Below are 576,716 nucleotides of genomic sequence, written 5' to 3'. Positions count from 1 at the left end.
GATCAGGGAAGGGGCTCTGGATCCTTTAACTGAGCTCCTGTAATGAAACCATTCTAATACAAGGAGACATGGATGGCTGGATGGCTGAAGAGAGACAGTAGAGACACGGGTATGAGGACAAGCAGATGCAGTCTACAAGAAGAGATATCACAAACACACAGCTCAGTTTATGTACTATTTTTTTTAAGAGAAAGAGAGGGGATGGAGGGGAGGACAGAGGGAGAGAGAGAATCATAAGTTGGCTCCACACCCAGCACAGAGCCCAACATGGGGCTCGATCTCACAACACTGAGATCATGACCTGAGCCAAAATCAAGAGTCTGATGCTTAACTAATGGAGCCACCCAGGTGCCCCTATATGTTATTTCTTAGAATAGGAATGCCATACATCTAAACCCATAGTTTTCAACCAGGGAGCATTTTGTCTCCTAAGGATCACCTGGCAAAATCTGGAAACATTTTTTGCTTGTCACAACTGGGAGGGAGGGTGCTATGTGCATTTAGTAGGTAGAGGTCAGAGATGTTGTAGTTGCTTTTTTTAAGATTTATTTATTTGACAGAGAGCAAGCATGAGGAGGGGGAGCTGCAGAGGGAGAGGGAGAAGCAGAGTCCCTGCCGAGCAGGGAGCCTGATGCAGGGCTTAATCCCAGGACCCTGGGATCATGACCTGAGCTGAAGGCAGACATTTAACCAACTGAGCCACCTGGGCACCCTACAGGTCAGGGATGCTTTTAAGCATTCTATGACGTACATGACAGCCCCCCATCCCACCCCAACATAGAATTACCTGCCTCAATTTCAGTCATTCTGAGGTTGATAAACCCTTCTCCAGATGAAGAGAAGGCACCTAGTCCCATTCAGAATTAGAGTTTGAACTTTGGGACGGTGATGGAGGAATGGAGCAGTATGATTGGAGTTTCTCAACCATTGGTGACACCGTTGTTTTCTTCTACACCATAGTACTTGTTTTGAAAGTTAAATTCTAACTCTTTTAAAAACTTTGTTCCAGTTTTATCAAGACATAATTGATGTATAACATTGGTTAAGTTTAAGATGTGCAAAGTGATGATATATATATATATATATATATATATATATATATATATATAATGTATCATGATATCATAAGTTTAGTTAAAATCCATCACCTCACGTAGTTACATTTTTCTTTCTGATGAGAACTTTAAAGATCTATCTTAGCAATTTTCAAATATACAATACAGTATTGTTAACAGGCATACCTCAGAGATATTGCAGGTTCAGTTCCAGACAATTGTGATAAAGTGAATATTTCAATAAAGCAAGTCAAGTGAATTTTTTGGTTTCCCAATGCATATAAAAGTTATGTTTACACTGTGCTGTAGTCTATTAAGTGTGTGATAGCATTATGTCCATAAACACAATGTATATAACTTACACTTTATTGCTAAAAAGTGCTAACCATTGAGCTCTTGGCAAGACATAATCTTTTTGCTAGTGGATGGTCTTTCTTCAGTGTTGATAGCTGCTGACTGATCAGGGTGGTGGTTGCTAAAGGTTGGAGTGGTTGTGACAATTTCTTAAAATAAGACAACAATGATCTTTGACTCATCAATTGACTCTTCCTTTCACAAATGATTTCTCTATCATGCAATGTTTTTGACAGCATTTTCCCCACAGAACTTCTTTCAGAATGGGAGTCAGTTCTCTTAAACCCTACTGTTTTATCAACTAAGTTCATGAAATAATCTATATCTTTCGTTGTCATTTCAAAAATCTTCATAACATCTTCACCAGGAGTAGATTTTATTTCAAGAAGCCACTCTCTGCTCATCCATTAGAAGCAACTCCTCATCCATTAAAGTTTGGCCATGAGATGCAGAAATTCAGCCACATCTTCAGCTTCCACTATGAATTCTGGTCCCCTTGTTATTTCTACCATACCTGCAATTACTGCCTCCACTGAAGTCTTGAATCCCTCAAAGTTGTTCATGAGGTTTGGAGTCACTTCTTCCAAATTTCTGTTCATGTTGATATTTTGACCTCTTCCCATGAATAATGAATGTTCTTAGTGGTATCTAGAATGGTGAATTCTTTCCAGATGCCTTTCAATTTACTTCACCCAGCTCCATCAGAGGAATTACTATCTAGGACAACTACAACCTTTTGAATGTATTTCTTAAATAATAAGACTTGAAAGTTGAAATTATTCCTTGATCCATGGGCTGCAGAATGGATGTTGTGTTAAGAGACACAGAAACAACATTAATGTCTTTGTACATCTCTATCAGAGCTCTTGGGTGATGAGGTGCATTGTCAATGAGTAGCAATATTTTGAAAGAAATCTTTTCATCTGAGTGGTAGGTCTCAACAGTGGGCTTAAAATATTCAGTAAACCATGTTGTAAACAGAGGTGCTGTCATCCAGTCTTTGTTATCCCATTTATAGAGCACAGGCAGAATAGATTTAGCATAATTCTTCAGGGCTCAAGGATTTTTTGAATAGTAAATGAGCATTGTCTTTGACTTAAAGTCACCAGGCACATTAGCCCCTAACAAGATTCAGGCCTGTCCTTTGAAGCTTTGAAGTCATGCATTGACTTCTCCCTAGCTATGAAAGTCCCTGGGGGGCATCTTCCAATATAAGGCCATTTTGTCTATGTTGAAAATCTGTTATTTAGTGTAGTCACTTTCATTAATTATCTTAGCTAGATCTTCTGGATAACTCACTGCAGCTTCTACCTGCTGATTTATCTTATACTTTTATGTCACAGCGATGGCTGTTTTCCTTAAACCTAATGAACCAACTTTGGCTAGCTTCAGACTTCCTTCTGAAGCTTCCTCACCTCTCTGAAAGACTTGCCTGATCTAGGGTTGTCACAAGTCTTCAATTTGTAAATAATGCATTATCTGTGAAGCACAATAAAGTGATATATGCCTGTAGAATCATCATGCTGTACATTACATCCCCAGAGCTTATGTGTTGTGTAATTGGAATTTTGTACCTTTCTGACCACTTGATCCAATTCCCCAACCCATCCCACACCCCTGTCTCTGGCAACTACCAATCAGTTCTCTGTTTCTATAGTTCAGGTTGTTTTACATTCTTTTTGTTGGTGAGCTCATATAGTATATGTCTTTCTCTGGTGACTTATTTCACTTAATATAATGCCCTCAAGGTCCATCCATGTTGTTGTAAATGGTAGGATTTCCCACCTTATATGTGGTTAAATAGTATTCATATATATCATCTATATCTATATCTATATAACATTTACTTTGTTAATTCATTGATGGATACTCCATATCTTGGCTATTGTAAATAATGCCACAATTAACACAGGGTTGCAGATATCTCTTCAGGATATGTATCACTTTCTTAAAGAGGGAGTTCATGAACTGAGGAAGGGGCAGTAACTTTGGTGCTGGACAGAGCTGAATTCAAAAGTGTGGTCAATCACTTACTAGCTCTGAGACCTTAGAAAATTTTGTAACTTCTCTATATCTAAATTTCAACACCTGTACAGTGGAAATAGTTAATAATTAACTTGCACAGTAGTGCTAATGTTTAATAAATTCTTGGAGTTTCTTGCTAAAATTGAAGTTCCCTGCTGTCAGAGCTGCAGTCCAATATTTAGGGCAGTGGGAGAGGAAGAGTATAACATTTTTTAATGCCTTCAATGTGTTGATGTCTTCATACATATCATTTTACTTAATAAACAGGGCTTGAATTAGAATGGTTGCAGTGGCATAAAAGGAGAGGATAGACACCACATCACCTCCTCTGGAACAAGATCAATTGACTGAGGTTTTCCCAGTAGGGATCCTAATTTTGCCTGTGGGATGAGGCATTTTCTTAGTGCAAAATAGATCTGCCTCTTTAGCGAGACTGCTCATAGTGTCCCCCTTTCCATCTGTGACACTATCCTCCCTTTGCCTTCCTTCCCACTTTTTTGACTACTTTTTGATCAGTCTCCTTGAAGAACCTATCTTAAGTATTAGTGTGTGCCTAGGCCTCTGCCCTAAATCCTCTGAATCTCTGGTTCTTTGTTACTCTTTCTTAATTAATGCTGTCCATAAATTATCTCAACAGCCACTTATAGGAACAGTATATCCAGATTTGTATTTATAGCTCAACTATGTATTTTAAGTCCTACTGAGCATCAGCTTTACAAAGTGAGAAAGTCTTGCATAGTGGTTAACAAGTATAGACTTGAAGATATCCAGAATTGTAACATTTTGGCTCTGGTACTTAAAACATATTAAATGAAACAAAGTCATCTCTTTGAGCCTTCATCTATAAAATAAAAAGATCAATACCTTCATCACAGGACTTTTGTGATGACTGATACATGAAGGGTCCAGCAGAGTTTCTGATATTAACCCACAATATTCTTTATTCAACATAAGTATATTAAAGGTAATTCTGTCCAAATGTAAATTGCTTTTTCTGTATTCTGATTTTCCAAGGGAGAAATCCTCCCTTTGTCTTAACTTCTACATCCAAAACCTATAAATTCTACCTCTAATTCTATTTTGAGTCTGACCTTTCATTTTCATTCTTATTGTTCTTGCCTTAGTTGAGGTCTTTATCATTTTTTACCTGGGTTACTATAATAGACTCAAAATGTGTCTTTCTACCTCTACTTTCCCCCGCTTCTCTAAATCCAACAGTGTAATGATCTTTCTCAAACATAAATCTGATTATTTTCATTTTGAAACTCTTACTGATTTCAGTTCACTTTCAGAATAAAATTCAGACTTTTGGTCCATAAGATTTGTGGTCTAGCTCTTGCTGTCCCCTCTAGCCGCATCAATTACTACTCCACCTAGTGAACTCCAACCTCAGTATTTCACTCACCTCATAAATGACCATTCTTAGGAGACCTATTCCATCATCTCCAAAGACAGTAAGTGCTTCTTCCTCTGTGTACACCACCTTGCTCTCACCTCTGCTTTAGCATTTATCAGATTATTGTAATTGCTTTCTATTTGTCTGACTGGATTGAGTTTATGTGAAGAATTTAATATCCATTTGTTTGTCAAATGAGTGACGAATGAATGAATGAATCTTCCATTGTGAAAGTCGGCAGCTATTGGTATCATGGCCCTTGGTATATAACTTATCCTAGTATATTATATTGCCTATTTTTTTTCCGCTATATGAGGTATGCTAAGGTAGACTATTGCTTACTCATGTCTGTATTTTGGAGGGAAAAAAGTAGAATAGATCATATATATACACATATTCACAAATTTATACACACACACACACACATATATATATACACACACACAATATACATAGATACATACATACATGCATACTGATTCCCAGTATATAGTACACGTAGCCAGAACAGGCACTTTTTACTGGGTTAGGTGAAATTATATTATGTATATGCAGCCTGTATACTCCATGGAGTTGCCTTCCTGTTCTTATGAAATTAAATTCTTAAAAAAGGTACTGCTATACACAAAAGAAGTCAAATGCTTCCAGAGACTAGGCTTTTAGAGTTATGGTTTATCGCCAAGACTTGTCCAGTACAGCATGATGCAGAAGAGTCCAGCTTTTGTGGCTAGACAAGTGTGAATTTAAATCCTGCCACTTACTAACTTTGTGAGCACACAAGTGGCCTCATCAGTAAACTGAGGCTATTACACTCACCACATAAGACTTTATGAGAGTCAGTGTCAGGGTTTCTTGACATTGGCACTATTAAGGGCTTAGTCTGAGTAATTCTTTGTTGTGGGGGGCTATCCTTTCATTGCAGGATGTTAAGCATCATAACTGAGCTCTGCCCATTTGATGCCAGTAGCATCTACCCTGCCCCAAGTATGACAGCTAACAGTACATGCAGATGTTGCCAGGTTTCCCTGGGAAAAAAAGGAAACGGGATCACAGTGGTTGAGAAAAAACTTATATGTGATCATGTGTGTAATGTGTCCAGAATATAGGTGTTTCCTTAATGTCCTTTTCTTTCCCTTCCTTGATGGGACTAATGAAATTCCATACCAAGTATTTACATTTCCTCAGAAAAAATATATATGTCTACTAATGGCCACATTCCAGTGGAAGTTTAACCTGAGATGTGTGTAATTCTCATCAGCCCTGCCTTGCACTCTACAGCTTCACTTGGAAAACCTTAATTGCTGTGCAAAGTGATAGTCTGAATTTTCCAATGACAAGGCTTGGGCTCTATTAAGTATTGTCTGTGAAGAAACAAAAGATATACTTCTTTTAGTAGGAGAGGAAAGAGAAGGAAAGGAAAAAGAAACTACAAACCTGAAATAAATTGGAGGCTGTAGGTGTCATGGCAATGTGAGTTGAGGGATGATCGATTCCCATAGATTCTGAGTGGCACATTCTGTGCACGGAGCACCGGCTGACGTCAATCGGATTAAGTGGCCTCAATGGGAGCACTGCATGCAAGATGAGTGAAACACAGGCCTCAGGATTTGTCATTGCCTCCAAACACAGCTTCCTACTTCATAGTGGGAGGGAGGGGAGTCTGGGAAGGAAGAATGAGAAAGGCATGTTCTTGCCTAAGGAAAAGCTTTCTGGGTTTGTAGAATCACTGCAATGAAAGTGAAGTTTAAAAACACTTTACCCTTTTTTACACATGCATTTGTTGAGTAATATCTCTAGCCAAATGGCATACTTTCCTTTTGGATCAGGGGTATAGAAGCTCCCATAGCTCTGTTTTGAGAAAAGGTGACAAACTTTCAAGAAAATATTACCTTAAGACATGAAATTAGAGCAGAGGCTCAGAGTTTATGAATAAATTTGCTATTTCTCCTAAATTAATAATTTAAATGAACTAATTTATTCAAAGGTCTTAGAATAGTGTCTGACATAATAATTCTTTTTTTAAAAGATTTTATTTATTTATTTGACAGAGAGATAGAGAGCACAAGTAGGCAGAGTGGCAGGCAGAGGGAGAGGGAGAAGCAGGCTCTCCGCTGAGCAAGGAGCCAGATGTAGGGCTCGATCCCAGGACCCCAGGATCATGACCTGAGCCGAAGGCAGACACTTAACCGACTGAGCCCCCCAGGCGCCCCTGACATAATAATTCTATGTAACTGTCAACTGCTTTTATCATCATTATTGCTGCTGCTACTGCTATTCTCACCATTTGCCAAATACTATTTTCCAAGGGTCTTTTGAGGAAAGATTTCCCTAAATCTCCAGGATGGATTAAACACCCCTCTTGTGTGGTCCCACAAATGTTAAGTCATCTCATTCACAACTTACTCCATTCTACTGAAATTGTCTGCTTCATTGTTTTTCTTTATTGAAATAACTTCTTGGGTTATTTCATTTCAACACTTCAGGGTGTTATTCATTTTTTGAATTTTAGCATTAGCAACTTGCTTGGTTCATACATGTTTGTATAATTCAGTTATTAAAAATTCTTTCTTAGTGAACAGTCTTCATGATCTTTCTGGACTATTTCTGTCATAGAGAAAACATGCTTGAATAACCAATAAAAGTATAAAGAGTATAAGAAATTATTTTCCCCAAAGAATTATGGGCTTACTCTTCATCAGAGTCATTCATCTGAGTCCAGTAGAGACTCTTGTTCTCAGGACAGCTGACCAGAGACCCATACGTGGCCCTGTGCAGTAAAGAATTCACCTTACTCAAAGGGAGGTTTAACTTTTTTTTTTAAGGTTTATTTATTTATTTGGAGGGGGGATGCAGAGGGAGAGGGAGAGAGAGTCTTAAGCAGACTCAATGCTGAAGGCAGAGCCTGACGAAGGCTTGATCTCAAGACCCTGAGATTGTGACCTGAACTGAAACCAAGAGTTGGACACTTAACCAACTGCACCACTCAGGTGCCCTCAGGAGGTTTAACTTTTATCCTTAACTACTAAGAGGTAATCTCTAGGTCACTGGTATGTTCTCTCTGATAGAGTGTCTTTATTTGCCTGAGGGCTTTCACCACCAGACTACCTAATGATATGATTTATGATAAGAGCTTTGAGACACATATTATCAGTTCCAAACTCTGGGAGAACTGGTGACTGTCACCCAGATGTCCAAGAGGGGTTGAAGACTAAAAGTCACCCATATAGATGATATGTCATCAAGCTTTTGATGTCAAAAGCTAGGGAGAACTTTCCTGGTTGGCCCTACTGTGCATGTGTTGTCACATGTAATGGTCAGGAGGAAGTAATGCTATCCATGACTCCACAAGAAGAGGTCAACCATAAGCTCATTGTTTGGACACCTCTGAGACTACCCTGTGAATCTCTTTCTTTGGCTGATTTTAACCTGTATCCTTTCCCTATAATAAACCATGGGTATAATAGCTTTCAGTGAGTTCTGTGAGTTCTTTTAGTGAATTATCAAAAATAAGGGTGATTTTGGGAAACCCCCGAACTTGATGTCAGAAGTGAGGGTGGACTTGTGGAGAATGTTTCTTCTAACTGCACAGTTGGCTAAAACCACTGCATGATGACTTTAATGGACATGGTTTGGATCAGTTAATTGTATTCTCATTATAAATCATTACTCTGTAACCAGGATCTTTGAGTCTACCAGAGACTTCAGCACTAAATTTCCTCCCCCTTGTTACCAGCCAGAATTGAGTGATTATGGGGGAGAAGATAAACCGAATATATTATAAGAGTATTAGAAACAGATTTTACATGAGTTGTTTTCCTTTTTTTTTTTTTTTTTTACTTGAAAGGCTATAACCCTTTCATCATATCTTAATATACCCAAGAGCTACCTATGGCTTGTGCTGTCCAAAGATAGCCATTTTTGCACATCACTTAGAACTATGCATACCTTAGATACATTACTAGAGAATAGACATAATTTTCAGAGCTGGGTCCAGGAACTGACTGAGCACACTACACAGAATAACTTCTCAAGAGGAATACTACTGCTCCTTTCTTTTCTTTTCTTTTTTTTTTGCTCCTTTTCTTTTCTTTTCTTTTCCTTTCCTTTCCTTTCCTTTCCTTTCCTTTCCTTTCCTTCCCTTCCCTTCCCTTCCCTTTCCTTTCTTTTTTCTTGAGCACAAGTGTTATTTTCTACCACCCTTCCTATATCTTCTACATTTCATCCTGGGACTACTAGTCAGATATATCCTAGGGATATAACAACAAGTCATGAGGTCCTCAAACCTCAAATGCAGGCATACAAATATGTAACTTTCTTAATTATAACTCAAACAGCTTCTATTTTAACCCCTCACACTGGTATGCTGGAAGGGATTTTAAATCACTTCCTCTTGGAATGTATCATGGTATCCAGGGTTACATCTGTATCTCCAGGGTTTTGTAGGAGGTGAGAAAGAATATATGTTTTTAGAGATACCTGGATACACAGGTAATCACCAAAATGTCCATATCCCTGGTTAGTTCAGTGGCCCCTGTGTGGCCCTGCTTCCGTGTGACTTTGGGTGAGCCTCGAGACTTTTTTTTTTAAGACTTTATTTATTTACTTGAGAGAGAAAGAGCACAAGCAGGGGGAGGGGTAGAGGGAGAGGAAGAAGTAGACTCCCCACTGAGTAGGGAGCCTGATCTGCAGGACTCGATCCCAGGACCCCGGAATCATGACCTGAGCTGAAGGCAGATGCTTAACCAACTGAGCCACCCAGGCACCCCTGAGCCTCAAGACTTTGTGTGATTTCTCATGATCCCATTTTCTTTAGCTGACCAATTACCTCTCACAGATATTACTACCTTCCAGGGAAGCTATTGAGAAGTTGATGCTGTTTTTCCCATTCTCTTCTTCCTCATATCTTAGGCTGGAAGAGAATTTCTTGTCCCTGTTTCTGACTTAACTTCTCATTTGTCACTTTTTGCATCAGTCTTCTAAATTATATTGAGGAATTCAGCTTTTAGAACAGAAAACCAGAAAGACTATGAAATTATTCTTGAGTTCTATTTTGTTACATTTATCCTGTGAGACAGTGAACAAATAACTGACTGTTTCTTTAATATTGGAAGAGGAAAGAAGGAAATTCAGGGAAGGAAAAAAGAGAACGTAATATATTCTAAAGTATCTCTTTAAAACCTTGAACTCATCCCACAGCATAACACACTTAGCATCATGACCAATTACCACATGGGCATACTACCATATTACCATACATTGGCATGACCAATTACCATGTTTATACACACACACACACATATACAATGCCATGTGCATATATACAAACATATAAATACATATATATGTATATGCATGTGTGTATATGTAAATATGAGAGAAATACAAGTTTTTAAGAAAATGCTTGCCTCTAGTATATTGTATGTACTCTGTAAAAAGTACTTTCCTATAGTCTATTTTGTTATTGTGATGGCCATCCACCAGACTAACTTCATGAGTACTGATATATCACAAACTAGTGTTTTGAAAAACACTAACTTGGTTATGTGACAATTCTTTTTTCACTGCTGAAATTGACTTTTGAAGGAAGTGGCTGAATTCTTTTCAACTTTCAGGTTAAAGAGTCAGTGATCCATCAAACCATGCAATTGGAAGGATTTTTTTGCAGAGGATTATATTAAAGAAATTCCAATACCTATTAAGTCCTATGATTCTAAGAGCCCAGTTTAGAAAACTAAAATTAAGACCTTAATAATTTTTTTATGTGATCCAAAATCTCTCACATCATCACTCTGGAAAGAAAAAGAAAGAAAGGGAAGGAGGGAGAGGAGAAGGAAGGAAGGCAGGGAAAAAAGGAAATTCTGAGAGATTTAACATCCTTAGTGTTACAAAGCTGGTAAGTGCAGATGTGGATCCAAATTCATATCCTCAAATTAACTTCATTCACATTTTACTATTCCACTTTGCATTAAGTACTTTCAAGGTCAAACTTATAAAGTACTTATTATAAGCCAGGTACCCTAAGACCATTGTATGTAGTGACTAGTTTAATCATCACTGTAACCCTGTAAGTATTATTTCTGACATTTTAAGAAAGAAAACTAAAGCAAAATAGTTTAAGTGACTTGGTCAATATTATACAACTTTTAAAACATGGAGGTAGGATTCAACTGAGATATCTCACTCAAGAGACTAGTGCAGGGGTCTGTAGGAAAGGCATGTTGCTCACTGGTCCAAAATAATAACAAAAAAAAAATAGTGATAACTTTAACTTGTTGCTATGAATATAAATTTTCTTACATTTTTACTTAAGTACTTATGTCATGCCTCATCAAAATATAGATAACAATAATTATAGTATATGAATATGACATCTCTATAAACAGAATTTATAAATCATAGCAATAATTTTAATGTAATGTAGCTGTAAATTTTAATAAAATCTATATGGTTAAAGAGGTACATTTCAAGTGAGTTAAATAAAAAGTTGAATTTTTAAATCAAAGAGGGAAAATAACAGTGGGAGAATAATATGTACTTATTACATAAGAATCATGAAAGGCCTTGGCCTTGTCCACTTGAGACACAGAGAAATGATTTAGTACTGGTGTTCCTAGAAGGCTATGCAAAGAGGTACAAACTGATTTTGATTATTTATAGAATTTAAGTAAAATATATTTTTTAATAACGTAGCATGGAAAAGAATTCCAGTTCATAACAATGTTTCGGTAACATCAAAAATCAATTATAAAATTGGCCGAGGGAATTTATAGTTCTCTGACAATGTTAGGATTTAAAGGTTTGCATTTAAAGGTAAAGATTTAAAGATTAAAAGCCAATAAATGCTTGGTAATACACATTAGAAAGTAAATAGAAGTGAAAGTGGCATGTGTCTATTAGCAAAGACCACTTTGGTTTAGCAGAACTGTGGTGAGAAATGGGCCATATTATTTAGGTGACTTTGCATGGAGAGTTAAATCTCTAGCACATGGGTGCAATCTAGTACAACAGGTCTTGAAGTCTGCTACCCCACCTTTTTTCTTTTTTGAAGTTACATTTGCCAGTGATCCAGTATTTGCTGAGTTTGATAAAATATCAGTTTTACAAAGAAGTAAATTATAGCAACAATTTATAATCCAAGCTGGAAAAATTAAAAGGGGATTATTAATAATTACGCTGTGACAATAGACATAAAATGGGACCATCCCAGAGAATTTGAAAAGTAAAGTCACATGGAGAACATTTAGCCAGTATAGTTGCCAAAATGTACAAGTTATTTTTTATGCCAGTTAGAAAATGCCCAATGCTCCAGTTTCTCTAAGTGTCTTTTAATGCTTCTGAACCACTTCAGCCTATACCTTAAGTTCCCTGAGACCAACTGATGATCCAGCAAATGAAATGACAATGATTAGGACCCTTTATAGCATTACTTCACTGGAGTCCTCATACCCACAGCAGGGTAACCATTCCCTGGTTTGTACCTAACATCATTAGTAATAGCATTCCTTTTCAATCACCAAAAAATGTCCCAAATTGGATGATGAATTTTATGAATACCTTAGCCATAGGGTAATGGATTTTATGACTACACTATCCATGCTGAACAAATGTAGCAATTCTGATTGGAAGAGGAGAACAGAATATAAACTTTTTCTCAGTTCCCAAATCCTAAATAGGTATTAAGTACTCAAGTTCTGAAATATGGCACATAATAATAGCCTCTCAGTATGACTGGTGTCCTATGGAGTGGGTCTTGCAGCTTTACTCTAGTACACAAAGTGATTTTCCTTGAAGCTGTGGGACTCCTTTGAATGAGGGTGAGTCAGACAGTCCTTTGGGGCAGGAGAAGGGGATGTACATTACTTCACTGGAATTGATTCGATTTCCTGTGAATATTCTCTTCTCCAGAAATAGCCTTTGGTTCCCAGTAATTATTTTAAGATACATTCTATGTCGATACTGTATTGGCATTTAAAATTATGTTTATTTTAAAACATAAAGAGATTCCAATCTACCTATATATACATATCTTAATCAGTATCTTATTGACTGATGTTCTTCTGGAAGTTGGAAGTGATTAGAAAAGACTAAATTTGCACATTCATAGACTCATTCAGTAATTAAATATTTATGAGTACTTTTTTGTGTGTGCCAGGCACTGTCCTAAGTACTTAGAACACATCAGAGAACAAGACAAAATTACTGGGGAGATTTGGCACTTTTAAATAACGTGGTCAAGGTAGTCCTCATTAAGGTGAGATTTGAGCAAAGGCATTAAAGTGTGAGATTTAGCTTTATGAATACTTTGGAGAAGAGAATTCCCAGAAGTGAGAGAAGCAGTACAAAAGTTCTGAGGGGAGTTTTGCTTAGCCATTCAAAAAGCAATGTGGAGGTGGGCATGGCTGAAGCTGGGTAAGAAAGAGATGAGGCTAGACAGCAAACAGACCCCACAAACTGCACAGTCATATAGGCTGTTGTAGTTATTTTTTATTTCAATCTGAGAAAAATGGGAGGCCATTGGATAGTTCTGTGCATATCGATGACATTGCATGACTTATAAGTCATAAAAGACATACTTTGGCTGTTGTGGGTAGAAAATAGACTATAGGGATTTAGGTCTGGAGCCTATTGCAGCAATCCAGGAGACAGGTGGTGGTGAGTCAGAACAGGGTAGTCAAAGTAGAGATGATAAGATTCTATGTTTTACAAGTACAGAAACAATACTTTTGAGAGGTCTGAAGTATGGTAGAAATTAAAAAGGGAAAATTCAGGGATGATCCTAATGCATGTATTTGTTTGTTTTACTGATTAGCTGGAAGGTGACTGTTGCCATCATGTGATATAAAGATGGTGTGTAGATAAAGATAAGAGGATTGGACATGGAATATCAGTTTGTTAAATTTAAGGTATCTTTTGGGCATTAAATGAATATGTCATATTGACATGTATGTAAGTCAGGAATCCAGACGTTATTTATTTTTTGATGTGTACAAAACTGCATTGTATACCAGAGAATATAAAATTGTAGAGGGTACCATTTTTTGATCCTGTGACCTCTTCAGCTATTGATTTCTGTCCTTCACAGACACATTTTTCAAAATCACAGTTTATATTTATTTCCATCTCACTAAAGATCCCACTCCTCAATCCACTACAGACTTCTTCCTTTACTAGTTCTCTAAAACTAATCATCCTAAATTAACACATAATATGCTTGTTGCCACTCTAAAAGTCATTAGTTCTTTTACTTGACCCCCTGTGATATGTGACAGTGTTCAGCATATTCTCCTGGAACTTGCCTTCCCTTGATTCATGAGGAAGCTCTCTCTCTCTGTTTCTCTTCCATCTCACTATTATTTTTCATTTTCTCTTAGTGGGCAATAGTTCATACTTGAAATGTTATCTTGTCTCAAGTTGCACCATTACCCTTCAGATCATCTCAGTCAACATGCTCTCTCTATGAAATCTACTTAGCTTCCAGAGCTCCAACGATAACGCTGATGACACTGAAATATGTATCTCTAGTCTGGACCTTTCTCTTTGTCTATAGACTCATTGAGACAGTGGTTTGCTGGGTATCTTCAATGGTGGATTGAATAGATATCTCAAAGTCAACATAATCTCAACTTTAAATCCTCTTGGTCATAAATACACATACACGTGTAGGCTTACACAGTTTCCCTTCTCATTCATGACATTTCCTTCCAAAGCAGTCCTCAAGACAGAAATCTTAAAGTTACCATAACCCCTCTTTTTCTACCCCACCTGATTAATCCTACCAATTTTAGGTTTTTAATATAATCCAAATAATTCCCTTTGTTCCATTCCCATCTCCAGATCTCCTGAGTGTTCTCTTAGTCCAGCCTCACATACATAATGTACCATATATTTCTGGAATTGTTACTTATAGGGAAGACATTATGTTAGCTAACTGAGGTGATAATGTGAATATTAAACTGTACTTACTTGCTTTGTCCATGAATTTCCCTTATTACTTATTTTTATTGAAATATAGTTGGCACACGATGCCCCATTAGTATCAAGTGTACAGCATAGTGATCCTGTACAAGTGTATATGTTACCTGTTAAGGTGATAGTGGCAATTGTATACATTATGCTGGGCTCACCACAAGTGTAGCTACCATCTGTCACCATACAATACTATTACAACCCCATTGATTATATTCCCTATGAGGTAACTTTAATCCCTGTGGCTTATTCATTCCATAAGTAGAAATGTGCATGTCCCACTCATCTTTGCTCATTTTGCCCAACCCCCTCCCTTGGCAACCATCAGCTTGTTCTCTGTATTTATGAGTCTGTTTCTGCTTTATGTTTGTTGGATCATTTATTTTGTTTTTTATGTGTAAGTGAAATGTTTTGTGTTTTTACATATAAGTGAAACTATATGGTATTTATGGTATTTATCTGATTTATTTCACTTAGAATAATACCCTCTAACTCCATACATGTTGTTGTAAATGGCAAGATCTCATTCTTCTTTATGGCTGAATAATGCTCCATTTGTGTGTGTATGCACACTTCTTTATCCATTCATCTATTTATAGATGATATTGTGTTACTTTTATATCTTAGCTATTATAAATAATGCTGCAATAAATATATAAGTGTATATGTTTTTGAATTACCGCTTTCATTTCCTTTGGGTAAATATCCAGTAGTAAAATTACTGGATCATATAATATTTCTATTTTTGATTTTTTGAGGAACCTCCATACTGTTTTCCTTGGTAGTCTCATTGATTTACATTCCGAATAGTACATGAAGTTTTCCTTTTCTCCACATCCTCTCCAACACTTGTTATTTGTTGTCTTTTTAATATTGGCCATTCTGACAGATGTAAGATGATATTGTGGCTTTGATTTTCATTTCTCACTGGACCTATTTACTAAGAAATGTTCATACCTGTTGGTAGATTTCATTCTAGACTTGCTCACATTATCACAAAACATGTTAGAGGGGATGAACAGGGAACAAGGACCTTCTCTATCTCTAATCATCAAAGTAATTCTATATTACCAAAAAAAGAACAATCTGAATTGTGAATGGTCAAATTAGCTAATGGCAGTTTGCAACACAGATATTAGTGGGTGCTTGAGAAGTGCTAACCTGCCAATTTCTGTAACCAAGTGTTCTCCAGATAGATAAGGCCAATAAATATTCCAGATGAATGGAAATAGTAAAAGAGACCTGTTTTCCACTTCCTTTCTGGGGTCCTGAGAGGTGAAAGCTTCACAGAATTTCCTGGACTCATCACATAAGATGGCAGGAAATCTGGGTGCCAAGGTAGAGAAAACCTGAAGAGTCACAAGAAGTTTCCTGACATTCCGGCCTCAATGGGAGAGCAATTAAATTTCCAATCAACTTGAAAGTGTTAAAGTGGTTAGCTAAATGGGTTTTAAGGTCAGGTTAGCGGACTCCACATCATAATTTCTGGAGCATGACTTCAAATTTCAGCACTTCCTAGATGTGTTAGATAAATAAGTTACTTAATGCTCTCTGAAGCATAGTTTACTGACCTATAAAATGAAGAAAAGGATATATACCTTTCAGCATTGCCATGGATATTCATTGGGTAAAGTTATATAAAGAGTGTTTGCAAATAGTTTATAACTATGCATGTGTGAAGTCTAATTTAGATTGATGACAGAGAAAGATACCACTTTCATCTCTTGTAAGAGATACACTGAAGATTCAGTTTTGAATTAAAGAGAAAATAGAATTAATCCCAACTGAATGTGTTTATACTACATAAAAGTAGGAACTTTGCAAATATATATGTTTAATCAGCTTAATATCCCCAATCAGTAGGTAGAATTATTACACCCATTTTATAGCTGAGGAAAAAAGATACTAAACCATTTACCCAAAGTCGTAGAGCACAGAAGTGGCTAGGCTTATATTGAAATTAAAGTTTGATTTTTCAGACAAAGATAAATATTCCGTGATCTCACTTACATGTGGAATCTGGGGGAAAAAAAAACAAAAACAAAGATCAGATTGGTGATATCCAGATGTGGAGTGTGGGTGAAGATAGCCAGAAGGTATAAACTTCCAGTTATAAGATGAATAAGTTCTGAAGTTGTAATGTACAGAATGGTGACTATAGTTAACAATATTGCATTGAATATTTAAAGTTGCTCAGAGTAGATCTTGAATATTCTCATCACAAGAAAAAAAAAGTGTAATTACGTGAGGTGATGGCTGTTAACTTATTGTGATCATTATTTCACAATATATACATACATCAAATCATTGTACTCCTTAAACTTACACAATATTATATGCCAATTATATCTTCTTAAAACTGAGAAAAGTATAAAAATAAAACCAGAAAAGCCTGTAAAAGCCACCTCCCATGCTCCTCCTGATGCTGCCACTTTAGACAAGGCTGGATACTATGTCACTATGTGATGAGAAAGAACCAATAAACCTCCTGAATAAGGAGGACAAGTCATCCACATTTTTTAAGTAACACTCTGAAGTGTACAAAAGAAATAATATCATTTCTACAAGTGAAGTTTAACAAAGATTTCAGAGCTATTTTTAGGTAAAGGAAAAAAAAAACTATTTTAAGTAAAATTATATAAATACCCTTACAGTATAAATAAGTATCTTTTCAATTTTTCCCCCTTTTATTTGAAGTATAGTCAACACACAATGTTACCCTAGTTTCAGGTATACAAAATAATGATAATGTATGCATTATGTATTATCATGATAGTGACAACTGTATATTTCATAACTGGAAGGCTATATCTCCCACTAAGTTTCGTTCATTTGGCCTATGCCTCTGTTTGCAACCATCAATCTGTTCTCCATATTTATGGGTCTGTTGCTGATTTTTGTTTGTTTGTTTTGTTTTTAGATTTCACATGAGCAAAATCATACGGTATTTGTCATTTTCTGTCTGACTTATTTCACTTAGCACAATACCCTCTAGGTCCATACATGTTATCATAAATGGCAAGAGCTCATTCTATTTTTACGGCTGAGTAACATTTCATTGCATGTAGGTACCATATCTTCTTTATCCATTCATCTATCAATGGACTGTTAGGTTGCTTCCATATCTTGGCTATTGTAAAAAGTGCTACAATAAACATAGGAATACGTATATCTTTTTGCATTATTTTTTTTTTCCTTTGGGTAAATAGCCAGTAGTAGAATTACTGGATTATGTGGTATTTTGGGGTAATCAACGGGATTATAATTTTAGGATAATCAATTTTTAAAAATAACTTACCAGCATTACAGAACATCTAGATTATTTCAGTTAATGTTCAACCAATAGAAATCATTCTGCTTATGTTTATTTTAATAAATATTACAGAATACTAAATAAAATTAGAAATATGAAACTTGGTTTTTTCCTTGCTACATTGTTAGGCAGAAGTGAAAGTAGATTAATCTCTTTAGGAAACTCACTAGTCTTTTATGGATACCATAATGCATTGCAAAATTTATTTCTCCTTTTTGATTTATATGTAATGATTTAATGGATAAAAATTTATGAGTGGCCTGATCTAATCTTGGATTATTTATGTTTTACCAGATGTATCAAATGATCATATCCCATCATCTCTTGAAGCCAGACCCTAGTCAAAATTGCCCTTGAGTAAGATAGAACTGTAGGAAGTATCCCTGGAAACACACATGCTACTCGGTACAGTGTCTGATGCTTAGTTAGCCCTCAGTGTTCTTAGTGCTGTCATTATAACAGTAGTAGTTGTTATTTCTCTTGTTGTCATTATTTTTTTATTGTAAGACACTAGAGAAAAATAACTCAATTGTGCCATATCCATAAGAATTATATTTCAGAGCTGTGGGTATCAACTTGCCACGATGATGATGGTGGTGGTGGTGACAATTCTAGCCCATTATTAATAATCTAATATATAGCTTCAGATTTAGATATCTTATATAATCCCTACTATGATTCTATAAGATGCTTTTTTATTAACTGCTCTTGGCAGATGAAGAAATTGAGGTTCATAGGAATTAAGATCTATGCCCAAGCTTATATAAACTTATCTGTTTCTGATTTTCTTCAGGGTCCATTTACTTTCCATTTCTCATGCTGCTTCAGTTATGCCAATCTCCTTTCAATCTTTGGGATATTAGTCACTGGGGAGAGAATGCACCAGAAGAAACTCATGAAACTTTGAACTTCACAGTTTGACCAAAAAGGCATCTCTCTCTCCACCAAAAGGAAGAGCTTCACTATTGCCCAGCCATCCCTTAAGCAACAGTTTAATTCCACCTGCATATAGTCTTCTGAGAGATTTACCTTCTATTTTGATAAATTGTCTCTGGCTGCAGAGAAGCCTTCCTGCACCATTGGAAATATTTCCACCACATATTTTCACTTTTTAATACCCCTAACAAGAAAAATTGAGGTTTCATGTTAGAGATGTATTTATTCCCTAAGGGGAATGACAATAAAATGCTGAGAGGCTAAAACTTTATAATTATTCTTAAACTAAGAGGAAATAGTCTCATCCTTAAAGTTGAAGCTTACTTTCTAAGAAATCAAGTTGGGTTTTCTAGTAGCTTTCAAATTATAGTATAGAAAAATCCCTATTAGAACTTATGAGTAAATGAGAATATCAGAATCAAAGTTTCTGACATAGTATCATGGGTCTGACTTGCCCTTATTTTGAGTGTCCATCAAATAGAGAGCTTTTAAGGATACTAATGTATCTGTCACTTGCATTTTTCTCAATGCCTTAGTGAAGGTAATATCCACAAGAACTTCTTTAGGAATAGATGTGGAGGGAATATGTTAAATCTATTACAACATTTTTTCTCTCCCCAATCCCTTAGAATCTATCTTCTACATTATTCCAGGAAAGTCTGACACTTCAACTTTATGCAATATAGGCCATTATTGAGTCCAAGTTTCAGAAAAAAAAACAAATGACAAATCTTCTTTTTTAAGTTTTTATTTAAATTCCAATTATTTAACATACAGTGTAATATTAGTTTCAGGTGTACAATATAGTGATTCAGCACTACCATACAATACCCGGTGCTCATCCCAAATAAACACCTTGACCCCTATCCCCCCTGCCCTCTCCCCTCTGATAACCATCAAGTTTGTTCTCTATATGTTTTTTAAGATTTTATTGATTTATTCATGAGAGACAGAGAGAGAGAGGCAGAGGGAGAAGCAGGTTCCCCAAGGAGCTGGGAGACCGATGCAGGACTCGATCCCAGGACCCCAGGATCATGATCTGAGCCAAAGGCAGATGCTTAACCATCTGAGCCACCCAGGTGCCCTGTTCTCTATAATTAAGAGTCTATTTTTGGTATGCCTCTCTCTCTTTTTTTTCCTCTTTGCTCATTTGTCTTATTTCTTAAATTCCACATGTAAGTGAAATCATATACTGACTTATTTCACCTGGCATTATACTCTCTAGTTCCATCCATGTCATTGAAAATGACAATATTTCATTATTTTTTATGGATAACGTTCCATTGTGTATATTCCATTGTGTGGTGTGTGTGTGTCTGTGTTTATGTGTGTGTATACACATCTTCCTTATCAATTCATCAGTCAGTAAACTCTTGGGCTGTTTCCATATTTTGGCTATTGTAGATATTTCTGCTATAAACATCAGGGTGAATGTATCCCTTTGAATTAGTGTTTTTATATTCTTTGGGTAAATACCTAGTAGTGCTGGATTGCAGAGTAGTTCTATTTTTAACTTTTTGAGGAACCTCCATACTCTTTTCCACAGTGACTCCATCAGGTTGCATTCCCACTAACAGTGTAAGAGGGTTCCCCTTTCTCCACATCCTCACCAACACCTGTTGTTTCTTGTGTTGTTGATTTTAGCCATTCTGACTGGTGTGAGGTGTTACCTCTTTGTAGTTTTGATTTGCATTTCTCTGATGATGAGTGGTGTTGAGCATCTTTCCATGCGTCTGTTGACCATCTGTATGTCTTCTTTCAAGAAATGCCTATTAATGTCTTCTGCTCATTTCTTACCCAGATTATTTGTTTTGGGGGTGTTGAGTTTGATATGTTCTCTATGGATTTTGGATACTAACCCTTTATCAGATATGTCATTTGCAAATATCTTCTCCCATTTCATAGGTTGCCTTTCAGTTTTGTTGATTGTTTCCTTCACTGTGCAGAAGTTTTTTATCTTGATGAAGTCCCTATACTTTATTTTTGTTGTTCCCCTTACCTCAGGAGACATATCTAGTAAGAAGTTGCTATGACTGATGTCAAAGAAGTTAATACCTATGTTCTTCAGGATTTTGGTGATTTCCTGTCTCACATTTAGGTCTTTCATCCATATTGAATTTATTTTTGGGTATGGTGTAAGAAAGCAGTCTAGTTTCATTCTTTTTCATGTTGCTGTCCAGTTTTCCCAACACCATTTGTTGAAGAGACTGTCTTTTTTCCTATTGGATATTCTTTCCTGCTTTGTTGAAGATCAGTTGACCACATAGTTGTGGGTTCATTTCTGGGTTTTCTCTTCTGGTCCATTGATCAATGCATCTGTTTTTGTGCCAATATCAAACTGTCTTGATCACTATGGATTTGTAATATAACTTGAAGTTCAGAATTGTGATACCTCCAACTTTTTTTCCCAAGGTTACTTTGGTTATTCAGGGTCTTTTGTGGTTCCACACAAATTTTAGGAATGTTTGTTCTACCTCTGAAAAATGCTTTTGGTATTTTGATAGGGATTGTATTAAATGTGTAGATTGCTTTGGGTATTATAGACATTTTAACAATATTTATTCTTCTGATCCATGAGCATCAAATGGAATATCTTTCCATTTCTTTGTGTCATCTTCAATTTCTTTCATCAGTGTTTTATAGTTTTCAGAGTACACGTCTTTCACCTCTTTGGTTAGGTTTATTCCTAGATACCTTGTTGTTTTTGGTGCAGTTGTAAATGGGATTGATCCTTTAATTTCTCTTTCTACTGCTTCATTATTGGCATATATAAATGCAAAATTTCTGCACATTGATTTTGTATTCTGCAACTTTATTGAATTCATGTATCAGTTCTAGCAGTTTTTAGGTGGAGTCTTTCAGGTTTTCTATATGTAGTACCATGTCATGTGCAAATAGTGCAAGTTTTATTACTTCCTTACTACTCTGGATGTCTTTTTTTTTTTAATTTTTTATTCTTATGTTAATCCCCATACATTACATCATTAGTTTTAGATGAAGTGTTCCATGATTCATTGTTTGTGCATAACACCCAGTGCTCCATGCAGGATGTGCCCTCCTCAATACCCATCACCAGGCTAACCCATCCTCCCACCCCCCTCCCCTCTAGAACCCTCAGTTTGTTTTTCAGAGTCCATCGTCTCTCATGGTTCGTCTCCCCCTCCGATTTCCCCCGCTTCATTCTTCCCCTCCCGCTACCTTCTTCTTCTTCTTCTTCTTCTTTTTTTTTTTTCTCAACATATATTGCATTATTTGTTTCAGAGGTACAGATCTGAGATTCAACAGTCTTGCACAATTCACAGCGCTTACCAGAGCACATACCCTCCCCAGTGTCTATCACCCAGTCACCCCATCCCTCCCACCCCACCCCCCACTCCAACAACCCTCAGTTTGATTCCTGCGATTAAGAATACTCTGGATGTCTTTTATTTCTTTTTGTTTTCTGATTGCTGTGGCTAGGACTTCCAGTACTATGTTGAACAAAGGTGGTGAAAGTATACATCCCTGTCTTATTCCTAACTGTAGAGGAAAAGCTCTCAGTTTTTCCTCATTGAGGAGGGTATTAGCTATGGGCTTTTCATATATGGCCTTTGTTATGTTGAAGATTTTTTATCACAAATGGATGTTGTACTTTTTCAAGTGCTTTTTCTGCATCTATTGACATGATCATATGGTTCTTATCCTTTCTCTTATTGATGATATGTATGATGTTGACTAATTTGCAAACACTGAATCACCCTTGCAACCCCCGAATAAATCCCACTTGATCATAGTGAACGATTTTTCAATGTACTGTTGGATTTGGTTTGCTAGTATTTCATGGAGAATTTTTGCATCTTTTTTCATCAGGAATATTGGCCTGTGGTTTTCTTTTTTAGTAGAGTCTTTATCTTGTTTTGATATCAGGGTAATGCTGACATCGTAGAATGAATTTGGAAATTTTCTCTCATTTTCAGTTTTGTTTTGTTTTTTCGTTGTTTTTGTTTTTGTTTTTTTTTGGAATAGTTTGAAAAGAATAGGTATTAACTATTCTTTAAATGTTTGGTAGAATTTGTCTGTGAAATCATCTGGTCCTCAACTTTTGTTTGTTAGGAGTTTTTTTTATTACTGATTGAATTTCTTTGCTGGTTATCAGTCTGTTCAAGTTTTCTTTCTTTCTGTTTCAGTTTTCATAGTTTATATGCCTTTAGGAGTTTAGCCATTTCTTCTAGGCTGTCCAATTTGTTGACATATCGTTTTTCATAATATTCTCTTATAATTGTATTTCTGTGGTGTTGGTTGTTATTTCTCCTCTGTCGTTTGTGATTTTTATTTATTTCAGTCCTCTTTTTAAGATTTTATTTACTTGAAAGAAAGAGAGTGAGAGAGTGAGATCACAAGTTGGGGGCGGGGGTAGAGGGAGAAGCAGACTCCCTGCTGAACAGGGAGCCCAATGTGGGACTCAGTCCCAAGACCCCAGGATCATTACCTGAGCCAAAGGCAGATGCTTAACCACCTGAGCCACCAAGGCACCCCTCTTTTTGATAAGTCTAACATGAAGTTTATCAATTTTATTAAATTTTTCAAAGAACTAGCTCCTGGTTTCATTGATCTGTTCTATTGTTTTTTGTTGTTGTTGTTTCTATATTATTTATTTCTGTTCTAATCTTTATTATTCCCTTCCTTCTGTTGGCTTTAGGCTTCATTTGTTGTTCTTTTTCTAGATCCTTTAAGTGGAAGGTTAGATTGTTTATCTGAGATTTTTCTTACTTCTTGAGGTAGGCCTATATGGCTATATACTTCCCTCCTTTCCTGCATCCTAAAGGTTTTGGACCATTGTATTTTCATTTTCATTTGTTTTCATTTATTTTTAAAAAATTTCTTCTTTGATTTTCCAGTTGACTCATTCATTGTTTAGTACCATGTTGTTTAACTTCCATGCTTTAGTGGTCTTTCCCAGACTTTTTCTGTTTTTTTTTTTTTTCTTTTGTAAGATTTTATTTATTCATTTTAGAAAGTGAACACAAGCAGGGGGAGGAGCAGAGGGAGAAGGACAAGCAGACTCTGTGCTGAGCATGGAGTCTGACATGGAGCTTGATCTCATGACCCTGAGATCATGACCTAAGCTGAAATTAAGAGTCAGATGCTTAACCAACTGAGACACTCAGACACACCTCCAGATTTTTTCTTGTAGTTGACTTTTAGTTTCACAGTGGCCAGAAATGGTGCATGGTATGACTTTTAATCTTTTATTCATAAGACTTATTTTGTGACCTAATATGTGATTTTTCTGGAGAATGTTAAATGTGCACTTGAATATGTATTCTGCTGCTTTGGGATGGTATGTTGTGAATATTTATTAAGTCCATCTGTTCCAGTATGTCATTCAAAGCTGTTTTTTCCTTGTTTATTTTCTGTTTAGATGATCTGTCCATTGATGTAAGTGGGGTGTTAAAGTCTCCTACTAGTATTGTATTATTATCAATTAGTTCCTTTAAGTTTGTTATTAAGTGTTTTATATATCTGAGTGCTCCCATGTTGAGTGCATAAATATTTATATTTGTCTGTTATATCTTCTTATTGGATTGTTCCCTTTAGGATCACTTAGTGCCCTTCTTTGCTCTTGTTACAGTCTTTGTTTTAACATCTGGTTTGTTTCATGTAAGTATTGCTACTCTGGCTTTACTTTTCACATCCATATTTATGAAAAATGTTTCTCCTACCCTCACTTTCAATTGGCAGGTGTCTTTAGATCTAAAATGAGTTTCTTGTAGGTAGCACATAGATGGGTCTCTTTTTGTTTTTGTTTTCCATTCGGACACCCTATGTCCTTTGATTGGAGTGCTTAGTCCATTTGCATTCAAAGTAATTGTTGATAGATATGCATTTATTGCCATTTTATTACTTGTTTTGTTGTTTCTGGAGATTTCCCCTAATTATTTCCCGTCCTTGTCATTTTTGGTCTCTTCTTTCCACTCAAAGAGTCCCCTTTAGTATATATTGCTGGGCTTGCTTAGTAGTCACAAACTGCTTTAATTTTTATTTTTCTGGGACACTATTTATCTCTCCTTCTATTCTGAATGACAGCCTTGTTTGATAGAGTATTCTTAGCTGCATATTTTTCCCATTTAACACTTTGAATATACCATGACACTCCCTTCTGGTTGCCAAATTTCTGTTGAGAAATCTCCAGGTACCCTTATGTGTTTTCCCTTGTAAGTTAAGGACTTCTTTTCTCTTACTGCTTTTAAGATTTTTCTTTATCACTATATTTTGCAAATTTAATTATAAAATATGCCTTGGTGTTGACCTGCTTTTATGGACTTTGATGTATGTTCTCTGTGCCTTTTGCATCTGGATGTCTGTTTCCTTCCCCAGATTAGGGAAGTTTTCAGCTATTATTTCTTCAAATGAATTTTCTGCTCCCTTTTCTCTCCATTCTTTTTCTAGGACTCCTATACAAATGTTATGTTTGATGGAATCATTGATTTCCCTAAGTCTGTTCTCATGTTTAATAATTCTTCTTTCTCTCTCTTGTTCAGCTTCATTAGTTTCCATTCTTTTGTCTTCTAGGATGCTAATTCATCCCTTTCCTTCTTCCAGCCTGCTCTTCATTGCATCAAGCCTGTTTCCAAACTCATTGCATTCTTCATCTCTGATTGATTCCTTTTTAACTGTTTTGTCTCTGTGGTAAATGTCACTGATGTCTTTTTTTCTCAAGTCCGGTGAGTATCCTGATGATTGTTGCTTTAAATTCTCCATCAGGCATGTTACTTATATGTGTTTCACTTAGATCTCTGGCCATGGCCTTATCTTGTTCTTTTATTTGGGATAAATTCCTCTGTCTTCAGATTTCGTCTAAGTCTCTGCTTTCTTTTATGTGTTAGAAAAACCAGTTATGTCTTCTGCTTCTGAAAATAATGGTTTTATGAAGAAGTCATGTAGTGCCCAGAACCTGGTGCTTCTGGGTGTGTCTCTGGTGTGTGCTGTGTGTGCTCTGCTGTTGTGTTTTGCCTGTTTTATCCTTCAGGCCAGTTGTCTTTAGAGGCTCTTCTCACCTGCTGGGCAATGTTTGGTAACTGGCCTGAATGTGGCAAGTTGAACTAGGTGTGCTCTGGTCTGCTTGTGAAATGAGACCTGACATCACTTTCATCAGAACCGAGGCCCTGCAGAACTTTCTGGTCCGGAGACATGGTGTGGGCAAGGGTTTGTTCTGGTATTCTGTGGGAGGGGCCCACCATGCTGGGACTGACACAAGCTTGACTGAAAAGGGCAGTTCCAACAAAGTGCAGGAAGGTGGGTCCTGGTGCATGCAAGTTAGGCAGCTAGTGTTGGCACTGCGCTGCTTCATGCAGGTGGCAGGGAAGGGAAATGGCAAAGGCCATCTCATTTGTTCCTGGAGATGTGTCTCAATGAATGCTACCTCTCAGGGATGCACTCCAAAAGGAGCAAATAATCTCACCACTGTGTGTCCCAGGCACTCTTCAGATCATTGTTTCTGTGCTGTCTGGCTCCCTCCCCTCCACAGCACTTGCAATCTGTTTCTCCCTTATACCATGTCTCCACACTTTCAACCTTCTTTGATGTGGTCTCTTCTCTCCCTTTAGTTGTAGAGTTTGTTCTGTCAGTCTTCAGGTCAATTTCTGGAGTATGTAGGATGATTTGATAGTTATCTAGTTGTGTTGGTGGGAGGAGGAAAGCCTAGGGTCCTCCTATTCCACCATCATCTTCCTCTCCTCCAGGATACTTCTGACTGAATGAGTTAACACATTAACTTTACAAACTGTGATAGGTGAACTCCATTAATACATTCAACATGCAAGTTTTTTTTTTTTCCCTCTATCTCCTATCCTTAGCATTGATTGACACATACTCTCTAGTTTCTGCTGACATAAAATAGGGAAGTTTTGCAATTATTTTGGTATATGAGATATTTCCTCCTGTGTTAGACTTGTATTGGCCCATACTAAGATACATTCCACTGCTACATACTGAAACCTGACCCATAATATGGGTCTGGTGACAATGAGAGATTGTTAGAGTATGTTTTGAGAGGACTTAGCACCCCTTCCAAGTCAACTGTCTTAGGTAAGGTCACCAAAGTGTCTTCAAAAAAGGTAAAGAACTCTTTTCAGACACCAGATGGCAAGTCTCTTCCATATGCAAAGAAATTTCTGAGTAACTTAAGGGTTCAAGATTTTCTAGTTTTATATGTATTTAACCAGATATTCCAACTCTAAGCCTCAGGGTCCCACTCCTTCCTAAACAATGCTCTATTTTTATATGAGAGACTGGTGTGGCTGTGAAGTTAACTTTCTTTTTTTTTTTTTTTTTTATTTTACAACGTATGCAATTAAGTTCTTGTCTGATTTTCCCTGAGGTCAGCCTGAAGTCTACAAGGGAAAAAAAAGGAGGTCTATTAGGACCACCATAGAAACTCTGGTTCTGTGTTTATGACTAATTTAGTTGAGAGTTTTGAGAATTAAGTTCATCATTTATTTCCTTCCCTCCTTTCCTTTCCTTCCCTTTCTTTTCTTTTCTTTTCTTATCTCTTCCTCCCTTCCTTCCTTCCTTCCTTCCTTCCTTCCTTCCTTCCTTCCTTCCTTCCTTCCTTCCTTCCTTCCTTCCTTCCTTCCTCTGGAAGCTCTCCTGTGTTCTCTAATAAGATACATTTACCCTATTGGTTAAATGCAACAACTACTTTATATGCCAGAGTACTTGCTTTTGTTGGTGTTTCAAAACACACAAAATACAGATGAAAACTTTATCAATTAGGATGCTACCACACGCCATGGATTATAAATATGGTGGCTTTAGAACATCTCCACCATTTCTTTGACACTTTTGCTAAAGACAGGTGGAGTCCAGGTCTCAATATATGTACTTTTTTTAAAATCTAGACTGGGCTGAATGACTTATTTGTAACAAATAGAATACTGCATAAGTGATCCTTGCATGACTTCAGGGTTAGGCCAGAAAAAGTCACACAGCTTATGCCTGGCTGTCTTGGTCATTAGTTAACTTTATTACTTTTTTTGGTGTGTCTCAGTAGATAGCTAAAGACTATTTTCATCTGGAAATGGGTATATTTTCTTCTTTTATCAGGCTTTTTGGGTAGGAAGTTGAATCTGTTTATTCAAGGAATTGAGTTGGGTTTGGGTTTTGTTGTTGTCATTATACCACGTGTACCATGGACTTCAAAGTCCTCTTGAGGTAAGGTGCTATTTTTCTGTGCTTAAGGTATGAGTCGGAGCACCAGAGGGATTTGTTCAGTAATTGTGCTTTATCCTTGGCTTTCAGTCATCCCTGCACATCCATGCTATAGAAGGGATATCTCTCCATGCTCTTGTCCTTTCCTCAGCAGTAGGTTATTGTAGCATATTCTCAAGATGGAAGTGAGGAGTTCTCTGTTGTTCTATCCCAGCCTCAGTTTTAGGCTAGTCCTGTATATGTGGGCTTCTGGAGGTGGAACTTTTTAGTATATTTGCCTCTCCTTACCATGGCATCCAACTCTGCCTTGTGTCTTTGGTTGGTCTTGGGTGGGCATGTCCTGCCCCAGTGGAACATAAAGCTTTTTTTGTAGGAGGGAAAGGTACAGGGACCTTTTCCTTAGCAGTTGCCAATCAGATCACCTTCTTCAGGTTTGTATCACCAAAGGGGACTTTTTCAAGTCTCCTGCCCTACACCCAGCCTTTCTTGTGAGCACCAGGTAGAGGTTTAAGGAAAAGAGCTGGTAAGTGTACATAAGTTCCTGTGTGTCTGGAGTTTTCATCCCCCTTTTCTGAACTAACTCAAACTTACACTTGGCCTTTACCATGACAGTTTCTCACATTTACTTTGTTGTTGATGACTTTGACATTTTTGAGGAATACTTTACATGTGTTTTTAGAATGTCCCCCAGGTGGGGTTTATCTGATGTTTTTTCATGATTTCACCAGAGTTATGCAATTTTAGAAGAAAAAAATATAGAGGTAACATGCCATGTTTTTATTATATCATATCCAGGATACCTGTTGTCAATATGACTTATCATTATGAATGTTAACTTGATCACATGGCTGAGGTACTGTATGCCATATTTATATACTGTAAAGATCTCCTCTCCCTCTTTCTATCATATTTTTGTGGCAGAATGTAATGACTATGCACAGCCCACACTTAGGGAATGGAGAATTATGTTCCACCTCTCAGAGGGCAGCATATCTCCATAAATCATTTGAAATTCTTCTGCATGAGAGATTTGTTCATTCTTCACTGTTTGTTTATTCAATCATATATGAGTATCAATATTGGATATTTGTGTAAGTATATGGATATTTATTTTATACCATGGGTTAAAAATCTAGTATTTAATATTTATTTTGTTACTCAAAGTGTTCTAGCTATGGCTATTGGGGACTCTTTCAGTTGGCTTCTGTATTTCTTTAATATATGCCCATCATTTGTGTGTGTGCACGTGTGTTTCAACTTTCTGTAACTTCAGGCTTATCTTGTATACCCTACCCTACTTTCAGATCAGCCATTTCTCCAAAGAGTTCTGGGTGCTTGCATGGGAACATGGTATTAGAAACCAAGATCTGAGGGGCTCCTGGGTGGCTCAGTCATTAAGCGTCTGCCTTCGGCTCGGGTCATGATGCCAGGGTGCTGGGATCAAGCCCCACATCGGGCTCCCTGCTCGGCGGGAAGCCTGCTTCTCCCTCTCCCACTCCCCCTGCTTGTGTTCCCTCTCTCACTGTGTCTCTCTCTGTCAAATAAATAAATAAAATCTTAAAAAAAAAAAAAAAAAAGAAACCAAGATCTGAGTGCTAGGTGAAATTGTTGCTACTGGGATATTGTTGCTTATAGGCTGTCTCAGTTGACCAGAAATATATATATGTATGCTAACAAATGTATATATACTTGTTTATTAATACTTATTTGTGCAAAAAAATTATTTGTACAACCACTTGCATCTATATTAAACTGACCATGAATTCATCCTTATGTCTCCAAGTCTAATCCATCATCACATGGATCACATAGACTTTTCCTCTACTTGTCGCTAACTACCCAGTCTAACAGTAAGAAATCTGGCTCCCACCATTTGCCATACATAATCATAATTGTTCAATTCAGTACACATTTACAGCATTATTATAATTGTTAGCCTGCACTTGTGTGGGGAAAAATTTTATCAACTAAAGTGTTATTCTTATGCATATTTCCTTTTGCCTTTAGTCTTATAGATTACACGTATTTCCATAATAACTTAGATCAGCATCATTCTCTCCACCTCCTTCAGTAAGGTGATTTCATATATTTTTAATACAGTTACATTGTTGTGTCACATTCTGCATTCTAGCATTAGATTTTCTAACCTTGTAAATGGATATTAAAATTTTCCATATTGAATTCAGTCTTTTTGCTGTAAAGTACTATGAGTTTTGATAAACGTTCTTGTGTATCCATCACTACAGATCATACAAAATAGTTGTACATTCTAAAAAAATCCTCAGTGCTTCATCTATTTAAATTTCCTCCACCCCCTAAAATAACTAATTTTTCACCATTAAATATGATGTTAACTGTAGGGGATTTGGGGGGGGTAGATTTTTTTAACAAAATGGGAATGTTCCCCTCTATTTCTAGTTTGCTTAGAGTTTTTATCATGAATTACTATTGTAGTTTGTCAAATACTGTTCAGCATTAACTGATGTAATCACATGCTTTTTTTTTTTCTTTTTTACCCTATTGATATAGTGGATTGAATTGATGATTTTTGAATGTTGAACCAGTCTTACCTACCTGGAATAGATTCTCTTTACTCATGGCATAGTATTTTTCTACATAGTTGGATTCAATTTTCTGATCTTTTGTTGAGAATTTTGAATTTATGTGCATGCGATTTTGATCTGTACTTTTCCTTTTTTCTAATATCTTTATCTGATTTGGTATCAGGTAATGCTGGCCTTATATTATGAGTTGGGAAGTGTTCCCTCTTCTTTTATTTTTTTGGAAAAAATATTTCTTTGTAATTATTTGGTAGAATTTACTAGAGAAACCGTCGGGGTTAGGTGCTTTCTTCTTTGAAGATGTATTTGTTTTTTATTCAATTTCTTTAGTAGATATAGGCCTGCTCATATCAATTTCTCCTTGTGTAAGTTTTGGTAGCTTGTATGTTTAAAGAATTAGCCCATTTCATTTAAGTTATCAAATGTGTGGGCATAGAGTTGTTTGTTGTATTCCTTTATTATAATTTTATGTCCATGGGGCCAGTAATGTCCCTCTTTCATTTTGTTATTGGTGATTTGTGTCTGGTTTTTGTTGTTGTTATCAAACTGGCCAGAGGATTATCAATTATATTTATATTTTTAAAGAACCTATTTTGGTTTTATTGATTTATTTTTTAACCTGTTTATAGTTTCTGCACTATTATTTGATTTATTCTCTATTTTTTATTATTTACTTTCTTCTTGCTTTAGGCTTGAATTGCTCTTCCTTCACTAGTCCTAAAATGTAAGTTTAGATTACTGATTTTCAATCTTTCTTCTTTTCTAAAATATGTATTTAGTGGTATAAACTCCCCTTTAAGCACTACATTCACAACATCGCACAACTTTTGATATGTTACATTTATATTTTTGTTTAAATTTAAAACATTTCAATATTTTTCTTCCTCATAGTGACTTTCACTTTGATCCAAGGGTTATTTAGAACTTTGTTTACTTAATCTCTAAATATTTGGGTATTTTTCAGCTAACTTTCTGTTACTAATTTCTAGTTTAATTGCATTATGGTCTGAGAACATGCTTTGCATGATTTTATCATCTTAAATTTGTTAAAGTATGTTTTGGCCCAGAATGAGATCTTTATTCCATATTCAATCCAATTCCATATGAGCTTGAGAAGAATGTGTATTCTGCTGTTGTTGAAAGGCATATTCTATAAATGTCAATTAGGTCAAGTTGATTGATAATGCTATTCAGGTGTACTATGTCCTTACTGATTTACTGCCAGCTTGATCTATCATTTACTTAAAAGAGGATTGCTGAAGACTCAAACTATAGTAGTGGATTTGTCTCTTCCTCCTTTTAGTTCTGTCAGTTTTTGGCTCACATATTATGACACTCTGTTGTTAGGGACATACATGTTAAAAGATTGTTATGTTACTTCCTTGGAAGATTTTCCCTTTTATCATAATGCAATTCCCCTTTTTAAAGCATGTAATTTTTCTTGTTCTGAAATCTGCTTTGTTGAAAATTAATACAGCTACTTTGGCTTTCTTAAGATCTTTTGGTTAACATTAACATGGTATATCTTTTTCTGTTTCTTTATATTTAACCTATCTGATACTTTATATTTAAAATGCATTTGTTAGATGACCTGCTTCTGGATCAGGGTTTCATATGTAGCAGAGCAGTTCCCTCACTGTGATCCATCGAAAAGTCAGCCCTAGACACAGGGTTTGTAAAACAGAATTTTTAAAAAAAATTAAAAAACGTATAGTTAGGTCTTGTTTTTTATTTTTTTATCTAATCTGCCAATCTCTGCCTTTTCCACTCACATTTAAAGTGATTATTAATATAGTTGGATTACTATCAACCATGTTTGTGACTTGGTAGTCAAGTATTTGTAGTATTTGCATGTAGTATTCTTTGTTTTTCTGTTTGTTTTTTTACCTCCCTTTCTATCTTCTCTGGTTATAATTGTGCATTTTATATTATTACATTTTATCTCCTCTTTTAGTATATCCATTATACTTCTTTTAAAAAATTTAATGGTTGTTCTAGAATTTTCAATATACATTTATACCTAGTCCATGCACTTTCAGTAACACTATTACTACACTATACTCACGTGTAGTGCAGACATCTTATGATATAGTATTATAGTATTTCTAATCCCTTCCTTAGAACATTCCTGTTGTTAATTTCACTTATCCTTATGCTGTAATCACCCCAATATTCCTATTATTATTTTAAACATTTTTAAATCAATTAAGAAAAAAATATTTTACCTTATGTTATTTCTTATTTGATGTTCTTCCTTTCTTTATGTAGATCTGTTTTGCATATATACCATTTTCCTTCTCCCAAACAACTTCTTTTAACATTTCTTACAGAATAAGTCTGCTAGTAATGAATTCCTACTGTTTTTATTTGTCTGAGAAAGTCTTTATTTCTTTTACAGTTTTAAGGGATAATTTTTGCTGGTGCAAAATTCTAGATTTTTTTCTTTTAAAACTTAAGTGTTTTCCTTCATTCTCTTCTTATTTCTGTGATTTCTGATGAAAATTTCACTTTAATTCTTATCCTTGTTTTTTTATAGGTAAGGTGTTCTTTTTTATGACTATTTTCAATATATTTTTCTCTGTTTTTCTGCAGTTTTTTTACAGTATATGTAGGGATCTTTTTGTTGTTTACCTTGCTTGCTAATTTCTGAACTTCCTGGCTCTGTGATTTTGTTTCTGTTATTAACTCTTTGAATGCTATTAGCCATCATTTTTTTTGTCAAATATTTCTTTTCCATTGTTTTGTTAATTTATCCTTTTGTTGTTGTTGTTGATGATGATGATGACAATGATCTTTGAGTGAGAGCAAACTTATTTTTAGCTTTCCATAGTCCAAATGGAATGAGGATCATTCATCTTGTTCTTTTGAAATGGGGGAAGCCTGTTACCAAATAAAATTCTTAATTAACTCTAAGCCAACTATTATGGAGGGTTCACATACAGGTGTTCCTGTCAACACTCCAGATTAACCCCCAGGTCATAGCCAGCAATAATTACCATTCATCTGAAAGACCCATCTAGAGTAGAGATTAGCAAACCATGGCCCTGTTTTCTAAACTATCTTATTAGAATAAATAAAGACATCCATTCATATTGTCTATGACTACTTTTGTACTAAAATGGCAGAATTGGGTGGTTGTAGTAGAAACTTACAGTCCAAAAAACCTAAAACATTTACTATTTTTCCCTTTGGGGAAAACATTTGCCAATCTCTGGTCTAAGACCTTAAGCCTAGTTGAGCTTTCAGATTACTGCAGCCCAGTTGACATCTGACTGGAAATGGATGACACCCTATATGCAAGAATCAACCAGATGAGCCTTTCCCAAATTCTTGACCAACAAAATCATAAAATAAAATTGTTGTTTTATACAATTAAGTTCTGGGATAATTTATTACATGGCAGTGGAAACAAGAACATTTGGCAGCTTGTTTCTGATTGTGTTCAAGGTCCAGACTGCAACCACATTAATCTCAGAATCTTCTGTGAGGGCCTATTTTGTAGAACGACATAAATACATATAAGGGTTCAGTCAAGAAAATAGATACACATCAGTTATTTTAACAGCAATAGTCCTATGTAAGGAATTGGTTAAATGGACATTAAAAGACTGGAAAGGCAAGAGGAGAACTCAGAAGTGACACAGAGATGCTAACATCCAGAAGCAGCCAGCATTCTTAGGAATAAGAAACAAAAGGATGATATTGTGATGTTTAGAACCTCAGAGTATAGAGGAGAGGATTTGTAGAGCTTGCATATAGACCTCAGAAATGTGGTGCTAACTGATTGTGGTACTCAGGAGCAAGAAGAGCCTCAGTGCAACTAAGAACCAGCCCTCTTAGCCCTCTGTGCAACTAAGAATGAGATCTCTGTGCATGGCCCAATTTGAATTGGTGCTTCAGAAACCCAGTGGTGGGACCATGCAGAGCTGGAACTCAGAATAAAAAGCAGGCACTGGTCAGCTGGTGCTACATTTCAGAAAGAACTCTATGAAACTTGTTCTGGAACTATGAGGGAAAAATGGAAACTAGGAGTAACAGGTCCTGCTGGTATGAAGGAACAGTTGCTAGGGAGATGCTGACAGGAGTAGAAATCAGAAGAGGGAGGAATAAGTCTTTATCTTTGTGGTATCCCTTTTGCACCATTTACTGGCAGAACCTAATAAAGAACCACTTGGTAAAACATATATGCTTCACAAAGAACCCTCTGTAAGAGTGGTTTGGAGCTTAGATAATAAAGCTTAATAATTATCAGACCCTTATTATAGGACATCTAGCTCATTCTCCATTCAAAATATCCCCCAGACAGTTCTGTAAATAAGCAGATAACATCATCTGAGCTACTGTGTGACATTCACCATATTTCTTCCTCTCTTGTTCTAGCTCTTTAGAGGCATGTGTAGTTGAAAATAAGAGATGGTGGTTTCCCCAGTGCTTTTGTTACTGGGGCTGCTTCTGAGCACTAGTGTTACTTCTTACTAAAAGTTCCCATGGAATTTCAAGTGTGCTAATACTACACAGTGCTAATAACATTCAGCTGTGATAGGGATAATTCCCATCCCCTCTACTCTCATAGTTTATCCCCACTAGACTAATAACATTTGTATTAGTTAGGACTCATGGATTCAAGCACAGAACATTCTTGCTAACTCAGGCAAAGAGGAATGTTTTAGAAGGATATCCCAGAAACTGGAATATCTCTTGGATCTGGGTAGTTGGAATTTATATTCTCTTCAGAGGACTATGTAGGGATGAGTGAATTTAAAATAGTTTTCAGCCTTTGTGTCACACAAATAAGATTCATATTTAAGGTAGGGGATCTGATTTAGGTTGTTTAGGTGCCCACATTTTGCTATGGAGGACAGAACACTTTGAATGACAGCATACTAAGATAATATGCAATGGAGGACGGTTAGTTTACTTAGCTAAAATCAGAATATTGTGTTGAGACATAAGGGAAATAGATTCTTATCTGACAAAAAGAGCTAACTAACTTACCACCTCCTGTAAAACACTTTATGATGATTACCCAAAGGGATATAAATGTATGCTTCTCATACTTGTAAATCACTTCTTCTGATATTCTTTTGTAAGTCCTTTTGCCTAGGACTTGGTCCTTCTCTCAGATAGATCCGGTGTGCTCAATATAATATTATCTACCCATACCTTTTGTACTTGTACAACTCAGGTCCTATCTCTTCTTCTAATTGCCCCTCCCAAATTCTGCCTTCATCCCATTTAACATGGGCCAATACTTTACTATAGAAGTTTTGCTTCTTTTTTTTTTATTATTATTGTTTGTGAATTTAAAAGTCTAACAACATAGTCAAAGACTTACTTTAAACACACTATAAAGAGCATTCTAGAAAATAACACTGAAAATTTTCACATGGATTGAGATTGCCAGTCATGGTCCAAAATTCCTTTAGAATCAGCATCACAAGTTTTGCTAACATGCAAAAAAAAAAAGAAAAAAAGAAGTTTAGTGTGTTAATGATACCTGAATGATGATGAAAATGTGTGTGAAACATTAAGGTTATTAGTTATTTCATGAACTAACAGAATGTTATAGGTTCTGTGGCTTTGACATATGTTATGCCACTGATTGCTAGAGGAGATTATCCCAAATATGAGTGACTAGACAGGCATGCTCTTTCTCTCTTACTTTTTGTAGGATTCATCCTAAAGCTACGTGATTATCCAATAGCATCTAAATTTCTTTTTTTTTTTAAAGATTTTTTATTTATTTATTTGACAGAGAGATAGAGAGAACAAGTACGCAGAGAGGCAGGCAGGGGGAGAGGGAGAAGCAGGCTCCCCGCTGAGCAGGGAGCCCGATGCGGGGCTCGATCCCAGGACTCTGAGACCATGACCCAAGCCGAAGGCAGGCACTTAACTAACTGAGCCACCCAGGTGCCTGACACCTGGATCTCTTAATGATATGATTTTAAGCTATTATTCCTGCCTCAAATGTTGTCACTATTACCAATGACCCTATGCATCTAAGGGTTCAGTCCACTACTAAATGGTACTCATAGCAGTGAGGTGGTATAATCAATTCTCTTCACCTTAAGGAGAAAGTAGATAAGAGATGGGATCATGACCTGAGCTGAAGGCAGACGCTTAACCGACTGAGCCACCCAGGCGCCCCAGCATCTAAATTTCTAATTAAACACTTTCTTTCCTGAAAACTTAACATCTTTGATTAAAGAACTTTTCATCTATTTCATTTTAACCTACATATACATGTTAAGTGTTTATAATATGTCAGGTTCTGTGATGGACACTAGGAAAAATTATGCATAAAAACAGGTACATTCTCTATCCTTTTAGAGTTCAGAGATGGTGAAAGGAAAAGGTCTTAAGTAATTTTAGCCTACTGGATCCTAGGATTGCCATATTTAGAAAATAAAAATACAGGACACAGTTACATTTTAGTTGCAGGTAAAAATTAATATGTATGTCCTTTGCAATATATGTGATATCTTATATTTAAAAACTGCTATCTATTAGAAATTCAAATTTTACGGTGCATTCTGTATTTTATCTGGCCACTGTAGAGGGGCGATACAACAGAAATGTATTTGGAAGGATGTTTTTACTTTTCTAACAGGGATTATCCCTAGATCTTAATGTCCCAATTAAAATAATAATGAGCCAGTCTGGAGAAAAGACATCCGGTACATCTGCATGGGACTTTTTCTCCAAGTTCATGCTGAGATAAATAACTCAATCTCACAAAACAAAAGGATTATTTTTACTTTAGGAGAAAAAGCCCATTTCCTGAATAGGGTATAATATTCTGCCTCAGGAAATTCTGTATGGTGCAGGTAGTGTTGCCATCTGTGAATATTGCTGCACCTAATCATAAGACCACTGCTCTCAGCAGAAGTGCAAACAGTCTGAGGTGAATCTTGAGAGTACCACATAAACCTAACTTCTCAACCAATATGGAAAAGCCTGAATGTGAGACATTGGGAAACTGGGATATAAAACATGAGAAATGCAGTCTGGCAGAAAGATGAAGGTCAAGGAGGAACAAGGGTAACAGTCCCAGTTCTATTACTAGAAAGCACTTATCCATTTTGTAGTCTGTGTGGTATCTGTTGCTACATCTTGCACATGTTAGGTGGTTGAAAATTGCTGACTCTTAATTTGGGCATCTCTGTGTTCTATGTCCATTTCTTCATCTATTGAATGCCCAGAGTGTATTAAGATTTACAGCTAAGATAACTATCAGTAACTAGATTGTAGGCTATGGTAACTGCCTATTTTTATTTGAATATCTTTAATAATGATTATCTCAGACATTTCTTTACTGCATAATAAGTGTCTGGTTCCAATTTAAATCCCTACCTGAATGTATTATTTTCATCTTCACCAAACTTTTAAGAGATAGAAACCTTATTATCTCCATTTTATAGATTAACGAATTGAGGATCAGAATATTTATTTGTCTGAAGCTCAGTGGCTAACAAATGATGGATATGGGATAAAAACCAAGGCAGTCTAATTCCCGAACATGTACTTTGATCATTAAGGAATTCAGTCTCCAAGTGGTAATAGCTATGTTTTTTAGTTCACTAGGTACTTTATATGCATTATCTTATTTAATCCCCATACGAACTCCATGAGGACGCTAGCTTAAGGAGATCTTGTAACTTGTCCAGGGTCACAGAGTAAGGAAGTAGCAGAGTCAGGATTCAGTCCTAAATCTTTCTAATTCCTACATTATTCTCATAATGACTACTAAATGCTGACTATTTCATCATATATAGGACGAAGTTGCAATTCCTGGAAATTAAGAAGCTGACCTAAATTCACACATCTAGTTAGTAACAAAGAATAAGACCAATAAATAGGACCAATAAATAAATATCTCGACTTCTGGTCCAACAAACTTTTGATTATTCCTCTGCCAGCTTTCTCATTTTATTTTTTTCACTTGCTATTCATTAGTTATTTAGAATATTTCTCTCATCCACTCTGCTGATCAAGCTTAGAAATGCTGACTTCCTCATATAAACCATAGTTTCTACCATAGTTGTCTATCCAGTAGACAGCGGCCTCTAGCACCTCTGCCTGATCTTGTCAGTTCACAAAATTTTAGATGGATAAATTTCTTTTTTTTTTAAGTTTTTTTTTTTTTAATATTTTATTAATTTATTTGACAGAGAGAGACACAGCGAGAGAGGGAATACAAGCAGGGGGAGTGGGAGAGGGAGAAGCAGGCTTCCCGCGGAGCAGGGAGCCCGATCCGGGACTCGATCCCAGGACCCTGGGATCATGACCTGAGCCGAAGGCAGACACTTAACGACTGAGCCACCCAGGCGCCCCTAGACTGATAAATTTCTTAAAAGGTCAAATACATTTAAAAATATATAGACTGTAAACATATCCAAAAATCATAATTTTAAGTAAATTATCTGTCACCTGTAATAAAATTTGGATTTGTGGCAGTCCTCAGAAATTAGATACAGATGCCAGACATCTTTATATTTCATTTATAATTTTGGTTCTGTCATTGGCAAATTTATTTAAATGAGCATTTCCTAAATTATGTTCTGTATCATATTAGTTATTCTGCTAAAAAAGGAGTTCAGGGCCAAATGCATTTGGGAAATACAACATGATATAGCCATTTATATATTTATAGCTTTAATGTAATTTTTATCAAAATCAAAGGCAGGATTTCTGTAGATGTAGACAGGAATATTCTAAAATTAATATGGAAATCCATTGGGACCTAGAATAGCTGGAACAATTTTGAATTAGAAGAATAAAGTAAGAGGAATCATTCTAGTTTATAGCAATAGTAGTCAAAAATAAATGGAATCAAATAGAAGAACCAGAAACAGATCCATGTAAATATGCCCAACTGATTTTTTTGTTTTTTGTTTTATGTAACATATTTATTGTGATAATAATTTTAAGATGAAAAAAAACCTGTTTTTTAGAATATTCACATAGTTATATAACCATTGCCACTATGTATTTTTAGAACAAACATTTTCATCACCCCTAAAAGACATTTTGTATCCATTACAAATCACTCCCTATTTTCTCCTCAATCCCTGAAAATCCTAATCAATTTTTTGTCTCCATATACGTATTCTAGACATTTCATGTAAATTGAAATCAACCAAGATGTGCTATTTGGGGACTGGCTTCTTTTACTTAGCATTATGTTTTCAAGGTTTATCCATCTTATAGGATGTACCATTACTTCACTCCTTTTACTGCTAAAAAACATTGTATGAATATCCATATTTATTCATTCATCTTTTGGGTTTGTTTCTACTTCTTGGCATTCTGGTTCTCAAGTTCCGGCTTGCCTTTTTTCTTTTTCTTTTCTTTCTTTCTTTTTTCTTTTTTTCTTTTTTTAGTTATTATGAATAAGGCTGCTCTGGATATTTGTGTACACATTTTTATGTGAACATACGTGTTCATTTCTCTTGAATATATACCCAAAGTGGAATTGCTAGGTCATATATGCTTATTATTTTGAACTATATAAACTGTTTTCCAAAGTGGCTGCATTATTTTACAATTCTACCACAAATGAATGAAGATCCCAATTTCTCCATATCCTTATCAACACTTGCTATTATCTATCCCTTTCATTTTAAACATTTTAGTATGTGTGAAGTAATATCTTGCTGTAGCCTTGATTGGCATTTTTCCAGTGATTCATGAATTTAAGCAATTTCTGTGTGGGGGGGAGGGGGGTGTGAGCGCGCTCGTGCGTGCTTGTCATTTATATGTATTCTTTGAAGAAATGTGTTTTCAAATCAGTTGCCCAATTTTTTTTAATTGGGTTATTTTCTTGTTGAGTTCTAAGTGTTCTTTGTATATTTTAGATACAAATCCCTATGAGATGTATGATTTTTAAATATATTCTCCCATTGGTTATCTTTTCACTTCTTTTTTTTTAAAGATTTTATTTATCCATTTGAAAGAGAGAGACACAGCGAGAGAGGGAACACAAGCAGGGGGAGTGGGAGAGGGAGAAGCAGGCTTCCCGCCGAGCAGGGAGCCCGATGCGGGGCTCGATCCCAGGACCCCGGGATCACGACCTGAGCCGAAGGCAGACGCTTAACCGACTGAGCCACCCAGGCGCCCCAATCTTTTCACTTCTTGATGGTGTCTTTTGAAGCACAAATTTTCAATGTTGGTAAAAGCCAACTTACCTATTTTTTCTTTGTTTCCTTGTGCTTTTGGAGTCATATCTGAATGCTAATCAAAGATTATAAAGATTTACTCTTATGTTTTCTTCTAAGATTTTTATACTTTTAATACTTATATTTAAGTTTATGATCTATTTTGAAATAATTTGTATGTATGGTATTAAGTAGGAGTCTAACTTCCTTTTTATTTTTTTAATTTTTAAGAAAATTTTTTAAAAAAAGATTTGAGAGAGAGAGTGCAAGCAGGGGGAGGGGCAGAGGGGAAGCAGACCACCTGCTGAGCAGGGACACCCCCCTCCCCCCCACACACATGCTATGCAACTTGCAGCTCTCAACTCAGGGCTCATCTCCCTACCAGGAGATCATGAAGTGAGCCAAAAGCAAAAGTCGGATGCTTAACCAACTGAGCCACCAGATGCCCCATCTTTTTTATTATTTTTTTTTAATTTCACATATGAATATCCACCAACTGATATTTTACAGTTGCTGAAGCAATTCAATTGAGGAGGGATAGAGTTTTCAACACATGATGCTGATGCCGGCTAGAGTAATTAGACATCCATAGGCAAAAACTTAACCACAACGTAAACCGTATACCTTATGTAAAAATTAATTCACAGTAGATCATGGACTTAAATATAAAACACAAAACTAAAAGCATTTAGAAACATTTTTTTTTTAATTTAGAAAGACAAATAAAATGATTTCACTTATATGTGGAATTTAAGACACCAAACAGATGAACATAGTGGAAGGGAAGGAAAAATAAAATAAGATGAAAACAGAGAGGAAGACAAACCATAAGGGACTCTTAACTATAAGAAACAAACTGAGGGGGCGCCTGGGTGGCTCAGTTGGTTAAGCGACTGCCTTCGGCTCAGGACATGATCCTGGAGTCCCGGGATCGAGTCCCGCATCGGGCTCCCTGCTCGGCAGGGGGTCTGCTTCTCCCTCTGACCCTCCTCCCTCTCATGCTCTCTGTCTCTCATTCTCTCTGTCTCAAATAAATAAATAAAATCTTAAAAAAAAAAAAAGAAACAAACTGAGGGTTGCTGAAGGGAAGGTAGGTGGGGGATGGGATAACTGGGTGATGGGCATTAAGGAGGGCACTTGATGGAATGAGCATTGGCTGTTATATGCAGCTGATGATTCACTAAATTCCACCTGTGAAACTAATAATACACTATATGTTAGTTAAATTTAAATAAAATATTTAGAAAAAAATAGCAAAGAATTTTTGGGATCTTAAGCTAGTTGGAGTTCTTAGACTTGACAGAAAAATATCAATTAGAGGGCAAAATTGATAAAGTAGATCTTATCAGAATTTAAAATGTTCTGTGAAAGAACCTATTAAGACAATGAAAGCTATGGAGTAGCATTAATATTTGCAAACTACATATCTGAAAGTAATTGTGCCTACACTCAAACTCAACAGTTAAAAAAAAAAAAGATAATGGGTAAAACACATAACAGACATTTCACTGGAGGATATACAAATGGCAAACACATGAAAAGATGTTTAGCATCATTAGCTAGTAGAAAAATGTAAATTAAAACTATGAGATATCACGATAAGGCTATCATGGCAAAAATAGAAAATACTTATCATACCAAATGCTGGTGAGGATACAGAAAACTGGATCATACATTGCTGGTGAAAATGTAAAATGGTGCAGGCACTCTGGAAAATCATTTGGCAATTTCATATAAGACAAAATCTGCAACTACCATATGGCCCAGCAATTGCATTTTAGGGCGTGTTTATTGCAGAGAAGTGAAGACTTACATTCACATACAATCCTACTCAGGAATATTCATAACAGCTTTATTCATAATAGCCGACAGCTGAAAACAACCCAGATGCCCTTCAGCATGTGGATGCTTAAACAAATCATGGTACATCTAAACCATGGATTCTATTCAGCAATAAAAAAGATTAGAGTGCTGATATAGCAATAACTTTAATGGATTTCAAGGGAATTATACTGAGTATAAAAAAAACCAAAAAACTAATCACAAATGATTGCATACCATATGAATCTTTTTCTATAACATTCATGAAATGACTAAATTATAGAGGAGGATAGACTATTGTTTGCCAAAGATTAAAGGTGGGGGGTTGGGAGAATAGTGGGTTTGGCTAGAAAAAGGTAGCACAATGGATCTTGGATCTTTGCAGTGATGAAACTATTCTTTATCTTAACTGTGGTGACGATTACAAAAATTTATATATGACAAAATTACATAGAACTAAACACACACAGTCACACACTTAAATGAACACGTACAAATCTAGTAAAATCTGAATAAGTTCAGTGGATTGCATCACTGCCACTTTCCTGGTTGTGATATTGTATTATAGTTATTTAAGATGTTACCATTGGGGAAAACCAGATGAAGGGCATATGGGATTATTCACTCTGTATTATTTCTTACAACTGCATGTGAGTCTAGATTTACCTCAAAAAATTAACAAAAAAGAAAACTTCCCAAACTGGAATTTTTGATCTCGAAGTTGATGATTCCAAGGGGAAAAAAGCTGTGTTATTTATGGGTATGATTGAAGAGATGGTAGAGAAAGAATACTTCCATTTCCTCTGAAGAAAGAATAAACCATTTTAATTTTGGTAAGAAGACATGTAAAATATCATTAAAGCATTCTCATAAAGTCTAATCACTTCAGAGCCACCAATGTAATATTTCTAAAATGTGATTGAGATCGTGTCTTTCCTAAGCTGAAAAGTCCCCAGTGGTTTCCCATTGCACTTAGACTAAAAATGAATTTCTTTGCTGTGGTTTGCCAGGCTCTACATGATATGGCTCCTACATATCCTCTCATCTCATCTTACCTTCTTTCCTTCCTTGTATTAGTTAGCTATTGCTGTGCAACAAGCTACCTCAAAATTTAGTAGCTTAAACAACACACGTTTATTATCTATAATTTCTAGGAAGTAGGAATCTGGCTATAGTTTTGCTGGATCCTCTGCTTCAAGGTCTCTCACAAAGCTGCAATCCAGGTGTTAGCCCATGCTGGGTTGTCATTTAAAAGCTCAGCTGGGGAAATAAATACCTGCTTCCAAGCTTGCTAACATGGCTGTTGGGAAGATTGAGTTCCATAAAGGCCATTGGATTGAAAGCCTCATTCCTTGTTAGGTTGTTGACAAGAAGCTACCCTCAGTTCCTTGCCACAAAAATCTCTCTGGCATGTCTCATATTTCATCAAGGCTAGCAAGAGAGGGAGAGAGAATCTGCTAGCAAGACAAAATTCACAGTCTTTAGTAACACAAGTCCAGAAGTGACATTCTCTCAATGGTGCTGTATTCTATTTGTTAGGAGCAAGTTACTTGAGGGAAAGGCATTGCACCAGGCCCTGAGTAACAAGAGGTAGGAATCACTGGATGCCATATGACAGCCTGCTTATTACACTGACCTTCTTGCTATTCATTGAATAACTGATCCAAGATAAAGCTGACTTCTCTTTTGGTAGGTCACAATATGGTAAGACTTAACTGTAGGCAAAGCTCAAGTCTATAGATTGTGAGTGGAGGTATATCAGGCTTGTGGGTAGCTGGTAAACTAGCTGAGTGTTTAGGTGTGGCCTTAGATTGTTGAGTTAGCCTGGCCTGAACTGAAATTTAGAAATGTCAATGCAAGTATGACACTTAAACATTGTGGAAGGGAAATCATATTTATTGAATAACTTCTATCACTCAGGCACCATATTTGTGGTTTTTCCGACCAAAAAAAAAAAACAAAAAAACAATCTTATTTGGAATGTATAATCTTAACCTATCACATAACAGAATCCAAGGCCCAGAGATATTAAGTTACTCTTAAATTCACACAGTTGAAAAATCATTCAAAACCCGTTTTTCTGACCTCCTCGCCCCATACTGTCCCTGGGACGTCAGGTAGGTTTGGAGTCAGGACTCCTGACTTTAGTCAAGAGTGGACCAGGCTCCTGTTTTACCTAGATTTGCCTACTGAGCTTTTTCCAGGATCCAGTGATGCTCCTTTGCATTCTGCTGCCCCCTAATGTCCATAGCTGTAATTGCATCTAAGCCTACTTTCTGGGGCTGTTTCCAAGGTTGGGAGGCAGGAGTCTAAAAGAACACAAAAATATTAGCCATTTCAAGGAAATAAAGGGTTTGCCTAAAAAAAAAAAATAAATGTATATATATATATACATACATACATACACACATACACACACACATATATATATACACATACATACATACACACATACACACACACATATTTATAAAAGAAGGCAGAAAGGAAGTAAATAAAGGAAATCAAAGTTTGTGGAGTCAGGTCAGATGCTAAAATGCTGGTACAGATCAGCTGTCTTTTGTCCAGGCCTTCCTAGAAGAAAATCCATCCAGAACTTAGGGAAGTACATTCTACATGAACAACTGGGACTCCTCTAGGAATCAGACAGGTATGGATGAAATGACGTTTCCTCTCCTGGCTTTAAAGAATACAGGGAAGTTGGTAGAAGAGCCAGGAATCAACTAAATAATGAGGACTGGGCAGGCCTTTTAAAAGGTTGTTATCCAATATAATTTAATTACAAAACAGTAGCTATAAATATAAAAAATAAATATAAAACTAACCTTTAGATACATTATTGCTTTGTATTATCTAAACCTATGAAAAAGAATTCCCATCATCCCCATTTTACAGACTGGGAAATTGAGGTTTAGGGCAATCTAGACTTTCTCCTAAAATCATCTGGTTAAAAGTGTCAGACCCAGATAATACTTCATAGCTCCCAATTCCAGACTCTGTGCTTTTCCTGCTATATCTTTGTTGTACCTATCTTTCATTTTCAAAGTATCTGTAACCTTCTGCTTCTCTCTCCAAGTGGTCTTCTGGATTTTATAGATGCTTTTTGGCTTCAGTGCCTAGTTGCAACTTAGTCTTTAAGCTACAAGGCAAGTACTCATGTGTGGTAAATTTGTACATCCAGACCACCAAGACCTATGCTTTCCCCACCTTCAGATAATGCATGTTTAGAACATTTCAAATCATGCTGGACAGACTGTATAAAGAAAGATATCGATGAATTTTAAAAATCTGTTCTTGATCTCCTGGGAGGAGACAGAGTACCCACCACTCACCCCTCAGGAGGTTCTCCACCGTCCCACATTTCTATTATATAGGTCTTAAGGAACATGATTTCCAAACCCACCAATAACTCACCAGATTAATATACCAGAGTTAATAATCACAGCTTGGAGATGAGGGAATGAGATCACATTGACTAAAGAAATAAAGGGCAGTTTGGAAGGGAGGACCAGGAACTGCTCCTGTATTGTTTTTCCTGCCTGTCTGTAGTTCATTGTGTTCTTGAAAATGTTACTTTTCCAGTACCTAATGAATGATACATCAAGGGCTGCCATGAAACTGTAGGGAGAAACTTTATGGTATGACTCATGAGCCATGCTGAATTACAAATCTTTTCTCATTAGTCTGATTAAAAACCTAAGCTCATTATGGCTCAGGAAGTGATTTAGTTTCAATGCCTTTTGGTTATGTTCCTTTTTTATTTTCTAGGAGCATGTATTTTGGCTAAGAATTCATTTTCTATTTTAAATGGTTCTAAATTTCAATTCTTAAAATGTGTGTTCATTATCATATCATTCAGACCTGTAAATGTTCTTTTTATATTTTAAGAACTATTTTTTAAAAGCAAAAGTGATTTTGATTTTTATCTCATGTAGTATCTTCACAAATGGGATTCTTCAAGAAAGGTTTTTTTTTTTTTTTTTAAACTCTTTGAAGAAAACAGACTCCATAATATAGAAGGAGAATGTTGGCTTTGGAGTTAGACCTAAGATATGTATCTTAGCCATTGTTAACAGTCTCATCTTGGTGAATTTACTTAAACCTACTAAGTTTCAATTTCTTCATCTTCTAATGAAATTTGAATAACAGTAATTAAGTAGCACTGCTATGAAGATTAAATAAGTTAATATATTTAAAGCATGTGAAATAGTAGGAGTCCAACAAAGGTTTGTCTTGCTTTCTCTGCTAATATGGAGATAAAGAGCTTTTGTATTTTAGTGCTAACAAAAAAATTAATCAAGAGGCTGAAGAAATGAGTTTTAAATATCCCATGTATGTTGTACGGATTTAAGTCTGTGTTTGCATGTCTCTGGGGACACATGTAAAATTCTAAATGTGAACTAGGAATTGATTGCTCAAAGCTCTTGGGATTATTTCTCATGAACTCATCTGGCATAAGGCATGCAAATGAAACATGGTCTATATATGAAGATGTGTTGGAAGATGCCTACTTCTGTGATATCTCAATGAACTTACCAGAGAAAACTATATAATTTCCAGCCTTGGAATAACCTGATGATAAGTATGAAGATGTTTCCTCTCTATTGGCAACTAGAATCTCAGATCAGGTACATGTGACTGAAAAATTGAAGACGTCAGGACCCTTTCTGGCATATGTACCTGTTCCTTGTTAATTGTTAACTGAGTAATCCTCTTCAAGATAGTCATACCATGGTGCTCAATAGAAGGTGAGTTATTTTTGCCCTCCAGGGGACATTTGGCAATGACTGGAGACATTTTTGTTTGTCACAGTGGAGGGGTGGTACTGGTATCAGGAATACTGCCAAACATCATACAATGCACAGAACAGATCTTCTCACAAATAATTATCTGGGCCACAATTTCAGTAGCACTTTTATTGAAGAACTCAGGCCTGATAACATTACCATTTCCCCCAAGTGTTTGAAATACTTTTGAAATGCTTTCTTGATGTCATGTAGAAACAGCCAGAGGCTTACAAAGGCTGAGGGGTTGTCATGGCTTTTGAGTAGAGATGTGACCAGCTGTGCTTTCTTTCCATTCAGGATTGATCAAGTGAAAATAGGTCTGAGGTACAAGGAGCTTAGTTTGAATTGAGGAATAGCTTCCTTTTAGTAAGGAAGTACAATGCTGTTAACCTTGGCATTGGAATTTTAAGATAGACTAGGAAAATTATTTTCCTTGCATTATTTCACATTGGTGGTCATCCTGTCTTCCTGTACTCCAAGTTGGTTATGATCAGAAAAATTAGTTAGATAGTAAGACAGCCTGTCTTGGATTCATAAACTTTTATTAGCTAAAGATGCTGGTTAACCCTACTGTCTTTAACACTTTGACTTCCCAACGAAGTGCCATTTTGCATAACAGAATCATGGGTAAATGCATTTAAAATTTTTTCTTTACTCTTCCCTTCAAATAATTCTTTTTTTTTAAAGATTTTATTTATTTGACACAGAGAGGGAGAGAGAGAGAGAGAGAGCACAAGTGGGGGAGCGGCACGCAGGCAGAGGGAGAGGGAGATGCAGGCTCTCTACTGAGCAAGGAGCCCGAAGCGGGACTCGATCCCAGGACCCTGGGATCATGACCTGAGCCAAAGGCAGCCACTTAACCAACTGAGCCACCCAGGCACCCCTCAAATAATTCTTTATTGGCTTTCTTCCAGCATATGACTTCAATATCTATCTTATTACCATACTTTGTTTATCCATGGCAGTTTACAAAAGGCTTCTAAGTGAAGGAGAAAAGGATATTAATATGTTTGGAGCATGGCAAATATTTCTGAAACTTCCTGTAACTAAGTTTTGATTGTTATGATATTCATAATGAGAAGCAACAGGTGTAAAAAGAGGTATAACTGGATAGATTTTCTTAGAAGTCTGGACCTAAAACTATCCAAGCAGAAAGTTTTTATTGTTTTATGGTCACTCACAGTTGATCAGTGTCCTTTATTTTCACAATTGTAGAGCATCCTTCATTCTTAGCTCATTTTATGATGAAACCTAACATTCTATGGCCTAATATACTCCAACCTTAAGTTTCCTATTTTCAAAATCGGGGCTTGCAGTGTTTTTTGTCGATTGCAACCTCAGAGACTCCAAACACTTATGCTCTAAGGAATCTACCCAAGAATCAAAAGGACATACCTTTTCATAAATAAGTATTATGTTCTATATGTGAGTTATCTCATGACTAAGAATACAAAATTTAGAGGAATATGGAAGCTAATTTCACAAATTAATGAAAACTTTCAATTTGTGAAAGTGTTCAACTTCAATATGAAGATATTCTTTGATTAGTGGATGTTCAAATTTAAAATCTTTATGAAAGAAATTTGGCAATAAATTATGTCAACACTTAAGACAGATATCCCTTTGTTCAGCAATGTCATTATTAAGAATCTATGTAAATATGTTACAAAAAAGATATATATGATGGGCCTATAAGAATATGCATTACTTATAATTGGAATTAATCTAAATGTATATCAATTAGGAACTGGTAAGACAAATTTGAACACATCCATTTGATGGAATTCTAGATGGGTTTCAAAAAATGATTGATTTTTATGTACTGACATTGAAAGGTCTCCTCATCATGTTCAATGGAAAAAAGAGACTGTCCAAATAATATGGTCTTGTTCATGTAAAGCCACATATATACATACATATCACAGAGAAAAAAAAGACTGGAAGGGTATTTGGAAATAGTTTTTCATTTCTTGAGAGAGAAGCAGGATTTTTTTTCTCAGATTTTTATACTCTACTGTATTTCTATGTTGGTGAAGTTTTTATAATGAGTATGAAGTCATTTTATAATAATATAAACATTTTAATAGTTCAGTTTTGAAGAAAAAAATCACTGTAATTTACAGAAAACTGCCATGGCTTGCATTGATTTACTCAATAAGTTTTTGGGAGCACTTGATATGCATTAATCACTGTGCTGGTCACCTGTGATGTGCTACTTTTCAAATAGAACCCTTGTGTAGTTTGGAGTGTGTAGTGGGAGAAACAAATATTTATCAAATAACTATATGAATAAATATATATTATAATTTAGAGCAAGTTTATGAAGTAGAAGTTCCTGGTAATGTAAGAGTATGTAATAGGGGAATCTGACCCACATCATCAGGTCAGAGAAGTTTTTCTCTTAGGAATGTAATTTGATCTAAATATAAAGCCTAAGTAGGACTTAAATGGGCAAAAGGGGAAAAGAGCATCTTATTAAGGTAAACTGCATGTAAAGAGATTTTCTGATAGGAAATGCATTGGTACATTTCAGGGATTGAGAGACAGTAAGTGTAGTTGGACCACGAAGAACAAAGGGACCTTGGTGAGAGACAAGACTGGTTGGGGTCAAATACTACAGAGCCTTTAACTCACATTAAGGATTTGGGGACTATAATAAGCATAAGGGGAAACCATGTATTTTAGAAAATATAGCAGAAAAGTTATGTGTGCGGAATACTATTTTGGAAAGATCGCTCTGGCTCCAGTGTAGAAAATAATGCTAGCGTAGCAAGAGAGGATTCATGAAAACTGATCAAAAGCCTACTGAAGCACTCACCATACACTCTATCACCTCATATAATGGTGGCACACATAGTGGCCGTTTTTCCAATATCTTGGAAGTACATGAATGGTAAACAATATTAGGATCACTTCCAATAGATAATTTTTAAGAAGTTATCTAGAAATGGAGTGTGATATCTGTAGAAGAAAAATACTTGACAATACTTTGAAAACATGCACCCATTTAAGTACAATTTCATTAACTAGAATGTAATTTCAGAAATATATAATTGGAATTTGAGTGTTTTTCTGAAAATTACAATTTTCCAAAAGGGTGAAATGACCAATACAGAGCCCAGAGGAGACTAAAAACAAGATTTTTATCAGAATGTTTCTCAGTGATAGAGGTCTTGTACTCTGATTATATGCATTCTAATCTAATTGGAAGGTATATCCCTATAGAGGAGATGGACATGCTCATTCCACCCTTTTGCTCTGATTCCATGATCACTAAGCAGCTTTCTGATTATAATTTGTCTTCCTGCATAGTATCCTACAGGATAAGAGCATGCTGCTCAGTTGAAATGAACCATTCTGATGATTTACAGTTTTATTTAACATGAGACATTATTAAATGGGCATAGTTGTCTCCTATAGTTTTAATTTCATGAATTCCTCTGATTTCAAAAGACTGATCACTTTTGAACAAATATAATAAAATTGGGAATCTAGGACTACAAAGTTGAAGACCAGATTCTGGAATTTGGGGAACTCAAATATTTTCCCTGTAAACTCTTCATGATTGACAAGCCATCATCCCCTACACTCCCAATCTATCTTGAAATCCGTTCTTGTAGCAAAAACTTCCTAACAAAGCAGTCATTGCTGAAACATAATAGCTATATTATTGGTGTTTATAATTCCTGAAAGCCCAGTCACTTGTCTTGACTGAAAGTCATAGTTAGAATTCTGCTGGTGGCTGGTTGCTACCAAATATATAAACAATTCAGGGTAGTGGCTGAGAACACAGTCTGTGGAGGTAGATCCATATACACTTATCCAGTTCTGCCTCTTACTAGCTGTGTAACAGTGGGCAGTCACTTAGTCATTGGAGTCTGGGTTTCTTCCACTATAAACTGGGGATAATTTTGACCTCAAATAAATGTCAATAGAGATTAAGTGAAAAAAAAAGTTCATTACATACTGCCTAATGGAGTAGGTTTTCCATAAATAATAGCTACTATTATTGGTGCTATTTTAATTTACTTTGCCCCTCAAAGCTCTGAAATCCTACCTCCAACTATCTAGAGACATTCTATTCCCCAATCTTCCAAATAATCTTTTGCACATGATACTGGACTTTGCCTGCCATATCAATATTTTACTTCTCTTTTTTTCATTTTGTTCTCTGCTCAGCATATTTTCCATGGTGTAAAAGGGAGACATTCTTCCAATAATTGTTCTCTTGTCACATATTTTAAATTCTAAATCTTAGAGAATATGCCTGTGACACAAAATGTATATTTGATATTGATGAGGGCATTGTGGGTAAAAGAAGTTTAATGAGTATGTCTTACAATTCTACTCAAATAAGCAATAAGAAAGGACCTCCGTGCATCATCAAAATAAAGGGAAAGTAAAATCCCTATCGAACACCAGGGTGTTTTCTCTTTGATCTGCCACATGTCATCACTGCCTATCTTGAGCTGCGCACCAGCTATCTGGCAGGCAATACTTCTGCTCTTGAAGATGAACAGGTGCAATGACTTATCCCACAGGGAGGGCAAAGATTAATGAAGTGTGTGTGTAAATTCTAGGAATATGAGAGGCAACAGTCAGCCTTTTAGTAATACCTTAATTAACATTGATATAATGCATTAACTAACCCTCAGCAGCACATTTTGACTCATTTGTTAATCTTGTTCTTAACAGCAGCTGTTCAACTGTATCAAAAAGCATTGCTTCTTTGTTGCATGTTAAAGAGCCCAGAGCCACATAAAACAGCCTACAATGCAATCAGGCTACTTGGCTGAGAAGACGTTGTCAGAGAAGGCAAAAAGAATACAGAACACTGAAAGAGTAAATAAATTTGAACTCATTAACTGCATCGTGGGTTGTAGCAGGCCTTCTTGGTAGTCCAGCACAACAAATTTTACATGGAATTTCCCTAACAATCCATGACATTTTACCCCTTCTAGATGGTGGTTTATGCTATTTTGTAGCCTAGAACAACTTTCTCATCATTCACAAACTTGGTCACATTATTTTTTTAATTATGTTAATCACCATACATTATATCATTAGTTTTTGATGTAGTGTTCCGTGATTCATTGTTTGTGTATAACACCCAGTGCTCCATGCAGAACATGCCATCCTTAATATCCATCACCAGGCTAACCCACCCCCCCACCCCCCTCCCCTCTAGAACCCTCAGTTTGTTTTTCAGAGTCCATCATCTCTGATGGTTCGTCTCTCCCTCCTATCCCCCCCCCTTCATTCTTCCCCTCCTGCTATCATCATCATCTTCTTCTTCTTCTTCTTCTTCTTCTTCTTCTTCTTCTTCTTCTTCTTCTTCTTCTTCTTCTTCTCCTTCTCCTTCTCCTTCTCCTTCTCCTTCTCCTCCTTCTCCTTCTCCTTCTTCTCCTCCTCCTCCTCCTCCTCCTCCTCCTTCTTTTTTTTAACATATAATGTATTATTTGTTTCAGAGGTACAGGTCTGTGATTCAACAGTCTTACACAATTCACAGTGCTCACTTGGTCACATTTTACTAGCCAACCTCCCTCCCCATATTTATCTATTCTTGTTAGATCACCTTTGTCCATGCTTCTATTACCCATTTGCTTCTTCTTTTTTTGTTTTGCATTTATCACACTATTATATGAATATCTGTTTAAATGTATCTGAAAATACCACTAGACTTTGAGTCTTGAGGGCTGAGGCTGTATGTTATTTATTTCTAGAGTCTCGTTCCAGAGTTTAGCACAGTGGTTGGTATCTGGTAAGCTCTCAGTAGATGTCAGTGGTCTTAATAAATAAATGAAAAATCAATTAATAGAATTCACATAAGTTATTAAGAGATTTTATTTGACTCAGAATTGCTCTTTTATGTCCTTTAGATTCAGCAATCCACAAAAATAATGAAAATCCTATTTCTAGGAGTGATTGCTTCTTAAAATACCTGTGATAGAAAATTGGATATTCCTACTGAAACTGTAGCCATGTCTACATAGTCAGAGACTAAGAATCCATTCCATTCTGTTTACCATGGCAAATCATTCTGATTGTTGCACAGCTAAAAGTTCTGCTAAATGTCATAATTAAGCATCAGTTTAAAAGGAACTCCTGATGTTAGGAAACAGAGAAATTGCTCTCTCAGCAAATTTTCCAATACCCTAGGCCTCTACAAATTCTGCTCTTTATTTAGATTTAGATTTAGATTTAGATTTAGATTTATCACTTGTCTGTTAGCTTAACTGCTGTCCACTTTTCAGTCTCAGCTTCATGGTATTTATGAGGCGGGCTCCCATCTATGACACTTTGTATCTACACCCATTCAAGGAAGTATTTTGTGTGTTAACTGATTGTTCACGAGTGTGTTTACCACTTATCTAGTCACTTTTGGATGACTGGAACCAAATCTTTTCAACTTTGTATCCTTCTTTCTGTCAGAGTATCTAACCCATAGTAGGTCTTCAAAAATATTTGATGAATAAATGGTTATTTAATGTAAACAGTGGGTTTGGATTATGACTGTGTTTAGTTTCTATGATAATTGCATTTTAGTAGAAGCATTTTCTTGTCAGTGATAATAAATTTATTTTAAAACACAACTGAGTGTATGAGAAAAGCTTCTAAAGCTTGGCTTGTATTCTGGTGCTCCATCTTTTCTGTGTCATTCTTGAATTAAAGCTCACAAGGACATTAGTGCTCCCAGCACTATATCACTCAGTAGCTTACTTGATTTACTGGAATAACCCAATGCAATGTTCATGTCTTTAAAGGATGGATCACCCAAATACACAGACACTCTTGGGAAATAAACCTAATAGAGACTTTAACATCAGTTCTGGAAATCCTTTCACCATGAGGTGGCATTTTATAGCACAGCATAGCTATATTAAATATGTGTGGATTAAAAAACAAAACAAAACAATACCTTGGCCATTTATAAGTCTCCGTTCTTCATTTTCTTAATATGAACAGCTATGTTATTTGGTAAACCATAAGCCCTGTGATGTTTGGCATTGCTTATAGAGGTTAGGTTTACTAAGTTACTATATAGATTTATTTATTTCCTTATCCATTTGGTTGCTCCCACTAGGTAAACAGTGCCCTGAATCAATACAGTTAACTTTGGGCATTTGAGTCAGTGATTATTTAAACTATTTCCGACTTTCTTCCTAGAATAAGAAGTTTCTTGAAGGTGTAGATTTGATCTTATTCATCTTTGTATTTTGATTTTATTAATGCATAGTACTGGACATGCATTAAGTGTGTAATAAATGTTTGTCATTAGAAGCTGTTGTTGAATTCCCATGTTTTCATAAGCTTTTTTCCTACTATCACACATGTATACACTCAAAACACACATATGTATACACATCATTTGGGGCCTAAAAGGAATTTTTGATACCTGAATCATTATGAATTTCATCTATTTGTCCTATCATTAATTGCTGACTCTTTATTTATATATTCTATATTTTATTTTCCATTTTATGAATTGTGTCTAGTAAACACTTTCATTCTTCAGTGAGTTCTATATATGTCAGATTAGAAAACTATTTTGATATCTCAGCAGCATGAAAGACATCAGTAGTAAGTCCTCCTGCAAAGTAGAATTACGGGGTGGGAAAGAGGAGGTTGCTAATATCAGATATAACAAAGTTTGCTCACGAATGGGATGGGATGTGAAAACAAAACAGAAAAAGACATTCTAAAGGTACTTAGAATGTAGGTGCCGTTTATGAGGGTGGATTGGCTACAGGAGAGATAATATTTTACAAAAACCAGTTGTTTGGCTATGTGAGGTTTGAGATGACCCATAGACATCCAAGTTAGCAATGTTGAGTAGACAATTGGATATATGTCTCTATAATTCAGAGGACAGACTTCCCACCAAAGATAAAAATAGGAATATACAAAAAAAGATGGTATTCCAAGCCAGAAGATGGAATTAAACATTAATAAATATTGGAGATTATTACTCCTGTAGTAATCACCATCACTTGTGATCATTATGTTAGCCCTGTTTTCCTCTGTGAGGGCATCAGAATCATGTTCTCTTTGGTCGAGTATAGAGATTATGATGTTTAAATAATTGTTTTGCCTATAGATAATTAAGAAAAAGTAGACATAAATGTGGAAATAGAGAGTGCAGCAATTCTATAAATTGTAGCTGGGAGAACAAAGAAGATTTTGGGGTTGATTAAAACATTGTCAGGTCTAAAGGTCAAAAGACCTTTAAAGGTCATTTGCAACCTGATCAAGAATAGTTGGAATAGGTGTGCCTGGGTGGCTCAGATTGTTAAGCATCTGCCTTCAGCTCAGGTCATGATCTCAGGGTCCTGGGATCAAGCCCAGCATTGTCAGGCTCCCTGCTCAGTCTGCTTCTCCCTCTACCTCTGCTTCTCCCCTTACTCGTGCTCTCTCTTTCTCTCTCAAATGAATAAATAAAATCTTAAAAAAAAAAAAAGAATAGTTGGAATAAATTAAAGCTAAGTGACAAAACAAACCCTTTCATGTTCTAGGGAGAAATGATTTGAGTAATTAAGGGCAGTTCTGCACTTTTATTTCAGTGGCATAATATTTGCATTGCATATTAGAACTGTGTTAATCTGACAATTGGTTTCTCTGCTCACAATTCCCTTTCTTAGTCACTGATACTGAAAATGATTCAGAACCTCATGTAATAATCTCTTAACACAATTCATCCAATTTAGGGACCATTCAAAATAAATCCATTCACCTGATCATTTTCTACTAAAAGTAGGTCAAATTGCAGGCAATCAATAGCCTGCAAGGCCAAATTCTGTTTATGGATTAGAAATTAAAATGCTCAAATCTGAGGGAGGATTTAGCTAGTCTTTTCAACATTTCTTTTAATTAAAAAAATAATTCTGCAGCATACACTATTACTAATATTAATACATTAACTTCCAGTTATTTGTACAAAATGTGCAAGTATCCTACCAAACACTTTGGGAATGTTATTTTATTTAATCCTTAAACAACCTTATAAGGAAGCTACTGCCCCTGTTTTGCAGATGAGAAAACTAAAAATAAGAGCGTTAAGGACAGTGTTTCTCAAAACAGATTCAGATCAGTAGGTCTGGAGTACAGATTGATATTTTGCATTTCTAACAAACTCCCAGGTTTAGCAGACCTGGCTACAGAATGTACCTGGCCCGAAGCTGCCACTTACAATCTACTTAGTTTTAGTCCAATTTCATCCTGTTGTAAAAAAGAGTATTTCTTTCTACAGCTGAGCTCCTTTCTCCAGTATCCTATGGCAACCCAGCCCTTCAAGGAAGAGAAGACTACTTCACATTTTCTGTATGTAAAACCGTGAGTGAGCTTTAATGCTTGGACTTCCTATGTCATCTATAACTGCACCTTCTTTTTGGCTTCCCAACCAAATCACAGGTTCAGCTTCTGCCTTTAGAACTTACCTATTCCCTTGGCCTTAGTGGAGACCATAAAGTTTGTGCTTCTTTGCCCAGACTCCAAAGATCAAATTCATGGGCTTCCCTAGATTATCTAGTAATTGGTCACTCTTCTTTCCCATCCCCTTCTCTTCTGCATGTTTAGATTAATTGTCATGCAGAAGGTGTGGAGGAGCAAAGAAGTCACTGCTCTTTCTCTCTGTATTCTCACCTCCTACCCTATCCCCTACCAGGCCTTTCTCACTTATATTCTCAGTCATGCCATTTGTTATTCTTGGAATGATCTTTTACTTTACGTCTACCTTCTTTCCTCTTTTTTGGTTTTCTAAAATCTTACCTCCAACAGTAAAGTCTTCCAGAAGCAAAGCCCCATTGTAATTCTCTTCCCAAGACTGGTAAGTAATTTTCACATTTTCCATCCTACAAACTACAAACATAGAGACTTTTGTCTATAAAAATGTATATATAATTTGTGTCTTCCCTATGAATTTTTTCCTTCTACAAGCTGTGTATGTTCTATATTCATGATATTAGAACTAGAGTATACCTTAGATTTTACCTAGTTAAAAAAAAAAAAAAACACAGCATTCTGCAACTAGAAAATTAAACAGAGAAAGCACAGATTTAAAAAGTACTAGATACCAATACCATGTGAGAATTAAATAAGATAAAGTTATGTGCCTAGCAGTCCACGTATAAAAGGTGAAAGAAAATACTAAAACAATATTTTAATAGCACAGTTTATTAGTAAAATTGCTGAGGACAAAAATAGTTCAGTATTAATTTAGTACTCTTTCCACTCAACCATCTGGAATTAAAGCATTTAAAATTCTCAGACTATGACAATAATGGTATAAAACTAAGTGGCTGAGTTTTTAGGACTCACAATAATAAGACATTCTAATCTTTCTCTGGCCTTTACTGTAAAGACATACCTGCCTGGCAATATTGGTTGAGGAAATATGATCAGAGGGCATTCCTGCTTTTCCTTCCTGCATTTCCTTCCTCTTCCAGAGGAAGAACAGGGCAAGATGGAGCTGATCATAGGGCCCTAATCTAACTGAAATAAGAATAGAGACCCTTAGGTATTTGTGGCGCAACTGCAGTCATATAAGTTCACCTTCTTCAGGGGTATTAGATTCGTACTTTGAAGCTGTCCTATGAGTTTCCCGAGGGAGAAAGGAGAGACTGGGGGAAGGAAATAGTGCACCTTACTGTATTCCAGACTTGATTTTACACAAGCCAGAGTTCTAATCATTTGTTTGATTCAGCCACGTTTAATTATAGGCATCTATAATTGGGCACCTTTAAAATAGAACTTCTCTTTTTCTAATCATTTCCTACCATGTTCTCTTAAAATCATTGATTCTGCCTTCCAAACTAGGGCATTTGATATCATTCTGGATCCCTGCCTCTTCAGTCCCCTCTCCCCATTTAAGCAAAATATAGAATGTCTGTTATATCTAGAGACTTTTTAGATCCATTTTCCCCTGTCTCTCCCAAATGCCACTGTGTTAATTCTAGAATCTTTTCATCTTTTATTTGAAAAACTGCAATTATAAAATGCTCTGAATGCCATTACATTTTCCAGTGACAAAAAATTGTCACAAATTCTTGTTCCTTAACACAAGGCTGATCACAACACATTTTGGTCAATATTTACTACTGGCTCTTTGTCTTTAGATAAGTCCTTATTCACAGGGAAGTTCCCCTACAATCTGATGCAGCACAAAAATCTGTCCTTGATCATGTTACATAACCATCAGCCAACAACACTGAGCTGAGTCCTAGATACTGGGAACCAAAAATGTACATATTACTTTTGTTTGTTTTCAGTCTTTATTTCATACAAGATTCATAGTTTTTCTTTAATCAGAAAATACTATAACCTTGAAACATAAAAATAATGAATCAAAGTCCAAAAGTTTACTTCAGTAGCTATTGGGTGGCACTCACTTTCTTAAAGGAGGTAAGATGCATACTAGTAGCTTGAGGTAGGTTAAATAAAGCGTTTAGCTTATGCTTTTATATCTCTATCAAGTGTTCTCATTGTCCTTTGCAGAATATCTGCTTTTGTGGGTTGGAACATATTTTAATTTCAGTTGGCTATCTGTTAGGATTGTAGTTGGGCACAGGAAATTTCTCTGTGTGCTACTTAAAAGGAAATTTCATAGCTTTAGTGAATTATTTGACTTTAAAATTTGCTAGATAAAATATCACAGGAAAGAAGTTTCTTGGCCTGCTTCTATGAGAATTTCTTTGGGTGAATACATTTGCAGAGACGTATGAAAGCATTCATTAGAAGTGAATCATAGTGTACTTTCTTCAAATAATTTTCCATTCGAGTGACACTTAATTCATAGTTTATACATTCAGGGCCAATAGCTACACAATCCACATTCCATGCAGAGTACCAACAATTTATAAGATGTTCCAGGTTTCCTGAAAGTAGAACATATTATGTCTACAACAGATGATAGTGAGAAGAGTGAAATGGTGAGATTGTCAGCATCCCTTTGATGTCTTTTAAAAAAAAGATCCTAATGAACATTTACTCATTTTTACTCCATGTGATCTTATGGAAGAAAAATTTTGTTTGGGTCTTGGGCTCTTAAGTGAGCAACGAACCTAGAATTCATTCCAACATTTTTTTCATTTTTGTAGTGGAAATATTTTTTATTCTTCAGATCTCAACCTCATTAAATTTGTAAGCTACAAAGACACATAAATAGCATTCAGTACATTTGTGCATGTGATGATGTCAGTAAATTCAAGAGCCCTCTACCAATTTACCACTCTACAGTATCTGAAGTGGGAAATTCATCTCCTGTAAATTGTCTACCTGCTAATGCTGGATACCACTGAGAATAACTATCTTCAATATGTTTTTAAATGGGGAAAATATATTTTCCTAGAGGAAATAAACTATGACTCAATTACTCTGTAAAATTATTTGTTTGGTGGGAAGTGCCATCTTATCTCCCTTAATATACCATAGAAAGTGGATTCTTTATTGCTCTTTAGTTTTTCCATTGAACTAGATTCTCCATCATGCAGATATTTTTTCCTGAGATTGAAAGTTGAGTATTTTGGGGTACATGGGTGGCTTAATTGGTTAAGCATCTGACTCTTGATTACAGCTTAGGTCATGATCTCAGGGTCGTGAGATCTAGCCATGTGTGGGGCTCAGAGCTGGGCATGGAGCCTGCTTAAGATTCTCTCTCCCTATCTCTCTGGCCCTTCCCTCCTAAAAAAAAAAAAGTTAAGTATTTTGACAGACTTGTTTGTTTAAGTCTCCTAGGCCACCAGAAGGGTAGGAAGAAGTGGGGGAGCTACTGAGGGAAAAGTTCTGCATGGTGGTACCCAATTAAATAACAATAATTGCATTTTATTATGACCCCTTGAAGAACATCTCAGGTAGAATGAGGATTATAGATCTGAACAAGTGAAGATGAACAAGAGAACGGTAAAGAAAGTAACTGACTGTTCCCATGGCATAAAATATGATTACAAAATATTTTGAGCATCTATCCTTAGCATTTACTCAAGAGATTTTATGCTTAGTAGGTGAGAGATTTTGTTTTCTTACCCCCTTACTTCTTCTAAAATCCCAGTAAGAATTTTTAAACAGGAGAATTATGGAGAGGAGGTAAGGAAAGTTATTTCACTCTCCAAACTCCTCCCCCCAGGACTTAACCTGCCAATGGGAACTTCTTCTTCTGTAGTTTGGCCAATTTCCCCAGCACATGTCCTTTCCTGGTTAGGTAGGTTTAATTTCAGAGCCACCCTCTGTGCCAGTGATTTTTTATTCTTCTTAGAGAAAATGGACAATGTATGACTGACTCCCAAGATATGAAAGCACAGGCCCTTAACAAGACATTAAGAGAGTGGATTAACTTCTAATAATAGGAATATAATAGAATAATAATCATCATCCTAGGTAAATTATACCTCCTGCTTGATAGATACTATTAGCCTCAGAATAATCCTAAATACTGATTATTATTCCCATTTTATAGGTAAAGAAAATTAGCTTCAAGTGCACTAAGCCACTTGCCCAGAAATATGTTGTTAGTAGTGGAAAAATCAAAATTGAATTCAGCCAATTACAACTCAAAAACCTATGCTCCTTTTACCAATGCCTTCCACATTGTCATGAATTATGCCCCATTTTTAATGCTCTTAGAAAAAAAATTCCAATGTAATTGATACTTTTGTTCAATGTAATGGAGATATTTTCCAGAAACAAAGTAACCAAACTGTCATAGTACCTATTGTCAATAACTATGGGGACTTGCCCTTAATTCCCTAACACACTCATCATTTCAGCTTTTTTCCTTAACTTGGAGATGTACAAATTATAAAATGGTGGCAGTTTTATAGTAGACTTGTATTTGGCTTGGTGGCTTTGACATGATTTAGTCAGGTTTTTTACCTGTTTTAAACTGATGGAAGTATCTCTCTGTAGCTATCGCCTGTATCTCTTTGCACACAACATCAGTCCCTTGATTTTATGATTCTAGTCGGGTACCCTGGAGAATAAAATTAATGGGTGAAACATTTGGGACACTCATGACTTTGTAAACCTTTTTTTTTCTGAATTAGGTGGGGGAATTGAGGCAATTATCTGGAAAATTACCCTCCTGTTGGGACTGAGGCTTAAATCATCAACATGACATCTCTGGTTTGCATGTGCTGGCCTTGGATAATGGTTTTATCTGGGTTGCCTTGTATTTGTTTGGATAAAAGGACATATCACAGAGCACACATCTTGACACTATTATTCATCCCATTATAAATGACACTTACAAATGTGAAGGAGGCGGGGGTCCTCTTATGAAGTATTCATGACACACTCCTTTTCTATCATCCCACATCCGCCCACCCTGACATTTTCTGATCCAAATTGTGTAGTAATTCTTCTCCTCATCCTATGTTTTCCACACATTCTTTCAGGTCAATACACAGATGCTTTTACTTCCCTGAGTTTGAAAAAATAAATTATCCACCCACACCCATCTATAAAAGATTATTAAAGGTCATTGCAATAACAACTCTTTCTTCCTGTGTAAAATAGAATAACTTTGCTTTCTTATAGTGGATATTCTTCGGTGTTTTCCTTAAAAATACTCTTGGGATAAAAATAAATTGGAGTTTCCATTGCCTTTCATGAATTCAAAATGGTCTGCTAATATGAGTTAACACATGCTATATTAAAAGTAAGAGCTCTGTAGGTGCATTATACCATTTAGATCAGTTGATTCTTAACCTTGGCTGCACATGAGAATCACCTGAAGCACATTTAAATATATTCAACCTCTGGTTCTCACTCCTCAATATTCTGATTAAAATAATCTGGGTTGGGTTATTAGCATCAGTTTTTTGTTTGTTTACATTTTCAAATGTGTAGCTAGGGTTGAGAATCACTAATCTAGACAATATGACTCAGGTTAAGAACATAGACTTTGTAGTCAGAAAGACTGAAGGTTGGGTTTTAATCTCTCATCAGTATTATATCTTGGGCATTTATTTAACTTTCCTCACCTTAAGTTTCTTCCTTTATAAAATAGCTTGACAATACTTCCTGGAGAAGTTATTATGGGACTGGAATGAGGTAATGAACATAACATATTCAGGGAGTGTCTGGTAATCAGTTATTGCTCAAGACATTTTTTAGTGTAATGATTAAATTTATCAGGAGTTTTAAGTGTGCCTCTATGGTAATACAATAGTTAGGAGGCAAGCATTTTTCTAATAGTTTACTTAAATTTCCAAATTTTAAATGTATCCCAAATATCATTAATAATAATTGCAAAATTTTATTAACTATAATAGTATGTGCCAGGCTCTTTGTTGAATCTATTTTTGCCTGCTCAAAATTTTGAGATGTGCTAAAGCCAGTTTTACAAGAGAAGACCAACCCTACCTGGCAGTACCACAGCTTATTTAGCAGGTGACTTGGCAGGGACCTCTTTCTCATCCTATTTCCTATTTTTTTTAAAGATATCTAGTATCTCCTGATATAGTAGTTATTATCTCCAGAATCTCTAGAATCACTCATCTGCTGTGGTTGAGATGCCATCCCCATGGGAAGGAAAGGTTGGCATCTCCAACCTGAGCTGGAGCCCCACATTTTCATTTTACACTGGACTTTCACATTAATAACAAAATATGGAAGAGGTTGACAGAGGTGGGTTTGGGAGGATGGTTTGGTATGTTTGGAAAGGACCAAGGTAACATGAACCTACCCTAGCCTGGTGGGACTGAGGCTGAAATGATGTGCCTAGTGTTTAGAACCAGGGGCCCTAGAATTTTAAATGTTCTCAATGTAAATGTGACCTGTGCCATTTATTAGGTGTGTGATATTGGATAAGTGACTCACGATCTCTAAGCCTGTTTCCTCTTCTGTACACTTAGCACAATTATTATACTACCTCATGAGCTTGACAGGGTTAAATAAGACAGTTTATGTGGAACAATTGTTTCCTAGTATTTGGCAGGCAGTAAGTACCGGATAAATGTGTTTATTACTATTTTTATCTTCTTTTTGACTCTGTTTCTCTCAGCCCAGAGAGAACCAGCAACCAACTGTTGCAATGAACTATTCGACCAAGACCCTATAAAGAAAAAGATTGCTGAGAAGTATGCCCCTTCTTATTTCTCAATCATGGTTTGGGTCCCCCCAAGAAAACTCATTTTATTTCCTATTTGTTCAATCAAATTTCATGGGAATTGTAGTTTCCTGTTGTACACTTTCATCAGCCATCTCAAAAAATAGATTGTATCTGAAATGAAAAGTTCAGCTTTGCTTTCCCTCCTTCCTGCTCCCCAAATATCATAATTGAATTAGAATAGGAGAAGCATTTAAGTAACAATTGTCATACCTCCTCTACCCCCAGAACACCCACATGAACATCTACATATTCTCCTTCCTTCCTCTTCCCTCTCTTTCTCTGGGGATGTCCATTCATACACTCATGCTAATGTTCCTTGAAGCATTTAAGATGCATTTCCAAGTGACAGGAAGGGCTGCTATACAGAAGCATCATTTTTTTTTTCCATTCTCCAACACATTAATTGGTTGGATTGATTTTCTGGATGAGTTAGAAAGGAGAATATGCATTTAAGAAAGATTGATAGCACAGCACAGTTGTTTATGTTTGAAAATGTAGTTTTTCTCGAAAATAAATACACAGGACATGAAGAGGCCTAGAAAGATCAAAAAGTACATTCCTTGCCTTAATTCATCTCATCTAGATAAAAATATAGTCTTGTGAATAGAAATAATGTTAACAGATATTAACCAAGTCATCCAGAAAAAAAAAAGTGGAAAATAAACATACAACAAAATTTAATCCCATGAAGACTGAATTTAAAACAATGATATTTCTCTTTTCATTAATCAGTTTAACAGATTTTTCTTAAAACTAATTTTGGTGGTGAGGATTCATCAAGGTATATACCCTTACAGATGTAAACCATAAACTATAAAAATTAAAACTGTTAGGACTTTGAGTTCCAGTTATTCCACATCTAGGAATGTTGTCTAAGAAAATGATAGGAAATGTAGACAAAGATCTATATGTCAAAATGTTTATTTGCATCATCAATTATAGTAGTAAATAATTGACCACAAGCTGAATGTCAAAATATAAGGGCTGAATAAATTATTTATTATTTTTTATTTCCTCTCCTCTAATTCCCCCTCCTAGCATTTATACCCCTCCCCTCTCACTCAGTAGATATCTCTATTTCTTCTAGTTTGATGGTATTTATATGAAGAAAATGAAAGAAATGAGAGGAATGGTCCTGCACTGTTGGTATAGCCATGATCTCTATCTGATCTCCCTTAGAGTACATCTGTAGGTGACCATCATCATTACTGGGGACCTTCACTTCTCTTACTATGATCAGCAACTCTACTAGAGAGACTCCATTTGACACAGACTCTGTTGGAGATCTCATTACCTTTTCAGGCAGTTCACTTAGGTCAATTCTTTTTCAGATGGGCACAGGAAGGCTGCCTATTATATAGCCCCCAACTGGTCCATGAAAAATACACATCCTTTACCCTAGGTGTCGACAACTTTCCCAATGGTGTCACCTCTTTATTTCCCACCATCACAGAAGTCATCTAGTAAAAATCCCGCAATTTTAGGCCTTTCTGGAAAAGGATTCAGCAACAGTTGCTATGTTCCCACAGACACTAGGGAACAAAGATCCAGCTATCCAAGTGCTCTTATGGAATCCCCTCTCACTTACCTTGATGGGAAATGGAAGCATATGCAATGTTAATTGTTGAGATCTACAATAACAGAATACCAGAGATGCATCAATCCAACCTGTGAGCAGGGAAGACTTTCCCAAAGAAAGCAATAACCAAGATGAAACCTAAAGTTTAAGTATTAGTAAATAGAGTGAAGGAGATGAGTCGAGGAATAGCAAGACAAGCAAAACGGCCAGCATTAAAAGGTAATATTGTTGGAAAACAAAATGGTATAGCCACTTTGGAAAACAGTATATAGAGGGGCACCTGGGTGGCTCAGTTGGTTAAGCGACTGCCTTCGGCTCAGGTCATGATCCTGGAGTCCCGGGATCGAGTCCCGCATCGGGCTCCCTGCTCGGCAGGGAGTCTGCTTCTCCCTCTGACCCTCCTCCCTCTCATGCTCTCTGTCTCTCATTCTCTCTCTCTCAAATAAATAAATAAAATCTTTAAAAAAAAATAAAAATAAATGGAAAATAGTATATAGAAAGAAGTTTCTCATAAAGTTAAGCATAGCACTTAACATATGATCTAGTAATCCTGCTCCAAGGTGAAACGATAACTTATATTCATACAAAAGCCTTTATGTGAATGTTTATAGTGGTTTTGTTCCTAATTACTCCAAACTGGAAACAAAGCTAATGTTCTTTAATTGGTGAATGGATAAACTGTGGTACATCCATAATGGATGCCTAATCAGGAATAAACAGGAGTGCATTATTAATCTATGTTCCAACATGGATTAATAATTTCAAAAGCATTACAGTAAGTAAAAGTATTTAGACTCAAAAGGCTCCATGCTGCATGATCTTATTTATATGTTTTTCTGGAAAAAAAGGAAACCATAGAGACACAAAACTATCCCGTCACCAGGGACTGGAGGCAGGGACAGAGGTTGACTGGATATGGGGGAATTTTAGAGGGTGTTAGAAATGTTCTCTATATTGATCATAGTATAGTCACACAACTCTATTCATTTTGTCAAAGCACATAAAACTGTATAAAAAAGTGAATTTTACCATATGTAAATTATACCTCAAGTAAAAAAAAAAAAGAGAGAATATGGCTCCTTTCAGGAACAGAAAAATAGTTACTACAGAAATAGAGTGAGAAGCAGGGAAAGGTAAATGATGATGCAAGAAAGATACGTGAGTATGAAGTCATTAAGGCCTTTGTAAATCATGTTCAGGAATCTGAGCTGTAACGTTAAGGTAATGGTAAACTATTGAGTCCTTTAACTTTGTTACAGATCATTTTAGAAGGATCACTCTAAAAAGTGTGAAAACAAGAAGACAAATTGAGCTGTTAGGCAGAAATGTAGTAAACCAGGTAGGAGATACCACTTACCTAGGAAAGTGTGGTGGAAGTTTATTCATTTTTTAACAAATACATTTTGAGTGGCTGTTATGTTACAGACACTGAGATGTTTCCTGGAAATAAAATGGTTGGTAAAAATCAGAAATATACTCAGCAAGCTCAGAGCTCATGATCTATTGACATAGACATCAAGTATATAATTTTGTCTATATAAATTATAAGAAAAAGTGTAGTTATTATTATGGAAGTGTGTACTAAGGAGACTATGTCAGATATAGTTAATTACTCACCCAAAATGCATTCTCTTTTTCTTGATAACAGAAATTCCCATTGTGTTAGGGGCACCTAATGTGTTAGCTTGAAAAGACAGTATTTCCCAGGTTCCCTAACAGTTAGGGTGGTCATGTGACACAGTTCTGGCCAGTGATGTATGAGTGGAAGGAGGCTGGGTTTTTCTAGGATGGTTTTGATTTCCTGATTATAGTTCTTCTTACATTCTTTCTTCTTCCTGTCCAGTACATGTGATATGGTTGAATTAATGACAATATCAATACTTGCGTTGACGTGGCAACTATTTCGTGATTTTTTTTAAATTTAATATATGATAATAATTATTGGTTGTTACCTCTATGAGACTTGTGTTTGTTCCTCCCTTTCCTAGCTGCCACCCTAGCCCTTAAAGTTTAAATAAAAGGTTCCTCATGCATGGCATGGTTCATCCTACAAATTTCTTTGCTCTCTGACTCTTATTTACTACCTAAATAACAATGTTTAAGGACTTGGTTCTCTAAGTCCTGAAGCAGGTTAAATAGGGTGTTTTATTTGGGGGGCGTGTGGTGGGGCCAGGGGGTTGTTTTCATGTATGACAATTCTAATCAATTGGTACTAGCATTCCCAGACATTGTGTTGAGGAGGATTCTGTATCAGCAGGAAAGAGTATTGTCTTAATTAGTAATCTCTGCCATGTACACAGGAAGGAAGATTGGCAACAAATATTTTTTGTTATCATGGTGTAACCATTTAAGAAAGAAAGGTGAGGCAGACCTTTCTGATATGGCTTGTATGCTCTAGAACACAGAAACCAGATGAGATAGTTCCTGGAGCACTCCAAAGCCTGACTTACTAGTTTCCAGTCTGAGCAAATAGGCTTGAGAACAGCAAACACACACCCAGGAGCGAAAGAATACAGTGATACCTATCTCATGGATAGCATAGGCTCTGATACCAGAATCTTCATTTTCATCCACCTTCACCTTAGTGAGTCTAAAACCCTTTGAGCAGTTTCTCTTGCCATTTGCTACCCATGGAAGCCATTTCCTTCCTGTCTGAAGAAAGTGAGGAGAGGTGAAGAAATGGGGCCATGAGTGAAAGCAGTCTTCTGTGCCAAGCAGTCAGGTCTCAAGCTAAAGGGAGAATAAGCCATGAGGTTAATTTTGTCTTGTTTTAGGTACAAATTACTTTATTTTAGTTTTGGGGGAAGTAAAATGAAGCAATTGAGAAAGAAGAAAGAATTCAGGAAAGAAATTCTATTCTTACCAACCCAGCAGGGATGTACATTTCAATTGCTGAGAGGAAACAATATTAGATGTAATACTAGAGGCTCATTGGAAGCGGAAACAGGAGCCCTAATTTGAAGCGGGAGCCATTCATAAAATGACTCACAAACTTGCAAGAATTAAACCAAGTTTATGAAGAAAAATCCTTGTTTGCATTTTTTTCCCTTTTCAAGCAAGTGATGAACAGTAATGTGGTCCATATCCAAGGTCACATCAGTGTTTTTCTGGTTTTTAACCATGGTCATTATTAAAGGAAGAGATGGACAGATATATATGTTGAGTAACCAAGGAGTAACTGACAACAAAAGGGGGAATATTGGAAAATCCTGGCACCTGGTCATACCCTGGATTAATAAGAGCAAAGAGCAGTTAATGGTATTTTATATGTGAGGTAAATCTGAGGCCCAGATTTCTCCCATGAAGGACATTAGGCAGCAGAGACACCAGTGACAGGTCCTTTCATTTGCCAGCTTGGCTGCCTCAAGGGATCTGCATGATGAAAGCAGGCGATTAACAGAAATCATGTTTTCACTGTAGGGCTTTTACACATTTCCTGCCGGACAGCTCTATAGTCAGATGGCACCCTTTATTGAATTAACTGATCAGATTAGTACCAATGCCTTTCCGTGTTCTGTGTCCTCCCCCACATTCATGTATCTCACCTCTATGTGGGACAGAAACATCTTTGCAGTGGATGCCAGCAAAGCTTCCGCTACTCAGAACCAAAAGAGCAATATCTTCTTCTGACTCATTTCTCAAGACTCCTGACTATTACCACTTTGTAATGCATTATGGGGCAAGCAAGCTGCTTTGGATCACAGAGCTGCTATGCATTCCAAACTTCCTCCCCGAGAGAGAAAACACGATGTAATGTACAGTCATGGGCCTGAATAAATTTCTTTTCTCCCCATAAATTGCTGTTGTCTTATATTACTGCCAAGAGGAATGAACCTGTGTCACCATAGTTCCTTAAATCTGCCCTCTTGCACTTCAGAACTTGACTTTTGGAGTGAGAATTGGACATTTAATTCCCTGGGAAATCCAGTCCAGAGTGTCAAGGCTTTCTCAACTGAAACATGGGTCAGATGTCAAGTCTGTCACTGAAAAAAAGGAAAACTTAACCTCTCTTACTGTTTTCATATTTTTGTTTCTCCTCTCCCATTCCCCTCTTCCTCATCAATGGCACATTTTCTGAGTGTCTCGGGGGCAATTTGGGACACCCTCACTCTGTAGAGCAATAAAGTTGGGGAAGTAATAAAAACACTTAACTTTTATGTAGTCTGATTCCTGTCGACTTTTCTAAGTAATTACTTAAAATAACTCATTCAGCCATCATAAAACAATCCTGACGTCAATGTTACTTTTAATCTTCATTTTACAGGTAAGGAAGCTGAAGCGCATGGAAGCTAAGAAACTTGCCCAAGTTTGCAACAGTATAAAGTGGTGTAGCTAGTATTCAAACAGGTAGTCTGGCTCCAGAATATATGCTAAACGGCTTCTTTAAGAGATGTTCTTGTTAGTTGGCATATTTCTCAGAGTACTAGACTAATACCACTAAAGACTTTTGTGCTAATGAATATAGTTAACTAGTGAAGAGTGAGCCAAGTAGAGAGCTAATGAGAGCTGAAAGAAGAAATGCATTTATACACACACAAACACGTACACACACGTGTGCATGCACACACACGTGCTCACACACGTACTGAATCATGAACTTGTACGTTCATGTATTCATTGATTATTCATTTATTTCTTCATTCAGAACATGTCACCAACATGTGTCACTTTGGGAAAGTATTTCCAATCTCTCTCAGACTGCTCAACCTTTTGTCAGATGGAAGTACTAAGTGTAGACGTAAGTTTTTTGTGAGATTTAATTGAGATGTGGCATGTAAAATGTAAGCACAGTCTGGCCCATAGTATGGCTCAATTACTATTTATTTAAACTAATTATTTTTACTAATGATTTAAAAAAGAAGGAAAAGCAAACAGCTAGTATTTATTGAGCCTTAACTATGTACAGGGTCACTGTGTTTAGAGAACAGGGTAGTTAACACGTTGTTTATCTCTGTTTATGTGATTTGTGCATATTGTGTTTCTCTTTCATCCCATCTATTCTTCCTTCATTGATTTTAAATGTTATTGGAGAGGGGCATTTTGGTCATGGGCCAGTTTGTGTCACTACCCCTCTAAATATCACTTTTTTTTTCCTCTGGCTCATTTCAGACGTGGTGTATTTTTAAAGGTCTGACTTTATTTCCAGGCTGCCTCTCATGATCCAGAGCCTCATTCAGTTCAATCCAATTTTATTCAATTCAGTTCAGTTCAAAGAAAAACAAATTGTGTGGCTTCTACAATATGATACAAAGATGATTAAGGCAAGATCCTGCATCAAGTTCCTTACAGCCTTCTCTTGTTCTACCTCAAATCATGTTGTTGGTAGTCTCCCTTTATAATTGGAGTTTTGGCTCAGTCTTTATCTTGCCACCATCTTACCTCTAACAGGCCTGAGCAAGTTAGAAATCTGAAGACTGCTAGCTCAACCTAAAGGGGCGAGAATGACCATCTCTGAAAATTCATTCATTATGTGCAAAATGTACTCACAAGGAATTCTTCAAAAGAACGGCTAATCTTCAACTACATCAAGAATTTAATAAAGCTCTATGAGTCAAGGGCATTTTTCAAGACAATAATGAATATGACATTAACTGGCCTCGCTCCCTATGAGCAAAGTGCATTCCAGTTTCCTTCTAGTGTCAGTCTATATGAGGCTACCTCAAAAGCCTCCATAAAAACCCATTTTCTTCTTCCTTTCTCTAAACTCTCACCCTTTTGTAAAGGACATTATCACTCCAACTTCATTTGGGAGCCTAAACACTTCCCTTTGTTTGTATTAGAATATTAACAATCCAAATACCACAGCCATGAGGGAGAATTGAGTCTTAATAAAGTAAGTATACATTCTGCCCAGATTCCATTGTTTTCCAATGAAGTAACATGTTCATTTACGCCTAATATTTCTGCCCTACTCTGACCATGTAAGGTAAAGAGCAGACTTCCAGAAGGCAACAGCCCCATTAGACTAAGGCTTCATTATGTTCTAAAATGATTTGACAATGAAAACATAAGACAGATCAGAAAGAGAAGGAAAGTGAAATGCCAGAAGCAAGACTCATCTTTTAGGTAGTATGACCATATTTTGTTTCCTGTGCTAAATTGAGATATTACAAAGACTTATTAATATTCCCATGACCCTGATGTTAAAAAAAAACAATTTTCAATATTGTGAATCCCTTGTGTGCCGCCTGCAATATACAAACAGCTTCCTTGTCCATATAAAGAGTGGTTTGTCAGTTTTAAAATATGTCCAAAGAACCAACTCTAAGTGCTCTGTGTTTTCTTTACTGTGCGTTTATTTTCTGTTTTATTAATTGGCACTTTTATCCATATTATTCCCTGGCTCTGATTTCTTTGGGATTGATTTGCTACCAACTATCTTGAGACAGTTGCCTAGATAATTGATTTTCAACTTTTTTTTATTGAACACATGCATATAAGAGTATATGGTTTCCTCTAAGCATAGCTATAGTTGACCAATGACTCAGAGAAAATAAAATAATATGCGTGAGGAGCCAGGTAGCAGTGTCCTACATGAGATGCCTTGAGCCAAGCTTTAGGGTTTAGAATACAGCTATAAGCTGCCATGTTTCTTTCAGATTCTGACCAGTAGCTTGTGCTATGTACTGACTTTCCTGGTTTCTTGCCCTGATTAGAACAACAAAAGAGGCCATGGGATCTTGCCATTTCTAGGATTAGGTAGAAGGAGAACTTTGTTGCTCCCCCAACCCAAATACCCCCACCCTCAATAAGAGCAGGACTATGTTTCTAAGCTCCTAGGTATGCTTCCTCTTTGGATTCTTCAGCTACCATTAGTCCCTGCCCTTTTAAAGTGAATCCTCTTCTTCTCCATCCACCCCTTAAGAACCATATTTTGATCAGCCAGTTAATCTTCCACTGATCAAAGAAAAGTGCAGAATTTTGCCATGATATATATCTAGAATACACATTTTAGAATATACATCTAAAAAAAAAATAGGGATGCCTGGGTGGCTCAGTCGATTAAGTCTCAGCCTTTGGTTTAGGTTATGATCCCAGGGCCCTGGTATCTAGCCCCACATCTGGCTCCCTGCTCAGTCTGGAGCCTGCTTCTTTCTCCCTCTCCCTCTGCTGCTCCCCCTGCTTGTGTTCTCTCTCTGTCAAATAAGTAAATAAAATATTTATTAAAAAAAGAATATGTATCTTAGAAACCGATAATGATAAGAAAATCAGAAAGCCATCCCTCTACACCTTCAAATCCTACGCCCACAAGGTAGAAAAAAAATCACTACATTCTCTGGTCCTACCACCCAAACCTTTCCTTGCATGAAAGAAAATGAAGCAAAAGCCTGTGGAAATTTTTTCTTACATTGTTTCCAGAACACCCAGATACATAAGTGATACCTCCTGTTTTTACCCAACAGGAATTTCACCTCATTTACCTGTTAGCAGACCCAGATTTTATTCAAATATTAGGCCAAAATTATTGATATTTGGGAAGAGAGGCCCAATCTTAACTATTTTTTTCCCAATCTTCTGGGCAATGAAAATGTAAAAGGAAAAAAAAAAAAACTTTCTGGGAAATGTTTTCTTCCCTAAAGAAAGCATAATCACATCTTTATTCCCTTCCCCTGCTTTACTTCCTGCTTTTGACTGTGGCCATGTTTCCTAGAGCTGGGGCAGCTACCTTCTGACTATGGAGCAGTAACTCTGCTCCCACAAAAGCCAACCCACAAAAATGGCAGAGAAAATGTAGCAATGGGCCTGTGTTCTTTTTTTTTTTCTTTTTTTTTAATTGAAGTATATAATTAACATACATGTTATATTAGTTTCAGGTGTACAGTATAGTGATTCAGTAATTCTGTACATTACTTAGTGCTCATCGCAGTAAGTGTACACTTAATCCCCTTTATTTCACCCATTCCCCAGCCACCCACCCACCTCCCCTTGGCAACCACCAGTTTCTTCTCTGTATTTTAGAATCCGTATTTTTGTTTGTCTCTTTTTTTCTTTGTATGGGCCTGTGTTCTTGATGAACCTCCACATTTCTTGTTATGTAGGATTAATAAACCCCCAGTTGTTTAAGCCGTCATTAATAGGCTATTCCATTATCTTTGGCTGAAATTCTTTTCTAACAGATAAATACAATTTTGTCTCAATTCAGACTAACTGATACTTCTTTCCCTAGTTCCAAAACCTCAGAATCTACTCTCTGACTAGAGTGGCAAACTCTTTTGTGCCCAAAACGTTAATGGTTAATGGTGGCTTAATGAGTCACATTATCCAGGAGGTATTTATATTTCAACAGTTGGCTTCAAGTTCTTAAGAAAGAATAGGTATTTTGATAAGGATTGTATTAAATCTGTAGATTGCGTTGGGTAGTATAGACATTTTAACTATTTGTTCTTCCAATCCATGAGCATGGAATGTCTTTCCATTTCTTTGTGTCCTCTTCAATTTCTTTCATAAGTATTTTATAGTTTTCGGAAGATGGGTCTTTCACCTTTTCGGTTAGGTTTATTCTTATTTTTGGTACAGTTGTAAATGGGATTGTTTTCTTTTTCTGTTGCCTCATTATTAGTATATAGAAATGCAACAGATTTCTCCACATTGATTTTGTATCCTGCAACTTCACTGCATTCATTTATCAGTTCTAGTTGTTTCTTGGTGGAGGCTTTACGGTTTTCTATATATACAGTATCGTATCATCTGCAAATAGTGAAAGTTCTTTTCTTCCACACCGATTTGGATGCCTTTTATTTCTTTTCATTGTTTGAGTGCTGTGGCTAGGACTTCCAGTACTATTTTGAATAAAAGTGGTGAGAGTGGACATCCTTGTCTTGTTCCTGACCTTAGGGGAAAAACTCTGTTTTTCCTTTTTGAGCATCATGTTGGCTGTGAGGGTTTTTCATATATGGCCTTTATTATGTTGAGATATGTTCCCTCTAAAGCTATTTTGTTGAAGACTTTTGTCATGAACGGATGTTATACTTTATCAAATGCTTTTTCTGCATCTATTGAAATGAGCATATGGTTTTTATCCTTTTTCTTATTAATGTGCTATATCATGTTGATACAAGCACCCCTATGTTTACAGCAGTATTATTTACAATAGACAAATGCTAGAAGTAGACCAGGTGTCCATAAATAGATGAATGGATAAAGAAAATGTGGCATATATATCTGTATCTATCTACACACACACACACACATACACACACACACACTGGAATATTATTCAGCCACAGAAAAGGATGGGATCTTGCCATTTGCAATGACATCAATAGAGCTAGAGAGGATAATGATAAATGAAATCACTCAGAGAAAGACAAATACCATATCATTTCACTCATGTGCAATTTAAGAAAAAAAAAATGAGCAGAGGGGAAAAAAGAGAGGCAAACCGAAAAACAGACTCTTAACTATAGAGAACAAACTGATGGTTACCAGAGGGGAGGTTGGTGAGGAGATGGGTGAAATAGGTGATGGGGAATAAGGAATACACTTGTGATGAACACCAGGTGATGGATAGAAGTGTTGAATCACCCTATTGTAAAACAGAAACTAATATAAACTATATGTTAGCTAACTGGAATTAAAATGAAAGAAAGAAAGGAAGAAAGAAAGAAGGAAAAGGAAAAAAATAAGAAAAGGGAGTATAACAGTAAAGAAACAGTTGAACTACTGAGGAGGATTCAACTACTTAACCTTCAAAGTGCACAATTTTGCTGACCTGTGTTTGAGGTCAGCTTAGAGAGCACATTGATTTGTGTGATTTCTGAAAGTGAATCTCACTACTTTACAGTTAGCAGGTGGAATCATATGTCAATAGTGATTTAAGATTAAGGGAAAGGGAAGCAATTGGGATATTTCCTAAGACATTTATTAGTTTCCTTGAATTATTATTGACATAGGATAATTTCTCTTCTTGATAGCAAGTAGAGACTAAAGATGATGAAGATGGCAACCCATTATCCTTTTTACTAGAGAAAGAGGAAAATTGAGAGCATTAGTTCAAAAGAATTTTCTATAGGCATCTCAAATTAAATGTTTTAAAAACCAAACATAAAATTTATTTCACTGAGATATTTTTCTTCTCATAATTTGTAATAGGTTTGCATCTTCCTTGTGACCATTTCACCCTGTCCTCATTTCACTGTGTTACCAAGCTTGGCTAATTCTCTTAAGTTGTTTGGAATTTATCTCCACCTTCCACTCAAATCGTTGTACTTCAGGCCATTGTCTTTCTCTTATGAACCATTTGCAATGCGCCCCTTAGAACTCTGCATCTTTCATGTTGTACTCATCATGGTCTCTCTAAAATTCAGACCCAGTCATATCATGAATAAAATCCTTCCATAGTTTCCCAGTTATTTCTTATAATCTAATGCCTATTAACTTCTCTGGTAACTTCTCTCATTTCATTTATATAACATGTGCCCCAGCCACAACCCAATGCTTGGTAGTTGTCTATCTACACCACAATATCTCTGCTTTGTATAACTTTAAATATGCTCTTTCCTCAGAAGCATCCTACTCCTGACTTTCCATCCCTTTTCAATTTAGGAGAGAATAACATGAACACATGAGGAATAGGAGAGCAGTATAGTTGGAGACTGCTCAGATGTCGTTTCTTTGGAGAATCTTCCCTTTACTCTTAGTCTGTTTAGAGGGTTCTATAGTATCTGGTAATTATCACCATTGATAATGTGTTATAAGATTATGTATAATAATGTATCACTTTCCCACTAGACAAGTGGTTCTCAACCTTAAGCTATAATGTCCAGGAAAGTTTTTGTTTGTTTCCTAATGCTAATCCTTGGTCTCCATTCCAGACTGCTTGCTAGAACAAATTTCAGATATATGAAGAGGCTATTCTTTCACTGTTTTTCTATATGCATGGAGTGGCTCTAGTTGTCAATCTGACTCAACTATTCTATATATGGTGTTCATTCATTACATTGAACACCATTTCAGAATCAATTCCTGATGTCTGTGCCTGTCTTCTTCAAGCTTGATCTTCATGAGGTTCTCCTGAAAGACTAACTTTCACCTCTGTGATTCTTGCTACTTGTTTGATTTTGGAGATGTAGCTTCTTCCACTCTAGTTTGTTTTTCAATGAGTTACAAATTTCTCTGTTGCAGAAATTATTTAAGTTGCCTTATGTTATTTTACAGCCCCCCTCCTATTCTTGGAACTTTTACATGTTTATTCCCTTCTGAGGGTTTTAATTGTGGTTCAATGAGGTGTGGAAGGGAAGGAAGTCTTCCATTTTGTCTTGAAAGGACATTAGAACCATTTTAGGTACTCTGTCACTTTCAGCATTTTGTATAACTATTGTTAACCACTGTATCAGGTATGAATATGTCAAACTGCAAGTAGAAAAACAAAGACATTGTGTGTTAAATAGAGTTATATTTTCTCACATATTAGGGAGTTTGAAAATAAGCATATAGAGATGTAAATTTTTGGTTTTCTCATAAAAGGCCCATCCTTAGCACATTACCTAATTTTCTAAGATGGCTTTACAACTTGAAGCATCATGTCTATGTTCTGGCTAGAAGAAAAAAAAAAGAAAAAAAAAAAAGACCATAGTAGCCACATCTCCCCACTTTTTATTAGAAAAGTGATCGCTTTCCCAGAAGCCTTCTCACCAGATTTAACGCTTACCTACACTGTCGCATGTACTTTAACATAAGGGAGACTTTAAAGTGAGTATTATACTTTCTAGCTTCTGAATAGAGAAAAAGAGAAGGTGGCAAGAAATTAGTATTTAGTGCACCAGCTTATTGGCATGATAGAGCTACTGACTGCTTCTCATAGTTTACAAGCAGTTAAAATAAAACCCTATACGATATCATAAGCATATCTGTGTCTAATTGAAAGAGAACTGGGAATTGATCCATTGGTCTGGAGGGACCATAGGTTCACAGGGAAAAAATTGAGTGGCAACAGTATTCCAGAAAGCAGTCAGATAAGGGGGAAAAAATGGAATAGACATTTCTAGCACTTGAACCTTGACAGGGACAATTCAATACCGTGCACATTTAATTACTCCTGAATTTATTTCCTTATATCATTATTTTATTTTTTATTTGAAATTTTTATTTAAATTCAATTTAGTGAACATAGTGTATTATTAGTTTCAGGTAGAGTTTAGTGATTTATCAGTTGCATATTAACATCCAGTGCTCATTACATGAAGTGTCCTCCTTAATGCCCATCACCCAGTTACCCCATCCCCCAACCCACTTCCCCTCCAGCAACACTCAGTTGGTTCCTCAGTTATGGTTAAGAGTCTCTTATGGTTTGCCTCTCTCTCTGTATCTGTTTTTATCTTATTTTATTTTTCTTTCCCTTCCTCTATGCTCATCTGTTTTGTTTCTTAAATTCCACATGTGAGTGAAATCATATGGTATTTGTCTTTCTCTGACTGACTTATTTTCCTTAGCATGATACACTCTAGTTCCATCTACATCATTGTAAATGGCAAAGGTTCATTCTTTTTGATGGCTGAGTAATATTCCATTGTATGTATGTATACCACATTTTTGTCCATTCATCCGTCTTATTATTTTAAATTTTATTTAACTTAGAAGTTTTCTTTTAAGGAGCTAAAAGTCTGAAGTTCGTACTTCCTAGATCAATGAGAAAATGTAGTGAATGCACCTATTTACTGCTATGAAAGACCCCATTTCCAAAAGAAATTACTGAAAAGACAATTCAGTGATAGCTTAAGTTCCCATTATATTAGGAAAGTGATCTTTTTTTTTCTTTCTATATGCCATAAAAGGGTTATCCTTATTCCTAACTACAAAACATCTAACTAATGTGTTGGTTCTCAAATTAAAAGGCAAATAACTAGCATCGTTTTCCTCAAAAGTTAGTGAAATAGTATATATAGTGACCATCTGGCCATTGGAGTAAAACAGATGTTAATGTTAAAATCTATTAAGATAGGGGCGCCTAGGTGGCTCAGTCGGTTAAGCGGCTGCCTTCGGCTCAGGTCATGATCCCTGGGTCCTGGGATCGAGCCCCACGTCCAGCTCCCTGCTCAGTGGAGAGCCTGCTTTTCCCTCTCTCTCTGCCTGCCTCTCTGCCTACTTGTGCTTTCTCTCTCTGTATCAAATAAATAAATAAAATTAAAAAAAATCTATTAAGATAGTTGTCAGACCTCTTCTTGACAACTCAGAAAGGCCTATATCACTTCTCTGGGCTTAGTTTCCTCATCTATAAAATAATTATTAACCATAATTATAAGGTTATATTTTTATTAAAAGAAATTCTAAAACATTTTCATCCCAGTAGCTGCATAAATGTGTGATTGTGTCTCTGAGTATATATACACAGTCTTTGATATTGTGGTTTGATTCTCTTGATGCAGTATCTGAAAAAAAAAGGGGGGAAATTCATTTAACTCTGTGGATGGTGTGATTTTATAGTGTTTAGAACATACATCCAGATTCTAAATAGCAGGTTGATTTTCTCATGACTTATATTTGTGACACATTGAAGATCTAGATTTCCCCTAGTTTAACCATTTTTTATTCTGGAGTAATATATGTGTTTTATATTATACGTTTTTTGTTTGTTTGTTTTGTTATATGTTAACATATATGTTTACAACCTAATATTTTAAAAAGCTGGGATATGTAGCAAATGTTTGAAAACTCTCCTCACAATGAACTATTGAGAACTTAAATAATCCTTCTTTCTACCATATTTAATTTTTCAAACACACACAATACTAACAGTTAGAGTAATTATAACTAACTCTCAGTCTCCATCAACTAAGAGGGCACCCTAATAAGAAGTGATTACAAACTAAACTCTTTGGGATTAAATTACATGTAGATTTTCATTCTTAGAAATTTAAGTATTCATCTAGACAGATCTTGTAATTGTCATTGCAGTTGGTATAAATGGAACTTTTCTTTAACCTAAAAAAAATAGGAGTACTTATATTATTCTCCTTCTCTTTTTATATATTTTGTTTGAGTGTTAGAGCCCCCCCCCCATTATCACCTTCAGGAGTAATAATTGCAGTAAATATGATGAGGCTAGCAGTAAATATGATGAAAAGAGATGTTCATAGTTATAATTAACATATAATCTTAGGCATTATCTAGCCCAATCCTGTAATGTTTAACTATAACCGTGATAGTTTATGGAACACATATTCGAATCATCCAGATGGAACAAAACCACATCTCCCAACTCTTACATCAATGCCATCCAATATGCACATTGTCTCCCTTAACGGATGCCAGAGAAATTGATTTCCAGTTCTACCACAGCTTAGAGCCAATGCTATAAAAGATCAAACCAGTAGCTGCCAACTTAACTCATATTTATTCTCAGTGTAGTTATATAACTTGAGGAGAGAATACTCAGCACCTAAAGCTGTAGTTCTCAATCCTGACTGTATACTAGCATCACCTAGGGAACTGTAAAATACACTGATGCCATTCCTGTGTTGCTTATTCAGGGATTCTCATTTAATTGGCCTGGGGTGGAACCTAGGCATTAAGATTTTTCAAAGCTACCCACATAATACTAATATACAGGTAGAGTTGAGAACGAATGCCCTAAAACCTCAACCATAAATCAAAGGAAGGTAGAGGCCAGCTTTATTTGGATTTAATCAGCAAAAGAAAGCACAGAAAATTAGAGACAACAGTGCTAGGTTGTATTATATACACACACACTCTTCAAATACTTTGCTATTTGATTCCCATGTGGTCTCAAAAGAAACTAATAATTTCTCTGTGGCTAAAAATTAACTGTACTAATTCATGGCCAAGAGGGCTCTAAAAAGACATGACATCTGTCTGTAATGTGGTGTCCTGGATGGGATCCCGAAATAGAAATAAGACATTGGGTAAAAACTTAGGAAACCTGAATAAAGATTTTAAGTTAATACAGGTGCATCAAGGCTATAGCAACATTTTTCTAGATATGTCTCCTGAGGTGAGGGAAATAAAAGCAAAAATAAACTATCGGGACTACACCAAAATAAAAACTGTACAGTGAAGGAAGCCATCAGTGAAACTAAAAAGGCAAACCAAGAAATGGACTCTTAACTATGGAGAACAAACTGATGGTTACCAGAGGGAGCTGGGTGGGGGAATGGGTGAAATAGGTCATGGGGATTAAAAATTACACTTATGATGAGCACTGAGTAATGTATAAAATTGTTGAATCACTCTATTGTACACCTGAAACTAATATAACACTGTATGTTAACTCTACTGGAATTAAAATAGGCAAAGAAATACATCAATATTGTTTTCATTATTTGTAGCAAAAGTACTATACTAAAAGTACTATACTATGTAAGATATTAATAATAGAGGAAATTAGATGTAGGTCATATGGAAACTATTATTTTGCAATTGGTGTGTAAATCTAAAACTGTTCTAAAATTAAAAGTTTATTTCAAAAAGTAAATGTAGGAAATGGTATATTTAGCTTCTATAAGTAAAAAATATTGTTAACATTCTTGTCATTTTAAGAGCTATTATAACATTAGCACTTCTATTTACAGTTTGTAAATATTTCACAGCTCAACATTTATTATTCTGAACTTTCTTTACAGATCATCCTCCTTTAAAATATAAATCATCATAATTTTTGTAACATTCTTTAAAAATTTTTTGAGAGGATTTACAATAAAAGATATATAAACAATAAAACTGTAAAAATGAAGGGCGCCTGGGTGGCTCAGTTGGTTAAGCGACTGCCTTCGGCTCAGGTCATGATCCTGGAGTCCCTGGATCGAGTCCGCATCGGGCTCCCTGCTCGGCAGGGAGTCTGCTTCTCCCTCTGACCCTCCCCCCTCTCATGTACTCGCTCTCTCTCATTCTCTCTCTCTCAAATAAATAAATAAAATCTTAAAAAAAACTGTAAAAATGAAAATATCAAAATATCAGGATTGCATAGAAAGGTAATAAAGGAGAATAGTAATAAGAGGCCAGGGGAAAGCAACTGTCCTTAGTACTAGTAGTAATACAATTAATGCAGTCACTTAGAAGTATTGCTAATATTACTTTGAAATTCCTCTCCACTGTTAAATTACTTGTAACTCATTAATATATTAAACAATTCTTTATACATCACTTATCATTGTTTTCAAAGTTGTAGAGTTGAACAGATGGAAAATATTAAATAATGTGGGTGGCTTACTTGGCGTGGTTTTGGAGATTGAATTGTGCAATGTGAAAAAAAATTCTATTGAATTCATTTTTACCTATTCTACTAACACCCCCACTAACCTGCCACTCTGTGAGAAAGGGGGACTGCCTGACTGCTTGGGGCTCTTATGTCTACATTTGTCAACATCATTTCTTTCACTTCCAATTCCACTATCCTTCACAGTAGAATTAAAAGTGAAGTATGTGGATGGGATTCACAGTCATCTCAGTTAAATGTTGCAACCAATATCAAATTATTAACTTATGAAAAAAAAAGGGAGGAATCCCATTTCATTAAAAATAAAGGCACCTTGGCAAGGAGGAGTGGAAATTGGGGTAGGGTCTATATAAGAAATCAGCTTGAAAAGAGAAGTGCTTTAATGTCAACACTGGTCAAATTCTTGGAACACTTTTGATGTAACACTTATTACAGGTATTCTGATTGCTCAGTGCCTTTGGATAGCAGTAAAGTGACAGGAAAACAAAGTTTCTCAGTCATAAGGAAAAAAAATAAGACAATGCTATGTGTGGCATCAGACAAATCTAGGCTTGATTTATAGCTCTGTCCCTTGTTAGCTGTGTGAGTTTAGATAAATTATTTCTCTGAGCTTCCTTTTTCTAACAAGATGAGACTAGCACAAAATTTACTTTATAGAATTTTTGTAAGAATTAAATTATGTAGCATAAATTAAGTGCTTAGCCTTGTGTTAAAATTTCAGCTTGAGATGCCCAACCATAGATTGGACCTGTATTCTCACAACACTTAGTGATTCATTTTTCTTTGCATTTGGGTTTTCTGGCATAGAAACTAGAGTTCTATGATGTATAATGTAGTATCTCCTGATAGCTTTCCCTGCAACAGTTGTATTTTGGGATTTTATAGAATAGTTATCATTTTATCCATAAATTAAAATACTCCTGAAGTAGAAACCCTTTGAAATATCATTGAATATTTGTTGTGCTAGTTTAGTTCAGTTTTCTCTGGAATTTGGGTCCATTTGTGGAGATGTAATAGGTAGTTCAGCTTTACCTGATAGAAGCTGTGATTTTTGGGTAGACTGGCACTCAGCATCCATTCTCCTTCTATGTGTCTCATGTTTCCAAGTCTAAAAAAGCAAAAGCTACCTAAGTTTCACTTGTAGTTACAGTCCTGGTTGGGAATTACAATTCTGCCAGTTCTTTCTTCAGTTAGAATTCCAGAAGCAAAACCAAAGATATTTGAACTATGAGAGACACTTCTAGTAGCTGAGATTGCAAATTTCTTTTCATGAGTGTTGAAAGTTGATAGTGGTGGTGGTTCTGGATATCCGTCTTGTCTATGTATGTTTGAATTCAGTAGTCCAATAACTATTCCAGAACTTCTCCTCCAGCATTTCCAGTTTTGTGAATACCCGGTTCTTTCTGCAAAATCTTTCTGAAGGAAATATCTAGAGTTCTTTCTGTTTGTTGAATTGTGTTTTGGCTTACATAGATTATGTAACTTTGGGGGGCACCTAAATACTGATTTTCTTATTTCTGAGATAGGAGTAAAAATAGGAAAAAGGTAAACTAGATAATTTTTAGGGCCTATTCCAGCTTTAAAACAGTTAAAATTTTGGCGGCCATTGCCATCCCTGAAGTTGGACATCAACTTGAATTTGAGGTTTATTTTTTGTGCTAGATACTTTCTGTTTTCCCCTACAGATCTATTCCTCACCGTTTTTGACCCTGATCTGTGTCCCAAGAGACTCATCTTTACGGACTTCCTCCATAGGCTCCCTGTTGTCTGGCTTCTGATTGGGCTCAGCCAATAGAAGGCACTAGCAAAATTGGTAAGAGGAAGAGGAGTGAAGCTAGAATATTTGCTGCCTCACCTCTCTTCCTTACAGGTGGCCTTAGGCTAAAGGTGTTCCGCTGTTAAGGGCCATAGTTTTGGTATGCAATCCTTTCCTCAACTACAGGTATTTGCACCAGGTTCTGGTAACCATTCATTCTTCTTAATAATAGAGGCCAAGACATGGCATATATTTCCTGTTATAGCCAGGCCTAGAGTACTGCACAATTCCTTGCTGATTTCCCTAACCCTGCCCACACTTTAATAAATAGACCTTTTATTAACTTTTCCTCAGTTGTCCATTTTAGAATGCCATCTGTGTCCTACAGAATCCTACCTACATTGAGTGAGAAAGTAAATGAGTACCATGAATTTAAAAAGTCAAAATAAAACAAACAAACAAACAACAACAACAACAACAAAAGAAAAACAAAACACCCATCAGAAAGTTCCAGACTAAGCTTTGGAAAATTTATACTCTTCAGTCTGTCTATATTACCCTCCTTCTATCCATATACCCACCTATCAAATTCCTACTCACATTTATTATATCCCATAATGAGTTAATCTTCTTAGATTATCCCTGTGTTATGTCAAGTCCTGTTCAAACTTCAGTGGCCCCTTATTGCCTCAAAACCATCTAAATCTTTTAATTTGAAGTTCGAGGTTATCTGTTTTTCCCTGAGTATATTCTTTGTATGTGTATGTGCATATGTGTAAGTGTGGTATGTGTGTCTTTTTTTAAATTTCTTTTATTATGTTAGTCACCATACAGTACATCATTAGTTTTTGATGTAGTGTTCCATGATTCATTGTTTGCGTATAACACCCAGTGCTCCATGCAGTACGTGCCCTCTTTAATACCCATCATCAGGCTAACCCATCCCCCCAGCCCCCTCCCCTCTAGAACCCTCAGTTGTTTCTCGGAGTCCATAGTCTCTCATGATTCATCTCTCCCTCCGATGTACCCCCCCTTCATTTTTCCCTTCCTTCTCCTAATGTCCTCCATTCTACTCCATATGTGTGTCTTATATGTGTATTTTGTGTGTGTGTTACGTGTGTTAGATATTTTAGTGTGTTGCATGTGTAGAGTGTGTGGTACATGTGTTGTGAGTGTGATGTGTGTGCAGTGCGTGTGTTGTTTATCTGGTAGGTGTGTCCTATGTTTGTTTTGTATTTATACAGTCTGTGTATTGTATGAGTGCTATCTGTGTGACATATTCTTATCCTTATTTCTCTGAGATTCTTTCTCTGGAGAAACTGCAGTGATTTTTCACCCCGGAGCTTGATCATGCTTGTCTTCCTTCCCTACAATGGCCACCTTGCCTTGTCTTTCAATATTCAACACAGTTCACAAAGAAGCTCAAGTTCTGTCACTTTCTTGTGTACTATTATGAGCAGTGTAATCTCTTTCTCAACTAGCTTCAGTATATTTGGAACCAGAGTCTATAGTTCATTTTTATTATTGTATCACATTATAATTTAAATTGATTTATTTTTACTTTTCAATAATAATGAAGATTACAGTTAACATTTATTGAATGCTTCTACATATTGAACATTTCCCATTTAAGTTTCACAATAACTCCATGAAATAGTTATTAAAATCCTTCCTCCATCTCTTGCTAGCTGTGTGATATGTTAGTTAATTAATTAGGCTGTACCTCAGTTTGCTCATTCTAAAATAGTATAATAATAATTCTAACCACCTAGGCTTTTTTTGTGATGATTAAGTGAATTGATATATGGAAAGCACTTAGAAGAGAACCTAGCTCATTGTAAGCACTCTACAAATTTTAGATAGTAGTAGTACCCCATTTTATAGAAGGGAAAACTGAGGTTTGGAACTTAACACAGGAGAGCCTTAGGTACTATGCAATTCAGCTACTATATTATATCTGCTTTGAGGGTAGATGATTTGTTGTTGTTCTTATATAAAGGGCCACACATAGTAAAATCTTTTAAGAAGTAATTATCGGAGAAAAGCTGGTATCTTCTGAAAAACTTGTATTTTTTTTCATCTTGTCAGGAAAACATTATCAGTTCTGTTTCACTCTTTACCTTAGATGTGCCAGAAAGATCAGGTAAAATTTAATGTTCAAAAGCAATAGTTACATTTGCTAGGATATCGGTATAAACGATTTCTTTTCAGTATAATTTGGATAATATATTTCTATTTTATTAAGGAAACTAGATGCTTGTATTTGTTGCAAAATATATTTTGGAAGGAGATGAGGTAAAATTTATAACTAATCTATCTTTATACTACCATATTGCCAACCAAGTGTATTTTGTGTAGCACACATGTAACACATATTGTTTAAGTCAACCTAGTATTTGAGTTACCTGATATAATACAAATGATATACAAATTAGTATAAATGCAGCTAATTAAAATTCAACCAAATTTCTTGGATTTTCAAATAGGAAAAATCTCAGGAAGTTCAATGAACTTCCTGTACAAATGTGGAGTTTCAATTCACATTTATCCAGTATCTCTTTTCAAATTTTCCTGCCAAAACTATTGTATTATGCTACAATTATCCAGAGGTGCTATTTTACACTTGGGCTATTATTTCAGAAGCTCTGCTTCCGATGTCTAATAAGGTTTCCACACATAACTCCCACACCCCAGAGCAGCCTTCAAAGGTCATTTCTTCATCCCGTTCTTTGCCGACATAATTGCACCTGCCAGGTGAACTGCAAAACAAGTCCCAGGAGCACAGGGTGAGTCAGTCGCTGTCATCTAAGCAGTTTTCCTGTTTATGCTCATCCAGAGCATTATGGGCTGGGAGGGCTCTGGGGCCATTTGTAGCTTCTCTTTTTGATAGCCAGAATTTTCCATACATTGGTTCTCAATTCCCAATTTCCCATAACAGGAAGTTGAAAAAGATTTGAAATCAAAGAGAAGAGTTTGCGATGAGCAAAAATGAGAGAGAGACCACTAACATTTCCAAAACATCCCAATTTGAAGAGGGAAATATATCATGTTCCTGAAATGGTTTTAAAAAGCTTGCAACTAACTGAAAACCTTTTGCTCACTTTTCCCTGCCGTGTTTACCTTTCTTGTAGCTTCCCAGGGGCTCTTTCAGTTGAAATTCCTTATTGCTAGTTGCAAATCTCATAGCAAAGTCAAGTATTTCTCTGTGGAACAAATAGATGTGCTTAGTATTTTCCCAGTTATCTCTGCAACTGGAGATAAAAAGTGAATATTTTCAAAATCCCATCCCACCATTGGAATATGATTTAATGATGTGACCTCCTTAAAAAGTGTCCTTTTTAAAGAATGAAAATAAAGAATGATGTGAAAGCTGTAATTCTATAGCTAACGTTATGTGTTTTCAGTCAATGATTGCATTTCTAAATATATGAAGTGTGTAAAACGTTGAAAAATGCAGATAAATAAGACAGTGTTCATGGAATGGAGTGTCATATTTTTGTTTAAATCTTGAAAATATCTTAGAGCAGATTATTTCATATGCAAAGTAATATCCAGCATAGCATAAAACACTGTAATAATTTAAATGCTTTATTTTCATATCATTCAACATAGTGCTTCCAGTGTTATTTTTTTAAATCCACTGGAGAAAAGTTAAAGTAAAATAACCATATGAACTGACATAATAACATAAAATGTGTCATGTAGTATGCTCAGCAATTCAGCCCCCCACACACACACACACATCATTTCCCTAAGTATTCCTGTTCTCATTTCACGTGTGAAAAATAGACTCAGTTGCATAGGCCACACAAAATCACACAGCTAAAAAGAAATCAGTGTGTATTTGACCTTCAATGAGTCTGTATGTAAACCTTGAACTTTTAAATCTATACCAGAGCCACCTAACCCAAAACATTATATCAACAAAATATTATATATCATTATAACAATTATTATAATAATCTCATGTAATAGTCTATAACATTGTAACAACATAATAACACTAAGGAGGGTCATGACTGGGTGAGAGATCTATCTGGAAGTGAACTCTAATTAGCAGGAGGCCAAAGTACCTCAGGGTACTTTGAGGATGACTGCACAAATAGTAGAGGATGGCAAATGTTTTGGCAGATAGCAACAGATTCCAAACGTAAGGCCAAAAAAATGGAGTAGGGTCACCTACCTGGAAATCTGATTCGGAACAGAAAGTAGCATGAGGGGTTTTTAAAATTTATTATTTATTATTATTATCTTATTATCATCATCTCTCTCTCTTTTTGCCTGAGATCTTTCAGAAACTAAAGTCTGCATAGACATATTATTTTTAGACACTTTCTGGAACCTGATATTATGGTAAGCTCCTTGTTTAAAGGTCCCAGGTCAGGATGAACAAATCATAGGTCAGGCAATCAAAAGTCATGGATCAGATGACCCCAAACTGACTTTTGAACTGCAGTTGTTTGAATTATTCATTGAGTCCTTGAAGTGGAACTCCACAGATACTCCACCGGCTACTTTTTCTTTCTAACTCAGTTTGGTTTCCAAGTCCAGACTTAGCCCTGTCACAAAGATTCACAAAGTGATTTGTCCTTTTCCTTTATCACCCACATTTAAAAAATACAAATGGGGAAAAACAATGAGTTATGTATGTATGTATGTAGAAATTAGGGCATATGGAGATGCCATTTGGGCAGAGAGTCATTACCCATAATTCATTACTTTATTTCCCCCAATTCATGTTTTGCCTCAAAAGCTGGCTTCCAGTTTAATCTCCTCCATGAAGAGCCATGACTGTCCTCACCTGGGATATTTTAACAACCATGTAACTGGTATTTCCTAGTTGAAGTCTATACCCCATTTATGCCATTCTCTACTCTTCCCTAGCTATGATTTTTCTAAAATGGAAATATGATACAAATTCTATGCTTAAAACCCATCCAGTGGCTCTGCCTCATTACAAGTCATTTAGTATTGTGGACAGAACCTTTCATAACCTGGATCCTGATTTTCTCTCCAAATTCGTTGTCTTTCATATTATATTTTAGCAAAACCAAAATATGAGTGGTTCATCATTTTGTTTTATCCACTACAAATATTTGCACTTGTTATTACTTTGGTTTCTAATGCTTTTCTTTTCTCTTGTCCTATGAACCCCTTTAGAGTAAATAATTCTCTTTTATGCCCCTATTGTAGCTTCTGCATACTTATTATTGTATTTACTATAATAACCATAATAATTTGCTGCACTTTTGGACTCAATTCTTAGACTGGTGGGTTCTTTAGTGTTAATTCCATGTCTTATTTCCATTTCTCCAGAGCTATTTTTGAAACATGGAAGATGGGGCCCCTGGATGGCTCATTTGGTTAAGGATCTGACTCTTGATTTCGGCTCAGGTCATGAACACAGGGTCATGAGATTGAGCCCAATGTCAGGCTCCATGCTAGGCATGGAGTCTGCTTATGATTCTCTCTCTCTCCTCTCCCTCTGCTGACCACTCCCCCCTCCAAAAAAAAAAGAAACATGGAAGAAACACAATTAAGTTGGTTGTATTGTGTTGAATTTGTGTCCCCAGTAATTCTTCCCACAGGATTCTAGCCCACTTTGAAGATCATCACAGTCATTGGGTCACACATAGGAAGGTCAGGAAACTGCTGTGAATTTGTGAATCTTTGCCTGGACTGGTGGGAAGGAAGGGTCTTTTCAGAAGAATAATGACCTTCCTTTTAAGCTCAAAGATCTCCATATGGGGCCTGTTTATAACTTGGACCATATGATGTATACGATACATATACAATATGTATGTTTTGCATGATGTATTGATTTGCATAAATAAAGTCTAGGAATGCATATTACAGCGCAATTTCCTTTTTAATACCCTAACTTCGTATACCTGTTATCTATGTCAGTGAGGGCAAAACATGACACAGATGTCACCATTCATCTCTTGCAGAACTGATTACATCCAAATCCATTGGATAATTCCTTCTTTGGGAGGGGAAAGCTTGATTTATTCATTGGACATTTGGTTTTAGCTGAATAATTTACATCATGATACCTCTACTGTGCAATTATGTAATGTATTTTAGATAAAAGGCAGAATTGTTGGAGTTAAAATCTTAATTCATTATATAATATTAATTACAGTGTAACTCCTGGTGAATTTTGAGATTTTTTAATGCCCCAAAGTCAGGATAACAGCAAAAATTAAACATGAATATCAAGGTATCACACTTCTAATTGACAGAGGCGGAGTTTGAGTATGTCTTTAATCTGATAGCCAGTAGGTTTGTTAGTACCTAACCCAAGAATCAGGCATCTCCTTACCTTGCCCCGTTAGTACTATACTGGGGTAGGCATGTCCAAACTGCCCATGTAGAATTCACAGCATGAAGATGTGTAGAATTCATGTTCGTTGTAAATATTTCCTCCCAAGATGAAGAGTAGAAGTGATCTGACCTCACCAATTTTTTCCTCCCAAATTTATGAAACAAATAAGTCACTTCAACTTTCCCACAATAAATAAAGTAGTAAAAACAGGCAAAGACTAGATTTAAACATTATTTTTCCTCATAAGGTTAAAGTTTGGGGGAAAGGGATTACCTTCTATCAGTAGTTTCTAAAATATGGAATATTTTAAAATACATACAGAACTTGCTCATCTGTTATCTTACTTGAAACTTCTATGCCCTCATGATTTGGCAGATCAAATATTTTTATATGCATTATCTAAATAAAAAAACTGAGCCTCATGGTTGAAAGAGCCAAACCTCATTTTATTTGACTCCTAGTCCAAAGCACTGTTGTTAAGATATACAGTACATGTCTTGTCTTTTTCTCCAAATGCTGGGTGTAGCACAGGCATTCAGTCATAATGATGCCAGTAGTTTCTCACGGAAGCAAGTTTAATGTAGAAGATTGATTATATATTAATATTGTTGTGAAGATGAGGTTTTATTAAGTATAGCCCTTGAACAATTCCAAGGGCCTCAAGAAGTTGTACTGTCTTTTTTTTTTTTAACTCATTAAATTGACTCTTAAGGTAAATTCCTGTAAGTTCTTTTAGTTGCCCAAAATAATGACTTATGATGAATATCTGTTGAATGGTTTACTTTTAAACGTAGGTAGACCTAACATTATGTCACTTCTTTTCAGTTTCTCAATTTATCAAGCTAAAAAATTGGAGGATTAAATAACTATAGGTTTTTCTAAATTTCTTTTTTTAAAGGTTTTATTTATTTATTTGAGAGAGAGCAGAAGCAGGGGGAGCAGCAGAGGGAGAGGGAGAAACAGACTCCACACTGAGCAGGAAGCCCGATGAGGGGTTCAGTGCCAGGACCCTGGGATCATGACCTGAGCTGAAGGCAGACGCTTAACAGATTGAGCCACCCAGGCACCCCAAAGTTTTTCTAAATTTCTGAAATTCTTTGTGTAGTGAATCATTGCTCAAAATCACTAACATGCAAGAAATGGCTTATTTTTATTTTCATTGCAAGTTAAATTATCGGCTCACAAACTGCATATTTATAAGTAATTCAATATTTTGTTAATTTTTAGATTCAAGGACTATGCAAAAATCCCAAGGATTTATTTAATCTCAAGACATTGATGATATTTCTCTATCCATTACTTATTAATACCCACTGGCTAAAAAAAAGACCTATGTTGTCCAGCCCACTTTGTCTCTCCAAGTTGTGGAGATTTGCAGTCATTATATTCATCATCTTCCTCATTTTCATTGTTATTATTCAGGGACTTCACCTTCACATCTCATTATTTGATCATCTGCCCAGTAGCATTATCATCAAAATCATTCTTGCCCTTTCTCCAGTATCATCCATCAGGAGCACCTCATCATTGTTTACATTGCTACACAATTGTCATTATTAATTTTAACACTAACACCACACTAACATCACCAGTAATCATTGTTGCCATCACCTGCTTCATTTTTACCATCAACACCATCCCAATCCCTTCTTCATAATTAGCAATGGAAGAAGCATAATTTTTTATTACTAAAATGTGTTTAGATCTCACATGTCAAAGATAATTGTTTCATTTATTTTCTGTTTTTCTCACTATACTTTAATAATTAAAACCTTCATGTTAAGCTTAATATTTAAAAATAACAAAGGGAAGATATCTAATAATTTTCTTATGATTTTTTTTGCTCATGTTAGTTTGGTGTATTTACCTGACATTTTTTTCTTAAAGGACCCCTAATGCTGTAGGAATGATCTCCTTTGGAAAGCTGAATGTATGCTATGAGATCATTCAGTCCATAAGAAGATACTTAATAAGCAATCCTGTGTACCTAACACTTTGCTAATTGGGGAAAAGTAAAGATATTAATATAAAATAAATCCTCTATCTTCAAAGAGATGACATGAATTCCTTAGACAAAAATAAAATTCTGCCACTATTTATACACTACCAGTTATATTCTGGGCACTACACAAATTGTTGTGTGGGATATGGGGAATGAATGTAATTGTTGTTTGAGATATACTACTTGCACTTAAGAGTCACACACTGTCATGTCCTGTTATGCTTATACTACTTTCCATAATAAGCTGTGATTTCCTGCAGGGCAGGAATCTCTGTATCTCAAAGGCATTTAACACAGGAATTCTCTGATACTAAAAACTCTCATGTTTTTTTGTTGAATGAATGCCGTTTAGATGAATTATTTAATGAAACCAGCAAAAGTGTTTGTGCATCCTAAATTATTAAATAATTTATGAATTATGTGCAACCTGCTAAGGGTTAAACAACTAAAATGGTAGATATTTACACATAGCTACTGGGGAGATATATAAAATTATTTTAAATCTTGTCCATAGATATTAAGGCATGACATCCATTGTGAAGTACTTTAAGCTTAAGAAAAAAAATTAGGGAATGGGGTCCTGGGTGGCTCAGTTGGTTAAGCGTCTGCCTTCGGCTCAGGTCATGATCCCAGAGTCCTGGAATCAAGTTCCGCATCGAGCTCCTTGCTCAGTGGAGAGTCTGCTTCTTCCTCTCTCTGTCCCTCCACCCCCGGCTCAGGCTCACTCACTCTCTCTCACAAATAAATAAAACCTTTAAAAAAAATTTTAGGGCAAAGTGCATTAATTATCAATTAATGAGTGTGTCCTTGAAATGAAAATTAAAACACTGCCTTACCTGAAATTCCTGGAAACAACAGCCAATAGGAAACTCTCTAGATCCCCAGCTATCAATCCCACATCCACCATCTTTTGTATTTCATCTCACATTTTGCTTTCCTGATAAAGTTGAGGCCACCAGGAGCAAAGAGCTCTGCTCTGATTCTGGAAACTTGATTTTGGACAAATCTTGGAATAATCCACAATCTTTCACCTCCAATTGTCCTCCACTGTTCCAAAAACTGTGGGAGTTGTTTCCATTTTCACTTTTTTAACCTCACTATTTTCACTCACACTTTAACAACTAAAGCATCTTAATTGAAACAAAATTTTGAAAGTATCCACACTGCCTTGAACTCATAAAAGTTAATCTGTATAGATTAGAGATTTCCAGGTCACTAGTCTTTCTTCTTTCTCTACCTTTCGTTCAGTTTCTTGTATCTTTACTCTGGTTTCCGTTACTATCATTTTAGTCTGTTAGGCTGATATCCCAGGTCTGATTAGAATATAGTACAAGAAGTTATGGTAGCATTGAGATATAAGGGAAGAACATATTTTCAAAAATATTTATTGCAGAAAGCACTTTTTTTTTTAAAGATTTTATTCGACAGAGAGAGAGCGAGAGCAGGAACACAAGCAGGGGGAGTGAGAGAGGGAGAAGCAGGCTTCCCGCCGAGCAGGGAACCCGATGTGGGACTTGATCCTAGGACCCTGGGATCATGACCTGAGCTGAAGGCAGACACTTAACGACTGAGCCGCCCAGGCGCCCAGAAAACACGTATTTTTAAATGTTTCTGCTGCATGTTATAAATAAAACATTTTAATAAAAAATTAAGAATTGGATAATATGATGTGATTGAAAGTAAAGGAACTACCTTAAACACAGAAGGTAATAAAAAGACGAGATATAAAAAGGTAATATAAGGAAGCTAAAAATTCCCTCACAGGATTAAAATGAACATTAGAAAATGTAAGGTCCAGAATCAATAGTGCAGAAGAAAAAAAAGTGATGTGAGTAACAAGTCTATGAGGCTTCCACAAAATAAGGAGGGAAAATACATAATGAACAAATAGAAAAATAGCTCTGAGATAACAGAGAGGTAACAATGAAGTAACAGAGCAGTGTTTCAACAGATGAAAAATTTGTGTTTCAAAAGAAGAGAATACGAGATAGTCACAAAAAATTTTAAAAAGATGTTTTTAATTTTTAAGTGATAAATTCTAATAGAATGAAACTTTTCTGAGTTGAAAAAGAATATCCCTAAGTCCTAGGTACCCACTTGAGACATTAATGTAAAATAAGCCACACTGCTGTAGACTAAATGTCTGTGCCCCTGCCCCCAAAAGCATATACTGAAATCCTGTTCCCCTGATGGTATCTGGAGATGGGGCCTTTCGAAAGTGATTAGGTTATGAGGATGGAGCCCTCGTGAATGGGATTAATACCTTTATAAAAGAGATGCCAGAGAGCTCCCTTTTCCTTCTGCCGTGTGAGGACACTGCAAGAAGATAGCCATATATGAACCAGAAAGCAGGCTCTCACCAGACACTGAATTTGCTAGCACCCTGATCTTAGGCTTCCCAGCTTCCAAAACTCTGAGAAATAAAATTGTGCTGTTTACAAGTCACCCAGTCTTATATGGTATGCTGTTACTGGAGCTCAAACTAAGACAAATACCTAAGAATAGCCTAAAGGAGAATGTCTTGAACATCAACAATAAAAAAAGTTTCACCTGTTATCATTCAGGCCAAGGAATGGGAGTGACAGTGAAGAGAATTACATACTGTAGAAGAAAAACTGGGTTCACCAAAGAATAAAGCCTTTGTCTCCATAAATTTAAACTCCAGAAGACAATGGAGCAACCCCTAGTGATTTTTTTATACCCAACTAAGCTTTATTTCATCTGGTAAGGAAATTTTTAAAAAGTACAAGGACTGAGAAATTTAATAAACATGTTCTTTCTTGAACAAAAAATACACAGGACAATTTCAGGCAAAACAGAAATAATAACAAACAAAAAATGCCCAAAACATCCAAAAATAAAAAGGAAATGGAAATTTGTGACTTGAAATGACAAGTGTGAGTACTAAATCTAAAAATCATGAACTAATTACAAACTGCCATTTTAAATATGATCCAATATGATAACTACTTGATGTCATTTATTCATTCACTTACTCCACAAATACTAAGTGCCTACTATTCTCATAGCTGGGACACTGCCCTTAAGGAATTTAGTTCATAGTTTGGAGATGTATTTATCAAAAAATAAAAGAAATATTAAAAAATTTAAGATATTATAAATGTACAATGGAAAAATTGGTGTGTTGAAGAATGACTTGATATACTTTAGGTTAGGTTAACAGTGAAGACCATCTTAAAAGGGGACTTCAAGCTGAGACATAAATATCAAAAAACTTCTTTTTGTATGATAATCTGGAGGAAGAGTATTCCAAGTAAAAGGAATGTTGTTGCAATGACCCAAAATAGGAATGAATGTGATAGGTTTGAAGAATCAGAAGAAAGTAAGTGTGGCTTAAACATGAAAGAGGAAGAATAGGGGATCATACAGGTATTCTGGTTTCCCCTGGAAGGTCCCAGTTTGTACCTGTAATCTTCATGTAATTTTAGTATACCCATTTTTATATTCAGTAGTGCCCTAATTTGAACAATAAATGATATAGATGCCCTCAAAAGGGTATGAAATGAAATCTGAAAGGCATACAAGTTCATAAACAAAATTGCTGATTCCCTACTTACTCCTTCCAAGATTTAATTCAGCAACAGATCAGAAAGGAATGAAATTGTAGCAGACATGCTCAAAAATTTTACTTTATTTTTAATACTATGACTAAGGTCTGTGGAAGTGCTGTTAAAGCCCCAGTTAACCTATAAATTACATTATTTTTCTTTTCATGTTTTGCTTTGTTTTGTTTTCTGGTGCAGAACCTCTGTAAACTCTTCCACATACCTTTCTCTAAAGTATAGTTATATTGACCATTCTTTGATCTACCTTGAGTGTACAGGTGGCTTTTCAACCTATTGCATAAATATTACGCAGGTGCTGCATCACCAAGGCAATGTGAAGTGGAGCATGAGCAGTTCAATATTTGCAGATAACCCAGATTTAATTGGTCAATCTCCATTATGTGATGAGAAGAATGTAATTCCTTCTTATTTTTCAGATCCTTTACGATCTTCTGCAGAAGAGTACAGGTTTTCATGAATCTACCTATTTATTTAATCTATTTCTACCAACTCATGTTGATGTGTTTTCCTTCCCCAAAACAGTGATGTTCCTTTCTGATCAACATTGTGTACCTAACAGAAATGTTGTCAGGCTTTGTAAACCAGAGTAAAGGATTTGGATTTCATTCTGAGCATCACAAGAACATCATGACAAGTTGGAAACAGAAAAATGATATGACCTGATGATTGCCCTGACTGTAGTGAGACAACAGAATATAGGAGAATAAGAGTAGAAACAGAGAGACAGAGTTGTAGCAATCTTCCTTTGGAGAGAGAACTGTGGCTTTGAATAGGATGGGCTATTAGAGATGGTTGGAAATGGATGAGTTCAGGAGGTATTTTGAAGTTACAGTGAATAAGACTTGCTAATGGATTGGTTGTAGCTTGAAGAAAGATCATGTGAAGTAGAAATCAAGGATATAGCCTTCACTTTGTCTAGCTATTAGGATTGAAAGTATGACCGCTTATTTATAAAGGGAAGACAAAAGGATGTAACAGGTGTGGGAGATGTCTCAGTGGTACAATTCTGGACTCAAGTTTAGGAAGCCCATAAAACAGTGAGTAGAGTTAAAGGAGATACAAGCCTCACATAAAAGGATAGATAAAAAATTTGGAGTCAGCAGCATCAAGATATTATTTAAAACCCTCAAACTGAAAGGAATTGTAGGAAGAGAATGTAACTGGAGAGGAGTTGGGGTCCCAGGACGGAGCAGTGGAGTACTCCAATATTTAGAGGGGCTAGTAAAATAGGATGAGCCCAGAAAACCTCCCAGGCCACAACATGTAGTTGACAAACATCCTGTGACTGTAGTGTCTACAGTCATAATACCCTACTTCCCTGACTACAGTGTTTGGTTTAAAAGAAAGAGAGAGAGAAGGGGTAGGCATGACCCTAGCAAGATTATTAAGTTTTTCTTTAAATTTTTTCTTGCTGGAATTTTCAGAAGAGATTATCATCTCCAGTCTTTGCAAATGTGAAGATATAAACCCAGATTTTCAGATATAATCAAGGTTCTAGCTTCATGGAGAAAGCTGGTTTGAAGAATAAATGTGGTGTTTTTGTTAATTATTTATTTAATTAATCATTGAATACTTCTCGACATCACCTGAAAAAATTATCATTTTCTCTCTTTATCTACTAAAATGTAAGCTCCCTGGGGGCAAAAACTTTGTTTTGCTTAAGTGTTAATAGCTCCTAAAATAGGGCCTGGCACCCAGTAGATGCTCAGTAAATATTTTGAACAAATGTAATATCCACATATTGCATTGCCCAGAACAGAACAAGATCTCAAAAATATATTTTTTTAGTATTTTTTTTTTAAAGATTTTATTTATTTGACAGAGAGAGACATAGCGAGAGCAGGAACACAAGCCGGGGGAGCGGGAGAGGGAGAAGCAGGCTTCCCGCAGAGCGGGGAGCCCGATGTGGGACTCGATCCCAGGACCCTGGGATCATGACCTGAGCCGAAGGCAGACGCTTAACGACTGAGCCACCCAGGCGCCCTTTAGTATTTTAAATTAAATGAACCAATAAATTCCTTTAAGACTCTTTATGCATTACCATCTGCATGACTATTCTCATACCATTTCTTCTGCCCAAAATACTCTCCGTTACTTGTCCATCTCTGTTTATTTCCCTAAATCAAAGATTAAATTCATGTCTATACCCCAGAAGATGTCATTGCCTATTATTTAGTAATTAGCATAGATTTCCTTGCTATCTTTTGCCTTCCTTTCTTATCTCAATATAAGATTTCTAAGGATAGTTATAAAGACACATTCAGTGGTCTGCCGCTTCTATACCTCTTTGTAAAAACCTAGCCTTTCCATAGTACAAAGAAGGACCCATCATACATGTTACATACAGGCACAACATTCAACTCAGTTCTTGCTCTCTGGAGAGATGGATACCTAGTCCAAAGTCCTTCTATTTTTTTGTTCAGCAACCAAAACATTTTCAACTGAGAGACTGTGATGAATTCCCCTCTGATTTAACATTCATTTGAAGCCAAGACTGAAATCAGTACCATTATAAGGTAAAGAATGTTATAGGACAAAAAGACTATGGAATAGGTGCATATAAGGAAACCGAGGCTACCTAAACAAGCGGTTATTTTTTCCCTAAAAGTTTTCTAGTTCTAGAAGGTTGATTTGTACTTTGGTTTTGGCCCTTGGCTTATCTAGTTTTCTTCCATGTTCCCATCATTGAATCCCCTTTTTTGAACTAGCTCAAGTGGATTTCTGGTTCTTGCAGAAACCAGCTTTAACTGAAACCATAGAAACGAAATTCTCTACTAATTTATTTCCTTCAAATCTGTCCAGGTGCTTTATACATAGTAGGAGTTCAATAAATCTATGGCAGTGTGCTTATCATTTTTTACAATCTACACTTCCCCCTCCCCGATAATTAGTTCAGTGTTTGTCCATTATTACCAGTTTCCTCCTGCATGCACTTCATGCAACAAATGGAAATGGTCCCTGTATATGTTTGAGTCACCAGATTGATAATGTGCAACTTCAACCTGTTGTTTTAGTGTTGTGATAAAGCGTGAATACTAGATTTTACAAGAGCAGATTAAAAATATTTCTTTAAAATGTCAATGGAAAAAGACACTTTGAAATGGTCTCTTCATAAAATATGCACCTCCAGATTCCTGCAGCTATGGTGCCACCTTTACTTACATACAAAAGGATTATTTTAAGTCATTTTCTCAATGCTGTCAATATTCACTAGATATATTTGCCCAATGAGGTATTTTTTATTTATTTATTTATTTATTTTTTTTTTGTACTTCATCAAAACATCTCTTGTCCTTGCTGGGCTGATGGTTGAGGATCAGAAAGCAATACTCCAGCTGTTCTTAAAACCAGCATTTCTTAGCAAGGTTAAGCGGTGCCTTTTGAAACTCCCCGTGCTGTGTGCGTCATCTCCCAGTGAGTCAAACCTGTTATGTTAGTGCATTGCATAGAGAAAGGCCAGCAAACTTTAAAACTTTGAAAAAGGAGTGTTTCTTCTTGGTCTACCTAAGTTGGCTTGAGATGTGTTTATCTAGACTCCACCTACCGCTTTAGACTCAATAAGCCCTTTCTTTAAACAGCTGATGCCACTTGCTGTTTATTTACAGGATCCTGAACTGCCAGTACTTCTTTAACTGGAAAGATGAAGGAATGAGAGTATAGAAATCATAACTTTTTTTGGAAGAAACTCGCTTGGGTGTGTTCCCACCTTTAAGGGTTTGCCTTTGAGAAAAAGCCCTGAACAGCTAGACATTGATCCTTCTCTGCCCTAACACATGAGGCCTGATTCTGCTTTTCAACATTTTTGATGCCCTGCTCCTAAATCTTAGATATCTTCCTATTACACTAAAATAGCACATACCCTAGTGTGTAAATTGACGGAATGCAAATAAATAGGGTTTATTCCAAGGCTGAATAATTGAGAAATCCTGGGCTAAACAAAGGTGATGGTTTTCATGCTGCAGAAATTCTCTGTCTTTAAAATGTTAAAGTGCATTTTGCATTTTCAGGAAGAAGATAATGAATGTCAATTTCCTGGGCTTATTTGCAGTCAAATGCTCTACCACTGAGCTATACCTCACCTAAGCTTATTTGACCACTGAATTCTTTATTTGATGTAAAATATCTTAGGAGGCTTCTCTTGGAGGCCAGCCTTGATCTCTTGGACTCCTGACCATGCATTGGTTGGGAATTCAGGTACCTACTTGAATCTTTGGCACTGTTAATATTCCAAGTTCCATGTCCCTCGTGTGTCCATTCATCTCACACTTATCTTTTGTCTAGGTTCAGTCATCCAATCCCACTAACTCTCACCTACATATCATCATTTATCCTATCAACCTAATTCTTCCCCATTCAAAATCATCATTTCCCTTTTCTCTCTGAGGACATTCAATTTCTCCTTTAGGATTCAACTCAAATGTTATTGCCTATGTCCTTATAAAATATCAGGCTGGAAGAGATTTCAGTAATTGTTCTGCTTCAAATACCTTTTAGATGAGAAATATTTAATAGAGGTAATGAAACTTACCCAGTGTCACATAGGAAGGGAATGCTAGAATTAGGATCCTAACTGAACCACATAAAGGATAAATGGGGCTTCTATGAGCTGTCAGAACTAGATTAGGAGTTGTAAAGCAGGGGAGAAAGAGACAGGGTTTGGGCATTGTCCCCCAAGAATCAGGTATAGTTTATCTAGAGTCCCATATTAAGTTCCATTGACCAACTGTACAAAATGGGAGTTGGACAAGGAAAAGCAACAATGCCATAGTCAAATCATAGATTAAAAAGTAGAATTAATGCATGGGAAGAATATAAATTCTAGGTTCTTTATATTAAATTATTGATTCAGTCAGAATCGTTCATTGAAGACCCAAAGCCTAATTCCTACAAGGTATAAATCACTGGTACTTAGAGAGAAAGGCCTTAACACTTCTTTAAACTTCACTTCTGACAGTTAATACTAAAGCCTAAGTCTCAAGATTCCATACAACATTCTTCACTATACCACACTCTCTCCCTAAATGGGAATTTGCTAGAATTTCAGGGGAAAAATTCATTGGTTCTCAGGGAGATAAGACAGTATAATAAGAGGACAGCCTTAGTCCAGCAACAGCAGGAACTACAGAGTGAATTTTGCTTTGCTAGTTATGGGGATAAATCTTTCCTGAGACATCCTTCTTCTGTCATCTGATCCATTTATGAACAGAATTTTTAAAAAATTCTGCTAGTTTATTTGTTAGTATGTAGTTGCGATCTGCCTTATCACCAACAATTACAATATAACACACATTTTAAATAACTAACTGCTTTCTACTCACTCCACAACCATTTTTAAGAGAGATGTTGGATTTGTAATACGGAAAACCTATTATTTCATTATATGTTTGAAATATTTAATAAAATTCAGTTTTTTAGTGTTTTTGGGCATGCTGTACAGGTTAAGCCACTTTCTGGGTTCTTCTTCTTTATGTTGAGGTGCCACTATACATTTACACTTGAGATTCCACTGGAGCTGAAAACTCAACACTTCTAAAGCAGAACTCATTTCTCTGGAAAATGCTTTTCCTCCTGAATTTCTGTCTTGGGAAGTGGTATTACCATCCCCAAATCACACAAGCCCACCATCTGGATTTGTTCTTAGATTTCGCTTTTAAAAAAACAAATAAATAAATATCCAACTCTAATTAATTAGATTTTCACATATGTTGCACCCCATTACCTCCTTTCTATACCCATGGCCATTATTTAAACCTTCATCATTTTAGGTTAAAATATTATAATGCCCCCTTGAAGGATCACCTTCTCTCAGGTATTTATTCTCTACTGCTTCTGAAAGTAATCTATCTGAAATGCAATCTGACTATTCTATTTCCATTCTTTTATAAAGAAAATATTTATTTTAGAGAGAGAGAGAATGGGGGAAGGGACAGAGGGAGAGAATCTTCAAGCAGACCCCCTGCTGAGCACAGAGCCCAATGAGGGCTCATGCCATGAACCATGAGATCGTGACCTGAGCCAAAACCAAGAGTCGGATGCTTAACAGACTGAGCCACCCAGGTGCTCTGCTACTTCCATTCTTAACGTAATATAATATCTTCCCATCACTGATGGGAAAAGGATGTCAAAGATCTCTACTATTGTCTTCTCTCATTCTTGAATCATTCCCTGCTATACCCCTTGTCAACTTACCTAATTATCTAGAACTACTTGCAACTCCTTAATTTTCCATACCCCTCTCCCACATCACTTTTGTTTTTTTCTCCTGCCTGCAATAACTTTTCCTCTTTCTTAGTCATATGTAAAACTCACTTTATACTTCTCTAATTCTAATAAATTTCCCCTGGACCATCCAGAGTAGGTTATGTGTCCTTCCTCTGGATCCTATAGCATGCATCATTTGCTCAATTAATTAATTCTCTATAATCAGCCATTTATGTCTGTTCTTTTGAGAGTTTAGTAGGTCTCCAAAACCACGTTCAGGTTCAATGCTTTGCTAAAAGGTCTCACAGAACTCATAAAATCCATTATACTCAGAGTTATGGTTTATTGCAACAAAATGATACAGATTAAAATAAGAATGGGAAGAAACACATAGGGCATTATGCCAAAGAATTCCAGGGATGAGCTTCCAGTTGTCCTTCCCCAGTACTGTCATACAGATAGTTTTACTTCTTCCAGCAGAGAGTATTGCCAGTCAGAGAAGTTCATCCGAGCCTTGGTGTCTAGAGTTTTTATTGGGAGTCAGCCACATAAACACAGATAATTACCTGCATGGCTGACTTTAGTGTCCAGTCCCTCCAAAGGTGGAGCTGATACGTATAAATCACATTGTTAACATAGACTATTTGCCGTGGTCAAAGATCTTCATGTAAATAAAGATGCTCTTGCCAGGCAGAATATTCCGAGGGCTTAAAGACAATTATCATATGGTTTCATTCATATGTGGAACATAAGGAATAACATGGAGGACCATAGAGGAAGGGAGGGAAAATTGAATGGGAAGAAATCAGAGAGAGAGACAAACCATGAGAGATTCTGGACTCAAAGAAACAAACTGAGGATTACAGAAGGCGGGGGTGAGGAGATGGGGTAACTGGGTGATGGGTATTAAGGAGAGCGCGTGTTGTGATGAGCACTGGGTGTTATATGCAACTAATAAATCGTTGAACACTACATCAGAAACTAATGATGTACTATATGTTGGCTAACTGAGCATAATAATAATAATAATAATAATAATAATAAAGAAGTTAACTCTCAGGAGCCCAGAACAAAGTTGTACATCTTTCTACAGGCAAAGTTAATCTGCACTTCACATATTCCCACTAAAATATGATCCACATAAAAATGAGGAATGTGTCATGTTCATCTCTGAATTCTCATTGTCTATACATGTTTAGCCCAGAGTGAAGAGCACAGTATGCAAATGCAGAATGAATGGATGAGTCAGTGAATATAAAAATGAATGAAACCTTTATTAGCAGCTCTTCAAAATTTTCTATGGTTTCCTCACTACCATCTTCTAAGACTTAGACTAAATTTACTAAAATTAAATATGTTCCTTTACTTATATTTCAATACTCATCCAATTTTGGTGTTTCTCTTATCTTTCAACACATGAAGTGTACATTGTTAACAGATGAAGGAAAACACAATAGTCAAAAGAATAGACCCAATTTTCCACCTTCTCCCATGCAGCAGATGGGCCAACTCCCTTAGGACAAGTGGGTGATAGAGCCATATAATGAAATATATGGAAGAGAAACTTAACCAGAGTTAAGCAATGAGGTCTCAGAATGAAAACAAAATGACAAAACAAAACAAACAAACAAAAAATGTCTGCATCTTCCTTCTGTAGGACTTCTCCAATAAATGGGATCAGGAGAGATTTGACTATCACATATAATTCCCGTGGTTCTATGAAGGCTTTCTTGCTTCCAAACATCTAACCCATGGATATATCACTCTGTCATATATATGTCTGTGTGTGTGTGTCACTATTGGGAATCTATTTCTCTAAATTAATATGCTTATTCTTTTTAAATTGTCCTTCTTCTTGATAGATCTAACGCTACCCCTTTACTCTCAGTGTTCCATATAGTCTCTGCTCAAGTGATCTTTTAACAATGCAAATCAGTTCACATCACTATTCTGTTTATACCCTACAGTGTCATCTAGAATAAAATGAATATTCTTTTTTTAAAAGATTCTTTATTTGTCAGAAAGAGAGCACACAAGCTCAGGGAGGGTCAGGCAGAGGGAGAAGCAGGCTCCTCGCTGAGCAAGGAGCCTGATGCGGGACTCAATCCCAGGACCCCAATGTGGGACTTGATCCCAGGACCCTGGGACCATGACCTGAGCCAAAGGCAGGCACTTAACCAACTGAGCCACCCAGGCATCCCTAAAATGAATATTCTTGCTATGGACTACAGGACCATTAATCCTACATGATCTAGTCTCTGTCTGTCAATCTCACCTACTCATTCTACTATTTTATTTTTTAGTAGCAACTTACAACTCTCTAAATTATTATGTTCATTTATATCTCTATATTCTACTTGCCTCTGACTAGAATGAAAACTCCATGAAGTCAAGAACCTTAATTACATTACTGCCTTAGCTCTAGTACTTACAATAGTGCCTGATACATAGTATTTATTTTTGGTCAACTGTCAATCATATGGCAGTTTTAACAGATTTTATCATAAGATGGGAGGGTACTTCACTAAGTAGCAGCTTTGGTAGGAGGGGTGGAGAAAATTTACACAAATGGTTGCTGCTATGGGTAAAACTAATCATGATGGACAACTTTGGATACCCAGGGAATGTACTAGGACACCAGACTCCTGTAAGCAGGTGAGCCTATAAAGGAAGGTGAGAGGAGAAAACACAAAGACAAACAAATTCTACTTTTACCTTTCCAGACTACCGCTCACTTCAGTGTCCTTCTAATCCACTCTTGGTCAGCACTCCCACAATGTTTCCAGTATACAGGAACAGAAGAAAATAACATGAAAAACCTTATTCTCTCTTCATAGTTAATGCTCATTGGTACCTGGAAACATTTAGTATTTAAACACCTTCATGAATTGTTTATTACTTGTAAGATAAAAGAAGATACCTGCATCTCTCTCTTTTTTTTTTTTCAAATATTGTATTTGTTTACTTAGAGAAAGCAAGTGTTTGAGAGAGAGAGCACAAACAGGAGGAGGGGCAGAGGGAGAGGGAGAAACAGACTCCCCACTGAGCAGGGAACCCGACATGGGGCTCGATCCCAGGACTCTGAGACCATGACCCAAGCCGAAGGCAGGCACTTAACTAACTGAGCCACCCAGGTGCCCTGACACCTGGATCTCTTAATGATATGATTTTAAGCTATTATTCCTGCCTCAAATATTGTCACTATTCCCAATGACCCTATGCATCTAAGGGTTCAGTCCACTACTAAATGGTACGCATAGCAGTGAGGTGGTATAATCAATTCTCTTCACCTTAAGGAGGAAGTAGATAAGAGAATAACAAAGAAGGACATTTTTCCACCTCACTGAGATGGGGAAAGGAATAGAAAGGACAATCAGTAAAAATTTACTTCATGCTCAAAACATCCCGTTTTACAAATGAGGAAATTGAGATTTTAGCTAGAAGAAAAAATAAGAGAAAATCATAATTCTAATTAAGTGGCAAAGCTGAGTTTTGAATCCCCAAAAGTACTTGTCTCCAAAGCCCGTACTCTCAGTTACAGCAGGATGCCACTTCAAGGGTGAGCCCAAATGGAGGAAAGGGCATTAGGAGGAATCTTGTGGTTGTGTTAATTAATATTGATATATAGCAGATCTGTCTTCAGGCCCAGAATATGCATACACAGGAATATGGCAGCTGGAGTGCTAGAAAACATCATGCTATGCATTTTACTTTTTTTTTTTTTTTTTTTTTTTTTTTTTTGAAGAACAGAAAGAGGCGTCTGACCTGGCACACTGAGAAGAAAATATGCTTGGTTGGTTCCCTTTCCCCAGCCTGTAAGGAAAGGGTTGGGAGAGAGCCTATGGCTCTGGATAGAGAAGCAGCTGTCTCTTTGGGGGAGATGAGCTCTGGTTCAGCCAGGCAGGCAGGCAAGCAGCCCAGAGCTGATCAAGAGAATCATCCTCCTCCGAGTTGCTATCATGGGACTCTCAAGGGGTTAAGGATGGCAGATTTTCTGTTGTTGTTGTTGCTATGCACAGCCAGAGAACAAGAACAAGCAGATTGTTGCTGACAACTCCAGGACCACCCCCTTTAATAGTTGAAGGGTGGACTCAACCACAACGCACTCGCTGACGTGCAACTGATCCCCAGAGACTCCAGGCTGTTTTTGTGTGTGATCAATGTAATATTCCACTGCTAAATTTAGGGACCCTGCATCCTATGACAATGGCACCTCACCATGACTAATTAACAACAAAAACTGTGGATGGTGACAGGTTTAATGATTTAATCTCCAAGGTTTTGATTAAATTAAAACCCTTTACCACAGGACAAAAATTTTATAATACACAAGTTAAGGTTATAAAATAATAAGGCTGATACCATAAATCACACGAAGAAAAAGGGTCTCATGACCCAACCTCTCTCTCTCTCTGTGAGGTTAGTCATCTCTGTGTGTGTGTGTGTGTGTGTATGTAAACCCTGACGATGTCTGTGTATATATGTAGTAGTGGATGTTAATATGAGTATGAATATAACATGGGAGATGTACATGCACATTTCTAAAAAATTTATGGCTATATAGGGATATATGCACACATGGCTGTGTATGTTCATGTATATGTTTACATATGTGTGAACAACTTTGAAGATTCATACGCATATATCCATCACTAAAGAAGTATGCAGGTATGTGTGGACCACATTGGAGTCACATGTGTATATGTAACCCTGGAAATATAGCTGTATGTACAGAACTGTGCTTTATGTTTTCAAGTATTGAGATGCGTGCATGCATAAATGTGTGTGTATTCACTTTTGGAGAAGGACTATGCTGATCTTGGGGATGATTTGTATGAATTTTATATATATACAAATTCTATATGGATGTAAAGAAGTGATATGTATATATTTCATGCACAATAATACATTTATTATAATATATACAGCACATTTATTACAATAATATGCAATATATTGTATATGTACATTGAAAATAAGTTATATAGCATATATTAAAATGTAGATGTGACTATACCACTAAGACATATAGCTATATGCATAAAATACTTGAGATGTATTTATTAGTACACATGTTAACCTGTAAAATGTTATTCTTGTGAATTCATATTTAACAATGGAAGTATGTGATATATAAAATACTGAAGATATGTATGACTATGTTCATAATATTAGAGATAAATATGTAAATATTTACCACATAGGAAGTATACACAACACTACTGATGCATGATGTTTCCAGGTAATTTTTTTAATTATGTGAAACATATATCACATAAAATTTGCCATTTTAATAATTTTAAATATAATTTTTATTAAATAATTAGATATTTAAAATTTAAATTAAAATAAATTTAAAAATTAAGAAATAAATTAAAAATATTAAATAATTTTATCAAATGCTATTTAATAATTTTTAAATATACAGTTCAGTGCATCAGTACATCACATTGTTGTGCAACCAGCACCACCATCCATCTCCAGAACTTGTTCATCTTGCAAAACTGAAACACTATACCAATTAAACAATAACTTCCCTTTCCCTCCAGCTTTCAATTCCTGGAATCCACCATTGTACTTTTTGTCTCTGTAAGTCTGACTACAGTACCTCATATGAGTAGAATCATGCAGTATTTCTTCATTCGTGAACAAACTAGCTTATTTCATTTGGCATAATCTAAAGGGTTCATCCATGTTGCAGTGTGTGTCTTCCTTTTTTATATAATTGACATGCAAATTTGTTAGCTTTAGGTGTACAACATGTGAATTAAGCAATTCTATGTATTACTTGATACCCACCACCTTAAGTGTAGTCATCATACAATGTTATTCTAATATTATTCACTATATTCCCTACAGTGTACTTTTCATCTCTGTGACTTATTTTTTTTTAAACTAGAAATGTGTACCTCTTAATCCCCTTTATCTTTTTTGCCAATCCCCCCACTCACCAACCCCTCTGGCAATCACCAGTTTGTTTTCTGTATTTAAGTCTGTTTGTTTGTTTTGTTTTTTTAGATTTAACATGAGTGAAATCACATGGCATTTGTCTTTCACTGATTTATTTCACAGTCCATCTATGTTAACGCAAATGCAAAGATCTCATTATTTTTATGACAGAGTAATATTCCATCATATATACGTATGTGTATACACACACACATATACAAATATGAAGCACATAAACATATCACATCTTCTTTATCCATTCATCTATTGATGGACAGTTGGGTTGCTTCCATATCTTGGCTATTGTAAATAATGCTACAATAAGCATAATGGTGCATATATCTTTTTGAATTCATGTTTTTGTTTTCTTTGGGTAAATACACAGTAGTGGAATTACTGGATTGTAGGGTAATTCTTTTTAATTTTTTGAGAAATATACATATTGTTTTCCTTTTTTTAATCTTATTTAAATTCAATTAATTAGCATATAGTGTATCATTAGACATAGAGTTCATTTATTCATCAGTTGCATGTAACAACCAGTGCTCATTACATCAGGTGCCCTCCTTAATGCCCATCACCCAATTACCCCAGCCCCCCTACCCACCTCCCCTCCGGCAACCTTCAGTTTGTTTCCTATAGTTAAGAGTCTTGTATGGTTTGTCTCCCTCTCTGATTTCATCTTATTTTATTTTTCCTTCCCATCCCCTATGTTCATCTGTTTTGTTTCTTAAATTCCACATGTGAGTGAAATCATATAATATCGGTCTTGCTCTGATTGACTTATTTCATTTAGCATAATACCCTCCAGTTCTATCCATGTCACTGCAAATGGTAAGAGTCTATCATTTTTGATGGCTGAGTAATATTCCATAGGGCATATATACCACATCTTCTTTATCCATTCATCTGTTGATGGACATCTGGGCTCTTTCCATAGTTTGGCTATTGTAGATATTGCTGCTATAAACTTTGGGGTGCAGGTGCCCCTTCAGATCACGTTTGTATCCTTTGTGTAAATACCTAGTAGTGCAATTGTAGGAAACTCTATTTTTAACTTTTTGAGGAACTTCCATACTTTTTTCCAGAGTAACTGTACTAGCTTACATTCCCACCAACAGTGTCCATTCTGTTTTCCATAGTGGTTGCACCAAATTACATTCCCACCAACTGTGCATAAGGGTTCCTTTTTCTTCACCAACACTCATTATTTCTTTCCTTTTTTATTCTAGTCATTCTAACAGGTGTATGGTGATACTTCATTGTGGTTTTGTTTTTATTTCCCTGATGATGAGTGATGTTGAACATCTTTTTATGCATCCATTGGCCATCTGCATGTCTTCTTTGGAAAAATGTCTATTCAGGTCTTCTGCCCATTTTTTTTTATTTTATTTTATTATGTTAATCACCATACATTACATCATTAGTTGTTGATGTAGTGTTCCATGACTCATTGTTTGTGTGTAACACCCAGTGCTTCATTCAATATATGCCCTCTTTAATACCCATCACCAGGCTAACCTCTCCCCCCGCCCAGAACCCTCAGTTTGTTTCTCAGAATCCATAGTCTCTCATGGTTCGTCTCCTTCTCTGATTCCCCCCCTTCATTTTTCCCTTCCTACTATCTTCTTTTTTTTTTTTTTAAACATATAATGTATTATTTGTTTCAGGGGTACAGGTCTGTGATTCAACAGTCTTACACAATTCACAGTGCTCACCATGGCACATACCCTCCCTGATGTCTATCACCCAGCCACCCCATCCCTCCCAGCCCCCACCACTCCAGCAACCCTCAGTTTGTTTCCTGAGATTAAGAATTCCTCATATCAGTGAGATCATATGATACTTGTCTTTCTCTGATTGACCTATGTCGCTTAGCATAATACCCTCTAGTTCCATCCACGTTGTTGCAAATGGCAAGATTTCATTTTTTGACGGCTGCATAATATTCCATTGTGCATGTATATGTGTGGTGTGTGTGTGTGTGTGTGTGTGTGTATCACATCACCTTTATCCATTCATCTGTTGGTGGACATCTTGGCTCTTTCCATAGTTTGGCTATTGTGGACATTGCTGCTTTAAACATTGGGGTGCACATACCCCTTCAAATCCCTACATTTGTATCTTTGGGGTAAATACCCAGTAGTGCAATTGCTGGGTTGTACGGTAGCTCTATTTTCAACTTTTTGAGGAACCTCCATACTGTTTTCCAGAGTGGCTACACCAGCTTGCCTTCCCACCAGCAGTGTAGGAGGGTTCCCCTTTCTCCGCATCCCCGCCAACATCTGTCATTTCCTGACTTGTTAATTTTAGCCATTCTGACTGGTGTGAGGTGATACCTCATTGAGGTTTTGATTTGGATTTCCCTGATGCCGAGCGATGTTGAGCACATTTTCATGTGTCTGTTGGCCCTCTGTATGTCTTCTTTGGAAAAATGTCTGTTCATGTCTTCTGCCCATTTCTTGATTGGATCATTTTTTCTTTGAGTATTGAGTTTAAGAAGTTCTTTATAGATTTTGAATACTGGCCTTTTATCTGTTATGCCATTTGCAAATATCTTCTCCCATTCTGTCAGTTGTCTTTTGGTTTTGTTGACTGTTTCCTTCGCTGTGCAGAAGCTTTTTATCTTGATGAAGTCCCAATAGTTCATTTTTGCCCTTGCTTCCCTTGCCTTTGGCGATATTTCTAAGAAGAAGTTGCTGCGGCTGAGGTTGAAGAGGTTGCTGCCTGTGTCTCCTCTAGGATTTTGATGGACTCCTGTCTCACATTACGGTCTTTCATCCATTTTGAGTCTATTTTTGTGTGTGGTGTAAGGAAATGGTCCAGTTTCATTCCTCTGCATGTGGCTGTCCAATTTTCCCAACACCATTTGTTGAAGAGGCTGTCTTTTTTCCATTGGACATTCTTTCCTGCTTTGTCGAAGATTAGTTGACCATAGAGTTGAGGGTCCATTTCTGTTCTTCCCATTTTTTAATTGAAGTGTGTGTGTGTTGAATGGTATGTTCTTTATCTATTTTGGGTATTAATCCCTTATTGTATATATCATTTGTAGATATCCTCCCACACTCAGTAAGTTGTCTTTTTGTTTTACTGATAGTTTCCTTTACTATGCAAAAGTTTTTCACTTTGATGTAGTCTCACTAGTTTATTTTTGTGTTTGTTTCCCTTGCCTGAGGAGACATATCCATAAATATGTTGCTAAGGCCAATGCCCAAGAGATAACTGCCTATGTTTTCTTCTAGGAGTGTTATGGTTTCACCTCTCACATGTAGTCTTTAGTCCATTTTGAGTTTATGTTTGTGTATGGTGTTAGAAAGCGGTCCAGTTTCATCCATTTGCATGTAGCTGTCCAGTTTTCCCAGCACTTGTTTAATGAGAAGACTCTCCTTTCATTCTTGTATATTCTTGTCTCCTTTGTCATAGATTAATTGACCATAGGTGTTGGTTTTCCTTCTTTTTTAAAACTGAATAACATTCCATTGTATGTACATTGTATGTATATACCATATTTTGTTTGTCCATTCATCTGTCAATGGATACTTGGACTTCTTTGATCTTTTGACTACAGACATATCTTGTTTTATTGTGCTTTGATTTATTACACTTCTCAGATATTGTTTTCTTTTTTTTCTTTTTCTTTTTTTTACAAAGTGAAGGTTTATGACAACCCAGCTTCAAGCATCTATTGGTACCATTTTTCTAATAGTATTTATATCTCTGTTTCACATTTTGGTAATTTTCATAATATTTCAAACTTTCTCATTATATTTGTTATGGTGATCTGTGATCAATGATCTCTGATGTTACTATCATAATTTTGGGGGAGCACCAGAAACCATGCCCATGTAAAACAATGAACTTAATCAATAAATGTGTGTGTCCTGCCTGCTTCATCAACTGGCTGTTCTCCATCTTTCTCTCTCTCCTTGGGCCTCCCTATTCTTTGAGACACACTGATATTAAAATTATGCCAATTAATAATTGCATAATGGCTTCTGAGTGTTCAAGTAGAAGGAGGTGTCAGACATCTCTCCTTTAAATCAAAAGCTAGGAATAATCAAGCTTAGTGTGGAAGGCATGTTGAAAGCCAAAATAAGCTGAAAGCTAGGTTTCTCATGCCAGTTAGCCAAGTTGTGAATGAAAAGGAAAGTTCTTGAAGGAAGTTAAAAGTGCTACTTCAGTGAACACATGGATGATAAGAAAAGAAAATAGCCTTATTGATGACAATATTTCCTTAAGCCAAAGCCTAATCTAGAGTAAGAGCCTAACTCCCTTCAGTTCTATGGAGATTGAGGGAGATGAGGAAGCTGCAGGAGAAAAGTTTGAAGCTGGAAGAGGTTGGCTTATGAGGTCTAAGGAATGAAACTGTCTTCTTAAGAGAAGAGTGCAAAGTGAAGTAGCAAGTGCTGATGTAGAAGCTACAGCAAGTTATCCAGATCTAGCTAGGATAATTCATGAAGGTGGCCACAGTAAACAATATATTTTCAATGTAGATGAAAAGCCTCCTATTGGAAGAAGATGCCATCTAGGACTTTGATAGCTAGAGTGAAGTCAATGTCTGGCTTCAAAGTTAAAGGACTGGCTAACTCTCTTGTTAGAGGCTAATGTAGCTGGTGACTTTAAGTCAAAGACAGTTCTCATTTACTATTCAAAAACTCCTAGGGCCCTGAAGAATTATGCCAGATCTACTCTGCCTGTGCTCTATAAATGGAACAATAAACCCTAGATGACAGCACATCTGTTTACAACATGGTTTACTGAATATTTTAAACCCACTGTTGAGACCTACTGCCCAGAAAAAAAAATGTTTTTAAAAATATCACTGCTCTTTGACAATGTACCTGGTCACCCAAGAGCTCTGATGGAGATGCTCAATGAGATTAATGTTGTTTTCATGCCTCCAAATACAACATCGATTCTGTAGCCCATGGCTCAGGGAGTCATTTCCACTTTCAAGTCTTATTATTTAAGGAGTACATTTCATAGTGATATAATTGCCATAGAGAGTGATTCCTCTAATGGATCTGGGCAAAGTAAACTGAAAATCTTCTGGAAAGGATTCACCATTCTAGATACCATTAAGAACATTTATGATTCATGGGAAAAGGTCAAAATATCACCAAGACCAGGAGTTTGGAAGTTGATTGCAACCCTCATGGACAATTTTGAGGATTTCCAGAGTTCAGTGGAGGAAGTAACTGTGGATGTAGTGGAAATAGCAAGAGAACTAGAATTTGAAGTGGAGCGCAAAGATGTGACTGAACTGCTGCAATCTCATGACCAAAATTTAATGGATGACGAGTTGCTCCGCAGGAATAAGCCATTAAAGTGGTTTCTTGAGCTAGAATCTACTCCTGGTGGCAATGCTATGAAGACTGTTGAAATGACCACAAAAGATTTAGAATATTACATAATACATGGTTGATAAAGCAATGGCCAGGTTTGAGAGGGTTGAAAAAAGTTCTGTGGATAAAATGCTGTCAAACAGCATCTCATGCTACCAAGAACATTTTTGTAAAAGGAAGAGTCAATTGATAAAGCAAACATCGTTATCTTATTTTAAGAAATTACCACAGCCACTGCAACCTTCAGCAGCCAGCATCCTGATCAGTCAGCAGCCAGCAACACTGATGCAAGGCCCTCTACCAGCAAAAAGATTACAATTTGCTGAATGCTCAGGTAACAGTTAGCATTTTTAGCAATAGAGTATTTTTTTAATTATGGCATGTATATGGTTTTTTAGACATAATGATATTACACACTTAGACTATAGTATAGTGTAAACATAACTTTTATATGTACATTGGGAAACTAAAACAATTCATTAGTCACTTTATTGTGATATTAATTTTATTGTGGTGTCTAGAACAAAACCCACACATTTGAGGCATACCTATATTGTGAATAATACTGCAATCAACATTTATGTACAAATATTTGTTCATGTTCCTGCCTTCAGTCCTTTTAGGTATAATACTATAAGTGGGATTGCTTGATCATAAAGTAATTCTATTTTTGCTTTTTTGAGGAACTGACATATTATTTTCCATAGTGACTGTATATAATGCTTTTATTTGTTAAGTGTTCACTATATAGGAAACATTTATACTATGCATTTATATCTTTTAATTATAGAACTATAGATATAGAATGTGAATATAAAGCACTGGTTGTATGAGTGTGTATATAACACTGAAGCTAGATTGTTGAATATATACCATGAAATATGTGTGTGTGCAATAGTGATGATTTATATTCAGTACTGTTCTCTCATTAACATTTCTTTTTTTTTTTAAGATTTTATTTATTTATTTTACAGAGGGAGAGACACAGTCAGAGAGGAAACACAAACAGGGGGAGTGGGAGAGGGAGAAGCAGGCTTCCTGCTGAGCAGGGAGCCCAATGCAGGGCTCGATCCCAGGACCCTGGGATCATGACCCGAGCCGAAGGCAGACGCTTAATGACTGAGCCACCCAGGTGCCCAACAATGAACATTTCTATTAGTGACTTTTGCTATATAAAAAATCACCCCAAAACATAGTAGCTTAAAATAATAACAAATGACTTTGTTCATAAACCTGAAATATGCCAGAGCTTGGCAGGGATAGCTCTTTCAGATCCAAGCTCATAACCTGAGTAGCTTGATTGGAGCTGGAGGATCTGCTTTTACAATGTTTTAATTCAGTCAAATGGCTGGTAAATCAGTGCTGACTGTCATCTGAGGATTCCACCATGGCTGTGGGGCATCAGCTTCAGTTCCTCTCCACCTGAGCCTCTTCATGGGTTGACTGGACTTCCTTACCACATAGTGGCTGCATTTTAAATGCAGGCTCTTAAGAGAAGTTGGTGGAAACTATTGCTTTTCATGACCTAACTCTCAAAATCATCATAGTATCACTTTCGCCATTCAGATTTAAGGGAGAGATCATGGACCCTACCTCTTGATGGGAGGAATATCCAAGCCTCATTGTAAGAATATTTGAAATGGAAGATACTGTCATGGCCACTTTTAGAAAGAACAATCTGCCACAGTCACATGTTATTATTTCCAAACAGTTTGAAAGATACATTTGTTAATTCATGCAAAAAATATTTATTAAATGCCTACTGTGTGTCAGCACTCAGGATTAAACAATAAAGAAAACACATAAAGTACTTGCCCTTGTGGAGCTTACATTACAGAAGAAGAAATCAGGAGAAAAACAAGTATCTGTCATGTCAGATGATAAGTGTTAGGGAGAAAAATAAAGCAATGTAATGGGGAAAGGGAATGGTGAGGACTGGAGAATTATTTATATAGGATGGTCTGGGACATAATCTCCAATGAGGTGACTTTTGAGCAGATACCTGAGGAATGGTGAGGAACTAAGCCTTGAGGATAAAATTCTAAATGGAGTCATGGATAAAAGGCCTTGAAGTCTAATGGCCCTTGATGTTTGAGAAAGAGTGTGACCAGTATGCCTGGAGTATGACGGAGGAGAGAGGGAAGAAATGAAATCATAGATGTGATGGGTGCCAGATCATGTTGAAATAGTAGGAAGATGATATTGCCTTTCCTGTTGAAAAAAAAAATTCCCAAAGAAACATACCACTAATAACATTATTCTTTTTAGTTTCATTGTCTTTGTTTCAATCACATTCTTTCCACGAATGTGGAATACCAAAGAACAAGGCATTGTGTGTGATAAGTTAGTGGGCTTCAGCTGTCATCTGGATTTGTAGGAAGTTGGCCAACTGATGGAAATTGCCTCTAACCTTGGGGATAAAAATTCAGGTCTCAGAAGAATATGAGACATCTCTTCTCTCTGAATCTGTTCTCTGCCTGCTTTATGCCACATCTGTGCACATAAAATGTTCAACATATTCACTGACCTGAGTGGCAGAGGTAATAATGTGGTTGGCATTTAGATGTTTAGATTTGTGTTCATCAAAAGGACTTACAGAAGATTTTGAAGTTTGGTTTCCTTACACCCCAATGCCCTGATAAAATTAGGTGAACCTTCTCTTTCTCACCATTAACATTGGAAGTAATAAATGAAGAACAGCTGCAAGGAAACCAGCCGAATGCCTGACAAACTGATTAGTCTCTTGAGGAGTTTCTTTAGTGCACAGTTGTTTTTAAAACTGGTTACAGCAACCCTCAGTTTGTTTCCTGAGATTAAGAATTCCTTATATCAGTGAGATCATATGATCACTGGGTGTTATATGCAAACAATGAATCATGGAACACTACATCAAAAACTAATGATGCAATGTATGGTGATTAACATAACATAATAAAACTGGTTGCAGATTAGCAGCACCTGGGGAGCTTTGCCCACTTCAGTGCTTTGGCATCGGGCCCAGGCATGGGTTGTTGTTTTTTTGTTTATTTGTTTGTTTTTCAGCTCCCTAGGTGATTCTAACATGCAGCCATATTTGAAAACCAGCACTTTTGCTATCAGGCTATGGCTACTAGATGCTACAAGATGGCTTAAACAACATCATGCAAAATAAATTAGTATGCCTAAAGATTAAAACTTATTTAAATCCCAATTTCCAAGCAGTGTCTCTGAAAAAACTTTCTTGGTACATTCTAAGTTTACAAATACCACTGAAAATGTCTGTGACATCATTTGGCCTATCCTTCACTCCATTCTTTCCTTCCCAAATTTGCTCTTCATCTTCTTTGAGAGAGCAAGCAACATCATTCCTTTCTTCTGAAAATATCTTCTGAATAATCCTGGCCCCTTGCAAAATTCTCTAAGTCTGCGTTTTTCATATTTGGGGATTATGATACACATATATTCATTAATTTTAAAATGTTTCTTCCATCCCTTTGTTTTTCACTTTTTCTTTCCCTACTTTTCTATCTGCATGATAGTTGTTGATCACAGCAAATGAGATCAAAACATTGACTAACTTGGGCAGACATCTGCTTAAGTTACTTTGAGAGGTTTGGGATCAAAGTATCAACAATGAAAAAAGTAGAGCCCCAGTAAAAGCATTTCTCCATTGAATTTTATATAATCATCTTCAGTTATCTGCTTTTATTTTTCTCATCTCCAACAATAAGGTATGGGAACTTCTTGAAGAACCGTTTGGACCATGTTGTTTTAGGACTTTTGTTGATACACTTGACCTCACATAGCTCTACAGTCACACCTTATTGTACTGCATAATGTTTTACCAGCTATCTGGGTACCTTTTAAGGTAGTCAAGTTGACACATAAAATTAATAACTAATATTAATAATGATATCACCATGGAACGCTAAGTTGCAAATATTTGCAAATATTTCTCTACAACATCCTCTCCACATCTAGTCAGTTACCAAAGGCTCTGTTTTTACCTCAGAATGAACACCTGAATGAGCAATTTCTCTCCATCACTACTAACTCCATCTATCTCTTCTCTGGACTATTGTGACATAATTATCTCATTCCCTCCAATTTTTTTTTTTCCCTTCTGAGGCTCATTGCCCACAGTTTTCTTTTAAAAATGAAGTTAAGTCATATAGCTCTTTGACTTTAAGGCTAATTGATTTCACTCTTCTAATGGGATTATGGTCAAATTCCATGATTTGGTACCACTCCTCAAATCTATTTTCTGCCTTTTTTCTCTAGATTCATTCACTGGCACTGTCTCATATCACATAACGATCTCATCAACGCTTATGACTTAAAAAGCCATCAAAATGTGGAAATCCCACAAATTCATATCTGAAGTCCAGAACTCTCTCTGAATTTGAGTATCTTACAACTGTTTGCTCAAGATCTTAACTTGTGTTTCTAGTAGATATTGAAAAACTCACGAGGGCACCTGGGTGGCTCAGTTGGTTAAGCGACTGCCCTAATTAGAAAAATACCATTCTGCTCCTGGCATACTAGCTCCCTAAGTATTGTCTGATTCAATAAACATGATTTAACCCCAAGATTTTAGGGCAGTTTTCTCTGTCTGGTGTATTTTCCCCCAGTATCTAAATGTACTCTCTCATTTCCTCCAGGTCTCCGATCATGTCATTTCATCAGTATGGCCTTCAAGACCAGGCTACTCATATCCAACATTCCTGGCTATACACTGTCTCTGTTCTGATTTTGCCCATAGAGGTTTTCACCATCTGACACACTCTGAATTTGTTGTTGTTATTGTTTTTCCCTCCTAGTTAGAATATTAGCTGCACAAGAGTGGGAATTTTTTTTTCCCCAATTTTGTTCACTATTGTATTCTTAGTGACTAGAATGATGCCTGATACACAGTAGTTGCTCAATAAATATTAGTTAAGTAAATGGATGAATAAATTGCCCAGTGCTCTAGCTATATAAGTTTTCTTATTATCTGAACATACTAGGTATTTTTCTAATTAGTTATTTGCACACATATTCTTTCTTCTGCTTGGTGAGCCATCTCCGCTCCCTCAGACTTTAAGACTTTTGCTGTTACTTACTTTGTAAAACCTCTAGCTCCCTCAGGCAATTGTGGATTCATTCAGTTGTTTCAATAGCTTTTTGTTTATTAGCATTCTGCTATTAGAAGTATCTGTTAGAACATTGCAACATGGTCTCATAAGTATTTATTCCTATGTCTGTCTCCCTGTTTCTTAAGGATAGGAACTGGACCTTATTTATCTTTGAATATGCAGCATAGAGCATAGAATGTCAATATATATTTACCAAATGAAGGAATTAGTAATTCAACAGTTCAGATCTATATATCAGTCTGTGAGTGTCCAGGAATGCTGACTGGGAACAAAAGACAAAAACAAGACATGCAAGAAAGAATATCAGGTGACATTTCTTCCCAAAAGTGGAAAGTATTTGTTTTGTCAATTGTATTTACATGAACTGATAGGAAATGGAGATTAAAGTGAAAATCAGCTAATGGAATTTGAAAAGGCAAGTCAGGGTCAGATTGGGTCCTTCTTTTTCTCGCCAACAAAAGTGTTGTCTGGTTGGAACAAGACAGGAGAAATGGCTGTTAGATGATGCTTATGTAGTGCTACTAATGAGATCTGGGTCATAGGTGAAAGCCATTTGCCAAGTGTAGCACAAACTTTTCTCTTTTGTCTTGGAATTTGTGACAATAATTTTTATGAGTATTATCCAGGGACTGTAACCAGGCTGAAAACTCTTTTCCAGGCAGACAAAACTTAGATGTGATTAATCTTAGAAACGGCCCCTTTTAATAGACTATAGGTATGAGTGTGAAAGCACCTGTTGGGGTTTCCTTCCTAAGTCTCTGACACTAACAAGATGAATAGGGGAAGCCAGTTAGGGCTGAAAACTTCAGAGCTACTTCTGATAGTAGGAAACACTAAAGCCACTTCATTGGAGATGCCACCATACCCAAATAACCATATTACATATTCACCCAGAGCAGACTGTGAGAAATAATATCCTGTTGATCACTCTGTGTATTCCCCCCCCCTTTTTTTAAGTAAGTTTTACCCCCAGCATGGGGCTTGAACTCATGACTCCAAGATCAAGAGTTATATGCTCTATGCTCTACCGACTGAGCCAGCCAGGTACCCCCACTCTGTGTATCCTGAGACACATCTTTATTCTGGATGTTGCAGCTTATATAATTCAAATCCATTCTAGTTCTCTAGTGAATTGATATGGTATTGGGTACAGATTCTTCTTAGATAACCTTTACCAATTTTAGGTATTCTCTATTATTCCTAGTTTGAAGGGTTTATTAATATTATTATTATGAATGGATATTGAATTTTGTCAAATGCTTTTTTGCATTTACTGAAATTACCATACAGTTTTTCTCCTTATTTTGTTAATATAGTGTTATATTACTAGATTCAATTTAAGTATTTGAGACATACTATTCTATAGATTTACTTTCTGGTAATATCTTTGTCTAATTTATGTATCAGGGAAATCCTGGCCTCATAAGATGCCAGACGGGAAGTCTTGTAATTTCTGGAAGAATTTGTGTATCGTATAGAGTTGAAATTATTTATTTCTTAAAATGTTGGGAGAAGTCACCAACAAATCATCTGCACCTGGAGTTTTCTTTATATGAATGTTTTTAACTACAAATTCATTATTTAATAGGTATGGAGCTATTCTGATTAACTTTATTGAAGTAGAACTAACATACAATGTTATATTAGTTTCAGATGTACAAGATATTGATTCAACAATTCTATACATAACTCAGTGCTTAGCACTATAAGTGTAGTCACCATCTGTCACCATACAATGTTATTACAATATACTATATTCCCTATGCTGTCCTTTTCATCTCCATGACTTACTTATTGTATAACTAGAAGTTTGTACTTCTTAATCCCCTTTATGTGTTTTGCCCATCTCCCATCCACCTCCTGTCTGACAACTGCCAGTTTGTTCTCTATATTTAAGAGTCTTTTTTGTGTGTGTGTTTGTGTGTTTGTTCATTTGTTTTGTTTTGTTTTTTTTAGATTCCACATATAAATGAAATCATTTGGTATTGTTTTTCTCTGACTTATTTCATATAGTATAATATCCTCTGGGTCCATCCACATTGTCACAGATGGCAAGATCTTATTCTTTTATGGCTGAATAATATTCCACTGTGTGTGTTACTATGATACACATAAACACACTACATTTTTTTTTTCACACACTACATTTTTTTATCCATTCATCCATCAATGAACATTTGGGTTGTTTCCATATCCAGGCTCTTGTACATAATGCTTTTATAAAAATCAGGTGCACATATTTTTTTCACATTAGCGTTTTCATTTTCTTTGAGCAAATAGGCAGTAGTATTATTACTGGATTGTATGGTATTTCTATTTTTAATTTTTTGAGTAGCCTCCATACAGTTTTCTAGAGTGGCTACACAATTTACATTCCTACCAATAGTGAATGAGGGTTGTTTTTTCTCCCCATCCTCACTGAACACTTGCTGTCTTTTTGATTCTAGCCATTCTGGCTGGTGTCAAGTAGTGTCTCACTGTGGTTTTGATTTGCATTTCCCTGATGATTAGTGATGTTGAGTATCTTTTCATGTGTCTGTTGGCTGTCTATATGTCTTCTTCAGAAAAATGTCTATTCAGAACCTCTTCCTATTTTTAATTGGATTTTTTTTTAGTATTGAGTTATATAAACCCCTTATATATTTTGGATATTAAGCCTTTATGGATATATCATTTGCAAATGTCTTCTGCCATTCAGTAGGATGTCTTTTTGTTTTGTTTATGGCTTCCTTTGCTGTGTAAGAGATTTTTTTTTTATTTTGATATGATCCTAATAGTTTATTTTTGCTTTTATTTCCCTTGCCTGGTATCTAGAAAAATGTTGCCGAGGCTAATGTCAAAGAAATTGTGGCCTCTGTTTTCTTCTAGGAGTTTTATGATTTCAGGTCTCATATTTAGGCCTTTAATCGATCTGGGGCTTATTTTTGTATATGATGTAAGAAAGTGGTTTAGTTTCATTCTTTTGCTTGTAGCTGTTCAGTTTTCCCAGCAATATTTATTGAAGAGACTGTCTTTTCCCCATTGTATATTCTTGTATCTGTTGCCCTAGATTAATTGACCATATAGTTTTGAGTTTATTTCTGGACTCTATTCTGTTCCCTCGATCTATATGTCTGTTTTTGTTAGTACCACACTGCTTTGACTACTACAGTGTTGTAGTATATCTTGAAATTTGGATTTATTATACCTCCAGCTTTGTTCTTCTACATTAAGATTTCTTTAGATTTTTTTCTTGTTTTAATGAATTGTGATAGTTTGTATCTTTCAAAGACTGTATCTATTTCATATGTAGCAGAAAGGTGTCCATTATATTGCCTTATTCTTTGAACAACTGTAGGATCTGTAGTAAAGTTCTGTTTCATTCCTGAAAATAATTGGTTGGTTGGTTGGTTTTTCTTTGGTGTGGCTAAATATTTATCTGTTTCAAAGAACCAGCTTTTTTTTTTCTTATTGATATTCCATGTACTGTTCGTGTTTTCAAGAATAAATCCAGTATCAATTATTCCATCATGGCTAGAAGTTGAAGTCTTATATTTTGATGATTTTATGTTTAACCTTACTGTGTGTACTGAAATTGTTTTTCAAATATTGGTGTAGTTTATATTTCAATTAAAATAATGCTAAAGGGATGGTAAAAATCAATCAGGAATATTAAATGTTGAGATTTTAGACAGAGTAGATCTGTAAGTGATTCTTAAAGGAAGAGTTATAGAATCATACATATGTTTGTTATATTTCTGTGACTATGAATTTTCTTTCCCTGTTCCTGAATTCTACTAATTTAAAAAGTGCTATCTTGATTGCAAAACAATGTCAAGGTTAGGAATGTAGCTGAGACCTGACAACTGCCTTAGAGTTGTTCATAGTCAAGCAGAAAGATGAAATTTGAGAAATACCAACAATGTGAAGTAGATTGAGATAAGGGTCATAGAATATATAGATAACCTATTACAGTATTTCATTTTACCATATATGAAAGCAATATTCATGACTCATAGCTAGAATCAGCCTGTGAATCGAAGTAGAGCTAAATATTTCCACTAGAAGATCTAACACTTTTTTTTCTATAATAGATGAAAAGGTACAGAGATTCCAGAAGTATTCCTAATTGCTTATTTGCAAAAAGCAGAGACAGGATACAGAAAGGAGCAAAAAATTAGAGTGGAATAGGGGAAAGCAATGGAACTTACAGATTGTCTTGATAATGGTTACTCCATTTTTGGATGTCTCAATGAGTGTGATATATCAAATAATTGCCTGATAATCCTTTTAGATAGAATACAATTATGAAAATATCTGTGGGTCTTTATTTGAAAATGAGTTAGTAGTACCCAATTTTGTCTAGAAACTATTTTCCAATTGCTAAATTATAAGATATTTCAAGGACATCATGAACATGGATATATTGCCCATCACTTAATTGTTTCCATACTTCAGGGGAGTTGTGAGTGGAAATTAATATTTCTGAGATAAAAGAGCTAATATTCCATCCTGCCACTAGGAGGGAAAAAAATTAGCAATTAAATTTAAAAAAAAAGTTTAAATAGAAAATCAGACCTGCCCCATACTGTCAAATTATTATCACATCATATTATAAGTGGCAATACCATTATGGCCCTTAGAAATTGCTTGGTTTTGCCATTTCAGAGAAAGTTCTGTGATATTGGGAATCTAATAGTAGCTTTAATGAAGAGACAAATTGGAAAACTTTAACAATTTAAATATATTTTCAAACATTTTATTGTTTGGGAGAATAATCATAATGTAATTGTTAAGTTTACAAAACAGGAAATAAATATAAAAACTTTGTGATGAAAACTTTTGTAAAGAAAAATCATATTTATTTTAAAATATATTACTAAAATATTACCAATGCTTATTACTGGGATGATAAGATAACAAATGATTATAATATTTTTCATTTAACTTGTCTGGATATTTAGGATCTTTCTAAAACTAAAAATCTATGATAAAATTAGAATTTTAGAAATCCAAAATTAAAACATTAGCAACAAATGTGATTTAGTGGGTCATCACATTTTAGAAAAAGAATTCCAACAAACTAGTGTTGATACTGGGATGATAAGATAACAAATGATTATAATATTTTTCATTTAACTTGTCTGGATATTTAGGATCTTTCTAAAACTAAAAATCTATGATAAAATTAGAATTTTAGAAATCCAAAATTAAAACATTAGCAACAAATGTGATTTAGTGGGTCATCACATTTTAGAAAAAGAATTCCAACAAACTAGTGTTCCTAAATTTGGGGAGGATTCCTGAATTATAAATTTTGTTTGCTAGGTTATTATTCTGTGATAAATATTTTACTTCTGAGTTTATAAATTTTGCCTTTAAATGTTTTGTTTACTTTCAGGGTGCTGTCTCTGAAATTTACGTGCATTGCCACTACAAGGTACCTAAGTTTCAGAAAGCGGGATTTCTGAAAAACAAGCAGAATTTTATGATTTATCTTACACTTAAAATAATAATAATAAAGATAACCATTTGCTAAAGCATTTAAATTTAAACAATTAGTGAGTAATTTCTAAATTGAAAGGTAATGCTTTAAAACTAATATTTTATTTGAAGAGATATTTTTCTATTATCTTCACCAATAAATCGCTTTTCTTTTATTCATGTACTCTAATGCTAATTTTACATACTTACCTTAGTCAGAAAGTCCATCAAAATCAAACCATTCTGGAACATATGCAGTGTTCTGAGTGTCAGACTAGTTGGAAAATGTCGATGGTCTAATCCCTTCTTCCTTCCTAGAAGAATTCTAATTTTGTTCCAGAGGTGGCCCTATTTGATTTAGGCACTTAACATTTCTTTCTGGTAACAGCCATAGGTTCAGAAAATGACTTGACCCAGCTGGAGTCAATCAGAACCTAGATTTTGCTGGGAGCTTCTCGGAGAAATATTCTTAAGAAAAATGCGGGAAGAGAGAGCCTTTCTTCTGCCTATTGTGAGAAGTGGATGTGAATTGCAAGGGCCTCTCTCCTGGTTCTGAAGATGAAGTGAACACACAGAGCCAAAGAATTCATAGGAAATAGAGCCAGAACCACTTGATTAAGTCTGTTCTTTTTGACTTTCTGTTAGATTAGTCAAACAGTATTAATTTTTTGAGCCAATTTGATTGGGATTTTCTGTCACTTGTAGCCAGAAGCCTCCTGACAGAGCAGACAGTCATGCCCTCAGGGCACTCTCTTTATGGGCAGGCACCTGGACCACCTCAGGGCCACTCCCGGCCACTGGCTTTCTTTCTTAGTGATTGCCCTCTGAAGTTTATCTTTTTCCAATCACTGTCTCTCTTAGCCAAAATGATGAAAAGGGTGCCCAAAGGGAGTTTTCAAAAATTAAATTTTCTCCTAGTCATATAAATTTGCCAATTTGAAAAGCCTTTATTGGTGTGTGTGTGTGCGTGTGTGTGCACATGTATAATTTTATATTTTTTTTCCACCATATTTCCAAATGAAACTTTGGAAGGCCAAATTGGTATTTATCAAGATTTTTCTCAGGGAGATTGGACTGCAGGGTCCCTAAATGTAGGGTGGTGTTTTTTAATGGAAAGATTTTATGAGGTAAAATAAACCCAAGTGAGTATCTGCTCAGTCATCCCCTAGCTGTGTACCTGGGACAAGTGATTTCATCTTTCTGCTTTTAGGAATATCCTTGCTATTATTGATAGTAGTACCTACCCCACATGGTTGCTTACAGGTTTAAATGAAATAACACAATATTTCACATCTCAGATCCTAGTACAAGCAATCAACTAAGTGTTTATTCCCTTCTTTCTTTGTTCATGAGAGAAACCCATGTGAATCTCTAGTTATTCCCTTACTCGAGAAACATAAAATCCACAATGTCTACAATCCTTCCAAAACTAGAAGGTACAATATTTTATTTCTATAATGATTTTTTTTTCATTTTTACACAGTTTAATTCTTTCCAAAATTAAGGTAAATTGCTTAGCGCCATCTCTTGAGTTTATTTTTCTGAGAAAACCCTATTAACTCCAAAGGAGTTTTGAAGACTTATAGAGAAGAAGTCTTGTAAGTAGTTTCATTAAACAGAAGTGATCAAAAGAGAAAAATCTAATCCTATCACTACCCTTTACTCTAGCAACAAAAATCAGATTCCCAAGGCCCACCTGCATCTGTAAGGTATAACACTTTTCTGTCCTATTTTCAAGAAACTGAACCTACCAAATACTTTGTCTTTTAGGAACATTTTGCATATTTATGTGCAAGTCCTAAAGTTTCCATGACCTTGCAGTTTGCTATTAACATTTTGTGTAGTCTTTGTCCTAGCTAAAGATATATGAATGCATTTTACACAGACCCCAAATGTTGGCCAGACCTTCTTATACATAAAGATAGATCTTTCCCTTGGAACTAAGTTTCCACCAAGATACATTACAGAATAGGTTAAATTTGTCCTGGCCAGCAAGAAAACCACACTCTATTCAATATCAATTGTGTGAGTTGATACACTAAGAATTTTCAATAATTTTGGGTTTCTAGACTTATAAGGAAATGGAGCCATTTTCAATTTTTTAAAAGTCTGCCTATATTACTAAGACCAGAATGACAAAAACAGCAACAACAACCAATATTTTAGTATCTGTTATGCACCCAGTATTGTGTTCCTTTGTGTTTTTTGTGCATTTTCTCATTTAATCGTCAGAATATTCTGTCAAGTAGGTACTGTTTGATATGGCTATTTCACAGAGGTCAAAACTGAAACTGTTATGTTAAGAAATTTGACGAAGGTGACTGGGCTAGAATATGGAAACAGGAATTTAGGATATTAAATCTAAAAATATGTCTAAATCTAGGCCCATTTTTGCCAATTTCAATAATACATACCACCCCCAAAATGGATTGGGTTTCTACTTTAGTTTTAAAACATGATCAAACAATTAGTTCAGTTTGAATGCACAAAAGAAATTGATATGGAAGAAATGACAGATGTATTCTTATTTAAAACTTTTCTCTTCTTAGTCATAGACATTTATTCATTTGAATAGCATTTACAGGCACTTCTCCAGAATAGCGGGTATTTCCATCGTGTTTCCCAATGAATTCTTCCCAATGAAGAGGAGCAAATTGACATGTATCAAATTTCTTTCTTTCTTTTTTTTTAAAGATTTTATTTATTTATTTGACAGAGAGAGACACAGTGAGAGAGGGAACACAAGCAGGGGGAGTGGGAGAGGGAGAAGCAGGCTCCCCGCAGAGCAGGGAGCCCGATGTGGGACTCGATCCCAGGACCCTGGGATCATGACCTGAGCCAAAGGCAGTCGCTCAACCGACTGAGCCACCCAGGCGCCTGACATGTATCAAATTTCAATTGACTTACTTTATTAATTACATATGACACTGATTTAAGATTTTCCAGAAATTCATCTTTATCTTACCTAAAATAATTTATCACTGGGCATTAGATTTTGAGCTCTTTTCACATTTGACTTACACAAATTTGTAGTATATAGCCATTGAACAGAGACAGTATAGGGAAAATGTTCAAATACTAGTTTAATTATTGCTTTAGATTACTCTGATAAGAGCCTTTAATCCTAAATACTATTATCAAGAAACATCTCTTCCATAAATCAGCTGTTATCCAATCTTTTAAAAGAGAAAATTAAACCTTTCAGTTAAAAAAGAAAAGCTTACATTCTGTTTTGGTGTCACAAATGCTGTTTTATTTTTAATTGAAAGTCATTTGCCAAAATCTTTACAAAAACCGATAAAATCAATCTGAGTGTTTTCTAGCATATCTAGTAGTGCATCTATTTTAGGCAGAGGATTAGTATCAGGCTTGATTATAGAATTAAATATGTGTAACCTACACAAAATCTATTTTTACCAGACAGTTTTATAGTAAGGATTACTGTGACATCCCCAAAAACCTGAACTATCTTTTTCACTCTTTTGGTGATATCATCTAATGTTTTGCTACTGGTTCCATAATAATCAAATTAGATTATGATATGGCCAAATGAATTTCATCTAGTATGTTTGAAGAATATCTGTGAACTTAAGCCCAGAAATAACTCTCACCAAAAAATGTCCTCATTTCAGAAGCAAATTTCTCGGGAATTCTCTATCCTTACGTTCTTCATGAAACAAGAGGATCCTATGATGACACCCAGCCTTGTGTCTTTTTCTGATAGCTTTAGTATGACACATGGACCCATATCAGATGAATGCATAGGGATTGACCAAGAGCCATAAAATCTTAATGCTAAATGGTCTACAGAACTTCTATCCTCCTCTCAAATTCTGCACTTGAGAAAATGATACTCCCCAAAACTTAACTGGTCACATGTCATTCTTAAGCCCACCCAACCAAGTAGTGACAGAGCAAGACTTCTGACATTATGGGTCAGTAATTTATTAGTTTATTATATAGCCTTCCAATAAAACAACTAGATGAAGGAAAGGTTTTTAGACAAATGTATAAACATTTTGATAAAGGAAGTAAAAGTCTTTATTACATAGATCAAGCCATTATCTTACAAATACCATTTTGAGAGAGGGATGTAGTCATTCCATGGTAAACAAACAGAGGGAATTACTATGGAAATAATCACTCTAACCACATGTCTTCCAACTTTCTAATCTCATGCCTATGATTCCTATTGGCTAATCTCAACCAGAAGCTGAGGGACAAATGAGTTTACTGAAGCTTTCCATAAAGGTCAGCCTCCTGGCAGCAGCTTTTCCTGGAGCATAGAGCATGATGAGGAAGTATGGAGTATAGAAAGGAAGATCAAAATGGAATATATTCCACATATGACTATACTAGAATTACTAGTTACTAGTTACTAGTCTTTCTGGTTGTGGGATTGTTGTGGTTTGTTTTTGTTTTGTTTTATTTTTTTGTTTTTTTTTTTACATAATTGTATCTGTGTCCTTTGATTTTCACCTTGGATTTAATGCCTAATGCAGGACAACTACATTTCTACATGTCAGTTTCTTTTTTATGAAAAAAGAAACTTAAGAATATAGGTTGCATAGATTAGAACCTGGTAGAAAACTAAAGAAAGAACACTGTAATGTAGAAAAGGAAAGCATGAAGATTTATTATTTTTTCCTGTTCCCCAATGGAGAGGGTGGGAACCTACCTTACACAAAAGATTGCTAAAGAGAGAATTTTCATGTTCTTACCATTGATTTGGAAAGGAGGTGAGCTAATGGTTAATATCTGGTACATATTCTGAATCATTGTGTCAAAACTGGAATGAGTGGGATGAAAACAGCATCTGTTGCTGCTGATTTGCCCTCCCCCAGAGGCTGGGCAGCTTTTGAACCTGTGACTAAGAGGCAACAGGTTTATCACACATATTAAATCCCCCAAGCTCTCTGCTAGTCTTTAGGAAAATTTCCAACAAAAATAACAAAACCAGAAGTGAACTATATGCACATTTTGTGAAATGCAGTACTCTGGTGGTGATGGGCTACCACATGGATGTTTTGGATGGGTTAGAAATCAGGGAAATAAAAAGATGTGAGTCTTAAGCTCATCAATGAATCCATGGAAAAAAAGCAGGAATAATAAATTCCCATTTTAAAGTATTAACTTTTGCATTGTGCTGAAATAGAATATACTTTTCCGTGTAACTGAAGATTCTGAGAGGCCATGATAGTAGAAAAGATAGGATGAAACTTGTTCACATACAAATCATCACAGACTTTGGCTTGAATTTGCTCTCTTCCTTACAGAGTCTTAACTTGTCCAAAATTGGAAAATCAGTCAAGTTTGCCCTTGACATCCTTTCTAGTGACTTTCACCCATTTTCTCCACTTTATAGCGCTCCTCAATTAAACTATCCATTATTTTCACGATGTCCACCTTCCTTGAGTATTCTCTCAAGACTATCATGCTTAAGTCTGCTTTGAGCCAAGTCAATCCCTCTCTCTCATGGTCCATTAACATACTCTGCCAATCATTAAAAATGGCTTAAATATTTCTTAGGATCTTCATATTGGACAAAGGTCTTCTAAAGTCTAAAATCATAAGGAATATATTTCTAAAGGTCATTCTAAGTAGCCAAGAAATAATTTACTGTTAAAGGGAACTACTATATACACATCAGACAGCTATGGATTTTTACGATAACTACTTTTGATATTTCCATTGCTAATCCTCCCTGAATTCGTGGGGTCAATCAATAAGCATAATTAATATTCTTGACTTCTGAAATTTACTATTTTATGCTGAATGCTTGCCAGCAAAGTTTTATATGTGTCATATACTTGCCTATCTTTACCTATTAACTGGAGTTTCTAAAAAATTCTGTGCAGTACTTCTGTCTCTAGTAGCTGTGAGGAATTAACCTGATACTATAGAGATAGCAGCTTTTCCTCTCAACTTTTCAGAATCAGCACAGAAGAAAAAAATAGGCATTGAATCTAAGCCATAGATTGAAAGAAAATGAAGATGAGGCCTCTCTACTACAATCTTCCCATATTGCTGAAAATTAGGAAATCAGGAGGAAATGTGAAGGGCAAACTTTTTAAAGGCAAAATATTCAGACTAATTTTCCATTCTAGCTTACCCAGACAACTGCCAATAGAAAGAGATACCCTAAGAATATTTTAGGTGTTTATCCATTTGTTTATTTGTTCATTTGTTAACTTAAAATATATATATTAAACTCTGTTAGATGTTTGGTTACACAGAGGCAACAGAAAAGTTCTGTGAAGAAATTTATTATAGTTTAGACTCATGATTCCAGACTTGAGTTCAAATCCAAACTCTATCACTTAAGGGTTATAAGCATTTGGGGAAATAACAGCTTTCTGAGTTGGATATCTTATGTATTTATGGAAGATCACATTAGGTGATTTATATAAAGCAGTGCTATTGGGCACATATTAGATTTTATGAATAAGAATTATGGTCTGGTGATAAAGAGTAGAAAATCTGGAGTCAAATCACCTGGGTCTGAATCTACCTTCTACATCTTCACCTTGGACAAGATAATTATCCTCACAAAAATTAGCTCACAATGGATTAAAGGCTTAAATGTAAGACAAAACTCCTGAAGAAAATATAGGGAAAAACCTCTTTGACATTGTCTTAGCAATGACTTTTTGGATGACACCACAAGCTCAAGCAACAAAAGCAAAAATCAGCAAGTGGGACTATATAAAACTAAAAAGACTGCACAGGAAAAGAAACAACAAAATGAAAATCTAATCTATGAAATGGGAGTAAATATTTGCACACCATATATCTGATAAAGAGTTAATAACCAAAATATATAAGGGACTCATACAACACAATAGCAAAAAAAAAAAAAAAAGTCAAATAATCTGATTAAAAATGGGCAAAGGACCTGACTAGCCATTTTTCCAAAAAATAAATGCAAATCGCCAACAGTTATACATGCAAAGGTGGTCAACATCATTTATTGTCACGGAAATGCAAATCAAAACCACAATGAGATATCATCTCACACCTTTTAGAATGGCTGTTATCAAAAGGACAAAAGAGTAGTGTTGGCTAAGATGTAGAGAAAAATGAGCCCTCATGCACTGTTGAAGACAATGTAAATCAGCACAGTCATTATGACAATCAGTATAGAGGTTCCTCAGAAAATTAAAAATGGAACTACTATACAATCCAGCAATCCCACCTCTGTGTGTATATCTGAAGGAAATGAAATCAGTACTTCAAATGAAATGCATACTCATGTTTATTTCAGCATTATTCACAATAGCCAAAACAGCGAATCAACCTGAGTATCCATTGACAGATAATTACATAAAGAAAAAAGTATACATTGTATGTGTACACACATACACCACCCCCATAATATTATTTAGCCATAAAAGGAAAGAAATCCTGCCATTTGCAACAACATGGATGAAACTTTAGGGCATTATGCTAAGTGAAATAAACCAGAGAAAGACAAAAACTATGATCTTACTTATATGAGGTATCTAAAAAAAACAAATTCATAAAGAGTAGAATGGTGGTTGCCAGGAGCAAGGGGGGGTGGGGGAAAAGAGGAGATGTTAATCAAGGGTACAAATTTCCAGTTACAAGATGAATAAATTCTGAGGAACTATTGTGCAGCATGGTGACTATAGTTAACAATACTCTATTGCATATTTGAAAGTTGCTAAGGGAATATATCTTAAATATTCTCACTACAAAAAGAAAAAGACAACTAGGTGAGGTGATGGATATGTTAACTAACCTTATTTTGGTAATCATTTCACAATGTATACATATATCAAATCATCACATCTTATACCTTAAGCTTACATTCTGTTATATGTCAATTATATCTTAATAAAGCTGGGGAAAATACATATATCCTCTTTGGGTTTCAGTTTTCTCTTCTGTAAAATGAGTATAACAATAATACCAGTTCACAGGGAAATTCCAGTACTAAGTAAGATAATATATGCAAAGGACTTAAAATAGTGATTTGCTCAACCTAGTGCTACCTACATGTTTCTATCATTTTTACAAATGAAAAGAGTTGTCATTTTCATTATTGTTACTGAATATGATCTTGATATGAATGGCTATAATATAACACAAAATGGTGAGCTCTCTTAGAGATCTAAAGATAAATTACCATAGGAGTTCATAAAAAGAATATTTTAGGCTAAGAGATGATGAGAGAGTTCAAGGAAGTAGGATAGTACTGAGACAGGAGAGTTGAGAAGTTAAAAAAAAAAAAAAGACCTATGGGTAGATGAAAGACTGTGAACAAAAGTAAGGATAGACTATGGGTAGTTCCAATGCTGGTATATGGGAAGACATAGTGAGTGTATAGTGTTACAAATATAGGTTAAGGCATATCATGAAAGAACTTGAATAGCAAGCCATAGACTATAAACTTTATTAAGTCAGCAACAGGGGCTCTCTCAGGGCCTGTGGAAAGATATATCTTGTTGAATAAGTGATAGAAGGAAGAAAGAGGATGTAGAAACAACAGCCAGGAGACTTCTGCATAACTCAAGCTAAATGTACAGGAGAGCTTCACTAGGTTAAAATCAGTGGGAGATGAAATGAACATATACATCAAACTTCCAAGCAAAACAGTTCAAATAAGTGTTGGATTGTATTTTTTAATGTGTGCTGTGAAATTAAAAAAAAAAAAATGTCACCCCATTCTCTTCTTTTCTCCACTACCACTTTCCCTTTTTATGAAAGATATACAGCCTTTACCTGAGGGGTTTATAAACACACACATAACCCAGAAAAACAATGAGTGCTTGCCAGAATAAGGTTATGGAGAACCTGCGGTTTCACGAATTGTCTTAAGTGTATGGTATCCAGCCATAGGGCTCTCAGCAATTATCACTATGCAAAAATTTTGCCCAGAACTGCCTGCTATTCTGATTTTTCCAAGAGAAGTAAGAAATCTGGATCTTTAAAGTATAAAAACTATCGAGTTTTACATGTGGCAACTACTTTGAAAATTTTAAAAAACCCTCTCTAGGCCAAACAAAACATGTCTGTAGGCCAAATGTGGCATGTGGGTCACCAGTTTGTAAAATCTGTCTAACTCTGCTCTGGCAAGGTAATGGAGCATTCTGGTTAGTCAACATTCCACATATGTTATATAAGGCTTCCCAACCTTCCAAGAATAGGAGTACATCAGCTACACTAAACATGAAAGTTCTATTTAACATTACCAAATTTTCACTCTTGATTAAAACATATATTCATTTAACAAATATTTATTATATAGTTATGTTTCATATAAAATGATAGTTATTTGGGGATATAGAAATATGAGTGAGATAGATCTGTTCTCAAATAATTTATAATTGGGTAAGAATATAAACAGAAGACACAGATAGTGGCCATGCAAATCAGTTTGACAAATCAGAATCATTTGGTATTTCAAGAGCATCAATGATCAACATGTAGAAAACATGGAGAATGAAAGTTGGTATCACTTTCCATCTGATAGATATCCTAGAAGTTCTCTTCTAGAACTTCAACTTTCAATGCCTGGCAATTTCTCAGAAACACTGCATCAGATTCTCAAAGCCAGATTCTGTGCTATCGCCTGTCTTTTCTCAAAACAGTTTTCTTTAGACATTTCTTTAAAAAAATAGGATCTGCCTTCCAAAGTTCAAAAAGAAAATCCCATTTTAAGATTTTTGAGCTTGTACATTAAATTCCATGGGTGGCAGTAGGAAGTAAGAGGGATAACTCTTGATGGTTTACAGAGAATGCTCTCAATTTGCAACAACTTCTCTTCCATAGAAGTTCTTCCTGAAGAACAGTGGTCAATACTGCTTAGCAACTTGAGAAACTGTTAAAGAAGTAACTATAAAAATAAGTACAGCAACTGTGTGATGGGTATTAAGGAGGGCACGTGTGGTGATGAGCTCTGGGTGTTACACGAAGCTAATGAATCATTGAACACTACATCAAAAACTAATGATGTACTATATGTTGGCTAATTGAACATAATAATAAAAAATAAGTACAGCATTATTCTGCCTCTCTTCCCTAACATACGATTTTCCTGGCTACATATCCTTTTGTTGTGGGAGACAAATTCATATTTTTAAATGTATTTCTTTCTTGGTTATTACATGTGGGGAAAGAGGAGAGCATATATTTTATTTTTTTAAGATTTTATTTATTTTTCAGAGAGAGAGAGTGTGTGCACAAGCAGGGGGAGCGGCAGGCAGAGGGAGAGGGAGAAGCAGACTCCTTGCTGAGCAGGGAGCCTGATGCAGGACTCAACCCCAGGACCCTGAGATAGTGACCTGAGCCAAAAGCAGACAGACGCTTAACCAGCTGAACCACCCAGGTGTCCAAAGAGCATATTGTTTTCATATGCAATTTTGAATAAACAGGGTAAAAGCTACATAGTCATTTCCCTCTCAATGTAAAATTAGTGAACCTCACCTAACTTCCCCAGTTCTCATTTAAGAGACTTTTCCAAAAGTTCAAATTCTAGAAATAAATCGTTATTTCATTTTTAGAGTTGATACATCCAAAGATAAGGACAGAGGTATTACAAAGAAATATGCAAGTGAAGAAAATAAGAATTAAAAGTATAAAGTCCTTGGTTCAGTGGCATATGAAATAATTGTTTTTCCTTTATGGTAGAATATATAACATCATGTACTCCAAGTTGTGTAAAGAGCAGGAACGGAATGCTGCAGGATCAATTACTACATTATTGTCATCTCTATCTAATAACAACATAGAAATCAACCCTGCTGTTAAAGTCTCTCTGGACTTAACTGTTTGCCTTTGGCATAAATTAGGGAAGCATACAAATAGGAAAAGGATAACACAAAATAAAGTTTGTGCCTTGAGAGGAACAGAATTTGTTATTGCTTTGTCACTGTAAGCAACAGGGTGTAAAACCAGTAAGAAATCAAGCCAGTTCCTGACGTCAGTTATTCCTAATTTGGTGCAATTGAGTGCATCTTTGACTTATGTGCAAGAGCTGATCATTGATTAATAGCTTTGCAGGGGTGTTTCCTATGGTGTTTTGTGTTTTTGTTTTGTTATTTTATTTCTCCAGAGACCTGGAATTAAAATCTTCCTGAAGTTGGCTACAACCAAACTTAGTAATTTTCAGAGTATTATACACATATTTTCACTTGATTTTGACCTTCAGCTTGGGGAAAGCAAATGTCACATTTCAGACATTTCAAAGATATGGAGAAACATTTTAATCTCATGTTTTTATGGGATAAATGGCACCAAGAGCAATCATTTTGACAAAATAAGCTCCTCAATTATTATACATTCATAATTAGACTTTTAATTTAAATGAAATATTGCTTAAGAGAAAATACAGCTAGTGCAGATCTTTTTTCAGGGACAGCAAAGTTAGAGGACATTTTAATATTTGATAAAAAAATTAACAGCCATTATGCAACCCAAGAAAATGACCACTATCCTGTGGTTGCCATAAAGAAAGATGGAAAGAGTCAGGGTCTGCAATGACTTTATAGAGTTGCTGAATTACCCAATTCGGCCACTACAGCCTCTAATTGTGTTTGTTATTTGAGACTCCAATGTCCTAAAGATCACATTTTCTGCTCCTAGTATTTATCAAAATAGTTTGCAAAATATGTACAGGTCCTTCCCTAAAAGGGATGTGGATGTTGTTGGTTAACATAAAACTAAAAATAATCATCCTTTCTACAATGAAAATTTATGAAACCAGATATTTATGTGCCAGAAACTATGCTACACATCTTACACAAATGATCTTGTGTATAGATCTAGATTTATTCATTGTAATCATTCCCATTTGAAAGTGTGGAATGGTATCCTTTGAAAAAGGAGAGATTTTAGATTTGGTGAATTTTAAAGAAGTTGCCTGTGTTCAAATAGTATATCTGACTCAGTATTGAATGACTTCTTTATGGGAAAAAATGATTTTTCTTAGATTACTGGTTTTTAATGTTGAAAATATACAAGACTGTTTCCACTATAAATATCTTCATCTGAGTATGAAGTGGTGTATTCTCCCCAAAGGTTACTATCTTCTCAAGAATTGTGTCTGTATTTTGCAAGTCAGCTAAGATTTCTGAGTTTTAAATTAAAATGATCTGGGGGCGCCTGGGTGGCTCAGTCGTTAAGCGTCTGCCTTCGGCTCAGGTCGTGATCCCAGGGTCCCGGGATTGAGCCCCACATCTGACTCCCTCCTCAGCGGGAAGCCTGCTTCTCCCTCTCCCACTCCCCCTGCTTGTGTTTCCTCTCTCACTGTCTCTCTCTCTGTCAAAAAATAAATAAAATCTTAAAAAAAATAAAAATAATAAAAAAATGATCTGAACCCCCTTTTTCACTTCCTCTGAGAAATCTAATATCCTCTCCAAGATTTCTCATGGTATTTATTGTCTTTCAGTTACTTTCCTGGATTCTCTCACTTCCATGAGTTATCTCTTCTTTTTGGTTAATGCCAGCTCAGATATAGAAATTGACTCCTTTGTGATATTTGTACAAATCTCTGACAGAAGGCATGTGGTACATAGATTTTGCTGAGGTTTTGGAATGATGGAAAAGGTTATCCTTAAGCAATGAAGTGAACATAAAATCAAATGTTAGATTCTTTTTTAATAAAAGTTCTTCCTTCAGTTCACCACCAGAAATATCTCATGGAACATCTTCCTTTGCAGAATCAACCACCTATCTTGTTGTTGGTTTCCACTGTACTTTCTCATATCCTTTCTCCTCTTCTACATTCTCCTCTTTGAATTCTATGTTTATTTACTATGCAGAGTAATTTAAATATACTATTTCAACTAGTGTTTTTTATTTATTATTATTATGCCTCTGCACCTCAATTCCATATCCAAATTACTTAGCCAGGCATTCTTCCTAACAAAGACCTTTCTCTCTCCAAAATGTAATCTTGTGTCAACTGATAAAATAATTATTTTTTTAGAAAAAATCCGTACATGCCTAGAAATTTGTCTCTAATATTTTTGGGAGGGGTGGTGCTCATCTTTTTGTGTGTCTGTTGGCCCTATAGGTCTTTTTTGGAAAAATATCTGTTCACGTCTTCTGCCAGTTATTAACTGGATTACGTCTCATTTTTAATTTTTATATTGAGTTATACAAGTTCATTACATATTTTGGATACTAACCCCTTATCAGATGTGTTATTTGCAAATATATTCTCCCATTCAGTAGATTGTCTTTTTGTTTTGATGTTTTTTTGATGTACAAGAGCTTTTTATTCTCTTCTCTTTTAAATTTTATTTTTATTTTATTATTTTTTATGTTTTTATTTAAATTCAATTAGCCAACATATAGTACATCATTAGTTTTTTATATACTTTTAAAAAATTTTATCATGTTATGTTAATCACTATATATTACATCATTAGCTTTTGATGTAGTGTTCCATGATTCATTGTTTGCATATAACACTCAGTGCTCTATTCATTATGTTCCCTCTCTAATACCCATCACCAGGCTAACCCATCCCCCCACCCTCCTCCCCTCTAGAACTCTCAGTTTGTTTCTCAGAGTCCATAGTCTCTCATGGTTCGTCTCATTAGTTTTTGATGTAAGGTTCAGTGATTCATTAGTTGCATGTAACACTGAGTGCTCATCAGATCATGTGCCCTCCTTAATACCCATCACCCAGTTACCCCATCCCCCCATGTCCCTCCCTTCTGCAACCCTCAGTTTGTTACCCGGAATCAAGAGTCTCTCATGGTTTGTCTCCCTCTCTGATTTCTTCCCATTCAGTTTTCCCTCCCTTCCCCTGTGGTTCTCTGCAGTACTTCTTATATTCCCAATAGTTTATTTTTGTTTTTGTTTCCTTTGCTTCAGGAGACATATCTAGAAAAAATGTTTCTATGGCTGATGTCAGAGACATTACTGCCTGTGTTCTATTCTGGGATTTTTAGGGTTTCAGGTCTCACATTTAGGTCTTTAATCCATTTTGAATTTATTTTTGTGTGTGGTGTAAGAAAGTGATCCAGGGTCATTATTTTGCATGTAGCTGTCCAGTTTTCCCAATACCATTTGTTGAAGAAACTGTCTTTTTCCCATTGCATATTCTTGCCTCCTTTGTTGTAGATTAGGTTTATTTCTGGTCTCTTTATGCTGTTCTGTTGACCTGTGTGTCTATTTTTGTGCCAGTGCTATACTGTTTTCATCACTATAGTTTTTTAGTATATCTGAAATTTGGACTTGTAATACCTCTAGTTTTGTTCTTATTTAAGATTACTTTGGCTATTTGGGGTCTTTTCTGGTTCCATTCAAATTTTAGGATTATTTGTTCTAGTTCTGTGAACAAGGCTGTTGGTGTTTTGATAGGGATTGAATTGAATCTGTAGATTTTACTATGGACATTATAACAATATTTATTCTCCCAATCTATGACATTGGAATATCTTTCCCTTGGTGTTATCTTCAATTTCTTTCGACAGTGTTTTATAGTTTTCAGAATATAGGTCTTTCACCACTGGATTAGGGTTTATTCCTAGATATTTTATCATGTTTGGTGGAATTGTAAATGGGGTTGTTTTCTTAATTTCACTTTCTGCTGCTTCATTTTTAGTTTATAGAAATGCAACAGATTTCTGTATATCAATTTTGTATCCTGTGACTACTGAACTCATTTTTCAGTTCTAGTAGTTTTTGGAGGAAGCTTTATGGTTTTCTACATATAGTATCTTGTAATCTGCAAATAGTGAACGTTTTACTTCTTCCTTACTGATTTGGATGACTTTTATTTATTTTTGTTGTCTGATTGCTGTGGCTAGGACTTCCTGTACTACATTGAATAACAACGGTGTGAATAGACATCCTTGTCTTATTCCTAATCTTAGGGGAAAAGCTCTCAGTTCTTTACTATTGAGTGTGATGTTAATTGTGGGTTTTTCATATATGGCCTTTATTATGTTGATGTATGTTCCTTCTAAACCTACTTTGTTGAGGGTTTTTATCATAAATAGACGTTGTACTTTGTGAAACGCTTTTTCTGCATCTATTGAAATGATCATCTGTTTTTTATCCTTTCTCTTCTTGATATGATATATCATGTTCATTGATTTGCAAATATTGAACCATCCCTGCATCCCAGGACTAAATACCACTTGATTGTGTGAATGATTTTTTTTTAATGTATTGTTGGATTTGGTTTGTTAGTATTTTGTTGAGAATTTTGCACCTGTGTGCATCAGAGGTATTGGCATGTAGTTTTATCTCTCTCTCTCTCTCTGTAGTGTTGTTATCTGGTTTTGATATCAGGGTAATGCTGGCCTCACAGAATTAATTTAGATGCTTTCATCTCACTTCTGTTTTTTTGAATAGTTTGAAAAAAAATAGGTATTAACTCTTCTTTATCTGCTGGTAGAATTCATCTGTGAAGCTGTCTGGTCCTGGACTTTGTTTTTTGGGAGTTTTTTGATTACTGATTCAATTTCATTGCTGGTAATCAGACTACTCAAATTTCCTATTTCTTCCTGATTCAGTTTTGGGAGTTTATATGTTTTTAGGAATTTATCCATTTTTTCTAGGTTGTCCAATTTGTGGGCATATAATTTTTCATAATATTCTCATAATTTTTTGTATTTCTGTAGTGTTTGTTATTTCTCCTCTTTCATTTCTTATTTTGTTTATTTGAGTCCTCTCTCCTTGTTCTTTCTTTTGATGAATCTGGCTAAATATTTATTTTGTTGATCTTTTCAAAGAACTAGCGCCTGGTTTCATTGATCTGTTGTTTGTTTGTTTGTTTTTTAGTTTAGTTTCTATTTCATTTATTTGCAGTTTGTTATTTCCTTCCTGCTACTGGTTTTGGGTTTTGTTTACTCTTCTTTTTCTAGCTCCTTTAGGTGTAAGATTAGGTGGTTTATTTGATATTTTTCTTGCTTCTTGGGGTAGTCCTAAGTTGCTATAAACTTCCCTCTTAGAACTGCCTTTACTGCATCCCAAAGATTTGGGACCATTGTGTTTTCATTTTAATTTGTCTCCAAATACTTTTTTATTTTGTCTTTGATTTCTTGGTTCAGTCATTCATTGTTTAGTAACATGTTATTTAACCTCCATCTATTTGTGTTCTGTCCAGATTTTTATAGTTTCATAGAGTTGTGGTCAGAAAAGATGCACTGTATGACTTTTATCTTTTTGAATATGTTGAGACTTAATTTGTGGTCTAATATAACCTATTCTGGAGGATGTTCCATGTGCACTTGAAAAGAATATATATGCCTCTGTTTTAGGATGGAAAGTTCTGTATATGTCTATTAGATACATCTGGTTCTATGTGTCATTCAGAGCCACTGTTTCCTTGTTGATTATCTGTTTGGATGATCTATCTATTGATGTAAGTGGAGTATTAAAGTCCCTACTCTCATTGCATTACTATGGATTACTTCCTTTATGTTGGTTAGTAGGTGCTTTATGTATTTGGGTGCTCCCGTGCTGGGTGCATCTTTACAATTGTTGTGTCTTGTTGTTGTTTTCCTTATGATTGTGTAGTGTCTGTCTTTGTCCCTTATTACGGCATTTGTCTTAAAGTCTATTTTGGGGACATCTGGGTGGCTCAGTCAGTTAAGCGTCTGCCTTCGGCTCAGGTCATGATCCCTGGGTCCTGGGATTGAGCCCTGCACTGGGCTCCCTGCTTAGTGGGAGCCTGCTTCTCCCTCTCCATCTGTCTGCCACTCCTCCTGTTTGTGCTTTCTTACTCACTCTTTGACAAATAAATAAATAAAATCTTTAAAAAATATAAAATCTATTTTGTTCAATACAGGTACTTCTACCCTAGCTTTCTGTTCACTTCTATTTGCATGATAAATGCTTTTCCATCCCATAACGTTCAGTCTGTGTATTTGATATGAGTCTTTTGTAGGAAGCATATAGATGGGTCTTGCCTTTTTATCCAGTATATCACCCTATGTCTTTTGATTGGAGCATTTAATCCATTTACATTCAAATAATTATTGGTAGATACGTTCTCATTGCCATTTTATTACTTGTTTTATGGTTGTTTTTGCAGTTCTCTGTTCCTTTCTTCTATTGTTCTCTACTCTCATGATTTGTTGGCTTTTTTAGTGATATACTTGGATTCCTTTTCTTTATTTTTTGCATATCCATAACCGTTTTTTTTTTTTGATTTGTGGTTTATTAGGTTTATATAGAGCACCTGGTGCGTATCAGTCTATATTAAGTTGATAGTCACTTAAGTTTGAACCCATTCTAAAAGCACTTAATTTTTATTCCTCTCCCCTCCACATTTTAGGTAAATAATGTTATACTTTATATCCTTTTATTTTGTGAATCCCTTGACTGGTTTTTGTGGATTTTACTACTTTTTTGTTTTTTTTGGTTTTTTTCTTCCTACTTTTTTTGCTCCCTGCTTATGGTCTTTCCTTTCCCCTCAAAGAGTCTCCATTAACATTTCTTGTAGGGCTGGTTTAGTGGTCATGAATTCCTTTACCTTTCGTTTGTCTGAGAAACTCTTTATGTCTCCTTCTATTCTGAATTATAGCCTTGCTGGATAGAGTATTGTTGATTGTAGGTTCCCCCCACCCCAACATTTTGAATGTATCATGCCACTCTTCTGGCATTCAAGTTTCTGCTGGAAAATCAGTCGATAGCCTTATGGGGTTGCCCTTGTATGTAACTGTTTTCTCCTCTCTTGTTGCTTTTAAAATTCTCTCTCATTATGACTATTTTTTGCCATTTTAATTACTATGTGTCTTGGTGTGGACCTCCTTGAGTTAATTTTGTTGGGGAATCTCTGTGCCTCCTGGATCTGGATTTCTATTTCCTTTCCAAGGTTTGGGAAGTTTTCAGCTATTACTTATTCAAATAAATTTTCTGCCCCCTTTTCTCTCTCTTCTCCATCTGGGATCCCTATAATATGAATGTTATTATGCTCCATGGTATTGCTGAGTTGCCTTAATTTATTATCATTCTTTATTAGTGATTTTTCTTTCTTCTGTTTAGCTTGATTGCTTTCCATTACTCTGTCCTACAGGTCACTGATCCATTTTTCTTCTTTTTCTAGTCTACTATTATTCCTATAGTATATTTTTAATTTCAATTATTGAGTTCTTCATCTCTGATTGGTTCTTTTTCATGTTTTCTGTCTATTTGTTGAGGGTCTCAGTGAGATCCTCCACTCTTTTTTCAAGTCCAGTGAGTATCTTTTGGACCATTACTTTAAATTCTCTTTCAAGCATATTACATATATCCATTTCATTTAGCTCTCTTGATGTGATTTTGTCCTGTTCTTTCATTTGGGGATATTCCTCTGTCTTCTCACTTTGTTTCTATGTGTGAGGAAAGCTGGCTACATTTCCAGCTCTTGAAAGTAGTGGTCTTATGAAGAATAGGACATGTGGTGCCCTGCAGTACAGTGTCCCTTGTTAACCAAAACCTGGCACTTCATGCGTATTTCCTATATGTTTCATGTGCCCTACTGTTGTGGCTGAGACATATTGCCTTCAATCCAGTCATCTGCAAGGGCTCTCTTATTCTGTTGAGGGCAGGGTTTGGTCCCTGTCTTGTTAATCAGTCACTCTGAGGCCACCCTGGGCTTGAGTTGGGTCAGACCAGGCATTTGAAAGAGCTGTGATTGCATTGAACTGCAAGACGTTCAACCTTTGTTGTCCCCTGGGAGGTTTTCATTGATGGACAGGACTTGTATTCCTACCAGATGTTTGCCCCCAGCCCACTGTTGGAGCTGCAGTTGAACTGATATGTGTGGTTTTTCCTCCCCTTTCGCTGGGGCAGGAATCATTTTGGAATGGTGCTGGCCCCTGTCAGGACTGCTTGCACAATGCCCTTTGGATGTACTCCTGCCAAGGCTGGGTTGGAGGAGGTGAGTCTGCAGAAAAGTGTGGGGGTAGGACTTTCAGTGTTAGTAAGGTTTGCCCAAGTCTGCTACAGCAGGAGACCTAGCACTGACTTGGAGAGCTGCCAAGGTAGGGTTGGTGGGGGCAGTTCTACAGAAGAGCATGGGGCAGGGTGTACTGTTAGCCAAGACTGCTGATTTTCAAAGTTCCGGGTGCTAAGCACAACTGATTGTAAGAACTCGAGAAATTAAGCCCCTCTGTTTTCAAAGTCAGAAGTTATGGGGATTCATCTTCCCATTGCAGGTCCTCTGTGTCTGGGGTACCCACTCTGCTCCTCTCCCTTCTCCATGCTTGCAGTAGCCCTCCCTCCCACAGTCTCATAGATCATTTTTGTTCCTGCCCTCATCTGGGTACTTTCTGCCCTCTTCAATGTTCCCTCTTCTCTATGTTTAGCTGTGGATAGTATGTTCTGCCAGTCTTCAGGTCATTTTCTGGGTTATTTACACTGATGTGGGTGTTATATAGTTGTAGTCATGGGCCGACTTGAGTTTAGGATCCTCCTAGTTTGCCGTCTTCTCCAGAAGTCCACTTATTGTATTCTTTTTTTAAATTCAATTATCCAACATATAGTACATCATTAGTTTTTGATGTAGTGTTTAATGATTCATCAGTTGTGTATAACACCCAGTGCTCATCATAACATGTGCCCTCCTTAATGCCCATGACCATCACCCAGTTACCCCATCCCCCCACCCACCTCCCCTTCTACAACTCTTGGTTTGTTTCCCAAAGTCAAGAATCTCTCATGGTTTGTCTCCCTCTCTGATTTTTTCCCATTCAGTTTTCCCTCCCTTCCCCTATGCTCCTCTGAACTATTTCTTATATTCCACACATGAGTGAAACCATATGACAATTGTCTTTCTCTGCTTGATTTATTTCACTTAGCATAATACCCTCCAGTTCCATCCACATCGATGTATAGAAAGAAAGGTATTTATCCTTTCTGATGGCTGAGTAGTATTCCATTGTATATATGGACCACATCTTCTTTATCCATTCATATATTGAAGGACATCTTGGCTCCTTCCACAGTTTGGCTATTATGGACATTGCTGCTATGAACATTGGGGTGTAGGTGCCCCTTCTTTTCACTGCATCTGTGTCTTTGGGGTAAATACTCAGTAGTGCAATTGCTGGATCATAGGGTAGCTCTACTGTTAACTTCTTGTGGAACCTCCATACTGTTTTCCAGGGTGGCTGTACCAGCTTGCATTCCTACCAGCAGTGTAAGAGGGTTCCCCTTTCTCCACATCCTTGCCAACTTTTGTTGTTTCCTGCCTTGTTAATATATAATCTTTGTAATAAAATTGAGAGATAGGAACTACTGACACCTGATGATTGATAAGGAAACCAAATCTCACTTTGGTTAAGAAAGTTGCTTAAGTTACACAGCCATTAAGTGAAAAAAGCCAGGATTTTCAACCAGAATTGTTTGACTCTAAAACCCATGTAATTCCATTTGGTGATTGAAGCACAGCCATCCTTACTCTGTCTCATTTCCAGTGTGTCTTAATAGAAGGGCAGAGCTAGGCAGTAAAGACATCTTGCTAGGGCTTTGATCTTTAACATAAATTGTGTGGGTTAATAAAATAGATTATTTCCGTAATTGAGATAGAATATAAAAACTGCTTTACAGCTCACAAGGTTAAAAGAAAACAGAAAAACAATGAACAAAGGGGAAGAAGACTGACAGATGCTGGGACAGATTGTGTACCTTCTCCCCAGATTCAGACTAAAAAGAAAGGGGGTGGGAAAGAGAGAAAAAGAAAGAAAGAGGGAGATAACAAAACCTGATCCCATTTACAGTTGGGGCATTTTAGGTCTCCTCTGGCATGGTTGATGCCTTCCTTCACTAAAAATACATAGCAAATGTTCCATCATCTGCTTTATACTCTCCTGTTGGACAGAATATGACAACTGGCTCCTTGCAAGTTAGTGTTTGGTTGTTATTTTCTAGAACAAATCTCATGTTTTCCTTTGTCTCTGAGTAAACTGGGCTTGTTAAGATGCTCAAGAAACAATGTAAACATATAAAAGCTTCCCACAATATTTTCATTTCCTCATTTGTTAGACATTTTGAATTATTCTTCCATGTCCTCTTGAAGGATATCTGCTGGTTTATACATGGCTTTACTTACTTCTCTCTTGCTTTATTTAGTTCTGTGTTTGTTTGTTACAAGTGTCAGAAAGAAAAAAAATCATAATCATTCTTGTATTATAAAGTGAATAAAAAGCTAAGAGAAACCAATTTTAAATAAAACTGAATATGCTTATCTAGGTCAATATGATGCTAAAACATCCAACTGCAATATGAAAACTTAGTCAACTGATGGCTCTTTAGTAAATACATTGTATATGTTGTTAGATTTGTTTTGTCCTACCTCTGTATTCACTGAATCTTGAATTGGTCACACTGGTACGCTATAAACATAGCTCTAGACTGATTTCCATCCTTGCAATATAGAGAGTAACAAGAACATGATTTAAATAACATCTAGAGATGAGAGAAAAAGAATTGATAGTTGTAGAACACTTACTTTATATCAGGTGTTTTTTTAGAAGTTTTACATATATATACATATTTGTTGCTTTTCCCACATCACTTAATGAAAGCAAGTTAATTCAGTATCTCTTTTGTGCTTACCACTGTACAAACATTTCAAATACTGTACCTAATATAATATTTAAAATTAAACTATGAAGCAGATATTATCCATAATGTATAAATGAAAAGTTTGAAGAACATAAAGAATTTAATCTACAGAGTTAATTAAATGTGGACCTGGATTTGAAATTTTATTCCAGAACTTCAAAACTTACTCTTTTTCCACTAGGCCAACACAGTGCTATATGATCATGTTCCTCAGCCTCCCCTGAACTGAATTTAGAAAACATTTATTTTTCATGTCTTTAATAAGGATATTTTCAATGCATAGTAGATGAGCAAATTGCTCATACTCCTCAATAAATTAAGTAAGAAAAGACTAGTGATGACAGTATTTCAATGAATCACTTATTCCAGCATAAGTTAGAAGACTTTAGTCAGATCAGAAAATCTTAAATTAATAATTTGAGACCTGAGGGAACAGAGTTTCTTAAAAAAAGGGGGTGGAGCTAATGTTCATTACATGCCTGATACGCGTGAGATGATATCACTTATTTAACTCTTATTTATGTGCCAGGAACATGAGAAGTGCTAAGCATTTTACATTTATTATATCCTTTACTATATACAATACCTTGTATGATGTGACATATTATTAACCTCATTTTACATTGAGGAAAGCAAAGTTGGTCAGTAGTGAAGCTGGAATTCAAACCAGGCCTTTTGTCCTCAGACCTACTGCTTTCTCTCACATTGTGCTGGAAACGCTTATGAGCCAGTAGCTGTTCCAATCAAGTTTTACTTGCTTGGAGCTCCATGGTTGCTCCCCAGACCAGCATATGAACAGAGAATTATCGTTACCTTAAAGGTTCATTTCTCAGGATTTCCCTTCACTCATCTGATTAAATCATTCCTCAACTAGTGTTAGTATTTGGCCAGCCTTCCACAGTCTCCCAGCCTCTTTGTGTTTATGGACAGGTCAACCAGCAAAATAACTTTCAGCTGACAAGCTCCAATTGAACCTGTTTTCCCAGATCATTAAGCACATTGGCATTTACATTTATAACCATTTTCTGCTTTGTTGATTTCCATCTACTTTGTTCACAAATTAGTAACATAAAGAATACTCAGTTAATGTCTCTTTGTACACCACCACCAGCCTTCTTCGTGGCAGATGGTAAAACTATGATGTTAAAAGAGAAAGGCTGTAAACAAGTTGAACTCAGACTGGCATCAAGATTAGGTTTCATTCATCTTTTTGGACTTGTATACTATGCCGATAAGAATGAATCACAGATTTCTAAAATAAAACTTGCCCTCAACATTACCAACAGTCTCTATCAAGAACCCTCTAACCAGGGTTTCTCAACCTCAGCACTACTGACATTTGGAGCTGGGTAGCTTTGTTGTGGGCACTGCCCTGTGCAATGTAGGCTGTTTAGCAGCATCCTTGTCTTCTATCCACTAGATGTCAGTAGCGTCCCCCATCCTCCAGTTGTATTCCCCATCCTATCCCCACTTCTTGTGATAGTTGTCAAAAATATCTACAGATATTGGGAAATGTCTCTCTGGGTAATAAATTCAATCTCCAATTGAGAATATATGGCTCATCAAGACTTACCTCTGTGTGTAATTCTCCTGGACTTCTGGAACTAGCACAAATCTTAGAGATCACATTCTTCTTTTTCACTGATAAGAAAACCAAAGCCTGAGAAGAGGAAGTGAGTTTTTAAGTGGGAAATATTTGAAGTATAATATTTCATTGCTCATATACTAAAGGGGATCCTTATGGTAGAATCCTTACTATCCTTATTTTATAAATGAAGAACTAAGGACCAGATTTTGCCCCAAAACTCAACAGTGACTAAGGTGTCTTATTAAGACTCATGTGTACAAAACCCAAGTTTTAGTCTAATACAAATAAGATTCAATATTTTTTAAGAAGTCATTACAAACACTTGCAAGTTTTTATTGAATATTTACTATCTGAAATGAAGATCAGCTTTAACAGATTCACATGGTCACGGTGAAAAATTATTTCCTTTTCCCTCAAGTTTATATAGGAGGATATTGAGTCCTCTGCAGTCATAAGAGAGGTGTTGATTCCCATTGGGTATCATCTCCTGCTCTGTTGTTTAACATGTTTGCATTATTGTTATCATTTTCCCCACCTTTTCTCTTAAGATTTAACTCTTCATGGGCCCCAAATGTTTCCTTTTGCCAGCTCTAGGGACATCACCAACCAATTCCAATTTCCATAATCCTTTTCATATCTTTTATTTCATTGTTTATTTAAAAATATCTTAATTCCTTAAAAATCTTTGATATTTAAGAGCATATCTGATATCCTTCAGTATTGTACCTTACAGCACAGATTTAACTAAATATTAAATAATTTTATAATTGGCCTTGTAAATGTACTTTATGCTGAATTGCTGGTGTTTTAAGAGTGTCTTAGTATTATTTGGGAAACTTGCTTAGAGTTTTTGGATGGGATGGGAACACTGTATTATTTTTCCATTAAAATATCTGAAAATTCAGTAGGCAAGACATTTACAGGGAGATATTAGAAATGAAAAAAAAATTCCCTCTAATCCTTTTACTAAATAATCCAGGATCTGCATATTTTTCAGAGTCTCTCAGCAATCTCCTTCCCCTGTAAATTTGCTCACTTTAATTAACCTGTATTCTGACCTTGAACTTGATGTGACTGAAAACATGTGGAAGTTTTAAATCATGGGTCCAAATTAATTAATTATTGATGTATAGTTAACATACAGTGTTATATTAATTTCAGGTGTACAACATAGTGATTGGACAAGTCTGTATGTTATCCCATGCTCACCACAAGTGTAGCTACCATCTGTCACCATACAATGCTGTTACAGTATCATTGACTATCTATATTCCCTATTCTGTACCTTTTAACCTTGTGACTTACTCATTCCCAAACTGGAAACCTATATCTCCCACTTGCCTTTACCCATTTTGCCCATTGCCCCAACCCATGCCCTCTGGGTACAACCAGTTTATCTTCTGATTTATTGTATCACTGTGTCCCTGCTTCTGCTTTTTTGTTTTGTTTTGTTTCTTACTTTTGTTTGTTTTATTTTTTTATTTATTTATTGGAGAGAGACCGAGATTGGGAGAGAAAGCAGGAGCAGGGAGGAGAGGGAGAAGCAGGCTCTCCACTGAACAGGGAGCCTGACGCGGGGCTCAATCCCAGGACCATGGGATCATGCCCTGAGCCAAATGAAGAAGCTTAACTGAGCCACCCAGGTGCCCCCATTTGTTTTGTTTTTTTAAGATTCCACATATGAGTGAAATCATATGATATTTGTCTTTCTCTGTCTGACTCATCCCACTTAGGATAATACATACCCTCTAAGTCCATCAGTATTGATACCAATGGTAAATACATTTTTATGACTGAATAATATCCCATTGGGCTGTATATATATATGTGTGTATGTATGTATACACACACATCATTTGCTCTTTATCCATTTATCTATTGATGAGCACTTGGGTTGTCTCCATATCTTGGCTGTTGTAAATAATGCAGCAATAAATACAGAGGTGCCTATACGTTTGCAAATTTGTGTTTTTATTTTCTTTGGGTAAACACTCAGTAGTGATATTAGTGGATTATATAGTATTTCTATTTTTAATTTTTTGAGGAACCTCCGTAATTTTTCATGATGGCCATACCAACAGGGCATGAGGGTTGCTTTTTCTCCACAATCTCTCCAACACTTGTTATTTCTTGTCTTTTTGAATCTAGCAATTTTGACAGGTGTGAGATGATAACTCATTGTGGTTTTGATTTGCAGTTCCCTGATGATGATTGATATTGAGCACCTTTTTATGTGTCTGTTGATCATCTCTATATCGTCCTTGGAAAAATTTCTATTCAGGTCCTCTGTCCATTTTTAATTGAATATATAAACTCTTTATATAATTTGGATATTAGCTCTGCATCAGGTATATTATTTACAAATACCTTCTTGCATTCAGTAGCTTGCCTTTTTGTTAATGGCTTCCTTCACTGTGCAAAAGTTTTGTTTGTTTGTTTTTATTTGGATATAGTCCTGTTAGCTTATTTTTGGTTTTGTTTCCCTTGCCTGAGGAGACATATCTAGAAAAATGTCGCTGAAGGCCAATGTCTAAGAGATTTCTGCTTATTTTCTTCTGGGAGTTTTATGGTTTCGGGTCTCACATTTAGGTCTTTAATCCATTTGTGGTTTATTTTTGTGTATGGCATGAGAAAGTGATGCAGTTTTATTCTTTTTCATGTAGTTTTATTCTTTCCCCCATTGTATATTCTTGTCTCCTTTGTCTTAGATTAATTGACAATATAAGTGTGGGTTTATTTCTGGCTCTCTACTCTGTTCAATTGACATATGTGTCCATTTTTGTGGCAGTACCATGCTGTTTTGATTACTATTGCTTTTTAGTATATCTTGAAATCTGGAATTGTGATACCTTCAGCTTTGTCCTTCTTTCTCAAGATTGCTTTGGCCTTAGGGGCTTTATGTGGTTCCATAGTAATTTTAAGATTATTTTTTACAGTCTATGAAAACTGCCTTTGGTATTTTGATAGGGATTTCATTGAATCTGTAGATTCCTTGGAGTAGTAAGGACACTTTAATGATATTAATTCTTCTGATCCATGAGCATGGTATTTCCATTTGTTTGGGTTGTCATCCATTTCTTTCATAAATGTTTTATAGGTTTCAGAGTATAGCTACAGGTTTGTCATATGCAGCCTTTATTTTTAAAAAAGATTTTATTTATTTATTTGAGAGAGAGAGAGAGAGCACAGAGGGAGAGTGAGAGGGAGAAGCAGACTCCCCAGTGAGCAGGGAGCCTGATGCCAGGCTCTATCCCAGGACCCTGAGATCATGATCTAAGCCAAAGGCAGACACTTGACTGGCTGAGCACCCAGGTGCCCCAATATGTAGTATTTGTTATACTGAGATATGTTCCCTCTATTTCCACTTTGTTGAGAGTTTTTATTATGAACAAATGTTGAATTTTATCAAATGCTTTTTCTTCATCTATTGTGATGAGTATATGATTTTTTTCTTTGTTTTGTTAAAGTGGTATATCCTGTTGATTGATTTGCAAATATTGAACCATTCTTGCACCCATTTGTTTACAAGCATGTTGTTTAGCCTCTGTGTGTTTGTATCTTTTCCAGGTATATTTTTTTCTTTTCAGTTTATTTCTAGTTTCATATAGTTGTGGTTGGAAAAGATGCATGATATAAATTCAGTCTTCTTAAATTTATTGAGACTTGTTTAGTGGACTAATATGTGATTTGTCCTGGTGAATGTTCCATGTGCACTTTAAAAGAATATGGGTTCTGTTTGGCAGGGAATCATATATTCTGTATATAACTGTTAAATTAAAAAAAAAAAAGTTCATCTGGTTTAATGTGTCATTCAAAGACACTTTTCCTAGATGTTCTATCCACTTGTGTAAGCAGGATATTCAAGTCCCTTAATTTTGTAATTATGTATTACTGCCAATTTCTCCCTTTATGTCTGTTAATATTTGCTTTAGGTACTTAGGTGTTCCAGTGTTGGGTGCATAGATATTTATAACTGTTATATTCTCTTGTTGAACTGATCACTTTATCACTATATAATTCCCTTCTTTGTCCTTGTTACAGTCTGTATTAAAGTCTATTTTGTCTGATGTAAGTATTGCTACCCCAGCGTTTTTTTCTTCTGTTTCAGTGAAAACTCCATGTCCATTTCTGAACTTTTCAATTTGCATGTGTCTTTAGGTTTGAAGTGAGTTTTACAGGCAGCATATAGAGGAGTCGTTTTCTGTCCATTATTGGAACATTTAGACCATTTACATTTAAAGTAATTATTATTAATAGGTATGTCTTTTTTGTGACTTTGTTAATTTCCTGGTTGTTTTTATACTTCTTCTCTGTTCCTTTCTTCTCTTGCTCTCTCACCTTGTGATTAATGACATCTTTAGTGTTATGCTTGGCTTTCTTTCACTTTATTTTTCCTTTATCTATTGTAGGTTTTTGGTTTGTGGGAACTATGAGGTCCAATATAACATACTATTTATATAACAGCCTATATTAAGTTGATGGTCAGTTAAACTTAAACATATTCTTAAAAAGTGTCATTTTTACGTTTCCTCCATGTTTTATGTATATTTTGTTATAACTTACATTTTTTTTTTTAAAATCTGAGACCCTTTAACTAATTTTTAAGATATAATTGACTTTACTACTTTTGTCTTTTAAGCTTTATACTAGCTTTACAAGTGAATTATCTATGAGTGAATTATCTTTACTGTGTTGCTTTTACTCAATACATTTTTTTCCTTTATAATATTCTTCTAATTATGGCTTTTTCTTTTTCACTTAAAGAAGTTCCTTGAGACTTTCTTATAGGCTGGTTTAGTGGTGATGAATTTCTGTAACTTGTTTGTCTGGGAAACTCTATCTCTCCTTCAATTCTGAATAATAACCTTTCCAGGTAAAGTATTCTTTGTTGTAGGTTTTCCTTTTCAGCACTTTGAACATATCATGCCACTCTTTTCTGGCCTGCAAAATTTCTGCTGAAAAATTAGTAAATATCCTTATGGGGTTTCCTTTGTATGTAACACATTGCTTCTCTCTTGCTGCTTTTGAAATTCTCTATCTTTAACCTTGGACATTTCATGACATTTCATGTCATGATGTGGACCTCCTTGGGTTCAATTTGTTTGGAACTCTCTGTGCCTCTTGAACCTGAGTATCTGTTTCCATTCCCAGGTTAGGGTAGTTTTCAGCTATTATTTCTTCAAATAAATTTTCTGCCTCTTTCTCTCCCTCTCACTCTCTTCTCCTTCTGGGATCACTATAATGCAAATCTTTGCCTGCTTGATGTTGTCTAAGAAATCCCTTAAGCTGTTGTCATTGTTTTTTATTATTTTTTTTCTTTCTCTTCTCTCTCTCTCTCTTTTCCTGTTCAACTTGGGTACTTTCCATTACTCTGTCTTCTAGATTGCTGATCCTTTTTTCTGTATCCTCCAATCTACTATTGATTCTCTCTAGTGTATTTTTAATTTCAGTTATTGTAATCATCAATTCTGAATGGTTCTTTATATTTTCTATCTCTCTGTTGGAAGTTCTCACTGAGTTCAAATACTTTTCTTTCTAGTCTGGTCACTATCTTTATGGCTATTAGTTTGAACTCTTTATCAGGTAATTTGTCCCCTTTTCATTTAATTCTTTTTCTGAAGTGTCTTCTTATTTTTGTTTGTTTGTTTGTTTGGAGCATATTCCTCTGTCTCCTCATTTTTCTTGACTTTCTGTATTTGTTTCTATAAATTAGGCAGAACAGCCACCTCTCCTAAACTTGAAGGAATGGTCTTGTCCTGTGTATGGTTGTTTTCTGTTTAGACTGTGTGCCTAGTGACTTTGGCTGGCTGGCTGGAGCTGTGGCTTTCATGGGCACAGTGTCCCAGGATACTATAGTGCCTATGTCACTTTGTGAGATACCTAGAACTCTAGAGAGCTTTGAGCAGGTTGCCTCCATATGCATTGCACTGGGTTGCCTTGGTGGGACAGCTTGGGCTGATGCCAGCTAGAGGCCTGGGGCTCACTGAGGCAGCAGACTGGCTAGGGTGCCTGGACTCTGCTCCTGTCTGCACTGTCAAGGTGAAGGGGGAATGAAAAACATGGTGCTCACCAGGCTCTCTGACAGAGCGTTCTGGCAGCTCCTAAGTTGTTTGGCTGAGTTCTAGAGCTGGTTCCTTTATACTCTAGTTGCTCTTTTAAACCATGTTTTTTTGTTGTTGTTTTTCTGTTTTATTTTGTTTTCTGTCTGTCAGGGCATCTGGGGCTGGTATGGGCTAGAGGCATAGGGCTCAGTGAGGCATCAGGCTGCCTATGGTGCTCATACCCACTGCCATCTGTGTTATCAAGGTGGAGGGGAAGCATAAAGCATGGGACTCACCAGCCCCTCCAGACCCAGAGAGTTTTCTAGCAGTTTTCCCACTGTTTGGCAAAGTTCTAGGACTGGGTCCTTTATATTCTAGTTGTTCTATAAACCACAGCTTTTTTTCTGTGCCCCAGGGCAGATGAATCTGCTCAAGGTCCCTCAGTACTGTCTCTCCCCACTGCAGTTCACAGCATAGGGGGTGGGGATTCCCTTTGTTACCATGTCTCTGTCTCTCTTGTTATTCTCTGTGAGGTCTCTCTATCTTTTGTTGTGTGGAAACTGTTCATTCAGCCCTCAGTTTTTCTTCAGGAAGACATGCTTTATAAATAGGTGTTGATTTTCTGTGTCTGTGGAGGAAGTGAGTTCAGGATCTTCCGATGTCACCACCTTGGATCAAAACTGGTGGATCTGGGGTGCCTGGGTGGTTCAGTTGGTTAAGTCTCTGCCTTTGGCTCAGATTATGACCCTGGGGTCAGGGATCGAGTCCCATGTTGGGCTCCCTGCTAGGCAGAGGGCCTGCTTCTCCCTCTCCCTCTGCTGCTCCCCTTGCTTGTATGTGTTCTCCCTCTGTCAAATAAATAAATAAAATCTTTAAAAAAAACCAAAAACCCAATGGATCCAAATTCTTGGATTGTCCTTCCATCAAGATTGAGGTCTCTGCCCTATCCCCTTGAATCTGGATGGGCTTGTGCCTATTTTGATAGCTAGATTTGGCAGAAGTGAAGCCATATTAATTCTGAGGCTGTCATAGGCCATGCAGCTTCTGATTTGGTGTTTTGGAATGCTCATTTCTGGATATTCCCTCTCTAGATGTTCCATATTTCAATCAATAGCCATCTCCACTACCCTCAGCTCTTAGATTTTTATAATCCATATGCCAGACACTGTGGAGCAAAGACAAAATATACTGCTGTGCTGAATCTGAATTCTGGACCATAGAGTCCATGAGCAAAATAAAATGGGATTATTTTATACCACTAAGTTTTTGAGTGGTTTGTTATCAGCAGTGGATAACTGGGACATTGCATATATCCTGGTCCATTCCCTCTAGGCCCTGCTCTTTAACAGTCAATAATGGAAAATATGTGGGATCATCAGAAAAGACTTATCAGTTCTAACCTATTTAATATATGAGAAATCTTTTCCAGAAAATGGCCTGCTTGCTAAAGATTTCAGACTGGCCATTTAGAAAACTACTTGATCATAGGAGAGTTCATGTTACAACAGTTTTTTAAAGTAGACCTGGTCACTTTCTATAGAGATATGCAAAGAGGTAGGGGGAAATGAAAATGTAAATCCTAAAAGATATGAATAAAGGACAGGTGAGAATATAAATAGAGAAAAAATGTTTTGAGGTTAACAAGGAAACTAAAAAACTTTCTACTGCAAGTCTTGACCTGAACATGTAGAACTTTTTTTTTAATTGTATTATGTTATATTAATCACCATACATGACATCATTAGTTTTTGATGTAGTGTTCCATGATTCATTGTTTGCGTATAACACCCAGTGCTCCATGCAGAACGTGCTCTCTTTAATACCCATCACCAGGCTAACCCATCCCTGCACCCCCTCCCCTCTAGAACCCTCAGTTTGTTTCTCAGAGTCCACAGTCTCTCATGGTTCATTTCCCCCTCCAATTTCCCCCCCTTCATTTTTCCCTTCCTGTTATCTTTTTTTTTTTTAACATATAACGTATTATTTATTTCAGAGGTATAGGTCTGTAATTCAACAGTCTTACTTTTGCAATCAAGGTACAATTGGGTTTGAATTGTATTTTTCAAATTATGCTTTACAAAATATTACTTTCCACAAAGTAGACATAAATTCTGTATACATTTATACATACTATGATGGTTGTTTGTCTAGATGTTAGTGTAAGGTGGTGTTCAAAGTGATTAACATCTATAATCAGTTGACTATAAGTAGAAAAGATTACTCTCAATAATGTGGTTAGATCTCATTCAGTCGCTTGAAGCCTTAAGAGCAGAATCTAGTTTCCCAGATTACAAGGAATTCTGCCCTAAGACTATAGCAGAAATCCTGCCTGAGTTTCTTGCCTGCCAGACTGTCCTGTGGATTTTGAACTTGCCAGTCCCCACAACTGAGTGAGCCATTTCCTTAAAAATCTCTCCTTCCTCACATACATGCCCCCCCCCCCACACACACATACACATATCTTATTGGTTCTATTTCTCCAGAACAGGTTATCTCTGGAGAACCCTGACTGATACACATACTTAATTACATGCATATATACACACCACATCTTCTTTATCCATTCTTCTATTGAAGGACATCTGGGCTCTTTCTATAGTTTGGCTATTGTGGACATTGTTGCTATAAACATTGGGGTGCAGGTGCCCCTTCAGATCCCTACATTTGTATCCTTGTGGTAAACACCTAGTACTGCAGTTTCTGGGTGCCATCATTTCTAAGCTATATTTATTTAATAACCTTATAGGTTTCTCTCAGTACAGTCATCAAAGGATTCTCCTTGCTGTAGCAAGAATGATATTCGTGGAACATAAACAGATCTTATCACCCTGAAGCTTAAAACTCATTACTTTCATGATAAGATCCAAACTCAGAAGGGCCATGGCTTACTGATAGCCACATGATGTCACCATTCCTGGTCCTCCTTCAGCCTCCTCCCTCACCATATCCCCACATTAACCATAAACCCAAACACCCCAAATGGGATATGGTTTTCCTGATTCAATTGGCTCCATCAAACTTCATGTCTTACATATGATTTTCTCATTGCTTGGAGTGCTAACTACTAAGCCTTTGAGATGCAAAGTAGGAACCATGACTGAAAACTATAATTATATGAGTAAAAAGAAAATAGATCTAGGAAATTAGAAACCTGTGCAGTAACTTCTTTTAGAGGACAGAAAACTTAGAAGTTTATTTTCAATTTAAAAACATATGTAAATAATATGTAATAATTGTGAAGTACCTACAATATTCAATTAAGTAGGTCATGTGTTAATAAGTGACATGGTATCTTCATTTCTTCCTTTATTTTAAAATGTATGTTAATATATTCTGAAACTAGATGACATAGTATAACAGTATAAATAATTATATGTATACTTATGATGAAAAAAGTGACAAACATGTTATACTAACAATCATGTCAAACCTAAATCTATAAACTTTGATGCCCAACTAGTTCTTTAAAAAAAAAAAATTCTCACTATGATATAATATTAATTTTTTATTTAGAAATATAAAAATATAGACACATCTAAACAAGAAAAATGGTTTTTTAGTTTTGTCTATACATGTACTATTGAAAAAAAGCCACTAGTACAACATGTAAAGTATTACATTCTTTATGCAAATGTAATCTTTTATATTAACAAAACTGTATTAAACAATAATATCATGTTATAAACTTTTTCTCCCATAAGACATACTTTACCTTTCTATATCATCACATATTTTTCATGGAATAACTTTCAAAGGCTATGTAATATTACATGATGTGGAACTGTTGCAATTTAAATAATTTTCTATGACTGGATGCTCTATTTCTTTTCATTGTTTTATTATTACAAGAAGTAAACTATAATGAGATTCTTATAGTTATATCTTTGTGTACCAAAGCCTTCTTTCTGGATTCCTAGAGGAGGAATTGCTGAGTCAAAGGATATACAAGTTCAAATATACTAATAATGTATTGCCACATTTTTCCTCAGAAATGCAATTTTCATTCCCATCAGCAAGGTATGAGACTGCCCATTTTCTATCCCATTGTTAGACTTAGCTGATTTCTAAAGCGGTTGTTTAAATTTTCAACTTGTATTTGTAGTCAATTTCTCTAAGGCCTTTTTCTTTGCTATCCTGGTTCTCTTTCCTTTAAACAGTGAAACTTTGATATAGAAAATATGATTAGTAAGAAACATACCTCCCAAAAAGCCTAGAAAGGCAGGAGCAGTGGGTGAAAAGGGGGGTTCTTGCAAAATTTCTAAGAAAATAGCCACGAGAAGATGCTAGAACAACTTAGCTAAGTGATTTGACAATGTCCATGACTTTTTCTTCTCTTAAGCTAGTTAGATAGTATAGTGTGGCAAAATTGGGGAAATGTGAGTGTGTGTGTGTGTGTGTGGCATATATTTAAAAAAAATTTGGTTAGTATAAATTACCTTTGTTAGATAAAAATCAGGCTCACAATTAGACACTAAGGATGACGCTGTGATAAGAAGTTGGGATAGAAAAAGAAAATTCTATAGTATATCAGGTTGGTCTAATAGTCAAATGGATGAAACACAATAATAAGGAGGAAAGGAATACAGTAAATTATGATTTAAAAAAATAGTCACAGAAATAATGATATATCCACATAGGCTTATAAGCAAGACCTATTTAGCTAAGCAAACTGATAGATATTCAGCTGATATTGGGGGGCTGGAAACAGTAACAAAAACCTGACCATTATGCATAGAGGGTTATAAAACACAACACTGCATGCATCTGTTTTTTATACTTATATACCCTCACTTTACACATTCTCACAATACCCATTTTAATTTTACCAGGCGGCATTTTCATTTACATTTCACTTTTCTCTAGGTCACTGAAAGAGAGCCCTTTTATCAAATGAATATAATTACAACATTCAAATCTTATCACCGCCTTCATTTTCTTCTTAAGAAAATGTGATTGTTTCATCTCAACAAAGTCTTGTGTGTGAAATGCAGAGCAAACTGCTGAACTCTCTATACTGAGGAGATAAATATTACATATAAGCTTTTCCTTCCCCTTGGGAGTTGCCTCGAACTAGGGGAAACATCTACTCTGCATGACCAACTCAGAGTAGTGCTTGTCAGTTGGAGTAGAAGCAAGACATTTTATTATTTCCACGGGAGACAGTAGTGGCCAAGGATAAAAGGAAATAATATTAGCTGAGAAGGCAGTACTCCTCCTCCAGCAAAAGCTGGCCACCCTAATAAAAATATAAATAAATGAGTCATGTAAGAAGCACCAGCAGGCCTGAAAAGGCACTATTTTTTGACTCTCATTTATTTAGAAAAGTGTAATTTTTATTGTGATAGGAGTGGTCAGGATAAAGGGACTAGGATTAATGGGAAGAGAAACCAAGTCAAAACAAAGCTTTAGGTTCTTAAACAGGAGGTCTTTTCTATGTGTGTTGTAACATGAATTCTTCCAGGTTCCATTGTGGAAGCTGGTCTGGAGAAAGACAGAGATGGTGTGCTCTAGATTCATACTAAATAAACCCACCCTGATTTCACATTAGTTAGCAGGTAATATTTTCTGTGGCTAGGTAAGAATGTTAACTGTGTTTCACTCCCTTTTTTCATCGTTTAACCCTTTGAAAGTACACCAGCCAACATTCTAGCAATTGCCAAATCCATGCGTATGTGTGTGCGTGTGATTTATCTACATGTGAATACTCTGAAAGTGACATCACACTTGACCATTACTATCTTCCATGAGCTATATTCACAGAAAAGACTAATTAAGCAGAAACCTCATTTTTAAAAATAATGTACTTTTCCTTTTACAATGCAAGGGTTGTTTAGAGTTGCTGTGTGATCACACATTTGTAGCTTTATTCCTCAGATTGTAATGCTAAAACCAGTCTGTCATTATCACTTGCACTCTCTCATTTTGATAGCACGTAACAGTTTGCATTTTAATTAAAGGGCCATTGGTGGCTGAGGTAGGGTGCGGGGGAGTGGATTTTAGAATGTCAAGGTATTCCATAGACACAAACACATCATGCTATTTAAGTTATATCTTTACCTCACTGCAGTTGGCAACCATTAGAATGCAAAGGAAGCCAGAAGAGGAAAAAATGACATCTTTTAAAAAGAGTGAAGGGATTGATTTTTACATCAGTCACTTGAGCGAGTGATTCTCTCAGAGGGTGCAGGGAGGAGGCTCCTCTCTAAATGCTAGGGGTGTCTATGGATTTGAATAATGGATTAGGAAGTGTGCAAACATCACGATTTTCAGATTTCTCCTGCTGAATCAAGACAGCTTGTCCAATGCATCAGGGAAAAAGCTTTCCTTTACCTTGGAAACACTGCAACAGGGGGCCCAAATAATGACATTGCACTAGGGACCAAGTTCCCACGGACCATTGTTAGATGAGACTGAGCTGGAATGATCAGAGGCAGTTAGTTATAGGTGGGTGGGCCTCTCAGTACTTTCCTGCTTGTCATTTTCATTCTGTTAGGGCGTGTGTGGGGGCAAGGGACTGCAAAATCAGAATGTTTTAGGGAGAGCAGGTTGTTGGGGGTGGAGTGGGGGAGGGATCCTAATTATTTTCTGACTAGATCTTTGATGATGCTGTCCTTAGAGACCCCCATGCTGCCAGCCTATTACTCATTCCCAGAGTGAATATTACTTTAGTGGAGGTCCAAAGTTTATGACCTCTGAATTGAAGCTTAAGAATCATTTATTTCTAAAAAAATGACACTGTTCAGACTGCAAGAATTGAAAATTCTGTTAGAATCCACTCCTATATATTAGGAAAGGATTGTATACTAAAAATAGGCTAAAGGAAGCAATGCAAACAATCCAGGCCTTCAGCACTTTTCTTTAAGGAGAATAAAAAACTATCCTGAGAGATAACAAGAAAAGCTGTGGGGAAGGAAGCTGGTTGGCAAGGAGAGGGTAAGACATAGAGTGGGAGGGGGATCATAATGAAATAATTTTTCTTGTCAATGAAAACCACCAGACAGTTGCAAGGATGGAGGCAAGTATCTCCCCATTCCTTCAAAATGAAAAACTGAGTGAGCAGCCATACGTGAGGCTATGTAAACAGGACACTTCTTCTGATCCCAGGAGTTAACAAAGATAGTGCCAGAAAAATGAGTCACTCAAGCATCTCCATGAAAGCCAAGGCTGAGGTTGGGGCTGAGTCATTTGGAAATCAGATCTAAACTCACATTCCTGCCTCCTTGTCCAGCTCCCTTGGAAGGTACAGGTGAAATGGACTTCTAGCTGTGTGTCCTATGAATACTGGCTGTGTGGATAAATAACCAGAAAATTCAGTCTTTTTAAAATGGATTTTCTTAACTGCAATTTTCCTCGCTGAATTAGTCAAGTCAAACTCTTAGCCCTCCTTTTCTTTCTCCAGAGCTATTCAGGCTCATGTCTAGACTGGGGAGAAACTATACCTAAGAAGATAGCACACTCTGAGGGCTTCCCAATAATAAATACATGGAGTTATTCTAGTGCTCATCTGGCCACCTCACCACTATTGGGTGAATAATAATCTGTGTACAGAGAACACGTTTCCTATGCCTCCCAAAGCAAGTCCTTTGGTCCTTAAAGGTGCTCTTTGGTCCTTAATCTCCATGTTTAATGCTGGATTAGTCAGCCAATGTGCCTAAAATAAGTCATTGGCTAAGACACAGTCACTACCTTCAAAGAACTAAGTCTTTTTGGTAAGATAAATTATGTAAAGACATAACTTTCAAAGATAATTCAATCATACAGTAAGAGTTTATAAGAGAGACTCAAGGTGAGTGTACAGACAGAGTTATAAGAGGCTCAACTATAAAATTTTTAAAATACAAGTGGCCTTTGAATAATACCAGGGTTGGGGTGCAGTCCACCATTGCAATCAAAAATCCACATATAACTTTTGACTCCTCCAAAACAGAACTACTAATAGCCTACTGTTGAACTAAAGCCTTACTGATAACATAGTTGATTAACACATATTTTGCATATTGTATGCATTATATGTTATATTCTTATAATAAATTAAGCCAGAAAAAATGTTAAGAAAAAGATAAGAGAAAATACATTTATAGTACAATATTTATTGAAAAAAGTCTACATATAAGTGGACCTGTACAGTTCAAATCTATATCTCTTGAGGGTAAATTGTGTGACCCAATTCAAGGATCAAGCCCATTGTGTTCAAGGTCATATACATATATGTGGTCAAAGAGTATATTCTCCAGTTACAAATGAATAAGTTTTGAGGATTTAATGTATATCATAGTGATTATAATTAATAATACTGTATTATATACTTGAAAGTTGCTAAGAGAGTAGATTTTAAATGCCCTCACCATAAAAAAAGAAATTATGTGACATGATGCAGGTGTTACTTTACACTGTGGTGGTAATTATTTCATGATATGTAAGTGTAGCAAAGCAATACATATACATCTTTAAGTTACACAGTGTTATGTCAATTATATCTCAACAAAGCTGGGAACAAATAAATAAGGGAAATACATATATAAATGTATATGCACATATAAGAGGTGTGTGAGAGTGTGTGTGTGTGTGTGTATGTATGGTTTGAGATAGGTTTTAAAAATGAGATGGGGATGATCCTGAAACCCTTCAAAATCGGTAATACTGAGAGAAGCAGAAAAGAAGAGGAAGATTCTATTCATGACGGAACACAGTCTAAAGTACAAAGAGAATCTTGGTTTGACCCACAAATAAGCACCACGTAAGCAACTTTAAAAAGTTCCTTTATCTCCACAACTCCTTGAAAAGTTGGTACTGAGACACTCTAGGAGAGCCAAGGTTACATATGAGTAGAGGAGTCAGGATTTGCAAACAAATTTTTCCTGACTTCAAAGTCCGTGCTGTCTACGCTGCTCATATTAGGTTAAGACAGATACATTAAGGAACTGGCAGCTTCTACATTTTCCATGTCTCAAAAGCATGTGGTAAAGTCAAATAAGCAAAAGACACATTATTAGAGAATTTCTATGTACATAGGATTAAAATATAGAATCATAAAATCTCTCCTTTTCAACTTTTAGCAACAATTTTTCATACATGTGCTATCATTTGTTCTTTTGTTTCCAAAACTGAACACCTCAAATGTCAGCCAGCTTGAGTTCAATGAGAGTTGAAGGCTAAATTATCACCTTTCTGGAAGCCTAATGATTTTCACCCTTGTGTCTATTTTGATAAGCGAAGGAAACTTACTCATTTATGACTAGCCTCAACCTTTATTCTTCCTTTTTATTTAGTTTTTTTAAGGGAAAAGCATGAATCAAGTATTTGAATGATTACAGACCCCATAACTAAATATGGTGATGCTAATCAAATTGTTTCATGGCCAGAAAAACAGCACCCACATGTACAGTATCAAGTGTTCATTTGTGAGTCAACCTGTGGAAATTCCAGTTCTAATTCAGGGTGCATAAAGAAAGCTTAAGTTGTCAGATAATGCACATGTGAAAAAGTAAGAGTTGTGAAGAGCCAGGTCTATGAATGCCAGTGTTGGTTATTATAAAATGGGCCCCTGCATTGTTAACAACTGGGAAATGTGGAGAATATTCTCTTTGAAAAAATAATTTTGTATTAATTCATATAAACAGAACAAAAGAAGCCCTTAGGTGTTTTTCTAAACCAGAGTTTGAAAAACATATTTGTGTTATTTGATGTATGATATAAGATGCATATATCAATCAACAGAATATCATGTTTTTGTAGATTTGGTATGATACTTAAATCTGACTTCTTGGTAGCCCATATGGGACTTGTAGCTCCCTTGAAGCAATAAAATTATACAAGCAAGCTGCCTTGAGATAGTTGAGTTGGAGATAAGTAGAATTTCCTTACACTATATCAAAGTGAATCTAAAGAAATATGTACATATAGTTGTGTTGTGGCTGAGATGAACTAACATTCACAATAAGAAAAATTAACACATTTATGAGTTGGAATATTTTTTGCATTTATAGTCTAAAGAATCTTCATTATTAAAAATGACCTATATTTTGATTACCTAAGGTCAGGGATATCCATCTATCTAACTATCTACTTCTTTATCATATTTCTAGAGAGATAAAGATGTAAATATGTATATACATACATGTATATACATGTATGTAGCAGTATGAATTTTAGTTCACAGTCAGAAGATATAAGAGGTAGCATGGTTCTTTTTTCTCTAAATATGATTTAATTGCCTCAGAGTTCTTACCAGTGAAATATAGGAATGTCAACTTTAGTAATTTGGGAGCTATCTACCAGCAAGGGTGTAAATATGGAGGAGGTTGAAGTCTTAATCTACTGAGGCTATCATTTAAAAAAAAATGCTCCTATAACCACATCATGCTGTGTCAACTGCCAGTGCTAGCCATGTAGTTTTTTAAAATTGCTGCTCTCCCCATTCTAGGGAGAAATTAAAACTTTCTCTCTGGGATGGAAGCTTCCACCTCTCCTATTCAAAGTGCTTTCTTCCATCTCTCCCCCTCATCTGTCCCCCTCCTTGACCTTTAGAAACATAACAACATCCCATTATTTACTTCCTCATATATATGGATCATTCATGCTGAATAACTCTTTTTTCAAAGATTTTATTTATTGATTTGAGACAGAGAGATACAGAGAGAGCATGAGCAGGGGGGGAGGCAGAGGGAGAGAGAGAAGAAGACTCCCTGCTGAGCCAGGAGCCCGATGCGGGGCTCGATCCCAGGACCCCAGGATCATGACCTGAGCCAAAGGCAGACACTTAACCATCTGAGCCACCCAGGCACCCCGTTGCTGTTTAATTTTAAAGTTTATTTCTCACTAACCCTGTATTCGCTAAAAATATTTGAGGCTGTTTACTCCATTTAACAATACCATGCAAGTTATGTCTACATTAGGTCAGGGTACATCTGAACATGCAATGATTAAAGGGCTGACCTCCAAAATTTATTTTAAACTATGTTTAAGCTGGCACACCAATTTGACTCCAATCATTTAAAACAGTCACTTAAGCAACAGCCATGGTTTAGTTGTCTAAGTTCTTTTCAAGCTTTCTTCCCATCTTCTCCTTCCTTAACTCCCCGGCCGAAGAGATCAGAAGCTAAACAAGCTGGTATGATATGTTCTTATTGAAATAACTGCTTTGCTATTGAATTGTCCAGATAATTAATTCAAAAAAAACCCCACTTGGTGTCAGGTAGACATATGCCTTTTAAAGATTGTTTGATACTGGATACTGGGCATCTCAAAGACTTACAGTAGAGAAAAGGAAATGTGGTTGTTAAAATAGCTTTGTACAGTTTCTATAAACAGAATTTTTTAACACACAAACTGTACAGTGAGTACAGTGTTTAAATCCACAAAGATGCTTTAAATAGAGTATTTTTGTAATGTAACATCTTGTGTTTTCATATTTCCCATCATATTCAAAAATATTCTTCAACATAAAGAAAAAGTACAATATATTTGCATAGTAGGAATTAAGAGTTGAAAACACCAGAGACTATGAAGAAACTGGAATAATACTTTCTGATTTCTATATATTCTAAAAGTGTTTATACTTATAAATCATTGTACACAAAATTACTATCAAATTTATGATGTTTTAAAAATAAAGTGGCAATGTTTTGTTTAAATGCTAGAATCACAAGGATTAAGCTATGATTATTTTCTTGTGGGCATGTAGATGCCAAAGTGACACATATATGCTTATAGATTATTCCTTATAGAGAGGGAAAAGACTAAGCAAAATGATAAAAAGTAAAATAAATGTAGTAATCAGTGAAAAATTAAGTCCTTATACATCTATAGATCAGGAAACTTATTTACTTTTAAAGAAGATACCCTGCTTTCTTTAGAATCTCTTATAATAATGATTAGGCATTTTAATTTTTTATAATTAAGCTTTCATCCATGTTACTTTTTTTTTTTTTTTTTTTACAGGAACAAGGCAGTGTTGAGGGAAAGGGAGGAGTAGTTTATGGATTGCTTCAGGCTGCCTTGTCCTCATTCACTGATAAATATTTATTATGTTAGTTACTAAGCATATAACTGCAAATAAGATGGACACAATCTAAGCCCTCATAGAGTCAAACCCAGGCTGTTATTAAATTAATAATGATTATGCTTCAAAGTGTATGTAGACACAGTTTGATTTTTTAATTAACCAATTGTTCTTCCTAAATGTGCATACTAGGAACACAAACATTTTATTTCTGGCAGTAAACTGGGCTATATATTAAATCTTTCACCACACATTATATGTGCCCTATTGTCTCTATAGTTCCATTATTCCAGGAAAGCCAGAAAGTCCTTCCAAAGATAACTAGATAATTCAAATGTGAAAATTCAACAACATTTGGAAAGAAATATTTTATAGTTAATGATGAGAGAGTTTATCTATTGTCTAGTCCTAAACTTTGGTTCAAAATGGTAATTCTTTCCTTACACACTTCAATAGTATGTTTTTTTTTTTCCAAGAAAGACTGTCAATTTGTAATATTTTGAAAATAGAAAAGAACTGGAAGTTACTATACATTATTGCTGCATAACAAACAAAACCAAACAATTATATAAAAACAAAACTACTTTTATTAGGCTCATCTGTCCCATGGGTCAGGAATTGGAAAAGACACAACACGGATGGCCTATCTCTGCTTGGCAACGTCTGAGCTTTCAGCTAGGAAGACTTGAAGACTGAAGGTGGTCAGAGGCTGGGAATATAGTCTTGTGAAAGCTACTCACTCACAGGTGTAGACATTGATGTAAGCTATTGGTCAGACCTCAGTGGGGGCTGTCACCCAGCACACTCATAAATGGGCTTTCCACGTCATCTTTCTTCCTCTTTAGAGACTGATGACTGGATTCTCAGAGTGAGATTCTAGGAAGAAATTTTATTGCGTGACATGACTCAGTCATGTAGTATCACTCTCACCATAGACATAGGCCTACACAGACTCAAAAGGATCAGAGACCCCATATCCTAATAGAAGTGTCAGTATTAAAGTGTAAGAAAAACATGGAGAATGAGATGTTATGGTCATATTGCAAAATTTACCACAGAAACAACTGAAAATTAAAGACTTTATTTCTCATTACATGTTTTGTTTATGAGCATTATGTAATGCTATATTCTTTTATAGGACTGAAAGACTCTGATAATAATAAGTTAATTTTTGGAATATATATAAATATATATTCATATGATAAAATAAAAACAATAACTATTATTTTTATATTGTGGCTATGAGAGTTTCGCTAAACATGTACTTTTAATGACTCACTAGTGTATCATAAGCCAATTTAGTAGATAGAATAACCTAAAGACTATATTTTTAAATAATTGGAACGTCATATGTTAGAATAAAATAGAAAATATGAAAATGCTTTTCATATAATAAGGTATGTGTTGCTTTAAGAAATTTTGGGTTTTATTTTTTAGGGTTTTTTTTGCTTTTTAATTTTTTTATTAGAGTATAGTTAGCATGTGATGTTACATTAGTTTCAGATGTACAGTGTAGTGATTCAACAAGTCTGTATGTTATGCTGTGCTCACCACAAGTGCAGCTACCATCTGTCACTATATAATACTAGTAAAATAGGGGCGCCTGGGTGGCTCAGATGGTTAAGCGTCTGCCTTCGGCTCGGGTCATGATCCCAGGGTCCTGGATCGAGTCCCGCGTCGGGCTCCCTGCTAGTTGGGGAGCCTGCTTCTCCCTCTGCCTCTGCCTCTCTCTCTCTGACTCTCATGAATAAATAAATAAAACATAAAAAAAAACAATACTAGTAAAATATCATTGACTATACTCCCTATGCTGTGCCTTTTATTCCTGTGACTTATTCATTCCATATCTAAAAGTCTGTACCTCCTACTTCCTTTCACCCATTTTGCCCATCCCCCCACCTCCTTCCTTCTGGCAACCATTGATTTGTTCTCTGTATTTATAGATCTGATTCTGCTTTTTGTTTGTTCATTTATTTTTTTTTAGATTCCACACATAAGTGAAATCATATGGCATTTGTCTTTCTTTGACTTATTTCACTTAGCATAATACCCTCTATATCCATCTATGTTGTCACAAATGGGAAGATCTCATCCTTTTTTATGACTGCCTAACATTCAATTATGTGTGTGTGTGTATACCGCATTTTCCTTATTCATCTGTCTATTGATGGACACTTAGGTTGCTTCCACACCTTAGCTATTGTAAAGCTGCAATAAACAGGAGTGTATTTATCCTCTTGAATTAGTGTTTTTGTTTTGAGTAAATATCTAGTAGTGGAATTACTGGATCATATGGCATTTCTATTTTTAATTTCTTGAGGAACCTCCCCTACTGTTTTCCACAGTGGCCACACCAATTTATATCCTCACCAACCATGCATAAGGGTTCCCTTTTCTCTACTTCTTTGCCAATGCTCATCATTTCTTGTCTTTTGATTCTAGCCATTCTGGCAGGTGTGAGCTGATATCTCATTGTTGTTTTGATTTGCATTTCCTTGATGATTAGTGATGTTGAGCATCTTTTCATGTGTCTGTTGGCCATCTGTATGTCTTCCTTGGAAAAATGTCTACTCAGGTCCCCTACCCATTTTTTAATCAGATTGTGTGCTTTTTGATGTTGACTTGTGTAAATTCCTTATATATTTTGGATATTAATCCCTTATCAGATCTATCATTTGCCAATGTTGTCTTCTATTCAGGAGTTTCCTTTTTTTTAAATTTTGTTGATTGTTTCCGTCTCTGTACAAAAGCTATTTATTTTGTTGTAGTCCCTATAGTTTACTTTTACTTTTGTTTCCCTTGCCTTAGGAGACATGTCTAGAAACATGTTGCTACAACGGATGTCAGAGAAATTACTGCCTGTGTTCTCTTCTAGATTTTTTTGGTTGCAGGTCTAACATTTGGGTCTTTAACCCATTTTGAGTTTATTTGTGTGTGTGTGTGTGTATATGTGTTTATGTACTTGGTTATGAGTTAAATGTGTGTCTTCCTGATTTTCAGTTGAAGAAGTTTGAAAGCCACTTCTCTAAATATAATAAGGGATTTCTAGATAAAATTGCAAATTGTGAACAAGGAAAACTAAACAAGATGATGAATTACATAAGGTTGTTGCTTATAAACTGGTTAAAATTAGGCTATATTCGTCAGTGACAATTATTTTACTTTAAAAATAGGTAAGATCCTTTTTATCTGCAGAGACTGCTAAAAGTATCCATTGTCTGTTTAGGGTGCCTTAAGTTTAGATAATAAGACCAAATTTTCTGCCTATAGGTCATTGCTTCTCTTCTTCATCTCTGCATAAGGGAAGGAGGTGGAGGAATGATAAAGGCTGTTTTTTATTTTTAAAATGGCTTAGAATCATTAAAGAACAATGTTAAGAGGATAAAAAACATAGTTCCTGTTTTTTCTGAAAGGCCATTCCTACTAGATCCTCCATTTTCTGGGGTAGTATAAGACATACTCTGTATAATCATTTGGAAATGGAGATCTTATGGTGAATTTTGGCATACTGACCCATAAATGAATTTGATCCAGAGAGTTTAAGGTGAAGAAATATCAAAAATAGTTGATAGTTTTTCCAGTGGAATTTTTTCCACATGAGAAACAGTTTTAAAAGTGTAGTCTGAGTGTCCTAGGTTGAAATTTACTAGCTTAGTAATTCCTATAATTGGAAGAAATGTCCAATAAGCTGGAAGGCCATGACTTTAAAATACTAGAAAGTTGTGGGTGGTTCTTTTGTTTTGTTTTTGTAAATATGAAATCAACTCAACTCTAGATCCAATGGGAACAGTGATACCCAGAAAAAGAGTAAATTTGAAATATCTAATTATCATCATTCATTCATGACTGTATGTGTTCATCAAATATATGCTGACTGCCAACTATATGCCAGGCACCATGCTAGACTTAGGAAGTGCAATGGTTAAAAAAAAAACCCAAAAAACAGGCAAGTTCCTTCTCTCATGAAGTCTCCATTGAAAAGTTCAACTGTGGAGAATCACTATGAGAAGTAATTCCTGTACAGTATTTCAAGTATTTTCTCCCTTTTGTGCACTTGGGTTTTCCTACCCCATGTGTTTTGTATCAAAGCAGTCACCAAAAGTCACCAAGAGCGACACTGCTGATATATTGTAATAGGCTAAGAAATTCTATAAGCACCTTATTGCTTTATTTTTATTGTTAAAAAATATGAAGTAGTTTAAGTGAAATGCATCAGTACTGGCAAAATAATTGTTCATCCTATGGACCAGAATTTTTAGTCAAAGCTGATATCCATATTCTTGGGTTATAAGTCACCATTATAAAACCACAAACATTAAAATGTCTTGAGGCCTTACTTTCTTCACTTAGGTCAGGTTTCTTTCATTCTTTAAAATTTTTAGCCTTGTTTTGTTTCATTCTCCCTTTGAAAGGGGAAGTGTGGGGAAGTTATTAGGTATATTTTAGTCATGTTTAAATTGATTATATAGTTTCTGTCAAGGATGTTCTTTGATAGAATTTTGTTGAAGAGAAAGTGGTCCTATTTCTCCATAAGAATAAATTGCTTTTAGAGTTTGTGTCCAAAAATGGGGAGGAACAACTTGAAGCAATGAAACGTGTGTGTGTGTGTGTGTGTGTGTGTGTGTGTGTGTGTGTGTAGAAAGGAGGGGAGGGAGAGAGTAAAGGAAAGAGGGGGGAAGGGTGAATACACTTACTCTCCTTGTACTTTAATTTTGAAGCTGCTTATTGATATTACTGCCATTGTTACTGGGGGAAAAAAGTGCCAATCCTTAAATACTTATGACTGAAAGTCATGTTCAATTAACTGATATTTGACCCTCACTGATTTCAAACACATCTGTAGGATGATACATGAACTGGGTGATTACAATTCCCACTTTGCCTAAAAGAGTTCCAATTTACACACTGGGGTTCCTAGAGTAATTATTGTGTTTCTTTTAATTCTCAAAACTGTCCTCATCTGGGCAATAAATTCTGTGGTCACTTTACGAGTGAGGGACTGGGAAAGTTTCAAACAAGAAAGTTTAATGTAAAAAAGTTAAATTCTATTTGATTTTATTTGTGTATAAATTAGAAGAAATTACTGATGATCCAGAAAATAATAGGTGGTCTCTGAATTTTAATTTTGAAAAGTGTTTTCTAGGGATGCCTGGGTGGCTCAGTCGGTTAAGCATCTGACTCTTGATTTTGGCTCAGATCTTGATCTCAGGGTTGTGAGATCGAGCCCCATGTTGGGTTCTATGTTGGGCATAGAGCCGGCTTAAGTTCCTCTCTCTCACTCTCCCTCTCCCCCCACCCTTTTTGCTCTCACTCTAAAAAAAAAAAAAAAAATGAAAAGTGTTTCCTAAATAGAAATTTAAGATTGATGCCTCAAACTGCATAATAACTAACTACTAGCCAGTAACAGTGGGAGAAGAATCATTTGAGGCCATACTTTTGGGATTGCTAGTACCATGTGGGTCAATCTGATAGTATAGCTCATATATCATGCCCCCCCCAAACAAATAAAATCAAAAGTGACAGTACTGAATTTGAAAATCATCCCATTCACAGGATGAGGCTGGGTGACAAGATGGTAAATTCAATGAGTTAGGACTTAGGTTTTAATCCTTACTTTGCCCCGGCCTGGTAGTAGGGGTGAGTAACCATGGAAAATCATTCATCTCCTTTGGACCTCAGTTTCATTATCCATTAACTGAAGAAGTTGGACTCCATCCCCATGTTTTCAAACTCTGTCGTGTGGGGGTAGAGGTTAGTATAGGTAGAATACCCAAAAGTTCTTTCTTGGAACTATGTTTCAGGAGGAATCCCTAAGAAAAAGATAAATAAAAGTGAACTACACAGGTGAAAAGGGAAACAGAGGAACCTAGAGCACTGTCCCATTGGACTTCCTCTTACCTCTCATAGCAACTTGAGAGAGCACTGAGGAACACAGCTGAAAAAAAATTGCTAAGGTGCTTTCTCATTAAAAATTCATAGGTGCAGAGATTTCTGTCAATGTTGGCACCTCTAAGGTATTCCACTGTATTATTCTGGTGCTTATTAAGACCTCAGTTACCACTCATCATTTCAAAAACAGCACCAAGAAATTCTGCAATGATTAATAATAATGAAGAATTGAGTTTAGTTAGCATTGAAAGCTCTATCTTATATAGAATCTCTTTTTTTTGCAACTCATAGCAACCATGGATGGTTGACAAGGAAAACATTATTTCTGCTCTACAGATGAAGAAACTGAGCCTCAAAGATATTGAACATGTGCAAACACAGAGAACTACTAAGAGATTGTTAACCTTACAAGTTATTTTACCAGCAAAAAATGGGCTTATTTGGAAATAACAGAGAAATGCAATTTAGAACATGCAAGCTATGGCAAAACCATAGGCAAGTACAACAAAGTTGAGGAACATTGTTTTATGGAGAAGAAGGAGGAAGTTAAGAAGAGGTGTTTTAAACAAAAAGTCCTTTGGAGAAAAGCATGGCTCCAGGGTGATAGTTTCTCATTGGCTGAGTTGCAAGGGTAGTCGATATCTTGTAGGAGATGCAATGTACATCTTTCCCTGTTGGGGCCAGTAATTGATGATTACTTCCTGTTGATTCTTCTGCTGGGGTCTAATTGACAATTCTTCCTGTAATTGATGTTGAGTGATAAGGCTTTCCCTTCTATCCTCCTGACTACATCTTAGTGAGTTTTCCCTTTATTAATTTCACAAGATGAATGTATTTCACGCTGCTTCTCTATCAAACATACCACATGCCATATTCAAAAAGATAAAATAATGAATGTGATTGTTTGACTTATGTACCCTAAAAATGTAGAGTTAAATATCTTATTGTTTAGAAATGGGACGAGTTTCCTAAACCACACAATCAGCACAAAGAAAAATCATGGGACTTTTAAAATTTTTTCTTGTGTAAAGTGTAACATAAGGAAGAAGGTGTAGCTGATTTCTAAACCAGTGTACAGAGGGGTCATATGGAGTAGTACATTACTGGGGAAGTCAGTACTAAGACTATACTACAAAACATAGAGTGACAAGTAACAACAGTGATGGCAGTGGTTAACCGTTGTGTTGCCCTTTCAAAGTTCCTGCTTCTATGGAAATAGAATACAGCAAAGGAATACCATCATACACTCCTGTGAAGGGGAACTGAATATGGAAGAAAATGGAGGCAGAATTAATACTGAAGTGGAAAGAACAACAAATTTGTGGACTTGAGGTATCAAGAGAATCTAAATATGTTTTGCCACAAAGTACTGTTATAATTTGGGGGAAATATCTCTCCATTTTTCTAAGTCTCAATTTCCTTATCCAAAATAAGAGGGTGTTGGACTTAGTAATTTTAGTTCCCTTTTAGCACAAATGTGTTCTTATTTTAGAGTCCCTTATAAGTTAAGTTGATGTGACTATTGTTGTGACTTGGAAGATCCAGGGTGGAAAACTGAGAAGTTTCATCCATACCAAATAGACTCACCTATTTGGAAAAATGAATCCATTTCCTTACAAGTAGTATCAGTTATCTCTGTGGCAAGATTAAGATGAATGTTCTATCTACCAAGGAATTGTGCCCACTCCTCATTGCACTTACGTTTGTGAGAACATTTTTGGTGGCAAAGGACAGAAAACACAACTTGAATTAAAGTAAGCAATAAAGAGAAACTTGCATTATACAATCAAAAATGTCAAAGGAAGATAAGACTTGAGGTGGAAATTCAAAAGATGTCATAAGAATATAGTCTCTACTTTTGACTCTGCTTGTCTCTATATTACATTTATTTTCAAGTTCTACAAGGTGTTAACGTGGCTGCCAAAATATTCAGCATGAGTTATTCCAGATTCAGATTCCCCAGAATCTTTCCAGTATCTCTAATACAGCTCCTGGAATTCACTAGATTGGAGCATTTGGCTTTATGCTCTCATCTTTTAATCAGTCATTGCCTGGGGTATGAAGAATACTAACTTGTTAGGCTCACTAAAGAGGCAAATATTAATTTCCATGGTCTATTACTTGCTTTGGCATGTATCAGTTCCTCAAGCTGACTTAAAGTCACAACAGCCCCCTACATAGCACTCTCCATAAATAAAGCACTTGCCTGCTTTATTTTTCTCCATAGTGTCTATCATTACCTGATATACTTATTCTTATATATTTATTTGTGTATCTATCCCTCCTCAATTAGAACATGAGTGGCATTAGAGCAGGGATTTTTCCCCTGACCTAGAAAAGAGCATGTCATTTGGGATAGGCTCATTAGTGAATAACTGTGTGAGAAACATATATTATTATTCACCTTTTATAGGTAAGGAGAGGAGACCGAGGCACAGAAATGTAAAAGTGCCCAAAATTATGCATCTAATAAGTTGCTGAGCTGTAACTCACACCACTGACTTCAGAGGTGGCACTTAAGTTGTACTAGTTGCCAGAAGAACTTGTTTTATACTATATCCACCATTTGGTAGTATTCCAAATGAGAGGATGACTTAGGGACTCAACCTCAGGTTTCTGTACTAAAATGAGGTCCTAATATAAAGGATTATGTCTTTTTGATAAAAGAACAATCTAACCTCCCTGGATATTAGTTCAAATACTAGCTCCATTTGCACATCAATGTTTGAACTGAATATTTAAGCCAAATCAGTATCATTAACTTTCACTTGATTGAGCTCAAACACCCCTAGGTAACTTTCTCAAACTTCTCCCATTCATAGATGACACAGCTGGGTAGAAATTAGTCTCTAAAAATACTTTCACACAACCGGCTTGTTTTCTAGTCACTGTCTGCTTATGTTATGCTCATTCCATCTGTCAATAGATGTGAGTCACACATTCGACCTTTCAGCTTCACTTGCGCACATAAATTTCTTCCAATTTCCTGTGAAACAAACACTTTTAACTCTTTAGGGTTTTGTAATGTGTACACAGGTCATTCAGGGGTGATTCAAATAACAAAACCCCCTCAACTGTGTGACAAATTTGACTTGAGCCCTTTATTCCAGGAATAGATTTTCTTTTACCGTTTCACTAATAAATGTAGGTCTAGATATAGACACAGACATACAAATAAATTTGTATATATTTCTATATACATGCAACCAAACCTTCCAGTGACTTTCCACAATGTAGGATAACTAAAAACAAAACAGTTTAAAGGAGGCACAGTACCCACTAACAAATTCCTGCTAACCCTCCCTAGGTCTATGTAGTTTTTCCTCTCACAGTTCATATTAAAGAAGACTTGAACATTCAAGTAAGAAAGCAAAGTTGATTTCTCTGTAATGTCTACCTGGGATCATGACTGTCTTATCAGATTTGTTTAATCTTTGTATCCTGATGACACACAATAAAGACTCCAAGTTTGAAAGATAGGTTGGCAGGAACACATCTCAATTTTGAGAGATTTTGAGTTTAAATTACAACTAGTTCCATGATTTAACAAAACGCACAAAACTCTCCCCAATGGCTTTTATGATAAAAAACATACAATAACTGAATAACAAAATGACAAAATTGACAAAGATAGGAAAAAAAAAAAAAAACACAAAGTGTTTTACCTCAAAAGCTGTTCTTACCCCGGACAAAAGAGGAATAACAAGACACTTTCCTTCTGTTTCTTCCTTGGTTACCAATCCCAGAGTGGCTGAAAGAATGAGAGCTATTTCAAGTACTGTGGATAGGAGCTGTACCTGCAAAGCTCTAGGAAAATGGAAAAGAGATATTCTTCCTAGTGTTGTGCCAAAATATTAAGGACTATTCCTCCATGCCCATTTCTGTTTTACTTTTTTTCTTCCTTCCCTGTTAGTTAGGAAATCTATCGGCCTCAATAAAATTTTCTGACTACACTTCCTTCATTATGGATACAGCTCTAGGAACACAGGGACAAATAGTTACTCAGGAGAAGGTCTATGATTATTAACAATATAATCAAAGCACCTCATCTGAGACCAAAAGAGGTAGAAAAACTTTCCCTGGTCACACACTCCAGATGGAGAACCCCGAGATTCTGATTCACTGACCAATGCTTATTAGATTATGCCACAGTGTCTATTTCATATCTCTGTTTGAGCTGCTAGAAGTGGGTCCTCTGAATCAACCTAGCAAAAAGTATAAACCACAGTTTATCTTTAATATATCAGTCCCAAATCTTAGTGTGGTTTTTCCTGAAAATTTAGAACAAAATGGCCAGGAACCTGGGGCTGGGTGCAGTGATTGCTTGGGGGAACCTCTAAATATATGGAAGTATGTGGGAGATGAAGGAAATTTTAGCATGCACAAATACATGGCACCCATGGAAGGTTGGAGACATATCCCATTCCAGCTTTGCTGACCTGGAAGAGAGAGCTCCATGTGGTATAATAGAACTCTGTATGAAATAAGGCAGATCCAGGATCCAATCCAACCTCTTCAACTGAATGGTCTCACACAAATGGCTCAATTTAATCACTTATAAAATGGAAAGAATGGGGAAAAGGTGGTAATAATAACTAGCTTGAATTATTAAGAAGATGAAATGATATGAAATACTATCTGTCTTACCACTGAATCCTCAGTTCCTTGGTGCTGCCAAGGAATTATTCCCTCAGTTTCCTGGGTTTGGCACATAGTGTGAGTTCTCTATAGGTTAGTTGTTCTCTCTGAACTTCTTTTTTTGCCTAAAAGTAAAGGATCTTCTTCCAATGCAATTCAGATTCATTATCCTGAGAATGTGTGGATAGTGAAAACTAATCAACTTATTGTTATGGTATGCCTGAGGAATAGAACATCCTAAATAAAAGGCAAGTCTGGAATCCTTCATCATTAGTTATTAATAATTGCAATTATTAATATTGATAGTTCATTATTATCATAAATATTAATGGAGATGTCCAGGAAGTAAGAAAGGACATTTAGCATGTGACAAGGCAATCAAGTAGTCACAGCGTCTGTTGTTGCAAAGGCCATCTCATTAAGGAAATAGCCAAAACATAATCCCATATAGATTTGGCAATACCAAGTTCAAGAACGTTGGATTTCATTTAAAAGACTAATGAAATTTATTACCAAGAGAACAACATTCAAGTCCCCAACTAAGGAGAAAACATTTTACATAGAAAAAGCATGCCAGGGCGCCTGGGTGGCTCAGTTGGTTAAGCGACTGCCTTCGGCTCAGGTCATGATCCTGGAGTCCTGGGATCGAGTCCCGCATCGGGCTCCCTGCTCAGCGGGGAGCCTGCTTCTTCCTCTGACCCTCTTCCCTCTCATGCTGTCTCTCATTCTCTCTCTCAAATAAATAAATAAAAATCTTAAAAAAAAAAAAAAAAAAGAAAAAGCATGCCAGTAGTTTGGAGCATAAGAAGAGCCAAAATGATGCCAAATTTAAATTCAGATCTATCTCTAAGGGAAAACCATTAAGAATATCAGCCTTTTTCCCCAGGCCACAGAGAATAATCCAAGGAGATTTAACCAGAAAATAAAGAAAACAAAATGTTGGTTGCAAATAAAACTTCCTGGCAGGAAAGTCTATCAAAATGATGACTCTTTCCAGGAAGGTGATTCAACCAGCCTCCCAGGGGGAATATGAACCCAGGTAGCACAGAGGAATAGAAAGTACATCATGGTGAACAGTTCCCTGGGAGTACACTGGCCGCACCAAGAAGTCTTTCCGTCCTGATTCTCTGTGATTTCAGCACAAATTGCTTTGCCGGGGGGTTGGGGGAGCGGGTTCCTGACCCCTTTTGGAGCTCATGAAGTTGCCAGTACATGACTAAATCAATGGAAAAGTGAAAAGCAAGGAGGCTCCCAAATCAGATTACTGTGTAAATATTAGAGATACTTCAGAGGACCCAGTGTATTTGGACGCTGGCTTCTGAGTCAAAAAGCAAATTTGTTCTTCAGGTATCTGTGTTTATGACCTTCAGTTTACTGTCCAGTTGGTGTTTTAAACAAATAACTTTCTAAACTTTATTTCATGACATCTTAGTCACATTGCAAGGTTATTCTCCGTAGGCAGTGAGTCAAAGGGAAGTAGCAAATGACATAACCATTTTGCATCCACTTTCCTTTGGCTAGAGCTTTAGTGTGACAAGAGAAATATTTAAGGTGGTGACTCCATACTCATTTTCCTCTCAATTGATATTCTTGGAAGTCTATTTACATGTTACCTGGAACAAAATGGGATGCATATAAATAATGAACACGATCCTATTCTAGTAAAGAAAACCACTACTACAAATTCTGAGCAGGAATAGGTCAGAGAAGTAAATAACCTAGTGCCAAATTATGTTGGATTCTTATCTAGAAATTCTTCCCCCAAAATTTAGCTTTCAAAAGCTTCATTATTTCCAGTCTTCATTTTAGCCCACATGTGCATTTCAGGAAGATTGCTCCAAAGTTAATTTAGGTACAGCAAACCCATTTTACTTTTATTATATTCTATATAACTGGGGCAGAAATCATAAGTGAAATTAATCTCAATTAGAAAATCACTTGTGTAGGGCGCCTGGGTGGCTCAGTTGGTTAAGCGACTGCCTTCGGCTCAGGTCGTGATCCCGGGGTCCTGGGATCGAGTCCCACACTGGGCTCCCTGCTCTGCGGGGAGCCTGCTTCTCCCTCTCCCACTCCCCCTGCTTGTGTTCCCTCTCTCGCTGTGTCTCTCTCTGTCAAATAAATAAAATAAAAAATCTTAAAAAAAAAAAGAAAAGAAAATCACTTGTGTAGTCAAAATGGCTGGCCTTGTTGCCAACTGGGCACTGTAATCCCAAAATAAGAAAGTCTAGTGTCTGTAAAGGTCTTTACATTGCCCAAAGTGTGTTTATGTGCAATCATCTTCTCTTTTTGCATAAAGAAGAAGCTAACTGCCAGCGAGGTTAATTGAAGTGACCAATGAGACATGAGAGTTTGGACCTAGGGCGGATCACAAACACAGTTTACTAAAATGACCAATATACTCCTGCTCATGGCAGGAGCAGCCCACATACAGATGGCTGTTTTTCTTCTCTCATCCTTTTGCAGCCAACTTTTCTGTCATTGGTATTTTAATGCCACTTTGCTACTCCAAATAGGTATTTCAGATCCCTGAGAGGTAAAAATCTCAGATACCTGGTAGGTAAATTCTCAAAAAGGAATGCAGTATAGATAACTTGGGGGCCAGTGACTACTGCCCACTCCATCAGTTTATTTGACCACTCTTTACTGTTGAATCCTTGCTCCTCAAAAACTACTCAGACTTAGTTGTCAGACACATCTAAATGGAAATCAACATTTAGCCACTCACTTGTGGGAAATGTACTGAAATCATCTAAAATGGGCATTATATTAACCACTGTTAATGGTCGCTTTGAGGATTAAATGAGTGCTAATGCACCTAGATACATATCATTGGCAATCAAAGTTTTCCTCTTTCACTCACTCTCCACTTTCTCCACCCCAGATCTACATGCTACAAATTAACATAAATAAGGTCATCCCACAGTGCTCTGCCTTATTCCAATAGCCAATGACTTGCTGTAAATTGAGGCCCCAACCTCAATTTACTTAGAAACAGATCATTGTCAAAACCCGACCTATATATAAATTGCTCTGTCACAGTGATCTTGCCCTTAAAAGACACTATATTTAATCATTTTATTATTATATCTCAAAGAAAAGGGCAAAAGCAAATTTTAAAAAAGGGTACAGAGTAATAGTTATAATGCAGACAATTGTGTAATTAACACCTGAGTCAAGAAATAGAACACTGCTATCAACACAGATGTTCTTGTGAGGGTACGACTTTTCTTAGAGACAGTCACAAGTGTATATAGAAATAGTGATATAGTGGAAAAGACATGGATTCTAAGATTACACAGCCCTGGGATTAATTGTGTTTCCCTCACTTATAACCTATGGGATTTTGGCCAAGTCACTTAATCTCTTTGACCCTCAACACTCACATTTGTAAAATGGGAATGATAAAACTTGCATTTCAGCGTAACTGTGAGATTGGTATATATACATAAACACATACATGTGTATGCGTGGGGAGGGCATATATAGTTCAATGAACAGTAACTATTACCATTAGTAATCAAATTTCAAAGGCATAATGATATATATTGGCTTTAATACATGATAACTTCATTTCAGTAATTTAAATTGTAAACTTTGCCTTGGCTAAAATTTGTCTTTGCAAAAATTACATATCTAAAGAATAATGATTTATATATTACATTAGAATATAGAAGATTGAGGGGCACGTGGGTGGCTCAGTCAGTTAAGTGTCTGCCTTAGGCTCAGGTCATGATCCTGGAGTTCTTGGATCCAGCCCTAAGTGGGGCTCCCTGCTCACCAGGGAGTCTGCTTCTCCCTCTCCTCTGTCCCTCCCCTGCTTGTGCTCTCTTTCTCACAAATAAATGAATAAAATCTTTTTTAAAAAAACTAAAATGTTAAAAAAAAAGAATATAGAAGATTTATTTAATAAACTTTTAGGCATTGTGTGCACTGCAAATTGAAAATTTTGTTAAAATATACTCAGAATTTCCCATTAGATTGTACATTGCTGTTTACTAAAATATTAAAGAAATGATATTTTACTGAAACATTCTAAGTTCAGACTTTTAACTAATTGACCAAAGTAGACTATCGCCAATTAATTGGACTTAACAGTGCTTTGATGAATTATTACTACATTTCTATCAATAACCTTTTGTAGCAATACAGTTTTAAAAATATCATGATTAAATTGAATTATTAAACTATCTCCTTATAGAATAAATCTCATTCCAGAATATTCTAGCATGACATTCGTGGGAAAACCTACATATAACTTAAGGCAATAAGAGAATGGTCCCAAATTTTCTAGAATTCTCAGGAAGTACATCAATCTGTTTAAATTATTTTTGTACCTGTATTTCTTTCATGATGGCAAGATTAGGAAAGAGATAATGAGAATATATTTAGATAATTAGCATTTACTGCTTTATGTTTAGTTTTGACTTCTGCCCTCCAACCGAGAATAATGCATGGACAATTTTATTTTCCCACAACTGTAAATATATGATCTTGTTATGTCTTGTGTTTGAATCTCATCTCTGAACTCTTCATATTTGATATTTATTTCTTTTTTTTAAGATTTTATTTATTTATTTGAGAGAGAGAATGAGATAGAGACAGAGCATGAGATGGGGGAGCGTCAGAGGGAGAAGCAGACTTCCTGCTGAGCAGGGAGCCCGATGCGGGACTCGATCCCGGGACTCGAGGATCATGACCTGAGCTGAAGGCAGTCGCTTAACCAACTGAGCCACTCAGGCACCCGATATTTATTTCTTAATGCCTTTTAGCTTTGGTGGTGTCACCCTAAAATTGAAATAATAATACTAGCCCTACCTATATCACAAATCTGTATTAAGGATCAACTGATAATATATGTAAAATACACTTTTTTAAAACCATAACTTGAAATACTAATGGAAATTATGATCACTATTTTCTTGCCTTGCCAAAGTTTAGTTAATTCAATTTTTATGAGTTGTGATGTTCTTGAAATGGATTATTTTACAGATCCTATTTCATTGTTTACCTTACTTTGGAGATGTCCTTAGAATGTAAAAGGGAAAGTCATGTTTATGGCTACATTCTTTGTGGATTAATGGTTCCAAGAAGAATCTTGGCTTCACCTTTTTGTTAGGTCTATCAAGTGGCATCTTGCCACTCAGGAATGCTCTAATTATGATTCAAAAACTTTCAGAATTCACTTTTATATTAAGATGGATAAGACTGATTACTTTGACTAAGACTAGTAATTAAGATTATCCTTTAAATAGTCTGACTACAGATAAAATGTGGACACAGCAGTAAGCACATTAAGTACATGTAGATCCACCAAGGAATTTGCTGCAACATGGTTTCCTCTTCCTGAAAGGTTGTTACCCTTCTCTTCCTGTTGAAACTTGACACATACTTTAGAATCCAACTTAGCTGTTACCTTTTCTATAATGGTAATTCCCCCCAGAGAATAAAGTCAAGGCCTCTCCCCATCACTAAAATACTACCTCTCTTCTACATTTCTACTGCCTCTCTCATCCACTGGATCCTGGCATCCTTCAGGTCAGGAACCTAGTCTCACTCATTCTTGTATCTTTTGGGTTATCATAATGCCTTTCATCTTTCTCATTGTGGTGGTGAATGCTAGTTTCCCCCAATTATCTGATATCACTTTCTCATATTTTTTCACTTGGGCCTATGACTGCCCAGAATAATGATTATATTTCCCAAGCTAGGTACAGCCCTGTAACCAAGTCCATCTAAGTCATGATTTAATAGCAGAAATGACATCAGAAAATTCTGGATTGTACCTCTTAAAGGGAAATGTGTCTTTATTTATCTTCTTTTCCCCTCTTTGTGAGTCATCTTGAAACATGCAGATGAGGGCAACATTCTAGGGAACATGGAACAACATGATATAAGGAGACTGTGCCCTCACACCATGGAGCTACCATCCTAATTCTGGTATTCTTAGACTGTTAGTGGGGAGAAAAACCAACTTCCACCATGTTTAAGCTTCTACTGTTTTAAGTCTCTATTATGGCAATCAAACTTATACCCTAACAAATGTACTTCTGTACTGGGGATGCAAATAATTACATTTGGAGAGAAAAAAATGTTTTATGTAATATAAATTGAGGAGTGCCTGGATAGCTCAGTCCATTAAGCACCTGACTCTTGATTTTGGCTCAGGTCATGATTTCAAGGTTGTGACATCAAGCCCTGCATCGGGCTCCATGCTGGTTATGGAGTATTTTCTCTCTCCTTCTCCCTCTGCCCCTCCCCAGACACTTCTCTCTCTTTCTCTCTCTCAATAAATGTTTAATACAAATCAACGTGGTATGTTAATGCAGCCATATTAACTCCCCTTTGGGCATATTTGCTGTTATTTGCTCTTTTAGCTAAACAGATCATCTAAGCTTTGGGTTTCAAATACATTTAGGTTGCTTGTTTACATCAATGACATTTTCTATGGTGTTTAACAGTATGCTCTTTTCTTCTGGAATAGGATTCCAAAAGGAGATTGCAGAAAGAGTATGACTTGAGCTTTGATATATGTTGACTATGGGTCTAAATCTAGACTATATTAGAAATTGTTTTGTTCATTTTCTATGTCTTCACATAGGCTATTTCCATTTTCTGGGAGGCTCCTATGTTTGGGATTACTTTATATACTATTTATCCTTTTGATCTCAACATGAATATTATTTCCTTTGGGAAAGCCATCACTGAACTTACAGACTTATTAAAAATTAGTATGACATAGTACCATATTTTGTCACTGCAATTACTGCATTACTACTGTAATTATATAACACTTTGTATGAATTTTAATTTGATGGCTGATCTTCCCACCAGACTAAGTTCCATGAGTGCAGAGACAATGTCTATAAATCTTACTGATGTATCCTGAGCACCTGGAATATTTTATGTATTCAATAATTATTTGTTGGAAGGAGGTAAATAAGGAGAGAAAGAGGAAAACTACCCAGCCATGAAAAGGAGAAGAACTAGAAGACACTATGGGGATCTGATTATTTGAAATACACACATAATGAGGGAAAATATGTTTCTAGAGGGGAGGGGTTTCAGTCATTAAAATTAATTCCCTCGATTCTCTTCATTTTGTATGGGTAGAAAAAGAATAAGACTTTCATTTTATTACTATTATTTTCTTTCATATCTAAAAAATCAAAGCTTGAAATCTTTGCATATTTACAAATCAGCAGTTACCTCCAAAAAATCCTCTATAGCATCTCGGGATTTATGCCCAGGGTCTTCCATTTTTTCTCATTTCTTGAATAAGAATTTGCCAAGAGGGATTTGATCAGGCCCACCTCTGGCGCCACCAGCCTGACTGAATTTCCTGGTCCACTAGGTGGTGTTGGAAATGTCACTTGAAGGAGTGCTGCCAAGATAGAAAATGGACTGCTTATGGCTCCACATGCAGATAGGGACAGGTGTCTTCATCTGGCTGCTGGCTTTTCTGTGCCATGAGAAGTTTCTGTGAATACAAAAATTGATAAAGTTTCTTTTGAAATAGGGATTTTACATTTCCAACACATTTCAACTAAAAAATATTTGACAGAGTTGATCCTCCTGCACATTGATACACTTTTTTCACTTGGCTTTCAGAATACCACACTCTGCTGGTATTCTTCTACCTCACTGACCCCTTCCTTTTGGTCCCTTTTGCTCATTAGAGTACCTCATAACTCATTCCTAGGGTCACTTCTCTTTCCCACCTGCACTTACTCAAAGAGTTCATTTGTACTCTCAGTTCTGACCAGGATCTCTGCTGATGAGTCCCAATTTTGTATCCCTAGCTATACTCCAGACCCATGTACCCAACCATTCATTTGGCTGTTCACGTCATCATACATTCACCATAACAAAAAATGAACTTCTATCCCATTTCCATATTTGCATAATCTTAGTTGCTTGAAACCCAAGCTTTAGTTATGAAAGGAAAAAAAAAAGTGACATCAGGATGGCAGCCTTCAGGCTTCTCTCTTACATTTCACTGCTGAGTCAGCAGGACCTCTTGTGTACTCTATCTCAAAGTATATCCATACTTCGGCCATTTCTCAAATGACCTGCATCATATCTTGCCTGCATTATTAAATGATCTCCGATGTGGTCCCCCTGATTGTACAAAATCTTTGGTCCCTATCACCAAATCTTCAAATAGCAACCAGAGAGATCCTTTCAAAACATAAGTCAGAAAATGTCATCTGTCTCTCCAAAAACTAGTGGTTTCCATTCCACACAAAGTTACAGCCAGTGTCCTTTTCTTCACAGCCTTTTGTGATCTTCCCTCATGACCTGCCTAACCTCATCTCCTTTTCTCCTTGTTGCTTACTCTGCTTCAGCCACACTGGCCTGCTCACTGCTGTTCAATTGCACCAGGCAGCTTCTCATACCAGGGCCTTTACACTGGCATTCCCTCTGCCTGGAATGTTCTTTCCATCCATCCACGTGGCTAACTCTCTTACAACCTTTGGGCTCTACTCAAATATCATTTCCTCTGAGGTTTGCCCTGTACCACCCCATCACCTGACCCCTCCAACTGTGCTAGGTCTTCTTTAACCATATTAATTTAACCTCCTAACACTTTATCTAATTTATATATTTTTGTGGGGCATTATGTATTTTCTATCATTCCTATGAAAATATAAGTTCCATTAATGCAGGGAATTTTTTCTTGTTTTATTTAATAACTAGAACTTGTTTCTGGTGCAGTTAAGAGTTTAATAAATATTTATTAAACAGATGACACTTTGGCAGGAACAGGTCAAATTTGCCTGCTATCACCACTACTATTCAGTATGATACTAACTGACTAAGTCAATGAAAGAGAACAAGGAAAAGAAATGAGTTATAAATAACAGAAAGGGAGAGCCAGGTGCCTGGGTGGCTCAGTCAGTAAGCGTCCGCCTTCAGCTCAGGTCATGATCCCAGGGTACTGGGATCGAGCCCCGCATCGGGCTCCCTGCTCAGCAGGAAGCCTGCTTCTCCCTCTCCCACTCCCCCTGCTTGTGTTCCTGTTCTCGCTATGCCTCTCTTTGTCAAATAAATAAAATCTTAAAAAAAAAAAAGGGAGAGCCAAAACTATGACTATGTGCATATATAATTATCTACCTATGAAACAAGAAAGTCATCTAAGAGATGTGTAAGAACAAATGAAAGAATTCAGTAAAAAGGACACATTCATGCTCAATATGTATTTTTAAAAGATGAATAATTTTTCTATTTGCCAAAAGTAACTAAATTTAAAAACAGAAAGAGATCCTGTTTGCAACATAAAAAAAAAAAAAAAAAGAATAAAATGCCTAAGAACACACCTAATATAAGAAGCTCAATTAGTTAAGCATAGGACTCTTGATTTCAGCTCAGGTCATGATCTCAGGGTTGTGAGATCAAGCCCCACATCGGGCTCCCTGCTCAGTAGGGAGTCTGCTTGAGAGTCTCTCTCTCCCTCTGCCCCTTCCCCTGCTTGTGCTAAGTAAAGAAAGAAAAGTTCAAGGCTTACATTAAGAAAACTATCAATAGAATATCAAATAAATTAAATAGCATATCAAGTTCATAGGAAGATGTATTATAGACAAAATAATTTTCCAAAGTAATTGATGATTTTAATGCATTTTAATCAAAATAGAAAAGGAAATGTATAACTTTAGCAACTTATTTCAAATTCAAATGGAGGAAAATATTTAAGTATATTTAATACATTTCTACCAAAAGTAAAAAGAAAGGAAGGAAGGAAGGAGGGAGGAAGAGAGGAAGGGAGGGGGGAAAGAATGAGAGAGATCAATATTATTAGTACAGGAATAGACCAGATCCATGACATTTCAAATTTCTCTCTTTTTTTTTTTTTAAAGATTTTATTTATTTGAGAGACACAGCGAGAGAAGGAACACAAGCAGGGAGAGTGGGAGAGGGAGAAGCAGGCTTCCTGCTGAGCAGGGAGCCCGATGCGGGGCTCGATCCCAGGACCCTGGGATCATGACCTGAGCCGAAGGCAGACACTTAACGACTGAGCCACCCAGGCGCCCTGACATTTCAAATTTCTTAGCAAAAGATGGACTATTAAATCATGTGCAGATAATCCGCTTTTTGTTAGGAAAATAACAAGTCAGACTGTACCTCAGACATGCATCAAGTTTGATTTGTGACAGATCAAAATGCTATAACTAAACTATGTAAGTATTGTGAGAAATATAGGAGAATATCTTATAATTTTGCAGTAGAGAGGGCTTCCTTAGGAAAGATACAAAACCTAACAAGTCTAAGAAAAACATTACCCCCTATGCCCTCATAAAAATGAACAGAAATAATTTTTAAAAATGGGTTAGCATAGGCATCATTAACATTCTTAAATATCCACTATGCCTAAAGATCTCTTTCAAATCAGTAGAAAAAAAGAAAAGCTTTCCAGAGGTCAAAATATATGAAAATATAGTTTACAGAAAAAGAAAAATATGGAAAAAATCTCACTGAAATCAGGGAAACCCAAACTGAAAGAGAACATGTTTTTTTACCCATCTAACACATTAAAAAAAGCTTAAAATATTGCCAAAATGTAGTATCAAACAAAGATATAGGGAAATGGAAATATATCCTACACTCCAAGGTAAGAGGTGTAAACCTCTGAAGCCACTTATTTAATGACTCAACTCCTCTGCAACTCTCTCTTGAAGAGGAAGAAAATGAGAGGAGCATATAACAAGCACTCTCTCATCTTCTTGATACAGATTCCATTCTCTCTCCTTGATTCCAATTATTCTTATCAACCCAACCATTTATTGACTACTTACTGACTCCCAATTATAAATGCTATAGAAAAAAAACAAAAAACAAAAAACAAAAAACAAACAAACTTTATACACAGACACACACGCACATGCACACATACGCACACAGTGAATCAGAGCCCACTGGCTCTGGGCTGCACAATCTATTGGATGAAGAAGAGCCTTCATGAGTATTTCTTATTCAAGATAGATTGTTAAGTGCTCCAATAAAGGCACACACCAAGTGCTATGGGACCACTGGGGAGGAAGAGATTAATTGCTACCATTACCACATTTTTAAAATCAATTTATCAGCTTCCCAGCTTTGCAATTTAAAGGAAATTTGCCAAGGCACTTAGAATAAAAGTATCTGTATATAATTTTCTTTCACTAGTCTCCTCCAGATCCTTTCACTCTGTTACATACAATCAGCATGGTGGTTTTTTTTTTCTTTTTTCTTTTTTCTTTTTTCTTTTTTTCCTTTTCTTTTCTTTTCTCCACCCTCCACCCCCCCACACCCCTACTTTCTGTCAAAATATGACTCAGAATGGAAGACTGACTTTGGATACAGTGTTGATGCCTTAGATTGCTTCACTCTTGCCATTTGTAATCTCAGAAATATCATACAATAAAGGTCATTCATTCTACCAGCATGAGAAATAGTTTTGGGGGAAAATTTATGCACATAGGAAACTTGTGACTTCCTTACACTCTAAAATTGTGAAGGATTTCTACCAGTTGCCTCTTAGGGAAATAATGTTCTGCTGATTATTTCTGCTTTCCTATTTGTTGCAAATTATATAATTTATCCAAATTGATAACAAAGTATGTAGAAAGTAAATTGAGTACAAGAAACTGATTTTTGTTACCCATTTACAGATGAAGTTTCTCAATTTTTATTTACTTATTCTTTCAACTAATATGTGTTGAGTACCTACTAAGTTCAGAGCACTCTTCTAGATGCTAGGCAACAGAGATGAACAAAATATACGAAGTCCCTAAACTCATTGGATTTATTTTCTCATAGAGGAAACCAACAATAAACAAACATTAACAGAGCACAATTTCAGGTAGCACTAAGTGTTAAAAGTGGCAAGAAAGGGATGGATTTAGGGGACAGCAAGCAATAGGAGAAAAGGCTATTCTAAGATACAATGGTAAGAAGAAATCTGAGCAAAGTTCAAAAATTAGAACACATGCTATGTGACGATAGGAGGAAACGCCATTCCAAGCAGAGAAACTCACAAGTACAGACACAGAGAGGGAACTAGGTATGTTCCAAGAACTCTTAGAAGTGGGGTGACCAATTATTCCAGTTTGTCAAGGTCTATGAAGATCCCTGGGAGGCTTGTCTTTCAATGTGAAAACAGAAAACCCTGGAAAAACAATATTGAGTTGGAATCCTAACTTGGAAATTTGCCTTAACCAGAGCAGATGAAAAATGGAGAAAGTAGTGGGAGATGAGTTTACTGAGGTAAGCAGGTACCAAATAATGTGGAACCTTTAGAATCTGGTACAGAGACTGCGCATTTTAATGTGACCAAGCCTTTGGAGAGGTATAATTAGGAGAACCATGTAATCTGAATTATTTGTTTTATTGAAATAAGTAGGCATCCTTCTTTTTGGGAAAGCTTACTGTTTTCTCTCTGGTCTCTCTGGGGAGACATCTCATCAATCTGAGCATTTCTGAAGGCCAGAGTCAGAAAATTCTGAGCAGAAGATTCACCTGCCCTCAACAATGTTTCCAAAGATATATTTAGAAATATGTTTTTGTAAGTGCCTTCGTGCTTCTCTTTTAAGAATCCGGAGCAAATAGCCTTCACATAGAGGAAAATGTTGAAATAAACTACACTGGGTCTGTTAATACTAGGTATGAGATCTCGGACTATGGCCATGGCCCATTAGTCACCTCTCAGTCATTCATAACTGAAGGCACAATGCAATCACTGACATGATCTGAGTCCAAGAGCTCTTTATTCAGCAGAAATACTGAAGGTTTCTCTCACTACATTTTCTGTGTTAATGTCTCTTTTTTTTTTATAGTGTATTTCCTGGAAAGTCTCAAAGCAATTTCTCTAAGCTATGAAAATGTCCTTATCTTTTGGCCCAAATGGAAAAATATACCCTTCATGGCTAGAATGACGACCTCTAAATGGACTGCTGTGTTCAGTCCAAACTGTAACAGCAAAATACTAAAGTCTAAGACTCTTTGATGCTGTGCTTCTCTCCACTGTGCTTCATTTTGTCTGAAGCACAAATGCTGAGAAAACTTTTTTTAACTAATTTTTTTTTTAATTCTAAATTAAAATTGAAAAAAGGGAGAAAGAGATGGTGATATTACCAATAGTAAGTAAAGGATTCAAGAGGAAAGAAAGATGATGGGTGCCTGGGTGGCTCAGTTGGTTAAGCGACTGCCTTCGGCTCAGGTCATGATCCTGGAGTCCTGGGATCGAGTCCCGCATCGGGCTCCCTGCTCGGCGGGGAGTCTGCTTCTCCCTCTGACCCTCCTCCCTCTCATGCTCTCTGTCTCTCATTCTCTCTCTCTCAAATAAATAAATAAAATCTTAAAAAAAAAAAAAAGAGGAAAGAAAGAGGAAGTAAATGTGAGAGACAAATTCCATCTAGTAAGGAAGAGCTAAAGCTCACTCCCTCTTTGGAGATCCTAAAAAGCCTGGACATTTTCAAGTCCTTTCCAGTGGAGGTGCTGCTCAATAGAAGGATGACATAGGATGCAAAGACGGAAAACGTAAAGACAGGCAGAAATAATTTATATGCACAATGTTTTTCTAATTTCCTTTGACAGCAAGTTCTCCATGAATTAGTCACTGCCACTTTCTGATCAGAATTACTTCTACTTTGGAATACAGAGTGGAAAAAATTATTAATAATAATTTGAAACAGTTGCATCAGAGTGGATGGATTGATGGTGAATCACTTTTATTTTAAATTTCCCTCTATGCCTTAATTATTCCTTAAAAATGAGCAAAAACAAAATAATGAAACATGTAGATGGAACCAAATTTATTATTCAATAAATCTAGTTTAAATTTAGTTTAATTGGATTTGTAATTAATGAGACTTAACATAGGTATATTTAACAAAGTATACAGAACACAGAGTATAAATAACACTAGGTTATATGTGTATAACCTCACTGTATTTACATTAGGTTTCTTCCCAGTTATGTATATAGTGCATTTAAGAATCCTAACATTTGGATTACATATTTCATGAAATATTCATGATCTCTTTAAGAAAGAAAAAAGCTCATTTCACTGAACTTGTATTCCTGAGTTATGGCAGATAGACTGTTTAGGAGATTATAAGCCACATATTGTCAGTGTTACACAAAGAATAGTCCATATACAATGTGGTTTCCAGGTAGGCAGATAAGAATAAATACAAATGAAAAATACATAATTATGTGCACCATCTTTTTTGTTTTGTTTTTATTATTCTGTTATGTTAATCACCATACATTATATCATTAGTTTTTCATTTGTGTTCCATGATTCATTGTTTGCGTATAACACCCAATGCTCCATACAGAATGTGCCCTCTTTAATACCCATCACCAGGCTAACCCATCCTGCTCCCTTCTAGAACCCTCAGTTTTTCAGAGTCCATCGTATCTCATGGTTCATCTCCCCCTCCGATTTCTCCCCCTTCGTTCTTCCCTTCCTGCTATCTTCTTTTTTTTTTTTTTTTTTTTTTTTTAACATATAATGTATTGTTTCAGAGGTACAGGTCTGTGATTCAACAGGCTTGCACAATTCACAGTGCTCACCATAGCACATACCCTCCCTAGGGTCTCTCACCCAGCCACCCCATCCCTCCCAACCCTCAGTTTGTTTCCTGAGATTAAGAATTCCTCATATCAGTGAGGTCATATGATACATGTCTTTACTCTGACTGACTTATTTCGCATCCACATCGTTGCAAATGGCAAGATCTCATTCCTTTTGATGGCTGCATAATATTCCATTGTATATATATACCACCTCTTCTTTATCCATTCATCTGTCGATGGACATCTTGGCTCTTTCCACAGTTCAGCTATTGTGGACATTGATGCTATAAACATTGGGGTGCACGTACCCCTTCAAATCCCTACCTTGTATCTTTGGGGTAAATACCCAGTAGTGCAATTGCTGCGTCCTATGCTAGCTCTATTTTCAACTTTTTGAGGAACCTCCATACTGTTTTCCAGAGTGGCTGCACCAGCTTGCATTCCCACCAACAGTGCAGGAGGGTTCCCCTTTCTCCGCATCCCCACCAACATCTGTCTAATTTTAGCCATTTTGACTGGTGTGAGGTAGAATCTCATTGAGGTTTTGATATGGATTTCCCTGATGCCGAGCAATGTTGAACACTTTTTCATGTGTCTGTTGGCCATTTGGATGTCTTCTTTGGAAAAATGTCTGTTCATGTCTTCTGCCCATTTCTTGATTGGATCATTTGTTCTTTGGGTATTGAGTTTAAGAAGTTCTTTATAGATTTTGGATACTAGTAGCCCTTTATCTGAAATGTCATTTGCAAATATCTTCTCCCATTCTGTCGCTTGTCTTTTGGTTCTGTTGACTGTTTCCTTTGCTGTGCAAAAGCTTATTATCTTGATGAAGTCCCAATAGTTCATTTTTGCCCTTCCCTTGCCTTTGGCGATGTTTCTAGGAAGAAGTTGCTGTGGCTGAGGTTGAAGAGGTTGTTGCCTGTGTTCTCCTTTAGGATTTTGATGAACTCCTGTCTCACATTGAGGTCTTTCAACCATTTGGAGTCTATTTTTGTGTGTGGTGTAAGGGAATGGTCCAGTTTCATTCTTCTGCATGTGACTGTCCAGTTTTCCCAACACCATTTGTTGAAGAGACTGTCTTTTTTCCATTGGACATCCTTTCCTGCTTTGTCGAAGATTAGTTAACCATAAAGTTGAGGGTCCATTTCTGGGCTCTCTATTCTGTTCCATTGATCTATGTGTCTGTTTTTGTGCCAGTACCATACTGTCTTGATGATGACAGCTTTGTAATAGAGCTGGAAGTCCGGAATTGTGATGCCGCCAGCTTTGCTTTTCTTTTTCAACATTCCTCTGGCTATTTGGGGTCTTTTCTGGTTCCGTACAAATTTTAGGATTATTTGTTCCATTTCTTTGAAAAAAGTGGATGGTATTTTGATGGGGATTGCATTGAATGTGTAGATTGCTCTAGGTAGCATTGACATCTTCACAATATTTGTTCTTCCAATCCATGAGCATGAAACATTTTTCCATTTCTTTGTGTCTTCCTCAATTTCTTTCATGAGTATTTTATACTTTTCTGAGGACAGATTCTTTGCCTTTTGGTTAGATTTATTCCTAGGTATCTTATGGTTTTGGGTTCAATTGTAAATGGGATTAACTCCTTAATTTCTCTTTCTTCTGTCTTGGTGGTGGAGTGTAGGAATGCCACTGATTTCTGAGCATTGATTTTATATCCTGCCACTTTACTGAATTCCTATATGAATTCTAGCAGTTTTGGGGTGGAGTCTTTTGGGTTTTCCACATAAAGTATCATATCATCTGCAAAGAGTGAGAGTTTGACTTCTTTGCTGATTTGGATGCCTTTTATTTCTTTTTGTTGTCTGATTGTTGTGGCTAGGACTTCTAATACTATGTTGAATAGCAATGGTGATAGTGGCCATCCTGCTGCATTCCTGACCTTAGGGGGAAAGCTCTCAGTTTTGATATTTGCTGTGGGTTTTTCATAGATGGCTTTTATGATATCGAGGTATGTACCCTCTGTGCCTATACTCTGAAGGGTTTTGATCAAGAAAGGATGCCATACTTTGTCACATGATTTTCCTGCATCTATTGAGAGGATCATATAGTTCTTGTTCTTTCTTTATTAATGTATTGTATCACATTGATTTGCAATGTTGAACCAACCTTGCAGCCCAGGGATAAATCCCACTTGGTCCTGGTGAATAATCCTTTTAATGTAGGGTTGTATCCTATTGGCTAGTATTTTGGTGAGAATTTTTGCATCCACATTCATCAAGGATATTGGTCTGTAATTCTTTTTGATGGGGTCTTTGGTTTTGGGATCAAGGTAATGCTGGCCTCATAAAACGAGTTTGGAAGTTTTCCTTCCGCTTCTATTTTTTGGAACAGTTTCAGAAGAATAGGTATTAATTCTTCTTTAAATGTTTGGTAGAATTCCCCTGGGAAGCCATCTGGCCCTGGGCTTTTGTTTTTTGGGAGATTGTTGATGACTGCTTCAATTTCCTTAGTGGTTATAGGTCTGTTCAGGTTTTCTATTTCTTCCTGGTTCAGTTTTGGTAGTTGATACATCTCTAGGAATGCATCCATTTCTTCCAGATTATCTAATTTGCTGGCATAGAGTTGCTCATAATATGTTCTTATAATTGTTTGTATTTCTTTGGTGTTGGTTGTGTTCTCTCCTCTTTCATTCATGATTTTGTTGTTTTGGGTCATTTCTGTTCTCTTTTTGATAAGTCTGGCCAGCGGTTTATGAATCTTGTTAATTCTTCCAAAGAACCAGCTCCTAGTTTCATTAATCTGTTCTACTGTTCTTTTGGTTTCTATTTCATTGATTTCTGCTCTGATCTTTATTATTTCTCTTCTCCTGCTGGGTTTAGGCTCTATTTGCTGTTCTTTCTCCAGCTCCTTTAGGTGTACAGTTAGGTTGTGTATTTGAGACCTTTCTTGTTTCTTGAGAAAGGCTTGTATTGCTATACACTTTCCTCTTAGGACTGCCTTTGCTGCATCCCAAAGATTTTGAACAGTTGTGTTTTCATTTTCATTGGTTTCCATGAGTTTTTTTTTTAATTCTTCTTTAATTTCCTTGTTGACCCATTCATTCTTTAGTAGGATGCGCTTTAGCCTCCATGTATTTGAGTTCTTTCCAACTTTCCTCTTTTTTTTTTTTTTTAAAGATTTTATTTATTTATTTGAGAGAGAGAGAATGAGAGAGAGCACATGAGAGGGGGGAGGGTCAGAGGGAGAAGCAGATTCCCTGCTGAGCAGGAAGCCCTATGCGGGACTCGATCCAGGGACTCCAGGATCATGACCTGAGCCGAAGGCAGTCGCTTAACCAACTGAGCCACCCAGGCGCCCCAACTTTCCTCTTCTGATTGAGTTCTAGTTTCAAAGCATTGTGGTCTGAAAATAGGCAGGGAATGATCCCAATCTTTTGGTACTGGTTGAGACCTGATTTGTGACCTAGGATGTGATCTATTCTGGAGAATGTTCCATGGGCACTAGAAAAAAATGTGTAGTCTGCTTTGGGATGGAATGTTCTGAATAGATCTGTGAAGTCCATTTGGTTCAGTGTGTCATTTAAAGTCTTTATTTCCTTGTTGATCTTTTGCTTAGATGATCTGTCCATTTCAGTGAGGGGGGTGTTAAAGTCCCCCACTATTATTGTATTGTTGTCGATATGTTGCTTTGCTTTTGTTATTAATTGGCTTATATAATTGCCTGCTCCCACGTTAGGGGTATATATATTTACAATTGTTAGATCTTCTTGTTGGATAGACCCTTTAAGTAGGATATAGTGTCCTTCCTCATCTCTTATTATAGTCTTTGGTTTAAAATCTAATTTGTCGGGGCGCCTGGGTGGCTTAGTCGTTAACTGTCTGCCTTCGGCTCAGGTCATGATCTCAGGGTCCTGGGATCGAGCCCCGCATCGGGCTCCCCACTCCGCGGGAAGCCTGCTTCTCCTTCTCCCCCTCCCCCCTGCTTGTGTTCCCTCTCTCGCTGTGTCTCTCTCTGTCAAATAAATAAATAAATAAAATCTTTAAAAAAAAAATCTAATTTGTCTGATATAAGGATTGCCACCCCATCTTTCTTTCGATGTCCATTAGCATGGTAAATCGTTTTCCAACAGTTCACTTTCAATCTGGGGGTGTCTTTGGGTCTAAAATGAGTCTCTTGCAGACAGCATATCAATGGGTCTTGTTTTTTTATCCAATCTGATAGCCTGTGTCTTTTGATTGGGGCATTTAGCCCATTTACATTCAGGGTAGCTATTGAAAGATATGAATTTAGTGCCACTGTACTGCCTGTAAGGTGATTGTTACTGTATATTGTCTATGTTCCTTTCTGGTCCTTGTTACTTTTAGGCTCTCTCTTTGCTTAGAGGACCCCTTTCAATATTTCTTGTAGGGCTGGTTTCGTGTTTGCAAATTCCTTTAGTTTTTGTTTGTCCTGGAAGCTCTCCTTCTATTTTCAATGACAGCCTAGCTGGATACAGTATTCGTGGCTGCATATTTTTCTCATTTAGTGCTCTAAATATATCCTGCCAGTCCATTCTGGCCTGCCAGGTCTGTGTGGATAAGTCTGCTGCCAATGTAATGTTTCTACCATTGTAGGTTACAGACTTCTTGTCCTGAGCTACTTTCAGGATTTTCTCTTTGTCTCTAAGACTCGTAAGTTTTACTATTAGATGTCGGGGTGTTGACCTATTTTTATTGATTTTGAGAGGGGTTCTCTGTGTCTCCTGGATTTTGATGCCTGTTTCCTTCCCCAAATTAGGGAAGTTCTCTGCTATAATTTGCTCCAATATACCTTCTTCCCCTCTCTCTTTTTCTTCTTCTTCTGGGATCCCAATTATTCTAATATTGTTTTGTCTTATGGTATCACTTATCTCTTGAATTCTGCCCTCGTCATCCAGTAGTTGTTTATCTCTCTTTTTCTCAGCTTCTTTATTTTCCATCATTTGGTCTTCTATATTGCTAATTCTCTCTTCTGCCTCATTTATCCTAGCAGTTAGAGCCTCCATTTTTTATTGCACCTCATTAATAGCCTTTTTGATTTCGACTTGGTTAGATTTTAGTTCTTTTATTTCTTCAGAAAGGGTTTCTCTAATAACTTCCATGCTTTTTTCAAGCCCAGCTAGTATCTTTAAAATCATCATTCTGAACTCTAGTTCCGACATCATACTAATGTCCGTATTGAGTAGGTCCCTGGCAGTTGGTACTGCCTCTTGTTCTTTTTTTTGAGGTGATTTTTTCCATCTTGTCATTTTGTCCAGAGGAGAATAGATGAATGAGAGAACAAATGCTAACAGGGTAACCTCGTCCCTAGAAAATATACACTAAACAAATCAGAAAAGACCTGAAACCAGGGGAAAAGAAAGGGAAAGAAAGAAAAAAGATAAAAAGATAAAAACAAACAAACAAACAAAAACCCAGAATATGATCAAATATGATCAGGCTGGTGCATAGATCAGTGCCACACACTAGATTTTTGGTGTATTTTGGTCTGTTAGAAGAAAGTGCCTCCCAAAATTTTAAAGAAAGAAAAACTTATATATGTTTAAAAATAAGGGTTAATACGATGAAGGTATGGAATATGACTGTAAAGATGAAAATTATAAAAGATTTTATAAAAGAAATTGGTAAGAGAAGAAGTTGGTTGAAAAAAGAAAGAAGAGGATTTAAAAAAAAAGGGAGAGAATGTGATCAGGCAGGAGACTAGAACAAAGCCATACACTAGAGATTTAGGGTATATTTTGAACTGTTAGAAGAAACTGTATCTCAAAATTTTAAAGAGAGAACAACTTATATATATATATATATATATATATATATATATATATATATATATATATATATATATATATATATACCAAAAATAAGGGTAACTACTCTGAAGGGGTAGAATATGACTCTAAAAATGAAAAATAAAAAATATTTTTTTAAAAAAGGGATTGATATGGTTGAAAAAGGGAAAAAGAAATTTTCAAAAAAAAAAAAAAAGCCAGTTAAAAAAAAATAACTTTGAAAGACTAAAGAATCATGGTAAAAAAACCATGAATTCTATGTGCAGTATTCCCCTAATGCTGGAGTTCTGCCGTTCTCATTGATCAGTAAACTTGGTCTTGGCTGGCTGTTCTTGCTGATCTTCTGGGGGAGGGGCCTGTTGCCCCTTTGGTTCCCAAATGTCTTTGCTGGAGGCGGAATTGCCCCGCCCTTGCCAGTCCGGGCTAAGTAATCTGCTCGGGTTTGCTCTCGGGAGCTTTTGTTCCCTGCAAGTTTTAGGTACAGCTTTGGAGGCGGAGAGTGAAAATGGCTACCTCCCAATCTCCGCCCAGGAGGAGTTGAGAACTCAGGGCCCCACTACTCAGTGAGCCCCCAGAGAAAAGCAGTCAGTCACTCCTGTCTCCCCGGTCTTCGGCCGCACTCCATGCTCACCTGGCCTGCGGCCAAGCATTTCTATCTCTGGCACCCGACCCTGTGTGGAGTCTCCAAACCCAGCAGATCCCAGTGGTGGGCTCCTGTGCTGCTCCTCCCGGGGGAGGAAGGGGAGTCTCCCCGGATCTGCCGCTTGTTGGGTCCCTGCTGGAGGACCAGTGGCCTGACTGTTCTGTGGATCACGGTTTATGGCAACCCCAAGCTGAGAGCCCACTCCTCTGCTCCATCTCTGCAGCCGGCTTCCCTGCTCCAATACCTGGGTGCTCTGCCACACTCAGGCACCCCTGGTCTTCCTGTGACTCTGAGGGTCCTGAGACCACACTGTCCCATGAGGGTTCCACCCCCCACTTAGCCACCAGAGTGACGTCCCTCAGCGGAGCTGACTTCTAAAAGTTCCAATTTTGTGCTCTGGTGCTCTATCACTTGCCAGAAGCGGCAGACAGAGGACTCCTCCCCCACAGTCTATCCTCCCGAATATCGCCTCAAATGCACTACTCCACACGTCCTACCTTCCAGAAAGTGGTCACTTTTCTGTTCAGAGAGTTGTTGCTATTCTTTTCAATGTCCTGTTGAGTTTGTAGGTGTTCAGAATGGTTTGATCTCTATCCAGCTGAATTCCTGGGACCAGACGAAATCCAGGTCTCCTACTCCTCTGCCATCTTGCTCTGCCCCAATTATGTGCACAATCTTAAGAAGAGACTTTACACTGGAAGAAAGGAAGTTGGAAGTCATTGAGTAAAGTATCTTAAAATTAGGTTTGTCATGTCTTGGGAAGAAGCAACTGAAGAGAAGATAGGACCAAGTGAAGGATTGGCATGAGGGAAAGATTTTCTGAAAGCTTAAATTTGTTTAAATAAACTTGCTTATTTTTTTATTGAAGTACAGTTAACACTCAATGCCACATTAGTTTCAGGTTTACAACATAGTGATTCTATATGTCACGCTATGCTCACAAGAGAGGCTACCTTGTCATCATACAAGAATATTACGATACCATTGATTATATTCCTATGCTGTGCTTTTATCCCCATGACTTATTCCCTAACTGGAATCCTGTACCTCCCAGTCCTCTTCACCCATTTTGCCTTCCCCTCCCACTATTGCTCTGGAAACCCTGGGTTTGTGCTATCATAGGTCTGTTTCTGTTTTTTGCTGGTTGTTCATTTGTTTTTTTTTAGATTCCACAAATAAGTGAAATTATATATTTATCTAATTTCAGTAGCATAATACCCTCTAGCTCCATCCATGTTGTCACAAATGGCAAAATCTCACCCTTTTTACCTTGTTTTTTCTGGTATATTTAACAGAGTGTTGTATTAGTTTCAGGTGTACAATATAGTGATTCAACAATTCTATATAGGACTCATCAAGCTAAGTACTCTTAATCCCCTTCACCTATTTCACCCATCCCCGACTTATCTCCCCTCTGGTAACCACCTATTTGTTCTCTATAATTAAGAGTCTGTGTTGGTTTGTCTCCCTCTTTTTTTTTTCTTTCTTTTTCATTTGTTTTGTTCCTTAAATTCCACACATAAATGAAATAATATGGTATTTGTTTTTATGATTTACTTCACTTAGTATTATACTCTCTAGCTCCATCCATGTAGTTGCAAATAGCAAGATTTCATTCTTTTATATGGCTGAATATTATTCCTGTGTGTGTGTATCACATCAATTCACAATTTCCTTATCACACTTGGGTTGTTTTCATACCTTAGGGTATTATAAATAATGCTGCAATAAACATAACTTTGCAAATTTGTGTTTTTGTTTTCTTTGGATAGATACTCAGTAGTGGTATTACTGGATAGTATGCTATTTCTAATTTTTGCGGAAACATACTATTTTTCACAGTGGCTATACCAATTTATATTCCCACCAACCATGCACAAGAGTTCTTTTTTCTCCACAACCTTGCCAACATTTGTTATTTTTTGTCTTTTTGATTCTAACCTTTCTGACAGGTGTAAGCTGATATTTTATTTGCATTTCCTTGATGATTAGTGATGCTGAGCATCTTTTCATGTGTCTGCTGTCCATTTGTATGTCTTCTTTGGGAAAATATTCATGTCCTCTGCCCATTTTTCATTGGATTGTTTGGTTTAGTATTTTTTAAGTTCTTTATATATTTTGGATATTAACCCCTTATTGGATGTGTCATTTACAAATATCTTCTCCCATTCAGTTGGTTGCCTTTTTGTTTTGTTGGTTTCCTTTTCTGTGCAAAAGCTTTACCTTTTGATGTAGTTTGTTTTTGTATCCCTAGCCTGAAGAGACATATCTAGAAAATTTTGCTAAGACCAAAAAGAAAGTACTTGAATGTCCATTTTGTTTCAGGTCTTTAATTCATTTTGAGTTTGTGTGTGTGTGGTATTAGAAAGTGGTCCAATTCGTTCTTTTGCAGGTAGTTATCCAGTTTCCCAACACCATTTATTGAAGGGACTGTCTTTTCTCCATTATTTATTCTGCCCCCTCTGTCATAGATTAACCAATGAGTTAGATAACCATGAGTTTATATCAAGGATGTCTATTCTATTTCATTGATCTGTTTTTATTTCTATGGCCAGTACCATACTTTTATTATGTCTGGAAATCTGAGATTGTGATATCTCCAGCTTTGTTCATTTTTCTCAAGATTGCTTTAGCTATCTTGTGGTTCCATACAAATTTTATCTCCCCCCCCCCCCCAGTTCTCTGGAAAATGCTGTTGGTATTGTGATAGGGATCACATTCAATCTGTATATTGCCTTGGGTAATATGGACATTGTAACAATATTCTTCTAGTCCATTAGCATGGAATATCGTTCCATTTGTTTGTGTTGTCTTCAATTATTCTCATCAGTGTTTTATAGTTTTCAGAGTACAGGTCATTCACTTCCTTGCTTAAGTTTATTCCTAGGTACTTTATTCTTTTTGGTGCAATTGTAAATAGGATCGTTTTCTTAATTTTTCTTTGTTACTTTGTTATTAGTATATAGGAAATCAACAGATTTCTGTATATTCATTTTTTATACTGCAACTTTATTGAATTCATTTATTACATCTGATAACTTTTTGGTGGATTATCTAGGGTTTTCTATGTATACTATCATGTCTTTTGCCAATGTGACAGTTTAATTTCTTCCTTACCAATTTGGATAACTTTAATTTCTTTACCTTGTCTGAGTTCTGTGGCTAAGACTTCCAATGCCAGGTTGAATAAAAGTGGTGAGAGTGAGCATCCTTGTCTGGTACCCCATCTTAGAGGAAGAGCTCTTGGTTTTTCACCACTGAGTATGATGTTAGCTCTGGGTTTTTCATATACAGCCTTTATTATGTTGAGATATTTTCCCTTCAAACCCACTTTGTTGAGACTTTTTATCATGAACAGATGTTAAAGTTTGTCAAATGTTTTTTCTGCATCTATTGAGATGTTCATATGATTTATATCCTTTGTTTTGTTACTATGGTATATCACATTATTGATTTGTGAATATTGAACCATTCTTACATCCCCAGAATAAATCTCAACTTACTGTGGTGAATGATCCTTTTAGTGCATTGTTAAATGCTTTTTTACTAATATTTTGTGGAAGAATTTTGCATCTAATTTCCTCTATTAGTGTTATTGTCTTGTTTTGGTATCAGGGCAATGCTAGCTTTGTAGAATATATTTGGAAGTTTTCCTTCCTCTTCTTTTTTGGGAATAGTTTGAGGAAAATAGGTATTAACTCTTCTTTAAATCTTTGGTAGAATTTACCTGTAAATCCATCTGGTCCCAAACTTTTGTTTTGAGTACTAATTACTATTAGTTGATCTGTTCAGACTTTTATTTCTTTCTAATTCCACATTGGAAGTTTGTATGTTTCTAGGAATATTTGTTGACATATATAATTGTTTCTGTGATATCAGTTGTTACTTCCCTTGTTTCCCTTATTTGAGCCCTCTCTTTTTTTCCATGATAAGTCTGATTAAAGGTTTATCATTTTTTTAATATACTTTCAAAGAACCAGCTCTTGGTTTCATTGATCTTTTTAGTCGTATTTTAGTCTCTATTTCATTTTTTTAATGCTCTGATCTTTATTATTTCCTTCTTTCCACTAACTTTGAGTTTTTTCCTTTTCTAGGTCTTTTAAGTAGAAGGTTAGATTACTTATTTGGGATTTTTCTTGAGGTAGGCCAGTATCACTATAAGTTTTCTCTTAGAACTGCTTTTATCTGAGCCCCTAAGATTTTGCACCATTGTGTTTTCATTCATTTGTCTCCATGTATGTATATATTTTTTATTTCCTCTTCGATTTCTTCACTGACCCTTTGGTGGTTTAGTAGTATGTTATTTAACCTTAACGTTTGTATTTTTAAATTTCTAGTTTCATACCATTGTGGTCAGAAAAGATACATGGTATGATTTTAATCTTCCTAAATTTATTGAGGCTTGTTTTGTGACCTAACCTGCAATCTCTCTTGGAGAATGTTCCAAGGAATGTATAATCTGTTGTTTTTGGGTGGAATGTACTGTATATATCTGTTAAGTCCATCTAGACTAATGTGCCATTCAAAGACTATTTTCTTGTTTATTTTCTGCCTGGACAGACTACCCATTGATATAAATGGGGTACTATTATGATTGTATAACTCTCAATTTCTCCCTTTATGTTAATATTTGCTTTATGAACTTAGGGGCTCCAATGTTGGGTGCATAGATATTGACAGCTATTATATACTCTTGTTGGTTGACCCCCTTTATCATTATGTAATGTCCTTCTTCATCTTGTTGTAGTCTTTGTTTTAAAGTCTATTTTGTTTGACTTTTTTTTTTTCCTATTTTTTTCACTTCTGGACCGTATTGTGTTTAAGTCTGAAGTGAGTCTCTTAGAAGGGTCTTGCTTTTTTATCCATTTTGCTATCCTGTCTTTTGATAGGAGCATTTAGGCCATTTACATTATAAGTTGTTTTAGATAGGTAGGTACTTACTGCCATTTTGTTAATTGTATTCCGGTTGTTTTGTAGTTCTCTTTCTCTCTCTCTCTCTCTCTCTATATATATATATATTTTATATCCTATTTTCTTTAGTGTTCTTCTTGGCTTTCTTTCTATTTTTCGTGTATCTATTACAGGTTTTAGGTTTGTGGTTACCATGAAGTTCATATATAACATCCTAAGCATATAACGGTTTATAGTTAGTTAATGTGAATGATTATTTGCTTGATGTTTTCCAAGAGATTCATTAACCTATCATTTTTTAAATTTATTTTTGCTGTTTAGTTTAGCTACTTTTCATTATTCAAATATCCCAGATTGCCAATCTGTTTACTGTATCCTCTAATCTGTTCATTCCCTCTAGTGTATTTTCCATTTCATTTATTGTATTCTTCTACTCTGATTGGTTCTTTCTTTGTATTTTCTCTTTGTTGAAGTTCTCATGGAGTTCTTGCATTCTTATCTACAATCCAGTGAACATCTTTATGAGTATTACTTTAAACTCTTTCTCAGGCATATTATTTAGTTTTTTGTGGGTTTTTTTGAAGTTTTGTTCTTTCACTTTTTTTATTGTTAATCACCATACATTATATCATTAATTTTTGATGTAGTGTTCCATGATTCATTGTTTGCATATAACACCCAGTGCTCCATTCAATACGTGCCCTCTTTAATACCCATCACCAGGCTAACCCACCCCCCCTCCCCTCTAGAACCCTCAGTTTGTTTCTCAGAGTCCATAGTCTCTTGTGGTTCTTCTCTTGTTCTTTCATTTGGAGAATATTCCTCTGTCTCCTCATTTTATCTGACTTTCTGAGTTTGTTTCTCTGAATTAGGTGGAAAAGCTACTTCTCCTAAACTTGAAGGAATGGTCTTGAGTGATATTGGCTGGCTTATTTGGGGTGGAGGTTCTCAGGCATACTGTTCCTGGAATGCCCTGGTAAGATGACCAGTGCTGGAGTGAGCATGGACCTGGGGAGTACTGGAGCTCTCTGTGCAGAGGGTATCAGGGAAGGACAACTGATGCTGAAGTGGGTGCAAGCCAGGGTGTCCTGGCATGCTCTGTGCAAGGGACATTCTGGCAGGACAGCTGTAGCTGAAGTGGGCATGGGCCAGGGCAATGCTAGGGCTCTCCACACAGAGGACATCCTGAAAAGATACCTAAAGCTGAAGTTAGTGCAAGCCTGAGGTTCCTGGTGTGTCCATGCAGGGGGTGCCCCAGAAAGACAGCTGAAACTGAAATTGGTGCAAGCTATGGTGTTCTGTGATGCTCAGCACAGGAGGCATCTGAGTGGGGCAGCTAGAGAGAGTACCTACATAGGGCAAGGTGTCCTGGTGCTCTCCATATAGGGGACGCCCAGGTGGGGCAGTTGAAACTGAGTGTAGGCCAGGAGGTCCTGTGGTGCTCCACACAGGGAGTGCCCTGGCCAAATAGCTGGAGCCAAGGTGGGCAAAGGCCATTATTTTCAGGGGTGTTCCATGGAGGAGGTACCCTGGCAGTGTGGCTAGAGCCAAAAGAGGCATGATCTTGGGGGTCCCTGAGCACTCTGGCCCAAGAGTGCCTTAGCAGGCTGTATGGAATCAAAGTGGTGCATGCCTAGAATATTGGGGGTATTATGCACTGTGTACCCTTGGCAGGATGGCTGGAGCTGTAGTAAGCACCGACCAGGTATGTCTCAATCTTTGCCATGCTACAGCTGCCTTGGCCTCTAGTCCATGGCAGCCCCAGTGGCTGTGATGGAGTAGGGGTCTGGGGTTCACTGAGGCAGCAAGCAGGTCATGGCATCCAGACCCTGGTCCAGTCTGTGCTGTCAAGGTGGAGGGAGGAATGCAAACTGTGATGCTCACTGGCCCTTCCAACCCAGAGGAAATTAGAGCAGCTTTGCCACTATTCGGTGGAGTTCAAGTTGCTCTTTTTAACTACAACTTTTCTGTGTCCCAGGGTATCTGAGGCTGGTGTGGGCTAGGGGCCTAGGGCTAGCTAAGGCAGCATCTAATCCCTGCTCCACCTGCACTATCAAGGTGGAGGGTAAACATAAATAGTGGTGCTTGCCAGGCCGTCTCAACCAGAGAGAGTTCTAGCAGCTCTCCCGCATTTGGCAAGGTTCCAGGGTTAGTTACTTTATACTCTAATTGCCCTTTTAAACCTTGTTTTTGTTTGTGTGCCCTGAAGAAGACAAATCTACTCATGGTCCCCCAGTACTATACCTATGCACTGCAGTTCAAAGCATTGGGGATAAGTGTTCCCTTTATTACCAGGTCTCTGTCTCTTGCCATTCTCTGTGTATTTTTGTGTGTGTGTGTGCAGAAGATGCTCAGTGAGCCCTCAGTTCTTTTCCAGGAGGATCTGCTCTATAAATAGGTGAAGATTTGGTATGTCCATTCAGGAACTGATTTCAGGGTCTTCCTATATCACTATCTTGGACAGGAACCTTAGATCATTTACATTTAAAGTAATTATTGATAAGTATGTACTTATTGTCATTTATTCATTGTTTTTTGGTTGTTTTTGTAATTCTCTGTTCCTTTCTTCTCTTGCTGTCTTTCCTTGTGATTAATGACTCTAGTATTCTGTTTGGCTTTCTTTCTCTTAATTTTTTGTGTGGCTATTATAGGTTTCAGGTTTGTGGTTACCATGAGGTCCATATGTAACATCCTATGTATATAAGCAGTCTGTATTAAGTTGATGGTAACTTAAGTTCAAACACATTCTAAAAAAACTTTTTTTATACTTCCCCTCCATGTTTTATGTACATGTCTTTTACACATCTTATTTTGTGAGTCTCCTTATTTTTAAAGATAAAATTGATTTTACTACTTTTGTTTTTTTAACTTCATATTAGCTTTATAAATGACTGTACTACTACCTTTACTGTATGTTTGCTTTTACTCATATTTTTTTTTCTTTCATAATTTTCTTCTTATTAAGAAGTCCCTTTAACATTTCTTGTAAGGTCAGTTTAGTGGTGATGTGCTCCTTTAACTTTTGTTAGTCTGAGAAACTCTTTATGCCTTCTTTAATTCAGAATGGTAAGCTTTCTGGGTAGGGTTGGTTGTAGTTTTGCCTATTTGTTTGTTTTCTTTTTAGTACTTTGAATATATCCTGCCCCTCACTTCTGACATACTAAGTTTCTTCTTAAACATCAACTGAAGGCCTTGTGGAGATTCAGTTGTATGTTACTAGTTGCTTTTCTCTTGTTACTTTTAAAACTCTATCTTTGACATTTTAATTATTATGTGTCATGGTGTGCACCACCTTGGATTCATATTGCAGGGGACTCTCTATGCTTCCTGAACCTGGATGTCTATTTCTTTCCCCTGGTTAGGTAAGTTATTGGCCCCTTTTTTTCTTCTCCTTCTGGGACCCCTAGTTTGAAGAGATCACTGAATGTATAATTTTTTAAATTATTTTTTTTCTTTGTAAGCTTCAGCTTGTGTACATTCCATTACCCTGTTTTCTAGGTCGTTAATCCATTTTTCTACATTCTGTAATCTGCCTCCCTCTGGTATAGTTTACATTTAGTTTATTGTATTTTTCTATCTGATTGGTTCTTTTCTATATTTTCTATCTCTTTGTTGAAGTTCTTACTGAGTTCATCCACTTTTTCTCCAGTCTTATGAGCATTTTTATTACCATTACTTTGAACTCTTTATCAGGTACACTTGTTCTTTTTCATTTAGTTCTTTTCCCGAGGTTATATCTTGTTCTTTCATTTGAAGTATGCCTCTGTCTCCTCATTTTGCTCGATTCTTTTTTTTTTTTTTTCTATGAATTAGGTGGAACAGCTAGATCTCCTAAACTGGAATAAAGGGACTTCATTTTGTCTGTCCTTTATGTAGGCTGTCTGTCTAATGACTTTGGCTAGCTGGGGCTGGGGGCGGCGGTGTCCCAGGGCACTCCATTATCGATTGCCTTGGTGGCATGGCCTGAGCTGAATGGGTTGTGATGGTCCCAGGGCTTTTTGCACAGAATGTGCCCTGGCTGCTGAATTGGTCATGGGCCAGGATAGGCCCTGGGCTCTCTGCACAAAGAGCAACCTAGAAGGAAAACTGAAGCTTAAATGGGTACAAGCTGGAGTATCCTGGGGTACTGTACTCAGGGTCACCCTGGTGTGGCAGGTGGAATCAAAGCAGGTGCTTGTTGGCAGGTCCTGGAATGTTCCATGCCAGGGGCACCCTGATGGCAACTGAAACTAAGATGGGCATAGGATGGTGGTTTCAGGTTGCTACACACACAGGACACTCTGGAAGGGTGGCTGGAGTGAAAGCAATGCAGGCTGGGTGGCCCAAGGGCTCTCTGCACTGGAAGTCATCTGGAGCTGAAGTGGTACATGCTTTGTGCCTGTGTTACTTTGGCAAAACAGCTAGAGCTAATAGTCAGCACTGACCAGGGATGTCCTAGTATATGCCAAGATGGGGCCACCTTGATGGGATAGCTGGCACTGGTGTGGGCTAGGGTACTGTGACTCACTGAGGTGGCAGGCCGGCTAGGGTGCCTGGATGCTCCCATCTGCGCTATCAAGGTGGAGGGGACACGAACTGTGGTGCTCACCAGCCCTTCTGACCCAGAGAGAATTCCAGTACCTCTCTCTCCATTTGGCAGGGTCCTAAGGCTGAGTCCATTATTTTAGTTGCCCTTTTGAACTATGGCTTTTTCTGTGCTCCAGGGCAGAAAAATCTGCTCATAGTCCCAAAGTATCATGCCTCCCTACTGAGGTTCACAATGTTAGAAGCGTGGGTTCCCTTTGTTACTCTATCTCCATCTCTGTCTTATTGCCATTCTCTACGTGGTCTTCAGGGGGAACTGCTGTATAAATAGGTGTAGATTTGGTGTGTCTGTGTGAAGGTGAGTTCATGGTCTTCCTACATTGTTATCTTGGACCAAAACCTATCCAGCGTTAATTTCCAAACTTAGTAATATTTAGCCACGTATGTGCTCAGCACCAAACAGGCAAATTACTTGGCCTTAAGAAGCTCTTTTAGAAAAGATTAATCATCATTTATTGAGCTTCTATGTGCTGGCTACTGGGTACTTTATTATCTCATTTTATTCTGACAAAATTCAGACATTTCAGCTACTTTAAATGTCATAAATATCATTAGTATTCATCCCTATCCAGTTTTCATGTCCTTTCTGGCACATGGGAAACTACAGTTCCCAGGTGACTTGAAGTCAGGCAAAGCCATAGGACTAGTGCTGGCCAGTGACATGTGAGTTGAAGTGAAAAAGAGCCACTTTCTGGACAGGCCTTTATAAGCTTGCATGACACCTCCATAACTTTTTCTTTTTTGAATAAACTTGGAGGCCACATATGAAGATGGCAGAGCCACAGGATGGGAACAACCTGCATCCCTTAGTGTTTGGAAGAGTTTCCCAATCCACACTGGACTTATTATGAGCAAGAAATAAATCTTTCTTGCATTAAATAACTGAAATTTCTACTAAGATACAAAACATACAGTGGTCAGAGGCTAGGATGAAGATATTGAAGTCTATACTTGCCTAACTCTAAAGACCAAGCTCTTTCTACTGTATTACACGATGACTCAGACTTTACATGGTCTATAAACTCAGAACAAGGTCTCGATGGTAAGGTAGCTGGGCTTTGACTTGGATCTTGAAATGAATGGTGAAGAATGTAGGGCATTATCAGCAAAAAGAAGGGAAGGTTGTATAAAACCAGGCCTTAGGGGTCCCAATGAGAATAGACTCTTTGAGGAGGAGATATATATGCTGGGAAACCACAGAATATAAGATTAGAGTGCAAGAGGAGCTATTTTCTTGAGAATCTCAGTGCTAGAATTTAGCACAGTAATAAATGGCTGAGAAAGTGCTGGACCAAGTCAATAGCTTCAGCTCTGCTGGCCACAAGGATCTCCTGTTTAAAGTGTGGGGCAGATTGTGACTAATCTCTAAGATCCCTTCCAATTCTGTATGTCTTCAAATATACATCTCACAGATCCTTTATTTAGGGAATAGTGACTGATAATCACCTAGAGTTAGAAATCTTCCCATACTTAGACCAGCACATAAATATTCTTACACTGATTTTGCCACAAAGAGAAATGTCAGAGGACTGATTCTGCTGCTGTGGTGATAGATGTCTATGGGTATATAGGCTAAATTGACTAATATTTTTGTTTCCATTACAAGTAGGTTCTGCCCTCATTGCCTTTTGTTAGGCAATTTATTATCACAACTTTCCTGGAACTTGATCACCAATTCTTCTGTCCTCATTCCATCTCTCTCCAAAGCATTTCTTTCTCAGGAAGCCCCTCTATTCAGAGGCAGTGGGAAAGGTAACATTATATGACTGCATATGAGCATAGGCATACATTGACTGTCCTATAAATGCTAGCAATCTGTTGAACACTAAAGATTATATAAATCTTAGCAGCTTTACTGATGCTTCATACACAAGCAGCTGTTGTTTCTTGGTCGCCTGATTAAATATGCTGCAAAAAATCTCACCAAAGTTGATTCCAGCAAATCCTTCATAACATCTCTGCTAGCAACTTCAGTTTCTAAGCAATTCAAAGAAAATACCCAATCAATAGCAATTCTTTCAAGGGGGCTGCTCTTTCTCCTTTTGAGACAAGGTATTTATAACACCAGACCAAGTGTTCTAGTCTTGGCTCTGCATTAACCAGCAGTCACTCAACATTTTTAAAATGAAGTTCTGAATATTTTAGAGACGTGTGGATTAAAATGTTTTTGACAATATGTCTCTATCTACATATCTGTTTCTATAAAATATATATATTAAGTAGAAAAATTATGAGTATGTATTTAGAGACAAAGTCAGAAAAATGCTTAAAGCTATCAAATATCAACATTAATCATCTGTGAAATATTCACTGGAGAAATCAAAAGTCTACCTAAGGTTCTAGTTCAAGATGGCAATATAGGAAGACTCCTCCATGGACACCCCAAAACTATACCTCTTTATAGAGCAATTCATCCTGAAGTAGAACTGAAGGCTAACTGAACAGCTTCAGCACAACAAAAGATAGACCACATAGAGAATGGCAAGATAGACCAAGACATGAATACATCTCTGATGCTGCAAACTAGTTGGGAAGGATAATACTTTGAGCAGATTCATCTGACCTGGGGCACAGAAAAAAAGCTTTGGTTTAAAAAAGCCCCAGGAACCTTGTACCATGCCAAACAGCAAAGGAGCTACTAGAATTCTCTCTGGGTTGGAAGGGAGTAGGGTTGGGTTGCCCTAGCTGACCTCCTGTCTCAGTGAGCCCCAGGCCTCTAGCCCACAGGAACCCCAGCTATCCCGTGAAGGTAGCCCCTATGCAGAACACACTGAGATACCCCAGTCACTGCTCACTATAGCTCCAGCTGTTGTGTCAAGGTGACACAGATGCGAAGCACCCCCAGAATTCTACAAGGCCACATCACTTTGGCTTCACCCTCCCAGCTAGGTGCCTACTGCTTGGAGCACCTTGACAAAACTTAGCCCATTTTTACCTAGGTTCTGTCCACTCTGTCAAAGTGTTCCCTAGGCAGATAACTTCTAGAAACCCTGGCCTAAGCTGCCTTGGCTCCAGTTGCACCACCAGGATATCCCCTATGCTGAGCAATCCAGGAAAACCTATCCACTTCAGCTTTAGTTGTCCTGTCACATTTCAACTCCAACTGTTGGTATGCCTGCTGTATGGATATTCAGAGGACCCTACCAGCCCATGTAGAATTTTGGTTCCAGGGATCCCACAAAGGGAATCCTCTGTAAGAAGAGACCCCAGTTTGCATCCACTTCAGTGCCAGCTATCCTGCCCACATATATACCCTCTGCACAGAGAGTCCCAGTACTGCCCAGGCCTACACACACTTGAGCTCTAGGCATCACACCAGGAAAGCCCAGTACAGAGTGCCCCAGGAACCCCAATCCCCACAAGCCAAAGTGATCAGACACACAGTCTACACAGAGGATGGCCATACAGAATACCATTCCTTCAGGTTTGGAAGTATAGACACAAATACAGAGAGTCAAGCAAAATGGGGAGACAGAGGAATACACTCCAAATGAAAGAACAAGACAAAACTTCAGAAAAAGGACTAAATGAAAAAGAAAAAAACCAATCTACCTGATAAAAGGTTAAAATAATGATCATATACTCACCAGACTGAAGAGTGTCAACAAAGAGATAGAAAATATTAAAAAGAACCAATTAGAGTAAAAGACTACAATAACTGAAATGAAGAATACACTAGAGGATGCAAAGAATGGATCAGTGATCTGGAAAATAAGGTAATGGAAAGTACCCAGACTGAACAGCAAAAAGAAAATAGAATTTAAAAGAATGAGGATAGGTTAAAGTATCTATCGGATAGCATCAAGTGAACAAACATCACATTATAGGAGTCCCAGAAGTAGAAAAGAAAAAGGGGCAAAAAACTTACTTACCTAACCTAAAAGAAGGAAATACACACTCAAGCGAAGGCAGAGAGTTCCAAATAAGGTGAACTCAGAGAGGTCTATAACACCACACAATAATTAGAATTTCAAAGGTTAAATGTACAATCTTAAAAGCAGCAAGAGATAAGCAAAAAGTTATGTACAAAGAAAACCCCATAAGGCTATCAGCTGATTTTTCAGCAGAAGCTTTGCAAACCAGAAGGGAATGGTATCAAAATGCTGAAAGAAAAAAAGAACCTACAGCCAAGAATACTCTAACCAGCAAGGTTATCATTCAGATTTTAAAAAGAGATCAAGTTTACCAGACAAATGAAAGTTAAAAGTTTCATCACCATTAAATCAACATTAGAAGGGGACTTCTTTAAGTGAAAAAGGCCAAAATTAAACATTAGAAATGATGAATAAAAAGAGGTAAAATATAACAATGTATACATATAACATGGGGATAAAAACAATTATCTTAGGATGGATTCAAACATAAGTGCCATCAACTTAATATAGACTTCTATATACTTAGGTGTTATATAGTAACCACAAACCAAAAACCTGTAATAGTTTCACAAAAAAATAAAGGGAAATAAAGCCAAGCATAACACAACAGAAAGTTATCAATCGCAAGAGAAGACAAACAGAAACTACAAAAACAATCAGAAAATATAAAATGGCAATTAGTATACATCTATCAATAATTATTTTAAGTGGTCTAAATGCCCCAATTAAATGACATATGGTGGTAAAATGGATTAAAAAAAAAAAGACCCATCTATATGTTTCCTGTAAGAGACAAACACATACAAACTGAAAGTGAAGGATGGAGAAAGGTATTCCATGTAAAGAGAAGAAAAAAAGACTGGTATCAATATTTATATCAGACAAAATAGACTGAGACAAAGAAGGGTGTTATATAATGATAAAGGGGTCAGTCCAACAAGAGGATATAACAGTTGTAAATATCTATGCAGCCAACATTGGCACACCTAAATACATAAAGCAAATAATAACGGGTATTTTACAGTAATACAATAATAGTAGGGACTTCAACAACCAATTTACATCAATGGATAGATCATCAAGGCATAAAATCAATAAGGAAACAGTCTTTGAATGACACATTAGTCAGATAGACTTAACAGTTGTATACAGAACATAGCATCCCCCCCACCAAAACAGAATACACATTCTTTTTAAGTACATTTTCCAAGATAGATCATGTTAGGCCATGAAACAAATCTCAATAAATTTAAGAAGACTGAAATTATATCATGAACATTTTCTGACCCAAACAGTGGGGAACTAGAAATCAGTCATAAGGAAAAAAAAAAAAAAAAAAAAACCTAGACTATAAAGAAACATATGGAGGCTACACAACATATTGCTAAAAAACCAATGAGTCACTGAAGAAACTGAAGAGGTTATCAAAATATGCATGGAGACAAATACAAATGAAAACACAATGGTCCAAAGTCTTCAAGATGCAACAAAAGCAGTTCTAAGAGAGAAATTCAAAGTCATAGTTCTATATCAAGAAAAAAGTAATTTCAAATAAATAATATATTACACCTAAAGGAACTGAAAAAAATAGATCAAACAAAACCCATGGTTGGTAGAAGGAAATAACAAAAAGCAAAAATAAATGACATAAAGACTAAAAAATAAAAAAAAAAAAAACAATGAAAACAAGAGCTGGTTCTTTGAAAAAATACACAAAATTGATAAGACTTTGGTCAGACCTATCAGGAAAAAGAGAGCACTCAAATAAATTGTTATAAATGCAAGAGAGGAAAGAACAACCTACACTGCTGAAGTACAAGGATTATAAAAGACTACTACAAAAATTATATACCAAAAAAATTAGTTAACAGAGAGGAAATGTATAAATTCCTAGAAACATATAATCTTCTAAAACTAAAGAAGAGAGAGAAAATCTGGACAGACCAATTCAGTAACGAAATTGAATTGGCTATCAAAAGCTCCAACAAAAGTCCAGGACAGATGGATTCACAGGTGAATTCTACCAAATTCTCTTCTACTGAAGAGGAAGGAAAGCTTCCAAATTCATTCTATGAGGCTGGCACTACCCTGATACCAAAACCAGACAAAGACACTACACAAAAAGAAAACTATATACTAATACCTCTGATGAACCTAGATGCAAATCCTCAACAAAATATTAGCAAACCACATTCAACAATACATTAAAAGAATTATTCACCACAATCAAATAGGGTTTATTCTGGGGATGCAAGGATGGTTCAATATTCACAAACCAATCAATGAGATATACCACACTAACAAAATAATAGATGCAGAAAAAAAGCATTTGACAAAATCCAACATCTGTTCATGATAAAAATTCACAAGAAGGTAGGCTTAGAGACAACCTGCCTCAACATAATAAAGACCATATATGACAAACCCACAGCTAATATCATACTCAATGGTGAAAAACTGAGAGCTTTTTCTTTTTTTTTAAAGATTTTATTTATTTATTTGACACAGAGAGACACAGCAAGAGAGGGAACACAAGCAGGGGGAGTGGGAGAGGGAGAAGCAAGCTTCCCGCTGAACAGGGAGCCCAATGCAGGGCTCGATCCCAGGGCCCTGGGATCATGACCTGAGCTGAAGGCAGACATGTAACAACTGAGGCACCCAGGCACTCCTGACAGCTTTTTCTGTAAGATCAGAAACAAGACAAGGATGTCCACTGTTGCCACTTTTATTCTGCATAGTACTGAAAGTCCTGGCAGCAGCAGTCAGACAAAAAAAAGAAAGGGAAAAAAAAGGGGGAAGGGAAGGCATCCAAATTGGTAAGGAAGGAATTAAAGTGGTACTATATGCAGAAGACATAACACTACACACAGAAATTCCTAGATTCCACCAAAAAACTATTTGGAGTAATAAATGAATTCAGTGCAATTGCAGAATACAAAATTAATATATAGAAATCTGTTATGTTTATATACACTAATAATAAAGAGAATTTTTTTTAAAAATTCATTTACAATCACACCAAAAATAATAAAATACCAATATACTTAAGCAAGGAGGTGAAAGACCTGTAATTTGAAAACTATAAAACATTGATGAAAGAAAATGAAGATAAAACACACAAATGGAACACATCCCATGCTCAAGGATAGGAAGAATATTGTTAAAATATGCAAACTACCCAAGGCAATCTATAGATTCAATGCAATCCCTATCAAAATATTAACAGCATTTATTGTAGAACTAGAATAATACTAAAATTTATATGGAACCACAAAAGACCCCAAATATTGCCAATGGAGTCTTGAGAAAGAAGTACAAACTTGGAGGTATCACAATCCCAGATTTCAAAATATACTATAAAACTGCAGTAATCAAAAAGAGAAATGACCCAAATCAACAAAATCATGAATGAAAGAGGAGAGATCACAACCAACACCAAAGAAATACAAACAATTATAAGAACATATTATGAACAACTCTACGCCAGCAAATTAGATTAACTGGGAAGAAATGGATGCATTCCTAGAGATGTATCAACTACCAAAACTGAACCAGGAAGAAATAGAAAACCTGAACAGACCTAGAACCACTAAGGAAATTGAAGCAGTCATCAACAATCTCCCAAAAAACAAAAGCCCAGGGCCAGATGGCTTCCCAGGGGTATTCTACCAAACATTTCAAGAAGAATTAATACCTATTCTTCTGAAACTGTTCCAAAAAATAGAAATGGAAGGAAAACTTCCAAACTCATTTTATGAGGCCAGCATTACCTTGATCCCAAAACCAGACAAAGACCCCATCAAAAAGGAGAATTACAGACCAATATCCCTGATGAACATGGATGCAAAAATTCTCACCAAAATACTAGCCAATAAGATCCAACAGTACATTAAAAGGATTATTCACCACGACCAAGTGGGATTTATCCCTGGGCTGCAAGGTTGGTTTAATATCTGCAAGTCAATCAATGTGATACAATACATTAACAAAAGAAAGAACAAGAATCATATGATCCTCTCAATAGATGCAGAAAAAGCTTTTGACAAAGTACAGCATCCTTTCTTGATCAAAACCCTTCAGAGTATAGGCATAGAGGGTACATACCTCAAGATCATAAAAGCCATCTATGAAAAACCTACAGCGAATATCATTCTCAATGGGGAAAAACTGAGAGCTTTCCCCCTAAGGTCAGGAACGCGGCAGGGATGTCCACTATCACCACTGCTATTCAACATAGTATTGGAAGTCCTAGCCACAGCAATCAGACAACAACAACAACAAAAAAATAAAAGGCATCCAAATCGTCAAAGAAGAAGTCAAACTCTCACTCTTTGCAGATGATATGATACTTTATGTGGAAAACCCAAAACACTCCACCCCAAAACTGCTAGAACTCATACAGGAATTCAGTAAAGTGGCAGGATAGAAAATCAATGCACAGAAATCAGTGGCATTCCTATACACCAAGACAGAAGAAAGAGAAATTAAGGAGTCGATCCCATTTACAATTGCACCAAAACCATAAGATACCTAGGAATAAATCTAACCAAAGAGACAAAGGATCTGTACTCAGAAAACTATAAAATACGCATGAAAGAAATTGAGGAAGACACAAAGAAATGGAAAAAACGTTCCATGCTCATGGATTGGAAGAACAAATATTGTGAAGATGTCAATGCTACCTAGAGCAATCTACACATTCAATGCAATCCCCATCAAAATACCATCCACTTTTTTCAAAGAAATGGAACAAATAATCCTAAAATTTGTATGGAACCAGAAAAGACCCCAAATAGCCAGAGGAATGTTGAAAAAGAAAAGCAAAGCTGGCGGCATCACAATTCCGGACTTCCAGCTCTATTACAAAGCTGTCATCATCAAGACAGTATGGTACTGGCACAAAAACAGACACATAGATCAATGGAACAGAATAGAGAGCCCAGAAATGGACCCTCAACTTTATGGTCAACTAATCTTCGACAAAGCAGGAAAGAATGTCCAATGGAAAAAAGACAGTCTCTTCAACAAATGGTGTTGGGAAAATTGGATAGCCACATGCAGAAGAATGAAACTGGACCATTTCCTTACACCACACACAAAAATAGACTCCAAATGGATGAAAGACCTCAATGTGAGACAGGAGTCCATCAAAATCCTAAAGGAGAACACAGGCAGCAACCTCTTCAACCTCAGCCGCAGCAACTTCTTCCTAGAAACATCACCAAAGGCAAGGGAAGCAAGGACATAAATGAACTATTGGGACTTCATCAAGATAAAAAGCTTTTGCACAGCAAAGGAAACGGTCAACAAAACCAAAAGACAACTGACAGAATGGGAGAAGATATTTGCAAATGACATATCAGATAAAGGGCTAGTATCCAAAATCTATAAAGAACTCATCAAACTCAACACCCAAAGAACAAAGAATCCAATCAAGAAATGGGCAGAAGACATGAACAGACATTTTTCCAAAGAAGACATCCAGAGGGCCAACAAGACACATGAAAAAGTGCTCAACATCGCTCAGCATCAGGGAAATCCAAATCAAAACCTCAATGAAATACCACCTTACACCAGTCAGAATGGCTAAAATTAACAAGTCAGGAAACGACAGATGTTGGCGGGGATGCGGAGAAAGGGGGACCCTCCTACACTGTTGGTGGAAATGCAAGCTGGTGCAGCCACTCTGGAAAACAGTATGGAGGTTCCTCAAAAAGTTGAAAATAGAGCTACTGTATGATCCAGCAATTGCACTACTGGGTATTTACCCCAAAGATACAAAAGTAGGGATCCGAAGGGTACGTGCACCCCGATGTTTATAGCAGCAATGTCCACAATAGCCAAACTGTGGAAAGAGCCAAGATATCCATCAATAGATGAATGGATAAAGAAGAGGTGGTATATATATATACAATGGAATATTATGCAGCCATCAAAAGGAATGAGATCTTGCCATTTGCAACGACATGGATGGAACTGGAGGGTATTATGTTGAGCGAAATAAGTCAAACAGAGAAAGACATGTATCATATGATCTCACTGATATGAGGAATTCTTAATCGCAGGAAACAAACTGAGGGTTGCTGGAGTGGGGGGTGGGGTGGGAGGGATGGGGTGACTTGGTGATAGACACTGGGGAGGGTATGTGCTCTGGTAAGTGCTGTGAATTGTGCAAGACTGTTGAATCTCAGATCTGTACCTCTGAAACAAATAATGCAATATATGTTAAGAAAAAAAAAAAAGAAGAAGAAGGTAGCAGGAGGGGAAGAATGAAGCGGGGGAAATCAGGAGGGATAGACGAACCATGAGAGACGATGGACTCTGAAAAACAAACTGAGGGTTCTAGAGGGGAGGCGGGTGGGAGGATGGGTTAGCCTGGTGGTGGGTATTGAGGAGGGCACAGTCTGCATGGAGCACTGGGTGTTATGCACAAACAACGAATCATGGAACACTACATCTAAAACTAATGATGTAATGTAGGGGATTAACATAAGAATAAAAAAAAAGAAGAAAAAAAACCTGCAGTAATCAAAATAGCATAGTAGTGGCACAACAACAGACACACAGATCAATGGAATGGAATAGAGAGCCCAGAAATAAACCCACATCTATATGGTCAATTAATCTAAAACAAAGGACACAAGAATATACATTGGGGAAAAGATAGTCTCTTCAAGAAATGGTGTGGGGAAAACTGGACAGCTACATGCAAAATATTGAAACTGGATCATTTTCTTACACTATACATAAAAATAAACTCAAAATGATTAAAGACCTAAATTGGAAACATAAAACCATAAAACCCCTAGAAGAAAACATAGGCAGTAATCTCTTTGACATTGGCCTAGCAACATTTTTCTAGGTATGTCTCCTTATTCATGGGAAACAAAATAAACAATTGGGACTGCACCAAAATAAAAAGCTTTTGTACAGTGAAGGAAACCATCAGCAAAACAAAAAGGCAACCTACTGAATGGGAAAATATATTTATAAGTGATATATCTGATAAGGGGTTTGTATCCAAAATATATAAAGAACTTATACAACTCAATACCAAAGAAACACAAATAATTGTGGATTAGTGAGTGGTCAAAGAAGGATGCTTGAGGAGGTACTACATAACCAGATGTTAGAATGGAGAGTAAGAGTCACTAATGAATTCACTGGGGAAAGCATTCCAGGATTAGGGAATAACATATATAAAAGTCTTGAGGCAAAAGAGAAAAAACGGTGCATTTGCTGAAAGCTTATCATTATAATGTGACATTGTAATTGATGTGTACCACTTCTAAGACGATAATACCCTGAACACACAAATTTTCCACATTTTTTTCCAAAGAAGACATACAGATGGTCAGCAGATACATGACTAGATGCTCAAGAGCACTAGTCATCAAGGAAAGGTATATCCAAACCACAGTGAGGTATCACCTTACACCTGTCAGAATGGCTAAAATAAGGAGGACAGAAGTAAGTTTTGGTGAAGGTGTGGAGAAAAATGAACCTTCATGCACTGCTGGTGGGAATGTAAATTGGTGCAACCACTGTGGAAAACATTATGTAGTTTCCTTCAAAAAACTTAAAATAAAAATACCATATGATCTAGTAATTCCACTACTGGATCTTTAAAGGAAATGAAAACAATAGATAGATGAAAGGATAAAGAAGATGTGAGACCAGCAGACCAAAGCAATACTGGACATAGTGCTGCACCCAGTGACTAATAGAACATTAGCCATAAAAAGAATGAGATTTTGCCACTTGCAACTATAGAGATGAATCTAGAGGGTATTATGCTGAATCAAATAAGTCAGAGAAAGACAAATACCATGTGATTTCACTTATATGTGGAATCTAAAAAAACAAAACAATGGACAAACAAAAATGCAGAAATATACTGATTAGAGAACAAACTGGTGGTTGCAAGAGGGGAAAGGGATAGGCAGAAGGGCAAAATGGTGAAGAGGAGTGGGAGATATCAGTTTCCAACTGTGGGCTGAATAAATCATGGGGATAAAAGGTACAGGATAGGTAATGTAGTCAGTGGTATTGCAGTAGTGTGGTATGGTGATAGATGGTAGCTACACTTGCCATGAGCACAGCATAATGTATAGACTTCCTGAATTACTATACTTTGATTTAAAAAGAAAAAGTCTAAAATGTGGTTTGCGAGACTATTATTCACAAAGGCAGGGTTCTAACTAAGTCTATACAAGAGTTTTGTGAAGTTGTCTGATGCCCAGTGTTTAATTTATATTTACATCTCAATTGAGATGTCACTTCCTCTAAGACATTTCTCTATTTGAATCATATGCCTTTTATTTATACCTATACTGTCCCCAGTAGTTACATCATCACATTTGTCTGATTTTCCATTAATAATTACTTTTAAGAAAGGAACCATACTGTCTCAGTTGTGGTATCCCTAGCAATTAGCACAGTGCCTGATACATAGTATGTTCTCAGTTTTAAAAGTAAATTGTTGAAAGATTTATTGAAAATTTGTGTGTTCAGGGTATTATCGTCTTAGAAGTGGTACACATCAATTACAATGTCACATTATAATGATAAGCTTTCAGCAAATGCACCGTTTTTTTCTCTTTTGCCTCAAGACTTTTATATATGTTATTCCCTAATCCTGGAATGCTTTCCCCAGTGAATTCATTAGTGACTCTTACTCTCCATTCTAACATCTGGTTATGTAGTACCTCCTCAGACATCCTTCTTTGACCACTCACTAATCCACATCTTCCTTTATATATCCACTAATATCTCTCATTGCATTTATAGTCTTCATCATTGTGTATATACTTGTTTAAATATTTGCTTAATGTATGTTCTTCCACTAGCAAGTAAGCCCCATGCTGGCAGACGAATGTTCTTGCCAATCACTCTATCCCATCATCAAGCAGAGTGTATGGCATACTAAAAGAATTCAGTAATGACTTCTTGAGTTAATAAATGACTGTAAATAGATTTAAAAATGAGAAATTCCCAATACTCCAATATTGTTCAGGGAAAATATGCATATTACTTACAATAAGAACTATATATATATAGAAATGCAAAATGAAATTCACTAGACTTTAAAAATGGGAATGATTCATTAAGAGTATATTTTTTGTGGGCGCCTGGGTGGCTCAGTCATTAAGTGTCTGCCTTCGGCTCAGGTCATGATCCCAGGGTCCTGGGATCAAGGCCCGCATTGGGCTCCCTGCTTGGCGGGAAGCCTGCTTCTCCCTCTCCCACTCCCCCTGCTTGTGTTCCCTCTCTCGCTGTGCCTCTCTCTGTCAAATAAATAAATAAAATCTTAAAAAAAAAAAAAAGAGTATATTTTTTGTTATTACTTGCTCTAGTTTCCTGGTCACCCAGAGACCTTCAGATCTGAAATTTGATCTTCTTTATTAATATACATGACAACAAGACTGTGCAAATACCCAGAGCTGAGTCATCTGCCAGAAACATCCTCAACTACATAATAATCGATTTATAAGCCAGCTCATTGAGTTTAGTCACTGTGAGATGATAATCAAGAGATAGGCAATATTCATTACATATACATTCATTCATTCACACATTCATTCATTCTTCATGTTATTTCCTAAATGCCTACTGGGTGCAGCACTATGTCCAGTATTGCTTTGGTCTGCTTAACTGAGCATAAAGAGTTAACATCAGGCCTGGGCTGATAGAGAATTGGGAATTCAGTGTCTGTCTTTGCAGTACTGTTTCCTTGGAAACTACAGAGTTAAGATAAATGTGGAATGTTGGTTCTGCCTTGTCTGCTATATGGAAATACACCTGGATTGGGGCAGCTGGAATTGGGCAAGCAGGTCTGGGCCCTATGTAAATAGAGGTATAAACGATTTCTGAGAAACTAAGGAGCCAGTTTCTCCGAGTCAAAATGACCCACACACTCCTTGGCTCTCAACAGAGGAAGCCGTGCTCACCCTATATGGGCATGGGGACTAAGGAATCTGTGAACTCAGGTAGCTATAGGTCTCTGTTGAGATGCAGATGGCTAAGTTCTGAATCTCCTTCCCTATGAAACTAAACAAATTAGGATTGGAATGAAGCCTGTCTATGTTCCATGGGTTAGATTGCTTTCCCAAGCCTGTAACAATGCTGTACACTGACAAAATCTGGGACTGATCCTCCAAATTCAGAACTACACCTTCCCCCACAAAAAACTCCTTGAATAGTACAACCTCCCTGTAAGGTCCCACTTTACATCTTGCTGGCCTTTCTCCTTTGCTTTGTCTACTCTCTAACATCTGATGCTCTTAGTAGCTTATGATGATCAGCATCGTGGTAAGAGACAGACCCACATTCATGGATCAGCCCCACTAGTTCTTGGCTCTATGGCTTTGGCAAGTGATTTAATTTCTTACATCAGTTGTCTTCTGCAAATGAGTTCACACTGAAGAAAAGAGTAGAGCACACTTGTTAAAAATGCAATCTTTACAGCCTGTTTGCATAAATTGAACTACCATTAATAAACAAATGGCTGTGTGTCCAACTTGTAGCCAAGTTACTGAACCTCTCTGTGTCTTGGGTTCCTTAAATACAAAATGGAGAGAATAATTGCACACATATTATAGAGCTGTTATGAGGATTTAAAAAGTTAGAATATACAGTTGAGGGCGCCTGGGTGGCTCAGATGGTTAAGCGTCTGCCTTCGGCTCAGGTCATGATCCCAGGGTCCTGGGATTGAGTCCCGCATCGGGCTCTCTGCTCCTTGGGAGCCTGCTTCTCCCTCTGCCTCTCTCTCTGTCTCTCATGAATAAATAAATAAAATCTTTAAAAAAAATTAAAAAAAAAAAGAATATACAGTTGATACAATGTCCAGCACATAGTAAATCCTCAATAAATGCTAGCTGTTAATTATAATTATATTCAAATTACAACTTAATATTTATTCTTACAACTTAATATTTATTCTTTCAGTGTTTCTACTTCACTGAAAGCAATGAAATGATAGGTTATTACCCTGGGAAGATTAAGTAGTAAAAGAAGGGCTACATATTCCAAGCATGCATGAGAGCAAACAAAACACAACTAATCCGGAGTAGTTACTTTCCTCTCTTAGACTGGAGAAACAATTAAATGATATTTAAATGAAATAGCATAATTCATAAGTAGCAAATTAACTGAAGAACAAGAAGACCAGGGTACATACAAAGTCACCATGGTGATCCAGAACAAATTATCTCAATTGGCTCAATTTATTTAATATTTAGTCCTCTTTGTTTCTCCAAGTATTTACATAAATCGATACATTACTTCCTTTCTCAGAGGGGGGTGGGGCTCAGTTTTCTCTTCTCAAAAATGAGAGTGTCAGATGACTTGTATGACCATTTGTAGTTCCAAGTTTCTATTACCAATTCAAGCTAAGGAAACTGAAGCAAAGGACTCTCAGATGTGCAGCCCCACTGGATAATAATTTTACATATGCATATGTCTTGTTTTTAGTAAAAGAGAAAAAAAAGGAAGAGAAAATGTGTAACTCAACTTCCCCTTTAATTAATCATCCCACAGATATTTTAAGTGATTTGTCTATTTTATACTCTTCATCTGCTTACTTTAAGTTTTGTGAAGAATTTCCATTTGCCTATGTGGAAACTGAGTATTGAGTCTCTCCCAGAATCTAAAGTCATGTTTGTCTCCCACACATCCAATTCTGACATTTTTTGTGATATTTTCATTGGTTCAGTAAATTACTCGCAGTATATACTTGCCTTTCCTTTCCTTCCTCACCCCCCAGAGGGTGAGCGAGGTGGAGAGGAGGAAGGTAGAGGAGAGGGGAAGAGGAAGAGGGAGAGGGAGAGAGAGGGACAGAGTGGAGAGAAAGGAAAGGAGAAAAATGTATATAAATGAATCTGGTCTCAGCTGTGGAGACTTTCCTAGTCACCTCTCACCCACACTCACCCAGCTCACCTGGCAGCTATTCATAGCAATCATTTCAAATAAAGCAAAAATCATTTTTAATCAGGGATGCTGTTTGGCTTTGTCTGTTCTGTCTTGTGGCAAAGTTTCCTCAAGTTCCACAGATGTACTGTAGATGATTCAAACTCCTTTGTCATTGATTATGTTCATACATGCGTTTAATGTGAGTGGGCTGCTTGAGAAATAATTAATTGTCTTTCTACAGCTGGGGAAGAGTCCTTCCGCTACAGCAGTATGGGGCTGAAGGATGCTATGGGACTGTTCTCAGCCATCCCAACCAGTGAGTGACCGCTTATAGACAATTGAAATCATAGGCTGGGAAGGCTGATGTATGATAGGGTTCCATACAGAAATTTGTAATCATTATTGCCTTCTCTGTTGGGGATAAACTCAGGAAGTTTACATGATGCATAGGTGTGTTCTGCCCAACGTTCATGGAAATCAGAGGCTATCACATTGAATTACCCTATGGGCTTTGGAACTGGAAAGACCTCAGTTGAAGTACGCTCTTTAAAAGTTATGTACTTCATATTTTTGAACTTGTCTTCATACTTGAAAGACAGGGAAAAAATGGTATGTACTTTATAGAATTTTTACAAAAATTAACCAAGTTAATTCATATAAGGTGCTTAATACTATGTTTGGTATCTAGGATTGGCTCAATAAATGTTTCTTATTTTTATTATTTAGCCTACATTTTGGGTGTGATTCCAATTGATTCACTCAATTTCATGTAGCAAAACACCCATCCCAAAGTTCTACGCTGTACCTTCCGAACACGTTTTTGTGCATATGACAAATGTGCCAGCAGTGTGAAAAAGAAGATGACCATACCTACTTCTAGAGACGAGATTGGATATTTATTGCTGAAAATGGTTTATAGCATCCTTTTAATATACTTTATAATCATGTGAAGGATGATGAATCATATAATATCCATGTATGAACAATATTAAGATAAAGATCAAGAAATGGTTCCAGGTGTGATGGGAAGAAATCTTCAAGTGGTTTTAAAGCCTATAACAGGGTGTTGTCTAGAATATTGAGGTTTGGGCCATTATGAGGCTTCCCCAGTTTATTACAGACTTAACCCTAAGCTAGTCATGGATGAGGATACATTCTGCGATCCTATTAATATTTTTATGTACATATGGCAACAGCACCACTTTAACCCAAGTGTAAGTAGTCAGGCAACACTTCAAATGACATTGTGATCTGGAGGAAACTGTTCTCTTCCAACTGTACTACTAGCAATGCTTCTGATTAAAATCTACCTAGAAAGAGGCTCAAGACAATTTGTTTAACATTCATAGAGATAAATAACAAACATTTGATAAGCTATCAGAGATACTAGGATATTTACAGTTTTAGGCATAATAACAGTGTATGTAAGGAGATCTAGTGCATTGTGCTTTTATGATTTTTAAGGTATTGATAAAGTTGGGCATCTATGAAGTGTCAAAGTCTTTGTGGCACATCTCCAGCATGCATTGGCTGAAGAAGACTGGTTGATCCTATCCTCCAAGGGTGAATCATACATATAGATAGAAATGGAACAAAGACACAGAATCAGGAACCCATATGTTTCAGTCTTAAGCATTGTTTAACTAAGACACAGACTCATCTGTTGGATACCTTTATATTTAAGATATGGAACTAGGTACTTTACATATGTTCATTTCATGTTAATCTTAGCCCTGACATGTTACTATCTCTATTAAAAGACTGAGAAAGAGCAATGCTCAGAGAAGAAAAACCACTTGCCCATGATCTCATAGCTAAAATACCAGAGCTGAATTTTACATTCAATTATACAAACCTGATCTCCTCTTTCCTAGATTAAAAGCAGAGGAGTAGTTGAGTAATGGGGTTTGAGGGATACTAAATACCCACCATACAAATCTCCTCCTTGAAGAAGGCACATCTTCCAACATTGTAACAATTGCAAAACATGAACGGTCTTTGTTCATACCTTTATTTAATGAGTGCCTATTATTTATCTATCATTGTTCTAGGCCTGACAAATACAGATAAGAAAAAGAGAAAGGGAGGCAACAAAATGATCTTTTTTTAAATAAGTTTATAATCAACAAATCCATCTAAAGAGCAGCTTTGGAACTCTGTCATTTCAAACTAATATTTGATGCAACAATAATTCTTCTGGCTTATGACCCACAGTATATATCAGTAATTCTATAACCTGGTCAGTTCTCCCCAAAATATAATTAAGTGTTAATATATTGGAAATATTATATCAGAGATTTACAGAATGGGGTGGCAATAACACATTTCATGTAATCTTGCTATTGAATAAAAGGGTTGGTTGAAGACTAAAAGGGAAGGTTGTCATTAAATCATCAATTACCACATTTAAAATGGCCAATTTAGTTTACTGATTAAGTCATTTGAATAAGAACCTAAAAATAATCCATTTTGGGGGAAAAAAAAACCAAACACCTAATGGAACTGAAGCTCTAAGATGAAAAAAAAAAAATCACTACACCATGGAAACAACTATCAAAATAAGCCTTAGCATGTAGACTTAATTACTGACTCTTGTAAAGTATGTGTATAAATAGTTTGACTTTGCAAATAAATGCTGACAGCTATTTAGTAAAATGAAATTTTGTTACAAAGCCTTAAATTTTATTTAATCATGTGCTATAAATATAAAATGAGTCCAGAGAATAACATGAGAATCTCTCATTTGATTAGCACATCGCTGCTTATGCCTTACTAGGTGAATATGAGCTGATTTTTGTTGCTGTTGTTCCCCTATATATGCCATGGTTCTAGGTTTCTTTTTCTAAAACACAGCTGTGGTATCTTTGTTAAGACCCTGTTACTACAAGTCTGGGGTTTTACTGAGTTGGTATTTCAAGACCTTCTACGATCTCATTAAACTCCCTTCCTAGCATTATCTTCTACTCTCCCCTTCAGTTGTGGCCTCAGTTTTGATATATTGTTATTTGCATATGCTGTTCTTTCCACATGTGATTCTTTTCAAGACTTTCCCATCCTAAAAGGCAGTGACAACACCACGGTGGGTCCTAAACATAATCACCCATACTATCCATTGGTTCTCATAAGTGAGCACAAATAAACACACTTTCTAAATTGAAAAAACTGGAAATGCAAGTTGGGAGACTGATAATGAACACTTATTATGGTTGTTTACTAGCATTTACTACTCAACCTGCAACTAAGCAGTTCAAAGGGAATATAGGATCAAAGATACAAGCAAAAGAACAAGACTTTCCAATGCCTTTCCTATTTCACAGAGATGTATACTGAAATTTGGGTCATGAATTAACCCATTAGAATGACAAGGCTGCTTGATCAGAGTAGCTCAGAATCACAGACTTACAATACTTACCATATGTGGCTGGGGAACAGATCAAGAGTCAAGAGTGCACTTATTAACATTCATGAATTGTTTGTTATGCTAGATTTTTATACTTCTGTATTCTATTCTAACTGTACCACCCGGCCTATAGGTAGTTGGTTGGTAGCCCAACATATAAATATATTAACATGTGCTTGCACTGTAAACAAAGCCCTAAGATAACTCACCTAAGTTGGATACCCTTTCATCTACTCCTTCAACCTGATCACTACTTCTAAACTACTTCTAAGCTGTTTCAAGATAATGTTTCAAGGCCAAGCTGGCATATCAACAATGTGGGACATTTTCTAGATAATGCCATCTTCTTTCTGCAGCTGAGAGTAAACTTTCCCTCCAAACCATAAAGTGCTGTCTTGAGTTTTCACATTCTATTTTCTGTAAACACCAATGGAGTGGATGTAAGTATAGCAAGCCTGGTATTGGCCAGAGACTTTATTGTTCCATTTATTAAAATAAAAAAAGAGGCAAGTAAAGTGTTGTTGATTTATTTTGCTGCTTGGACAAGAAAGTTAATTCTCCTATTTCAAATGTCTGTCGTCCCTGCTCATCTCTGAATCGTGACCCTTAGTCCCACCATTATGATGAAGAGAGAAGCCAAAGATAAGGCCATAAATGTTAGCGGATAGTCAAATGATAGAGATACTTATGGAGTAGACACACATGCTTGGTCCACTGTTTTAGGAATGGTCTCAGAAAGAAGCATTTCTAGATCTTAAAAGAAAAAAAAAAAGTAATAGGGCAAACTGGACTTTGCACAATTCTCACACAAAATCATTAGCAACATAAAAACACCAACAGGAAAGATAAAACCAAGAAAATAAGGGAATGAAAGAAGAGACTTATCTGTTTTTTTATGAGATGCATGTTCATACTGAACAGAAAGGAAGGGAACTAGCATCTAAAGCCAATAACTGTTCTTGGCACTGAGGGCCTTGATGTTGCTCTTGCAGTGAGATCCTCCTAATCTCCCCTGAGGTCTCTAGTTCTCCAATGAGGACATCAGGAAGTAGAGTGTAACTTGCCTAGGATCACATAGCTCCATGAGGCAGAGCTAAGATCCAAAGGTAAATCTGACTCTGAAGTGCATGCTCTCTAGTCTCTCTTGGCTGAGCAAATTTGGTGCTATTTTGTGATAATTATTAGAGGATGGGGTATTATAGAATGACTATTTAAGGAGAAAAGTGAAACTGCTCTGAGAGACTAAAAATAAATTGAGGTTGTGGAAAGTTTCCAGTACCAGTGAGATTAATTAAAAGTAGATATTTAATAAAGTTTTCACTGAAACACAGAATGGCAGCTGTAATCAAATCCATGGGAAGGGTAAAGTATACAGGCTCCCAGTGTGTGAAGGACAGAGCTATTTCTGAAATCAAAACAGTAACATGAAGAGATTACAGTTTGACCCATTTCCTGGCATAAGAACTTGGTATTTCCAGATTGCTCAGAACACCAATAACCTTACCACAGCTTGAAAATATTATTTAGGATCAACTGATCTGCAGGCAATGTTGAGAATTGATGCTGAGGCACTTGAAACAGATTTATCTATTATTTAAATTTAAAATGTTATTAATGTCTTATATGCAGAGATAGCCTGGGGGCCAGATGGCTGTACAATCCCATATTCTAAAGCTCACAAAGCATGTTTGATTTAAATTTTGAACTTATAGTTTCCACATTTAAAAAGGAAATTATTAAAGCCACATATAGACCTCATTCTCAGGAATTAAAAATGACTTTTAAGGACTTCTTAAAAAAAAAAAAAAAAACTACTAGCAGAGAGTGCAGATTTACTTCTAGGATAATTTGTGAGGGCAAGTGATATGGCACGAATGGTTGTTTTCCCCAGATACTTATATCCTCCTCCAGTGCCAACTAAGGGAAGTCAAAATGTTTTCAGCTATTAGGGATGGAACCCTGTTTCTAGAGGTTGTAAATCATTGTGTTTCAAAAAAAATTGCTTTAGGAACATATAAAAATATTTTTATCTACAAAATGAGAAGCCATTGCAATAAAAAGTGAGAAATACAATTTATGGTTCAGCAATTTGGAAACATCTGGCTAAGTATAGCTCCTTGAAAGCACATTATATTTGGCTTTGTGTCTGTGAACCATGGAGATGTTTGTCTGAAATTATCACTTTTATCTGCATTAACGATAGCTCCCCTGAAAAGGAGTATTCAATAATGATATTTAAAAATTTCCAAAAAAATAAATAAGCAAATACCCTTAAGAGACAATGTAGGGCTTAACAGCTTGGACTTTATAGGGGGATAGACCAATGTTTAAATCCCAGTTTCACTAACAGTGATTTGATTATGGGTAGCTTATTTTAATTTTTCTGATACTTAATTTCCTAGTGCGTAAAATGAGAAATTAAATAACATATACAAAGTATTTATATAATACTTGAAATATAGTAATTCCTCAATGTTATTATTAGATTGAACCACATAAAATTGCCTTTTTTGTATGACAAATAGTCAAACATTGGCAGCTTCATATGATTTCATATAGTTCAGTCTAGCGTTATAAATTCCAAAAATACTGAAAGGGAGAATGGTAAGTGAAGGCCTAATTTTCCCGCTGAATCAAAAAAGGGAAATTTTCCAAAAGGCAAGGAGGCATCTCTCAATACTGATAGAAATACAGCAATACCCATATGCTCAGAAAAGGTATTGAGTTTTGAGAAGAGGAAATACCAAATGATACATTCCAGAATATGATAGAGGGAGAATTCTTTGGCAAACTAAATATTGAGGATGGTAGAGGAGTAATTATCTACAGGGCTATAATTTTTCTTGGTGATTTTTTAAAAAGACTTAATACATCAAAATGGAATAAAAAAGTAAATAAACATGGGACACCTGGGTGGCTCAGTTTGTTATGTGTCTGCCTCCGCTCAGGTCATGATCCCAGGGTCCTGGGATGGAGCCCTGCATCTGGCTCCCTGCTCAGTGGACAGCCTGCTTCTCTCCCTCTGCCGCTCCCCCCACCCTGCTTGTGCTCTCTCACTCTCTCTCTCTCTCTCTAGTAAATAAATAAATAAATCTTTTTTTTTTTAAGTAAATAAACAACATGGAAAATAGTAAATTCAGAATACTTTCTTGATTGAGTAAATTTTCTATAAATTCAAATCAGGAAAAAGTTAATGACAACAAAGAGGATTTCTTCTCCCTATTTATGTTTTTTCTTAGAACATTTTTGTTTGACTTTTTTCACACCCAGAAGACAAAATAGTAAAAATTCTTTAAAGGCTGAAAAAAGTTGTACGTAATTCTTAACATTTTTTAAATTCTTTACATTTTAAAAATTCTATTAAATTGCAGGCAATGCCTAGCCTGCTTTTCATATACTTTGAAGTGATTCTAGTGGTCATCTTTAATTGTGGTAGTGACTTAGAAATGACCAAGGATATCCAGGAAATAGAAGAATTGTGTATTTAAATCCACCTTGACAAGAGCCAAAGGTCCCCCAAAACCTTGGAGTTCCCAACACCTCTGCCTATATCCTTCAATTCTCTTCTTTTCATCGTTATGCTTACTTTACCCTTCAAGTAGAAATACACATCAATTCATAAAACTGTTTGTGTCCCTAAGATTGTTTATAATGAAACTTTCTGCAAATTGAATGTGTTTTTCACATTTGCTTCCAAAATATAAGGTCTTCCAAGAACCATACAATGCTAAATAGACACACAGTACCAGCCTCACATTCACAAAAACAAATAAATATCAGAGATAAAGGAAACTGAAGTATCAAGCAGAATAAAAAATCTCCATGGAATAAGTTCTAGGACCCAGGACTTCTTTTCAGGTATTCATAGATTCATTCATTCCTTTTTTCCTTCAAGTAAGATGAATTGAACTTCCTGCAACTGGGCATATAATTATGAGAAAAAATACAAAAAGTTGCTGTTTTCATAAAATTTGCTGTCTAGAGGGGGAATAGGTGTCAACACTCAAATGAATAAATAAATACTTCAAATTAAGATGTCTTACACAGAAAACAAGCAACACACGACAAAGAACTTTTTCTGGTGTCAGTTTACAAATTCCTTCCCTAAGGAAGTAGCATTTGAGGTAGAAGACGAAGGGTGAGAGTTAAGTCAGAAAAATTGAAAAGTAAATGGAAATTGGGGAAGAAGGAAAAGAATATCCAAAGGTCCCAAGCTTGGAAAGAAAATGGCTTTTCCTAGAATCTGAAAGGCGAGAATGGCTGGAGCACAGAGAATGAAGGGAACAGGCCTCTTAAGATGTGGTTGGAGAAATGAGCAGGGTCAAGACCAAGGATCTTGAGGGTCATATTAAGGCTTTTTACTTTTGTTTTGTTTTGTTTTATGTTATTTTTTCTTATGGGCTAGATGGCTTAAATCAAGGGGTGAAAAAATCAGCTTTATACTTTTAAAATTTTACTCTTATGTAGGGTGGAGAATAAAAAAGAAAGAGAATCAGGTCAAAGACCAATACTGTCACCCCTTCAAGAGATGGTGGTGACAAAGAACCAAAAATCAACTGGGGCCAAGGACTCAGAGACAGTCTTCTTTTCAATAGTTATTTTGTCACTATAGGTAGCATAACTATGGACGGTGGTTGTGGAAGGGGGGGGTACATTTCCTTGCCACAAGCCTAAAGACCAACTCACCATGGTCTCTGACTTCTGTTTACCAAGTTAGTATACCAATTTGGAATCAAGGGGCAAGAAAATTTGAAAATAATTTTTTCAGCAAAAATTTTAGTATTTTTTAGGCCAGAAATTCCCTTTACTTCATAAATTCAACTATCAGGAATTTAGTATTGTTAATTTACGATAGAAGATGCCTTCTAGATTTTTGTTGGTGGAAAACAAAGTTACCTTTGAGGGGTCTTTGCCAATCAGCTCAAGGAAAATTTTAAAAGGCAGTGGAGGGTGAAGTGACTCAGTGAAAAGTGAAAAGACTCAGAGAACTTCATGTGGAATTTGACAATAGCAAACATAAGCAGTGCTGATAGGAATCGGAAATGTTTACGATAGCTACACTGTCTATCCTTCTGAGGTGGCATTTTCCCTATCTGATATTTTCTTCATACATGTTCCATTCTCCTCTGCAGACTGACTTCCTCTGCTTATTCATGCCATCAGTGCCCATGACCTCAAATTATCTATGGCTTTGGTTTGCCTGTGAATCTCCTACTCTGACACAGAGTGACTTTCCAACCCTAGAGCCATCTTCCTCTGAACTTAGGTTCTTTGTCTCTTGGTTCAAATTATCTTTTAGGCATCTAAATGGGTAATTTCAGTTTGTGGTTGCTTTTCTCTTAGTTCAAATATCTACCCCAGAAACAACTCATTATCACACTAGGAGAGTTTGATAAACATAACTGCCTAAAGTCCGTCATCAAATCAGATCAATTTAGAAGAGAAAGCTGAACCTACGAGAAACTGAGATCATATCATAGATTAAAAAGAAAAGAATAACAATTACAATAATTTTAAAAACTCAGAAAAAAACAACAACTTCAGTTTCTACTCTAACTCTAAAAAGGATGTAAAAGGGCAACTCAGATAATGATAATTCTTAGCAACTTATCTGTAAGTCTCCCCTGATCAAGTAAGACTTGAGCACTGGGGATCTTTGACCTGTTTTTGCAGGGTTACATTCCCTACTAACCCCAACCTTCTAAGTTATGAAATTTTAAAATCAAATTTAAGGGCAGAATTTTACTTCACACTTTGAGTACACACATATCATTTGCCTGAAGCTGGATTTTACAGTTTGGGATATGGAGAAGCCAAGTGCTCTCCTGATCTGAAACATTTTATTTCTCCCTTAGAGACACCATCACTGGACTACTCTAGGAAGATGGAGGAGAGAATGAGACATCACTTTTGCTTGAGTGGGAGTCAATAGTGGAGGAAGAAGGCTGGGGATGGCTCACAAAGTACACTCCAATTTTCAAATTTCTGGACTTTCATGTGCTGCCGGATAGACACTCTGGAGCCATCTAGTGGTATAACATTATTGATATAAATGTTGAGAAGAGCTGGGTTCAGCCTTGAAAAAAGAGCATTGCAACTCTAGTGGAATCAGACTATCTCTCAGAACAATCTCACATAGAGGTATCATCACTTTAGGAAGGCAACTCTAGCTGAGGATGTCCTGGTCCTAGGAAAGCAATGGATATCCTCACTCTGACTCATTCCCTCTGACTACAGCTTCCTTTAGCACTCTTCCAAGGTGTACATCACTAGTGACCTAGGTGGAATGGAATCTATAAACAATATTTTTAAATAAATCCATAAAATACAAGACTGAATTTATCTAGTGGTAATTAGAATTTGATGATTTTATTATTGATTCCTACATAACTCTACCTATTTTCAAATGAACACATTTGGGCTGAGGTTGTCAAGGGGGTATTGGATAGCTTTAAATTGTAAGGGTATTGCTTTGTTTTGACAGATATTTATGGGGCTTGGAGAATAGAAGGACTAAAGCCATTTTCTTGTTCCTGAAACTGAAAAACAATCTTCTATGAAGACTTATACTGGGGGCGCCTGGGTGGCTCAGATGGTTAAGCGTCTGCCTTCGGCTCAGGTCATGATCCCGGGGTCCTGGGATTGAGTCTCGCATCGGGCTCCCTGCTCCATGGGAAGTCTGCTTCTCCCTCTGCCTCTCTCTCTCTCTGTCTCTCATGAATAAATAAATAAAATCTTAAAAAAAAAAAAAAAGACATACTGGATGGGACTGACTTGCAATACTTAGAAAAGATTTTCCTTAGAAACTGCACTGATAACTTCTTTCTATTCATTTTAGCTCATTTCTTTTACTTGGTAAACTAAATTAGGCTCTATGGCAGTTGTTCTAAAAAATTGAGCATGCATTGGAATCACCTGAAGGTCTGTTAAAATATAGATTTCTAGACCACCCCCTCAAAGTTTCTACTTCAGGTGGGTCTGGGTAAGGTCCAAGAATTTACATTTATAACAAGTTTCCAAGAGATGTTGATACTATTGACTGAGGGACTGTACTTTATGAACTACTGATGTGAAGAATCAAGACATAGAGGTTCACCCTTTATGGTTTCACTGACTTAAGGACAAGATCCAGATGTTCTTTTAGAGTTCCCCAATGAGCAGCAGGTTTTTACTGTTTGTAATTCATCTATTGTTAAAACTAGACCTGATTCCTCCAATAAAATCCTTTGCAGAACCCCAATATATAGAATGTAAAAACAAAGCTACTCTGATTAAAGTGAAGGTTGGGGAACAGAAGTTCACCTGTTCTTCTTTACTCCCCACAAACTTACAAAGCAAATACAGAACCATCTCTACAGAACCCTTAAGCTACCATAGAGCAGTTGGAAAACTGAAGCAGCCAATATAACTGCCATCCTCCTAATGGTAACCAGCTACACAACTTATCAGAAGATTCTGTTCATCATCCAGACTTCTCTCTCTAGTTGTTCCATCCCAGCCTCAAATACTATTTCCTACAAAATGCCCCCTTTTTACCTCACCATTATTTTTCATGGGGTTGGGGGTGAGGAAGAACTATGAATAGAAAGAGCGTGCATTTCTCTTTTGAGGATAATACTTGACTACAAATTTTGTCTCACAGGAGGTACTGAGAATGAATAGTGGAAAACATCAACACTGTGTGAGGTGTATCTTCTGCACAGCCTGGTTTGTGAACACCAATATTTATTTGGAAACAATTTTTAAACAATACCTTTTAACTTAAGATTTCTCTCCTTTAATAGCCTGATTCTGGTCTATTACAGAGTGAAGGGAGAGAAAAACATTAAGAATTGTCATCAATTTGCAGGTTTTCTAAGCCTCAGCCTTTATCAAGCTACCTATGGGAATATGTAACCATGTGAATATTTATCTAATGTAGATATTTCTCTTTTTTTCCCCTCCAGGTGAGTTATTGAATCTAAACCATTACTTAAAAGCAGAAAGGTGGAAGGCTCTGTATCTCTGAGTGCTGGGCTTGCTTTGGGATATAAATCTAGAATAAATTTGCTTTGGGCTGCAGGAATTGTATTATTTCCTGTGAGATAGGAACCAAAGAAGAATAGTCCCATGAGTTTATTGTCAGAGCTATAACCCACTTTGACAATCAAGGGAAAACAGACCAATCATATTAAAGGCAGGCATTCCTTTGTTACTGATGTACCAATAATGTAAAGGAGAGTTTCAGAATAAGGGAAACCCACTGGGATGTAGCAGTTCACCTTTGGCTTGTTTTCTTATTCCCATAGACTGAAAGTGAATTTCACTGAGCATGTTTCAGATAGTCAATATTCTTTCTCCAGAAATTTCCATTACAGTCCCTATACCCATTGTCACTGATCTGTTTCTTAATCTGAACTATAGGAAGACCCTTATCTGTAATCACTATTGCATTACATCTACTCCACGCTTGTTGGATCCTCTTGATGGGGAATCCAAGCCTCTCTTAAAGAGGCCAAAGACAAGATTAGCTAATGTGAAGTAGATTAAAAAATTAGGATTAAGTGGGATGATCCAGAAGTAAAAACTAGTAATGCTTATAAAAGTGAGTCCTACATCCATCACCAAGGATCAACATTAGAGAATCCAAATTTATGTTTGAATTCAAGAGGTGAATATAGGGTTAACAATGTGAGATAACTGTTAAAAAGCCAATTTCTGAACAAATTTAGGGAAGTGGAATTAACATTAAAATAATGTGAGTGAATCCAAAACACCACAATATGTTTCATCACATACAAAACAGACATAATAAATGTTTGGTGACTTATTTCACAGGTTTGTGTTGCTGGGCGTATGTATTAAAGTATGCATTCAGAATATACATATAATATGCCACTATAATTCCCAAAATGTTTTGTCTACTCTTTTCCATTCCTTAGACTAGACATACCTCAGATGCCTGAAGTGTAGTCTAACAACAACAAAATCATCCAAATTAAATTTCCAGGGGAACAATAACAGGATATACATGGAAAACATATGATAGCATCTTACCGATTACTCCTTCAGCCCTTGGAAGTTGGTATCAACAACCATGATACCAAAGTTACCTACTTATTTAGTCCCAAATTAGTTCCCTCAGGATATGGAGCACACAAAACCTCAAAGTGAACCATACAAAGAAATTCTTTAAAAGACATTCATCAGGGCTCCTGGGTGGCTCAGTTGGTTAAGCGACTGCCTTCGGCTCAGGTCATGATCCTGGAGTCCCGGGATCAAGTCCCGCATCCATCGGGCTCCCTGCTCGGCAGGGAGTCTGCTTCTCCCTCTGACCCTCCCCCCTCTCATGCTCTCTCTCTATCTCACTCTCTCTCTCAAATAAAAAAAAAAAAATCTTTAAAAGACATTCATCAGGGACTTTTTACAGAGTGCTTAAGGACCCTGTCCATGGCAAAGTGTGGAAGGTGTGCCATTAAGATATGAAGGTAAATCGCCCAGCTTCATATCACAAGGTGATATTGGAATTTAAAAACATCTCCCAAGAATTACTGCTCTAGTCCTAGCCACTCTTTCTTTCTCATACTCAGAACCTATATGAACTCTCTCTGTGTTTGCTACTTTTAACTTAGGAAAGGAAAAGGGGGACAAAACGGTATTTTCCCCTTAGATGCAACTGCTCAGTTTCCTATGGAAAAACAAAATTAAACTATTTTATAATACACTGAGGAAATTTGGATAGTGGTCCAAATAAATCCTCCAAACTGAGAGACCTATGATTTTTCAAGGGTTGTTACAAAGACTATGCCCTTAGGCCAAACAAGCATCATCTTTGGGGAGATTTTATTTGTGTGATCAATTCATATCTGGACAGGTCTTCTGTTGGTTGGCATAGCAACTAACTGAAGTTCATTGAACTTTTAGATGTGTGTGCTAACTGTCTAAAGCTGATTTTCCCCCCAGAGGGACCAGAAAAGGCTTTCTTTGTTAAACCTCTCCAGTTGCATTAAAAAATACATCATTTTCCTCAAGCCTACAAACACACACATTTGAGATTTGGAAAGTAATATTAGGGAAATTGCTTCTATCATATAATACCATAATAATTTTCCTCTATTTCCTGAAAGAAAGGCTAAAGTTAAACATTACCCTGTTTCCTATTCATTTCTAGGACTTTCCATGGTAATCTTAGGAGATTCTTTCCAAGAATTTCTTGGGGTAAGATTTTGTTGAAGAAGTATGGGCAGTGATCTTTCAGTGTTGCTATTTACTCTGGCCTTGATAAAAATTTTCAGTTTGGAAATGTTAGGTCTCCCCTTCTTATTTAGTTAAAGATCTCCAGTAATTTATTTTCACGCTGTTGGTTAAGCAATGAGTTAATCAATGCATATTTAGAGAAGAAGGCCTGTCATGAACCTGTATTAAGCACTGTGAAAGATGAAGAACAAGAGATATCATTGGCTTTTACATAATTTATAAAATCATTTTTTTAAGAAAAGACCAATGGAAAGGGAATACTAGCAAAGATGTTTCTACTATGAACAGTACAAAAAATACTTTAAAAGGAAACATTTGCTAGTTACATCATACCTTCTTGTTGATTAATTCCCAATTGTGAAAACACTATTACTGTGGGAGTTGAAGAAGCTTCAAGTGTAGGGCAGTTGTTTTTTTCCGGAAGATGTAATACCTGACCTATGTGCACCTAAGAAGATCATCTTAGTATTTAAAGATATAAGAAGAAAAGATAGGTTTCAAAAATTACTCCCTTATAAAGAATAGAATGCTATTCTAATTATTTGTTCAAGGGACATCCTCATTCCTTCTTAAAGTCTGCAAAAGTACCCAATTTTAAAAATATTTTATTTGCCTCACTTCTTTTTTCTGGAGAATAGGAAAGATATCTCAAATGTGATTTGTAGTCATTTCTCGATATTGGATCTGTTGGAGGCCACACTGCTCTGATTAAATAATTACCATCTGACTACTCAGGAAGACTATTTCCTTCTAGCCTGGACCTGAGCCAATCTACTGCCGACGAGGCTATTACACTTCAATGACTTTATTGATCAACAGTGATTAGGTCAAGTTGCTGACAATGTTTAACTGACCACTGCTATTTATAAACAACTACTCAGCAGCCCCAAACTAAGGCTTAGCTGCATGTGGTTTTGTGGGCAGCTGGACTCTGGCCTCCTCTATCTGGGGTCTTTTATAATGAAGCTGGTGTATTGTAGGGATATTCATTTAGAAAGGTCCTTTTTGAACTGAAGGGGCTGCCTTTGTTTGATACAGAAAATGGGGAGTGAGAAATGTTTAAAGCAAGGGTTGCAGGAGGTTGTGGGCATATGGAGAAAAGGAGAGTTGAGTGTCAATTCTGAACAAAACCCTGCTATATGATTTTGAAGGGGTATGTATGGTAAGGTTTAACATTAACCTATACTGCCATCCTGTGGAGCAAAGGAGAAATTTTTATCCTAGTGACCTAGCAGACAGAACGGCAGGGAACTTAATGATAAATAGGAGGCTAAAGGCTGGCTTCACACAACACACTTTTAATTAAAAATATCTCGAGTCCACATTACTATTGCTTCAAATGACAGGCTTTGGGGCATTTTCTAGAGTATTAAACAAAGCAATCCTCTGAGACTACTAATAGTCTCTAAAGGCCTGAGGCCAAACCTCTCTTACACAATGGAAAGGCTGAGGCTCTGAACCTAGGCTCCTTCATCCCATCGGACAAACAAACAAAAAAGTTCACAAGTGAAACCTTCTAAAGACTAGATTAGAGAAAAGAAGAAAAGGCAACAGACACAAGTATCAGGAACAAATGAGTGTGAGTGGAAAGGAAATGACAGAAGAAAGTGTTAGACCTGAAAACAAGTGACTCTGCATTTAAGCCCTAGCAATCATTTACTGAGGATTCATGTCAAAGAAAAACTGTACCAGGTGGAGTTAAACAGGCAAAGAATACATTATTTAAGACAATTGCAATAGGGGGCCGAGAGATCGTGGAAAAGTACTGGAGGACTTTAGGGGGAAGGTTGGTCAATGTAATTAGACCATCTCTGTTTGCTAATTGATGCTTATGGAAGTTAGAATCCTACCCTCCTACAGAGAATGGGAGATAGGGCCCAATCTTGATGAAAAAGACAAATTTTCTAAAGTAAATGATTTTAAAAAGAAAAGTTAGGGGCCTAACATCAGGAAAACACCTGTCTGAAGTCTAGTCAGATTAAGAAGAATTTTGGTCAATCAGTCTCCCAATCTGTAAAATGGCTAGAGTAATTCCAGTCATCTTTACCTACACATGTGAATGTGGGCATGGGGGGAAAAATACAGAAATGTGTGAATATGCTGTAAACCACTAAATACAGTTAACATTATTGTTAATAGTTTTCTCCATCTAACTTTAGAAATATGCACAAATTCAACTTTAAAAGGACTAAAGTGAGAAAGGAAAAATGTCTCCACAAAGTAAAAGCAGGTCTGATAGAAAATCTCAGATTCGGGTCTAGCTCTATAACTTACTAACTATGGAGGCTTAAGAAAGTTATTTAATCTTTCTGAACCTTAGTAAACTGAATGCACAAACACCTACCTCACATGTTGTAAAATTTAAATAAGAAAATATGGAAATCTACAAACACAATGTTGGCACTTAGTGACTACTAGTAGAATCTGAAGTTGCATATAAGTCTAGCTTTGTGTTGTGGGCTCATTTCTAACATGGCTTTCTTATTCTTGATTGGATTCATGCATATGTCAACCACTTTCACAAAAATGTGATATAACAAATCACCCCTAAACCCAGTGTCTTACAAAAATAAGCATTTATTTCTTGAAAGAAGTTATGGAAATGTGCTATAGGTCTCATGCTGCTTTTGCTGAGGCTGGATTCCAGGCTTCTAGGCTGGATCTGGCTGGATTTGAATCCAGGTTCTTCTGTGCTTCTCTTTATTCTGGGACCAGCGAACTATATTACAGTGTGTTCTTCTCATGGTAATGGTCCAAGTGCAAGAATACAAGCCTTTGCTCATTATACATTTACTGAGAGCCAGCTGGCTAGCCAAGTCACATGGGCAAACCCAAAGGTGGAAAAGCATGCTGCCCAGGAAGGCAAGAGGGTGCATATATAATATTACTTCAGAGAAGTAGAGGATTAAGACCAATAGCTCAATCTACCACAATATATCATCATCATTTGTATATACTGTAGTTTCCCCTCCATACTGTGGTGCCCCAAATCTTCAGATCTTAAATGGTGATTAGTTATGGGATTAGAGAAAGTGAGCATAAAGCAAAAAAATCTCAGGAGAAAGAGAAAGTGAGCATAAAGCAAAAAAATCTCATATTCCCATCACATATTCCCTACCACATATTTGAAGGAAAACATGACCCAAACAAAATCTTGCATCTCTTTGCAAAAAAAAAAAAAAAAAATCTCCACAAGTGTCTTCTATTTTTCAGTTTTCTTTAAATTGATTCCTTAAATCCCTTATTGAGAAATATTCCTATGATAAATTAAATGAAATAGGGTTGCCAGGCTGAAGTAAGGAATTTGAAAGAGTTTGCTAGGTACAGAGGAAATAACTATGAAAACGTGAGCAAGAGATGGATACGAATGAGTACTTACCCCCCTTTCTTTAACTCTCACCTCCTACTAACAAACTTGCGTCATTTGAGCTGAAAGAATTCATCTCTGAATATATATCTGAATTAAAACCCATCTGCAATGGTCCTACTGTGGCTTTTGAGAACAATGCCATCTCTTAAAATAACTGTTTGCAATCATGACCTTCGGCATGTCTGAAAGTTTGTAATGATGAATAGTGAATGGTGAATGGCACGCTACAGAACGCAGCCTCTTAATTGCTCACAGTGAAGTCACATAGGATTTTCTATTCTTCTGTTTATGCCAAAGCTTGGAAAAGATCACTGAGTTTGGATCTATGTAGAGCTACGAGACTGAATCAGAGATGAAAATTTCATTTGAGCCAGCTACTCAGCCTTTCATGAAACAATTTGGAGAGGCGGAGGCAGGAAACACAGTGTGAAATGATGGCGTGCACAGAGTTTGGCATCAGTCATGTGTGCGCTTAAATTGTGGTGCTACCATTTAAGAGCTGTGTGGCCTTGAGCAAGTTTGTAGTCCTTTCGCGTTTCAACAACAATATCTGCAAAATAGGAATCGTCATCCCTGCTGGGGTTGCTGTGAGGATTTAGCATGCTAATATACGTAAAATATGCCACACAGTAAGTACACAAGGGAAAACAACTGTTGCTGTAGCTATTATAATGCATTAGGGATTTTTTTTTCCCCCAGCAAAGAATAAGGTAAGAAACCAGTCTGCACTTACAGTGGTAGAACCTGAAGACCAGGGTGGCAAGGATGGAGGCTGTGGGATAGGGCAGGGATGGAGGTTATGGGATTGGTGAGGAAAGAGTCTGATAAGACAGGTAGGTGGGGATATAGGGAATCTATCTGGACCAGAAACAGAAAAATGATAACAAAAACAACTTCTCAAGTCTAAGCATTACAAGTTTGCTCCTGGAGCATCAGATTCATGTTGATGGTCCCGAATTCAGTGATTACAGTGGAAAGTATGCTTTTCAGCCACAATATTAAAAGAGAAAAGGATGTGACAGTTAATTTTATGTGTCAACCTGCCTGCCTCATGGGATGCTCAGATACTTGATTAAGTATTATTCTGGGTGTGTTTGTGAGGGTGCTTCTGGATGAGATTAACATTTGACTCAGTAAAGCAGATTGTCCTCCCCAATGTCAGTGGGCCTCATCCAATCTGCTGAAAGCCTGAGTAGAATAGAAAAGGCTAAAGGGGAATTCACTCTCCTTAACCAACTCTCTCTAAGCTGGTACATTGGTTTTCTCCTGCCTTAGGACCGACTCAGACTGAAACTTACACCATTGGCTCTCCTGGTTCTCAGGCCTTTGGACTTGGACTGGATCTATATCATCAGTTCTCCTGGGTCTCTGGCTTGTTGCAGATCTTCTGAGGACTCCTCAACCTCCATAATCACAAGAGCCCATTCTTCATAATAATACATATATTACATACATATGTTAACATTTTATATTATATATTTATATATAAATATGTATATTATCTATTATATTATATATATATGGTTCTGTTTCTTTGAGAACCTAAACTAATAGAGAGAATGTTGTGTACAACCCTAAAACAGTACCAAAGTCATCCGGACTTAAGATGTGAGGCAAATTAGACTGGGAATTCACCTCCAACATCTGCGTTCCAGGGAAAGCAGGTAATAATCAACATCACCGGTAGCTCTGAAGAAGAAAAACAAGCAGTTGTCAGGAAGTCCAGCTAAAAAAAGCTTTAGGGGACATTATTAGAAAACTAGAAAAATCAGGAGCTTTCCCTCCAAGTAGAGTGAGCATAGCAATGGGGAAATTATAGCAGCACTGGGGAGATTCTGAGAGACAACAGAGAAACTTCTGAGAGCAAATCATGAGTCCCAACTGATTAGAGAGTGGGAGTGAGGGGAAGAATCCTCTTTTGGGGAAGGAATGGAAATGACAAAACCAGGCTTTTTTAGTTTTGTCAGAACATATTTGGAGCTGAGGATTACAAGTAGGCCTCAATTTAGACACAGGGCACAACATGTCTCCTTCCCAGGAGCCAGGTAGAAGCCTGGTCACTAGAAATAGAACACAAGACACAGAAGGGCTGGAAGCCAATATGACTGGATGTAAGGCACCTGAGCTTCCAATTAGAGTCCTATTAAAGGATCCAGACAGAGGACAGCTCTGATCCAGGTTGGACACTGACTTGGAGACAAGAGACCTTGACAAGACTTTTGTAATGACCAGACTGCCAGCTGGGCTTTTGAGCAATAAATCTCCCTGACATCTCTTTTTTCATACTTGTAGAAAGGAGAAGTTCCCTGTCCTTATTCTTGTCCAGGCCTTTCTATTCATGAAGCTTCCCCTGGTGAAACCTCATAAGGCAGGATAGATTTACAGACCTAACCCTGAAGTGCTGTGTCAACTCACTCTACTCGTGATATAATCTCAAACTGCTCTTTAATCTCTGAGTGGTGACCTTGTTACTGACTTTCTCATTTTTAACTTGACTACCCTTCACACTTCAGACTTGATATTCAATACTGTTTTCTTAGAACCATTCTTGAATCCCTTTCTTAAATTTGTTGAAGTAGAATAATAAGTACACAGGGCTCTAATTACTGAAATAGACTTGGAAATTAACTTCTCCCATCTCTGCCAGAACTCTTGAAGGCGAGATGGATTTATTGATCAGATACATGGATAGAGGCTTCCCTTTACCCCAGCCATGGTTTAGAATATATCTGCTACATGAACATTCCTCCATACTCTGAACAGCACCATGTCAATCTTAATCATTAAGGAAAAGGAAGATGATAAGTTTCCTAGATACAAAATTTATAGTTTCAATTTTGCTTTTTAAGAGTTAGCATAGGATGCCAAGTAGCCTGATGGGAATCTTTGGAAATTTAGAGCATGAGATAAGAACTTCCAGACAAAAGGCAATTGTTACCACAGTAGGCTCTTTCTTGATACTCTCCTCCAGCTCTCCAGCTCCATTAATATGGGTTATTACTTCGTGTGTTGAAGTGAATTTGAAATTGGGAGATGAGAAGTTATTAACTTTGAAGAGGTTTAAAGTTCATTATAAATGCCTCTCTTATGGAATTAGATTTGAACTGGAAAACTTTTCAAATTCTAACATTATAGGGACAATAAAATATCTTAAAAGTCAGTAAGGCAAATGGCTTCAGTTTCTTCCAAATTTATTATTATGCTCCAGTAGCAAACTAGGCAGCAGTTCTTTACCATTACTGAATTTCAGAAGATTGGAGGTTACCAAAGCAATTTGTAAGACTCTTTCTAGCCCTCTCTCTTCATCCTATTCTCATGCCCATTCTCTTAAATCAATTTGAATGAAGGCAACAAATATGTGCAAGTGGATTCTATGACTTGAAGCAAGAGATCCTGGATGCCCAGGCTGCCCACTGTCTGATAACAACTAGGGAACCTACTTGAATGTGGCAAGACTGGTCAGGCTTGTATATCAAGACTTTTCCATTAGGGGAGTCTTTGGGCTATTACTTCAAAAAACAAAGACATCATGGAAGCAGAAATAAGCTATGATATTGTGATTTATGATAAGAGATACATGTTTGCCATTTCTGGCACAGAGCTCCTAAGGGATGAGACATAGATGTCTTTTGTTATGTAAATGAGGTGACTTTTGGACAGCACCTAAGAATGAGGGCTGGTTGCCAGGAGAACCGACCATGTGATTAGAAGTTTGGAACTTCAGTCCTATCCCCCTAATTTCTGGGGAGGGCAAAGGGCTGAAGATTATTTAGTCTCCAGTGGCCAATGATTTAATCAATTATACCTTTGTAATGAAGCCTCTATAAAAACCCAAAAAGGATCGTCTCCCCCTCCAATTTTTTTTAACATATAATGTATTATTTGTTTCAAAGGTACAGGTCTGTGATTCAGCAGGCTTGCACAATTCACAGCACTCACCACAGCACATACCTTCCCCAATGTCTATCACCCAGCCACCCCATACCTCCCACCCCCACCACTCCAGCAACCCTCAGTTTGTTTCCTGAGATTAAGAATTCCTCATATCAGTGAGGTCATATGATACATGTCATTCTCTGACTGACTTTTTCGCTCAGCATAATACCCTCCAGTTCCATCCACGTCATTGCAAATGGCAAGATTTCATTCCTTTTGATGGCTGCATAATATTCCATTATATATATATACCACCTCTTCTTTATCCATTCATCTGTCGATGGACATCTTGGCTCTTTCCATAGTTTGGCTATTGTGGACATTGCTGCTATAAACATAAGGGTGCACATACCCCTTCGGATCCCTACATTTGTATCTTTGGGGTAAATACCAAGTAGTGCAGTTGCTGGGTTGTATGGTAGCTCTATTTTCAACTTTTTGAGGAACCTCCATACTGTTTTCCAGAGTGGTTGCACCAGCTTGCATTCCCACCAACAGTGCAGGAGGGTTCCCCTTTCTCCACATCCCTGCCAACATCTGTCATTTCCTGACTTGTTAATTTTAGCCATTCTGACTGGTGTGAGGTAGAATCTCATTGAGGTTTTGATTTGGATTTCCCTGATGCCAAGCGATATTGAGCACTTTTTCATGTGTCTTGTTGGCCCTCTGGATGTCTTCTTTGGAAAAATGTCTGTTCATGTCTTCTGCCCATTTCTTGATTGGATTATTTGTTCTTTGGGTGCTGAGTTTGCGAAGTTCTTTATAGATTTTGGATACTAGCCCTTTATCCGATATGTCATTTGCAAATATCTTCTCCCATTCTGTCAGTTGTCTTTTGGTTTTGTTGACTATTTCCTTTGCTGTGCAAAAGCTTTTTATCTTGATGAAGTCCCAATAGTTCATTTATGTCCTTGCTTCCCTTGCCTTTGGTGATGTTTCTAGGAAGAAGTTGCTGCGGCTTAGGTCGAAGAGGTTGCTGCCAGTGTTCTCCTTTAGGATTTTGATGGACTCCTGTCTCACATTGAGGTCTTTCAACCATTTGGAGTCTATTTTTGTGTGTGGTGTAAGGTAATGGTCCAACTTCATTGTTCTGCATGTGGCTGTCCAATTTTCCCAACACCATTTGTTGAAGAGACTGTCTTTTTTCCATTGGACATTCTTTCCTGCTTTGTCGAAGATTAGTTGACCATAGAGTTGAGGGTCCATTTCTGGGCTCTCTATTCTGTTCCATTAATCTATGTGTCTGTTTTGTGCCAGTATCATACTGTCTGGATGATTACAGCTTTGTAATAGAGCTTGAAATCCGGAATTGTGATGCCACAGCTTTGCTTTTCTTTTTCAACACTCCTCTGGCTATTCAGGGTCTTTTCTGGTTCCATACAAATTTTAGGATTATTTGTTCCATTTCTTAACCATGAGGGACTATGGACTCTGAGAAACAAACCGAGGGTTCTAGAGAGGAGTAGGGTGGGGGGATGGGTTAGCCTGGTGATGGGTATTAAAGAGGGCACGTATTGAATGAAGCAATGAGTAATATACGCAAACAATGAATCATGGAACACTACAACAAAAACTAATGATGCAATGTATGGTGTTTAACATAATAAAATTAAAAAAAAAAAGGACCATGTTCAGAAAACTTCAGAATTGAAGAACACATGGAGATTTGGGGAGAGTGACATATTTGGGAAGAGCATGGAAGCTCAGTACCCTTTCCCCATACATTGCTCTATGCATCTCTCCTATCTGGGTATTCCTGAGTTATATCAGTTTATAATAATCAGTGATCTAGTAGGCAAAATGTTTTTCTGAGTTTTGTGAGTCACTCTAGCAAATTAATCAAACCCAAGGAGGGGGTCCTTGGAACCTTCAGTCTATATAGTCAGACAGAAGCTTAGGTGACAATCTGGACTTCCTACTGGTGTCTGAAATGTGTGTGGCGGGGGAGGAGAGCAAGTCTTGTTGGACTGAGCCCTTAACCTGTGGAATATGATGCTTTCTTCAGGTAGATAGTGACAGAACTGAGTTGAATTGTAAGATACCCCGCCGTGTCTGAGAATTGCTTGTTGGTGTGGGGACCCTTATACACACATTGTAATTGGGTGCTGAATTATTATAATTCTTTAAAGCCTTTCAAGCACAGCCTGACTTTACCATGCCATAGTCTCAGATATCCTTTCTTCTCCTCTGAGCTAGGCACCAGAAAGCCTTTTATTAAATGTCCTCTTTCTTTGATACACCCACCTTGCTCTGAGACCAAATGTGCTGTGCGAAAATTAATAAAAGATGTCGAGAGCAAAACATCCTTAAGTGAGTTACTGCAAGAAACTTGTTTTGTTTACTTAAATGCTGAGCTCAGATTATGCTTGCGTGTTTATAAAAAGCTTTTATTATTTGAAGAAAATGTTCTAAAATGTAAACAGAAGCTGTTTTGGGGTTGCAGGATTACCAATGGTATATCCTTGGAATTATTTTTCTTTTCTGCTTTTATTACTTTTTTATTAAGTGTATGCTATTTTTATAACCTAAGAATGGCATAAAATTAAAATCCTATTCATTTCTATGAACACTTCAATATCTTCCTATTTGTGTGTATATGTGTGTGTGTGTGTGTGTGAACATGGCTGCATCTCTGCATTACTGTATCACAAGGGACTCTTTTCCTATGTTATACTTTCCTCTTCTTTGTCCCTCAGAATTATTTTTAAGCTATAATCAATGCAAAGGAAAATCCCAAAGGGCTTTACTTTTCTCACACCAACTACCACTTTAATTTATTCTGAATGAACTCAGTAGATCAACAATAAAGAATCATTACACAACAGAGCATTCAAAAAAGACAATATACATCTTAAGTTATTGCATACTATACCTGCTTCCCAAGAGATGCCCAGGGCAGGCATCTCCAAAAGATTTAGCTTTACTAAAGACCAAACACGTACAATGAATTATCTATGACCCCAAGATTATTCACAAGTCCCCAAGAGGTCAAGAGCATGAGTCCTGAGAACGATATCAAGATGTTGCTTGGAAGCACTTAGAACAAGGAAGTGATAGATTAATTGAAGATTAAAGACTTCTCATGAATTGGTATGTATGTTCCAGGTTTGATTTAATCTGTACAATGTCACTCCCAGCAGTGGATGACGTTATCCTCATTTTGTGGATGAAAACACTGAAGATCAAAGAGTAACGTGGCTTTCTTCATCTTACATATTCATTAGGTGGCAGATTTAAGATTTAAGGCCAGGTCCTCTGACTCCAAACTTCCAAACCATGAGTTTCAGGAAAAGGGCCAGGAGTATTCAGAAGTATGAGCTCTATGTTCTGAATATACAGTTGTGTGGGTGGGGAGAAGGGAGTAGAACATGGAACGAGAGCATGTAAGAGGGTGGTGAGGGTGAATGTTCAAATCTTCACCTGTCTCTAAACCATATTGACCCTAAAGAGCCCCTTTATTCCTCTCCTTTTATTGCCTACATTATTTCCCTAAATCCAATCTCTTCTCTAGGATGGGCTATAAAACATGTATAGGCTTAAAAAAAAAAAAAAGTTGCAAATAGTAATTAAATCTCAGAGATTCTAGGGGATTCCTGAACTTTTATTTTTATTTTTTTTTAGATTTTATTTATTCACTCGAGACACAGGGATACAGAGAGAGAGAGCATGAGCAGGCGGAGAGGCAGAGAAAGATGCAGGCTCCCTGCTGAGCCAGGAGCCGGACATGGGGCTCGATCCCAGGACCCTGGGATCATAACCCGAGCCGAAGGCAGATGCTTAACCATCTGAGCCACCCAGGCGCCCTAATTCCTGAACTTTTAAAATCACTTATTTTAAACAACTCCTCTAGAAACTCTTTTTTTTTTTTCCTTAGCAATGTGAGGAGGTTATTAGTGTTGGCAGGGCTAGTTATATGATAGACTGAATAGGCAAGCCTTCAACTTCAAAATGATTTAAAGGGATACTTTGCTTCAAAATATCTGTAATCAGAGTGTACTAGGATTTAAAATCAGACAAAGGATTTGAAATCCAGCCCTGACCAGATAAGCAAAATAGAACAAGCCACTTCACCTCACTGGACACAGGAATAAATGCCTAAGATATATACTTACCCTAAGGCACACTGAGAGGTAATGAAATAACTGGGCTTGGAGCCCAGGTCAATTGATTCCTAGCCATGTTAACCAAGAAATAACCCACAGTAGACCCCAAGTAATTGGTTGACACTTTCTACTTTGCCTACCTGCAGCCTAGAGGCTGGACTCTTTTTTCAGTCTTAATGATCACAGAAACTTTCTGCTTCAAATGATAAACTTTGAGAGCCCTGGAATACCCCCTACCAGCCCCCAGCCTCCACCACCATTCCCTCACCAGCATAGAGCACAGCCTAGAAAGAAAAGGAGAAGGGTTTCTTTTATTTTTTGATAACCACCAGGTATCAAATACTATGATGTTTGCATATTAACTCTCATGTTCATGCATGTTATCTCAAGTCATCCTACCTCTTTATGTCATGACCATTGTTTTTCTCAACTTAAAATTGAAGAAACTGAGGCCCAGAGAGGTGAAATAACTTTCCAAGTATCATCCTGCTAGGGAGTGACTAAAACAGGATTGAAGGTCCATGTTGTTTCTCTATCCCATGCTTTCCTCCACAGAACTCTGAGGAATGGGTTCATTAGATTCGAGAGGTTTGTATTGACCTACACAGTGTCTAGCCTACCAGAAACATGTCCTTAGATCCAAGAAAAGAGGGGAATGGAAGCCCATTTTGCAGTGGTCTGCACTATTCTTGTCTTTCTCTCTGTACTCTACATTTGGAGGAGGAAAAGCAGTTTCCTCTTCTGTTACCTGGAGGGGCAGACAAAAGGTGCAAAACTAGAAGAGTAGCATCTCTGCCATCTAGAGTCTATGTGCCCCACAGGGACCTGAGGTGCCTCCTTGGTTACCCCTTCTCTGAGTCCTGTTCATTTCTCACTTGGGGTTGACCAGAACTCTGCAAAGAATGGGTTAAAGAATGCTAGTGTGGCTTTCCATTCCTTGTCCTTTACAACAACGAATGCAATTGGTTCTGTTTCAGCTGTCTCACAAATGAAAACCTTCCACAAAACAGCATTAGGAAGAAAAAGTAAGTCAATCCTGCAGAGGGCAAGGACAGAAGAAATCCTGTGTCTGTGACAAATTGGTTTATGAGATTTCCTGAGGCCTTTAAAAAAAAAAAAAAATGCCAATGACACTGCGCTGCCTCAGTGAACAAATAGTGGTCCACTAGGTGGCAGCATACCCTACCCCCGCCACCCCGACTTCCTGTGGGCTGGTTTAGAGAGCTTGCCCTTTTCAAAATGAAGAGAAAAGGGCTAAAGACAGGGCATAAAAGGGAGTGAAGGGAAAAGAATAATTCCTGAGGGTCTCCAGTGTGCCATACCCTAGTATATATATTTTAGAATACATTAGTCCATTTAATTCCCACAGCTTATTGAGGTTGATATCCCTGCTTTAAAGTTACTTATAATCAGTATCGAATATTGAGGATTTACTCTATGCCAACTACTTTACTATACAATCATTATCTTATTTAACTCGCTTAATACCACTCCCCAAACTGGGTACTATTACTAACCCTCTCACAGATGAGGGAACCAAGGTTTAAAAAGGGTAGATAACTTTAAAATCATACAACTACTAAGCCAGGACATTGAAAATTGAATTCTGGGAGGATAATATCAGAGTCTGTGAATGACTGAATACACTTCTTGTGTAAGAAAGATTAAATAACTTCAGATGTAAAGAGTAACAGAGTTAGAACTAAAACCTATGCTTATATTTTTTCTGAGTATAAAATGAATACATGTATTTATACACACACACACACACACAAATATAATGGAGAAATTTTACATACAGGATGCAGATCCAAAGAATGTAATTATCATCTATAATCACACAATCCAGAGATAGCTACTATTTTTTTCCCTTCCATTTCTCCCACAGGTATATGTATTTATCATAGCACATATCATACTTCATATATAGTGTTTGACTTGAATTTATTTCACTTAATATTCAAGAATTTTTCCCAGACCATGAAAGTATGTTGAAAGTACAATATTCCATGAAATGCCTGACAAAACTTAATTATACACATATTTCAGAATCTGAATTGGTTCCAATTTTTCACTACTCTAAGTTTTGTTGCAATGCATAGCCTTAGCTATAAATCTGAGTACACATCTCTACTTCTTTCTGCAGGCAAGTTTCCTGTAAACAGAATTGCCAGATCAAAGGAAATAACCACATTTAAGTTAATAGTTACTGTCAAATTTATTTCCAGAAAGATTGTATCGATTTTCATTTGCACCAGCACTGTACAACATTTTCAGATTCACTTACTCCTTGGTTTTTGAGCCTGTTCTCCTGACTCATGGGCTATTTCACCTACAACTGGTTCCTTCTTTCCAGAATTGTGTCTCCATCATCCCAGACCCCTTTGCTCTGCTTTCTAATGCGTACCACGCTTCTCTTCTACCCTAACTCAGAATTACTTGATCCTGTACTCCTTATGCTATACCCTATAACTCTCTGCCAGTTCATTATCAGTTGTCTGAAACACATGTGGTGTGTATCCTTTGGCATGCTGTCATATATCCACACTCTGCCAGTTCCCTCTCATTAGAGTTCTACCTTCTTTATAGCTATCGACCTCTCACCTATCTTGATCTCCATTATTGCCAACTTCTCTGTATAATTTAGCATCATCAAACTTTTCACCAGATTTCACTCACTTTAGTCCCTGTGACATTGCATTTTCCTGTTTTTTGTCTTATGTTTGAATAACTCTCCTCTTCTACTAGAACCTATTCCTTCTCCTTGGGAATCCTCAAATTGTTATCAGATCCCACTTTTTCTAGGCCTAGTTGAATACATAGCTTGGCTATTTTGATATAAACACAAACTTAAATTATAACCATTTTTTAAAGATTTTATTTATTTATTTGACAGAGAGAGACACAGCGAGAGAGGGAACAGAAGCAGGGGGAGCGGGAGAGGGAGAAGCAGGCTTCCCGCGGAGCAGGGAGCCTGATGCGGGGCTTGATCCCAGGACCCTGGGATCACAACCCAAGTTGAAGGCAGATGTTCAACAACTGAGCAACCCAGGCGCCCCAAATTATAACTATTTTAAATCTCTCAAATAAGCATAAAATTTATCCAAATAGATGGAAAAGGCAGGATATATAGAGAATATTTAAGGTAGAATAGCAGAGCAAAGATAGAGATTGGGATGTGAATACTACTCTCAAGAATGGCTAAAGTAGCATTTTTCCTAGCATGTCAGGGCATTTTTAGATGTTGTTCAAAATAAAAGAGGGCAAGTACAAAGAAGGGTAATCAAATTTGAAACTATTTGGAAAACATGGCATGCAATTCCTTAAATTTACCATATCCATTTGCAGAGCAAAGTCCTTGAGAAGTCCTACAATATAAAGATATGTTTTCATATTTATTTGACTATTGGACCTTTTGTAGGAGAAGACCTACTGGGATATGAGCATGGGAAATTCTGGGCCAAGAAGATGGGGTTCCCAGTGATGAGGTTAGAAAGTTAGGAAAAGCCAGTTCATGGCATGTCTTAGCTATCCAGGACTGGTGGAAGGGCATTTTAGATGTTTTGTTCAGGTTTGAAGACTGACTATGAGTATTTAAAAAGGGAGTATTCAGAAATTTGCTTTATAGACAAATAACTTTTCATGTTATATAACCCAGTCCCTGCAGCTAGGGAATGAATTGAGAGGATTTGGAAACTGATGGGATTTCTTTACTGAGAAAAGGGTCACTGTTCAATTCTCAGTCATGGTGCCTGGGGTAGAGAGAAAAGCACTGAAAGAAGATGGAAAGACCAAAACTCTGTCATTGATTAATAGGGTGAGGAAGAGAAAGGAATCACATTGCACTCATACCTGTTAATTCACTTATTTATACATACAACAAATACCTAGAGTGCTAGTAAGTGCAATTATAAATGGCAACTAATATTCTGTAGTCTCTACTTTCAAATAATTCTTTGTCTGGTAGTACAAGAGAATGCTCAGAAGAACCACTGCCTATATCTGTATCTGTATCTATCCACAAGATAGAAAATTTAAATATAAAGAAAATTAAATATATAAAAATACATAAAATTCATATATAAATCATAATCCCTTATTATAAGATATATAAATAATACGTAAAATATATAATACAGAGGTGCATAAACATTATGCATAAAAATGCATAATGTATTTTATGTACCTAAAGCACATTTATAAAAATATTATTAGATGTGTATATATCAATAAAATACTGAACTATAAGGGAAGTTCTATGTGAGTATGTGCATTATATGCATATAGATAATGAAGTATTCAAAATCTCTAAGGAAATAAGATAAATCCTGTAAAGCAGAAGATAACTGATATTATCATATCCCTAAGAAATGCTGACCTGATATTGATGGAGCGTTCAAAATTCTGCTTCCAAATCACTCAGCCTATTACGACTATTTCATTGCACTGTTCCTTTTTTATTTCTATAATAATGATAACAACCGACTCATCAGTACCTGGTGAGTAGAGCATACTACCACCAGAGAAAATCTATTGTGAAAGATAAACCAGTTGCTCTGAGCTGAAATGACACTAAAAATATATATATAAAAGAACACAGGAGAAAAAAAAAATGTGGTATCTGGAGGGAGAAAATTCACTCTCTTTGCTGCAATTTTAGAAAATGGGATATAACAACCTCTTTTGGTTTGGTGTCTGTGCATGTCTCAATATTTTTATAGAAAATGGTAATATAACTCCTAGTACCAGAAATGAGCTGACATGGCCAGCAATTTTTAGTGGCCTCTAAAGAGGAGGTAAGATTGATATGAATTACAGCTTTGAAGTTATCTGTATACTCACCAGCCTTATTCAATGAAATAAAATTCCAAAATGTTATCTTAGAATCAGAATGAGGCAGAAATGGACAAAACACTTAATTTCACAATATTTTTCTTCTCCTGATAAATCACAAATCCAATTGGCAAGCATGTGCTTAGCTGGCCAGTTGAGGAAGGCTGCTAAGAGTGGGATGATAGTAATACAAGAATATAGGTGCTAAAGTCAAATTATGATAGTGTGTGTGACCTGTGTGACCCTGGGCAAGGTGTTTGACCTGTTTGGACCATGATTTCCATTTTAGAAAAATGGGGAAAATAAACACAAAACATCTTATATGATTGCTGTGAAGTTTTTCAAAAGTGAAAAATTAGTGTCTTTCACAGAAAAGGGGCTCTTAGTTCTTGGTTATCTCACCTCACCCAACACCCTTGTTTTACTATAGGGTCAAATTGAACCCAAATTCTTTGTGAATAGGGATATGGTCCCAATTCTAAGAGAGGTTGTGATCCACCTAAAGAAACCAAATGAAAACAAAAACAAAAACAAAATAGTCTAAGCAATTTTACATATGGCCCATTCAAGAAAAAGTAGTGAGCTACTTCTCAATGCATTTCACTGAGTTATGTAAACAGCAAATGCTCCAGGACTAAAATAGTCATCCTTCAAAAACACTGATCTAGGTGTTAAAGGATTGGTAAGGTTCAATTAGGTGAGGAGCATTAGGAGAGAGTCCTCCAGTGGGCAGAGGGTTTCAGCAAATATGAAGGCAGAAAAACACATTTTAGAGTATTGAATGAGAGAAGAACCCCTTCTCATAGCGTTGAAACTTGACTATATTTCATGTTCAAAGTTGAAACAAAACTTTTCCATCTTAGGCCTGATTGAAAGAAGAGTTCAGTAATAAAAAGGAAAAAAGAGAAACACCTTAATTAAAAATTAGTTGAAGGATATAATCAAAGAAATAAAAGTATAAATAATTAATATATATTTTTGAAATGTTAAAACCTACTACAAAAGAACTACAAACTGAAAAATGAAAAATCACATTTAACCTTTCAACTCTTAAATATCACAAAAGAAGGAGGAGGAGAAATATCTAGTATTGGTACAAATATAGGATAACAGCCACTCACAAACATTGCTGGTTGGCATGAATTGGCACAATCTTTCTGAAAGTCAGTTTGCTATTATTTATCATAAGATTTTGAATTTTTCATATAACTTAGTCTAACAGTTCCTAAGAAATTCATCTTTTATTTTTATTTTTTAAAAGATTTATTTATTTATTTGAGAGAGAGAGAGAGCATGAGCAAGGGGAGGGGCAGAGCGAAAGGGAGAGGGGAAACTGACTTCCCCTGAGCACAGACCCCCACCTCGGGACCCTGAGATCATGACCTGAGCTGAAACCAAGAGTTGGACTTTTAACCAACTGAGCCATCCAGGTGACCCAAGAAACTCATCTTTTAAAAAATAGTCATGGATACATACAGGAAAGGATACTATATTTTGTCAAATGCTTTTTCTGCATCAATTTAGAGGACCATATGGTTCTTCTCTCTCCTCTTATTAATATGTTCTATCACATCAATTGATTTGCAAATTTTCAACCACCCTTGCATCCCAGGGATAAATCCCACCTGATCGTGATGGATAATCCTTTTAATGTACTGTTGGATCCTATTAGTTAGGATCTTGTTGAGAATTTTGGCATCCATATTCATCAGGGATATTGGTCTGAAATTCTCCTTTTTGATGGGGCCTTTGTCTGGTTTTGGGATCAAGGTAATGCTGGCCTCATAGAATGAGTCTGTAAATTTCCCTTCTATTTTTTGAAACAGCTTCAGTAGAATTTCTTCTTTGAATGTTTGGTAGAATTCCCCAGGGAATCCATCAGGCCCTGGACTTTTGTTTTTTGGGGAGGTTTTTGATCACTGCTTCAATCTCATTCCTGGTTATTGGTCTATTCAGGTTGTCAATTTCTTCCTGTTTCAGTTTTGGTAGTTTATAGGTTTCCAGGAAGGCATCCATTTCTTCCAGGTTGCTTAATTTATTGGCATATAGTTGCTGATAATAATTTCTGATAATTGTTTCTATTTCCTTGGTGTTGTGATCTCTCCCCTTCCATTCATAATTTTATTAATTTGGGTCCTTTCTCTTTTCTTTTGGATAAGTCTGGCCAGTGGTTTATTGATCTTATTAATTCTTTCAGAGAATGAGCCTCTAGCTTCTTTGATCTGCTCTACTGCATTTCTGGTTTCTAATTCATTGATCTCTGCTCTAATCTTAATTATTTCTCTTCTCGTGTGGCTTAACATCATTTGTTATTTTTTCTCCAGTTCTTTAAGGTGTAAAGTTAGTTGGTGAATTCGGGATTTTTCTATCTATCTTTTTGAGTAAGGTTTGGATGGCTATGTATTTCCCCCCTTAGGACCATCTTTGCAGTATCCCATAGGTTTTGGACTGATGTGTTTTCATTCTCATTGGTTTCCATGAATTGTTTAAGTTCTTCTTTGATTTCCTGCTTGACCCAAATACTCTTGAGCAGGTCTTTAGCTTCCAAGTGTTTGAATTTCCTCCAAATTTTTTCTTGTGATTGAGTTCCAGTTTCAAAGCATTGTGGTCTGAGAATATGCAAGGAATAACCTCAATCTTTTGGTATCAGTTGAGACCTGATACATACAAATATACAGCTAAAAGAATGTTCATGACAACCCTCAAATAATAGTGAATCATTGTCAACAATCTACCTACCTTACCATGGATTACTGATTAAGTAACTCATGTCATATATGTTCATGGAAATTCTATGAAGCTGTTAAACATGTTAGACATGTACAAGTAATGCCACATTATAGAATGTAAAACAGTATTGCAATATAAATCCTTTAAAATGTGTATATAAATGTATACAAACAGAAAGAGCAATTGCTATTGTGAGAGTGGTCATTAATTGCTGATGCTTGTACTTCTAGTTTGTATATTTGTGTCTTCTGAATTTTCCACAGTGAACAAATGTCCCTTGTTTAATAAGATAGAAAAAACAAATGAAAACTGAAAAACACAAAAGCAAATTCATGTGTTATTTGGTGTTAGTGGAAAATAGTTCTTCAGGATCTGTGTATGGGATAAAAACATGGAGGAAAGGACAGTGAAAAAAGAGAAAATCTAAAAAGGAAGTGGATCGTGTTTAACCAAATTCTATCTTGTGTGATGTCTAATACATAGTTTATTCAACAGTAATTAATGTGCATCTTGAGTGGGTATGAAATGGTGATAGAGAGTAAATGGAGCATTTTCAGGGCTTTTCAAGGCAAATGGCCAATTTTGTGACATGGGAAAGTCTTGGTCTGGAGCTCCTGAGAATAACTACGTGTTGCAGCAATCCTACATGTCTTTCTCTGTTGGATTTTCTTTTGGTTATCATAAAGTCTTCAATAAGATCTTATTAAAAATAGTTTTGCCTTATCTGTCCCATGGGGCATTAAGAAAGGATATATGCATAGTATCAGGATTACAGGACTGTAGCGAACAGTGTCTATTAGACAGAAAGAAAGAAAATGATGAAGTACCAGATTCTCAGTTAAAGAGATGGCAACACCAGGGCAAATTTGTGGATTATGAAAACATCTACAGCATGTCTAGAATAAACTATCTGTGCAGTTAAACTGTTGCTTCACATTCAATTAAAATACAAATGATGAATTAAAATCATAGTACTTAGAATATTCCAGGTCTTCATACTGACAATGATACCTGGAGAACTCAGAATTAGCCCCATGTCACATGGCACTGCCCTGTTCCCAAACATGCATCAATTGATCCCAGTTCAAGAGATTTCATTAGTCCCTGATGCACAGTCATCACAGATAGGACTTAAAATGATGTTGACATTTTCCCAGGCCCCACCAAGACAGAAATACAAGTGAAGTCATATTAGTGGTAATAACTAAAAATATGCCAGCCAATTCCTCACCTACATAGTGGACTGCCAAGACTTTTATCAAGCCTGTCATAATCACTTCTAAAGGCCATTAGAAAAGTCACTTATAATCCACTAACCTTTATACCATGTTTTTACAATGCCTTGATTCTAATAGTTCAGCCAGCCTCTCTTCTTCCATGATATTAGAATCATTAATTCATTCAACAAATATTTGTTAAACACCTCCTATATTTCATTCTCTGAGTCACTGTATAGCAGTGAATGAAAGAAGAAAAGCTCTTGCTTTCAGGGAGCTCACATGGTAGGAGATAGGTAATACATAAGTAGACAAATAGATAATAGGCTAAGTAATGATAAAAGCAATGAAGAAAAATAAAGCACAGTAAGGAAATGTAGTGTGATGGAGCTGAGGGCAAGCTTTATAAATAAGAGAGTCAGGAAAGACCTATTTGTGCAGAGACCTGTTTGAAGTGAGGGGACAGGCCAATGGATATCCATGCAAAGATTCTAAGAGTGGTATCTGTGAGGACACATGGAGCTTGTGGGTACTTTCTCTGGTGTCTCTGGGAGTCATATTCAGACTGGTGGAGAGCCCATGTCAAGAAGACAATTACTAATATCCCTGAACCTATATATTTTCAAAGGTTTTCCCCCAATTATTACTAAATAGAGGGTACCTATATTCCAGGCCAGAGAGGGAAAAATGTTTCTCTCTTACACTCTGTATTAAAATCCATCACTCCAGGCCCTGAAAAAGCATTGCTTTAATTAAGAATCTCATGGCTTGCAGAGAAACAACTCCTCCTCCTCTCTTTAGGGCTAAAGCAAAAATTGACACATTTACGCACTTACTCATTCATTGACTTATTAGGCACTTACTGAGTACATAGTGCCTTTTGAGCCTCATGCAAGCACAAAGTATGCAATGGTGAATCAGTCAGCAAAGAATTTGCCTGTCAGAAAACTCATTTTCTAGTGGGTAGGACAGAAAAAAGCAAGTACGTAATTATTCCAGTTATTTAATATATCTGATCCTCAGTTTCATTATCTACAAAAATTAATCATAACATTCTCTTTTCTTTTAAAGATTTTATTTATTTGACAGAGAGAGAGTACAAGCAGGGGGTGAGGGGCCGAGGGAGAAGCAGACTCCCGGCCAAGCAGAGAGCCTGACCTGGGGTTTGATGCCAGGACCCTGGGATCATGACCTGAGCTGAAGGCAGCTGCTTAACCGACTGAGCCACCCAGGGGCCCCTAAGCATAACATCCTCTTTACTAGATTATTACAATGATTAAACAGTGAAAATACATAAATGACTTGGCAAAATATCTAATCCAAATAATAGACACTCAATAAATATTGAAAAGCAGCACAAGGAAAGAGAAAGAACACTCTCTAATGTAATAGCTCTCAAACTCCATTAATACACCAGTAACACCTGAAGGGCTTGTTAGACTGTTAGGCCCTACCTCCAGATATTCAGATTCAGTAGTTTTGGTGGTGCCCAAGAATTTGCATTTCTAGCAGTTCCCAAGTGATGCTGCTGCTGTTGGTCCAGAAACCACATGTGAGAACCACAGGCCTATGGAATCAGATATACTTAAAATCCCATCCTAAAGCCATCCTTTATGATGTCTGTGGTCATGAGCAAATAACTTAATTTCTCTTAGTTTCTGATCCCGTATCACTAAGCTGGACATAATAACACTTATTTCACAGGACTGCTTTGAAAAGGCCTCATTAGTACAGTTTGGCAGGTAATACAGGAACAATAAATATAAATTCTCTCTCTTTCATTTTAGTCGGCCTCATTTCTCAGAGCTTTCTAAACCTCTCAGAAATTTCTAATTTTTATGAAAGTAATTTTATAATATTATCTTTTCTACTTGTCAGAAAACTCCTCATTAGAACGGATATTGTTTTATACATCACTTGCCTAACGTAATGCCTGGAATATAATCGATACTCCCACAATAAATGTGTATTATCTTTATTACAACTGAACACTTCTAAAGATATTGTACGCCTTTATTGTCTTACCTCTTTGCTTGTTTTTCCAAAATGTGGAAGTTCCAATAAATGGAAATAATAATTTTGCTCTGTTTCAAGCATAACTCACATACCCTTGGCTACTGATTAATCAGAAAAAAAAACAAAACAAAAAACCTATTCCTAGCAATGGAGCTGTTTTCAAAAATAATTAAGTAAACTTTCTAATCTCTCTTTTGGACAGTGTTCATGGAAATGCTGCTCACCATTGTTTCTCCACATACCTGGCCTCCATGCCATCTTGCTAATTATTCCCTTGTGGCTCATTCTATGTCATCCAATACTGGCACTCAGGCCAATTTCATGAGTGTGTAACCTGTGCAGTACACAGAACCCCATGCTTAGAAACGCTCTGTGCTTGGTTTAATACTTACTGTCACCATCTATCTGTTCTTCCTAATATTTGAACAAGGGAGCCTGAATTTTTATTTTGCACTGGCTCCCACAAATTATGTATCTGATCCTGCTGTCACTAAAGCTGGGATTCTAGGGAGATGAGGATGCTACATCAACAATCAAAAAACCGTCTTTTTTTTTTTTTTTTCATTTTCTGGCAAGCCATTGATAGGTTCCTCAATAACCATATAACCTTGGGAAATCACTTCAGTTTACTGAGCCTGGACAACCTCATTTATAAAACCTCATTTAAACTTAATGCTCTCTTATGTACTTCTAGTTATAAAATACTATAAAATCTGTTAATTTCTAAATACAGAGAACTTTACAATTTAAAAAAAGGAATCCCTACTTTAGAGAGACACATTTTCTAAATCTATTGAATCTATTTAAGAAGAAAAACAGATGGTGAATGTATCCTAAGATGCCATTATTTCTCATATAACTATATACCTTGCATTTCCATATAATTTCCTGGAGATAGTCAATCTGAAAAGCTTTCTATACCTTAGTCTGAAAAATGACACATCAACAACATGCTGAGCCTCCTAATTACCAGGAATGTAGGGCCCATTAAACTGTGAGCATGCATATGCACACCTAATTATGTTTATGCCTACTTATAAATCAGCAAAGTGAAAGCATATGCATGCTGAAAATTACCCATCATTAACTTTCCTAATTGTACCCATAAAAAAAAGGGAAATAATTCACTTCAGAGTATGTTTTCATCCTTTGGGCAAAGCCTACACTCATCTTGTTTAGGTTTTGAAAAATTGTCTTCTTTCTCATAAATGGAAATCAATTCTTTGGATGCCAAAACACAAAATAGTTCTTTCCTGGGTGTAGAGCCAGAGAAAATGAAAAGATTCGGATATGAATGTCAGAAGACTAGAGCATGGATCTGGGAAGCAAACAGCACAGAAAGGAGATACTAGATAAATGAAAACAATTCAATCATTCTGATGAAGAGTGCAATGTAGATGGTGACAGGCCAACTACAGATACAATGGGATGCAACAATGAGGGACAGATCCTCAGGGAAAAAGAAGCATTAAATTTAGATGTCGGACAGAAGACTCAATTTCATGACAGTAATTGAGATCAATTGGAGCACTGTCTGCTCTCCTCATTCACAATTTCCCTTGTAGTTTCTTGAACAATTACTGTTCTATTACTGGCAGGATTAAGATAAGACAGACAGGAGTTGTGCATGCCTAATTGGGCTTCCACATGTGGTTTATTGCTGTCCTTAGAGACAGAGAGCAGAAAGAAAGGGAGGAGGGCAAAAACCAGCGCTTTTGATATTCACAATAATGGGAAACCATCCTGGTACTAATTCAGAGGTACAGAGTGCTGAATAATAAAGCCTAGGATGTGCCTCCTGATAATTCTCCTCTAGGCACTTTGCATGCGTTATTTCATTTAGTGCTTACAACAGCACTGCAGAGGCTTCATCACTGTCCCTGTTACAGAGATGAAGAAGAGGAGGATAAGGAGGTCACCCAAGATGGCCCAACCACTAATTGACAGGGTGAAGATTCAAACTCCAACTCTTTCTGACTCTAAAGCTCTTGTTTCAGGTTGTGCTGCCACCCAACTCAAAGTACCCCAAATTCCCAGATTTAATCATTTTTGTTTTGCTAAAGATTCAGGTGGACTTTTATTTCCTCTTCACTATATTGACAGATTTTTAGAAAATAAAACATCTGGATTAGTGACTTTCTAAAATGCAAATTGTCCCATACGACTTTACTGACGTCTATTGACCTATGCTAGAACAATGTTTTCCTTTGAGCTTAACCAGCATCTTTGAAACCCCTCTTCTATTCTAGTATTTGTCAAATTGTAAGCCTAGCCTTCCCTAAGGAAGAAGGTAGAAAATCTGATCTAGACTCTACTAGTAAGATTCACTTGTGCAAGAATTTGAATGAGAATTAAATAACCCAAGGAAGCCATGTGTCTGGGGCATTGAACTGTAGGAAAGCAGAAAGTTAGATGAGGCCAATTCTTCATAGATGGCAATGGCAGTGCTTCCAATTTCCAATCTTGGACATCCCAGTTGTACCATGGCACCTGAAGTGGGGTTGAGCATTGATTTTGCTCTGGGGCTCAATATCTAGCTCTCGTAACTCCTGGAGATTCTTTAAGCTAATATTCTAATAATTCATTTTTTTCTGTTTTTACTAAGCAGAGTGCATACAATTATTTACAACCAACAACTCTAATTTTGACACCAACTTAAGGAAGTATGAACTCTCTTCCTTGTCACCCATAATCTTCCCTAGAAACAGGTTCCAGTGACATCCCCTATTACTTTGTTCTTCACAAAAATGTTCTAGTCAATGTGACTTATGCTGTATTCCCTTTACTTGGAAAGCATTCCTATTCAATTAGACACTGCAGTAGGCTTACTAGAACTGAATCCACAGAGTGACCAGTTTCAAGGACCATCCAATGCTCCCCATTATATTAGATATGAATACCTAGGCTAAGCCCCTGCTTGAGGGTAAATATAAGGACTTGATCACTATCCAGCTACCAGTAAAGCTTGTGTAAAGAGAAAACATAGAAGTTCACATCAAAGCACTTTATCTCTAACCCTCTTAACTGTGCATCCTGTATGGTGTGGCTCAAAAATCTCAGCTTTAAGAACACATCAGCATCACTAGACTAATCTGAGGTCTCCCTCTATGCTCCCATACTCCTGAAGTGTCTTAGTCATTCATTCCTCTCCTCTGCATTTTTGATCTGTTTGTGGAGACCCTGCATAGTCTCTGCACCTCCTTCCTCCCACTACCTGGAAGAAGAGACAGATTTGATGCCTGCCATGCTACCTGGCTCTGGTCAGTGATTGATGCTTGAAAGTTTGTGTAAATTATATTCTCCCAGCTGACTTCCATGATATTCTTAAATCTTGTGAATTCATGAGAGAACCTTTTTTCACTCTTCATTGAATCCGTCTATGTCTAGCAGTAGATGGGGCACATATTTTAATGATGTTGATTAATGATGATAATTCTTAGTTACTAGTTATGGAATGTTATTACATGACACCAAGGCATTTAATACTGATCATAACACTATAATAGTAACATCATTATCACTTGTAGCTGAGGAAACAAAGTATACAAGAATTAAGAAAAGTATCCAGTGTCACAAAGCTTAGACATAGCAGAGCTGCAACTGAACCTCACTCTGATTCCCTGACACTTCCCCATTGGCGCCTCTTCCCACAAGGTAACCTTCAGGACCAGATTCAGGTAACTAGGACCCAAGAATTTCCTGCTTAGATGATCTAGGGCCTGTGCATCTTCTCAGGGCCCATTCTTCCAAGAGTGGACCCAACCACTGATGGGGTGGCTGTTTGTGCTGGAGTATGAATAGGGTTTGACCATGGGGGGCTGGAGTGTCCCCACATAGGCAGATGAGCTCTTTACACAGTGCAGTGGAGCTAACAATGGGAAGGAAAAGTGGAGTGTGTTGAATAACACAGAGAGTTATTTGATTCCAGGTTTCGATCTGGGGTTTGGTATTGCTACAAAGTATGAGGTACAACACATTTTATTTAACTGTTCTTAGTTTATGACTCAAATATTAAGATAAAGGGTATGTTGGCCTTTTTTTTTTTTTTTTTTTTGTACTCAAGCCCTTGACCTTGTAAATGTTAGGGATAAGCTCTCCTAAAGCATATGTCAACAGACCAATAAAGTATTCGACCTCAGGTCATTCACAGTAGCACTTTACAGTAGCTTCCTCTAAGTGTAACAGGTGGTTAGAAAAACTGACAGGTTCTTTCAAATCCTTTCGAATCTTATTTGTGTCTCCTATGTATACCTCCAATCTCTTTATCATGTTCCTAGATGTCTCAACAGACGTATTTAGGAAGGAAGCCATCTCCATGGGGTCGCATGCCTCTCTTTCACAGTCTATATTCATATAAAGTCCCTAAATCACAGTAATCCTCACTGTTCAACACTGAAAAAAACATCTGTCCTTGTGTAGCAGTTTCCCCAGGTACAACTCAGGCTGACCCTCCAAACAGCTTAACCTTGGCCCAGCGCTACAAATGTAATCTCCAAAATAATTAGCAATGCTCAAGCCCAAAAAGAAACAAGTCACTTTTTTTTTTCTGTTTGATACAGTGCCCAGATAACAATTTTCTAAAACACTTCAGTAAGAGAAAGTGGAGGTTGTTATTTGTATTATGAGTGTCATAATATTAGTAGTAAGCACTATTGAAAGGAGAGAACAAAGAATTATTTTTCAGCTGATGGAATGACAGCTTCTTTTCTTAAAAGAGCATGCTACACTCTCCAAAACTATCATGAGTCATTCATTGTTGTTAACTGCTAATCTGTGTTCTTAACATGCTGGGTAACAGGTTTACCAAAGATAAAAATTCAAGGTCAGAAAGGGCTCCATGATCTATTCAAGGAAGCCTCTGCCCAAAAGAACTGTGAAAAACCATAGTGAGTTGACTAGCCAGCAGGAAGCATTTGTGAAGGGTCCCAGGTACCCAACTCTATGCCTCAGAGCCCACTTTCTTTGACAGGTGAACCATGGCTGTACTACTTCTCCTATGAGTTGTTTAAAAGTCCTGTGTAAATGAAAAATTTTGTTCCTATTGACCTTCATCCTCATTTTAAATCTTCATCATCAGCGCTATCGATTTTCTTGTACTTTGTCAATCTGCACGTAGGTGGTCCCTGACCCAGAGAGTTAAGTCAGCTTAACCAAAGTCACAATAAGTCATGTCTCTAAATGCTCAGTTCTATGCTATGTAACAGTCCTTTCTGCTAGATTTTAAATAATGTGAATAGCTGGTACATTACTATAAAACTATGGCTCTGATTTTATCACTCTACCTTCTTTTCAAACTCTTCAATTACTTATTGATCCATGCTATAGACTGAATGTTTGGTACCCCCCAAATTCATATGTTGAAACCTAATCCCCAGTGTGATGGTATTTGGAAGTGGGGGCTTTTGAGAAGTGATTAGGTTATAAAGGAGGAGCTTTCATGAATGCAATTAGTACTCTTATAATAGAGGCGCAATAGAGCAACTCACCCCTTCTGTCATCAAAGGACACAGCAAAAACATGCCCATCCAGGAACCAGGAAGAAGGCTCTCACCAGACACTGAAATTGCCAGCACCTTGGTATTCTACTTCCAGCATCCAGAACTGTAAGAGATAGATTTCTGTTGTTTATAAGCCACCCAGTCTATGGTACATTGCAAATGTAGCCCAAAGAGACTAAGACAATCCACAAATAAATGTGTCCTGCACAAAGAAAATAATTATTTAAATAAATCCTAAGGTGAATCATTTGGTGAAACAGCATTTATTTCTAGTTTTCTAAATTCATGCTTTATCTTTTTTTTAATTAACACACATTATATATCAGCCTTACATTTACTTGAGTGAGGCATACTTCCCAAGCATGTTACAGGATTATCTGCCTCCATTTCTCTCTCTTAAATAAGGCTTTGTAGTGATTTCATGACACTAAGTAACACAGTTCAAAAAAAAAAAAAAAACAAAAAACAAAAAACCCTTTACCACCATAGTATTTAAATTCTTTGGACCAAAAACTCATCTGAGAAGCCTATAAAAGCTACAGTTCTCTTCTCAAGAAGAAATAGATGCACCTACATGCAACTTTTTGCATGTAATATTCTAGGGCTGATTTAACCAAAGAAGCCTGAAAGAGGACTCCCTAGATGTCCAAGGAATACCTAAGAACTTTACCCTTCCATGTGCCTGGAAGCTTTTCCTCAATATTCTGACAAGAAGATTACAAGGAAGGGAGTGGAAAATAAAATTAAAAACGAAAAACAAAAAAGTCCCAAGAAATAAGAATTTAGTTGTAGGGGAAATAATAGAAAGGAGGGGGTATGATCATGGAATGGGTAGGATCATAGAGACCAAATTGGCAGGAATAGACAAAGGAATTTTTAAGATCTCTTGAATCTGATATTTAAATTATTTACTATGCATCAGATAAACTTAGAGTCATGTAAGCTCCTATTTGTACCTTCAAATCTCTGGTAAAAGTTTCCAGTGCATCCCTCCCTCACATGAGATGAATTTGTGGGGAAAGTTTTTAAAAGATTGGGGCTGTTTTTGACATCTGAGTCAATGAGAATGCAGAAACAGAGGAACAGATGCAGGACACAGAAGCCAGAAATCAGAGCCAGAACAGATAAGGAGAAATACAATTTTTCAGAATGTGAAGAAATCTTGGAGTGTTAGATTTTCCATAGGATGTAGAATTGGCTTTGGAGCCAATTTTGTCTTACTTTAAGTGGGTAGGTAACCTCAGCTGATATCTTAGTTACTCTAACATTTTCTTAGCTCTTGAGAATGTGCAAAAAAGAAGCACATTATCTCACTTTATCCACTTAAAAAGCCTGTGAGGTGGGCTATGTTTCTCATTTACAAATGAGGACACTGAGGCCCAGAGTATGAAAATAACCAAGTTCATAGAACTAGAAAGACTTGGCTCACAGAGCTATCTGGGGTTCTAACTTTTCTTCCTAACTAAACTCATGCCCTTTCCTCTGGGTCTCATTGCTTATTTGAAAACAAATGCTAAAAAAAGGATCGCTAGCACTTGATCTCTGTTATTGTTCTTTCTCTATCGTGCCTGTGCTCTGGTCCAGTTAGAGCTTCAATATACTATTAACCACATTATTCCCAGGGGCCACTCTCATCAGAGAACTGGCAGTTAAGGTGAAACCTAGTCTGCATCACTGTCTGAAATGACTGGTTCAGACTTCTCCCAGAGGTTCATTGTACTTGGGGGAAAAAAAAAATCAGAATTAAGGAGAGTTTACAGAAATGATTTGGCCATCAGTACTTTTCAGTTCCAGCTTTGGCTTTTACACCTGCAACCCAGTCTTAGACTTTGGGCTCAAACTTCCTACAAGACGTTGCAATGTGGATATATTTGTGACTGAACAGTCCCAAAATCACACAGAGAAGCACATTTGCAGGAGTCCAGCATGGTAGTGATCACTCACTGATGTTATGTGAGTATATTTTACATTATAAAATAGTTTTGTGTGTTCAAAGAAAAATCCAAATTTTTTTTCTTGCGAGAGTTGTTTTCTGATTGCTGCGTTACATTAGAAAAATGTTTCTTGCGGTTTAGCACCATGCTCTTGCACATTGAAGAGGGTAGCCTGCTTCCCTTTGCCACTGCCGCTAAAGTAGGTCATTGTCAGAGTCTTTCCCTGCCTTCTTTTTCTAATGTTCATTAGCCCTATCCCTACTCCATTATCTTCCATCACAGCTCCCAGTTCCTTTCTCTCTTTGCACTTATCAGGAATGGTTTAGTGATAACATCTCTTCTGTACCCTCCACAGGGCAGATATCACATCTGTTTAGGGTACTAGAGTATACAGCAGAGCACCTAACACACACTAGGTGTTAACTAATATTTGTGGGATCAAAGAATCTGTGAAATGTATAAATGAATAAATGAATGGTGGTGTTATCTTTGCTGGTGACTTAAGAATCAGCCTAATTAAATCATACCCTCCCCGTATCCTCTAATAAACAGATGTGTTCTTTTGGAAATGTCCCTATCCCCACTATCATTTATTCACCAGTTTTAGGAACAACGTTCTTCTGTCCCTGAGTCCTTGCCTTGGACTGCTGTTCAGGACTGGCCTCCTCTGTCTTGCATTTCCCTGTTCTAGAAATGACTTTATGTCCCTGAGTGCAGCCACTGTGCTTAAGCTTTCTTTCCTATTGTTCATTTTCCTGACCCCACCACGCTCTTCCTAAAATGATGCTGCTTCTCCCTTTTCAGTGACAGCCAAAGTAAAGCAGTGATTCACAAACCCTAATCAGCACAAATACCTGAGTGTTTGCATGTCATAGCTACTCAGGGCCAGACCCTACTGCATCAGAGTCTCTAGGGATAGGTATAAGGAATTGGTATTTTGTGACAAGCTCCTAGCTGATCATGATAACCAAGGGAACAGGAGCTACTAAGGTAGAGGAGAACTTGGAACTTGTGAATTTGAATATTTGTTCAGAGGTGGATTGACTTGGTGACTTCAGCTATTTAACCTGAGTTGATTCCTGCTCTGCAAAGTGGTAGAGGGGGTGGGGCAACCTACTCCTTGTTACTCCACCCCAGTCCGTTCAGAAGTAGATCAATACCGAGCAAGAATTCTGTAAAGGCCCAGGCCCAACATTTTTAACTTAAGCAGATAGATTTCCCAGGCTCCAAAGTGTAAGATAAATCCATTTTTTAAGAAAATGTATTCAAATCACAATATACCAAATAATAATTACACTTAAACACAAATGTGGTACAGAATATATGATTATCCAAGTAATATATAATCAATAGATTTAAAAAAAACTTTTTTATACACTCTCATACTCCTTCCAAAAGCTGCCACCAGCACCCCAGTCACTGGTTCTACCCCCCCGCCCCCCCCGCCACACACACACACACACACACACACACACACATTTCCACAGCCAGTTATCCACAGTGTCCTTTTGCACTCTACTACATGTAGTCTAGAAGACATGCTGACTTAATGCCATTGGAGTCCCAAGGCCAGTAACTACTGTCCCCATTGTGGGGGCCAGTAGGAATCTCACTCCTGTTGCTGATATAATCCTTATCACCCTGTCCCAGAATTCCAAATTAGTCTCCTCTTACAAGTGATAATACAAAAATGCATAGGATTTTAACGGTCATTGCAGGCAGTGCCGTAATTTACTTACAAAAAGTTAAATAGAAATTAGTGTTATTTTAGTCTGGTTAAATATGAATTTTCTTGTCCTGAAGGTGGAACAATAGCTATTTCTTTCTGATCCAGACTTAAGGCCACTTCCTGCTAACATTGACCCAATAGGGAGGGTAAGGTCTATTTCTTTCATCATAGGGTAAGGTACAGCTTCCCCACTCCTTACAGGACGTGACCAGCTGTGCCTGCACCTTGGGGCAGGGACTGTAAGCAGGTATACCTCTCCATCACCTAATGAATATACTGCCCTCCCCAGACAAAACTGATCAACAGTCCAGCCTTTTCAGGTGTCCAGCAGCTAGTGTCTCCTTCTGAACTAGACGACTCTTTTTCATGTCCAAGCACTGCCACTCTCCCCTGCCTTCAGGGACAACTCTGTCTTTTGGTGTGAAACTTCTAAACACAGACATGGGTGGAGTTTTTCTTCAGTACATTTGTGGAGGCAGGCAAGGGGTGTGTAAAGAAGAATTTAAAGCAATAGGGCAGAAAGGCTTAGCTGACCTGGAGGATCAAAGTGGGAGGGAATGAAAAATAAAAGCACTTTTTCATTTTGTTCTCCCTCTTCCACAAAGAAGAACGAGATAAAAGTTTGTTTCACTGTGTGTTTTCGTGCCACACTTAAACCTTTATTTGTGGTTCTCTAATGTTTCATTGAAGTGGAAAGAATATTGAAATTACGAAAGATCCAGCCAACACCAACTAATATTTCAGTGTGCTTATGTCACTAAAGAAAATGATTTTCAGCAGATCGTCAGTTTCTAAAATATTGTTGGGGGAAATGCTAATAGGTGTGTTCCATCCCCCAAAAGTTTGTTCTTAGTGTTCAAATAATTCTAGGAAACAGTGTCTGCTGTATTCTCCTTTTAGAGAGCCACATTCACATTTTAAAAGCTGTTTTAAATCCTGATATAAAAATCCTATTAAACACTATTTAACTCATTGTTATTCCCATTTTATTTATGTTCCCATCTCCTCAGGAAGATCCTGTACCTTATTGATTTTAGAGACTGTGTTAATATTTTGAACATGCTGATTTGGAAAAGATAGTAGAGTTGCCTTTGCCCCCTCCCCACCATCTGTAAGTGTGTGTTTGGGGCTTGATAACCCCTCTTCAGAGATGCTATGGAGACATTGGCAGAACTAAATTTCTTGGCTCCAATCTCTCTCATGTTGATTCTGAGGAAAGACATTGCAATTTGGAAGTAAAAATAGCTCAGGAGATTGTAAATGGCAAAAGCAGAGGGAAAGAGAGGCAGAAAATGATAAGAGATGTAGCTAAATATTTATATATACAAAAAATGAAAACATGAGAAACGTTCCTTCTGAAATACATAATTAAGCTCAAGACAGAGTAAGCAGATGGAGTCAGTAATTACAGGTTCCTAATGTATCTAAAATTCCCAAGAATGAAAGTGTTGCTACTGATTTTGTAGCTTCACAGTTTATAGCTTGTTACTGTTTATAATAGGTTCTGCTCCATTAACACTTGATGTTCCAGTTAGATAGCTTGCATTTTAAATATAAACCTAGCAGAGCAAAGCTATGCAATTTCTGACCTACTTAGACTATTTGTGTGAAAATATGTTATAAACTATGGTTTTTATGCATATATTATAATGAGTTGTATTACTATCATCCTCATTACTATTAATGAGGCAGTTGTGATATCATAGAAAAGACCCTGGATCTGGGACCTCATCTCATTCCAACAAAGATTTATTGACTACTTGCTATTGGCTAGGTACCCTTCTGAGCTCTTGGGATCCATTAGTGAATAAAATAGACTTAGATTTCTGCCTCATGGAAATTTCATTCTGGTAGGAGATGGGGAGATAGAAAACTAGTAGTAAACAAAATAAATAAGTAAATTATATAGCATATTAGGAGGTTATAAAAGAGGAGATTGTTTTAGGTAAATAAGTTTATCAGTAGACCAGTCAAAGCAGTGCTCATGGTGAACGTGACATGGGGGCAAAGCCCGAAGGAGTCAGCCATGTGGGTATCTATGGGAAGGGGAGAGGGGACAGTCAGTGCAAAAGCTGTAAGGTGGGAGGATATCTGGTCTATTTAGGAATAGCAGGAGGTGAGCATGTCTGGAACAGACTAAGAGAGTGGGAGAGCTAAAAGACATGAGGTCAGAGAGGTGACACAGGGAGATCATATAAAGCCCCATTGGCCATCATTAAATTCTTGACTTTTATTTTGAGGGAAATTAGGATTTGTTTCAGGAATGCAGAGGAGTGCAAAAAATTGACTCACATTTAAATTTGGGACCTGATTGCTAAAGGATTTGTTTCGAATTCTCTTTGAATTATATGGGTTCATATTTTCTTTCATGTGTGTAATAATAGAAAATAATGTCAATTCCAACTACCAGGTACTTAAACAAGGGAATGAGGTAGATGTCTTACTTTTAACCAACAGAGTTCTTCTTCAGAAAAGCACTATTAAGGAGGGCACGTGTTGTGATGAGCACTGGGTGTTATAGGCAACTAATGAATCATTGAACACTACAACAAAAACTAATGATGTACTATATGTTGGCTAACTGAACATAATAAAAAATACATAAAAATAAAAAAAATTTTAAAAAGAAAAGCACTATAACATTTTTTAATAAAAAGGATGCCAGTTAGTTGTCATTTTGGAAGACTACCAAGTGCATGCCATACAGAGATAACAGTTCTCTACCTTGTGTTAAGAGAGTAATCTCTCTGATGTTGAGAAGAGTTATACAGAGAACTCCAGTCCATCACCCCACACTGACAACTCCTACCCCATTTCCACGATCAGGATTATAATTCTATTGCTTTAACCTTTATCCCTTCAACCCCTTCAAACTCAGGAACAGCTGCAGAAAGCCAAATTTGCTACCCAAACCAATCACATAAGAAGTCCCTTCATCTAGTTAGCCTGGTTCCAGCTTCTCAATGCCAACAACCGCCAACTGTGAGTACAATGGAAGCTTTCCATTGTTTTCATTATAAAGCTTCCTTACTCCCCCGCCTGCATTCAAGTGTGCCAAGGGCAAGTGATGGTCATGGAATCCTTCACTATAACAAGCTTTGAACAGAACAAATTCCCTACCTATAGCAAGCTTTGAAAAGATAGCCTCTGTTCATGTGCACTGTACTCCTTTCTATGGAACCATCTTCATTCCCCAGAAACCAGGAAGAAAAGATGGACAAAGGCAGGGAAGAGAGAAGTGCCCCAGGAAAAAACACATCAGTTCAGTCTCTGCAGTTTCTCTAGTTTCTCCCATGAACTTTGTGGCTTAAAGCAAAACAAATTTATTATATCACAGAGCCTGTGGGTCAGAAATCCAAATATGTTAGCTGAATCCTGTGCTGAGGGACTCAGTAAGCTGAAATACGATTCCAGGGCTTCAATCCCATCTGAAGTTTGGGATTCTCTTCCAAGATCACTAGCTGTTGGCAGATTTTAGTTTCTTGCGGTTGTAGGATTTAGGTCCTCAGCTCCGAGAGGCCACTCATCATTTCCTGCCTTCTTTGAACCCTTCTCTACAACAGGTTGGTTTTCTTCCTTCAAGTCCAATAGTAAAGCACCCCTCCTCTTCCTCTTCCTCTTCCTTCTCTTTCTTCTCCTCTCTCTTCTCTTCCTTCTTTTTCTTCTTCTCCTCTTCTTTCTCCTCCTCCTCCTCCTTTTTCTTTTGAAGGGTTTGTCTGATTACGTCAGATCTACCCAGGATAATTGCCTTCTTGAAGAACCCAAAATCAACCAATTGAGGACCTTAATTACATCTGCAAAATGCCTTCACCTTTGCCATATAACATAATTCCATCATGTCTGCTGGTCCACTCCAGGGCAGGACATTATACAAGAATGTGAGACATTAGAGGGAATTTTACCTATTGTAGATGGAGTGACCATATTAATATCAAGATATTTCAGGGTAAGAAAATTACTTGAAGTAAACAGGAATATTACATATGGATAAAGTATCAATTCAGCAAGAGGGCATGACAATCCTAAATTTATGTACACCTAAGGACAAAACCAAAATAAATTTATGTGTACCTAAGAAACAAAATTTGATAGAACTGTAAGGAAAAATGGAGAAATCCACAATTTTCGTTTGGAGACTTCTACCATTCCTCACTCAGTGATTGATAGAACAGAAAGTCATGAAGCACAAAAGAATTGAGTAACACCATGAACCAAATGGAGAAGCTGACATTTATAGACCATTCCACCAACAGTATACAACACATTCTTTTCAAAGGTACATGGAACATTCACCAAAATATTCCACATTCTTGGCCATAAAACATTCAAAATAATAGATATCAAAAATAAAATAATAGATATCATGAAAGGAATGTTCTCTAATCACAATAAACTTACTAGAAATTAATAATAGAAAGATACCTAGAGTAACTACAAATAATTTGAAATTAAACCACACTCCTCCAAATACTCTATAGATCAAAGAGGAAGTCCCAAGGGAAACTAGGAAATGTTTTTAACTTAATTAAAATGAAAATACAATATATTATAGGATGGTGAGAGCTAATTTTTTTCCATTCTATTTAAAGTCCTGATTCAAATTCTCCAAATATTGCTTTACATCAATATCTCAACTAGACAGGCTTCCCTTGTTTTTGTTATAAAAAATTTTGATACCTAAATTGGATTATCCGAGTAAGCATTCTATCTTTCAAAACAAGGCTAAGGTGAGCTTTGTTTATTGTAAGATGTGTTACATATTATAGTTTCATAAGTACCTTGAACATCCTATCAGAGTCAGATGTTTCCATATGATTATTTTATTCTTAGAGCACAAAGGTTTATTTTCTTTTATTTTCTTTTTAATTGGAGTATAGTTGACATACAATGTTAGTTTCAGGTGTACAACATAGTTATTCAACAATTCTATACATTATAATATGCTTACCATGATAAGTATAGTTACAATCAGTCACTATACAAAGTTAATTCAATATTATTGACTACATTCCCTATGCTATACTTTTAATCCCTGTGACTTATTTAGTTTATAACTGGAAGTTGTACCTCCTAATCCTTTTTACATATTTTGCCTGTCCCCCACCCTTTTTTTCATAAATATTGTAGAGTCCTACCAATTAGGAAACTGAAATCTAAGGATATGTGCCAAGTAGGAATATAGCTCAGATTAGAGAGCACTAGTTGCTTAGATTTCCTATGTGCCTTCTTTCCATTAAATTATCTTATTCTTGGGCGCCTGGGTGGCTCAGTTGGTTAAGCAACTGCCTTCAGCTCAGGTCGTGATCCTGGAGTCCCAGGATCGAGTCCCACATTGGGCTCCCCGCTCAGTGGGGAGTCTGCTTCTCCCTCTGACCCTCTCCTCGCTTGTGTTCTCTCTCTCACTCTCTCTCTCAAATAAATAATCTTTATAAAAAATAAAAAAAATAAATTATCTTATTCTTATAAACCAAAGACAACTTTCATAATGGCTCATTAACTAAAATTGCTTCCTTACTTATGTATTAAATACAATGGCCCATTGGTAACTCCTTCCATAACTGTTTCTTCTACTCCCTTCTACATCCCCTGTTCCTCCTAACTCACTACTCCTTACATGAAATGCCGGATTCAGAGAAAGGCAATTCATTTAAAATTACCCACAGAATAAATAGCTCTAAAATGACCAACATATTTTCATGTTCAAAACTCCACCTCCGTGGTTTCCCTTTCCAGTCTTTAATTCTTCAAGATTCCTCCATAACTTCTTTAAGAAGACCTTGGGGCACCTGGGTGGCTCAGTCAGTTAAGCATCTGCCTTTGGCTCAGGTAATGATCCTGGGATCCTGGGATTGAGCGCCATGTCAGGCTCCCTGCTCAGTGGGGAGTCTGCTTCTCCTTCTCCCTCTGCCCCTCCCCCCTGCTCATGCTTACTGGTGCTTTCTCTCTCTCTCTAATAAATAAACAAAATCTTTAAAAAAATAAATAAAAGAAGACCACTCCACTGCCATCATATTCCATCTTATTATCACCATTATTTCTAACATTCATTGAGGATTTATTAGACATAGGCAATGTTCTAATGCTTGACCTGCATCATCTAATCTAATCTCACAAAAACTTCAAGTGACAGAAACACTAAAATTTGACTCTCTTCTCTAGGCTGGATCAGAGTTAGTAAAAATATGTTGAGGGATGAACTCAATTTCCAATTATTTTAGAAAAACTAGCTTCTGAGTCAGAGCAAATATAGAGCCGTATTTACAAGTTGCTCTGAAGGAAGCATCCATCTCCCTGACAAATCTTTTATTTTTGAATGTTTGTTCTCATTACAGACACCTTTTTGTTTCATTTTCAAGAGAAGAAAGATAAAATTAGTGTATTTAACCTTTTCTTCTATTATTTCTTTAGGTTTGGGCAAAGCTCCTAGGGTTAGCTGATACACAAAGGCAGGCCTGTGATCCCAGAAAGCCTGCACCAACACGGCACCGCGGAGCTACATGCTACAGAATCAGCAGAGAGCACCGGGGCATGGGGCAAACATAAGAAGAACATACCAGACTCAAGAAGTACTAAATGCAGCTGTTGTACCTCAGTACCCAGGTGCTGGTAAGGCTGTGGTGGAAAGAACACTGCTGAAATCAGTTGGTTGGGGGGTTCATATTCTATCTCAGCAATTTATAGTAGTATTCTACATGCATTTGTGCAAGCCACTTTCCTTCTCTAGACCTCAGTTTTGTTTTTGTTTTTTTTTCTCCTTGAGAAGAAACCCTTATTTGGAAGGGAATCTGATGTACTGATAAGGACACCAGATTGGAGCCTAAAAGAACTGAGACTGAATATGAGCTCCACTACTTATTAGTGTCCTTTGATAAGTTACATAACTTCTCTGAAGCCCAGCTGTGCCATAGGGAATGACAGAATGGAATTTTTTAGAATGAGTGTTTTATTTCAAATATTATATAACAAGTTAAATAAATACTCATCTCTTAGGGATGTTTTGGAGATTAAACTAGAACATAGCTAAATGCTAAATATATGGTATATACACAATAAATGTATCTGATATTCCTTTTTTTTTGCAACAGTAATTGATACTTCTTTCATCTCTATTCCAGAGGTAAATGAATAAATCAATTCCATCATCCCTGCTAGGATATGTATATATCATATATATACACACACACATAGCAGATAGCATCATGCTAAATATGGCTGAGACCTTAAGAGAATAAAGTCCCCAAAAGACATCATAATGAAGAATGAGAAGGATCAGACTCAGGGCTGTACCATGTTAATTGATCAAGTTTTATAGACTGATATTCTCTCTTTTAAATTTTTTTATTATGTTATGTTAATCACTATACATTACATCATTAGTTTTTGATGTAGTGTTCCATGATTCATTGTTTACATATAACACGCAGTGTTCCATGCAGAGTGTGCCCTCTTTAATACCCATCACCAGGCTAACCCATCCCCCCAGCCCCCTCCCTTCTAGAACCCTCAGTTTGTTTCTCAGAGTACATAGTCTCTCATGGTTCTAGACTGATATTCTATAGAGATTTTACAAATAAGTAAGGGGACAGCCTTGACTCATCCCAAATATCACTGTATCACTATCTTAGCAAAAGCTAAAGGACAGGGATCACTGCTTTTTCTGAACTTCCTTGTGGCCATTTGACCATAATTTAGTAACAACTTCCTCCCATCCAAAGACTGTTCAGTAAACTAATCAGTTTGGTATGATAACCACCAACATTAGATGTTTCAGACATTTTAAAGTCCGTCAATAGTATCCTCACCATTTCTAGCAACTTTTTTTTTTATAAATTAACTTTAATGGCTTATCATTCACAAATAAAATACACAGATATAAAATGTACACTTTGATGAGTTTTGACAAATATGTTCATCTATATAAATACCACCCAAATCATGATAGAGAATACTACTCTTGAAGAAAGTTCCCTGTGTCAATTCTCCTGCCACTACTCCAGGCAACCACTATCTAATGTCTATATCCATAGTTTGCTTAAACTGAAACACCATATGCATGTAATCATACAGAATTTACTCTTGTTCTGGCTTCTTTTCCCCAATATAATCTTTTTGAGATTCATCTTATTGCCTGAATTCCATATAGAACTTGGCTTGTTCTTTTACAGCTCTAAATAACATTCCATTGCATGACTATACCTCTATTTCCTTAACTTTTTTCTAAAAGTTAGTTTTTGTTCCTTTATTTATTTTTATATGCATGTGAATTTTAAATTGAGATATAACTAAGACAACAAAATTAACTATTTTAAAGTGTACTAAAGTGTTTTAGTATAGTTTGTGCAACCATCACTGGAGTCTAAATTCAGAACATTTCCATTTCCTCCAAAAGAAATCTCATATCCACTAGCAATCAGTTTTCATTCTCCTTTTCCCTGGAACCCATTAATCTACATTCTGTCCCTATGGATCTGTCTATTCTAGAAATTTGATATAAATGGAATTATATAATATGTAGTCTTTTGTGTCTAGCTTCTTTCACTTAACATGTTCAAAGATCATGATGTAGCATGTATCAGTAGACTAAAGTCACTGGAATTTGGGATGATCTGATTAGTAGGCAATAGAATGGATTACTAAGTAAAGCATACAATTGTCTTTTCTTAAAGGTTGAATTACTCTAGGCTTCCAGGGTGAATTGAATTTTGGTACTGCAGGAAGTTGGGAGAATAAAAAGCTGAGTATCTAAGACCTTTTCTACCTATATTACATTTGACTTTTCCATGAACAGGTTTAATCTAAGTAAGCACTTCATGAGGATTCACTGAGTATTATCATTTGCATGGCTTTGTACTCACAGCAATGTAAAGAATAATATCAGCACCTCAGTGATATATTGACTTCTCTAAAAAGAAATGAGACTATTGAGGGAGGTGGTCAGGATGACAGAATTTTGTACAGACTGTCTTCTTGTATTTAACCCAATATTTTGTACTCTGGAAATTTCCAGGAGAAATAAGTTTAAGAAAAATTAATATCTTCAAAACCAAGCATTATCCAGATGAGCACATCTAAGTGTTGCACCACCATAAGGATACTTTTCCTTAAGATTAAAAAAAAAAAAAAAAATCCATCATGGGGCACCTGGATGGCTCAGTTGGTTAAGCGACTGCCTTCATTCAGTTCAGGTCATGATCCTAGGGTCCTGGGATCGAGCCCCACATCAGGCTTCCAGCTGAGCAGGAGCCTGCTTCTCCCTCTCCCACTGCCCCTGCTTGTGCTCAATCTCTAATAAATAAATAAAATCTTTAAAAAATCCATCTCTATATCTATCTATCTATCCATCATCTATCCATCGATCCATTCATTCAATATACATTCATGTAACACCTACCGTTTGTCAAATTTGGTGCTGGATATATAAATTGCAGAGACTAGACATAATTCCTGTCCTCAGGGTAAACAGAACTGTTCCAATTACTTTGGGAGAAACACTGTTCAATGAATAGAATATAAATGGAAAACTATATTCTAGCATTCAAAGATAGCACTAGAGAGTTAAGCAAAAAAATCAGATAACTGCCTTTTATGTCAACTAAAGAACTTGAAAACTGTGAGGAAGCATTTTAAGATTTTGAACTGGAAAGTGCCATGATTAGGTTAATATTTCAGGAAAACACACTGACAGCAGCATGATGGAAGGATTTGTTTAGGAGATCAGTTAAGTGTAGGGGCAAGGCTGAATCATGTCAGTTGTAATTCCATTGCAATCCTGATCATGTTACTCATCTGTTCAAAATCATGAATGGCTCATATTCAGTTATGAGGTAGGAAACAAGATTATCAGTATTGTGGTATGAGAAATGTTGACACTTTGCAGTGGAGTATCTTCATTGTGGTTGCACTGAAGTTTGTCATCTGAGCTCTCTTGTTTGCTTTTGAGGTTGGAACAGAGGATACAAGCTGTGTAAACCAGGAGCTAAGCAAAATTAGATCTAGTGACAAGTGCCAATTAAGAATATAGCTGAAATAAGTCAGACTAAGAAAGACAAATACCATATGATTTCATTCATATGTAGAATCTAAAAAACAAACAAACAAACAAAAATCCCACAAATGAATAAACAAAAAGTAGGATCCTACCTGTAAATACAGAGAACAAACTGATGGTTGCCAGAGGGAAGAGGGATGGGGCTTGGGCAAAATGGGTGAAGGGGAGTGGGAGATACAGGCTTCTAGTTATGGAATGAATAAGTCATGGGGATAAAAGATACAACATAAGGGACACAGTCAATGGTATTATAAGCATTGTATGGTGACAGATGGTAGCTACACTTGTGGTGAGCATAGCATAATGTATAAACTTATTGAATCATGAACTTGTACACCTGAAACTAATGTAACATTGTGTGTCAAGTACAATCAAAAAATTATTTAAAAAAGAATATAGCTGAAACTACAGAGAATCGGGCATTAATATTTCCTACTTTCCTCTGTTTACTAAATTCTTGTATTCCCCTTGCAAACCAGAGAATACTTTTATAAACATTCTAAAACTTAAAGTTTATTAAATATTGAAGAGGGAAATATAGAAAGATGCCAGCTTAATGAATCCATCTTTCTTCCAATTCCAGTATGAATTACAAAGAAGCATGTCACTTTATCTAAATAGCTAAAAAGCAGCTGATGCCACCATGTGGTAAAAGCTTCAAATTTGCGATCCAGAAATGAGGGTTTTCTGCCCTCTAGACTTTATACAGGCCTCTAGCAAATAGTAGAGCCTTGGGTAAAGAGAAATCCAGCAGTTGCTTGAATTCCAGATAGTGGAGGGAGTTAAGGAAGAGATCACCAACAACTAATATCATTGTTCTCCATTTCCCTAATCCCCACAGAGCTGAGAAAGAGCTGCTTAGGTAGACTGAGTTTTCTCCATCTTTGACACTTCTTTATTTTTTAATCTTTTTTAAATTTAAATTCAATTAGCCAACATACAGTACATCATTAGTTTCAGTTGTAGTGTTCAATAAATCATCAGTTACATATAACACCTAGTGCTCATCACATCACGTGCCCTCCTTAAAGCCCATCACCCAATTCCCTAATCCCTCCACCCACCTCCCCTCTAGCAACCCTTAGTTTGTTTCCCATAGTTAAGATTCTCTCATGGTTTGTCTCCCTCTCTGATTTATTTCCATTCCACTTTCCCTCTCTTCCCCTATGATCCTCTGCACTGTTTCTTATATTCCACATATGAGTGAAATCATATGATAATTGTCTTCCTCTGATTGACATATTGATGTAAATGGTAAGTATTCATCCTTTCTGATGGCTGAGTAATATTCCATTGTGTGTACACACAACCTCTTCTTTATCCATTCATTTGTCGATAGACATCTTGGCTCTTTCCACAGTTTGGCTATTGTGGACATTGCTACTATAAACATTGGGGTGCAGATGCCCCTTTGGATGACTACATTTGCATCTTTGGGGTAAATTGCCAAGTCATAGGGTAGCTCTATTTTTAATGTCCTGAGGAACCTCCATACTGTTTTCCAGAGTGGCTGCACCAGCTTGCATTCCCACCAACAGTGCAGGAGGGTTCCCCTTTCTCCGCATCCCCGCCAACATCTGTCGTTTCCTGACTTGTTAATTTTAGCCATTCTGACTGGTGTGAGGTGGTATCTCATTGTGGTTTTGATTTATATTTCCCTGATGCCGAGTGATGTGGAACATTTTTTTTTCATGTCTGTTTGCCATGTGTATGTCTTCTTTGGATAAATGTCTGTTCATGTCATCTGCCAATTTCTTGACTGGATTATTTGGTTTTTGGGTGGTGAGTTTGATAAATTCTTTATAGATCTTAGATACTAACCCTTTATCTGATATGTCATTTGAAAATATTTTCTCTATCGCTTCTCAGCCTTTTGGCTAAGATCAAGTGAAAATATCTTCTCTATTCTGTAGCTTGCCTTTTAGTTTTGTTGACTGTTTCCTTTGCTGTGCAGAAGCTTTTTATCTTGATGAAGTCCCAATAGTTCAATATTGCTTTTGTTTCCCTTGTTTTTGGAGATGTTTAACAAGAAGTTACTGCAGCCGAGGTTGAAGAAGTTGCTGCCTGTGTTCTCCTCTAGGATTTTGATGGATTCCTGTCTCACATTTAGGTCTTTTATCCATTTTATCTTTATATATGGTGTAAGAAAATGGTCCAGTTTCATTCTTCTATATGTTTCCGTCCAATTTTTCCAACACCATTTGTTGAAGAGACTGTCCTTTTCCACTGGATATTCTTTCCTGCTTTGTGGAAAATTAGTTGATCATAGAATTGAGGGTCCATTTCTGGGTTCTCTATTCTGTTCCATTGATTTATGTGTCTGTTTTTGTGCCAGTACCATACTGTCTTGATGATTACAGCTTGGTAATATAGCTTGAAGTATAGCATTGTGATGACACCAGCTTTGATTTTCTTTGTCAACATTCCTCTGGCCATTAGGGGTCTTTTCTGGTTCCATGCAAATTTTAGGATTATTTGTTCCAGCTCTGTGAAAAATGTTGATGTTATTTTGATAGGGATTGAACTAAATGTGTAGATTGCTTTGGATAGTATAGACATTTTAATAATATTTGTTCTTCCATCCATGAGCATGGAATGTTTTTCCATTTCTTTGTGTCTTCCTCAATTTAATTTTTTTTTTTATTTTATTTATTTAAGTAATCTCTATACCCAACATGGGACTCAAACAACCTTGAGATGAAGAGTCACATACTCTTCTAACTGAGCCAGTTAGGCACGCTCCCCATCTTTGACACTCTAAAGAGAGTGAACATAAGGCTGATGACATATTTGCCTGCCCAAATGGCCAGAGAATGCCCAGCCTTTCACCACTTACAGGATTATCTCCACTCATAATAACAAATGGTGGTAGAAAAATACCAGAATTCCTAAGAGGGTTAAAGGAAGCTAAAGGAAGAAATTCAGCAGAGCCAAAAGAATTCTCTACTGAAAGAGTTTTCAAAGGAGAAAGACAATAGCTAACCAAAAAATACTAGGATATAAGTGCATGAAAATTATACTCTTTTTTTTTAAAGATTTTATTTATTTGACAGAGAGAGAGCACAGATAGGCAGAGCAGCAGGCAGAGGGAGAGGGAGAAGCAGGCTCCCTGCCAAGCAAGAAGCCCAATGCGGGGCTCAATCCCAGAACCCTGGGATCATGACCTCAGCCGAAGGCAGATGCTTAACTGACTGAGCCACCCAAGTGCCCCAAAAGTTACACTCTTAAATAGCCCATGGATCAAAAGGAATATTGACAGAAATTATAAGCCATATAAGCTTACTTAAGAAGCAATGAAAAGGACAACATTTTCTACAAATATCTGTGAGGCATTGTAAAATATATATTCAGAAGAAACCACACAGCTTTAAATTCCTTGATAAATAAATAAGAAAGGTAGGGGGGCGGAGCAAGATGGCGGAGGAGTAGGAGACCTGGATTTCGTCTCCTCTCAGGAATTCAGCTGGATAGGGATCAAACCACTCTGAACACCTACAAACCCAACAGGAGATCGAAGAAAAGAAGAGCAACAACTCTCTCATCAGAAAAGCGACCACTTTCTGGAAGGTAGGACGTGCGGAGAAGTGAATCCGCGGCGATATTCGGGAGGATAGACGGCGGGGGAGGGGCCTCCGTCGGCCGCTTCTGGCAAGTGATGGAACCACGGAGCACAAAATCGGAACTTTTAAAAGTCTGCTCCGCTGAGGGACGTCACTCTGGTGGCTAAGCGGGGGGTGGAACCCTCCAGGACAGTGTGGTCTCAGGACCCTCGGGGTCACAGAAAGACCGGGGGTGCCTGAGTGCAGCAGAGCTCCCAGGTATCGGAGCAGGGAAGCCGGCTGCAGAGGAGGAGCCCAGGCGCGGGCTCTCAGCTCGGGGTGGCCATAAACCGTGATCCGTGGCACAGTCGGGCCCCTGCTCCTCCAGCAGGGACCCAACAAGCGGCAGATCCGGGGAGACTCACCTTCCTCCCCCAGGAGGAGCCGCGCGGGAGTGCACCGCAGGGATCTGCTGGGTTTGGAGACTCCAGCCAGGGTTGGGTGCCAGAGATAGAGGCGCGCGGTCGCAGGCCGGGTGAGCACGGAGTGCGGCCGGAGACCAGGGAGACGGGAGTGACTGACGGCTTTTCTCTGGGGGCGCACTGAGTAGCGGGGCCCCGAGTTCTCAGCTCCTCTGGAGTGGAGATTGGGAGGCCGCCATTTTCACTCTCTGCCTCCAAAGCTGTACGGAAAGCTCGCAGGGAACAAAAGCCCTGGAGAGCAAACCCGAGCAGATTACTTAGCCGGGAGGGGGCAAGGGCGGGGCAATTCCGCCTCCGGCAGAGACATTTGGAAACCACGGCAACAGGCCCCTCCCCAGAAGATCAGCGAGAACAGCCAGCCAAGACCAAGTTTACCGATCAATGAGAACGGCAGAACTCCAGCGCTAGGGGAATACTGCACATAGAATCCATGGCTTTTTTTACCATGATTCTTTAGTCTTTTAAAGTTAATTTTTTTTTTAACTGTCTTTTTGTCTTATTATTTCTTTTTGAATTTTTCTTTTTCCCTTTTTCAACCAACATCTTATCAATCCCTTTAAAAAAAAAAAACATTTTTATTTTTCATTTTTAGAGTCATATTCTATCCCTTCATAGTAGTTATCCATATTTTTGGCTTATATATATAAGTTGTTCTCTCTTTAAAATTTTGAGATAGTTTCTTCTAACAGATTAAAATATACCCTAAATCTCTAGTATATGGTGCTTTCTATTCCCTTGCCTGATCACATCCTCTCCCCTTTTTTTTTTCTCTTTTTCTTTTTTCTTTTTTTAAATCCTCTTCTTTCTTTTTTCAAACAACTTCTTATCAATTCCTTTTATAACATTTTTTATAATTTCCATTATTACAGTCATATTCCATCCCTTCATCATATCAACCCTTACTTTTGTACATATATAAGTTTTTCTTTCTTTAAAATTTTGGGAGGCACTTTCTTCTAAAAGACCAAAATACACCCCAAATCTAGTGTGTGGCACTGATCTATATACCATATAGATCATATTTGATCACATTCTGGTTTTCCTTTTGTTGTTGGTTGTTTTGTTTGTTTTTGTTTTTATCTTTCTTTCTTTTTCTTTTTTTTTTCTTTTTCTTTTTTCTCTCTTTCCCTTTCTTATCCCACTGCTTCAGGTCTTTTCTGATTTGTTTAGAGTATATTTTCTGGGGACGTGGTTACTCTGCTAGCATTTTGTTCTCTCATTAATCTATTCTCCTCTGCACAAAATGACAAGACGGAAAAAATCACCTCAACAAAAAGAACAAGAGGTAGTACCGACTGCCAGGGACCTACTCAATACGGACATTAGTACGATGTCAGATCTAGAGTTCAGAATCATCACTTTAAAGATACTAGCTGGGCTTGAAAAAAATATGGAAGTTATTAGAGAAACCCTTTCTGGAGAAGTAAAAGAGCTAAAATCCAACCAAGTAGAAATCAAAAAGGCTATTAATGAGGTGCAATCAAAAATGGGGGCGCTAACTGCTAGAATAAATGAGGCAGAAGAGAGAATCAGTAATATAGAAGATGAAATGATGGAAAATAAAGAAGCTGAGAAAAAGAGAGATAAACAACTACTGGATCACGAGGGCAGAATTCGAGAGATAAGCGATACCACAAGACGAAACAACATTAGAATAATAGGGATCCCAGAAGAAGAAGAAAGAGAGAGAGGGCCAGAAGGTATAATGGAGCAAATTATAGCAGAGAACTTCCCTAATTTGGGGAAAGAAACAGGCATGAAAATCCAGGAAGCACAGAGAACCCTTCTCAAAATCAATAAAAATAGGTCAACTCCCCGACATCTAATAGTAAAACTTACGAGTCTTATAGAAAAAGAGAAAATCCTGAAAGCAGCTCGGGAGAAGAGATATGTAACCTACAATGGTAGAAACATTAGATTGGCAACAGACCTATCCACAGAGACCTGGCAGGAAAGGACTGGCAGGATATATTCAGAGCACTAAATGAGAAAAATATGCAGCCAAGAATACTCTATCCAGCTAGGCTGTCATTGAAACTTGAAGGAGAGATAAAAAGCTTCCAGGACAAACAAAAACTAAAGGAATTTGCACACACAAAACCAGCCCTACAGGAAATCTTGAAAGGGGTCCTCTAAGCAAAGAGAGACCCTAAAAGCAACATAGACCAGAAAGGAACACAGACAATATACAATAACAGTCACCTTACAGGCAATACAATGGCACTAAATTCCTATCTTTCAATAGTTACCCTGAATGTAAATGGGCTAAACGCCCCAATCAAAAGACACAGGCTAACAGACTGGATTAAAAAACAAGATCCATCGATATGCTGTCTGCAAGAGACTCATTTTAGAACCAAAGACACCCCCAGATTGAAAGTGAGGGGGTGGAAAACCATTTACCATGCTAATGGACACCAAAAGAAAGCTGGGGTGGCAATCCTTATATCAGACAAAGTAGATTTTAAATCAAAGACTGTAATAAGAGATGAGGAAGGACACTATATCCTACTTAAAGGATCTATCCAACAAGAAGATCTAACAATTGTAAATATCTATGCCCCTAACATGGGAACAGCCAATTATATAAGGCAATTAATAACAAAAGCAAAGAAACACATCGACAACAATACAATAATAGTGGGGGATTTTAACACCCCCCTCACTGAAATGGACAGATCGTCTAAGCAAAAGATCAACAAGGAAATAAAGACTTTAAATGACACACTGGACCAAATGGACTTCACAGACGTATTCAGAACATTCCACCCCAAAGCAACGGAATACACATTCTTCTCTAGTGCCCATGGAACATTCTCCAGAATAGATCACATCCTAGGTCATAAATCAGGTCTCAACCGGTATCAAAAGATTGGGATCATTCCCTGCCTATTTTCAGACCACAATGCTTTGAAACTAGAACTCAATCACAAGAGGCAAGTCGGAAAGAACTCAAATACATGGAGGCTAAGGAGCATCCTACTGAAGAATGAATGGGTCAACAAGGAAATTAAAGAAGAATTAAAAAAATACATGGAAACCAATGAAAATGAAAACACAACTGTTCAAAATCTTTGGGATGCAGCAAAGGCAGTCCTAAGAGGAAAGTATATAGCAATACAAGCCTTTCTCAAGAAACAAGAAAGGTCTCAAGTACACAACCTAACCCTACACCTAAAGGAGCTGGAGAAAGAACAGCAAATAAAGCCTAAACCCAGGAGGAGAAGAGAAATAATAAAGATCAGTGCAGAAATCAATGAAATAGAAACTAAAAGAACAGTAGAACAGATCAACGAAACTAGGAGCTGGTTCTTTGAAAGAATTAACAAGATTGATAAACCCCTGGCCAGACTTATCAAAAAGAGAAGAGAAATGACCCAAATCAACAAAATCATGAATGAAAGAGGAGAGATCACAACCAACACCAAAGAAATACAAACAATTATAAGAACATATTATGAGCAACTCTATGCCAGCAAATTAGATAACCTGGAAGAGATGGATGCATTCCTAGAGATGTATCAACTACCAAAACTGAACCAGGATGAAATAGAAAACCTGAACAGACCTATAACCACTCAGGAAATTGAAGCAGTCATCAAAAATCTCCCAAAAAACAAAAGCCCAGGGCCAGATGGCTTCCCAGGGGAATTCTACCAAACCTTTCAAGAAGAATTAACACCTATTCTTCTGAAACTGTTCCAAAAAATAGAAATGGAAGGAAAACTTCCAAACTCATTTTATGAGGCCAGCATTACCTTGATTCCAAAACCAGACAAAGACCCCATCAAAAAGGAGAATTACAGACCAATATCCCTGATGAACGTGGATGCAAAAATTCTCACCAAAATACTAGCCAATAGGATCCAACAGTATATTAAAAGGATTATTCACCATGACCAAGTGGGATTTATCCCTGGGCTGCAAGGTTGGTTCAACATCCACAAATCAATCAATGTGATACAATACATTAACAAAAGAAAGAACAAGAATCATATGATCCTCTCAATAGATGCAGAAAAAGCTTTTGACAAAGTACAGGATCCTTTCTTGATCAAAACACTTCAGACTATAGGCATAGAGGGTACATACCTCAATATCATAAAAGCCATCTATGAAAAACCTACAGCAAATATTAATTCTCAATGGGGAAAAACTGAGAGCTTTCCCCCTAAGGTCAGGAACGCGGCAGGGATGTCCACTATCACCACTGCTATTCAACATAGTATTGGAAGTCCTAGCCACAGCAATCAGACAACAAAAAGAAATCAAAGGCATCCAAATTGGCAAAGAAGAAGTCAAACTCTCACTCTTTGCGGATGATATGATACTTTATGTGGAAAACCCAAAAGACTCCACCCCAAAACTGCTAGAACTTATACAGGAATTCAGTAAAGTGGCAGGATATAAAATCAATGCACAGAAGTCAGTGGCTTTCCTATACACCAACAACAAGACAGAAGAAAGAGAAATTAAGGAGTCCATCCCATTTACAATTGCACCCAGAACCATAAGATACCTAGGAATAAATCTAACCAAAGAGACAAAGGATCTATACTCAGAAAACTATAAAATACTCATGAAAGAAATTGAGGAAGACACAAAGAAATGGAAAAACGTTCCATGCTCATGGATTGGAAGAACAAATATTGTGAATATGTCAATGCTACCTAGAGCAATCTACACATTCAATGCAATCCCCATCAAAATACCAACCACTTTTTTCAAAGAAATGGAACAAATTATCCTAAAATTTGTATGGAACCAGAAAAGACCCCGCATAGCCAGAGGAATGTTGAAAAAGAAAAGCAAAGCCGGCGGCATCACAATTCCGGACTTCAAGCTCTATTACAAAGCTGTCATCATCAAGACGGCATGGTACTGGCACAAAAACAGACACATAGATCAATGGAACAGAATAGAGAGCCCAGAAATGGACCCTCAACTCTATGGTCAACTCATCTTTGACAAAGCAGGAAAGAATGTCCAATGGAACAAAGACAGTCTCTTCAACAAATGGTGTTGGGAAAATTGGATAGCCACATGCAGAAGAATGAAACTGGACCATTTCCTTACACTACACACAAAAATAGACTCCAAGTGATTGAAAGACCTCAATGTGAGACAGGAGTCCATCAAAATCCTCAAGGAGAACACAGGCAGCAACCTCTTTGACCTCAGCCGAAGCAACTTCTTCCTAGAAACATCGCCAAAGGCAAGGGAAGCAAGGGCAAAAATGAACTATTGGGACTTCATCAAGATAAAAAGCTTTTGCAAAGCAAAGGAAACCGTCAACAAAACCAAAAGACAACCGACAGAATGGGAGAAGATATTTGCAAATGACATATCAGATAAAGGGCTAGTATCCAAAATCTATAAAGAACTCATCAAACTCAACACCCAAAGAACAAAGAATCCAATCAAGAAATGGGCAGAAGACATGAACAGACATTTTTCCAAAGAAGACATCCAAATGGCCAACAGACACATGAAAAAGTGCTCGCTCAGCATCAGGGAAATCCAAATCAAAACCTCAATGAGATACCACCTCACACCAGTCAGAATGGCTAAAATTAACAAGTCAGGAAACGACAGATGTTGGCGGGGATGTGGAGAAAGGGGAACCCTCCTGCACTGTTGGTGGGAATGCAAGCTGGTGCAGCCACTCTGGAAAACAGTATGGAGGTTCCTCAAAAAGTTGAAAATAGAGCTACCATATGACCCAGCAATTGCACTACTGGGTATTTACCCCAAAGATACAAAAGTAGGGATCCGAGGGGGTACGTGCACCCCGATGTTTATAGCAGCAATGTCCACAATAGCCAAACTGTGGAAAGAGCCAAGATGTCCATCGACAGATGAATGGATAAAGAAGAAGTGGTATCTATATACAATGGAATATTATGCAGCCATCAAAAGGAATGAGATCTTGCCATTTGCAACGACGTGGATGGAACTGGAGGGTATTATGTTGAGTGAAATAAGTCAAACAGAGAAAGACATGTATCATATGATCTCACTGATATGGGGAATTCTTAATCGCAGGAAACAAACTGAGTGTTGCTGGAGTGGGGGGTGGGATGGGAGGGATGGGGTGACTGGGTGATAGACACTGGGGAGGGTATGTGCTCTGGTAAGCGCTGTGAATTGTGCAAGACTGTTGAATCTCAGATCTGTACCTCTGAAACAAATAATGCAATATATGTTAAGAAAAAAAAAAAAAGAAGAAGAAGGTAGCGGGAGGGGAAGAATGAAGCAGGGGAAATCGGAGGGGTAGACGAACCATGAGAGACGATGGACTCTGAAAAACAAACAGGGCTCTAGAGGGGAGGGGGGTGGGAGGATGGGTTAGCCTGGTGGTGGGTATTGAGGAGGGCACATTCTGCATGGAGCACTGGGTGTTGTGCACAAACAATAAATCATGGAACACTTCATCTAAAACTAATGATGTAATGTATGGGGATTAACATAAGAATAAAAATAAATATAAATATGGGAAAAAAAAGAATTGGATATGGGATGCAAGAGAAAGAAAGAAGTGAATACAATTTAAAGAATTTGTTCTCAGTGAATGGAAGGACTAAAATGTGGAACTAAAAGGTTGAAGGCAATGATTATGAGTGAATTTTGGACTTACTAATTAATTTTGAGATACTCACTATATATCCAGTGGTGATGCTGAGTAGGCATTTAGATACATAAATCATATATGCAAGATATAGTGGTTTTCAGAGTAACAAGCCTAGTGGAATAATAAAATTTGGGAGCAAACAGAATATAAATAAATAAGCTTTTATAGCAAAGGATTAGATGGCATTACCAAGGGAATGAGTTTACTTATAGTATATTTAGAACTCTAGGACACTCCTATATTGAGTTAAAGTGAACAGAAAGGAACCAACAATAAATCCTGAGGAGTGGCCACAAAGGTATGAAGAAACAGGTGACAGAGGTTTCTTGGAAGCCAAATATAGCAAGTAAGATGAGAATTGAGAAATGACCATTGATCAAAAAGAAAAAATCCAATAATCAATTTTATGTTCTCATCTTATTTGACCAATAGCAGCATTTAACTCAAAGAGGTCATTTCTTCCTCTATGGCTTCCAAGACACCTCTGTATCCTGAGTGTTGAGTAGTAAATGTAACAGGTATGGGGAGATCTTTGGGGATAGGACAGACTTAACCAGAGAATGTGAGGTGAATTCTCATTTTACTGCTGATAGAGTTCTGGAAGAAAGGGTTAGCTTACTCCAAGTACATGGATTTCTGTGACACCCTATAGAATATACTGTTGAAAGTATAGAAGATGAAAGGAGTTAATGTCCTATAAGAATAATACATTAAGTATTGACCAAGTAAGCCTTTCCTAACAAATACAAGTATGATTTAATTACAGAAAATTTATTAACACAATTCATTTCATTAATGAAATGTATAAGTCATAATAGATAAGAGAAAGGCTATTATTAAATTCAGGGGCCATTAAATGAAGATAGAATAAGAAGAAAACACTTAAAATGATGAAGATGTAAAACATATTTAACAAAACTCAACACCAAACATAATTTAAAATGGTAAAAAAATAATATCAATAATGATCAGAAAATATACAGGGATTACCATTATTCTATCACTTAATGTTGCCTTCTAAACACTACTGAATGTAAAAACCTGCACATGACAATAAAATAATTGGCATAAACATTGGAAAAGAAAAAGTAAAACTATATCGTAGGATGATTTTATTATATGCTTAAAACCTCAAGTGCCATTTAAAAACATATATAATTTATAAGAGTTGGTTAAAGTAACTACACATCAGATATTTGTACCAAAATCAAGTTTCCTCTATATGAATAACAATAAATAAAAATTCAATAAATTTATTATTCATAGTTTAGACAGAACTACAAAAACTAAGAAAAAATTTAACTACCAAAGCATAAAACTGGAAAGACATGACTTCTGGCATTAAAGCATGAGTAGTTCACTGACCCACTTCTCAGTCTAAATGGTGAAAATTATGGAAAAGAAAATATAATGACCCTGAAAATGATTCTAAGGGCAAAGAGCAAATGAAAAGAGTTCAAGAAAGCCCATAAAAATTCAGAGCTGACTTCACTTTCAGAGAATGGAGAATTTTAAACATGAGAACGCTCTCAAAAATAGTAGAGGGTTTGAAAAAGTCAGTCAGGAGGATATTTGTGACTCTAATGAAGATACAGCCTAGACTGTTGGCTAGCTAGTTTGGAGGAGAGAACTAGAGAATAAGAGATCTGAGGAAAGCCCTCCTAAGAGTCAAAACAAATACCAAATGTTTACCTCAGAAAGCATCCCATGAAATAAGTCACAGTTTAATTGCATCTGTTTGTATAGAAATTTATACCCTAGAGCATTATTGAAAACAGTGGAGCATTTGGTTGGCAATTAGCAGGACTTAGCAGCTGGGTGTGATCAGGGAAAGAATGGAAGAGAGACCTACCAGGACTGCTCTCACTCCAGCGGGACTGTGGGTCTACACAAAGCTGTGTCTCCCTGAAGAGCAACATCAGAGGTTTATTGCTATGGATCTAAAACAGAATTCAGTAAAATAATCCAGCCAGTCACTAAACAAATAAAGAAGCAAATGAAAATAGCCAGCCCTGGAGGGAGGGAACAATTACGCAAAATTGCTATATTATCTAAAAAGTACAATGTCCAATAACACAAAAAGGCATGCCAAGAAACAGAAAAGTATGACCCATTCACAGGGGAAAAAAAAAAAAGGCAGAAAACAGAAACTACCAGAGTAATGTCAAATGTTATATTTAACAGAAAAGAGATCTCAAAGTAGTCATTCTAAATATGTTCACAGAACTAAGGAAAGCATGATTAAAGAAGTAAGGGAAGAATCACTATAATGTGCACCTGAAACTAATATATCACTATGTTAACTAACAGGAATTAAAATAAAAACTTCAAAAAAAGAAGGGAAGGTATTATGAAAATGTCATAACAATAAGAGAATATCAATAAAGAGAAATTATAAAAAAGAACTGAATGGAAATTTTGGAGTTGGAACGTACAATAACTCAGAGGGCCTCAACTTTAGAATTGAACTGATAAAAGAAAGAATTAATAAAGTTGAAGATGGAATAATAGAGGTTATTCAACCTAACAAACAGAGGGTAAAAAAGGATGAAGACAAAATCAATGGAGCCTCAAAGAATTATAGTATATCATTAATCATACCAACATACATGACATGGAAAAAAACAAAAGGAGAGGAAAGAGAGAAAGGAAAAGAAAAAATATTCAAGAAATAGGACTGAAAATTTCCCAAAGTTATTTAAAAGATATAACCTTAATATCCTGGAAACTCAATGAACTCCAAGTAGGATAAAAGTAAAGAGACCTATAAAAAGACACATCATAATAAATATGCTGAAAATCAAAGACAAGGAAAGTTCTTGAAAGCAGCAAGAGAAAAATAATGTATCATTGACCACTGATGACTGAATGCAAATAAGATTAACAGTTGATTTCTCAGAAAAACAATGGTGTTCAAAATAGTTGAAAATTGATACCAATCTTTACTCACATTTCTTTCAGAACATCACCAAAAAAATAAGGTTCAAAAATAGTTGAAAACTGATACCGATATTTACTTACATTTCTTTCAGAACGTTACCAAAAAAAAAAAAAAACCCTAAAGTTTACAGTGAAAAATTTCATTTTTCTTTTTTTTTTCTATTTTCTTACACCTCCTAGCTCCTCTAGAGCTTCTTACTCTCCATCTATGTAGTCTACTTTACCAGACACTTTCCAAGAAGAACCAGCCTACCTGCCTCTTGTCTTTTTGTTCCCTCTCCTTTTTAATTTCCCCCCTCTGGTGTTGTCTTTCTGTATCTATTCTAAAACTCAACTTACAAAAAATGAAAATTCTCTTTGAGATAGGATAATATTGGACTTTCAAGCAGGTAAATATAAAATTCTCTTTATTAAGAAAGGATGGTGATTAACATAACATAATAAAATTAAATTTAAAAAAAAGAAAGGTTGGACTGTGGGAGTACCGAGGACCATCAAAAGTAGCACAGATTAATCTGTAGGGCCTCGTTCAGGGGTTATGTGGGCCTTCACTTTGAAAGAGATGTTTGAACCAACATCTGAAGGATGACTAGCATTAGCTGAGTGAAGAATGGGAAAGAACATTTCAAGCAAAGAGGATTATTTGCACAAATACCCTGAGATAGAAAGGAGAATATGTATTGGAGATGCAGAAAGAGCTTTGTTGGTTGAAAAGCAATGAATAAGGTTTAAAACAGTTGTGAGGAGGGTTTGTGGTTTAGACAGGGACAGAATGTGTTTTACTTTGTACTCCATATTAAGCAGAATTTTTTCTCTATTTTCCTTCCCATGGCAGACATTTAGTGACTCTAAGTCCTTCAATCATGAATGATTAACCTATTCTCATTGACCTACCTGGAAAGGATCCACTGAAGTGCAATATCTTAATTCAGAGAGTTCCAAGGAAAGATGGTTTTATTATTTCTAAGCACAGACAGAAATTGGAAATGTTCACATGGTACTTCTTACAAGTCCTATAAGGATGTTTAAAGGGGTGGAAGAGGCTATCAGTAATTAGTAGCAACATTTGCATTTGTCCTTTGATGCCTTATAAACTCATTCTTAAGAAAACTTTAAAGCTGTGTTTATACTTTTTTTTTCCAGAAAAAAAGCATTTCTGTCAAAAGTCAAATAAGGAAGTGAGTTAAAGAGGTCTTACTAATATCATTTGGCTCACTTAGGAGGCCCTAAATACATATACAGGATCTCCTAGAAGACAATCAGTTTTGACTTCAGATCAGTGCTGAGGAAGCCTCCCTGCCTGAGGTAAAAAACAAACCAACAAACAAAAAAGAATAGAATTTCCCTCACCTTACTTAAAGAAGCTTTTGGATATCTGCCCCATCTGCCATCCAGCATTTAGATTTTCTCTACTTCGGAGATTTCTATCCTGATTCTATCTACTGCTACATACTGGGAATGGTGGGGGGAGGAGGAATGGGGAGGGAGATTGTAAGGAAAAACGTGCCACCTGCTCAAGCTTGTTTCCCACCAAAAGATGATATATATGCATGTGATTGTGTAAGGGGAAGAGAGACTTGTTTATTGAATGTATGAAGTTTTGTGAACATGAGTATGTTGAGTTTGAATATTCTTGTATTTTTGTGATTTTGCATTTGATTCAGTGTGAGAGATGAGAATGTATGTGAGAGATATATATATACACACACACATATGTGTGTGTATATCTTTAAAAACTTATTCATAAAACAATAAACTGAGACTTCTGGTCTATATATTGCAAGTCCCTTTTCTTTGGAAGTCTGCCTGTGTGAAGCTTATGCAATGGAGACTAAATTACTTGTGTTTGAAATGTCTGCCCACAGCTACTTATTTCCTATTTTTTTAACAGCTACTGATCAACCTGTTAGTCAGCAACATTTATCGATTTTACTATGCCGAGCAGGAAGAGGTGCTACATATGGAAACCTTGACTTTAAAGAACTCATAGCAACAAAGAGAATAGCAGGAATCAAATTGCTAAATATAGTCTACCCTCTTGAGTAAACAAATGAAGGCAGTTCTTTTTAAGAGCACTCAAGAATGAAAGGGTGGTAAAAAACAGTGTTGTCGCAGAGAAAATTTATAATTCCTTTTATCTAAGTCCCATCTTATGAGCTATATACGTCAAGAAGGTGGTTTATTGGTTGGTTAGCTTTCATTCGAAGCTACTGTTTATCCATAAACCCACATTCTCTATTCTTCTTTCTCACCAGTGAATACTGTGGAATATGACATATCTATTTCCTATTTGACAGTCTCAGCTGTACAGAGAGGGGGAAAAAAAACTAAGAAGAGGAGAAGGAAGGAAGGGGTGAACCCAAGACAGAAAGGCATTGGAAGACAATCTGAAAAAGATAAGGACATGTCAGTAGGAAGCCAGAGGTCTAGATTCTAGTAATTACTTGGTCATTCAATATATGAAATTATATCTTCTGCCCCTTCTGTTGGTTATCCTCAGTTTTCAAAATGTATTCTGTGGAGGACAGATTACCTTGGCAGATAAGAGGTAGGATTTTTATCTATTTCATGGTATGAACTTGATTGGGAAAAGATTCTGTCCCTAATATATATTTGAAAGTCTTTGGATGAAGCACTCTCTCAGACTCTTCCTGGTGGAAAAACTATCACAATTGGGTGTTCTTCCAGGAAGATCTGACCTATCAGAGTGTGGCTTCTGGAAACTATAAGGAATTCTCTTGTTTCATCAGTTAGGACTCTTGAAGGTTACAGTTTCCTCTTATAGTCCCCAGGAGTTCAGAGATGTTTTAAAAGACCACAGAGGAACCATGAGACTCTGGACTCCGGGAAACAGTTACAGAAGGGAGGTAGGTAGGGGGATGGGGTAGCTGGCTGATGGGTATTAAGGAGGGCACATGTTGTGATGAGCACTGGGTGTTATACACAACTAATGAATCATTGAACACTACATCAAAAAATAATGTGGGGTGCCTGGGTGGCTCAGTCGGTTAAGCATCTGCCTTTGGCTCAGGTCATGATCCCAGGGTCCTGAAATCTAACTCCACATTGGACTCCCTGCTCAGCAGGGAGCCTGCTTCTCCCTCTCCCTGCAGCTCTCCCTGCTTGTGCTCTCTCTGTCAAATAAATAAATAAAATCTAAAAACAAAACAAAATTAATATTGTACTATATGTTGGCTTACTAAACATAACAAATAAATAAATAAATAAATAAATAAATAAATAAATAAATAACGACCACAGAGGAGATATTTTAAAGATTTCAGTGATCTCAAAGGGAGGCAAAATACAAAGTCTCATTTGTAAGATCCACTTTTACGAACACTTTTTCTCACTCTCATCATATCTACATTCCTTTTTTACATGAAATTAAATTCCATGGTCAATTAATATGATCACTGCTATGCATATATTTCAAACTTCCTTGTCCCTCTCTCTAGTGTTATTCTTCTCTTGTGTTAAAATTAATCTTGCTTAAATGCAACTCCTCACCTACTCAGAGCTGCATCAGTATAGCTAAATGTGGCTGGAGTAAAACATTTTAACCTTTTTAAATATATTTTAAGTTAAGATACTTGACAAATGTCAAGTCCACCTTTTACTACTCATTCATTTTATTACTTGCCTAGAGTGTGATTTCACACATTCCTCTCTCTCTTCACACCCAATTCTTACCCTTCTTTCTACTTTACTGGAAAACTTGAAGCAATCAAATTTCCCTGCCACAGCTACTCACATACTAGCATTTGTGTCCATATACTTACCTTGTCTTTTATCACTACATAGGGATTATTCATGCTTCTATCTAGAGCCACCCCCCCCATATCTGAACTATGTATCACCCTTTCACCTGTTCAAATATGTCACTCAAAAATATTCCTCTGTCTTCTATGTCATCATTATTATGCCATCAAACATACTGTTATTTCTTCTATCTTAAAAATAAAGTCTCTTGATCTCACTTCTTCAATTATCATCCTGGTTCTTTATTACCTTGTATAACAAAACATCTAAAAAAATACCTTTGCCTATCAGGCTCTTTCCTCCCATTCTTTCAAACCCACTCCATTCAAACTCTTCCCACTACCCCACTGAAACTACTGTTACTAAAATATACAAGTAATCTCCACATGTTAAGTCCAAAGATATATCCTGACTCCTCATTTTTATTTGACCTGTCATCAGAGTTTTACACAGCTTATCATTCCCTTCTCTTATAAATTCTATTTAGTTCTGGGGTCCCGTGCACTTACGGTTTTCTCCCTTCCTTCCCATCTGTTACCAATCTGTTTCACAGGTTCCCCTTCTTTCTCAATTACCTCTCAATTCATAGACCGTCTTTCCTCTCTATCCATATTCACTATCAGAATGAAATCATCTCTAGTGCCATGGCTTTAAGTACTATATATATATATATGCTTATAACTCCCAGACAGGTTGTTCCTCTGAAATCCCTCACAAATCCAGTCAGTATGTTGCCCCCAAAATCTAGACTCTTTGGTCCAATTTCCTACTTGACAATCTCCACTTGGATGTCTGGTGAACATTCTGTAATCACTGTGTCCAAAACAGAACTCATAACCTTCCACCCCATTCCTAAACTTACTCCACTCACTTTCCTGGGTCACTTAATTGGCACACAACTTTTCTCCCATTTACTCAGACCAGAAATCATTGTCTTAATTTTTCTGACACCCCATATTCAGGCCAACAGAAAGTCCTCCACTTAAATTTTATATCCCAAATCACATCATTTCACACTTCTCCAATCTAAGCCACCATCATTGCTTTCATGTATTATTGAAATTGATTTCCAACTGATTTACCTACTTTCCCCTTTGCGCCTCTACAGTCTATTTCAGCATAATGGCCAGGATGATCATATTAAAATGTAACTGGGTCATTCCTCTCCTCTGCTCAGAACATTGTGGTCTTCTTCATAACATTCAAAATAAAAGGTTTACAATAGCCTGTGAAACCCTATATGACCTAATTTCCAATTAGCTCTATGAACTCATCTTCTACTAGTCCCTTCTCACTCCATACAGACAATCTGAACTCCTCACTTTACAGGTATATGTCAAGCATATGATTGCTTAAGAACTTCGTACAGACTTTTCCTCTGCCTATAATTCTTTCCCCAGTTAGCCACATGTCTCATTACCTTACCTTTTTCAAGACTGCTATAATGGTAATTTCCTGATGTATTGTACCCTGACCATCCCTGTTAAAAACTGCATACTTAATATCTAGCATTCATAAACTGAAAGTCTTTATGTAATTCAAATAGGAAAAAGGAATCACTCTAGATCTTTAAAACAGGACATTTAATAAAAGAAATTGGTGACAAAGTAATGGAAGAGCTGAGAATCCAAAAAAGAAGATGGTGAGGCAACCCAGACATTAGCCATCCCATAGGACTAGATTCTCATAGGACTGGAAAGACTAACAAAATGTTACCAGGGCTCAGAATCTGGGACTTTCTGGTGGGAGCTAAAACCATGAGGGAGGCTGCCCAGGGTTAGCTGGGACCATAGAAGGGACTATTTGGCTAGATGCCCCAGAATGCAGAGAGATACAGGAGAAACACCTAAACTTCTATCCCCCTCTATCTTCCAACCTCAACTGTTTCACATTGGGCAAATTAACACAAAAGTCAGAGGACCAGAGAACTTAAGAAATGTAGTTCCTTATAAAGCATAGTAAAACTGATGTGGGCAGAGAATAAGTAAGCAGGTGACTTGCCCTTACAGTCTTCTAAGTGTACCAGATAATACAATTGGTTTATTATCTCTGTAACACCACAAGATCACAGATCCAGAAGGGCATGGATTCTTTCCACTTTATTCACTGGGATATCCCTAGAACTTAGAAATATAGCTGGCACATAGTAAAGGCCAAACATATTTGTTGAATTGAGTGAATATAGCAAAATAGGCAGTGGAAAAATGGACTTGCTTTTTAATTCTGCCATAAAGCTGGTTAATTACTTTTATGACATAATTTTATTTACCTAAAGTGAACATTTGTATTTACTAGGAATTACCCACAAGGATTTAGTGGCCCCTGGATTAATACAGGTTATATCTTACATAAATTTGTGTCAGGCTTCCTCACAAGATATGGGTGTTGAGGGCCACCACTACTTACTTTAGGAAACTAGATATTCCTAGGTATACCATATATTAACCAATGTAGAATGTTCATATGAATCTTACTTGTTCTGATTCCTTCACTCAGCATATATTTACTAAAGGTCTGTCTTAGGCTTTACAAATGCTAGAGCTACAACAATGGCACAATTCTTGCTCTCAAGAAGAATACTGACAACAATTTATGGGGCCAGAAAAAAAAAATAGAAAGTTAAATATTAGAAATCACTGTATAAACTATTAAGTTGTTATTCTTTCCTCATCTAATAATTTCTAGCAGTGACCCTCAGCTAGGGCAAAATTATTACCTAATTACTAATATTTCATTTCTCTTACAAATAAAAATTTTAGGGTTAATGTGGAAAGTGCTCTTTAAAGAGAAAGGGTAGATGTTAACTTCTTGGCTCTGGTGGAGAAACAGCCTTTAAAACTCCTTTTTACACCTAATAGCAGACTTTTTTGTTTTCCTCTTTGATTACTCAACTAAAGTCCTGAAATGTTTAACGTACATCCTTGAGCCTTCATTTATAAACTTTGTGAGAATATAGTGATAAATTCCATGTTATTTACTAAAATCCAGAGACTCGGAGTTTAAATGCATTAAAGAGACCTATAAAGACTCTTCTGAGAAACTTCTAAAGTAGAAGAGCTTCATCTCAGTCTTCTCTCTGCTCTGCCTCTCTGCAGTAATTGGTGAGAGCATTATCTCCCTCACTCAGCTATTGTCTTCCATAGCAATATTTTATTGAAGTTCTTTCTTTCTTCTCTGACAGCTCCCAAATTGAGGACTCTCTTTCTGCTTGCCTTTGATATGTGTACTTCCCAATATCCCCTTCACCACATCCCAGGATTCTGCCTCTGTCTACCCTCTTCCTTCTCTTCTGTTTCCTTATTTCCTCTGTTCTCTTTCCTTATCTCGTATTCTTTAATCTCCTGCTCTAATCTTTTAACTTTCTTATCTTCTCTTTTCCCCATCCCTCCTTTCTACATTCCTTCTGGGAAATCTTATATACTCCTGCAGTTTAAATATTGCTGCTATGCTGAGAATGTTAAAATGGACATAACTCACACACAAATCTCTCATGGCTTCCAGACTCATCTTTCCTACTGCCAAAGAACAGCTCTACTCTGCTCCAGGCTGTTATGCACTTTCTCAAATACCTTACCTCCAACCTCACTTTTGATTGCATCATTCTGTAATGTGAGGCAGTGGTAAAAGTAGGGACAATGGATTCACATAAATTAAACTTTTAATCTTGGTTCAACTACTTGATTGCTGTGTGACTTTGTGAAACACGCCAAACCTGAATGTTTCTTCTTATATAAAATGGAATAATACTACTTCATACTTTTGTCATGAGGATTAATAACCTTGTGAAAAATTGTCCATCAGGAGTCCATTAAAATGGATTAAATGTAATTCTATGTGCAGTGGATGACTCCAGATGCTTCTTTATGTCTTCAGGGGTTCTAGAAAAGCTGTTCGCCTGATTTTCCTGTTATATTTGGTTTTGAGTTTCTGTTTCCACCAAATGAGTGAAGAGGATATATGCATCTTTGTAGTAAGTTTAAAAAGGGGGGGGGGGGGATGGCCATAAATTCTAAGTTGCAAGTCCCATGAAGAGATAAATCTTAACATGCTTTGAATCTGGGCTGCTGTTATGACTTTACTTTGACCAATAGAATGTGATGGAAGTGAGGGGGAGGAGTTAAGATGTCGGAGATGTAGGGGAACTCTGGGCTTTCCTCATCTCTTGAACACAGCTATATTGAGGTCAGATCATTTGGAACACATAGGAAATTGACCTGAGGATTGGAAGGATCTCCATAGTTGGAGGGAGAGAGTGTGGCAGGTGTAATGTGTGTGGAAGTGAATTGGGGGAGAGAAAAACTGTCATGCCGCAGAAGGGAGGGAACCCTTTTTGTAGGGAGAGAAAAGGGACAGAAAGAGAGAGAGGTTGAGAGAATGAGGCGTCAGAAGTAAACCTTTCAGACCACAGACTAGGGAGACAGGGACGGAGTCTCACAGGTTTGTTTTTTTTGTTTTGTTTTGTTTTTTTGCAAAAGCGAGCAGAGCTCAAACTCTGAGGTTTTGGATGTGCATGACTTTCACTGGAGCAGAGTTGTAGCATGCACTCCTGGGGAGAAGAAAGGCTCTGGCCTGGGAGCATGCACAAAGTGGTACAGGGATCTCCTGGGTCACACTGGGAGAAATTGTTCCCTTTCCTGGAGTACGTTTGGAAGAGGGTATATTGCCTCTCCTGAGGACCAAAGACCCTGCAGGTGCCAGCAAATGGCCTTCCATCAGCAGGGGACAAAGGTGCATGCAGAGGGTGGGTAACCTGGTTGCTGTTTTTCACAGTGCCACAGCGTAGATTCCGGCACCAAACAGGTGTGAGACTATTTTTCTGGGACAAAGGGCACTAGTCAGAGTGCAGCAAGGCTCTAATCCAGAGGAGAGAGTAGATCTGGGTAGTGCCAGCTCCTTTAAGATTTGGAGTTTTGAGTCCCAACCATGCCAAAGATAAAATGTAGGAAGCTGTGGCACCATGTTCGCTGATGACCCTTGCTTTCCTGTGAGGGCTTCCTGAACAGCAGTGGGTGTGAGATCCCCCGTCCGGGGACTAAAGAGTGGGGTGGTGCCATTTTACTCTCACCACAAACACAGTGGGACTTCAGAGAGCAACACAGCAACCCCTATTGGAGGTTGCAAACCCCGCGCCTCTGTGCTTGGTAAGTGCTTTTTTACTGGAGCAGGATTGACTGTGAACCAGCTCTGTGGGCCTCTACCCCAGGAGAGTAAAACAGGCAGCACACCACATGCACCAAGTCTACTGACCATACAGTGCTTCAGACTGTACCCTTCAGTTTGGTGGAAATAGGACCAGGCTGTATTTTTTTCCCTTATTCTTTTTTTTCTTCCTTTTTTTCTTTGGAATCAGGCTTATAGTTTTTTGTTTGTTTTGGTTTTCTTGTCTCTCTCTCTTTCTTTTGTTTTGGCAGGGAGGAATCAGGCTTCTTCTTTTTTTTTTTTTTTTTCCTTTCTTTTTCTTTGGAATTAGGCTTATAGTTTTTTTGGACTGTCTGGTTTTTGTTGTTGTTGTTGCTTGTTGTTGTTCCTTTTGCTTCTCTCTTTTTCTTTTCTTTTTTTTTTGAGCAGGGTTTTTTTTTTCTTTCTCTTTTTTTCCAGGTGTTTTTTTTGTTTGTTTGTTTGGTTGGTTTTTTTTGGTCAATAAACAAATCAAAGCTCAGTTAGATAAAGGTCCAAACACCCACCACTGCAAACAAGGAGGAATTCTACAGAGGACTGACCAGTGGAAAAGAGCTGCCAAAACACAACAGCATACACAAGAAACACTTCTTGAAGTGCCAGGCCCTGGACAGTGTCTGACCTCTTTTTAATATAAAATCACTCTGAGGTGCAGGAAACATAATAAGCTTTCATAACACACAAAACATAGAAACTTAGCCAAAATCACAAGATGGAAGAATTCTCCCCAAAAGAAAGGTCAGGAAGATATCACAGCCAGCCAGGGGCTTGCTCAAAAGAGATACAAGCAATATATTTGAACAAGAATTTAGATCAACAGTCAAAAGACTATTAGCTGGACTTGAAAAAATAATAAAAGACACCAGGGAAAATCCTGCTGTAGAGATAAAAGACCTAAAAACTAGTCAGGCTGAAATTAAAAAAAAAAAAAAATGCTCTAACTGAAATGCAAAACTGACTGGATATAATCACAAGGATTGAAGAAGTAAAGAAGAGAATAGGTGATGTAGAAGACAAAATTATGGAAAATAATGAAGCTGAAAGGGGGAAAGAAACTATTAGATCATGACTATAGACTTAGGAAACTCAATGATTCCACAAAGTGAAATAATATCCATATCATAGGAGTCCCAAAAAAACAGAGTGGGGAAAAAGGGGCAGGTTTATTTGAACAAATTATAGCTGAGAATTTCCCTAATCTGGGGAAGGAAATAGGCATTCAACAAACAGATGATCAAAAAATAAATAAATAAATAAGCCTAACTCTAAAGAGAAAGAAAGGGAAAAAAAAAAAAAAAGAAGACTGACCCCCCCAAAAAAAAGAGAAAAGAGAGAAGAATTCTATCATTTAAAGAAGAATTAATACCTATTCTTCTGAAACTGTTCCAAAAAATAGAAATGGAAGAAAAACTTCCAAACTCATTCTATGAGGCCAGCATTGCATTGATCCTAAAACCAGATAAAGACCCAACTATAAAGGAGAATTACAGACCAATATCCCTGATAAACATGGATGCAAAAATTCTCAATAAGACACTAGCTAATCAGGTCCAACAATACATTAAAAGGATTATTCACCACAACCAAGTGGGATTTATTCCTGGGCTGCAGGGGTGGTTCAACATCTGCAAATCAATCAACATGATATACCACATTAATAAAAGAAAGGATAAGAACTATATGATCCTCTCAATAGATGGAGAAAAAGCATTTGATAAAATACAGCATCCTTTCTTGATAAAAACCCTTGAAAAAAGTAGCGATATAATGAACATACCTCAACAGCATAAAGGCCATATATTGAAGATCCACAGCTAATATCATCCTCAATGGGAAGAAAATGAGAGCTTTTCCCCTAAGGTCAAGGACATGACAGGGATGTCCACTCTCACCACTGCTGTTCAACACAGTAGTGGAAGTCCTAACCTCAGGAATCAGACAACAAAAAGAAATAAAAGTCATCCAAATCAGCAAGGAAGAAGTCAAACTTTCAATCTTAGAGATGACATGATACTCTATTTAGAAAACCCAAAAGACTCCACCAAAAAATTGCTAGAATGGACAGAGGAATTCAGCAAAGTTGCAGGACATAAAATCAATGCACAGAAGTTGGTTGCATTTCTATACACCAATACTGAAGCAGCAGAAGGAGAAATCAAGGAATCGATCCCATTTACAATTGCACCAAAAATCATAAGATAGCTAGGAATAAACCTAACTAAAGTGGTAAAAATCTGTACTCTGAAAACTGTAGAATGCTTATGAAAGAAATTGAGGAAGACACAAAGAAATGGAAAAACATTCCACGCTCATGGAAAAAAATATTGTTAAAATATCTATACTACCCAAAATAATCTACACATTCAATGCAATCCTATCAAAATAACAACAGCATAACCCAGAAATGGGCCCTCAACTCTATGGTCAACTAATCTCTGACAAAGCAGGAAGGAATATCCAATGGAAAAAAAGTCTCTCCAACAAATGGTGTTGGGAAAATTGGACAGAAACATGCAAAAAATGAAACTGGGCCACTTTCTTACACCACAAACAAAAATAAATTCCAAATGGATAAAAGACCTAAATGTGAGATAGGAATCCATTGAAATCCTTGAGGAGAACACAGGCAGTAATCTCTTTGACCTTGGCTACAGCAACTCCTTACTAGACATGTCTCTGGAAGCAAGGGAAACAAAAGCAATAATGAACTATTGGGACTTCATCAAGATAAAAAGCTTCTGCACAGCAAAGGAAACAATAGACAAAACTAAAAGGTAACCTACAGAACAGGATAACATATTCGTAAATGACATATCAGATAAAGGGCTAGTATCCAAAATCTATAAAAAACTTATCAAACTCAACACTCAAAAAACAAAAATCCAGTCAAGAAATGGGCAAAAGACATGAACAGGCATTTCTCTCAAGATCTACAAATGGCTAACAGACACATGAAAAAATGCAAACTGGTGCAGCCACTCTGGAAAACAGTATGGAGGTTCCTCAAAAAGTTAAAAATAGAACTACTCAATGACCCAGCAATTGCACTACTAGGTATTTATGCAAAGAATACAAAAATAGTGATTCAAAGGGGCACATGCCCCCCAATGTTAGCAGCAATGTCCACAATGGCCAAAATATGGAAAGCCCAGATGTCCACTGAGTGATGAATGGATAAAGACGATATGGTATGTATATGTACACACACACACACACACACACACAGGAATATTACTCCACCATCAGAAAGAATGAAATATTGCCATTTGCAATGATGTGGCTGGAGCTAGAGTGGATTATGCTAAGCAAAATAAGTTAGAGAAAGACAAATACGATAAGATTTCTGTCATATGTGGAATTTAAGAACAAAACATATGAACTTGGGGAAGGGAAGGAAAAATAAAATAAAATAAAATAAAATAAATAAAATAAAATATAAAATAAAATAAAATAAAATAATAAAATAAAATAAAATATAAAATAAAATAAAATAATAAAATAAAATAAAATAAAAACAGCAAGGGAGGCAAACCATAAGAGACTCTTATCTATAGGGAATGACCTGAGGATTACTGGAGAGGTGGTGGGTGGAGGAATGGGGTATTTGGGTGATGGGCAGTAAGGAGGACACTTGATATAATGAGCACTGGGTGTTATATGCAACTGAGGAATCACTAAATTCTACCCCTGAAATTAATAATACACTCTATGCTAACTAACTTGAATTCAAATAAAATCTTTAAAAAAAGAATGTGATGGAAGTGTCACTGTGTCATTTTTGAGCTTAGGCCTCAAGAAGTTTTGTAACTTCCATCATTGCTCTCCAGAATACTGCACTGAGACTACCATGCCATCAAGAAGCCCTAGAAGTAGGGGTGCCTGGGTGGCTCAGTTGGTTAAGCATCTGCCTTCAGCTCAGGTTGTGATCTCAGGGTCCTGAGATTGAGCCCCACATCGGGCTCCCAGCTGAGCAGGGAGTCTGCTTCTACCTCTGCCTGCTGCTCTCCCTGCTTTCTCTCTCTCTCTCTCTCGCTCTGTCAAATAAATACAATCTTTAAAAAGAAGTGCCCTAGAAGTAGAAAGGTACAGGCCTCCCAGATATCCCAGCTAAGCCCAATCCTCAAGCAACTACTAGTTCAATGCAGCCAAATGAATGTGTCTAAGCAAGACCCATCAAACTGAAAATTCTGAGAAACTTTTGAGGAAAAAAACTCAGTTATTTTAAGCATCAATAAATCATTGGTACAACCTATCTGCATGGATTATCCTTATTTTAATTTTTGACCCATATCTGGAACTCAGGTTATTTCCTTGAATTTGTGGCCCCATACACATATATGCACATCTACAAACATTGAAACAAAATCCCTGCATGTATATGGTAGATTTTGCTGAAGGACTGGAGAAAGAATTTACAGAAGAATATTAGGTATCCTTTTTTCTTAAAATTCTTTCACTTCATCACTCTTTCTCTCTTCCCTCCTCCCCTCTCTCTTCCTTCTTTTCTTCTCCCTGCTTCCAAATATCTGTATGAGACACCCGCACTTACATGGCATGGTTTACTTCCTGGTTTCCTTATGTTTCATCACCTGAGGTCTCAGTTTTATTCCCAATGATCTGTCAAAATGTTTTCCTAACCAAAAACATCCCAGAGCTAGCTGTTAAGATTATTCATTATTTTACCACTGTATATATACATCATCTTGTACAATGACTGACACATATAAATTGTAATAAATGTATCCTTCTTCATGCATTCCACATTTTGTTTCACAATATGTCAATCTATCAAGTAGCTCAGGTTAGAAAATTTAGAATCATGTTGGCCCTTTTCTACATCTGTCATAATCACTGTAATCTCTCATGTTATGTTTTCCTTCTCAGAAATATCTCAAGCATGTATCCTCTTATCCACATTCCAGCACCAGAGTTCTAGGCCAAACCCTATTCATATGTCACCAACATCAGCATAATTTCACCTTAACTTCCCTTTCTACCTTTAATTCATATCTCTTCTAAACAATGCTCCAGGGCAGGAGTTGTTAAATAATTTCACACAGGCCAAATCTGGCCCAACATCTACTTTTGTATATAAAGTCTTACTGGAACACAGCCATGCCCATGCAATGTGTATTGTCTAAGGCTATTTTTGAATTTTATCATCAAAACTGAACTATTATGACAAAGACCACATGACCCGCAAAGCCTCAAATATTTACTACCTGGCTTTCAGAAAAAGTTTTCAGCAACCCCTGTTCTACAGTCTGCCATAATAACCTTTCTAGAACACAAAACATTTTGCATGGTTCCATTAATATTTTAAAATTAATATCATTTACGGGGCGCCTGGGTGGCTCAGATGGTTAAGCGTCTGCCTTCGGCTCAGGTCATGATCCCGGGGTCCTGGGATCGAGTCCCACATCGGGCTCCCTGCTAGGCGGGGAGCCTGCTTCTCCCTCTGCCTCTGCCTCTGGCTCTCTCTCTCTCTCTCTCTGACTCTCATGAATAAATAAATAAAACATTTAAAAATAAGTAAATAAAATAAAATTATTATCATTTACTATATACATTTTTAAAACTGGAAGAATATTCATTGATTTGTTAATAGGACATATATGGGTGGTGGAATTCTATTAATAAATTTCTATAACTTCGTATTTTGTATAACAACATGAAATACTACTTTATACAACAGCATGGATACCATATTTTTAAAAGAATGTAAACTCACTTCTTTAAGACTTCCAATGATAATTTTTGCTTTCAAAAAAAAAAAAAAAAACCTCAATCCTTTGTAAAATACATAAGGCTTTTATAAAATCCCCAATCTTCTCTTTCCAGCTGCCTATGCTCACTTTGCTTCACACTCTCCCTCACAGACTCTAGCTTGGTAGATCTCAGACTTTAATGTGCTTAAGAATTACCAAAAATTTGGGGCGCCTGGGTGGCTCAGTCGGTTAAGCGTCTGCCTTCGGCTCAGGTCATGATCCCAGGGTCCTGGGATCGAGCCCTGTGTCAGGCTCCCTGCTCAATGGAGAGTCTGCTTCTCCCTCTCTCTCTGCCTGCCTCTCTGCCTACTTGTGCTCTCTATCTCTGTCAAATAAATAAATAAAAATCTTTAAAAAAAAAAATTACCGAAAATTCAGGTTCCTAAGCTCCCTTATTTAGTATATGTGGGGTGAGACTAAGAATTTACATTTTTAATAAGCACCCAAGCTGGTAGTTCATGGATCACATTTCAATAGTTTTACATTGTGAAATCAGACTTCCCTAGCTTAAAATCCTGACTCCAATATTCACTAGTTATCTGACTTTGCTCAGTTTTCTTTTCTGTGAAGTGGGATACTAAATGTTTTTGCCTCATTAAGTTTTTTGCAAGGATTAAATGAGATGGTACAGGGTAACATTAACATTAGTTAACATAGTGCCTGACAGAATAAATATTTGGCAAATTTGATTTTCTCTATAGCTTCCTTGTTATTATCAATGATCTCATTATTTTAATTACAGAACTTTCTTTGAGCCATAATGAATTCCAGGCCATTCCCCATGTCACATATGTGTCTGCAAGTCACATTCCTTTGCCATTACATGTCTCTTTCTGTAATATCCTTCTTCACCCCAGCCCCATGTTTGTTTACTGAGTTAACTTCTACGCCTCTTTGAGCCACCAATTCATATGTTATCTTCATACATCCTTCCCTTAACTTCCCTCACCAAAGCTGAATCCAGTTCTCTTTCTCTCACTTCTGGACCCTCATGATACTTTGTATATACCACAGCACCAGTAAATTTCTGCATGTTTTTATGAGCCCAGAAGAGACTGTGATATCTTTAAGAGGAGTATCATGCCAAACCTTTCTTTGTATTATCATTCTTGTCATCATCATGGCCATCGTTTATTCTGGGTCCCCATGAGATAAATCTCATATTAACTGTGTGTTTCTGATGTTTTGATATCTGGGGACTTGGTGACCCTGGAGGGATTCCTCACCCCCACCCCAGGGCTAGTTATTTCCTAGACATAGGAAATGAATTACCTGTAAGCACACTTTTATATGCAAATCCACCAATCCCAAGTTCAAACCACCAACTACCTCTCTTACACTCAGGGTTACTTTTCTGCCCTAATCACCCTAAGACCATGTACCAGACAACTAGAGGCAGCCCCTGTGTCCCAGAGACCCCTGGAATTATTTAAACTGGCCAATCCTAAACCTGCCTACCCTGCTTGACCCATTCCTTACCAAGGAAGCCACATGAAGTCTCTTATTTGCATTTTCCTCTCACTCCTGTTGCCTGAGGACACCCTGATGCTTCTGTGTGTGGGCCCCATAGAAGGGCGTACCCCTTCCTTTGAGATCTGAATATAACAAGCTGTTTTTTCAATAGTAGTTGTCTTTTGTAACATATCTAAATAATAATAAAATTGATATTGTAAGCAGTCCCTTTCATGAATTTTAAAAATCACTTAAAAATTCTTATTGTGGGGGCACCTCGGTGGCTCAGTCATTAAGCATCTGCCTTCGGCTCAGGTCATGATCCCGGAGTCCTGGGATCGAGCCCCGCATCGGGCTCCCTGCTCAGCGGGAAGCCTGCTTCTCCCTCTCCCACTCCCCCTGCTTCTGTTCCCTCTCTCGCTGTGTCTCTCTCTGTCAAATAAATAAATAAAATCTTTAAAAAAAAAAAAATTCTTACTGTGGGGGTGCCTGGGTGGCTCAGTTGGTTAAGCGTCCAGCTCTTGATTTCAGCTTAGGTCATGATCTCAGGGTCGTGAAATTGAGCTCCACTCTAGGTGTGGAGCCTGCTTAAGACTCTCTCTCTGCCCCTCCCCCCACCACGTGTGCACACACGCATGCGCTCTCTCTCCAAAGAACAAAAAAAATTTTTTTTTTTTAAAGATTTTATTTATTTGACAGAGAGAGACACAGCGAGAGAGGGAACACAAGCAGGGGGAGTGGGAGAGGGAGAAGCAGGCTCCCCGCTGAGCAGGGAGCCCAACGATGTGGGGCTCCATCCCAGGACCCTGGGATCATGACCTGAGCTGAAGGCAGACGCTTAACGACTGAGCCACCCAGGCGTCCCTATATATATATATATTTTTTAAAGATTTTATTTATTTGACAGAGAGAGACACAGCAAGAGAGGGAATACAAGCAGGGGGAGTGAGAGAGGGAGAAGCAGGCTTCTCATGGAGCAGGGAGCCCGATGCGGGGGCTTGATCCCAGGACCCCGGGATCATGACCTGAGCCGAAGGCAGACACTTAACGACTGAGCCACCCAGGCCCCCTCCCCCCAAAAAATTCTTACTGTAGTCATGTGCAGTTGGTTTCTTACCAAGATGAGAAACTGTACACAGGCAGGTTAAGTAACTTGTACAAGGTCACATGACTATTAGGAGCCATAATTCAAAGCCAGATCTGTTTTCTCCAGATCCTGAGCTCTCTATTCTGTACACCCTCTAACGCTTCTCCGTCACAACTGCCCCCTCCCCAGGACTAACTCAGACATGTTTACTATGATATGTCGCTTAAGGCCTAACACACTGAATTAAAGTATCTATGCTAGTTTCATCTATTTTTCAATCTGTTCCCTCATAATATCAACAAAATCTACTTCTTTTTGTGGGTTGAGAGTTGGGGAACTTATGGGGATTCATGCAAAGTTCATTACAAAGTGGCTTACGTGATATTTCTAAATGACTGCAGCAAATGAGTTAATTTTGAAATGAACTTTGAAAAGAATGTTAATTTATTGGGATAAAGCTAGTTTGAGATCAGTGTAAAAGTCATTAAATTAAAAATAAAAAGGCAGGGCGCCTGGGTGGCTCAGATGGTTAAGCGTCTGCCTTCGGCTCAGGTCATGATCCCAGGGTCCTGGGATAGAGCCCCACATCGGGCTCCTGGCTCAGCGGGGAGCCTGCTTCTCCTTCTCCCTCTGCCTCTCTCCCTGCTCATGCTCTCTCTCTCTGTATCTCTGTGTCTCAAATGAATAAATTAAAAAATATATATATTAAAAATAAAAAGGCAATTTGGTTCATTAGTTATTAATAGGAAACTAATTCTGTCAGTGATAAAAATTCAACATTGACTTGGTGCTAAGCTCTAGGAATCTCTATTCCCCAGCAGCTAAGACTATTAACATGGAGTCAAAGAGATTAGAAATAAGACTTTCTTCAGAACAAGAGAACAGAAAAAAAAGATCTCAAAGAAAGTTGGAAAAAAAAAAGGATTCATGAGAAACAAGTTGGTTAAGAGAAACATATGTCCTGTAGGGCAAAATCTCCTGAGCTGAGATTTCATTGACAGTCAAGCTTAGGACAACCTAGGACATGTCACATCCCTTCTCAGGGTCTTTTCTTATCTGTAAAACGAGATGGAATCCATTAAGTAACTGCTCTCTACAGTTCTTTCTACTTACGCTTAGTCTGGATTCTGTTTAACTTCTTTTTAATTTCAAAAAGCACCACTAGGTGGCAGCAGGAATTAAATAATATCTCTGCCTTCATTTGTTTCAGGTTTTTAAAATTCTTTTGCAAGAGTAGGGATCATTTTGGAGAATAATCCACCACCACTGCTGCCACCAAAAAAAAAAAAAAAAAAAGTTGAAAAAGATGTTTAAAGCTTACAATAATTAAAACAACTACAAGTTCAAACTCCGTAGAGTCAGCATATTGCTACTTCAGCAAAATGTCAGATGATAGTAAGAATTTATTTAACTTGTTTTCCCAATGAAAACATTGTCACAAGGTGTAAATTTTCATTATTTATAGATTATATGTCTTAATTCTATGAACTCCAGGAACATATATACAACTACTTGCTTAATATTTCTGTTTGGATGTCTAATCAGTACTGTACATTTAAACAAAGAACTCAGTTTCTCTCTCCCAAACCTGATACTTACCAAACTTTAACCATGTCAGAAAATGAAGCAACATTCTCTTCATTGCTTAATCCAAATATCTAGGAGCCATCATTTATTTCTCTCTTTTCCTCCCATTCTACATCCAATCCATCAGAAATGCTTTGACTCCACCTCCAAAACACATTGCCAGGTTACCATTTATTTCCATCTTCACTGCTACAGTTGCTGTCCATGCCACCATTATCCATCTCAGGGATGACTCCAAAAGCCACCTCCCTGGACTCTCCTTTTCTTTTTGTCCCCCTACAACCCATGATCCATATCTTAACCAAAGTGAGATAGTTTAAAATATAATACCTGTCATGCCACTTTCTTAAATTCTTCCAAAAATTATCTATGTACTTCTTTTATAATCTGATGGTTACCTGCTCCTTTTACAACTTACACATTCACTCACAGTGCTCCAGCAATACTGAACTTGTCCCACTCCACGCATGCATGCCAATCACTTGCTCCTACCTTAGAGCTTTGCATTAGTTCTCTCCTTTACCTGGAATGCTCTAGGACCTGTTCTATCCAATGTTGGCACCTTTTCATCATTCAGATCTAGGGACACCCATGATGTCAGTTACTTACTTCATGTCTATAAGAACATTGCAAGTACTCAATAGATATTTTAAAGTGAGTAAATCAATGAATTATGGACAGGGTTAGATCTTTCTTTAAAGATTGAAAAGATATCCCAACATGGCACTGAGAAACAGGATCACTGTATTGATCTTTGGTCTTCATTGAACCTAGTCACTGAGAATAACTTTTTTTTTTCCCCTGTGAAAATCCTCTTCTAATGAGCAAGTGGCATTCTTAATGTTTAGTAAATTTGTCTCTTTCAACAACACTTAACAACAAAATCACATTGTATCTTTTTTTTTAATTCTTATGTTAATCCCCCAAAATCACATTGTATCTTAACAAGTCTTAAAAATGACACGTAATAATGGAATACTTACTCTGGGCTAAGCCCTGGGCTAAACACTTTACTTTTACAGTCTATAATTCTTTTAACACCCCATATGATTAGGCTACGTATTGTCATTTTCTTAAATATTATGATCAAAGGGGCAAATGAGAGTGAGGGTTGTTGCCAATCCTGCCCAGGTTTGACAGCTAATACGTGCTGAGCTGGGACCTCGGTCCTCACAGTATGGCTCGAGGCAGCCCACCTAACTGCTTTGTTATCTTGCTTGCAGAATCAGTTTCCCTTAGCTGTTGTAACAAATTACCACAACCTTAGTAGCTTAAAATAATACAAATTTACTCTCTTATAGTTCTACAGGTCAGAAGTCTGAAATCAGTTCCACTGGGTTAAAGGCAAGGTATAGACAGAGCTGGTACCTTCTGAAGCCTCTAAGGGAAGAATTTGTTTCCTTGCTTTTTTCAACTTCTAATGGCCATCTGTATTTCTTGGCTGTCACTCCAAACCGTGTCACTCCAATTTCTGCTTCCATCATCACATCACTTTCTCCCCTGACTCTGATTCTGCCTGCATCCCTCTTATACAGACCCTAGTGACTATATTAGGACCACCCAGATAATCCAGGATAATCATATCTCAAGACCCTTAATCTATGCACATCTGCAAAGTCTCTTTTGCTATATAAATGAACAAAAAGGAACTTTCACAGGCTGCAGGGATTGGGTTGTGGATGTATTTGGGGGGCCATTATTCAGCCTCCCAGATTCCCCATGCTAGCTGGTGGTAGGAAGGAGATGCCAGGCAGATTCATTTGCTACCTAAGTAACTGATTCACACACCAGCCTCTCTCCATATGCAATTTAAGCAATTTCAGCAAAATTACAGAATACAGAACATCACAGACCTTTGGCATCACCCATAAGTAACTGATGCTGAAAATGCTTATAGTCTACTATATATTGATAATAAACATGGCTACAAGAGATTTAAGACTATTTAAGCCTGGAAGATATTAAACACAGATATTTAAGATTAAGTCTTAATGCATTCCTTTTCTTCCTTCAGTTGGAGCTTCCTATTTAATAATCTCTCTGACATTCTATGGATGATTTTTATTTAAAAGAGGAGAATACTTTTTACAAGGTTCAAAAACCCTTGCCTAGTCCAGATATGACTTAAATGAATTAACTTGAAAGAGAATTGATGCTGGGTTTTATTAAACAAACTCCTGGATGCTAGTTACAGAAAATGAACAATGATACAGGCAAGCAGTAAAATACCTTGTAAAGTACCCAATAGCTTCTATAAATAAATTTGCAATTCACTTAGGATGTAAACAGTACAGAGTAAGACTTGAATACATCAGCAAGGCTGTAAAATGATGCCTTGGCTTTCCTTCACTTCTGACCTCTCAATTACAAAGGCTTCTCAAAAGAGAGTTTGTGGTAGCACATCATTCCCAAATTGCTGCTCTCAGCGTGTCTGGCAACACAGAGCTTCCAGGGCAACTTTCCTTTCATCATATCCCTGGAGGCACAACAACTTCCTAAGTCTAAAGTGGTTCTGTAAGAGGAATAGTTTAAGCACAGAACCATTTCCAGTCAAGGTCAAATGGTCTCTTAGGGCACATTTTTAAAAGCCACTACAACTGAGAGTTTCAATTCATTTTTCTTTTGCAAACAGATGAAAATATATAGCACTAGGAGAAATGGTCATTTTGCTATAAAGCAACATTGTTCAAATTATTTTTGGCAGAAAGTGAGATCATTTAGTTAAAAAAAAAGTTCCATTCAAACATTGTTGAAAATACTTTATTCGGGCACCTGGGTGGCTCAGTTGGTTAAGCGACTGCCTTCGGCTCAGGTCATGACCCTGGAGTCCCGGGATGGAGTCCCGCATCGGGCTCCCTGCTGGGCAGGGAGCCTGCTTCTCCCTCTGACCCTCCCCCTCTCGTGTGCTCTCTGTTTCTCTCATTCTCTCTGTCTCAAATAAATAAATAAAATCTTAAAAAAAAAAAAAAAGAAAATGCTTTATTCTACGTTCCTTTTCAGGAGATTGAAATAGCAGAGTAACAAAGTAAAGGCTCTGAGAAGTCCTGGAATAAGAAATCATCCTTAACTTTGTTTCACCCAGCATTTTGACCTCTGAATCCCTTATCTCCCTGGATATTGACCACCCTCATGGTGTAGAAGGATGTTCTTTGGTACAGACTGTGTAAAACACTGATCTTTTTTTTTTTTTTTTTTTTTTGTAGTCAAGTATCAAGGATCACAGTAGCTCAAGTGTCAGGAATGGTGACATGAACAAAATGATGCTTTCTGAAATGGATGGGATGAAGGAATACTGATTGGAAAATTTAGAAACAGAAGTTTTAAGAGTAAGCAAAGAGCTCCTGGGTAGCTCAGTTGGTTAAGCATCTGCCTTGGGTTCAGATCATGATCCCAGGATCCTGGGATGGAGTCCCATGTCAGGATTCCTGCTGGGCGGGGAGCCTGCTTCTCCCTCTCCCTTTGCCCCTTCTCATGTGCACTCTCATTCTCTCTCTCTCTCTCTCTCTCTCTCCCTCTCTCTCCATCACTCTGTTTCTCAAATAAATAAAATCTTAAAAAAAAAAAAAAGAGTAAGCTAAACTAGATCAGGTAAGATTCTAATGAGTGGTTTAGATGCTCCCTGAGTACAAGAGTAGTTTCCTCTCCAGTTTTTAAAATTCCTAAAATATATCCCTTTATTCCATTAAAACAAAGACCTGATTTTTATAACAAAAGTCTCTGAACACGTCACTTTACAGTGATTTCAAGTTGCACCCAGTGTGAAATTCTTGGTTCTCCACTGTCTATATTTGGATGTTTGGTAGAAAACTAGGTGCCCTCTCTAAAAATTATAGTTCATAGAGGATAAAAATATAGTCCCTGTAATCAGACTCCCTTGAATTCCAATACTAGTTCTTCCAGTTAGTGTGGCTTGGAGAAATGAAGTGAATGCTAAAGTGTATTTCATGGAACTAGCCTGTAAAGGAGCTAAGTGGCCATATAAATCCAGGAAACACTGTACACTATATCTACTTTCCTAGAAAGTGAATCAAATGCTGAAAATAAGCCAGATTAACTCTATCTAATCCAATTTTCCAAGGTCTATTTGAATACAAAAATTCCACACACCTCCCCACCCCCAGTCAATAACAATAAATACCCTGGGGAACTAGTGTGGAAAGTACTTTGGAAGAGGATAGGGTGGTAAAATGAATACAAACTTTAGTTTGTGACCAACTTAGATTGAAATTTTGGCTCTGCTACTTGCTAAGTGCTTGACTTTGCATGAATGATTTAACCTCTCTGAGCTTTAATTTTTGTTGGGTTCTCTGAAGCAGTTCATGATAAATAGAATCCCTCTTCTCCACCCAGGTTTTGAGGAAGTTTAAAGAAAACTTAAATATAAATATAGAGGTCATAATATGACCTTCATTGCTAACAGAAGGTCAGGTGTTAGGACATGACTGAATGTTGGTCAATCCTGGTGGACTTGTTTTTTTTTTTTTTTTATTTATTTATATAAGAGAGAGAGAGAGAGAGAGAGAGAGAGCATGAGAGAGGGGAGGGTCAGAGGGAGAAGCAGACTCCCTGCGGAGCAGGAAGCCCGATGTGGGACTCCATCCTGGGACTCCAGGATCATGACCTGAGCTGAAGGCAGTCACTTAACCAACTGAGCCACCCAGGCACCCCAAACCTGGTGGACTTGTTAACATAGAGGGTACCCTTTAAAAATATATATACATACATATATATATATTTGAGAGAGAGCAAGAGAAAGAGCATGAGAGAGAGCAGGGGGGAGGGGTAAGAGGAGAGGGAGAAGCAGACTCCCCACTGAGCAGGGAGCCCTAGAGTCCTGGAGCCCTTGAGCCCCAGAGCCCCAACTCAGGGCTGGATCCCAGGACCCTGGGATCATGACCTGAGCCAAAGGCAGACGCTTAACCAACTGAGTTGGTTAAGAGGAAGAAAGGATAAGCTGAGTCCATCATGTCTGGATATGTACCAATCAGCTAAGTCCCTTTAGCTCTCAGGGGCCAAGGGATGGGAGTGGTGGCAAGAAGCCAGAAGTGCCACTCCAGTGAAATTCCCTCTACCTACAAGAAACTACTCCCTCCCAAATGCTATTCCATCTCTTATAAATGTCTACACAAAACCACACTATCCACACAAAAACCTGAACATATATATTTATAGCAGATAATAGCCCCAAACTGGAGGCATACCAGATATTCTTCAACAGGTGAATGACTGAACAAACCACAGTAATCCATATAATGGAATAGCATTCCATAAAAATAAGAAATGAACTGATAAAGCTACAAAAAGACATAGAAAAACCTTAAATGTATATTGCTAAGTGGAAGAAGCTAATCTAGAAAACCTATGGGCTGTATAATTCCAACTCTATGGCATTTAAAAAAAAGAAAACTAATAAAGAAAATAAAAGGATTAGTGATTGCCAGGGGTTTCAGTTGGAGGAAGGAGAGGGATGAATAGATGAAGTATAGGAGATCATTAGGTTGGTGAAACTATTTTGTGTGATGCTGTAATGGTGGATACATGATGTTATGCATTTGTCAAAACCCATAGAACTGTACAATACAAGAGCAAACCTTAATGTAAATTACAGACTTTAGGTAATGACAATGTACTGATATTGTTGTGTTAATTTTAACTAATACAAGAAATTAATAGCTTAATAAGAGGGAATATATTTGTGCCTGTGGAGGGGGTATATAGGGAACAGGGATAGGCTGGGTTTATGGAACTCTGTGTACTATGTGTTCAATTTTTCTGCAAATCTAAAACTGTACTGAAATAAATTCTATAAATTATTAAAATGAGAAGAAGCAATACTTAAAAGTGAAGACATGAATACCTAATTTATATGGCTGCTCAAATGATTGAATAAAAGTGTATATACTATATATATATCCTCTACTATAATAATTAATATTCATAGCAGCCTTATTGAATCTATCCATCTCATTTCATCTACTTTCTGGATGCAGATTATAATCAGTATTTTCAATCGCTGCCTAAGCGGGCTGTTCCCCGAAGGCACAACATCACATGATGGAGTATAGCACAATCAAGCCAAAATACTTCCTCTCACCTTCTTGAGATCCTCAAGGAGAAAAAAGGAGGATTCTTAGCCAAGATTGAGAATGCAGTGTAAGAATCAATACAGATAGGGATTCGCATATGCTAATAACAGAGAAGGGGTATGATGGAGTCGAATAGAGGGTGTGTTATTGACCTAAGAAATTGAGTTCATCCTCATATGCTTGGGGCAGAAATTGCACTTTGATCAGATCTCAGAAGGTGTAAGAAAATTCAGAGACCAGGTTTGTATCCAGGTACTTTAGCATATCTCCCAGAGATCAAATAACCATGCTTTCTTTCTATACAACCAGCTGTGGGTTGTACTTTCTTATCAAAAAAGGCTAAGCATTGAGGGCCTGGGATGACCATACAAAAGCAATCCAATCCTTCGAAGAAAAATCATTAAAAACCAATTATATTAGTTTTCTATTGCTGTGTAACAAATTACCACAAATTTAGCAGCTTTAAACTACACACATATAACAACACTGCAGTTTTACAGGTCAGAGGCAAGGAGGCCCAGCTTGTTTCTCTGCTTCAAGACTTGCAAAGCTAAAACCAAATTGTCTTCAGGGCTGTGTTCCTTTCTGGAGGCTCAAAGGGACAATCTGCTTCCAGGATCATTTAAGTTGTTGGCAGAATTCGGCTCTACACAGTTGTATGACTGAACTCCCTGTTCCCTTGCTGGCTGTCATCTGGGGAGTAGTTCTCATCTCTGGAAGCTGCCTGCCTTCCTTGACTTGTAGCCCCCTTTGTCTTCAAAGATAGAAATGACAGGTCAAGTCCCTCTCATGATTCTAATATTTTGTCCTTCTTCTTCCATTTCATCTCTCTCTGATACTTCTGCCTCCCTCTTCTACTTTTAAGAGTCCATTTGATTACACTGAATCCAACCAAATAATGATTAAAACCCTATTTTAAGGTTAGATGATTAGCAACTTTTAAAATTCCTTTGCCATGTAATAAAACACAATCATAGTCATAACATTGGGGGCAAAACATCATGGAGGCCAAAATCCTGCCTAGCACACCGATCTTACTTTATATTTAAAACATAGGATTGGAACTTAAGTACACACTGCATATATTCTAATTAATTTGCTCTGGCCTTTTCATTTAACAGGTATATCACTGTTGGGGGACAATCTGTTGACTGAAGAAGGGAAGACCTGATACAAAGTGGTATCTGCTTAAGGGATATCCTGTACCTCAAAAGAAATCAAAGAAGAAAGTCTTATTACTATGTGGCAGTTACTATGTAGCAGTTGCTTAGGAGACTCAGATCCCATGAAAGGTACTGTCCTGGGATTCTTCCCCAAGCATGACCTCCATCGATACCCCAAACCACACCTATTTACTTTGAGCTTTCAAATCACTTACTGGCTTCCCGGTAAAAGGAATTAATTTATCAGCTGTGAACCTAGTCTCCCAAACTGGTTTGTAAGGAATCAGGCATTATCTGCCTTGAATTTCTTTAAGTACTCAGAAGCAAATGCTCCAAAATATGAATAGGACCATACAATAAACAGGAACTATAAAGAGATAGCACGAGAGTATAAATTTAGTTATCTACAAAGGAAACAAAAACCTTCCACTAAAATCGAAAGAGGTTAAGGAAATTAATAGAGAGAAATATCCTGGATGATTTGCTATCTGAGATACTGTTCCCTAATTTTTGATCATTGGTTTTCTCATTTCTGATGAGAACTTGAGATACTAAGGTCCTTTTCCTACTTTCTCATTCTGTGATTTTATTATCTCAACAACAGCCCTTTTGTCTTCTTTTACAGCATTGAGTTAACACGTTTAAGGACTATTCACCCTGTACTACTTCCCTAATCAGTGCTTATGCTGGGGCTATGTGGGAAATGAAGTTATCAAGCCAGCCCTAAGGAATCTCAGGTTGGAAAGGAAAAAAGGGTAATAACTCAATGACCACAATACAAAGAAATATATTGAGTTAAAGTGCATCAAAGGGTGATCCTGAGACAGTTATGGAAATAATTATTTAAATCCACCAAAGTTGTCAGAGAAAAGCATCACTGCAAGAACACTTATGAATAGAGAGAATGAAACCTTACTTCATCATAGGAAGTTTCTGAACCTCTCAGAAAGATTTGACTTTCCACACTTTCAAGATTCACTACATCTTGGAGACCCATGGACCTAATGTGTTGATTGAACCATTCCATGCTAGTTTGCTTACCTAACCTAGGTGCCTTAAAATAGGCACCACAACAGTAGTTATAAATCGATTCTATAATTAGGTAGTCCCTGTAGCTACAGAACATTCAAGACAATGACATGCACATAACAAATACTCTTTCTATACTTGGTTAATAATATTAACTAAGATGAATGTGGCTAGTAATGCTGCAGTTTCTGAACTGAACGCTCAACAATTATGATCAATAAAGATTCTATGATACTCATAGAAAATCATCACTTTCTAAAATTGTCTCTCTTATGAAAGAAAACATTCTCATGTCATACTCCAAAGTACCAGAAGAAGGCAGAAGATGCACACAGTTGAGACTATCCTGGATTCTGTTATGTAAACTAGCCTTTTAGACAATATCTTACACTTCGCTGAACCTAAATTGAGTGTTATAGTCTTCATTCAGAATTTTTCCTAACAAAATAATAAAAACATATAGTGGGTTTCAGTTTTACTATGTGTGATAATTATAAATGCTGATGATTCTTTATTAAGGAATACTATATAGTGAATCTTTAGTTATAAAATAGTATCAAACATCCAGTAAATGTTTATGTGAATGGTGAATTTTCTAAGGGTTTTACAAGCATGAGATATTAAGCAGAATTCTAAGATGTTCCCCAAGATTTCCCACTCCCTGGTGTATGCATCCTACATAATCTCTTGGATTGTAATTCTGATGGATTTTTACTGTATGATTAGGCTATGTTGACCTTAAGATAGGGAGATTTTGTGGGTAAGCTGATCAAATCACATAAGCCTTTTTAACAGTAGAAAATTTTCTCTGGTTGGTAACTGAAGGAAGTCAAAGATTTGAAGCATGAGAAGTATTTGATGTCCCATTTCTGGCCTAAAGATAAAGCTAGTCATGCATTAAGAAATAAGGTGGCCTTTAGATGTTGAGATTGGCCTCCAGCTGATAGCCAGCAAGCAAATAAGAACCGAAGCACTACAACCACAAGAAACCAAATTCTGCCAACAGCAAGTATAAAAGTAGTAGAATTTTCCTCAGAGATTCTAGACACTAACATAGTTTGGTCTACACTTTGACTTTAGCTTTGTGATACCCAGAGCAGAAAACTGACTCATGCCATGCCATACCTTTGACCCAAAAACTGTGAGATAATAACTGTTTGCAGACTCTAAATTTTTGGTAATTTGCTATGTAGCAACAGAAAACTATATAAATAAACTCACTTAATCATAACAAACCATATGAAATAGGAACTATTATCCTTATGTCTATTTTTTCTAGTTTTATTGAGGTATAATTGACAAAAATTGTATACATTCAAGGTGTACAACATGATGATTTGATATACATGTATTTTGTGAAATTACCACAATCAAATTAACATATCCATCACCTCACATAGTTACCATTTTTTGTGTGTAGTGAGAACACTTATGATCTACTCTCTTAGCAATTTCAAGTATACAAGACGGTATTAGAAACTATTCACCAGACTATACACTAGATCTCCAGAGCTGATTTCATCTTATAACGGAAAATTTGTACCCTTTGACCAACATGTCTCCATTTCCCCCTCACCCAGGCTCTGGTGACCATCATTCTATTCTCAACTTCTGTGAGTTTGACTTTTTTAGATTCCACACATAAGTGATACCATACAATATTTGCCTTTCTCTGTCTGGCTTATTTCAGTTAGCATAATGTCCTCCAGGTTTGTCCATGTCATCGCAGATGGTAGGAATTCCTTCTTTTTTATGGCTATGTAATATTCGTGTGTGTGTGTGTGTGTAATTTTCTTTATCCATTAATGATAAATTAGATTGTTTCCATATCTTTCTTATTGTGAATAATGCTACAGTGAACATGGGAGTGAAGATATCTTTTCACGATATTGATTTCATTTCCTTTGGATATACATCTAGAGGTATAATTGCTCAATCATGTGGTAGCTTTAATTTTAATATTTTGAGGGATCCCCATACTGTTTTCCATAATGGCTATAGCAAATTACATTCCCACCAATAGTGTGAGATGATACCTTACTCTGGTTTTGATTTGCATTTTTTTTTTTTTTGATGATTGGTGATGTTGACCACTGTTTTATGTACCTATTGGCCATTTGTAGGTCTTCTTTGGAAAAAATGTCTAGGTTTTTTCCTATTTCTAAATTTGATCTTTTCTTTCTTTGCTATTGAGTCATTCATTTGAGTTCCTTATATATTTTGGATACTAGCCCCTTGTCAGATCTCTGGTTTGCAAATTTTTTCTTCCACTCTGTAGATAGCTTTCTCATTTATTTTCTTGGCTGGGGCAGAGGTTTTTAGTCTGATGTAGTCCTACTTAATTTATTTTTACTTTTGCTCCTTGTGTCTTTGGTGTCACATCCAAAAAATCATGGCTACAACCAAAGTCAAGGAGCTTTTTCCCTGTTTTCTTCTAGGAGTTTTATGGTTTCAGGTTTTACATTTAAGTCTTTAATCCATTTCTAGTTAATTTTTTGGTATGGTGAAATATCAATCCAATTTTTAATACTCTCATTTTTAAAACAAGGATCCTGAGATAAAGAAAGGAATGATAACTTGTCTAAATGACACAGGTAGTAAATGGAAAAGCCAAGACTAAAAACTAGGCAAAATGAATCCTGTGTTATTCACTAAGTTTGTTCACTTCTAAACGGAAATGCTAGTAAACTCAGAGGGAAATATTTAAAAGTTATCTGGCAACAAGGCAAAATTTACCATAAGTTGACAGAAAGCCTTCCAGTATATTTTTAAAACTCATTCCAAAAATAAAGATTTAAAGGATGTAGTAGAAAGTAACTGGCATGTATTAAAAGACACACAGACTTGGCATCTGGTGATCCTGCCTTCATCATTTACTGAATCAGCTTAGAGAAGTCAATTAACCAACCTAGCTAAAAATATTCCATTCATAACTGGTACTAAGAAATCTACCTTCTAGCTTTATTGTGCTAGTTATAAACGATTTTACATAATGATATATTTAATAAACATCAGTGATATTTTTGCAGAAAATAAGACTCATGATAAAATATTAAATGAAAATAGAATTTACATATATACTTAAAATTAAAATTGTGTGTGTACAATTATCATACTTATGTATTTTTTAAAAAGTATATAAGCAAAGGAAAAATAAAATAAAAGTATATAAGCAATCCCATAGAAGTATTTGGGAAAAATTGAAGGAAATACATTCAAACATTAACCTCTTAGGGTTTTAGGATTACACATAACTTTTAAAATCTGTTAGGGTTCATTGAAATTTCTAAACATATTATATTAATTCAATACAAATTTATTAAATATATGCTATATTCTTTGTTTACATGAGCATTAGTAGGATAAAAAAAAGTATTTGTATCCTCTGGGAAGTTTCCTTCTATTCCCTCAATATCCATTCTCAGATGCCCAGGACTTCTACCCTGTTTTTACTCCATCCAATACTAAATAGCAAAGGTTTTCTTACTCACCTCTCCTGCTAGACATTTCCCTCATGGACTATATCTTGTCCTATTGTATTTTTAGCACCTGGCACATTGTCAGGCACATAATAAGATTTCAATGAACTCTGAGTTAGTTCTCTTCTTTGTCATTTAAATAATAATGAATGAATCTTGAGAAATAAAGTCAGAGTGTCAGGACCTATTAAATTTTTGGCCATGTTTTAAGAATGGGAGTCTTTTCACTAGTTTTCCTTTTTTTTTTTTTTTTTTTGCTATTTCCTGCATCCTAATGCCATATTAAAAAGGCTGGTCAGACTCTGACGGGAGCCTCTTCTAATCTTATAGTAAATACTCATCCCTAAATTAAATACAGGCATGCAGATTGTAAACAATTTGTTTAATCTAAAAGTGATTATCCAATTAAAATGAAAAAGGGAAGACTAATTTAGAATGCACTCACTTCTAATGAGTAACAGAAAAAACCTATGACATTATGGAGCACGTGTGAGAGCAAAAAGGGGAGAGACAGGAAGGGGGGAAATCTATGTATTTAATGAAAACCTCAGGGCTAGAAAATACAAGGCAGAAAGCTGAGTTGAAAGCGTCTCATAGCCAAATTGACATTACCTCCAGACAGTCTTGGATTCTTGGTGGTAAAAGACTGTAGGGGCTGCTGAAGAGGAATCATGCTGTGAAGAGTGTATCAATACATATTTTATAAATCTCTATCCTGGGAAATTTTCAGATCCCACAAATAGTTAAAGAGGTATCATACTTTTAGGTCATTGCTTTCTGCTTCTGCAATATTTTGACCAGTGGCCATTTCACTACACAAAGATAAGCAGAAGAATGATTTCTAACCATAACAAATTTGAGTGGCCTCAAAGTTTTGCTTGCTATTACTGTTATGGACTGAATTATGTTCCTCTAAATCTCTTATTTTGAAGTCCTAAATCCCAATGTGACAATATTGGGAAATAGGGCCTTCAAGGAGGTAATTAAGGTTCAATGTGGTCATAAGAATATGGCTCTATCCAGTTGGAATGGTGGCTTTATGAGAAAGAGACCTAGAGATCATCATCTCTCCACAAACACACACAGAGAGAAGGCAGCTGTCTACAAACCAAGAAGAGAGCTCTCACCAGAAATCCACCCTTCCCACTCCTTGATTTTAGACTTTGAGCCTCTACAACAGGGTGAAAATTAATTTTTGTTACTTAAGCCTGTCAATCTATGGTATTCGGTTATGACAGCCTGAGCTGACTAATAACGTAGATCTCTGTGGTAGCGAAAACTCAGTTAAGTGAATAAACTGTGTGATCAGCTGTATCTTCCCAGGAAAAATGATTCAATATGACTGGTGTCTTCTTCTACCTCACCTCCTGGGCTGGAATCAGATAGACATTGCCAGGAACCCCTTACTTGCTCAGGTCAGCATTGAGACTACAAAATAACTAAGGGGGTTAAGAGTAAAGCCTGCAGGACAAAAGGAAAGAGCCACTCTCTGTGTCGGTGTTTGATTTGTGAATCCTAATCTGTCCATGGAAAAGGAAAGGTCATATCTTCGTAGTTTTGTCTCCAGGAAGGACATAGCTGTGATTTGAAATTTATGAATCATGACCATAGCCTTGAATGCTAAAAACCTAAAAGAGAGAGAGAGACCCAAATGATATTTCAGGACCATGAGTACTCTATATTTGTAGCTAAAATTTAGCAACCAGCCCTAGAATAGACTTCTAGTCAACTGGAAGAGACAACATGGAAGCCACAAGAATTTTTATTTAATAGGCAAGTCAAACAGGGTGACACAGACCTCTTTCCCCCTGAAACCCTCCTGAATTTTTAAGATAGAATTATAAGATAGGATTAGAGGATGCATCCCTCCAAATAGGAGACTTTGGGCTCATTTTACTGTACCAGTCATATCAGAGAAGACAGACTATGAGTTTGATCCTCCAAACACAAGTGTGAAAAAGAAGAATCAGGTGGACGATTCTTCACAGTCACCCAGACTATTTACCTTTTCCTACCTCATATTGTGCACTAAAGGTTTAATGCTTTAGCACAACTTCTTATCTTTGATGTGAGTGTTGGGACTGTAATCTAGATTACAGTACACGTAAACATTATACACTTGTATAATAGTAATGATATGATTGAAATGTCTCAGTTCCCCCATATGCCATACATTGTGCTTTCCATTTTACACATATTATCTTATATAAGCTTTACAGAATCCTAGGGTACTGTGGCCGTCTGCTTTTTTTTCATCTTAATATCCATTCATTCTAAACCTTTTCAATAAATCTCAATCTCCTTCTGGGAACCATCCCTTCTCCATTTTGTTAATTAACTTCCTGTGGATTGACAGAAGAGGTGAAGCATGTGACAAGTCTGAGCCAGTCAGCAGTTCATAAACAATATGAATGACAGGGGTGCCTGGGTGGCTCAGTCAGTTAAGCGACCGACTCTTGATTTCGGCTCAGGTCATGATCTTGGGGTAGTGGGATAGAACCCTGCAGTAGACTCTGCGCTCAGTGCAGAGTCTGCTTCTCCCTCTCCCTCTGGTCATCCCCCAGCTATTGCTCTCTCTCAAATAAATAATAAATAAACTTTAAAAAAAATATGAATGACAATGGCATTTTCCTTGAAATTTTTAATTTGCATTCCTGTTTTCCTCTGTGCCTGAACTGGGATATATCTTTGGGAGTTGCTGGTTTTGGTGTCTTAAGAGATTAAATTGTTACAGATAAAATGAATGAAATAATGAATGATTGAATGAATGAATAGTAAAGTAAAGCTACAAAAAAATAGAGATAGAAACTGGACTCAGGTGATATTGTTTGAATCCTGGATCAAGACTTGACTTCAGATGATATGTTCAATGATTTAAATTTTTTTAAAAAGTCTTCTCAGCTGAAACCAGCTGAAGCCAGATTTTCTGGCACTTGTAACAGAATCGTCAGTATTACATTTCATTTTACACATGAGTCCCTGAAACTTAGAGAAATTAAGTAATTTAACCCAAAGCAATACTGTTACCAAAAAAAAAAAAAAAAAAGGAAATGCTAAGCTTTATATGCAAACATTTGGAGAATTTGAGTGCAAAACTCTCCATGTCTGAGCTGAAGATAATTAACAATCAACAGTTTGGGGAATTCATCAAAATAAACACACTTTGAAGGATGCTGGCCTCATATCTCTCCTTGCTGTTTTTCACTCAACAAGTACATGTCAAAGCAGGATTCCTGGGTCTGACCAACTCTATAGTCTACACCTACTGTACTTTTTCATGCAGGGGAATCAATAAAGGATAACATTCTGTCAGTCACCTGATCATTTCTCACAGGAGCCAAGAGAAGAACAGGTGAAACATGGGGAGAGGTTAGAGTGTTCTATGATTAAGATTTATGGGCCTGAAAAACATACTGAGAGTATGTGAGCTCCCTTCAGGAACATGTGACATAGAGCCTCCCTTCTTAAGCTATTAGGAGGCACTGGAGGGGTCTGGGCTATCAGAAGAACCTAGGCCTTGTTTAGAGATGGCTAAAAGGACATGGTTAATGATATTATTTAGGGTACAAATGTGTATTCCTAAAGTATTTTTCCCCAAAATACGTTCCTAGCAGCACAGTATCAGAGATGCCCTCTGAACATATTCTTGGTTGCAACCAAAGAAACTTGAATCTGGTAAAAGAAGAAAAAAAAAAAAAAACTATATTGGGAAGATAGTGGTTAGCTCTTCAGTTGATGGTAAGTTAAACATCCACCTTGGTTAATGGCAAGCTCCTTCATAGCTAGGAGCACAGTAGCAGTCTGATTAGAGAGAAGCTCCTACCTGCCACCAGACACTAATTACTACTAGCATCAGTGCACTATTCATAAGATGTTGTCCTCATTCCAGGGGTGAATTCTAAACTGTCCCCCTGCTTTCTCCCATCACTGGTTCCAGATAAAGGTCCTGGAAGAATCTATTGGCCAGGCTTAGGTTAATTCCTTAAATTCTAGCTGCCTTGTTTTAAGAAAAGCAAATGTCTGTTTTTTTTGGTTTCTATGGTATGAGGCAGAGCCCTGATCCATGTAAAGACTCACCCCAAATCAAAATCTTTAAACATAAAAATAAGCAATGACGTGGATGGAACTGGAGGGTATTATGCCGAACGAAATAAGTCAGTCAGAGAAAGACATGTATCATATGATTTCACTGATATGAGGAATTCTTAATCTCAGGAAACAAACTGAAACTGAGGGTTGATAGAGTGGTGGGGGGTGGGAGGGATGGGGTGGCTGGGTGATGGACATTGGGGAGGGTATGTGCTATGGTGAGTGCTGTGAACTGTGTAAGACTGTTGAATCACAGATCTGTACCTCTGAAACAAATAATACATTATATGTTTAAAAAAAGAAAGAAAGAAGATAGTAGGAAGGGAAAAATGAAAGGGGGGAGTTCAGAGGGGGAGAAGAACCATGAGAGACTATAGACTCTGAGAAACAAACTGAGGGTTCTAGAGGGGAGGGGGGTGGGGGGATGGGTTAGCCCGGTGATGGGTATTTTTTTTTTTTTAAAGATTTTATTTATTTGACAGAGAGAGAGGGAACACAAGCAGGGGGAGCGGGAGAGGGAGAAGCAGGCCTCCCACGGAGCAGGGAGCCCAATGCGGGGCTCGATCCCAGGACCCTGGGATCATGACCTGGGCTGAAGGCAGACGCTTAACGACTGAGCCACCCAGGCGCCCCCCGGTGATGGGTATTAAAGAGGGCATGTACTGAATGGAGCACTGGGTGTTATACGCAAACAATGAATCATGGAACACTACATCAAAAACTAATCATGGGGGCGCCTGGGTGGCTCAGTCGTTAAGCGTCTGCCTTCGGCTCAGGTCGTGATCCCAGGGTCGTGGGATCGAGCCCCGCATCGGGATTCCTGCTCCGCGGGAAGCCTGCTTCTCCCTCTCCCACCCCCCCTGCTTGTGTTCCCTCTCTCGCTGTGTCTCTCTCTGTCAAATAAATAAATAAAATCTTAAAAAAAAAAAAAAACTAATGATGTAATGTATGGTGATTAACATAATAAATAAATAAATACAAAGTAAAAAGACCAAAAAAAATAAGCAAATAGATAAGCAATGAATACCTGCTTCATTCTGTAAAATGTTTAAAACAAAACAATGAAAAGAACTGATACTATAACTTTCCTTGCAGATTCACAATTTTTCTTAAGTATTAAAGTCTCTGAGAATTCTTACAGGAAAATAAATGAACGAAAAGCCTGTTTATAATTCAGCATTCCTCAAACTTATTAGACCATGGTACCTTTTAATGATAGACTGTATTAATGCATTGCATATTTTTTCTCAGGTTGTAATTTGAGACCTGTTATCTTGAGCCTTTTCCAGATCTCTTATCTATGTTCTCCCTTAGCCTTCTATAAATATACCCTGAAATGCCATCCTAGAGGCAGAAACAAAACAGCCTCATTTTTCCCTTTCAGCTCAGATTATATCTAATACCAGTATCCTTTGGAATTCATTCATAGAACTTAAAGTCTGGAACCAAGTTTACAAAATAAAAGAGACTAATGAAAGCCAAGAAACTTCTAGTCCTAAGTTGAGATGCTAAAGGAATTTCAAGGAGAGGACAAGGGATGAAAGTATACTAGCCAAATATAATGATGAATTAATGACATCCTTTACTAGGATTATGTAGGAGAAACTCTAGCCTACAACCTCACGGTATTGTTCCCTAACTATATCATAGATATCTCGAGTCTAGGCTCAATCACACATTTTCCTCCTCCCTGGAAAATTCTTCCTTCTGTCTAGCTGATTTCTTTTCATCTTTCAGGTTATCAATTTGAATAGACCTTCCTCTTGAAAGCCTTTCTTTGACTTCCCTTGCAAGCCCTTTCTCCACTGACTAAATCAGGGGTCACTGTTATATGCTTCCATGGCATCTTGTAAGTTCTTTCCCACTTAACAAATATCTCAGCTTATGTGATAGCTCATTTAATTATGTCTCTACATGATGAGTTACGAAAGAAAGCAAGCAATGGATCTATTTTCTTCCTTTTTCAGGACATCTCTAAGAATTTCATCCACCAAATAATCAGGTAGGTGATACTTATTTCCTACCATGTAAAGGGAGGTCTGTTAGCTTCCTATGGTTGCTGTAATAATGCACCACAAACTTGGTGACTTAAATTGACAGAAATTTATTCTGTAACAGTTTTGGAAGTTAGAAGTTTGAAATGAAGGTGTTGGCAGAGGGCCATGCAAAGCCAGTAGGGAAGGAAATTTCTTTGCCTCTCCCAGCTTCTGGTAGACCCAGATTTTCCTTGACTTGTAGCTGCAGCACTTCAATCTTTCCCCCAATAGTCACATAGCATTCTCCTTGTGTGTCTATGTCTCTGCTTTCCTTTCTTATGTGAACACCAGTTATATTGGATTAGGGCCCACCCTAATGACCTTGTCTTAACTGGATTATATCTTCAAAGGCCCTGTTTCCAAAAAAAAAAAAGGGTCATATTCACAGGATTTCAACATATCTTTGTAGGAACATAATTCGACCTGTAACAGTAAAGTTCATGTTCACCTGACGCATCCATAGCTTCCTCCTAAAACTGTTAAGGCATAGCATATAGTAAGTGGGTGTTTTCTCTCACTGTAGATAGACAGGAGTATGTGTGTGTGTATGTGTGTGTGTGTGTGTGTGTGTATAGCAAATAGTTTAAATTTGAGAGGAGAAGAATTTATATGTTTCTCAGTTGCTATGCTATTTTCCAGGAGGGGAATGGCTGGAAGGAATGAAAAGACAGGTCTACTGTAAATCCTTACTCTTAAAGAAAGGTTATGAGAGATAAATTGTTTTTCTTAGAACTCAAAGACAATGGGAATGCAGACTAAAGTTGGGTTTAACTTTAACTTGATATAATAATCTGTTTGGTCAAATGAATCCACCAAAAGAGAGAGGAACAAAAACACTCTTTCATTGTATCAGGAACAAGAACATGCAATCACATCTTTTTCCTTCTTTCTCTTCCTTCACCCTCTTCCACTGTTTCTTCTCCTTTTGTCTTTTTCCCAGTTTCCCTATAAGCCCGACTAAAATTGAAAATATTTTCTCTACCTACCTGTCTCTTTTTCTCCAGGAAATCACTACCTCTCATTTTCTCCTGTCTTAATCAGTGGTTTACAATCCTGTCTAAGCATTAGAATCATCTGGAAGAGGTTTAAAAATACAAATGCAATGGCTATACCTATGGGGTTTCTGTTTCAGCATCTGTAATTCTATTGCAGGATTGAGGTGAGATACACTGTCTCTCTAATGCTTCAGATGGCAACTCCAGCATTAATACCTTCAACTGTAGAATTCTGAAGGCTAAATAATTTGTTTCATAATCATACCTTTAGCATTTAGTATTTTTGTTACCTTCAAGTTTGGGTTAAGCCTTCCTTCCTATAAAACGGATTAGCCCTGTATTATATGACCTGAGGAATTTAAATCACTTCCAGCCTACTATCTCCCCACCCTCTAGATTTCTACCTTTATCCCACCTAATAGACTGAGCCCCTTGAGGAGGGCACTGCTTCTTTTATCTCTGTGTCACAATTATCTACCACAGGATTTGGCATACAGTGAACCCTTACTGCATTTAGTTAAATGATGAATTGTTTCTACAGTTGGAGTTTCTACAGTTTGAGCAAATTTCTCCTACTCTGAAACATGTCAGATTGGCCTCAGCCCTAAACCAATCTAAGGTAAAATGATGGCCAAATTTCAGGCTACATCTCCCATGCCAACATTAAAAATAAATTATTTTCCTTTGATCTCAGTTGCTTATGGAAAGACTATGAGGTAACTGAAAGTTCTTTTCTTCTTTAGGATAAAAAATGTGATACTAATGCCCAGGAGGGATCCAAGGTTCTATTTTTATACCTTCTCTGAATTATCAATTTACTGCTAGGCTTTGTTTTGAATTTCAGCGCTCTGACAGAGTAGACTCTTGTCTTTCAGGCAAGATCATTTAAAAAGTAGCCTTATTAAAATAAACACATTTAGAATCAAAACAACCTTGGTGCTTCTAGAGACATTTCCTAGAAAGTAGTGTGAAAAACAAGTCAACTGCTTAAGAACCATTTTATTATTTATAATTAGAAGTAGTTTTCTTTCCATGTTATGGTGACCTTTTCAGTAGAGAGGTGGGGCTTATTTATATAATTCTTCATATTTTCCAGGTGCCATGGAGTTTGTACTTTTGCTTCATGAGCTGATGCCTTTAGTGCCCTTCAGGATACTTTCTCAGGTAAACTTCAGTTGCTCCAGACCCTATATTGCAGAGTTATTTACTTGACTTTGAATTTTCACAAATTTGCATTTATTTTATTATTTTTTTTAAAGATTTTATTTATTTATTTGAGACAGAGAGAATGAGAGACAGAGAGCATGAGAGGGAGGAGGGTCAGAGGGAGAAGCAGACTCCCTGCTGAGCAGGGAGCCCGATGCGGGACTCGATCCCGGGACTCCAGGATCATGACCTGAGCCGAAGGCAGTCGCTTAACCAACTGAGCCACCCAGGCGCCCAAATTTTCACAAATTTGCATTTAAATAAAAGAAACCTTCAAAACATTCTTATTGAGTTTATAGTATAGAAATAAAGGCCATAGGCCTGGAAAAGGCATAGATTTGGGGATCAAAGGACCTGAGTCCCTGTACCACGTTAATTACATGACCTCTGAAAGATTATTTCACATCTTTGAATCTCCTCTCCCTTATTTGCAAGGTGCAAAATTGGAACACATAGCTTATATACGCTTTTGAGGGCAAGAGAGGATGAGATATAAAACCCTTGACACATAGCAGTAAGTGTTCAATAAAATAGGGCTCCTCTACTTTCCCTGACTGTCCTTTCTTCACAAAATTAAAATAGCCACCATAACAATCTCTTCCCTTTCAAATTATTAGCTTTATTAACTAATCTTTGTCCTCAACTGCATCTATATTATGGCTGTAACTGCTGTAAAAATGTAAGACAATGTAAATGGAACAAAGATACAGATAAATGAGAAGAAGTTAATTTCAACTCACAAATATAGTCCGGAAAATGTCATTTATGCATTAATATTTTTTGGTGTATCTCCTATATGTCAGAGACTATGTATTCCTCTTCTTCAAATACTGGCAATATATTAGGGAGGCTTGGCATCACAAGAAGTTCCAATATGAACTTGGTATTGATATATACCATGAGAAAGGCATAGAAAAAGACTCTGGGCATTCAAAACGGGAGACATTCCTTCCATTTGGGAGAACAGCAAAGGTTTCTGGAAGCAAGGATTGTATTATCACTTGAATGGAAGGTGGTATTTGGAAATGGAGAAACTAGAAAGAAAAACATCATCAGTAGAGATGGTACCCTGAGCAAAAGCAATGAGAAAGCAATGGGTGCATCTGGAGAAGAATTCAGTGTTGTTGAATCAAGTGGTTCACTTGAAGAGAGAAGTGAGAAAAGGATTAGTTTCATGAATGTTTTGCAACTTGAAAGTACTAGGATTATGCAATTTAGCAATCCTAGTAGGTATTTGAATTGGCCTTAAATAATTCGAAGCTGGGAATGTGTCTTCTTGTGTTGGAAAACGATAAATTCTGGCATAGAGAGGACTCCTTTTTGACTGCAGTCTGACTGATTAAAACCTGGATTGAGCATATATATTGAGCTACATCAACAGATGTCCCAAATAACTGGACTGAGAGCACCATGATCCAGGTCAAAACCACACTTTGAACACTTCCAAAGCCAATAAGTGATGAAATGAGAAAATCAGTTTCTTATCAAATAAGCTATATAATTAGTTATTGGAAAGCAAATTGTCAAAAACAGACTTTTGTCTTGATGTATCTGCTTATAAAAACTTCACTCAACATTTGAGGCCCACCTAAAATGCCATTTCTCTCATTAAAACTTTTTTGCCTGTTAATGTTGCCCCAAGGTATTATCCTTGTTCTCTTCTCTTTACAGTCACTCTTTTGGTAATTTTATTAGTCACATGGCTTTAAATACCATCCATTTTTGACAATGACTCCTAAATATATATCTCTGTTCCAGATTTATATATTAAGCTGTTGATGAGTTCCTCCAACTCATTCGACATCACTACTTGAATGACTAGCAGACATCACAACCTAAGATGTCCAAAACTGAACATCTGATCTTCCTCCTCAAGGTGCTAAACCATCAGCCTTCCCATCTCAGTTAATGTCAACTCCATTATCTCAATTTCCTTGGCCAAAAAACATGGAGCAATCCTTGACTCCTCTTTCTCTCATAGCATCCACCCATTCAACTGACAATAGAACTCTTATCTCCATCTTAAAAAATCCGAAATACTTCTAAATCTCATCACCTTCTAGTTCAAATCACCATCATTTTCTCAATTATTGCAAATAGGCTTTGAATAGATCTTTTTGCTTCTATACTTGCCCTCTCCCCAAGCCCCAGCTGAATGTCAGCAGACCAACTAAAATAAAAATGAAAACATATCACTTTTCTGCTAAAATCCTTGCATTATATCACCATTTCATTCACAGGAAGAGCCACACAATGATCTATAAGGTCTTTGTGATCTACCATGCTCTATTCATACTTCATTACCTCTCTGACCCCAGCTCCTACTAATCTCTCTCTTAAATCATGCCGAGCTACACTAACATTCCTCCCAACAGAATTCACTCTTATCACAGAGCCTATCTACTGGTTCCTCCCTCTGCTTGGAATGATGTTCTCCAGATAGCCTCATGCTTTAGTCCATCAACTACTTCATGTCTTTCTCATATGTTACCTTCTCAGTAAGACCTATTGTAATTTCCCTATTTGAAATTGCAACTACACCTCCAGCATTCCCAAACCTTCTTACTTCATGCATGTCTCCTTATTTATTCACAATGGTTATTATTTATTTATTTATTTATTTAATTTATAAAGATATATTTATTGGGTGCCTGGTTGGCTCAGTTGATTAAGCATCTGTCTTTGGCCCAGGTCACGATCCCAGGACCCTAGGATTGAGTCTCACGTCTGACTCCCTACTATGCAGGGAGTCTGCTTCTCCCTTTGCCCCTCTCCCCCACTCATTCTCTCAATCTCTCTCTCTCTTGCTCTCACTCTCTCAAATAAATGCAATCCTTAAAAAAATAAAACAAAATATTTATTTATTTATTAGAGAGAGAAAAAGAGGAGGGTCAGAGGGAGAGAGAGAATCCTGAAGCAGACTCCCCACTGACCACGGAGCCTGACATGGGGCTTGATCCCAGAATCCCGAGATCATGACCTGAGTTGAAAGCCAGAGTGGGCTGCTTAATCGACTGAGCTACCCAGGCACCCCTATTATTTATTTTCTATGTTCCTATGTTGGAACATAAGTTCTTTGGGGGGTATGCACATTTCCTGTTAGGACAATTTATGTTTTTTAAGTGCCCAGAATCATGTCTGACACATGATAGATGCTCAAACGATACTAAATGAAATTGATTAAAAGATCTTTCTCCTTCCCTTTCTACTCACCTTTTCATTTTACTTTGTCCTTAATACCTGTAGCTTCTTGTAGAATTCATTACATGTGGAGGTGCTCAGTAAATGTGTCACGAAATTAAGTGTGCTCCACATTTCAGTGGATTCTTTTAGAGCCATAGAGCTTGCACACTATTAAGAAAGAAAGCAAAACAGAGCGCTATTTGTTTATATCTATTGATACCAGTGGAAAAAAAATCTTATCTTTAAAAAAGCTTATTTTGTTAGCAGCAAAATCTGGAACCTGAATTCCCTAGATTAGTGGCTTTTAAACCACTAAATTTTTTCACATCTTCCTTGTGGTTCTAGGATGTGCAACAAGGGTTACTGAAAGTGTAAGAGAAAAGTCACAAGGCACTTTCACCCCACCCATTAAGGGTCCTCTCTGAACCTTCCTGAGTTTTTTCTTACCTAGGCCAGCTCTGCTATTTCTGCTTTTCATATTGAGCTTTTGAGTAAGATTTTGTTGGAATAAAGGATTCCACTGCAAAAGGAGATTTTGAAAACAATTAAATTAGGTCATTTTCTTAACTCTCTACTTATTTTGATCTGAATAGACATCATTTCTCCTTTCAGTCCTTGCCAACTTTGAAGCTAAATGGAATCACACTGAATATCAAAAATATAAGATTTAAAAAATTCTTTCCCAAACTGACACTATTTTTTAAAAGTGGGGCAAATGATTTTTTTCTTACTTTGTTTCTAACTACAGTTTTATTTTATTTATTTTCCCATTCTGTCTTCCCCTTGGTAAACTAAAAGGCTGAATGATACTTGCTACCAGAGTGTCCAGGAAAATTCATGTTTGCTATTAAATAAAACCGATAAAGAAGGAAGAAAGAAAAATCAAAATGACAGAACTTATCATGTCATAACATGTCATACTGTCAGAATCTTTAATCTGATGTCTGGAAAAAGAAAAAAAGCCCCCACCTACAGATATGATACAACTAGCAATTTTGAGTCATCCAGGTATATTTAACATCTACTCATATTTTATTACCTTGCTTGGTGCTTTTCTTTTTCATTTATTTTAAAAATTTTCCTAGTTTGGTTTGCAATTGTAGTCAACAAAAGTGTATTAATATGTATCATGTTCTTTCTTATTTGATCCTTATTTTTCTAGGAAAAATAAATTTGAAATTTTCCAAATTCTTTTCTGCCCCTCCTCTTTCCTCTGCTTTGGGGGCATCCTTAAGTAGGTACTTAGTATCTTTGTGTAGTTTTACCCTGTAAGCAATCTGAAATTAAGAGAGAATAACTGTTTAATTTTCAACTACCAGAAAAAAATGCAGATTTTTTTAGCCAAATATAATAAATATTTTAGAATCTTTCAATCACCTGTCTTTATATTAGAATTATATTGAGAGCTTTTAAGTACTGATGTTTTTTGGCCCCAGTAAAGACCATTTAAATCAGAATCTTTTGGAGTTAAGCCCAGGCATTTATATTTTTTAACAGTGCCCGGGATCATTCTAATGTGTGGTTAGAATTGAAAAACTGTTCTCTAGGAGGCCTGAGTTACTGAAAAGTAGACTAGACATTTTTTGGTTGCCAATGCATAATACTTGAAGAAAAAATTAAAATGCAGTAAGAACTGAATTTACTATTGCCTTACTAGTTCAATATGACCTAGAGTGACTTAAAGTGGAACCAGAAGTGGATTTGCTGTGAACTTCATGAAATTTAAGCTTCAATGCTCACTTGCTCCTGCCCCTATGAGGGCTGGGAGTTGCCAAGAGTTGGACAATGTTCAGGTAGGATAAGCCAGGTAGCAACCAGAAAGCATCTCTAAGAATTACTTGTAAATTGCCTAAAGAGAGCTCCAAAAAAGGGGTCTGACTCATTTAGTCTACAGTAATTTATTGTAATATCTTATTCTACATGAATATTCATTTTCAAATCTAATTTTATATTTGTAATGTTTGCATTCCTTTTTTTAAAGAAAGACTCACAAATTTTATGTGCTTGAGGCCTTGAAAAACCTAGATCTGTCCCTGAATGTGACATGTTTAAAGAAAGCAAAAGAGATCATTGGTCATATTCCTAACTAGAAACTTAAATGTTAGAAATTCATGCTAAATAAAAGTTCTCTTTCAGTTCTTTTGAGTAACTTTCATATATATTTTTAAATTCCATTCTGAATGGCCCAAGAATTTCCATTTGATGAGATTCCCATTTGATATTCACAATTGCTTTTTCCTCCCTGAATTCAACCATAAGACTTTGAGATTCATTATTATCATCATCATTAACATCGTCACAGATATTTTATAGATAATATTTAACATATATTGACTCATTTAATACTTATATCTGTAAGTTAGGTATTTTTACTCCCACTTTTAGAGAGGATGCAAACTGAGAGAAAAATTTCTCTGATCAATATCCAGAATTCAAACCCAGAACTATCAGATACAGAAGGTTGTATTCTTTCCATCATTAAACTCTCCTTTTATTTCAGCAAGACCTGTGTTTCTATATTGACCTGAAATGTAAGCATTACCCAGAGGTTTTCACTTTCAAGTTCCAGATTTCTGATGATATTCCAAGATCACAATTGCAAGCAAGTATTGTTTTCTTTTGTTTTCATATACCAATTCTAATTGACAGTGACTAACTGAAGTCCTATGTTAGGAAGGATTCTAAGGGGTGAGTCTAGGATCTGTGGAGGATTATGGTAAGAAATTAATGTCTGTCTTTTATGCATGAAGGACTGGCACACATACCAACACTACATAATATTTTCCAAGCTGCTGATTGTAGCCACCTCCCCACTGATTTTCCCTCATTTACATTTTAGCCAATAGTCAGTTAGCCTTACCAACAATTTCCAGTCCTGAATGCTTCTCTCCATACCACTCAACCAATATCAATGATGGGATGTTCAGTAAATATTGTTCTACTCAGGTCTCAGTACCATTAGAGAAGGTTAAAAATCATTAGGTCCCTTTATTGCCCTTAATTTTCAACTGGAAGATGTATACTGATTTTTGGGCGGACATGAAGGAGCTGTGAAAATTAACTTTAATGTAATAAAGCATCTGTTTATATACTGTGTTGTTTGAGTAGCACTACCATTCAGTGTCAACGTGCTAAACTGATACTATATTTTTCAGAATCTTCTACTGTGTGTGATCCAAGTTTACTGCTGGTACAAGAGTGAAATTCATGTGAGATTTGAAAAGCAGAGTGAGTTGGTAGCCATTATTCCCTGAAGGTTTTCATGGTTAGATACAGTGGGAGACAGGTTATGGAGATGCCTGCACATTTGAGTTTATCCTTGCTCAGTAAGAGAAGTATATGAAGTGCTAGTGAATTCCAGTTTATTTTCTTCCTCTCCTGTCCTGCGCCCAGCTCGTCTTCCCAACCACTGGCTCCACTAACCAACTGCAACAAGACTGGGAGGAAACTGCCTTCCACTGACTTCACCATTTCCCTTTGTAGTTTTACACCATGAGCTAAGGCTTGCCTGAATCTCACATTTCCCTGCAAGCCCCACCCTGCCTTCCAGTGCCCTTGCATCAAAGGAGAACATTAGTGACTTCCCTCCAATCCTCCAACTCCCCTCGGAAGCCTATGTTCCCCAATTCCCCCCAAATTATATAAACTTTAGTTTCTGGAAGATGTCCATTTCAATCCATTTTCCTGATTTACTCTAACTGCTACAGAGAAAATCAAGTGGCTCTTATTCATGGTACTGACTTTTATCATAACCTATCTCACATTTTTTGTGTATTAACAGAGGTGTATGAATATAATAGTTACATCATTTTATCCCAGATATTTGTCTGTATATCTGGGTGTCTGCTCTTGCGACTTCAGTAAGAATTATGAGAATTATGGAGCACTTCATGAATATTTGCAAAATAATTTTTAGAGAAGTCTTTTTTTTTTTAAGGAAACTCTTAAAGGAAGTGTCACAATCATTTTATATAATCTCTCAATTCTTGATATTTCATATAGAATGAGAGGGAACTTGAAATGAAGCTAAGAAATAAAACTGAGTGGATTCTTTTTGTTCAGCTTCTAGTTTCAGCATCCTTTATGGTTTAGTGCTTATTTCCCATGAACACACTCAGAGTAGTTCCTCACTTTCTATTTGTGACCATGTGTGGTTAAGCAATAAAAAGTAGCTATCAACATTAGCAACATGATCATTTTTCTTAATATTCAAAAATCCAGCCTCTCAGAAAGGAGATCATGGTCAGGGAGAATAGGTGGGAGCCCAGTGTTAAACCTCAATTCTTTACTGAAATAGAGTTAACATAGTGTTATATTAGTTTCAGGTGTATAATATGATTCAAAAATTCTATGCATTACTCAGTGCTCATCAAGGTAAGTGTGCTCTTAATCCCCTTTATTTCACTTACCCCCCACCAACTTGGTAACCACCAATTTGTTCTCTGATTTAAGAAGGGTTTTTGGGGGGTTTTTTTGCTTCTTTCTTTTCTTTCTTTCTCTTTCTTCTTTTTCTTTTCTTTTCTTTCTTAAATTCCACATATGAGTGAAATCATACAGTGTCTGTCTTTCTCTGACTGACTTATTTCATTTGGCATTATACTCTCTAGTATAATCATCCATGTTGTTGCAAATGGCAAGATCACATTCTTTCCTATGGCTGAGTAATATTCCATCATATATTATATATATATATGATTTATATACATATTATATATATTAGTATATAGTAGCATATCTATATATTCCATTATATATACACCATATGTTTTTTATTCATTCATCTCTCAGTGGATATGGTTGTTTCCATATTTTGGCTATTGTAAATAATGCTGCAGTAAACATAGGGGTGCATATATCTTTCTGTATTAACGTTCTTGTTTTCTTTAGTTAGATACCCAGTAGTGGAAATACTGGACCACATGGTATTTCTATTTTTAATTTTTTGAGGAAACTTCATATTGTTTTCCACAGTGGCTGTACTAATTTGTATTCCCACCAACAGTTCACCTCAATTTTTTTTATTTTTTAAAGATTTATTTATTTATTTTAGCAGGAGGGGGAGGTCAGAGGGAGAAGGAGAAAGAGTCTCAAACAGTCTCCATGCTGAGCATGGAGCCTGAAGTGGGGCTCGATCTCATACACTGAGATCACAACCTGAGCAAACCAAGGGTCAGAGTTAACTGACTGCACTACCCAGGTGCCCCTACACCTCAATTAAAAATATATATATATATGTGTGTGTGTGTGTGTGTGTGAATATGTGTGTGTGTATACATAGATAGATAGATAGATATAGCCTGTATTTGACATTGCTGAAAAGCACCAAAGGAAACCTAACAAGTTTTATCTGCAGGGACCTTTCAAGATTCAGTGGAAAAGGAAATACATTGGAAAATAAGTGCTGGATGCTTGCCAAGATTTTCTACCTGCAAACACAGGTAAACCCAGAGCATTCCAGCATTCAGCTAAAGCCCAGCAGGAATACAAAAGGCAAACTAGGCTTTTGTTTCTTGGGGGTGAATAGCCACAGCATATCAGTAATTAATTTTATTTTTTCAAAAGTGAAATTTGTGTGAAGGGACCAGTGGGTATAGGATTCCCTTTGTATTTTCCAGGGTGCAATATATAAGCCTAAGTATTTGACCCCAGGTATGGTAGAAAAAAAATATTTTTAATTTGCAGATATTTTATCATGAGATTTAGCATCCTTTTACATGTTTAAGGGACATTTATATTATTTCTATGAGCTCTCTTTTTATACCCCTTGCCCATTTTTATTTTGGTGTTATTGAGATTCTTCTCAAATTCTAGGAGAGTGTCTTTATACTTGTGTTATGAGTTGCAAATATTTTTCCAATTTGTTGATTGTTTTTTACCTTTGTCATATATATTTTATTGTGTGTATATAGATATATAGATAGATAGATAAATTTGGAAACATTTTTGCTCCTTAAATAATCAAATTTACCAAAAATTTCTTTTTTGAGTAAGAAAGGGCATCCTCACTCTAAAGTTATAGGAAAATCTTCCCATATATTCTTCTAAACTTGTATGGCATATTTTTCATGTTTAAATACTTGTTCAGTCTGGAATTTATACTGATATGTAGTACGAAGATTTTATTTATTTATTTTAGGTGTGGGGGAGAAGGAGAGGGAGAAAGAGTCTTAAGCAGACTCCGCCCTGCATTGAGCACAGAGCTGACACTGGGCTTGATCCCATGACCCCGAGATCATGACCTGAGCCAAAACCAACAGTCAGATGCTTAACTGACTGCACCACCTAGGTGCCCCTCTGATGTGTAATATGAAGCATGGCTCCAGCTTTATCTTTTGGAGGCTGACTCCCCTATAACCCAGGTATTCCATAGGCTTTCTATGCTGTCCTATTGATCTGCCCAAACAGCAGTACTATATTTTAGTAATTAAAGCATTACTATATACTAAAGAATAGTTCTTCTTCCATAGTCCTCCTCCCTCTCCCTCATCTTCACTTTGTTAATACTTCTTGTTTGTTTTTACATATAAACTTTAGAATCCTTAGGCTACCAAGTGTTATTTTATCAGTGTAGCATTAAGGTTATAAAATAAGTTTCCAAGTTTCTCCCATTTAGGTTTTCACATTTAAAAAACTTATTTCCAAGTATTTTATCTTTAACAATAACAGTTTATTTTCTTTATTTCTATTAACTCTTTTTTTGTTTCTACATTAAAAAGCTACTGACTTCTGGGGCACCTGGGTGGCTCAGTCAGTTAAGTGTCTGCCTTCAGCTCAGGTCATGATCCCAGAGTCCTGGGGTCCCATGATCAAACCCCACATTGGGCTCCCTGCTCACCGGGGAGTCTGTTTCTCCCTCGGACCCCTCCCCTCTCATCCCCCCTCTCATCCCCACTCTTGTGCTCTCTCTCTCTCTCTAATAAATAAATAAATAAAATCTTTTTAAAAAATTTTGTGATCTTCAAGCATGGGAAAGAATTCCTCTTTGAAACTATGAGGGACTGTTTCTTTTTGGGGGAGGGGAATATTTCTTATACTACTTTTGCCATTTTTTCCCTAGGAAAATAAGTCTGTAAACACATTGTTTTCTCATTCTAAAAGTTTTTTTAGGAGGTGGGGGGGGCAGAAAGGGGGTAATTAAGCAAGTGACAATGAAGCACTGGAGAAATAATTATTAATTACTCATTGAGGAAGAAGGCAGACTTTTTTAATAAAGTGCTTTTCCTTACATTTAATTCTCACTAAAACTCAGATAAATATTACCATCTCTATTTTACAAATGAACAAAATGAAGTTCTAAGAATGTGATGTAACTTTCTCAAGAACATAAGCAGGCGAGCATGATTCAAACTCTTGCCTCTGTGACCACAAAGCCCAAATACTGTAGATTGCACTATTTTTTCTCTCTTCTGCTTTCATAGATGTGATACCTAATGTTAAATCAGGAGCTATAACTATCATTTAGTTATTAAAATGTTTAAAATCAAATAATCAACAGCTTACATAAAAACTAAGGTGGTTGTCATATCTGCATGCAATCAGCTCATCAAAGAAAAGGATGTTGAGACCCCCAAGGCATGGAGAGGTCTGACTTGGGAGTGAGAAAAATGGAGCTAGCTTTTGCTGGTAGTACTGGAACATACTGGACAGATTGGTGCCATACTGAGTGGCTTATTAGTATAATCATCCTGTCATCTCTTTTCTAGTGTCATATAGGGCCAATACCTAAAGAACTGGTTAACTTAAAGAAAAAAAAATGTTTATAACAAATGCAACCTATAACTGTGTTTACTTCCTTAAATATGTCTCAGACTCTTTTTGTGAAAAGAACTGTTGAACTGCTTTATCAATATCTTAGTACTGAAGCTCATATGGGAATGGTGAAATAGTAATCAAAAGTGTGAAACCTTCCCCCCAAGTCTCATCTTATTTCCCCCAATAACATTTGTATTTCAATCACTCTTCATTTGAAACTGTTCTAATTCTATAATTATCAGCCTGAAAATTTTTTCTTGTAAACCTATAATATCTTGAAATTTTGTGCCATAAACTATACGAAATTCAGGTTAATCTATAAGCCCTCAACAGTGTTACCAAATTATAGAAATTCTAAATAGCAAATTAAGTGAAAAGGATATAAAAATAAGTGAACTTAGCACAATCACATAGCACAATTGAGTTTCCTCCTTATTCTATGGCTTTCAAATATCTTAGACTCAACAATAATTTTGCTCCAGTAATTTCATAGAACATGCAGTCTTCTAAGACTTTGGAGGAAAATAAATCAATAACAATGATTTAGAGAACTAATTGCTTTTGTCTCTTGGATGTCAGAGAAAAGTAAAGCAAAATCGAATTAGCTTGCTGATTTTTAATTAAATCCATATGTGTACTCTTTGAATTACCTGAATATGATAAATAACAGCTTTGTATCAACATACACACACAAACACACACACACACACAGATACCTGCCCCTATTCTTTTCAAAGGATTATATAATTGCATATTGTGACTGTTTTCCGTATCATTAATAAAAGTTGGATTTTTAGACCAAAGGAAGACCAGAAGTAAAACTGTCAAATAATATTTTAAAATCAAGTTAAAACTATGACCCTCATATAAATACAAAATGAACACATATTAAAAATGTTTGAAGATGTGACTATACACCTACAAGAAAGGGGGAAAAAAGGCATAGAAAGACAAATACTTGACAATATTAATTGTTGTTAAGAGTGTCAAGCAACAGGAACGCTCATCCATTGTGGTTAGGAATGGAAATGATATGGCCACTTCGGAAGACAGTTTGGTGGTTTCTTTCCTTTTTTTTTTTTTTTTTAAAGATTTTACTTATTTATTTGAGACAGAGAGAATGAGAGACAGAGAGCATGAGAGGGAAGAGGGTCAGAGGGAGAAGCAGGCTCCCTGCCGAGCAGGGAACCCGATGGGGGACTCGATCCCGGCACTCCAGGATCATGACCTGAGCCGAAGGCAGTCACCCAACCAACTGAGCCACCCAGGCACCCCAGTTTGGTGGTTTCTTACAAAACTAGTATTGTTTTCCCATACCATCTAGCAATTGTCCCCCTAGGTGTTTACCCAACTCGTTTCAAAATTTGTGTCTACACAAGAGCCTGTATGGGAATGTTTATAGTAATTTTATTAATCCCCAAGGATCAGAGGCACTCAAGATCTTCTTCATAGGTGAATGAATAAACTGTGACACAGCCACACGATGGAATACTATTCATCAATAAAAAAGAATGAGCCATACTTGTCATGTACCTTAAATGCATATTACTAACTGAAATAAGCCAGTGTGTAAAGGCTACATACTGATCCATTTATATGACATTTTGGAAAAAGCAAAACTATACAACTTATACGTGGAGGAGTAGTTGCCAAGAGTTCAGATCTGTGGATGTGTCTGGGGTGGGGTGGGGGGGTGGGTGCTAGCATAAGGGATTTTTTTAGGATAGTGAAACTATTCTGTATGATAGCATAACAGTGGGTATATAACATTATGCATTTGTCAACATCCATAAACTTAACAACACAAAGAGTAAACTTTAATGTATACAACTTAAATAAAAAAAACTGTTTAGAAGACTGAAGGATCCCAGGATGGATAGTAGACGATAGCAAAAAGGAAAAAAAAAAAAAGTCTAATTGGATCATAAATGTATTGAACAGCCTCACTGATAGGAATGGGGGTAAAAAGTGCTAACCTAAGTAAGTTTGAAAATGAGTGGAGTCTGAAGTATTAAATGCAAAAGCAACAGTACATACACTACCCTTTAGGTGAGAAAATTGTTTCCCATGGAGAATGGGTTAACAACTGTGAAATCTCTATTCCTGTATTCTAGAATCGAACAATAAAGTAAATAGATGGGAGCAAGTTTTCACCATACTGGAGTGGAGTCTAAGAAGGTTTTTATGGAAGCAATTTTTGAAGAACATGTAGAAGAGTCTTAAAGAGGATACAGAACCCCAGCAACCAGAAAAAAGAAGAAAGCACACATCAGTGACAGGAAACAGCTTTAGTCAGTTGTCCTCAAACTTTTAGGTCTCAAAATCAGAGGGGGAGATGAACCATAAGAGACTATGGACTCTGAAAAACAAACTGAGGGTTCTAGAGGGGACGGGGGTGGGAGGATGGGTTAGCCTGGTGATGGGTATTAAAGAGGGCATGTTCTGCATGGAGCACTGGGTGTTATGCACAAACAATGAATCATGGAACACTACATCAAAAGCTAATGATATAATGTATGGTGATTAACATAATAATAAAAAAACCTTTACATTTAGAAAAGTTATCTAGCACCAAAAAGGACTTAAAAAAATGTGCATGGAAAAAAATAAATTAAAAAGTGTGCATGTATCTATTAGTATTCTCACATTATGAATTAAAACTGCCAAAAAGGGGCACCTGGGTGGCTCAGTCGGTGTAGTGTCCAACTCTTGGTTTCAGCTCAGATCATGATCTCATGGGTCCTGAGGTAGAGCCTTAGCCTGGCTCCATGCTCAGCAGGGGAGTCTGCTTGAGGATTCTCTTCCTCTGCCCCTCCCCTGCCTTGCATAGGCACATGCTCTCTCTCTCTCAAATAAATAAATCTTAAAAAAATAAAACAGCTAAAAATTTAAAATATACATTTACTAATTTATTTTAAAATAAAATAATAAACCTATTTTATGTCAACCTAGTCTCTGGAAATTTCCAATTTATACTCATGTGAGAAAGAGATTGAAAAGGCAAGGAATATCTTAATATTGTTATGGAGACCTTGCAGAAAGTGTCTTGGCGATAGTGTCCAGTAGTGATTACACTTTGAGAACCACTGGCTTAAGCAGAGGCACAGAGGAAAGAAAACCCCAGAACATGGAACGGAAAGAAGGTTTAAGTTAGTAATCATATTATTAAATTTGAATGGTGTAATGGCATGTGGCTAAATAAGGAATTAACTGAAAATTAAATTGCCAGATATTGCAGGGGTTTGAATGTTATGCAGGAGTAGTTTGATTGGTTTATTGGTTTATTTTGTAACAATCAGGGACAGCAGTTTTTTGAGAAGAGTAATGGTACTTATTTTTTTTTAATTTAAGGAAATAATTTCTAACAGCCATATATAACTTGGAGGGTTAAAAGTTTGAAAGTCAGAGACCACCACCTAGGAAGTAATTTTAACAGTCCCTGTGAATCATTATGGGACCTAAGAATGTTTAAAATGTGGTGAATTTTACAGCCACTATAAAGGTAGAATGAAGAGTACTGGGGATTTAGTAAATACATAGTTGAAGGAAAGAGAGAGAGATTTGAGGGACAGGGGAATTTGAGACCATATTTGAAAGAAGCCCATATAACAATGTATTTATATTCTCTGTACCTATACCTATTAGAGAAAACTTGTAGTAGACTTTCCAAAGACAGTTATTTTTATTAGTTTGTTTTTCAGGGAAGGCTGAAAGTATAAGAAGAATATCTTAGCAATAATATTCCTCTTAGGAAGATAAATGAATATCTTAGAAATATCTCTTGGATTTAGGGCTAGGACCATACAAAGGGCACTCTTGGGAAACTATATTTTGACTCTGTATTTTTTTAAAACGGGCCATTGTAGTAACTATACAAGGATTCTTACAACTTATCTTAATGAAAATGGTACGTTTGGCTAACTGGTAGTTTTGTTTTGTTGAGTGGGATATAAAGACAAAAATACACGGGTGCCTGGGTGTCTTAGTCAGTTAAGCGGCCAATTCTTGATTTCAGCTCAGGTCATGATCTCGGGGTTCTGGGATCAAACCCTGCATCTGGCTCTGCAATGGAGCCTGCTTGGGATTCTTTCTATCTCTCTCTCTCTCTCTCTCCCTCTGCCCCATCCCACCCCCCCAAATTAAAAAATCTTATAAAAAATACAAAAATCCAGGGCGCCTGGGTGGCTCAGACGGTTAAGCGTCTGCCTTCGGCTCAGGTCATGATGCCAGGGTCCTGGGATCAAGTCCCACATCGGGCTCTCTGCTCCTCGGGAGCCTGCTTCTCCCTCTGCTTCTCTCTCTCTCTCTCTGTCTCTCATGAATAAATAAATAAAATCTTAAAAAAAATACAAAAATCCAAAGCTAGATTTCTTAATATAGGAAAAATTGGAAAGGTGGCATTAAAGGGTGAATTGTGTCCTCCCAGAATTCATACATTAAAATTCCAACCCCTAGTGCCTCAGAATGTAACTGTATTTGAAGATAAGCCTTTTAAAGAGCTAAAGTTAAATAAGGCCATATGAATGGGCCTTCATCCAAGTAAGTATATTTGGAGATAGGGTCTTCTAAAAGGTGATTATGTTAAAAAGAGGTCCAAAGGCTTGAGCTCATATTCAACATGACTTAAGTCCTTGTAAGAAGAGAGATACCAGGAATGCACATATACAGAGAAAGGACCATGTGAGCACATAGTGAGCCAGTGGCCACCTGCAAGTCAAAGGGAGGGGCCTCCAGAGAAACCAACCCTGCCAACAGTTTGATCTTTGATTTCTAGTCTCCAGGACTTTAAGCCTCCCAGTCTGTGGCAGTTTGTATGGTAGCCCTAAAATCTAATACAAATGATGAGGGAGAGAGAGATCAGAGAGATAAGTTTGCTTAAATAATGAAAAGGAATATTGGGGAATGAACACATACATTTAATGGGCATTTTGTTTACTCTGCCTTGTGGCAAGCTAAGACTTTTGTTTACCTCCCACAGGCTCTTTAGTAAAACCTACATTACTTGGAGCATTTTGGAGTTGATTAGTTTGGGGTTTTTTTTATTTTTTATTTTTTGGCTGATAAGACAAAACTTCAAGGCAGACCTGAGAGTCTCAGGTCCAAGTCTCAGGTCTATTGAGTCCAAACTCAATAGAGTTTGCACATGAAGACCTAGCTCATCTGAGTTAAATAAACAGCTAGATTTTTTCCAGTGTGAAATATTGACATAATGAAACAAGATGAAACCAGAGAGGGAGACAAACCATAAGAGACTCTTAATCTCAGTAAACAAACTGAGGGTTGCTGGAGTGGAGGGGGGTGGGAGGGATGGGGTGGCTGGGTGATGGACATTGGGGAGGGTATGTGTTGTGGTGAGTGCTGTGTATTGTGTAAGACTGATGAATCACAGACCTGAACCCCTGAAACAAATAATACATTATATGTTAATAATTTAAAAAATACATAGGTATTAAAAAATAAAGTAAATTAAATTAAAAAGAAAAATTGAGCTAGAGTGGCCACTGCAAAGAAACTGTTTTATCTGTCTCTGTTTGAATTGAGTCAAAACCTTTGGACTGGGCAAAATGGCAATTATTTTAAGCAATTGCTTGAAAAATCAGCAGGAGAATGGACATCCTGATCACAAGACTGATGGTTGTGGACTTTCAGAAGATAGAATCAGTAGTCAATCAATGTATAACCCAGACTAGCTTAGCTTGTTAACATCCCTAGAAAACTCTTTTTTTTTTTTTTCCATTTCTTCAACTCAGGTAATTGCCCCCCTTCATTTTCCTCATAAAAACCCCTGCTTCCACACTACAAGCAGAGCACTATTTCACTTTCTACCTGAATCTGTTTTCCCTGATCCCAAGTAAACATTTGTTTGCCTCATTGCAGCTATTTTCAGGTTAACAAGTTTTGACTTTGATTTATATGCTTCCCATATGCTATAATTTCTTTGCTCTAAAGACAGAAAATTGACTATTACCATCTAAGGGAAGTTTTTTATTCACTTTATCCTCTTATAAAGGTTTAGAATCTCATGTATATAATTTCCTGGATCTTCTGGTAACATTTTTAAAATAAAGGTGATCTTATTCTTATATGTTCTGAAAACAAGTTCCTCTTTAGATTGGTCTGCCCTAGATACCGGTGTTCGTATAACAGGAGTTTCAGGTAAATTCCAAGAAAAACTGGCCCTCTTGCTTTATGGAAATGGCAATATAGGGAAAAAAATGGAGATTCAGGATTATTTTCATATTTCATATTTTACTCAACAGATAGACTTCTCATCCCATTTAGAAAAAAACTTGAGACTATTAAAATCATGCCAACCACTTTCCTAGTCTTTCCCCCAGCAAAAAAAGATCATGGATATTTGAATTAAAAAAATAAAATAAAGGGGCACCTGGGTGGCTCAGTCGTTAAGCGTCTGCCTTCAGCTCAGGTCATGATCCCAGGACCCAGGGATCCAGCCCTGCCTCCGGCTCCCTGCTCCGCGGAAAACCTGCTTCTCACTCTCCCACTCCCCCTGCTTGTTTGTGTTCCCTCTCTCGCTGTGTCTCTCTCTGTCAAATAAGTAAATAAAATCTTTAAAAAATAAATTAACTTAAAAAAAACTATGCATAAATTTTACTTTTCTCACTTCCTAAATGGATGATTTGAATTAGTCATATAATCTCTGATAACATTTCCTATTAATACAATCAAGAAAATTATACCTTTCTGAAGAAGAGTATAGCAAAGATATTTTTTTAATTACAAAAAATAACTAGTCCAGTATTTGCCATGCTGGTGATTACATTTTCTTTCCTCCAGATTTCCCCAAATAAAAGAACCACAATAGCTATTCTCAAAAGCTCCAGTTAAACAGAACTTTTCAACAAAGTGTCTCAAAATATATGTTCTGTTTCAATCCAAATGAAGCTGAAAGTGTCTTCATCCATTTTGCAGATCAAATAGATCAGAGTGGAGGTTTCTGTGATTAATATGGCTGTAAGGATCATTATCCACTTTCAGAGTGGCCAAAATAGTCAGACTGGATACATTATGTTTCATTTATTTCATAAATCTACAGAAAGCTTAAGCTAAAGGAATGTGAGCAATTTATTTATCTTTACTTTTAGTTGCTATGCTCTAGGCAATGATCATAGAAAATGTAGACACAGCTGAAAGCTCACAGAAGCTTCCAATCCTAAAGCCAGAGTCTTAGGTAAGTTATTTACTCGTTTGGTGAAAATAATAGTTAAGAAATGGAATGATTTTAATTTTTAATAAATTTTATTTATATTTTCTAATCATAAAAGGTAGTAATTTAACACATGTATTGTTATAAAGTTAGAAGACACAGAAAATTAAGAAAGTTGAACAAGAAACCACATGGGATTCCATGATAAAAATGAAACCCTTGTCTCTGATAGCAAATTTTTGTCAAGTGGAAAGATTTTAACTGATGTTTTCTCACTGAAAACATATTCATATTTATAGTTATATTTAAAGAATTTACAAAATAATATTAAACCAGAAAACTAAATGGGATAATATTGCATATATTAATTTATAACAATAAACTTAATTCAATATATCATAGATAAATTTCTAGGACATTTCATGGGTCATTTTATTTTAGTGTATAGCTACATCATGTTATATCTGCTTCTGAAGTATATATATATTTTTTTCCTTAGTTCTAAACATTGCCACAATGAAACCGTTTACTGATATGTACTATTTATTTATTTATTTATTTATTTATTTATTTATTTATTATTTATAGCAAAACTCTAGAATTGGAGAACCTTAGCCAAATGTCCTAAACTCTTTTAAGGCTTTTGAACCTTAGGTCAAACCTTCTTCTGTAAACAGCATAAATATTATGTTAAATGATACAGACTGTGAAAGGATTTCAATCTAAAGTGGACCGAATACAGCCTGCCCAAACCTTTAAAGGACTCACCTGTAGCTTGCTATGAATGTGTTTTCCAAATTGCAATTCCTCTACTATTCTTAATAAACTCAATTTTTGGTAATTTGAGCTTGCCTCAGTTTACCTCTTTAAATTAAGTTGACAAAGCCAGGTAAGAAAGTGTTCATTTCCCAAAGCTTGTGCCTATATTAGACATTACTGATCTAATATATTTTAACATTCTGTATTTTGTCAGTCTGATAGGTAAAAACAACATCAACAAAACCAATTCTTCTTGTTTTCTTTAAAAGTTAAAATATTATGATTTTAAATATAAAACTTACCCAAAGAAAACAAAAATACTAATTCAAAAATATATGCATCCCTATGTTTATTGTAGCCTTATTTACAATGGCCAAGATATGGAAGCAATGCAAGTGTCCATCTATAGATGAGTGGATAAAGAAGAATGATATATATATACAGAATGGAATATTACTAAGCCATAAAAAAAGAATGAGATCTTGTCATTTGCAACAACATGGATGGACCTAAACGGATAATGCTAAGTGAAATAAGTCAGAGAAAGACAAATACCATGTTATTTCACTCACATATGGAATTTAAGAAACAAAACAAAGAGAAAAAGAGAAAAACAAAAGCCACACTTAAATACAGAGAACAAACTGGTGGTTGCCAGAGGGAACATGGGTGGGTAGAGAAGTAAAATAAAGGGCATCAAGAGTGTACTTATCTTGATGAGCACTGAGTAATGTAAACAATTGTTGAATCATTATATTGTACACCTGAATTAATATAACACTGTATGTTAATTATACCTCAATTAAAAATAAAGTTAATGACCTCAAACAAAAATCTTTATATTCATTACTCAGATGTATTGCTTCTTTGTGTTGCTTTTCAAATTCTTTCCCCATTTGTCTTTCTGATCATTTCTGCCCTCTTATTGACTTTTAAGATACATATCTATACATATATGTCATATGATATATATCTATGTATGCTATACATATATAATATCTACCTTTTATCGTCTACAAATATTGTGTCTTTTTAGTTTGTTATTTGTATTGTATTAATATTGCTTGTTTTCCTTCTGGGATGATATAGTCTGGGATGATTTAGTTTTTATATGGTTTATCTCCTATTATATCTTCTACCATATATTAAAAGTTTTCCCTGTACCAAATTTCAAAACCCACTTTTTTGTTTTCCTCATTGTTAAAATGATCACATGTCTAATTCATTAGAGAGTCAGTGTGATATAAAGTGTAAGAGATCTAAATTTATATTTTTAATGATGTACAATTATTCCACACTATTCACTATTTCTCACTTCCCTTCTATTAAAATATCAACTTTTTCATTAAAAATATTTCTTCCTATGCACTAGTCTTGTATTAGTACTCTTAATTTTTGTGTGTATTGTGAAGCAGTAAACATATATTTATAAACAATATACATAAAGAAAAGATACATATAAAGAATATACAGAATGAATATATATAAAGAATATACATAAAAAATATATGTATATATGAAGGATAACCAGTTTTCACAGCATCATTAAATAATCTTTCCATGTTTTACAACTTTCACTCTATAAAATATCAAATGTCTATATATGCTGGGGTTTATTTTCAGACTACTTTATTTTATAATTTTATCTCTCCTTGTACCAATACTACAATATTTTAATAACTTAATGTCTTGTAGGTTATATCTTCAGCTCTTCCACCATTGTCTTCTTCAGGTATGACTTGGGTTATCTTCACTCTGCTTTTCCACATGAATTTTAGAATCAGCTTAGAGGATTTTTATTGGAATTGGAATTTTATCATTCATTACAATAGTGAATTCAGTTTTACTATCCAGAAAATGGAATATCTATGTTATTTTAGCATTATTTTATGTTTTTAAATTATATTTAAATTATATTTTATAATTTCTCCTGAAAGGACTTGCACATATTTTGTTAGATTCTTAGTTTCTTTATATTTTTTTGCTAATGTAAATGGTACCTTTTTTTTTTATAGCTGTTAATTTTTGTTGCTATCATACAGGAATGTTATTGGAGTTTTTATGCTTATCTAGTATTTAGCATATTGATCAATTTCTGTTTGATCTAAATGTTTATCTGCAGACTCTCTTGGATTTTCCATGTGGATAATCTTATCACCTGAAAATTATAACACTTTTTCTCTTCCTATTCAATCCTTATGTTTTAAATTTAATGTATTTGTCTTGCTGCATAGATGAGGGCACCTTTCTTGCCTTTTCTGGGGTCAAGAGATGTGATACTGTATTTCACAGTAAGAAATACAGATTTGGTTTTCATCCCCTTTCCTGGCACAGAGCTCCTAAAAGCTGGTGGGATTTTCTATGTGATTAGAGCTCTAAAGGAGACAGTCTTATGTTATTCATGACAAGCCCCTTTCAACCACACCTGGATTTATGTGAATGATTTTTGACAAATTCATATGAATGGGTGTTGGTTACCAAAAGAACCAATGTTGAAATTAGAGGGTTGGACTTTTCACCTCCTCCCCACATTTTGGGGAGGTTGAATTAATTACTGATGGCCAATGATTTAATCATGTTAAGTAATGAAGCCCTCATAAAAACCAAAATGGATGAGATTCAGAGAGCTTCCAGGTTGGTAAATATGTGGTAGTGCTAAAACTGGGATAGACAGCATAGAGCTACTTCCTACACACCCTGCCCTGTGTATGACATCCATCTGGCTGTTCCTGAGTTATATCCTTTTATAACAAACCAGTAATCTATTAAATAAATCCTCTCTGTCAGTTTTGTGAGCCACTCTAACAAATTAATTGCACTCAAGGAGGGGACTGTTGGAACCTCCAATTTATAGTTGGTCAATCAGAAGCTCAGATAACAACTTGGACTCTTGATTAGCATCTGAAATGAGGAGCAGGGCAGTCTTATGGGACTGAGCCCTTAACCTATGAGATCTGATGCTATATCCAGGTAGATAGTGTCATATTTTAGTTAAATTGTAAAGCACCCAAGTGTTTGAGAATTTCATGGTGGGGGAAAACTGTCACACATTGGGTGACCAGAAGTGTCGAAAGAGTTCAGGAAAGTATTGGAAATGAAATGTAGTATTAGTGACGAGGGAACAGAAGACAAGCTGAGGACAGGGAAGAAGCTGACACCCGATCATGAGTAGTAAAGGAAATTATTTTTCCCTTTTCTATATGATGTTCTTACTATTCTATTTTTATTCTCTATTGGCTTGTCTATACTTCTTTTTGATTATTTTTAGTGGTGCTTTAGGGTTAGGAATATACATTCTTAATTTTACCCATGTAGTTGGGTCAATATTTCACCATTTCACACTTTACACTTCACTACTCAATTCCCAAGTCACAATTCTCTCTTCCTACTTTCCTTATTACATTTTACATTTCAAAATCTCCATTTCCAGAATGTTATAACTTACAATATTATCATTTAGTTCATCTACTTCCTTTCCTTTGCACTATTGTTATAATTTATATTTCTGTATGCATCATTAACTCTACATTACAACTGTATGATTTTTACTTATAGTCATTTTCAGAGAATTATAGAAAGGAATAAATACAAATACTTCTATGTTTATCCACTTAATTACTATTTCTAGGACTCTTCATTCCTTTCTGAGTTTTCTACATGGCATCTTTTCCCTTCAGCCTGAAAACATGTTAAAGAATTTCCTATAGTTCAGTACAGTTAAAGGCATATTTTCTCAGATTTAATTTCTCTGTAAATATTTTTCACTCTTGTTTCTACAAGATAGTTTTACTGAATAATAAATTCTGGATTGATAGACTTTTTTTTATTATTATTCAGAACTTTAAAGATATCGTTTTATTGTCTCATTTTTTTTCCTAATGAGAAGACAGATGTTATTCATCCTATTTCCTCTCATGTGTTTTTCTCTCTTGATTTCAAGATTTAAACTTTACTTCAACCTAAAGAAATTTTGTTATGATTTCCTGTGGTGTGGCTTTTGTTGCTTTGCTCGGGATTTGCTAAATTTATTAAATCTCTAGATCAAAGTCTTTAATAATGTTTGAGAAATTTGTGGCCTTTTTTTCAAATATTTTTTTCTACCCAATTGTCACTTTCTAGGCTCAAATTACATGTATGTTGGACCATTTGATATTATTTCAGAAATTCTTGGTACTCTTTTCATTTTTCTTTAGAAAACTATTTTTTGTTGGTATAGCCTCATATTCATTTCCTCTTTTTTCTGCCATGTCCAATGTGCAGTTAAGCACATAGTTTTGTTTTGTTTTTTTAATTTGCTAGTAGTATTTTTAAATTCTAGAATTTCTATGTTATATTTCATTGTTTCCATTTTCTGCTGGTATACTTATCTGGTTATTCTTTTTTTTTTTTAAGATTTATTTATTTATTTGACAGTGAGCGAACACAAGCAGGGGGAGCAGCAGAGGGAGAGGGAGATGCAGGCTCCCCACTGAGCAGGGACCCTGATGCAGGGTTTCATCCCAGGACCCTGGGATCATGAACTGAGCTGAAGGCAGATGCTCAACCAACTGAGCCACCCAGGCACCCCTATCTCGTTATTCTTTAAGATGATATTTTCTTTAGATTCTAGTTTTTAAATTACTTATACTGCTGTTTTAAGTCTTTCCCTACTTTCCTTGAACTTGCATCAGCTTGGTTTTACAGTTTGGTAGGGTAGACCTATGGAAAGCCCACTTTACCAAACGTCTCTAACTTGTTAGAACTTAGCTTCCAAACTCTGTGTGTCCATGTTAATCTTGACAGAGCTTAATTTTAGTCTTTGTTCTTACTCTAGGACATAATCCTTATTACAAAATATCCTCTTCCTATATCTCAACTGGAATGGGATGGTAAAGATATTAATGAAGATTTAAGGTCTCTCCATTTTGGCTGGATCCCACTCTCTCCAGCACTGCTCAGTCTTTATTATGTTTATTGCAATCTCCATCCCATAGCAGCCACTTCCTAAATCTATGGTAGGCTCCTCTTACCTATTTGTAGTGCAGCCCTCAGCCAAGGACTTGGGAGAGACTTTCATACCCAACTCTGGGGTCTGTTTCTGCACCAATTTTTCCTTTACTGTGTTGTATCTAGCCGAATCCAATCATTTTAGCTTTGCCCTGAACTCAAAACTCTGCCTCCTCCTAGGGCTCTGCTTGAATTGTTGCACTGGAATTATGATGCTGCAGTGGAATTATGAAATTTTCCTCAGGCCAGGGCAACCCTGGGGCTTACCTTGAGAATTTCCCCTCTCTTGCAGATTATAGTCTTGTGTTGTCACTTGTCCATGGCCTGATGAGAGTTGTCTCATATAGTTTGTACAATTTTATAATTGATTATAGCAGTAGACTAGCCCGGTAGTATTGACTGCACCATGGCCAGAAGCAGAGATATTTGCACTAAAATATTTTAAGGTATTTCTTCCAGTCACCTTTCTTATGTAAATTTTAATAAATGTATATGTCATATATACAAAATTTTAAATCCTTCTATTCTTGCCTAACATTAGAAGTATTCAACATTGCTTGAAATAATTACTAACCATCTGAAACACTTACTAGAAACAAATAGTTGGATTTGCAATAATTTTCTATATTTATAATACAGAACTGTAAAAATCTTCCACTTTGTAACTAATCTTGTTATATGCCGTAATTACTGTTCTTTCAGATTTTGTATTTAATCCTTGCTGTCAGTCACCCTGAGGCACAATACATACAGTTGCCTCATGAAGAGCAACTCAATTACAAATCAGTGGTTATAATCTGAAGTGGCAAATGTGATTTATCTCTAGTAATGGCAAATATGACACTCATAAGTAACAGTAGGGTAATTGAAAGTAAAAAGGTTTGTTTCAGATAAATGCTTATTCACCTCTACTCTCGCCCTTCGTTTTAATGTATCTGTAGCCTCCTTCATCCTTTTTACAATGTACTACCTCCATTAAGAATTTAGAGAGCTTTGTAGGGGCACCTGGGTGACTCAATCAGTTAAGCATCTCCTTTGGCTCAGGCCCTGATCTCAGGGTCCTGGGATTAAACCCTGTGTCGGGCTCTCTGCTCAGCAGGGAATCTCTTCTCCCTCTCCTTCTGTGCTCTTTCTCTCTCAAATAAGTAAATAAAATCTTCTTTAAAAAATAGTGTAGAGGGCTTTGTTGAATTAATAACAGACTTTAATATGATCTTTATATTGACATAACTCATGCTGTTAGACTCATCTTTTCATTTCAGGTATTGACATTAGTATCAGAATTCAGGCACTGAATCAAAGGTATGTTCCTTAGTACATTGGACTTGAGGTTTATGTTTGAAAGCACTGTTTGTCTCCTTTGTCAACAATGTTTTAACACATGTGCCATGTCTCTTCATATCTGAACCCACATGTACCTCATGCTAGAGTTTGGGTTCAATTTCAGCAAAAGCTCCTGCTGCTTCCAGTTGGCAGCAATAGACAGTAGTGTACTAGTAAGCATTTAACAACTGTTTCTCAAAAACAAAGAAAACTAAAAAAAAAAAAAAACCAAAAAAAACCCCAAAAACCTGAAAGACCCGCTTAGTAGAACCTGTTGGGAAGAGATATACATGATTTGCTCTACAATACACAGGGCCTTTTCCTCAGTTCTTGGAGGATGACTGATTTCTCATCGGGTGCTCAAACATTCCTCCTTTCAGGCATCAACTTCAGCTTTGCTTGATAAAGTTCTTCAAAAAGGTCACTAAACACATGTTCCATTGTACATCACTCCCATGTGTCTTTAAAACAGCTTTTTTCCCCTTAGTGACTGTTTCAGTAGTCATTTTTTTTTTTAGCGAAATTCAGGAAATTTCAGATTTCTTGTTTTAGTTTTTTTTTTCAGATTTAATGAGGTATAATTGACAAAACTGTAAGATATTTAAAGTGCACAGTGTGATGACTCAGTACAAATATACACTGAAAAGGTTTCCACTGTTCTGTGAGTTAACACATCCATCACCTCATATTTACCTCTTTTTCTCTTAGCAAATTTCAATTACACAGCAATACAGTGTCACCAGCTGTAATGACAATGTTATACATCAGATCCTCGGAACTTATTCATAACTGAAATTTTGTATCATTTTAGCAAACTCTCCCCATCTCCCATAACACCCTGGAAACCACTTTTTCACTCTGTTTCTAGGAGTCTGACTTTTCTTTTCAGTTCCACTTATGTAATACTATGCAGTATTTATCTTTCTCTGACTTATTTCACTTGGCATAATGTCCTCGAGGCTTTCCCATATTGTCACAAATGACAAGATTTTCTTCTTTTTAAAGGCTAAGTAAAAATTCCATTGTGGTATGTACATTCCAATATACATACACATGTCTGTTTTTATACTGATACTATACTGATTTAATAACTATAGCTTTGTAATATAATTTGCAGTCAAGAAGTATGATGCTTCCAGCCTTGTTCTTTTTCAAAACTGCTTTGGCTATTCAGGGTCTTCTGGAGTTCCAGATGAATTTTAGGATTGTTTTTTCTCTTTCTGTGAAAAACACCACTGGAATTCTGATAGGGATTGCATTGAATCTGTAGATTACTTTGGGTAGTACGGACAATTTAACAGTATTAATTATTCCAATACATGAGCACAGAATATCTTTCCATTTATTTGTAACTTCTTTAATTCCTTTCCTTAATGTTTTATAAAGTTCAGTGCACAGATCTTACAGCTCCTTGGTTAAATTTGTTCCCAAGTATGTTATTCTTTTTGATGCTACTATAAATGAGAGTGTTTTCTTAATTTCTCTTTCTGACATTTCATTGTTGGTGTATGGCTAGCTTTTGAATGTGAGGCATAATATAGATCTTTGGTGCTTTTCAGGACCACAATTTGCCTGATTTTGTTTGTTACACATACACTCAGATATCCTGAAAAACATATATGCACAAGCAACATTTCTTTCTGAAGTTCAAGCTTTCTCAAACTTTTGCCTAACTGGTAGAACTAAAACTAACAAGTACTATAGAACACATTTTTTTTGCTTTCAGGATGGCTATTTGGGATAATTATTTAAATATACTAAAGTATAAATGAAAACAAAATAATAACTTAAAGATCATCTTGTTATTCTTAGAGATGATTACTCTGACCATCCCTATTATTCTGTCACCTTACTTTATTTTTTATCAAAACATTTTTGACTACTTGATATTACTTATTATTCCATTTATAACACTTAGAATGGGATGTAATAAAAAATAAGGACATATTGGGGCATCCGGTGTCTTAGTCAGTTGGCGTCCTGCTCTTGATTTCAGCTCAGGTCATGATCTCAGGGTTGTGAGATCAAGCCCTGCATTAAGCTCCGTGCTCTCCAAGCTGGGTGTGGAGCCTACTTACGGTTCTCTTTCTCCCTCTCTTTCTGCCCCTCCCCCTCTCAAAAAAGGGATATATTGAACAAATTAATAACCTTAGAAAAATTTATTAACACTTGGAGTCCCCAGCCCCCCCCACCAAAAATTTCCACTAAAATTGATTTAAAAAAATTAACAAAGATTCTGAACTTAAACTCATGGAGATATTTAAAATGTTTGTCTCATAATGCTGTACAAAATAAGAAAGTAACTGAGTTGCTACATTTATCTAAAGTTAATTTCAGGTGCTCCATATGACTACATTTTAGGTCATGATGACTATATATAGTTAAAATCCATTTAGGAGTTTAGCCTGCTGAAATAATAAACAGAATGACAGATCTAGCTAGATATGTTTATTTATATATATGATAGCAAAAAGCTTTTTCATTTATATTGAAAGCTCTTTCTGAAAAATTCTAGAAAGTATTTTGGACAGCCCCCAAATGGTCACATAATAGTATCTCACATCTGCGCCCATGTGATCACCAAGGGCCACTGACATTCTCTGGCACCCACCAGGCAGGTCTATGGCCTCCAACCACCACCATTCTTTCTGGGTTCTAAAATGTTAAGGAGGAATGCTGTATAATTATTGTACCTTTACTGAGAATCACTGTTGCTGGCAAACACTATAGCCTCTACTAAGTGGTGTGACTACTACTTTTGTCTCCATCAAGGTGAACAAGTAGCATACCAGGGTCTACCACAGATTCCCAGGAGTCACCCCAGGCACTAGAGTGATCTACCACAATGTGGGAAAAATGTCACTTCTTGCATTACACCAAAGAAGTTTTAGTTGTGCCTTGATACCAGAGAGGTGAATCGGCTTTATTTATTTTTTTTACTAATTATCCTTTTCCTGGGAACATGGGAATAGCTGAGAGTATTCTCAAATGACAGATTTGGATCAGCCCTTTCTTTGTCCCGAAGACTTTGCTACATGACAAAGCTTGAGATATTTGGTTTGTTTTCTCCATAGGATTAGTTCTTGTCCAGCTTAATCTTCAGTCACTCATTCAAACTGATTTTTGATAACTCTCCCTCCTACAACCCCCTTCCCCACTAGTTTATAAATCATAAAACAAACTTTAACTGCCACTGAATAACCACTACTCTGTTGTTAGACAGTGGGTGGTTTAGTTAGTTTTCTTTGAGATCCAGGGATCCAAAGACAGTGGGTGGTTTAAAGTCTTCCTCCTACTGTAATGAAAATCTTGAAGTTTAAAGCTCTTTTCGGGGTTAGAGGTCAGTTAGGTATGTATGTATGTATTTAAGAGGTTATTTATTTAAAATAGAAGATGTGTTATTTGGGTAAAAGTTTTGGTAAATTTTAGACTATATATTTGAAAATAGATATCTTATCTGATTTTTGCTTAAGGATAATCCCTTTCCTAATCTCAAAAAAGCAATTTCTTTATTTAGCAATTTCTGTGGTAAAATAACTTTAAAACGCCATCACTTACCATAAATACAACTAACTATATTAATAATGTATCACATAAAAATACCAAAACCTCATAATTCTTTCAAAAATCTTTACTTCAGTCCCCTTGCTAGCAGAGTATTATTCTCACAAAATTTTGCAATTATTTATGCTTTCAAGCCTGAATGCCAAGGTTTAGGATCAGGCTTTGAAATCTTACACCCATAAAATTTGTGTATGTTAATACACAAAATAGCTTCTCCAGTCTAACATGAGGTATCGGCAGCCTTCATGGTATGTCATCTCCCTGTCTTATCACTCACAGGGAATTAAATGAATGTCAACCTTCAAGAGTTTCCATAAGCCCATGGAAAACAATGTTAATTATATCAGTTCTTCTTGGCTCTGAACTAACCAATTCCTACTCTGTGATTCAGTGAGTTGTACATACCAATATTATGCTTTGTCCTTGTCAACATTAATGCACCAGCTATTGACATTCAAAATTAGTTTTCTAACGTATTTATAATTGCTGAATAATTTTAATCCTTTCATCCATTTTCCTTGTGTCTTTCTCCTACTTGTTACTAAAAAGGCAAAATAAAATATGTATAGTAGATAAAGCAGTACGTATGTATAGATGAAAACACCCAGACTAACTTGCCAACAGAACTGGAAGGCACATTAATGTAAATGTTTAAAACATTTATCTTACAAACCTGTTAAAACAACCTAAAAACAGTTTTTATATAGGACTATGCACATTGAATCTGATTTATAAAAGAAAATCATGATCCTCTTAATCATTATCTTCATCATCCCAGATATTATTATTGAATGCCTATCAGGCATCAGGTAATGTCCTTAGCCCTTTACTAATTTTATTAGTTTCCTAGGGCTGCCATAACCAATTACATGAATTTGTTGACTTAAAACAACATAAATTTATTCTCTCACAGTTCTGGAAGCCCAATGTCTGAAATCAAGCAAGGTTATACTTCTTCTAAGAATATAGGGGAGATTCCATTCCTTGCTTCTTCCTACTTCTGGTGGTTGTCAGCTTCTTTGAGATTGAGGCCACATATAGATGGGACCTACCCAAATAATCCAAATTGAGCTCATCTCAAGATCCTTAATTTAATTACAACTGCAAATGTTTTTTTTCTAAGATAGCATCCATAGGTTCTGGAGATTAAGGCATGGGAATATCTTCTTGGGGGACACTAACCCACTATGCTTGCACTATTTCTAATCGTTACAAATATGGAGATCGACTGAAAATGAGAGAGGTTAGCAACTTTTTAAGGTTGCACTGATTATGAGTGGTAGGACTGCTTAAGTAGAACTCATTCCATTGTATTCTGTTGTGTTTTGTGTCGTTTTTGAGATATTGACAAACAAGTTGTACAAATTTAATGTACACATCTTGATGAATTTAAAGATAAGCATACACCTGGGAAACTGTCTCTACTGCATTTTACTTGTTCACGTACTCATTTGTATCACTCTCTGAGTCAAGATGTCTGAGACATCCTATTCTGTATGTTCCCCATGCCTTACTTGCAACCTTTAAGACAGACAAGACTCTAAATAACAAACTACTGAGTAAATAAATATATGAATTCTCACCAGCAAGTCCTCTACCAATAACAAGCTATGGCCAATATCCATAACAGAAAGAAAAGATATCTGTTACTTTACAGCTGTTCTACATAAACATTGTAAAAAATCAATAGCAAATGCTAACCTCTTTCCAGAGACATTTAGTATCAAAATTTAATTCTTTAGACTTAGGTTCTCAAAGAACAATTTCCAAGATACAGCTCTATGAATAGGAATCGACCATTTCTCACCTTTTTCCTGTTAATTTTTTTATTACATTTCTAAAAGTCAGGGGTAACTAAAAGAAGATGGCCTTGACAAATTACCTCTTTGATTGTCAGGCACTGCCACACCACATATTGACTGGGGTGGAATATGTACAGAGCAGAAAGATTCGATTTGATTCCTAGTTATTGCTGGTGACCGAAGACAGTTGTTTGTTTGTTTTTACTCAGACAGATTGAGTGATGATTAAAGATAGCCAAACACCACACTGGGAATTGCTCAGTCACTGTGGCAATTGTTTTGTGAATGAATCATTCAGCCTGCCTTTCACTCCTTGAGGGAATTTAGTCACACATTTCAAAAGGCAACTACAATTTAGTAATATAGAGGACTAGGATTGAAAATTGTAAGATCTGATCTATTTGATGAATAATTTTCTCAAAGTTACTTTTTTTTTTCCCCCTGAGCTATTTCATTCTGTTTTTTTCTTTGTCATTCATTCATTAGCCATTCTTATGCTAGTGAGGGCAATTACCATCCAGGTAAATCATAGTGTTTTATCATAGACCTCTTGTTTGGTTCAGATGTACTTTCTTCTTGGGTTGTTTCAACATTGGGATTCCTTATCTGTTCTCTAAACATTCCTGAGTTTGGCAAGAAGGCTTTGGGCATTGCACGGAAGATGACAACCAAATTTCTATCATAGGTCACCGAAAGGGAGTTAGCATTGGCATCAAATTCATGGATTTGAGAATGGAGAGATTTGAAGGAGTTCAGGGACAGTGGAGTGTTAGGCTTGAAATATAATTGATTTGAAGTATATCACTGAAACACCCTGATACTGATGTATTAAGCCACAAGAAACTAAACCTTCCTAGTATTTCTGATGTTCAATTTCTTAATTTATAAGATGCATATTATATTATACTTCAACTAGAGTTCATATGAAAATTAGATGAGTAGTTCAGTTAAGCATCTGGCATAATGCCTGGAACATATTAGGTGCTCAAATATTATAACTTAAAAGAAGTTGAGGTAGGGCAGATAATTTCAGAAAGTTATATCCATATTTTGAGCAGAAATTTTATCACGTCATTATTAATTTATTATCTTTGTACGTTCTCCAGTGCCCAGTGTTTACTCCTCAAGCATACTAGCTCAATAAACTAAAATTGAGAGAGCAGACAAGTTTCTTAAGGAAAAACTTGCATTAACCAAATTTATGACACTGGCAGATAAAATCAGAATGCTAATTTCTTAATTTTCTCATTAAAAACGTAATTGTCATGCAGTTTGAAGTATTAGAGTCCTTATTATTTTATCTCTGTTGGCAGACTTCAGGGGAAACCAAATCATAATTAGAATACTATGTGGAATCTGAATAAGGAAGTATAGATGAATAGAATTTTAATTACTGTCAGGTTTATGTAGTTCAATAGATTCATCTCCACAACATGGTTGGTCTTGTTAGCAACACTGGAACGTTTGAATTTCATTGTCTACTTTTCCATTTCCTTTGAATGTTGGTTGGATGGATATTACATTTATTTGTTTCTATCACTCAGCTTTTATGACCAACCTCCTGGCAGAGCAATCTCTTTTTCCTTCAAGAGTGTTGATGTCCTCAGTCGGAAATAATCAGTTCTTACTTGCCAAGCAACTCTCTTTTTCATTTTATTTGTTTATTGTTATGTTAGTCACCATACAGTACATCATTAGTTTTTGATGTAGTGTTCCATGATTCATTGTGTATAACACCCAGTACTCCATACAATACGTGCCCTCCTTTATACCCATCACCGGGCTAGCCCATCCCCCCACCTACCTCCCCTCTAAAACCCTCAGTTTGTAAAACATTCTCATCTTTTAGCATTTATTCATTGTGTGATTTTTACACTACAAATGTTAGAAAGCAATCTCATTTTTCTTGTTTCAATAAATCTTGGATAACCTCTAACTGAAGACACTACTTAATTTTTTTTCTGGCTGTAATGAAAAAATAATTGACATGGCCCACTGTATAAGTTTAAGGTGTGAAGCATAATAATTTGTTTACATATATTGTGAAATGATTACTGCAATAGGTTCAGCTAACATCCATCATCTTATAGACACAAAATAAAAAGAAGAAAAAAATTTCTCCTCATGATAAGAACTCTTAGGATTTGCTCTCTTAATAACTTCCTTAGATATTATACACTAGTGTTAACTATAGTCATCATGTTACACATTACATCCCTAACATTTATTTATCTTAAAATTTGATGTTTGTACTTTTGACAGTTGTCTCTAATTCTTCCTTCCCCGCCGTCTGCCTCTGGTAACTACAAATCTGATCTTTCTATGAGTTTATTTTTATTTTTTTAGATTCTACTCATAAGTGAGATCATATAGTATTTGTCTTTCTCTCTTACTCTTTTCATTCAATGTAACGCCTTCAAAGTCCATCCATGTTGTTGCAAATGTTAGGATTTCCTCATTTTTTGATAGCTGAACAATATTCCATTTTGTGTGTGTGTGTGTATACATAACTTCTTTAATCCATTTATCCATCGATGGACACTTTGTTTCTATGTCTTGACTATTGTAAATAGTGAGGCTTCGAACATGTGGATGCAGGTATCTTTTCCAATTAGTGTTTTTGTTTCCTTTGGGTATATTCCCAGAAGTGGAATTGCTGGATCATATGGAAGTTCTATTTTTAATTTTTTGAGAATTGTCTATACTGTTTTTCATAGTGACTATACCAATACATAATGCCACCAGCCGTGCCCAAGTGTTTTCTCTTCTCCACATTCATGCCAGCATTTGTTATCTTTTGTCTTTTTGACCCTAGCCATATCTAGCAGATATCTCATTGTGGTTTTGATTTGCATTTCCCTAATGACTAGTATTGCTGAGCATCTTTTCACATACCTATTGGTCTTTTGTGTATCTTTTTTTGGAGATAAATATCTATTCAGGTCCTTTGCCCATTTTTAAATTGAGTTGTTACATTGTTGTTGTTGTTACTCAGTTATACGAGTCCTTTATATATTTTGCATATTAACACCTTATTAGATATATGGTCTGCAAATATTTTTTTCTCATTCTGCGGATTGTGTTTTTACTTTGTTGGATTCTTTTGCTGAACAGAGGCTTTTCAGTTTGATGTAGTCCCACTTGCCCATTTTTATTTTGTTACTTGTGTTTCAGGTGTCATGTCCACAGAATCATTATCAAGATCCAAGTCAAGTAAATTTATTTTTGTTGTGTGTGTGTGTGTTTTAGGAATTTCATAGTTTCAGGTCTTACATTTATGTCTTTAATACACTTCAGGTTAATTTTTGTGAGTGATGAAAAATAGGGGTCCAGTTCCATTCTTTCACATGTGAATATCCAATGATCCCAGAACCATTTATTGAAGAGACTGCCTATTCTCCATTGAGTATTCTTGGCTTTCTTGTCAAATATGAATTGAACAGGGGCGCCTGGGTGGCTCAGTCGTTGAGTGTCTGCCTTCAGCTCAGGTCATGATCCCAGGGTCCTGGGATCGAGCCCCGCATTGGACTCCCTGCTCAGCGGGCAGCCTGTTTCTCCCTCTCCCACTCCCCCTGCTTGTGTTCCCTCTCTCGCTGTGTCTCTGTCAAATAAATAAATAAAATCTTTAAAAATATATATATTAATTGAACACATATTCTTGGGATTATTTCTGGGCTCTTGATTCTGATCCATTGACTTGTTTGTTTTTATGCCAGAACCATACTGTTTGGATTACTATAGATGTATAATATAGCTTGAGATCAGAGAGTGTGTTGCCTCTAGTTTTGTCCTTTCTCAAGATTGCTTTGGTTATTCCAGGTCTTCTATGGTTTCATACAAATATTAAGGTTATTTTTCCTATTTATGTGAAAAATGTTATTGGAATTTTGATTAAGATTGCATTGAATTTATAGATTGCTTTGGGTAGGATAAATATTTTAACAACATTAATTCTTCTGATCCATGAACACAGGACATTTTTACATTTGTGTGTGTCTCTCTTCAATTTCTCTTATAGAGTCTTGAAGTTTTCAGAGTAGAGATCTTTCACCTTAAATTTATTCTTAAGTATTTTATTGTTTCTTTTTTTAAAGATTTTATTTATTCATTTGAGAAAGAGAGAGAGAGAAAGTAAGCACAAATGGGGAAGGAGGGGCAGAGGGAAAGGGATAAGTAGATTCCCTGCTGAGCGGGGAGCCCAAAGAGGAGTTCCATCCCAGGACTCTGAGATCATGACCTGAGCTGAATTAATTGTTAATGTATTGAAATGCTATTGATTTATGTTAATGTTGTATTCTGCAACTTCAGTGAATTTATTGATTGGATATAAGAGTTTTTAGGTTGAGTGCTACTAATTCTCATTTAAAATTGGAGATGATATTATCTTCCTCATTTTTTTTTTGAGAGGCTTAATAAATTAGTACTTTCAAAGGCCTTAACATAGTGTCTGCCATAAGTATTGACTCAGTAAATGTTTTTACTCTAATTCCCTAACATTTAATATTTTTTCTATGACCTGACTTATCACAAAAAAAGGAACACTGCTATAGCAAGATTTTTCATAATACACATAGCTCGCTGTCTATGTCTAACAGTTTCCCCGTGATCATTTGAAAGAATAAAGACCACCTTTATTTTGATTAGCTGGAGAAAGATGTTGGAAATTCTGAACTCCTCTTTGTAAGGGTACCTGGAAATTGGAGCCTTAGATATCTATTTTGAAGAGGAGTCGGGCAAACTAAATAGGATAATGCACACAAATGATCTTTAAAAACGGTAAAACATGTGGCATATAAAGAGGATAATCATTATTCTTAGGAAAAGGATGGTAACTTTGTAGATAACGTGGGAACAGTACATACAGCAGTGAGGCTTTTTGGAGTTGGTAAAGGGAAATATTCCACAAACTTCCATGCTATTCCTCTGATAAAAAGTCTTGAGCAATCACTTACTTCTTTAACAAAAAAAAAAGTATCACAAGGCAATCTAACAACATAACAAGACAAAGTGCTCTGGTTGTTAACACCTTTGGGTGACATCTCCTGAAAAAAATATCTCCCCTACAGAGACAGAATGGTATTATTCTTGCTTCACTATTTTCATATGCAGCAAGAAGAAACTACAGGCTAATGAATCAACACGTCACTTATCCAGCCTCCTCCTTTCAGCAGCATTGCTTTAAATAATCTCTTCTTTGAATTATTCAGTAATTTCACCAGAAGCACAGCAAGGATTATTAGTCAATCTTTCCTACACCAGGCATGGTTGGAAGGCTTAATAGTTTGAAACTTAAAATTATTTCTTAGTTATGTAAATGGTTGTGATCTATCATTTGTTCATGAAATATTTCAAGAAATAGACTGAAATAAAACTTTCACTTTGAAACAAGAAACCATTTACTATAAGAAGAAACTAGTCATAGGTTTATCAAGTAGATAAAGCAGTCATGGGGCTGTTTGTCAAATACACACATATTAAAATATACAAACAATGGAATTCTTAGGAAGAAGTGGATCCTAATGCAAACCGCCTCTATACAAATAAGGCCATCTTTCAGCTAAAAGAAATCTATTTGAAAGGGTTTTTTTTTTTCTTAATGCATTATTCCAAATTGAAATACCAGAAATTTCTTTCAAACAACATCCTTGTGTAGAACAGTTGTCCCATGCTGGACATGCCTTGGTTACTGCCATCTTGGGCATAATCAATTTGATCTAGTTTGATCTAGGCTCATGTTGCAAGTCACTCTAATTGCCAATAGCTTCTGTTGCTAACATTATCAGAATGGACCAGAGCATGTGTTAATAGATTACCTCTTCAAAGATCAGGGCCTTTATGCTTATCTGCTTTGCCCTTGTTTAACTGGAACAATCAAGAGAAATTATGTCCAATGGAATTATGTATGATCAGCCCATGCAAGTCTAATATGTCATGTCTAGACATTGTAGGGAAGCAGATGCATGGTGCTTCTGCTCTGAGATCAAACCATGAGAGAGAAGCAGGCACAATATAAGCAGTTCTTGGTAAACAAAGAGGCTTAGGCTGGAAAATTAATTAAAAGTCACGCATTTAACTGCATATGTTTTCTTGTGGGGAGTTTTTCTAACAAAATATTTACTTAGCATCCCAAAGAGAAACAGTACCAGACATCTGTGAGATAACCTCAAAAGCTGTTGAAGCATTATACATTGATTTCAGGAACTCAGTTAGCTTTGCTGAGCATGGCTATGTGCAGTCATGTAGTTGGGCATCGTTTGACTCCTCTTATATAGCTAATAGTCTATGGATGTTCAACCTTGTTCATAATTAAATAGAAATGAAAGACGGGGAGTAAGAAATGAGGAATAGAAAACAAAATGAAAATGACTACTTTCCATGCCTCCACTGTAGGCTTCCAAACTTGAACTAGAATAAAACATGGGGATAGTGGGGAAGCTTTAAATTTGGATTTAGATTGGACACTTCATTATGTAAGAGTCATTGGTCACTGGAAAGGTTTTTGGATCCGCCCATATTTTTTCTGGGTATAGAGAAGAGCAAGTCCATAAAGTAAGTTTAACAGTGAGAGACAGAGAGGGGGGTGAGGGAGGAGAGAGAGAAAACTTCAATGCTAAGCCATCTGTTAGATTCAGCCCATTCAATAAACCTGTTACACATAGAGCAGCTACTGACTATAACAATGTATGGATAGATGAATAAATGCATGAGTAAATAGATAAATAAATGAATACCTTAAAATACAGGAGTTCCTTTCTTGAAAGTCAGGTCTGGGTTAGCATAGTCGTAGGAAAAAACAGTGCAACTTTAGGGGCTGCTAGAATTAGAACTGGATCTGCCATGCCTCTTTTTCTCCTCTTCTGGTTTTTCTCTCTGGGTAGAGAAAATTACAGTTCTACCTCCAGAGAGGAAAAGAAACTTAGAAAAAAAAATCCCAGAGGAAGGCTCTATTAACTTGATTTTTTGTCATGTGCCCATAACTAGACAAATCACTACAGTGGAAGAAGAGTGGGTAGTGATACATGGTGACTGGTAAGCCCACCAGGAAACGCATTGGTGCAATGGGGAAGTAGTTGCTCCCCAAAGAAAATGGGGCATGGTGGAACTATTCTGGAAAGACAAAAATACTAAGGGTCTATTCCCTATGCTCTCCAATTTTGTTCCTAAAAAATAAATTGCTAAAGTGTACCATTCACTGGTGAGAGGGATGATGGATTTATGAGCATTGAGAGCCAACAGTTTTTGTCAATGATTGTGATGACTTTTACTGACAGCCACAGTCAACAATGTCTGGAGGAGCATAAAAGAGTATAAATGCTCTGAAAAAGGTAGGCAAGTAATACTTTGTAATATTTCAGGTAAAGAAATGCTGCTCATTACTCAGAAACTCTACTTCCTAATATGAATGGCAAGTTCTTCAGGCAATTCTCAGGAGAGGTTTGTTTATAAGAGTATCTCTATTAGTTATAATTTTTTGCTACCTATATATATTCTATATAGAGCAAGAACTAAAGCATATTAACTGCATTTCAGAACACAGAAGTTATCAAACATTTTATGACGTATTTGTTTTTGTTGATTTATCTGGATTTGTAGGGCTAGACTTTTATAGCCAGTTTTGATAACAATATAATTTTCCAACAATTTAAGTAAATTTTCACTATGTAAATACTGATATCTTGGGTATGTCTTCATGATCCCAAAACTCATCTTACCATAAAAGTACAAATAGCATTAGAATCATTTTACTTTTTTTGTTATTGTAAGATTTTATTTTTTAAGACTTTATTTTTTTATTTTAGGGAGACAGAGAGAGTGCACATGAGTGGGGGTTGGGAGAGGCAGACAGAGAGGTAGAGAGAGAACCTCAAGCAGGCTCCACAGTCAGCATGGAGCTGATGCAGGGCTGCATCTCACAACCTATGAGATCAGGACCTGAACTGAAATCAAGAGTTGGGTGCTTTACTGACTGAGCCACCCAGGTATCCCCACATGAGCTTATTTTTGTAATATACTTGATAAAATTAATTTCCAAACCTTTTAAACAATCCAGAAAATTACAGAAGAAAGTTACCTGTAGTTTTGGGGGCTTTTTTTAAATATATATATTTTATTTATTTGTCAGAGAGAGAGAGAGACCGTGCAAGCACAAGCAGGGGGAGTGGCAGGCAGAGGGAGAAACAGGCTCCCTGCTGAGCAAGGAGCCCTATGCGGGACTCGATCCCAGGACCCTGGGATCATGACCTGAGCTGAAGGCAGATGCTTAATCAACTGAGCCACCCAGGCATCCCTACCTGTAGTTTTTTAATAGTAATATTTTTTCCTATAAATTATTTTCTATATATTGATTATATAACCAATTACCTTACACTTCCTTAGTTTTTAAAAATCGTTTTTAGTTAATTCCATTGGCTTTTCAAGTATTTTATTGGATTTTATTTCTAACTTTTAATGGAATTCTATATTTATTAGTATTTGGTTGTTGTGGTTTTTTTTTTTTTAAGATTTTATTTATTTATGTATTAGAGAGCGAGAGAGAGAGAAACAGCATGAGAGGGGAGAAGGTCAGAGGGAGAAGCAGACTCCCCGCCGAGCAGGGAGCCCGATGCGGGACTCGATCCCGGGACCCCAGGATCATGACCTGAGCCGAAGGCAGTCGCTTAACCAACTGAGCCACCCAGGCGCCCTGGTTGTTGTTTAATGTTATGTTTAAAGCTGCATGTTTTTATCTGGATATTTATATATTTTTCCATGGATACTTCTATTCTCTGGACACTTACAGGATTCTTTTTATTTTGAAGTTTCTTTTTATTTGAAATTCAAAAACCTCAGGGTATATTTTATCCATTTTCTACACTTATTTTATGCTTTTCTAAAAATTATGGAGACTTTTTTTGGTTCCTAGGTTTTTGTCTTTTTTTAATTTGGGAAATCTTTACTCTGCTTAAATTTGGACATTTTCTGTATTTTATTTGTTCAGTTCCCTTTAACTATATTTTAGCTCTCCATTGTCCAGTTCTTTGCTTTTAAAAAAAAAAAAATTGTATCTAGCCTGCTTAAAATCAAATTCCATTTTCTTTACTGCTGTTCTTATATGTTGCTGTTTCTAATTTAACTTTAAATACTATAGTGTCATTAATTTACTCCTAAATTTCTTAACTACTTAGTTGGAATGATCCCCTACTAATTTTATTGTTTTATCCTTATCACCTATCTTATATATGCTTTAGTTTTGTCCTCTTTTCTTAATGGGTTTAAGTCAACACTTTTGTTTTACAGATGAAGAATTTAGGACCACAGAGATTGAATGTCTTTCTAAAAGTCACAGTGAGATGGATTACTCTACACATCTCTCCATGTTGTCTCTCCCTCTCTAAAACTGCCAATCCAGTAACAATGCCTTGGTCAGACTATAGGCTATAAATTTTGCAAATTCAAAAAGAAAAACACAGCTTAAACAGTGAATTGATTCTCTACTGGCTCCATAAATAAATATGGTCATGTTAAGAGCTAGTATAAAGTGAAATAAACCAGACCCAGAAAGACAAATACTGTATGATCTCACTTATATGTGGAATCTAAAAGGTCAGACTCATAGAATCTGAGAGTAGAATGATGGTTGCCAGGGGCTGGGTGGTGCGGGTGGGAGAAATGGGGAATGTTGGTCAAAGGGTTACAAACTTTCCAGTCCTAAGATGAATTTGTTCTGAAGTTCTATTGTATGGCATAGTGACTACAGTTAATAGTACACTATTGTGTACTTGAAATTTGCTAGGAGAATAGATCTTAAGTGTACTTACCACAGGTAAATGTGAGGTGATGGGTGTGTTAATTAACTTGATTGCAGTAAGCATTGCACAATGTGTACATACATTCAATCATCATGTTGTACACCTTTAAAAAAAAAAGTGTTAGTAGAGCACAGTGGTAAAGACAGAGACATTGGAGCCATAGTCCCTGGGTTGGAATCCCAACTCCTCCATTTCTAGTGCTGTGCCCTGTAAAAGCTACTGAACTGCCCTAAGCCCAAGTGTCTTCATCTGTAAAAAAAAAAAAAAAAAAAAAAGGGATGATAATACCTGTATTTATCTGGTATTATCAGTATATACCTGGTACAAAGGGTTGTTGTAAGGATTAACTGGGTTAATACATATTAAACCCTTAGAAATGCCTGGCAAATATTCCACAGGTGTTATTACAGCATTGTTCTTATAGTATTAAAACATGGATCTTTGGGTCATGGGGATGAATCATCATGACGTGGTGAGTGATAAAGGTGGAGACCGGCATCCAGAAGGTTGCATAAAGACGTCTGAGAGAAAAAAAAAAAAAAAAGGAAGAAAGTAATATGCTGCCTTACTCAGGTCCCTAACTCCTCAGCCTGGTATGAGAATGAGGTTACACTCTTTGTTTCTGTCAGTTACATGCCTGTTATATAAGCATTTAATTAAAAGACACATATATGAAATATAATTAGGCACATTATAACAGCATTGGCAGGAGCAAGATGGTTCACTTAAAACATATTGGGGTGCTTGGGTGGCTCATTTGGTTAAGCCCCTGATTCTTGATTTTGGCTTGGGTTGTGATCTCATGGGTCCTGGGATCAAGCCCTGCATGGGGCTCCAGGCTCAGTGCAGAGTCTGCTTGAGATTCTTTCCTCCCCCTCTATCCCTCCCCGTGCTCATGCTCCATGCTTTCTCTCTCTCTCAAATAAATAAATAAAATCTTTAAAAAAACAGATTACTGAAGAGAAAGGACTATTTACACAAGTGTGGTCAGGGTAAAGGAAATCAAACTAGGGATGATAGATCATCATGTATCCTCAGGTGAACAACATCTGGAAATAACCACTACTCCTAGATGCAAGGACAGAGAGTGGTTGCCAGAATAAGGTGAGACCTGCTGCTTTAAGGAAGTGTTGCTTCATGAAGCTATGTCCCTCATAAAGAAAGACAGCTAACGCCAGCTTATGCCAGGGCAATAAAGGAACCAAGAGAATAAGCACCCCAACCTTTCTATTTTCCCATCATCCAATCTCCTGCTTGTACCTCTCATTGACTAAATTCAATGATAAACCAAAGGACAAGGATCTCAGCCTCTAAGCTGTGTCCTGGTGGTGTTGTCAGCTGCTTAGATGTACATTAATGACTGTATTGGTTTCATCTTTTGTCTGACATTCAAGCCCTCACCGAAATAACTCCAAATTACCTTAGGCCTCTGGGGTGGGTAATATGAATTCGTTCACTCAGCCTCTACTCCATCTGCCTTTCAGGATGCTTTCCTCTACAGCAAAGGCTGAAAGACTATAAACCAAATTTCCTAGACTCATTGCAACTACTGTTCTGGATACAAAACAGGTTTTACTGATGAGATGCACAAGTGTGAAATTCAGAATGCAGATATAATGCAAAGGTTATCTTGCTGTTGCTGGTTGTGCAGGCAATCAAGGTCATGGGAACTAAATGCTAAGAGGTAATTACAGAGCAGACACTCCACCATGAAACATCTATTCACCAGATTTGGAGGGGTTAAAAGACAGTTGTGGGGTGGTAGAATCAGTGGTAGCAGCATTTTCAGATCTCAGCTCTGCTATGTGGTGTGCTCTTGAAATTTATCCTATTCAAGATTCCTGCTATTTCACAGTGCTTTCAATAACTTTGCAAGCACATATTTACCTACATTAAATCCTTTGCTACTTGAAAGAGCTAGAGTGAGCTTTGTTTCCTGCACTGAAGTGTGCCTAATACAAACCCCACTGTTCCTACTCTTCAGCACATACCATGTACTTCAGTGTTATGGGTCACTATTGGGCATCAAATAAAACTCGAGATTCCCTGATAAGGTCTTTGCTTGAACTAACCTTCCTTTCTGAAAATCTCACTCTATGTAATGCAGTCTTGCTCATTATTCTGCTCCAGGTTCAGTGCCAATGAAAATTCCCTCATGGGACCCTTTTCCTCCCCTCCCCTCTCCTCCCCTTCTCCTCCTCCTCCTCTTTCTCCTATTGTTCTCTTTCTCTCTCCCCCTTCCCCTTCCCCTCTCACTCTCCCTCTCGCTCTCTGTGCCTGGCTCACTACATACCTCTAAATGTCTATAGCAATAAACTCTTCTTCCTTATTAATCATCATAATCATATATTTATGTCCAATTCCCCTAAATGTATTAGGGCATACCTCGAGCTTCTTTGCATGCTTATTGTATTTTAATGCATGTGTGACAAATTCACCAAGTCCTATTCCAATGTCTTGGGTATAGCTATAGGTTGATAAATATTTTCAGGTTAATTATGGGAGAGAGAAATTTTGCATTCCACATGCAACCCTAGTTTTCATAGACTTTCAAAATTGACACCCTAAAATTGTGATATGTCACTGATATTCTTTAACATTCAAGCCAAAACAAGATGTTGCAGAAATTGTCAGTGATTTCTAGTTGAAGATGAATGTATGCTTTTTAATGATGAGGGAGAAAAAAAAAAAAAACAGTAATTCAATCAACTCGTACATTGTTTTAAATCTGGCTCAAAAACTAGAAACACACATTTGCTATTTACTGAATTCCTAGAGAAGCATTTGTTGATTCCTAGAAAAAGTTGTTCTTTTTATGCCCTTATGTCATCTAAATAAACACACGAACATATATTTCCCTCTCTGTGGAATGTATATATTCAAACAAAAAGTTTTGGGCTTTTCAGAAGCATACTACAGAAGTGAATAAGTATTAACACGGATGGCTAGAGAGAGTGAACTATGCCAAGAAATAGAAATGGATGAGAAAATGCATTGCAAATTAAAAATCACCATATAAATACAAAATACTTTAAGTGAAGAATAGTTTCCTTTCTTAGCAAGGAAATTGTAGGCTTGAGACCAAGACTTGGTAGCATACTTAACTATCTAAATTTGGGCCGATTGCTTACTGTCATTGAGTTTCATTTTAGTTGCACATCAAATGGGAAAACTGGATTTTATTTTCTTGGTTCTCTTGAATTAAAGCACAAAAACAACCAACAGAGAATGCTCCTGAGTACAGACTAGATTTATAGCAGATGTTCATCACATCTTGAAAACACTCACGCCACAGCTGAGAAACAAGGCATGACAGCCAAATAGGACACTTTTGGCTTCTATCAATCATCTCATGGGTATGTGATAAAATTAAAAGAAGGCAAAAGGAAGGTACAATGTAGTACTTCTAGAAGACACTGGTTCCTGTCATAAGATGCAAGACAGCTGCATGTTTAAGAGCCATCCAGTCCCTTGAACACACAGATGTTTGGCACAGAACAGTCCAGGGTCCAGATGTTCAACCACAGTTAGTACTTTGTATCCAGAAGTTAAAGCATCGGATAGAATAGGCTTTAACACATTGTTTTTCCTACCTTGTGATAGCTTTCATTTTTCTTTCTTTTTTTTTTTTAAAGATTTTATTTATTTATTTGACAGAGAGAGACACAGCGAGAGAGGGAACACAAGCAGGGTGAGTGGGAGAGGGAGAAGCAGGCTCCCCGCAGAGCAGGGAGCCCGATGTGGGACTCGATCCCAGGACCCTGGGATCATGACCTGAGCTGAAGGCAGTCGCTCAAACGACTGAGCCACCCAGGCGCCCTCATTTTTCTTTCTTTTTTATAATTCTCAGGACTGAATGTCTTCATGTTTTCAATCTACAATGGATCATTTTAGGCTCATATTTTTTATCCAACCATAATAAATATTACAGTATAGGTTTGTAATCAGTATTCATTTTAAGAAAAGTAATGGTTTAATGGAAAGAAATAAAGTTTGAACTTTTTTGGCTTTAAAAAGTTATTTTCAATAACAATTATAATACAACATTTGAAGGAAATTAAATTTGAATAAAGTTGAGGCAAACAGCATTTACATGTGAAAACAGAGATTATCTATGAATTGATTAATCATGTTTAATCTGGTTACATGGCTTAACCCAGAATTCACTAGGTACTATCCCAAAAGTGGTTTTAGGCCAGTCCCACTAGGTAACAAATTAACAAATTACAGAATCTACCTCTAGTGAATATATTCCCTAAAAATGCTGCTTCATTACCGTCCCATTATTCACACTGATGATTTTCATCTGGTACTAAGAACACTGCAATTTTTTGATTATCAAATCTTTAGCTACTGATTTATCTCAGGAAAGATGCATAGACTATGTACAAATGATTGCATTTTCAACAATATATTAAATCACCTTAACATACTCCCCTCCCTCCTCTATCTTTTTTGATGGCAGTTTGAACAATCAGGTAATAGCTTGTTGATAAATTAATGGCTGCAGCTGGTTTTATAGCCCAAATCTTCCAGTAGTACGAACAGATGGACTATAGATCTCTGATAATGTAATTAGAGCTGCCACTGTAGTATATTGGAAATATTATTGAATTAGGAATTAGGAAACTGAGATTGCAGTTCTGTTTTATTATTAACAATATATAAAACAAAGATGTTTAATTTTTCCTGTTGAGTTTTAATTTCTTTATCAATAAGGGTTGAAAGAGGTGGTCTCTAATGTGCCTTCTGCTAATTAGCCTCCTGTTACAAGTCATGTCTGCCCTAGCATAAACAGGAAGTGCCTATATTTGCTTTGTTAACTAGTATTTCAAATATATATTTTCCTTCTCACACCCATGATATATACTGTTTTCTTCATTAGATATGAAACTACTGCATAAACTATTCAGTAGTTTTAAGAGGAGATAACTAATGATAAACATCCCCAAACCAGTAACTCTCTAAAAACTGAGACTATAGGGTGCCTGGGTTGCTCAGACATTAAGCATCTGCCTTCCACACAGGTCATGATGCCAGGGTCCTGGGATTGAGCCCCACATCGGGCTCCCTGCTCAGTGGGAAGCCTGCTTCTCCCTCTCCCACTCCCTCTTCTTGTGTTCCCTTTCTCACTGTCTCTCTCTCTGTGAAATAAATAAATAAAATCTTCAAGTAAGTAAATAAGTAAGTAAGTAAGTAAATAAATAAATAAATAAATAAATAAATAAATAAATAAATAAAATTAAGACTATATAGTCAGGGGGGATGGGTTAGCCTGGTGATGGGTATTAAAGAAGGCACGTATTGAATGGAGCACTGGGTGTTATGCACAAACAATGAATCATGGAACACCACATCAAAAACTAATGATGTAATGTATGGTGATTAACATAATAAAATAAAATTTTAAAAGACTATATAGAGCACAAAGATTAACATGTTAAAACTCTACAAATGTGAAAAATCCAAATCAGCTGAATATTAATTGTGGATTTAACATTTTAGTTGTGTTTTAAAGAAGGCTGATAAATATCACTCTATATGAGGCTACTTATACATAAACAACTTTTTAAAAATCACAGACCTGTACCTCTAAAACAAATAATACATTATATGCTAAAAAAAAAAAAAAAGAAGAAGAAGAAGAAGAAGATAGCAGGAAGGGAAGAATGAAGGGGGGAAATCGGAGGGGGAGATGAACCATGAGAGACTATGGACTCTGAGAAACAAACTGGGGTTCTAGAGGGGAGGGGGGTGGGGGGATGGGTTAGCCTGGTGATGGGTATTAAAGAGGGCACGTACTGCATGGAGCACTGGGTGTTATACGCAAACAATGAATCATGGAACACTACATCAAAAACCAATGATATAATGTATGGTGATTAACATAACAGAATAATAAAAAATAAATAAATAAATAAATAAAAATAAATAAAAATTATAGAACTTAAATTATTTTTAAATAAATTATGAAGTACTTTAAATTATAATTTATGAAGTTATAAATTATAAAGTATATATCTGCTTTTTTAAGTTTAGAAAAGAGTTCATTAAACAAATCCAATAAGCACCAGTTTTCAAATGACTTTTCATTTTTCATTTGTTAAGGAAGAGGAAAATTCATGTAGGCAAAGGATGTCTAAAGTAAAGGTAAAGACTAGGGAAGAGTCAAATGAAGAAAATCAGTTAATTCTTATGTGGCTTTGCATAAGGGAAATTGATATTTTCAAACACTCAAATATTAATTCACTGAGATAGTGAGTTTAGAGCATCATAGAATGTCATTGCCCTTTGAAATGTCAATTTACCAATATTCACAGTTCACTAGTTGAATTAATCCTTAACCTTTGGAGGCCTTCTCTTTGGAAGGCACAATTCAACAAAGAAAAATTATCTTCTGGAGAGAGAGCAGCCATGAAACTTCAACAACTATGAACCAAAGGACATAAGAACATATGAAATTACACACACACACATCTCATATACAAAGTGAACCATCTGAAAAGATAAATGAAAATATTTATAGAAATTATCTTTGGATAGGAGATTATGGGTAACTTTCACAAGATACTTATCTTTATTTTAAAACTTTCTAAAAACATGAATTATTTGTGAAAAATAATTAACCAATTAACTAACATATAATATATGTAGGAGTCTTTTGAGAATTTCATCTGTTTCTTCAGCAAGTGGGCCATACCACTTGAACCAGTAAATATAAAATTTTGCTGCATGTTAGAATCACCTAGGGAGCTTTAAAACAATCCCATTATCCAGGCTGCACTCTATACCAATAAAATTAGAAACTCTGAGAATCAGACCTAGACATCAGTATTTTTGTTTGTTTTCTTTTTTTAACACTTCATGAATTTGCATGTCATCCTTGCACAGGAGCCATGCTAATCTTTCCTGTATCATTCCAATTTTAGTATATGCAATGTTGAAGTGAGCACAAGACATCAGTATTTTTAACACAACCCGCATCCAGGTGATCCCATTGTTCAGCCAAATCTGAGAACCAGTGATATAGAACATAGATATATGTTATATATAAATTCAAGGACTTTAAATTCTGGAAAAATGACATAAAGATGCAATTGTCCATTCATAAGTGTTCAGTGATGGCATTCTTAAACTCTTTCTGTGACCTTATCTTGGCAGACTTCTCAATAGCTTGTCCTTCCTTGATTCATGCCCATTTCCACACCAGTTCACAAAGACTTCTGTTGATTTTGTGAAGTACCTGATATTCTTCCTATAAATTACTTTGTGACATAATACTCAGTTGTTTGAAGTGTAAACCCCTAAATGGTATATTCTTAAAGCATTATTAATGTAGTAAATAATTTGAACTAGGTAAAAAGAGAAAATAAACTTCCATGTAGGTAAAATTAATTTTATATTTTAAAGAAAAAATTTAGACCAATACTATAATTAGTATAATATATACTAATTATCATGTATATGACAGTATATTTTATGAGTATTTTCTCACTGGTGTTCCTACCAATATCATTAGGTAATTACTATAACTATCCTCATGTCACAAATGAACAAATTACTATTTAATCAGACTAAGGGTTCGAAGCCAAGTGGTTTGATTCAGTTTATTCTCTTAACCATAATGCTATGTTTATTAATGGATTTGGGTTGTTATGATGGTGAAAAGAATGCAGGGGTAAGAGAGAGGTAATTTGAAAGTGATTACAAAGTGGGAGAGTCTTGGGTTACATAAGCTTCTGTGAATTCATATTCCTTTGACATGGTTTTGGTATATTACTTCAATCATTTTGTTGTGTTTAATCGTTAATAAAATATCCTAGGGTCCATTAAGTTGAATCTCTTATCCATGACTGAAAGAATAAGGAGAAACACAAACCTCTGTATATGTGCTAAAAGAATATTGTCCATTTCTGCCTGATTAATAAGTTATTCATCCCATCATACAACCATGGAATGAAATTCATGTCATATGAATGGTGGGATGATACAAATATCTTAAAATTAGGATCTGCTATTGATGCATCTTTGCATCTCTCATGTCACCTAAATATTGGAGAATTTTTTCAGTTTTAAAAAAATTACTGATGTTGGGGTGCCTGGGTCGCTCAGTCGTTAAGAGTCTGCCTTGGGCTCAGGTCATGATCCCAGGGTCCTGGGATCAAGCCCTGCATCCACTGGGCTCCCTGCTTGGCAGGAAGGCTGCTTCTCCTTCTCCCCTTCCCCCTGCCCGTGTTCCTTCTCTTGCTTTGTCTCTCTCGGTCAAATAAATAAATAAAATCTTTAAAAAAATTTACTGATGTTACTAAGTCAGTAGACTCAAAGTTTTTCTATGTATTTATTATTTCAAGATATGTTTAATAGAAATTGGTTCTATTTAGAAGATAGAGATACAAAACCAAAAGGAATGAGCTTTTCCCTTAAGGAGTATTTTCCAAAATGAGTTTTGGGTCCAAATATTGAAAAAAATAGAAACAGTATTATCCTACTTCAGGGATTTATTAAGTGAGATAATAAATAACACTCATCTCACTTCCATTGTTCAGCCAAGAAAACTATCAAATTTCCATCTCCATTCCTGACCTTTCCCCCAAATCTCAGAATCTTATATCCAACTGCTTAACTGGCATGTACATGTGGATGTTTAAACCTAACAACAACAAAACCAAACTACCCGTTTCTGAACTTACACCTGCTCTATTCATACTTCCCTAGCTCAGTAAATGGCAACTTCATTCTCCTACAGGCACAGCCAAAGTAGCTTGGAATTATCCTTCCCTCTTTTTTTTTTTTTTCTTCCTTTCTTGTACACCTCAAACCAAAGTCTACCAGTAAAACCTGTGAGCTTAATCTTCCAAATTTATGTAAAATCTGACCCTTTTGGTCACTATCCTTCTTGCTACTACCTTAGCAGTATATGACAAGCCTTGGGCTAACACCATACTTAACAGTGAAAGGCTAAAACCTTTTCTTTGAAGATCAGGAACAAGTCAAGAGTGCCCACTGTCACCACTCCTATTCAACATAGTACTGGAAGTCCTACCTGGACCAATCAGGCAACATAAACAAATAAAAGGCATCCAAATCAAGAGAAGAAGTAAAAGTGTGTGTATTTCTAGATGACATGATCTTATGGAGAAAAAAATCCTACAGGCTCAACCAAAGAACTGTTAAAACTAATCAACAAATTCAGTAAAGCTGCAGGATATAATATCAACATACAAAAACCAGTTGTACTTCCAAGCAATGAACTATCTGAAAAGAAATAGTCTCATTCAGAATAGCATCAAAACTCTAAAATACTTAGGAATGAATTTAACCATGGAGGTAAAAGATTTCTATACTAAAACTTCAACTCTGATGAGGGAAACTGAAGAAGATGCAAACAAATGTGAAGATATTCTTTGTTTATGGATCAGAAGAATGAATATAGTTAAAATGTCCATACTACCCAAAGCTATCTGTAGATTCAGTGCAATCCCTATCAAAATTCCGACAGATTTCAACCTATACTACAAAGCTATAACAATCACAACAATGTGATACTGGCAGAAAAAAATAGACATATAGGAAAGAACAGAAAAGAGCCCAGAAATAAAACCCTGCATATGTAGTCACATAATATTTGGTAAGAGAGCCAAGAATACTTAATGGGGAAAGGAAAGTCTCTCCAACAAATGTTGGGGAAACTAGATAAACACATGTAAAAAAATGAAATTGGACCTCTGTTTTATACAATTCACAAAAAATAACTTGAAATGGATCAAAGATTTAAATGTAAGATCTGAAAATGTAAAACTTTGAGTAGAAAATGGGGGGAAAAGCTCGTCACGGGTGTTGATAATGATTTTTTTGGATATGACACCAAAAGTACAAGCAACAAAGCAGAGATAAGTAAATGGGGCTACATCAAACTAAAAAGATTCTGTTCAGCAAAGGAAAGCATCAACAAAATGAAAAGCCAACCTACAGAATGGGACAAAATATTTGCAAACCATATATTTGATAGGGGGTTAATATAAAAAATACATAAAGACTCATGCAGAAAACAAGCAATCTGATTAAAAATGAGCAGAGGAACTGAGTAATAGACATAGAAATGGCCAAGAGGTAGATGAAAAGATGCTCAACATCATTAATCCTCAGTGAAATGCCAAACAAAATGGCTATCATCAAAAAGCAAATAACAAGTGTTGGTAAGGATGTGGGGGAAAAAAGGAGTCCTTGTGCCCTATTGGGAATATAAATTAGCATAGCCACTACGAAAAACAGTCTGGAGTTTACTCAAAAAATTAAAAAGAAAACTACCTTATGATCCAGCAATCCCACTTCTGGGTATATATCCAAAGGAAACTAAAAACAGGTCATCAAAGAGACATCTGCACTTCTGTGTTTTTGCAGCATTATTTCCAATATATGGAAACAATCTAAGTGCCTGTCAATAGATAAATGGATAAAGAGATTGTATGTGTGTATGTGTGTTTGTGGGTGTATAAATGATGGATTATATATCATTCCATATTTCATATAATACATATAAAATATAGATACCATATAATGATACCATACTAAGAACTTGAAAATTGCTAAGATTTTAAATGTTCTCACCATAAAATAGAAATGGTAATTATATGATCTGATGTAGTTGTTAGATAACAGTAAAGTGGTAATCATATTGCAATACGTTTATCAAATCAAACATAGTACACTTCTGTTGTCTTGTTCTGTGTGGTGATGTTGAAAAGTCTGATACCAACCTGAATTTCTGTTTTGTTTTTTCTCCAAACTTCATTGAGATAAAATTGACATAAAACATATAACTTTAAAGTCTACTGTAACCTTAAGTTATCTATATGTTAGAGCAAGACAACAGTGGAGCACCATTTTTAAGAACCCCAAGGAATATTATGAGACAATTGTTTTATACTCAGCCGAATGTCCTTCAATTAAGACTACAATAAAACTGATCTAACATGCACAAATATAGGAAACTTATGGAGAAATTATACCTACAAGCCTTTCATATGGAATCCACTAAAAATAACTTTCATTAAATCAATAGATTTTTAGGAAAATGAGCAAAATTTTTAAGAACTGAATATATTTATTTGTATAGTAAGACCAAAAACAGAATAAAGATAGCTGGAAGAATAGTGTACAGATCTTACATGCTCTGACAAATTAGAAATAATACCACTAAAAGTGGGTGGAAAAAGGAGATAGAAAAGAGAAACTAGAATAAGAATTTGGAATTTTTCATAGGGAAAGGTGAAAGTCTAATGATACAATTAAAAATTGACAAACCGAATAGTAGAAACTGAAGTAAGGTAAAAGGGAACTAAGGAATAGTATAAAATTATTGATAAAAAATAATATCTAGAACAAAAATATAATCCTTTCTAAATGCCAAAAAATAAAGAAAATTAAAAAGCCAACAAAAATAGCAGTGAAACAGATCGCACAAAGATACAGGGTAACTATAATCCAATTCACAGTAAGTGTATCATAAAGTTATCTGACAAAAATGAGAGAGAACCTCCAAATGACTGCATTATACCTATTTGAAAATGAGTTTCCAATTGGCTCATAAAACAAAGCTGAAGCTTAGCTGTATATAAGAGCCTAAAGTAAAACGATTCAAAAGATAAAATAAAAGAGATGGGCAAATGCAGACCAATACATGAAAGCAAAAAAAAGGGGCAACTATCTAGATATTTAAGGTACATTTCAAACAAAAAGCAAATTTCAAATGTCAAATCAAAGATATACCTTCTAACATTCAAGGTTACAATTCACAATGAAATTATACATAAAAGAGTTATGAATATCTATGCACTAAATAACACAGCGGTTCATACAGGATAAAAGTCACAGAGGACAATTATAGGACATGAAAGGAAAAATAGAAACACACTATCCTGAGGAGATTTTAACATACCTTTATTGTTCAAGTCAGTCAAATAAATAAGTAAATAAGGCTATAGAGGAGATAACAACATAATCAATAAGGAGGCTCTAAGATGGGTATTTATGAAAATGTATACCTTCAATAAATAGAAAACAGATCTGCTTACAAAACACCGTAATAAAAATCTATAAAAAGTTAGCATATAATAACACAAAGAAAATATCATTACATTTTATAAAGAAAAAAAATGATACCAAAATATTGTCTGGTCACAATGTAGTAAAACTAGGAAAAATAGCAAAATAAAAAGAAATCTTTTCCATTTGGAAATTAAAATGTAAGCCAAAATTTCTAAAATTTTAGATAATAATGTTAATGAAAATGATGTATTGTAGAATATACAGCAAATAGCAAGACATACTCAAATGAATTGCAAAACCTTAAACAATAAGAATGAGAAAATTAAAATAAACATCCAACAAAAACAAAATAAACCAAAGACAAGCATTATAAAGACACGTTAATAACAGAAGTTAACATGTTAGATAACAATAATAATGAGACGAACAGATAAATTAAAAGTTGTTTCTTTGGGAAATAATTTAAAAGAAAGAAGAATAGCAAAAAATGACATCATCAAAAATGACTGTTAATACCAACTGTTTTCTTTTTTTAAAAAAAAAGGAAATGAGAAAATAAAGAGAAAATAAAGGATTATTTACTGTCTTTTATGAGGAAATATAGTTCATTAACTTTCCTTAATATCCTCTATTAAGTCCTGAGAAAATAGGATTCCCAGAGACGGTCTTGTAGGCAAAGTAGACCCAAAGTCTACTTTGGGTATTTAATAATGTCCTTGAGTTTTTCTTCCTCAGCTCTAGGTATTCACTTTTACTAAGGGCTTCCATTCCTCCTTGTCTATTAATTAAAGCAATTATATTATCATCTTAGTGCTACACATGCTTGCTAAGTCTGAGTTTCTAGGCACATTTGCTAAAGTTGAAAGCTAACCCCCAACACACACACACACACACATCACATGAATTCATCAAGCATAAAACCTCTCACAGTTCTCCCATGTAGCCCTGAAGGCTTCTCAAAATATTAGATAGGAAGAACAAAATTTGGATCAACTAATCTAGAAAGGCCTACTTATGTTTTGCATTACATAGTTTGAGCTAGAAGCTCATACTAATTCTGTTATCATACACAGAATGTAGCTAACTCTGCAGCATAACATCTTAGCCTATAGTTCTGTCTGATAAACATTATAAATGCAAGAAAAAAAATTCAGTCCATTAATGTCATAACATCTCTTAGATCCAAATGGTTTGCCAACACTCAATGAATTAAAGTTGCCCCTAACTTCCTTCTTAAGACTCTCCAACAAGGTCAGATTCTACAAAAATAGCATACAGTTGAAAGAAGATGAGTAGCCTCCATAATGAAGACACAGAATTTTGCATTTCATTAATTTCAGATTTTATTTCTAACAATTAATTATTTTTATTTAACTCTGGTTTATAATGATGTCATTTTTAGTTTCTTAAGAGAGCACTAAAGTCATTTATTTTTAGACTTTCATATTTAATAATGTAAGCATTTACAGTTATAAATTTTCTTGGATGACAAATTTCACCTTTTCATATGACTTTTTTTTTATGAAGCATGCACTTTTTATTAGTTTCAAGATAGTTTATAATTTGCTTTGATTTTATTTTTGATTCAATGACATTTAAGAGTGTGTTTCTTATATTCTAAAGAGTAACTGTTTTTGTTAAAATTTTATTACTTTCCATTTTATTAAGATCAGAAACTATAGCCTGCACAATCTGCTTTTTAACACATTCTGCATGTTATTGGTGACCAATACATGATCATTTTTTACAAATGTTTCAAGTTATATCTACTCATCAAAATATGTAAAATAAATACATTTTTTACCAATTGTTTTTATAAGATCAATGTGTTCTGAAAGATATTTAAAACCTACATCATGTTAATTTTATCAATTTCTTCTTGAATTCTATTAGTTTTGTATTATAGACTTAGTTGCTATGATGTTTGATACATACATTAATAGCAGTATAATCCCTCCCTAGTAAATTGTGCTTTATTATGTAGTACTCTTTATTCATCCCCTGTCACTTTTTATGCTGTTAAACTTAGATTTTTAACTAATCTTTATGATGCTTTTTCTGTTTATATTTTTGTTTGGATTTGGGGGTCTCTTTTAGCAGACCAGTGTGTAATCAAATGTGGTTTTATATATATATATATATATATATATTAACAGTTATAGTAAGCTTTGGGGGATAGCATGTAACTGTTTTTTTGATCTTTGTGTTTATTTTTTTTAACCCACTCAACAGTCTCCCACTTATGATAGAATTTGCTTCAATCACATTTACTGTATAAACAAACACATTTCAGCTTATTTCTTCTACCTTAAATTATATTTATTATGCATTTTATTTTGTTGTTTTCTTTTTTTCCAATTCTCCTCAATTTTTCTGGTCAGAATAAGTTACTATGGATTGTCCTCTTTGCCCTAGTCAATGTGGAAATTTTATTACATTTTTTTCATTCTACTATTGTTTACCCATGTTACCACATTTGATAATCACACATGTGGTTCTATCTATTATACAAAGAAATATCTCAATCATTTCATTGAACTAAATACTCTCTATTTCTGCACTGCCCTGTCCCCAAAATGAAACTTTTAAAACAACTTTCTCACCTCTTCACACCTTTCATATGAGAGTTTTGGATACTTTTCTTTTACCTCATCTCCCCAATCTCAGTCCCAAATTCCTAGAACATGCTAGTAACTTTTACTTTTAGGCTATTGTGAGGATTTCCCTACAGTGTGTTCTGCTATGTTAAGATTGCTTATTTAACACCTAAATTACACAGCCACAATCACTCTTCAGCATCTTTTTATATTTAACTATGCATTATAAGATTTATTTTCATCACTGTTTCCTCTCTTTGTTAGACTCCTCCTATCTAGAGATCACTGTTTTAATTTCTTTTTCTTTTACTAAAGCTTTATCTCAATGAATCCTCAGACTGGAAATGTTAGTGATACATTCTCTCATTCTTGCAGTACCTCTAATGTCTTTCAATCACTCTAATAGATAAATTATAGACTGGCTTGATGTGCAATTATTGGATTGTATCCTTGCTGCTCTGTAGTCTGCAGGTGTTATTACAATGTCATTAACTTCCAAGATTGTGGAAGAGAAGAATGTAATCGATCTGATTATTTTTATTTACTAAGAAACCTGTTCTCTAAGTCTGGAAATGTATATACTTAAAAAAAATAAACTTATCCTTGGAATTTTGCAATGTTATCAGAATATGCCCAGGCAAGGACATTTTTTATCCAGTGTTTCCAGAAAGTTAGTGATTATTTGTAATCTAAAGCCTCAAGTCTTTCTCAAGAGAAGAAAATATCCTTTATTAGTGGTTTATTTTTCCCTGTCTTTCATCTATTCATGTTTCCCATCTGAAATACATCTGCAAGGACTTCTGAACCTATCCTCCTGTCCCATATCATTTTTTTTTTTAGATTTTATTTATTTGACAGAGAGAAAGACACAACGAGAGAGGGAACACAAGCGGGGGAGTGGGAGTGGGAGAGGGAGAAGCAGGCTTCCTGTGGAGCAGGGAGCCTGATGTGGGGCTCTATCCCAGGACCCTGGGATCATGACCTGAGCCGAAGGCAGACGCTTAATGACTGAGCCACCTAGGCGCCCCTATCTTTTCTTTTCTTCCATTTTTCTATAGTTTTACTCTATATTTTGACTTTTTTAAATATGTGATTTTCTAGGAGGCTAATTTTGGTCTCATCAGTGTCCATAATTCTTAGTTTATTTGCTGACTCTTAGTTTTAATATTATTTAATTTATAAAATGGTTTTGATTTCAAATAAACTCTTATTAAATGAGTATATTATTAGATTGCTGCTTTATTTCCTTAATGTATTGCCTGTGTTCTGTATTATGTCTGATTTTCTAGGGGCACACCATTTTCTACTTTCTACTACAAGTCATGTTAGTTTTTGTGTTTTTTTTTTAAAGATTTTATTTATTTGACAGTGAGAGATAACAGCGAGAGAGGGAACACAAGCAGGGGGAGTGGGAGAGGAAGAAGCAGGCTTCCCAAGGAGCAGGGAGCCCAATGTGGGGCTCGATCCCAGGACCCTGGGATCATGACCTGAGCTGAAGGCAGACGCTTAACAACTGAGCCATTCAGGCGCCCCAAGTCATGTTAGTTTTTTTGACCACTCTCTGAGACTTACAGTTTCTGGGATAAATTGCAGAGCAAAAGTTCTATAAATTGTAGGAGATGAGACATTATCTAACCCTCTGCATTACAAGTTGACAGTCTCTACTGAGGCACCAGGAGAAAGCTAGACATCTCTCACATTTGTCTTAGCCCAGTAAGCCAAAGACCACCTGCAGAAACTGATAGATCAATGAAGCCAGGTTTATTGCCTGTTGCAATGAGGAATGCCACACACAAAAAAAACTGTCAGATTTCTGACCAAACAAAAGAAAAGCCAGAATGATTATAGAATTTGGCAGAAGGAGTTACAGTGACATTTAAAGGAAGCAGGGTTTTTGTTACAAGCAAAGAAGGCCTATATGTAAAGAGGTCAACATCAATAAATAAGGGAACCTGTAGGGTCTTCTGAGAATAGTCATTGAAGCCAGACTTGCCCTTCCCATCTGGATACATGAATCTCCTCAGGCTACCTCTTCTCAGTAATTTTCATATTCTGATCTTTGTACTTCACTGCTGATTCCCAGGCTCTGTCAGGTTTTTTTTTTTTTTTTTTTCCCTTCCTGGACCTAACAGACCCTGAGGACCCTTTTCTATCTTCAGGCCTGGCTTTCCTGCTGACCTTAGCAGCTGCTCTACTCAGAAAAGATACTTATTAATTCGTTTTGCATTGGCGGGAGAGGGAATCTTAAAAAAAGTCAAGCTACCATCTTCCTAGACTCTCCTGGCAGTTCCCATTTTAACTGCCTGCCCTCTGATATGTGATGTGTTCTATACATGTTATTTAATTATTCCTCACCAGAAAGCCAATTGAGCAACAATATTTTTCTTATTTTACAGGTGACAAACAGGAGTTTGAAGAAGTTCAGCAATTTTCACCAAATATTACAGACAATAAATGCTGAACGTGGACCCTGGCCATGGACCTGGACACTTCAGTATCCTCATGAGTATGTGTTGTGTAACTGGGTTAAAATCTGACAGAGATACTATTTTAAGATGGAAGTAGAGTACACATGCTCTTGATAACAATCACTTCATTGAGGGATTAGAGCCTAAGCTTCAGCTTTAACAGTAAGAAGAAAGATGCTGTCTCTTCCTCCTCTGGCTACTTTATAAGGCCAACTCACCAGAGGCATTGGCAAGGTATTGTTGAGAGCCTGGTTAAATACTTGGCAAATACTTCCCAAGAAACAGATGAGAAAATCTGAACTCCCAGACCTTAGAGTAGATCATTCTACATTGTAGAAAACCTGGAATTGGATACTTAGAAAATGAGTGGGAAAGTTTCACCAGAAAGAATCCAAAGATTCGGAAAATATTGACTCCCCTATTTTCTGCTGTGAAGCATTTGTAGTTCACCTTAGTTTTAGTCTCAGAAATACCCTACAGCATGCAGCAGACTTTGATGTTTTATTAAAGCAGCAAATGCTTTGATGATCTCCTCATGGGCCCAGGGATTGCATCTCTGCCTGTCAACCTTCCCACATCCCTTGCCAGCTCTCCCCACTAGAAGCTGATGGTTTGGCATGGGTTTGGCCTTGTGGTTTTATTTCTGTTTTGTTTTTGTTTTCTGTTTGTTTGTTTTTTTTTTAACCAACTCATTCTACAATACACCCAGAATTTGAAAAATGGTCCATGACAACACTATAGAAATGTTTATTAGATAGTAATTAAGAAAATTTAGGCATTACCAAAAAAAATAAAAGTTTAGGCATTACCTTGAAAAAAATGTTTTAGCGTATGTGTATGAGTCTGTATAAAAGCAAAATGTTTTCCTAAAATCGTTACCAATCCTTTACTCTTGGAATAATTAGTATAGGATAGATATTTTCCATTTGTTCCTGTGGATCAGTCTCCATCCAGCCTTCTTTATCCTGCTCTGTCCCCCAAGATACTGACTTCTTTTCTTCTGTTGATTGTATAAAAAGACTCCTTAGCTCATCAGTTTCCATGAGTTGGTTGAGTCATATGAACAGAAGTCAGTAAATGGAGAGAACAAGAAAGGAGGCTGAAAGTAAAGTTGAGGTATTTATTCTCTCTGTTCCCTTCTTTCTAAGCACCAGAAGTTGGATTTTTCCTTTTATCAAAGGCTCAGCTCCTGTTTGGTAGCACTTTTCATACAGCTACCCACTTCCAGTAGTAGTAACTGTTTCCTTTCCTTCCATTTTCAGATTGAGGGATTGCAATGACTTTCTGCCAGTAGTCAGGAAGTTGCTAGTACTGGGGAATTCACCTTTTTTTTTTTTTCTTAATCCCTGCTGACAAACCTTTTTAAATAATTCCCTTATTGAGCTCTGTTGAATAACCCAGGCTGGGCTACACCATGTGCTTCTTCCTGGAACCCTGATGGTGTAAAAAGTATTCAGCTGTAGATAGTATAATGTAAATAAAGGAAAAATCTAAGGATTAATCATTATCTGAAGTCAAAATACTTGGTCTTAAATCTGATTTCTCCCAGGTTCTAGAGGTTTTAGAAAAGTTCACTGACCTATTTAACATCAGATTTCTCACGGGTGAAATACTTTCTGATAGGACTATTTTAATGTAAAATATAAATGCAATAAAAATTGGTACAGTGCCTGGAAAACATGGTAGTGAATAAATATGGGTAATAGCGGTTTTTTAACGGTATCCACATAACTAAACTAGAATTAGGTCTCCTAGAATCTTGGCCTGTATTGTTCTAGGTTAGGGCTGGCTGTACGAGAAATTTGCATATTTAGAAGGCAGAAGGAAGGCAGCAGTTATTTTTCTCTGAACAGAGATATTAGGTCATGAGCTCATGGAGATGCCATGCATCTTTATTAATCTGCTGGATCACCTTGTTGGTGTGAGACAGGTTCAGGACCCACAGCTCCTCTAGCTTCCATTATGTTTCTCTTTCAGTTTTTCTGGGTCCTGGGCCAGATGCAAGGGTGCCAATGTGTTTTGCAAGTTGCCCACATCATTAAGGCTGAAAATATTGAGAGGCAGATGCTAGTTCCAATTTATCCTCATGGGTTCAAATTTGTCCTCACTCTCCCCAATTTTATGTCCAGGTTTTCTTTCCAACAACTGATTAAGTGGATCTGTGGCATCTTTAGCTTCCCACCAGACATAAAGGTAATTTCCTTAGAATAAAAACAAGAACAAAAACACAATTCCCACAATTGTATATGGTCTAATCCCTATTACAGTCTTTTTTTTTCCCATTAAAGTATTTTATTCTACATTACTCAAAGTGGCTCTGTTCACCTGTTCAACTGATACATTGGTCCTCTTCTCTTCCTGTCCTATTAGTGACATGATCACAAACATGACTGAGCAGATCACAAAGAATATTAGAATATGTTATCCAATAAAAATGGGAGACTAGAATAACATAATAAGCACTTTACTTTGTTGGATCATGAAGTAAAGTTGGGCTATTAAAAGAAAAATAATATTAAAATTTATTTCAAGAATTAAATCCATCTCTCAACCTTAGTCCCAGATTTCAAGCGTAGATGGGAGTTCATCTTTTTGGCTTTGTTTTTCTCCATCCCACAGGCACAATACAAAATCTTTGTTCAGTGTTTGGTAAAGGAGATAGGAAGACAATTACTGATTATTAATTTTCACTGGGGTTACTGAACAAACCCTCTGATTTTTTTTTCTCCTGAGATTCCTGTCATTGTCTAGTCAAGTTTAACTTCCAAGGCTTTGCTCCCAGATAAAATTTCATGCTCATTTAGCACATGATACCTTTAGAGCTGACAGAAGTGATCCACCTGCTACAGCCCAGCAACCCTTTGCTTGGTCCCAGAAAGTTACAGAAATAGTTTTCTTTGTCTCCTGGATTCTCTATGGGTCATTTAATAGCAACAGTTTCTCTTTATTCTTTTCCTTTTTGAATAGTGCTTTTGTGAGTTGGAGTCTTGATGTAGCTGTCACAAACCTTCTACTTCAGAGGTTAAACTACAAGATCTAATGAGGGAAAATTATTTTTAGCTTAGCCTCTGGCACTATAAATTCCAGAAAATTTTTGAATTAAGCTTTATGACTTTATAGGAAAAAATAGCAGGCTGCCAAACTGTCTGTTTTAACTCTCTCTCCCTCTCCCTCCTTCTAAGTAAAATCTAACTAGGTGATTTTTTTAATAATATTTTAAATATCTTTTGGTAGCAACTGAATGGCAGTTTAATTCAATAAAAATTCTCATATGCTTCTTTTTAATGTGTTTGTTTTCTAATTGGAACTTTATCTCTGACAACTAACATTAGACTAGCAAGGACTTTGCCCACTATCAATGATATGTGAGCATGGATTCTGTTGTCTTCATATCACAGTGGAAAATAGAATTTACCTGCGAGGTCTAATACTGGGGCTAAAAGAAAAACATCTACTATCACTTTATCCTTAAAAGTTGTATTTCTCATCGTAACTCAGAATCAATAAATAAAATAGAAGCTGAGTCATATTGGAAAGAAGCCCAATTGTGAATTGGGCTTTCTTCTCTGCAATATGGTATTTCTCCTCTGCAATATGACTAATATGACTTTATCCAAGGCCCTAGGCTACTGTCCTCTGAATCCTGGCTTTGGATATTTCATTAATTATTAACAATTTCACTGGATAGGAGGGACTGGAAGAGATGAAAAGGTAAAAGTGAAGAAAGGCCTTGTTTGCAGGCTAATCATGAAAAGAAAATACCGCACAACTACTATCTGTGAGGTAATGGGGAATTGTGGGGATATCATATTTATTTTATACTGGCTGGGAAGAAAGCTAAAATTACAAGTATAAAGTTAATTAATACTACTTGCTAAAAATGTTACAAGGTGAGCTTCTGTCTTCAAGATATTTTAAATATCACTGGTAGGAACTGGTGGGCCTCATGACTGACTGAGGGAAACTATCACTATTCTCTAATACCAGGGAAGGGCACATTCCAGGCAGAACTCCCAGTGAAATTGGAAACTCTCCTCTTTAAAATGGCTATGCATATTGTAAAAACTGTTTAACTAAGGGTAGAGGTGTGCTAAGAAATAAAAGACAATCTCCTGCAAACAAGATAGAGATCTTGGAATCTTAGTTTGAATACTAAAAAGACATGCCCATATATTATTCCAACTACGGTAAAATCATACTATCAGTCATGATGTTAAGGTGACATTTATTACTTTCTATGGCCCAAAGATTGTGCTAAATCCTTTATCTACATCATCACATTTATCCTCAAATAAGTATTACTACCACCATTTTTGCAGAAGAGGGAAAAGAGGGTTTAAAAGTCTAAGTTCATGTAGAAGTGAGTGAAAGACTGGTGCCTGGGTGGCTCAGTCAGTTAAGCATCTGCCTTGAGCTCAGGTCATGATCCCGGGCTCCTGGGATCAAGCTCCTCATCAGGCTCCCTCCTAAGTGGGGAGCCTGCTTCTCCCTCTCCTTCTGCTGCTCCCCCTGCTTGTGCTCTCTCACTCTCTTTCTGTTAAATAAATACATAACATCTTTAAAAAAAAAAGTCAGTGAAAGAACTTAGGCTCAAACCTTAAATCAATCTCAGTCCAAGTTTGTGATTTAAATACTAAAGATATATAGAATAGCTCAGACAATAAAACAACTGTGCTATTGTGAGTTTAGGTAGTAAGATGGAATTTTATGCAATTTTAAAATGGTGGAATTTGAACTGAGTCTTCAAGGATGGAAGAAGCTGAGTGGGGCTACAGGGTGTTCTTCAAAAATGAACTGCTTGAATAAAGTTATATAGGCAAATAAAGAAGGAGTATTGGGAATCAGTGAGTCACTGGCCTGAATTTTTTAAAAGGTTTAACATCCACCATTCATGGACACCATTTATCCATGAAAATTTACTTTTGCAACATTTCCCCAAATGTTATCCAAATTTGTAAATATTTGTTATAGAAAAGTATCTTCTTGAATCTATTAAGTTGAAAGCATATGAAAGACAGAAAAAACATTTGATAGTTTATTAGAAATTTCTAATTGGGAAATCTAGTTGTGTCAATGAACTAATATAAATGTCATATAAATGTGAAGTATGCATTATTATTATTTTAAAAAATAAAATAAAATCCCCACAATTTAGCTAAAATAGGAACAAGTCTCCATTTCCAAATACTTACAATGTCATTTTGGAATGACAAAGTCAGAATGAACTTGGAACCAAATTATATCCTACTTTTTGGTTTACCTAATTTTTTAAAACATTTCTGTCTCCAGCAAAAACCCCTCATGTATGTCAGAGGAGGCATATAAGCAAAACTTTACTTTGAGAAAAAGGTCTTTAGGACATTTGACAGCAGCTGCATTGAGCAAGGACCTCACACTGGAAAAAGAGGAGCAAAAGTGTTAACTTTATTAATTACCCTTAGCAAATGTATATAGCTTCTATAGGCAAAGTGGGTCAGAAGTAGGTTGAAGGTTTTGAGGTCAAAGCTGAAAGGGCTCAGTGAATCATAACCTCAATGCTCCTGATTCAAAATGGCTGACAGTGTTACTTGTTAACATCAAAAAGACCTAGGGATGAGAACGATGCCATTGTAAAATTTCTAGTGGAACTCTGGATCTTTGCACTAACCTTGCATTCTACAAGTCAAATTGCAAAAAACCTCCTGTTTCTTTATAAAAATCAACTTTTGTCACATATTAATAACAATCTGTAGTATTCATTTGACCCAGATAAACATTAGTAGAATCTTCTTTTCCAATGATTTAAGAGGTGTTGAATATTAATTCTAATAAAAATATCTGTGATTGCAGATGAAATTGTGTTTTATTTGTCTGGAAAGAGCAATTTTCTGCTAAATGATTTACAGGTGAAGATGGTTTCATTTTGTAGAAGACAAAACATGGTATGCCCGATTGATTTTCTGATGTGGATTTTTCCCTCAAGTGCAGATTTCCATGCAAGTTCAAAAGTTAGGATAGGCATGGAAGGGGCAGGAAGCCAGCCTTAGCATTATTGGAGCTCAGAGTACAAGTGCAAGCCTGGAAGAAACAGCAGGTTACAGAAGAAGGTTGGCGCTGGGTCAGAAATAACTTAAATCAGAGGGGGTTTATCATTAAAGCTTAAGTAGACTTCTTTGTTTCCAAATATCTTGGAGACTCACTCACTCACTCATTTGTATTTATTTATTTATTTATTTATTTATTTATTTATTTATTTATTTATTTGAGAGAGAGAGAGAGAGAGAGTCCACAAGCAGGGGCAAGGGCAGAGGGAGAAGACAGAATCTTAAGCAGGTTCCATACTCAGTATGGGGCCCAACATGGGGCTGATCTTAGAACTGTGAGATGAACCAAGAGTTGGATGAACCTGAGTTTAGAACCTGAGTTTAGAACCTGGCTGAAATCAAGAGTTGGATGCTTAACCAACTGAATCACCCAGGTGCCCCTCACTTTCTTTTATTCTAGATATAGTCTCTTTGGCTTTCAGGTGTCATCTTCATTTTATCATATTCTCTGGCTTTACTGAGGTCTCACAAGAGAATCATGCTTTAAGAATACAATTACACTCTCCTTAGCATTAAAGGAGTATCTTTAGAGCAACAAACCTTAATATCTTACCCCTTCCTTTCATCCCATCTCTCAGAATCCACACAGCTGAGAAATCACATGTAAATCCATTAGTAACAATGCTTCAAAAGTAGCAGTTCTTCTTAATAGCAATGGCAGGGAGAGTGGAGTTACTACTCATCCTGACCTGTGTGCATCGGAGTCTCAGCAAGATATGAGTAGACTGATAAAGTACTCCAGATGATCCTATACATCTTAGAGAAATGAGCATCATCCCCTGTTTCCCCAAGCTCCCTGTTGAGAAACTTTTTTTCTGGAAGCTGTATAGTTCCAGCCTGGTATGGTGCTATCTTATCAACAGCCAGACTAACCATAAGTTTAGGCCAATGACAACCATGGGCATAAGAACAAAGGAAAGAAATTAAGTACTCAATGTTTGATATCTAAAAGGAAGGAAGGAAGGGGAATCAACATAGTTAAATAATAAAAAAGTAGAATTCCAACATTCTCCAGGATAGATCACATGTTGGACTACAAAACAAGTCTCAATAAATTTAAGAATGTAATCACATAATTCATCTTTTCCAACCATAATAGCATGAAGCTAGAAATCAATCACAAGGGGGGAAAAAAGGAAAAATGACAAACATATAGAGGCTAAACAACAGGCTACTCAACAGCCAATGGGTCAATGAAGAAATCAAAGAGGAAATAAAAGAATACATGGAGATAAATGAAAATACAACAACCCGAAGTCTTTGGGACACAATGAAAGCAGTTCCAAGAGGGAAATTTATAACAATAAAGGCCTATCTTAAAAAACAAGGAAGACCCCCCACACACACACCAAAAAAAAAAAAACCAAAAAACAAAAAACAAAACTATATATCTAGAGGAGCTAGAAAAAGAAAAAAAAAAAAATAGAGCCCAAGATGAGTAGAAAGAAGAAAATTATAGTGATCAGAGCAGAAATAAATGAAATAGAGACTAAAACAAAAACAAAAAAACAATAGAAAGATGAATGAAACCAATAGCTAGTTCTTTGAAAACATAGCATAAACCATTAGCCAGACTCATCAGGAAAAAGAAAGAGGAACCAAATAAATAAAATCAGAAATGAAATAACCAACATCACAGAAATACAAAGGATTATATGAAAATAATATGCCAATAAATTGGACAAATTACAAAAAATGGATAAGCTTCTAAAAACATATAATCTTCCAAAACTGAATCAGAAAGAAATAGAAAATCTGGGGCACCTGGGTGGCTCAGTCGGTTAAGCATCTGCCTTCGGCTTAGGTCATGATCTCGGGGTCCTGGGATCAAGCCCCATGTCTGGCTCCCTGCTCAGCAGGGAGCCTGCTTCTCCCTCTCACTCTCCCTCTGTGCTCTCTCTCTCTCAAATAAATAAATAAATAAATAAAATCTTAAAAAAAAAAAAAAAAGAAAATCTGAACAGACCATTTACTAATGAAATTGAATCAGTAATCAAAAAATTTCCAACAAACAGAAGTCCAGGACCAGACAGATTCACAGGTAAATTCTACTAAACATTTAAAGAAGAATTAATACCCATATTCCTTAAACTATTCCAAAAAATAGAAGGAAAACTTCCAAATACATTCTGTAAGGCCAGTATCATCCTGATACCATAACCAGACAAAGACACTACAGAAAAAGAAAACTACAGGCCAATAACCCTGATGAACATAGATGCAGAAATCCTCAAAAAAATATTAGCAAACCACATTCAACAATACTTTAAAAGGATCATTATTCATGATTAAGTGGGATTTATCCCAGGGATGCAAGGTTGGTTCAATATTCACAAATCAATGTGATACACCATATCAGCAAAATATAGGATAAAAATCACATAACTATCTCAATAGATGCAGCAACAGCATTTGACAAAATTCAACACCTATTCATGATAAAAATTCTCAACAAAGTGGGTTTAGAGGGGATATACCTCAACATAGTAAAAGCCATATATGAAGAGCCCATAGCTAACATCATATTCAATGGTGAAAAACTAAGAGCTTTTCCTCTAAGATCAGGAATAAGACTGGGATGTCAACTCTGACCATGATTATTTAAAACAGTACTTGAAGGATACCACCGTGGCTCAATCCATTAAGCCTCTGCCTTCAGCTCAGGTCATGATCCCAGGGTCCTGGGATCCATTCCCACATCAGGTTCCTTGCTCAGCAGGGAGCCTACTTCTCCCTCTGCCTGCTGCTCCCCCTGTTTGTGCTCTCTCTCTCTCTCTCTGACAAATAAATAAATAAATAATATTTTAAAAAATAACACTTATAGTTTAAAAATAAATAAATAAATACTAGAAATCCTAGCCACAGCAATCAGACACACACAAAAAGTAAAAGGCATCTGAACTGGTAAGGAAGAAGTTGAACTGTAATGATTTGCAGAAGACATGATACTTTACATAAAAAACCCTAACTACTCCACCAAAAAAAAAGTATTAAATTAATTCAGTAAAGTTGCAGGATACAAAATTAATATGCATGAATTGGTTGTGTTTCTATACACTGATAATGAAGTAGCAGAAAGAGAAATTAAGAAAAAAAATTCCATTTACAATTGCACCAAAAAGAGTAAAATACCTAGGAATATGTTTAACCAAGGAGGTGAAACACCTGTACTTTGAAAACTATAAAACACTGATGAAAGAAATTGGAGATGACACAAATGGATATATATATTCCATGCTCGTGGTGTGGAAGAATTAATATTGTTAAAATGTCCATACTACCCACAGCAATCTTACAAATCTAGTGCAATCCCTATTCACTACTCCCCAACAACATTTTTCATAAAACTAGAACAAATAATCCTAAAATTTGTATGGAACCACAAAAGACTCCTACTAGCCAAAGCAATCTTAAGAACAAAGCTGGAAGCATCACAATCTCAGACTTCAAGATATACTACAAATCTGTAGTAATCAAAACAGTATAGCACCAGCACAAAAACAAATACACAGGTCAATGGAAGAGCATAGAGAACCCAGAAATAAACCCATACTTTTATGGTAAATTAATCTATGACAAAGGAGGCAAAAGTATACAATTGAAAAAAAGGCACTCTCTTCAATAATCAAATGCTGGGAAAACTGGACAGCTACATGCAAAAGAATGAAACTGGCTACTTTATTACAGCCTACATAAAAATAAACTCAAAATGGATTAAAGAACTAATGTGAGCCCTAAAACCATAAAACTATTAGAAGAAAACATAGATAGTAATTTTTTTTGACACTGGCCTTAGCAAGATTTTTCTCAATATGTCTACACAGTCAAGGGGGAAGAAAAGCAAAAATAAACTGATGGACTGATTAAAAAAAAATGTTTTCACAGCAAAGGAACCATCAACAAAACAAAAAGGGAGCCTATGAGTGGGAGAAGATATTTATAAATGATAAATCCAGTAAGGGTTAATATCCAAAATATATAAAAACTTACACAACACCACCAAAATCATCATCATCATCATCATCTGACTAAAAATGGGCAGAGAACTTGAATAGACATTTTTATAAAGAAGACATATAGATGGCCAACAGACATATGAAAACATGCTCAACATCAACATCACTAATCATCAAGGAAATGCAAATCAAAACCGCAACGAGATTTTACCTTACCCCTATCAGAATGGCTAGAATCAAAGACAAGAAATAATAAGTGTTGGCAAGGATATGGAAAAAAAGAAACCTTCATGCACTGTTGGTGGGAATGTAAATTGGTATAGCCACTGTGGAAAATAGTATGGAGGTTCCTCAAAAAATTAAAAATAGAAATATCATAAAATCCAGTAATTCCACTACTGAGTGTTTACCCAAAGAAAACAAAACACTAATTCAAAAAGATATATCACCCCTATGTTTATTGCAGCATTATTTACAATAGCCATGATATAGAAGCAACTCATGTGTCCTTCTACAGTGATGGATAAAGGAGAAATGGTGTATACACACACACACACACAGGAATATTACTCAGCCATAAAAAGAATGAGATCTTGCTTCTGTGAAAACATGAACAGATCTAGAAGATACCACACTCAGTGAAGTAAGTCAAAGACAAATACCACATGGTTTCATTTAGATGTGGAGTTGAAAAATAAATGAATAAATGAACAAAAAGCAGAAACAGATCCATATATACAGAAAACAAACTGATGGTTGCCAGATGGCCAAAATAGGTGACGGGGAGTGAGAGATACAGGTTTCCAAGAATGGAATGAATAAATCATGGGAGTAAAAGGTACAGCATAGGAAATATAATCAATGGTATTGTAATAGCATTCTATAGTGACAGTAGCTCACTTGTGGTGAGCATTGCACAATATATAGACTTGATGAATCACTACTCGTATACCTGAAACTAATGTGTAACACTGTATCAACTATGCTTCAAAAAAATAGAATCCTGTTGACTTCTTTATGCATAGTTTGCAGTATGACATTGTCATTATTTTTTAAATATACTATATGTAGCCAGGGTGGCAGGGGTACTTTTATGATTTTAACATTAAAAGTGGTAAAGTTCTGGGGTGCCTGGCTGGCTCAGTCAGAAGAGCATGCAACTCTTGATCTTGGGGTTATGAGTTCAAGCCCCATGTTGTGTGTAGAGATTACTAAAAATAAATAAATAAAAATTAAAAAAATGTAGTGGTCAATTTCTTAATCTTGTTCTGCTTTGGGGTCAGAGACTCAGCCCTGATGGACTCCATTTAGAGGTCTTGGTGTATTAGAACTATGACCATTCTTGGGGTCCCTCAAAAGCAGACAGGCATCTAGACATAGTCCTCTAAACATTTTGGCATACTGAGACTTCAAATAGAAAGCTATGAGTCAACCTTTCCCAGTTTGCACTGTGTAATTATAATAGGGTGGCACGGAAGAAACAGCACATAAATGAGGTGCATAGTAAAATATCATTTGAGGAGACTGGACAGCATCCTATTCTCCCTCAGGTGATACACCTTCCAACTCAGTCATGACCCATGGGCCACCATCATCTGGCAGGCTGATGAACAATCAGTTCTTAGATCCAACTTGCTTTTAATAGGCTTTAATCTGAGAGTAGGTTCTGTCTTTTGCTGTCCTATATAAATAGAATCTGAAGAAAGGCCATTATTAAGGGGGCTGGGCAATGATCTCACCCTTCCTATTACACCAGACATTGGTATATTTTTCCCCCTTCACTTCTGGGTACCATATTTCAGTATTTGCAGATGCTCAGTGAAGCTGAAACTCAAGTTTCAAGAACCTAAAGTAAAAGAGGAATGTTCTTTCCTGGAAAACTTTAATATCATTTTAATCTGTTCTTTCTGTTGTTGTTGTTGTAACAACATTTGTAACATTTTGCTTTCAAATAATTTCACAAAAGCTTGTGGAAAAGCTGTAAGAATAGTACAAAAACTGTGTGGTACTCTTAACTATAGTCTGCAGTTGTTAACATTTTATAATGCTTGCTTCATCATTATGTGTAATATTTTTTCTGAATAATTTGGCAAAATGTTGCAGTCAAAATGTTGCATTTTCTAAGAACAAGAATATTCCCTTACATAACCACAGCTCAATTATCAAAATAATGAAACCAATAATAGCACAGTCTATTATCTAATCAACAGATCTTATTTAAATTCCACTAATCTCCACAATTAATGTATTTTATTACTATTCCAGGGTCCAATCAGGATCAAGCATTGTTTGTCAGGCTTTGTCTTCCATGATATTAACATTTTTGAAAAGTATAGGACAGTTATATTTTAGAATGTCTATCAGTTGGGGCTTGGCTCACGTTTCCTGGTAATAAGGTTAGTTGACTCTTTTTAGCAGAAATATCACAACACTGATAAAATGACTTTAGGGCATTGTATCCGGAGATGATGTTGGCTTGTCCTCTTAGTGGTAATAAATTTGACTGCTTGGTTAAGGTGATGTCTGCCTGATCTCCATGAAAAGTTATTGGATTTTCCCTTGCAATTAATAAGGTGCTTTGAGACTATATAAATTCCCTGTTTCTCAGCAACTTGTATGTAGTAGTTTGATGATTTTTGCCTAAATCAATTATTACTGTGATGGTTGCCAAATTGTAATTTTCTCACTCAATTATGTCTTCTCTGTCAGTTAGCATTTTACTATAAAGAGCAGCCCTCTTTCTCCCATTTACATGTTTATAACTAAGAAATCCAGATTGGGGTCCAAGACATGCTCACTGCTTCTGAGGTTTCATGTTTCTAGAACTTTTGGGGGGACATAGAAAATAAATGCAATGGTACACATTCACACACACACACACACAAACTATATCTCCCCTATTTCTATCCCTATCTATCATCTAGATCTATCTGTCCTAGATATCTTAAAAACCATGAATTTATACTGACACCTTCAATGCAAATCCAACACCATATGTTTAAACTTCATCTTTTCTACTTCCATATGCTTAAATTTCTTTTTTACTTATTTGCTCAATACTAGAATATAGAAAAAGTAGTTTCAAAAACATTAACCCACACCACTTCTACAAACATATTTAGCAACTAGAGTTCATTGTTTACAATTTTTTAAATCTTTAGAGGGGATAAAGTGAAAACACAATGTTCAAATGTTACCTTTTGAAATCGTTCTCACACCCTCATTAAGTGTAGTTATGTAATTCATTTGAAGCACAACTAACTTTATAAGTTTGTTTGTATTATATTTAAGATTTCCCCCCAAACTGAATGCAAGCTGGTGCAGCCACTCTGGAAAACTGTATGGAGGTTCCTCAAAAAGTTGAAAATAGAGCTACCATATGACCCAGCAATTGCACTACTGGGTATTTACCCCAAAGATACAAAAGTAGGGATCCGAAGGGCTACGTGCACCCCGATGTTTATAGCAGCAATGTCCACAATAGCCAAACTGTGGAAAGAGCCAAGATGTCCATCGACAGATGAATGGATAAAGAGGTGGTATATATATACAATGGAATATTATGCAGCCATCAAAAGGAATGAAATCTTGCCATTTGCAACGACGTGGATGGAACTGGAGGGTATTATGCTGAGTGAAATAAGTCAAACAGAGAAAGACATGTATCATATGATCTCACTGATATGAGGAATTCTTGATCTCAGGAAACAAACTGAGGGTTGTTGGAGTGGGGGGTGGGGTGGGAGGGATGGGTGACTGGGTGATAGACACTGGGGAGGGTATGTGCTCTGGTAAGCGCTGTGAATTGTGCAAGACTGTTGAATCTCAGATCTGTACCTCTGAAACAAATAATGCAATATATGTTAAGAAAAAGAAGAAGAAGGTAGAGGGAGGGGAAGAATGAAGCGGGGGAAATCGGAGGGGTAGACGAACCATGAGAGACGATGGACTGAAAAACAAACTGAGCGTTCTAGAGGGGAGGGGGGTGGGAGGATGGGTTAGCCTGGTGGTGGTTATTGAGGAGGGCACATTCTGCATGGAGCACTGGGTGTTATGCACAAACAATGAATCATGGAACACTTCATCTAAAACTAATGATGTAATGTATGGGGATTAACATAAGGATAAAAAAAATAATAAAAAAAATAATAAAAAAAACGATTTCCCCCCACACCTTTATTTACTTTTGAATTTTTTGAATATATAAAGTATCAACATGGTTCTGAAGTAAGAATTATACAAAAAGGTAGACAGAAAAGTACCAAGCCTCTACCCTAAACCCTTCTACTTCACTTTCAAATACTTTGTAAATATAATCACAAACTAGTTTCTGGTTTATCTTTCATGTAATTGCTTGTGGTATTATATTTTGTTTTTGAAAAAATAAGCAAATACATAAATATATTTGTTATTTCCTCATCTTACAACATAGCTAAAATTAAATGTTGCATTTTACTTTTTTTTACTTTGCTTTTGCATTTAATAATATACATTAAAAATAATTTCATTTCTTATTATTTATTGTGGTTTCATAGTCATCCATTGCGTGGGTGGACCATAGTTTATTCAACCAAACAATAGTGCAATTAATTATCCTGTATATATCTTCATATTGTTGGCAGTGTGTCTACAGGGTAACTGATTAGAAGTTGAATTTCTGGGTCAAACACATACATAGTTCTGATGGATTTGCCAAATTTCCCTCCATAAAAGTTTGTACTGATTTGCATTCCCACCTGCAATGTATGGGAATGCGTATTTCCCCACAGTCTTGCCAACAGAAGATGTTGTTAAATTTATTTTTTGCAGTCTAAAAAGTGAGAAATGATATCTTGGTGTGGTTTAAATTTGCATTTCTCTTATTATGAGTGAAGTTGAACATCCATATTTAGAAGTCATTTTGGATTTTTTAAATGAATTATTTGTTCATTTCTTTGTCCAATTATTATATCAGGTTTGGGTCTTTTCCCTCTAAATTTTAAAGAGAGCATCATATATAGTGATGGCAATGTTTATATTTGCAAAATGTAACACAGAAAAAGGGCTAATATTCCATATACGCTGATTAATACTGTATTAATATATATGGAATATTGCCATACTCTCATATTCCTCAGTTTTGCTCTGGATCATAACATCATAGAAAAGGGGATAGCAGGGGCACTGGGGTGGCTCAGATGGTTAAGCGTCTGCCTTCAGCTCAGGTCATGATCCCAGGGTCCTGGGATCCAGCCCCACTTCGAGCTCCTGGCTCAGCGGGGAGCCTGCTTCTCCCTCCCCCTCTGCCTGTCTCCCTGCTCATGCTCTCTCTCTCTCTCTCTCTGTGTCTCAAATGAATAAATAAAATCTTTAAAAAAAGGGGGGGCGATAGCAGAATCATAAGCTTGTTCTCTTTTCTCCCTAAAAACACGTTCTTTTCCTCTTTTCTTCCTAACCACTCTGTCTACATTCTCTTGTATCTCACTGTCTCCACAAAAGAGTTATCTCTTGCTCACTCCTTAGACAATTTGTCCTTAGGCCTACTGCCTGGGAATGAGGTCCCCAGTGTTTCTGTAAATGAGTTTAGTTTCATTTGAATTTGAAATTTCAGAGTGCAATGTGCTCAGCACGGTCAAAAAGGAATAACATGGGTTTGGTGTTCAAAGTCCATGTGACCCTAAAATTTCTTGCTTCATGGAGAGAAGCATGACTAATAGAAGAACCAGAGTGGTCCTGCAAAGTAAAAAACTTGTCATTGTTGAGTCTAAGGGCAATCATGTTAAAAAGTAAAGCAGGGGTGCCTGGGTATCTCAGTCAGTTAAGCATTTGACTCTTAATTTCAGCTCAGGTTGTGATCTCAGGGTTGTGAGATCTAGCCCTGGGTTGGGCTCCCTGCTGGGTATGGAGCCATCTTAAGATTCTCTCCTTCCTTCTCCCATGCCCCTCCCCCCTTCTCTTTCCTTCTCAAAAAAAAAAAAAAAAGAGTAAAGCAAAAATTTTTTGGTCCATCAAATTTGTATGTTGTGTGTGTGTGTGTGTATGTAATGAGCTACTAATGAGAGTGTGAATAATGAGATTTTTACTTCATTACTAGCAGTAAAACTCTTTGAAAAGCAGTTTGACAACATGTACATATTAACCTAGTAATTACATAAAAGCTTTAGCTTTGATTATCATCATTGTAGAATTATACTTGGTAGTCCAAAATAAAAAACATTAGAAATGTCTAACACTGAGAGATTAGTTAAGTAAATTATGATGCTTTCACCAAGTAAAATATTATTTAGGCAATAAAATTGTTCCTTGAAAAAATATAATCCCATAGAATAATGTTTATAGCATAATATTAAGTGGAAAAAATGGTATATAATTAGATATACAATTTGATTTAAACTGGATTAAAATAATATTCTCATAGAAATAAAGGAAAGCATAAAAATTCTGTTTTCAAACTTCTTAGAAAAAAAATTCTGTGCAATGTATCAGTATTTGTGTTGGGTATTAAGTCTAAGGGTGAATTATTTTTCCTGGTTTGCTTTTCTGAGATTTCAGATTTTCTTTCCTGAGAATTTATTACTAATATAATGAATGGAATTATGATAAGAAGGTCATACCCATTTATCTCTAAGGTCCTTTCCAAATCCAGCATGGAAATATTAGTATCCCTAATCAAGAGCTTAGATCTAGATAAGAATTTGATATTTCTAAAACCAAGAAGAGGGTGACACATCCTTGCATAAAAACATTGCTTGATTCTGAGAACTGGAGGCAGCTCTGGACCCAGCATGGACTTCAAAGTTGGTCAGAATTGTGTTCAAATAGGGTTATCCATTACTATCTGCCCAACTCTGTACTGGTTATTTAGCTCTTACTGAATTTCAGTAAGAAATTACTGAATTACACCTCTGAAAAATATGAATAATCTTACTTACCCTGTAGGCTTGTTGCAATACTAAATGATGTAATTTTAGAAAATATAGTCATTCATTAAATGAAAAAATTAATAATTATAATTGTCCAATGATATGGATTCCAATATCATAACATACAATGGAATATTATGCAGCCATCAAAAGGAATGAAATCTTGCCATCTGCAACGACGTGGATGAAACTGGAGGGTATTATGCGGAGCAAAATAAGTCAATCAGAGAAAGACAAGTATCAAATGACCCCACTGATATGAGGAATTCTTAATCTCAGGAAACAAACAGGGTTGCTGTAGTGGTGGGGGCTGGGAGGGATGGGGTGGCTGGGTGATGGACATTGGGGAGGGCATGTGCTATGGTGAGTGCTGTGAATTGTGTAAGACTGATGAATCACAGACCTGTACCTCTGAAACAAATAATACATTATATGTTAAAAAAAGAAGAAGAAGATAGCAGGAAGGGAAAAATAAAGGGGTGGAGAATCGGAGGGGGAGACGAACCATGAGAGACTATGGACTCTGAGAAACAAACTGAGGGTTCTAGAGGGGAGGGGGATGGGGGGATGGGTCAGCCTGATGATGGGTATTAAAGAGTGCACATATTGAATGGAGCACTGGGTGTTATATGCAAACAATGAATCATGGAACACTACATCAAAAACTAATGATGTAATGTATGTTTTACATAACATAATAAAACATAACATAATAAAAAAAACATAACATAATAAAAAAACATAACACAATAAAAAAAAAGTCACCTTTGAAATGTTAACTTTTTTTCCACTGTTGAAGTATTACACTAATAAAGTTTACTGATGGGAGAGCACATGTCCAAGTATGGATTCTTGCACTGACTCATCAGCTGAAATCTTGAATATTAAGAAATGCTAAACAGGGGCACCTGGGTGGCTCAGTTGTTAAGCGTCTGCCTTTGGCTCAGGTCATGTTCTCGGAGTCCTGGGATCCAGCCCTGTACCAGGCTCCCTGCTCGGCGGGAAGCCTGCTTCTCCCTCTCCCACACCCCCTGTTTGTGTTCCCTCTCTGGCTATCTCTCTCTCTGTCAAATAAAATCTTTTTTAAAAAAAAAGAAAGGCTAAACTGGAGGAAAAAATGGTGCAATGAATTTTGGAGCATCAAAATTATAACATTGGCATTAAGGCTGAAATAAGGAAAAGATGCTTTATAGGAAAAATGACAAGAAATTAGATATAGTTAGATTTAAAAACCATTTTATTAATAAACCATTACTGGTTAATGTGAGACATATTATCTATATTATAGTTATATATTTAGACTTACATTTTAGTTTATGGTAGAATTCTGTCCTTGCTAATCCTAAAATTGACTTACTTATACAAAACAGTCACGTCTTTGGTTTGATTTTCATAGCATAAACTGTATACAAAAATAACATCATAGTTTTACCACGGATATTAAATCAAATGATGCTTTTAAAGCAACTAGTCAAATCCTTGGCACTTGTGGGTGCTCAATTGTCATAGCCTCTCTAAAACATGCACAGCAACTCTAGAATAAAATTCCCTCCCTGAAGATAGACATTGAATGCTATAACTAATACTTCAGTATACTAAGCAGTGAGAAAAATCCAAGCCAGGAAAGACAGTTTCTGACTCCAGTCTCTTTTGCTATCCTGGCCTGAACATAGCTTCCTAGAGTTCTGATGTACATCAGGCAGGACTGTGACAATGGATCCTCTCCCAGATGCATTTTCATCCTGGAGATACTTTCAGAGACAGATAGTACGTGGGTGTTGCACAGTTAGGAGCAAAAGCAAATCTGTCTGGCTTTAAGCAAAGCTTATCAGACTCGTCCAGATCCTCAGATACAGAAACTTAGACCAATCTGAGATCATAGCTCGCTAGATGCCTATCTGGACATTAACACCATTTTAAGGAGTTTCCTGGGAATCCCTTCGAGTGCCCTGAGAACACATGGTGTATGAACTGAAACAAAGAGCAGCCATGGCCCTTATTAGTTCTGTGGCTTTACATGAGTCACTTGGCTTCTCCAAGTCTCACTTGGAAAACTCAAACAAAATTTCTTGTCCTGTTTACTGCAGGGTCATTTATGTGGGTCAAATGGGATAATATCTAAAAACACTGCTGGGAAAAGAAAATGTAATGTTCTTTATAACATAAACTAGGATTATTAACTTCAGAAGCCAAGAGATTATACAAATAAAGTCTTTTAAATAATGTTAAGAAATATGGCCTTGAAAATACATGGAATAGCAAACTAGTAGGGATAGTGAATGAAGCTTCTAAGACTGATAAGGAGATAAATGACAAGTTTTGGAAATCACAAGCTCTGTTTGAGATCTTCCTCTGTTGGCATGCTCCTTGTTCCTGGTGTTTGGATTTAGCTACTGGAGACCTGAATTTATTTTCCTATCTGATGTTTTGTCCTACAAGTGCCTCTAACTATATCTAGCCAGAAGAAAAACAATAGATAGCAAAATGAAAAAGAAGGGAGGGGAGAGAAGCAAAAGAGGAGACAGAGTTCTTCAGTGCTCCAACCCAGGATGTCTACTCTTACCTTACCCATTCCTGTATTTTAGATGTTAGGAACCAATGACCGCCAAATCCAACATCATGGCTCCCATAGTGTGTGAACTGTTATTCTCTTTGCTTAGTGGGATCTTTCATGTTTACTGATTATTCTAAGATGATATTTATCAGTCAATGAAAGTTTCAAGGGCAAACACACTAGAAATTTTGGAAACACACAAGAAACTACCAAATATTACTTCTTGATAGCAAGACATTTTATAATGATATTGTGTCTGGTGGGCAGGGCTGTCAGTATAACATGAAAATTAAATCCTCAACTGGCAGTGGATTTTTATATATTGCCAAGGACAGAAACATAGAAGGTCATTAAGGAAAGCAATCTCTGCAGAAAGTGACGTGGCATAATGTTGTGGATAGCTAACTGAATTGAGAAGGAGAACAGCCAAGTGCAAAGGGACTTCTGCAAGGCAAAAGGACACAGATGCTGTCCCAGGAATGATCCAATAAGATAGCAGGCTGCATTCACAAGAAGCTATCCAAATGGAAAGTGATTTCTTAGAATTACCCTGAAAGTTCTTGCCTTTGATTGCACAGTTCCAACAACTCTGATATCACTACTGACCTAGTACCAGTACTGGGAAAGGGATGATCCCCCAGGAATTTAAAATTTTATTTATTCATTTAAGGGAAAGAGAAAGAGAAAGAGAGAGAGAATGAGAGATAAGGAGAACAGGGAGGGGGGCAGCAGGCAGAGGAAGAGGGAGAAAGTCTTAAGCAGACTCTGTGCTGAGCGTGGAGCCCAATGCAGCTCTATTCCAGGACCCAGAGATCATGACCTGAGCCAAAACCAAGAGTGGGAGGCTTAACTGGCTGAGCAACCCAGGCACCCCTTCTCCACAGGAGTTTAATCTTTTCTTAAAAATGCATGATGTCAGGGGGGCAGAGCAAGATGGCAGAGGAGTAGGAGACCTGGATTTCATCTGGTCTCAGGAATTCAGCTGGATGGGGATCAAACCATTCTGAACACCTACAAACTCAACAGGAGATAAGAAAAGAATACCAGCAACTCTCTGAACAGAAAAGCAACCACTTTCTGGAAGGTAGGACATGTGGAGAAGTGAATCCAAGGCGATATTCAGGAGGATAGATGGCGGGGGAGGGGGCCTCTGTCTGCTGCTTCTGGCAAGTGAGAGAAAATCGGAACTTTTAGAAGTCGGCTCCGCTGAGGGATGTCACTCCGGTGGCTAAGCGGGGGGTGGAACCCTTGTGGGACAGTGTGGTCTCAGGACTCTCGGGGTCGCAGAAAGACCAGAGTGTCTGAGTGCGGCAGAGCTCCCAGGTTCGGAGCGGGGAAACCGGCTGCAGAGACAGAGCCAAGGAGTGGACTCTCAGCTCGGGGTTGCCATAAACTGTGATCCGCGGCACAGTCGGGCCACTGCACTTCCAGCAGGGACCCAACAAGTGGCAGATCTGGGGAGACTCCCCTTCCTCCACTGGGAGGAGCGGCGCGGGAGCGCACCACAGGGATCTGCTGGGTTTGGAGACTCCACACGGAGTCGGGTGCCAGAGATAGAAATGCTCAGTCACAGGCCGGGTGAGCACGGAGTGCGGCGTGAGACCAGGGAGACGGGAGTGACTGACAGCTTTTCTCTGGGGTGCACTGAGGAGTGGGGCCCCAGTTCTCAGCTCCTCCAGGGCGGAGATTGGGAAGCTGTCATTTTCACTCTCATCCTCCAGAGCCTTGCAGAAAGCTTGCAGGGAACAAAAGCTCCCGAGAGCAAACGGGAGCAGATTACTTAGCCCCGACTGGCAAGGGCAGGGCAATTCCGACTCTGGCAAAGACATTTGGGAGCCATGGCAACAGGCCCCTCCCCCAGAAGATCAGCGAGAACAGCCAGCCAAAACCAAGTTTACCGATCAATGAGAATGGCAGAACTCCAGCGCTAGGGGAATCCTGCACATAGAATTCATGGCTTTTTTACCATGATTCTTTAGTCTTTCAAAGTTAATTTTTTTTAACTGCCTTTTTTTTTTATTTTTATTTTTCCCTTTTTCAACCAACATCTTATCAATCCCTTTTTAAAAAACATTTTTATTTTTCATTTTTAGAGTCATATTCTATCCCTTAATAGTAGTTACCCTTATTTTTGGTATATAGATATATAAGTTGTTCTCTCTTTAAAATTTTGAGATACAATTTCTTCTAACAGATCAAAAAATACTCTAAATCTCTACTGTATGCCTTTGTTCTAGTCTCCTGCCTGATCACATTCTCTCTCTTTTTCCCCTTTTTTTTAAATCCTCTTCTTTCTTTTTTCAAACAACTTATTAATTCCTTTTATAAAATTTTATAATTTTCATCTTTACACTCATATTCCATCCCTTCATATTAACCCTTATTTTTGTACATATATAAGTTTTTTTTTCTTTAAAATTTTGGGAGGCACTTTCTTCTAACAGACCAAAATACACCCAAAATCTAGTGTGTGGCACTGATCTATGCACAGCCTGATCATATTTGATCATATCTGGGTTTTTTTTGTTTTGTTCTGTTTCTGTTTGTTTTTATCTTTTTCTTTTTCTTTTTTCTTTCTTTCCCTTCTTTACCCCCAGTTTCAGGTCTTTTCTGATTTGTTTAGAGTATATTTTCTGGGGACGTTGTTACCCTGTTAGCATTTTGTTCTGTCATTCATCTATTCTCCTCTGGACAAAATGACAAGACAGAAAAAATTACCTCAACAAAAAGAACAAGAGGTAGTACCAACTGCCAGGGACCTACTCAATACGGACATTAGTACGATGTCGGAACTAGAGTTCAGAATGATGATTTTACAGATACTAGCTGGGCTTGAAAAAAGCATGGAGGTTATTAGAGAAATCCTTTCTGGAGAAATAAAAGAACTAAAATCTAACCAAGTAGAAATCAAAAAGGCTATTAATGAGGTACAATCAAAAATGGGGGCATTAACTGTTAGGATAAATGAGGCAAAAGAGAGAATTAGTGATATAGAGGACCAAATGATGGAAAATAAAGAAGCTGAGAAAAAGAGAGATAAACAACTACTGGATCACGAGGGCAGAATTTGAGAGATAAGTGATACCATAAGACGAAACAACATTAGAATAATTGGGACCCCAGAAGAAGAAGAAAGAGAAAGAGGGGCAGAAGGTATATTGGAGCAAATTATAGCAGAGAACTTCCCTAATTTGGGGAAGGAAACAGGCATCAAAATCCAGGAGGCAAAGAGAACCCCCATCAAAATCAATAAAAATAGGTCAACACCCCGACATCTAATAGTAAAACTTACGATCTCAGAGACAAAGAGAAAATCCTGAAAGCAGCTTGGGACAAGAGATCTGTAACCTACGATGGTAGAAACATTAGATTGGCAACAGACCTATCCACAGAGACCTGGCAGGCCAGAAAGGACTGGCATGATATATATTCAGAGCACTAAATGAGAAAAATATGCAGCCAGTAATACTATATCCAGCTAGGCTATCACTGAAAATAGAAGAAGAGATCAAAAGTTTCCAGGACAAACAAAAACTAAAGGAATTTGCAAACACGAAACCAGCCCTACAGGAAATCTTGAAAGGGGTCCTCTAAGCAAAGAGAGAGCCTAAAAGCAACATAGACCAGAAAGGAACACAGACAATATACAGTAACAGTCACCTTACAGGCAATACAGTGGCACTAAATTCATATCTTTCAATAGCTACCCTGAATGTAAATGGGATAAATGCCCCAATCAAAAGACACAGGCTATCAGATTGGATTAAAAAACAAGACCCATCGATATGCTGTCTGCAAGAGACTCATTTTAGACCCAAAGACACCCCCATATTGAAAGTGAGGGTGTGGAAAACCATTTACCATGCTAATGAACACCAAAAGAAAGCTGGGGTGGCAATCCTTATATCAGACAAATTAGATTTTAAACCAAAGACTGTAATAAGAGATGAGGAAGGACACTATATCCTACTTAAAGAATCTATCCAACAAGAAGATCTATGCCCCTAACATGGGAACAGCCAGTTATATAAGGCAATTAATAACAAAAGCAAAGAAACACATTGACAACAATACAATAATAGTGGGGGACTTTAACACCCCCCTCACTGAAAAGGACAGATCGTCTAAGCAAAAGATCAACAAGGAAATAAAGACTTTAAATGACACACTGGACCAAATGGACTTCACATATTCAGAACATTCCACCCCAAAGCAACGGAATACACATTCTTCTCTAGTGCCCATGGAACATTCTCCAGAATAGATCACATCCTAGGTCACAAATCAGGTCTCAACCAGTACCAAAAGATTGGGATCATTCCCTGCCTATTTTCAGACCACAATGCTTTGAAACTAGAACTCAATCACAAGAGGAAAGTCGGAAAGAACTCAAATACATGGAGGCTAAAGAGCATCCTACTAAAGAATGAATGGGTCAACCAGGAAATTAAAGAAGAATTTAAAAAAATTCATGGAAGCCAATGAAAATGAAAACACAACTGTTCAAAATCTTTGGGATGCAGCAAAGGCAGTCCTAAGAGGAAAGTATATAGCAATACAAGCCTTTCTCAAGAAACAAGAAAGGTCTCAAGTACACAACCTAACTCTACACCTAAAGGAGCTGGAGAAAGAACAGCAAATAAAGCCTAAACCCAGCAGAAGAAGAGAAATAATAAAGATCAGAGCAGAAATCAATGAAATAGAAACCAAAAGAATAGTAGAACAGGTCAATGAAACTAGGAGCTGGTTCTTTGGAAGAATTAATAAGATTGATAAACCCCTGGGCAGACTTATCAAAAAGAGAAATGACCCAAATAAATTGTGCAAGACTGTTGAACCACAGATCTGTACCTCTGAAACAAATAATACAACATATGTTAAAAAAAAAAAAAAAAGAAGAAGAAGAAGAAGATAGCAGGAGGGGAAGAATGTAGGGGGGGAAATTGGAGAGGGAGACGAACCAGGAGAGACGATGAACTCTGAAAAACAAACTGAGGGTTCTAGGGGGGAAGGAGGTGGGAGGATGCGTTAGCCTGGTGATGGGTATTAAAGAGGGCATGCTCGGGGCGCCTGGGTGGCTCAGCCGTTAAGTGTCTGCCTTCGGCTCAGGTCATGGTCCCAGGGTCCTGGGATCGAGCCCGGCATCGGGCTCCCTGCTCTGCGGGAAGCCTGCTTCTCCCTCTCCCACTCCCCCTGCTTGTGTTCCCTCTCTCGCTGTGTCTCTCTCTGTCAAATAAATAAAATCTTTAAAAAAAAAAAAAAAAAAGAGGGCATGCTCTGCATGGAGCACTGGGTGTTACAAGCAAACAATGAATCATGGAACACTACATCAAAAACTAATTATGTAATGTATGGTGATTAACATAACAATAAAAAATTTTTTAAAAAGAGAAATCTATCAGAAATTTTAATACATGTGTGTTAAAGGGATTTTTTTCTGCAAAAATTTACATAACAAGCTATGAGTCATAATTTTACAAAACTTTGATTTGGATCAAATAGTTGATGGAAATATTAAAATGTTATGACCATAAATAAAGAAAAATAATTTTAAAAAATGCATGATTTCAGTATACTAAGGTCCACTGCAACATGCCATGATTAAAGAACTCTTTTTCCCAATGTACAGGTGAAGAAACTAAGGTTTAAAGAACTCATAGAACAAGCAAGTATCAAAGCAAATCCAAACCATTTAAGCTCCAAAGTCAATTCTCTTAATCAGCTTATTATATGTGTATAGGTCCTATTCATAACAAGGTATGAGCTTGCAAGTAGGAACAGGAGGTTGTGGAACACTGGTAAAATTACCTAACTTTTCTTGATTTTAGTTTCTTTAATTTTAAAGGAATTAGTGACAATACCTAAAGCATGATAATACTCAGTAGCGAAGGCAAAAAATTACTATTTTTAGCTTACAGAAATATTAGTGAATAATTTATTTCCAGTGCCTGAAACATTATACAAATTCAACAATTTTTACTAACCTAATTCAGTCAAGGGTCTTCAAATGCTTGTTTTTAGGCATGAATGGATTAATCCCAAACAGGATAGGCACCATCCTAAGAATCGGAAAAATAAAAATAAAACAAAACAAACAAACAAAAAAAACAGAACATAGTACATTGGAAGATAAATACAATGGGATAGTAGCGGAGACAGGGAACATGTATCCCTACATTCCATCATCACTCTTGGCATCGAATTCTGGTATGTTAGAGGAAGGAAATTAAAACTGTCAGCAATTATTAATGCCTGAAGACTGTCAAAGATAAGTGAATCACCTATGCAAAATATCAATAAGTGTTATATTGTCTGACAAGTGTAACAAAATCACAGTTTTGTTCATATATTTCTTCAGCTAATTTTACTTATGTTTATTTGTTAGAAATCATGCTAGAGACATGTTAGAAATTATGTTAGAAACAAGGGTGAACAAGACAAATGTGATTCCTCTAATTGAGCTTTCATTCTAATGGAAGACATACATGAGAAGATAAATACAATTTTTACAATTTAAGGTACTATGAAGTGCTATGAAGTAAGCAAAGAGAATTTGGGGCAGCACTGGTTTTTCAAATAGGATGTTTACAGGTTGATATTTTGGACATGAGACTGATGGCTACAGTACTAAAAGGATCACTACTAATTATTGGCTACATTTGGATTTCTGCTATGAAGAGGCAACCCAACATCCTTAGCTTCTTCTGAGAAAGTTCAACTTTTGTTCTTAAGATAATAGAGGGGCGCCTGGGTGGCTCAGTTGGTTAAGTGACTGCCTTCGGCTCAGGTCATGATCCTGGAGTCCCCGGATTGAGTCCCGCATCAGGCTCCCTGCTCGGCAGGGAGCCTGCTCTTCCCTCTGACCCTCCCCCCTCTCATGTGCTCTCTGTCTCTCTCATTCTCTCTGTCTCAAATAAATAAATAAAATCTTTAAAAAAAAAAAGATAATAGAAAATGATTTATTTTCCTGAGTCAGTTATTTTTAGTGCTAAAGAGTTCAAATGCAGTTCAAAATGCCAACCTGATACATTTTGACTGGGATAATATGGCAAAGCATAATTTCCAAGAATTAATTGTATCATCTGAGATTCCTGACAGCAGGTTTTGCTGGTATAAGAATTGTATCTGAAAGAATCCACACCACAAATATAAAACAAAAAGACCAAATTATGTTTAATAAGTACACTTATTACAAAGAGAAGGCAACTGTAGTGAAATGGAAAGAGGTACAGAATTTGGAAACAGCCAGAAAAACTTATGTAAATCAGCTTATCTCGTTAAGACTTGTTTTTCTTATCTGAAAAAGAAATGTGGGTTAAATGTTGGGAGGAAATATTTCTTTGCTGCTTCTGATGTTTCCTTCCAGGTGAAGGAAACACAGTTTAGGTAATAATTCTGGCTTCTTTCTGCCCCTTTGTTTGTTCGGCTCCAGAAAAATATTAAACTTCCTTGGAATGGTAAATTTATGAAAAACAACCTGGACCTGCTCTGTTCAGCATCTCTCTTTTCATTCTGGGAAGAAGCTGTGAAAGGGGCAGCTCACCCATGGGGAGGAACCAGTGATGAGCTGATTGCCAGGTGAGTCAGTCAGTCAGTGTTAAGAAACTTGATGATATTCTACAAGGTCAATAATCAAGATGATAAGGCAATAATGTACAGATCTAAGATTTTTTATTTTTCAATATGTCATATTCTCATGTGGAAGTTCTATGTAAACTCTCAACAATAATTTGTGATTTATAGTTCTGCTGTGACAATAAATGTGGTGGCAAATCTGAATTTGTTGCAAAAATTCAAATCTGCATATAAACATGTACATTTTTTTATTCTTGTAATATACTTCATAATTAAAACTCAATCTTCAAAAGTAAAAAATAATGCAAAAGCATAGGATTGAGGCTCAGAAATTTTTAAGCAACACAGACACTTTCAGGATGCCTCAGCTTTAGGTGAAGCATGCTGTGTTTCTATTGATCTATGAAGGGCTCATTCCTGTCTGTCATGTAATGGTGTCTATTATGAGTTGGATTGTGCCCATCTCCCCCACTCCAAAAAGCTACACTGAAGTCTTAACCCCTGGTACAGGTGAATGTCTTTTTTTTTTTTTTCAAATAGGGTCTTTGCAGATATAATCAAGTTATGAAGAAGTCATAAGTGAGCCCTCAATCTAAAATGAGTGGTGTTTTTATAAGAGGAGGAAAGACTCAGAGACAGGTATACGCAGGAAGAAGACAGTCATGTGATGATGGAGGTAGAGATTAAAATGGTGCATCTACAAGCCAAGGAAAACCAAGGACTGCTGGCAAACATCAGAAGTTAGAAAGTGTAAGGAAGGATTCTCCCCTACAGAACTCAGAATATGGCCCTGTCAATACCTTAATTTCAGATTTGTAACCTCCAGAACAGTGAGACAAGAAATTACTATTGTTTTAAGCCACCTGGTTGTAGTACTTTGTTATGGAAACCCTAAGAAACTAATACAGTCCCCACAGGACTGTAGTTACAGGAAACCCCAGGCATCACTTCCCTGCTCCACTGAAAAAAATCACCTATCATTATTTTAAGACTTCTCCAAGGTCCTCCTCAACCTTGGAGAACACAACCAAAGCCATGCCCCAGGTCACTCCACTTTCTTACATGCTGCTGAACTCAATTCTACTTCCAACAACTTGCCCAGAGCAATGTTGGTCGTGTTGTGCCCAATGGTGGTGTAAATGGAGGAGTCATGGAGACGGTGTGGATGACCAAGTAGTGTAAGAGTGTGCTGACTCTGAAATTCAGGAGAGACTCAAAGGGAATCCTATTAATAAGGTCATCATTTGTGATTTGCCAAATTAATCCTGTGTACTTGAGTCTAGATTCAAGGGTCTAATGGCTGAAAAATCATAGAATGCATTAGCTAAGGGATCCACCATCTCTCCCAGTTGACCTTCTTCCAGGGTTTAATCATTCTAATACATTGGACCCTATTCCTCTCAGTCACACATATTTGTTCCTTTCATTGTGTTTAGTCTCTTGGTCATATAATATCCTGCATACTTTTGTTTCCATATTTATAGCGCCTGATCTTTCTCCAATCTAAAAATTCTTCTTGTTCCTCTTTGTCCACCCAAATGCAACCTTTAAGGCTCAAGTTATAATCAACTTTCTTAATGAGAACTCTGCCAGTTATTATAATCAAGATCAACTACTTCATGTGATCTGATTATGCAGATCTTGCCCCTAAATTATTTTATAATCCTGTTCGGTGCTCTTATATTTATGGTGTGTGTGTATGTAAGTGGGAGGTGGGGAATGAAGACAAGGTGGTAGCGTTGTTTTTCAAGAGGATTGTTGGCCCATTTAGGGTAGGTGTACATTACATGGATTGCACGATTTTAATATTCTCTTTAGTACATAGCACAATGACTTTAGCAATGATCAATAAAATTTGGCTTGATAATAAAGAAAGCTAGTGCTACATAAATGGAAAAAAAATGCAGCTAAAGTGTAAATGCAAAGCTTGGGCCAATCATGGGATTCCATTATTCTAAAGAATATATGCAAATCTTGGTTGTCCTCAGATAGAAGTAGAAAGAAAAAGTATTTATTGAACAACTGTACAATGTTTCAGATACTGCACCAAGCAACTTACATATATAATCTCTTCTAATTCTCAGAGAAACTCTTTGAGCTCATGATCATCATTCCCAATCTAAAAATCAGAAAATTGAGTCAGCTTCTTGCAGCCAATATTGAGCAAAAAAGATCCTTGCATGATACCATGCTCCCCCTTCTCTTTCATAGTCATACTTTAAAAGATTTTGAGGGGTAGAGCAAGAGAATGCCTTTGATTCTGTATGGGGATTCAAGGGTCACATTAAAAATAAATTGATTGGCAGCTACTACATGTGTATGACAGGGCAATCTTGGTTCTTGGTGACATATGGGGCAGTGTCGTCCCAAGAGACAAATGTCAACCAGCAGGTTTTCTTGATAGAAAACTAGAAAAGAGTTTCTTTGAAGGAAAATCATCTGCTATTAAAGTCATTTCAGAGACATTAAAAACATTCTTTATTCTCTAAAATTGTGGTGAAAAAAGCATTTAAACTATCAGCCTGTAAACTGACCTTTGTGATCTTAGAAAAGACTAATTATTTTAAAAGGTTATACTTCCTCCCACTTTTTGGAAAAGAAGAATGAGGCTCAGCCATATGGAATGACCAGAACAGCAGAAGAATCATGGATGTTCCTCTTCAAAGCTGATGACTACCTAGGCTCAGCAACAGCTCCAGGCATGGACATAGTAAACAGGTGACAGAACTGATTCAAAATATGTTTTTTTTCAATGTAGTACAGCATAGTGATTGGGAAGCATATCTAAAAATGTATAAAGAGGTATATAAATATCTCATTTGTAAGTGCAGCCAAGTATAGTGGTTAAGAATAGAAATGCTGGAGTCAAGCTAATGTTTTCAAATTCTGGTTCCACCTCATAGATACTATGTGACTTAGGTCAAGTCACTACACTTCTCTGAGTCTTGGTTTCCTAATCTATATGAAGATAATTATCATGCTTCATTTATGGAGCCATTAAGAAGATTAAATGAGGGGCGCCTGGGCGGCTCAGTCATTAAGCGTCTGCCTTCGGCTCAGGTCATGATCCTAGGGTCCTGGGATCCAGCCCCTCCTCGGCCTCCCTGCTCAGCGAGAAGCCTTCTTCTCCCTCTCCCACTCCCCCTGCTTGTGTTCCCTCTCTCGCTGTGTCTCTGTCAAATAAATAAATAAAATCTTTAAAAAAAAGATTAAATGAGTTCATATTTATAAAGTGTTTAGAACAGTGACAAGAGCTATAATTACATTTTATATAAAGTAATATTAATTCCTGACATTATTTGTGGAATCATAAAAATATAAATTATTTTTTTAGAAATCCTTGAATCCAAATGTACATTTTTCCTTTGAGGAAAACTCTTGCTCAGGTTACACAGTGAAATATGAGCAGAATGAAGACTATAACTTCCAACTCTTAATGGCTATTCCAGATCTTTCCCCAATTCATGTTGCACCCTCAATGTCAGCCATGGAAAGATGCCATTAGCTCTTCTCTTTCTTTCCTCTCAGGCTTGGAGTTTCCCAGTTTAGAACCAAACTTGGGATTTTACAAGCAGGTTCCTAGGGCTTTCAAGCCTTCCTAGTCACAGAAGTTGACAACAAAGAGGACAGTATTCCCCAGAGCTTTTGAGTTAGGAAATCATTTCCTAAAGCCATAATCAAAATGTAAACTGTTCCTTATATTGGGGCACTAATTAATTTATTGGAAAAAAAATGATTAATGGAGAATCAGACCAGGACAAGTAGACTGTCTCCAGGACAAGGAGATATAATTGTTTCTTTTTGAAAAATGCCATGGGTAGTAAATGACTGAGGAGTTGGAGGTGGGGAAGATGAGCAGAGTTCACAGGGAAAGAAAAAAACTGGAAGCGAGCCAGCCCACAGAGCAAGAGAGTTAGCAATGCACATGGTACCTTCATATCATTTGAATGTAGCTTTTCTTTCTTTCAGAATATAATTAGTGGGAGAAGAGTAATGATAGAAGAACAAGGACAAAGAAAAGATGGAAGCCAATACCTGCTGGTACTATGTGCAGATACTGTGTTGGCATGTTCACCACATAACCAATGAGGTAGGTGTTTTTAACCCCACTTTCTGATGGGGAAACTCGGTCTTAAATAGGTTTAAAAGCTTGCTTATTCAGCTAATAAAAGGCAGAGCTGGAATTTAAATATAGGGTAATTCTATGGTGTCCAAATGCCTGGCTCCCTCTCTATTGTTATAACCCCCCTTGTTTTCTCCCACTTGCTGAACCCAATTGAATGGGTTCTCACTGTGAAGCACTTTTTTCTTACCAGTGTCACTTCCAAAAACCCATAACCCTGTATTAGAAGGTACTTGACTTCATGTCAAAGAGAGAAGAGAACCCGCTCTTCTTTAGTTAACTATTTTTAGCACAAATGAACTGACTAGCAGGTTTATCTTAAATGATGCTGGCACTGTTCATGGGGCCTGGACTACCACAGAGAACACAATGCTGATTATGCTCACAGCACCTAGCACAACTGCAACTTTCACCTCAGTCTAATTGAAAGGCAGACGACAGGGCCTGGCTCCATGTAAATTTGCATGAACTGGATGATTGCCTTAACTTCTCAGCCTGATCATCATGCCCTTTGCTATATTTAACATTATTTGCTTCCCTGAATAACTTGGTTGTTGAAAATTCATTGCATCCATGTTTACTGGAAACAGAAAAAGAAGGTCACTGAGCATAATATTAGAATGGATTTTGGAGGCTCACTTACACTAAAAAACATCCTGTGGAAACCAGTTCAGAATTATACCAAAAAAATCATGAATGAAAGGAAATGTGATTTCTTCTACCTTACATTCTCCATATGACCCAAATAACTTCAAAGAGAAGAGGAATGGTAATGGTAAGTTTGTGGCTGAAGGTGAAGACATTCTCATTCATAATGAAAATTCTCATGACCAAAATGAACAATATCAATAGAGGTAGTTAGAACATGAATACCAGTGCTGGTTCATAGATTTTAATATATGCAACCATGAAATTTTCCTTGAGCCTTTCCTGGCTGCCAGATGCTTTTCATGAATGATAGTAGCTAGAGGTTCTTTAAAGTGCATGGCCTTGTCAATATGTTCTGTTTTGCTTTGTATGTTTGTAAATAATGTTGTATTTTGTTTTTGTGTATTTTAAAAAAAATCTTCTTCCATTTTCTGTAATTGCTGTCTCTTCTCTGAGGCACCAAAAAATGATATGTATTAACTGACAGTAATTAGTGCTGAATATGTTCACAGTACAGTGAAGGCTACAAGAAAAAGAAACAACTTAAAGTTATTCAATGTTAACTGCACATCAGTTCTGACTCTGTCACTTGTTAGTGTATCAGTGACTTTCAGCAAGTAATTTATATCTACAAGCAGCAGCTTCCTCAGCTGCTAAGAAAATAAATAAAAGAGGAAATGCATAGCAGTCTTACGAAAGGAAGCCTGTAAGGAGAAATGAAATAACCCTGGTAGTTGCTCTACACAGTGCCAGCCACACAATAAACACTCAAGAATGCTATCTTTTAAAAATACTTACTATGAGCAATAGTAAAAAAAACAAAAACAAAAACACACCTAATTTAATGTCATTTTATTGTTTTCTGTAAAACAAGTGACTGGATATATAATTAAACATTTTTCTTTTGTTTACGGCAGCTTCTGATATATTTATTTTTTTCTCCTTTATATTGCTTTGTTTACATACCTATCCTTATTTCATGACATTCTGCTTCCTGACTTTTGAATGTAGTATTCTGTCATAAACACATTTACATATTACTCCCCTGCTGTGTGGCTACACCGTATCCCATGGAGTGTAGATATTGTATTACATTTTGGTCACTGGATGTGATGGGCAAGTCAAGAGATTTATTCTTCACTCATTCCTTGCCCAACACTCAGGTCTACTATCTCTTAAATATGTCCACTTATCTATCCTTACCCTTGTATCCCTCCTTTAGGCCTTTTCATTTCCTTCATATTTCACCTGAACATTGTAGCAGCTGCTTTACTGAGATTCCTCTCTCAGATCTTGTCCCCTTTATTCCAACCACTCCTCACTCTGTAAGCAAAATAGTCTATTTTTTTTTTGTCTGTTTCTCTGAACCTTTTCACTTGGGGTCTCAAGAAATGCACTTAAACTCACTGACCTCAAGAAAAAAATCCACTCCAGAACCCTCAGTTTGTTTCTCAGAGTCCATAGTCTCTCATGGTTCTAGAGCGGAGGGAGGTGGGGGGGATGGGTTAGCCTGGTGATGGGTATTAAAGAGGGCACATACAGAATGGAGCCCTGGGTGTTATACGCAAATGAATCATGGAACACTACATCAAAAACTAATGATGTAATGTATGGTGATTAACATAATAAAATTAAAAAAGGAAAAAAGAAAAAAAAAGAAAAAATCCAAACTCCTTCAGGTTTTTATAAGGCCCTTTAAGATCCAACAATCCTCTAAATGTAACTATAAATACAGGCAAATATATAAATATAAATAAATCCAACTCTGAACAGGACTTAATTTTTTAAAGAAATAGGTTAAAATAATTTAAGGGGCATCTGGGTGGTTCAGTTGGTTAAGTATCTGCTCTTGATTTCAGCTCAGGTCATAACCTCCCCAACTTCCTCTCTTTTTCTTTCTCTCTCTCTCTCTCCCTCCCTCTCTAAAAAATAAAAAAAAAAATTCAAATTTAACATGGAAAGGCAAACACCCTCAAATATCTATTTAAAAAATACTAAAATACTATTTAAAAAATACTATAGAAGGATGTGCTTTTTGATACTACATGAACTAGACGATTGCCTTAAACTTAAAACCATGTTATATTGGTTCAGAAATAGATTAAGATTATTGTGATAAAATCAATCAATAAATAGAATAATGTAGATATGAAAATTTAGTATGTGACAAAAATGGCAGTTTACAGTTTCAGGTCATGTCTAAATAAACATTCACACTCAAAGATTTTAGCACAGTAGACGCTGTGAACATACAGTTACCCTTGAGGATTATTATTCAATTTTAAGACCTTAGAAATTTTTAAAAAGATGAGGATTTCAAAGTGCTTATAGAAACATTATTACAGAAATATAAGTAAGTGCAACTGAAGGAGAGTAAGTCTGAGATAAAATGTTAAGCTTAAAGAAAAGCCCCACTTTTTTCCAAGGAAATGAGAAATCAGCATTTTGTAGAAATGAAAATTATAGCTATAAAATCTGCTTTGGGGAAAAGTATAATTTGTCGGTAAACATTCATAAACACTTATTTGATAATTTCTTTTCTCTTTATCTTCGGTAGGAATGTGCACAAATATTTATGTTCCTTTATTTTTCTAAATCTATTTTTCCAAATCTAGCTCTGTGTCCCTGCTTGCCAAAGTTGACAGGCCCTCCATACCAGTCATTCTTAGTGAACACCTCTCCCTTTCCAGGATTGTCCAAGCAATTGGCTTTACATTATATTTGGAGGTAGACTTCTGGTTTTCTGTCAGTCATGCTCCCTGCTGACAGGCCCAGGCTCACATGAACCATCATGATACCCAGCTCCCTACTTGGCAATCTTGGGAATCAAGAACTTTTGCCATAGCCCCAGCTCTAAGGACCAGTCTTCATCCTTCACTTTTCTCTCCAATTGTACTTAAATCCTTTCTTTGTCTGGAGCACAAAATATTTTCTTCCCCTTTCCTATAAAAACACACATGCTCAAGCTGTAGAAATATATATTACTGTCTTTTCTTCGCCGGAATATAGGGGTTTAAAAATATGAGGATTTAAAATAAAGAAGTCTGTTTTTCTCTGGTGACTTAACAGCGTGCACACACACACACACGCACATGAAACACAAGGTAATTCTTTTCCTTTTAAGTTCAGCTTCTGGCATATTTTAACAATCTATGTTTCCAGTGAATTATTTGAGCATCATCTTATAAAAATGGAAATTTAAGATGACTCAAGATTTTAAAAATCTAACACTGAACTTTTTTAGTCCTCATCTTGTTTGTTGGTTTGTTAAATTGCAATTGTCAAAGAGTATCTTCATGGCTCCTCAGGAGGCTGATTTCACTTTTCTTCTATGCAAAGTTGGACATGGGCTGAAGTGATTCTGGATTTAGGGTGAAAGGGTAGAGGGGAAAGCCATGTCAAGTCTAACGGCAAAATAGTCAGTGTCTCTTTTTTACTAAAAGTACTTAGGAAAGCCACTCTAGGAAATCTTTGGCCCTTTTAGGATTATACTGGGCACCCTTTGTTTATAACTAGGGTGATAAAAGGATATAAAAGGGGAAGGTCTCAGTTATACTCAATCTGCAGCTTTCAAGGAGAAAGTGTTGCTTTTATATTGAATAAAATTTTCTACCATAACACAAAACTTGTATATACATTGATTATGCTCCTTCTACCACCTCAGGAAAGATAGTGGGAGAAGGGGTAACCTGAAGGAAATGTCTGCTTTTTAGGGAAATGAGATGCAAAATGTGGTTCCCTGCGACAAGAAGGGATCCCACAAGAAGGACATAACTGGAATTTCTGCCATGTGCTACCACTTTGGGCCAGAGACACTCTCATCAAAGTTTAAGCCAGAGCAACAACTACCCATAAATGTTGCCAAACTCCAGCCAGGACAGAGAATTTGAATGGTGTATCTGGACCCCTGGCCCTATCGTCTGATTAGCTTGTCCAGCTTTCCTGTTCACTTCATTAACCTTCTAGTAACAGAGCACCATGTTTTACTTGGCTGAATTATTTGGATTGGAAATTGGTATGAATCTTAGTAGGCAAGACAACTTAATTTCTAGTTTTAAACTCACATTTATCAGAGCAGCAGAAAATAGTATCAATCAAATTAGAACTTTCCTTTTGTACTGGATTGTGTCTAAGAGGCTTATCTAGTTCTAAGGCAAGGTATGTGAGGGAAATGCAGAAAACATGAGGTATAACTCTTGAGATGTCTAGCAGTAGCCCTTGAGATGTCCATCAATCCAAATGATCATCAATCACTGATCTCAAGGTCACTTTTGTCTTTCTATGGGCCTCTGTGTGTCTGAAAGATCTCTGCTATGACCATAATACAGATGGTAGCCTATCTACAGATGGACCTACAGATCTACAGCTTATCTAAGAACTGGCATCTGTGTGACCCTCAATGGGCCTCATAGCTATTTACTGTGTAAAGGCATATCAATTCTCTGGACTCTGCTTGGGGAAAAGCACAAGACCTTACTCTCTGGATCAAACCTCCTTCCATCCCTCTTTCTCCAATGTGGAAAAGTCTGTTTTCTAGTTGCCACAGAGATCCTGCTTTCTTTCACAGATAAAATCTGGTTCCCAAAGGAACTCTGTGCCAGTACCATTTTTTTTAATGGCTTGAAGTTCTAGTTCTCTTATGAACATAAGCTTATCTCAAAATCAGTCACTAAATGTAGAGTGGCTTAATTTTAGATCCTGTTGATAAGGTTTGTCTGTATCCTTCAACATTGCAAGTATGCATGTTTATATAAACTATAGCCCCAGAAAGTAGCCATAACTTTCTATTGACCATATTCATAGGCTTGTGAGCCCTGCACTTGCCCCAGGTTTCATGCAATTAACTCGACTCTGGTCTACTGCCATGCACACTGAACTTTGAATTCCATCACTCGGCAGGAGGCAAATCCTAGCTGTATCCAGACGCAGAGCCCAACAGGCTCTAGTCCCTGATTACTAACTCACCACTGTGATTTTTTTATTCCCTTTCTGGTCAATGGAGATATTTTGCTTATTTTGAGTTTACCATACCTTAATTATTTTCTTGTTTTTAAAAACTTTTCTTCCTTTGTTATATTTAGAGCTGATGGAGAAGTTCAAGATTAAATTCATAATGTCATCCTGATCCTTGGTCCCAGCTTTTAAGTTTCTGCTTATCCAACTGTGATAGTGAATTTGGATATTGTGCACATGAAAACCCAAGTAGTGAGTAAGTCAGCATGAGAACTTGTTATTATCTTGCATGAGAAAGGAGCCTCTACCTACCTCATGGCTATTTCTGTATCACTTATTATAAATAAATCCTTTTCCAAGTAGTGGCTTTGGCATGTTTTCATTATCTTTTTAACCATCTCAGAAAGAATTATGCATACAATAATACTAAAAAATTGTTTCTTGCAATGGGTTGAATTTACCATTTTACCTCAGATAAAACCTAATTTTAATCTCTGGACTTCAACACTGACATTGTGCACAGCAAGCCAGCAAAACAAAGAAGCTCAGAAACCTAAATATTAGCAGTGTGCTTTCTGAAATTGTTAAGTGCAATGCCAAGCTAATCTTGAACTTTGCAAGTTCTGTGACTACTGTTACCATTTTGTTTAGCATTTTAATGAAATTTTTAAGACAGCAAAATTTCATCATTTTCTCCTATATTTCAGTCAATGACATTTGAAATATTAAGAAACATTTGCCAAACTGTGCAGGTCACTGCCTGAATGGACAATATTGTACTATATAACATGCCACTTTTTCCATTGTAAAGAACCCTTATCTATATTTTAGAATATTTAAATAATTTTTAAATAAAGGAAAGTGTCTGTTTGAGTAAAGTATCTTTATGTTAAAGTTGAAGGACCTAACCCTTAGGCTGTCTTTTAACTAGCACACAGCTAAAAATTTACAGAGCCAGCACTTGAACCTAAAAGTTCTGACTCCAGATAGATTGCTTTTCTCCTATACTCTGCTTCCATTTATTGTAGCAGTTCATCGGCCAAAGAAGAAGTTTCCAGCTTGTCACTGAGCTGGTAAATGGCATTTAATTAATTATTTGTGTGTTCATTCAAAAAAAAAATTGTTAAGCTCCTCTTACAGTTTAGTGATAAATAAAACCATGCAGGGGCAAAATACATGAAATCAAAAGTTATATGAAGAACTACTTATTTACAATTTTAATAAATTATTTAAAACAGAAACGTGGGTTGCATGAGTATGCGGAAAAGGGAAGTTAACTTGCTTTAGGATAAGACTCAAGGAACATTTAAATTAAGACCTTGTGACAAGTAGGTACCTTGAGGAAATTAAGATTGCTTTGGACATAATGTTTGAATCCGCAATGCAGATGTTGAAATCCTAACCCCAATGCAATGGTATTAAGAGGTGGTGCCTCTGGGGGATGATTAGGTCATGAGGGTGGAGCCTTCATGAATGGGATTAGTGCCCTTATAAAAGAAACCCCAGAGAACTCTCTCATCCTTTCTGCCATGTGAGGACACAGCAAGAACATAGCTGTCTATAAATCAGGAAGCTGGCCTTTATCAGACACCAAATCTGCAGCACCTTGATCTTGGACTTACCAGCCTCCAGATCTATGATAAATAAATTTCTGTTGTTTATAAGCCAACCAGTCTATAGTATTTTGTTATGCAGCCCAAACTGACTAAAATAGGGATTTGTTATTTTCAGGAAGAACAAATAACCTCATATAAGATCCTTACATATGAGAGGAGATCTTTGTACATTAGAAAAGAAAATGAAGCCCAGTGTTAGTGGACTATAATGAGTGAGGGGGTAGGCCATGCTCATAGATAAAGAGAACCTCTCTCTGCTCCACATATAACTTCCAAAAAACACTCTCTTTATTGCTCCATGATGTAGATCTGCTTCCTAGTAGCCGGGAACAGTGATTACCCAGAATAGCTATTTCCCCTCGGTGCAGAGGCATTTTAAATTTCATTTATAATTCACATCTTGCCATTGCAAACATTCCTATATGAATGTCTATTGCGGTACCTAGAGATGGAGAAATGGGAACAGATAAATAACCTCGCTGTAGAGTTTTGGAACATGGTGTAGGACTTAATTTCCTCTGGATTTCCATACAGGGAATATTCAAAAAGAAATAAAAATGAAGCTACAGTCCAAAAGAAGTAAGAAAAATAAGATACACACACTTTAAATCAGAATGCTTTTAAACTATTCACTTTATAACCTGGCCAACCACTAAAGTCCCACAATTTCCATAACCGGGGACTTGCTAAGGTGTCAGCTGCTGAAGGGAAAAAAAAAATTTTTTCCTGTTTTCTCTTACACTAAAACTATGGACCTCAATTTTTAATGCCTCTTTCTCCCTGTTAGTTTCCTCTGTGTTTGGGGGCCCGAAATTTTTTATCCTAATAAGTTACTTTTTATTGACACTACCTGTTCTCTGAAGTCTAAAATCTATGAATTTTGTAGGTCTTGCATTCATTCTTTTCACTATTAGGAATTCTAGAAAGAGAGAATTTTCTCCTAAGGATCACATTTCTTATATATTTCTTTTTTTTTTTTAAAGATTTTATTTATTTATTTATTTGAGAGAGAGAGAATGAGAGACAGAGAGCGTGAGAGGAAGGAGGGTCAGAGGGGGAAGCAGACTCCCCGCTGAGCAGGGAGCCCGATGCGGGACTCGATCCCGGGACTCCAGGATCATGACCTGAGCCGAAGGCAGTTGCTTAACCAACTGAGCCACCCAGACGCCCCCATTTCTTTTATATTTCTAACCAGTTATCTTTCTTTTGTTTTGTTTAGGACTACTTTCCATGAAAGAATTGTATGTATATATTCATATAGCTTTAAACTTTATTCACCATCTTAATTTCACAAAAGAACTATATAACCTAATTATGCAAAATTATTAGAGATGCAAATGTTATCTCAGCAAAGGATACTGTTTGACAAATGATTACACAGTCACGTATTAACTGGATGAGAAAGTTGACAAATGCTAGCACCTATTAACAGTACATCCTAATCCCTATCAGTACCATACATATTAAGAACTTATCCTGAAACAGAAAAATACTGAAATAATTTATGAGTGAGTGTTGCACATAATACATTCATCTGGCACATTGGAAAGTGACACAAAGCTAAAGAGAGCTGAAAATGCCACTTTAGCATACCACATTCATCTTCACTGAACAATATCAAAGTCTAAGCTAAGGGTAAGAGATTACTTCCCACTGAATGTAAGAAAATACAATCATGCCCCCAAAACTCATATGCATAGAGTGATCCTTCCATTGTCATGCTAACTTTTGTACTTCATGAATGTCTCAGCTGACTCACTATGTTGACATTAAATCTGACTTAGATTTTCCAATCTCAGGGGTAGTTCTGAACATACCCATTTATAACGACTTCCTAGTCTGTCAAAATAACCTAACATTTATTGAACACTTATAAGTCTTTCCCAAAGTGTGGTACTCTTACCTCATATAGTATACTATTTGGTTTTATGCAGAAAATATCTATACCTAAAAAAAGAAAGTATGAATTACTTAATGTATATTAGAAAATATAGCTGGCATTCTAAATTCAGGATACAGAGGTGCCTGAGTGGCTCAGTTGGTTAAGCGTCTGTCTTCGGCTCAGGTCATGATCCCAAGGTCCTGGGATCAAGCCCCGCATCAGGCTCCCTGCTCAGCGGGAAGTCTGCCTCCCCCTCTCACAATCCCCCTGCTTGTGTTCCCTCTCTTGCTGTCTCTCTGTCAAATTAATAAATAAAATCTTTAAAAAAATAAATAAATTCAGGATATAATGCTACAATAAATAAAATCTCAGAAAATAAGTTAAATGAAAGCACTAAATAATAGTGTGATAGGTATTTGGCAATGACTGTGATGCCGTGTTTTTTCATCAGGAGGGACAGAATGAATGCTTCCCTCACCTTTAATTAGGTTAGAAGTGATATATCCTCAATGCCTACATTCATTAATTTAAGAAAGCTTTCTTATAGTTTTTGGTATTTGTTGTGATCCCTTGCTTTGATTTGCTTCTTCATAGAGTCCCATTAGCCATATGTCAAACCTTCATTGCCTATCTTTAATACTTGTCATTTTTATTTCTTTTTTCATTTCTTTTTACAATTTTCACCTCTGAAGGCATTATGATAGCATCATGATAGGTGACTCTCAATGATCTCCACCTCTGGATATTCTCATGCTTCCCTGGAATGTGGGCTGGATCTAGGGACTTCTAATAAAGGGAATATACCAAAAACAATAAGATGCGACTTCTGGGATTAGGTTATAAAAAGACTGTGATTTCCACCTTCCTTGCCTTCCTTCACTCTCATTTGTTCATTTAGGGAGGCCCACCTAGCAAGGAATTAGTACCTACACAGCAGCCAGAAAGGACCTGAGGCCTGCAATAGATACAGGAATAAGCCTGAAAGCTGACTCTCTCCTACCAAGCCTTGAAATGACTTTACTCAGGATGACATCTTGATTTAAGCCTTGTAAGAGACCCTGAGCTAGAGGCATCCAGTAAAACTGCACACAATTTCTGTCTTGCCCATACTATAAAATAAATGTTTTTTGTTTGTTTGAAACTGCTACATTTTGGGGTGACCTACTATGCATCAATAGGTAATACAGGCATCATTTTTGTCTTATGTTTCTTCTACATTTCACTTCTAAAATTATTTTTTTTATTTTGTTTCTACTTTTTTCTCCATGTTCAAATATCTCATATGAGAGTTTTTGTAATGATGATTTATATTGTTCTTTCATGTCTCTGTCATTTTCTTAATGCCTTTAGTAATTTTGGAGGTTACAGTTTTAATGTTTTTTAGTTATGACTTTAATGCCATTTATAAAAATATTTTCCTCCTTATTCTCTCTTTTTATAATGGATGCATATAGAATTTGATCTTGATATTCACTAAGTGCTTTTTTTTTTTTTATAAAGCACATTCAAGGTAACATTCCTAGTTTCGTAGAGCTCTATCTTCTTTTGTTTTCACGTAGAGGTAAAAAATACTGCAGCCTACTTTCTGAGCTTTTCCTGCCTCTGTTTTCTTCCCATCTGTACCTTCTTCTTTTCTCTATCTCTATTATCCCCTATCCTGCTCAGATTTTGTTCCAGTTCCAGAGTTTCTTCTTGGTATAAGGCCATGTCCTAGAAGAAAGCCCCAGTTGGTCAGTTTTGACAGTTCACGGTCCTTAGACTGGTCTAGGCACCTTCAGTCCTTGCTGATGTCCTATGTACTTATCCACTAGCAGAGTGGGGGGAAAAACTTCAATTTCAGTGACTATTCTCAAATTAGCCTACCAACTTTCCCAGTAAACTCCTCCTGGCTATTTTTGGGGTTCCCCTGTTTGCAGGTGTATAACACTCCACATGGTACTCCTCTACTTTCTGATATCAACTAAACTGTGTAACTCTGGTGATTTTCCCTTACTACTTGTATTTTGAGGTTTATGGTGATAACTTGTACCTACAACTGTTTTGTCAATGGCTTTTTGATCTCTGCTATATGGCTTCCTTTTATGTTTCCATGTGGGATTCCAAGAAATTAAAAATCTCTGTCCTGCCACTAGAGTCATTGTTCCAAAGTCTGTACAGACTGTGCGTTCAAACCCCACATGTTCTCTCTCTTTATGATCAAGAACATACATTGCAAGAGGGTAAGTGAGGTATAGGGTAAAGTGGAAGGATGATAAGTTTGTTATGGTGAGGAAATACATCTTATTTGTTAATTTCTATAAAATATGATATCTAACAATTGATACAGATTAGCTGTAAAATGCCTCTTCTCCTGGCCCCTCTGATTAAATTCCCCATGGCCTACTTATTGCTCAGTGAACATGCTTCTAACTTCCAAATCAGTATGTTGAGAATAGAATGTCAGTTTGTTTAGGCACACAGATTTTAAGAATGTCATGGAAGGGGGAAAAAAAGGTATATTAGCACTTTTTTTTTTAATTGAAGAGAGTGGACTGCTTAAGTACCTTATAGGAAAATCCAGATTCCCACATGCTTTTATTATAATAGATGGAACAGCACTAAAACAGAAATTACCATTTCAGAAATTAAAAAAATATAATAAAAAGCAAAACTGGAATCCTTAGTTGTTTTTATTTCCTCTGATCCCTTTATTCCTTGTTATGAGATTATTTAAGAGTTAGCAATGTTATCCAACAAATATTTAGCCGTTATACTGCATTTCCTTAGGTACTCTTCTTTTTATGATAATGTGGCAGAGAAATGGATATAGCATTCAATTACCAAAGTCAAGATGCATGATCAAGAGCCCCTCTAGGCAGTTGTCCATGCCTCTGGAAGAGACCAGCTTTCTAACGACTTCCTTCTCTCTCTGTATTTATGAGCCACTGCTCAGAACAGGAAACATATTTGTGAATCCAATAAGAGCTGGCAGGAATGAGAAGGGGAGAATTTGTGGCAACAAAAATGGAATGAGTTTGTTTTAAAGCCAGGTCTGCTCTTTTAATTGTACACTCAAAAAATAAGACTATGAGCAACACAATGCTGAGAGTTCACATTATAATCTAGGCTGACTGCATTTTCATCTAAAATGCTCCTTGACAGTCACATCTATGTTACAAACAACTTTTATTTCCAAAATCAATGGGCTTGAAAGCAAGTCAGGCATGTTTTAAATACGTGGCTATTGTCTATTATATGAGTGTGTCTATGTTTCTGCACATACACACTCAAGCATGTATAGCTACATCCTTGAAAAAGGCCAGGGAGAAGAAATGAAACAGGGAACCCACTAGAACCCATTTGATATTCAGCTGCAGAGAAATCTGCTTTGATATCTTTAAAGGAAATAAAAAGTATTAAACCTACTTTCCATTTGAGCAACCATTATTCCACAAATCTTGAGGAAAAACTGATGCCTATAAAGATATTGTAGAATTTTATATTTATGTTTATTTTTCACTGAACTCAGGAAAAGGACAAGAGAACCACAATACTATGTAATTGAACAACTTCTGCTAGTAGCAAAGTATTTAAATCTCTTAGGTTGAAATTAAGAAAAAAAAGATATTAAAAGTATTATCTAATGTCAGTATTCATGATCTCTTCACATTATAATCACTGTACTTGCAAAATTAATAACAATAGCTTAAAAAATAGAGGGTTTGCTCATTAACTAAAGTGAGTAATAGGAAATTTTATCCAAAGATAAAATGCAAATAGACATTGCTGTATATTGACAATTTTGAAAATTCATATTTGGTCTTCAGATATGTAATATACCTAAAGTTTCTATTTTTAACAGACATTTTGATTTATAAAGGCTTCCATGTCAAACATGCACATACATACACATAAATGCTGCAGTATAATGGTAAGTGCTCATTAAATATTTGGGAAATTATCTAAATTATAGCACTTACACTCTTAAAGGAATACTTATAATCCAATAAATTATTTTCAAGTCCTTGCAGTGACAAACTGGTATGGGGAAACAAATGTTATACATGTTATCCACAATAGTCAAGACATGGAAACAACCTAAATATCCATCAGTGGATGAATGGATAAGATAAACATACCACATACACACATCTGACTATTTTCAGCCTTAAAAAAGAAGGAAATCCTGCCATTTGTGACAACATAGATGAATCCAGCAATGTTATCCAACAAATATTTAGCTCTTACACTGCATTTCCTTTACATTATGCTGAGTGAAATAAGCCAGACACAGAAAGACAAATACTACATGATGCCACTTGTATGAGGAATCTAAAATAGACTCAGGAACAGCAAGTAGAATGGTGGTTGTTCTAGGATAGGGGTAGGGGAAAATGGAGAGATATTAATCAAAGGATACAAAGTTTCAGTTATACAAAATACATAAGTCCTAGAGGTCTACTATATAGCACAGAGCCTAAAGTTAACAATATTGTATTGTGTACTGAAAAATTTACCAAGAGGGTAGATCATATGTTAAGTTTTCTTATCACACAAAAAAATAATAAGTTAAAGAGGATAGGATGAAATTTTTGGAGGTGGTGGATATGTTTACAGAATAGATTATAGTCATGTTTTATAGGTGCATACTTATCTCCAAACTTGTCAAGTTATATATATTAAACATGTACAGCCTTTGTATGTTAACCACATCTCAATAAAGTGGCTTAAAAAATATTATACAAGAAAATATTTACTCATGACTAACCAGTTATAAAATTAGTCTCTATTTACACTTAACAATAGATTCTATTTCCCATATTATGGCACCATCTCCATTGGTAGATCCTTCTTATGTTTAATAATGCAGAGAAAAAGTAGTTCAAATTAACTTCAAGGAAAAATATAAGATCTTGGAAAGATGTAGCATTTTATGAAGTCTCTAAGTGAAATGTTGGATATGATTGTTGAGTTTCTTGAATTATAGATAACATGAAAAATTCAGATCAGGTAGAACTCTATCATTTAAGAACTGAAGAAAGAATCCACATGGATGACATAACACGTGATTCAAAAGCATATTTTTAATATCAAAAGAAAATCCTTGTATATTTTAATAAATTTTTATAATCATGCTATGAAAGTAAAAAAAGGAACATTTATGTTTCCTTATTTATATTTCCTTATTTTTCCTTTTCCTAAAAAAAGCTCACAGCTTCATTTAGAATCTAAATTTTATTAAGTAAAAAATGAGACAGGATGCTCACTTTCACTATTCCTATTCAGTAAAGTACCAGAGTCCTAGCCAGAGCAATCACAAAAATAAATAGATAGATAGATAGATAAATGGCATCAGAATTAGAAAGGAAGAAATAAAATTGTCTCTATTTGCATATGAAATGATTTTACATGTAGAAAATTCTAAAGACTCCACCAAAAATGATGATCTTATCAATGAAATCAGTAAAGTAGCAGGATACACACTTAAACAGAAATCAGTAGTGTTTTTATGCACTAACAATGAATTATATGAAAAAAATTAAAAATTATCCCATTTACAATAGCAACAAACAATAAAATACTTAGGAATAAATTTAACCAAGGAGGTGAAAGACCTCTATGTTGAAAATTATAAAACACTGATGAAAGAAATTGAAGAAGACACAAATAAATGTAAAGATATCCCTTGTCCATGGGTTGGAAGAATTAATATTGGTAAAATGTCCATACTACCCAAAGTTATCTATAGATTCAATGTAATCTCCATCAAGATTCCAATGTCATTTTTCACAAAAGTCAAAGAAACCATCCTACAAATTAGGTGAAAGGACAACCTCAAAAGACCTTGAACAGCCAAGGCAATCATGAGAAAGAAAAACAAAATCAGGAGGCATCACACTTCCTGATTTCAAGCTACATTATAAAGCTATAGTAATTAAAATGGTATGATACTGACATAGAAACAGACAAACCAATGGATAAGAATCAAGAGCCCAGAAATAAACCCAAGCATATACATTCAACTAATATATTAGTAATATTTACTCTCATTTGTTAAAGTTAAAATCTTATTTTTTTCAAATTTATTAAAATATGTTGGGTTCTGTTTTAACGGAATCATTGAAGGAAGTCCTTTCCTACCAACTGTCCTCAGATACTTTTTTTTTTTTTTGTCCTCAGATATTTCTACAGTGCCCTTTGGGAAGCCACTCTATCTTGGTTTCCATTTCATTATTGTATAAAAGAAGGGTATACACCAGGTAATATCTAATTTTCCTTTTAAGTCTAGATTTTAATTAAAAAATCCTGCCAATTATCTCATTATGTTTCCCTTCATATATGTTCTTCCTTCACATTTCCACAGCTGCCCATTTTGTTCCTTCTTGGACCATACTACTCCACACCTTATTTTTTTTCTCATACCTTATTTTAACAGTCATTACAGAAAGATCTACTGAGACAATTTAGATGACAAGAAATAAGCATACACTAACACAAGTAATGTTTCCTTTAATTAACGATTATCAAATAATTTTGATTGTTGTTGTATGAAGACATAAGAACTGCTTTAAGCTATAAAAATTTTCAAGGAAGCAGTTTATCATAACGGTTGAAGGCATGAGTTTTGGAGTTAAACAGTCCTCAGATTAAAGTCCAGTTAAATGCTAATTAAATGCATGTCTTAGGGCAAGTTAAACCTCTCTAAGTCCTATTTTTCTTAACTGAAAAAGTGAAATAAAGTAGTACTAATTAATATTACTTGAGTGATGGATTAAATAAGATACTGCTTATGAGGTATACACAGTGACTGCCCAGAACATAGAAATCATTCTATAAATAATAGCTATTGTGAGTTTCATGATAAAACTATGATTATGGTGTACTTTCCTTCTTTTTCAGTTCACATATAGTATATTGTAAGTGGACAGTTTCTTGCAGATGGGTGCCGAACCAAACTTTGTCCTATTGATTTGAATATCACAAGACTTCAAATTTGAAATACACTCTTTAAAAAATATAAAACATTAATATGTGTGCGTGTATGTGTGTATCACTTTTAATTAAGTGAAAACCATTGCATTACAATTTCAGTAATATAAATCAATCATTTGTAATATTTCTAAAAAATATGTTTTCAAAATATTTTATATAGGTTTGAAATTAACTGTTCTCTAATTTTCTGAAAATATCTTAAAGTTCTCTGATAACTTTCTAAGGCTTTAATGAAGATTTTCTCTGGCAATTTTCAGGTGGAAAAAGGTTTACCAAGTAGTTGATTTATCCACATGAATAATATATATCAGTGTAACCAGGGTGATATTCAAAATACTTAATGGGGCACCTGGGTGGCTCAGTGGGTTAAGTGTCTGCTTGGGCTCAGGTCATGATCCCAGGGTCCTGGGATTGAATCTCACGTTAGGCTCCCTGCTCAGCAGGGAACCTGCTTCTCCCTCTCCCTCTGCCCCGTAACTCGTGCTTGCTCTCTTTCTCTCTATTGCTCTCTCTCTAATAAATAAATAAAATCTTTAAAACAAAAACAAACAAAAATACTTGTCAATACAGATTCCTGGCAGCCAGTTATTAGCAACAATATGTTTGTATCAATGCATACCAACTGGATATCCTTAAATATTACAGATATATACTTTCTCATCTCTCATTATCACTCACCACTCATATTATTCACCATTTATATCACAATCCAGGTATTTTTTTTTTTTAAGGTTGGAAGTTGTATATAGTTAACAGGCTCCCTTACCTCATACTATACTAGGAGATAAGACAAGCAGATATCCTGGGGCACCTGGGTGAGTCAGTCAGTTAAGCCTCTGACTCTTGGTTTTGGCTTGGGCCATGATCTCATGGTCATGAGATCTAGCCCTGCATCAGGCTCCTGCTCAGGAGTCTGCTTGAGATTATCTCCCTCTGTCCCTACTCCCAGCTCCCTCCACCCCCCCCCAAAAAAAAGACAAACATAACCCATCCACTCAAATCTATTTTATGTTAAGACTAGTAAATCATGCAGGGTCCCTTCAGGAAATAGCATAGTCACATTTATAAAATTATAAGGGAGAGTGAAGAACAATGAAACTAGTAATTGTAGAGCTGCTACAACCTCTGGGCCTGAAGAAATTGGAGACAAGTGGTACCCAGCATCAGGATGGACAGTTCTATAGGGAGGGCCATATTTAGAGGGGCAGGAACATTTCATGGAAAAACACAGCTAGCCTGGAGCAATCTCCCAGGGAAGGATCCAGGGGACATAAAATCCTACCTTTTCCATCTCTTCCTCTGATCTCTTGCCATGACTTCTTATTGGCTGAACACTGTATGAACCCAGAAATCAAGGGGGCTCGGTCTCTTCCACTGTGTCCATAAAGTTCAGACCCTTAAAGAAAATACAGAACGGAGGTAATTCAGAATAGATCTGGAGGGACAGAAAACAGACACTTGATGCAACTAGCTTGTCTTTTTCTTTCTCATTTTTTTTATACATTTTCTTTCTTTTTTTTTTATTTATTTATTTGACAGAGAGATAGCACAAGTAGGCAGAGCGGCAGGTAGAGGAGAGGGAGAAGCAGGCTCTCTGCTGAGCAGGGAGCCCGATGCGGGGCTTGATCCCAGGAGCCTGGGATCATGACCTGAGCTGAAGGCAGCCGCTTAACTGACTGAGCCACCCAGGTGCCCCTCTTTCTCATTTTCCTAACAAATATTTAACTCTGAGACCCAACAACACTAAAGATGGTTTTGACCTACGTTGTACTCTGATTCAAACCCTAACAAAAGGGCAAATCTCTAAGAATGGAATAAAAATGATACTATCTGTCATCAGACTCTGCTGTAGGAATTTTTCCCTTAGAATAGTTAAATTTCTACTGTTCTTCATATCTAAACATTTACATTATATATTAATCTAGCCTTCAGACTGATACCAGAAGAGTTAAAAACTTAGATCCTCCAACCTACTACAAAGATGTATTTTCCTTAAATCAAAAAGAGCTACTGCACACTTTGAATTGGGAAGGCACCTTCAGTGCTCACATGAGTAATTGGCTCTGATGCTACCAGCTGAGTGCTCTTAAGAATTTTAATAAAATATTATTAATTCCAATGAGAGTAATCACTTTGCTGACATTTGTTATTTAATGTCAGTCACTGACTCCATACTTTGCCCTGTCGGGAAACAGCTATGAATTGCAGAAATAGTCCACTAGAAAAAAAAAAAAAAGTTCCAAGATACAAATAGGGGAGTTAATGAAGGAGGAAAAATTTCCAATACTCTGTGAACACAGTAACCATCTCTCAAGAACAGTGGTAGCTAAGTATTTTTTAGGAGGCCAGGCACAGCTGGGCTTGGACAAAGGTATTTATCAGGGAGGGAAATAAAGGAAATACACCTGAAATTTCCCAAATGAAAAGAATCTACTCCCTGTGAGGTCCATGGAGTGCAGGAGTGATGTTATTAAAGACACTGTAGGAATGAATAGAAAAATCTAGAAATTAGTTAAGGGAATTGGGTGTTACAGGACCATTCTGCTTGTGGTGCATAAAAGTGTATTTTATAATGATAACCAGATAATTCTCCACAGTATCCAACAATCTCACAGTAAAATCAAATGAGATCAGCATCTCTGGATCGCATGAATACCTTCAAAGAAATGGTGTGAGGAAGGCCAGGTGATCAGGCTAAAACACCAAGGAACCAGTATTGATGATCTGCTGTGAGGAAGATCATTCTGCACCTGCTATCCCAATATACCAATACTATCATTTTCTTTCAAGCAGTATACATTTTATTTCCTTATTGATAAACTACCTGATTCTAGAAAAATCCAAGCCAGCAAGTTTGGAAATCGAGACATGGACTTCATGTCAAATGTTGCATATTTCATTGAATTTCCACTACCAAAATGAAATGAGCTGTATTACCTGTTATGCCTCGAACTCTGAACCCTTCTTAGAGAACCTTAGGGATTCATCATTCACCCAGGGACATCAGTCCGAATTGGGATTTTCCTTCCAGAAAGGATAGCTTTATTGAAAAGCCTCTTAGGCCACAGGTGATCAACTATTCAAGAATTACCCAGAAAGGCCAAAATCCCCCTTGGGTCCTCCCAAGGGCTCAAAGCCTTAATTTTCCTCCTGTCTATTCAACTTTGAAAAATGGTCAACAGAATGGAATCTACTAGGGTAAGACGTTGACTAATCCTGTCTTCTTGATCTTATGATAACTATAGAAAAACAAAGGATCTGTAAAAGAAAAACAGAAAAATCTGCTTTCAACAACTTGAACTTTTCCAAAACTTACATCAGGAGGGGCTTAGTACTGAAATTTTAACTCCAAATAGGATTATCTCTAAACCATTTATATGATCAACTTCTGACATAGAAATCTTATGTAATCTAGTAAAAAATAATAATAAAAAGAAATCTATATATATACTCTAGTAACTATGTAAACATACTCCATGTCTAAATCCTCACTGTAGACACAAGAGTAAACAGAAGTTATGTCAGAAAGCAATCTGAGATGTTTAGGCATCCATCCCAATGAAAGCCCAAATAGAAACTAAATATTTAGCACCAGATTCAAAGGTCAAATAAGAAACTCAGAAATATTGTTGTTGCACTGAGTGTAGATACAGGGAGCAAACTAAAATCTCTACTCGTTTGAGTAAAAGTGATTTTTTTTAAGCATCAACCAAAATCTTCCTAAATTTTCAAGACCTGCACAAGAAATAATAAAAGCTCGCTAAATCACAATTAACATTTTCAGTGACAGACTTATCCACACTTACACTTTTAGATTTCATCATCACCAAGACTTTCCTAGAGCAGACAGAAACAAAATCTATCTTTATAGCCAGGTAGAATTCCTGCACTCAATGGTACGTTAATGGACATCTAATGTTATTGGTTCTCAGTCTTCACTATGCATCAGAATCAGCTTAGAAGATTAAAAGAAATGGCACCCTGGCTCCACTCTTGGAGGTTCTGATTCAGTTGCTTTGGGATGGGACTGGTCACTGGTATTATTTTTTGTATTCCCAAGATAATTCGCTTGCACAATGAGGGCTGATAACCACTGGTCTAGTTGAACCTGAATCACCCACTTCATAAGTAAGAGAGGGGTTAGAGAAGTTACATGATCCACACAAAATCACCATGAGTCAGTAGAAAGAACACCAGATTGTTAGAGATATGGGTTAGAATCATGTCTCTCTTGCTGAATAATAATGTGAAATTGAGCAAATCACATCAACTCTCAGTTTCAGGATACTCACAAGGAAATGAAAAAAAATGCATGCTTGAATTATTTCACAGAGTTGTTGAGAGGATCATCATAAAATTAAGCAACATAAACTATGTAAAATCACTTTGTAAAATGTAAAGTACTACACACTTATTAGGGGTTGCTGTTTTGTATAGTAGAGGCAAGACTAGAAGTTTCTGCTATCTTCTAGTTCTGTAACTTATTAAACCATTCAACTTTTATATCAGTGACTATATTAAACTACTACTTATCAGGCATTATATAAATCAGCACATAGTATTAACTAACTTATCTCCATGCAGTGGTAATTAATTTTCATAATCATGACCTAGATGCTCCAGGAGTTCACTATTCAAAGTATCTTTGGCCCAACGACCAGAAGCATTGGCACCACCAGACAGCTTACTAGAAATGCAAATCTCATGCCTCACCTCTGACCTACAGAATCTGCATCTTCAGCTTAACAAGATCTCCAGGTGATCTGAGTCACATTAAAATTTTAAAAGTACTGTTTTACAAGATCTCAAAATGTCTTTGGCATGATGAAACTAGGTTCAGTGCCATTTGAGCAATTCTTTTTCCATTTTAATTCTTCAAAAATTAGAAATGCACGTTATATATGTGTGTATAAAGAAGCGTGATTCTATCTGAAACTATTGGATTAAATAAATGTCCCTTTTCTCTGTTTAAGCCAAATAAAGCATTTATTACATTAATTTAATCAAACTCTCTTTAGATTTCTCTTCATAATAATCAATTCTTAGCAGCAATTTAGATTCATTTGAATTAATCACTATTAGGTCCTGTGGAGGCTTAGGGATTCAACATTTTCATTTTAGATGAGATTTTGTGAATAGAAGTGATTAGACTCTATATGATCAAAGTCCCTCATTGACTAATACCTGCCTTTCTCCCATTCTCCAAAGCCACAGGCTCATTTTATCCAGCCCAGGTTGAAACTAATTTGTGCTTCTAAGGGATGACCAAAGCATGCAGCTTATTATTTGGATTATTTTCTTAGGGAAGATGTGTCCTTGGTGATTTTAATTCAATCAAAATATTGCAATTTGGGAGGATTTAAAGGAGGAGAATATGGTCTCATTATTCAGACTTTAAAAAACAAAAGGAAATAAGTAAATAGTTTTGTCCTTTTTTTTCCCCTCAAAGATGCTATGTTCCAGTTAAATACTCTGTCTTAAGTCATTCCCTAGGCTCTGCACAAATTAGGACTATCTGAATGGAAATTAAATAAGATGAAATCTTAACAAATAGCAGTTATATCTGTTACTCAGCCATCACACAGACTCTGAATACTGAGTGACTGGAAATTTTCCTGCAAACCCAGATTTCCCTCCCTACTAATTGGGTGTAAATCGGTGCCTATTTATAGTAGATCTATGAATAGATATCAGTCCAAAAGTGTCATGGACTTGAGTTATATCGCAAGAGGCTCAGGATGAATTTGTTTCCACTGGAGGTAATGATTTTTGAAAAGTGTGGCCACAAAACAGGAACAGGGCAACAAGATGTGGCAGGAAAGATGTTTCCTAGAACATCTTTTAAACCCTTTGTGAAATGAGTCAGCAGTAAGGAAATTCAAAGTGATCCACAGGGCTTTGGCAGAGGAAGGGGAACAGGGGCTCCCACTTTGTGCAACTGTCAATTTCACTTTGAAAAGTGTAAGGAGAGGGAGAGAATCTAAGGCTCAGACATAAGGTAAAAGCTTGTTCAGGAGGATGAATTTGCTTAAGTAATTTCATCTTCCACTTCCACCCCAAGGAAAATATTGATTGTCAGCTATTCAACATAGGAAACTAGTCAATATTTCTGGCATAGTTCTCTGGAATTCAACTAGTAGTGAACGAATTAAATAATGCAAAATGTACAGCCTTAGTGCTCGAGATAACATAACCAGCTTTGAAAAGAGCCAGGCTTGTTTTGCATTAATTCATGTAAGTCTGTATCATGTCCTATGTCCTTTTCAAGTCAATACTACATGGAGCTAATTTTTTTCCACTTTCTGGAGGAATATTTCATGCTAAGACAACAAGAAATGCTCATTGGAACATTCACCAATATTGTCACTTTATGTTCTCAGTGAATCTCTCACTAGCATTATCTCTCCCTGTGCTTTCCCATCCCTGTTCTAGTCATAAGGACTCATCTCTGTCAGGGATTTAGAAGCATCCTGTACAAACACATCCTTTATAGCTATGAGTGTGTTCTTCCTCAGTTTATAGACAGAGATGATCAACTGTAGTGCTTGGGGATGACAGAATGGACATTTCCAATTAGCAATAAAAAAAAAAAAACCCTCTAAAATGCTCATAAGTTTCCCTGAAGATGGAAAAGTTTCTAAAAGTTTTCACTTGTCAGTAAATATATTATGGAGCACTTGAGAGGTTCTAGGTACAGTTCCACTCTAGCTAGCTAGGTTTTCGCAGGCCATGAAAACACCTAAGTATTCCAGCTTCAGGCAGAGTATAACAGAAAAGGAACCAAACAGGTTTCCATTTCCATTCCTGGTTGTGGCACTTATTTACAAAATATCCTCAGATATACCTGAGATATCAATACCCTCACTTACAGGGGCATCTGGGTGGCTCAGCTGATTAAGCAACTGACTCTTGGTTTCTGTTCAGTTCATGATCTCAGGGTTGTGAGATCGAGCCCTGAGTAGGGCTCCCTGCTCATCATGGAGTCTGCCTGAGATTCTCTCTTGCCCTTCCCCCTGCTCATGCTCTCTCATGAATAAATAAAATCTTTAAAAAATAATAATATGGGCGCCTGGGTGGCTCAGTCGTTAAGCGTCTGCCTTCGGCTCAGGTCATGATCCCAGGGTCCTGGGATCAAGTCCCACGTCGGGCTCCCCGCTCTGCGGGAAGCCTGCTTCTCCCTCTCCCACTCCCCCTGCTTGTGTTCCTGCTCTCGCTATGTCTCTCTCTGTCAAATAAATAAATAAAATTAAAAAAAAAATAAAAATAAAAATAAAAATAAAAAATAATAGTATCTTCACTTATAAAATTTCCACCCTGGTGTGTTACTGCAATAATAAAATGAAACCATATAACACATCTAGTATAGTGCCCAGCACACAGTAAGTTTTTCAATAAATGTCATTTTTTTCTTATTTAAAAAGTAGTTCATAGTATTTTCAAGATTATAGACATATATTACATGCAAATACACACAACATAAAGGCTATGAAAATACAGTAAAGGACACATGGGAATGCCCATATGCTATTTGTGATTCATAACTCTGATCCCATCGAGGTTGATTTGAGGTTCTAAGTTGATTTTGAATATACCGACTATCACTGAAAAGTGGAGTGTCACACAAACCCAAGCTATGTGTCCAGATTTGTTCTAGAACTTCTGTCTGTCAATTTATATGTCTAGCATCTCATACATTTTGGACCTATAAAAGCTGTTGCTCTTGGAGAATAAAATTAAATTTTGATTTGGAAATTTCTAAATCAATGGCACATCTATCCCATGACTAGCCAACATCTTGTGGGACATATGGATATAACAATACCTCCGCTCCTTTGCAGCACTACATACTCAAACACAGCATATGTCAGCACAACATAGCATGTATATCTTCTGAAACTCTGATATCGTTTGTACTTCCAAGGTCCTGCTTCAGCAGTAGCACTAGAGTCTGTTTAAACTGATGCGTGTCTGTGTTGTATTTATTATTAAATACTTGTGTCACTTATTCATCTGCATCTAGCTAGGTCTTTGTCCTTCTTTCTCTCCAAAACAGAACAGAATAGCACCAGTAGCTTATTTCCTTCCACAACTACTTTGATTTCTGCTGCTCCTATTCCTTCTGCCATTCCACTGATCCTTCACAAACATGGTATTGATAGAGTCTGAGAATAAATCTCATCTTTTCAGTCCTCAATTTTATCTCCTTTTAAGTCACTTTGGACCCTTCTTTCCTCATATAGGAAGAGTTTGGGAACTTTATCCTACTTTACTGCCATAGCATTGACCTGTCCTTCAAAGCCTTCTAGTCTTTTTTTTTTTTTTTCTTTTCCAGTTTAACTACTCTGGCTGCAATCCCCTGTAAGCATCACCATATCCATTTCTGTAATGAAGATTGGAAGGATGAGAGGTTATTCTTAGTGCTGTGGCAGGAGTCCTGTCTGGCATTTATACTCTCTAAGAAATGCTAGATGCTTCTTAAAGGGCAGACACTGAGATATAAAAGAGGAATAGCTGATCTTGGTTGGCTCGGTCATAAGGACTTTCAGAAGATGTAACAAAAACAAGACAAAACAACAACAACAACAACAACAACAAAGGAGATGTAAAAAAGCCAGGATAGATCATGGTAAACGGTATTATAGATCGTGGCTATTTAAAGTTGATCAGGGTTTTGGGGTTTTGTTGTTTTATTTGGGGGTGTGGTGATGAAATCGTGTAGAATTATAAGAATATTTGAGAATAGTGAAAGACCCAAGACTGAAGGTCTTTGCCCCAATTCTACACCTCCCACTCTAGCTGGCCTACCCATGAAAAGAGCTCCAATTTGCCAAATTCTATCCCAGTTCTCTCTGCCTTCTGCCTTGGTCTCTATTAATATCTCTGATTTTTTTCCATTCACCTGGATTCTGACTTATTTATTCAATTTTTCCCATCCTTCAAATGTGATAATTGATATAGTCACTCCAGAATGCTCCCAGCTTTTGAGAACAGAGATTTGGATTTGCTCTATAACTCTATCAATTTCTGTGACTCTTGAAAACTACCCTTCCCTCTTCTGCTTTCCATTTATTTCACTGGTTTTTAAATAACTAACTCAACAAAATGTAACCTCCCAAAACTGCTTGTATTTATTATAGAATTATTCAACATTAGAAAATTGAATATGAAATTATTCGATTTATGCAAACCAAGTTTTCCTATTAGCAAATAAGCCACTTATTTATCTTCCCAGGGTATGGAAAAAGGCCATAGGACCTTGACACAGTCTCTGAATTGGTCTATTAAATATTGTGTAGGAAGGATGACCTCTCTTCTTCCCCCGTGATTATACAGCCTCTGCAGATCAATTCTGGTATGGGGCTTCTTATCAGAGCAATGTCCAGAGCCCTCAACCAGAGACTTCAAGCTTTAGAAAAGCAGAAGGACCTCATGCATCCTGTAGCAGGAATAAGTAATATTGAACTATGTAAGCATAGAGATCTTAAGCCCTTTTGTGACGAACTGTTTTCCTTTGATTGTTTTCACACTTGTTATGATTTTATATGCAAAGAAGCTGATCTTAATTTATTGATTCTAAATATGGTTAGCGAACATGTTAGCACAATGACTCCTCCCATCTGGCATTGGTTTTCTGAATATACAAATTAGGGACTCTTCATGTGTTGATGCTGATATAGTGCTATAGCTAAAACTGAGATAGAGTAATTCTAATTAATCACTTAATCCTTCTGGTTCTCCTCATTTGGCTAACTCTCCAGCCTGGCCTACCTCAGTCTCAACAGTTAGTATGTCATTAAGTGATGCCAAAGGAAATCATGCCTACTGATTTGGGTGGTAGTCAAAAAGTGTTGCAATTTGAGCTATAATAGCTCCTTTCTGGTTTTGTGGTTTATTTCGTAAGACAAAATATCTTTCTGTGCATTTAGGCACAGAAAGGATAAAATAGACATCCATTATAAAATGTCAAATGGATTTTTCTTCTTTCAATCTCTAAACTTCACCTAAAAATTGGTTGCTAAACTTTTTTAAATTTTTTATTTAAATTCAATTTAGTGAACATAGACTGTATTATTAGTTTCAGGGATAGAATTTACTGACTCATCAGTTACATACAACACCTGTTGCTCATTACATCAAGTGCCCTCCTTAATGCCCATCACCCAGTTACCCCATCCCCCCACGCACCTCCCCTGCAGCAAACCCTCAGTCTGTTTCCTATAGTTAAGAGTCTCTCATGGTTTGCCTCCCTCTCTGTTTTTATCTGATTTTATTTTTCCTTCCTTTCCCCTATGTTCATCTGTTTGTTTCTTAAATTCCACATATGAGTGAAATCATATGGTATTTGTCTTTCTCTGACTTATTTCACTTAGCATAATACCCTCTAGTTCCATCCCTGTCATTGCAAATGGCAAGATTTCATTCTTTTTTTTTAAGATTTTATTTATTTATTTGAGAGAGAGAGAGAATGTGCGGGAAGGGGAGGAGCAGAGGGAGAGTGAAAAGCAGACTCCTCGCTGAGCAGGGAACCCCATGCAGGGCTCAATCCCAGGACCCCAAGATCATGACCTGAGCTGAAGGCAGATGCTCAACTGACTGAGTCACCCAGGTGCCCAATTTCATTCTTTTTGATAGCTGAGTACACTTATTTTTTAAAGATTTATTTATTTATTTTAGAGAAAGAGAGAGCAAGCATGAGCAGCAGGGACAGAGGGAGAGGCAGAGAGAATCCCAAGTAGACTCCACACAGAGCATGGAGCCCAATGTGGGGCTCAATATCAGGACTCTGAGATCATGACCTGAGCTGCAACCAAGAGTAGGTCACTTAACTGATTATGCCACCCAGACACTCCTTTTAAGTGTGGCTCCCTGGGCCCCACCCCCCAAAGATTCTGATGCAGACTTTCTTAGTAACCAGCCCAGGAATCCAAAGTCTTAATATCCAATATAATGTGGATGTAGAGTATGCACTGAGGCACACTTCACAAGGGACTCCAGGCCAATTCTGAGCAGATGCTGCTGACTTCTTCACTGTTTAGCAGATGTAGTCACATACGTTAAATATGCATCAGTTATTTGAGCAGAAAGAGAGACCAAAGAAATAATAGAAAATCCAGAAATAAGCCAAAGCACATATGGTAATTTGGTGTTATATAGGTGGTCTCTCAAACTAAGGGGTGGAGGGGGTGAAGAAAATTTTTTATGACATTGTATCAGGGCAAATAGTCATTTGAGAAAGAAGATAAATTTGGATTTGCACCTCCAACTTTATACCACACAAAGGGTAAATATAAATTGATTAGAAATCTAAATGTATGGGGCGCCTGAGTGGCTCAGTCATTAAGCGTCTGCCTTTGGTTCCAGTCATGATCCCAGGGTCCTGGGATTGAGCCCCGCATCAGGCTCCCTGCTCGGCGGGAAGCCTGCTTCTCCCTCTCCCACTCCCCCTGCTTGTGTTACCTCTCTTGATGTCTCTCTCTATCAAATAAATGAATAAAATCTTTTTTAAAAAAAAAATCTAAATGTAAAAATAAAACCAAACAAGTAATAAAAAAAGAAAAATGAATGTATTCTTTTACAATCTCTAAGTGAGGAAATCTCTTCAATGATTTGACTTAGAGGTAATTGTAAGTGGGGCACCTGGGTGACTCAGTCAGATAAGCAACCTACTCTTGATTTTGGTTCAGGTTATGATCTCAGGGTCTTGAGATCAAGCCCTGTGTTGGGCTTCACACTGGGTGTGGAGCCTGCTTAAGATTCTCTCTCTCCCCCTGCCTCTGCCCCTCTTCTCTCCCCAACTCTTAAAAAAAAAAAAAAGTAATTATAAGAAAAAGTAACATATTCAACTACATATTTTTTAACTTTCTTTGAGAAATCAATATTACAGAAAACAAAATGGGGGGACTCATGGTCCTATACATAAAGAAGTCCTAAAATTTAAAAAAAAGAGAAAACAAAAACCTAATTGTAAATAAATAAAATATATAGACATTTCACAGAAAAAGAAATACAAATAGCCATTAGACATTACAAAATGCTTAGGGAGTAAGCCATGTTGCTATCTGGAAGTGCTCCAGGCAGAGGGTACAGCAAGTACAGAGGTCCTAAAGCAGGACATGTTTGGTTTTAACTAGGACAAAGTGTGGTGATTTCACTCACTGAAGCACAGAAAGCAAGGGAAAGAATATTTAGAGACTAGGGAATAGATTGTTGAGGGCTTGGTAGGCTCAGGTTAGGACTTAGATTTCATTCTGAAGAAGGTGGAAATTCATTGGCTTCAAGTAGAGGAGAAACCTACTATAATATGCATTATAAAAGGATCATTCTGGCTGCAAAGTGGGGAATAGACTGATGGTAGATTGGCCCATACTCTGCATATTTTACTATGATTAATATTAATAAGGCAAAAACACAGAACTATGACCTGTCTTGTCCCAAACTTTCCAAGAAACATACACATGCACACACAAAAACAGAGGTTTCTTAAGTTCCGAAAAGAACTGGGTTATGATATGACTCTGATGGGCATTAGCTGTGCATCCATGACCAAAATACTTCCCTAAACCTCAACACATCCTTATCTGTTGCATGGGTTAGAAACAAATACTAAGATTGTAGTCAGAATTAAATGAGGTAGTGTGCATACGCATCTAACTTTAGATGTCTACCAACTGCTTCTTCCCTTTGTTTCTCTTTCCTTTCAGGTTGGTCTCTAGGGCTTAACTTTCCAATTATTAAGTTGTTTTAGGTAAAGTGACAGAATCAGGGATGGGGAACCAAGTGAGAAATGTTCTCTGCCAACAGGTAGGAGGCCCCATTCTCAGAATCCTCAACTGTTATTGGCAATGCTCACAATCTAGCTCCAAGATAAAAAGGATCTTCCATATTTGATAGGAAGATTGGCTTTTTTTTTTTTTTTGAGTTCTTCAAAATTCTAATTTTCCTCTCTAATCCCATCAGGAATTCAAGATAGAGGTCCTTATGCCTTAAGTTGGCCCAAGATGTTCTTCAGTTTTCCCTCAACTTGACTAACCTTTAAAAAGGTTTCTTCCTGACATAGGTCCCTGACTTCCCTTTGCTTAGCACATTTATTTTAGAAAACTTGTAATTGTAAATTATGTCTCTGCCCCTTTGAGATGTAAATCTTTTCCCAGCCTCTTGCCAGTTTCGCAACCCAAGAATGTCTTTCTCAAGGACTGGGGAGCCATCCTCTTGAAACACAATCACCAAGAAAGATAGTGCCCCTATCTTCTAGTCTCTGTGGGCTTAGGAGCCTAATTGATAAGCACCAGTTAGAAAGCACAGATGGCCTAATCACACCAATCAACCTCCCCACTAATACCCTCATTTTCCACTAATTCACCCAGTGCCTAAAACCTCTCCTTCCTCTGGTTTCAGTAGAGTTGAATTCAACCTTTTTCCCCTACTATAAGTCTTGAATAAAGTCTTCCTTGACTGACTCTGTCCTGTGCAATTTTTCTTTAATAATAGATGCCATCTTAAAATAAATAAATAAATAAATAAAAATAATAATAGATGCCATCTTGTGAAGACCAGAGCACTCACAGAAGACCATGATTAAAACTTAAAATCCAAGATTCCAAGGAAAAGAATCCCCTTCTAATGCTATCTGTGACGTTCCCATAGCCACACTGGGCAGTTATCCATACAATGAGAAGCTACCTAAACAATTTCCCCTGGGAATAAAAGTGTATTCAGAAAGACATCACAACTTGCTGATAAATCTTCTTTACTATGACATTATTGATTAGCATTTTTATTCAACTCTATCATATAGGGAAAATGAATTTCCAACTTTCTGTATATGACCATGCTCCCCCATCTCCATAGATGTCCAGTAAATTCAATTTCCTACTTTCTACATCTTTCCCTGAAGTATCTGTCTGGCCACTTCAGCGGGTAACCAGGTGCACCTGAGAGCCCACTGGTTGTGGGGCTCTAGTTCAATGTATCTCTTTGATACTAAAGCTTAGGGAAAAGATCCCAGATGCTGCAAACATTTATAGACAGAAGGTTGTCCCTAGTTTTCATTTGCATCTCTTTGTTCTCATCATCAAAGACACTTGTACAATAGCCATAAAAGAGATCCATCTACTTGTTCATTATATGCTTCTTCCTGGGGTAGCATCATAGCTGACATTCCCTTGCTGAATCATAAAAAAACTCTGATTAAGGTGTTGCCGTGCGCAAGCAGTTTATCTAGCCCTAAGTGAAATGTGAGTCTCCTGCTTCTTAGAGCTTTCTTTAAGTGCTACACATGAAGAAGCCTTGACTCTGAGGTAAGCTCTGTGCGTACACTAACAACAAAGGGCACATGACATAATGATCTCTACTTAATCAAGACTAATGGGAGCCTTGATTATACCCACCTTCCCAAAAGAAAAATGTTGCCTTAGACACACTTGTCTAGAGTGAAGGCTGAAAAAAGGCTGTTTATTAAATCAGATGTTTTCAAACTCAAATCTAGCATTATATCATTGTGAATCAGTAGAATTAGAATTTTGTGGGAACTTCAAAGGACAGAATGAAGGCCAGAAGTTTGGGATTCAACTTAAGGAAGAGAATTTTAACAGTTAAAATGCATAAGATAAGCTGCTTTGAAAGGTGGTGAAATTGTTACAAAGGGAATTCATGCATGAGAGAATCACTACTGTTTCTACCATTTCTTTTTTTTTTTTTAAAGATTTTATTTATTTATTTGTCAGAGAGAGAAAGAGAGAGAGAGTGCACAAGCAGGGGGAGCAGCAAGCAGAGGCAGAAGCAGTCTCCCTGCTGAGCAGGGAGCCAGACACAGGACTCAATCCCAGGACTCTGGGATCATGACCTTAGAGTATGACCTGAGCCAAAGGCAGACGCTTAACTGACTGAGCCACCCAGGCGTCCTACCATTTCTAAAATGATTGGATTCTTTGTTAAATTTTCAACAAAAATAAGTTGAAGGCATAAATGAACTGCAATAGGAATCTACTCAGATTCTATCAGACTTTTGCAAGTCTCTCCTATTAGTAAATTTAGAATATCCTAAGCAATGAAATTATTAGAGATTGCCAATATATTTCTTTATAAAGGTTATATCAAGTTACACTTCCACGAGTGAATTATGAGAAGGCTTGTTTCCCTATACTCTGGCAAGCCCATAGTGTATAGTCAAGATTTTTGACCTTTTACAATCTGAGAAGTAAATGTGAAGACCTGTGTAATTTTGGTTTATATTCTTTTTATGATGTGTGAGGTCAAATGGATTTTTATGTGTTTAAGAGCCAGCTATATTTCCTTTTCTTAGAACTGTTTAATTTCCTTTGCATATTTATTTATTGAATTGTTGGCCTATTTCTTACAGATTTAGAGAGCTCACAGCCATTTTTTCTGTGATAGGATTAGCAAATGCTTCCCAGAGTTTCATGTTTTCTCATGACTTTATTTATAGTGTTTTTCTAATATAAATTTCAAAAACCTTTTTAGTGGTATTTATCTATTTTCTCTTTTCACTCTGGACTTTGTGTCACATTAAGAAAACTATTTTTAAAATTATTCTCCACTCATTGGACCAATATTTTTAGCAGTTTATATCTCATGTTTAAATCTGAAGTTCATTTAGATGTAAGCTATGAATAATTTTATTATTTTACAGGTGACTGGTCAGATATTCCAACAACATTTATTGAATAGTCAGTTCCTCACCAATGTGAAATGTCATTTTTACCACATACTTAAAATCTCATGTATATTTGGTATTATTTCTGAAATGTCTATGATATCCCATTGACGGGTCCACGTATGTAATAGTATACATTTTTAATTATTCTAGCTTTACGTTTTAATATTTGTTAGGACTATCCCCTCCCCAATCAAACAATGTCCTGGACATCGTTGCTTATTGTCTCATACGAAATTTGTCCAGTAAGAAAACAATGGATAAAATTTGTACTAAGAGCATTATGTGAGTCCTTCCAAGAATACAATATTTTATTTCATTTGTTTATATTTTAGGTACACTTCAGTTTTCTTCATGTAGATCTTATATACTATTTGTCAAGTTTATTTTTTCACATGTGTTCGTGTTTCATCCTTGTTTGTTTTTTCTTCAAAATAGAGTGTTTTCAATATGGGACAGATTTTTTTATTTTTTTTAAGTTTTATTTATTTATTTGACAGAGAGAAAGAGACAGCGAGAAAGGGAACACAAGCAGGGGGAGTGGGAGAGGGAGAAGCAGGCTTCCCACTGAGCAGGGAGCCGGATATGGGGCTCGGTCCCAGGACCCTGGGGTCATGACCTTAACGACTGAGCCTCCCAGGCACCCCAGATTTTTTTATTTTTGAAAGAGAGTTGGTTTGTCTGGACTAAACAATGTGTGATAAGGAGTGACTGGAGTCAGTACTGGAGAAGAACTTTGGGGTCAGGTTTAAAAAGGGCCTTGAATGCCAGGAATTTTGAATCTTTTTTTTTTTTTTAAGATTTTATTTATTTGACAGAGAGAGAGAGAGTGAGAGAGGGAACACAAGCAGGGGGAGTGGGAGGGGGAGAAGCAGGCTTCCCACTGAGCAGGGAGCCCGATGTGGTGCTTGGTCCTGGGACTATGACCGGAGCCTAAGGCAGATGCTTAACGACTGAGCCACCCAGGTGCCCTGAATAATTTTTTAATGATAGTTAATACCTAGTGATTTTTAAAAGGTAATCTATTATTTTTGGAAAATGATAGTTCTGGAAGCAGCCTGAAGAAAGTTCTAGAATCAGATCAGCTAGTTGCAAGGCATGTAATTCAGAAAAATGCTATATTTCCCTCATATTCAGGAAGAATGAAGACAGAAAGCCAACACTTACTAAAGGCTTATTATGTCCAGACACTGTGCTAGCACTTGCAGAATTTCCCCCCATAGTAGGCTCAAAATGTACCCCTCCCTCTGGCTCTTTAAACCAGGATAGCCTATTAATTTACCATTCACTGCTGGTCTGTTAAAAGAAGCTTAAATAAAAACTGCTTTATTCTTTGTAATTTATCAGTACTATTCCCATAACTGATCCCTCCTCCTATGACAATTGGTCTCTATCTGCTTGCTCTTTATCTTGTTTCCCTAGGTCAAGGCCATATTTGTGTGACCCCATCTTGAATCCATGGCTGTGGCAGCTTTAGATTAGACCTCATCCTCACCTACTATGACATTTGGGCCTCTATTTTTTCCTTGCCAACTCTGGCTCAGCCTGATTTCTGGACTGATGGTCTCAGGTAAGAATCCCATTTTTCAGTTTGGGCCCCATGGAACTGTGTCTTCAGCCTAACCACTGGACCAACTCTTTATGTTTGAGAATAGGGAAATTGAAGGTGGATTATGTTTGAAAATCAATAACCCTAGGTTTCACAAGTCAGTATAAAAATGAAGTTAAACCTCATGTGTACCTGGCCTGCATTAGTTTGATATCTTCCATCTGCAAAATGGCTAATTCTCAATAAAGCCCCTGTTCCTCAATTATTTAAGGCTATCTTCCTCCTTTAAAGTCTTACAAGGTTCCCATTGTTATCACATTATATTTCCACATCCCTTTGGTTAACGTGACAAACCTGCCCCAGTTATCCCTATTCTGAAAAATTTCTCAGTCCTGGGTAAATTGTTATGGTTGGTCACCCTACCTCTGGTGCTCAATTCAGGCTTCTTTTAGCATTGCTGTGTGCTTTCCTCTGGAATGAAATTTCACATCATCATGGCCCCTACTCATGCAATTACCAATCCTGGGACACTAACATTCCCTTTGGCTACTGTTGGCATCATTGTCATTTCTATTCTGACACCTCTGGTACTCACCTCCCTCCAATCTGCTTAAGCACATTCCCCTCCTTTCTGTCCCCCCTGGATCTCACTCTTCTGCTCATTTTCAGGGTCCCTCAGCCAGCTGGCTTGAACAACTAGGTGTTTCAAATATTTTAATATTTATGGATAAAATACTTCCCTTTCTTAGGAAGCATACACACTACTCAGATGGTTGATTCTAGATCATTTCAGGTACAAAAACAATGTACTTATTCTTAGAGTCACTTTTCCCATATGACCCTCAAACTCTTGTGAAGTCTGGCTCACTGAGCTATAGACTTTCTTTGCTCAGATTGAATGAATCCTTCCCTGAGACTTCTGTATTTGTGTCCTCTTTGTACCACTTTCATAGGTCTCATAGATGTTCATATATCCCTGACCCCCAAGGATGAATAGGCTGGAGTTCCTAAGTTCATTTCCAGGAGGCTCCAGACCCCCATGCAAATCACTGGATAGTTAGGTACAGAATTGGAGGTAACAGTAAATAATATATCCTCAGGGTACCTCCAGACTCAGCAAATTTTCACTCAACTATCAAGTCAAATGTGGCTTCCTTGTTTCTTAATTTTCTCAACTGGAAATAACTGTTTTCCATGTATGTTTTCACATCGCTTGATTCAGATTCTTTCTCTTCTATAGCCCATACAACTTACTATGAGTTTTTTTTTACTTTTTTTATTATGTTATGTTAATCACCATACATTACATCATTAGTTTTTGATGTAGTGTTCCACGATTCATTGTTTGCGTGTAGCACCCAGTGCTCCAGGAAGGGAAAACTATTACAGTTTTTGTTGTTGATGATGATTTTTTTTACTTTGCTTTGTAACACCTTGGTACCCCAGATTTCCAACACATAGTTGATGTCCAAATACCTGTTGTTTGCTTAACTGGCTGAAAGCAGTACTCTGGCCTCTCTGACATCTTTTGCTCACTCTTATGGTTCACCAGCATTGATAACAGACCCTATGATACTCTCTTATTCTATGTATCCACAGGTTGGCTCAAGCCAATAGGGCAACATGACACATTTAGGGCCTTGCTTTGTTAGTTTGATTCCTGGTTCACTCTAGAATGAAGCAAAGCCAAATCTCCTCTGTAGATTCTGGTGTTTATGCCACCACAAAAGATCCTTGGCTGCTCTAATGCTGGAAGAACTCATAGTTGCTTCCACTTCATTCTCCTTTGAATGGGTTTGGTACTTCCTCTAAGGCATCATTACCAGCCAATGTTAAATTCTAAGACCAAGAAATCATAAGACCGCTTCCTTCAATAACTTTCTTTCCACAAGACACACAAGAGAGACAATAAAAAGGGGAGGACTTTTAAAAACTGAAAAATAAGAACTGATTTCTTTCTTGTCTCACATTTAGAAAAGTTATTTTTCATGCTAGCAAGTACCTGAGGATTGCAGATTCCATAGATTCTAATCCATGTCTATACTTCTATTTTTTTATTATTATGATGTTCAGCTAGCCACTGTATAGTACATTATTCGTTTTTGATGTAGTGTTTAATGATTCATTAGTTACATATAACACCCAGTGCAATCACAACACATGCCTTCTATTTTTTAAAAAAAGATTTATTTATTTTAGAGGGGGGTGGGAAAGGACAGAGGGAGATAGACAGTCTTAAGCAATCTCCATGCAGAGCCTGATGTGGGGCTCAACCTTATAACCCATGAGATCATGACCAAAACCAAGAGTCAGACATTTGACTGAACCACCCAGGCACCGCATATAGTTTTAAATGTCCATTAGAATTATGATTTCCTCTTCAACTAAACTTTCTAACACACAACCTCAAGATCAGATCTAATGAATTTTCTAAGAGCATCATATATTACAGACGCTCTAACAGATCTCTGTAATTACATTCAGTCATTTAATATTCATAATTCTCCAGTCAAGAAATGGTCAGAAGACATGAACAGACATTTCTGCAAAAAGACATCCAAATGGCCAACAGACACATGAAAAAGTGCTCAGTGTCACTCTACATCAGGGAAATCCAAATCAAAACCTCAATGAGATACCACCTCACATCAGTCAGAATGGCTAAAATTAACAAGTCAGGAAATGACAGATGTTGGCGAGGATGTGGAGAAAGGAGAACCCTCCTACACTGTTGGTGGGAATGCAAGCTCGTGTAGCCACTCTGGAAAACAGTATGGGGGTTCCTCAAAAAGTTGAAAATAGAGCTACCCTATGACCCAGCAATTGCACTACTGGGTATTTACCCTAAAGATACAAATGTAGTGATCCGAAGGGGCATCTGCACCCCAATGTTTATAGCTGCAATGTCTACAATAGCCAAACTATGGAAAGAGCCTAGATGTTCATCAACAGATGAATGGATAAAGAAAATGTGGTATATTCATAATAATTCTGTGAACAAAGAACTATTATTGGCACATAAAAATGAGCAGAGATGCAGAAAGGCTAAAATAATTACCTTTCCTACATATCTACTACATTTTGGAATCATGATTGAAACCTAAGGCAAATTCTATTTCTCGAAGAACTACTACTTCTCTTCATTATTTTCTAAAAATAATAAAAGAATGAACTCTTTCCAACAAGGATTAAGGCTTATCAGGGACACGTGGGTGGCTTAGTCAGTTAAGCATCTGACTCCATCTCAGCTCAGGTCTTGACCTCAGAGTCATGAGTTCAAGCCCCACTTTGAGCGCCACATTGGGTACTTAAAAAAAAAGAAAAAAAAAAAAGACTCATCATACATGGCAAACAGCTTCTAAAAATGGTCCTCAATGATTCCTGTCTCCTGGTATTCACATCTTTGCATAATCCCCTCTTCTTGGTTGAGGACTGGATCTTGTGACTTGCTTCTCATGAATAGAATACAGTAAATGTGATAGGATGTCATTTCTATGATCAGGTTCCAAAAGATTGTGACTTTACTATTGTTCTTTTTCTGGCACTCTCTTTTCCTTTCTTACTTTGACTGAAATACTTTATGGAGAGGCTGCATAGTAAGGAACCAAGAGAGTCCTCCAGCTAACAGCTTGTGAGCCATCAACTGAAGTTCAGCACTGTCAGAAAGTGAATTCTGCTGGCAATTACATGAGTGATCTAGGAAGCACATTCTTCCCAGGTGATCCCTGAGATGACTATGGTCCTCACCAATACCTTGATTTCAACCTACTGAGAGATATGAAGTAGAGGACCTAGATAAGTCATGACCAGATTACTGACACACAGAAACTGAGGTAACAGAAGTATGTGTGTTTAAACTAATTTGGGGGCAATTTGTTATATAGCAATATGTAACTAATATACATACACTCTCTGTCCTTCTTTTGTTACTGCTGTGTAACAAGTCACTCCAAAAACTTAATGGTTTAGTAAACAATAATCATTTATTTAGCTCCATAGTTTTCCCTTTGGCTAGGAATTATTGGGTTGGACTTGTCTCTGGTCTGTAATATCTGGAGCTTCAACTGAGATGATTAGAATTTGTGGGGATGGGAAGAGATGGGAACTCATTGGGCATCTCTCTCTCTTCATGTAGTCTCATGGTCTCTCCATGTGGCCTCTCCATGTGGTGTTTCCAGCAGAGTGGCCTCAGAGAAGTCACACTGCTTACTTTGCCATCCAGGGCACCAAGAAAAACTCTTGTAAGAGACCGCAGCAGATACTACAAGGCTTCTTATGACCTAGTCTCTGCAGTCACACACTATCACTTCTGCCATATGAATAAGGTCATATAAGGCCAATCACAACTTAATGTGGGAAAAGCCTACAAAGAGCATGTATATTGGAAGATGGGACTATCTTGGAGTCTGGCTACTATACTACTCTATATGTTTTTCTTCTTATTTCATCAAATGTCAAAGACTACCTTCAAAGAAAACAGGCTTGGCAGTTGCACAAATCTGCCACTTACCATCTTTAAGTATAATACTTAGCTTGTATGTGCCCTTGTGTCCTGATGTAAGAAATTAAAGTATCTATACTTTTATTGGGTTGTGGTGAAAATCAATGAGTTAAAAAATATAAATGCTGAAATAGAGTGCTAGCCATAATGTGCTCCATGAACAGTGGATGACATATCTCCTTTTCTATTTCAATATTCTCCTCTGGACCCCCCCTTTTTTTTTTTAATCTTCTATGCTAGGGCTTACCACTTCCTGCCTTTAATTATAGCTGTTTATTATCTTACCTATCAAGTTACAAAAACTTAGAAGTAGGAATTATATTCAGCTTTATACCCCATTAATTCAGCACCTGGCAGTTGCTTAATAAATAATCATCGATTAAATGTTTACTACTTACTTGTACTATTCATCTGGCACTCTTTATTCATAGCCTTGTCCCTCGGTGAAGGGTCAGCCCCTTAGTGGAACTGACTATGGCTTGTAAGTCTTTGTCTCCACCGTCAGCCTCAGGCCCTGTACAAAGTGCTACGTGAAGCCCATGGAACCAATTGTAATATCCACTGTTTTCTTAACACATTATTTTTCCTTTGATTGGACACTTCTTATCTCCTAGTCAGAAACAGCAGGGCAAAGTGGAAGAAGGAAGTACAACAGAGGTTAAGCTCTAATACTCAGGGTCAGACAACCTGGCTTTGAGCCAGATTTGGGCAGTTACTACTTGCAAACCTTAGAAATTGTTATATCTAAGTCTCTTGTCATTTGTAAAATGGGGACAAATATCTTCTCCTCATAGGGTAGTTGTGAGACTAAAATGGTATCATGTATATATAATACTTCACATAGTGCTTATACAAAGCAAGTGCATAGTAAATTTTGACTTTCGGTAAATGTCACCTCTTCCAGGAAACCTTCTTAAATTTTCCAAGCTGAAACTCTGCCCACAATGCCTATGCATTTTCTTGATTTTTCCATATGGAAAATATCTTATCCAACCCTTTGTAATAGTGAACTATGTGGTTCATTTTATCTTCATTACTTAATTGCAAATTCTTAGGCCACAGCATCTGGATAAGATTTGGCAGCAAGTCCTGAATATAGCATAGGTAAAGGAATATTTTCTTATCTTTTCCTTATACATCTACCTCTGTCTGTCCTCCTTATAGTAATTATATAGATTAAGAGGAATTGCTAATATTATTAGTTGAAAAAATGGTATTGGACCATGTTTTACTAGGCAGCACTTTTGATTAAGCCTGTCACTCTACTATTCTTTTGATAAGCAGACCTAGGGTTTCTCTTGTAACCAGCATGTCTCTCCCTCTTACTCTTGTTCTCACCCTTTGAAGTCACACATACTTAAGTGGAGGAGGACAGTTTAAGTATGTATTACTCTTAATATTTATCCCTTTCCTCCTTCTTAGAGATGAAGACATGAGTAAATACCTAAAGTTCATTTTACAACTTATCTTTAACTAGAGGGGCTTCCTTTAGACATTACTGTGCACTAACTCAATACCCTTCACTCTTCCTTTGTTATATTATTTCTCTCAGTCCGGAATTCTGCTGGGAGACAAGGCAAATGGAGGGTAGGGTCTGACTCTACCTTTGCTCTTGGAGGTAATACCATCAAATCCCCATCCTCTGAATATGTTGTGTACAACAGTAGCAATACTGATAATAACAATAGAGGCTAATATACACTGAGCTCCTTGTGAGCCCTTCTAAATGTTTTATATCTATTAACTAATGAAGTCTCAAGAACAACCCAATCAACTGGAGGGACTGAAGCACAAGAGCATTAACTACCTTATGAGTGCCATTTTGCTGATAAGTAGCAAAGCAGGGATGTAAAGCCAGAAAACTTGGTCTTAGCAAGAGACAGATCTTATTCTTTGTAATATACTGCCTCTCACTGGGTGCCTACAAATAGGGGGTGAATGCAGAAATTGAACTTTCCAATCTACCCCACCATTATTCCTTAATTAGAAAGGTAACAAGCCCCCTACTAGGTAAATCTAAATTAAATAAAAATAAAGCAAGTATAAATCCACTTACAGGATAAAATAGGGAAAAGGCATTTGAGGTTATAACAGAAGATTCATAGGACAGATATCTGGTACCCATAATAAGGCAAGATTATTAAAGCCTAGGTGTAGTCAGCAACAATAGCTTCTTTTCTCAGGTGGGTTTGAGGTTTTTATCTTTTATACTGGGAAGTAGGGAATCGGATCCCATCCACATTTCCACTACCGAGTTTTTTGTTTTGTTTCGTTTTAAAGATTTTATTTATTTATCAGAGAGAGAGAGAGTGCGTGCGCACAAGCAGGGGGAGCGGCAGGCAGAGGGAGAAGCAGGCTCCCCGCTGAGCAAGGAGCTGGACGTGGGACTTGATCTCAGGACCCTGGGATCATGACCTGAGCCAAAGGCAGACGCTTAACCAAATGAGCTAACCAGGTGTCCCTCCACTACCAAGTTTTTATATTAACTGAATTCTGTCACTCCTTTCTTCATTTCCCTTGGCAGTGGATTGGTCTAAAACCAATATGCTTCTATATCAACATGGAGCAGTGTGAGGTTAGTATGTTAATTCAACTAAATTCAACTCTGGTAATTTACAAATTCATAGAGCCAAGAAAGCTGGATTCTACAACCTTTTACAACTTACAACAAGATTTGTAACCTTGAAAAATAATCAACAATAGGTACACTTATGAGGCTACAATGATCCTGACCACTAATCAATGTTCATCTATTTATAACCTATAAACAGGAAGAAATGCATTGTTTAAGCACATATTGGAGCTAAGGTCTGTCTAGCAGCACTGTAACCAGGTACAGACCTGCCTGCAAGGAGCCTAGGGTTTCCATAGGGAATTAAGGCTTAAATAAATAAGACAGTGGTCAGCACAAGACAATATCAAAGGTATCAAAGGCAGTGAAGGGTTGGTGGTGATGGGGGGAAAATTAGGGTATTTCTCAGCCGGCAGTGAAAAGATATATAATTTATATATTCCCGAACAATAGCATTGCATATACACAATATCATGCACTTAGAAATAGAAATTTCAAAAAAGTTTGAAAATATATTTTTCATCTTTTTTCTTTTTTTACACCAACTAGGTATAAAAGAGTAGCTCAAACACAGAATCCCAGGATATATGTATTCTGGGGGATGGGGAAATGTTAACAATAGAAAGATGTAATAGTTAAAAAATAAAATACAATAATAAAAAAAGTAACCTTTGTTTTTCATTTGTGGTACTTATGGCTATTGTACTTAGTAAATCATTCATAGGATTATTTACTTAAGGTCGGTCTAGCCCTTTTAGAGAATAACACTGTTTTTGTTGTTGTTGCTTATTTCCAGAGTCTAGTACAGCACCTAAAGCAGAGTAGATGCTCAACAAATAATTGTTGAGTAAATGAATGAATGGACAGTGAATGAAAAAGTATTTAATTAAGGACATGAACAAATCTCATTCAAGTTACATGAAATTGAAAACTATAGATTGACAATAATTGAGTTACACACAACAGAGCGCTTTTAATGGGGAAATTACATGTGTGCATGATATACATAAGTTCTGAGTGCACACATGGACTAATACACCCCATTTCCCCATAGGTGACTCAAACTGTGATTTGCCTAACAGGTTAAAAAACAGTATTTTCCTGGACTCGAGAAATTCACTGAGGGAACTTGTTAAATAGTGTGTTGTACAAATGCCAAACACCCCAAATAGTCAGCATTCCCCAGCCACTTCATAAACAAACTTCAAAAGTCAATTGGTTTAATTGAACTGTCAAAGTAGGTCAGACAGAAAGGGCGGAGAGTATATATAAATAGTCAAGTGACTGTCAGTCTGAAGGAGCTAGCCATTAGATTTCAATCTGATCATAATTAATATGTTATTAAAATCCTCACAAAATAAATTGGTTTCATTTAAGTCACAGAGTTAAAGTCATGCAAAAGAAGCGAGGCAGGAGAATATTCAGGGTAAAGTTCTATACTTTCCTGGAATTGCAAATTTAAGCAAATCTTATATGGGTTGTTATTTTTATGCTTGGGGAGAATGAGAGATCTTTTCACTTAGTACTAATCCATTCATATTTTAAAGGCGAAACTTAAAACAAATATCCCCAAATCTGTCCATATTAAGTCAGAGTCATGAATTTCTCAATCCAATGTTTGTCTCCAACAAAAAAAATAAGTGGGGTGTTTTGCCCACCTGTGTATCAGCCACAGGTTTAGCTTTGTCTGCAAAATATATGAGTATCTAGCACAGTGCCTAGAACAGAGAAGAGGAGACACATAGCAAATTTTGTTGGAATGACTGAAGTTCTAATTTCCAAGAATAACTCATTCACTCATTTTCCCAAACTTTTTCTAATTTTTACTCTGAATTTTCTTACTGAGTCTACTATGGAATTATCCTGAATCATGTAGGAAGTACAATCTTTATAATAAATTTTAGGGAAATTTTTATTGAATATTTGCTCTGTGTCAAGCACTGTATCTCATTTTAACCTCATAACAACCTTATGAAGGAGGTGCTATATTTTATAGATGAAGAAGCTGACACTAAGAAATCAAGTAAGTTGTTCAAGTTTATGCAGATAAACAATAAGAGAGACAAGATTTAAACAAAATCCTTATGTCTTCAAAACATCAGCTTCCTTTCAGACCAACTTTCAAATTAAATGCAGTGAGAAAAACAGCATAACCCCTTGGCAGTCTTTCTCTGTGTCCTGGAATCTTGTAGCTCAGGATGTTTGGGTCTGGAGCAGGGGTGGGGAGAGGTCTTGTTAAAAATGCCAGTTTATCAGCTTCACACAGACCTACTGAAGAAAACATATCCAGAACTATGGAAGAAAGATGGAAACCTGAAAATATTAAACACCATGATACTGGAAGGAAGATGAATGAAGTGAAATGGAATTTTGAGTAACTATTATTGATCCTTTCAGAACTGGCTAATGTGATGGGCAAATATGTTGTGTATCTGTGGTAGCTAAGACTAAGTTTGAAGCAGAATCTCAATCACTTCATATACCACAATTAGTCACAGAGGTTACGGATAACAGATTAACAGAGCAGTACTGTTGAAAGAATGGGAAGAGTTTTTAATATAGAAGTAGGTGACCAATTTGCTTACTTTACTAGGTAGTCCTGAACACATTATTTAAATCTAAGCCTCAGCTTACTCATGTATAAAATAGGGAAAATAATATATGTAAAGGAATAACAATACTGTAACTAAAAATGTGTAACTGAGTGTCTGATATGTAGCAGGAACATAGCTAGAAATACCTTCTTTTTTCTTAAAATAGCTAGCTTCTCCTGTGTGGATAGTCCTAAATTCTCTGTATATTTGTAGAGCCCTCTGTTTAATTCTGGCTACATACTAAGCTAGAAGGCTGTTCCTATAGTCTGATAACTATCCTGCAAAACCATCCCCAGGATCAAGAATCAAAAAAACAAAATAACACAAAAACATGACATTGTCTTGTAGGTCTCCAGAATAGCAATGTGTTCCTCTTCTCACAAACCAAATGCCCTTTATAAACTGTCCAATGCTGAGGTCATTCTGCTCCAGATATTCTAAAAATGGCATAAAGACTTTCTCAAGTTAACTATCTTTATTGGGTCAGACACATGACCTTGGAGCTAACACAGCAGGGGTTATCTGAGAGAAATTCAGCAACCTCTTTAGAGTCAGTTCTGCTGGATAGAGTTGCTAATAAGGACTGGGTCACAGGTTCAATCCCTGTGTGCACCCATTATATTAACTTTCTTATAAGACCTCCTTGACAGTAGGACTTGAGTTAGTCTTATCCCTAATACAGCAGTGACCACAGAAAAGATGGAGCAAAGGGCAAGACTTCAGCAGAAACCATCTCTATTCTTTAAAACCCTCCTTGTACTAACTGGATGAGGGGCATTTCCATCATATTCCCAAAGGAAAGACACCAACCCTTTGCTTGGACTCTCAAAACATATTCTGAATCTGTTTTCATTGCAAGAGAAACTTGAAGTTAAATTGTTTTCTTGAATCAATGATTAGAGAGGTAGGAAGAAGAGAGATATGTGTGCACAATTTGAAACACCAGAACATGTGGGTATTGCAGTATTTGTATTTTCAAAGAAATGTGCTTCTGGCGAAAAAAGAAAAGAGGGAAAGCAGAAAAAGAGAGAGGAAAGGCATTTACATTTATTAAGCACTGAGAACTACTTTATATAAACTCCTTATTTATCCACGCATTAGCTATTTCTAGGTGTCTAGTACTATGCTAATAAGCACTGGGAAAAAGAGGAACAGAGCTGACAATATTCCTTGTTTTTATAGAATTTACTCTTTGGTAAAAAGAACAAATGTTGAGCAATTAATTACAAGTGTGACATGTTCTAAGACAAGAGCAAAGGGCACTATGGAGGCATATGGCAAGGGCTAGCTCCAGTTAAGATTTCTGAATATAAAATACAGAAACCATTTCAAACTAAATTTAAACTGAAATATAAAATTAATTTTACAGTTCACAGAATCCAAGAAGGAATATGGAATCCAGGCCTTTAGAGGACAGGCTCCAGTACAGTCCAGAATCTTATCAGCAGGACACGAGTCCACCTGGGGATCCTCCATCACATGACTCTGCTACAACCACTGCCAGTCTTCATATTTCTCCACATAAGAATATTAGAAGAAAAATTATCTGCTTGGTTTATTTCTGGTCATATGCTAACCTTTGATAAAGGTGGCAGGATCTATTACCAAGCAGAGGATGAGGTGGCAGGATCTATTACCAAGCAGAGGATAGCTATGTTTGCAGACAAAAATATCATGAAGATCTGAGATTAAAAATTAAAAATAAAAATACTATATGATACAGTAATTGCACTGAGTATTTACCCAAAGAAAAGGAAAACATTAATTTGAAAAGATACATGCACCGCTATGTTTACCACATTATTTACAATAGCCAAGATATAGAAGCAGCCCAAGTGCCCATCAATAGATGAATGGATAAGGAAGATGTGAAACACACACACACACACACACACACACACACACGGGATGGAATATTACTCAGCCATAAAAAAGAATGAGATTGTGCCATTTGTGACAAGTTTGCAGTTTCTTATAAAATTAAATGTACAATTGCTATATATCCCAGAAATTTCACTCCCAGGAATGTACAAAAGAGAAATTAAAACATATATTCATACAAAACTTGTATGTGAATATTCAGTTTTATTGATAATAGTCCCAAACTGGAAACAAGCCAAATGTCCATCAACTGATGAATAAACAGTGCTATAGCCATATAATGAATATTATTCAGCAATAAAAAAGAACAAACTGGGGAACCTACGTGGCTCAGTTGGTTAAGCATCTGACTCTTGATTTCAGCTTAGGTCATGATCTCAGGGTTGTGAGATCTAGCCCTGAGTTGGGCTCTGTACTGGGCATGGAGCCTGCTTAGGAATCTCTCTCTCCTTCTCCTTCTATCCCTCACCGCCCCCCCCCCCAAAAAGAACAAACTACTGATAGACACAACATGGATCTCAAAAACACTATACTAAGTAAAAGAAGCCAAATATAAAAGAATATATGCTATATGATTTCACTTAGATACAAAATTACAAAGATAAACCTTATCTATAATGACAGAAAGCTAGCCAATGGTTACTTAGAGCTAAGACAGAGGATGGACTGGGATGGGGCAAAAATTAATTTGGGGGGATAATGTACCATATCTGTTTTAAAGATTTTATTTTTAAGCAATCTCTACACCCAACATGGGGCTTGAACTCACAACCCCAAGATTATGAGTTACACTCTCTACTGACTGAGCCGGCCAGGTGCCCCAATGTTCTATATCTTGATTGTGGTTGTCATTACATGTCCATTTAAATTTGCCAAACTCATAGGTATATATACAGTACATGCATTTCATTATATTTAAACTACATTTCAATAAAAGTGAATTAAAATTAAATACAAGGGGGTGGGGGATGGGCAAAATGGGTGGAGAGTAGGAGATACAGACTTCCAGTTACAGAATGAATAAGTCATGGAGATAAAGGGTACAGCATAGGGAATATAGTCAATGGTATTGTATTAACATTGAATGGTGAATAATGGTAGTAGCTGCACTTGAGCGTAGCATAACATACAGAGATGTTGAATCACTATATTATACACCTGAAATAATACACTGTGTATCAACTTCATTTTAATTAAAAAATATAGGAAAGGGGCGCCTGGGTGGCTCAGTTGGTTAAGCGACTGCCTTCGACTCAGGTCATGATCCTGGAGTCCCGGGATCGAGTCCCGCATCGGGCTCCCTGCTCAGCAGGGAGTCTGCTTCTCCCTCTGACCCTCCCTGCTCTCATGTGCTCTCTCTCTCCTCTCATCCTCTCTCTCAAATAAATAAATAAAATCTTTAAAAAAAATATATAGGAAATACAGCGCCCATGACAACATTTCTCATAGTCTCCCTATTTTCAGTTCCTTCTAAATGCTATCACACATGGGAGAACATGGCAGGAGTGGAACAAACACATGGTCAAGAGAGATAAGTATTGTCAGACTGTCACTGGGATAGTCACCTCCTTTTCAATGGTCTCTCCTCTTCTGTTTATTCTCTATTAGAATTGTGTGACCTTCAGAACCTGTCCATAAACACTTAAGCATCTCAGCTTTAGTGAGCATTTAGCAATAAAAACTTCATTTGAATTAACTTGAGTCCATACCAGAGAAACATGTAGGGTTTATAGATACATCTCATCAACTAGATGGAAAAAGCATTACAGGGAAACAAAGGAATGCTGCTTATTTCCTGTGTTCATGATTAATTGACCTGAACCCAGGATGACAGTGGTTTGTAACATTACCTAACCTAGGACAGCAGTGATGAAGAAATCTGAAGCAGAGAAGATTTAGCTCCCCCAAGAAAAAGAATCCAGAGAACTTCACAATTTCAATAAATTATCCATCCTTGTATGTTTCCCAGGCCCAATTAATACTAATATATTTAAGATAATTTTATCTTCTCATTTCATAAATAAGAGAAAGTTTTGTTTTGAAAGAAAGGAAGAGTAAAAGCTGAATGGAGGAAGGAAGATGGGCAGGTGACAGGGATAACATGAAATAAGTTATATGATTAATCTTGACTGCTTGATCAACCCCTGAGCCTGAGCATCCTTTGTTTTACAGGATCTGGTAATAATGGACAATGAAAAAAAAAAAAAGAGAGAGAAAACAAAAAGAAGCCAGTAAATCTTGGTTAATTTACCAAAAAAGGAGGATGAACTGGACAAAACAGTAAGAAGAGAAACCAGAGCATCACAATCCACAATTTAGCTTCAGTTTGAGTAGAAAGTCTGAAAAATGGAGGCTGACATCATGAATAAAGCACTGAACACTTGAGAACCACTTCCGTCTGTGTGAGATCACAACAGAATTGGGAGAGGTGTTAAAAGTTTAATGGGGTGCATGGGTGGCTCAGTGGGTTAAGTGTCTGCCTTCAGCTTAGGTCATGATCCCAGGGTCTTGGGATCAAGCCCTGCTTCCAGCTCCCAGCTCATTGGAGAGCTTGCTTCTCCCTCTCCCTCTGCCTGCCACTCCCCCTGCTTGTGTGCTCATGCTCTCTCTGTCAAATAATAAAATCTTTTTTTTTAAGTTCTGTTTACACATGAATTAATATACCATTTGATGTGCTTTGAAAGACTCCAATAGTATCTGAATTAACATTTTGATTTTCCTTGGTAATAGACTGGTAGAAGTGGAAAATGATTTACTGAGGACAGTATTGTGGTTGTGGAGACCTCCTCAAAAGGCAAGAAGAGAAAAGGAAGGAGATAAATAGCATCTCTTAGGTGCCATGTTGGATACGGATATGCTTTGGTGAAAAGTGTGAGATTCCTGTTAAGCCTTCAGATTTCTATCATCTTAGCTTCCTCCCTGGATGAGACTCTCAGGGTTACAGGATGCCGGAATCCCTTCTTGGAAGTACAGTAATGGTTAAATTCAAGTTGTGTCCCCTCCCATTCTCTTTATTTTGCTATCTTCTCAGGGCTTTTATTGGGGGAAGGGGGTTGGCACAACTACTTTTTCACTATTTCATGTTTTTTGAGACCCTGAGGAGAGTACACAAAGAAACATATCCTAACTACCCAAGGTGGAGAGAGAGAGAAAGACTATATGGTGTAAATATGTTTTGAGTGCAGGTAAGCCATCAAGCTCACACCTATAATAGCTTAAGTAAACATGGTTTTAGGATAGGAGGACAAGGGTATAATGAATCCACAAGAAGAGATGACTCAAAGATCAGAAGTTTTTGCAGAGGCCTCATGCCTGTGGGGCAATGAGGGAGTGCATGTTTTAAGATAATTCATATTTGCAAACATTCATGAGAAACAGTCTTCTCTACTAAGAGAAGACATTACAGAAGGTGAGTTATCTGACAATACTATTAACAAGAACAACTAAACCTGAATGAGTGGTATTAATAGGATCCAACTTTTTAACCTGGCTTTGAGATTGGGTAGTCCGAAAAAACTCAGGATATAGGATCCTAAGTCACTGCTAACATTTTTGCAAATAGAGATGATATGTAAAAAAGAATAATTCATCCTAGGTAAAATTTAAATAAATTTCCTCTGTTACACCCCCTTAATCCAGATGGCCTCTTTTGAAAATTATATAAATGCTTATGTGAAATTCTAGGTAACTCAAAACTATTCTCAATGCTTCTAAAGAGGATTTTCAAACTTATTGGTTATCCTCTCTACAAAAATTTAAACTGAAATTTTCTTGAAAAATGAATTTCTTTTCCATTAGATTATAAATGATGCCCTTTTTTCACTTACTCATGCAAATGGGAATATCTAAGATTTGAAAAAAAAGTGAGAGCTGACTAAACCAGCAAAAGTCATTCATAAAACAATTGAGCCTTCTGCTAACTCCCTTAGAGATGGATCATAAATCACATCAGGGCCTCCTTCCTCCCAATTTGCACACAATATTAAATAATGGAATATAATTTGAGTACTCATTGTCAAAGAAACTATCAAGGTCACTTACAGAATTCTATCCTATATCCATCTTTCTAGCCATTCATCATCTTTTGAAAATATTATTCAACATTTAGGACTAAAATTTAGGGTAAATTTTTAACCATAGCATAACTATAACCGAACCCTATTTCCTGAAAATATGTAGTATTTATGATTTACAAGAAGAAATATCCCAACCACCTATACTTACTTTTATTCATATCATCTCTCCAGAACTGGTATGTTATCCATTTTTTTTATAATTATGTATAAGTTTCATTTACTGCATATGGTTCATTTATTCTTTTGATAAATATTTGTTGAGGATCTGTTATATACCAGGTACTGGCATGGTAGACATAGCAGTAAATAAAACAGGAAAATTCTACCCTCATATATTTACATTTTAGTTGTTAAGGATTTCCCTTCAAAAATATATTTATTGAATATTCAATAAATATTTGTGTAAGCCCATTGGTGCTGGGGATACACAAATGAGGCCCTTACTTCTCTGAGTGTGCCCAGTAAAGTAAATGGACAAATCAGTATGTTCTCTTTATTAAGATTCTAGAGAAATCATGGTGGAGACACCTGACCTTTTAAAGCAAAGGCATTCCTTCTTCATGTTCAAAATCGCTTTTATTTTGCTTTCATGCCCTGATAGAGGCTGACCCAACAGAGGTCTTGGGATACCATGTGCCTATGATACCCCAGCAGCTGATTTAAAGGAAACATGGGTTTGGTAGCAGATTCAGGGAGAATAAACACCAGCTATGAGCCTATCACTAGAAGAGAAATAAGGTCCACCATATCTACCCATGTTTTCTCTCCTACTGTTTGTTTAATTTAAATAAATTTCTTCTGTTTTCCTCTTCCTTTGCCCTGTTTTATGTCAAATGTGTTATTGGCGGTTAACATTACAACTTACTGCATAACTTGCATAACTTAGAGAATATCAAGGGGCTCAATATGTAACTAAAGGCAGAAAGGAAGCAGTAATAGGTTTATGTTAGGGCTTATTTTATGCCAAGCCATTTTCCAAGCACTTTACCTATATTAATTCATTTAGTCTTTCTTAGAAAATAGGGGATAGGTACTAACAAATGAAAAAAAAAAATGAGTCAAAGAGAGATTAGTATGTTGTCCAGAACCACAAAGCAAGAATATGATGGAAGTGAATTTTCTCCTAGGCAGTTCTGGCTCCAGAATCCTCATTCTAAACCACAGTACTGATAAAACATTGGGTTGGACTTCATACAGCAGCTTGATTTTCCAAAGATATCTTGAACACCATTGGATCCATCAAATCATAGGCATCGTAGCAGAGGTGCTTGTACTGTAAGCTGGATTAGCTACAAGAATTGGACTACACCCTAATGAGACACCTGCTATAAGTATTACACTCTCCTACTCTTTAAAGGAGAAGAAATGAGTATTTTATTTTGTTTATAGAATAATTGCATTATGTCAGGCTGAAGCATGGGTTGGAAGGAGATTTTGAAATTTAAATATCGTCTAAGTGCATAATTTAATATTGGGCAAAAAAAGGTAGATTATAATAGATAATTTTCTTAAATTTAGGTGTACCAAGTCTTTGAATATTCTCCCTACATATATGGAATTTAGTACCCCAAGTCATTTATAGAAGCCAGATATAGAAGTTTCCACCAAAAACATACATCCACATCAAATTATTTTGAATAAAATTCTAGTGACCCAAAATAATATGAATGTGCTTAATACCACATAACCGTATACTTAAAAATGGTAAATTTATGGTGGCTATTAAGGAGGGCACTTGTGATGAGCACTGGGTGTTGTATGTAAGTGATGAAATCAATATTACACGATATGTTAACTAGCTAGAATTTAAATAAAAACTTGAAAAAATGGTAAATTTATGTTATATGTATTTTACAACAATAAAAAATAATTTTTTAAAGCTAGTAATGTGAAAAATCAGGCCTTACGCTTTAGAGACTCTAGAAGTAGTCTGCAGAGTCCAGCACCCATGGAATTAGATATGCAAATTTCTAGGTCACTCCCCAGCAATAGTGTCACCATTGCATCAGTTCTGGAACATGATTTTGGACATTATTCCTACCACAAAGCTTCAAAATCTAGTTTTTTCATCCTTCTAGGAATCTAGCGAGCTACACAATATCTTTTAATAAATTTATTTTTTGCTTAAACAAATTTGGATAGTTTTTTATATTTGTAACAATGATTACTGATTGAAGCAAATAATTTTAAGTACTATTTATTAGTATTTAGCTTGTGCTAGACACTGTAACTCTCACAAATATAAAAAGAGATGCAAACTATGATTATCCTCTTTAGAAATGAAGAAATTTAAATTGAGTGTGATTAAGTAATTTGTCCAAGGCCACATGGCTAGCAAATGGTAGAACCAAGACAAAGACCCAGGTTTGCTTGATGCCAATGACTATGCTTTTTTTTTTTTTTTAGATTTTTTTTTTATTTATTTTATTTGAGAGAGAGACTGAGATAGAGAGAGCATGAGAAGGGGGAGGGTCAGAGGGAGAAGCAGACTCCCTGCCGAGCAGGGAGCCCGATGCGGGACTCGATTCCAGGACTCCAGGATCATGACCTGAGCCGAAGGCAGTCGCTTAACCAACTGAGCCACCCAGGCGCCCAATGACTATTCTCTTAACCACTGTCCTATAAAAGTTACTGATTGATGGTCTCACATTAATATATTCCAGGGTACTGTACTTCAAAGACTTGACAGACGTAATGCAAGATTTTAAATTGATAACTACCAAACCTAAAGTCTGAAGAGCAGAATTGCAGATCTGGCTTATCTCTATGACATGACCTGATCTATCTTCTTGGACCTGACTTTTCTCCTGTCTAAAGTGAGGGGTGGATCAACTAAGATCCTGTGCCATTCCACAGTTCCAGCTCTCTAATTAGAAGTCTCTCTTCTTAGCTACCTCATTAAAAAGGAAATGTATAAAAAATGATTATTTACAGAGCTTTGAAGCTGTCCTCACATACTCCTCATCCCCCTCCTCTCTGTGCCTGGATGGAGTCATGTTCTGATTAAACGTCCAAGGAGCTTTCTTATGTGCAACTCAGATAATCCAAGGTCAGTCTTCAGAAGCTTTTGTGTAGCTGCCAGCTCAAAATCAATAGTACATGTCCTGTATTCAGGGACATACACACACAAATAAGCACAAATCCCTTAGGATGACATCTGGTCCTTTGATTTCATAATGAAAATGCCAAAGGATTATATTTTTCTCAATGTCATCTCATAAAAACAAGGTATTCTTTGGGGCAGGCTTTGGACCCAACTATGAGAAAGGTCATCATTGTTGAATTCCAGGATTCTCCCTGGGACTCTAGGTGTCATTGTAGAAGCCTCCTTTCTTTGCCTGTAAACCAGCTCATTATGACCTCTGTATCAGCTCCAATATTACTGATACTTTCATCACCCATATTATTTTCATGACCTACTGCCGGACTATGAACCCAAATTAGAGACTGTGTCATCCACTGTAATGTTTGAAAATGGCTTACCATTGAAGATGGCTTACCACTGAAGATGGCTGACAATTGATAATTAAAAAATAGAAATATCCATACTGTTTATTTAATCTGTATTGGAATAAGAGGTAAGCATTATCACCCTCTATAAGCATGGGAACCTTATATGATAGGCACTATTATCATCTTTTATTATATATGGAGAAACTGAGCCTTGGAAGTAGGAGTGATTTTTCTAAAGTCACAAGGATAATACTGTAAGGCTGCCTAACTTCAAGGCTTATGCTCTTAATCTCCTCATTATTGAGATAATAATTCCCATTGAGAATCAGCCTACCTAAAAGATACATGAAATAAAATCTTGTTTAGAAATTCTAACAGAATAGCTGAGCTCATCTTCCATCCTACTACTGCAAAGTTTCTTTTTATCTGAGGCCATTCTCTTAGAGTTTCACTAGCAGGAGACAGATATGAATGTACCAAAATGACTGGGTAAGTGGCAATGAGACAAGACCAAGGAGCATATAAGGACAGAAGCAGTGACTTAATTCCAAGCCCGAACCTAAAGAAGAAGCAAAGGCTGGACTGAGAACCAAAGGCTAGGTCCTTTACTAGGTATCCAAATGAATCATGCCAAGTAAAGAAGTCATAAAATCATCAATTACCAGCAATAACAACAACAATAACAAAAAATACCTGGAAATTGATCGTTATGGAGGAACTGCAGGTGGTTCAACAGATCAAAATATAGCCTATGGATTCAGGACTATTTTTGATGAGATTGAATCATGCCTATTCACTGAGGTATGACTCTATCTGAAAAGATAAATTAAATCAAAGCTTGTGTCGAAGGAATGGATTTCACACTCAGATGAGAAAATATTTACAGACTCTTGCAATGTATCATAAAGAAAAAGATGGTGATTCTAAATTAGATGATCCCAGATTTTGAAATAAATACCTAGCATATAGAGGGGCAAATAATAAGGCATATAAAATGTTGTGGATACTATATTAAACTCCATTTTGCAAGCAAGTAATTATCTGCAGGGAAATTAAGCCTTGCTAAATAAGACCACCCAGGTTGGGAGTGAAGGAGCTGAGAAGGGCACAAGTAGGGTAACACTCCCAGAATCAGAGTCTGATTGACACATATTTCTTCCACTACACAAGTTTCTTCATTCTGAACTATTCAGTGGCAAATATTTTTCATGTATATTTTGAGTTGTGGAAATATAATGGTGAACATAATAGACAGTTCCTCACTTCACTAAATTTAGTCAGTTGAAAGAAACAAGAAAGTGGCCAGTCAATGACAGCTGGATGATTGATGCAGGGTGTCAGGGAACCTAACCAAAACTAAGGGGTTTCCAGAAGAATTTGTACTTCACATGGCACTAAGGGATTGGTAGAAATGATTCTAGAGAACAGAAGCAGTGTGAAGAGTATTCTAGGATAAAAGAACATCTGGAAAGACCCACAGTCTACTGAAACTATGATAAATTGTACCAAGTATCAAAATTTTATATGTTTGGAGTATCATTTACCAAGGGAAAGTGAAAAGAGATGAGGGTGGCAAGGTTCATGGAAGACAGTACGGGAGAGCCTTGCAAGCTTATATTAAGAAGTTTCTATCTCTTCCTGAGACCAGTGGGTATCCTTGATGGAGAGCAAGGAAGGAAAAGGCATGATTATATTTGCATTTTAGAAAAAGAGGTTTGGTTTACCACTATGCCAGATTAGTTTGGATGACATGTGTTATTTCCCCAATATAAACTAATGAATGGCTACACCCCAGAGTAAGCTAATGAAATTAACTTTCTGAAACTATGAAGCTGAGGCTATTCCCTCAAGGTGAAACCACTAATAGAAGCAGCTGGATGCTCTCACATTTTATTACTAAAATATAATACACAATGACCATAACTTAGGAGTCCCAAGCACTCTTTAAAAATACAAACCCTCTCCATCTAGTTAATTCTGATTACAAACTGATGACTAGCTCACATAGCTCTTGTTTGTAGGCAATAACAGTACTTTAAAGTAGCAAAAGTAAAGACATAATATTAGCCTTTATGGACCAAAATTTTTAATGGCCTTACCCTTTAAAAATAGAATCCCAAATGAATGTCTATTACTCATTTTAATAGGTTTCAGGCACTATTACAAATATTTTATGTGCATTATCTCACTTAACTTCATGACAATTCTCTGTGGTTGGTACTAGTATTATTTCTACTTTTTTAGATAATAAAACTTAGGATAAACAGTTACCAAGTGTCGAAGCTTGTCTTTGAAACCAGATCTGCTCTACTACAAAGCATACGCTTTTAATCACAATTCAATCCTTTCTCCTTTTTCATGGAGTATTAAGAGAAATGTCACAGTGCTAAGTATCCTAATGGGGGGTGGAGGAAACCATTGAAGAAATCTGACAATTTAAATTCAATCACATTTGAGCTCAAATTGTCCTTAGTAGGACAACCCCATTGAAAGCAACAAATACAAGCAACCATTAATAATACCTGCATTTGCCACCTGAGCAGGCAAGGACCCAGAAACTCAGACTCAGATGAGGATTTCAGAAGTCAGAATTGAGTATATGTGTACTGTGGTGAGGGGAGATTATTTAGCCTGCATCTTTGGAATAAGGTGTTGGGGGGGGTAATCAAAATGGGAAAAGTGTCCAATCAAAAGAGAGACTACTCAAAGACATACAATTTTAGATCAAATTAAAGGTGAAGCAATTGATATCAGCAAAGCTAACTGAGCAGTTTTGCAGTTGGGAGTGTAAAGAGAGGCAAAAACAGTGTACAGACAGTCCCTGATACACAGGCCAAGGCCTCCTTTATAGAAAACAATGAATTGGTTCGGATTCACCCTCCACACATATGCAGGAAATGTACCATTTACCTCTACTTCACAGAAGACCCTTGTGAGTAGATTAGGATCATAAGTATTCCAGGACATTATCTGGAGTCCAGAAAGTCCCATAAAATTTAAGAGGCAGTTCAGAAGAATGGTTGAGAACAAAGTCTCTGGAAGTAGACTTCTTAAGTTTGACACACAGCTTTAACCGTATGTCCTCCAGCACCTGACTTATTTTCTTTATCCTTCAGTTTCCTCATCTGTAAATTCAGGATGAGAATATTAATATCTATATCATAAGGCTGATATGAGGAACAAATGAGGAAACCTAGTGAAATACCTAGCAGAGTCACTTGTGTAAAATCAGAACCCAAAATATATCATCATTGTCATAACTGTACTTGTATTCTACATTCATCAAGCAGATCCTCAGAGTACAGAATTTTGGCAAATAGGACAGAATTTCAAGAGACAAAAATGGAATATCTAAAAAGTTGAAGGGGGGCGCCTGGGTGGCTCAGGTCATGATCCCCATGCCTTTGGCTCAGGTCATGATCCCCGGGTCCTGGGATCGAGCCCCGCATCGGGCTCCCTGCTCAGTGGGAAGCCTGCTTCTCCTTCTCCCACTCCCCCTGCTTGTGTTCCCTCTCTCGCTGTGTCTCTCTCTGTCAAATAAATAAATAAAATCTTTAAAAAAAAAAGTTGAAGGACCTTGAATAAGGCTAGTGTGACTCAATGTGTCAAACAAATGAGAAAGTGCTAAGAGGAGGCTGTGGAGGGACAGGGCTCTGACGGGGAAGGCTCTACAATTCTATTGAGACATTTAATTTTACTCCAAGGGCAGCACAAATATCAATAAATGAGGTTTTTTTCCCCCAGTGGGATGGGCATACAAGTAAATAGGTATGTCAGTGCAATGTAATAGCTATGGCAGAGATTAGAACAGGGTTTTTAGAGCAAAGAAAAGAGAAACTTCACTCAGCCTTCTAGATTTTCACACTTTAAAAAGAGAAAGGGGACATATGCATAGGTTACATTTTCATAAAAAGAAAAGAGACCTTAGTTTGGTCCACATTTTATCAGAAGATATCTCCATTCTTATTGAAGATAAAACACTGATAATCTGAGTGGAAAAGCCCACTTTCACAAGTTGAGGAGAGTACAGCAAAGGGCAACCCTTCTTGTTTATAGATTGATAAATAGAAAACAAATATGTGGGCAGAGAACAAAAATACATGACAACGGGATATTAAGAAAGGCTGAAAGCTTTCATAACTAAAATAGGATTTTAATATATTAGGGACCACTGTTGGCTATATCACGATAGAGTTAATCTCATCCTTATAAGAGGGAAAGCAGTATTGTTTGAGTCATTTTGTTTTTCAATGACAATATAGAGTACTGTGATAGAGACAATAATGTATAAGAAGAACTATACTAATTGTGTGGTGGTGAAAAGAAAAACATATATTTTAATATACCTTATATAAATAATCTATATCTTAAATATATGCAAAAGAAAAAAAACCACTGAGGATCTGATTCACTGTTACAATAAAAAACAACAGTAAATTTAGATTATATACATGCCACAAAACAGTGCATCAGTGTACATGTCCGTTCCTCCAACTTTCTTCCCAATACACCCCTTGCTGTTAAAAATTCAGAATTTTAAAACTTCTGATATCATGACAGGTTGGAAGAAGAAATTAGAAATTAGTAGGCAAGCAGATGTAGGTTGCAGCAACATCCTCAAAGGAGAAATTAAAATTGGTTACTTATTTCCACTGATGTTCATACAGGGCAAACTGTGATAATTGGAGAATTTCTGGGAGTTCATGAGATGCTGAAGGACAGAAGGTGCCATCTTCAGACTTCTCTGGACTTCTCTCACTGTGAGAGCACAGTTGGCCAAGTATATTTGCAATTTTGGCTGGAAAGTTCATCCCAGGCTGAGAAACCAGCAAGTGTGGTTCCAGGGGCCAGAGTACTGGTGGGGCCATGACACTGGAGGACATCTGGCTTTTGTATTAATGAAAACATTTGAGTTTTGGCCTCAGAATGTTAGAAGGTAGACCACTACACTCCATACAGGAACAAGATTACAAATCAAGTAAATATACCTTACATAACAATTAAGCAAACGTTTCATTCTTATCTACCAAACAATTCCAATAAGCCTTCCATCCAAACATTTTAGCCTGAACAGACTTCCATATATGCCACCCATTGTCTTACCTTCCATCTTTGACTCCTGCTGGTCACCCCTCCTCTCTAGTTCTCAAAATCCTGTTAATCCTTTCAGATCTAGCTCCAGAGATAGCTGAGGAAAAGGTCTGGATTATTCCACCCCAAAGTGGAATTCTGCCTTTCTGAAAATTTCTCCATAATCAACTTTATAGGCCTGGAAGGAAATCTTCTGAACCAAACTGCATATCATTAATACATATAAAAAGGTAGCCATCATAAATTTGTATTCACAAATATGCTGTCAAATGAAATCAGCTATTCCTAGCTTTTTCTATTAAACATATGGCTATTGATTTGTTTTGTCTTTAGTGGGCACTTGCTAGCAGATAAGAGGAATAGATAGTATTTTGAAAAAAAGATGTGGGGAAAAAAAAACTTGTAATGGGAGAAACGTTAACATTAAAAGATTTCAAGTATGGGACATTTCAGTTTAGCCTATAGAATACCAGTTTTGCTCTAAATATATTGGGACCCAGTGACCCAGATTCTTTAATAGCTTGTGTTCAGTTCTGTCCAGCTACAGTGAGAACGCTTCCTCCAGAAGGGGACTGAGCCTTGTGCACCAGGCAAGGAATGCTGACCTACCTGCATTTTTGCCTCACTGAACAGTTGGCAGGCAGATTTAATGTTTGACCAACTAACTGGCAGATTCCACTGGAATTATATAAGCCCAGTAGAAATACACACACAAATGGTATGTTTAATAAGTCATGGAAAGAAGATTCCTCTTTAGGGATTAGAGCAGAATCTTACTTTCTTAGAACCCAGAAGTGACATCTGCTTCTGGGACATGTGGGAGATAGAGCATTGCTATCATAGCCTATCTATGGTGATTGAACTGATGCATTCCAGGACTTTAACAAACAAAAATGTCTTCTCCTTTGGTTACTGGTATGGACACATGATAAAGGGCTGACTGCCCTGTTGTTAGATAGGATGATGTCCTGCAGATGGCTGCTCAAATCAGATGCTCTCCTTATCTCCCAACTCCACCCAGAATCCAAGAAAGGAGGATTTGATAGGAGGATATCATCAAAAACAAAGGATTAGAACACACACACACACACACACACACATCCTGAGTTCTTACCTCAAGAAAAAGTCAGTACTTTTGAAATTATATCCTCTTTAGTCAGAATAAATCAAATAAGATTAGATATTTGTATCTTTTTTAAAACAAATTTTCCTTAAATAGATCTTGTCTGAATGTGGGGAAGGCAAGTAGGAGAATCTATGCCCACAACAGGAAACTGGTAATATAAAATGTGTTCCATAGACCAAGAGGAGTTTCTATTGCAATCCATAGAGCACACTGCCTTAGGGCTGGAGGAAATAGCTAGGACTTGTTTCAGGCTTGCTCTCTGTTTATCTTTTCAGAAGGCCAATTAAACAAGGAATGCAGAATCTGTGTGTCTCCAGCAGTTCTCCTGGCCAGGCTCTTGGCTTGGGACTGAGTGAACTGTAGGAAGCCAAGGCTTACACAGACATCAGCTGGCAACCTGGTTGAAACATTCCTTCTCACCAGTCAAATCTCAGCAGCATGGGAGGGTATTTTATCTCAACTTTTAAAATTTGGTTTGAATCAATTAACCTATAATACTTGAGGACCAGAAAAAAAAATAATCCCAATTCATATGGAAATTTTATTTTCAGCCTCTTAGCTTTCTCTCCTAAACTTCTACCTCTCTATCTTATTCACATAACATGTACCACATTTTACCACATTACTCAGAATAGTAACTTATAAATATAAGTATATATATGCATATAAATATATATGATTTTTATAGCAAATACAATTCTAAATATCATTCAAAATGAATATATATTTCATAAAGGATGACATTACAGTTATGTATAAGACTCAGAGACATGAAACTTGGCTATATGGAATTTTATCTCATAGAATCCTCAAAAAAATAATTTTCATTGGTTTCAACATATCTATCTTTAATAGTAAGAATCATTTCAGCTCCACTGTTGTGGTGTGATTAAATGAAATTAAGAAAACTTTTTTATGCTAAGCATCAACTCAATAAGGTATTATCAAGAAAACCATAAGATGATGAAAATGATTGAGAATAATAGGATCTTCAGCTTTGGAGTCTCTGTAATCAATAGCACTGAGTTCAAGTCCCAAGTCTGACACATTAATTGTGTGAAGCCTCCAAACTTGATCGTTGGCTGCCTCATTTATAAAAAGGGAATAATAATATTTAACTCACAGAGCTATTTCATTAGGTTTAAGTTACAGAATGAATAAGAAGCTCTTAACACAGGGTTTGGCAAGAAATATGTGCTTACTACATTATCAACCAGGGTCCCATTGGGAAATATGTGGCTCATACAGTTTAGGGTAATTTGAGGAGCATTCAATAAAGGGACAAATTCAAAGATGTTTAGAAGGCTTTGGGAAACCCCAAGAGATAGAGCAGGGCTATCACTATCTCAGTATGAGAATGGAGGAAGGTATGGAGTTATGATGAAGAAGAGAGTAAAGAACAGAGAACTGCCTTAAGAATTAAGAGCTTTGGCAGGGGGACTCCCTAGCTCAAGGAGATCTTACATGCATCAACTAGCTGGAACTTAAAAGACAAGGAAGCCCACTGAGGTGGTCTAGAATTCAGTTTTGTTTGTTCGTTTGTTTTTTCCTGTTAAGAGTCAGATAGTAAAGATTTACAAGTTATAGGGTCTCTTTCTCTGACACTATGTAAAGGATGAGTGTAACACTGCTTCAATAAAACATCTTAACTTCTTTGCAGCAGCTTATCCTCTCAGTTCATGACTCTTAGGAATCAGTGAATAACTCAGGAAAAAACAGGGTAGTGTGTCAGGTTCATTCAATACAGTACTTCCTTCCTCCAAGATCTAGATGCCTTGATAGCGCACTGATACCTTAAAGTCATTTATTTTAATTACTCTATCTAGCTTTTTTTCAGTTGTTCTTGATGGGTGGGTTGGTCTCCTAAATGGTAACCCATTAAAGCCAGAAGTAGAAATTCATACAAAGTCTGATCAGGGAGTTCTTGAGAGGAGACAGATTGAGTAGGAGCTTAATAAGAATTATACAGCATAGAGGTAGGAATAAATATTGCAGAAAGGTAGAACAATATTAGGAAAGTTTCAGAAGCAAAAATGAGTCTGTGGTGGTAGAGGATATGTGTTAGAGAAAAGATCTGGCATGTAATCAATCCCTGATTGAGCACCAATTACCAGGCTACACACCAGTAGAAAATAAAGACAGAGTGCCTGACTTCTGGGAGCTTATATCATTGGAGGGGAGACAACAGATATTACCAAATAACTGTAAATCAAGGTTTAATGGATATATGTCTTATACTGTTTATAATGTTAATTCTAAGACAATTCAAAGGGAGAAACCAAGTAAGATATTTCAGATGGAATAAGAGAAAGGTTTTGTTGTGTGGTGTGTGTGTGTGTGTGTGTGTGTGTTAGTTTTGTTTTTAATCAGGTAAAAAGGAGGAAACATAGGGCATATAGGATAAAATGAGGAAAAGCAGCAAACTGTATGGTAGGGGGCAGTGGTCTCAGTCTTCACTATGAATTAGACTCATTCAGAGGGCTTAAAATACAGATTTCTGGGCTCCATTTCCAGGAGTGGCAGCAGATAATTTGCATTTCTCATAAGTTCCTACGTATGCTATGCAGGTGATGCTCCTAATCTGGGAACCACATTTTGAGAACCACTATTAGAGAGGAACCACTAAAATAATAGTAAAGGGATGTGTAAATAACAGCTAATAGAGAGGTAAAGTTGAATAGTAATTTGAAAAATACTTGCTTCAAAGAATTGAAATGGTTTTCACTTGGCTAAAGCACAGGGCTTAAGTATAGAGTTCTGGCATGTAAGATCATAAGTAATTTGGGCCAGGATTATGAAAACAAAATTCTAATTTACTAACAAATTGATGGCCATGCACTTAGTAAGGAGTATAATTACTTTACAAGTCATTTCTCCTGAGCCAGCATCCCACTATCCCTATAACTTTGTAAATAATGCAATTCCCCTATTCAATATTTTGACTAAAATCTAACCTGATTAGTTTAAGAGCTGTTAGTAGCACTCTGTGATAATTGAACATATTAGTAATTCTTATTGGCTGCCTCATTTATAAAAAGAGAATAATTCTTATTAAGCATTCATATTAATAATTGTAAGGAACAAACATATTCCTCAGTCTTCACTTGGAAAAATATATCTAGGTATCTTCAATAATTATGCAGTTACTTTCTTTTTTTTTTTTAAAGATTTATTTATTTATTTGAGAGAGAGAATGAGAAAGAGAGAGAGCATGAGAGGGGGGAGGGTCAGAGGGAGAAGCAGACTCCCTGCCGAGCGGGGAGCCCGATGCGGGACTCGATCCCGGGACTCCAGGATCATGACCTGAGCCGAAGGCAGTCGCTTAACCAACTGAGCCACCCAGGCGCCCATGCAGTTACTTTCTTTACGTGAAATGCATGTGATTGTTTTAGGAAAGCTGGATATATTTAAAGAAGGTGCAGGCAACTCCAGCAAGCCTCACTGACCATCCTTCCAGGCTAGTTTAACAGTTGGTTATGGGTTTATCCTCAGTATTTCTGAGAATTCTTATACAGACAAAAATCATAGTGGAAATTGCCAGAACTCAGTACATTAATACATTAAGAATTTGAAAAAAGGTAATGAATCTGGAGATAGAATAGCTGAAAACCTGGGGAAATGTCAATCATGATAGCATCAATAATAAAAACTCATTCTATTCAGTTATAGATGAGACTTGCTGAGCCAAATCTCTCAGCTCTTCATAACGATTCTAAAATGTCCAGTAGTTTCCATCACTCTCAACCTGGGGCTGATCTGCTAGCAATGAAGGAAAGGCAAATTGGATTTCTAAGCTTTAAGCACTGGGTCAGCAAATCCCCTATTGGTCCTTGGCTCTTTTAAATAATTGAATGTGTGATCTTATTAAGCAGACATTAAAGCCAGAGGATGTAAAAAACTCCATGGGATGTTGTGTACAAAGAATCATTTTCATTTAATCAAAATAGAATGTTCTGCTTTTTGTAGTAAAGCATCAAATTGTTTGTGGTTAAGCAGAAAGAATCTGAAGAGTCCTGGAATTTATTACCTCCTTCCTTATTGAGTAAAGCACAATGTGTCCTCTCAGAAAGTTCCAGTCTTTGATGTTCAAGCAAATGTAGTCTTCTGGATCTCCAGGGATTGATGGGGTACCATTCCCTGGGGATCACAGTTGGGCTGCTACAGCTCATCAGGCTGTCCAGTGACACTCTCATTACCATTCTGCCCACAGGAAAAGGCAATCAGTCCACAAGACGCAGTTCCCTCTCTCTGTAGCTTGCCCAGAAACAATAGAGTTGAACTACATGTTTATTAATTGCAATATTTGTTAAATAACTTTATATTTTGCCTTCTTAATATCAAATTGAAAAAAGTAATAGATATTGTCTCTGCCACAAAAGAAATTTAACCTATCACAAACTAAATTTATTTTACTGGATGTGGAGCCTTTGATAAATGCTTTCTGTGTTTCAGAGTTCTTCAATGTGCAAAGGTTTTGTACTCTTGCTTTCAATTCACAATATGGAAAACTATTTCTTTAAAAGGCTGGATAGCAAATATTTTAGGTTTTGCAGGTTACATGGTCTGTGTCACCACAATTCAATTCTCCCATCATAGCAGTATTTAAACTGGAAACAGACTGACTTGAGTTTGGGGTCTAGCTCTGCCATTATATGACCTAGGGTAAGATATGCAACACCTCTAAGTCATAATTCATTTGTAAAATGGAATAACAAAGACTCTCTCATAGGCTTGTTGGAAAGCTTGCTCCTGAGTCTCCAGTATGTTTCTCTCCCAAACTTGCATTTTGTCCCAGCAGCCCAGAGATGAACCAGAGTGTGTGGCAAAGCCATAAGGCCCTTCAATACTAAGCAGTTCTACATAATCTCAAAGAACACAGCTGCCCATATATTATCCCCTTGTTCTTCCTTCCTTTTTTCAGAGAGGACTTTTTAGGGTCTGACATTCCTATCTAACAAGGGTCGTATGGGGCCCAAGAGAACTGAACTACAGTTATACAAGCCAGATGGCCATTTTTATTAAGCACTGTGACAAAGATATTGTATCAATCATGGTGAGCTAGGCTGTGCTGTGCCAACCAATTAGGCTCGAAATCTCAGAGATGCCATACAACAAAGACTTTTTTTTTTTTTGGTCTTATAAATTCTTATGCAAGCTGATGACTCTCTGAAGAAGCTGCACTCCAGCAGTGACTCAGTACCCAGGCACTTTCCACACAAGCTCTTAGATGCTTTGGTCCAGAAATGATATATGTTACTAAGACATTGCCCAGAGCTGGTCACATAACCTCTCATCGTTGCAAAGGTGTAGGGATGGGGTGGGAGGGAGAACAGGTGGAAATTCAGTCAGCCATAAATGTTTTTGCCAGAGATATGCCTAAGGACAACCAGTGCAATGGAAATATACCTTTATCTGAATGCAAAACCATTTAATGCTCTTTCACATTGTTCTTAAATTCCATCGAAGGATTATAGTGTATGATGAAATGCTATTGAACTACTTATTATAGCAAATATGAATTGCCTTAGTCTTGGCTGAATTTGCCCTGGCTCTCTGTCCTTCACCAAATTAATACCTGGGTGTTGGCATATCTGTGCTATTCCATGACGTAGACCTAAGATGAATGGATGTTACTAGGAGATAAGTTTTGTCTTTATATTAATGGATAAAGTTTGCATTGGGTCTACTCTGTGTTTTCATTTACAGCAGAGGAATAGAAGGGAAGGGAACACTGGGTTGCAGGTTAGACTCTCAGTCCATTCTTATTTCCTAAAGGGCAAGAAGCTCTGATCTCGATCACCAGGCTTCTCAAAGATAGAGCTAAGGGAGGAGAGTTTGTCTTCCACTCTGTTCTGGTATAACTTCATGTGAATCTCAAGCTCTTATCTGAGCATAATATTAGAGAATAACACCCAGATTATTTTCTAGGCACGAGAACCAGAATAAAGTGGAAGATGCAAGAAGAAATCAAGTTCAGAATAGAAGAATCTGGACAAATTGTTCTCGTGGGCTAACATTTACAGCTAGGGTGTTTATTTAACTATTTGTATAGAGAAGATCATTTAAAGGGGCCAGGAATGGAGGGGATTAATACAGTGGGAACTTCTGACTAAAAGACCTTTGGCTAAAGAAGAGATGAATACTTGCCCAACTCCTATCAGTGAGTTAAGGAGCCTTGAGAAGGCAAGGGTAGCTCACTCAGGGTGGGGGGGATTGAAGACTGTGTACCTTGTCCTGATATAGTTTTGGTAGAAATAAAAGAAACCGATCATCCAGCATAAGATGTTACCTTCACCAGCAGCTCTTCAATCCTCTCCTTGAGAACATGCTGTAAGTTCCTATTGAGAGCTATAAAACAGGACAAAGAATGTCTTGTGGGATAAAGAATGACTATGGAGAAAATGAAACACCTTTAATTGGCACAGAAAGCACTGTGATACTGAGGGCAATAGTAGCTAACAGGAAGGCAGAAGCAACTTTTAAGGTACAGCCATTCTTCTAGAATTAGTTGGTGTCTGACACCAGTCTGAGTTGGCATCGGTGGTCATGAGGTTGGTGGCATTGCTGTAAAGTAAGCAAGTTGAGGGCAGGATTGCTCTGGAATTTGAGACACAAGATCTAAATTGAGCTGGAGCTATAGGTCAGTGATAAAGAGTTGATTTCTCCCATCATCACTATGACTGGTGCATACAGAAAGGCAGGAGCCCAGAGGTGTGGTTGAATACAACAGAATGAGCTGCCACAGGAAGTGGTGAGATGACTGTTAATGGAAACATTTAAGAGAGAGCAGGATGACCCCCTGGCCAGGATATTGTAGAAAACTTCCTGCTTTGACTGAGAAATTGTGGAGGATACCCAAAGTCCCTTCTAACATTTATTGAATTGTGAAGAGTCTGTTTTTCATGGGGTTTAGTTATGCCAGGTTGTGTGTGTGTCCTTCTATTATTTAAAGCTCTGTAAATCCATTATTATTTCAAGAATCAAAGAGACAACATATAGGACAATGAAAGGAGAGAGGAACACGATGGGCATGCTGTCTAATATGTTTAGTTGTAGCTTTCTCCCTATTTCTGTCCATGTCATCAGGCACAGGCATTCTATCAAACAGCTTCTCCCAATCCACAATGGCAGTGCTTCTTTTAATGACAGTCTGAACCTGGCTATTGATTCGGAGCAAAGCTTAAGATTAGTTGGTGAGGATGCATTTTGTGTTTTTCACTGTAAATAGCAACAGGCAGAGATAAAGCTTGCGAATGCCAGTGCGCCTCTTGACAGATGAGCCTCTGAGCTCTCTCTCTGGAAGGCTGCCCTACTCCTGTTCCAGAGACACCATGATTCCTGTCCCCACCCCAGCCAGGTGGCCCATTTGTTACCAGCACAGAATAAAAGGGGCTGGATGTCATGACTTCCCTCAAGGCTGGGGCCCTACTGCACAGCGATTTTTACCCTGCTCAGTTCCAAAGCTTGGACCTGCTCTTCAGCTTCCGTTGGAACAGCCGGTATTTCCCTTCCAGGCTTCCCACAATGAGGCCCAGGCTCATTTGGATGCAGCACAGTCTGCCTCCTGCCAACATGATTTTTCTTCCATTCTTGATCAATAAGTCACAGGCCTATTTGGCCTTTCCCCAGCCATGAGAGAAGCATGGCTTGAAGTCAAAAGGAAAGAAGACCAAAATAGACTCCCTCCTTTGCCCTGCATTCCTCTCCCACATATTCCCATCTCCACTGTTGTGTCCAGGCTCTTCTCCATTCCCAAGTTAGAATTTATATCAAAGGAAGCAAAGAAAGGAGGGAAGAAAAAAAAAGAAAAATCGGAAGAAGGAATAAAAGGACAGAAAAAAGAGGATGGACAGGAATGGGATAAGAGGAGATAATTATTTGTTGAATAAATATAGAAAGGAATATTTTTAAAAAGTTATCTTTCTATTCTGGAAATAGGCTCACACATTCTTCACTGGCTTGAACCCAAGGCCACAGCCCTTTCCTGATCCCTTCACCAGTCCTCCTGCTTCCCTCCTGCTTCCCTGTGTCCCCAGCCATGCTCCTACTATACTCCCTCAGGTCCACAGGCTCCCAAACATGGAGACAATATTTGACCACCTGCTTCTTTTGACAAAATAATAGCAAGAGTAGCTATTGATTGTTCCTCATGATCCAGGCTCCATTCCAAGGGCTCTATAAGTATTCTAGTCTCTAGTTGTCATTGCCTCCCTGTAAATTACTATGAGCTCAATTTTATGGTGAAGAAACTTGCCTCAGGATGTGCAGCAAGTAAGAAATCATGATTCAACCACAGGCAATCTGAGGCTGGAACTCCTGATCCCAATTCTTTTCCCTCAACATTGCCTCCCATGAAGGGAGAAAAAGAGGGACATGACAAATGGTTAGCTTGGACTCTGAAAGCAGTGTTTTCTCCTCAAGCTCTCATTTCCTCCAACAAGAGAAGTAGGACTTCTTCAGTATCAATGGGGATTTCAGAGATGCAGCCACTCTTCTACCCCAAGGAGGTGCTCTGGAGCAAAATGGAGCAGAAGTTTGGTTAAATCACAGAACTTCAGAGCTGGAAGAAAATGCATCCAAACTTTATTTTATAATTGGAATCCCCAAGGCCTTCAAAGCTGAGTGAACTCATACACTGGTTTTCTGAGTTTAATTAAGACCAAAGCTGCTAGATCAAAGAACCTTAGAACTAGAAGATACCTACTAGCCAACCTAGTCTAAGCCACTCATTTCTACCTGCCTTTCTTTTACAGATGTGGGCACTAAGAAGCTTAAGTAACTTGTCTATCTTTGAATCACAGTATCTACTTTTCCACAAAATGTGGAGGCAGCTGTTGTGGAAAATTTCAGAGGGATATTAGAGTCCTCTACACAGGAGATGGCATCTAGAATGAGGAGGCCAAGTAAAGCACAAAGTATATAGTGCCTGGATATTGAAGGCATTCAATAAAGAGATGTTGGGTAACTGAATGGACGTATGAATGAATGAATACAAATGTAAAAGTAGAATCAGAAACAAAGTTTTTCTACGTAGTTCCAAATATGTCATCTTAAAACCTTCCATGATGACAAAAGACTTCTGTAAGAAAAATCCAAGAACCTTCCCTACTAAGAAAATGTTTTCACTGGAATAAAGAACCAAGAGAGAATTTCTTCTTCTTCACAAGGTCTTCAGCTTGTTGCTAAATGATCACAGCTGGAAAGAAACTTCTCCCTTCTTTATTCAAACAGACACATATGCAAATCTGCATACATATCAAAGAGTTTAAGAGGGGTAATCAAAATGAATTTCATGCACCACCACCACCACCATCATCATCATCCAAGGACAAAGCTTAACTAAATAGATAAGAATTTCCTTCACTGTTAATTTTGGCAAATGTTTCCCTTATCTCTGAAACAGAACTCTTAGGCAGTTCTGAGAACCAGAAGGAAACTAGAGTCTTCCAATATTTGTCCTTCAAGCAACACCAGGCAGAGAAGACTTTTGAGGCCCCTTATAAATGTTTATCTTCTTCTTTCTTCCTCCTCTCCTCTTCCTTCCTTCAGAAAATGTTTATTGATTGCCTGTGATGTGATAAGCCCTAGACAAGGCCCTGGGGATGAAACTCTCAAAGTCAGATGTACCTGTTGAATAGAGCTTTGCAAATAGTGGGTGAGATGGCAATCATGTGATCCCACAAATCAGGTTACAACTGTGGCAGGTGTACTGGAAAAGAGGTGCAAAAGGCTTTGAGAGAGGGACTGGTCAAAGAGGGCAAGGAAACTTTCTGAAGAAGGGTTGCTTGAGTTGCCATCTAAAGGATAAATAGGAATCAACTTTTCAAAATAGTTAAGGAACATGTTTCAGGCAGGTAGGACAGCATGTGCAATGGTCCTGTGGTAAAGGAGATTACAGCAAATTGGAAGGAACAGACAGATGCCAGTGGAGATGAAGGACAAATATAGAAGGGAACTTTTTGCAAGATGAGGCTGAAGAAATGACTAGGACAATATAGGAGCATGTAAATTATTACAAGGAGTTCTTCCTGAAAGCCTCAGAAGGGTTCTAAGTAGGATATGACATGATCAGTTTTATGTTTTCAAAACTTCACTTTTGCTTAGATGTAAAGAATCAATTCTCTGTGCAGGATGTATATGTGGGGCAGGGGACACAAATAAGTTCTCCTGCCCATCTTGTCCTCTGAATTTCTGTTTTCATTTAATTTCTATCATCCCACTCATCAACAAGCATCCTGTGGTTACAATTCTGTCTTTCATCATTTGATCCCAACACTGGAAATTGCCCTGTTTTCTTTAGTCCTCTAAACACTGCTAACACAAGGTAGTATGTGTTATGTTTTCTACTAATGTTTAGTGATTACAGAAGGGAATTCAGTAGACTACAAAAAAGGCAAAAACTTAACATTGAACTTTAGACTTTATTCTCTTAAAAGTCCCTGGATAATTTCTACCAGGATTTTCTCACTGGCTTCCATTTACCTTCAGCCCTACCTCACTGTTACCTTGTCACAACACCTTTTTTGTCTATCCAGATCTTTCTCCCCCATCTTCTCCAGGTCTTAAGATCCCCACCCAAGCTCCTGTCCACCCCTCACCAGCAATCAGAGGCAGGTTCAGAATTCCTGCTTCCATTTATCCAAATCTCTTCTCAAAACAGTGGGGAACAGGACAAGAGATGGAAAGCTTGGCTTTTCATAACCAAACAAGCCTAGAGAAAGGGTTTTCCTAAGCAAAGAGGCAAATCTCTTCCCAGCAGGAATTCTACTTAGTAGGTTTCAAATACAGTCATCTTTTAAAGTAGAGATTATTTTTCTTTCTTTTACATGTGCAAGAATCATTTGCTTCTATTTTACTCACCTGACTCTCTGTGATTATGCTGTATCAACATCAAAACACAAGAAGTTTGAGGGACAGTTAATAAAAGATGACTGTAACAGATCAAAGCCAGGAGAAATCAAATGTTCATCTCCCAAAGTTAAAAGAAAGGAGATAGCAAGCCTGTCCTTATAAGCAAGTAGATAAAATAAATCTGTGCATGAATTCTGAGATTTTAAAAAAAGCAAATTTGTTAAAGGAAACATCAGCTTCCAAAAGACACTGAGAAGTGACAGCATAAACAGCAATAAAGGCAGAAAGGAAGATAAAAAAGAGAGAATGAGAACAAATGAAGGCTGCCAAGATGAACAGAACAATTTGCCAACATGTGTGTCATTCCTCCCATAAATTAACTTCATTGATGGGCTTAATTGTTTGAACAAATGGGTTGGAGCTATTTTCAGAGCAATTATTTATTCTAATGACCAATTCCCTTACAGTGAAGGGAACTGCAAAGAAACCATGCTTTTTTAGGCTTCATTATTTCAGTTAAATATTTACACATTCAAACTGACACTAAAAGTAGATGCTGCTTCTTGGACCTCTGAAAGATAAAAGTTCAGGACATAGAGAGTTTAGGGAGCTGCAGATGGGTCCCTCCGAGAAGAAACCCATCTCTCTGTGTACTCCCTGCTGGCAAATAGCTCCCTACTATTCAGAACTGCTCCTGTCCCATCACCAAGCCCAGAGCCATCACACTTGGTCCCCCGACCCTGAACAGTTTACCCTTCAATTTTATTGGAGTTTTACTTCACTTCTTCAGGGAATACACCATACTGTATTGAAATGAGAAAGATAAAGAAATATATTTATTTATGTATAAATCCATTAAGTCCACACAAGTGTGAATTAATTCAATTTCTAGAAAACTAAAAACTAGGCTCTAGTATCAGATGCTCAGGTTCAACTACTAACTCCATCATTGCCAAGCTGAGTGACCTTGGCTAAGTTACTTATCCTCTCCAAGCCTCAATTTCTTGTAAAACGGGGACAATAATAGTTTCTACCTCATAGGGTTGTTGTGATAATAAAACATTTAAACACTTAGAATCGTGGCTATCATATAATAACCCTCAAAAGACTATAAGTTGTTACACTGTTTCTTATTATAAGTTAGTAGATGAAGTGATGTAGTTTATAATGCAATAATTTCCCCAGATATGTTTGTCTTCATCCAAATTCCCCCCAAAGTAGACCAAGACAAGGATTTGAGTGCAGGAGGTTTATGTGGAAGGTTCAGAGATGAATTGCAGGGAAACAAGACAGTGATATGAGGGAAGCAGTCAATATAGTTAAAGTCAGCCAACACACAGGGTGACTGAAGCTTAATCCTGCAGGGAATTCCCAAAAAATGCTTGCATATCACTTGAAAGTCGAGAGAGTTGGTGTATTTATATATTCACATGCTTCAGTAATTGGTGGAGGGTGCTAATTCCCCAGCATTTCTAGTCTTCTGTCAATGAACAGAGCAGCCTCCTGGAAAAAGCCCCCAGGCAAAGAGATACATATACAGAAAGTTGGAAGGTGTCCAGAGCACTGAATGGAGATCTGAAATTAACCATAACTCATGGACTCAAACACAACAGACTCCAGGATACAGCTCTAAACTACAGCAAGTGACTTCTATGTAGCTCTAATATTAAAGGGGCCTTTGAAATGATCACACAAGGTGTGTTCCAGCCAAGTTATCACATCAGAGATTTATTAACCCAAAAGAGAAATATATTTTTTTTCAAAAGCAGTAAGGGGTGAAGTATTGAACAAATTTAATAAATTGAATAAAATTGAATATATAGTGAAATAAAAATACTTTGGGGTATAGAATCTATGTACTAGAGTCTTGCCTATTTCATTTTCTAGTCTGACTATTTAACCAAGTTATGTAATTTCTTTAAGCCTCTCTTTCCACTTCATCCAATTGGAAATAATATTTACCATTCACAGATCTTATATTAAAGTCATTTAAAGGTGTCAAAATGCTTTACAGCTGTAATGTATTCTTACAATCATCATGTCCAGATAACTGAATCTGAAGCCTTTAAGTAACAAACTTAAATTTTGGGGGAACACTGTGATGGAAATGTTTGCAAAATACAAATTCACAACAAACTGCATTTGATACAAATGATTGAATTATTTCTCAGACCTGTAACACAGCAATGGTCTCCAGGCTAATATGATGTGTCACACTATTTGCTTTTATTCATCCTTCTTCCTCATGGTATGCCTGTCCCTTCTTATTGCTATTAGTTTCAAGGGCAACTAAATAAGCTCATTAAAGCAATAATTCAAGTTAACACCTAATACTAACCAAATAAGCTCCAGCTAGCTTGAGGATATGCATCAATGTAAATAAACTTTGTGATAGCTATTTTCCTTGCTGCTTAGAACAATTTTTCCCTTAATTTCAGCTGCTTGGCTGTAATTAGATAGTTGAGGATTCCAACAATCTGACCATTTCATAAAAAAATCATGCTAGGTATACATTGACTGTAGCATTAAAGAAGATAGGGTACCTTGATAGTCCTCGATAAATACCTCACTCATTCATTCATTCACTATTTTATTCACTTATTCATTCATTCATTCATCAAATAGTTTTTCTACATTATATGCTGCAACTGTAATAAGAAATCAGACATTTACCTCACTGTAAATTTTAGTTTAGAAATGCAAATAAAGCTTGTACACCTGATTAGAATTTTATTATATTCTATATGAATCATTGTTTTATTAAAATTTATAAGTTTCATAAGATAGTTGCAGACAAGTGCTTTGAAGTTTATCATTCAAGTAGAGGAAAAATACTTCTAGTTTGGGAGATCAAGAATAATTTAACAAAGAAATGAAGATGGTAACAGAGTCTTCAAGAATGGGTAGAATATGGATTTAGGAAGGGAAAGGGAAAGGCTATGACAGGGTTAGAATAAAAGCATGAACAATGCACAGAGGCAGCTCCCTAGGAGAAATAGAATATGGAATGGTAAATGGTCAGTTTGACTTGAGATAGACATGTAAAGAAAGCCATACGAGGGGCGCCTGGGTGGCTCAGTTGGTTAAGCGACTGCCTTCGGCTCAGGTCATGATCCTGGAGTCCCGGGATCGAGTCCCGCATCGGGCTCCCTGCTCAGCGAGGAGCCTGCTTCTGCCTCTCTCTCTGCCTGCCTCTCTGCCCACTTGTGCTTTCTCTCTGTGTGTCAAATAAATAAATAAAATCTTTAATAAAAAAAGCCATACGAAATAATTTCCTTAAAGTGAGTGTAGCCTGAAAGTAGAAGTCATCAAAAGCCTGACTAATAGACGTGGACAATGAAAGCCACTGAATGATTACCAGGTATGGGTAGGGTTCGGGAGTGTACTTGGAGGATCATGTATTAGGTAGAGCAGAGAAAGGCTGGAGTAGAAGAGACCAGTAAGTAGGTGTTAGGGAGAGAGGAAGAAAGCCATGAGAGAAGAGTTACAGCCCACTAGGAAGAAGAAATATAAATGAGATCTCCTAAGGAAAAGACAGGGGAGGAATGAGGAAGAATCTTGGGACTTTGACAAAGGCAGACGGACACTCTGCATCACTCAGCTCCACAAATCATTTTCTTCTCTTGGAAATGAGGTTATCTAGTATGAACTCATTCTACTTTTCCCTTGTCTGTCACCAAAACATTTATCTCCAAATAATTGCTCCTTAGTCATTTCTCACCCTAAAGAACAATGCATGAATCATAATTTCTATTTTACAGAAAAAAAAATGAAGAGGCATCAGAAGTTCTGAAATTGACTTATCATTAAAAGTTCAGGTAGGAGCTAAGATGAAGACTCAAAATATTAATGAAGAAAAGCAAGTCTAAGGAGAACAAAAAAGCTATGAGTTTATTCAAGTTATAATAAGGTATATGGTAAGTAGTAGGCACAAAATAAATGTATAATAGATGAATTAATAAATAAATGAGGGAATTAATAAATTAAAGGAACAGAGTCCTAAATGTGACAGCAGTGTTGCCTCAACCTTTTATATTTTTCAAAAAATTTTACGTGCAGGACAGTTTCAACCTATTCAAGTCAGGCTAACTTTATTCAATCAAGTCACAATTACCTATGTGTTATGAGGAGATATTTATTCAATATACATTTGAGCAGCAACTGTGTACCAATCAATGTATTTAGTTGCCATGGATACAAAGACATAGAAGGACCTTGATCTTGAGAAACTTACAATCTGGGGATATGTTATTAAATAATTATAAATTGTGATAGAAGTTAAAAGTAGACAGTATTCAGGGTGCAGTGAGATATCTATAAAGTGTAGGAATGCATTTTATTTACACTCACTCTTTACTTTGCAAATTTTTTTTCATCAGAAGACAGCAATAATAATGTTTGACTATTCCATAGGCATCAAGGTTGTTGTGAAACTTCAGAGACTCTGGTATGAAATGGCATTTATTATCATTATTATTGTTGTTGTTGTTGTTGTTGTTGTTGTTGTTATTCATTGGACATTCATGGCATCATTGCATCAACATTCCAAATAGGCTACTAGCAAAGATTTTCAGATCTAGAAATTGATGAAATCAGTACTCATTGACCAAAATTTCAGAAAGTTCTTTCCAATTAGAGAAGTTGAATGACTATAAAAAGAAAATTCTGTCACTAGAATTTAAATCTGCCCCAAAACTTTTGGACAAATTATTTTCTCTGAGAAATGATAACCAACTCTTTAAAATATGCCCAGCAACACAGGAGATAAAAAATATATTCAACCATTTAAAACCTAATTATTTGAAATGGTATATAATATAATGATTTTGTCCCAGATGAGGACACTTGAATTCTGATCATATTCAAGGAAAGAAAATTTGCAACTCTGACTTGCATTCCTGTTGCAGCTGGTATGATAAACTTCATAGAATTTATGTACAAAAGTTTATCATCAAAAAAGGTAATGCTTTTTAAATAAGATTACTTATCAACAGAGAATGAAATTCGCCTCTTACCAGTGATAAAGGCTGGACGCAGCTTAAGTATAGGACCTTCCAAAAGGCAGGAGGAGGTGGATTTAATTTTTTCAGGAATGTTTCATTTTGCATTCAAGTCTCATAGTCTAGATTCTCACAAGGTATGTTAGTAAACTGGATTGCATATTGGTTGGATTTATGATTCATGGTATTAAATTATAACAGTGAAGGGAAAAATAAACAGAAGAGTAACTTACACTTTCTTATTGCCAAACAACATCCATCACAAACACAGTGAATTTTGGATCAGCACCCAGTTATTATCCTGAAAATAATGAATCTTTGAAGTTTGGAATCAGAAAGAATCTTGGAAATCATCCTCTCCATCATCTCACTTTCCCCATCCTGTCACCTTCACTTCACAGATGAAAAAATGACAACAAGAAAACTGAAGTTACTGGCTCAAGGAACCAAGAAAAAGAAAATGCAGTGTACCGAGCTTATACTATGTGCAAAACACACTATCTATGGGTGCTATGTGTCCTAAATCAGCCTTATCAGGTTGGCTTTTTGAGGTTAGGAACTGTTCCAATTTTTGCTCCTATTTTATCCTCACCATGTAGCACAGCACCTAACACTTAATAACAGCTCAATAAATATGTATGGCATAAATGAATAACTGTCTCATTAAAAACAAAGCTACAGAGCAAGCTAATAGCAGAATGTGGCTTAGAACACAGTTTTCTTGACACCTAGACCCATGTGCTTTTCATTGTGCCACAAAGGCATCTCTAAGTGTTGGTTCCCAAACTTGAGAGTTCCCATGTGAAACCAGCCTCAATACACAGAAGGCAAGGAGAGACCTAAGAAAGCAGCAGACCACTCCAGATTGGTAGGTGGCAGATTTAATAAGCAAAGGAACTCAAGATATGTAGATCTCCACATTCACCTGCCAGACTCCTAAAAGTTTATACAGAGGACCTGTCAGGGTTCAGTCATACACACTATCCAGATGGCCTTAACACTGCACTGCTCTCTCAAAGCCACATCCTTGAAAGTGGCTCATAGTATGAGAATGGTGAGGAGAATGTATATTCCAAGGACAGGGGAGGCGGAAAGGAGCTTCTAATTGCCCAGGTCCAGCCTGTGGGTCAATGGTGGTTATGTCCTTTTAATGACTTTCTCCAACATCAAGTTTTATAATTGGGTGTTTGCTACCAAGAATGAGCCTTTTGGCAGTAGTGAGTCCTGTCTGCTAAATCCTGGGCAAATATGCACCAAAAAAGATGCCTGTCTAATTTCTAGTTAAAACTTACTTTCTAGATTTTGGTAATATCTGATAATTGTTTGCTGCTCAATATATCTTTTGAAGCTGTAATTCCCAAATAGTTTGACCAAAATCCAGAATCATAAACAATCCAATCCAAGCACCAGGCCTATAGTGGATTAGAAATTAAGAGAGAGTCTCAAAAAGAAGAGCAATAATATTAAGTAACCCCTAACATCTCATTCAGCTTTCATAGTCTATAAAATTGTTTACATTAAATTTAAAAAAAAAATAGGAAAACAGAATCATGAAACTAATACATAAGGATTTATTTATTATTCAGGATAGTAATAATAACATAAAACTATAATTATATAACATAAAATCTACAAGGCACATTTACATAAATAAGATTATTTTGATGATTAAATAGTACACATAGCCTACTTAGACCAGTGCCTGGCACTGGGAGTATTAAAAGCTTGTTATCTGGTTCCTCAAAAAATTAAAAATAGAGTTACCCTATGACCCAGCAATTGCACGACTGGGTATTTACCCCAAAGATACAGATGTAGTGAAAAGAAGGACCATATGCACCCCAGTGTTCATAGCAGCAATGTCCACAATAGCCAAACTGTGGAAAGATCTGATGCCCTTCAATAGACGAATGGATAAAGATGTGGTCCATATATACAATGGAATATTACTCAGCCATCAGAAAGGATGAATACCCAACTTTTGCATCAACATGGATGGGACTGGAGAAGATAATGCTAAGTGAAATAAATCAAGCAGAGAAAGTCAATTATCATATGGTTTCACTTATTTGTAGAACATAAGGAATAGCATGGAGGACATTAGGAGAAGGAAGGGAAAAATGAAGGGGCGGAATCAGAGGGGGAGATGAACTATGAGAGATTCTGGACTCTGAGAAACAAACTGAGGATTTTAGAGGGGAGGGGGATGGGAGGATGGGTTAGCCCGGTGATGGGTATTAAGGAGGGCACGTATTGCATGGAACATTGGGTGTTATACGCAAACAATGAATCATGGAACACTACATCAAAAACTAATGATGTACTGTATGGTGACTAACATAACATAATAAAAAAAGAAAAAAGAAAACAAATGAGGAGTAAAAAAAAAGCTTGTTATCCTCATAATTGTTATTTATCATAGTAATAATCACATTTAAAATTTAAAGTTAGAAAACCATAGGTAAAAGAATCAGATTTACTGGATTTGAAATTCAGTTCCTTCACCTGCTAGCTGTGTGATCTTGAGAAACCTGCTTAACAATTTTGAGTCACATTCTGCTCATCTACAAAATGAGGATAATAATAACCCTTTCTCATGGTTGCCACAAAGATTAAAAAAGATAATGTATGAAACACCTAAACTTGTGCCTGACAGTAATAAGGACAAAGTAAGTGTTGCTCTTTTAATAGTTTTATTTTTCTTTTTAGTCACAACATTCACGTGAAGTAGTTTTTACATTATTCACCCTATTGAAGAGGAAACTGGAGCTTACACAGAGAAAAATAACTTGAACAAGTTCCTCTTAATGTACAGAACTCAGATGATGATACAGATCCGACTCCTAAATAGTCCAGTTTCCACTTAGACCTGCATGGTAGAAAATAGTCCTTTTCTGCCACAACTTGGTAAAAGCTCATGGGTCTGTGTGCAAACTGTCCCAACTAATACCGTTGACATTTTTGAGAGGTTTCTAGAGGGATGGTTCCTTAAACAAGCACTTTTCAGAAGTGTCTTTTACAGAACAAAACTCTTTTGTGATACTTAGAAAAACATTAAAAAGGAAGGGGGTGGTGTCCATATTTGATTTTGAGTATTGCTCTATATCTTATCTACCTGTTATGAATTCACAATGTACATTAGCATATCAAAGGAGTCCTGCACAAGATACTTAAAAAACAACTGTATTTAATCCCAAATCTCTGGACTATTTGAACACAAAACACCTATTAATAGCCCACAGAACCCACTTTGGGAAACAACATCTTCTGTGATGCTGGGAGTTACAGATACTTTAGCAAATTGATGAGGCAGATAATAAAGAGCAAGGTAGATTTTTATTTACTCTCAAATTTCACAATGTATATGAATACCTGACCTATCTATACACGATTATCTTTGGGATTATTAAACCCTTCATTAAAAGTTTTGAGATGCAAAAATGAGAATGAGGGGCACCTTACTGGCTCAGTCTTTGTTTTTTTTTGTTTTGTTTTTTATTTTTTTATGTTCAGTTAGCCAGCATATAGTACATCATTAGTTTTTGATGTGGTGTTCAGTGATTCATTAGTTGCGTATAACACCCAGTGCTCATCACAACATGTGCCCTCCTTAATACTGTCACCTAGTTACCCCATCCCCCACACCCCCCTCCCTACTGTAACCTGAGTCTTTGGAACATGTGACTCTTGATCTCATGGTTGTGAGTTCAAGCTCCACGTTGGGTGTAGAGATTACTTAAAAATATTCATTTTAGAGATGCCTGGGTGGCTCAATCATTAAGCATCTGCCTTCAGCTCAGGTCATGATCCCAGGGTCCTGGGATCGAGCCCCGCATCGGGCTCCCTGCTCCACAGGAAGCCTGCTTCTCCCTCTCCCACTCTCCCTGCTGTGTTCCCTCTCTCGCTGTGTCTCTCTCTGTCAAATAAATAAAATCTTTAAAAAAATATTTTAAAAATGAGAATGAGAGATAAATTGACATACTGGACTTAATGTCAGAGTCTAGGTTCTAGTCCCATTTGTTTTTAACTGCTCTTTTGTAGCTGGCTTGACTGGGTAAAATCCTATCCCTGACAATTACTAGCTATATAACTTTAGTCATGTCTGTGATCTTTATGAGCCTTTACTTACTCATCTGCAAAATGACAATAAATATCTTCCATGGTTGCTAACAAGTTGAATATGAAATGGAGCTAATACCATCTACTTGGAATGGGTATTGCAGGGATGATGGTAATGCATGGAAAGTAACCATCAGAGCTGGTGCATGATAGGTATTCCGTAAATTTTAGCTAAAAGTATGACCACTTTAACATCCCTCATTGCCACTTCTCTTTTCAGTAAACCGGGGTTGTTATAGGACCATCACTCAGGGTCACCCCATTCTTTCATTCATTCACTCATTCATTGTTTCTTTTTCCTTTCACTTATTAAACATTTGCCAACTATCTGCACATGGCAGAGATGAATAAGGTGTATGCCTGGCATTTAAAGAGCACACAATGTGGGGCGCCTGGGTGGCTCAGTTGGTTAAGCGACTGCCTTCAGCTCAGGTCATGATCCTGGAGTCCGGGGATTGAGTCCCATATCGGGCTCCTTGCTCAGCAGGGGGTCTGCTTCTCCCTCCGACCCTCCCCCCTCTCATGCTCTATCTCATTCTCTCTCTCAAATAAATAAAATCTTTAAAAAAAAATAAAGAGCACACAATGCAACAGAGAAGACAAATGTGCATGTAATACTCACAATAGAAATTGTTTAGGGCCACAGGAGAATTGTGTATTGTACTATGGGAGCACAATAAAAGGGGGAAAGATTATTCCTGCCAGAGAGGAAGAAAGGGAGGTTGAGAATGTTTCAAAGAAAAAATAATCTTTGAATTGGACTTTATAGGTTGAGAAGCTCACAAACCAAAAAGCAGTATCATTAAAAATTGCTACCAATTATTGAGCATTTAAAATATGCCAGGCATGCAGGAAATTATAAATCCAGTTGGCAACCATGGGCCTACAGTGGTGTCCCCAGATCAACCAAAGGAAGAAATATATTGAGAGGTGACTGCTTCATCTAAGTGTCCCCCCTAAAAGCACTGATAGTACTATGCCATTTGCTTCCACAACTTATTATTTGCCTTTTTGGTTTGTCTTAATTCTGTCCCAATCCATACTTTAACCAAGATTTAAAAAGGAAACCATATAGCATCTGAGGAGGAGGATAATCATCTATGAAAACAGAATAATTTCTTTACTTCTTTACCATTCCTAATGCCTTGCCTTCATTAACATCTTATGAAATTAGAGCCTTCTTTAATATTTACATATATGCAATTTCAGCTCCTATTCTAAATTTTAATTTTTATTTTTTTTCATTTTCAATTAAAGAAAAACTACATTACCCCTTTAAACTATGTTGAATACATATTTCATATGTTGTTCTTTGTTGTCTTTAGTTTTTAAGAAAGGAGGAGGCCTTTTTTGTGCCAGGTACATGTAACACTAACTTTAGCTCATGTCTTCCACCTCATTAAGATTGAAACTAGATTGGTTTCCTTAGAGTATTTCTTGGAGGGAATTGAAATTTCCAGGGAGTTTGCATTCTCAAGTTTCTTTTTGGTTCTGATTTCTTGGGTCTGATTTGAGGGTCATCCTGAAGGGTTCACATAGCAAATACCAAATAACTCAGCCAGCTAGCAAAGCACTCACCTGAACAAAGGATCTTTTAAATAATACAGCCTACTACCTTTAAAAGGCAACTGTGTTTATAACTGATACTTTCCCTTTTCTATTAACCTCTTCTTTTTGTAGTGTGTCTGAAGATGACTTCTTATTTTCCACCTTCTTTATGCATTCTTTTCACAAAAATTTACTGAGGACCTACTACCATATGCTGAGTATATTTCTTGGCACTGGTGATACTCCAGGAACAAAGCAAATGACCTACTCTGGAGCCTTAGTTTTTTGTTTGTTTTTGTTTTGTTTTGTTTTTCATTTGTAGAGAAGTGAAGGTAAAAATAGCTACTTTGAGTTTTTGTTGTAAGGATTAAATGAGATATGTGCATAAAGCACACAATAAAGTACCTGACACATTTTACTATTACTACTACTCACATTACCACCAAAACCAACAATAATTAAGGGGAAGCTTAGACTTGGGGAGAAACATGGGAAAAAACATTCTTTACAGTCTATCGGGGTGGCAAGGTGGTTGTGACTAATAGACAAATAGTAAAAAAAAAAAAACAAACTAATACAAATTATTATAGAGTGTGTAACTACTAGGAAAATAAAGCACAGAGAAGTTGATAGGGGATGGGAGACGTACACTAGGACAAACTGTACACTGAAACATTTAAGACATGCCCACAAGGTACTTCATAGTGCACACAGTTATAATGCTCATACAGACCATCTTTCAACGCTTAGTAGAGAATTATATCAAAATGTAGTTATAGGAGAATTTAATCTTTTTTTTTCCTTTTGGAATAATTTCTTTTTGCTTTCTATAAGAAATATAATTCACTCTAAAAATGAAAGATCTAATTTTCATGATGAGTATACACTGACAAGCTCCAAGACACACACTGAATTTAAGGTGAGAAACCTGCCATGCAGTGGCAAACTTGCAGTCTAGGATACAAAGTGTTAGAGATCAACATGATGATGATTCCAAAATGGCAATCCACCAAATCATAACTCCAAAGAAAAGCACAGCCCATCTTCTTCAATAGTTTTTGGTGCCAGCAGGAAAACAACAACCAACCTGTGTTTCTTCCTAGAAATGATTTTCTGCTGGTCCATTTGTACCTATTATCCAATTTGTACAGCTAGACAGGGTTAACAGACTGGGCCTCTGAGCCCAGGTGCACTTGTAGAATGAAATCCCTGCCCACAAGTGGGAACAGAGCAAAGAGGTTGGTAGGTTGTATAGTTGGATGAGAGACTCCTGTTGGTGTTCCCCAGCCAGCATCTTTTTTCACAGCTTACAGAACGGAGTCGAGGAAAGGAGTTAGAAGGATCTGTTCTACTAGATAACTGGGGTGCCTGTAAAAATGTACCAGCATGCCGTGAAGGGTCCTAGCATACAAACAAGACAGACCAGCAGAAGGCTTTTTCCTTAGTGTGATGTTTGACTGGCTCCCTAACACTGGCCACTGCATCTTGTGTCATTGGTGTCTCCTCTTGATTTCTTCCTCCCATTCTTCACCTCCACAAGTTCCCTTGGGAGCCTGCTCTGAAGTCTATTAGGTCTACAGGTAAGGGAAGCTGAGCCAAATTCAGTAACTTGGATGACTTATCAGTAAGTCACTTTTGCTTTCTTTCCCCTGTGACCTACTACCCTAGCCCTAGGAAACAAACTTCTCTCTTATTTTTGACCAAAGTCTCAATCTTGAACCACATTTTGAGAATTTTTCCCCCATCTTTCTAAGCCTGAACTTCACCCTTAATATTGTTGCTATTGTTGCAATTAGTAGTAGTATGAGGAGTAATATTTATGTTAGACACTTGGTATGTGCTTAATACAAATAATATTCCTTTAATCCTCACAAATTATAACGATTCTTATTCCAATTATTTTTAGATTAAAAAACTAAGGAGAAAACAAATAACCTGCCCAAGTTTGAAGAGCTAATACATGGAGGGCTGAGATTTACATCTAGATCTGTATAATCTAAAGCCAATGATTTGACCAGAATACTGTCTTTGTAAATATTGACCTATCCAATTCTATATTTTCACCTCCAGCTCTTCCAACATACAGGGTCATGCTACATGTTCTCACACCTGCCTCTTGCCAACTTTCTTCCTGCTTTCATCACCACATCCTTACTGTGGTACCCTGCACTTCAATAGATCTTGACTGTGCCCCACTGACATCTACCAAGGGCCTCAAACCACATGTTCTTATTATTCTGGAGAGCATGTATTCTACCCTCTGAACTCTTCCTAACTGTGCAGCTACAGCACCTTCCCAACAGGTGTCTATTTCTCAATCTGGTTCCTGCCTGTCCTTCCTATTCCACTGTCTGCCAAATTTAGCCATCAATCATCACATGGAATAGACAGAGTTGATAGCCAAATTCAAGGAGAGGGAAAAGTCGTTTTTCTCCAAGCAAGGCCAGAGAGAAGCAATACTAAGTAACCAGAAGATATACTTCAAAAGGTAAGATTAAAAAATTTCTTGGGCGCCTGGGTGGCTCAGTTGGTTAAGCAACTGCCTTCGGCTCAGGTCATGATCCTGGAGTCCCTGGATAGTCCCACATCAGGATCCCTGCTCGGCGGGGAGCCTGCTTCTCTCTCTGACCCAACCCCCTCTCTATGTGCTCTCTCTCATTCTCTCTCTCTCTCAAATAAATAAACAAAATCTTTAAAAAAATAAAAAATAAAAATAAAAAAATAAAATAAATAAATTTCTTAATATTTTAATTGTTTAAATAAACTTGTCCATTAATTGCCTGCATCAGTCATGTTGAGGTAAGTCCCCCTAAAATTCCAGATGTCTAAACTCCCTTAAGGACATGCCTGTTGCTCAGAGTTATCCATATGTGCTATCACTAAAAGGGCTTCCCTATTAATAACTCATTAGTTAACTAAATTTACATCTCAATTTACATCTGCATCTCAAAACTGATTTATACTTCCTAGGATATTCATTTCTGCACCACAAACCACTGTTGCCATTATTTTTACATTATCTCAGAAAGTTTCAAATGTCAACTCAAAAAGAAAAAATCACCCTATATATATTTTTTTTTTAAGATTTTATTTATTTGACAGAGACACAGAGAGAGAGGGAACACAAGCAGGGGGAGTGGGAGAGGGAGGAGCAGGCTCCCCGCTGAGCGGAGAGCCCGACGCGGGGCTCGATCCCAAGACCCTGGGATCATGACCTGAGCCGAAGGCAGACGCTCAACGACTGAGCCACCCAGGCGCCCCAACACCCTATAATTGTAATTGCTTTAATCCCATTGCTGAATTTCCGATATCATTTCTGCCACCTTCTATAGTGAAAAATCTGTAACACTTGAAGCATGTTTACTTACAGGTTTTAAATTATATAACATGTAGAGCAAATCAACCTATTTCCTGCAAAAAATATTTTGTGAAGTATGTAGAGGAAGCAAAAAGTGTTAAAGGATGACATTTAAAAACATTTCTTACACATTACTGGGCACTTTTTATATTGGAAATCAATATAGCTGAGTTCTGTTTGGAGCTGTCATTACCTGTGTGTGATGGATGACACGTGGCTATAATTCCTCCCATTCTGTATACTTTTGCTTCTGCATTGTGATATTGCCACTCCTCCGAGAGAGGGTGTCAATTTTTTCACCCCTTGAATCTCTACTGATCTTGTAATTTGCTTTGACCAATACATGTAGCAGCAGTGGTATACTGTGAGTTTCAAGCTGAGGCTCAAAGAGGTCTTAATATTTCTGCACTTATTCTCTTGAAATCTTGATGTCACTATGCTGTGAGAAGGCTTGGGTTAAAAGACGTGATGACGAGGGCGCCTGGGTGGCTCAGTCGTTAGGCGACTGCCTTCAGCTCAGGTCATGATCCCAGGGTCCTGGGATCGAGCCCCACATCGGGCTCCCTGCTCGGCAGGAAGCCTGCTTCTCCCTCTCCCATTCCCCCTGCTTGTGTTCCTGCTCTCGCTATTTCTCTCTCTGTCAAATAAATAAATAAAAAATCTTAAAAAAAAAAAAAAAGACGTGATGACGAGAGAAAGGTCCAGATATTCTGACAATTCTGGCTGATTCCCCAGCATATTGAAGTTGCATGACTGATATCAAGAAAAACCAGCAGAACTGCCCAATTATCACACAGAATCATGAGAAATAATAAATTATTTAAAAAAAAAAAGAAAAAAAAGAAAAAGAAAAGGGTGCCTGGGTGGCTCAGTTGGTTAAGCGACTGCCTTCGGCTCAGGTCATGATCCTGGAGTCCCAGGATCGAGTCCCGCATCCGGGTCCCTGCTTCTCCCTCTGACCCTCCCCCCTCTCATGTGCTCTCTCTCATTCTCTCTCTCTCTCAAATAAATAAATAAAATATTTTTTTAAAAAAAGAAATAATAAATTATTGTTGTTTGAACCTAATAAGTTTTAGGTTGCTGGTTATGCCACCTAAAAAAAAAAATTGGTATCAGAAATGGGGTGTCCCCATAACTAAAACCTAAATCATGTGGCATTGGTTCTTGGACAAGGCAATAAGCAGAGACAAGACAAGAAGAAAAGATTTAGTGGAAATATACCTGATGTACCTGAAGAAACTGCTCTTGGAGACTAGGACAAGGGAAACCTGTATTATGTTGTAAATTTAGAAAATCTGTCAGTTGGGATAGTCGCAAAATGCAACTAATGGATTTGTGGATCTGGCTAAAGTTTCAGAGAAGAATGTTAAATACATCAATTGGATTTCATTTTTAAGCTGACCATTAGAAATTATGATACTAGAATGATGAACTAAAAAAAAAAAAAAAAAGGAATTCTCCACTTTAAGAACAGAATTTAAAAGAAATATAAAAAAATCCAAGCCTTTCTGGGTTGGAAAATAAGACTATTCCCTATTTTCTGGTCTCTAGAAATAGAGACCAAACTCTCTCAAAGTAAGAAATGATCTCGGGTAGAAATCAAAGCAAGAGTGTGATTCTAAGAACCCTTATTAAGGCTGCAGAAAGATTTAAGGTTGTAGCTACTAGACATTCTTGGAATCTTAAAGCTGTGGTTCCATAGCAGTCACATATGCATCTTAAGGTAGAGAGATGTCTGTCACACAAAGAATTACAAAGAATTACGGATATAACTTTTGGGGACATAATGTTAACCTCAATCAGATTTATAAAGCCCCACAAAATTTGTTATAGGTGATTTACCAACTCAGACTAGAAGAGATAGTTCAAAATGAAAAGAGGCTTGTAGTTCCCCAAATTCTATAAGCAGAAAACAGGATAATTAAGCCACCTAGCTATAAACATGGAATATTAATTACATCTCAGTGGGCACAGCCAGCAGCTAGAGGTCACAGTTAATGGCAGAAGAGAAAAGAGGACCAAAGAATTACTCTCAGAAAGCAGGAGATGACCCCTAAACTAACCTAAAAATATGTTCTTTCCCACAAATAGGAGAACCTGACAACATAAGACCTTCAAGTTTGATGCTGCAATTGGAATGAGACACTGTGGATACTTGCAGTGGAGTGGAGTGGTGGAGTGAGGTGGAGTCTTTTTCTTTATGTGGGGGAAATGTGAATACTCTGTGGCCAGAGAGCCAGAAATTTATCAAATTTACTAGGAAAATGTGATAAGTTATAAAATATATTTCCCCATTCCTACTATAAAAGCCGCTTTGCAACACAACTTTGTCATTTCTTTCATCAATATGTGGAGTCTAGTTTTTTACCTCTTCCATCTGGGCTGGCCTGGTGATTAGCTTTGACCAAAAGAATATGAAGAAAGCCATTCTAAGCCAAGGCTTCAATAGGCATCATAGATTTTTTCCTATCATAACCTGAGACCACCATGCTATGAGAAAGAGCAAGATGAAAAACAATGAGGATAAAAAGAGATGGTCATCTGGGCTATTCCAGTCCTCCCATCTGACCCATCAGGTAACTATGGTTGCACGAGATCTGCAGAAAAATTACCAATTCAACCTGCAGTATCATGAGAAATAATAAATTAGGTTTTCTTAAGCCACTGAATTTTGAGGCTTTGTTTGATGGTCTGTTATACATCCACAGATAATTGAAACACCACGAGACATTGTGCAAGTACTTATCCTTCATCTATCTCTAACTCACCTGTGGTAGAGAAACACTAATATCAAGTTTACCCTCTCTTCAGAGATTTTGAGATAGTTAAAAGGTGATCCCAAGAATTTGAATAAAACTAAATAATGCTTCCATTTATGCTGTCTCATGTCTTTCAAAATTAGTTTATATTCAAGTAAGATTATTTGACTGTATTTAAAAATCTTGGCTACAAATTTCTCAGAAGAAGTATTGAAACAATAGTAGTAAGGAAGTGGTAAGTAACTCAAGGGCAGGGAAAGGAAGGAAGAGAGGGAGAGAGGGGAGGAAGGAAGGAAGAAGGGCAGAGGGAGGGGGGAATACAAAAAGGAAAAGAAATGGACAAAATTAATACTAAGCTATCAACCAAAACCAAGGTCTTGACTGAAATAAATAGAAAAATCATTTTTACTTAAATATAAAATTTGGGGTGAGTTAAACCTTGATGTCACAGAAGTACACATACCAGTGTTGAGAATGTTTTAAAAGACATGGGGTTCAGCTTCCTATTCCAAATTTAGGTCATTACCTATGCTTAATTGAACACATTTAGGAATGAATAATTTGCTTTCTCCCTAAATAACATTTTATTTCAATGCAGGTCAAAATGCTAGATTTTTTCCTCTTTTGCACTGAAATTTGACAGTTCACATGGAAAAAGTCTCACCAGAGACTCCCCTATATATCTAAATCAGAATTCTCCAGACATTGGCTTCAAGCTAGATTGATCAGCATCCCCTGTGGTGCTTGATGAAATGTACAGTTCCAGTCTACTTACCTTGATGCACTTAATCCACATCTCAGAGTGGGTACCTACATCTGAATTCTTAACTTGTGCTATAGGTCATTTTTATATATATCAACATCTGAGAACCTCTGCCTTGTACTTTAGGCTCTTGAAGGAGAGAACAAAATCATATTTCACCTTGGATCCCCAGCCTCGTATATACAGGAACTCAATAATTTTTCTCAAGGAAATGAGTGAATGAAAGAGTAAATGATGAATAAATGACACGTGCAGTTCTAAGATTTAAACGCTGCCATGTCCTATGACTCGCTTCCATTTAGATACTTACTTCAAGTGGAGCCAAACCCATATACTATCTAAAACTACTAAGTACAAATGTATCTGAAGCTTTATTCATTTGTCCTCACTAAGTTCACTGATCTTCCTTTCCAGATTCTGAAACCAAAATTTTAGAAATATGGCCTAATATTCTGGTCCCCAGTTCCTGGAACACAGTAGGTGGTTAACACACAACTGTTGAGAGATTTTGTTTTCAAATTTTTGCTGGACTGTTTATTTCTTTTTATAATCTGAGTAGTTGAATCTTTATTCTGATAACTGAGATTGTAGTCAATATTTTGTCCTGAAAAATTTTCCATGAATCTAATCTCCTTGTACAGGGACTTGTCAATCTTTTACCAAAATCCTCATATAGGATACCTGACCCAAACATACCCATCCCAGTGCTGAGTTTCTTTGAACTGCTGCCTGACTCCCTTGTAGATGCCTTCCCAAATAGTATCTACTCTTGCATAACCCACCTCTGTGATCTACCCACCAATTCTCCTTGAAGGTAACTGTTGCCCTGATCCCACTATTTCTATTTCCTTAGAATACCATATCCTAACTCCTTTCACTGTTTATAAGTCTAACTTTAGATTCTGTCCCCTTGTTGGCTGAATTTTTCCACTGACATGGAATATCATCACAATCTAAACTTACTGCTTTATTCATTTTCAGTCCATGGGCTAGAGAGCAATATGCCTTGAAATTATTGAAAGGCTAGGGAATTGTTTCTCTAATTTTATTTAAGAGCTAAGATCTTAAACTAATTATATCCCATTTTCCTTTTCCAATTGTGCTTGGAATTTGAAGTCAGCCAGAAATGGACTTGAAACCAGTTCTGCTATTCACACCCAAAAAGGTATTTAACTCCTCTCAGGGGCAATTTCATCTGTAAAATGGGAACAATATTAATATCTCCTTATTGGATTGTTGTCGGGATTCACTGTGATAATAAGCTTTGCACAGTTCTGGGTACATAGTAAATGCTTGTTAAATGGTAGCATTATTAGGACTCTTTCTGCATGGCTCCTCTCCAGAAGATCATCATCTTACATATGGCAACAGGGTGGTAGGAAAGAAAACAGTGTGGGCATTTTTCAGTATCCTCTAAGATAAGAATGCATCTGGATCATCGCTGGTGCATAGCTCCTCTTGCCTAAAAATAGAACACCTTCTGCTTTATGTCAGGAATTATCATTATTCCATTAGCAGCTTCGCTGAAAGCCACAGACAGCTCAGCAGAACCACTGTGTCGGCAGCTTACTCTTTGACCCCCTAAAGAACCATAGGTGCTGAATTTCCTTTCACTTGCTGGTACATCAGACTACACATCCCTCACAGCTCTCCTTGTTTCTTGTGTCACCTACCCCATTTGTAAATATATCACTCCTCTCTAGAGAGGAGGAAATCACAGAAACCACCATGGCTATTCTTATGATAACTGATCTATCAATTCATTCATTCTAAGGAAGTAACTATAAGAAGCTTACAAACATACTGAAAAATAATTTATGCTGGTTGGGAAATTTGCACTCTGGGTTCTCCATGGGAGTAGAGAGACAGGTGACAGTCCAGGCAGCCATGAAATGTAGTTTGCATTCCCTGGAATAAATATTAATATTTGATCCCAATACAAAGTCTAATTCAAAAGGGAGCTGCTTTAATTTTTCCCCTAGCTATAAGGATCATGGATTGGGCTAAGCAAAGAAAGAATTTAAGGCTTAATAATGGTAAAGTAAAAATAATGATGATAAAAATAATTACAGCTTACATTTACTCAGTATTCACTCTGTATCACCCGTATTAAAGGATTAACATGCCCCAATATACTTAATTTGAAGAAGACTTCAGAGGTAAATATTATCATCTCAAACTATAAAAGTGGGAAACTATGATGATGAAAGGTTAAATGCCATGTCCAATGCCCCATGGCTAGTGGGTGACAGAGCTAGAATCTCAACACTGACAATTTAGCTCCAGAGCCATGGATTGAACTTCCATGCTCAAGACCAGGGGCCAACAAACTTTGCTATAAAAGGCCACATAGTAAATATTTAGGGCTTTATGAGCCACAATATCTCTGTCGAAACTAGTCAACTTCACTGGTATAGTGCAAAAGCAGACACAAATAATACATCAGTGGATAAGCTTGGCTGTGTTCCACCTTACATATAAAGATGTACACTTAGCCCCTGCTCAATACAACTAGTGACTGAGCTTCATTCCTCAAAGTGACCAACAATCTCTTCCCCTCAATTTGACATTAAGTGATTTTCATTCACAAATGAAGGTTCTGCCTGCACACATCCTCTTGCCAAACTTCTCCTTTGGCCCCAGGCAATGGTGGGAGCCCTGAAGGAAGAAGCTGTAAAGTGTACTCCAAATGGAGCCAGTAAAATAATAGCACATGACCAGCAGCCTCTTGCCTGGACAAAGCTGGTCACAGTGAACATACTTTCTCCACTGCCTCTCTGTTCACTCTTTTACATTTGCTGCAAAGGAAGGGAAAATAAGTGAATAAATGTTCTTTCAAACTGAAATCCTTATATGACCATGCCAACAGGAGAGCAAAAACAATTCTGACAAACTCTTTCACCTCAGTTAGTTATTGCACCAGAACTACTGAATAATTACTTGGTCACTATTTATTACAGTGTATCACTTCCTTACTAAGTAACTACTCTTTACTAAGTAGAGAGACTCTATCAAAGCAGTGAATGGACCCCAGAGCCAGACCACCTGGCTTCAAATCCTGGCTCTGGCCCCTCCAGCTCGGACAATATAACTTTGGGCAAATTAACTCACATTTCTGTGTCTCAGTTTACACATCTTTAAAATGAGAATAATTATTAAGCTCATATAGTTTGGTAAGGATTAAATGAGTTAATATATGCATGTTAAACATTTAGAAAAGCACTTAGTACAGAATACTCAAAAATTATTAGCTATTTTTATTAAAGAACATAGGGAAACAAGTTCTTAATTCTTTTTTTTTTTTTCATTAAAGAACTACTGACTGAACTCATGCATTGGACAAGGGCCTTTCCTCAGGGTTAGTCTGCATAAGACATTGTTCTAGCCCTCAAGAAACTTAAAATATAGTAGTCATTTAAACTTTGAGCTATTTCAAGGATGTTTTAGGAAATGATGCTCCTGTTACAATATTATGAGCATTGTTGCCTTGTTTCCCTTCCTTCTCATGTACCACAGACATCTATCAAAAGCCTCATATAAATATAGAGTGAGGAAATACATAGTGAGAAATATAGTGAGGAAAACATAAAAAGGTATATCTTAGGAGGAAGGACTAGAATATGATTTGGAAGAGAAATATGAAAATAAAAACTAGCAGAGAAAATATTGGGGAACTGCAATAAAAAATAATGACTTTCTTGGACAGTAATGAAAATCACGACAGTGTGATAGCTTCACAACAGGTCAAATTCTTTGTGATAAATTCTAAGTGAGCGGTACCTGGGCGGCCTAGTCAGTTAGGTGTCTGACTCGTGATTTCAGGTCAAGTCATGATCTCAGGGTCGTGGGATCAAGTACCTCATCGGGCTCCATGCTGTGACCGGAGACTGCTTGGGATTCTCTCTCTCTCCCCCTCTGCCCCTCCCCCCTTGTGCATATGCACGTGCTCTCTAAAAAAAAAAAAGAAGAAGAAGAAGAAGAAGAAAAATTCTAAGTGAGATTCATAATTCCTAGGTTGAATTGGGATCTAGTAGTATTAAAAAATTGTTTGTGATGGTGGTTAAAAATTATGCCATTTACATGTTCAACCTTGTGTAAGAATGATAATCTCAAAAAGAGAATTTTCTTACCTGTAAAATAAGTCTTAAAATAACAGTAGCTATCTCATTGCATTCTTATACAATGTAAACGAGATAGTGCATGTAAACCTCCCAGCATGGGGCTAGTTCATAGAATAAAGTCAAAACACAGCATTTATCATTATCTTATTTTCCCCAAGAGCTCAGAAAAATCTATTATCTAGAATCTATCACAAAGGAGTATGTTCTATATTATTCAACCCAGTTTACGTATGGCAGTCATATTGGGGGTCCACTGGATACTATAGCAGCCTCAAAAATGTGCCACTCAAATCACCTGCTATAAGAGTCTAAGTGATGGACAGCCCCAGCAACTGCCTTTCTGGATTCATCCCTACATTCATGGCAAGGTCCCACTTCTGGTAGGGTGTTCCCAGCCAATGGCTGAGCATAATGAGAATAGTAATGTATATCCATCTTATAAAACACAGGATTATTTTAACAAATGTCTTTGGCTAGAGGACTCATCATCAACCTGGCCAAAACTTTCTTAGAACTGCCTCCAAACTGAGACTCTTCCTGTCCTGTCTTCTTCTTCACCCCTTCCTTCTCAAGTGTCAGACCTGCATAGTTATGTGAAGTCTCCCCTTCCTCCTTTAACTTCCCCTTCCCATCTATCCTTCAGAGGTTTCCCCTAATAAATGTCCTGCAATTTAATCCTACTTTGGCATCTGCTTCTTGAAGGACCCAAACCTACACAGACATCCAACATTTATTTATCAACCTTACCCTCATTCCTGGCTCTATTTTTTTTAACCCTGTTTTATTGATTATTTAATATAAACCCAATCAACTGAACACATGGTATAGATTTTTCAAGCCACTGACTTCTGCACCAATTCCAAGCCACAGTATTATTTCCCTTCCCCAAATCAGTGCTTGTACTACTTTTATCAGCAATACCATTTCCCCTCACCTATACCTAACACAGGCCATATGTACACTGGTGTTTCCCCTTTTGTAGACTGCCCAGTAACTACCCATCTCTCTAGGAACTAGCTCTTTACTCATGGTTACCTTTCAAAACCGTTTGTATAAGTACAACTTGCATAAGTCAGGATCTCTTTGATTTCTTAGTGGTACTTATTAAAAGAGAGATCTTGGGAGACAAATCTTGTATTGCTAGATTTAAGAAAGTTCTTAGAAATTTCCTTTTCCAATCTTGACTTTTTCCAGATGAGGAGACTAAAGACAAAACACCAAGTGACTTTTCTGAAGTTACACAAGGAATAAAGATGGGATTAAAAAAAAAATACTGTGCTCCCAAAGAAATAAGGACCATCAATAGCACATGCAGCAACATTATGAAGAGCTCCAGCACCCAAAACAGAGGGAAACAGGAAGACATTTGAAGATGACATGTGGGGGCAAGAGTTCTACAAGAGAAAAGGATACATGCTCATAAGGAGTTTGATATAGAGAAAAAAATAACTGCTAATAAAATTATGACTCAGAATAATGTTCTAGACAATCAAGTGCTTAATAAATCAATTTTAGTAATCAAGGAGTTTTGTCTGGACATTTAGCTACAGGCTCACATATAATGATGAGTGTTTTAGTAATCACCACATGCAAATATAGCCACATTGGTCTTCCAGATAAGGAGAATAAAGTTTTAAGTTAATAGACACTGTTTTTTTCCAGACAATAAAATTTGATCATTTATCCTCGAAATTATAATTTTTCCCTTTAAACAGTGATGAATACAATGTTTTTCTTTTTCCAAAGGTGGGGGGAAAAGATTATCTTTTTGTTTTTGTCATATACTGGGTCTAAACTTTAGCATTAACTATACCCATGCACCAGGACATTTTATACCACCAGTTGGCAACATGCTTAATTATGTGACGTTACACTGTCTTCATTTTTTAGACCAATATTCTACATCCCTAATAATCATATCACACACAACTATCAGTACAAAAATTGGGGGCGCACATTTTGCAAAACACATACATATAATTTATAAATTATGCATAGGACTATACTACTTGAAAAGACCTTGCATAACAATACATAGACCAAAATAGTACTTCAAGGAAGAATGGAATAATACATATTAATGTTAAGTCTAATATTTTTCATTGTCTCCATCATGGATCATTTTGCATATCCTACTTGTAGGCCACTGGTTTATTTCATGAACATAGAAAAAAAGTCCTCAGTATTTTATCAAACCAAATTTTACTTCATTTTCTTCATATATTTCTATCAGAATGCATTCAAAATATTTTTTCTGTTCTTAACAATTTCAAGATTACCTATATAGTTTATATCTCCCAACATTTCCCTACATCAAGGCTTACAAACAGCAGGCAATGGTGAAAATCAAACCTATTCTATATGGCCTGAAGAGTGTTTCTTAAATATCTGAAATCTAAGGTACATAGGAGGGGGGAAATGCCCTCTAAGCTGCATGTTACCTACCACTTTTTTAAAATCTCATTTGTGTACTGCTTGATTCACTAAAAATGGCTACAAACTCCTTGACGTAAGAGTATATTGACTATAGTTGAGTATATTTCCTCTCCACTTGAATTTATGTTAGCTCTGTGATTTGCTCTGATGGAATGCAGTAGAAAATGGCAATGTGTAAATGTATGATAGCTTCTATTTCATACATTTTCCATAGATTTCATATGTCATCCTGTAGGAAACCCAGGCTATAAGGAGAGACCATGTGGAGGAGAACCAATGCACTCCACTCAAAATCCCAGGTGAGCCCCAAGCTGACAGCCATCACTATGTGTGAACTATCTGAGTAAGTGCTCTTACAACTCCAATGGATTCAAGCCTCTGGACCACCGTAGGGGCAGTTGATACCATATGCAGCAGAGGAACCACCTTACTGAACCCAGTCTACCTACAGAATTTTGAGTGATAATAAATGGTTATTATTGCTCTAAGCCACCAAGGTTTGGGGTGGTTTGTTACACAGTAATAGATAACCAAAGTATACATTATCTTTAAATGGTATGTGAATCTGTGATACCTTCCCTATACAAACTTTTCATTCCAGTTGGATTAATGGGTTTTTAATATAACTTGACATGTGCATTCTCCATGTCTTTGCTTGTGATACAGATTGTGTTCCCTATGTACCAAATTCTAACTATCTTTCAAGACACAACTGGTTACACTTTCTAGCTCCCATGTCCTAATTAAGTAATCATGGGTGAACTGTTTCATCTCCCTAATCCTCTCCTTATTTATAGAATATGTGTCATAATAGCAATTATCTCCAGGGTTATTAGGAAGATTAAGACATATTGCATGTAAAGGGTTTAACACAGTGTCTGGCCCACAATAAATATTCAATAAAGGCCATTTCTTATTGAAACCCACCTCAAGTATTTAAGTAGACTTTATCTTCATTCAGTATAGTGTCATTTAGCTGAGCAATTCTTTTTCCAGAACTCTGTCCCCAAAGATGTGAATGAATTCTTTTGCATCCCTTCAAACCTTAGCTAATAAATAGATCACTGAAGAGAGTATCTATCAAAAGCTAAGATTCATTTTTCAAAGTGGAAATATTTTGGTCAGAGTAAGCCCTGTAAACAATAGGAGGTCAATGATAGATTTGTTGAATTAATGAATAAATTAAAAAAAAAAACAGAAGGCACAGCTGATGTTCACCCAAAAATAGGAAAAACAATCATTTCAGATGCTCTATTCTTTATAATGTGTTGCCAACATATTATATTTACAAATTGGACTGATTATTAGCCCAATTAGTTATTTGTTATGTTCCCTGTGTTATACCATCTTATGAAATGTATAATGCATAAATATGCATAAAGTAAAATAAAGGAGTTGAATTCATCAATTCCATTTCCTAAGGAACATTCTCAGAATCAATGAGGGTGTTGGGGTTATTTAATGATGTTATATGGCATAAAATCAGATCTATAAGATGCTGGTATTTAATGCCATTTCTAACTTTTGGCTCTCAGTCTTATATTGTACTCATTAAGTAAAAGTTCTTGATACCCCATTGCCTTGGAAAAGGAAGGACAGCAGAGAAGGTGACTCTAGAGAGAGGTTAACACAAAGCCAAGTAAAGTGTCAAGACAGCAACTTAGAAGCACAGATATCTCCTGTTTATGGATTAGCAACCCACTCCTGAAAATCACATGTGCTATGGGGGGAAAAAGGCCAAATGAAACAAAACATAAAATACCTAGAAAGTATTAAAAAAAAAAAAGAATACCTGGAAAGTATTTCCATTGTTTTATATGGCAAAAATTGTGTGTGTGCGTGCGTGTTATGCCTCAACCCAACACTCTCACCCTATTTCTAAATATGACTAAAATACACAAAAGCCTGTAGAGAATTAAAAAACTATCATATTGGATATAAAATAGAATATAGCTCTGTGGTTATCAAATAATAATTTTTAAAAATCACATTTTATGCAGTAACATTTCAGTTCCATTGCAATCACTTTCTCATTTGCTTTATTTCCCCACAATTTTCATGAATATTTCCCCATATTTGAGAGGTCACATTGTAAAATTCTTGGCAAAAACTTGGCAACAATATGAAAGACATTCAGAACAAATGCCCCATGGCAGAGAATGGCTCACCTTAAGTTAACACTGTGATGCTTTTCTTAGCAACAGACATGTCCAACCTATGTCCCCTTTTTCAGCATTCATTGTTCTTTATACTTTTCAAAATATTTATCATGACTTTGACATTCTACTAATTGTTTTTGGAACATAACTCAAGGCTTTTCCTAAACATTTTGCTTGAAGTGTTATATTGAACTCTGAGGACAGAAGTATAAATTTTCAGATGCAAACATAGGTTGAAATGTTGGAATTGAGTGTTGTAAGCACAATGAAGTTTAGATCTTAAAACCTAAAAGAAATCATGCTATCAGGATATATTATTCCAAGAGATACTCTATAGGGTACACCTGCACAATGTTGCCTAGAATTATAAGGAAATAATGTCTATATTGAAAATATATAAATTAATGTGGACTTTTTTTTTTTTTTTTGCCTCCCAGCATCAACTCACCCTCTTTCAGTAATAGCAATTCTATTTAATTTTGGGGAAACACTCATTGTTAGTCTATATGATTTGGGTGGGACTGACCATACCTCTGGCACCTGGCCAGGCCAATCACATGTTAAATCTATGGTCACAATTCATATTCATGGATAGAGAGATGAATAAATGATCCAAACCAATACAATGATACTCAACTCCCGGTTTTTCAGTTTTGGTTTTTGTTGTTGTTTTTCAGAGTGAGAATATCAGAATTTCAAAAACCTCTTTTTTATTGTTCCACTAAGCTGATATACTTCAGGAAGAGAGCCTGTCTAGGAATGGAGTCAACACAGAGAAACACAAGACAAAGATGCAGAATCACTTAAGTCCAGCTATTCCTAAACTCAGTTACCTCTAGAGTTTTAGGCTATGTGATTTTTTTGCACAAGCCACACTAACTTAGAATATCAGGCAAGAAAATAAGCAGACCATGGTGTCAAGTAAACGCAGTGGCTTAACATTTATTTCTCACACACACAAAATCTGATGTGGATCAGGCAACTCTCAAGGGAAGTTCTTCTCCATGCAGTGACTCTGGGATCCAGGCTGATTCAACATGTGGCCTGCACAATTGCCCCTCAAAAGAGACAAAGTGATACATCCTTCTCAAATACTCTGGCCTAGATGTTGCACGTATCATGTTTGCTCATGCTTTGTTTGCTAAAACTAGTCATATGGCTTTTGTGCCAAGAAAATAGGAGTACTAAATATTTTGAGCAATATTTTTACCACAAAATCTTTTTTGGGTATTTTTTAACTAAATGTCCTAACTAATACAGAAATATTTTTCAAGTAAATTATAAATAATTTGCCTGCTGGAAAGAGGATAGAAAAGGAAAGGTATTAGGCAAAGAGCATGGAACTGAGTCTCTTTGGAGAGAATGTTCCCTGTGTAAACTACTAGATAAATGCCTAATAGGATTCCATTTGATGATGCACACTAGCGCCATTCATCTTGTCACTTTACAGAAACAATATTATTTGCTCAAACAACATAGCATTATGTACCTCACCCCAACATCCAGTAATCACCTTCTTTTCATTCTGCATTCTGGCATTAATCACACTTCATAGCTGAGAAATGGCAATGGCAGCTTGGGCTCAGCTGTGAGGTACATGGCTTAGAGCTTTCATTCCTCTTTATCAACTCCTCTATCAACTTTGTTGGCACACTCAGCAGCACCACCAGCCTCTCAGCCACCAAGCCATGGTATTATGCAATTTAACCTTTTCAGCTCCATTTACTCAACAAATCTTAGCAACATTTCCTTGCCATTCAGACTGATATCACTCAAACCCAGGCCCTCATCATCCAGCTCTTCATCCAGATAAATATCCATCTTCTTGGTTCTCTTGAAATGAGGCTCACTCCTCTTTGACTCATCTGGTACATCCTTACCCGTCCAATTTTACACAAAGACCCACAGCATATTCTTTCATATTATTTCACTGATTTCCAGTGAGTCTCTATTTTCTCCCAAAACCAATATAAACTCATTTTATTAATATGGTCCCATCCTTTCTCCCATGTTTGTGGTGTATTCTCTTTAATCTTTATCTGTTATTCTATACAAGACTGTCTTCAAAAATCTCATGTGAAATATTCTAGCAGGGCTGACTATAAGGTCTGCTACTTCTTAAGAAAGCTGGTTTGGAAGAAAAAAAATCTGCAAGCATGAGTCCAATAAAATATTCTCAGTAATAGACTTGGACTCCAAGGTAGCTCATCAGCATAACATAATAAAAAAATCAAAAAAAGTAAAAATAAATGTTCAGACATATGGGAAACTCATTAATTGGATTTAGAAGGGTCTATACTATATATAAAGGTACTGCAGTAGAAGTCTCCAGGCTAGGAGTTATAAAAAAAAAAACAAACAAAAACAAAACTCAAGATCACAGCCTGAATACAATTAGACCACTGAATTGAACTTTTTAAAAGGGTGAACTTTATGGTAAGTTAATTGTATCTCAATGAAGCTGTTGTTAAAATAGTTATATCTTGATTAGAATAGAGCTCAAATATTACTATAGTTTATACATATGCCCAGAATCGACCTTGCAGGCATACACTTTATCTAATTACTCTCCACCCTGAGCACTTTACTCAGTTAAAAGATGTTTTTTGCATATAAGGCTCCTGCTGTAGGGAAGTAGCAATGAGTATGGGTGTATAAACAATAGTAATATTTCTCAAACTTTAGTGTAATGTTTCTCAAATTTTTTTTCCAGTTTTGAGATATAATTGACATTCAGCACTGTATAAATTTAAGGTGTACAGTGTAATGATATGACTTATATATATTGTGAAATGATTACCATGGTAATTTAACATCCACCGTCATGTGTGTGTATATATATATATATATATATATATATATTTATACACACACACACATATATATATTCTTCAAACTTTCAAATTGTGAAAGTTTGTTCACTTGCAAGGTCTAGGGTCCTATGTATAGAGATCATGATTTCAAAATTCTATAGCAAGGTACTGAAATGTTCACTTTATTAATCAGTCTAGGACACTGTATGTATCCCATGTCCCATACTTTAAAATAATAGTAATAATAACCCTGGTCTACACAGGAACCAGTCTGAGGAAGAGAAACTGACCATGGCTGGAGGAGTTGCCAAAGTGCCAGTCAAATACATTGTTCAGAGAAAAATTCAAGATTTTATGAGCTGAATATAATCAGAAATAGAAGAAAGACACGCTTCATTCAGACTATCCAAATATGGCAGATGCAGTGGTTAGCGCAAGGTTGTAGTTCATTAACTACAAAAGTTACATTACTACTACATTAACTCTCAAGCTGACTTGAGGGATTCAAATGATCAGGCTTTATATAAGAATTAACATAGCAAGACTAATTTAGATTCCACTTATTCATAGGTATGATGAGATAGATAATATATGATCCAGTTTGGACTGAATTGACTCAGCAACTGGCATAGGTGGGTGCAGGTTGAAGATGTCAGAGCTTGTACTTAGAAGAGGCCAGAAATATAAGGAATGGCTAACATTACAAACACCCATATTCATTGCTACTTCCCTACATCAGGAGCTTTACATGCAAAAAGCATCTTTTAACTGAGTAGAGTGCTCAGAGTGGACAGTAATTAGATAAAATGTATGCCTTCAAGGTTCATTCTGGATATTCACAAGCTGCTGACCAGCATAATGTGTGATTTCAAAGGCAGGTTTGAGAGCAGATGGGTTCTAAGGGAACATAATGTGATGCTTAGAAACTCACCAAGAAAGAAAATGATTTCTTTTTTCCAGAAAGAAGAAATGACACCTAAGGAAAAGTCTCAGGAATTAAAAAACAGAAAAATGGGTTCAGTCAAAGCAAAGAAGCAGTAACTTTGTTATACTAAGGCTGTCTCTTTGAGGCCATAATTTAAGCCATTACTTTAATCAAAGCTATCTTAAAAATCACTATTCAATATATGACATAAGATCTCATGCCTTCTAGCTATTTTTTATGTTCAGTTAGCCAGCATATAGTACATCATAAGTTTTTGTTGTAGTGTTCAATGATTCATTAGTTGCGTATAACACCCAGTGCTCATCCCAACACGTGTCCTCCTTAATACCCATCACCTGGTTACCCCATCCCCCACCCCTCTCCCTTCTGTAACCCTCAGTTTGGGTCCCAAAGTCCACAGTCTCTCATGGTTTGTCTCCCTCTCTGATTTCTTCCCATTCAGTTTTCCTTCCCTTCTCCTGTGGTCCTCTGCTCTATTCCTTATGTTCCACATATGAGTGAAACTATATGATAATTGTCTTTCTCTGCTTGACTTATTTCACTTAGCATAATCTCCTCCAGTTCCATCCATGTCGATGCAAGTGGTGGGTATTCATCCTTTCTGATGGCTATTTTTTATTACTTCTTATCAGGGTCTTATAAGAATCATCTATGTTATATCATCTAGCCCTAAATTGTTTACTTTCTTTTATAAATCTGTCAAAAATTCATTTAGTAAACATTTATTTAACACTTTATTGAACTAAAATGGCAAGGAAAATTTTCTTATTATCAAAGGGCTTAGAGTCCAATATAACTTACTCTTTTACACCAAATAAATAAGAAATAGTTCTGTCAATGACTGGACCATATGTCCCAGTTGTGTCCATTTTAACATCCATCACAACTAGAGTCAATGTTATCTTTGAACATTTTTACTGAATATAAAGCACATTTATTAAACACTAGCTTTCTTATGAAAATATTCCTGACATCATAAATTGGGTTATGCCTCAGGATGACCAGGGATTATAATCTAAAACATCAGAGATGCCAATATCTGCAATTAGTTTGGATCTTTTCCCTGAAATGAAACATTTGTTCCATATTTTTAAAGTTATCTAATACTTAGGTATTAGATACTTAGGTATTAATATCAAAGTGTCTGGAGTGGTTCCCAGATAGATGGGATTTGTTAGTGGAGCAAAACAGCTAGAGTTCAGACCTATCGATAGCACTATACTGACAGACTTTTATAAATTCAATCTGAAGAAATAGCTAAGTGTCACCATGTCTACACAAAGATGAGATTCAATTAAGTGGGGAAAGGTGAAAATTGGAGTAAAACTAGCAGTAAATTAGTTGTTTGAAATGAATAGTCTCAACAAGACATCTGGGAGATGGAAACTTTTAACTTCTCAATCAACCTAAGAAAAACAAGGTGCTAAATTGGCTGCCCCTACTGATTACAAACACCAGCAGAAAGTTAGGAATTAGAGTCACATTTACATAAATTATTTATTCATCATCTTAGTATTCCTTACTATCAACCAATTTCATAAGGTTTTATGGCCATCTGGACAATGTCAGCTGGAGCAAATGGTGGAGTTTATGACATGGTGATGGGCACTGTGTTTGATAAAATCAGTGTTCTCTCACAAACTTATACTTTTCATTATATTTGAGCCTGAGCTTTCCCAGCAAAGGAAGAGAAGATTTAACTTCCTATACTTCCTGTGAGCACTATGCTTACCAACTAAGACACAATTGAAATGTCTTTGATAGGACATCTGGGGGCAGCAGTATAGGATTTATTTGTCAAGATCATTAAACCCATCAGATTAAGAAGATCCAGAGTCCCAAATAATAGAATTATTTACTCAAATGTCTGCTTAACAATGATGATACCAGGGTGTTACATCAAAATAATACATGAGATGAGACAAATATAAGAAAAAATAAGTCTCTTCAGGTCTTTTACAGTCATTATCCAGACTTGGTAGTCTTTCTTGATTAATATGAAAGGAATATTTAAAATGATGTCACATAGCTATGTCCTGATGAGGAGACTAAGAATGTCTCTTTGCAGAGATGATTAACAATTCATTTCATATGAATTGTGTTTGTGAGGGTCTACAAACACCAAATATTGTAATGTTATCTATAACTGCAATAATGTTATAGATAAATGCCATGATTTAGCTAAAACAAATCTAAGTTTATGTTGAAACCCTAGCTAAATGATTGTTATGGGTCAGGGTCAAAGGAGTCTTTGGGTGATTTCTGGTCACCAGAACTTGCCTGGAAGAAAAAGAAGCATGATAGAGTTTTTCAAAGTCCTAAGCATGAAAACTGGTCAGCTGAAAGAGGGGCAATAGTTATTGAAGGGAAATGGAGGATAAAAGCTCTAATATGAGAAATTTGTGATGTCATATGAAGGAATAACTACCAAACTGAAAAGTGAGAATCAGCAGATGACCAAGATAGACTGAGTTGAAAATGTATGTTGCCAGGAGTGCAGGAAGAAGCATATTTTGTCTGGACACCCCTCTGGTTCTAATTTACTAGCGTCTAGAAAACTATTATTGACCAGTTAGTGGAGCAAAACAGCTAGAGTTCAGACCTATCGATAGCACTATATCATAGTCACCTGCCAACCACATTGCCGTTTTTTTTTGTTTGTGTTGTGTTGTGTTGTTATTCAAGCATCTTAAGTATATGGATGCCATCTCAACAAGAAGGGCACGGAAGGGAACAAAATGAGGCCCTTGTGTCAGTTCAGTTGCTTCAGGAAGCAAATACCATGACAGAATTAGAAGCACAAGATATTTTGTAGAGAAAGGCCAGTAAAAAAACATAAAGGGGAGAGGGATCAAGAGTAGGTGGTGACTGACTTGAGACTGGTTCAGGTCAGATACCTATGAAGGGAGAGAGGGAGGAAAGGAGACTGCAATAGGAAGAGCTTCATGATGCATTGGAGCTCTGAGAAATTCTCAGCCAGCTCATTCAGAAACCCAGAGAAGAAATCCTTCATTGAGCATAAATGGCCAGAGTCTAGTACCCCTGTTGCATTCAGTTACTGGATGGAGGTGTTATGACCTTGGTGTAAACAATGTAGCATATTCCAATAACAAGGTAGCTAGAGACTATCAGCTACTACACTGCTCACAAGACCTTTTCTCTTACCATGATATCTGAGCCACAGAACTCTGTTGCTACCATAGTCCACACTCCAGCCTTCACAGATCAATTTTTTCCATAGTTTCAAAGTAGTTGCTCCATTTTTCCTTTGACCCTCTCTTCATAAAAGGAAACTTGAAATAGGTTAATGGGATGACTTACATCCTCTCTTGTTGCCTTTGGTCTGGAAACTGCAATTGGTGATCATCCCCCTCCTCTACTATCAATTCTAAATTCCTCTTACCTTCATTTATCACCTCTGCAGGTTTTGGTAGCTTACCAACTATTACCTAAACCTTCATTCCTAAGTCTCTGGTAATCATACATATCTCAAGCTAGAATAATTTCATGTGATAATTCATAGTAACAATAGTTAACAAAGTACCAAGAGAAACCAAATAAAGCACTTGAGTTTCACATATATTCTCTGCCTCCAAAGTGTAAAAGCAACCCTATCTCCTCCTGCTGACCAGGATCAATTGTCCTGGCCAAGAGGGTGACGTTTCTCTGCTGGTCCCTATTCCCAAGGAGACCAAAGTTCTCAGGCAGCAGCCATAACTTATAGTTCAATGGGATCTGCTCTGTCACCTGAAAGGGATATTTTTCCTTTGGGGACAAATATCCCAGAGCTTCAGGGATGAAAAGTATAAATTCCTCAGTGGTTCAAGAATCTGATAACAAAAAAAAAAAAAAAGTTAAAAAGAAATAGGGGAGAGATCCAAGGATAAAGTAAACTACTACATTCTACCAGACTACACTCCTCCTTTACACAAGCCTATTTCTGTTATACAACAGTGAACCTAGGGATGTACCTGAAATAGTTATATACTAAAACAATACATTGACAAAACCCATCAACAGATAGCCTTCTCTCAAGCCATTTAAAATACAAGTTATAAAATGAACAGTACAATATATTTTTCAAAGTCTCTAATTTCAAGGGCTTCCTGTGACACTCATGACCATCTCTCCATCATCAATATTCTAAATAAACGTTATACATGAGAACAAGATATATTCTTTTTTCCATCATTATGCATCTGCTCACATCCTCATTTTCCTAGAGGAAATTTGATACTTTCCAAATTTCCATACCAGCATTCCTTGTTTAAACTTGATAAAGGACTTCAGGCATCTGTTCAGTTTCTCTCCTCCAACATTCACCTCTCTCCCTGGCTTCTAGATTCAGAGCCTCTTTTAAATGGTTCCTTCCTCATGCTGATGCATCAAATGCAGACTTTGCTCTGTCACTTAATAGGAAAAAGATTATTTAACACCCCAAGTTTAAGGTATTTTCCCATTCATAAATCTATGCATGCAAAATATTTTTAGTGCCTCCACTATGACAAGCAGTAGAAAAGCAGTAAAAAGAAAATTTGAACTTGAACTTGAAGCGAGTGGGTTTGAGCTCTGCTCCAAGTCAAGTCAGCATGAGGGTAAGGCAGTTACCCAGTCTTTCTGACTTATTTGTAAAATGGAGATAAAAATCAAAATAAAAAAAAATTAAAAATCAGTTTTTATTGTTTTTTATTGATTATATAAAATAAAATCAAAATTTTATTTTAAAATTAAAAATCAGAATATTTTCTGAAGAAAATGAAATAAAAGATGTGAAAATCCATTGTAAACTCTGAAATAGATTACATATGAAGTGATGTAATTATTTAGCATAATTATAATTATTTATAATCCAAAGAAATATATCACTAATCAAATCTTCACTTGGTCAGAACAAAATAATGGGAAGACACTTGAAGTGAGGTGCACTTTGTAAACTCCTTTAATATTCTGTCTACTCAGCATATTCTAAGATTAACCCATTTTATCACTCTCTTTTATTATCCGATCTTGGCCAATTATTTAGAGTTTAGCCATGGCTTCTTCTTCTTTTTTTTTTTTTTTTAACATATCATCAGGATTAGTAACTCTTGTCTTATTCAGTTCTGAGGCTAATTGTGAAACCACATAAAATAATAAAATCAAAGCATTTTATACACAGTAACATGACAAGCAAATCATAGGCTTTGTCTTTATTCACCTTGTTTTAGATAGTGCTTTTAGAAATCATCTCAGTTCAGTCCTACTTAAACAAGCTTAAAGACAGTATCCAAAGCCATATAATTTGAAATTTGGTATCAGAAGATTTAAATCAAACACTCTTGGGCGCCTGGGTGGCTCAGTCAGTTAAGCGGCTGCCTTCAGCTCAGGTCATAATCCTGGGGTCCTGGGATCGAGCCCCGCATCGGGCTCCCCGCTCAGCGGAGAGCCTGCTTCTCCCTTTCCCTCTGCCTGCCACTCTGCCTACTTGTGCTATCTCTCTGCCAAATAAATAAATTAAAAAAAAAAAAATCTTAAATCAAACACTCTTGGTTTCAAGGTGTGTGTGTGTGTGTGTGTGTGCATGCGCATGTGTGCACGCATGCTCCTTAATACTAATATCAACTATATGGTTCCAGGTCAGAGTTGGTCAAAAAAGGAACTTGCATGTGGTTTGGAAGACAGAGGTGAGGTAGAACCAACACCCCTTGAAAGTTGTCGCAGTCAGACATGGTAAAGGTCAAAACAATAAGGACAGATGAAGATATCCAGCAAATCCAAGCTTGCCCATGTTCTCCTCTGCTCCACATCCAGCTACTGCCTGACTACAGGCTCTCTTGGCCAACAGCAATTACTAGGCACAGCACCAGAGACTTGGCTAAAAATCCACAAAGTTTTAACTTCATTTCTGTAGAGACTGTGGTCCACATTGGCTCTGACCTGTCCACTTACACCAGTGTAGCAGACAGGCTGGTTAGCAACTGTTAGTCTGACTCAGACTTCCCCTTTTCAGACTTCCACTTCACTTCTTCTCCCACATTTCTTAATAATCTCCCAGTTTCCATAAAACTTACACTGCCTCTATTTGCTGACTGATACAAAGATGATATAATTCTCATGTCTGCTGCAAAACTATGACAAATTTGATACCTATGCAAAGCTAAATATGCACCAAAAAAGGTATTAAAATGCTGTGTCATTAGTTTTAAAAGCACTAAGAACTTTTTTCTTTTTGATATATAAGTTTTATTATTGATAACATTTAGCAGCCAAAGTAAATACTTAATGCCTTTAAGTGCTCTGAAAAAATTTAGAGACTCTTGGGTAACAAAGAACCCTAGAAACTACTTTCTTTATGTCTTTAAAAGGTAGATAAGGAAATTGCCTCCCAGAGATGTCAAATCATTTGCCTAAATTCCCTCAGAGTCAGTGAGTTGTTATTCTGTTAAAAGCAGATTTCTTAAGCTGTCCCCTTACCTGATTAAGGAATGCAAACCATCTTACTCAGTGGATCCATTTAACTCAGAATGTCTATGTCTATGTTTCAAATACTTCCTTTTCCTAGCCATGATCCTATTCCTTACTCTTTGTTCCACTTCTTTTTTGTCTCCCACTCTGGGAGCTTCTATGCCAGGCAATGTGAACTGCGTTGCTCTTATCTTATCTAAGCATACACTGAGATTCCTTTTCCCCTCCTCATTTTGGCCTTAAATAATAACATAAACAATCCCAGTCATATCATACATTTAGTGCATTTCTTATAACCTGCTCTATTAGTAATATCCATTCTCTGTTATGTTTGCTTACTGGTTGTTATTTCAAAGATAATGAAATAGGGAAGAGTTGGTACAGATTGGATTTTTCATGAATAAAACTATCAAATGAATGGTGCACTGAAATCTATTCAGGCAGAGGAAATACACTCCATTATAACATGTCAGTGCATGTTGATGAGTACCCATCTGAATATAATCATTGCAAATGAACATTTATTCAGAGGCCTGAAATACCTGCAGGCTGCCTTGTCTTAGGTCAGCATTGGAAAGTTTTAGAAATGATGCATTGCTCCCTCAAAATTCATTGGTACTATAGTAGCCTTCTCCAAAATTAAATCCTGTCTTGCCTGAAAAAGAAGATATGTTTCTTAAAACACTTCACCTGTCTTTTACTTTTTCCTCTGCCTGGGGTATTCTCAGGATAGTTTTTATTTATTATAACTAGATGTTGGTAAATTCAGTCATTTACCTACACGTCTAATTTTTCATTATTTATTCTGACATTTCCTGACTACTTCTTGTATGCCAGACTTGGTAGGAAGTGTTAGGGGTATGGAATGCAAGTCGTTAGATTCTAAATTTTGTGAGAGTAAGAACTTCGTACTTATTCACCAATAATATACTCCATGCCTAGCACTTACCTGGTACAGAGGACGTGCTCAATAAATTATTTTTATGTATTAATTGAATGAATGAATGAATGAGAAATCTCTGGTTGCACACAGTTCACAGTCTAGTGGCAATAATTACACTATCTGTAATGAGTGTGATAATAGTGATATAAATGCGGAGTTGATGGAGCTGACAGGAGGAAAAATCTAACTGATATTCCAATTCAAGCGTCCCACTATAGAAAGTGGGTTAAGTGCCTTTTTGGACAACTGAGGGAAGAAACTCACCTCCATTAAAACAGCGAAGGAGAAAGTCATGCCTGATTTCAATCTAGAAGGGCAAGTAGGCGGGAAAAATGTTCAAACACAAAAGAACTCCAGACATCTTGTATGATATTTGCCATTACTTGTGGAGACTTCAAAAGGCCAGAAGAGGAGCTGAGATCCCTGAGAAGTTAATGGCTTTACTAACAACCTAGAGGAATAATAAAGAGGCCTTGTAGTCTGACAAGGCGTGCTGGAATATATTTAAAGTTCTTTCCAATAGAATAAAAATGAAAACTGGCAAAAAGCCAGCTAATCAAACAAACAGCCCTTCGTTTCATTACTTATATTTCAATTGGCTTTGTTAATAAAAACAGGGTTAAATATAAAAGGCACTGGTAAAGCATCTAAAAATTCGTGTCCTGGCAAAAGAGAGCAAATAGACCAAGTTCATGCTAGTGGGCTGCTGTAGCATTTTGTATATTTACAATAAGGTCTAAAACTACAGAATCTGCTGGTAAATCATAAACATTTTAAATTCAGTTAGGAAATCAAGAATATCTAGAGTAGTAGGAAAAATATGAAGCTTCAATCTAAAATTAAACCCATGAGTATAAACAATTCAACCAAGAGCCAGGTGTTGGATACAAAATCAACTAAAATTTTAGCGACTTCAGTGTTATTTTAGCTAGCAGGAATCATTTCAGAAGGCTGGGAGGCACAGCTTGCCATACCCAAGAGATTGAGCTTACGTCCCAAACTTAGAATAGAGCCTTTCCTGGTTATGCTGTTGGTATTTTAAGAAACATGACAGCCCCATCTGCCATCCATATGAGAAGTCACTCTTTCCAAGATGTCACTGAATTTATGCCTGTAACCCCAAACTAACAGGAAAAGGAAATATCATTCTCCCTCATCTCCTTCCAAGAAAGGTTTAATGTGCAATAGTCTAGCACTCTTTCCAAGAAGATAACCAAAGATCTTTTTTTCTACAAATATATATATCAAAGTATGTCAATAACCAGAGTATAAGAGGTAAAAAAAAAAAAGGGGGGGGGGAAGCAATACACACAATGATTATTTTTACCCTAACACTTCTTTGCCAAACATTCACTAATCATTCCACATGCATTATCTCATTTAAATCTAATCCTTACAATGATTCTAGGTTTAGCTATAGCTATAATCATTTAGTAAATGGAAAAAGAAAGACACCTTACTGGTTCAATCAATCCACAAGAATTGCAAAATTATAGGACTGGGACTCAATCCCACATTTTTCTGATGCCAAATTTCATGCCCTTAACTATTTTGACAGTGTCTCTATAATCACATTACTCCCTTGAGATTATAATCTTTTGACAGCTCCCATCATCTCTATCAAGGTTCTTCATTCTGCTATAAATTGGCTGTGGATAGAATTCTGGGTGACTATGAACATGGATGAAGAAAAAAAAAAAACAAAAACCTCACATCTTTATTTTTACCAACCTTTAATGCACAAAGCAATATATATATCAAAATTTTAAAAAAATTGGTTCAATCCAAATGCCTTCCTTTGAAATTCCAATAGCATTGTTTTACATCATTTAAAAATACCATTCTGACAAGGGGTCCATAGGCTTTACTAGACTACCAAAGAGATGCATGGCACACAAAAATTTAAGAAACCCTGCTCCATAGGATACAATTCAAACTCCTTTATATGGTATCCAAAATTTTTCATGTAGTCTATTGGACAAGGAGCATTTTCTGGCCCAATCTGAGCCCATCAGAATCTTTATGAATGATTTTTTTCTTTTTGAGCTGGAATTAAGGATTGAGTCAGCTTCTCTTTGGGGACAGAATTTTAAAGTTGTTAGGCTAGAGAGTCTTTGGTGGCTGTTTCCCACATCATGGCCAAAGAAGCCTATATGTGTTAGAGGAAAATAAAGCTAAATAAATACATCCATAAATAAAAATAAATCAGTAAGATTTAGTCACCTCTATTGCCTTACTATTTCTCCCAAGGCTCATTTTAAAATCCTTCTAAGTGGTTATCCTTGGCACTTTCTATTCCTTTCCGAGTCCATCCTATTTACCATTAAGCAGCACACCCAGGTTAATTTTTCTAAATGATGACTATGTTGACATCACATCACTCCCCCCGAAAGCTCCATGACTTCCTATTGTCTACAAACCAAAGTTCAGACTCCTTCAATGGATTGATATTCAAGGATTTCCATGTAATGGACCCACCTTGCCTTTCCAATTTAGTTTTCAACTTCTTCCTCTTCATCATCCTGTTTAATAGCCAAAATGGATCAATCACTGTTTCCTGTTTGTAGCCCTATATTTTCCTTCCTCCATGCTTTTAATTAACCTCCTCCCTGTAGCTGGGATACCTCTGTAATCTTCACATATCTAAATCATACTTATTTGTCCAGGTCCAGCATAAATGCAACAAACCTCATCTAGTCCTAATTCCTGATTCTTCCCAGGAGAAATAAAATCTATTCTCTGAGCTTTATGTATAATTCACTTATGCTTTTCATTGGCCATTTACCCTATTCTAATTATATAATTATTTAATATATAACGTTTTCCCACAATAGTAATAGTAATAGCAATTGAGCATTTATGCCAGTTACTACTAAATACTTTCTTTGAACTGTCTTATTTAACTTTCACAACCACCCTGTGAATTAGAATCCATTACTGTACCATTTTATAGGTGAAGAAACTGAGGTAGACTATCTTGCCAAAGGATGGACACACTAGCCTTCAAACTCAGGCAGTCTGACCCTAAAACTTACCCTTGGCCATGCTCCATTATTCTACCTTCTCTAATAGACTGTAAGTTCACTGAAAACATTTCTTAGTTTGGTACAACTTAATAGCTTACAGAATGTCCAACACCATGCTTTGGGTATAATCTGTGCTCAATAAAGACTTGGGTAAATCATTTTTAGATATTTATCTATGAATCACAGTGTTTGAGACAAAATTAAAGTTAGAAAAATCAGTCTCTCCTTTTAAAAAACATTTTATTTCTCTTTAGTGGAGTCCATCAGCTGTGAACTTAACTTTTTTAATATTTATTAAGCTAAGTGAAGTATATAACATGATGGCCCCACTTAATAATTGTCCAATAGATCTTAGTGGTAGTTATTGGGGTTTTTGTTTGTTTGTTTGTTTCTTGCTGTTATTTTTGTTCTTGTTACCACAGTGAGTTAGGAAGAAATGTTTAGGACTCCCATTGCACATCAGAGAATAGTGAGTCGTCAACAGGTTGAACAATATGGTGAAGATTACGGTCTAGTTGGTTTCAAAGTCAGAACTTAAACCAGTGGCTTTTCCTTTCCAGGGTTTGGCTCAAACCCATAGAGCCCACAGCTAACACCTAATCTCAAGAATCACATCTGCTTCTTTAACAAAGAGTAGAAATGAAATCCATTCATTACTGGCCTGTGACATATTTAGTAGCATTCAGAAATTCAATTTCTATGATCATCTTTATTCATTTATTTAAAACAGAAGTTGTAATGGAAAAAATTGAAAATGATTTATGTGCTTAACACCAAAAAATTCAAGATGTTATGTAACTTCAATTTCTAAATAGCATTTTCTTCTACCTCAGAATTACAAGTTTAGGGAAAATAACCAACCTTTGTTTTGAAGTCTCTGGCTTTTGTCATTTCTGGCAAATTTTAAAATGCTTAAAGATAACATCTTTGATTCATTCTGGCTGGAAAAACAAAGCCAGTCTAATAAAAATTGCTGGTATTCCAACTTCAAAAGATATATACTGCTAAGTCATTCCCTACTTATGATATATCATCCTTTCTGAAGAATAAAAACTATTGCATAGGCTCTAAGGACAGAAGGGGAAAAATTAAATTTAATAGCTTTCTGCAATAGACATGCCTTTCTCTAGGGAAAACTGCAATTATCTTAACCGTAATAAGAAGTTAATTGTTAGTAGCCTTCCCTCTGCCAGCTTTCTTTAAGTTCAGTCCCCAAACAAGCAGATTGCCTTCAAAGTAAATAGAGATTCATTGCAGGGATAGGGAAATGTGAGTGCTTAAGCTAGAAGCAATGACCCAAGTGTTTTATATTCCATTCTATCTCTGACTTTCATTGTGACTCCAAACAGATGACAAATTACCCTTGATTTGAACTCAACAGCTGTCTAGTCTCCCTACCTTGGTCCCCCCTCCACTCTCTTCACCTTCCCTAATATGATCCTCTTCCAAAATATCCCACCTCTGATAATGACACCATTATCTATCCAGTCACTGTGTCCTTTTCACAGTCCCTACAAAGATCTTTATTCAAATGTGCTGGCCCTCTCCTAATGCCTGCCCAGATGCTGAAGAATTAAGTCCCTTTCATGCCATTTGTTCTACTACTTCCCCTCCAGATTTTGTGAGTTCACCTTGCCACTCTAATGTTTTGTCAAAAGCAAAAAATAGCAAACCGAGTCATTGTGCCAGACTGGAGAGATGCTATACCTTTAAACTAAAAGGGAACATGTTGAACAAGAATATCATATTAATTAACAACAATATAGCCTTAGCTTGTAAGGGCTTGGCAAACTGTCAGACCTCAACTAGCATTCCCTTCTTTTGAGATTGCTAAGCCTTCATTTTTGACCAGCATCTTTCTGGTCTCTCAACTATAACTGAGAAAGGGAACTCAGAACTGGAGTTCTGATAGTGCCAGGTCATACAGTTTTATTGTTCATGTCAAAACCAACTGGCACTACTTTTATTATTTGTGTCAGTTTTATCGTTTCCCAAATACTAGAACAATGCTGTTTAAAATGGCTCCTGGCCACTTTTGATTGTTCTCTTCAAATGCTCCATACAAGTACTCTTCTAATAGGAAGAGAGACAGAAAGAGAGAAAATGCAATGTAAACCTAGATTTGGTCAGACTTCAGGTAACAGAGAAATTCTAGAATGATTGTGGATGATGCCATATCAACTGGAACAGGCCTTTTAGATTAAGACAGCACTGTCCAAAGTGAAGTAAAAAATAGAACTTTTCCTACTTTTTATCTTGAAGTTTCAAAACTTTATCTTATATATATGTTCATATATACGCAGAATATTGATAAAGTGATACATTTGTATAATTTGTTTAAAAAATCAATGTGCAAATATTGGTAGAAACTCAAAAATATTTTACCTGTATTGGTGTATTATAAAAAATATTTGGAAACTACTGGATTATCACATTACCCAAATAACAGAAAGATGCTTAGAGGTAAAATAACCTCCCAGCTATTCACTTTTGTTGAGGTATTCCCCCTTATCCTATGGACCCAGAGCTAAAGCCAATTTTCTGCTTTTATATATAGTCCAGTTTACAAGAATAAAGGGCAGGGTGGTTGGCATTTCTGCCCATAAGAATACTCTTGGAACATAATCTTCAGATCTTTAAATTCCTCTAAACAAGAAACCTCATAGTCTCCCTAAAATCTCCCTTTTCTACAAATGTTAACTGCTCACCAAGGACTGCTGATTTTTATCCCTGAATACTGCCTCAGTCTGTCCCTCTGCTTCCTTTGCCCTACAGCAATGCCACAGTGCATACTGTGATGGTGGTTCTCCTGGGATCACACAGTGCCGCTGGGTCTGGACTTCAACACAAACTCCTTTGCATGGATAGCATATGGATTCTATCCTGTAAAACCAGGTTCATTTCCCAACATTCCCCTTATACTCACACTCCTGAAATACTGAATTTGCTGTAGTGCCCCATGCATACCTAATGTTTCTTTGGATCTCCATATTTTTGTACATTTCCAATTACCTAGGATATCCTTCATTCTCCATTCTCAATCTTTATTTGCGTATGCAATTCCTGTTCTTTCTTCAAAATTCAGCTCTGTTCTGTTCTCACAGAAGACATGTTACAGTCCCGTTAGATCTCTATCACTTTATTAAATTTATTCTTACCAGATTATATTCACATGATCCATTCATGTGTCAGCCTTTCCCTCTAGATTGGGAGTTCTTCGAAGTCAAAGATTTTCTCTTATTATTTTTATATTCCCAGTGCTTAACACACCATAGGGGCTCAAAAATATTTATTAAACTAAATGTGTACTTTTAATTCTCCAGAATGTCATATGCAATAGACAATTTGGGTATTTACCTAGGGCATTCCCAACCATATGCTCAGACAATGCATCACTTGGCACTGAGCTAGTCTACAGCTTATACATGTGGGTAAGTCTATAAATAAATGGGAAAAAAACTCTTATCAAGTATTTCCTAAAGAACATGGAGTCTGGTCATTCAAAGTTCCCTTGTTCTGCTACACTTTGATGGATCTGGGCTTGCAAGTTTTGCTCCAGAGCTGGGAAGAAGTAAAGTTCTATGGGCAAGAGAGTGGAATAGTTAGAGCCTGAGAGGTTATGCTGGGAAGGATGAGGTGGGGAGGAGGAAGAGTGAGAGATGTAAGCAAACCGGCAAGATGGTAGACAATGGACTCTGAAAAACAAACTGAGGGTTCTAGAGGGGAGGGGGGTGGGAAGATGGGTTAGCCTGGTGGTGGGTATTGAGGAGGGCACATTCTGCATGGAGCACTGGGTGTTATGCACAAACAATGAATCATGGAACACTTCATCTAAAACTAATGATGTAATGTATGGGGATTAACATAAGAATAAAAATAAATAAATAAATAGAAAAAAACAAAAAACAAACAAAAAAGATAAAAAAATAAAAAATAAAATGGTTACAAAAAAAAAAAGATGGTAGACAATTGGGTGCTGCATAAGAAGGTACCCCATTGCCCACCCCCACCCTGCAGTTAGTATCACTAATTCACAAAATATGTGTATTTCTTGAGAAACTTGGAGAAAAGAATAAAGGATAAGCGTATGTGTATATAAGGGTGAAAGGTGAAAAGAGCATGAGAGCAAGAGTCCATAGAAATGAGTAGTAATCCTGAGGAATTTGGATTTCACAGGCATGGAATTAGCAGGGATTAAAATGGATCATTATCTAGATCTCTGAAAAACAAAGAAGCCCTAGTTAACATCTAGAGTGACAAAAATAAATAATAAACTAGAAATATAAAACATACGTATTAGAATGTATTGTTTGAGCACATAGTTAGGGACACCCTGGATAAGTTTTATATATATATATATGTATATATAAAATATATGTTTATATATATGCTTATATAGATGTTATATATGTTACATATATCCACATATATTATATAGTTTTATATATATAATACATATAACTATATATAATACATATAACTTTATATTATATATAGTATGTAATTATAAATATTATATATATATATATATATATACACACACACACATACGCGCACACACATAGTACTAGCGCTCTGCACTTGAAAAGACACATCAGGAATCCATTGGCAAGCTCTCTAAGCAATACAATGCAAAAAAGTAAAATTAATAGACATCATCAGATTCTAGGAAAGAGAGCTGGGCCAGATTAGTCAGCAAAAACCTTTTTTGAAAAAGTTGGACTGAAACTGTGCTCAAAGTGATCTGGAGAAATGAGTTAACTGGACATAATTTAGGAAAGGAATAGCCATAGATGCAGAAACAGCATTTGAAAAACAAAAAAGAATCAATCAATCTGACTAGGGCAGAGAGTGTATTTGAGACAAAATATATTTTTCAAACAGAAATGCAGCATCTCACCTCTTTGAACTAGTATTAAATAGCTTAGCATTCTGACCAAGTGCTTTCATTTATCTATCAATCATCCCATTACCAATTTTTATGCTCTAAAAACCAGACCATCCTATTAAGAACTTTCAGGAATAAGAGCACCCTGAGCATCTATGTCTAATAATTTCAAATTTCCCCCATGGCCCTTTCCTAACCATAGTATTTGAACTATTTTGACAAAAACAATTCCTTCTCTTATTATATTTTGAAGACTGACCTTAGCACTTCATATAACATTAAAGTCTTTCTAAGTCAGTATCATCAAGGCTCAATTTCTCACACTGACATCTAGAACGTGAGGTAACTTGATACTTTGTAAAGTTCCATTAAAATTATGAGGAATTATACCTGACACTTTATATTTATTAGTACTATGGATGCTCATTGCTTTTACCAAAAAGGCTGAGTTGAATTTTCTTGTTTCTCGTGTAGCAGTTAGGAAACCCTAGAAAAGCCTTGCCTCAGCTCAAGTCCTTGTTCCAACTCTGTACTGAGATTTTTGACCTTAGGCAAGTTACTTCCTTAGTCTCTGCAATTCTTTCTTCATCTGTAGAATGTTGATGTTAATAATAAAACCTGCCTTATATGTATGGATTAAATGAGCTAATCTTAACATGTCTATTAATTACAATTAGACTCAGTTATGAGAAGCAAAGACCCAGAGAAAGAAGTCCACAGATGAGCAATCTGTATGGTGGCTTCATTGTGCCAGGGATCCAGGATCTTTCTCTCTTGTTACTAGACAGTACCTTGCTTCAATTCTCATGGTCATACCATTATCCTAGAGAGGGAGCTGTTAACCTGGACACATCACCTTCCAAGCAGCAGGAGAAAGGTGAAAGGAGAGAGTACTGTTTACTCGTAAAGGACAATTCTTGGACACCCTATCTGACAGCCTCACTATTAACTCACCAGGCAAAATGTGTCACTTATGATCTACATGTGAAAGAGAATATGGAAGGAGGAGAGAATAGTTATCGTAACTGTAGGGGTGAAGGGCAGGCTGCCCCCAAGATGGGTCACATTGGAATGAAGATTATTTTGAGTTAAAAAGCAATCAAAACCTAGTAGATTCAGGAAAAACTCTTTATCTCCCTTTCAACTGCCTAAGAAGAATTTAGATAAGGACCTGCTCCAGTAACAGAGCTATCAGTATAGATAAAGTTATAATATGAACTAGGCATGGTAGACAGGGAGGAACCTAGCAAGGCCTATTTGATCACAGTCCTCTATGTCCCATTGTTTCTGAGTGGCCCAACAAACATTTGTTTGCCAAACATTTACTCTTTTTCATCTTCCTCTGAATTACATTTCTTTTATTTGAAGTCCCAGACCCCCACCCCTTCTCTTAAGTTCAAAATGAAATAAATACCTCATTTTTGCCTGTCTTTGGAATCTCATGTTTGTGTGATTCTCTGTACACAGGAAATTAAATTTGATTTGCTCCTGTTCATCTGTCAGGAGCAAATCTGTTAATCCATCAGTTTGATTCTTAGTCTTGCTAGAAGGACCCTGAAGAGCAGAGGAAATTCTCCCTCCTGACATAATCTTTTTTAGTTTTTGGTTAGTTGTTTTTTTTTTTTTTTTTTAAAGCTATAATCAACAGATTTTCTTATCTACAACCTTATTATTATAAAATATGAATTCTACTTAGAATCCCAATTAGTTCCATTATAATTACATAAAGATTTCTTATGCCATTGGAATCATAAATCTATTTCCTGGGTCCAACTAATGCCTGTCTCATTTTCATTACAAAGAATGTCAATACTATTTAGCATTAACACAAGCCTAAAAATATATTTTGCCTCAGAATGATCCACTATAAGCATTACTTTGGAAAAATAAAAAATAGTTATTTGGGAAAACTAGATTTGTTTTACTAAACTAAGAACTAAGTTTATCCAACTTCCATATATGATATTTATTCATAAGTTTAAACTAGGATATCATAAGTTCTTTTTTTTTTTTTTTTTTTGACAGAGACACAGCGAGAGAGGAAACACAAGCAGGGGGAGTGGGAGAGGGAGAAGCAGGCTTCCCGCTGAGCAGGGAGCCCGACATGGGTCTCGATCCCAGGACCCTGGGATCATGACCTGAGCCGAAGGCAGACGCTTAATGACTGAGCCACCCAGGCGCTCCTAGGATATCATAAGTTCTTAGTGTGATAAATAGCAAAAAGAAACTAGGTATGCTTATAAATGATTAGCCTGCAAAATGTCATCTCTTAACACCCTTTCTGAACAAATATAAAAGTCCATGCTTCCAGTTTGTTTTTCTGCCCAATAAACTCATTACTTAGGATGTGATTAATGTACCATTACTTTAATATCACTGATGCATGTACTTAGTCACATGGATCACATACTTAGAAAAAAAACTTGCCAGAAGTGAGTAACTGGAAAAGTTGAGGTCTCAATACAATGAGATCACTTGTAAATCAATCAATAATATCTTCAGGAATTAAGGCACATGGTCCAACTGAGAATAGAGCTGCTCTAAAAATTACATGGTTAACTTTGTTATTATTTTTTTTTTTTTTGGAATAACATTATTTTGCAGCACTACATTGGGCAAGAATTTGGGTTCACATTCAAAATGGCTGGAAGTATCCAAAAATACTTTTATAACTATATGTTCCAAAAAATAGTTATCTCATCAGAAAACTACAATGAAGATTGCTAATGTTTTAAGGACTTACTATACATATGTTAGGGTCTGATGGAAATAATCTTTAAAAATTGGGGGTAGGGTGTTAAGAACTATAAATAGAACTAAAATGAGTGATAGACTATGGATATTTTTGCAAAGCAGCTTTAGGAAAGCTAAAGGAAGGCAAAGCAAACTGTACTCAAGCCAGAATTTATAATCCTGAGTTGGTTACTGAGAAAAAAATGATATCCATATAAAAGGGGAACAAAGAAGACTGATAAAACCAGCTTTTATGATGTTTTCTGTTGTGTTCTTATGTACTCTGTCATGAAGTACTTAATCCTGCAAATTGGAAAAGGATTTTGGAAAAAAAAAAAAAAAAAAAAACCTTAGTCCATGTGGTTACTTCTCCCTAGTTATTATGGTTGAAAGATGGAGGAGGGCGGAGGAATTGCCTTTTTTCGATTTAAAGAAAATAATCTGAAAGTAGAGTGGTATCTAGGAGACAGAAGTCAACTGATTCCTTTATAGAAGAATACTATAAGTAATGGCATGCAGGATGAAATATTTCTTCTACTGAATATAGGTTCTATGTTTAAGACAATGTGTGGGAAAGACAAGTTCTCGTGCCTATGGTCATCTCTAGTGGTATACTGAAGCTACTAGTACTAGATAGCAAGAGCCAAGTTAAATTTTCAGGAATCCTGACAAATAGTTTTTAAATACAGCTACTATTAAAAAATATTATATAAATGTAAAGTAGAAAAATTATATTAAGAACAAAGGTAATAAATACTAAAAACTGATCACTTCCTAATTATTTTTTACCATATTTCACTATTAACTGTGGTCTTGAGTTTACTTATATGTATTTTATCTGTATAATGGAAATACTATATAACATAATATGTAATATATATATAATTATTATATAATTGTATCTCCTCCCAATTCCAAGTTCAGGGACATCATATCAATAGTTTGAAATTGGCCATGCTGGGAGTATTTACATCATGGAAACCACTAAATGCTAGAAATCTAGAGTTGACTTATTATTTTATTGTCTAGATTTAAAGTGATGGGGAAATGTTAATAATGAAGATTACATTTAAAGTGGATCGTGTCTCTGGGTGTCATGTTATGAATTTCCCCTCAAAATGAGAAACTATGCTTCTAGTATTCAAAAACTATTATCCAATTCAGCAAAGAAATTGCTTGCATGATTAAAGAATGAATAAAGTTGCAATCTTACTTATTAAAGTAAATTAAAATCTCAGTCAACATTCATGTTGGTTCTACACTCATTTATCAATGTCATGAGTGACTCCTTTGTCAAATATAGTAACCAAGAATTTATTGCATTCTGATTTTGTCAGATCATTGTTGAGTTGCAACCACAGGTAAACTGCAAATAGAAGAGTTTGACAAAATCATTTGTTGAGAATAATTTGATTGTGTGGAATTTATAATAAAGAATATTATTTAATTTCATAATTCTTTGTAAATGTGCTATACAGCCTTTATATCATTAAAGTTTATTATAAACTTAAGTACATAAGTACACATATATATGCATGTTCTTTTATCAGAGAGCCTATTGTTAAACTTCTCCAGAACACCTCCATCAATATCTAAGTTATAGAGTATAATTCTAAAGTATGTTACCCCAATAACACTATGGTTTTGTGTTCCAAGAATTTAGCCAATCCATTCTTGAGTCTATTTATATTTTTAACCTGTATTTCCTTTTACCCTTAATGGTATCAGTTATGATGTAAATTATTGCTTATCCCAGACTGGTTAAAGACTTCAGCTATAACATGTAAGAATTTGATGAATTTACGTTCATCCTTCTCATATTCTGTCCACTTATGAGTTCATGTATCTCAATCACCTCTCCTCTCAGCTTTCATTACTCTAAAATAAAGATCTCTCACCTAACTGATTGGGCCTCTATCTTTGCTTATCTCTGTGCTTCAGAAATCCCCTATAAAATCAAAGACCATGATACGCATTCACTTGATCAAAACCCTTTTTTTTCCATATTATCCACTGATATTTCCAAGATCTAAAAAGCCTGGAAAAACTTATGCCAACATCAGAGGCATCAAAAACAGAAGGTGGGTTCTACTCTCAACTCGGCACCAGAGACTGAAAATGGCAGATGAACAAAAGATTCAAGGTCCAGGCAGAAATGAGACCATGTTGGGAATGGTAAAAGAAAATAATGAAGTACTGGAATATAATCAAGAAAGCATTCCAGTGCCTGTAGATTAGCATTAATGGTTTTCCAAAATTGAAATGCATCTATAAGTAATTGTCTATAAGTAGAGGGTTCTTTTATTTTTTAAATATTCATAATACCTACAACATACCATATACTGCACTAGGTCCTGGGGATACGACAGTAAGCAAGAAATACTTAGTGCCTACCTTCAGGAAGCCTATATCACAAGGTTGGGAGGGATCACTTCTATCTTGATTTCAGATATTTTTACAGATATATATTACTATAGCCCACCAATTAAGTGTTACATTGACCCACTCCATAGTCATTCTTCTTTTATCCTGTAATTAAAGAGACTACATTAAATAGACTACATCCTCCATTATTTGCTTCTTTCACCTTACTCTCTGACCACACAGTTTATTTTCCCACTCCTTTGCTCCACTATAGCCAACTGACCTCTGTGTTGGCCATCACACATGCCAGGCACACATCAAATTTAGGAACTTTGTATTGGATATTCCCTATGCCTGGAACATTCTTTCTTGTAGATATTCTAGTTCAGTGCCATATTTTTATTAAGACCTGCCCTGACTACCTGTGATGGTTATTATATGCATGAATTTGGTTAAACACTAGTCTAAGTGCTTCTGTGAAGACTTATTGTAAATGGGAATAACATTTAAAATCAGTTGACTTTAGGTAAAAGAGGTTACTTATGACAATATGAATGGGACTCATCCAATCAGTTGAAGGCTTAAGAGCAAAAATTGAGGCTTCCAGGAGACTTCTGCCTCAAGATTGTAAAACATTTCCCACCTAAGTTATCAGCATGCTGGCCGGCCACATAGATTTCATTATTTGTCAGCCCCCACAAATATGTGAGCCAATTACTTAAAATCTGTGCATGTGTGTGTATGTGTATGTGTGTGTATCTCTGTGTGTATGAGATATATGTATATGATTTTAAGAAATTTTTAAAGGGATGTGTTCAAAGAACCAGTAAGAAAATGCTGACTGACATACCACCCTACTGAAAATTACACTTTCTGAAATTTCTAATTCCACTTATTTTCCTATACTCATTTTCCCCCACAAAATTCTTCACATTAAAACATAGTCTTGGGACTAGGAAAGATGGTGGAGGAGTAGGGGACCCTATTTCAACTGGATTGAGCTGGATTTCAACCACAATTGAGTTGTATATCTACCAGACCACTCTGACCACCCACAAAACCAGCCTGAGATGTAAGAAAATTTGGATCTCTAAAAGCAGAATATCGCAGGCGGTTAGTTTTGAGGTACAAAGCAGGGAGCCCTGATTTCACGGGCAGATTTCAGAGGATAAACAGCAGCGGGAGAGTGCCTGCCCATGGAGATCCCACACCGCCTGTGAGTGACAGCCTCGTGCACTGTGGACGGGCACAGACTCGCAGACTGGTAGCGGCTGGGAAAGGACTTTAGGGCAGCCCTCAGGGTGGAAACCTAGAGCAGCAGGTTTAGGAGTGCGAACTGGGAGCGGCTGGCAGTTTTAGAAGCACAAAGGACAGAGACGTGCCCCAACCTGGAGACAGGACTGGGAGTGCTGTGGAAGGGTGCACAACCCAGGACGCTGCAGTTTATACAGGCACAGACAGAAACAGAGATGGTGTGGCCTGGAGAGCTCACTGAAGAACAGACTGCGGTCTCTCTGCTCTGAGGCAGAGGATTGGAAACTGTCTCTTCTGCTCTGACTCACGGAAGTGACACCGAAAGCCAACAGGGAAAGCCTCCAGAGAACAAAAGCCTCAAAAACTGATTCCCGCTGAGCCCATCCCCCTCCACAGGTAGCCAGGGCAACTCCACCCAAACAGGGTTGCCTGAGTAACAGCGCAGCAGGCCCCTCCTGCAGAAGACAGGCTGGGAAAACAAGAGGCCAGCAACCCTAAGTTCCCAAGAAAACAGGTGCATTTTGCTTGGGTCCTGGTCAATAATTTGGACTCTATACATTCCCTCAAACACCCATCAACAAAATGACTAGGAGGAGGGGCCCCCAAAACAGAAAAGACTCAGAGATTATGACTTATGCTGCAGATTTACAAATGGATGCGGATATAACCAAGATGTCAGAGATGGAATTCAGGCTACCAATTGTGAAGACAATGGCTAGAATGGAGAAATCAATTAATGGCAACATAGAGTCGCTAAGGGCAGAAATGAAAGCTGAATTGGCAGAACTTAAAAATGCTATCAATGAGATCCAATCCAATCTAGATAATCTAACAGCTAGGGTAAGTAGGCAGAAGAACAAATAAGTGACCTGGAAGACAATTTAATAGATAAAAAGGGAAAAGAGGAGGCCAGGGAAAAACAACTCAGTATCCATGAAAATAGAATCAGAGAAATAAGTGACACCATGAAGCGTTCCAAGGTCAGAATAATTGGAATCCCAGAGGGAGTGGAGAGAGAGAGAGGACTAAAAGATATATTTGAGCAAATCGTAGCTGAGAACTTCCCTAATCTGGGGAATGAAACAAACATGCGTGACCTAGAGGCAGAGAGGACCCCTCCCAAGATCAAGGAAAACAGACCAACACCCCAGCATGTAATAGTAAAACTTGCAAATCTTAGAACCAAGGAAACCATCTTAAGGGCAGTTAGGGGGAAAAGATTCCTTATGTACAGAGGGAGGAACATCAGAATAATGTCAGTCCTATCCACAGAGACCTGGCAAGCCAGAAAGGCCTGGCAAGACATATTCAGGGTAATAAATGAGAAGAACATGCAGCCAAGAATACTTTACATGGCAAGACTTTTATTTAGAATGGAAGGAGAGAGGCAAAGCTTCCACGACCGGCAGAAACTGAAAGAATATGTGACCACTAAGCCGGCCCTGCAAGAAATATTAAGGGGGGGTTCTATAAAAGGAGAAAGACCCCAAGAGTGATATACAACAGAAATTTACAGGGACAATCTATAAAAACAACATCTTCCCAGGCAACATGATGGCAATTAATTCATATCTTTCAATAATCACTCTCAACATGAATGGCCTAAATGCTCCCATAAAATGGCACAGGGTTGCAGATTGGATAAAGACAGGACCCATCCATATGCTGCCTACAAGAGACTCATTTTGAACCTAAGGATAGATCTAGACTGAAAGTGAAGGAATGGAGATCCATCTTCCATGCCAGCGGACCTCAAAAGAACACTGGGGTAGCAATTCTTATATCAGACAAATTAGATTTTAAATTAAGTCTGTAATTAGAGATACAGAAGGACACTATATCATTCCTAAAGGGTCTATCCAACAAGAAGATCTAACAATTGTAAATATCTATACCCCCAACATGGGAGCAGCCATCTACATAAGCCAACTGTTAACCAAACTAAAGAGTCATATTGATAACAATACGTTAATTGTAGGAGACCTCAATACTCCACTCTCAGCAATGGACAGATCATCAAAGCAGAAAATCAGCAAGGAAACAAGAGCTTTGAATGACACACTGGACCAGATGGACCTCATAGATATACACAGAACATTCAACCCTAAAACAACAAAATACTCATTCTTCTTGAGCACACATGGAACTTTCTCCAGAATAGACCACATACTGGGTCACAAATCAGCTCTCAACTGATACCAAAAGACTGAGATTATTCCCCGCATATTCTCAGACCACAATGCTTTAAAACTAGAACTCAATCATAAGAAAAAATTTGGCAGAAATTCAAACACTTGGAAGCTAAAGGCCACTCTGCTCAAGAATGTTTGGGTCAACCAGGAAATCAAAGAAGAACTTAAACAATTCATGGAAATCAAAGAGAATGAAAACACATTGGTCCAAAACCTATGGGATACTGCAAAGGAGGTCCTAAGGGGGAAATACATAGCCATCCAAGCCTCACTCAAAAAAACAGAAAAATCCTGAATTCATCAACTAACTCTACACCTTAAAGAACTAGAGAAAAAGCAACAAACGATGCCTAAGCCACACATTAGAAGAGAAATAATTAAAATCCAAACAGAAATCAATGAATTAGAAACCAGAAACACAGTAGATTAGATCAGTGAAACTAGAAGTTGGTTCTTTGAAAGAATTAATAAGATCAATAAACCACTGGCCAGACTTATCCAAAAGAAAAGAGAAAGGACCCAAATTAATAAAATTATGAATGAAAGAGGAGAGATCATGACTAAAACCAAGGAAATAGAAACAATTATTAGAAATTATTATCAACAACTATATTCCAATAAACTGAGCAATCTGGATGAAATGGAGGCCTTCCTGGAAACCTATAATCTGCCAAGACTGCAAAAGGAAGAAATTGACAACTTGAATAGGCCAATAACCAGCAATGAGATTGAAGCAGTGATCAAAAACCTCCCAAAAACAAGAGTCTGGGGCCTGATGGATTCCCTGGGGAATTCTACCAAACATTCAAAGAAGAAATAATACCTATTCTACTGAAGCTGTTTCAAAAAATAGAAATAGAAGGAAACTTCCAAACTCATTCTATGAGGCCAGCATTACCTTAATACCCAAACCAGGCAAAGACCCCATCAAAAAGGACAATTTCAGACTGATATCCCTGAGGAGTATGGATTCCAAAATCCTCAACAAAATCTCAGCTAATAGGATCCAATAATACATTAAAAGGATCATCCACCACAACCAAGTGGGATTTATCCCCGGGATGCAAGGGTGGTTCAACATTCGCAAATCAATCAATGTGATAGAACACATTAATAAGAGGAGGGAGAAGAACCATATGGTCCTCTCGATTGATGCAGAAAAAGCATTTGACAAAATACAACATCCTTTCCTGATTAAAACTCTTCAGAGTATAAGGATAGAGGGAACATTCCTCAAGTTGATAAAATCAATCTTTGAAAAACCAACAGCGGATATCATCCTCAATGGGGAAAAGCTGAGAGCCTTTCCTTTAAGATCAGGAACATGTCAAGGATGCCCACTCTCGCCACTATTGTTCAACATAGTACTAGAAGTCCTAGCAACAGCAATCAGACAACAAAAAGAATTAAAATGTATTCAAATTGGCAAAGAAGAAGTCAAACTCACTCTTTTCACAGACAACATGATACTTTATGTGGAAAACCCAAAAGACTCCACCCCCAAATTACTAGAACTCATCCAGCAAATCAGTAATGTGGCAGGATACAAAATCAATACACAGAAATCAGTTGCTTTCTTATACACTAACAATGCAACTGTAAAAAGAGAAATTAGAGAAACGATTCCATTTACAGTAGCACCAAAAACCATAAGATACCTCGGAATAAACCTAACCAAAGAGGTAAAGGATCTATCCTCTAGGAACTATGGAACACTCATGAAAGAAATTGAAGAAGAAACAAAAAGATGGAAAAATATTCCATGCTCATGGATTGGAAGAATAAACATTGTTAAAATGTCTATGCTACCCAGAGCAATCTATACCTTCAATGCCATCTCGATCAAAATTCCAATGACATTTTTCAAAGTGCTGGAACAAACAATCCTAAAATTTGTATGGAATCAGAGAAGACCCCAAATTGCCAAGGAAATGTTGAAAAGAAAAACAAAGCTGGGGGCATCACGTTGCCCAATTTCAAGCTATATTACAAAGCTGTGATCACCAAGACAGCATGGTACTGGCACAAAAACAGACATATAGACCAATGGAACAGAATAGAGAACCCAGATATGGACCATCAACTCTATGGTCAAATAATCTTCGACAAAGCAGGAAAAAACATGCAATGGAAAAAAGACAGTCTCTTCAATAAATGGTGCTGGGAAAATTGGACAGCCACATGCAGAAGAATAAAACTCCACCATTCTCTAACACCATTCACAAAGATAAACTCAAAGTGGATGAAAGACCTCAATGAGAGACAGGATTCCATCAAAATCCTAGAGGAGAACATAGGCAGTAACTTCTTTGACATCGGCCACAGCAACTTCTTTCAAGATACATCTCCAAAAGCTAGTGAAACAAAAGCAAAAATGAACTTTGGGGACTTCATCAAGATAAAAAGCTTCTGCACAGCAAAGGAAACAGTCAACAAAACAAAGAGGCAACACACAGAATGGGAGAAGATATTTGCAAATGACACTACAGATAAAGGGCTGGTATCCAAAATCTATAAAGAACTTCTCAAACTCAACACCCAAAAAACAAATAAGTCAAAAAGTGGGCAGAAGATATGAAAAGACACTTCTCGGAAGAAGACATACAAATGGCTAACAGACACATGAAAAAATGTTCATCATCATCAGCCATCAGGGAAATCCAAATCAAAACCACATTAAGATACCACCTTACACCAGTTAGAATGGCCAAAATGGACAGGGAAAGAAACAACAAATGTTGGAGAGGTTGTGGAGAAAGGGGAACCCTCTTACACTGTTGGTGGGAATGCAAGTTGGTACAGCCACTTTGGAAAACAGTGTGGAGGTTCCTCAAAAATTTAAAAATAGAGCTACCCTATGACCCAGCAATTGCACTCCTGGGCATTTACCCCAAAGACACAGATGTAGTGAAAAGAAGGGCCATATGCACCCCAATGTTCATAGCAGCAATGTCCACAATAGCCAAACTGTGGAAAGAGCCGAGATGCCCTTCAACAGATGAATGGATAAAGAAGATGTGGTCCATATATACAATGGGATATTACTCAGCCATCAGAAAGGATGAATACCCAACTTTTACATCAACATGGATGGGACTGGAGGAGATTATGCTAAGTGAAATAAGTCAAGCAGAGAAAGTCAATTATCATATGGTTTCACTTATTTGTGGAACATAAGAAATAACATGGAGGACACTAGGAGAAGGAAGGGAAAAATGGGGGGCTGGAATTGGAGGGAGAGATGAACCATGAGAGACTATGGACTCTGAGAAACAAACAGGGTTTTAGATGGGAGGGGGAGGCGGGATTGGTTAGCCCAGTGATGGGTATTAAGGAGGGCATGTACTGCATGGAGCACTGGGTGTTATACGAAAACAATGGATTGTGGATCACCACATCAAAAACTAATGATGTATTGTATGGTGACTAACATAATAAAATTTAAAAAAAAAAACTAGATTTTGGTGTTACAGAATGCTATACATTTACCAGAATCAGTAGAGTAGATAAATTAATGAGAGCAGGTAAATTTTATGTTATTTAAATTATACCTCAATAAAGCTGCTAAAAAACAAAACAAAACAAAAAAAAAACATAGTCTGCAGGAGGAGGAGCAAGATGGTGGAGGAGTAGAAGACCTAAATTTTGTCTGGTCCCAGGAATTCAGCCGGATAGGGATCAAACCATTCTGAACACCTACGAACTGAACAGGAGATCAAAGAAAAGAATAGCAGCAACTCTCTGAACAGAAAAGTGACCACTTTCTGGAAGGTAGGACGTGCAGAGAAGTGAATCCCTAGCAATATTCAGGAGGATAGACGGCGGGGGGAGGGGGCCTCCATCAGCCGCTACCAGCAAGTGATAGAGCCACAGAGCACAAAATCCGAACTTTTAAAAGTTGGCTCCGCTGAGGGACATCACTCCAATGGCTAAGTGGGGGGTGGAACCCTCACTGGGACAGTGTGGTCTCAGGACACTCGGGGTCACAGAAAGACTGGGGGTGCCTGAGTGTGGCCGAGCTCCCAGGTATCGGAGCAGGGAAGCCGGCTGCAGAGATGGAGCCGAGGAGTGGACTCTCAGCTCAGGGTTGCCATAAACCGTGATCCACGGCACAGTCGGGTCCCTGCTCCTCCAGCAGGGACCCAACAAGCGGCAGATCCAGGGAGACTCCCCTTCCTTCCCCAGGAGGAGTGGCACAGGAGCACACCACAGGGATCTGCTGGGTTTGGAGACTCCACACGGGGTCAGGTGCCAGAGATAGAAATGCTCGGTCACAGGCCAGGTGAGCACGGAGTGCGGCCGGAGACCAGGGAGATGGGAGTGATTGACTGCTTTTCTCTGGGGACTCACTGAGGAGTGGGGGAGATTGTGAGGCCACCATTTTCACTCTCCCCCTCCAAAGCTGTACAGAAAGCTTGCAGGGAACAAAAGCTACTGAGAGCAAACCCGAGCAGATTACTTAGCCCAGCTGGCAAGGGTGGGACAATTCCACCTCCAGCAAAGACATTTGAGAACCACTGCAACAGGCCCCTCCCCCAGAAGATCAGCAAGAACAGCCAGGCAAGGGGTGCCTGGGTGGCTCAGTCGTTAAGTGTCTGCCTTCGGCTCAGGTCATGATCCCAGAGTCCTGGGATAAAGCCCCGCATTGGGCTCCCTGCTCCATGGGAAGCCTGCTTCTCCCTCTCCCACTCCCCCTGCTTGTGTTCCTCACTTGCTGTGTCTCTCTGTGTCAAATAAATAAATAAAATCTTTAAAAAAAAAGAACAGCCAGCCAAGACCAAGTTTACTGATCAATGAGAATGGCAGAATGCCAGCACTAGGGGAATACAGCACATAAAATTCATGGCTTTTTTCCCCATGATTCTTTAGTCTTTCAAAGTTAATTTTTTTAATTTTATTTTTTTCTTTTTCTATTTTTTTAATTCTTTTTCCCTTTTTCAACCAACATCTTATCAATTCCTTTCTTAAAAATCTTTTTAAATTTCATTTTCAGAGCTATATTCTATCCCTTCATTGTAGTTAAACTTATTAAGTTTTTCTCTCTTTAAAATTTTGAGATACAGTTTCTTCCAACAGACCAAAATTTACCCTAAATCTCTGGTGTATGGCTTTGTTCTAGTGTCCTGCCTGATCACATTCTCTCCCCTTTTTTTAAATTTTTCTTCTTTCTTTTTTCAACCAACTTCTTATCAATTACTTTTAGAAAATCTTCTACAATTTTCATTTTTTCAGTCATATTCTATCCCTTCATCGTATTTACCTTTATTTTTATACATATATAAGTTTTTCTTTCTTTAAAATTTTGGGAGGCAGTTTCTTCTAAAACACCAAAATACACCCAAAATCTAGTGTGTGGCTCTGTTATATTCACCAGCCTGATCATATTTTTTCTTTTATTTCCCCTTTCTTTTTCCCCTGGTTTTGGGTCTATTCTGATTTATTTAGTATATATTTTTCTGGGGTCACTGTTACCCATTTAGCATTTTTTTCTCTTATTCATCTATTCCCCTCTGGACAAAATGACAAGATGGAAAAACTCACCTCAAAAAAAAGGAACAAGAGGCAGTACCAACTGCCAGGAACCTAACCAATATGGACATTAGTAAGATGTTGGAACTAGAGTTCAGAATGACAATTATAAAGATACTAGCTGGGCTTGAAAATAGCATGGAAGATACTAGAGAATCTCCTTCTGGAGAAATGAAAGAACTAAAAACTAACCAAGTCAAAATCAAAAAGGCTATTAACGAGGTGCAATAAAAAATGGAGGCTCTCACTGCTGGGATAAATGAGGCAGAAGAGAGAATTAGTGATACAGAAGACCAAATGATGGAGAATAAAGAAGCTGAGAAAAAGAGATAAATAACTACTGGATTACGAGGACAGAATTCGAGAGATAAGTGATACCATAAAACAAAACAATATTAGAATAATTGGGATCCCAGAAGTAGAAGAAAGAGAGAGGGGGGCAGAAGGTTTATTGGAGCAAATTATAGCAGAGAAGTTCCCTAATTTGGGGAAGGAAACAGGCATTAAAATCCAGGAGGCAAAGAGAACCCCTCTCAAAATCAATAAAAATAGGTCAATACCCCGACATCTAATAGTAAAACTCACAAGTCTCAGAGACAAAGAGAAAATCCTGAAAGCAGCTCGGGACAAGAGGTCTGTAACCTACAATGGTGGAAACATTAGATTGGCAGCAGACCTATCCACAGCACCTGGTAGGCCAGAAAGGACTGGCATGATATATTCAGAGAACTAAATGAGAAAAATATGCAGCCAAGAATAGTATATCCAGCTAGGCTGTCACTGAAAATAGAAGGAGAGATGAAAAGTTTCCAGGACAAACAAAAACTAAAAGAATGTGCAAACACCAAACCAGCCCTATAAGAAATATTGAAAGGGGTCCTCTAAGCAAAGAGAGAACTTAAAAGTAACATAGACCAGAAAGGAATAGAGACAATATATAGTAACAGTCACCTTACAGGCAATACAATGGCACTAAATTCCTATCTTTCAATAGTTACCCTGAATGTAAATGGGCTAAATGCCCCAATCAAAAGACAAAGAGTATCAGATTGGATGAAGAAACAAGACCCATCGATATGCTGTCTGCAAGAGACTCATTTTAGACACAAAGACACCTCCAGATTGAAAGTGAAGGGGTGGAAAACCATTTACCATGCTAATGGACACCAAAAGAAAGCTGGGGTGGCAATCCTTATATCAGACAAATTAGATTTTAAACCAAAGACTATAATAAGAGATGAGGAAGGACACTATATCCTACTTAAAGGGTCTATCCAACAAGAAGATCTAACAATTTTAAATATCTATGCCCCTAACATGGGAGCAGCCAATTATAAAAGCCAATTAATAACAAAATCAAAGAAACACATCAACAACAATACAACAATAGAAGGGGACTTTAACACCCCCTCACTGAAATGGACAGATCACCTAAGCAAAAGATCAACCAGGAAATAAAGGCTTTAAATGACACACTGGACCAGATGGACTTCACAGATACATTCAGAACATTCCATCCCAAAGCAACAGAATACACATTCTTCTCTAGTGCCCATGGAACATTCTCCAGAATAGATCACATCCTAGGTCACAAATCAGGTCTCAACAGGTACCAAAAGATTGGGATCATTCCCTACATATTTTCAGACCGCAATGCCTTGAAACTAGAACTCAATCACAAGAGGAAAGTCAGAACTCACATACATGGAGGCTAAAGAGCATCCTACTAAAGAATGAATGGGTCAACCAGGAAATTAAAGAAGAATTTAAAAAATTCATGAAAAGAAACAAAAATGAAAACACAACTGTTCAAAATCTTTGGGATGCAGCAAAGGCGGTCCTAAGAGGAAAGTATAGAGCAATACAAGCCTTTCTCAAGAAACAAAAAGATCTCAAATACACAACCTAACTGTACACCTAAAGGAACTGGAGAACGAACAGCAAATAAAGCCTAAACCCAGAAGGAGAGGAGAAATAATAAAGATCAGAGCAGAATTCAGTGAAATAGAAACCAAAAAACAGTAGAACAGATCAACGAATGATCTGGGGAAAAAGTGAGAGCTTTTCTCCTAAAGTCAGGAACACAGCATGGATGTCCACTATCACCACTGCTGTTCAACATAGTACTAGAAGTCCTAGCCTCAGCAATCAGATAACAAAAAGAAATAAAAGGCATCTAAATTGGCAAAGAAGAAGTCAAACTCTCACTCTTTGCAGATGATATGATACTTTATGTGGAAAACCCAAAAGACTGCACCCCAAAACTGCTAGAACTCATACAGGAATTCAGTAAAATGGCAGGATATAAAGTCAATGCACAGAAGTCAGTCGCATTTCTATATACCAACAACAAGACAGAAGAAAGAGAAATTAAGGAGTCGATCCCATTTATAATTGCACCCAAAACCATAAGATACCTAGGAATAAATCTAACCAAAGAGGCAAAGGATCTGTACTCAGAAAACTATAGAATACTCATGAAGGAAATTGAGGAAGACACAAAGAAATGAAAAAATGTTCCATGCTCATGGAAGAACAAATCCTGTGAAAATGTCTATGCTACCTAGAGCAATCTATACATTTAATGCAATCCCCATCAAAATACCATCAACTTTTTTCAAAGAAATGGAACAAATCATCCTAAAATTTGTATGGAACCAGGAAAGACCCCGAATAGCCAGAGGAATGTTGAAAAAGAAAAGCAAAGCTGGCAGCATGACAATTCCGGACTTCCAGCTCTATTACAAAGCTGTCATCATCAAGACAGTATGGTACTGGCACAAAAACAGACACAGAGATCAATGGAACAGAATAGAGAGCCCAGAAATGGACCCTCAACTCTATGGTCAACTCATCTTCGGCAAAGCAGGAAAGAATGTCCAATGGAAAAAAGACAGTCTCTTCAACAAATGGTGTTGGGAAAATTGGACAGCCACATGCAGAAGAATGAAACTGGACCATTTCCTTACACCACACACAAAAACAGATTCAAAATGGATGAAAGACCTAAATGTGAGACAGGAGTCCATCGAAATCCTAGAGGAGAACACAGGCAGCAACCTCTTCGACCTCAGCCGCAGCAACTTCTTCCTAGAAACATCGCCAAAGGCAAGGGAAGCAAGGGCAAAACTGAACTATTGGGACTTCATCAAGATGAAAAGCTTTTGCACAGCAAAAGAAACAGTCAACAAAACCAAAAGACAACCAATAGAATGGGAGAAGATATCTGGAAATGACATATCAGATAAAGGGCTAGTATCCAAAAATCTATAAAGAACTTATCAAACTCAACATCCAGAGAACAAATAATCCAATCAAGATATGGGCAGAAGACATTAACAGACATTTTTCCAAAGAAGACATCCAAATGGTCAACAGACACATGAAAAAGTGTTCAACATCACTTGGTATCAGGGAAATACAAATCAAAACCTCAATGAGAAACCACCTCACACCAGTCAGAATAGCTAAAATTAAGTCAGGAAACAACAGATGTTGGCGGGGATGTGGAGAAAGGTGAACCCTCCTACACTGTTAGTGGAAATGCAAGCTGGGGCAGCCATTCTGGAAAACAGTATAGAGGTTCCTCAAAAAGTTGAAAATAGATCTACCCTATGACCCAGCAATTGCACTACTGGGTATTTACCCCAAAAATACAAATGTAGTTATACGAAGGGGTACGTGCACCCCGATGTTTATAGCAGCAATATCCACAATAGCCGAACTATGGAAAGGGCCAAGATGCCCATCGACAGATGAATGGATAAAGAAGATGTGGTATATATATATACACACGCGCACACACACACACACACAGTGGAATATTATGCAGCCATCAAAAAAAAGAAATCTTGCCATTTGCAATGATGTGGATGGAACTGGAGGGTATTATGCTGAGTGAAATAAGTCAATCAGAGAAAGACATGTATCATATGATCTCACTGGTATGAGGAATTCTTAATCTCAGGAAACAAATTGAGGGTTGCTGGAGTGGTGGGGGGTGGGAAGGATGGGGTGGCTGGCTGGGTGATGGGCACTGGGGAGGGTATGTGCTATGGTGAGCACTGTGAATTGTGTAAGACTGATGAATCACAGACCTGTACCTCTGAAACAAATGATATACGTTTAAAAAAAAGAAGAAGAAGATAGTAGAAAGGGAAAAATGAAGGGGGTGAAATCAGAGGGGGAGATGAACCATGAGAGACTATGGACTATGGGAAACAAACTGAGGGTTTTAGAGAGGAGCGGGGTTGGGGGGTTGGGGTAGCCCATTGATGGGTATTAAAGAGGGCATGTATTACATGGAGCACTGGGTGTTATACGCAAACAATGAATCATGGAACAGTACATCAAAAACTAATGATGTAATGTACGGTGACTAATGTAACATAATAAAATAAAATTTAAAAAAATACTCTTCACCTTCTTTTTTAGGTTATTATTTATTGACTATCTCCCATCCACAATAGGAAGAAATACCATAAAGGAAGACAATTTTGTGAGTTTTGTTCACTGATGTGTCCCAGTGAACACCACCAAAGCAAAACACTGCCTGACACGATTGATGCTGAATAAATATTTGCTGAGTGCATTAATGGTCTATGACCTCCAAATATAGTACATAAGAAAAATATACAATTATTTATATGATTAAAAATAACTTTGCCACCATTATCATAATAATTTCTATAATTTACAGTATAAGATATACCACAATCTCATCTTTTTGTGTTTATGTCACTTAAGTCACAAAAACCCTATAAGGCAGTTTCTATGATTATTCTTGGATTTCTAATGAGGATGCTAATTTACAGAGAGATTAGATGATTTGCCCATAGTTTACAAGTGTCAGGGTTTAGTAAGTGGACTAGAACACATGTCAATCTTCTTCTGAAGCCTAGGGCTCTTAATTACTCTGATACTGGGAACAATTTGAGATATTAAATCTTTAGCCCAATTCTCTGAATTACTCCACAAAATTGGAAAGACTAGCAAAGCTAAACTTGGCCAAGTTACTTTATAAAGACAGCAAGTTTTTGCCCTAATGAAACCCATCTCAAATATATACTCATCTAGTAATCTGTCTTCTTTTCATTCTGATCTAAAGTAAGACTGGGTTTTATTTTAGCAAGACTTTTTATCTTTCCACTCATTTTCTTCCACTGTTATCAACAGTTCATCTGTAATTTAAAACTGTGAACTATAAATCTTTCTGATAGCCATGGATATCTCCTGAAAAGATGTTTAATAATGCCTGGGTTTTATTATTACAATTTGTCAGATTGGTTGGCAATTGAGAAACTTGTTCTTATCTATCAACTATAAGAGATAGTGAAATAATAAATGATTGAAGCACATATTCATTAATCATCTTTCTCAAATTCTTTTCTTAGTGAAACATGTGACTTTGAAATCAAGTTGCTTTACAAACTTTTAGGAAGTCACCAGAGAATCGATGTGAAGAGAAATAGAATCTACTAAAGTTCTGATTCAAGGATATGCCCATTATAATGAGGTCCCAAGAAGAGTCTTCGTCTGAGAAAAAGTGATCAGTATGTACAGAAGAGTTCAAGGTGGCTGCTGTGTTGTCTGCTTGAGCACACTTAAAAATTGTGAATGTGATTGAATTTTATCCTTAGGATATGTATAACTGAGAGGATATTTAAGTTACATCTAAGATAATGGCCTTTTGCTCTTATTATATCAAGATCAGGCATTTTTCTCATGAGAATCTACTTCTTCACTCCCTCATATAAGAAATCAATCTTAAGGCACAAGCTCTAAATAAATTATCACCATAATCTACAAATATTCAGGCCTCAAATTCCAGTAAGCCTCTGTACTACTTTGATTGCAAATAATAGTAGAGTTAACTGGCTTAGGCAAAAAATAAAAATTATTGTCTCACATAACTAAAAGTTCAGGAATAATTTAACATCAGCAGCATCTGAATCCAGGTACTCTGCATCACTTTCTTCTCTGTCACCCTTATGTCCAGAAGATTTCTGATACTGTGCTAGGAAGTTGGCCACCACTAACTCCAGATCTGCCTCTTCACAGTTAACAACTCTACATGGGATGGGGGACAAAAAGTGTTTTAATATTTTCTTCTGGACATTTTTGGATATGAGTTTTGGATTTGAGTCCCATTGACCTGGTTGATTTTGCTTGCCCATCCTACAACCTATCGGTGAAACCAGGGAAATAGAATGTTCTTATTGACCAATCCTGTTATATAGCCACTTTCAAAACAGGTTTGGGGCCAGAGCAAAACCACCCAAGAACATAGGCTGAGAGTCCAAAAAAAAAAAAAATTATCACTTCCTCACTATTCACTAAAATAGCCCACTCTTCACCTTTTTTATGAAGCAGGACCTTAAACACAACAGCAAACCATTACTTACTAAAATGGATTGAAACTGCTGCTGCTTTTATTTTTTTTAAAGATTTTATTTGAAAAAGAGAGAGCAAGTGGGGTGAGGGGCAGAGGGAGAGAATCTCAAGCAGACTCTCTGCTAAGCACAGAGCTAGACACAGGGCTTGATCCCATAATCCATGAGATCATTACCTGAGATGAACCCAACAGTTGTATGCTCAACTGACTGAGCCACCCAGGTGCCCCAAAACTGTTGCTGCTTTTAGCTTGTAATTTTTTCTTTCCTAAGTAGCAGCCTGGCATGGAATGAAAGCCAGTCACCTGGGAATCCTGAAGCTCAGGTACCAGTTCTGGCTCATCTACCATCTAAATAAATGGATTTCTTTAAGTCTTATGGCTTAAGAATTCAAGTTTAAGAAACAGCATGCCTAGGATAAAATCTGTAACACTTTCTAGATAGTTGGCCTTTTGAAATGTTAGAAGTTGAATTGTGTTTCCCAAAAAGACATGTTGAAGTCTTAACCTCTGGTACCTGTGAACGAGTATGACCCTATTTTGAAATAGGGTCTTTGCAGATGTAATCAAGTTAAGGTGAGCTCATTGGAGTGGGTTTTAGTCTAATATGAGTGGTGTCCTTATAAGAAGGGAAAACAGAGACACAGAAATACAGAGAGAGAATTCCATGGGATGACAGAGACAGAAATTGTAGTGATGCATCTAAGAGCCAAGGAATACCAAAGACTGACTGCTACCAACAGAAGCTAGGAAGAGGCAAGGAAGGATGCTCCCTACCAGTTCAGAGTGAGCATGACCATGTCAACTGGACTTTTAGCTTCAATAACTGTGAGAGACTAAGTTTCTGTTTTGAACCACCCAGTTTGGGGGTCCTTTCTTAGACAGCCTTAGGAAACTAATACAGAAAATATTCCTAAATGGTTTAAGCCCCAGTTTGCTCAAATATGAAATGGAAGAATATGATTATCAACTTTATTTGATTGTTGTGACAATGTACACTACTGCATTAGTACTAGGTCTAGTGCAGAATAAGTACAAAATAAATGGAAGAGGTTATTTACTCTCACTGAATACTGTTACCATTTATAAGAACTCACCATTCACAACTTCACATGTTTCAGGGAGCTCTCATAAAAACCCTGTTAGCTAGACAGAATGAGGATTCTTTTCCTTATTTTACATGAGGATCTGAAACTAAAAGAAGTTCAAACAATTTATGCAAGTTCACACAGTTACCTCATGATAGAGCTATGATCTAGATAGATCTAGGGTTTGATCTTAAGCATTCTTAGTGGGAATTTCTTCACCTATAAGAAAGTATCTCGCAGACTAGCATGGGTCTCTTTATCCTGCAGAGTTGAGGGTCTAATATTTCTGAATATCTGTGTCATCTTTCTAGGTGAATTATAATCATTAATACATTGATCTCTACAACAACCACCTAGGCAGAGTATGCCCATTTTTCAGGAAAGGAAATTCAGATTCAGAGAGGAGTCATACAACTAGTAATAGTAGAAACAATATTCAAAAACCTAGATTCCTTATACTTATTTCATTTTGTCCTACCACACCCCTCAACACACAAGGAGTCAACGAAGATTGTGTGTATGCTTTTGGCTGTGCAAAATAAGTTAGCATCACTTATCACAAGCAGTTTGGACAATGTAATTCAAAGTTCTTCCAATTCTCATTTGGATATGCCAAGGTAACCTTTAATTCTTTTTAGATACCTGCTTTTTGCCTGCCCAGCACCATTAAGAAGCAGAAAACTTGTCATAATGTTTAGCAGCACCAAATTATATGAATATAAATGGTGCTGTCTTCTTTAAGAAACAACTTCTGGATGCCTCACTCGCAGCTGCAGTGGGCAACCTCTGGATCCCTTTGTGACCCTCAGTTTCACCTAGCAGCTTTGATCAGGGAAATAACGCATGATTGTGTAGTTATGTAAAATAATATCCAGAGGAAAATGTAAGATCAGGGAAAAAGGTAAGCAAGACAGAGAAAACAAAGCAAAAGATCTCTGATTCTCAGAACTAGACATTCAGATAGAAAAGTAGATATGATTTCATTCATACATTTGTTGAGGGAAATGCCACTACCCTCCAATGCCCAGCTGATGGTTTCCTTGTTGTTTCAGTGGATGACTGGAAATCCAAAGATCATGTACAAGTAGCTGATGCTGTTAAATGCTATTTATTAAGATATCTTACTAGAAACTATCATCTCCTGTCAAATTTAACCAGTAAAGGAGTCAGGGTGGCAGAAATAAAGGAAATGAATATACCCTAAGAGTCTACATTCAACCATTAATCGAGCACCTACTTTTGCAAATTAGTAATCTAAGTCACTTCAGATGAGGCACTGAATAAAGCAAGGTGCCTTCCCTCATGGAGCTTACATTCCAGGATAATCTATTATGTGACAAAGGCTTTATGAATGTTTTATCACTTAATCTTTACCTGACTCCACCATAGATGTAATGGAGATATTTTTCCTTTTATTCTTTTTTTAAGGTAATTTGCACTTGTTTATCTTTCTTACGGCAAGTACCCTTTGGGGAAATTACCTCTCATCCATTGTGTGTAATCTTTGCAAGTCTGTAAATCAAAATGTTCTGTGCTCACCTACTCAAACCGTCATGTTAAGCCAATTGGACTTTCCAGGAACCCAGAAAATTGATTAGAGTAATTAAAGGGTGGAAGGGTAAGCAGTGGGGAGTATTTATTATAGCAATGATCTCCAAAAATATTATGAAGTAATTTCTGCCTCTTGAACCCCTCCATGGCATCCCTACTTCCTTCTCATCCAGAATTCTGGTTCTATAGCCTTTCTATATATTCTGTTAATTTCCCCAATACCCTTCCAATAAATTCTCTTTCTGTTAAGTTTACCAATGGCTATCTGTTGCTAGCAACCAATAAACCCTATCACAATGTGTATCATTAGTGTAATGTTATAGATGAGAAAACTAAGTCTCAGGTTCAAAATATATCTAAGTTCATAGAACAACTATACAATGATGTTAAGTGTGTCTAATCCCAAAGGTCAAGCTCTTTCCTCAATGCCATGCTTTACACCTCTTGATGCAGGCAATTTAAAGAAGAGCATTCTGGGGCAGTTGGGTGGCTCAGTTGATTAGGTGTCAGACTCTTGATCTCAGCTCAGGTTTTAATCTCAGGGTCACGAGTTCAAGCTCTGTGTTAGGCTCCAGACTGGGCATGGAGCCTACTTAAAAAAAATAATAAAATAAAGAAGAGCATTCTTTCCATAACTCGTGATATACCTGTTGCTTCTTTATGAGAGGATTTATTAAATGATGGAAATGACATCAAAGCAAAGAGGACAGACTTTAGATTCTCTTTACAGAAAAATGCAAAGACCAGAAAATGTAAAGGCAAACTGCCTGGAGACTCCAAGTTCTACCTATTGTTTGAAATAAACAATACAGGAAGAAATGCTCTTTAAGGAGATTTATTAAAACACTCTCCTCTAAACCTTTGCTTGCAGTTTCTTTAATGCCTAATATGATTACATTCTCTGAATCTTCTGGCAATTAAAAATAGTCATGTTATGGTTCACAATGCCAACTAACTAAATTCTACAGTAAAATACCTTAGGAAGGAAAAAACTACATAATTAACAATGATATGTGTATTTTATGGATCTAGCATCCTCCATATTCCATCTATTCCCATGATGGTTCTTTTATTATTTTGCATTTAGCCCACAGTGCTTTCAACCCACAGTGAGGGTTGGTAGAAGAAACACCCTTTGAAAATGCATGGTCTTATTTACTCTAAACCTATTGCTCATCATAATGTATTTTCTACTCAGTGAGGACTGATTCAAAAAGGCTCAGGACCAGATCTGCTTGTGCTCCTCCTGAACTGGTGTGTTTTTTGTTTTTTTGTTTTTCCCACAATAATTCACGTAACAGATTATATTTCTGTCTTTCCCTTGCTTGTTAAAAATTTGGATGCTAGAGTCTATAAGGAACTCCGAGCTGGTTTCAATTCTGTCCCCATCAATTACAACCATTTTCACTTTTTTTCTACTGTTGACTCAGATTCCCTCACTTTACCTACATGTGTTCCTGTGTTTTATTTTCAACTTTAAATAAAAATATGTAGAAAACCAAGCAAACACAATATGTAACATATAGATGGACTTAATTCACCTGCAATGTGTTGAGTTCCTACTTCACACTAGATCTTGACCTGTGCCAGTGAATGCCTATACTGCACATATGTGAGGGCTGCAAATAATTGGATAATCAAAATATATAAAATGTGTGGAATATTCTGATCTAACCCGTAAGGGAATCAGAGCAATTTGAGAACTTTACTGAAACGTAGTATTTAGGTAACTGTGGAAGTTCCTAATATCCTAGTGTTACAGAACTCAGCTTTGGGTGCCTGGGTGGCTCAGTCAGTTAAGCGACTGCCTTCGGCTCAGGTCGTGATCCTGGAGTCCCGGGATCGAGTCCCGCATCGGGCTCCCTGCTCGGCGGGGAGTCTGCTTCTCCCTCTGACCCTCCCCACTTTCATGCTCTCTCTCATTCTCTCTCTCGCAAATAAATAAATAAAATCTTTAAAAAAAAAAAAAAAGAACTCAGCTTCATGGTTACAGATGAAGTTGAAGCAAATGCTAGAAAGTTTTTCTTATTGATTTTCTTCTTGCCTGACAGTGTTATTGAAATGAGTCATCAGGGCTCAGTTCATTTTCTACTACTGAATTTATGTTCAGTTTCCTTTTTGAATTGCAAAAGCCCTGGTAAAGATTTTTTTTTTTCTTCAGCAATGCTTAATTTAAAAAAAAAAAAAAGGCAGTTAATTCCTTCCCAATAGGTAGATGTGAGAACTATTATGGAGGGGGCTGGGAAGCAGGTTGAATGCCTTTGGAACTAATAGAATTAACTGCCAATCAAACAAACATTCATTCTAAGATTTAAGTTTTGTTTTGTTTCAAAATTACACCCTAAGACTTTAATCATCTAAAAGCCCTGGACATATCACACCTCCTTCAATCAATGCAATACCATTGCTAAAGTCAGGGACTTTAGGAACAGACCTAATATGGTTTGTCTCTACTTACTAATGATGTAGTCTTTGAATACATCTTAAGGGCACCTCTCTAAGACTCTGTTGTTTTTTCTTTGGTAAAATGTGAATAGCAATGCTAACTTGTCAGCATTGCTGAGAAAATTAAATAATGAATGTGAATTTATTATCTCAGTGCCCAATAAATAATAGGAGCACACTAAAGAACAGGTAATAATGGCATCATTTTATGTATGTATATGTTTGTGTGTATTGAGGATCTACTAGGTGTCAAATATTGTACTAAGTATTTGGGGTGATGGATATTTAGGAGGGCACCTATTGCAATGAGCACTGGGTGTTATACGCAAATAATGAATCATGGAACACTACATCAAAAACTGATGAAGTACTGTATGGTGACTAACATAACATAATAAAATTTTTTTTTTTAAGTATTTGGAGAAATGTAAAAAAAAATGTATTAGATGTAGTCCTATCCCCATACAAATTTTTGGGAGATAAAAAACAAAACGTCAAAGTATGTGGTAAAAATATAAATTCAAAATTAGTTCTGAAAAATAAATCCAACTTTCAGGAAAAAAATTTATTTTAAAAACAGGTTTGAAGTCAGCATTAAAAATCTGGTGCTAATCATCAGTCTAAATGGGTACTAAATCCAAATCAGAAGCTTTGAAATTTAAACTTTAGTAAATTTACTCTATGTATTTCGTTACCTTTTTTTAGCCAAGCACAGGTTCCTAATTCTTAACAAGCCCATCACTAGAAAATATTCTTTTTGCCTCATATACACATAGGTCATTTGGAAACTTCTCCATATACAGAGATTTGGTATTTTCTAAGTTGCCATATGCTATTTTTAATTTGACACATGGTTAAAGATCCTTCGATGGATCTCCCTTACTCCCTCTAACCAATTCAGAACAACCTTGGGAAAGTATGTATTTGGTGCCACTTTGGAAATCATACTATGATATTACTACCTGATAATGCCACATGGTCCCTATTTACTGAACATTAAGAACACACCAGGTAGTGTACTAAGCACACATTAGTTTATTTAATTCTTGCAATCACTGGAAAGTAGGTACCATCATCTCATTTTTACAAGTGAGGAGACTGAACCTGAGAAAGGGAAATGATAGAGATAAAATTTTAAACAAGGTCTTCATGAACTCAAAGCCCATAGCTTTTAACCAGTGTTCATGACCTCTTACAACATAGTTTTACTACAAATAATTAGCAAAATTTCTGTATGACCTCTCTTTCCATTAGCTGGACATATTGGACAAAATCTGTTCTAAGGAAACACACAGCCTCATGGTGCTGAAGTTCTCTGAAGTTAATTCCCCAAACTGGCTCTTTTCCTTCTCTTGCATTTGAGTTTAGGCTAAACTATTTGTTAAAACAGGCATAATTTGCTTGAACCTTTAGTGATGGACCCAGAAATGTCCAATAAATAACTACCAATCAACTTTAAAGTTGTTTTTTTTTTTTTATTTCCCTCGCCCCCCGACTGATGCTAGTATGTTTCTTAGGATTCATTCAGGACATAAAGATCAGAACTTAGAATAAATTCTAAGAATTAAAAAAACATAAGAAATAAAGGGAACTGAAAAATGAGACTTTTGATAAATAGAACATAAACCTAAATGGGTATAATCTTGCACAGCACATTCTGAAGCTAAAAGAATGCTCTTTTCTGGGAAATGTGGACACTCAGATTGCTTCAAGCTGATTCTCTTACTGTTAGGTCCAAAACTGTGCTCTCCTGCATCTAAAACATGGATGGCAAAATATTTGTAAAGTGGTAGGTTGGGAGCATAAGCTGGGGGTGGGGTTGGGGGGCATTTTGTGCATTTGACTGCTCTCTCATGCTTTTAGAAAAATGTGTTGGTCCTTCCTCACTGGAAATACAGGTGGATGGGAATGGCCACAGTCAAAATTAGTTATTACCATTCTTCCCTCTCTACACTACTACGAGTCTGTTTTCTGATGGAAGTGAGGTAGTGGTTTGAATTATTTCCCCCCCAAAGATAGGTTTAAATCTTAACCCTCTAGTACCTATGAACATAACCTTATTTGGAAATAGGATCATTGCAGAGGTAATCAAGTTAAAATGAGGTCACATTGGATTACAGTAAGCCTAAATCCAAAGACTGCCGTCCTTAATAGAAAGAGGAGAGGATACACAGAGACCTAGGGAAGAAGGACATGAGGCTGCAGATGCAGAGATTGGAGTGATGGAGCTACAAGCCAAGAGAGGGCAAGGATTGCCCAAAGCCCCGAGAAGCTAGGAAATAGCCAGGAAGGATTTTTCCACAGAACCCCCAGAGAGAGCATGGTGCTGTTGAACACTTGGTTTCCAGACTTCTAACCTCCAGAACTGTGAGAGAATAAGTTTTTATTGTTTTACGCCACCAAGTTTGTGGTAATTTCTTTTGGTAGCCTGAGGAAACTAATGGAGGAACGACTGGCCACTCTTCTCTAGTCTCTATGCAGCATGGGACTGTGCCCCCCTCTCCTCTACCTTTCCTCTCTGCCAAGTTGTCCTGACATGTCTTCTCTTGTTACAGATTACAGTGCTGGTCACTCCAAGGAAGGCAGCTGGGGTGGGGGTGGGGGTGGGAGGAACATAATGGACAAACATGAAAGAAACAGGAAGGTATATGCAGCACTCACTGGGTTAAGTGCAGCTCTGCTTTATTTCACTAAAATTGCACCATGATGCTGGAAGGTAGATATTCTTAAACTGTTTTATGAAGATGAGAAAGCTATGTTTCAGAAAGTTTAAGTCACTTATGCTTAAGCACACTATCATCCAGTTAAAACAGGAGAGCCAGGATTCAGACTAAAATCTGACTCCAAAAAGGCTCTAGAGAACTTTCAAGTTGTATATATATGTTTCAAGGTGTGTGTGTGTGTGTGTGTGTGTGCGCACCGCTCGTAAATCTCCCTTCCCCTCTCTAACCCAACTATCAGTCCTCTTGCCTGGAGGCAGAAACTGTTATCAGTTTCTTATACATTTACATTCTTATGGGAATACTCAATGAATTTACATTTATGCATATAGATATCATTGCTTTTCTCCCAAATGGCAGCTCAGTTCCACTTCTCTCTGTAAGCTTTTCTGACACTGCTCTTAGCTGGCCATAGAAACCCTCCAGCCTATACAATGTTCCTCTAGTTCCTAAAATATTGCCGAACAATCCACATCATCCTTCTTCTTTTCTCTCAATGTCCCCCCTTCCTAATGCTGGCAAGTTCAAGGTTGTTTTGTTTCTGTCACACTATTGTTGATTATTAACATTCAAGTTAATCAGAACACTCGGTAAATCAGAACTCCTCTCTACCAACCCAATCCTAACGATTATTATCATAAGGTAGTAACCAGAATTTTACTGTTCAAGAAGAAAAAGTTTTACAAATCAGAGTATGGTGTTCAGGGATTTTTCTTTGTCTTTGTAAAAGATTTTCCCTGAGGATACATGGCAGAGATTGCTCTCAAAGGGAGCCCTGGTCCATCATGAAAAAATCCATTTGCCATTTTTCCTTTCCAAAGTAAGCTAATCCATGTTGGTACCAAAAGAGCAAAAGAGATTAACTCTGTTTAGAGATTTGGGAAAGTAAAATTGTCACTCCATTTGATTTTTTAAAAACACTTATAGCAGTTCACCTAACTCACATTCGCATTTTCAAAACTTGTTATCACATAGTTTATTTACTCAGCTTTCTCCACATCCTCCAGTCAAAGACCGTCAAGAATGCACCTAAAATTTAACGACTTGGGTTTATTACAGCTTGTGGGAATGAGGGAGAACACACACCATACAGAACCATGGGGCATCTCAGTAAAAGGGTGTTAGAAAACACTTATAGATTTAGGCTTGTGTTAGGTGATTTTAGGGAGACTGTAAGGAGGTGGGGTTTTCTTTGGATTGTATGCATCAGGAAGTAGGGGTAACTCTATGATTGGGTTTCTTAATTTTATCTAGAAAGAGGGAAGACTAGATTGAGACTTAAAAACTATTGAATAAAGAAGCAGCAGTCATTCATATTGGCCAGGGAGAGAAAATGTTTGGTTATTGTTATGGCTTGGACAAATGTATGTATTTTGTCTTTATTCAGACACAATTACAGAATGACCTTGTACTTGTCTTGAATCATAAAGATCAAAAAGTGACTCTGGGGCGCCTGGGTGGCTCAGTTGGTTAAGCGACTGCCTTCGGCTCAGGTCATGATCCCAGGGTCCTGGGATCAAGTCCCGCATGGGGCTCCCTGCTCTGCGGGGAGCCTGCTTCTCCCTCTCCCACTCCCCCTGCTTGTGTTCCCTCTCTCGCTGTGTCTCTCTCTGTCAAATAAATAAATAAAATCTTTAAAAAAAAAAAAGTGACTCTGTATCATCCTGATGTTCTGGGAAATCGTCTATGTTCAACAGAAGAACACCAAGCCTACATAGCTGTGAGTACCAGGTCAGCCTGTAACAGCATTAAAACTTAGCTGATACTACCAGGCCAGTTCCTAGATGTCAGGGATGGCTTATCTCTTTCTCATTCCTCCCCTTCCGGCCAAGGGCAAAGTTAGACTGCAGGACATTAATCTAAACTCCAGGTAATGAATCCTGCTGGGTCTCTTTTAGAGAGCCAAGTGGCTTTTTTTTCCTTTTCTTAGTTTACTCGCAAGCTTAGTTATCTGCCTTCTCCTATGTAAGTGCAGCAAGAAGAGCTTGTTATAGCATAAATATTCTTTTGGTTAGGTAAGAGGAAATCAAGGATGTGTGATTGTCCATCACAACTCTTCTTTTTTTTTTTTATAAAGATTTTATTTATTTATTTGAGAGAGAGAATGAGATAGAGAGAGCATGAGAGGGGGTAGGGTCAGAGGGAGAAGCAGACTCCCCGCGGAGCAGGGAGCCCGATGCGGGACTCGATCCAGGGACTCCAGGATCATGACCTGAGCCGAAGGCAGTCGCTTAACCAACTGAGCCACCCAGGCGCCCTCATCACAACTCTTAATAAATGAATTTAGACTTGGGCTTTCAGAATAGCAGCTGTATGCAAACAAAATTTTGAATGAAAGCAAAAGTGATAATGGTAATATTAATAGCAGCTCTGTACTTAATTGAATTTAATCCTCAAAGAAATTTCCTGAGGTATTATTTGTCTCCATTGCATAATTATAGAAAGCAAAGCATGAAAAAGAAAACTCCCCCAAGGTCATACCACTAATAAGCAGAAGAAAAAGGTGCCATCCTCAGGTTTGTCTGACTCTGCATCCTTGGCAATCACTCTATCATCACCATGCTTCTGGAATTAATTCCAATGATCCATTCCTTGAGTAATATGCCTGAGAAACTGCCTTTTTAAACTAATGTTCTTCCGCCGTCATTCTCTGTGTCTGCCTGCCTGGAGGGCCACTGCTTTGGGGACAAAGATATCAGAAGCACCAAGTAATCAGACAGTGTAGTGGAAGGGTGGATGAGAGATTGAGAGATTCCATGTGGTTACCCTCATTCCATAGCCATCATCTTGCTTCCCCATGAATTAATATGATAAATATCCATTTGGGAATGGGTACATGCACTAGAAGTAAAAATTTCAACCAATAATTCAGAAGGCATTCATTTGTCCTGTATCTTTCCCCAGTAAGTATGGCTACGAAGCTTTTGAACAGTTATTCATTTCACCTATTTTTTAAATGCTATTTTTAAAGCTTTGTTTGTTAAAATGTTCCCACTGAAATGTAATAGAGTAACCTATCAAACTACCAACACTGCACCATATCATTTAATTTAGCAAAGTGTGCTGATGGATGCCTCCAACTAATTAGAAAGATGACCCAAAGACCATATCCCAGTGACTCAGAAAATCCACCTCAACTATTTTTTTCCTAAGTTAATTATTGGTTTGGGAATACACATCCTATTTTGAGGGCTAAATTCCCCTTTCCTGGAATAAAAAGCCACAGAAATCTATATTGTGTCCATGGTTCTGATTAAACTTTTCCATTTATACATATTGCATCCTTACCCATATAAGTCACATTTAAAACAATATCCCGTAAAGGCTCCTGTCTACCTATTTTTTACCCTGAAGCTTGGAATATCACATAATTATTTTTAAAACAATTTAACGTAGAAAGCTGCTCTATGAATATGGGTTCTTCGTTTCACGTGATAGGTAGGATACTGAAAAGTTGGAAAAAAAAAAAAAGGTCTAGGAAATTTAATACTGTGAATATCTCATTGCATACAAAATTGTTCCATTATAGAATTGCTTTAGGGTGCCTGGGTGGCTCAGTTGGTTGAGCCACTGCCTTCGGCTCAGGTCATGATCCTGGAGTCCCTGGATCGAGTCCCGTATCGGGCTCCCTGCTCGGCAGGGGGTCTGCTTCTCCCTCTGGCCCTCCCCCCTCTCATGTGCGCTCTCTCTCTCATTCTCTCTGTCTCAAATAAATAAATAAAATCTTAAAAGAAAAAAAAAAGAATTGCTTTAAAGCCAGGTATTGTTTTCGAACTTTCTAATTTATCTGTACCAAAAGTTCATATGCTCCTGTCTCAAGTTTTCCCAAAGTAGGCAGGCCTATGCTGTTGAACACATTGCAATTCTGGGGGAAGAAAATGTGTATTCTCACAATACTGCTTACATAAATATCAAGTATGGTGCTGCATAATCTAGAGAAAATGGTAGGCAGTGTAGTCATGCAAATGCATAAAAATTCAAGGGTTATATTTATTCTCTGGAACTTTCGAAGAAATGGATGACATTAACTGCAATTTAACAGAAACCCGTGGCCTATTTAGCTGAACATAAAGTTCTAACCAAATCCAGCATGAATATCATCTTTAGACACAATATTGTTGGCCCTATGAAGTTATGTTTATTTTAGCTTTATTTTAAAAGTAATGTTCATTTCTAAGGAAATGAGATCCAGGAAAAAGATCCTGATCCATTCCAGATTAACTTTGGCAAAGAGTTTATTTTGTCTTATACATATTGTCATGTTTGAGACGCATTTAGAAGAGGAGATACAGAGAAGGAGGAGAAAGAAGAAGAAAAAAAAAAAAAAAAGAGGAAGATAAAGGACCGGAGAAAGCAGGGAAAGTTCACATTGATCTAAGAGAAAGTGGAATGAAAGACCAAAGAGAAATCAAAATTTGTTCTACATCCAACAGTTCATGTGATTTCTAAATTTGGCAAACCTGGAATCATGTCTTCTCTCTATAGTGAAATATCTTCACACTCTGAGGCTCCTAACAGAAAACCTTCTGGAAGGTAGGACTATTCATATTTTGCTCTCAGATGTTCCTGCAAAATATTCTGCAAATTTAATTAGACCTTCCTTCTCATGAATAGGTACAAAGGACTTTTTAAATGCCATGTAAGAGAAGAAGAGCTTAGGAGATCACCTTAGTAATTTGTCTGATATCACTGTTTATGGGCAGTACCCATTTTATAAAGCCCGCTTCTAACCCCATCCTGTCCAGTAAGCATTCCTGATCACCTCAGCCTGAAATAACCATATTTCTACACTCTCATCAGCAACCTGTTCTTATTTATCCCAATAAAATTCCTATTTATTCTTACAAAACAGAATTTGTACTTATTCCTGGGGTTCTTAAGGATCCAAATCCTATAGCCTTATCATTGGATTTGAAAATCTGGCTTTACTTCCTACTAGCGATGTGGTAATAAGCAAAACATTTAACCTATTAGTTATCTGAAATATCAGTTATACCTTGAGTATAAAATGGAGATGATAATAATTATTTTTCATGGTTACTGTAGTAGTAAAGATGTTAAAACATGTAACCCTCTTAGAAGAATGTCCAGCACATGGAAAGAGCAAAATGAGCATTAGATACTATTGTTACTACAACTATCAATAATAATAATAATAATAATTAATAATAATTAGTAGTGTGGTAGTATTTCTGTGATGGAATGTACCATATACTGTCTTTAAAATATTTTGACTAATTTTAATCAGAACTATAAGCCCCACAAATGGCAAGGATCACAATATATCCTTTGTACTCACTCACTGCCACAGTTCTTTGAGATTTGGAAGTGCTCATCAAATATGTGTGAAACAACTGGAAGATGAACTTGTTTACTGCTGATAACACCAACTCCATAAATTTCTCTGCCATGAATAATATATAGGCTCTGGGAGGTCATGCACCTCTTCCATTTTTGCTCATGTATTATCTACTTTACGCTAGATCCTGTGCTACATGTTTTTGAGAGAACTAAATTAATAAACACCAGAATATATACACCATAAGTGGAAGTACTCTGTTTACCATCACTTCACACACCCTATCTCTTTACACAGACCTAGGACAAAATAGCACCCAATAAATCTAAATGAAGAGTATTTTTACTAATATTCAATTACTTTAAAGATTATTTCAAGTAAGTTCCATGATAGAAAAAAATCCTGAAAAAAATGTAGTATCCAAAATGCCTATCACCTAATATCAAGTGATGTAGAATATAGGAAATATGAAACCATATTTGAACAAAAATGACTGACATGACCATGCAACAGAATAATGAATGGCTTTCAGTAATATTCAATCCTACTTCTTCTGGGATGACCTACCCAATTTGCAGGAAACTTCTAAAAATTCTCTCTCCCTAGTCCTTTGCTTCTGCAAAGCCCAAACACTAATCTATTTCTCTAGAACGACAGCCCATATATCTAAGGTCTTGGGAGAAGTACAGCAGTAAAAGAAAGATTAATATCCTCATCCTGCTTTTCTTTTCTCCAAAATGAACATTGGGTTCAGCAGTAACAAACACCAGCTTCTGACTTCCCTTCTGAGATTTCCAAATCCACAGGCTCACAGTTCTCTCAAGCAGAAAATAACTTATTTTCCTCTCTGTGCTGTTATCTTTCTCTTTCATTTTGGTTTCCAACTTCTTGAGTTTATATGCTGTATAATTGACCACAAAAGAGAAGGAGGAAGGGAATTGTGAGCAGCCAGAAGCTTTGGGGCTAAATTGGACTAGCAATTGCAAGGGGATAGTTTCTGGGCAACAGAGTGAGTCTCATGGCCTTTGTATAAGGAATTGTAACTTGCCAAGTGGTTTTCAGCTATAATAGAGGGAGAAAACAGAGTTTATAATCAAAATATTGGGGGGGAAGAATCATGAGGACAAAGATATTTCAGCTTTATCTTACTTCTTCCTCTATTTATAATAGCAGTAAAGCAAGCAACCAGTCAACTTTCTGAATATGTCAAGTGTACTGAACACTGCACTAGGTACATATTACTGTTAGAAGGTAAGACATAGACATGATGACTTCCAGCACCATAATATGTGATAGATACACATCACATGCATGCACACACACACACACACCAGTCTTTTTGGTTATAAACATAAACAGAAATAGACATTATACTCACACTGTTATAAATTGTATGATTGTTCCTAACTATTTATTCTCCCTCTTCCTATGATAGAATGACATGTCACTGTTTCATTGGCATCAGGCTTAGCCATGTGACTAGCTTTAGCCAAAAAAATTAGAACAGGAAGCAATGAAAGTAACTATTGCATGTTCTACCATAGTTCTTTTCCCAGAGCCAAAAGCCTAGATAAGGACTATTCTTTTGGTCTGTATCCTGGTGTGAAGAAGCATAGAGCAGAGCCCCAACTTCTATGTAATGTTCGTGAGAAAATCTCTTTTGGGAAGGTACTAAGTATTTGGAAATACTTTGTTACTGCAGCAAAATCTAATTTAAATTGTTTAGACATATAACTTAATAGATCAAAATATCTTTTTTTTTTAAGATTTTTTATTTATTTATTTGAGAGAGAGAGAAAGCATGAGGTGGGGAGGGTCAGAGGGAGAAGCAGACTCCTCGCTGAGCAAGGAGCCCGATGCGGGACTCGATCCCAGGACTCCAGGATCATGACCGGAGCCGAAGGCAGTCACTTAACCAACTGACCCACCCAGGCGGCCTAGATCAAAATATCTTATGCTTTATTATTCTGTTCTAGTTTCTTCCCTACTTCAAATATTTCTAAGATTCTCTTTAGGATGTAAAGTCAAAACTCATAAGATGGAATTCAAAATTCCATCGGACATAGGCTTTGAATCCTCTTCAACTTCAACTCCTGCCTTCCATTCCACACAATACAGCCATACTAATACACCTAAAATTTATCCATTTCTCCAAGATGTGTAACTTTCATACTTGTCTTGTAATGTTCCCTCTTCCTGGAATTCTATCCACCCCATCCTCTACTTTCACCTTATCAGCAAGGCCAGTTTTTACTTGTTTGCAAAACCCTTCTTCTTCATCCCCTTTAAGCCTCTCTAACTCACCCAAATAATTACTCTCTTTCTACTTCTTGTCACAATTGCAATGTATTAGACTTCACTGCAATTACTTTTTGATATTTCTGACACTGGGAGTTTCTTGAAAGCAAACTAGATCTCGAGCACCTAGTAGAGAGTCTGACATATAATAGATATTTGATAAATATTTTGAAACTCTGAATGAGTTAATGGTCTTTATGTTTCTCCTTTCACACTGGCATGACCAAGAGGAAGAGAAAAAAGTAATTGATTTGCATGTTGATTTTGTTCTAAAATAAAAATGTTATTATATCTCCTTACTAGTGTGCCCACTCATAATAACATCCATAGAATAAAAACTGTATATAGTAGATGGTATCATCTCAATTAGAGATTACTCATCTAGTTTCTAATTTGGCTTTAATTTCTATAGTAATGGTAATAATTACTTGAGTATCTAGTGGGCATTGTGTCAATCTTAGAGGTTTCTACCATATTTACTTTTGCATATTTTCCAAAATGACATCATCCTAGCTAAAGGGCTAGGGACTAGTATGCTCTCCACTTCATCTAGAAAGTCAACTAAAGGAGTCAACCCTTCAAGCTTCTGTTTGACGCTTCTTTCTATCTTCATGCAGGAGGTAAATACTCCATACTTCTCAACCAATTGGGGCCAATTTTATTTCTGGCCAAACCATACCATTTTTGTCCTTTCGTGTTAGAAATACTCAATAGGGGGGCATCTGGGTGGCTCAGTCATTAAGCATCTGCGTTCGGCTCAGGTCATGATCCCAGGGTCCTGGGATTGAGCCCCACATTGGGCTCCCTCCTCAGCTGGGAATCTGCTTCTCTCTCTCCCAAATAAATAAATAAATAAAATCTTAAAAAAAAAAAAAAAGAAATACTCAATAGGACTTACAAGCAGAAAACCTGAATTCAAGATATGGTTCATTATAAATAGGTTATATGACCAGGTTGTCACTTATCCTCTTTAGTTTCAGTTTTCTCATCTTTCTGAAATGAGGATGGAAGAGGGGAGGGAAAATGAAATTTACTTTACATTATAGGTGTGAGAAACAAATTAAACACATTCTCTTGTAAATTTAGAAGCAAAAGAGAAGGCCAATATTCAGATATAAAATGAACTAAGAAAACTACTAGAAACACTTCTGAATCTTCCTTAGTACCTAAAACTGAAATCTACAGAACAGGTTGTACAACCAGATAGACCTGGGTTGGAATTTCAACTCTACTGTTTTTTGACTATGAGATCTTGGAAAACCTGCCTGACCCATGTGAACTTCAGTTTTCTCACATATAAGAAGAGGATACATTGCTTTATCCAACAGAATTTTTATAAAAATCAAATATCTCCACATACCAGTTTATGACAACTTCCTTCTTCTGGTGCTCCAACCAAAGATTTGGAGTTATCTTTGATTCTCTTTCTTTATCTTTTATTCCCCATCTTAAAGCTAGAAAGTCATCAAGTATCTTGAATGCAACCATTTTTCACAACCTTCACTAGACCATTTCATCCTCACAACAACCTTATGAATTAATAGTGGTGATGTTAATGGTATGGATCAACTCTAAATACTTAATATTTGTGTGTCAGGAGCTGTTCTAAAGAACTGGGTTATCTCATTTCATCCTTATAACAACATCATAAAGTGGATATTAAGATCTGGTATTTGAACCCAGGTGATTTGGCTCCAGTACTTTTAACCTGAATGATCTACTACTTTCCAAATAAAAATGAGTATTTGGAATCCTAGAGTGATGGGGGAGAACACTGAAGTTAAAACTTCATTCAAAGAGTACAACCTTTGAAATATGAAAATATGGGCTTGAATTCCAGCTTTCCTAGTTCCTATGTTACCCTTTGTACTTCCTGAATCTCTGAGATTTAATTTCCTCATTCAGACTTTCCATTTTGGTTTTCATCTTGGATATTTGTTAAGTGCCACTCCAGTATCCATTTCTCCTTATCCACTCCTAGCAGTACCTCTAATTTCTTAGCTACATGTATGGGGAAGGCATTAACTGAACTCTGATCCAGGCATGGGCCTATATCTAATATAGGAAAGAACAACCATTAAGTGATGTGGCCTTTAGTTGAGAATCACAACTATCAACTCTAAGCCTTGCAGGCAGTAAGCTGAGGGAAAAATTCCCTAACTTTTTTGCTGCCCAACAGTTTCCTGCTGAACCCAAGTGGAAACCAATGGGCAACAGAGGCTATGACTATAGTCCATGAAGGCTGGCATCCTGGTACAGAGCAATATAGAAAAGGATGGGGAAAGGGTCTAAAGAGGCAAATGTTAAAAGATCTAGCTCATTTTGATCATCAGTATAAAGTCTGAATGCCTGGAATGCCAAACCTCCATCACCAAAGGGAAAGGCAAGGAGAAAACATAAGGGACCCCTTAAAAATGAAAATCTACCACAGGACATTGTAAGTAAACACATTTCTTTTCAACTTAATTAATAAAATGGGGAACAAGGAATAGTAGTAAATGGAATTGTGTCATAATGTTGACAAAAAGTTCTTTCGGCATTATTACATTTTTATTTCTGAGCCTTGGCATTTCATCCTTAACAGTCTTCCCAGCTTTACATTTGCCAGCTCACCTCAGTCAGTCCCTATTTTTGTTTATTGAAAGTCTTCCCTATCTTGACTAAATCATGGCTGGCCTGGCAGTTGCTGTTCACATGAAATTGGGGACTGAGCAAAGACTGAATTGATAATAATTCCTCTTTGAAGAAAGTATGTGGAGTTTTCCATAATTGGTGTTCTTGATAAAAATAAGTCTCTTCAATTTTCCCCAGACTTCTACTGTATAGCACTGCCTGCATTTTCAATCAAGCCACCATGTAATACCTGCTTCAAACGTACTCTTCAAAGTGTTTTCTGCCTGGTACTATGATCACTTTTACTCTAGTTTATCTTATCAATAATTAAAGTGTTTCAAGCTTTTCATCCAGCCAACCCTATGAATTATGAGGGGTTTTTTTGTTTTTTGTTTTGTTTGGCAAGTTGAGGAAGTTAGGTTTGCCTTTGCTTGAGTTTTCATAGAATAGAAAAGATATTTCTTTTTCTATATACATTACTTGCCACTAAACCAGAAGCAAGGATGTTTCCAAATTTACTCTAGGACACCTCTCTTCTGTCCAACCCATACTCATGCAGATTCAAGACAGTCTATGTTAGACAGAAAAGGAGTCTTCAGGGGAAATCTCTGCACAATTCTTCCAAGTATCTCTGTGACAGAATTCATTAAATCTCAGGAGCTGAAATTTTTAAGAATGAAGACTTTCATTCAAAAGTATATAAAATTGAAATTCACTATATGGTCTCCTAAGGAAATAAAAAAAGATGGAAATAAGGTTGCCATTTGGGATTTAAACTGTATAATAAGAACAAAAAATGCATCAAAGCAGAGTTATGCAATTATCTTAGGCAAAACTGGCCATCAAGAGCAAAAGTACAATATCAACAACAATGATAATACTATCAACAAATTAGAAAAATTTTAAATCAATGTATACTATGTGTCAGACACTATGTTAGGCACTTGCCATAGTTACTTTATTTAATTCTAAGGAAACCTTATGAGGAAAATGTTATTATGGTTCTCTTTTGCTGATGAGAAAACTGAAAACTGAAGCTTAGGGCCATTAAACAAGTTAAACAGGTTGCTCAAGGTTCATATAGATAGTAAATGAGAGTTGGGACTTGAACCTTTAGAACTATTACTGTTCAACCAAAGAGGAAGCACAAACAATGGAAATTCAGGCAGTCATGGACTGGTAAATCTGTGCAAAGGAGCACACCCCTGAAAAACGTTCCCATTCTCTCTGGAAGGCACCTTCCTATCGTAGAAATAGACGTGGAAGGCTGCCTTGGGTTGAAGTTATTAAACACTACAATCATAGAGCTGACTCCCCCTTCTCTAATTCCAGGCTTACCAGTGAGAACCTTAACCTGACTTCTCCTATAGCTATCCTATGGAGAAATGATGCATTGAATCTATTGATATTTTAATTATTTGCTGCATACATTTTATTATGTTATGTTAATCACCATACAGTACATCATTAGCTTTTGATGTAGTGTTCCATGATTTATTGTTTGTGTATAACACCCAGTACTCCATGCAATACGTGCCCTCCTTAATACCCATCACCGGGCTCACCCATCCTCCCACCCCCCTCCCCTCTAAAACCCTCAGTTTGTTTCCCAGATTCCATAGTCTCGCATGGTTCTTCTCCCTCTCTGATTCCCCCCCTTCATTTTTCCCTTCCTTCTCCTAATGTCCTCCATGCTATTCCTTATGTTCCACAAATAAGTGAAACCATATAATTAACTTTCTCTACTTGACTTATTTCACTTAGCAAAATCTCCGCCAGTTCCATCCACGTTGATGCAAAAGTTGAGTATTCATCCTTTTTGCATAAATTTTTTAAACATTTTATCTATTTATTTTTAAGAAGGAGAGAAAGAAAGAAAGCATTGCAGGGAGGGGGAGAGGGAGAAAGAATCTGGAGCAGATTCTGCGCTGAGCACAGAGCCCAAAGCAGGGCTCAATCCCATGACCCTGAGATCATGATCCAAGCCGAAATCAAGAGTCAGACACTTAACCGACTGAGCCACCCAGGTACCCCTTGCTGCATACTTTTATGACTTATTACTGAGAGGTAGTTTTACACACCTCTGGAAATAGGACACTAACAAGTTTGAATTTAAGGGCCTATGAAGGGCTATCTGTTGTTTTTATCTTCCTGAATCAGAAACCAACTTCTACTTCCTCTTTACTGAGGAAACGTCTTTCCTCTCACTTAAGCATGCATTTTGAATGGAAGCTTCCAGATTTTTGCAGATCCAGTCACTCTAGCCACTGTCAACATCTATCCCACAACGGACCTATCATAGTATCCAGCTGAATTGTGAGTCCAGAGATGTGTACCTACTACAAACGGAGGCAATCATAACTTCTTCTTAGGACTGCTTAACATGCAACTAGAGAGATACAGTGCATTTTATGATCTTTCTTAAAATGATGTTATATGCCTTTAGAGCCATGAGAAGCCATGGTCTTCATCTTGCTAAAAAAATCTTTGGTAAAAGCAAAACGACACATAGAGAAAAGCAGAAATGAAAGAATGAGATGATCAAGTTATCATAGATGGCAGTTTTTTCTTGCCTTAGCTGCTCTGCTAGTCCAACCTCAGTTAAATAAGCTTTCTAATTACCCTCATTTTAGGTCAAAGCTAATTCACATCCATTTTCAGAGTACTGACTAATCCAGCAATCCTACCTCTGGGTATCTATCAGAAGAAAACAAAAAACATTAATTCAAAAAGATATATCCAACTCTATGCTCACTGTAGCACTATTTACAACAGCCAAGATATGGAAACAAGTGAAGTATCCATCGATGGATGAATGGATAAAGATGTGGTACCTGCATGAGCGTGCATGCATGCGTGCGTGCACACACACACTCTGAAATACTATTCATCTATAAAAAAGAATTAAATCTTACCATTTGCAACTACATGGGTAGAACTTGAGGGCAAGCTGAGTGAATTAAGTCAGAGAAAGACAAATATCATATAATCTCACTTATGTGTGGAATTTAAGAAACAAACAAAAACCCATCATCCTCATAGATAAAGAGAACATATTGGTAGTTGCCAAGGTCGGGGGTGCAGGATGGAGAGGTGGGTGGAAGGGATGGGTGAAGGGGGTCAAAGGTACAAACTTCCAGTTATAAAGTAAATAAGTCATGGGGATGTAAGATACAGCATGGCAACAAGAGTTAATAATACTATATTGCATATTTGAAAGTTGCTAAGAGAACAGATCTTAGAAGTCCTTATCTCAGGGTGCCTGGGTGATGCAGTCGCTTAAGTGTCTAGCTCTTGGTTGTGGCTCAGATCGTGATCCTAGGGTCATGATATTGAGCCCTGAGCTGAGCTCTGCACTCAGCATGGAACCTGCTTCAGATTCTCTCTCCCTCTCCCTCTTCCCCTCCCACTCATGCTTGCTCTCTCTCAAATAAATAAATCTTTAAAAATAAAAAAAATCGTAGGATGCCTGGGTGGCTCAGTCGTTAAGCATCTGCCTTCAGCTCAAGTCATGATCCCAGGATCCTAGGATCAAGCCCCGCATCTGGCTCCCTGCTTAGCAGGAAGCCTGCTTCTCCCTCTCCCACTCCCCCTGCTTGTGCGCTCTGGCTATCGCTCTGTCAAATAAAGAAATAAAATCTCAATCAATCAATCAATCAATCAATCAATAAATAAAGTTCTCATCTCAAGAAAAAGAAAAACTGTGTATGGGGATGAATATTAACTAGACTTATTGTGGTGATCACTTTGCAATATATACAAATATTGAATCATTATGTTGTATGCCAGAAACTAATAAAATGCTTTATGTCAATCATATTATTATTACTAATTATACTAATATAATCCAAAGACCAAACATGGACTAGTATAGTCAGGACTACCACATACAATTATGCGCATTCTGTGCACTGAACAAGGGCCCCCAACCAAGGTGAGAAACAGAGGCCAAAATTCAGCCATGCAACCTATATAAGGCAGTACCCACCTAGAGGTAGTAGTGACTTTTTTTTTTAATAAAAATGGAATCAAACAGAATGTACTTTTAATAAAATTGTAAGAAAAAATTGTAACATTGATATTGCCCTTTTAAATATTTTCAGTATAAAGTCCTGTAGTGTTAAGTATATTTACACTGCTGTGAAATGTATCTTGAGAACATTTCATCTTGACTTCTTAAACATTTTCACAAATCACCCTAATAACAGAGCCAATGTTGGCCCTGAGTGAAGTCAACAAAGTAAATGTCAACTTTTAAGTCCTCTTGGGAGCCAAATATACCCAGATCTTATCTGATTTCTTCTACCCTAATCATCTATCCCCATTTGTGTGTGACTGAGAGATGTCAACATTTCTCATATACCAGGAACCTTCTACACACATACACACCAGCCTACTCCAATCTCAATCCCAATGCTACTATTTTGTTGATATATGAGAAAAATTAGCCAGTTTTCTTTCTCAACAATCATGGAAAGAGTATATTCTAACATGATGAAATTTCTTACCGATAGAATTTTAACACACATTACAGATTCAGCTGACAATCCATGGGTTAGATATGATTTTCTTATAAGTTTTAGGAAACAATGTGTGCATGTGAATGCCCAGACCAAACTTCCCATTGCAAGCCACATGATCCATGCAAATGCTCAGCCACTTGGATACTACATTAAATGTTTGCAAGTCCTCAAGCTATACTTATCCTGTTTCCTAAGCATCTTAAAGGAGTTCTGTTGTCACTGTGGTGAGTAAGCTAGCTATGTCATGACAGCCTATAACCACCAGCCGCCAGCCTTAAACTCAAAAAGATGAAAACTGGGCTTCTGGCTTTTCCATTTACCCAGAGAGTCACTTTATCTCCTAGCCATATACGAAATCGTAGGAAGGATAAGGGTTTAAACTTTCACTGCATTAACAAGCAACCAAATGGGGAAATAGGCCATGATTCTTATTATGCAGGCCTCTCAATACCAGTCAAATCTCCAGCCAAACACTGTCACTGGAGCTCCGGAAAATATAACTGATGATATCCACTTACATTTCCATCCATTTGGATTATTCACCAATGATTAATTCTTTTAGTTAAGAGACATTATAATATAATGCCTAAAAGTACAGGTTTTCTAGTTGGTACATGACCTTAGTAAAGTTACTAAAACTCTCTGGGCCTCAGTTTCTTCCTTGGTAATAATAAATGTAGTGCCTATGATCTAGAGCTATGGTAAGTATGATAATATGTATAAATTGTTAAGAACCATTCCTAATATGGCAAAGACTCAATAAGTATTTATTAGTTTGTACATATTTCATAAGAATTTGTTAGGTTTTTTTCATATGCTGGATATTGTATGAAGAAATGAAGAAGGAAAATATAAAAATGAGTAAGACAGTCCTGCTGTCAAAAAGACATATTATATAATAGGGTGAGGAAATACATAAACAATTAACTCCAACAAAAAGCAGAATAGATTAGGTCTAAACAATCCTCTCTCAAACTCTTTCTCTCCCTCCCTCTCTCCATTTTGGCCTTCATTTATTCATTTGTAAAATCAGGGGCTGGATTGGAGAATCACTAAAATCCCATCAACTCTTAAATTCTGTTTCTACGAGATACTATTTTTGGATAAGCAATTAGAAAATAAATAAATAACATTCTAAGTGGTCTGATAAAAAAAAAAGGCCTAAATACAATTAAAAATCACATGCTAAATGCTACAGATATTCCAGGTGACTGATTCTAACTGGGGATTTGAAAACATCTTTTCATTGGGACTTCTCAACTTAGGTACATGATAAATAATAGATGAGTTAGTTAAAGGAGATCTAAAGTAGAATACCAGGAGGAATGAAAACTTCCATAGAAATTCATGATTAACTCCTTTCTTACAGATCCTCACCCCACAGCAGCTGCTCAATTAATCTTTACTAAAGAAATAAAATAAATACTATATGTTTTTGCATCCCTTACTGTGGGTGAGTTTATGATACCTGAGCCCACTCAATCACTCTGCATTTGGATGTTCATCAACCTGAACTTTCACACTGAACCTACTATACTCTAAGAAGAGTCCGAAGAAACCAACTTTTATGATTGTCTTAGCAGCCCCAAGACTTTGTTCTTTTATGCAACAGTTATATTTCTATTCCAAAACAAAACAAAAACTGCCTGGGTAATATGTTAAAAAATAAGA

At 36.7% G+C, this 576,716-nt stretch overlaps 1 non-coding gene across 1 annotated transcript; it reads right to left on the bottom strand.

The window, feature by feature from the left end:
- Positions 1-375,824: 375,824 nt before the first annotated feature.
- Positions 375,825-375,929, bottom strand: LOC123858070 (U6 spliceosomal RNA). The gene has a single exon (XR_006794033.1). It is a non-coding gene; the product is annotated as a U6 spliceosomal RNA (small nuclear RNA).
- Between the last annotated feature and the right edge of the window lie 200,787 nt (positions 375,930-576,716).

This window comes from Mirounga angustirostris, unplaced genomic scaffold, assembly GCF_029215605.1.
Source record: "Mirounga angustirostris isolate CCGP_5_RB_7025 unplaced genomic scaffold, mMirAng1.0.hap1 SCAF_13, whole genome shotgun sequence".
Taxonomy (NCBI): Eukaryota; Metazoa; Chordata; class Mammalia; order Carnivora; family Phocidae; genus Mirounga; species Mirounga angustirostris.
The sequence above is the reverse complement of the archived record's forward strand: the minus strand, read 5'-3'. Positions and strand labels throughout refer to the sequence as shown.